General features: G+C 39.7%; 7 protein-coding genes across 9 annotated transcripts; 5 read left to right on the forward strand and 2 right to left on the reverse strand.

Moving 5' to 3' along the window:
* Positions 1-23757: 23757 nt before the first annotated feature.
* Positions 23758-87827, forward strand: ORC5 (origin recognition complex subunit 5; the record flags this gene model as incomplete). 2 transcript variants are annotated; one of them, XM_079540510.1, is made up of 14 exons in its annotated part: positions 23758-23868; positions 24663-24755; positions 26851-27048; positions 30691-30765; positions 33110-33221; positions 33563-33693; positions 37062-37110; positions 38186-38276; positions 40456-40505; positions 42106-42218; positions 43822-43869; positions 53333-53443; positions 84166-84278; positions 87782-87827. In XM_079540510.1, 14 exons carry the CDS (start codon positions 23758-23760, stop codon positions 87825-87827), a joined length of 1341 nt encoding a protein of 446 aa, XP_079396636.1. The 2 variants fall into 2 exon arrangements, with proteins under 2 accessions (XP_079396636.1, XP_079396635.1); XM_079540509.1 differs by lacking the exon at positions 87782-87827 and adding an exon at positions 87326-87389.
* Positions 87828-117979: 30152 nt separating this feature from the next.
* RELN (reelin) lies at positions 117980-386186 on the forward strand (the record flags this gene model as incomplete). Its single annotated transcript, XM_079534561.1, has 64 exons — positions 117980-118208; positions 161234-161344; positions 194342-194477; positions 226578-226648; positions 235800-235832; positions 236826-236904; positions 243523-243619; positions 249166-249217; positions 263583-263679; positions 265697-265937; positions 278422-278567; positions 284714-284865; positions 287489-287601; positions 289107-289315; positions 292222-292350; positions 293449-293558; positions 296550-296616; positions 297521-297754; positions 298368-298529; positions 302592-302828; positions 308384-308576; positions 311171-311283; positions 316628-316765; positions 317378-317564; positions 321538-321743; positions 322955-323126; positions 323507-323707; positions 326285-326520; positions 328286-328443; positions 329392-329599; positions 334194-334270; positions 335862-336020; positions 337634-337822; positions 338037-338310; positions 339519-339659; positions 339751-339928; positions 341434-341518; positions 342891-343073; positions 344362-344533; positions 344625-344727; positions 347267-347496; positions 350123-350343; positions 351420-351567; positions 355387-355645; positions 356913-357162; positions 359416-359584; positions 362666-362806; positions 364161-364338; positions 365570-365763; positions 366710-366966; positions 367727-367881; positions 368705-368919; positions 369556-369733; positions 370448-370623; positions 371000-371106; positions 371506-371748; positions 372226-372401; positions 374001-374074; positions 374740-374901; positions 375231-375388; positions 376261-376480; positions 377461-377658; positions 378060-378158; positions 386090-386186. The coding sequence occupies 64 exons, from the start codon at positions 117980-117982 to the stop codon at positions 386184-386186; spliced, it is 10383 nt and encodes a 3460-aa protein (XP_079390687.1).
* A 17070-nt stretch (positions 386187-403256) lies between these two features.
* SLC26A5 (solute carrier family 26 member 5) lies at positions 403257-425947 on the forward strand (the record flags this gene model as incomplete). Its single annotated transcript, XM_079536507.1, has 19 exons — positions 403257-403407; positions 406082-406295; positions 407977-408116; positions 411338-411448; positions 412002-412183; positions 412669-412833; positions 415047-415199; positions 416342-416424; positions 416518-416665; positions 417537-417650; positions 417999-418076; positions 418981-419076; positions 420284-420390; positions 421550-421619; positions 423325-423417; positions 424101-424223; positions 424707-424919; positions 425193-425247; positions 425805-425947. 19 exons carry the CDS (start codon positions 403257-403259, stop codon positions 425945-425947), a joined length of 2439 nt encoding a protein of 812 aa, XP_079392633.1.
* A 4007-nt stretch (positions 425948-429954) lies between these two features.
* Positions 429955-436910, reverse strand: PSMC2 (proteasome 26S subunit, ATPase 2; the record flags this gene model as incomplete). Its single annotated transcript, XM_079534347.1, has 12 exons — positions 429955-430112; positions 430207-430303; positions 430856-431058; positions 431874-431961; positions 432457-432621; positions 432844-432939; positions 433080-433152; positions 433780-433911; positions 434616-434715; positions 435319-435400; positions 436652-436689; positions 436841-436910. The coding sequence occupies 12 exons, from the start codon at positions 436908-436910 to the stop codon at positions 429955-429957; spliced, it is 1302 nt and encodes a 433-aa protein (XP_079390473.1).
* Positions 436911-437259: 349 nt separating this feature from the next.
* Positions 437260-453981, forward strand: DNAJC2 (DnaJ heat shock protein family (Hsp40) member C2; the record flags this gene model as incomplete). Of its 2 annotated transcripts, XM_079549571.1 has the most annotated exons (17): positions 437260-437317; positions 438235-438425; positions 438956-439031; positions 440616-440714; positions 442881-443022; positions 444193-444273; positions 445001-445066; positions 446702-446793; positions 446891-447012; positions 447636-447785; positions 448074-448162; positions 448248-448317; positions 449607-449791; positions 451038-451138; positions 452015-452122; positions 452736-452890; positions 453907-453981. In XM_079549571.1, 17 exons carry the CDS (start codon positions 437260-437262, stop codon positions 453979-453981), a joined length of 1860 nt encoding a protein of 619 aa, XP_079405697.1. The 2 variants fall into 2 exon arrangements, with proteins under 2 accessions (XP_079405697.1, XP_079405698.1); XM_079549572.1 differs by lacking the exons at positions 437260-437317; positions 448074-448162; positions 448248-448317 and having other exon boundaries at positions 438378-438425.
* A 219-nt stretch (positions 453982-454200) lies between these two features.
* On the reverse strand, positions 454201-462761 carry PMPCB (peptidase, mitochondrial processing subunit beta; the record flags this gene model as incomplete). The annotated part of the gene is made up of 13 exons (XM_079549044.1): positions 454201-454265; positions 454361-454436; positions 454634-454722; positions 454817-454902; positions 456238-456398; positions 456953-457096; positions 457748-457860; positions 458372-458451; positions 459118-459316; positions 459692-459821; positions 460248-460334; positions 460631-460771; positions 462672-462761. 13 exons carry the CDS (start codon positions 462759-462761, stop codon positions 454201-454203), a joined length of 1461 nt encoding a protein of 486 aa, XP_079405170.1.
* Positions 462762-485542: 22781 nt separating this feature from the next.
* NAPEPLD (N-acyl phosphatidylethanolamine phospholipase D) lies at positions 485543-504390 on the forward strand (the record flags this gene model as incomplete). Its single annotated transcript, XM_079533735.1, has 5 exons — positions 485543-485748; positions 496438-496744; positions 500708-501354; positions 502305-502419; positions 504262-504390. The coding sequence occupies 5 exons, from the start codon at positions 485543-485545 to the stop codon at positions 504388-504390; spliced, it is 1404 nt and encodes a 467-aa protein (XP_079389861.1).
* Positions 504391-508022: the final 3632 nt, after the last annotated feature.

The following is a 508022-nucleotide window of genomic DNA, read 5'->3' on the forward strand; positions in this document are numbered from 1 at the left end:
AAGGAGGAATTGAAAAGACTTTGAATATTTTTCATTTGACTTTTAGTTGCATATTTATGCTTTTGCTAGATACAGGAGTTCGGCTCATAAGTTACTGTTCCTCTTTATATTTAGTGGAATTACACTGCCTCTGTGATCATGTACAGCTTGGAGATGATTTTTCAAACACCAGTGATGTACTTACAAATACACACTGTTATCCAGTTCAACCACTCATACAATGAGAGGAGAAAGTATCTCTCACTTTATGGATGAATATTCCATAGCTTCCAAATATCAGGGCTGGAGACAGTGCTCAGAGTAGTGGCATCCCTTGGGCAGGTAAAGAAATTAGAACAAAGATATCACCAGGGCAATAATGATTCTGGCAGAATAGACACCCACACATTCTCTTACACATCTACAGTAGGTTGCTAGTGATAAAACTGCATCGCTTCTAAAGAAAACCACACTGGTCCATTTTAAGTCTTTCTGATGTAATTGCTTTGGGAACTGAAAGCAATGAAAGACAAACTATACTCTAAATATTTTCTGACAGCAGAGGTTTCTAATCATTCAGGAGAAGCGACAGGCATCACCATCTCTGATTATGCAGTTTCCGAGTAATCACAACAACCCACTGGGGAAGAGAAGTCATTTCCCTCAGAGAGACACCTTAGAATCTTCTCATCATTTAGCATGTACTGCTATGTTTCCAAATTTATCTGGTGAAGAATACTAATGAACTTCCCAGAATACTTGTACTTGCTACTCTGACAACAGAGGTGGTCTTTAGTTGTTTTTTGTTTTTTTCAATATTAAGTAATGACGTGGCACATTAATTCATACTTTCTGTAGGAACGTCTTGAAAAGGATCATAGTACAAGTGGAAGAGATACTCTAATAAGACACTAGCAGCAAAATTCCCTGTTCCAATCTCCTTATGATCTCAAGTGACCAGTCAGGTATGCAGGAGGATTTGTGGGGCTGTGCCTGGGCTCCTACTTGGGCTGACAAACTACATCACCTACTCCATGTCACACTGGGAAGAAAAAAAAACAAAAATGTCTGGCTTTTATTGTTTTGGTTGTAGAAGTGAAGTTTGCTTTAATATTGGAGCACACCATTCTTGAAGCAGAAAATACAGAGAGAAAACTTGAGTACAGAGAAGCATATTATTTAAAGCTCTCCATGATGGATTCAAGCAGTGAGAAGAGTCTTCAGAAGAAAATCAACTTACAGGTGCCAGCATACCACATCAGAGCCAACAGGGAGAGATGATATTTTCTACCTCCAGAGACAAGGTGTTTATGGAGAGGTTAGCTCTCTTTTTGATTGCCTGATATGGATGGAAAAGGGAGATCTTTCAGGCATAAAAGCCCTTCAGGTAAGATGGAAAGAACATCCCTTTCACCCAACTTTCTTCTAGTATCATAAGATGTTGCCTCCTCCTGAAAGCCACACCTTACATATAGCCTTACATCATCACAGCTACCATACTGTTCCAAAAAATCCTTTTTCTCAACATTTTACATCAAAGTATTGAACTCAAGTAAGGCTTTCTTAGGTCTCAAACAATGGAATCCTCAAAAATAAGTAGGTTCACTCACTAGCTGGTCTTAGCCTTGAAGAAAGACGGAGCAGCAATGTTTTCTTTTCCAGACGGAGAAAACAACAACCGCCAGCTCTGAATATTCCCATTTTGTTTCCTGGCCTCCTGTCAAAGAGGGGGGGCAAGGGCAAAGTGCTCCAAAAGGCCTACTGCTTCCGCATCAGGGATACAAGGATCCCTCACCCCTGATGACCGTGCTGATGTGAACCAGGCCTCTATGAATCAGAGCCACTAGGAGCTACACAAACATGGACTTCTGCTAGCATGAAAGTTTAATACACACAAAGGAATTATTGAGTTTCTCCCATGTCCTTCAGTGGGAAATGAAGGTGAGGCTCAAAACACCCTATCACAGAGATCCTGGACAAACAGCTGTAGGTTTACATGCAACTGCAACAGGTGTACCAGAGTGCCAAACCCAAGTCCCCAGATGGCTGCACAGCTTTAAGGCTCTTAGGATGAGTTTCATTCAGGTCCTCACGTAATCTCTTGAACACTTTTGTCAGTCAACATGACCTCCCATATACTTGCAGTCAGTGACTCATATTATGCATTTTGCATTGCTATTATTGCTCTCTTCAGAGTATAGTAAAAAAAGACAGCTAATATCCTTGCTCAGAGGCTGTTCAACCTTCTTTTGCCCTAACAATAGCATGTAATTCTGAAGGTTTGCTTAACTGAAACCTGGAACTTACATTAAAAATGTGGGATTACTGATCCTTTAAGTGTTATTTTGTTCTGTATTCCTCTGGAGCTGAAGACAGAACAGTATGTAAGGAGCTGTAGATAGCATAAAGCTGAAGAACATTATGCATCTGCATAAATATGCATACAAAAGTCTGCTTTCTGATGCTCATAGAAAAACCCGCAGGTAGGATTGCAGTTATTTCCTTGGCAAAAAATCTCCTGAACACCTAATACCAAAAAACAAGTATAAGAGAATAACAAAGTCCTTTAGAAATATTCAAAATCCTTCATGGTTAAATAGTAAATGATGAACATTCCCTTGTAGCTGTAATATGTGCCACATCTTTAAATTATTAAATGTGCAGCTGCAGTGAGCAAAAGCCTCCTCCATAATAACATCTGGTGTACTGCTCTTGGAGAGTTTTAGGAACAAGTGGCATCTATGCATCTGGCCACGTAGGTAGTGTGTACTTTGTGGCACTGGTTCATCCCTGATGTGTCAAAAACTCAGTGCACAGAGATACGGAAGACTAAACTGCATGCTGTCATCTCACATCATACAGTTGTACCATCCGCTGTTCATCTGAATCATGGCTCCATTGCCTGTGAGCAGTGCTGTCTATGCTTGGCTAAGAGTCTAGCTTACAGAAAGGCAGCTAATACACAACACAAAATGTCTGCAGCATTTTCAATATACCCAGAAACTCACTGGGCTTCCCATCACGTTCCATCCTTAAAACTCTTTTTAACATCAAGCTTTATTGAACCTCTTTAATATAGGACACCAGTGCCTTTTTGGAGATTAGAAACCAGGAGACTTCAAGCTGATCTGGTGCACTATCAGTTGCCAGTCACCTAAAAATATTGCCTTCCTGATCTCACAGTGTGGGAACACATGGAATGCTGCACTCAAGAAGTGATCGTATATGCCAAAATCCTGACAAAGAAGGGGCACTGGCAGTGCTCATTTCAAGCACATAGTAAAGCTGGTTCGGCTGCACTGCTTGGTAAATACTTGCAGAATACTTTCAGCTGGAGTTCCTGAGCTGCCGTGTATTTGGTAGGAGTTGGTGCCGATATTCAAAGATTTGAAAACCTCTTTGATTCCAAACGTGGATCTGGAAACTTTGTGCTGGTTTTTATGTTTAGCTTAAAAGAAACTGAAGAAAGAGTGAGAAGCCATTTATTGCTACAGGGAACAAAATGCTAGGAGGTAAGGGAAAGGGGACAGGAGATTTGAGTAAGTATTAATTTATCATACTCAGAGCAACTTCATTCACATGTGTCACAGAAAGAATGCAAATACAAAAAGCTTACAGGCAGTAAGCATTGTGGAAGCATCCCTGCTACTCATAGGGAACCTGAATTGCTTGAGGACTTGGGTGAAATCTTCTAAAAATTTCTTCAGATTTTTGAGACTTTTTAAAATCTAATGGTGTTGGGGCCCTTCCAGCTGCATTTGATAACATGCAGATAAGAAAAACACAACCTTGTATCATGGACTCTTTGTAAATTCAAGCATGAAAGTTGGATTAAGAAGAACTTAAAATGGCTATTAAATATTCTTGCTATACCTACCCGTTCTGATTTCTGATCGTGTTCTCCGTGCTTTTTGTTCTGTGATGCTAACAGTATATCCAAAAGAATGGGCTACTGCTGCTTAGCAGTGGCTGCAAAGATTTGTGAATTATAATCTGCTGAGCCTGGTGAAGACTTCTCTTGCTGTGAGTAGAATGGAAAGTAGCCAAGGTTTCTGTTACAGAGATGATCTGGATAACACGATCCCTGTAAAAAAATTGCTGAAGATGTACACCTCATCCCTGTGGTGACAAGCAAGCAGATGACTGCTCTCAGGCTCACTTGCTTTTTTGGGTTCCCAGAGTGTTTTCCACAGCTGCAGACGTGCAGGTGAAGACAGCATCCTTCTGGCCAAACTACCACCAGTTCCTTCCAGCTTTGCAGGAAGGCTCAGATAGGACCATCGGTGTGTCTGGGGCTGGGAGGTTGGGCTCCATCCTGGAGGCTGAGGTTGGCTCCCTCTGCAGGAAGGGAAGGGCCCGTGGGCAGGCAGGCGCATGGACTGGGATGCCTGCAGTCAGATCCTGCAGCTGCTGGAGGTTAACTGGTCACTTTTGTGCTACCTCAGACTCAAGAAATTAGAAAGCTGTACTAAGGATTAGTCAGCCTATGCTCTTCTGGCTAGAAAGCTTATCTAGACAGTACAGAATACCTCAATTATTTTACTCACGTTGCTGTGTGATAACGTTGTTTTGTTTTTTGTGGTTTTTTTTTGTGAGGCAAACTTATTCAGCTAAAGTGTACTTTGCTTCATAGGAAAAATCCTTCCTCCTTTGACTATTTCAGCACATGTACCATTCATCGGAACTTCCCTCATTTGAGTGCAACCAGGTTTGGTAACAACAATTCAGCTCCCAAGTGCCACTGTCATGCACAGAAGTCTGGTTGAGTGGCTGCATGCTGGGGCTCAAGCCCCTGAACTGAAAGAAGTGAGGAAGCTGCAGAAATCAGGACTTGTTGCAGGCAGGCTATGGGGTCCCACAGTTGCGACCAACTCTCTTCTATGGCCACCAAGAGCATCAGGACAGCTGGCTCCCAGACAGGGACATTAAAGCCTGCTCTTGGTGCCCATGGGCTGTAAGAGACACTGGAACTGCCTATTCTAATAACTGCCCGTTCTTAAGATAGACTAAAAAATTTTTGCTTCCAGGTGTGGTGTAAGCTGTGCACACAGAAAATGCTTCCCTTTGCTATGCCTGCTAAGAGGTGTGCTCATGTAATAAAGGAAACAGGCATAGGAAAGAAATCAGGCACACCGTTAGGTGAGAACAGTTGGTCTTGTCTCTTACCTTTTGCTTTTCAATTTGTTTTAATTGTATTTGGCATTTAGTGCTTTCTATGCTTCTCCAGAGGCTGGAGTGGATGCACTGACACACAGTGGACAACAAAACCTGGAGCTAAAGGAGTGTGCAGGCAAGTCCCAAAGGAGATGGAGAAAAATGGAAGTATTTTGTCATAAAATTAAATCTTTGCATTGTTAATGACTGCCTTCTCTGGTGTGCCCAGTCCAAGTCTGTGCGGATGGATGGGTAAATCTAGACAATGGTGTGGGATTTTGGGATGCAGTACATGATGTAAATGACACAGTTTTCAAAGATCCTTCTCATATTAATGCTAAATCATCATCTTAAGTAATAGTTCCCTCTTTTAAGCCATTGCAAAATGAGCCAAAACCAACGAGGGCGGGAGCCCAGAGTAGCCTGCCATGGAGATGGGGAATCCCAAGCACCTCATTGGATGGATGGGAGGAGAGGAGATGGCACACTGCTAATAGTCTTAGGCTCTTGTAGAACACTTACTACAGCCCTGACCCTCCAAACAAACAAAGAAACCTCCAAACCCAAAGAGGATAGCTAATTATTTTTAAAAACAGCTTTAATACTTAATGGAAACAGTAGTACAAGCTCTGATGAGTTCAGAAAGACAGCACTGAGCAGCTCATGTTTGTCTGTCTGCCCCAGAATTCACTGCTCCTCCGTGTTGACTTTGATTCTGTTAAAATCCGCATTTGTAAGGAAGACAGGCTGAGCATAAATTTTAGGCTCCTATTTTTGCCATCAGTAAGGAGCTTTATGAGCTTTTGTCAGAGCCCTTACCTTTGCAGGAATGTCTGGCATTAGTTACAGCCTAAGTGGTACAGTGAAGGTACGTGCATTCATCTTCCTTAGAGTGCAGATACCTCCCACTGGCTTCCTTTGCATGGGGTTTGGCAACTGATATGGTACATTAAAAAATTAGATGCTTTTTCTGAGGCTATCACATGTGGTAATTAAATCAAACATGCATAAGAGTTACACTGTGAGTTCGCCAGTGCCTTTGAAACTACTATGGTTCAAATACAGGGTGATGCTTATCAGTTATGGCTGATCACATTTTCCAAGTTTGTTCCAGTGCAGGCTGTTCAATTCTGCAAAGATGTAGATATTCTGGTGGCATTTAGGCATATGCTTTACACTAAATATGTGAATAGATCTCACTTCATTCACTAAAAATGAAGCATATGGCTGCTCAGTTGCTTATCTGTAGTCAGATTTCCTGAGAGGAAGCTCTAGGACAAGGAGAAAGGAACATGAAGGAGCCTGGAACAGGCTGAGCAGATCCCAGAGTCGAGGCAGACTGTTCCCCATTGATAGGAGGTGAGTGCTGTCATTTTGCAGAAAGATGAGTAGCACACAAGGCCCTGGAGTGATCCGGGCTGAGTCAGTTTTTCTGACTGGTGTGAGCTGAGCTCAGTGCTGCAGGTTTGAGGAGGGCTTGGGGCAACACCGAACAGTGGCACATTGCCTCCTGTCCATCTGGGTTTTTTAATGGTGACCTCAGTGTTAGCCTGGAAATACAGAGCAGTTGCTAAGAGGGCTATCAGGGGCCTGACTGCAATGTAAACGATACAAAAGCAAAAGCAAAACCAACAACAAAACCACAAGACGTTGGAAAGGTTCTTTCCTCTCCCTGCATAAATGTAACAGGGATGAAATATTAGCTTTCAGTACTGACTTGGAAGTAGCTTTCTACTTCAGTGTGGTGTTCTCAGAGTGAGACATGGCTCCAGGACAACAACGAGAGCTCTGAAACTAATTTAATACCAAAGCAATAAATCTGTATTTGTTTTAAATATGAAGCAGGAAGCAAAAGTGCTTTCTTGAATGAAAGCCCACTTCTGTGATAAAAGTCATATCTATTTAAGACAACACTAACAAAGGCTGAGCAAAGTTCCTTCACTTTTCTGGAGCTAAAGACATGGATTCCTTGCCTTATGAGTTACGGAGGATGGAGTGACCATAGCCTGGAAGTTGCAAACTGTTCCAAAGGAAGCGATGTGTGTGGCAGTGAGGCAGTACAAAGGGCAAACCAGCACCTGCCCCAGAGAATGGGAAAACAGCCTACACGCATGATGAAATTGGGACTGGTCTTTCCCAGCTGCTATGCGTGATGTGCATCTGTGGGCCCTGAAATGATTTTAGCACAGGGACATTAGGATGCCTTTGTAACCTGAATAACTCTGTTTTCATTCTCTTCTCTTTTGGGCTCCTTCCTGACTTTCTCAGTTCTCGTGGATTTTCAGAAGGTTTTTACACTCGATGGCTAAGGAATAGACTCCAAAACTGGACCAGCCCCAGCTAACAGCTTCATTCCTGCCTCCTGATCTATGCCAACACACACTACAGCCAGCAGGCACAAAGCAGGGCCTCCTCTTCCTTTTAACCTTTTCCTACCTTTGGGAATATGTAGATACTTATAATCCTGTCAGGTGTTCTAAGGAGGTTTCCTTGTGGCACATGCTCATCCTGCATCAATAGCTATGCATATAGAGTAGAATTGTACCCAAAATCTGTACTGACTATAAAGCCCTTATTTTTTTATTTCCTAATTTATCCCTGTGAAGTTGAGTAGCAGGCTCTAACTTCCCAGTACTGTAGCCCATGTGGTGAGCAGTCCAAGCAGCTTCATTTTCACTGTCACAGCACCCATCCAGTTTCACCCAGTGCAGAAACACAAGCAGGATATTCCCTTTGCCCTAACAGCATCATGTGCTCAGGCAGGAAGGGTGAAGAAAAAAAAAAACAAACAGTTCCTAGACTCACAAGCTACTTTTAATGCATTTGTTGCATGACAGAGGATGAAAACAGATAGCAGTACGTGGCTGCATGCACCTCATTTGTGCAGGGCTATGAAATCTGTTTATTTACTGTTGACTGTCTGCATGCTCTTTGCATTTAATACAGATTTCTCGGTGTTGTGAGATAAATCTATGTTTTAAAATCAGCTTTTCAGTAAAGAGGCCAGTAGGAAATTGACTGATTGGCATATTAAGAGCAGCATCTGCATCTCACTGCTTCCCAGATTGTCTCCTCAGTTACCTATCACTTGAGGGAACATTTCAGCATGCAGTATTATAATTTAAGTAATACATAAGGCAGCTCTTTAAAACACAAGCAGCAGAGAAATGGGTATCTACTGATAGGCAAAACGTGTCAGACATCTCTCAGATATTGGTAAATGCTGGGCTGAAGTCAGAAAGTGCACAAAAGATGAAATCATAATTCACAGTTTGCATATATGGTGCAGTGATATAAGATGATTTGAACTGTGTGTAAGTCAGGGCGCACAATACAAATCATTTAAGGTACCTGGTCTGTGTTTATGCTTTTCTGAGAACTCATTTCTTCTGGGATGTCACAGATAAGTGCCACAAATACATTTAAATCTTTTTTTTTTTTTTTTTTTTTTTTAAATCCACACCTCAGTGCTGATTATATGGTGGTAAAAAAGCACACAGTAATTTAGCACAATTGAGTCTGTTTCCTCCCTCATTCAGTGCAACAGTACTAGCATAACAGAACAGCAGATTGCTGCAGCACTCCTCTGAATTGCATTTTCCTAAAAGAATTACAAAACTCATATAGCAAAATTTAAGTTCATTTCCATGTGTATAAACCATGTTCACTGATAAGATTATCCTTGCTATTTTAATGCCACAGCACTAGCTGTGAAGGATCACAGAATCTGGAGGACCACAAGATAGAGGAGTGAGCAAAACTGAACATAAATTGCATGGTAAAAACTACTACAACTCTAGTAATCAAGATCATTCAGCTATAGCAAATATATACTTACTAGAACGTGCATATTTCTGATTCTTAGAGCACCAAAAGGAAGTGTTTAAGAAAATCCAAATGTTTTTCCACATTTTACTGCTTCTGTGGTGAGAGCCCAGCATGTGAAGTCAAATTTGCTGAATAAATAAACACAGAGATGCAGAAAAAAGGTTTGTTGTAAATTCTAACACAACCAAAACCATATCATTGACCATGTGACCAAGTCTGACTCACTGGAGGCTACAAAAAGCAATTGTATATGATTTGGTTACCATTAAACTTGTAAATCTAGTTTTATGAATTCTGCAATGTGCTAGAATACAGAAGTCATATCAAACTGTCAACACAATCGACCAAATGTTTGAAGATAACTCTTAAATAAAAGAATTGATCAAAAGTTTATTAAGTTACAGATTTTCAGTTTAATTCTAGGATAGGTGAGATAGACTTATTCATAAGCTGACCTGATACTGTGATGGAAATTTAAAAACAAAAAAAAAACTTTGGCAGAGTAGCTACAGTGTATTTGTATCTTGTTGGCCTGCAGGCGCAATAGCACGGAAATCTGCTTTGGGAAGCCCAGACAGTGAGCTTCCAGCATTAGTGGATGTACACCACATTGGTAGCTAACTTCTGCAGAGAGGTTTAAGCCTTGCTGATCCTCAGGCACAGCAGCGCTCACCACACTGAGACGCTGGCACTTGGCATAGATAAGAAGCCGAGCCAACTTTGCTGCCATTGAGCTGTGGAACTCTGGTCATTGGCCACTGGGTGAAGTGTGGCATACAAACAGGACTGACTGTTCTTGCCCCACTGTTTGCCCTTTCAGAAAGATGATGTATTTCAGCTTTCTTCTGTGCAAATGACTGAGATATGTCTCCTAGAATCTGGCCGAATCACTTGTTTGAATATTACAGAATTAACATTTTCTAGATCGAGGCTATTTTACTGCCACTATCTGAGCTGTCATCAAAATGAGTTATATCTGCAATTATAGAAACACATGACATATCACACCTTCTGTTCATACTTGTCTCTGAAGTCCTGGGAATGTCAAGATTTAGTCCATTCTCACATATTACTTCACCCTGAATTCCAGCATGCCTCATAATGTAGTAACAGCACTCTGCAGGATGGTATGCCATTCCTTTGCACATTTCCCTTGCATCTCTTGCATTTTTTTTATAGAGTGTTACAAACTGTTTTACTAGATGTCGAGGTATGTACTTCCTGAAGTAAAAAGCTAATTACATTTCTTACATTAAGAATCTTAATGTTAAAGGAAAACATGTAGCTACAGCTGTCACCTATGGTCAAACTGGCACACGAAACATCCCACGACAAACAGCTGTGTCTCACCATACTCCTTCAGCATGCTGTGATACCCTTTGACTGTTGTTTCACTTTAACCACTGAAACTCGTGATCAGTAAGACGAAGGATTTGAAACTGGCTCTTCAAAGCAGCTCTTAGAAGGGCTCTTAGGTGAAGCTGACTTATTTCAACTATTAACAAAATGATTACAATGTGATAAACAATAAAAAAAATATTTGGCAATTTGGATCAAATTCAGGCCAAATAATGGTTTGGCAGGCTAGAAGATTTTTGGGGGTGATTTCACAAAGAAACAATGCCTTCCAGCAACCCGAAGGACAGCTTTGAGTATCTCACTTGGTTGACCTGTGCAGCTTTTTAATTCCTTTTATGGCACTGACAACCATGACTGTCATTGCTGTGAGTCCTGGGCTCATTTTATGGCATATATGTCCAACCCATTTGCTTTATGCTTTTATTGCTCTCTTTTTTTCCCCCAAGTTTTAAAGAAAATATGTTTTTTAAAGGAGAAATTTTGTTACTTACGTACATTAACTATATTGTATATTTTCTATGCAGGCCAAGGTAATTCCACTCCACAAGACAAAATGTTGGGCACCCATTTCTTGAGATACTGCTGTCAATATTTCAGAAAAGAATTCATGTTCTTTGTTTAAACCCCTTCTCCCTTACAAACAGAGATTATTACTTATATCTTGCATGCAACATTATATACTTAGTCCTTACTGCTGTAAGAGTTGTGATATCTCCCTGTACCTCATTTTCTAGACATATAAATTAAACATAACATATATTTCTGAAATGGAGGGACCACATCGTTACCATTGCTGTTAAGCTCCGAAGCAAGAAAAACCATGCAGATGGCAGGAGTGCCAGAGGGTGGGAACTCTTACCTACCCTAGCAATTACTGCACTCTTATTCCCTTTTTTCTACTCACACCTTCAGACTCTGCACTACAGTCCTGTTTCACCACTCTGCCCAGAGTTCACACTCAGCAAGCTACCACTTTGTGCCTCAGAACATTTTTGTCTGCTACTGCTAAGAGCCCCCCAGGCCTCCTCCTTTGTGGCCCATTGCTGTCATGCACCTATTCCCCTCTGGGCACTTGTGCTATTCAGCTAGTAATTTGAACATTAGAATATATGTAGCAGGCTTAGCAGAGTGTAGGATGCCTGCCATTGCTATACATCTTTTGCAGGAGGATGGCAAAGGGAAAAGCTGCAAAGATCTCTCTCATTGCCAGCTTCCACGAGAAGTACTAAAAACAAGCATGTGAAACCTGTAAGACTTCTGGAGAAGTCTCTAGAATACTACAGTCATTCAGGACATACATAAGGCATATGTTTCCTCCAAGCCCAGATCCATGCCTGATGCAGCTGGATTGTATTTCTATAGCAGTCTTGACAATGAGAACTTAAAATTAAGAATTTTGACATATTGGATTCTGAATTAAGCTGGACTAGCATGGAGATCAACACTTACTTTCATATACAACTGATGTGGGTTTACACCATTTTGACTTTGATATTTTCAGAATGAAACAGAGTTCAGAGCAAGCAATATCTTGGCAGATATAAACAAATAAAAGAGATATCAGCAGAATACGTATTGACAGAAAGGCAGGTTTTGGCAGCTTCATTAATTTCATAGAAGAAACTATTACCGTGTTCTCAAAATTTAAAATCATCAGCTGAGATGTTCCTGAGATGAAAACCGTTCTTACTCATAGCTCAGAAGGTTCTTGATAAAGTACTGTCAGACACCTTTTCTTTTAAGTCTTCTTATCTTCTCAAGGACAAATACAGCTCCTATCTCTGCCCTAACTCAGTGATACCAACCTTCTCTCTTCCACACAATCCTTTTTGTATGAAACTAAAATTCACAGTCTCTCTCTCTCTCACCTCAATCTCTAGAGAATAAACATCACGTTGAGTTAAAAGGGTCTAAACTTGATTTCTTAAATTTCGTGATCTCTATCTCTCTTTCTTGAATTTCTGTGGGCAACATCTTCCTGCTGGTCACTGGTAACCCAGGCAGCATCTTGGATCTTACTCTGCAATTACACCTGCATTCATCGAATCTTTTTCACATACACAGCCTATCACCACATACATCTTCTCACTCTCCAATGGGAAATATTGCCTACAGCTGTGAGCAGTTCATGGTGTCAAACAACATTGTCCTTCCAATCAATGCTTTTGTACTGGGAGCATATTTTAGTAAATACTGGCAGAGGTGTCTCTTTCCAGTTCCTCCTTAATACTTTTTGCTATGCTATGTATCAAAGAAGAGGAAAAAAATTGCAATAATTAGGCTTCTGCTACTCTATGATTACAACTTCTTAGGGGAAGGTGGGAAGAGCCACCAAAGCTAACCAGCTGATTGTGATCTTCAGGCATGAAGCTATATACTAAGGAGTAAGCAAGTGCCAAACCTGCAAACAGGGAAAGGCATGAAGGTGGAATCAGATGCTCGGCATAAGATGTCACTGACGTGCTCTGTGGGGTTTCAGAACTGATTTTTAAATACAAGTCAGTAAAGAAAAAAAAATAACATCTATAAGTGTGTAAATTCTCAATGGCAGCACAGGTTTGTCTTTACATAAAAGACAAGTTGTGTAGGTATAGTGCTCGAATGCTTTGCCAAAAACTACAACTGTTATAAATACTGACAATTAGCTGAAAAAATGAAGAAGAAAGAGGTCAGTCCTAAATGGTCATTTACTGCTACCCAAAGGATATTGTAAGGTAAAAAATCCTTACCTACCAAGGTTAGCATAGCATTATCCCCGATTCATGTATTATTTATCATAGATGAAAGAAACCACATCCCAGTGATAAATATGATGAAAGATCTACTACCTAAATCTATCTTGCATTTCTTTCTTTGATTTACCACTTACCAAACAGAGATCTTTTCATTAATATAGTAAATTAGAAATGGGAGATTATTACATAATTGCTGTTAGTCTTACTGGTTAATCACTTCCATTTGACAAGTAAATTATTTCAGCTCAGTACAAACAGCAAATCAATTTTTGCCTACTGTCATTAACAGTAATCAATAATTAATTACGATTATTAAAAATTGTTAGCACAGAATTTTTCTGCTTGGCACTTAGTTAAATGCCAAATTTATTTTGCTGGGAAGCTGACGTGAGACTGAGACAGATGTATGTCCATGGAAAATAAGCTGAAGAAACAGCTCAAGCTGAGAAGGAGATAGGATTTCTTATTAGTCTCAGTAAGCAGTCTATCTGCCAGGGCAACATTTAGCTGTTCTTTTACTATTATAGATTAAAATTGTGATATTATGTTTAGTCCACAAATGTGATGACTCAGTTGCTGATTCCTCCTGCAGTGTAGATCTTTATTTGGTTTTCTATTTAAAGATTAAAATCATTTTCAATTCTACAAGAATGCGTTTGGATCTGCCTCATAACTTACTGGAAACAAGCAACAAAACAAAACAAACAAGCAAAAAGAGCCCACCAACAAAAAACTCCAAAACAAACAAACCAAACCAAAAACCAAAACAGGATAGAAGTTGAGCATGATATGGCTGTAACTATAAAACAGCATCAGGCTCACAGTGAATGGTTCAGCAGTTACATTCCCCATCCAAGGAACCAAAATCTCTCCCAGCAGATTATATTCCTTGCTAACGCTAATCCTGCATCACACACTGTGCCTGCAGAGATCGCCTCCTGGCGGCACATCCTTCTGCAGAACGCTCCCTAATGCTGCCAGCCAGTGCTGTTAGCAGCCTTTGCTCACCGGTGCCTCAGGGTATGGATGAAGATAAATGCAGTGTATTTCTCAGCACTGTGGAAAGTTTAATATAAGAGGAAACAAAGTTTCCTTTAACTTACACTGCGATCTAGAAGGTCCCTAAAACTGAGGGAAAGTTTTAATAGTGGAATTAACTATGGAATTAATCAAAGAATTAAGTGGTCTTTAATAAAGCCCTTGTGTAAACCATCCACAGTGGTACACTAGTTAAAACCTCATTTCATTCCGTGGTGCCGGGCTGCCCATTCCTAGCCCAGCACATCTAAGTGTAACTGCAGATTTGAGCAGTAAGAATCCGATGCATAGTTTTGGTTCAGACGACCCATGAAACATCATGATGACAGCTTTTGCATATCAGAAATGCTTACGTAGTAACAGTAGCCATTAGCTACTCTCCCAGCCACGATCCATGTCTTTTGTTTCTCATTAATTCCTTGTTAATCCAAGTGTCTGCCCTTGCTGTTGGTGCATATAAGTCACATCTTTCTCCATGTCTCATCTTAGAAGTAGAGAATGTTGATTTCTTTCTGAAGTAAAATATTTCTAACAAGGTTGTTTTTTAGAATTCATTCAGATTATCTCCAGGCATTAAGGTAAGTAAATCAACAATGGCCAGATAGGACTGACTTCAAGCTTTGGAAACAAGGCTGTGTCACCTGGGAAGAGTACAGGGATGCTGTCCGGACTTGCAGACGTGGGATCAGGGAAGCCAAGGCGCAGGCAGAACTGAACTTGGCAAGGGACGTGAAAAACAATAAGAAAACCTTCTACAAGTACATTGGCCAGAAGAGACAGGCCAAAACGGGTGTACCTACTTTGGTAAATTTAAAAGGAGAACTGGCTTCAACAGATGAAGAGAAAGCTGAGGTGCTGAATGAGTTCTTCACCTCGGTCTTCACTGGTGGCCAGGATTCTAGTCTTTTTCACGTCCCTGAGCCCTGCATCCCCAAACCTCTATGTGGGGCCCAAGGAGGTAAATCCCTCCCCACTGTAAGGGCAGAGCAAGTCCGACAGTGCCTCCTTAGACTGAATGAATACAAGTCTATGGGGCCGGATGGCGTGCATCCCAGGGTCCTGAAGGAGCTGGCTGAGGTGGTTGCCGAGCAGCTCTCCATCATATTTGAGAAGTCGTGGCTGTCAGGTAAGGTCCCGGACGACTGGAGGAAGGGTCACGTCACTCCCATATACAAGAAGGGGAGCAGGGAGGACCCGGGGAACTACAGGCCGGTGAGTCTCACCTCCGTGCCTGGGAAGATCATGGAACAGATCCTCCTGGACAACATGCTCGATCACATAAAGAATGAGCATGTGATCCGAGACAGCCAGCACGGCTTCACCAAAGGAAGGTCATGCCTAACTAATCTTGTGGCCTTCTATGATGGAGTGATGGCATTGGTGGACGAAGGGAAGGCGACCGATGTCATTTACCTGGACCTGAGCAAGGCCTTTGACATGGTCCCCCACCACATCCTCATCTCCAAATTGGAGGGAAGTGGATTTGATGGGTGGACGACCTGATGGATAAGCAATTGGTTGAAAGGCCGCAGACAGAGGGTGGTGGTCAATGGCTCTATGTCCAGGTGGAGGCCGGTAACAAGTGGTGTCCCCCAAGGGTCTGTCTTGGGACCGGTGCTCTTTAACATCTTTATTAATGACATCGATGAGGGAATTGAGTGCACCCTCAGCAAGTTTGCTGGCAACACCAAGCTGAGTGGTGCAGTTGATACGGTGGAAGGAAGGGATGCCATTCAGAGGGACCTCGACAGGCTGGAAAGCTGGGCTCGGGTGAACCTAATGAGGTTCAACACGGCTAAGTGCAAGGTTTTGCATTTGGGCCGGAAGAACCCCAGGCACCCGTACAGGCTGGGAGGAGTGGTCCTTGAGAGCAGCTCGGCAGAGAAGGACCTGGGGGTCCTGATGGACGAGAGACTTAACATGAGCCAGCAGTGTGCTCTGGCAGCTCGAAAGGCAAATGGGATCCTGGGCTCCATCAGGAGAGGGGTGGTCAGCAGGGACAGGGAGGTGATTGTCCCTCTCTACTCGGCTCTTGTGAGGCCCCATCTGGAGTACTGTGTCCAGGTGTGGAGCCCTCAGTACAAGAAAGATGTGGAGATTTTGGAAAGGGTCCAGAGGAGGGCGACTAAGATGATCAGGGAGCTGGAGCACCTCCCCTATGAGGACAGGCTGAGGGAGTTGGGCTTGTTCAGCCTGGAGAAGAGAAGGCTGCGGGGCGACCTCATTGCAGCCTATCAATACCTGAAGGGAACCTACACCCGGGAGGGGAGTAAACTCTTCAAAGGGGCTGACAATAGCAGGACTAGGGGAAATGGATCCAAGTTGCAGGAGGGAAGATTTAGGTTGGACGTTAGGGGGAAGTTCTTTACAAGGAGAGTGGTTAGGCCCTGGAACGGGCTGCCCAGGGAGGTTGTGGATGCCCTGTCCTTGGACGTGTTCAAGGCCAGGTTGGACAGGGTCCTGGGCAACCTGATCTAAATGTGTATGTTTGGTGGCCCTGCTAGGCAAGGGGGTTGGAGCTACATGATCCTTGAGGTCCCTTCCAACCCGGGTGATTCTGTGATTCTGTGATTCTGTGATTCTGTGAAGCGATATCACTTTAGTATAGCTTTCAGAACCCGAGTACGTAACGATACATAAAAAGTTTTGATTAAGCTTGTGTCAAGACATCAATGTCCTTTGGCCCTCTTGCTTTATGAAGACTTAAAAAAAACTTTAAAAACTCAGCAACGTGCTCTTAGTAAAGCATTCTCCATGAGTATGGAGAGTACATTGCTGTGAGCTGCTACATACTTCTGCAAAGGAATGTATATATTAACACGCTAATTTATTTGGAGAGGTTGGTACCATTTTCCCAGAAAAATAAATTGGAAAGCAAACATTATTTGAATAGAGAATTAATGAAAACATAACTTTAAAGTAAAACCAGTGAATTGATTTTTCTTATTGGCAGTTTGAAGAAAGATATTTATTTACTCTCAGTCTTTACCAGATTGTCCCCCCTGGGACCTGGAGTCTAAGTAAACAATGATGATAGTGTGCAAGTGATTTCTGCCTGAGCAACCAGCTGAAATTTCAGCAGTGTTTGGCTACGATGATACATCGATCAAATCTCTTTTGGTGATCTGAAGCTCTAGATAGTTCATCATGTATTTCTGCCTGCAAAATACTTTTCCTTAGATACTATGGGAGTACTTCATCCATGGAATTACTGTTTTTCATATTAATGAGTTATAAATGAGAGCTTAATTACTGCTAATTGCTTGAAAATCCACTGTCGGTGATTATAATCACTAGCGATTAGATTGTTAAGCATTCATCTTTGTCTATCTTTAGCAAACTTAATGAGCAATTATGGATCAGATCCTCAGCTGTACCAGTGCAAATGAACCTCTACCAGCTGTGAGCACAGCCATGCCACCATTTGCGTTGTCCCCTGGCATGGATATGGTGCCTGTTGGGCCTGGCCACCACAGCGTTGTACACAGGATGAGATGTGCAGGAAAAATATTGCACTCTTGTAATCTACATCCCAAAAAGTTGTCTCCAGGGACTATTTCTTTGGATGTAACTCGAAGCTCTTTGGTCTAAATCTTCTACTACAGTCTGTGTAGCATAACAACTCCTCATCTTCCTAGTTTTGATATCAGGAGAATGAGGAGGTGAGCTGATTCCTTGAAGGTGCCTAATAACTCGTAGTTACACATGGGATGTGAACTTGTGCACAAATTTATCTACCTGTATATAATTTCATTTGACAGGAAATAATAATTTCTAGGCTTCTGCTCGGTATTTAAAATGTGCTCAAACTGCTTTATTAGGAACTTGGTCATGTTTGTGCAGCTGGTTATACAGCCACTTCCACTAGAATAACCTGCAGCAGAGTAGGTGTGCTTCAGCCAGACCAAAGTTATTTGGTCCAACCTACTTCTTATCTTCATACATTCATTAAAAATGTATTTAAATTATTCACTTTTTAAAATAACACACGTGTAAATCTATATTACATGGAATGGCAGGTTTCCATCTGGGGAGAAATTAAGGAGTCTGCTTTTACTATGTATTATACTGAAGCTAATGATCCTTCTCATTGCAGCACTGCACTTGCAAGATAGCTCTGATGCTGTTTAAAACAGTTGAAGGGGTATTTCTGGCAAGACTTCTACAAATTCTGATGGCAATCAGAATCAGAATATATCAATATCTATTTCATTTTTGTGATACTTGTTCATATGAATGAAAGAAACTTCAGTCAAATAAACCCTTCTGCTCCAACAAACAACGTTCACAACTTTGTTCTTAAATAACTGAGAGTGTGACTCAGCATCACTTCATTTTCTCACTCACAATACTGGGAAAGATGTTTGAAAATTTCTTACTCTAAGTGGTCATAAAAGATGTCACAATTTCCATACTGACCCTTTAATGTAAACACCTCTTCTCCTCTCTTTGATATCTGTTCTGCATCAAAGTTCAAACCCCATCCTTCTTTAGGATGTGTCAGATATCCTTCAGCAGATTAAACTGAAATCACTTTAGAAGCTATTGTAGATACCTTTTCTCTTTCATTATTTAAGCTTTGTTTCTGTACATTGGTGTGTACAGTGAATCACTTGAGACCCCTTCATCTACCTCGAAAAATCACCCAGTTAATATTTTAAATAGTTTCTATCTGGGGATTTAAGTCAAATGGATGGCTTGTGTTGAAGAGGATGATAACACTGTCCTAGCAAAGCAGGGAACATATGGTTACAGTAACTCCTTATACCACTTTAACTATCCTTTCAAGTGAATGTCTTTCCAGGGCAATAATTTCTTATCTTCCTGCTCTTTATGGGAGCCCTTTTCTGCACCTCTATCAGCTTGAAATGACTTTTCTGAATAGGAAGAGACTGCTAGGTAATAATCCAGATACAGTCTCAATGGCATAATGTACAACAGTATTACTGGTAAAATATATCCTGGAAAGACTGAGAGAAATGAAGAAGAAAATTCTGCACATCGTTTACACTCATAATACTCTCTATATTGTATTATACAGAGGCCACACAGAATATGTATGTGTTCTATATGCAGTTCCATGTATTTACATGTTAAACAATCTAATCCTGCAATTCACGTTTATAAATTCGACAAATAAGGAATCCCAGGGATTTGAATGAAATCACTGAGTATCCTATTCTTAAAAAAAAAATATTTTGATGAACAAGAACTATGGTAAGAAAACTTAAAGGAAAACTAACTACTACTTGTACTGAAAATCACATTGATACTCAAAAAAAAAAAAAAAGTTAAATATCTGAGCATGAACGCAACGAGAAAAGACTATCTTCTGCTGTTAGATTTAAGTTTCAAATCTCAGCCTACTGTTTGCTTTCTCTTTTAAATGACAGCAACTCATTGTCAGAACAAGATAAAGAACCATGACATTTTAGTATGAATTAAGAAAATATTTAAATCTGTACAGAAATGCACGTTCAGTGGCAACATCAGTGTAAAATGTAATAAAAAATGTACACTGAAACAAATTACGCTACACATAACCAGCCTGGTACTAATGCATGAATCCTATCTCTAGCAGCTGATACTTACAGATTTTGACCTAAATGACAGGTATAAAGTATCTTGCTTACTAAATCAAAGCAGGGATATATGGATGCTGATGGGCCTGAAAAACTGGACAGAACTGTTCAATCATCTTCTGTAATAGTTTTTTATCTGCACACATACAAGTCCAGGATTCTATCTTACTTTTCACAAGTCACACCTGAAAAAACCAAGCATCAGATTTCAATCAACGTAGATATTCTTAGTAATTTTAAACTGCTGGAAAAGGGATATATTTTCATTTACTATGTCGTGATAATAATGGTGACACGTGGATCTATAAACAGTGTCACTACTGGGTATTTTGTCTGAATTCTAGATTAGAAGCTAAGTACCAGAGTAGCTAAGACCACATTGGTCACTCAATTAATAACTAGAGTTGTAGAAGTGAGGCTATTCAAAAGTAACTGTTTTTTTGCTTTGTGTTAATTTCAGCTGGACTTGTTCCCTGAGCTAGCTCACTGCAGAACCACCCAAGTCCTTGGAAAATGAATGTAAGCAGTGATGGAACAGTGAGAATGAGAATCTCCACTTCGAAGCAATAAGGATTTACAGGTGCTTTAGTGACCCTGGGAGGGTCTGCAGCCTGAGCCATCAATGCCTCTAAAGCATGAGCGTTCAACCTTCTGGCTTGTCTGGGCCACACTGAGCGAAGAGGAATCGTCTTGGGCTGCATATACGCAGCTCCCTCCAAAAGTAACGCCTCCTATTTATTTCTGTGGAAATGACAACAAATACAAGGAAGACAGTAACACTGATTGAGCAAATTCTCAGCTACATGACAATACTTTTCCATAGTAACCACCATTAGCTATGCATTTTCACCAGCTATGAACAAGAGCCTGCGTGCTGTGCTTGTAAGTATCTGCACCAGCAGAGGTGATCACCGTTTCACAGCTATGATGGTGTCACTGCAGAGAGAGGTGCCAAGCTCTACCCCTTGGAAACTGATGTCAGAACATGGTGGAATGGCACACAAAGCTGCGCTGGGGAGGTCGAGTGGATAACAGGAAAAGTTTCTATACTGTGAGGGTGGCCACAGGCTTCCTAGTGAGGAGGCTAACGCCCCATGTCTGTCAGTGATCAGAAGGCATATCCAAATAGAGAATGTCTTCATTGATAATCTTCAACTTCTGGCTAGTCCTGAAGAAACAGCTGGATTTGATAATCACTGAAGCTCCCTTCCAACTGAGCTATTCCATTCTACCCCGGTGACAGAAGGCTCCGTCCGCCGCCCCTTCCTGCCTTTTCCCGCGCTGCCAGGGACGCACTGACGGCAGTGAGCGTCATGTCGCTACGGCGCATGCGTGCAGTCTCCGCGCCTGCGCACTGCAGTAGGATGGGGGACCAGCCGGGCGGTGCGCATGTGCAGAAAGCGGCCGCGGGAGCCGGCTGGCCAGCGGTGGCCGGGAGGTGTGGGCGCCGGAGCGGAGCGAGGTGAGGGGGGACCAGGCGGAAAAGGGGGTGAGCGCTTGCCGCGGGGCGGCGAGGCGAAGCGAGGCGAGGACATGGCGCTGGGGAGCATGGGGTCCCTGCCGCTCCTGTCCCGACCTGCCCTCCGGGGCCGGGCTGCGCCTTCAGCCCCCCAGGCGCGGCGGGTGGGACGCCTCTGTGAGCCTCTGTGGGGCGGGGGGAGAGCGGCGCTATGAGCTCAGTTTTGGTGTCAAGTGTAGAAAGGTGTGCGAGGGGTAGGTATTCTGGAAGCAGTGAGCTGAGAGGCATCCTGCCCGTGTGTCAGATCCTCCTGTGCCGTCTGGCTTGAGTGGTGCCTTCTGCAACTTCGCCAGGCTCACCCTGAAGGTCAGTGCTGCTCCTGCTCTGATCGCAGCCACACGTACCGCCTCCAGCACAGTTTGGGAATGTCCTGAGTTCGAGCTTGGGCTGGTGATGCCAGCATTGCCATTTAGTCTGAATTAAATTTGAAAGCTTTGCACCAAATGTCCTTTTTCATGTGGACTCTAGAATGAGATCCTGCTGAAGAACTAGATGCCTGCATATAGACAGTAGACATGCAAATTTTTCTTTCCTTTTAAATATGTTTGCCATAAGGTAATGTGGTTGAAAAGCATCTTCATGGGCTGGCAGATAGGATGCTGTCAGCAGATTTAAGCTGTTCTGCATCTCAAATGGCTTCAGATGTGCACAAGGCACTGTGCTGAGCCCCAGGTAGTGCAGTCACTGCAGAGCAGACCTTACATTCACACCACATGCCTTTCAGACCTTTCCAAAGCTTTGTGTTTGTCCCCTGCTATGGAGGCTGAATGTTTTCCTTCCATCTTTGATATTTATTTCTAGTTCATTTGCAGTGAGAAACTTTAAGCTATTCTTTTCTAAAAATCTTCATTCAATTTTGAAGACACTTAAATTGGTTCAGGAGACAACCATGTACAATCATGCACTTTTTTTCTATAGCTGCGTTACTTGAGTTTCTCATACTTGCAATTATGGACTTCGCTGTTTTTCAGGTTGATTCAAAAGTAGTTTTTTGAGTAGTCCTTGTTAGATCTGATGCGCTTACTTAAATGTAAGTGTAATTTGAAATGCTGAGACGTTGAAAATACTGAAGGCAAAGTAAAACAAGGAAAAAAGTCTCAAATGTATGTAGACATAGTGCTCAGTTACAGAACAAAGGGCAACAGGCACGAACTGAAACACAGAAAGTTCCATATGAATGTGAGGAAAAACTTTTTTACTTATGTAGTATCTTTACAGCAGTTTTAGAAGGTGCAGGAGAACAAGAACAGAGCTGTTTTTCTGTGTTTTGTAACTAAAATGAAGCTGTTCCAGTGAATGGGCAATCAGACCTTCAGTATTTCCTGACTTGTCGTTGTCTTAAAGAGTGTGATCAGTGTTACAGCTTTACCTGGACCTGATTGGTCTGGTAATTGAGCTTCTATTATTTTTTTTTAATCAGTATTTCTGACCTGTATCATCAGATGAATTTTCTTTGTGTGTTACTGCTGCTTTAAGGCTTAGTTTGCTGTGCTTTCATGTTAATATCTGAAGAGCTATTATTTTATCATCTTTCCTTATGCCCTGCCTGTTCCCTGTTACTTGCAAATCCTAACTTATTGGCTGTCTAGGGAGGCGATCATCTGTGACTAATCTGCTTTTCTCATTTTATTACCTTGTTACTTTTAAATGTGTATAAAGACAGACCAAAATATGTGTTTCTCCATTTAGTTAAATGTGATAATTCTTCATTATAGCAATTTGCTGATATATCGCATACCTTTCCATTTTTCTTTGAAATTTTGGAATCTGCCTTATGTGAAAATGGCCATATAATGCCTTACGTAGTAAAGCCCAATTTTAAAGAGGTCTTTCAGCCCTGCATAGAATGTGACTGCTCCAAAAGTAATGCTTCTTTTTCGTTTCAGCGAATACTGAAAAAGAGCACAATGATGCTGCTTGATAGAGCAAATCCTCAGCTACAAAACACTGTTTCTTCAACATAGTCACCACCACTAGCTTTTGGTTTCTGCTAGCGATGAACAAGAGCCTGCATGCCACGTGTAAAAATCTGCTCCAGCAGAGATGGCCACTGTTTCACAGCTACTGTGATGGCATTGTTGCTAGGAAAATGTCGCCCACATGGTCCAGCTTCCATTGTGTTAACACCTAGACATTCAGCAAGTGTCTGAATATCAACAGGTTCATTTCTTTCCTCATAAAGGAATTCACCTTTGCTTCATCTGCACTTCAACATCAGATACCATTTTGTTAGACTGCTTCTCTTTTGCCATCTGTCACACAGCAACAAAATGTAATGAAATATTGTTGGGAATTTACCACCATACCACCAACATCTGCCTCTGATGTTGTGGGACAACAAATGAAATAGGAGGCATTTCTTTTGGAGCAGCTGTCTTCATATCGTTGCCCAGAATTAGAATATCTATTTAGGTGCAATAGAAATTCCTGCTTATTTTTCTCCTTTATGTATGTGACAGCAAATCATAATTAAAACTTTTTATTTTCCAGATCACCTTATTTCTCGTCTCCACATCTCAGGAGGGACGTTCATGTTTAGGATCCTGACTACAGGAACTTCAAAATGCCTATTCTTGAACACCCAGCTTATCCACCAGCTACTCTCCTTTGCTTGGAAAGTTTGGTGCCTTGTCGAGAATCCCAAGTGTCCATGTTGCTGTCGATATTTGGAGAGGTGGTGCTTTCTATGTTGTGTATTTGAGTGGAAAAACGATGTTTTGTTATTTTGGAGTAAAAGTAAAAGTAGAGTTTTTGTGATGTTATGAATGTAGTTTGGGTACATCTCGTTTCTTTAGTCAGCTATTAGTACCTTATTGTCTCTGTAGCCTTGTTTCTCCATGATAGCTCCTGGTATTAACTTTGTTCCAAAAATGGAACATAGTCTGTCTTTCTCCCTGGTGTTAAGTTCCGGGGTGCTTTTTTTTTAAGTGACTGTATAGAAATTCTATTTGCAACTGTTGTATCTGTGTGTCTGAATTTTAGGTACGGGATTCTTGGTAGTTCCATTGCTGTCCATAAGATTTTGTAGTGCTGATGAAAAGCATCTTCTATTTGTAGAAGTTATGGCAAGGTAAAGGTTACCAGTTTACCCTTGCCAGAATTTTGTTCGTTATTTAATCAGTTTGAATTAAGAGTCTACTGTTTTTCTTCTTATTTGCTCCTATTTAAATTGTCTTTCATGAAAAATGTGTCCTCACGCTACAGCAGTTTCACAGGTAGCTTTATGTGACTTTTGATTCTTGGGACTTATCCTCTTAGCATTTCAGTGATCATGGTATCAATGTGATCGAGTTTTGTTTCATGGTAATTGGTGTATTTTATACTTTATACCTCAGTTTCAAAGTTAACTTTTTTTGTGGGCACACTTCAGTGGTAAATCCTCTGTTGAAAACAAGGAAACAACAGTACAAAGCAGAAGAGGTATCAAAAGAGCAACCCTTTTCTTTTCAAACATGTTTTTCTCCCTAGCGTCAGCAGTTGAGTTTTCCATCCATCTTTATCTATGGACATACATCTAGTGGAAAGACCTATGTGATGAAGACTCTTCTAAACACATTACAGGTGAGTTTGTTGATTCTGAATCTAGAACTTTGTGATGGAGGACTGATGAAAACATAATCCCTCTACTGTTTGTCTGTTTTCCCAGAGTGATTTGTTTCTTCAGCTATTTCTGCCTTGACTGACTCACCCCCCTCGTCCCCCAGTTAGTGTGAAATAGTACATAATAAATTATTATTCTATACGTGATATATTTTCTTAGAAAAATTTAAAAAAGGAAGAAAGAGCAGCCTATCTTCTTCCTCTCTCCGGAAAGGACTTATCCTACAATAGCCTCTCAGTGACAAGGCGTTGCTTATGTAATGCAGAGAATCTTTTCTCTATCTTGTAATTCTCCTTTAATAGTTTATTTGGATATTAAAAAAAAAAAAAAAGACGATTTATGGAAGCTTCACAAATGTAATTTTGGTGATACCCAAATGTCCCAGCAATCTTTGTGGGCATGTATTGCAAAGATGTTCCTAGCCTAAAATGTTGGGGGCCAAGTGCTGGTGCAGCTGTGAGAGCAAATGAGTAACAGTAAGAAGATTTTGCCAAAGTAGAATTTTGCTTTTTGTTGACAAACTAATTGCAGTTATGTTCAGTTGGGTGTGCATAATCTCTTTAAATGTAGTCCCATAAGTTTGAACTTACTGTGCAGTCGTTAGCATTCTGAGCAAAGGTACAAGCCATACACTTGCTGGAAATCTAAAAAAGAAAAAAAATAAGTCAATAAAATAATGAAAATCACTAGTTGAATACAAGGCTGCTGCCATTTGTTCTGATACTTTTGCAGATTGAAGGAGAACATTGTATTCATTGTAGCATATTTGCTTTATTCTGGTCATCCTGCTTGTAGATGCAGGAAGATCTTTACTTTAGAAAATACAGTCTTAAATCTTGAAAATTTTGAAAATCTTGAAAAATACATCTTGAAGCAGTGTTGCATAGGCTAATTGTTGTGGTTTTTCTAGATCCTCCAAACACAGCTTGATGTGTGTCACAGAATCATAGAATTGCTCAGGTTGGAAAAGACCTTAATGATCATTGAATCCAACTGCAACCTAACCATACTATGCTAACGATAACAACCCTCTGCTAAATCATGTCCCTGAGCACCACATCCAAATGGCTTTTAAACACATTCGGGGATGGTGACTCAACCACCTCTCTCTGGGGAGCCCATTCCAGTGCTTAACAGCCTTTTCTGTAAAGAAGTTTTTCCTGATATCCAACCTAAACCTCTCCTGGTGAATCATACTGCTTTACTGTGGTTTTTAATGTATGCTATTTGTTGTTTTTAACATAAGAAAACCACTTCTTTAGACTATTTATTTAAAAATTTTGGAGGAACTGAGTACCTTGAGTAATGCTTGTAATGGTGTTGTAGCTGGATGGCTAGCTATAAGTGAATTATGTAACTAATTGGAATCAACAATTTTTTTTCAGGAACATACAAACAAAATTCACATCAAGGATTCCTGCTTTCTAAGTAAAATCATCTTGATTTGGAATTGGTTAATGCCATATAAATAATCACATAAATATATATGCACATTTTTCAGATTTGTGCAGAATATTCTACACAAACAGGCTTATCACATGTTTTATGTAGAATCTTGCACTTTATCTTCGGGTCGTTTGTATGCAGTGAGTGCCAAAAGCATTGCGTAATTTCTTTGAATTGTGTGCTCCTAGATTACTTTTTTTATAAGTTTGAGAAGTTCATGCTACCCAGTTTGTAATGGGTTATTTTACGAGACTGTAATGTGTTGTGGTTGTCTTTTCTTTGATCAAAATGCTATTTGGTGTTCTTCCTATGTTTTGCTCTCAAAAGAGAAATTTTAAAACCTAATTGGAAGGTACACCACGTGTGTTGTGTGAGGATTTGTCAGACCTCTCATCACCTTAAGACATGTGATAGTTTGATTAGATACTTAAGTAATTATTTGTCTACAGCGAGGTTTTATTTATTTGTTTATGCTCTCTATTCTGTTGGCAGCGTTTGGTTTCTTTCACTGCTTCATATGGAAGGGAAACTTGATTTTGGAGTATGTATATTGAAAAAGCACTATAAATACAGTATAGAAATGAAGTTGGATATTTTTATCCCCTCCAGCTTCCTCATGTGTTTGTGAACTGTGTGGAATGCTTTACTTCACGACTTCTTCTAGAAGAAATTCTCATCCAGCTGCAAAATGGTTCTTCTGAAACAAAACGAGCTTCTCCCGTGCCTTGTGATACCTTCAATGACTTTGTGCGTCTGTTTAAACAAGCTCTCATGAGTCAAAATCTTCAAGATCAAACAGTATATGTTGTAAGTAGTTTATTTTTAGTGCTTAGGTTTTGTTTTGCTTCTGTGGATCCAGGTGCTGTCAATAACCTGTATGTGCAATGTATGTATTAGAACAGTTTTCACAAAATTCTTTTTTGTACCTTGTTCACAATCTGTTGATACCAAATAGATTTTTTCCAGCTGGCTTACTGTCTGCAGGTGAAAGTGTATTTTTCATATTTTTGAAGTTTTTTATTCACAAAGCTGTTTAACATAGTAAGTAATTGCCGTAAATTATACTGTATAATTAAGTCTCTTACAATATAGAGAGGCTATATTTGTTTCATAGTTCTTAAGTCACACCCAGGTACTTCTCTGTGAAGAAGGTAATTTCACAAATGAAGAGGCAAAAGTAGGAAGCACGGGTGAAGTGCATTGTGGTGCACACAACAATTGCTGGCTATCATAGACTTAAGTCAGAAGTCATACTAAGGAATTAAAATGTACAATTTCCTCTGTAAATGTAAGAATCTTGCGTCTTTATATTGTTGCCCTTGGAGACAAGAACTGAGGTTTTAACATTGAGATGTCAGAAATATCCTGCAGTGAAAGATTTGATGACATACATAAGTAAGCTTGGAAGAAACAAGCAGTCTGCAGAAGAAAATAGGAGAACTTAAATCACAAGTATGATTGAATCAGTGTAGGACTAGAACACTGGTACTGTGCTAATCTAGCTACATCAAGTAGTAAACATTAACAGCATTGATTGTGTCAACAGACGAATATTGAAATAAATATGAAGCATGCAAGAGCTCTACAGAAAGGATGTAGACAACTTTTAGTAGAAAATACAACTTTTGTAGAAAACTTTTCCTAGTTCACTTAGTTGAATAAATTCTCTTAGTATAGTGATGTGGAAGTGTATACATGCATACTTAGTAAACCTACAACATACATGGACTGAATTTTCAGCACAGTATTAAGAATTAAATAATTTGTTAAATGAGGTCAAATTTATTATTTAAGAAAACATGAGAGTGACTCAAGATTGGAAGTCTGATCAGCTGGGATTATCACTTTGCGTGTTTCTCAGACCAGTTGAAGGGCACATTGCTTTGCTTTCTTGTAGTCAAACAAGAAGTCTAGAACTACGCAGAAAATTCCACACTGTTTCACAGGTTATGGTTGAGTATTCTTTTAATGGATGTAAAAACATGTTTGAGAACTTCATATTATGTTTAGGGGAAGCAATGCTAACTGATGAACCTCATGAAGTTGGTAAAATTTACTCTTCAAAAATTGGAGAAAAAAAAAATCAAACAGCTCCCAACCAATACTTAAAAAATATAATAAACTACTTATAGATAACTCAATTTAATATACAGATTAAAAAAAAGTGGTATTGACATCTTTCAACAATTCCATAAAAACAGGATTTAGCACTAAAGTGATGGGAAGCTTCACAAAATATATAATAAATCTGTACTTCTTTTCAATTGAATATTTGAATTAAAAAGCCTATTCTGCATCAGTAAAGAATGCATCAAGTGTTATATTAAAATTATTATTGATCTGGAAATCAGAATGTTCCTGAACAATAGTTACAGAAAGCAGAGCATTAAATAATTAGGAAGTTTCCATTGTTTCAGGTAAATAGTTGCTGAATCAGAAGAATTAAGTATTAGTATTTCAGTTCTGTTCTGCATGGGAACAGACAGGAACACAGGAAATCAATTCATGTATATTAACCTGTGTCATCTGGGTTTGTGATAGAATGGTTTAAATTGAGACTGATGGAAGACCAGTGTGCTGGTAACATGAACTATTTCATTTTCGAATTAAATAATCTAATGTTTCAGCCTAATTAATTCAGAGTGAGTTAAGATAAATGTTTACTCTTAAGCAAAGGATTCTAAATGCTTCTGTTAACTCCAGCATGGGTGCTGTGTGCTTGTGATTACTCAGAAAAAAAGAGAATTTATTCTTTGTAACTATATGAAAAAAATAGAACGGATTTAACTTCTATTCATTTGTACACCTGCAGTATTTAGCGCTATACAGAGGCAAGAATCTGCAGTTTTATTGTTGCTCAACAGTCATTGGGAAAATATACTTTTTGGTTTAAAAAAACATGACAAATTTGCATTAAAATAAATAATAGAGTAAATGTAGGTTTATAGGCCTGTGTTGGCCGTTTCCATGACACACATGACATGTTCCACAGCCCAGTGTTGCAGTATATTTTGCGTGTTGTGAATAAAAACTCTGCTTTGTTCCCTATTTAGGGGAAAAGTAAGATCTACTTAAGAGTTTAAGCTTCGTATTCGGTTTTGCCTGTTACTAGGCCTAACAAAGAGTGTTTCATTAGGAAAAATACTTTCAAGCAATTCTGTGTAAACCTAATCAGCTGTTCTCTTCCTTGAAGCTGGTTATTATATGAACGAAATTCAGATGTCAATATAAAATCATGTTGTGTTACAGTTTATTTAAAACTATAATAGTCCCAAGAATCTTGAACTATTATTTCAGAGATAATCCCACATTTTTTTCAGTTTTATTTTTAAATACCCTTTTCATAACATGTTCTTTGGTTGTCCACGTAGAATTACTTTTGTTACTGTGAATAACAGAACCAAAAGATGTTTTAATATTTTGATGTGGTTAAAGAATAGACTAATGCAGTTTTCCAGAGACCGATAGTTTCTCTTTCAACGTAGTAGTAATTCAGAGGAAGTAAAGAACTTCAGAGCTTATGTTTTTATTGTGAGTAGTGAATAGAAAACAAAATAAATGATTTGGGTTTTTTTTTTTCATTCCTGTTAAGATTCTAAGAAGAGTGGAATAAGGTTTTTTGTTTTTTTTTTTTCATTCTGAAAGATGTCCACAAATGTTTTTATGCTCCTGATTTTTCCCTACAGGCTCAAACGTCCAGTTGTTTGGTGTTCCTTGTATAAGCTATACATACACAGCATAGCTGTTATTATTACACAGGGTTTGCATAAATACAATTAAATCCTGTAAATATCTGGGCTACAAAATATAGTAAGAAAAGTTTCTCTCAAAATTCAGTTGTATGAACTCCAGATGTTAGCTACTTGAAGATATTAAGTGGTAGCTCTTAATTATTTTGGAGACATAAATTAATACTGGTAAAAGACAACTCTCCCACAGTAAGTATGTTAATATAGAGTTGAAGTAATACCCAGTTTTTAATAGAAGAATAATTTTGGAGAAAATTGAGATTTCAGAGGTTATAAATATTACAGATTTCTTGATTTATGTATATACTTCTTAATTCTTGCTACCCTTAGGTATAACAGTGTAGCATTCAAGGAACGTTTGGATGTTGTGTTGAGGAATATGGTTTAGTGAGAACTATTGCTGATAGGTGGATGGTTGAACTGGATGATCTTATAGGTCTTTTTCAACCTTGGTGATACTGTGATTTTCTGGGAATTATATCTTTTGTTTGGAAGGCAGAGCTGCTTGAGCTTTCTGGAAGCACACACCTGAAGCAATAATCTCTCTGATGTTCCCTTCTTAACATAACTTCCTGCTTAGTTCCCTCTTGTCTGAGAGCAATTGGTGAAATGTGTCTCCAGCACCTGAGAGCGGATTTCAAGTCAGCATGAGAGTTCAGGTTACTGTTTTCTATGTAATCAGATCACTATTTTATTAAAGGTACTGGATCGAGCAGAACAGCTAAGGGAAATGGAAGCAAATGTCCTGCCAGCATTTCTTAGGCTTCAAGAATTGGTGAGTATCTCAAGGAAAAAAATAGCATATGATTCCTACATTCAGGATAACCGCACGTGAGATAGGTCTGTCCAGGCTCATCATGAAAAGTGATTCCTTAGAAAAGCTGCAGGTTGGTTGGTTTGTCTGTCTGTTTGGTTTCTAAAAAATAAGCAGCTGGCAGAGGTCAAAACCAGAAAGTAAACCAGAATTTAAATGCTTGCAGGTCTATCTTATCCTTCAATATAAACAAACAAAAGTAAAGTTTAATAATACCTTCTGACAGGGATGCTGATGCCAGATATGTAGCGGCCTTTTCTTGAATGTTTTTATTTTTAGGAAGAATGTGAATTTTTTCTGCACTTCATTTAAATTCCTGTAATAACTACAAAAAAAAAAAAAAAAAAAAAAAAAAAAGCAAAAAAGGAAGACCATGATCTATTAGGCATAAGTTCAACACAGTTCCTACATACTACATACTTTGCACCAGCAATAGATAAGTTAAAAAAACCAATCCTTCTAGCGTTTGTGAATGTTAATGTGGGGATCCAAAGTTTACATCTGAATCAGGCTGACTCAGAGAGCTCAATCAAACAGAGTGAATTCAGTATCAGAAGCATGAATTTGCAGTCAAGAAATGTTTGTTTTCCTCAGTTTTCTCCCACACAAAACTTCAGGCCATTTCTTGATGGCTTTTTCAGAATAGTATGAACCATATGCTTGTGGCTGGACCTGCTCAGCTCAGCAGCTGAGAGTGTGCTTGATATTGGCAGAAGGTTTTTACATTTCTTCTCTAATCACACCATAGTATGTTTCTGATTTGAATTTAAGCTCCATATCTTCTTTCATTTCTGAATTATATAGGCTTCTCCCTTGGAAGAAGTAAAGATGGTGTATTCTCTGGGAATAAACAGAAAACAAAACTAGCAAATGGTGGTATTTTGAGATGTCTAAACAACTAAATAGAGGACTTTTTTTATACCTCAAGAACTTGTATATGATAGTCAGTAATTTTCTGGTGACACTGATTTCACTTTTTACTGAATGAAGTCTCATTCAGAGCTGTGTTTTTAATCTTGGCAGCTGATTTTTCTGGCCCTTCTTGTCTGTTTTGCCCAAGTTGTAGAGTTTGCTGCCCTAAAACAGAAACAAACTGACAATAAATGAGGGAAGTGTAGCCCCTACTGCTCAGGAACCAAAAAAGCATATGATTTTTTTTAAATGCTAAAGCAGCATCTTCAAGATCAAAAGTGATTTCCAGATAAGTTTGCTAGCCTTTCCTAATGCTGATATCCTAGTTTCTGTATTCTGAACTGAGATGGTGTTAAACTCACGTGCAGGCTGATGACTGTCATGGGGCAAAGTTGCTTCATCGTTGACTTTCATGCTTAGGAGGCAAGATTCTTCATTATCAGTCAGATTTTGTGGAACAGGGCATCGTGTGAAGAATGGAATGCTTGATTTCTGTATGGATTATGGTAGAAAGGACTTGGGTTTCTCATATTGGAAGGTCTGTCAGGAACAGAAATGGAAATACCTCAGCTTTTTTCTTAGCTAAAATGGTGGGAGGTCTGGGAAAGGAAAGAGGTTTGGGGAAGAAAACTGTAGGAAGGTGGGCTAATTAAAAGGAAATAGATGAATACAAATAGAAAAAGAAGAAACAATAAAGAATGCTGGTGGCTATCACTTCAGCAAGAAGTGGGAATTTCAGAGAAGGGGAATAGCACTTCTCGAGTCATTCATAACTCATGTTAAACATCATATATCAGTAGGGGTTTCGATGGAGCTCTTTATGGCTTTTTTTCTGTAGGCATTGTCTGGGAGTTTAAACTATAAGACTTCAGCATTCTTAGAATATACTTAGAACTGCATTGAAGCGCTGTGATGTGACAGAAGGAAAGAAGGACAATTTTCGAAAATCTTCTGTTCCTGCTCACCACCTGACCTTTAAAATAAAGTAGTAGCTTGGTTTTAAAGAGATCTGAGCTTTCTTTCGCTTTTTAATTCTTCCTATCTGTTCTGAAAGGCTGGGTTTGATTACCAATATAAATTGCTGCTTTAATTCTGCAAACAATGAATGGATTGAAGTTGATATTGTCTAGTACTGAATCTCTGTAACCCTAGAAAGCATATATGTCAGTGAAATGACAAGAGATAAAGATGAAAATCTTCAAATGTTTGACACTCTTGACTAGACTAGCTGAAGCTTTATTATGGTAGTGGTTTGTATTAAACTGTAATTTTCATTTTTGTTTGCTTATTATTTTGAATAGAAGTGTCATGGTATTTTTTTCATTGGTGTTATAATATGTTATGTTTTTTTCTGTTCATCTGCTACTTTTTTTTTTTTTTTCCCTTCTTGTAGACTGACAGAAATGTGACAGTTATCTTGCTTAGTGAAATAGTATGGGAAATGTTTCGTCCAAATACTGGATGCTTTGAGCCATTCATCTTGTATTTTCCTGATTACAGCATAGGTAATATAATTCTTGAATTTGCTTTTTGGGGATAAAACAACACTGTCAAAAACTGTGCAAATATGATAAAAATCGTTTACCAACATGCCTTTTTCTGAATCTGAAAAGCATGTTAGCCACTGGAAGGCAGAAGGCTATATTCACACGAGCTCTAAAATGCTCCTCTTAACAGAACATCGGAAAACAACATTTTGATCCATTATACTTGCTAGTTCTTTCATTACATTGATTTTTTTTGGTAGTATTTGTTTTTAATGAGAATTATTTTTCTGCTTAATTTAAAACGTGTTCAGTTTTTAAAGCTATTTTTAGATAAGCCAAACTTACCTATGTTTAAATAGGACACCTGCAGAAGATCTTGTCCCAGAATCATCCTCCAGAATATTCTGCGGATTTCTATTCTGCATATATAAATATTCTGCTTGGCGTCTTCTACATGGTCTGTAGGGACCTCAAAGAACTTCAGCATCTGGTGAGACAAGCTCTTTCAGTGTTGTTGTTCTTATTCTTATTGTTGTTCTTTGTTTATTTGTATGTTTTCCTGAGAAACTGTGGCAAGTCTAGATTTACTGTTGAATATGGCAAAGAGAAGATGTGTTAGCACAGAATGTAGTTTTCCTGAAGTTGTGTGTGACAAAAGGTTCTGATGGCTGCAAAAGGTTTCTTGTATTACACAGTATCCAACCACAGTCACAGTGAGGACAAAAACTGCATTAAAGGAATTTGGTATGTTTGTGATTCAGCCAGCGTGGAACTTCTCTTGATCTCACTTCTGCTCAAACAATTCTACAATATCAGAGTGGCTGAGAGGACTAAACCAAATATTTTCACCTGTTGAGATACAGAGATCCTAGGTATGCTAAGTATGGTAGAAGCGGATCACAGAATCACCCGGGTTGGAAGGGACCTCAAGGATCATGTAGTTCCAACCCCCCTGCCTAGCAGGGCCACCAAACATACACACCAAACATACACACCAAACACCAAACGTACACGGTTGTTGCAAATCCAGCAGTTCCTGAAGAAGTCTGTTACAGACTTAGGTATATAACAGTGGTTTTTTTAGTAGTGGTTATGATTTTACTCTTTCAAGATTCCTTACTCTTCAGATTCTTTTTGTATGTAGTAATGTGGATTTGAACTTTGCACACTGCTATTGTGGACTTCTGTTGTCCTTAATAGATTCTGTTGTATTTGTTTCCTGAACAATTCAGAATATTCAGTACAACACGAGACAGTTACTTTCAGTGCATGAAAGAAAACTTCAAGTGAATGATCTTAGATAACCATTGCATGTCTGGCTGCAAGTTCTATGGTTTCCTATGTTTATTAAGTGTAACTTGTCACCCAAAGTTGTCAATACTTCATCAGTATGGGAAATTTAAATTAAAATTTGAAACAACTTCTTGTGTTTTTCAGTAGTGTAAAATTTCCCATTGATTTGCTTCCTATGGAGGATTTTAAGGTACCTAAGCTGTTAAGTAGCAACAGCAAGCTAGAGCTCTGCAGTGTTACATAAACATAGCATATTAATTTGAATCAAAGGTCTAGAGGAGTTAAAATTGACAGAGATATTTTCATTGTCCTTCTGTTGGAATTAAAAATAGGTAAGTTAAAAGTTCTTGTAATATAATAACATATGAGGAAGTGGAAATATGTTGAAGGTATTTGGTAAAAGGAGTTTTAACCAGGTATAAATTAGGGAATGTAATAGCAAACAGTAAAAATAAACTAAAAAAAAAATACACGTGGTTGATGGTGACCTTTACATAGGTAAAGCTGAAAAGCAATGCCAATTTTTAGCTGAGTTGTTATTGTTTATAACAGTTGTTATATAATAAATATAGTTACTGTATACAAGGAAATTTTTCTTGTAGAGAGAACCCATTGAAATTTCAAAAGTGTGTTGTGGTCAATGGTTACAAAAAATGAACAGATTTTGCTAGTGAGGTGATCAGAATGTTCCACTTGTGTTTCCATCAGGAAAATATGTCTAAGTTTCAACTGAACTTGTGTGTTAAGTTTAGAAGCTTTCTATTTAGATGAGATTGTCTCTCCATCACGCATAGTTCTGGCAGGGCCAGCAGCAGCGCCGCTGGTGTAGTGGTATCATGCAAGATTCCCATTCTTGCGACCCGGGTTCGATTCCCGGGCGGCGCAGGAAGTTTTTTGCAGTAGCATTTTACCAAGGGGAGGACATGCCTGAGCAACCTGATAAGCTGCTGTGATGGAACAACCAGCCTGATGGGTGTAGGGGGAGCAGTGCATGTTGTCTTCATGGACATCAGTGAGGCCTTTGGCACTGTCCCCCATTGTGTCCTCATAGACAAGTGTCAATATAAGGGCTGGATGAGCAGAGATTGAGGTGGATCAAAAACTGACAGAGTGGCTGAGCACACTCGAGGGTAATAAACGGTGCAAAGTCTAGCTGGAGACCTCTCAGTATTGGATCCAGCCTTGTTTAACATCTTCATGATGGTTGGCCTAGGTGGTCTTCTAGGTCCTTTCCAACTCTGTGATTCTATGATTCTGTGATTAATGATCTGAACTATGGAGCTGAGTTTACCCTCAGCAAGTTGGCAGGTGAATGACAAAACTGAGAAGGCTGGCTGCCATCCCTCTACTTGGCTCTGGTGAGGCCATACTTCAAGTGCTGTGTTCAGTTTTGAGTCCCTCATACAAGGAAGACATGAAGGTCTGGGAGCATGTCTAGAAAAGGACAGTGAAGCTGTTGATGGGTCTGGAGCACAAGTCTTACAAGAAGCAGCTGAGGGATCTGGGATTGTTTAGTCTGGAGAAATGCAGGCTTCAGAGGAGACCTTAAGGCTCTCTACACCTGTCTGAACAGAGGTGGTGGTGAGGTGGGGGTTGGCCTCTTCTTCTGCATAAAAAGTAATAGGAGTAGAAGGAATGTCCTCAAGTTGCACCAGAGGAGGTTCAGGCTGGATATTAAGGAAGACTTCTCAGAAAGAGTGGAGAAGCACTGAACAGGCTGCCCAGGGAGCTGTCTTCTGTCCCTGGGGTTGTTCAAGAATCATTCAGATGTGGTACATTAAATGCAGAAACATTGGTGGTAGGTAGGCGGTTGGACTACATGATCTTGGAGGTCTTTTTCCAACTTTAGTGATTCTGTGATTCTCAGTATCTTATGAACCACTTCATAGTGCCTAGCATAACCTGGAAATATGTGTGTTATTATGCATGATTATTAGGAACATATTCTGGAATTATATTAAACTCATGTGTTGAAGATACTGCCTTGAGTTCTGTATATTAGCAGAGAGATTTAGAAAGATTCAGTAGGACAAGAGGAGAGTGAGTTGTGAAGATGGTAGTTTTACAATATTCTGTGTGCTGTTTATTTGACCATTTAAGAAAAGATTGAGATAAGATCCTTGTGAAAAGACCCACATTCTGTTAGGACAGTTTTTATAGATAATTTCTGCTTGTCTGTTTTAAGTACACGCTTACTTCTGAACATACTGAACTACATCTACACTATAGTTTACTTCCATTACTCATTTTTGAATTGGAAGTTTAATATTTTTAAAAAAATTCTATTTATAGTATTTAGTTGTTTTAAAAAAATTAAAGATTACAGCCTTTGAATACAGAAAACAGATTTTGCTGCCAACCAAGCTGATTATTTCAGTTTATATTTAATCTGCAAAAATGTTGTGACACTTCACAGTAGAACATTTGGGAATAAAACAGCTTAATTATTGACTGAAATAATTGTTTTTGATTATAAAACCAATGAATTATGCGATGTTCTCTACTCTGTAGGTAGATCAAATGTATGATACCTTCTTAATGTGTTGTACTTTTTACTTTCTGTAGGCAGCACTCAATTTTTCTAAATACTGCGAACCAGTGGTCAGAAAAGAAGGTAAGCTTCTGTCCTTGATTTGAGCGCCTACAGGAGAGTGCGTATGTCTTCCTGATGACTTTCTGGAAGATTGTTTTGATCCTCACTTTGTTAATTTTTCTGGTCACAGCAGTATCACTTAGGCCAGTTGCACCCACTAGGTAACATTTGCAATAGAAGCAGATTAAAGTTTCTGATAGTGATGTTTTGAGAAAATGAGAGGGAAATCCTTTGAAAACTGGCTACTCCCCTGTACAATTTTCTCCTCTCTCAAGCAGCAGTACTTCAACAAAGCAGTGACAAAAGTCATTTCTCTATCAAAACTCTGAAGAAGATAAAAGCAGAGGTTCTGTCAAAACTGTCCCAGAGTTCATCAGAATAACCACAGAGAAACAGCCTTGCATTGTAGTATGCAAATGCATGACTGTAAGGCAGCATTTAGAGTCAGAATGTTAGACTGATCCTACCCCTGTACTCAGCACTGATGAGGCCTCACCTTGAGTACTGTGTTCAGTTGGGCACCTCAGTGCAGAAAGGACATTGAAGTGCTGGAGCAGGTCCAAAGAAGGGCAACAAGGCTTGTGAAGGGCTTGGAGAATGTGCCCTACGAGGAGAGACTGAAGGAACTGGGGCCGTTCAGTCCGGGGAAAAGAAGGCTGAGGGGAGACCGTATTGCTCTCTTTCAGTATCTTAAAGGTGCTTGCAGCGAGTGCAGGGATGGTCTCTTCTTACTGGTGACAGGTGACAGGATGAGGGAAATGGCCTTAAGCTGCACCAGGGTAAGTTTAGGTTGGATGTCAGAAAACACTTCACAGAAAGGGTTTTTAAGCACTGGAATATGCTCCTCAGAGAGGTGGTTGAGTCACCATCCCTGGATGTGTTTAAAAACCATTGGAGGTGGTGCTCGGGGACATGATTTAGCAGAGGGTTGTTAGGGTCGTATGGTTAGATTGTGGTTGGACTCAATTGTCTTTAAGGTCTTTTCTGAGCTGAGTGATTCTATGATTGTGTTCTGCCTGTAATGTTCAGATGCTGTAGATATGGTTTGTGTTCCATGAGGTAAAAATTTAACGTGGTTTATTTTGGCTTGGTGCAGCAAAAGAACGCGACACTCGTAAACTCTGGAAAAATATTGAACCTCATTTGAAGAAGGCAATGCAGACAGTTTACCTCCGGGAAGTATCCAGGTAACCTTCTGTGGTTTCTTTTTCTGGTTTTGTATTTAATAAGCTTTCTGCGTAAATATTTTCTTTGTCTCAATTAACTCTTATCAGCAGTGTTTCTTTTTTGCTAGATAGAATCTTTACTTTTTAACCTGCATTTCTTTCTTGACATATAATGTTAAAAATAAGATACCTTAGGAGAGATCTTCTAAATAAATTGATACATGTAGCAAATGAAGTAGTAAGTGATAAGTAGCATGTAGTGGGTGAACTAGCAGAAATGAGTTGTAGTTTGAATTTCTGTGGTGGTCGTGCAGATCAGCATTGCCACAAGTGGAACTGTCAAGCATGGGAATCCACCATATACAGACACAGTTACTGCTGCAGGTTTTGAACATCAGTGTCCTTCAGCTTTGTTTACTCGTTAGATTTATGTATATTTGCTGTGCTTTCTGACCCTTTTTTTTTTTTTTTTTTTTATCCAAGGGCAAAACATTCCTTATATAAGATTATTGTTTTTGACAATGTTAAAATTTGCTGTACTGCTCATGCACTGAACTTAGGTTGGTATAGTTTGAGATTCTTTGTTTATTTGACTTGAGGCTGCTGGAAAAAGGACGCTGATGCTCATTTTTTAATGATAGCTATTGGCTCAGGCTTAATGTCTTCTCTATCCTTCTGATTTGTGATTCTGATATTACACCCTTGTAAGTAGGGATAAATAATTAGTGCTTGATTTCTTTGTACTGATACATAATGATTTCTTCTTCAATGAATGTCACTGAGGCCATAGAGTATTCTGGTAACAGAACTTGGGTGAGCAGTAGAAGTCTTGGCTAAATGGCTTGGAAAAGTGATCTTTCCTTGAAACAGAGGTTTCCCTCTGTATGAGCTAGACTTAGCTGTACAGCGAGTCATTAATTACTTTGTTTGCCTCAAATGTGTATTCATACTCAGTATTGATCGTTGTTACAGTCTACTCACAATCTTAACTTTTTGTATTCTCTAATGGTCCTTCCTAATTAGTGTGTAATCTAACATGATGATGTAAAGTAGGTTATTAATGGTTCCCAAATAACTTTTTTTCCCTCTTTACTTTTTTATTTTATTATAAATTTGAATTTTGCCATTTTTTATTATAAATTTCAGTTTTTTGCATAATAGTTCTAGGATTTACTTCTGCATAACTGTAAGCACTTGAGGAATAAAAATAACCATATTAATTTTTCTGGCCATAGAACTGTAATTACTCCTGAGTTTTCTTCTAATTTTAAGTTACAGCAGTTGAATTTTGTTATATGCTGTTGTGCTGCCTGAACCAAGATGAAAATGAAACTTTTTTCTACCTTTGAGGTAGACAGTGTATGAAGTATTGGGTTAATAATTTGGTTGAATGTTCATTATGATTTGAGTGTTACATCAGTGCTCATTAAGCTATTTTTGTAAGTTTTAATTGCTCATGGCTGATAAACCTAATATGTGATAATAAATTAGACAGGATTTCAGCTGAGGGAAGGATCATGAGGATCTTTAAAAATGCAGTGGTACTTTGGTACTTGAATAAAATGTTATTGTTTGTAGTATACTAAGTGATAGTCTGAAATCATGACGTGCTAATAATATTGTGCCTTAGGGGAAGCTTTAAGGTGAGGATTTCACTATTAAGTAAAACACCTACTTGCAGACATTACTTTTCACTGTCAAAATGTTCTTTTTGATTTTACAAAGCTTTTCAGAGAAGAATAGTATCAACTTCTTTTCACACAGACTTCAAAACTCCAGTGTGAAGTAATTATAGTGTTGTTCTTGTTAGGATAAACACAGTTAAGCAAAACAAGAATAATAAAAAAATCAAAGCTATCAGTTCTTCATTCAATTTTTGCTTTGTTTTCAGACTTAATATGCTGTAGTAATTGAATGGGAAAGAACAAATATTTTATAATCAGCTTGTACTCAATTTTACTTTTACACCTTAATGTAAAATTATGTTCATTATTATTATTATTACTATTGTCTGTATTATTATTGAAACCTATATTCAAGATAGTAAGACTTGATATTTATAATTATTCTTCTACTCTGGCCTAGCTAGAGTCATGTAATTAAATTACTTACTTGGTATATGTTGTTTTTTTTTCCCCTAAAAGAGGATTTTACATGGGAATAACAAATATTAATTTCTGTTGCATTTTCTGTCTTTTAGCTCACAGTGGGAGCGATTACAGTGTGAAGAAGAACCTGGGCAGATTAAAGGTGCCAAATACAGTAACTTGTAATGTAAAACATTTTCTCTTCTGATTGATCAGTCTTACCTGTCAAAGTGTGACTGGAATTAATGTGGACGAGGATACGTAATGTTCAGTTACAGTTCAGGGAAGTTATGTTTTCTTTGAAAAGACTTTCTGCAAAGGACTCTTACTATCTTTTCCCCTTTCATATATCCTTGGAGTAATTTTTCCTGTGGTGCTATTTGGGGTATAAGCAAATTTCATTACATCAGTATTTCTCCATCTAACAATGCATGAGGAAATGGCTCACCTCTCCTAACTGTAAACCTATGCATGCCAAGTGCAGAATCATCTGTGGAGTGATGTCAGTATTATACCTGGTGCACTGTACTGGTTTACCACATTCCTAAGCAAAACAGGTGTCCTATGGCCATCAAATGCTGTTTACCAACAGCTTAATGTAATTTAATAATATAAAATGCTTAAAAATATTAAATTTTACTGTGGTTGTAATTAGGAAGTAGTGCATGATGCAACACTAGCATATCAGTTGTAGAAACGGACACTTCTTTATTAAACTGAACTCTCTGTATGCGATTGATTTTTGTTGTTGTTGTTCCATGTAATGAGTATGCAGTAGAGAACATTCTCATTTGTAAATTAAAGCTAAATTGCTGTGATTTTCTGACTACCTGAAAGGAAATTACTAGCTGTTATCTAGGGTGCTTCTCATCACACTCTGAGCTCTGATTCTCAACCTTTAAACATTTTTAATTCCTTCATCTTTGTTTGCTGATGTTTCTGAATTAAGCCATAAAGGTAGTAGTGCTTTAAAGAGCAAGAAACAACTGAAGTAAATGAAGAAGGTACAAGAGGGACCTTTTAGTTGTCTCATGAAGTAAGGTGCTTTGATGATTCTACGTGAATGAAAGAAACAACTATGGTGACAAGAGTGAGGATATTTAAAAGGAGAAATTATAAAGTGCATTCCAGAGAAGGAAGAAAAATACTCAGTAGACCGTACTACTTGTGCTTGTAGTACATAAGACTCTTATATAAATGAAGTATTTGACCTAGTGTGCTACATAATATGTATTAAGTTTGAAGTCTCGAGAACATTTTCCTTTTTATAGAAAATAGAAGAGTAGCTAAAAACGGTGAGATGCTGAACTGTTGCTCAGAGATGCAGCACCAGTTCTGGTGGCATGGCAGCTCAGTTCCATGCTGAGCTGTGTCCTCCAGAGTCTGGAATGTCTGTTCATTGGTTCTGTTTGCTGGAACGGGGTCCTTGATGGAAAGTATCCTTGAATTATTTTTAAGGAGATTGCTCTTCAGTGGTTTTTGAATTGCTGATTTTTAAATACTGCTTCTCAGAAAAGTCTGTAAAGAGTTCAGGATGTGTATTTTGTGTTGCTTCATGACAGCATTCCTTGCCCTTCCCTGACTTTATATCCATGGTAACAGCTTTGTCAGAAGAAGCCATACTTTGCTTACAGGAGTACAGCTGCAGAGAAGGAAATCATATAGACTACAATATTGAAACAGGAGAATACAAACCACTGTAATTTGAAGTCTGTGGAGGTTTATACATCACTGAAATCTGCTCTCAATTGTTTCTTTTACAGGACTTTCTGCACACACACATGTGGAACTTCCTTACTACTCCAAATTTCTTCTAATTGCTGCTTATCTTGCCTCCTACAATCCTGTTAGGACAGATAAGAGATTCTTTCTTAAGGTAAAGGGTTTTGTTTTTTTTCTTATGCAGGAATCCAATTTTCAGCAGTAATGATTGTCCTGGTTTAAAACTTTTTGACAGTTGAATTTTCTTTGTGTGTGTGAGATATTTATCAACATGTGCATGTGTTCATGAATATGTGGTATTCATGGCAGGTAAGGGTGAGCAACTGGAGAAAAAAAAGTAAGAACATGAGGAGAAGTCTTTAAGAATATGCTTTTCTTCTCAAATGAGAATTGTGAACACACGTTTTGGAGTTTACTGCAGTTCCTAGTGAATGATATGCTGTTATATTAATAGTTAAAATGAGTTTCATGTTTCTGGTACTGAAGACTTTTCACCTTTCTGTCTAGTCCTTTATAAGGGTGTAGGTGTGCTTGTAGTAAGCACTGACTGACGGATTATCTTTATCTCTTTTGTTATTTTGCTTGATCAAGCAGTTTCATAGTAAGTGCTTTATTTTCTAAACAAATGTTGTTGGCCAGATTTTTCTATATTAGTCCTGGAACTCAAACAAGAAAGCCTACAAGAATCAAGTCAAGTAAGGCATGTTAGCTAACGTGTGACATCTTTCTTGCTCATGTTCACTGACCAACCTTCTCAATTTAATTTTTTCCTATCTCTTTTTTTATTGTTTCTGAAGTTGATTTCCACTCTTGCATATGAACCATACTGAACTTTCCCACAGTAAATGCAATGTGAACTTCTAAGGTTTTTGAAGCACAAACAGTGTAGGCATTTCAGTCAGTGACATTAAATATTTTCCCCAAGAATTGGGTGAAACAGAGGCTACTGTTCTTACTGCAAGTATCATCAGATAGCAATTAGCAATTCATAAGGTGCTGGGGCAAAATTCAGAAACAGGTGCATCTCAAAGCCCAGTAACACTTTTTGGGTGTGCCTTCAAGCTGTGTGTCCTTGAGTCATACTGACAGTGAAAACAGAACATGGTTTTGATGGGGCTGTAATGACATTGCAAGTAGATCACAGAAAGCTATTTTTTTTGAGTAGTTAACTAATGACTGCCAGAAAGCAAAAGGGATGCAAACAAAAGCGTGGGCATTGGGGTGCTAATCTGCTCTACTAGTAGATGTGCTAGGCTACATGCAGTTGTGATCTGTGGGATTCTGGTTTATTAAAAGTCTGATAGAACAATGAAGTAATAATGGGCAGTGGTGCTGTTAATTACGTGGAAGTTCAAATGCTTTGTGAAGATTAAATGAAAAATAAGTTGCTTTTAAAATATTCTTTAATTAAAAAAAAAAGATTTATATGAATTGTTAATTGTTTCAATTTAAACAATACTAAAAACTAACTGAAAATCAGGTCTGAGGTTCATGTCTTGTTGTACTCACGCAGAAACAGATACCACTTGGGACACAATGTGGCAAGAGCTAAGTGTGATTTTAGGAGTTCTAGTAAGAAGAATTACTTAGCAGCATCAGAGACATATAGACTGGAGGCGTAATAAAAAGCAGAACTGTACTAGCATACTGCCAGACATGGTGCATGATTCTTTCTGATTCATTTAATTTTGTCACTGCAGTAAGAAGAGCAGAAAATAATTTGCTTATCGTGTTTGCTCTTGTCCATTGTTTTACAGCATCATGGGAAAATTAAGAAGACCAACTTCATGAAGAAACATGAAAAGGTATCTATTTTATCTTTCAAAGCTGAGCTTGGGAACAAAGTTTTTCTTACTACTGCACTACTGATTTCATACTTTCATACTTTGTGTTATCCTATATTCTTCACTGTAGAAACAGGCATTACTTGAAATAAGTTATTGATGCATTTATTTTACATTATATACATTTCTGTATGATGCATACATTTTTATTTCATGAGAATTCATTGTACTGTAAATTTGTCCTCCGTATCTTTTTTTATAGCTGAATGTGCTCAATAAAACTATATAAAAGTCATCATAGATTGGCTTGGGTTGAAAGGAATCTTAAAGATAATCTGGTTCCAACCTCTGTGCTGTGAGCGGAGTTGTCACCCACCAGCTCAGACTGGAGCTGGATCCTCATCCAGCCTGGCTTTCAATACATCCAGGGATGCCACCCTCTGAGCAAAAACATAGATCTCCCTTCTTCTAGTTTATAGCCTTCACTATCAGACCGAGCAAAAAATGTGTCTCCTTCCTGTTTATAAGCTCCCCTCAAGTACTGGAAGGCTTCAGTGAGGTGTCACTATAGCATTCTCCGAGCTAAACAAGCCCAGCTCCCTCAGCTTTTCTTTGTAGGAAGGCACTCCAGCCCGGTGAGCAACTTTGTAGCCCTCTTCTGGACATGTCCAGCAGCTCCACATCCTTGTGCTGGAGGTCCTAGGCCTCGATGCTGTACTCCAGAAGCGGCCTCAAGAGGGCAGAGCAGAGGGGAAAGTTCCCTCCCTGCCGGCCACCCCTCTTTTGGCCCAGGGTAGTTGGCCTTCCAGGCTGCAGAGATGCACTGCTGGCTCATGTCCAGCTTTTTGTCCACCATCACCCCTGAGTCCTTCTCCGCAGGACTTGTCTGAATGAGTTCTTCTCCAAGTCTGCACACATCTGGAATTGCCCAGACCCAGGTACAGCACTGTGCACCTGGCCCTATTGAACCTCATTAGGTGCTTATGTGCCCATTTTTCAGGCTTTTCCAGGTCCCTCTGGATGGCATCCCTTCTTTTTGTTCTATCAGCGTGGTGTCATCAGCAAACTTGCTGAGGGTGCGCTCAATATCATGAATAAAGATAGCATGTCTAGAAGAGCCAGGTTTCACAATTTCTATCAAGCACATTAAAGTAACAAATGATTTTGAAAATCAAATCACTTCAATTCCTAGTTATGTTTAAGATATAAGGACTTTAAATTTGTATGTTGAGGCTTGAGAACTTTGCACTTCTGTCTGTTCTTTACATAGAAAGAATCCATTAACCAAAAAAAGATAATTATTCCATCAGACTATTAACTAAACTTGTCATAGTTATAAGTATCTAAACATAACTGATTTTGGTGAAGCTGTATCAGTTTTTACTGACAGATGCTTGATGTACTTGGAAAGCAAGTACCTGTATGTGTATTTGTAGATGTAATCTAAGAGGAAAAATCAAATTAACATTTGTAAACTGTTGAGTTGCTTTTAGATGAACCATAAAATCAGGAGCAGTGCGGGTAGACTAAATCCATGTGGAAATCATCATTATGCCCTTTCTTTTCTGTGCCACAAGCAGTGTGGGTGAAAAATTTGATTTGATAATTTCTTAGCTTAAATAACCCTTCCTTCTGAACCTGCCCTCATTTTTCGTTTGGCCCTGCAGGAGATGAGAGTCCCACCTATTTCTGTAGTGGTACTGATTGTACTTGTGAAAATTTGATTTTTAATTTTACTTCAACTATTGCACCTTTAAGTAGATAACTAAGCATATGTAGGAATTCTTAAGTCTATGTGTACAGGGCACATATTCAAGATGTCATACCTGTTCTCTCTGGCACGTGAACTCTAGAGATATTTCGGAGCGTGTGATTATTTTAAGGACTGTTATCTTCTTGAAATACATCCACATCTTAATTAGTTGGTAAATCATTTTCAGAAGAGAGAGAGTGGAGAAATAATTGCTGTGGCTTAGACCAGAATGTTCTTCCTGCAGCCTCTGCAGGAGCAGTGTTTTGTTTTATTCTCTCAGCAATAGGATTTTCAGCCTTAGTGATGAGATGGGAACAACTAGGGAGATGAGAACAGCTAGGAATTTGGAAAAAAAGGGGGAAATAAGAGATGGGGTAATAAAATATAGAGGTCACGGTCACCTTAACTGTGCTGTAGAGCTTATACGTCTGTTTAATTGTTAAATGCACTTATATCTGAATTTACTTCTTAGTGCTCAGAAGTACTTCTGTTAATGATGAATTTATTTCATTTTGTTACTGTTCCTGCAGCATCAGACCATGCAGGCACAGTCTCTGCCCTGTAGTCTATTTACATTTTCATGGAAATGAAATACTATCATGTAGGTATAAAAACAGAACAGGGAGAGCTACTGAGGAAAGAAAAGTAAATGAGGGTAACTGACAAGATCCATGTAGTTATGTAAGCAAAATTAATGGCCCAAAAGTTTAAAATTTCAGTTATTTTTTTCTTTTTAATCTTTATTAGATTAGTTTTAGTTTTCTTGGTTTTCCATTTAGCCTATTGCTGAAGCTTTGGGCTGTTGTTCAGAAAGTGTGATTAGATGTGTGCATTTAAATAAGCTTGCTTTGTTGCCCACCTGTAAGTAAGTTTCATTATCAGGACAGCCCAAATTTGCGAAAGATCTCATCTTCTACCTTTGTTGTATTAAAAATTAATATTACTTTGAAGAGAATTAAAACTTTGTAACCCTGTACATCAAATGTACTGAACAGAAGATATCTGCTATGTTACATTAAACTGATTGCATGCAAGAAACTGAAATATGTCTTGGGGAATAATTAATACGACAGAACTCTGTAGCATTTCAGGAGGTCTTTTCCTTCTCTAAGAGCTCTGGTTTTCTTTGTAGTGGACAAGTAAAAGGGCCCTTTCACTCCTGACAGTTGATGCCAGAAATTCTAATTTGTTGTAGGCCAGAGTCTGGTTTTGAAACTTTTTCAGGCACTGTACTTGCAATAGTAGAGGAGAGGACTGCAGGTCCCACAGGGATCTTCTAGACCAGCATTTCTTTTACTGCCCTCTGACTTTTATAAATACTGCACAGAGATGCAGTGACCTAGATGTAACCTTATATATTTGATTTTACAGTGAAGGAAATGGAAATACAGGAATAAAGGATTACATATGCAGTGTTACAAGGAGGGGCTGACTTGCTTGTGTTTTTCACACCAATTGTATGTGCTTATGTACCTTTGCTTAGAAAAACTTGTCTAACATCATATTTAGAGTTCACATTTGCTTAAATCCAAGGGGATGCTGCATTTAAACTAGTCTCCTATAGACAGTGCACAGCCAGTTGATGTGGACATTGGAGTGCAGTGCAAGATTCATCTGATGCTAAAGTAGGTTCTGTATTGAATTGGATAAATTGCACCATAAACTATATTGATTAGATTTCTACTGGCTATAATGGGAGCTTAGGAAACTAGTTTGGCTGTACATACCCACTTGGCAGGAAGCTAACATTAGGTGAAATAAATCCTGCCTTAAATGTTTAGGTACAGCCAGGCTTAAAATCTGAAGGCATTGCTTTCTAATTAGAAAAGTAAATCTTTTGAATTCCCCGTGAGGGGGAAAAAATTGCCTGTATTTACCTTCTTGCAGATAAGAGCAGAATTTGTTGGGTTTCTTCGCATGGTTGATCTGGAACAATGTTTTTTCTAGTTAAGTGAGATTTTTCCTGGTGGAGCTACTTTTGCAGGAGTTTGCTTTTAGAAGTGATCAGATGTATTGGTGGTTGTTTTATTTTGTTGGAGGATACCTTGACTTTAACCTAGAATTTATTTGTTATTATTTTTTTAATTTCTAGCATACACCCCATGATACTTCAGTTGTATAACAGTGAGGGAAATTTAAAAATACTTTCTGCTCAAAACAGTGAGTAGTTCCATCTGTTAGCATATGATAATAAAGGTTGAAAGTTCAGCCAATTGAGGTTAAGAGTTTTCACCTTATTGTGCAGGTAATTTAGTTTGGGTTAAGCTTTTACTATGTAAGAATGCTTCTAAACCTCATTCTTGTTCCTGAAATGTTGGCATGTGAATATGGGATTTGGAGTTGTGAAGTTCTGAAAGGCTTAGGTCATTTAAACGCTGGGACTATGAAACTGCACAAGCACACACAGTGACAACTGGGGAAGAGAATCATAGGATCACAGAACGGCCTGGGTTGAAAAAGACCGCAATGATCATCTAGTTTCAACCCCTTGCTATGTGCAGAATCACCAACCACCAAATCAGGCTGCCAGAGCCACATCCAACCTGGTGTTTTTTAAACCCCTAAGCAAGGGCACGTAGATTTGATAGCTCTAAAAATTCATGAATTATTATTTTGAATGTGGAAGATATCTTTCTTTGTGAAACAATATGAGGGTTCCCTTGGGTTTTTGCAAGTGCTGTTTTATGCAGTATTTTGCCTCAGTTCATTCCAGAAGATCTTCATAAATCTTATTCTTCTCTATCTTCTGTTTGGAAGAATTTCTGAACTGTTCCTACTCTTACAGGAATTTATTTCTGCCAAAGAATTCCAGTAAAGTGTGAGTTCTAGAAGGAGCACTTCATTTTATTTAACTCTCCTGGCTTTTCCAGAAGAAACCATTTCTTAAATTTGAAAATTCAAATCTGTTAAAGCAGAAGGATGATAATGTGAAAAAAACAGACTTGTGAAGTAACTGTATGCTAAATGCAACTTCAGGAATTACTGTATGCTGATTGTGCTTGCTAGCTACTTGGGGTGTACACGTTTTAATAGTTATTGTATGTTTGTTGACTTCTTCTGGTTGATATTGGAGAATATGCTTCATGGAACTGTTGTTGAGAAGCAGAAGGTTGAGATGGTGTGCAGTTCATATCTTCCATTTTATCTGCATTTTGAGGGTGCCAGAAGAGGGGTGGCCAGCAGGGACAGGGAGGTGATCGTCCCCTTCTACTCTGCTCTTATAAGGCCCTATCTGGAGTACTGTGTCCAGTTATGGAGCCTCCAGTACAAGAAAGACAGGGAGCTGTCCAGAGGAGGGACAGAGGGTCCAGAGGAGAGCCACGAAGATGATCAGGGAGCACCTGCTCTATGATGACAGGCTGAGAGAGCTGGGCTTGTTCAGCCTGGAGAAAAGAAGGCTGCAGGGTGACCTCACTGCAGCATTTCAATACCTAAAGGGAGCCTACAAACAGGAGGCGAATCAACTCTTTGAAAGGGTAGATAACAGCAGGATGAGGGGAAATGGTTTTAAGTTGAGGGAGGGAAGATTTAGGTTGGGTGTCAGGGGGAAGTTCTTTACAGAGAGAGTGGTGAGGTGCTGGAACAGGCTGCCAGAAAGGTTGTGGGTGCCCTGACCCTGGAGGTGTTCAAGGCCAGACTGGATGGGGCTCTGGGCAGCCTGGTCTGGTATTAAATGGGGAGGTTGGTGGCCCTGCATGTGGCAGGGGGCTTGGAAATTTGTGATCCTTGAGATCCCTTCCAATCCGGGGTTCTGTGATTCTGTGGTGCTGTGTTAGAGGAATTGGGCTTATCTGTATAGATGGTTTTAGTATGGTTTTGATGACATGTTTCTGATATTACTTCTTTCTTTGTTAGCGAAGAGATAGCTTTAGGGACACCTCCTGGATTTTTGAAGCTAAAGCATGTATTGGAAATGTTCTTTTGTTCTGCTGAAGAAATTAGTTTTCTAAAATCTAATGCCACAGAGGTGCTGTTGGTATATTTGTGTGATGTCCTTTTCCAGAAGCATTTTTAAACAAACTGTCTTATGAAATTCCTCTTTAATCTTGTCTGCTTTGCTAGTAAGAATAGATCAATGTGTGCTACAAAAAAGGAAACTGAATGTCAAAGTAGAGAGAATGAAATACACACTTAAGGAAAACACTTGTTTCCTTTTATCAGAATTTTTGACAATCTGGGTCATGAATACAACTCTGTATTCCTGACAGTATTGCATGTGTGGAGGAGAATTTCGTATCATCCAGTTCTGTGCTCAATAAACTGTATTTTTCCTTTTTGTAAAATGGCTTACTTAAAAAATACTTGAGATAAAACTTCATGCTGCAAATCGGGAATTTGTTTCTGTGTTTTATTTTGAATTCGCTGTAGTCTGCAGTGCCTAAAATGTCTATCACTTTGTCTGGTAGCAGCTCTTAGGAGAAAATGTAATGGCTTTAATTTGGCAGCTGAAGTCATGGGAAGTGAATCCCTGCTTAGCAGTCTTTGGGCCACATCTGAAACTGTGTTGAGTTCTGCCCCATCTCCAGTACGGGACATATCAGTGAGTTGGCCAAGTTCATCCCCATGGTAGTCAAGGGCTGGAGCACTTGTCCTGTGAGGGGAGGCTGAGGGAAGGCCTGTCTGTACCTGAGTGAGAAACACTGGGCATAAGCTAAAAGAAGATGTTTGTACCAGGTGTAAGGGAAAGACTTTTCCCTATAGTGACAGTCAAGAAGTGTCACTGTCTTCCTGTAGAGGCAGAGTGCACTCTGTATCCTTTGAGGTTTACAAGACTGTGCTGATGTAGTCCTGATTAACCTGTCTGGTCTCACAGCTGACCCTGCTCTGAGCAGGAGGGATTTGAATTGAGACCTCCTGAAGCCCTATCTATCTGCGCACTGATAACATCCCCACAAACCTTTTCCTCTCAAGGTTAAGCAGTTCAGCTCTCAGCATCCTTGTATGACAGGTGCTTTGCAGTCTATTCAATTTGCACATAAATTTAAATGTAATTCAGTACAGTAGCCAGCAAAGCTTTTGAGTAGCTAGAGGGAATCTAGTCACTGCATAGAGTGATTTACCAACCATTACCTGGGCATCTGCAGGAGGGTCATTCTGACTCCATCAGGTGGATCTCTGGTGAGTGCAGCGGTGCAGACTATTAAATTTAGGTCTTCAAATCAGGAAGGTGAATCCTATTCTTATAGTTTTCCACTTTGCTATGTAAAGAATAGAGCAGTTTAGAAACTGAATGGATAGAGAATTTGAGTCTGATGCTTAATAAATTAATACAGCGGTTCATGTTGGTCTGCTTCAAAGATGAATGCTGTTCGTTAAGTTTCTTAAAATATAGGTATAGGTGCTTATGAAAGATAGGAAAGGTATGTGTTTAAATGACTTTCTTAAAAGCAAGTGTATTATCTGCTGTTTTTTGAAGATGAAGTCATAGTTTTGTCATTGTGCCTAATGAATGAAAGTGGCTTAGTTATGTATGTGAATTTAGTAGCTGTGATGAGTTTTTGTCCTCATGGATTTATCCAATGATATTTGGTTGTTGGTGAAGAACTCATCAGAGCTATTTTGTGTGTTCTTGTAACAACTACGTGAAAATCAGTGGGGTCTGCAAGTTGGTTCTGCTTTATATTTCTGCATGGCTTGCTGTTGTTCTTTGCCTGAAGTTTGGTAGATTCTGAGTTCAAAAAGTCAGTTCTCTGAGGCTAGCAGTAATGAAGCTTTAGTCATATATATATATATATGTGAGCAAATGACTCTTGTTGAATTGTGGGAGTGAGGGGGTTTGATTGAATAACCTCCAGGCACATCCAGAAGTGCCTTCCGGCCTCAACCATCTTGTGATTCGATAGACTAATATAAATGAAGTGAAATTCAAGAATCTATCTATGCTGTGTTTTTGTAGCACTGCTACCTTGTCTGTTGGTATAGATTAAAAGAAGTACCACAAGAGAAGCAGAGAAAAAAGGGAAAACTATGTTTTAAATCTTCTATGCTGTTTTTTTCCCTTTACATAGATTTTGAATGACTAGGATAATTTAGAGTCTAGTAAAATAGGTCTACAGGAATATGTAGTTGATCTCCTGTGCATTTACTTGGTCACTAACTCTTTTTAAAGCAGACTTTAAAATGTGTAAATATTTGTGCTGAACTTACCTTCTGGCAGCAGAAAGTCCCTGCCTGTTCCTTTAGTTATCAATAACTATTAAAGAATCTTTTGCTCTAGTTGTGTATTTTTGTATGTGAGCCTCAACTCAGCCTCAACTCTATTGTGTTCACAGGAATATTCTTTACATCACTTCATCTACTTGTCATCAACATTGCTGGTTGATGCCCATTCTGAATCCATGAAATTTAAATCTGGAAACATTATTGATGTCCTAGAGAAGTTCATAATTTTAGAAAATCTTAAATAGCCAGAAGATTTCAGCTATTGATGATTTTCTAAAATTAAGAGCTTATAGAATCAGTTGTTTTAGGGCAGAATGTAACCTGTTGTTTCAATATAGTGTTCACAGGAGCCAGTGTATTTCCTGGTCTTACAGCAAGTTTTTACTCCATTGAAGGACCTATATGGAACATAAAGCAAGCAATTACAGTGCCCTTGTGCCCACACATCCGTGTTCTTCATTGGAAGTGACTAAAGTAAAAGCTATGACTCAAACCCATGAAAATGTGATCAGACTTAATAGTAGAGAATCAGGTGATCTCTATTAAACTATACAAGATCTACTCTGCTGATGTACTATAGTCATGTTGAATACCATAAGGCTGCCTATTAGAGTGGTTTAATATGGAGTTTAAGATGAAGAATTCTTGTTCTGAAACATCTAATGATTTTTTTCTGTAGTCATTTAATTGATAATATTCAGTCTGTTTTGTACAAAACCATTATAAGAAGTAAAGCTATTGTGTGTGATATAAAATTAATGTGATGTGGCCTATTTGTTTTTTATAGTATTAGGATTTCTGATTTGCAGCTGGCTTTCATAAGAAGCTAATACAACTGCCATTGGAATAGTGGGACAGAGAAGTAGTGTTAGGTCTGAGAGAGGAAGAGATTAGCTTAAATGAGTCAAAGCAGATATGGTGATACTTTAGCAGAATCTCCTCTTTTTAAACATTTTCAAAATGAAGCTATCTAGTAAAACATTTGTTTTCTGTAGGGAAAATGCCCAAAAAATATATTTAAGAAACATTTCCTGCAGATTTTTAAAAACTACTGTTATGTGCAGTACTTTTCAGGTAATTGTGGATTACAGGCTGTAGACAATAGAATAAATCTGGACATTTTCATTTTTCACTAGCTAAAAATTGTTAGCTATGAAGAAGTCTAATGTGTCTTCCCATTGATAAACTGAAGAAAGCTATTTGTACCTTGTCATAAAATCTGGTCTTTCCTCTTTAATCTGTAGATCAGGCGAGGTAATTTAATAGGACAAGTCAGTCTGTAAATCCAATGACACGAAATTTGGCATCAGATCCTCTGTTATAGCTCAAAATGTTCCCCATTTATTGTGCAGTTTGAACTCTTGCCATGTTAACTAGAGCTTTCTGTCTGCATTTTTTTATTGATTGGAAAGCATGTATTCAGTGTTTTCCATAATATATGTGAAGCCATAAATATATAAGACTACTGTGAGTGATTATGCCTCCCTAGAGACTGAAAATTACAAGAATAGCATCTTGTGATACTCTGGGAAAAATCTCCTGGATTAAAAACTCCTGTTTGTTTTTCAGACCAGCAATCACCTCCTTGGACCAAAGCCGTTTCCTCTGGACAGATTATTAGCAATATTGTATAGCATTGTGGACAACAGAGTTGCTCCAACTGCAAATATATTTTCCCAGGTGAGTACATATGTACTTGCTTTTATTTCCTGTACATTGTCTGTGGAATTTTTGAAAAGCCTTCACACTGGTATGTGTGTGGAGGTGTTTTGTTGGTTCTTTAAGTTGCTATTTTAATGGAATATAATGGAAAAATAAGCACGTTATTAATTTAAGTTGAAGTCTTGTGGTAGTATTTATCTATATTAGTAGCTATGAATACAAGCTTTTATCTGTGTAATGATCTGAAACTTTATAACAGCTACAATATTTCTTGATCATGGAATGTTATCTGTGTTGGTTAGCTTGTTGAATTCTCACTGAAGTCTGCTAGCCTTCTTGCGTTTCAGTTTAAGTGTGTAAATGTTCTCTATCTTACTGACAGAATTAGTCACCAATAATGTGTTACACAAGTTGCAGTAGTCAAGAAAGAGCAGAGGGAGGAGTAAGGTCTCTGAAGGTGAAAAGTACCTGCTGTGGCATACATATGTCATAGGGATGATATTTTTCATTTGGACCAACTTTGTTTTTCAGAGTCGAGTCAGTTTCCCATTTCACTAGGTGGCAGCATAACTATAGCATTGAGTGAAATGCAATAAGTGTAGGATTCTCTCTGGTCTCTCTAAAGCTCTGCATTTATCAGTTGTAAATATCTATTCTTTAATGTCAGCTTGATTCTTAGAGCTTCCATGTACACCTTAGAAGATCTCCCTTTCCGCTGCTTTCTTGCTTTCCAGTTGACTTTTACTTAGAAATATTTCTACATCTAATTGTTAAGTTTCAAATCAGAGATTGCTTAAATGATGTTTGTTTTCATGCAGAGTTCTAGGAAATAAGCTTGAGATACCTAACCAGTTCTGCAGTTTTAATCATCACTGTTCAGTGTTCTCACATGTTTAGGTTGGTGAAGTTCATCTCTCATATTTGCAGAACAATCCACCACAAATAATACACATTTTAAAATTAAGAAATACAAGACCAAGTGAATTATAGTGCTTTATTTAATCACTGGTCTGTGTATTTGTTGATAATGATAAGGTGCTTGTATGAAGGGGCATCAAAGGTTGTTGAAGCACGCTGGTCCAGTCTTTGGCTGGCTTCAGCTTTGTAGCTACGTGGAGTTTCTTTGGAACAGAAATAATTCAGTGATACTAATATCCGTAAAAATGTCTAATTTTGGACAACAGTATCTGTTCACTATTTTTTCTTCTGGCTGAAATGTCAGAGGTGGCTTGAGATAAACTGCTTTTCGAAGTGCGTGGATTCTTTAACTCACTGTACTGGGAAGTTTGTTGGTCAGTCTAATGGCGTCGCGTGGAGAAACGGTTGTGACTTTTATACCTCAGCTGTTATTGTTTGCTGCATTCAGTGCAATGTATCTATTGATTTAAGACACAGCATTGGAGCTGAAACTTAATACAAAGACACAAAGACATTATCTCAGTTAGTGATGAATGTTGATCAACAACGATAGAACTAGGGTTAGTTCAATAAGAAGTGAATAGGTGTCTTATAAGGCTGTTACAGAGTTGAATAAAATAGGATACAATCCAAGTAATGTTTGGGTTGGTTTCACTTGTGTTCTGTCTACTGTTGGTTGGGCATATAGGTACTTCTTGCATTGAGCCTTTCTTTCTCTTTTGTTAAATATTTGAAGCCAGGCAGCAGTGATTTTAAACAGTTGTTTCATTTTAAAGTATGAAATAACTCAACACTAGATGGCAGTGTTGTCAAGGAGTTGTTATAGTAATATTTTCTTCTTAAAATATGCAGTTTAAACTGCAAAGATATGTTAGAAGGGTTCTGTTGAATTGTAATTAGGTTACGGCAAACAGGTTGAAATTAAATTTGTTGATACCAAAATAAAGTATTGTAATTTCTTTGTCTCTAGGAACAAGTTTTGCATTAAATTTTAGTCTAAAATTCATTTCTAATGTAGAATAAAATAGAGCAGAATTTTAAAAGATTTTGAAGTAGTTGAATTGTACTTCAACTCAAATTGCTTAAAATACTTCATGTTTCACTGATTATTTATTTATTTATTTTACTGTTCTGAACTAGTTTCCAAATAGTTTTCCAAGTAATTATTTGGGAGCTGAATTACCTTACAGCACCTATATTTTAGGCTATTAGATTGCCACAAGGTTTTTTTTCTTCTTTCTTGTGTATAAAATAGGGAAATAATTATTGTACAGAAGTTTTAAAAAGCTGGAAATCAAACATCAGTCTCTTTAACTGATTCAGCTTTACTTTTGTGCTCTTTCATTTGAAGACCAAAAGGCTGTACATGAACCAAATGCTTGTGAATTCTTCCCATGTGCTATCAGAAAATAGCATGCCTTTACTTTAAAGTTGATCAACGGTCTCAGTCAGGATTCAAGGACTGGCAGCTGCTTTAAGATCTGCCGTGCTGCTGATTTCTTGATGTTTCTTATTGCTTCTTGTTTCTGCACATAATTTCTATTCATACCAAAATTGTGGTTATTAGCTTTTCCAAATGAAGCTTTCCTTGAGCAGAAAAAATTTCAATGTTCTGCTCAATGGTTGGGTTTATTAAAAATGCTTCATTTTCACAAAACAGAATTTCAACTTAAAATTTCAATCTTAATGCAACTTTTACCTTCTAATGTTAGTAACATGAATAATATTAGCCACTGAACAATCTTGTACTTCTTCAAACAAAGTTAATGTGTGTCTTTTAGCTGTGTGATCTTTACAGTTGATTCTTACTGGAATTGGGTTGTATGAATTGGGTGATAAAATTTGATTTGCTCCCCCTGCCCTCACTAATTAGCAGAGCAAACAGCACCAGGAAAAACAAAAAGATACAAATTTACACTTCTGCTAATGAAAATCGTTTCCATTGCCATTTTTAAAGGTTGAACATTCTTCTGGTTTTTCTTTCTTTTTTTTTTTTTCCTGTGCTATTTTTAAATAACATTTTTACACATCTAGTGAGGAATTGTTTGAGAGGAAGCGAAGGTGAGGTTTTTAGACAACTGATATTGGAACATATGTGAATATAAGTCTTCTTCTCCAGAATATCCTTTCTGTTGTTATTTTAGCAGTTCTAATTTATCATGTTATTGCTTTTTAATACATTTTGTGTTGCTGTTACGTATCACCAATTTGGTTGACTTTGCTTGTTTTCTAATCAAGAGATAAGGGAAGTTAAATCAGTGATTTCTGTAACCGTTTCAGACTGTTTTTCTTCAGATGCACTTCTGGGTAAGAATTTAACAGATGAAAGATGATACTACCAACGTCACTTGTGCCTCAGTCGGAGTTTGCACAGTTGATGTTCGAATTGCTGTATGGCTAAGTCGAGCATGTTGTAGTGGGGGAAAAAATGAAAAATGTTCAGCCAGTGCAGTGATGTGGTGTGCAGTCTGTATCCTACAACAGCAGCAAAGTCACATATCTGGGTAAGCTGGTTGATGTTTCCTAGCAGCTCGCCTTTGCAGCCCTGGGGAACCACCAGGACTATGATGCACCCACTGTGCAGAGCTGCAAATCTGCATTGTGGCCAAATGTAATTGCTACAGGATGGATGGATACCAGAAAAGTTTATGATATCTACCACAAGTGCATGTTGCACAGGTCTGTTCACTTTGGTTTGTAGAAGGATAGTATTTCATTTTAGACTACTATTATTTAGACAGAAATACAGTCTTCTCTTGTTAAGAGTGCGCATGGAATGTTAAACAGGAATTATCAATATTTATTTAAATTGAAGCAGCTCTGTTTACATTGAAGTAGATAGGTGTTGTTCATTTAGTATCACAAGTAGGTGTTTTTCTTGTTATGGTTTACACTGTGAATTGCTAGCCAAAATCCACCAGTACTTCTGCCTCTACCAAAGTGATTTTTCAGTTGCTTCTTCATATTAATTCTCTCAGCTGTTTTTTACATGTCCTGTTTTCTGTATCTTTTATTTTGCTTTTATTTTTTTAGAATCATAGAATCATTAAGGCTGGAAAAGTCCTCTACTGTCTAGACCAACTGTCCACCTTGTTGTGAAATATGTTTTTCATTAAAAAGATTGCCTAGATCTACTTGTATTTGAGTTGTGCTGTTGCTTTTATTCTCTGAAATTGAACCATCTCCTTTGTCTTGCTTACTTTTGCATACTTCATAAATAGTAACACATCCAGAACATTTGGAGAGAGGCCTATGCAGAGAGATGCAGTAACTGATCTCAGAATATAGTAATGGCCGAAACATGCTGATAGGTAACTTCACTTCTGTCTGCATTTCACTATAATGCATTAAAGTTAAGACTGTTAGGTTATTTTAAAATAGATTTATTTTATGCTTATATTTTTATTTAAATAGCTATAATTCAGATATATCTATATGTAGTATACCTATATATGAAAACATTATTATATATAACCAATATTAATATATGTAGAATTAATTTGGTTAGAATTAATTTCTAGTCACTGTGCATTTAGAAAATGAAATTTTCACAAAGGCTGTTTCTCTCTGTAGATATATAATGATGGATCTGCTATCTTAGGCTCCACAGCCTGCATTTCATTTAAAGATGTTTCTGATCTGTTTAATGCTGGATCCAAGAAAAGCATTTGAATTTCCTTAAGAGATCCACAAACTCTTAAACTAATATATATATATATATGTAAGAATTTGGATTGAAGGTTAAAAATTAACATTTTCCAATCTGGCAAACCCATAAATGCAATTCCAAGTGATGCTGGTTACAGAGCAAGTGATTTTATCTGAAGGTGGAATAAGTCTACAGCTCTAAGATTTAGAGTTGTGTGTTAAGTAGCAATCTGATACAGATCTATTAAAAATACATAAAACCCCTGATGTATATAGAATGCTCCCAGCTGGAAGGAGCCAGAGGAATGTAATTTCCCTTGATTAAAATACCCTTTATTGGAGCATAGAATACGGTCAGGTTTGTTTTCTTTTTCCTTCCTTTCTTGACTGCCCATCATGGAGTAGATTAAGGAATAACTAATATTGGTGTATGTCAACTGGAACAGTTTATGGCAATTTACCTACAAGATTTATTTGCCTGTGTTTTGCTAGCAGCGTACTTTATATCTCGCTATTTCATATGATAGTTTGATATTTAAAGTACTACTTTGTTGTTGTTTCCAGCTATGGTAAAATTCAGATGCCAAGACGATAGTAAGCATTCTGGTTTAGTTACCTACTTATTTGATAGGGAGTTTGCTTTTTGGCATGGCCTTTCTCAGACATCAGATACTCCTATCCTGGTCATAGTGCTAACTCAAACATTATGTTGGATCCTCTTGATGAGGCAACTTTGAGAAAGAGTGCTGTCATCTTAGTGTTGTTTCCCACTTGGAAAAAGTGTAATGCATCTGCATAGCTCAGATTGTGTTAATATTTGAAAATACTCTGCTTTCCATTCTACACTTGAGAACTCTTGGCAGAAGAAGAATTAAGAAGAATTACTCTCTCTCTTTGCTCAGTCAGCTGTTCCTGCACAGTGTTCCAGCATTCCTTGCTGTTGCAGGGACTGCTCATGGGAACGTTTTACATCCGACCTGTCTGAAGCATTCACTGCTAAGATGTGTGCATTTCCAGAGGAAAAGGTTTGGTTAAAAATACATATTGTGCACAGTATAGTTGCCCATCTGATCATTCTAAAGACTTTTGCTTCCCAGTGTGCCACAGATAGGATGATTGAACATAAACTCTACACTCTGGGGTAGTTATCGTTACTGGTAATTTTCATTTCTGTTACAAATAAACTTCCCTTCTTCTTGCAGTGTCTGTGAAGGTCCACACATATGAGTATTATTTTTATATAACATCACTAACAGTTCTGTGTACATTCAGTCTCTTCAAGTCGTGCAACCCCTGTAGGCATCTTGTCCATATGGGCCTGTAAAGTAGCTTTTTCTGTGCAGTGATGTCATGACTACCAATACCTAATAAAGATTGTTAGAACAGCTTACTTAGCTGTTGGCAAAATCGCAGCTGTATTTTCTATGTCTTTGTAATATAATGTTACATTTGATCTTACCACATACCTTATTCTGTAGGTGTATTATGCATCACATGCCTTGTTTTGTTATATCTATTGATTAGAAAGTTTAGTAATCTATTGGTCAGTACTCTGTTAATTTTTAGTAGATTTGGAAAGATGGTGATAAGAGGTAATAAATAACTCAGTTTTTCTATTACTGGTCACCAATCTGATCTGATGGAAATTCACAGCTTTAAATGGGAATTTGTGATGCATAGCATGGGAACATAGGTTAGCACTTCAGCGCTCGCTGTGGCAGCTTGAGAAAGCCTGCTTTTTTTCAGAAGTGAAAGAAAAAACATGACTTTTAACCAAGTAGCTGACTATTCTTGAAGCATCAGCATGGCTGTGAATAAAAATGAATGTATTCCTGGTGCTTCATTCCTTCTAGTTTTAGTTGATACAGAAAAGGTCTTGTAGAGAAACTGATGTTTGAGCTACGCTGTGTTGTCTGACCTGTCATAGAATCATAGAATGGCTGGGTTGAAAAGGACCACAATGCTCATCTAGTTTCAACCCCCTGCTATGTGCAGGGTCACCAGCCACCAGACCAGGCTGCCCAGGGCCACATCCAGCCTGGCCTTGAATGCCTCCAGGGATGGGGCATCCACAACCTCCTTGGGCAACCTGTTCCAGTGTGTCACCACCCTCTGTGTGAAAAACTTCCTCCTAATATCTAACCTAAATCTCCCCTGTCTCAGTTTAAAACTATTCCCCCTTGTCCTATCACTGTCCATGTTAATGAAGCTTTACAGTTTCCTGGGAGGCTTTCTTAAAGTATTTTCTTGACCAAACTCTGTTCTGTTCTACTTGAATTCTTTCTTCTCAGTAATTTAGGTAGAAAACTTATTTCTCCAAAGGGCTTCTGGTAATAGTGCCCAGGTTTGCATTTCAGCTGTTTTTTCAGGCACGGATAAATGTATGTAACAAAGGCAAATTGTTGTGAGTTACTGAAAACTAGTTTAACAGAATAAATTCTAGTAATGACAAGAGGGCCTACTGGGAGGGAGGGAGAGAAGGAGGACTTCAGATATGATTGAGACTGAGGAAGAAGATGAATGGAATTTCTAAATATGCTGTGCCAGTGCTTTTAGTTAGGAAAAAAAACGCAAAGCTTTCTAGCTGTATTTGTTCTATTTTTTATTATTTTAGTAGCATCTCTGTAAGAATTTCCTGACTCTCATAAATCAGCTATATATAATGCTCTTTAAAATTTGTTTGCAATAAATTTGTACTTTTCAAATATGATCAAATGAAAAGTGTGATTTTTGAGATAGATGCACCAAGTTGCTAGAACAGTGGTGAAGAATTTTAAATTCTCTGAATCTGTTAGCAATTTTTGCAGCCCTGTTAAGTACTTTAAGGAAGTAAATGCGAATACATGAAAGTCAGAGCAGAGTTTGTCTCCTTCCAGACTTCTTCCTTTCCCTATCTTTCTTCACATGCTTATTTAGAAATTGGTTTCATGTACTTAATGGAAAATCATTTAATACTCCAGGAACAAACTCACACTGTGTTTACATCAGGCAGTTGCAGCTGAAGCTTGTTAGTGATTGCCTCTCAGATTAAAAAAAAAAATCTTCACTGTGGTACATGAACTCCTATTGTTTGGAGATAAATAATCGGCTCATCTCCTCTTTAGGGGAGAACAAAGAACATAATGGTACATCTGGTTCATCTGTTAAGACAGCAAAGATTAATTAAGCAAATACTGCACAACCTCGCTTGATAACATACATATCTAAAAACAGCTTGTGTATGATAAGTTTTCTAATCACTTTCCTTTAACTGTTTACTGTATGCACATAATGTGTTCCAGAATTACCAGCTATTCGTCGAAATGACTTAGGATACAACATCAAGATAAAGTAAATTGGAGAGTGAAGGTGGAGTTTATTACTTTTCTTGCAAGTCTCTTGTGTGGTATGGGACTGTTGAACACCCAGGTGACATCATAAACACTATTCATAAATTTTGTTGTTCTGTTTTTTTAGAAATAACTTGGGTGATTTCTCTGCTAATGTGCATCACAGACTGGGAAAAGGAGCCATCTCCTTACTGAGAATTTGTATGGAACCTAGTTCAGTGAAATACAGTGTCAAGACTAGAACGGGACTCAGGTCAAATTGCAACATGATGTCCCGGTTTCTACACTGCCCTCATGACTATAACTATTTCTGAGTTGAAGACTACTCAAGGCCAGTTTTACCTCTCTTAATTTGTACTGCCATTGTCTTTTTTACCTAAATAGCTTTACTTCTTCTTTGGCACTTCCCTCAGCAGGGTTGTAAGGGCACAGATATTCTGACGTGGTCTTCATTTTTCAAGCCTTAACTTATACATGGGACTTGTACTTTTCTGCACATACAGTAATGATTATAACTGAATATAATTACACATAAATGGCACAAAAATGATTCACAGTCACTAGCAGAGAAGTTGACTGTAAACTTAAAAACTTCTTTTTACTGGTACTCTCCTCAGAATGGTTCTTGATAAGGTCTCTGTCCTCCTGCTTCATGTGCTATTACATTTTCTATTCTAGATTATATTCTCTTTTAGGTTCTTACCCCTCATCTGTCATTTCACTACGGGTTTCTTTCATATCACATGTGAAATAAACCTGTAGCATTGTATCTGTACCAGGAGAACTCTTTACATTTTTGATTGCAAGGAAGGTACCAAGGCTGTGTACTTGTACACTGATAGAGTATAAGGTAGCAAAATGATGTATTAAAGAATATGTTGGATCACTTCAGTGGATACTTGTACTGTTTCTGCCCTGCCAGCTGCAGTCAGTTCAAGCCTCTGACTTTCTACTTGACATCCCTCCTCCTCCTGCAAGGACCCTCTGCTGCTTTCTATTCATTTGATGTGGAATAGTGTGGCTTGCCACAGCATCTTCAATAAAAACAACAGCAGCTACGTTACAGTTAATTTGAAAGGCAGGATTTCAAAATATGGAACTTGACAAAAAAATGCCTCTTGACAGACAAAGAGTGGTTAAGAATTGACATAATCCCTCTTCTCCATCTATGGAAATGAAAACTGACAAATAGATGGCAGGAAGCAATGTGGAAGGCTGACAACAGGGTACATGTAAATCTAAAAAATAGGAAAAGTATATGTTCCAAATGAACATTACAAATACTGCTGTTTAAAATGTGGAGGAGTCATAAGATAAGCTAAAATGTCCTAACGTAGCTTAGACTTGCAGAAGTTTGATTCCGTAAAAGTGTTTTTTTTTGTTTTTAAGAAAAAATGCCCGTGACTTGGCTAATGAACAAATGAATCTGCTACAAAAGTGTTATTCTAAAAGCTGATATTGGTGCCAGATCTAAAAAGATACAATAGGAACTACGCACGGTCTCTGTCCTGATATCTTGTGCATCCATTTCTCAAAAGGTGAAGGAGAATGGAGGATGGAAACAAAATCAGATTTGTCTTCATTGTACTTTTTATAGTACACACATATATCTAAGCTAGTCAATAGTGTGAGTTTCTAGTTAATGGAGAGAAATGATCATACAGAGAACATCATCTCATGCACCCTGTTGTAGATGTGATCTTCTGAAAGTTCTCTGATTTTGACAGTTTTTTATGTTTATTAGATTACAGTGACATGCATCCTTGAGGTACCAATTTTACTTCATAAGCTACATGGCTACAGAATAATTATTTACATTTGAAGCTGTCTTAAAGTTATTCCACCTCTGAGGACTAAGAAGTATTACTCATATTGGCTAGTAAGTTCTTTTTCTTAAGTATCCTGAATTACTCATAAAACAATCCAAAACTTACCACCAAATGCACCTTGTTGGTTGTCATGTTCCTTGTTAAAACTTTTGCGGAGCAGGAAAAACAGTTGATTTTTATACCCTACCATTCATTTCATCACTCCTGTGGATTGAGTTGTCTGATTATACTGTAGTATACTTGGGGATATATAGGTTACTTGGCTGGCAGCCTAGTGCCAGCCTTCAGTTTGCAGAACTGCTTTTGATTTATCTCAAGGAACAAGGGCTTATATTCTGTCTTTTTAATGCTAGGATTTTGCTGGTAGACACTTACTCTGCAGAATTCTGTGATGATGATCTGTCATTTTCCATCCTTGAATTTGTGTGAACCATACATCTTTGAACCACGTTTCAGTAGCAGCAACTGTAGCACAGCTTATTGTCTTGTGGAAAACATCAATAGTGATCTTTTTTCACATGAGAAAGCCAAATACGACAAGGTAGGATTTTCTGCTTCCATTTTGAAATATGAGGAGACTGGGTATAACCTCTGCATGAGGAGCTTGTAGAAGAATTGGAAAAAAGCCAGATATGAGTTCAGAAGGTGCTTTAGAGGTAAAATTTCAAAACATGACTTAGCTTATTTAGAGGGGATTTTAAGGCACAGTTTAACAATGGAAATTAAAATTGAAATACTTCAAGATATATTCTAGATGGACAGAATGTAGGTGCTTGTCTGCAAGCACGTTTCACTAACGTGATGGGACAATTTTACTTGAATCTGGTGAACTTCAGTTACCCTACAGCCAGCCTTGTGGAGAGAAAGTATCCCAGTACCAAAAATTCTGTATTTTAGTCTTCAAATTGTTATCTCTTCTATTATAAGTGATACTCAATTCTAAATATGATTACAAGCTAATATACATTTCCATTTCAAGCAGGACCTGTGGCCAGCTCTTTGTAACAATTCATGTAGAACACTGACAGGTGTCTCTGTGCATATGTAATTTTTTACATATGTAAAATGTAATATTATATATGTAATATGTATATAAAAATAAATTACATGTATATAAAATTTATATGTACATAAAAATATTACATATATAATATTTTACATATGTAATTTTTTTTCCCGCCTGTTCCTGTCCATATATATTTCTTAAAGTGTAATGAAAATCAAGTTTTTAAAAATAAAGACCAGGGAGAGTGCTGACTGGGGGTTTTAATAAAAGACATAGAAAGAGAGATCCCTGTTGATTCAGTTTAGTAATTGAGGACCATGTGTGACCTAGACCAAATGAGCAAGAGGGCACTTGGTTCTAGATATCCAGGCAAGGAACATGAAAGTCAAAAGTTGCACTGATTAATAATATATAATAAAATAAATTTCAGTAGTTGATACAGAGAGTAAAGAGTTTGACTTAATGGATTACTGCAGAGATATAAGAATAGAACTGAAGACTGTTGATACAAAATTATCTTTTCCAGCCTTTTTTATTTATTACTAGTAAATCGCATAGGAGGATGTTTTGCAACAGATATTTTCTAGCCTGAAGTGACCTCTAATGGATGTGTAACACTGATAGTGTATTGAAAAGCTTTTTAATAATTTGTGTGACTGTAGTACTTCTGAAAGATGCTAGACTGACAGTCTAGAAGGATGGGTGATGGAAGCTATCTGTTCTGATTCACTGAACAGGTATAGCAGTGACATCAACAGTGTAATCTCTGTGCTTCTTTTTAACCTGAAAGATCTTTTCTTTATTGACTCACTGTTAGCAGTGTGAGATTCTGTGGCATAAAATGCATTGGTCAACCAAGAGAAGTAGCAAAGGGGAAGGATGAAGGAATGTAGTGACTGACGGGCTCTTGCAAAGTTCGCCGCTCTGTTGATGAGCGTATCCTTGACGTGCTTTTTCCTTCCCTCCTCCTATAAAAAATAAAAAGCATCAAGATCTCAACAGTTTTAGTCTTATTGTGGGCATTAAAAAAAAACAACTAGCCTATGAACTGTGATTTGACCACTTTGGTTTTTTTATAGCATATTTACTGTGTGGTCACAATGAGAATTGGACTATATATTAATGACTGGGAAAAGTAAAGAGGTACAGGTGGGGAATTAACAAGGCAGTTTCTGCTTAGGAGAAAAAAAATCCCCTAAAATTACTTCTGTCATTATATAACCATATTTAAACCAATATCTTATTATCATAAACGACATTTAAAAATAGGCTAAAATAACCTACACACAGTCTGGAGTTTACTTCATGGAGCTGCACTTCAGACAGATGAGAGCAAATCTGTCTGACTCAAAGGAAGCCTTTGTAACTTTGTGTTGTGCTCGGGCACTAAGGATAACTCAGTGTTTTGGGGTGGTCATGAAGAAACGTAAGAAAACATGATAGGAATAACAAATACAGGACATAAGCAATCCTTAATGTCTTTATGCAGTTAACTCTATTTGTAGCTAGAGTGTTAGGCACTTATGTTTATAATATTTTTAATAAGCTGAGATGTTAGTTTTTAGTACAGGTAATTTTTTGTCTGTGGTTGTTCATTGTGAACAGAGAAGGGAAGTTGAGTGTGATGTTTTATCAAAAAGAACAACCTACATATTCTAGTGAAAAAAATGAGAATAAATTCACAAATTCAGACTAGCATACTTAAGTGGAAATGGCCCAATACAAAGCTGTTCAGAGAAAAGAAAATAATTGGAAGATACTAACACTTGAAAGAAGATGTAGGCACGAAGAGTGGTAAAAATTAAAGGCTAGAAGGGAATGACTTGTGAAGAAAGATTAAAGGAAATGAACGTGCGTAATTATTACATTTAGTTATCTGTGTGCTTGGCGATGCTCAGATCAAGAGGGATGATCCCTATACTAATTTGGCTAAATAGCTACTGGGGGATGATGAAAATGTCTAAAAGCATTTTTAGCTTTCAAGTAGCAAGAAAGGGTTCATTTTGAAGTCCAAAGGAGGTCTAAGTAGGAGTAATGAAATGAGATGAGGTGAAGCCTATCTTTGAGTACTGTTTAAAAAAAAAAATCCCCAAAAAGCAGCCAACGTGCTGGAGATGTTGGAGTGTGTAATACTCTCTCCTGACGTTTCAGTGGATTGTCCTACTACTTGAGCTGTTTGAAATTTCAGTGAACAAAGCATTCGTAAATAAACTTGAGAAAAGGATTCTGTGTTGGATTTCTATGATATCACATGGTAAAAATTGACAATATAAGCCTTCTAGTGTGCTACTGAAACATAATTTATGTAAATTCTTGATAGAATAGGCATTAACCTTCATCCTTACTTCAGTTCTGCATTAAGTCTTGCCTTTGATACGGTAATCTTAATTAAAACTGAATATTTTATGATTTAACTCCCTCTGCATCCTGAATGGAACAATGCCCTTATCTGTATTACCTATACAAGTTCTATTTATATAAATAATCTATTGCATCAGTTGATAGTCTTGCTTATAGTTGTATTCACGTGAATAAAAATGCTGAAACTCAGAGGTGTAATTTGTTTTAAATTAATTTTATTTTATAACCAAATATTAAAAAACTAGTTTTACAACTTTTCCAACAGATTACGTTGGGAAATATCTTGTGAGTAATATTCTTTTAGGAAAACAAAAAACCCAAAAATATGCATAAACGAGAAAAATAAGTATTTAGAGATGTGATATGGAGATGTGTCATCACAACTGTCAACTACTGTCATCTTCATGGTATATAGGTAGTAAGAGTAAAACTGCTCATTTTGATGATAAACCCTAATATGTTTTAAATGGGAAGAAGTTGCAGTTGGAAATCAGGGGCATAGAAGTTTGGCCACGTATTTTTCATCTGTTTGTTGGTGTTTTTTCTTTTTTTCTTTGTTTTGCAGTGATTACAGCTGAGCACTGTCCTAGAGAAGTACTGGAACTAGCCCAACTTTCCAAGCATGTGCTCACACATACATCCAAGATATAACCTTAATGTAGATCAACTCTGTATTTGAGGTCACTGATAGACGTGTTGAGATGATTCTCTGCTCGTTAGTGGAACCTTTTGGAAAATGACATTTTTTGGTTTTTGAAAAGATGGGCAAATAATTTCCTTCAATGATTTTATAATGCATTGAAAATATATTTATTCTTTTCTGTTTTATCTGTAGGTGCTTGCTGTATAAGCATGGCTGAGTACGTTGTATAAAACGACGCACAGTTATCAAACTGATCAACTTTATAAGGGCACAGGGAATGTGACGTGAAGTGGCAGTACTTAAAAAAGATTATGCAACTCAGACTTAAACTATAGAAGTTAAGGAAGCGTATGAGAATCCATACAGAAAATTGTTAAATTTACTTTGAAGTATGCCATCTTTTTTGAAGTTATTTAATTCCATATTGTAGTAAAGGTGACAGACTTAAGATTTCAGATGAAAATATAGCAATGTTATAGCATAATGTCTGCAGTAATCATTACTGAATAGCTGACTTCATATTTAGATAAGTAATAATTTCATTGGTATGTTGAAGATTTGGATGACCTGATATAAGCTAATACTGTTTTACTTCTGCAAGTCTAACCTCTTGATTAAATAAGGTTTGCCAGTCATTCCCATCAGTACTTTGCATATATTTTCCTTTGTCTTAGCTTTTTCCTTTGTTGGATCTAGATAATATTATTGGATTTTCCCATTACAGAGAATCTAGAGAGCAAATTTGAAAGTTAAATACATTTATTGGTTAGAGGAAAACACAGAAAATGCGTAGTAAATAAACCATATTATATCTCCGGTTCTGCTACTAGATCATTGCAGGAAAATTTTAACATCTGGTCTCACTGAAGAAAATGGAACTATTTCATAACACTATTTCCTTGCTGTGTGCCCCTGTCTAACAGTATTTCCAAATGTAGCATGTAGCAGTTACACGGAAGTTAGAAATTATTGATGTTGTCTGTAGCTCTAGCCCAGGGGATTTTGTGTTGCTGCTTACGGGGAACACTAAGGGTTAAATTCAGTTAAGCATTTCCCCAGCTTTCTGGGAACCTGGCAGTGGCTTTCTTTCAGTTGCTTTGTGATGGGAGGAACAATACCTGAATTCAGCCTTGGGTTGTGCTGGAGACTGGGAAGGCACTAGGTTATAGTGTCAGCATTGGGCAGTGCCCAGGGAGTGCTTCAAATACTGTGGCTCAAAAAAGGGGAATGTTAACAAGGCAAGTCTAAGATAAGACCATGAGTGTGTAGGGTTTTGTTGGTTTTTAATCCATTTCTCTCTGCTTGTGGTTTTCTTTTTGGTTAAATTAATCATGCTAGCTTGAATAGGCTGCATTCTGCCACTGGAAATTGTAGCCTAGGCTGCAGTTGGTGATGGGCCAGCCCCCAAGCAGGGGGACAGGGGATTCCCCTTGGGCAGGGCTTGCCACATGAAAAAAATTGCCACTTAGAGACTAAAATCTAAGCTCTGAGCCTAGATAATGGTTAGAACCTAGCCTATGAAAGATCTTACTGTCAGGTATTCTTTCATCAGACAACTGAATGGAAATTACATTTCTGAATGAACAACTAACAGTTGATTTGTGAAGTGGGTCATCCTGCATACATTAACATCTATTGCCCGTGCTTCATCCATGATCCCCTCAAAGAGCAACTGCTTGTGGGGACCACCGGGAAGGTTTGGTTGGAGGAAACTACTTAGGAATCTTGTACTTGTTCCAGTTTTCCAAATTTTTTTTTTCTTTGGAAGAAGGTTTTGGTTTATATCTGAATTTATTTATTTTTAAAATAAAGGATATACGTGTTTCATTAATGAACTGCTGTACTTCTACTTCCAACTGTTTTTGTTTTATCTGTAAAATTGAAGTACTTCCTAAGCTGTTGAAGATAAAACTCTGGCTGTTTTCCTTTCCACCCCCACCAGAAGTCTGTAGTATGTTTGAATGTGATTACGTATCAGTGTCTACTCCATATCTTCACAGTATCAGCTTTTCAGAGGGCTGCTTATTTCTTAAGCTTCTCCTAGCCTGGTTTCCTGAGTAGCATCCATTGCATATCTGACACATCTTTCAGTCTGTTTACATCCTCCACGCCTTTTTTAGCCTATCTGGTTCTGACTAAAACGGATGGAAAGTTGAATGTTTCAAAGGCATTAAAGTCCAACAGATGTAATGAAGGGTGGTGACCACTGCCTTCTGTTCAGTGGTTTTCCAGTTTGAGCTGGTGCTGGCCATCCACCAGGAGCTAACCCAGACTCAGCCATGCGGTGTGGAATGTTTTCACCCATGTGCATCTGGGGAACAGAAGGTGTGTGGTGTGCCAAGTGGTGTAATGAGAAACAGGCAGGGGTTGTGAGGGGATAGAAGTAGCTGAGGTTGTAAGTGCCATGGTCAGGGGAATGAAATTTGAGCCTTGTGCGTTGGCGAAGGCTTATGGATAAAAGTTTTTATCTTCGAAGAACAGTTTCTTATTTAATTCAGTTCAAACATGAAACATTGTATCACTTATATTTTATTACATTAAGCGTTTTAATACACTGAAGTTCTGTAGCCCAGAAATCACAGCTTTGTATAGCTGCAAAATTCAAAGGCAGCTTTGTGGAGAGCATCTGTCCAGAGAAGCTACCGTTTCAGATATTGTCCCAGTAGATTATGTGTATTTTTAAAACATGCTAATGTTTTCGTAAACGTCTTTTTAGTCAGATTGTAAGGCTTTCAACATCCTGCTGCAGAATATTGCTATATCTAGCAATGTCTTCTATTGGCAGTAGTTTAGTATGAAGTATCAGCTTTGTCATCCATTGCAGGTTTTAAAAAAAAAAACACAACATGATTATTATTCCAGTCTTTGAGGATTTCTATAGTTATAATTAACTTGAAATAGAACAAGTTTTATTTAAAACTTCTAAACGCTGCGTAGCGTGGGCTGCACAGGCTGAACCTTCCTGTGAGGTTTGTTTTGTTTTTGTCTGTTTGTTTTAATGCTCCTACTTAACAGAATAAGAAGTCATCTCCGCTGTGCTTGTGTGAATTATTTTTGAACAGGAAAATGTATCCATACAAAAAGTACCTTCAAATGCAGAAATTACGTTACTGTAAAATGAAGCATTTGTACTTCTTTTCAAGTTATAACATTCTTGTGATTTAATTGTTAAATTACATTTAAAACATGCACACTTAGTGGTTTTGTTTTAATGTCTTTTAAGTTGGAAAAAGCACCTACATACTATACTCACCACGTGAGATCCTTTTACTAATCTGGAGAGATTTGGGGAAGAGAGGAGGCATTTGTCTGTAGCTAAGAGTGGTCTCTTTTACATGAAATTGTGAGTTCTACTAGTAGAACTATTGGAATTTTCCTTTTCTGTAAGAACTTCATAAGGAGTGTTAATCACATTTAGTTGTGTGTGTGTGTATTTACAAAAGATACACCATGACAGCTTACATTTCAGTGTATCAAAATAAGTTGTATTTGGATGGTTTGGAGAGCTCCAGCTCCATGAAGGCAGCATATTAAAATAAATTTTTTCTCAGCTTGTGTGTGTGAATGTGCTTAAACATGAATTGTCCCCAGTAATGGAAGAAATCTACCAATTGCTGAAGTTGGGTGAGAGTACTTTCGTTTTTACTGTTAAGTTTGTTGGAATAGTTAAGAAAAATAAGGTGATGAAGGTCCATGGCAAACAAGATCATTTTTTTAATCAGCACTTCCAAGTCTCTTCTTTAAGGTAACATTTGAAAACATAAATTGAATACATCCCAAACACTTTGTTTTGGTTGTCATCTAATTGTGAGCACAAGATTTAATTAATTCCTGAGCATTTTGTTAGGCAGATCCACTGCAAATGAAATAAAAAGATCAAAACTGGAGGTAAAATAAGAATAATTTATCCAACTAATACACACATGCATTTAGCTTTATTGTGCAGGTTGCAGGATAATACTGTTATTTTTGGTAGAGTTCTGGGGAAATCATTTGCTTTGCTGGAAATGTGGTTTTACTGACAGTCACATAAATATTTGTTGATATCTGAATATGCCTACATCTATCTATTTTATTTTTCTTTAGAGAAAACTGAGTTTTGGATAATACATTCGCTGCTTGTAAAACCTCCCCCACTGCTTCCAAAATGTCAAAGGCAAGCACAGGGATTTAGCTATACAACTTCTATTGAGAGTAATTGGATTTGTATGGCTTCTATCCATGCTGTTCTTCTGAAAATATTATGGCCCCTTGTATATAAAATGTAACAATGTGGTCAAGAACATAATATCACAAAGAATATTTGAACCAAACAGTGAAATCAGATTGTATTTATGTTTGGAGATTAATAACTTTTGGTTTACTATAAATGTAAGGTTCCTGTTTCAGTATACTGAGTGAATACTAAGCATGTGCTGTGCTAGCCTTAGGGCTTCACTTTTTCTTAAATGCATGAAGCATTTACATAGGAGTCTTCTGTACTTAACTCAGGAGGGGGAAGAGCATTTCTGATTCATTAATCCCTTTTTCTTTTTGTAAGTAAGTGGGTCCTTCACATCGTGCCCTCAAGAGGTGTAAAATATACAAAGAAGTGGGAGGAACAAGTAAAATGGTGCCTGGCTTGCTATAATGTATAAATTCAAAATCTGTCTCTCTTTGCAAGAGGAAAAATAGCAAGGAGGGAAAGGACAGCACTAAATTTACTGCATGTGCTTGCATGATGCACAGGTTTGGGATAATTATTTTTTCTCTTGTTGAATAAAGTGAGTCGTTACCATGGTAGCATTTGTATTGCATAATTTCTCTGTTATAAAATAAATTGGGAATGATTTTAGGGACAGAAAAGTCTTCCTTTTGTGAACATTAGTTCTGTTTTATTTTTTAGTGCGAAATTCTTTGAAGTGCAATTTCCAAAGTTGGTAGCTTTAAATTATTCTTGGGGTGAGGAGGTCTCAGTACACTTTGCAGATAAAATCAGCCATGTTAATGATGTGTAGTGCCTCTGCCAGACCGGATATGCAGGCACAGAGATGTCCTTGCATATTGGGGATGTAGTTTTAACAGTAACTTGTTGACTTTGAAGGAAGTCTCCACTGTCACTTCTAAGGTTGCTACTTCTTGTAGTAAAATCAAGTATAACCATTAAAGAGGGTGCAGGCTGCCAGGCACCTCGAAAGGAATAGTTTGGATGTCCCGATCTGATAACGAGTTCCCACCAGTGGTCTGTTTTAATGAATCATCTTGGGCATGTCAAGAACTTCAGGCAGAGCAAGTCTGAGTTTTCAGTGACAGAGGGGAAGGCCTTCGAGTTGAGTGCTTTCAGCCATAGATGACAGTTCATCTCTGCTGCTTGAGTTTCCCCTACTGAAAAGCAGCAGGCTAAAACCAGGCTAAAAGCTCCCTGATCCGCTGATTCTTTGATACCATTCTTTGTTATAAACATCTATTGACTGCAGTGGTAGTTCTTGTATGGACAGGTTAAAAGGTACAGGAGGGGTAGTTATTTCTTCTCATTAAAGAGATTCCAGAAGATAGCTTTGGGACTTATTTATCCACTATGTAAAGCTTCTGTGAAAAACCTTCAAGGGGTGGAAAAGTCTTCAAGATATAGCACAGTCAATGGAACAACAAGGAACTTTTCATCAGATACTTATATTGCCTTTACCAAATCATACCTGCTTCCCCTCTTATTGCTTTGGTTTCATTTTTCTCCTGTTTTTCTCATTGCAGTAGACAGAATAGAGAGAGATAGGCTATATGTGTAGATAAAGTCTATATCTCCCTCTGTAGATAGGGGGAGAGTGACTTTCATCCATAAAATGAAAAGATTTCACTCACTGTTTGATTCTTTCCTGCGCTTTTGCATCCATCTTTTCATTAATCTCTTGCATGGATTTTTTTGGTTTAGTGATGAACGTGATACTTTCTGGGGTATAACCTTCTTTATGGTGATAACATTCAAAAATCATGTTTACTATCACTGAATGTTACAAAAAAGTCTTGACACAATGATTAATAAAAAACCACTGTGAGTGGCACAGCCATCAACTGAAAAAATCAATGTTAATTAGTCATAGAAACTTGAGACTTGCATTTTTTTTTATTGTGTTTTATTCCTCTGAAACTAACGTGGGATGTCCTGTGCTGGTTTTTCTGTGCATTAATCCTTTCCTGGTCTACATATAGAAATTGCATTGTGCATCACATCAGTGCTCCATAAATGATGATAAAATGATATAGGAGCCATATAGTCAGTGTTTACTAGCTACACCAATTTTAATCCAAACTTTATAGCAAGATGCTTTAAGTTATGAAGGAGGGTTGTATCTTTGAGTGTTTCTGTCAGTCTAAATAGTATTATCTTTGTATCCTGGAAGGGCAGGACAAATACTAATTAGCTGCATACTGCCCTTACACCATACTTTCCTTTTGCAGTATTTAGACGGAATGCACACACTGCTCCCAAGAGCACTTCAAAGAGCAGTTTCAAGAGATTACTTGAAGTGTAACAGTACTTGATACAAAGTTTGTCTCTTCTTCTATCCCAACCTGGATATTTTCTTCCCGTTTTATTATTTGTCTGTAGATAAAACTGAGTTAAATTCTTTACCCTGTATAGTTAGCAGATATTACAGCATACTACTTCGTCTGTTTTCTTGGTTGACTGTGAACTTCTCTACCTGACATGTGTGCTTGCCAAATGTGTTAGAAGCTATTTTTTCCCAGGTTGGGAAAGCTAAGTGATACACTGTGTAACTAGCAAATTTAACAGTTGTGATGGAAACTGCATACAAAAACAGTGTTGTGTTTGCAGAACAGTTTATTTCCTTTCAAATTAATTGCTAAGAGATGATGCGTTGTGCTGACAGGTGATGTTTCATGCTCTTTATCTGATGAAACAGTACAACTGAATAAAAGATGCAAAGCTAGTACTTGTGCCCACTTTTAAGGGTTCTCTATCCAAGAAGCTTAAGGATATTTATAGATATATTTTGCAATTGTATCTAAAAGGTATTTAATGGATCACTGAAGTTAAATTTTTAATATTTCATGACATCAATTCATGGATGACTGGAAGCTTTACTTTCTGTAGGATGATGAATACAAATGGATGTTACAAAATCACAGTCACTATTGTACTGTAAATTTGCTGCATACTTATCAATTTTTATAAAAAACAAAGCAAAATTTTCTTATTGTTGATTACAGCCATTAGTTTCTGTGCTGTTACAGTAGGGTTTCGTTATTTTTCAAGCAATTAGGATGATTGACTTACTGAGTGATGGTCTTCATCCTAGTATATGCAACCTTATCATAATTTTCTCCTGCAATGTGTTGATTAGGTTCATTAATTTCCCAGTTTAGCAATCTTTTTAGCTTCAGTTCTACAATGCGAGAACAAAATGAAGTGCCGTATTTCAACAGATCAGATCCGTATGTGTGAATAATTTTGTATGTAATTACTTACGTCCTCGAAATGGAGATTACCCAGGAGTGTATGTTGTAGAATTTCTCTTGCTTACAGTTGTATTGTACACTTTCCTAAGCATGTATTGCTGCTCCTTTCAAGAGACAGCACGCTGCAACAGAAGAGATCTTTTTTACCAGGATGAGGTATTTGTATACTTCAGTGATACAGTTTATTTCTATTTTTATTTCTGTAGCTATCCGTTTCTATTATAGAACCACTGAAATGTGTGGAGATGTATGTACTGTTAATTTCGAGCGTATGCAGTGCTTCTCTTGAGTAGTTGGGATACAATAGGTTATTGTGGGCAGTTCTTCAAAGACTCTGAGCTCTTACACATGGTATGTATTTGAGGGCAGGTTGCAGATGAGGGAGAGGGGCTTGTTAGAAACAAACCATATATGAGAAAGAAACCGAGGAGAAACATTTTTTCAAGGTTGGACGGGGCCATGAGCAGCCTGGTCTAGTACCAGATCTGGAGGTGGCAGTGGTGTTGGAACTTGATGATCTTGGGTCCATTCTATGATTTTTACCAATAAACACAATTTTAGATTTGATTTTAATAATCCCAAGATACAAAATAAATTTCTTTAAATTGTCATTTTTTCAGAGCAAACTCCTACTTCAGGCAACTGTAAACGTTACCATTTATCTAGCCTTGTGGATAAAATATCTAATTTTTGTATTTCAGAAGTATTTAGGTCAAATCTTCCTGGAGCAGTTGTTTTAATTAAAAATTCTTAAAATCTTTTTTCCTTATATAAGCTTTGGATCAATATTCTTTCAACACTTAATTATCATAATCATAAAAAAAATAGACTGCAGTTAACAGGCTTTGAAAATCTTTTTCTTAGAGAAAGCAAGGTAATTTTGTCTCAGAAGATGCCCCCAAATATCTCATTATGGGAATTATCCTTATAATTTCATGAGTTCTGTTCACAGCCTTGTGAATCAGTGAGTGCTGATTTTTGGTTCAAGTCAGAAATCCTCATTGCTTTTGTTATTTTTTCAAAGCCAACAGCAGTAAAAGGTCAGCAGTTGTACACAACTCTATATTTTGCTGAGAAGGCAGTATTAAAAATTTAGGGGCCTTCTAAAACATGAGTATCACGTCATGTCACTATCACACATATTTGACAACATGTTTAAGGTTAGTCTCTTCTGTTCTGGATCCAACTTGTCTTGCATTATCTAGAAAGCTGCCATTGTTGGACAGAGGTGCTGTAAATAAGGGATTTTAACAACTAGGTGAAAAGTCACTGGAGTTTAGGATTTAAGATTGTGTGCTCAGTATCTTTTTCATTAAAAGTTCTCTTCAGGGAAACAGTCTGTGTGTGTGTGTGTGTGTGTGTGTACATACTTACGTTTGTAAATATAGCTTTTTAAATGCTTCTGGAAAAACACTTGGAATGTAAGAGCTCTGCGGAAATGAATCTGGGATGGTGGGGTTACAGAGAGGCAGACAGATACTTCCACATTGCCTGTGCCTTGAAAAATAGCCAGCCTTTGCTTGGTGTCCATGTTGTGAAGCTGCCTGACTTAACTAATTAAAAGAACTGTAAGCATCATCCCCCAGGTGTTCTTTTGACCCTTTACCATCTTTGTTTGCTCTGATTTTAAAATTCAAAAGAGAAAGGCAAGTACTTTTGAATCATCTGTCTACAACTTGTCTCTGTAGACCCTGTGGTTAGGACTACTTTCCCCAGGTTGTTATGGAATGATTCAAACGTGTGTGCATCCAGCAGATTTTAAGTACATTCAACTCTTGTTTTTCAGCATTTTGGAGGATCAGAATAAACTGCAGTCTGTTCCAAGACTAGCAAATTTCTAAAGAAATTTACATATATCCTCGGGTACAGAAATGTATTTTGAGATAAAATTATTTAAGCAAATTTTTAGCGTGCCTCTCGGGGTAGATGACAGAGTACTTTAACATCGTTGTGAATTGCCTTCTATTGTTCTCTTTCTCCTTCTGCACACTGAATTAATGCTAAAGTAAATGTTCTAAGAGAAAAGGGATCTTTCTCCAAATTTATCTACCAAGTAAAAACAATGGAGAATAAATTCATTTATAATTCTGGAGAACCATCTAAGAATAGTTCAAAAATGAATAAATTATTAAATTGCTTTCAGAAAGTTCTGTTATTGTGACAATTATAGTGGGCAAGACGAATGCTCTCACTGCTTTTGAGATATCTGACACTTCTCTGGAAGCTGGTAGGAAGAAGCAAATTTTATTTTTACTTTTTTCCCCAGACTGCAGGCTGTGGAGAAAATAGGGTAATTAATATTGAGAAAGTTTGTGTGGAGACCCAAGAGAAGGGTGAAGGGGAAATACAAAGTAACAGGGTGTAGAAGATCAGATTTTGTTGATATTTATTGATTTATTATATAACCTCTGGTGAATGTGTCGTAACAGCTACTAGTTCATATCAGACACGTGGGGAAGAATATACAACCGGCAAACATAGGATGAATTTGTCTGGCATACATTACAGCTTCTCACTCTGTGTGGCTCAGCTGTTTGCTGCAGATTTGACAGTCTTTGTGTTTAACAGCGCATGGTTGTATGGATTGTATTAAGCTACTTTCTTACCTTCATAAAACCCTGTATCACCCCACTGAACTTCCAGTGGCCAGGTGTGCCACAGACTAACTGCATATTTGAAGAAATGCCAGCTCCTGTGCTTTTGTTGCTTACCTTTTTATCTTGCCTTTTTATTTTCCTGGGGTGTTTACTGAACCTTGTTTCAGTATCCATTAAACAGGAGCCTTGTTTTCATTGCATTTTAAAAAGTTGTGGATTTTTTTTTAATGTTTTTTGAAAGTGAAGATGTGAAGGCTAGAGATAATGAGAAAGTACAGGTGGGAATATGGTAAAGGAGAGATGAAAGGATGCTGCACTGATGACTCAAGATTTGCAGGTATCTGAGCCATTCTGTGATTCTATAAATTAAATAGTCACCAAACAAAAAGATGTAGATGACAGATTTGAAGAGAATTGATTATAAAAAAGAATATAAATTCTATGGAAAGGTAAGGATGTCTTCTTGAAGGAAAAAAATACATAGGCTTTACTTGTGATTGAAGAGAAAAGCCATCAAGGAAGCTGATTTACAGGAGTGTAGTAGAAATAGAAAGCTTCTAGTGTGCTGAAATGGTCTGAAAGGTGAGTGATTTACAGGACAGGAGGAGGGGAGAAGGAAAAAAAGTGAAAGATTCACACTTACGCCTTGAATCAGCCTATGAGATCAGCAGCACGTTTTGTCAAATATTTAGCGTAAGTGGGACACAAAGTTAGACAGAGTACAACAAGGCAAGTGATACACATTGTTTATACAGTGGGAAAAATACCATATGGGAATGGTGGTTATGACCCATATAACGGAAACTGAAGGAATTTTGTAATGTAAACATTCAAGATTCTACACCATGGGCTTAAGAAAGTTTTCTACTTGAAGATGTTCCTGAAATACGTTTAAGATGGTATGGCACAAACTAGTGGGCTGAGCAGCATAAAATTCAAGAGTAAGTAAACATTTTTTCTGAAAACAGAAGGATCATCTTTTTAAAAGTGTAAGAATTGTTGAAAGTTTTGTCTGTCTTAGTGAAGGACTGAGCTACCAATGGGACAATGGCCAAAGAAAGAGCCAAAAATGTAACTTGTTTAAATCTATAAATGAAGTCAGAGGTGACCATAATACAGAGATGCAGAATAACAAGTGCCAAAGATTTGACTAAAAGCACTGTACTCATGTAAATTGGTCCTGAATTAAATGAGTTAAGAACCCGAAGCAAATTTCCTAGGATTCTGAAAAAGTCTTCTATGGGAGTCATTGTGTTAGAGAGAAAATGTTTCTTGCTTTTATGATAAAATATAGTGCACTCATGAAAAAAATGCTGTGACCTAATGGTTTCAATAACACAGCATGATCATGATCCAGGAAATACTTAAGATTGAAAGCTGAAAGTAGAATTGTAGGGAGATTGCGTGACAGTTTTTAAAAGAGAATATGATGCAAATCTCCCTGCCTGCCATGCTGTCAAAAGTGCAACCTGGTAACAGCTAAGCATATTGAGAAAGCAAATATTTTACAATTCTTAAATGGGTTTAAAAATAATAAGTTTAAAAAAAAAACCAAAAAAAAAAAAACAGCAAGCCTAAGCAGCATAAGATTTCAGAAGTAACAAAGTGGTCTGAGCTCACTTGTTGAACATTTAGTGACAATTATGCTGTCACATCTGGAATTTGCCACCATTTTTGTCTTGTTCAGGTTAATTATCAGTGCCAGTGATCTGATTGCTCCATCTGAGAAAGTCTTCTGTAAAGTTCTGTCAACCCATTGATGAAATGTGCAGAGATTACTTAAAATGTATGTGGTGTGATGTATAGAGTCAACAGAAAAATATGAAAAGAAATGCAAAAATAACTGGTATGGGGGGGGGAACCTAACAGCACAAGTATTCATAGAAAAAAAGAAAAAAAGAGCTTCTAAAGGGGATTGGATACCTTACAGTTGCACAGCAGGGACAAATATATCTGCCATGCACTGCAGCATCTTGTTGAGACACCCTGTGTGTTACCAGTGGGAAGGCAATAGTGTTCCTCCCCTGGTGCCATGTCTGGGATATCTCTCTGGCTTTGGCCAGAAACATTAGGGTTACATTCAGAAGATGGTTGAAAAAGAGAAGGAATAATTTAAGCTGAGACAAAGATGACAACTGAAGCTTATAGTAGTGAACCTTTAACTGTACACTTAAAGGCTGTAAGCAGTTTGACAGGGTAAAGAATAAGGCAAGAATGGTATGGTGTAGTTAGAAATATTGGAGTGCTACTGAGAATGGAAACTTTGACTCATTACCAATGGAAAATTTGACAAAATACTTTACGAAGTATTTAACTGTCTGTTAAAGTGTAAGCATTCAGAAAAATATTGATTTACTTTTAGTAATTTTTATAACAACAGTTTTGATCAGTTGCTGGCTTAAATATATCTAATTGCTATTTCTATCGTTAACTTCCCTTTTGTTGGCTTTCCTACCAGGGCTGGCACACTGAACATACTCTGGATATAATTTTGACTGAAATCATTTTGAGTGGTTTTTTTTTCGTGCTGGGGTCATTGAATTCAGCTCCAGGAGACTAGTTCTGCAGTCATGCTGACTGAAAGGTGCTTTCTAAATAGCATCTGGTTTTCAGACTGTCTTACTGAGCAGCTGCAGTTTTATCATGTGCCTGGGTTGAACTACAAGCAGCAGTGGGGTTTGAACAAGTGCACAAGTTGATTTGTGCTTTGAGAGCTGTGTGGTGGCGGTACTGCAGAGTACTTGGGTGCACATAAATTTCAATGATTGTGAAATAATATAGTACTCTTGTCTGAGTATTATAGCTTAAATTATGGAAGTTCTTAATACCTTGACTGGTTTGAGGTTCAGAATCATAAAATAGGTTAAAGCTGTCAGTTTCAGAAAGTAACCGAGACTTAAGAGTTGTGGTTAATAGTACAGCAAGGTAATTAGAAATCGTAGACTGTGGAGATGAAAAATACCTTGTAGATCATCCAGTACATCTCTGCCAGTTTGGGATTTGTTCCTAAAGCAGTTTCGTCTAGTCCAGTTTAGAGTGTTCCACTTGGTGATACTTCAGTCACATCTCTTATAGCAGTCAACATCATTTTCTCACTTTAGTTTTATCCATTAACTTCAAGATATGCCACACGATTTATCCAGACTTCTTCCTGAGGTAGTCTGTTGTTACGGAACCAAACCAAACCTATGTATGCCTGTACCTCTGTTCTGAATTCAGTTGTGCTCTGCACCTCTGTCAGTGCTTTCAGGCATGCCGTGTCGATGGGAAGAGCCTGGCCTTTCCCCATGGACAGCTTTCACTTCTGGAATTCTTCTTGCCCCCTCGCAGCAGCATGCTAACAAAGCCTGCCTTTGTTTCTCTGGGGGAATGATGCAAGGCCGTCTGTTAGCTCAGGCTGATAGGAAAAAGGCAGCCTTTAAGGATGGCTGGTGGGTTACTCTGTGCTTTTTCCAGAGGTTTCTCCATGTCTGTCTCTGACCAGCGAATCTTCAGAAGCATTCTGAGGGGTCACTGCAGCAACAACTGGCCATGTATGTGTGGGTATTCCCACCTTGCAGCCAGGCTTTCAGCAGCAGGTTTCTCACATAAATGCATTCCGAAGAAAGCTCAGTCCTGGTTTATTTTAGAACATAAAAATGACACCTATTCCTTTTTCTCTTTCCGTTAACTTTTCTTTAGATTTTCTTGTTCCTCTTGTAGAAAATTCCATTTACTTATTAGCTTTTGCTGGTGTTAAATTATTGCCACATAGAACTTTAATTTTATGAATAGCTTTAAAATATTTCTCCCAACTGTAATTTCCTTTGTTCAGAAGATTCTCAGTAAATATTCTTCTTTTATGTCACCCACACAATTCTTCTGGCTAGTTGCTAGGCTCTTCTTGCCAGATGTTTTTTTCCAGCTTTTGTGACAGTGAAATGCAGCCACTGTATGCACAGTATTTAAGGAGGAAAAAAAAAAAAAAAAGCTTTGAACACTTCTTTGTGCTAAGAAGTATAATTACTCTTTTATTTTTTCCAAATATGATGACATTTCTTCATTTAAGAATAGGTTACCTCTAAAGTTACCCATGCCCCAGGTAAGTTCCAGATGCTCAGCTAAGGGAGCCCAAATCCCTAATGTGAGGGAAAATCGAGCCTTCATCTACCTAGATGATATAATAACTGATGAAGAAAGTCATCTTTCCTATGAATCAGATCTAGATAGATGGGTTGAGCGCAAAATGCTTCAGGGACTTAATTCCAGTTGTAGCAAAACTGAATCTTCTGGCAAAACAGCTTACTGCCAGAAGTGTGCGTCACCCCATTCTGTCGCTGGCCTATCCATGGAAGTGTTGTGTTGTACTTGTATAAAACAGGAAACAAGCAAACAAAAAAAAGTTATTGCTGTGTGACAGAACCCTCATAAAACCCTTGGTTTTGATTTTTCCTGAACCTGTTGAGAAAGCTGTGCAAACAGAGCTCTGGGCTGCTGCCCACAGAAGCACATGGAGGCTCTTGCATGTGTCCTCCTGAGATCTCTGCCTGTCTCCATGTACGGAGCAGATATCTAGCTAGGTCTTGAATTCTACTCTGAAGACTCGCAAGTTAGGAATTCTGGAATGTAACCTTTGACTTTCTGTAGGTGGCCTGATCCCAGGGCTGCTTCCCTGAGATATGGACTCTGTTTTTGTCAGTTCTGAGCCCCTTCAGGGAGAGAGCTGTTTCCTACCTGAATTAATTAAAAACATGCATGAATTGAAAACAGCAATTCTGTCTACTTCTTCCTTTTTAAGCAGTCTCAATTACGGAGCTCAGTGTTCAGACATTCACTATGATGACATTTTTATTAAGCTAAATAAGTGGAGGACTTTTCAAAGAAATGAGTAAAATGTGGCTTGCTTACTAACTAATTCTGACGTGATCAAAAACCTTGTGTCTGGTAGTATTGGGTCTGAAACATTAATGAAACTTCTCCTGTACTCTGACGCTTTTGGATTTCTAGTGTCAGCCTTCAGTGAGGAATTTTATACTGCTGACCTTATGTTACATATGTGGCATTTGGTGATAGTTGGAAAAAAATCAATTATGATTTGCTATTAAATCATGGCTGGAACATTTGCAATGCAGCAGCAAAGTCACTATTGCATCTCACAAAACTGCAATAGCTCCAAGCTATCTCTAGGCTTTTGCTGGGCTCATTGGAAGCTTTGAGGAGCCTTCTGCAGTTCCTTCACTGGTAATTCCTGACCATGAGGCCAGCTGCAAGTGCATATCACAGAAGTGATTAGGCAGTAGTGAGGCAGTGGGATGTAAAACAGTAATTGCAACAGCAGACTACTACATTGTGTTTCTTCACTAGCTAGTGAAGACTTTGTTGGACGAAGAGTGTAGAAAAATATGCTTTCAAACTCATGAGTATTCTAAGAAAACAAACACGTAACAAGTTTGAGATAGGTTACAGTTCAAGGACAAGTCCAAAATGATTAATGATCTGTGTTTTGAGCCATGTACACTATAGCAAGTTCAGTTTTCTTAAGCTTTCAGCACTAATAATTTGTAAATCATCTGCTTCTCTTTAATGTGATTTACTGAGCTGAATTAAGTCTGTGTCTTGGTGAGCAGAGGGAGGCCTGTGTTCCTTAACCAGACTCCAAATACCTTACAGAAAGATGATATCCTAATTACTGTTGCCTAATGCCATATACAAGAAAGTTAAGCACAAACTCATGTAAAAGATTACCTCATTCTTGATGCTCGTATTTTTTTCTATTCTCCACAAGTGTCATTTTTTCATATCATGTCCACATGAGGGAAATTTGTACCTCCTGCAAGTTTTGACACACTTTTGAAGACAAAGTTCACTTGCAGTGGAAGAGTGGGGTTATTACTGAGTTAGGGTTTTTTTTTAATTGATTCTGATTCTTGCTACCTTTTATAGCACATGCTTCCTTAAAGTTTTGAATTGATGCTCTTTCTCAATACGTTCATGCTTCAGATATTCCTTACTGTATTATTATCTTTACACAGAAGCAGATCATAGCCTTTTGTTTTACGGTGGTGATTGCTTGTTTGTTTTCTGAAAAGTAGGGCTGTGCTGAGATACCAATTCTTGTTGCACTGAGTTGTCAGCAGCATCTTTTGCAAAGGCTAGGGAAATATTTTCTCGTTCTCTGCTTTTACCTATTTCTTTCCCAGGGGTGGTGGTAGGGTGGCAGCAGAATCACTGCAGGATTCTTTCCTGAGGCAGAACAGCCTGACTGCATTCAGTGCTGACGTCCTTTGACTGAACTTCGGTGATACTGCAGTCATCTCTGGGAAGAAGAAGACAGTGACAAATATGCTGGTACATTGCTGTACTGCTGCAATAATCGGCAGCTCTGCCAAGGCACTGCATGAGTTGTTACAGGCAAATTTCTGTCCTTTCAGGCACTACTTATTTTAAGCACGTGGTCTTCAGGCATTTTCTTTCCGACCTTTGAATTCCTTTCTTTTAGCTGGAATAAAGTGATACTAACCATCTGTTCAAAATGTGGTATGAGCTGGAACAAGAAAATTCAACTTTGAGTGTGAAAATTGATGAGGAGGTCTTCAGATACAAAGGAAAGAGAATCAAAGTCTGTTCTGGCTGTCAGGCAGAGATTTGGAAGATGTTCACTTCATGCCTGTTATTCTCCCCCAAGATCTTCCTCTCTCTGATCGGAACTCCAGAATAACTTTGATTTGAAGGATTTAGCTTGTATGCCTCACTGCCTGTGCTGAAAATGTCATAGAGAAAATGTACAAACATTCCTGAGTTCTCTAGTTCCAGGACTATGTGAAAATCAGTGAGAAACTAAGAGTAACTTTCTGAAGTATGAGAATATTGTAACTTGGGAAGACGCAGTGATGACAAATAGGAAAGAAAAGATTGCCACTGCTCTTCATGTTAGCAAAAATGATTAATATTACTGATGTTTCTTGTTTGCAGATCACCTCCCTTGTGACTCTCCAGTTGTTGTCCGTGGTTGGCAACAATGACCAGCTTGATGGACCCCGATACAAATGTACCGTATCTCTGGACTTCATCAGAGCTATTGCCCGGTGAGCCTTTTAGAGACCCTTAGTGTTATACGTGCCAGTCTGAATGAGACTTAAAACCTGTATTTTTCCCACTCTTTATGTTAGCTCTCTGCAGATCAGAATGGGTATCTGTGGATGTCTTTGAAGAATGAGTGAATGAGTCTTATCTACAGGAGGTGTTGAACTTGAGATAAGTTTCAATCCTGTTTTGAAAAACAGCTATCTTAGAGTGACAGGAGTAGGCCAAGGAACTGCTTTAGTGTGTCATAGTAACATACTGTCTCTGTGCTTAATGAAAGTCAGGAACTTCCTGTGAATATACTGATCTAAAACAGCAATCCATTTTATTACCAGAGACACATTATGGTATTAAAGTCCAAAATTGATATTTAATTCTCAGAAGTGTTATTTTACAACTTATACAAAAGCTGCCTACGTTAAAAAAAATCTTCCATGTTGTCTGTCTTCTGTAGTTAATACAGACTAATGCAGTAATTCAGTGTAAATACGTCAAAGGTAGTAATTACCTGTTCCTTCAAAGCCTTCAGTCTGGGAGTTGGAGAGCAGTTCCAGATGCATCAGGAGAGATGGTGATAAATTACAGACAGAACTGCATGCAATATATAGGCAGCAATCCAACTGATGTCTCACTGACATGAAATCCAAACAGTATTACCTCACACATGTTGCTGCAGCCAGCTCAATTAGCAGGTCTTGGTAAAAGAATATGTAGCCAGACCAGAGCCCAGGAATGACGTGGCAAAAAGGAAAAGGTTATGAAGGCCACCTCTCCTCTGTAATATGGGACTTCAGAGGAATCTGTGTTTCAGGCTATATCCCCTATCCTCAGTACACAAGTTGATTCCTTGAGCTACGAAATGTCTGATAGTCCGGTCAGTGAACCACACAGGCACAGTGAAGCAAAACTTCATCTTGTTCAGACCTAGCTGGGCCATAACTGCTAGCATCTCCAGGGCTTTGCTACATCAATTTGCTGTTCCCAGCAATAAAGTCACATGTGAACGATGCCCTGAAAAAGCTCCCACTGGTACCAAGTACAGCAGACCATCTGTTTAGTAACATGGATCACTGTGTGCAGACATCCCCATGCTCTTGCTTCTGCTCTGACTTACTATGAGTACAGAAACCAGTTCTAAACTCTGTACTGACTATGAGGGTTCTCAAATTCAGACACTTGAAACGATGGCCCTTCGCCTACAACTTCAGCATCCTTTGAAGTTTTGTGGACTTCATTAGAGTTGCCATACAGTACAGGTGGAGAGAAAACAGGACCAAAACTTGGGCTATGCAGCTCATGTTTAACAGAGAAAGTTGATAGAGAAGTTGTCACTTCAAACCTCAGTGCACAGCACATTGCTCTGGCCTTTAGGTCAGGTGTGCATGCATGTATCCTGACTGATTTTTCATACAAGTTATGAAGAAGTCAGCAATTCCCTCCCCACCCCCAAGTAATTTGGGAGTGTGTATAAGCTGCACGAATAGGTCCATTTAAGTGATCTGACATTTTAAAGTTGGACTGTTCTTTAATCCTGTTTTGTTTTTTGCTGTGATTATTCCTTTGTTACACATTTTTGAGTTTTTTTCCAACCCACTGTCTTTATTATATCCTTAAAAAAGACGTAGTTGAGATGAAAAGTTTCATGAAGCCACAATAAATGGGTTTCTCCCTTGTCTTGATGAGACTTGCTAAAGGCTGAATGTATGATCATTGGCTAGCTGTGCTCTAACGTTGCAGCTGCCTGTAGTTTTTAACCACAAATGGAAGAAGTGGAAGAAATGGAACTACTTTGGCATTTCAACCACAGTACACTTTGAGTAAGCAGACTGTCTCCTGATTCTTTCATCTCCATTACTACAATAGCACTAAAATAACTTTAGTCATCAAAATCCTCAAAGATCTCATCCTTGTTAGCATTTCAGTGTTGCTGCTGGACAAACTTATTTCTGCAAGAGAGTAGGATAGGCAATTGTGCTCTCTTCTTCCTCTGCCCACCCCTATTCAAGATATTCAGCATTTATTTATTTATCTATTTATTTATTTAGAGCAAGAATGGAGTCTGCTTTTTTTTTTTTTAAAGCCAAAACCCACCTGCTTTTGAAAAAGAGTAGCAAACTTAGTTGTCTTTGGTGGCTTTTAGTGTGGTAACCTCTTCCAATCCAGGGTCTTTCAGTTTAATACTATAGAGCTCCATGTCTCTCTATTCTGTTACGTACGTTCAGCCTTTGCAGATAAATTCCCATGCTTTTTACTATGTAGTATTTACATTTTCAGTTCAAGTCAGTTTAGGCATTTCTTTTTAAGAAACTTTTCATTTCTGATAAACAGATCTCAAACTCGAGTTCATAATCTTTCTGTAGCTGAAGTAAGAATGACTTAATGTTCATAGAATGTCATGAAGCTTTTCATATAGTCTCTAATGATCTTGTTCTTATGACAGTGGTTGAGTTCCAGTTAGCTAATAAGGTTGGTGTTTGTTACAATGCAATTTGTTTCTGCTTTATAACTAGCATTTTTATTGAGCAACATAAGGTAATATGAATCTAACAGTGGCATTTAATTTCCTTCAGTTTTGTCATTGGATTATTAGGTAGACTCCAACACCTTATATCTTATTAGGTATCATGGGGATTTCTGAACTTTTTCTCTTCTCAACGTGTTGTTCTATAAAAACTTCTTGAAAAGTGGGTTACAGAACAGTGTGTGAGAATATTAAATGATTGCAGCCTAGAAAATAAGACATTCAGTCAGTTAATCTCACTTAGCATTGAGAACAGTTATTTTTGAATCGTTGAATACTTAAAAACACAAAAACCAAAAAAACTTTTAATTTTATACTTGCCATTATATGCAGTAATTTGTGTTATTTGTTCAGGCAGTAAATCTCAAAGTCTGAGTGTTAGATGCATGACAGAATGAGTTTGAAGACAAAAAAAATAATTACATGTTTTATTTTACTGCTGTTCATTCTGCCTGCTATTGAAGTATAAAAGTATACATTAAAATCTTCTATCCTATTGAGTAGTGTTCTCGGATTTTTCAAATTTAGCTACGAATATGGGTCAACTAATGTCAAGACTGAAAGAACACAGACTGCAAATGAGTGGAGATGAAGGAGTTATGTAGTACATGGTAGAACAGGTGGTTTGGAAAATGAACAAAACATTCAATAGCATAAAAGGCTGCAACTTTGCATCGCCAACAGGAATATCATATTTACCATATGAAAATGCATTTACTTAGATATTTTTGCTGCTTAATGACTGGAATAAGAATCAGTTGTTGCTAGAAAGCTGCTTTATTTTTTTCAAACTTAACAAAACTTGAATAAATAGAAGGTAGGAACTTAATTAAAAATTAAGTTAAAAATTAAATCTCAATGGCTTTTATTTGGAGATATTCCTTGATTTTGATAGTGCTGTGTCTCACATATATGTCTCCAAGCAGGTTGAAGTCTTAGCACTGTTACGATGCTTGCTCAAATATACTGTGTTTTTGTTTATAGGACTGTGAACTTCGACATAATAAAGTACTTGTACGATTTCTTGTGAAAACAAGCTTCACAGCCATATGGACACTGTGACAGTGACTAAGGCAAGCTGTGTTCATCTCTCTACTTAGCTGGCCAGAATGAGGAGTATTTTGGCTCTCTTGGATTTGTCCAAACAGGTGCTGGCCCAGCATGGATTCTGATGAAAATATTCTGATTGGTCTGGGTAGATCTGAGCAGAGGACTATTTGCCGGGGACCCTGGAGTATTTGGAAGCAATGTGTTAATTATAAACAGCAGGGTTTGAGCACAATCTGTTCTACTCTTAATGATGTTATCTTAACACTGAAATTGCCTGAAACCCATTTACTTAGGACTGCATTTTGCTCTATGAACTCTCCCCAGTGCTTTGAACATGGCAGCAGCCCTTGTTTGTATGCCCAGTCTTTTCACTTCCTCTCCACAGGAATCTTTCCAATTGCCTGCCAAAGTAGCTTTTCCTGAGGCTACCATTTTAGGAGAGTGGAGCAGTGAAATACAATAAATATAAGCAAAATATTTAAAATCAAGCTGGTATAAATGCTTTCCCTTCAGTCATTCGTAGGCAGAGTGTTACACTGTTATACGGAGATCACGATGATTGGGAACTCCCAATTAATCATCATACTGTCCTTTTTCAGACCACTCATAAATGTTGACTACGAATCTATTTTTATGATACTTGCTTTTAAAAACTCATTGATTCATGAAATTCTAATGTGATGTTGAACTTGAAAGGTTTTTTTTTTCTTCAACATTTTACATTCCCTTTAAGCTCCAATTCTGTGGAGTGCTAATTATAATACTGTTTTAAAGAATATAATTTAAGATGCACGCTGTGGTGGTTTTTGTAACACTGTCTGTCCTATAGAAGTGTGGCACAGCTGCCATTCCATCGGAAAGGGAGAGGTTCAGCACTTGACAAAGTATTCCCGTAGTGGTTGCCCAAGCAAGGTGTAATAATGAATAATCAATGTAATTCTGTAACAGCATAAAACTTTGATTTTGGAAATACATAGTGAAACTATATTTGTCTCCAATTTACAAGCAGAGGAGTCCCAGCTGCTGTTACCTCTGTAGAGTATTGAAATCCACTGGCCCACTTAAGGATTATTGTCTTCATAAATCTAAAGCTTTTTTCACCATCTCAAAGACTCAGTGCCCCACAGCCTGTTATTTGGGTATTTTGTTCCTTAATGCTTGCCTTTGACTCTTTAATAGTTTAAGACCAGCTACGTCGTGTGTTGACCACTATGGATTTCTAAAAAGAAAACTACATGTTTGTCTTGGTATTGGAGATGGTCAAATACCCTGAACATGTGTAGCTCTTTCTATTTATTTTTTTTTTCCAATTGTGAATGTATACCCAGGCTTCTGCTTCTGGATTTGGACTCAGATGAAGGAGTTCCAGGTGAATCTAAGCAACAGAAGCATCCTTCTGGCCAAGCTGTCATTTCCCTCCTCGGGAGAATGTGAAAGGGCAGCAGCAATGAGTCATCTCTGTGATCCGTTTTCCTTCCGACTGCTGAGCTACTTCAAACCCTGCACCTGTCCATGAGGTGGCAACATTTGTCACACTTGCTGAAATAAATGGATGCAAATACATGACCTGTTTCAAAATGTTTATTGCCTACTTTTATTTTTACTAATAAAAATGTATGCAAGTTGTTCTTGGGACTAAACTTTACAGCTGCTTCTTTTTTTGGAGCTTGTGATGGTCTCAGCTCAGCTCTTGTGCTTGTGCTTGGCCTGACTACCAAGGGCTGAAAATTGACGAAGGAAGTTTGAGCTGTTACATCTGCACTAGCCCACGCAGAGAAACAGCCATGCATCATAGCTTTTCCAGATATCTGATGTGGATTACACTTGGATATGTGAAACATAATGTGATTGATACTAATTTATGAAGTCCTACAACGCTCAAGTCACAACATTTTGAAAATTCTGCAACTGACCTTTTTCTACAGCTTTCAACAAAGGGAGATGGGGCTGTACTGCTGAGAAGGACAGTGCCAGCTTATGAAGGTCCTGCTCAGTGGTCGCCAGCATGGCTGAAAACCAAAGCACCTACCAAGTCAGTCTCGTAAGAAGCACTTCTTTGGAAAGTTTTACTACCAACAGCAAGTTCTGAATAGTATAACACTTCAAATTACCCTGCATAAAAATATCAGAAATAATCAAATAGTTCTAGAGAATGCGTGCAAACAGAATACAAGGAGAACATGGAATGCATCCTGTGTGAGTATAAGGATGCATAAAAAAACTTTGTCGTCTCAGAGTTGTGCAATGTTTATATCTAATATCCCACCAGAAGGATTTTTACCACTTGGACTAATGCCTGATCATTTCAGGAATGTTTTTAATGCCGTTGATGATGTACATTGATAGAAGACGCAAAAGTCAAAGGTTTCAAACAAAAAAGAAAAAACAAACATAATGGTCTTTTGCTCTGATATAAAAGCAAGTTGTCCCCAACTCAATGTTGTATGGTTAAATCAATTCCAAAATCTTAGTATTTTTAACTGTGTGAATCCATAAACACATGTAAGTGCTTGTAATAGCACTTAATGAAATGCACAGTATTGTGTTAATGTTAAAATTCAGTTGGATGTTATAAATCAGCCCACATGTATAGGTAAATGATGTTTCTTCTTCATTGTTGCCATATCTTTTTTAAAAAGAGATCAAGAGCAGAACCAGTTGAGGACTTAATTTCTAGGTGCAAGGCAACACGCAGGCAATGTACATGGAAAGTACTAAACATGCTATTTCAGAACTGATGTGCCTTTGCAGACGTTTGAGTGTGGAACAAAACCGATCACAGTAAGTTCTGGTTTGGGTTGCTGCTGGAAAGATGTTCCATTAGCATTGCAGCGAGTGTGTTCATTTGGTTGTCCAACTTTATCTGTAATCCCATTAATCCCAGATAGAAGATCAGACAGAACTACTAAACCCCTTTTTTGGGATGCAGAGAATGGGTGACACAAAGTATGGGCCTTAGAAAATGGGCGCTGAGGAAATGTAATGCTGGAGATATGTTTTGTAGTGCGATTTCTTCCTCGCTAGCATGATGATCATTACCAGTGTAAATCTGGAGGCTGAGGCTACAGATAGTTGTGGGATGTAGTTAATTGGACTAAACAGTTACCTGGAGAAGGAGTAGTTACTGGGGATCCCTTACCTGGAACTGCTGTCCTTTCTCTAAATGCAATTTTGTGACCTTTTTGAAAGATTTCTATCAAGTGATATAAAACTTAAAACTGAATCAGCAGAATGAGAATGAGCAAGGTGACTGAGGTGTGGATGATGGATGTGGGCTATAACTATGCTGATGATGGATAGTGGAATTTGTTCTAACAAACTAGAAATACCTCTATATATCCATATCAATGAGTTTATAAATTACTGCTGAGTGTCCTGTTATGTACCCTAGCAATATTTCAGTTTAAGACCTTTTCATGGGTGAAGTCTTGGGCTTCAGCCTCCCCAGGACTAGAATTGCACTAGTCCTACAAGTGAATTTGAGAGCTTGCAAAAGATGCAGAGCAAGAGAAATCCTCTGTACTTCAGTGCAGGAGAATTTATTTAAAGAATACCAGGATTTTTTTTAATAGTTTGCCATTCAAAAAGTATTAAAATACTTTAAAGATTGTAAGTTCAGAGTACCTATATGTAGTGCCTGGTCCACACATCCACTGGAGCTGTGTCTTGTTTTTAGAAGAAGAAAGTAATGGGGAAAGAATTGCACCTATCACAAAGCTGCAGAGGTATTCGTGCCCTTAAATACCCGACTTCATCAACAGCTGCATTTTCATACCAATAGAATAGAGATTTTCTTTTTAAAAGAGTCTTGTAAGAGTGCATCCTCATTTAGTATGAAGGAAATTTGTTCTTTTTTGACCTTATCTGCTTCTCCCAGAGCTTCCTGTGCTGACCATAATAATCCCTGTGGCAGTTCTGTGATTTTTTGTTAGTTAAAAGAAGTGAATTGGTTACTTGAACATTTTCTGACATCTGGTGCTGCCATACACCATGATTTACATATGTGAGCATAGATCCATTTTTTCCTTGGTGAAATTTTTCCAGTATCCAAGTAGATTTGCCAAACCCATTCAGGCGCTCCTTGCTTCCTTCTAACTGGAACAGACAGCCATGCCAGGAAAATAGTGTGAAGGATGGGATTCCCAGCAGGAACGTAGGAGATATTACATGTCTGTGACCTGTAAGCAAAACGCAGACGGTTGAATATCGCAGGATTAGATATTCCCTCTGCACCTCCATTGGCAGAGGTAGCATGGAAGAGCAAGGAACAGCAGGTTGTTAGGGATTGCCTGGAGTTAGGCATGCTATGTGCTTCAGTCTGCCCGGTTTGGAAACAGAAGATTTCTTCCATCCAGGATTTAATGCTGCTGACATGACGGTAACTTCTGGTTTCTCAACGTCAGTGGCAGTTTCTGCTGGAACAAGAAGTTGGAAATCATACTGCTTGTTGTTGGACATTGGCAATATATCAGCCATACATTTGAAAAGCCACGTATTTGTAAATATTTGGGCTTCTAGTATTAAGAAGCTTACAAGTAAGACCAAGGTGATTTGTTGTGTCAGCCTGTGCCCATTCCTGTTTCCATGCTGTTTAGGTTAAGCAAGTAATTCACTGTCCAATAGCAAGGTCGTCTTTGAGAAACAGCTTCATGCCCAAGGTAGCATAGGTGGATTTAATGTTTGAGATGTTGTAATGGATTGTACTTTCGTTGCCTCCTCCTCTGTAAATAAATAACCCCTTTTCCCTCAAACTGAGCAAGAGAGCAGCTTTCTTAGAGCTGATCAGAGGAACCAGGGGAAGAGTAGAACAGAGAAAAGGGCAGTCCAGAGTACCAGAAAGTGTCCCTAACTCTTCTTCCACTTGGTTCAAAGCCTTCAGTGAGCTAGCAAAGTGGGCAGCCTGCAGTGGGCTGTCTGTGCCGTGGGTGCACGTTGTTGGAGCATCCTGTTGTCTCATAATGTCCCTTGTCCTGCCAACACTTGTGTGGGTGTTCATGAGTGTTGACTAGAGACTCAAAGGCAGGTGTTTGGCTTCAGCAATGTTGTTTCTTCCAAAATTTGATTAAGCACATCGTGCCATGATGACTATGCAGCTGGTTGTCTTGTTGATGTTTGTTTTACAAGTTTGTTGGATTTTGATGAAATGTTGATGAAAAATGGCAACAAGACCCAGCCTAGTGTAGAATGTGATTTGTCATGAGCAGCAAAGCAAAAGTGCGCTTCTCTCTGAATGCACTCAGAAATGCATTCAGTACATATGTTCTGCTTTCCTGGCACACATGGATTTTCAGCAGAATAGGATTTTTAATGTGCAAATACTTTCTTTGCTTTTGATTCTTGCTCAGGGAAGTATGTAAGTATATAAATTCAGAAGATGTTTAGATATTTGAGTTCAGATGAAGGTACTGGGAATAAGGTAGGACCAGTAGGGCTGGATAACAGAGCTTTGCTAGCTGGCTTTTCTGGTGCTCATGAACTGGGAGTGCAATGGCTGTGCACTTCCTCTGCCTTCAGACAGGCAATGAGAGTTTTCATACAGATATTTCTAAATCCTGGCTGGAAAGAGCTTAGCAAGGAGTAACCTTTCATTCATCAGTGGTGAGGCACAGGTTGTCCAGAGAGGTGGTGGATGCCCCATCTCTGGAGACACTGAAGGTTTGGCTGGATGGGTCTCTGAGCACCTGCTCTGGCTGTAGGGGTCCCTGTTCATTGCAGGGGAGTTGGTCTAGATGGCATTTGAAGATCCCTTCCCACTGAACTGATTCCATGGTTCTATGATCTTCAAAGGGGACCTATGATGATACTCCCCTGCAGCTCCAGCAGTTCTGAATTGCAGACACCTGGAGGAATGTCCATCCCATTATCCCACAGTAATGTTTCCCATGCAATTTTTGATTATTCCCTAAGGATGCATTAAAAAAAAAAAAGAAAAAGAAAAAAGCTTGTCAGTTTTCTGCAAAGTGTTCTCCTCAGCGATCCCTCCACCACTCACCACCCACATTTAAAATGAGCACAGACTCAATTGTGTTTCTGTCTAGAAATACGTCCGTGCATAACCCAGCTGTAGACTCAATTCTTTTTGCTCCTCCCAGTCTCATCTCCAATACCTTCTCCAAAGCATGGGAATGCAGAGGTTTTCAGTGAAACAATCGCAACATTTTTTGTATCAGTATCAAAAAAGAAGACACCAGGTTTAGTTTTCCATCATACAATTAGCCAAGTCTTGCTGAAGTTCCTTTACCCTTGAGATAGACATTCTGCTAAGGCTGTCACACCCATTATAGGAAAAACTGTTAATCTTTTGAAAAATTCTGAGAAGCTAGTGAGTTTATTATATGGAAAAAAATCAGGTAATCTTCATTATAGCCACTGCTGCTCGTGGCAGCTGTAACACTGAATAGCATCCACGTCCTCTCCTGTAGGTATTTTTCATGCAGAATGAATACTTTTGGTGGCAGCCTTTTACTTTCTCCTACGCCCCTTCTTCAAAAATCAGAGCTGTGAGGAGACAAGCCTGCCTGGTTCGCTTGGGAAGCATTCGCAGAAATAAATTAATCTGTTCACTAAAATAAAAGTCCCCTAAGTCCCAATTACAGAAAGCTACTTAAGTGTGCAGCACAACTTCATGAATCTTTGGTGCTGAAGGCAATTAAGTGCATGAGCACTGACAGCTGTTGTCCGTCAGCGACTGAGAACAGCACATCCATCAGAACAGAGCCCTGTGTCTGTGCATGCACAGCCAAAGAGATGGGGATGCTGGAGGAAGTTGGGTGGTGCTGTGCCTGGTGTGCTATTTCCTTTGCAATATCCTATCCTGGGAAAGAGAGGGAGCTGATAGAGGATGGTAAGGCCGTGAATTTTGAATTATGCTCTTGGTGAGGCATGGAGCCATGATGATCCAGAGTTGTGGCTGCTGTTGCAGCCTCCTTCAGGCTGGCATCTCAGTTGCTGTCCAACATAGTGAATCCAGCAGGTCGTGGGGATCCGGATCACTGTGTGGGACAGACCCATTCTTTGTTCAGCTTGTTTAAATGGCAGGAGAAAATTGCTTCAGTGGGGATCGGGATAACCCTTTGTAGGCTGCACCTAACGGTCCTCACTCATTACAAACGGGAATTTCTGCATGGAATGAGTAAGTCCATGTAGGCTGCTTTAAGAGCTCCAACTTCAGCTGCTGGGAAAGTAATTCTTTTATTTTTAGTAGGTTAAGGAGCATCGTTTTTCTGCTAACCTTTTCTCTTTCGAATTCTTTTCTACAGATGCCTTCCAGAAATCTTTGGATGTTTGATATGTTACTATAGATATATAGTAAAATTCTGACAGTTTTCTTATTGCTCAGAACCTGCGGTTTCCTGCAGAGACCTTTTCTTTGCTGCAGCCACATTGCCAAGTTGTCAGAGCATTAATTAAACCAGAAGAATAAGGCATTGCGTGTCATTTCCTATACTGGATGCCTCCATGTCAGGGACACATCTCCATGGCAAGAACCTGTACATACACACAGAATAAGCCTGGCAACAGTACAAAAACTCACACAGGCTTTTGAATGAAAAATGTGGCAGAGGAAAATATGGAATTTAAAGCAAGGTATTTCTGGGGAAGTTAAGTGTTTGCTGGATGCTTAATTCCTTAAGCACAAATGTGATGCTTTCATTTGGATGCCACGTGTATTCTGGTGTTATTTTTAGTCTCCATATATTAGAGGTATTAGATATATATTGGCTTAAACCTTAACAGGTTTCTCATTTTAAAACCCCTCATTCATTACAGGTGACGAAGTGCTCCTTTGTGGGATTACAGATTCTCTGTGCAGGCACATAAAGTTATGTGGAATGAAACTTCATTCCATATAGACTACCAATAATTTGCGTGTGTTTCACGCTGCATGAATCAAAATGTCTTCATTTCATGTATTATACATCACCTCACAATTTTATGTACGTTTACTTTGCTGTTTAGGAGCCAGAAAATACAGCACTCGTGTTGATGCTTTTCCTGCAATAAAATGCTTAAACTGTAATTGCAGTCCCCTGCTTATGAACACCACAGGCAGAGCCACAGCATTAGAGAAACAGGAGCATTTTTCATTTTCCCGCACATTTTGGGGCTGTGCTTTTTATACTGATGGACTTTGTGACTCTTCACAAGCTGCATTTGTTCACAGCTGCCTGAGATCCAAATATCCTATAAAATTACGTATGCATTTACTTATATGCATAGGGGCTGCTCTGAAAGTAATGCCTTCTACTTTGTTACATTGGCCCACAATGTCAGAGGCAGATATCTGTTCATGATATGGCAGGAGAGGCTGAGCCTTCTCACCAATATTCCACTGCATCTTGTTGCCGTGTGACAGATGGCAGCAGAGGGGCACTCTGACAGAATGGAGTCTGACATGGAAGTGCAGATGGAGCAAAGGTATGTCGTTGAATGCCTCGCTGACATTCAGTGGCTCTTGCTGATCTTTTATGGAGACCAACCGGTGGATTTGAGCATAGTGAGATGGTGGCTGGTGCCTTTCAGCAGCAGTGACAGTGACATGCATGACATGCAGGCTCTTGTTTATCACTAGTGAAAATGCACAGCTGATGGTGGTGACTATGTTGACAAATAGTGTTTTGTAGCTAAGAATTTGCTCTATCAAATAGAATTATTGTGGTCTTTGTTGTAGTTTCTATGGAAATAAATAGGAGGCATTACTTTTGGAGCAACCCATGTACATACATTCTTGAAAGAAAAAAAAATGTTTTGTTATGAGGACTGTAGGATAAGGAGGCAATGCCTGGAGTTTATCCTTAAAACTCATGGGCACACAGGGATCTCCCTGTCTTCTCACTGCGTACAGAGCAATTCCTGGTTGATCACTCGCAAACACCCTCCAGGGAGGAGAAACCTTTTAATAGGTTGCACCTGGCTGTGCTACCAAGGCTGTGGCTTTGAGAAGAGGGACAGAGGTAGTGTCTGCCCTTTACAGATGTAGTCATGCTCAAGGGCAGAGCACGTATGTGTTGGTGCTTCCTGGAACGTGGCTCAGCCTTTGTTCTTCCTGCAGGCACCCAGCCTGAGTGATGCAGTCCTGCCATGCTTAGAGAGCTTGTGGCTTCTATAATGTGACAACAGCATGGGTGCAGATATGACGGCGTGGCTGCAGGTGTGGCATGGTCCTGCAGGTGGTCAGAAGCAGTGGCTATGCTGCTCACAGCTCCTCTGCAGCATATGCACCACGTTCCCCTTCTCAGCGTCTTGACTGCCGCTGCTATATCAGATGCGTGTGCAGAAGCACTCTGGGTGCCAGTCACAGACTTACACTTCAGCAGAGCAATTTCACACTTCTCTACCTCTGATCTGCACAAGACCATCACCCATGAGTCCCGTAAGACATCTCTCATGACACCTGGCTCACTGCTTGCCTTGCAATTGGTACTAAGAATCAGAGACAGTGACTGAGCTGCACGTGGAGCTGGGCAGTGAGGAGGACAAATCCCAGGGCTTGGCAGGCCTCAGGGAGGCACTCTCTCACACCCAGAGTGTCAAACTTTGTACAAGTTGGGGTTGGAAAAGACCACTTAGGTCATCTAGTGCAGCCTTCACCCACCATGCCTTCTAACCCCTGTTCCTAAGTGTGATAACTACCCTTTTCTTGAACACCTCTAAGGACGGTGACTCCAGCAACTCCTTGGGCAGCCTGTCCCAGTGCTCCACCGCTCTTTCTGGGAAGAAATCTTCCCTAATATTCAACCTGATGCAGAAGATGCTGTGTTTCTTCAGTCTGTTCCAGGCATAGATGGTGCCCATGGTCATGGTGACCTGGAGAGCTGGCAGCACAATGATGGTGACAAGGTTGAGGGCACGGATGATGATTTCCCCAACAGGAGCCTGGTAGCCATGGTTTAGGTTTGGAGCAAGGAGGAAGTGTCTAAAAGTGGGAGCAGGGATAACCATTGGATTGTACAGGGCACAGAGCTGGTGGAAACCACCGAAAGGATGCTGTGATCCGAAGAGTTGCCCCAAGGTGAGGAGCAGCACTGAGCCCTCCCATAGCCATGGTGATGCTCAATGCTCCGGTTCCCTCCCCTTCTCCCCTCTGCAGCATCCTCACCATCACTCAAGCAAAAATATTTCTCTTCTAAAAACTGTTCTTTAAAATAATTTCTGATGAAGAGCATTAATCCCCTAAGAGAAGAACACTCTAGATTGCCTAGCTGCAAACATCTTTTATTCATGAGCAGCATGCGCTGTATGTTCCCTCCCTCACTGGAGTCTCAGGCATTATTTCAGGAAGAAGAAAGCAAATCTTTAGCATCATAGGCTTTTGAACAATTAAAAAATGTATACTGAAGTGGCAACACCTCTCAGAGGCAATAACCTACTGAAATATTACAAGCCTTTATAGTCAGTGGGCATTTAAAAGACGGAATGGGCAACCAACAGAACTTTGTTGTTAAATCATTACTTTTTTGTACACCTTCAAAGCTCTCTGTGATTTTCCAAAGGATGATAAAGTACCATCCTTCTGTTGTAGGTGCTGGAGAATTTTCCTTCTCCCTGCGTGCACAAAGTGAATCCTAAATGATAAACTCTGCCAGTCTGACGGCTGCTTTTTTCTCACAAGCTGCATGCTTGTTAACTTACAGTGCCCTTAACATTCTCCCCAGTGCATCTCACTGCTCCTTCTCTTGCTGGAAGTCCCAAGAAAAAGCACATGAAGGACGGATGCTAAGTTTTCAAGTCAAACATGCTATTTTCCCTCTTGTTTATTTTTTAAAATGCAGGTAAAATGGAGAGCCTGAGGAGATGCAGAAGTTTACCTCATCAATTTAATACAATTTCTTCATGAAGAAATGAACCAGCAGCACAGGTGAAAAGACTGTAGAAAAACCTGCTGCTGCAGCCTAACTCAGGCCTAGTAGGGTTGGCTACTAAGCGTGATTGGTCATCGTATGAATTAGTTCTTGTTGCTGGGATTTTAGCTTTGATTTCTCATTATAAGTTTCTGGAATGATGAGAATTAGCAGCACTTGAGGGGCAGATCCAAAGGCTTCATCTGACTCTGGTGGTTTAGGAGGGGTTCATATATACACCTAAGGTTAATGATACAAGAGCTCCCCTCTCTAGTTTGATCTTCAAATTTGACCTTTTTGCAGCTTAATTAGGGATGAATTTATAAAGATATGTCTTAATGTTTGACCCCAATCTGCTTTGCGTGTCCTGGTTCAGTTGGTCGTGTAAGAAATACAGCTTCCTGTCAGCAAAAGGAGGCGAGAGATTTGTTGAAATATCCATTGTCAGCAGCCCAGCAGAGATGGCTCAAGCTGGGGCTCTAAATGGGGCTGACTGGAGGGCTCAGATCAGCTGCACAAAGCTGACCAAAGCTTTCTGGTTTTCAGCTTTGCTATTCAGCTTCCATTACTCCTGCTTTTGAACCTAGCAGTGCTTTAACAATTCTTTGTTCCCAAGGTGACATTTTTCTTCCAGCTACTGTTGTTCCATCAAGGGTAAGCCAACACTCTTGTGCCCAACAAATGCAGTAGTTACTCTTGCTGGTGAGAAAATGCAAAAGAAGGTCTCAGACAAGAGCCACCCTAATAAGTACACCGTGCCTGGGAATATCAACTCTTTTGGGCACCTGTGGACTTAGCAGTCCTGGTGTATGTGGGCTGTGCAGGGCTGAAGAGAGAAGCCCCACTTGAGCATTTCCAAGCTAATCCACCAGGAAAGGGCTCAACTCCGTGAGACATGATGAGTCATCTCCTCTTGCTAGTGGGTTCCCTCTCCCTAAGATATACATTTCCCTCATTTGCTTTCTACCACTTTCATAGTAGGTCTTACCCTCTGGGAGCCAAAAGCTAACCCAGCTAAAGATCTGGGGAGCTATTTACCTTCCCCCAAGGCAAGAAGGGCTGATGAGCACCATGACTGACAAAAGCGGAGAGGAGTTCTCGGATCTGCCTTTGAGCAAGGACAGGGGAGCAGGGTGAGGACTGGCAGAGTGTTCTTTGGTACCTACAAGCCATTGGATCAGCCTGACCACCCTTAAAACCCCATCCTGAATATATGCAGCCCCTTGTAGACTGATATTCCTTGCACTTGGCCTCTGCCACAGTTTGTGCTCTCCTGGACAGTGTCAGTAGATGGAAATACTATTTTAAAAGTGAGACATAACTATCCTCTTATCCATGGAAAGGGGGCACTCTCTGGTCAGGCTTGGGGTATTTTCTTAAGGTGCTGTGCAGAAGCTTAGGCTGTAACAAACAGTGCTGTGCAAATGCCAAAGATATTAAACCTGCCCTTTTCATGAGCATTAAATTAATTGACAACATTTTTTTTTTTTTTAAATCACACTCTAATCTTTCAGAGAACAGAGCCTCTGCTTAGAGATAGTGTTCCAAGGAGAACCAGCCACCAAACGAGGCATCCTCTTGATTTATAGCTGCAGCAGCATGAATTTCATATAACATGATAATACCCTATAAAGTCTCAGAGCTCCACACTGAGTCCTGCATAGATAACCGGTTGAGCAGTACACGAAGTCAGGACACGATAATAATGTCTTTCCATCAGCATGAAATGATGCTATTTGGGATGCCACGCTTCTTGGATGTGGGAGCAGTAATCCCATTATCAGCCATCGCCAATAAGCGACACTGCTGTAGATATCCGTTTGCTAGGTGATACACAGAAGCTATTAGGAAGCCGCCTAGCCGGCATGCTGAGCTTTCACCTGCTATTTCTTTGCAGATTGCCTCTACAGATACCTGCCCATCCGCAGATATTTTTTATCACTACAAATAAGAGGGTTCTTACTTCGTGGTGGCTTGGTTATTATTTCCAGCCACTGGTTGTACTTCAGCAGTGATCGGGGCATCCCCTGTCAGGTCTTGGGGCCATCTCCTGCAGGGTGCTGGTCTCTGCTCTGAGACACCCCAGAGGCAGAAATCCAGCCCAGTGTTGTAGGTGCAAAAATGACCGCATCTCTGGTAGGGTGGGGGGGTGGCAAGGAACAGCTGTGAAAGCACTCATAAATTATTGGAGCGGTCTCTGGAACTGTAGACAAGTAACTCCCAGCTGACAGTTCCAAGCAAACAGATGAGTTTTCATCATCTTCACACCTTAGCCCAACCCTTCCCGATATGGTATACATTTTGATTGCACTATGTTATTTTACAACTTGCATGAAATATTTAGAGCTCTGAATTTACGCAGTCGTGAGACACGTCCCTGTGTGGTACATCTTACACTGAAAATACAAGAGCTGTATGATTACACACTGCAAAATTGTATTAGTGGAAGAAATGTAATTTTATTCCAGCACGTGGTTAGGAATTATTTCTATAATGAAAATAGAGGAAGAATTTCTTTAATTAGGTACAACTGCAAATGAATGAACCACTCGGGCTGCACATGCTGGGACTGCAGTTGTGCACATCCAGGCTGTTCACCTCCCCAGCCTCAGAACATAGGTAAACTCAGGAAGACAGACTGAGGGAAAGCCTTGATTCTGCTGCTCATCTCCCTGCCCATCCATACCTTATATTTATCCATACTTGTTCACTTCAGTCCTTTAGGAGCAGCCTAAGGTTCTGCTGCTGAATAACAACGTTCATTACCTGAATGGCATTTCTTGGTTGCTCAGGACACTTCACAGCCCTCAGCCCCAGGCAGCTGCATGGAAGCACAGGGGCACACAACAGGTACAGATCAGAAAGCAAGATGGGATATTCACCAAACCATCCCATCTGTTTTTTGTTTTGGTGAAAAGTTGCTGTGAGCTGGAGCTTTCTTCGTGGCAGGTGGGCTCTTGCACTTTGCTCATTTTCCCCAAATTTCCCCACATTCACATATGCATGAGAATCATAGAATGATAAAATGGTTTAAGTTGGAAGGGACCTCAAGGATCATCAGGTTTCAGCTAATCTGCCACAGGGATGATTGTCAGCTGCTAGATCAAGCACTAGATCAGGCTGCCCAGCGCTGCATCCAGTCTGGCCTTAAACACCTCCAGGGATGGGGCATCCACAGCCTCTCTGGGCAACCTGTGCCAGCATCTCACCATTCCCTCACTGAAAAATTTCCTCTGACACCTAATCTAAATCTCCCTTTTTAAAGTTTTAAACAATTCCCTCTTGTCCTATTACTATCTACCCATGTTAGAAATTGATTTTCCTCATGTTTATAATCTCCCATTCAGTATTGGAAGGTCATGATAGGGTGTCCCCACAGCCTGCTCTTCTCCAGAATGAACAAGCCTGGCTCCTTAAGCCTATTTTCATAGGAGAGTTGCTCCAGCCTTCCAGTCATCTTTATGGCCCTCCTCTGGACCCTCTCCAACAGCTCTACATCTTTCCTGTGCTGGGGACCCTAAGCATGGACGCAGTACTCCAGAGTAGGGGGAGACAATCACCTCCCTGTCCCTGCTGGCCACCCCTCTTTTGTTGCAGCCCAGGATACTGCTGGCCTTCAGGGCTGCAAGTGCACACTGCTGGCTTATGTTAAGCAAACATCGGAGAGTTGGTCTCTTACCAACTGGTCTCTTACCATTAGTTTTGCAGCATCTGGTGCAGGAATAGTACGTAGCTCCTAGCAGCAGCTCAGTGAGGAAACAATTTCCTGGTCCACCCCAATGCTCTTAGCATCCAGAGAAGCAGATAAGCCAACATATGTAAACCAGGGAGAAGTATTTTGCAAATGAAGGAATAAATGGGTTCTGAGCTGTGCTACAAAGGCTCTTTTTGGTGTTATTTTGTTTTGTTTTTCTAACAGTACTTTAAGCCGAGCTGCTGAAGCTGAGATGAGCTGGAGGTCTATTTGTTGGTGAGTGCTCAGCCTCTAAGCTGCTTTTAGGCTGCTTATCCTCTGGCATTTCCCATCTTGCCTTGTCTCCTGCAGATGGACCCCCTGCCAGGGAGAAGCCAGAGTGCTCTGACCCCATCCTGGTGCCACGTTGGCCCATCCCCAGGTTAGGCCTCTGTCCTGCCCCCCATCAGGGCCTCCCTGTTCTGAGGCCTCCTGGACACCCGCACGGCGGCATTCCCTTCAGCCGTGTCTCATAAGGAGCTGTGCTGCTGGGTCTGCGAGACAGCAGCAGGAACCGCTCACCTTCTGAAGATCTTGCTGCGCTATCAGCAGTGCGTGTTTTTATCCTTTTACACATCCACTTTTTCCCTGACCACGGCTGCCTTCTCTTGCTAGGCAGTAGCACTGATGCTGAGTGAATGTCCTGTTTGTTTGCAAAATGAAGGTTTCGACTTGCCAGGCAGAGGCCCCACGGCTTCTGGTGCCGCTCCTCACTGCTGTTTGCTCCTCTAAACCTTGCACTGGACACCTTCTGTGTTGACACAACGAATGCCTGTGTCACTTTTCAAGTGTCTTACTTGAAAAGATCTGCAGTTGCCAATCGTTTGAAAATACAGACGGGATCAAAGTTCTGTTTGCCACGAGTTTAATAGTTACCTCAGGGGTGTGAGGCTGGGCCCAGGGACACAAAAGCCTGTCCTGTCCCATTTGCCATACTGTGTATTTAGGTGGCATTAGCTCACGACTTCAGTCACTGCTTACAAATATTGGCCAGGGAGGTCACGATAGATCAAAATCATCAGAAAAGAGGAGATGGAGGAATCCCACAAAACTGACCCCAATCTGTGCAGAAGACATGAAAATGTCCTCTAAATAAAACAGCTTGTAGAACTGAGCATCTCCTGCAGTGTTTTTTCTCCTTTGTGACATATCAAGGGGACGATTTACATTTATCTGAGGATTCACTACTGTACAATTTTTGAATGCAACCTACAAAGCACTAACAAGAGGTAAAACCAAGGTCACTGTTTAACTCACAGATCAATAAATCTTTTCCATCCTTGAACTGTAACGTCAAATGTGATTGCCTAAAAATTCCTCACGCCACATACCAATATGTATCTGTTATGGTTATATTTTCCTCTCAGGGCACAAAACTGCACGCACATCATCTCAACCAGACTTAGCAGCTGTATGCAAAAATTCTTTTATTTGGGGCTAAAATCATACTCTAATTTCAACATGTGTAAATAAATAAATATGTTCTGATTCATTTTAAACATCCATGCATTTCTTATTGCTATTGCAATCATTATTCTCCAACACTTCTGTTTCTTAATCAAAATAAAATCTTTGCCTAAACTCCTTATTCACATTGACAACACAATGTTAACATCTTTGTAATTCAAATAAGCGTGATCTTCTATAAGAAATTCAGGGGGAAAATATGCAACCTGACAGAACAGCATGAAGCTCCCCTATGAAAATCCTGTGAGGAAGTGTCTACATATCTCAGAGTAAAATCAAAGGAAGCCATTAAAAAGGAGCACATTGTCTAAAATGTGTTGAAATGAGACATGGATTTATTCTCTCCTGAGGTAAAAACCTGTACAACTTTGGGTTTACAACCCATAAATTATCAAGTCATTTCTCGCTATTGGAATAAATAACATCTATAAGTGTCTTCATCCACACACTGAAGAGGGAGAGAGCTAAATTTACAAAACATTGAATCAGGAGGTAGGTAAGACAGCAAACAGCACAGAACCCTTGACCCTCAGGAAACACAGTGGCCAGTCAGCTGTTGTTCAACTTTCCAAGAAGTTTCTGCCAGGGCCTCCAGACTTGGAGGAGGCATGGATGCAACCAAGGGTGCCAGACATGGTGGACCCCTCAGACCTCCAAGAAGTGGCCTGGGCAATGAACTCTTGGTTTGGCCACACTGTTGGGATGCAGTCTGGGGTGTTTTGGGGACTTCTGAATGAAAGCTCCAGCCTGACACCGTGCCACTTCTCCTCATTTCCTTCCTGATGTCCATCCTTTATGACAGCACCTTCTATTTTGGATAAATCAACGCTCAGGAAAGGTCAGGCAAGCTGGGGCTTTCCCACCAGCTCCAAGTCTCAGTAGAGAGGTGGGTGCCCATGGAGCTGCACTAATGGATATTCACACAAGTATTTCAGAACAAGATGCTTGGGAGCCTTATCCCATGTTCCTTTCAGTTACATCCCATCATAACTTAGATTTAGATTGGATTTGAAGAAGTTTTTACATTAAGGGTGGTAAGGCACTGGAACAGGTTGCCCAGAGAGGTGGTGGATGCCCAAGGATCCTGGGACAGGGGTCCTTGGAGACATTCATCATCAGGCTGGACAGGGCTCTGAGCAACCTGATCTAGCTGTAGGTGTCCCTGATCACTAGCAGGGAAGTTGGACGAGATGACCTTTAAAGCTCCCTCTGAACCCCAAAGATTCTATGTTTCTATAAGATCTTCCATGCATATTGCCCTTCAAACAAAAGTTTTAGGTTGCATTGGAAGGGCTGATGAACATCCCCGCCACCCAGCCTACAGACTGGGAATGATCTGGATCTTTCTGACTCCACACTGAGACACAGCCATAGCATCAGGTGCAAATCTGCACTGAGCGCACATTCAGAACTTCCAGAATTACCTCCTGTGCTCTTGATTAATGAACTGCTGAACTGCTGATAGCATTGCTTATTTTCAGGGCAAATATCTGGAATCTGCGCCACCAGCTGCTAAGGAGGATCTGCCGAAGAAGGACATAACCAGACCTCACCCAATGGGTCGGTGCTGAGATTCCACAATGTCTTGAAATGGACAGGAGCATCAGCCAGAAAGTTTAACATGAGCACAGGCAGACAACTTGTAGGGGAAAAAGAAACTGACAAAGATAAATGTGACAGATGAAATGTAACCAAGTGTGTTAATGCAGGGTCAGACAGATTTAAGAAATCTCGTACTCAGGATATTAAAATTGTACTCCCTGGTGTGTACCTACCTGCACCTCTTTTCTAAACATTATTTCTGCTACATTTGCCTTGAATTAAGAAAGGGGCTTTTCATCTTAGAAGCAGTCAGAGCTGCAATTACACGAACCCAAGTTTTGCATGAAGTATTATTTTTTTCCTGCCTTAAACACACTTTGTGCTCAAAATGAACTTGTTAAATAGTCTGTCATCTCACGTTTCCTTCTCTGAAGACACAGACAACACCTGAATTGTTAATGAGATGCAGTGCAGTTTAATCAGAGTGGCAAAAATGCAATTTCAAACAAAGAACAAAGTCGGCACCTCTGATTTCTCCCACAGCCTCAAGTTCTCTGTACCAGTTCCAGTGTCACCACCCTGTATGTGAGGCCCTTTGGGAGCACCTCTGACACACATATTTACAGAGGCTGACGCTCCCCGCCACATTCCCACTCATCCATATATTTTGGTCAGTGCAAAATGGGAAGGAAAAGCTGCCATGCTGCTGCAATCCATGCCCAAGATGTGCAATCCTGCTCCAGGTGTGTAGCCCCAGTGTTTCAGCCTAAAGTGTGGCTTACAGAGGTTGGATGCATCAAACAGTGAATGCTTTTGTTAGGACATGGTTGATCAATGTATGAGTGCTTCAGTGTGTCTGAAGTCACAGCCCCAAGCCCAGGCATCCTGCTTGCAGCAGGCAGCACCATGCCTCCCTCCTGCTTGCAGTGGCAAAAAGCTTTGGAACCACACATCTGAGTGCATGGTGCAGAGCTGAGCTAAATGCAATATTGTTAAAACAGATTTTGTTCCAACATATTGTGCACATAGAAGGGAAAATATTACCTATTAGTTGGATTCTATGTTCCCCTTTGTATAAAATATGACAAGCATTTTTACCTGCGCTTGCAAAATGCTTTGTCTCTGGATACAGAGTCTGTACACAGCCTCAACATTGCTGTTATTTATTACTTTTCTAAAGCACCTAGAGTTGTGAAAAGGCACTTTGCCTTTGATCCTTCGCACAGCTAGTAGCCTGTAGGAAAAATACAATTTATCAATGGTTTCTTTTTGTGTGTCACTGTAACAGAGGGCAGAAATGAAATGCAGTGCTCTTCTGCCACCTGGGAGCACCCTCTACCAAGCAGCATGGAGGCGGCTGGGTAATGTGCTCTCAGTGGGTGAAATGCGTGAAAATGTGAAGAAATAAAGTGTTGGTTGTGTCTGGGAAGCAGCCATTAAGGGGATTTGACTGCTGACTGGTGAATAAAGATACCACTGATAGTTTCCATTACTGACCAGTGAGTTATTGCATATGTGATCTCCAAGATACAGTTCCCTAAGAACACTGCTGTATTACATCTGTTGTTTTCTTTGTTCTTTCCCCAAAGAACCACAGAAAGGTGAACTGCTGACTTTCCCGAGCTTCCTATGGTTGCAAATGGAGCTTCAGCTCCTCAGGGCTTCAGTTTGCGCGCAGTGAAGCAAAGAGCTGCAGCGGTTTCAGATAGAGCTGTCTCCCACCTGCCTGCCAGAGGTTACTGCCGCTCTAATAGTGTAAGCAGAATGAAATGTGTGCCCCAGTCAGCTTGAGCTGAGGCACAAGAGTGGAGCAGCAAAGAGGCAGGTGCTGAATTGCTTCTGCTTCAGACTTTGGAGGGAAGTTGGAGCATTGGTGTGTGGATGGATGGGGCAGAGCCACTGCAGGTGCCTCTGTCAGGTTTGTGTCAGCAGCTCTGGTAAAGCCTGGAGGAAATTTTTACACTTCTTGCCACAAGATTATGTCTTGTTTCCCAATAATCTACAGAACAGGGAGAAACAGAACGTTGTACGCATGCAATTATCCACACAAAAAGTCACGTTTTCTGAGCCTGGTGTTAATTTCATTAGAGAAGGGGCTTGGCTTTAGCAAACACAGACTGATACTAAATCAAACAGAGGGATCTAGATTAAAAGCTACCATTGTACTCCAAGGACTCTTAGCAGCAAAGACTGGCAGAGTAGAAGCAGTGCAGTGACCGAGCCCTGTGCTTGGTGTTCTGTCCTCCTTGCATTTGCTGAATGTCAGAAATCATACACTGGAAAGTCGGCATTTTTTGTGTGGGGGAAGATAATAGACAATAATAGATAATGGACAGTAGGGTGCTATGGGCCATAGCAACATAGATGGGCATGGTCCTTATGACTCATGTGGAGAAGAACTCTCCTCAGGAGTGGGAGTAATAATCTACAACAAACTATTGTAAGCAGTGAATGTCGCAAATGTCTCCATGTCTGCGTTCACTCCACACAGCCGTGATTTCTCTAAATGCACGATGTCACATAATTCTGCAGTAAATGCACTACCTTAACTTCCCTGCAAGAGGTTCACTTGAGCTGTTCATTTTTTCCCTCCTCCCCCTGCCCAGGACCCAGTGACGCTATCTCCACTTCCACAAGAAATGACAGCGGCATTCTGCTCCTTGGAACAATGCTCTGCTTTATCTCCAGGAGACAACAGTAGGTGGTTTGCTTTTTGGCATTTCTGCCTCTTTTTGTTACTTTTCTAGGCTATTTGCCAAGGAAAAAAGAATCCTGCACTTTGCATTTCTATATCTTCTTCCAGTTGAGGCTCTCAGAACACTGGACAAACATCCTTTGATTTCACGCCAGGCTGCTGATGGCCAACAGGGCTGCCTGGGGCCTGCAGAGCACACACTCCCATACATTCTCCTGGGATGGCTGGGAGGCAGAGGTGGCACGAGGTACAGGCGGGTCTGTGAGGAACAGGTGGGTCTGTGAGGTTTGCCTGCAAAGCACAAAGCTGGGCCTGGTGTGAGGAGGGTGGCACAGCCTGCGGCAGGGAGGGAGAGCCTGCCTGGAAACCTGGGATTTCCAGCACTGCCATCAGCATGTGTGCACAGCTCACAGAGATAACACCCGTCCTGTTATCTCCTCGGAAGGATGAGTGAGGGGAAGGCCGAGGAATTAGACAGATTATAGGGATGCCAGGTGTTGCCAGGCATTGTGCCCCAAGCCCCTTCCATCAGCTGATAAAGGCTCTGGTCCCTCTGGAGACAGATGCTGGTGGCACAGGCTCTTGTATGCCATGTCTTTCCAGACAGGATTCTGAAGAGAAAAATGACTAAATCTGAGAACTACTTCTAAACAGCTGAAGTGTTAGGAGGGACGATCATGGTTACAGCAGCCAACATGACAGTACGGTCACATGAGCCAGGGCAGAATGACATCAAGCTTTGCCTCAGGTCACTCAGGCTCCCTTTTCCCAAGGGGCAGGAAGCACAGGTTTTGGAGCACTGATATTTCGTCAGGAACAACTCCTCCATTCACCTCACCTGGAAGCTGAGAGATGCCTCAGATTCTTCTCTCATTGCCTTGAAGACCCTAAATGGATCTGAAAGCCCACTGGGTGTTTTCATTCATGTTCTTTGTGCACGAATGTTCCTGGGTACAGTTTGGTCAGATGCTTCCTTCTCATTGGGCCTTGTGCTTTAATGCAGAGACTCTACACACAGTCATAGGTACTTGTGTGTTTTTATTGTAGAAGGAATTACCATGGAAAAAAGCAATCTGGGACTGGCACATTGATTTGCAGAAGTTCCTAAGAGAGCACACGAGCAGTGGGGCAGAACTGGAGACACTGAGGTCCCCTGTGCAGGGGTGGGGCATCCTGGGGGTTTCAGATGGACTCTGAGGAAGAAGAAGAAACGTCCTGGTCAGCAAACCCGAGTAAACCTTTGCATGTACAAACTAGTATTTGTTCAGTCTTCATGAACACCCATCAGAAATCTTCAAACATGCTGTAAGTCCATACATGGTGACCCAGCAAGATGTTTTAATTTGTAGGTTTCTCAGATTCATCCCCTACTCTCCATGGCAGCCCTCCGAAAGCCTACTCAGTTTTAGGAGCCTGGCACCTTTTTACACTGTTGTGCATCATCTCATACGAGAGCAAAGAGGACTCATGTCTGCTGGCGATGTCACTCTCTGTGGAGTGCTTCTACTACTGTGCAGTGAGCTCACAGAAGTTGGTTTATTCGGCTTACTGAAGTGAGAGGTGATAGGAAACTTGATAGCTTATGTGCCTTCACAGGGACATTTCCTCTGCCTTGACTTGAATCTAATACCTAAATTGGTGGAACAGAGTCCAACAAAGAGAAGGGAAATACAATTGTACGAAAAATGAAAATATTTTATTTGGGTCAAGTGGTTTTAAAAATGCCATTACATCATGCTGAATAAAGAGCAATGGATTTTCTGGCACTGGAAATCTTCAAGACCTTGTAAAATGAGGTTATGCCTTGGCTGAAAGGTTTGAGCTGCAAAAAACTTCTCTGGTGGAGCCCTATGATCCATGGCATCAGACACTGAGATGATGCCAGAAGCACCTTTGGGCTTAAAAGCTGGTAAAGTAGACTCATGGTTTTACTAGGATCATACAGTAGTGTTTACTGTAAAGGGAGCTTAATACCTAACTTAATAAAGTTGTGGGCTAGTTGATATGATCACATGTAGAAGTAGTGACTCTGAGATGTGGAGGGACCAACCTCCCTAAGAAAAGCAAGGGGCAGGGATAGGAGCCCAATACTTTCCTCCCAGTGACCAGACTGTTCCTCAGCTGTAGAATGATCCCTCTTGACGAAGAAAATCCTATGGTCTCATTTCTACTTCTTATTATACAACAGATTCTTGTTGACAACCACTCTAAGCAATCTCTCTGTGACCTTCTTACAGGGAGCTGGGAGGAATATTTGACTCATAAGTGATGAATTTTAGACTTCTAGTGAAGGATTTGGAATAATAAAAAAATATCTGCTTATTGTATAATATTCTGGCTTATCCTAATGCTTTGCTGCTAATACAAATTAAAACCTTTTTTAAAATTAACCACCAAGTCTGATTTTTTAAGTCTTATTTTGATTGAAAAAATCATTTTGTGGGTCAAAACTGAAGTGGAGATACCATTCCTAACATCTTAACTGCATTCACGTTGACACTGAGTTCAGGCCCCATATTTTACAGTATTGCCATATATATTGGATATGGCTCGCTCTGAAAAACAAGAAATCTGACAGTTTACAAGTAAGTGAAAGCAGTGCAATTCTGACAAGATTTTTTTCCACAAGTGAAGAGTGCTGGGAAGAAAAAAGACATTAGCACCCAATTTCTTTCTATTCCCATTTGTTCACCCCCATTTCAGTCTCCTCACTTCCCATGTGTTATTACACCTGCGTATTGTGACCTTTGGGCACAGACTCACATGTGCCTGGTTTGCAGAGTGCCTGAAGCTGTGACAGAGGTGGCTTTTTGCCCAGTAGTCCCATTCATAGGTCAGGCTCATTGAGCTCATTGATGGGGGTGCTCAGCTGCCCCAAGTTCCTCAGCCGTCCTGTGGAGATGTACCCCAGCCCAAATAGTATTTTGTAGCTCTGCTGCCTTTATCTCATCTCATCAACAAAAGATGCTCTTTAACCAAAACTGAGACTGTTTTTGGTGCATGAATGCAGTAACGCAATCACTGAGGGCATCCATCACATTAACTCCTCTTCAGTTGTCCTGCACACACTGGCTCAGTGGGCTGAAAAAAACGAATGAGAGCACTTGATGGTTCTGGTGACCAGGTCCCATGTAAGGAGCAGAGGTTTGACATCCTGATGCATGTCCCATGCAGTCCTGCAGATCAGGGAGCATGGAGGTGATGGGCAGTGGAATGCAACCTGCACCCAAACTGCTGCCTGGGAGCACCCTCCTCCTGCACCACCCTATCACTGGGACTGCCTACTTATTCTCTGGTTTTCCGTAAATCTGTGGGCATTTTAAATGGCTTTGATGCAATCATAGTTTATATTTTGCTTGGATTGTATTTGCACCTGCAGCCTGGAAAGTATTGTGGTCAACACTTGGCAAACAAAGTTCATTCTTGCAGTGTGTCTGTGGGCTCACAAGCTGCAGTGGTGTCTCCTAGATAAAAGTGTTGGATGTTGGATCTCCATGCACAGCTACACTGACATTTAACCATGTGCACTGTATATTTTAGATAAGTTTTAAATGCAGAAGTGATAAGAGCAAATCCTCAAAACCAACAGTATTGGGTGTTTCCAGGTCTTTGCAAGTTTGGTGATCATTTGATAAAACAGAAGGAATATCTTTTATGGACTTCCTTAGGGTTTACTGCTTTCCTTTGCAAAGCAAACGGTTAAATTTGACCTGCTCTGTTAGCCATGTGTACCTTGGCCTTATTCAGGTTAGAAGAGAAAAGCAGAGACATAAATCAGGTTGTAAAATGGACTGAGGGTTTCTTTTGTGGCCACTGACATTTAAAAAATTCTTCAGATAAAGACTACCCACGATAAATATTTGCAAGTTAATGAAAGCCTTGGAAACTTCAGTAACACGTGTAAATATCCAACATTTCTTCACAGAAATCCAGATCAGCAAACATACAGTAGGAAACAATAACCATGAATGTTTGTTGAAGGAGATGCCTCTTCATATAAAACACGTTTATTTAATGTACACTGAAAATCAGATTTCCAAAGCAAGATTGAACATTAGAATTGTAAATAACGAGAGTCAAGTTGAATTTCCTTAAATATATTTAGGTAAGCTCCTCATGCATTGTTAATAAGGCACATTGGTTCAGTGGATCAGACACAGAAAGAAGGATATTCCTGTGCTTGTGCTGCACCCAAAATAATTCATTAAAAGAAAATACACCAACGTTAGGAATATATAAAAACAAGACTTGTAATGACTGTTGTATATTTGTCTTCAGAAATTTTTATTTTTCTGCATAATAGATACTCAGAATAATCCCAAGCTCACAATCCCTCACAGAATCTTGTTTTCTAAGCATGGGTGTAGTTTATTTGCTGTAGGAAATTTAAATCTTTAATTTCATATAAATAAATAAAATGCGCAAGGTGTGGAAGCATAAAGGCTTCCTACACTTTTAAAGTATTCACACTTAAATTGTGTTATTAATCCAAACAATAGAAAGCTGTTAATCCTAGTTGCCTAAGGTTTTTTTAATCTCATTCTTTATTTAATGACTATAAGATCAATAATAAATTTAAGGGCTTAGACACACCTACTCGATAACGTCAACACTGTTGGTAAAGAAATGCCTTTTTGAAAAAGAAAACCCTTTTAATATTCTCTTTTATATTCATACCTCATTAAAGTTAATAAGCAATGAAGAAATGCAAGTTTAAGACCACTTGAATGAAACTCACTATGAGAGAATAAAATGTGCAGTTAAATATTCTATTTTCAGACAAAATCATGAGATGTCAGTTTACAGAAGATGCATATTGTGCCAGCACCCGGGAAAACAGCGCAGCCAAATAGCTGCTATTGTTCATACCATAGAAAAATGAAAATCTCGTAATAACATAGGCATGGAAGTTGACTGTAATTTCACATTTAGGCCTTTGTTTAGAAATGGCTTGGGCTCTACTTAAGAGCAAAGTTCATGCAAGTGGCGAGGCAAGGCTGCATTATTACATAGCTATGACCAGCAGTGTGCACAAAAAAGGAATTCATCCCAAGGGGTTACGTGGCATGGCCAAGTCCAAAGCTCCAGGCTCCTCTGGTAAGTCACTGTGGCAGTGCCTGCATAAATAGGAGAAAATGAGGAGACTTCATGAACAGAAGACTTTGTTTTGAAAGAAGGGACAAGATCAATTAGCTACTAATTACTTCTAATGCTTTGTCCAGCGTTCATGAGGCGGATGCACTGAGGCCCAACTTCACTGAAGCTTCAACACTTCTGACAGAAGAGAAGGATTCGGGTTTTGGTTTTGGCACTGTTGGATTCATCCTCCCACTTGAGTTCCCTGATACAGGGACCCTTGGGGTGATTGGGGAAGAACTTCCCAGCCTGTTTTGATGGTTTAATCCAAGAATCGTGGAACCATGGAATCGGTTTAGTTTGAAGGGGCCATTAAAGATCAACTGATTCAACCCCCCTGCAATGATCAGGGACACCTACAGCTACAGCAGGTGCTCAGAGCCCTGCCCAGCCTGATCTTGAATTCTCCAAGGACAGGGCATCCACAACCTCTCTGGGCAACCTGTTCCAGTGCCTCATCACTCTTACTGTAAAATGCTTCTTCCTTACATCCAATCTAAATCTGCCCTCTTCTGATTTGAAACCATTTCTCCTTGTCCTGTCACAACCAATCCGACTGAAGACTGTGGTCCCTTCTTTCTTACAGTCTCCCTATAGATACTGAAAGGCCACTCTCAGGTCTCCCCAGAGACTTTTCTTCTCCAGGCTGAACAACTCCAGCTCCCAACTGTCCTTGTAGGGGAAGTGTTCCATCTCTTGGATCAGTGGTTCACAATTTTTCCTGCCTGTACTTGAGACAAGAGGAGTGGGATGAGACACAGAGCCAGTGGCTCAATCTGGCTGCATGCATTTGCTGAACACGTCGCATTTCCCATGTCCAGAGGAGTCACTGCTGCACAGCCAGGCTCAGCCCTGTGCTCCATAAGGTCGGGAACAAGCGCTGTGGGGCCAGCTGGCCCAAGGGAACCACTGCCTCCAGTAACACAACAGTACTTCTTCAAAGAAAAGTGCTTGTGAACAGACCATCAACTGTATCAGCTACAAGGCTTTCTTCTGCACATCCATCACATCATGCTCCTTCAGCAATCAGTATTCCTTTCTTCAGCAAAACCTTCCAAGCAGCAAAAAGAGCAGGTCAGCTCTCTGAGTCTGCCCAATGGCCAGGAGGAGAGGCACACAGCAAGACAGCTGCTTGCTTGGATGAGTGGAAAGGAAAAGCATTTGGTGGAAAGCTCTCACTTTGAAAATTCCACCTGACCATCTTTATTAGCATTAAAAAAAAACCAAAAACAACGATGCCTCAACTTGCTGTTCTTAAATGTTACATGCTGTACCACAGTGAACAAGTGCCACTTGCAGCCTAGTGGTCTCTGCCATTCTAAGCCAATCATGAAAAAACCTTGGGCAGTCATAGAAAGTTGTTTTTAAAAGCTGGAGTGTTGCATCAGAACTTTCCACACAGCAGTGACGAGTGTTCTTCTATGTTCTCCCATGAAAACTTTTCCAGATACAGGGAGCTCTGATAGAACTCCTTATTGCTGAGTGTTGCTGAACTATTCCTGAGCCTACCCTGACCCTTGCAAAGGGACTGCTTGTGGCCCTGCTAATAAAGCAGCTTCTCTGCCGTTAGCTTTGCCATTCTGCTTTTGGGGTGCAAGCTCTCTCTCTGAATGAAGTGAGCTTAAGAAATTTAAGAAAATCGCTTTTCTTAAAGAGACTGTACTATTATGAACAATAATAATATTTTAATCTTGTGTCATTAGGAGAAGGATGAATGGGAAATATTGGCCAAAGGCATTGCATGAATGCCTTATCTTCAGTAGGCAGGTACCACACTGACCCAGTGCAGGGGACAGAATCCCCTGAGGGGATTTGCTGAAGGGCACAAGAGCTCCATGCAAGGGACATTTTGGAGGCGTTATGGGAGAACTGGGCTCATGGTGTTTCTTTTCCTTCCTTTCCTCTGGAGCACAGGGTTTGGGCACAGCCTTGGCTTACCTGAAAGTTTATTCAGCAAGGGTATCCCTGCTGTTGTAGGAACGTGTAATTGTAATGTTGCAGTTCTTGCAATGCTCCTCATCCCCATGTTTTGTTGATGGGCACCACTATTCTAGATGAAAATGAACCTGAAACTTACAGGGCAGTTTTCGTAAGCACTCTTTGATGACGAGGGTTCAGAAAGGCAGGGATCATGGCTGGTCTATGTATCAGTCACACTGCTGCCGGTGGCTGGAGGACCCAGATAGCCCTTTGTGTCCTGTCCCCTTCAGTATTAGCATTCCAGGGTCTCTCCACAGACTGGGCACAGGCTGTGACCTTCAAAGAAGAGGTGAGATGTCTGCAGGAACAGTAAAAACAAAGGAGAAAGGACAGAGAGAGAAAGGTGCTAAGGTACAGAAGTGGAGGAGGGAGGTGATTAAGGCAGAACATGAGGCTTCCAAGCAGAGACCTTGCCTTGCCCACATTGCTTTGCTGAGTTTCCCCTTTGCTTGTAAGCGACAAACACAGCTTTTAGTGCCCAGCTGCACTGACAATACTGTCTACTAAACCATTGGAAACAAAGAAAAAAAGCCTACAATTCATCACCACAGGGCATATCCAAACCCCAACAACTTCAGTGAGATTTCCAGAGAAATCCCCTGGCTGATTAGATACTCCCGTGCTCCCAAACTTACTTAGAGAGTTATCTCTTGGAGGAAAAATAAATGAAGGCATTGCTGGCAGCTGGGGAGCACTCTGGCAGTGGTGGGAGGCAATCGCCCCTTCCCCTGCCACTTGCTTCATTATGAAATAATGGGGCTGGCTGTGCCGGCAGACCCTGAGCTCTGTGGATGGCAAGTGGGCACTTAGTGGGAGAGGTGGGGGGGTGGGAATGCATGGGGCAAACATTCCCCCAGGGCAGTTCTGGAGGGAGCCTGAACAGCTTATGCCTGTTTGAGATTCTGGCGTGAGCAAATTATGTTAGTCCATCACTTCTACTAGCACTAAAATTTATGAAGGAGGCACAAATGTTAAAAAAAATATATATCCAAAACAAACAAATGCCCGAAGCTGAAAAATAAATAAAGGAGCTAAAAGGGAAAAGTCGGAGCCAGACTGACGAGCAGCTCTGTTTCCAAGGCAGTGGCCCGGGACAGCCGCCAGCTGGAGCTGGATGCCCCCTGCACCGCCGTGCCTCTGCGTCTTCACGGGGAGTCTTGTCCCCGTGCTTCCCCCATCCAGGACAATGCGGAACACGGCCTCGCTCCGTCCCCACCAAAGACTGAGAAGGAAAACTGCAGCGAAGTTCTGACGGTGGTGTTGAGCTCAGCTTGGTGCACAGCCAGTGGCAGAGACAGCTCGGACAGATGGTGAGGATGTCCCCAGGGCCCCACGCGGGCTCCCATCAGCGGCGTGGAGATGGGCCAGCCCGGCAGGCTGCGCCAATGAAGGGCAGCTGCCATGTGGCTCGCGCCTCTGCGGAGGGAACCTTTCCCTCTGGCACTAACATGGATCCAGGAGGGAGCCCCTGGCCCGTGCCAGTTCTGCACTTGACAAAATGCTGGCAGGTACGCTCTGCTTTCCGCTTGCATCATGTCACTGGTGCTTGCCCGCACTGTCCTGGACACCAGTTGGCATCCAGCAGCAGTGTGGCACATACCTTACAGATCGGTAGGTCTGCTCCTGTCTCCTCATACTGTGGTCCCTCTGCTAGCCCTGCTCAATTAAAAATGTACATTTGTATGAATTATTCCTCTTGCCAGCATTTCGTGTCCAGCTGCTCATTCCCCCTGCAGTTCGCCCTGTGTTCGCTCCTCTTCCTGAGGTGTGGGGCCTGGGCACACCTCCCTGGGGGCTGAACTGCTCTCCTGGGAACCTGCCCTCCCTGTGGGCCCTCACACTGCCCCTCCTGACCTGAAGAACTCTGTGTATGTGTGGGAAGAACATCTAAGGACAAACCAACTGGGCGCACATCTATCAGGGACAGGGCTGGGGCAGGGAGAGGGACAGAGGCAGAGAGAGGGGCAGGGACTAGGGAGGAGGGCTAGGGGCAAAAGGAAGAGAGCTGGGGTGTGTGCACAGGGACTGGGCTGTAGGACGGGGACTGAGGATGCGGGACAGGGATAGAGGCAGAGAGACACAGATTGGAGAAGCGGGACGGGGGCACAGGGACTCAGGTGCCGGGACGGCAACTGGGGCAGGATCGGCGGCAGGAGCAGAGCAGGGACCCGGGAGCAGCGCCAGGGGCCGGAGCGGGGACCCGGAGGCAGGGACGGGCGACAGACAAAGGGCAGCGACTGCGCTGGGTCAGCAGCCCGCGGCTCCGCAGAGGCATCACCGCACCCCGGCGCGCAGAGCGAGGAGCGGGAGGAGCGGGCGGCGGCGGCGGAGGAGGAGAAAGAGGTGGAGGAGGAGGAGGGACCTTCCCCTCCCTCCCACCCCGACACTGGGGGAAATAAATTATTCCCAACCCTCGCACTCCCGGCTCCGAGCCCCGCACCCCGGCAGCGGTAGACGGGGACGGCGGAGCCGCTCGGGGCAGCGCAACCTTCTGCGGGCGCGGAAGGGCCGCGGTCGCCCTTACCTCGCTCCGCTCCTCTCCGCGCCGCTCCGCGCTCCCCGAACTTCCGCGGGCTCGGCGGGGGGCAGCGCCCGCCCCGTCCCGCCCCGTCCGTCCCGCCCTGCGTCCCGTCCCGTCCCGTCGCGTCTCGTCCCGTCCCGCGGGGAGCGGAGAGGAGCGGAGCGGCGCGGCGGCCCCGCCGTGCCCTGGATGCCCCAGCGGCGCCGGCGGCAGCAGCATGGAGCGGCGGCGGGGCGTCCCCGGGGGCTGGCCCTGCCTTCTGGCCGCGCTGGGAGCCCTGCTGGCGGCGGGACGTGCGGCCACCCCCCGAGCCCGCTTCTCGCCCTTCTTCTTCCTCTGCACCCACCACGGCGAGCTGGAGGGGGACGGCGAGCAGGGCGAGGTGCTCATCGCCCTCCACATCGCCGGCAACCCCGCCGCCTACGTGCCCGGCCAGGAGTACCACGGTAAGTGGCGGCCGCGCGTTGAAAGCTTGCGAGCATCCCCCGGGGGACACCCGCGGCGTCCGCAGCTCCCTCCGGTCTGCGTAGCCGGCGGCGGATCCCGACGCTCCGAAGTTGGTGCCCGTCCGTCCCCGCTTCGGGAGCCGGAGAACGCGTCCCGCTGGGGTGCGCGGTGCCGCCCGCGGTGCCCGGAGTTGGCCGCGCCCGGGGGATGCGGGAGCCGCGCTCACAGGTGGCGGCGGGGGGGAGGGGGAGAGAAGGTCGGGCGGGTAACGCCGCGACAGCCGCTCTCTGTGGGCACCCCGAGGTGAGGAGAAACGACAGAGCCCCACCGCCGCCTCTTCGTAAGGCAAACTTTCGGGTGAGGAACGTTTCTAATTCATGGCCGCTTCAAGGTGTACTGGCGGATCCTTCTCCCCTCTTTGCGTCCGCTCGAGGTTTTGCGACGCTACGTAATAAGCGCTGATTTGTAATAAACAATAAAAAGCCAGAAAAAAAAAAAGTAAATATTTATTGAAAGCGTCCTGCTCAGAGTAAGACACCTTGGGCGGTCCCTGGCTATGGATGGAGTCGAACTGCTGCCTTTGATGCGTTCCGGCTTAGAATTTAAGTTTAAAGCAAATCAGAGAATCTCGGAGGGATGCGGATGTTCTGATGGATTTCGTTCCTATTGTAAGGACGGGAGAACGAACGTCGCACACCCCTCACCGGATTAGGAGCGCTGAAGTGTTTGTGTAGCCTTTAACAACGCAGTTCTTACAAAATCCATATGAAACTTTTTATAAAAGTGTCGCTATCTTTTTTTTAACGATTCCTGTACGTAAATTCCGTGACCGTCGCGCTCGGTTTCCCCTCAGAGCCCCGTATCCTCTCTCGGACCGATCGCACTGCATCCAACCCGCCCGCCCCCGACTCGAGAGCGAAAAAAAAACAAAACAGTCCCGAATTTCCCTTAGCTTTAAGCTCTGCATTTTTCATACCGCGGCTCAGAGGCTTAAGCGACAGAACCGCGCTGCGCCGGGAGACAAGCCGAAGCCCGGCGCGGGGGAACGGCCCCATCCTGGGCACACAGAGCTCGGGCTGAACTTGGCGCTAATGCTTTCGTGCATCACGATGTGTGGGTATACCCTGCCCTGAGCCCGCCCTGCTCACAGCCTGTCATGGGAGCTTGTTTTGTCATCCCGTGCATTGATGGAACACTTGGCTGTGCCAAAACAAAGGCAGAGGCAGTGCCCGCTGGCTCCGTGCGGCGCGGTGATGTACCCTTGAGCAAGCACACCTATTCCGGTAGATACTTTGAAACGTCTCGTCTGAATATCTCGAAACAATTATCGGTGTTAAAAGTAGCACCAATAAAATAAATGAAATTATAACCCGAAAAAACAATCCGGAGTAATCTGGGCTGTTTGTCATGCAGCTTAATGTTACTGGCAAATCCCACTCTGCACTGCTTCAGCATTTACTGTTCGAAACACCAGGCTTTAAAGGCAGACTTGTGAGGTGGAGTTGCGAACGCAGTACGGGAGCACAGGACAAAGGGAGATGTACAGATGCGCAATGGAAACCCACCTGTGCAGAGAGCACATTCCGAGCACAGAATCCAGCAGGGCTGTTCTGCACTGGCTGCTTCTTCCCTCGGTAACAGCAGAACCCACAAGCACCAAATTCAGAGATGAGTGAATTGGGTGAAACCTTATCTCAAGGGCTGGAAAAGAAGAAATACCAAACGCAAATCAGCTTACAGCGTTCTGTTAATGTGTTTGCACACAGAGCTGTGACACTGGCTCACATCTGTCTGCCCAGCGGTCCCTAGTGCTGCCCTGTGCCCATGAGAGGAAAGCTCCCCGTGGGGACATGTGGGCATCGGCTGAGAATGGAGCTTCTCCAAGCTGCTTCTCTGGCACGTTGGGTCCAGCACTTCACTTCCCTGTGACACTGAACCTCATAAGTAAAGTGAGGACAATGGTATTCCCTACTTTGCATTGGTAAATTGGATACTTTGGGATTTAGCACTTCACCCCTAACCCCTAAAACTGCTCCCAGTTTGGCCCTCTTCCCGCGCTCACTAAATATTTAAACACACACTGACTGAATGGGAACAGAACTATGCTGCACATAAATATGCTCTTTACATACAGGGCCGATTTGAAATTGGTAAACAGTTTTATTGCTTTCGACAGCCTTTTATACCTTGAATTGGCTTTTTTCCTCCAAATCTAATTAAGTGCTTGAGCTGGTGAAGCACTTATGCATTTGCTCAAATCCAAACTGACAAACTGTGCACTTGTTTAACTCAGGCACCTGCTCAGCTCCCTTCCAGCCAAGTGGTGTTGGTGTGCTCAGATCTGGGCTGCATCAGGGCTTGCTCATAGTTCTGAAGTGATCCCACTTTCTCCCTGGCTTCCCACTGCAATCTACAGAGCAGAATGCCATTCCTTTAAGAAAAAAAAAAAAAAAAAAAAAATTACGAGCCCAAAATCTTCCTGCAAGTTTCTTTTTTTGTGTGTGTGTTTCTTTTCAATCTGTGCTCAGTTTTGGTTACTCACACCAATTTGCCCTCGGTGCTGTGAGCGCATCCCACAGTTTGCAGGCAGATTTGTGCCTTGGAAATACACAAAGGAAACACGTGCAGAAGGATCAGCCTGACTGAACACTGAATCCTCACTGCCCTCCATCACAGAGAACTTAAAATAAACGTTCATATTGGTAGGGTTTAAAACAGTGCAAAGAGATCCTTCACACAGTATTTTTCCTTATCTCTCTCTCAAAAAGAAAGGTTTTGCTGTCACTGCAAACAGGGCAGAAAACAAGCTTTTTTTCTCAAGGCTTCTTATTTAGATCTTTTAGGAACAAGTTTGAACTCTTTTCCCATGATTGATGTCAACACTCATAATTCTAGCCTTAAAATAGTTTTCTTTAATGAGACTTCAGTTCCTATTTCACTCTCCATTGTTCCTTTTTTTTTTTTTTTTTCCAGAACTGATTAACCTTCAGTTCCCAAATGTTATCAGTTCCCATCAATGGCTGTTACTATTCTTGGACACACTGTATATTGTGTGGAACCACTGCTTTGATAGGTTGCAAAAAAAGAAAAGAAGTTTTCAACTATTTTAAGTGGTAATTACACACTCGTCCAGCACTGATAAGAAATTGTTTAAAGTGTAGCCAAGTGCACCTTTGTTACTTAGCCCTGTATTTAAGAAATACAGGTTGTGATTCAATGCCTGTTTTCATTGGGAGTATCGTCATTCCTGGTACCAGCTTGGTCTGGTGGGTATCTGCATGGTAAAATCTGACTGTTCAGACTAGGAAAAAATAAAAAGCATGTTTTGGAATCTGAGATGAGGGAGGGGGTGAGAGCAAATAACAGGAGAGTAAAAGTGATGCTGCTTGAGGAACAGAGAAATAGGATTGTCAGGAAGGTCCAGGCACTTTGTTATGGCATCTTCTCTATCAGTTATGCCACAGTGTACAAAGCTTTTCTGTCAGCCACTAGTAGTAAAATGTGTGGAGAATGTGATGTGCACTGGTAAGGGAAGAGCATGTTTTGGTGAAAGCTTTCCAGCATCATTCTGTGAATTATGTCAGTTCTTAGAAACTTCTGCTGGATATTACCTCAAAAACATTGGTCTCATCTGCTTACACCTTGCCATCATATTTGTAAGAATGGATACTTTCATTAATATTTTGTTCCAAATTACTGAGCTGTGTAGAAAGTTCTGTTCATAGGAGTACAGTTAACTCTTAAAGGATGCTTAAATTAAAACCCTGAGGCTAGCAATTGATAACAACAGCAAGGGAGTTATCAAGAATGGGACAGATGCTGGGTGTTCAAGTCCATTCTTTCCTACTGGGTCTTTAGCAAAATTCTGCAGTGGTGTAAAGGTTTCATAACCCATCAAATTTTTCTTCTGGGGCACTCAGAGAAAAACCTTCATCCCCCAGTGCCCAAAGAGTTCATCCCAGCTGCTTTCCATTCTGTTTAGGATCTTCTTGCACAAACCGGAGTTTGTAGAAGCAGGAATGACTTCTGAATAACGCGGTCTGTTCTCTACAGTCTGCAGTTTGAATATGTCAGATCTGAACCTTATTTATTTAAATCTTGACCTCAGACAATAGGTTCTATTTCCGAAGCTCTTGTCCAGTCCCAGAGTTAAAGTAACATGAACACGAAAGTTTTATAGAGTTCTGCTCTGAAGATCTCTTGACCACAAGTTGATGAGGAATGGTAACCTTGAAAGAAAAAGGGAGACAAAATTGAGGTATTTTCCTGGGGAAGATGTTAAATTTTAATGGGATCAGCTGCCATCATTCTCATTCCTGGGCCAGATAAGCAGCCAGCAGATGGCTCAACCATAGATACGGTCAGACATGGGATTTATAAATGGAGGTAATGGCCCACAAAGGCCTCCATGAATCCTTCTTGCAAATTCACAGGAGATGTAATCTCTGCTTAAACCCTTTCTGCCCCCATCGGGGGGCTGCTATCCCTGCAAAGGAGAGTTGATTGCCCCAAATAACAGCAATTGCAGTCAGCACAGTGTGCTGGCCTGACCCACATTTGCCAGGTGACATCTGACTGCAGGACAGAAATGGCATTGCTGGTGTTATTGGTCTGCATGGGGCAGACTGTGCATTAAAAATCGATCTGGAAATATTGCATGTACTTTCTTCAAGTTTGAAGGATGTGATTTTGAATACATACAGTTCATCTATGAAATGCATTGCTAAAATCTGTCCATGACAACAGCTTTTAAGTAGATTATTTTTAAAAGCTACTTTTTCTATAAATAACAAGTAGCTGTAATTTTATGTATGCATATGTACATTACATTACATCACACATTTATGTTACGTGTATATTTGTACATGTAGCAAGATATAAAACTTCAGGACCTAAGTGGACCAATAAACAGTGTGGAAGTAGATTACTGTGTTGTGATGACATGTAGCTCCTTTCTCTAATCTTTTTGCAATGACCATTTTACCCAAGCCGTGCTGGTTCATCAGGTAGAACAGAGTATGACTGTTGACCGTCAACATTTCTAATTTTCCTCACTGTTCTGTTGATCTGGATTTTTAAAGACCGCTGCCTGTGACATAATGTCACACTTCAATACAGCGCAATAATACAGTATGTGAACATGGACTAATGGAGGTATGATTTTCCATCTGATGACAGACCTGATGATACGACAGAGATGTGTTCTGGCACAAGCTTCATTAGCTTTTTGCCTCCTGCTCTACAGCTGTGGTTTGGATTTGTCATGAATCTTTGCTGCATAAAGAGGAAAGGAAACAGCACTGTCTTACCTCTGAGAACAAGCAACCTTTCCTAGTAGTCCTTGGTTTGAGAATTTCAATAGTCTGTGATGAAAGTTTCAGTCTTTTTAACATGCTTCCTTTCTTTGTGTTAACATTTCCTGCCTTTTCATCTGGCATAAAAAGTGCATAGAGTGCAAACGTGTTTCTGGAATATTTGTGTCATTCCCTTTTTTTTTTTTTTTTTCCCAAGTTGTGAGTGGCCACTGGGATAAACACAAACTCTTACAATGCAACTTTTAACATCCGTCAAGGCCCAAGAATAGATTGCTTGTGGAAGAGGCCTTGGGATGTTCTTTCCTGATTCCTTCTTGTCAAGCCTGCTGTCGTATCCATTCACCCTTCCCTGGAAAATGAAAGCCCAAGAGTGCATCACACCGTTAGTGCAATTTGAGCTATGCCAAATCAAAAGGTGATGGCATTCCATGGGCAGAAACCCCTCTGAGCCATCCCATAGGACAGAGGTCACAGTCCCGAGCTGCTGGAGTTCAGGGAGCATTTGGACAACACCCTCAGACGTAGGGTTTGAATTCTGGACGGTCCTGTGTGGAGCCAGGAGTTGGACTCTGATCCTTGTGTGTGCCTTCCAACTTGAGCTATTCTATGATTCTATGATTCTATGCATTAACATGGAAAACAAGAGGAGTCTGTAAAGGCTGTGTGGAGGAACTCATAAACTTCCAGTGGCTTACTGCAAAGCAGAGGCTGTTTTACCAAGGTCTTTGTAAAGTTTCTCTTGGCAGACTTTCCATCGTGGTGGGGACCAGGGAACAAAGCAGGCGGTTCCCACCTTCTGACTAGGCACTTTGATACTAATATTGGTTGTGGGATTTTCACAAGCATCATCTCAGGGCAAAAAATCAGTGGAGCTTTTCCAGCTCATGTCTGTTATCTGTGAGAGCCTGAAGTGACAGCAGGCATCAAATCCATCTCCACTCAGGTGCAAGCTTCACCCTTTACCTTCTATAAAAACAGAAATAAAAAAATTTCCACCCCTCTAGCCTTCTACATTGGCCTCCTTCATAATATGATGTGTACTGCAGGTTTCTCTGAACTGCACCATTGCTTTGGTGCCCCACACCTGTCCATTCATGCCCCAGGGTGACAAGTACCTCGGGGTTTACCTGGCAATGAGAAGTCTTATTAACAATTCCAGCCTTCCAGGTCTAGGGGAAGCTATTGCCATGCTCACTTCTTTTGCAGAAGCATTAGGATGCGCAAACATGAAGGAGATCTGCTCACCAGCTCTGACACATTATTCCTTGTAGCCACGCATCCTTCATTCCTCTCCAGTTCCCAGCCTCAGCTTGGGTTGGAAGAGATTTTTGTGGTGGTTGCCCACAGGCAGCAGATGTTGGATGCTCCCTGGAAATATGGGGAGACCTTGAACATTTGCATCATAGTGGAGGGGAAGGAAGGAAGAGGGGAAAAAGAATGCATAACACTCACTGTTCAGAAAGCTTAGAGAAACCTGGGATTATCTTTCCATAATTGAGAGAGACTTTCTGGCCTCAGCATTCAACATGTCTGGTACAATAATCATAAGTGAGTCACCAAGGACACAGTCAGCTGATGCAGGCTGAAAACCAGTTTTCTACGTATATTGGCCATACTACTGAAAAGGAATACTTCATGGCAGCACTGGGTTTGCTGTGTGTGTCCTGTCCCTGAGAGCTCTCTCTGTGTGATAAATGTGAGCAATGAGCAGGTGATCAGCCTTTTAACATCCGAAAACAGCAGCACAACCCTCTGTAGCCTCTCCCCGTGTCAGGCCCTGGGATGTGAGAAGTCATTCATCACGTCACTGGGCTTGGCAAGGTCTCTGCCATTTGGTTCCACTTTTCCCACTGCTCTCCAGGACAATACAATAGATAGGAAAGAACAAGAAATATAGATAATATTTATCTTTCTGACTAAACAAGTGGCAGTTTCCAGGCCAGAATAACCTTCCAGTGTTCCTATCTCACAGGGGAAATATGCTGCTAGAGAAAACAAGCCTCCTTCCAGAATTAGACACATTCATCTGGACAAAGGGTGAAATGATTTTCAATACCGTGAACTGCAGAAAGAAACCAGACAGCACCACTGACCCATACAAAGATCTAGGTCTTACAAAGCACTGCCCAGCAAGTGCTGCAGCAAGCAGGCTTCTCTGTGGGGTGTCAGGTCACAGAGTCATTACTATCAAGTTCTGTAAAAACACCTTTCTAGTATTTTTGAAAGAAAGGGTATCTGCTTAAATGCCAACGTTAGATATCTTTGTAGAGTGATAATTCTGTCTCTAGCCCCCAGAGATGGCAGCATGAAGAGCATTGTTCTGGATGGTATCAAGAACAAAACCTTCTGGCAAATATTTTTCTGTTTTCCAATTGCTACTGTTGATTTGCTCATTCCTGATAGCCCATCAGAAGGGTTTTTAGATGATAGTATTGTTCCCATAAGAAACAGGACTATATAATTTGTTCATCTAGAATTGCCATGTTTGTAATGAGTAAGAAATTCATTTATAATTGGTTTGTGAGGAGGACAAAAATGGACAATGTCTCTGAGTAGAAACTAGTGAAGAATGTGAAATACTTTGCAGTTTCAATGCAAATTTCTGATTTTCGCTTTGGAAAAGTATTTCAATTTTGAAACTGACTATGAAAAGGGAAAGAAAGAAGTTAACTGAATAATCAGAAAATGGAATGAGACCTTCCTGCTTGAACAATATTCTTTATCTAATTTTTCTGTGTTCACTGAAGATTTTCATATTGATCGAATTGATATTTTAATTTTTGGCGTCTGTTAAACCCCCCAGTACTTCTCCTTTCATGTTAGCTGATCTCTTTTTCTTTCTTTTTCTTTTCATTTTGGTCACTGAACCAAAAATTGAATAGTTTCACTTCTGACAAGTTGACCATTTAATTTCCGGCCACTGAACAGATTTGATTCAAACAAGTAACCCTCATGACTCCTCTCACATTTGTTCCCCAAATAAATAAGAGAATAATAATTAGCTCTTCAAGGCACCGAAGTGCAGCTGGTAGGAATACTGCCATTTCCAAGGTAACAAACTTGTTCTCTGTAATGATACCTGCAGTTGCTATGGGGCTTCTGATGTATACACTGACCACATTTTCCTTTACATTCAGCCACTATTCAGTTTTCTTCCTCAGCAGAAATCTTTTCTCCAGTCCAGTCCTTTGGTAAAAAAAGCCTTAGAAAAGATGTATCACTTTGCTCCTTCTGGATATCTGCATTTAGAGGACATTTCTGCTTACAAACTTGAAAACCTCTTACACTGCATCTACAGAATAAGAATCCATTTGACTAGATAAATAGACCTCCACATCTCTAAAATTACCTTTTTCTTTCTTCCCAAGGAATGATATTTACAGAGCTGCCCACCTTAAACGGGAAAACTGTTCAGAGCAGACATAGAAATTGGCAATGAGAATTGCAGGCTTATTTCATTAAGGGAAATAATCCTTAATGTTCTTCATTAGCCTATTTTTCCTGCAGCATATTGCTAATGTGGGGTGAAAATTACGTAATTGTACTGGGGCTGTGATGTTTGCAGAAACTGCCTCAGCCATAGGAGGTAAAAAATGTGGGCTTGGGCTGGTCCCTCTCCAGCCTCTGGCAGCCCCGATTGCTTCATTGAGCATCTGTGGACCTTCCCAGTCAAGGAGATGGAAGTTTTGTTTCATCAAGTGGCAGCAGATGTTAGCAAGCTTTCACGCCATTCATTACTGAGAGAAAGCCAATGCTATGGCATCTGGCTATTTTCTTAGCACAGATCATCTTATTAAAAGTCCAAACTGTCATTGAGCAGAGGCACTTGTGTGTTACAAACTGGCTACTCCTCTTTTGGGTCTTTGCCTAAAAACCCAATGCCCAACTTTCCAGAAACTCCTTTTTATTTCCCACTTGGTGATATCAGAGAGCAAATTCTTCTGCTATTTGCAGCAAATTTCTTCCAGAAAAAAGACAAAAAAACAACATTGAAGAATTAGTTGCAGTACAGTACATTTCCTCATTGGACACCTGTAACTGCTAAGAAACACTGCTGGGTTCTCTAGTGAACTGCACCACAACTATTGACCTTTCATTACAGATCTACAAAGTTTGCGCTTATTGCAGTTACCAAATATACTCCAGGCAAATAGTCAGAAATAGGGAATATGTATTTATATATGGTTTGTTGGGGATTGCTTCTCTAGAGCATGGAGATTTTTTTCAATGCACAGTGCTCATACAGAAGCTAGTGAGTGTAGTACATACAATCTTAAGACTGGCAGATTCTTGACAAACAAAAATCCCATATTCCATCTGACACCTTGGAAAATTTGATGAATCTCTTCTCCAAATGAGCATGTGAATTGTGGCTTCTGTCTGTTATGGCAGTGCTGCTTCAGAGTGAGGCTGACCCCAGGTTTCTGCTGCAGAAAGGTGGAGTCAGGAGGGATAACCAAGTGCAATGAAGCTCAGCATACATGGTGCAGCACGAAGTGGTGTTTCCAGTCTTCCTTGTCTAGTCTTGACTTTATTTCACCCCTCTACCACCATCAGCCTCCACAACCAATACGGAAGTTTCTGCCTTCACTGCAGTTTTCCTTTGTAAATGAAAGGTGCTCTCCTGGTGTTTTGAGTAAAATAGTGCGTGGCTTTTAGGATAATGACCCTGATTTCATCCCATTCTAGGCAAGTCACTTTGGACCTTAAGTGTTGTAAATTAATATCATTCAAAGTTTTAATCCAGATTTGTTAAGCAAGGCGTAAAAATAATGGATTATTGAATCAGTCCCAAGAAGCCTAGAAAGGGCAATTGGGAAATGGAATGTATTTAGAAGAAAGTCTGCATTATCAGTGAGGGAAACACAGTGCTGACATAATTAACAGACATTGAACAGAATAAGGTTGGACATTGCTCCAGAAGGAAACATTTCTAACACAACTCTCAGAACAAATACTAGTTCATTTTTACTCAGGACAGTTTCGCTAATGTCATGTCTGCACAGACAAAGAGAACTTCATGAATGTAGGTGTGATATTTACAGATAAAGTGAAAAGGGATTGAGCCCCTGCTTTAAAGATGCGCAACACAGAGATTCTTTGCTGACTGGATTCTTCTCTGTGCCCTGGCAGCCCAAAAGGCCGATGATACCCTATGGGGCAGCAGCCCAGCACTGCCAGCAGGCAAGGGCAGGCCTTGTCCTGCTCTGCTCTGTGCTGTGCAGCCTCACCTCCTGCACTGGGTGCAGTGCGGGTGCCACAGCATCAGAGCGGCATGAAGCTATTAGACAGCGTCCAAAGGAGGGATATGAAAGTGGGGAAGGCTCTGAGGGCAAGGTGTGAGGAGCGGCTGAGCTCCCTGTGTTTGCTCAGCCCAGAGCAGAGGAGCCGAGGGGAGGTTTGATGGCGGCTGCAGCTCCTCACAGGGAGCGGAGGGGCAGCGCTGAGCTCTGCTCTGTGTGACAGCGACAGGGCCCGAGGGAACGGCATGGAGCTGCGTCAGGGGAGGGGCGGGAAAAGGGGCTCGGGAAAGGCTCTGCACCAGGGGGCGGTGGGCGCGGAACGGGCTGCCGAGGGCTGTGGGCACGGCGCCGAGCTGCTGGAGTTCAAGGAGCGTTTGAGCAGTGCTCTCAGACATAACGTTTGAATTTTGGGAAGCCCTTTGTGGAGCCAGGAGGTGGGCTTAGTAATCTTTCCTCGGGACATCCTACATTTCTGTGGTTCTGCAGTTCCCCTTGTAGTGGAAATGCTAAATGATGGCTTGAAGCAGTGATTGAGCACCTGGTGAGAGGGCAGAGCCGATCCAGGAAAACCCAAGTGTATGCAGTGCACTGAGTGACCTAAAAAGGTGGAGACAGGATCCACCCCTTCGCAGACCTCATTTAAGGGTTGGAAGTGGAGGACAGGTGTGTCTTGTTAGTGGTCTTTGTGTGCTTGAGGTCTTGTAGGGTAAGCAGCTTCTTTCCTTTGTTTCTGTGCCTGTAGCTGTTGTATTTGATAAGTCCTCATTTGCTGCAGCCTAGAACTTTGCTGCTCTGTTGTCATTGTTGTACTTTCTATCATAGAATTGCTCAGATTGGAAAAAGCCTCAAAGATTATTATGTCCAACATGACCTAACTGTATTATCTGCAATCATCTTACAGTGTTACATCCCTCTTCTCTGATTTTTAAAAAATCAGAGCTTGTGGATTGCACAGTATAGCTGTATTGATAACTTCTAGCTGGTCACTTTCCTCCTAAACTGCTGGGCAGATATATCAACAGAAAAGCAAGAGCTATGGTAGAAAGCATGTACAGCATCTCAGCTGTACATCAACTCCGTTTTCATCTCTTCTGCTGAATTTGACGTGTTTATCACGTTTTGTATGTGAAGTGATCATAATGGGTTTAAATCAGAGGTGTGTCATATTTTTTGGTGTCTCTTTTTATGTCAGCAGCACTGTGCTTTGGTTTAAAGAGAGATTAGGGCCTTTGTAATGAGCAGACTAGGACTGTTGGCCTTTTTAGTTGCTGATGTTACTTGCTGCTTCCTTACACAGTATTTCTAGCTGGGACAAAGCAGAAATGATTGTAAATATTACTGTTTCTCTTACTGTTTTCTGTTTCTCCTGAACAATTTGGAAGTGTTTACATATAATGAAAGTACAACAGAGTGGTAATAAATTGTTTGAGCCTTCTTTTGGTTACATATTCAAGAGCATATTACATGATCCCCTTTGTTGTGTATCCTGGATGTTTTGTTGGTTCTCGATTTTCTTTTTTTCCATTGCAGGCAATCAGATTGCTGCTGGGATAAATAGTTACTTGCCCATGTTGGGTGAATAATGATTTACTGTGTTCTTCTAAATAGGAAGAAGGGGCAAACAAGAAAGTATATGTGAGTGAGGTGGCAGAGATCTTAATATGTATTTCAGGATCCTGGGTATTTAGCAGCTATTTATTATACTTACTGTCTGTGTGATGGCAAAGCCTAAAATAATTCTATCATATGCTGGAAGATGGCCCAAAAGCCTGGTGTCTGGAAAATTCCCCTCCCCCCCTTGATATCTCCTAGGAAGAGCTCATTTCTGTGGCTTAGTCCTGACTTAAGTTTTGTATCAGCAGGGCCACTTTTATGTGTTATGTAGCTGTTAATATGTGGGGGAACTAGGAAATGCTGGGAGAACTCTCAGTTCTGCTTAGGGGAAAAAGATCCCCGTGCTACACAAATCTGAACTTCCTTAAAGGAAATGAAGTCTCATTTTTTACTTTCCAAGAACACGGAGTTGTTGAAGAATGCAAACATAATTTAAGGTTCTGTGACTTATTCTGAAGAGGAATACCTTTTTTCAGTGTATAGCATGCAAAATCCTGTGTCATTAAAAAAAAATGGCTGGAATACCTTCTGAGGGAGATGGAGGAAGAGAGAAGCATTTCTCATAATTAAAGTAGGATTTTTACATACTGGCTATAAATATCTTGCAACTGTATGACTTGCTTTTAAATAAAATAAAGCTGCTTGCTGCCTCTGCAAAAATGAATTGGGGAAAAGGATTTATCCAGGGTAATTCAGCCAGATGAATGGAGATATGTCCGTCACCACTAACGTGACAGTTATTCCTTCTAAATATAAACTCTAATGTTATATATTAGAGGCTTGATTATACCGTTAAGAAGATTAGAACATTTAAACAGAAAATAGCAGCCTGTGTGCCCTAAATGTAAAACCAAAAGTGCAGGTTATATATGCAGCGATATCGCACTATTGAGTATTTCTGAACAACATACTTTTCTATGAAAATACCTATAAGGAGTAATCAGTGTATGCTGCCTCTGCGGGTAGATGAAATGCTCGAAATCAAATCTTTCCAAGTGGTAATTTAAACATATGCAGGGATTAATTTCAGCATGTTTTGGTGTGTTGGAGTAGACACGATGGCTACATACAACTGTGTTCACAAGGGCCGTTCTCTGTAAAATGTTAGGGCTGTCTGTAAACTGTAGGAAATATGGTACAACTATTACATTGTGATGGAAGGGGGGGGAAATGGCTGATGATGCTTTTGTGGCTTTTCTGTGGGTTGGATATATGAATTTAAAATATTTAACACCTCTTAAAGATTTTGGTGCCTTTTAACATTGTGCTTGACTTACACAGCACTGTGTCTAAGGACGTAGCAGCTGAATCTTTTGAAGGTACTGAATTTATGACATTGAATTTAAAACTTTTGTGCTCATGTCATGAAGCTTGTTAGGTAGTGTTTAACATGTCTCCTTTTTCATTTCTATTTTTTTGAAATTCTTATTCTTTATATGCCATTAGTTCTTCTCAGTGAAAGATTTATAGCAAAGATGGGGGAAGACTTGATCCTTTTTCACTTATCTTCCTGATGGATAGCACTCCTTGATTTCCTTTTATACACATCTCAAATTAGATATTCTGCACCTTAATCGTAACACCATCTTACTTATTTGATCTTTTAAGGGCAAAAGCATTATGATTATAAATCAACTTAGAAATATTACCAGGTATTCTGCCTCAGGGCTTGTCTTTGTTTCCTATTCAAGTCTTGTTCCCCGGGCGAGGCCTGAATGGAGGAAAGTCTTTCCATTGCACCCAGCTGAGGATGTCAAATTTAAATCTTTGAAATGGCTGGGCTGCCCAAGATGGAGCAAGTGTTACCCCACAGCCCTGTTCCTCATGTGGGCTGGGCTTGGGCTGACTCTCCTAGAGCCTGCCACAGTACCAGTGGTGCACTGTGCCACTCAAGCTCCAAAAGTGTGGGTAGGTCTGAATTAAACGTTTGTGATTAGGAGAGCTAATCAAGGAGATAAAAATGCCTCTGTATTTTGGGTGCCTGGCACCAATACCACACCCTGGTGGTGTGTCCACCACTGGAGTTATTCTGATCTGAGAGGAGAAGTCTGAGTCTGACTCCTGTGAAGATGCTCTGAATCTGCTGTCTAACTTCCTCAAATAGCTGCTTGGTGCTCTTTGACTCTTTCTGGTTTCTGCACTACCCACCTAAATTCTTCAAAACTGCATTCTCTAAAATGCTTTTTTTTTTTTTTTTTTTTTTTATTAAATTAATCTTGCAACTTTTACATATCTATGAGAGCTGCTATCCTGTAGCCATCTAAATTTCCCATTTGTGTGATTAGGTACACTGCGTAGTAATGTCCATAACATTAAAATGTGTGTTTAGGCATTTATTGCTTCTGTTGATTTACTCTATTTTCGTTGGCATAGCAGGGCACTGTAGACTTATGCTAAATGTTCTTCACATTTCTGTGGTGTGGTTGCCTCTTCTTCATGTTATGCTTGAAAATAAAATTTTCCCTGAAACAAATATAGGTTAACGGGCTCTTTTCTAAGTCATTCCAATTACACTATTGGTCCTGCTCCCTTTTGAGTGTATTGGTTAGTTTCAATCAGTCCTAACACAGAGGTGCAGGTCATAAAGATGCTAAATACCTGAAGGCTTGATGGAAATCCTGAGCTAGTGATCATCAGAAGACAATGGCTTTTAAGCCAAAAGCTGATCTAGTGTAGTGTTATGCTGTGCTCCACACTAGTCCTTTTAATTATTAGGTGTGTTGTTTTTATATTTTCATTTCTTTTCCATGGCAATTCCAAGTATGTTAATGTACCACAAAGAATTCTTGAAGATCTTCAAATTAGAAGAGTTCAACTGAAGAAGAGTACCTTTTAAGTTTTTTTTTTAAAACACAAAGCAATTTGTTTGTGACTATAATTGATGACATGCTTGTGAATCACTGGACTTCAATAAAGTGAATCAGGTAAACAAAGTACTTTGTCTTGCACATATATATTGTCCCAATAAGAAAAGTAAAATGTGCTCGTAAAGTAATTCATTTTCTATTAGTTCCACATTTAGAAAGACTTGAGTGGTAATGCTTAAATTTTATTTATCTCTCTGGTATCGCTTTACACTCAATTTCATTTTTGCATGACTTTTGCATTTGAGTCATATGTTTGTGCTGGTAAAAATGGGATTGTGATTCTGATGGGTGAAATGTTAGCAAACTAGTCCTGTAGAGCTGGAGACTTGGCCTTGAGCTGAGTCTTTATGCTAGGAAGGAAACTTGGACTCTCTTACATTTGTAGGAAAGTGTTTTTAGGCAAAAGCAGTGATACCACAGATGAACTCTGGCTTAGGTAATGTTTAATAGTTTCAAGTCCAATACTAATCAAGACACCACTTACTAATTTCTCTTCCTGCAATCTGCCTGCCCTCTGCCAACCGCTGGTGTGTGATTAATTGACTGACACAAAGTCTGTTATTTACATTGCAGATATATTGTAAGTAGACTCCAGGTGAAGTCACAGCATGCTGCATATTTACCACCATATGTTCAGGAGGTTGTGAACAGAAAAAAAGTCTAAAGCCAGAGAAGGTATTAGAGGACACAATAGAAAAGCTAATTATGAAAGCCTTCAAAAGCAGTCCCTGCTTCACTGTTTGACGTCTCAGTATGTAATTACAGAGAATCAGGAAACAGGGAAGATAATAAAAAGAAGATAATAAAGGTAAGATATAAAAAACAGGGCATGGTAGTTTGTGAGTGAAGAGGAAAACAGAGCTCCTCACCCATTTCTCCTTTATCTGTGGAGGGCTGTGGGAAGATGGAAGAGGCAGCCATCTGAGACCACAACAGGGGAAGGTGGGAGCTCAGGGTGTAGGCAAACTTCGTCAGTGCCTTTTTTCTGCTGTAAACTGGCATTACACCCTCCTAAGGGGCCTCTGCATCAGGAGCAGCTAGGGATGGACAGGAATGAAATCCTGCAGATAGCAGCTATATCACCCCAATGGGCAAGCAGTAGTTCTGTCCTTCTAAGCAAAGACAGCATGGGATGAAATTACCTCTCAGGATGCCCCCCTGATTTTTACATCCTGCTGTGGGCTGCCTGTGCGAGCATAAATCCTTTCTGTGTGCCTATATTATGCCACGTTAGCCCTCACTAATGTATATTTTCCTCACTCCAAATGTTACTTCTGATCTAAACTCCCTCTGTAGGGATCAGTGTCCCCTGTTGTTTTGTACAGTGGCCAATGAGTGAACTTCAGTGTTTCAATGTTAGATAATGCAGAAAAATACATAACTACTACAACTCTGGTTCAAACCTACATGTATATTGTATCAATTGGAAAAATAGAGGTGGCCCATAATTCCATTAACTACACATGCAGATGAAAGCTGGAGTGTGGGGCAGGCAGCCAGGCTCTGGGAATGCTGGTTTGCATTTTGCTGCAGTGCCTGGAGGGATGAAATCTTTGCTTGCACCTCAAAGGGCCTTCCCTACCACACGGCTCAATTATTTGGACAGTAAGCTGATTAGGGGATTTAAAACCAATCAGCCAAAAATGGTTGATGCAAGCCTCCGAATGACGCATCAACTTATTCTCAATGAGAGCTGAATGCAAAGAGGAGATACATTTCAAAAAACTGTCTTATAACAGTGTTTCAGAATGTCTTCAGTAGGTGTTTTTGAGCCACTGGCAGAGCAGTTGGCAAATTGATCCTTAATTCTTAATTTCTAGTAATTACTTTTGTGTCTACCTAAGCTGATGGTGGGCACTCAGTTGGGTGCAGACTTGGTCTTGGGTGCTCATTCTCCATCCTGCCTAGTTCCATGTGGGAGGTGGAAAAGTTCTTCAGTTGAGAGAATAGGAAAAGTGGAAGATGTTGATTCAGACAGAGGGCAACTTGGAAAAGATACCAAGGAATTTGGGCACTTAGAGTAGCTACTCATCTATCCCCTATATTCCATCTATCTGATCCCTATACAGAAACCTCCAAAAATCCCAACTATAAAAATTCCCAATTCAATCTTCAAAATGTAGTTCTTTGCAAATTTCAGTTTCCTCCAGCCTGACTTTGTGACAATTGTTTACACAGTTGTCGCATTTGGGGTCAAATGAGTATCGTGGGCTGAGGAGAAGGGATTTTATCTGCACGAAGGGCTTCCAGGGGATCCCAGCACCTTGCTGGTGGATGCAGTACCAGCAATACCTCGCAGAGTGACGGAGTCCCCAGGAGACTTGTTTTCTTTGTATCCGTGCACAGGCAGGAATCTTCTGTTTACAGAAATAAACTTATCTATCTATATATTTATTTAGGGAGTTTTCTTTTGCGAGATCTCCCCTGCTGCTTGCAGCTCTTCTATCTGAAGGAGGAGAAAAGCAAATTAAATGGTGCAAATGGGATGAAAATCATATGACTTGCTTTGATATCAGAGTGAAACCTCTACTCTGGAGAAGCCTCAGTGTAAGGCATGGCTAAAACCTGCGTGGGCCTTGTGTGCTCCAGCTGCCCTCTTGCAACACAAGTTGCTTTCCCACACTTGCTTTTTCTTTTATTTCAATCCTCACTTCTTAGTGAAATAAATGAGTTACAGTCCATATTTCTCTTGAAAATTTTGTGTATGATTTTCATTACTATGTAGGATAGTGAGTTCTTAAATAGTTATGTCAAGATAAAAGTAACTGGTTTTCTTATGTATTAGTTTCTGGGTTATTTGTAGTGAAGTATCTTCACTTTCCAAAAACACTGCTATAAGGAAAATAGATGGCCTCTAACACTTTAGCTAGTGACCTGCACCGTGGACATTGCACTGGAGGAATACTTCCAAGGTTTCTGTTGGCAATGATTTTGCATGTTATAATGATGTGAAACATGGCAGAAAATGAAACTTTCCAGCCTCGTTTGTGAAGCCATCTGTACTTCCAGTAAAATAAAGTAGGATTGTCTCTCACCAGCAGAAAGAAAAACTGCTTCCCTCTCCAAGTAGTTTACAAGCAAAGTTTATTTGTGTGGTTCCATGTTGCTTTCTCTCTGGAGCTGGGATTCTTCCTCATCTAATAATGTACAAGCTGTGAATGGTTCTCTTCCTGAAGTTGAAGCATGGTTTCTTATGCTCGTGTGGACTCTCTGTTGTCTACTAATATGGCTGTGACAGCCTTCTCTTCCTGGGAAATGAATAAGTCTTTATCACATCAGTGATTTTTTTCTAAGGATTTATGGTAACACATTAATTTTAATGTATTTACACTTTCATCATATTTAGTTGAAACCTGTTAATGGAATCAATTGGGGGAAACACCAGTACTAAGTATCATAGAATATAGAATGGCCTAGGTTGAAAAAGACCACAATGATCATCTAGTTTCAACCCCCCTGCTCTGTGCAGGGTCACCAACCACCAGACCAGGCTGCCCAGAGCCACATCCAGCCTGGCTGGAAGCTGCAAGTCAAAAGTGAATAAATAAAATACTGAATTTCAAGTGTGATTCTGTATTCATAAAATTGTAGAATCACAGAATGGTTTGGGCTGGAAGGAACCTTTATGATGTAGTTTCAACTCCCCTGCTGTAGGCAGGGACACTTCCCACTAGAGCAGGTTGCTCACAGCCCCCATCCTGCCTGGCCTTGAATGCTTTCAGGGAGGGGGCATTCATGACCCCTCTGGGCAAGCTGTTCCGGTGTCTTGCCACCCTCACAGTGAAGAATTTCTTCTTAATATTTAGTTTAAACCTGCCCTCTTCAAGTTTAAAGACATTTCCCCTTATCCTGTCACTACCTGCCCTGATAAGAAGACCCTCCCCAGCTTTCCTGTAGGCCTCTTCAGGTACTGGATGGCTGCTATAAGGTCTCCTCAGAGTCTTCTCCAGACTGTTAAGTCCCAGCTCTCTCAGCCTGTCCTTGTAGGGTATGTGCTCCAGCCCCCTGATTATCTTCATGGCCCTCCTCTGGACTTTCTTTGACAACTCCATGTTCTTGTGTTGAGGGCTCCAGAACTGGATGCAGTTCTCCAGGTGGGGTCTCACTAGAGCAGAGTAGAAGGGCAGACATTGGTGAAAAAAGAGGTAGGACAATGAAGAAAGGAGAAGAACACATGATCTATAAACTACTTTCAAGCCAATAGACACATAAAGACTTGAATGAAAATAGATGTCCAGAAGTGTGGTACTGGTGCTTCTTATAGGAGGATAGTGAGGTAGTTTGGCAGTATTACTAAATATTCAGTTGTCTGGTGCGAGAAAAGATACAAACAAGGTCATTCTATCAAAATCGCTGTGAAAATTTGCTAGCTCAGACAGAAAAGCAGAGAATCATATAATTGTAGAGTTTGGAAGAGATGTCTAGAGGTTGTCAAGTCCAACCTCCTGCCAAAGCTGGTTCCCTGCAGTAGGTCACACATGTAGGTGGCCATTCATCTCTGGAGACGGAGACTCCACAACCACACTGGGCAGCCTGTTCCAATGCTCTGTCACTCTGACAGTGAAGAAATTCTTCCTTGTGTGAGTATGGAACTTCTTGTGTTTCATCTTCTGCCTATTGCCCCTTGTTTTACTGTTGCTCACAGCTGTAGAGAGTCTGCCTCCATTGACTTGACTCATACTTTAGATGTTTATAAACAGTAATGAAATCCCTTCTCAGTCTTCTCCAGATTGAACAGCCCTAGGTCTTGCAGCCTTTCTGTGTACAGGAGGTGCTCCAGAACCTTAAAAATCTTTGTTGACCTCTGCTGGACTTTTCCTAGGAGATCCCTGTCGTGTTTTGTTTTTTTTTGAAGTGTGTAGTCCAGAACTGGTCACAGTATTTCAGCTGCAGCCTCACCTGAACAGAGTAGAGGCGTAGGATCACCTCCCTTGACTTGCTGGCCATGCTCTTCTTAATGCACCCCAGAATACTGTTGGCCTTCCTGGTGACAAGAGCACACTGCTGGCTGATGGCCAACCTGTTGTCCAGCAAGACATCCAGATCCTTCTCTGCAGAGCCTCTCTAGCAGGTCAGCCCCTAACCTGTACTGATGCATGCGTTTATTCCTCCCAAGGTGTAGTACTGTTCACTTGCTCTTGTTGAACCTCAACAGGTTCCTCTCTGTTCAGCCATCTAGGCTGTCCAGGTCAAAACCTGAACCTTAGTTGTAAAGTGGTCCAGGGCAAGCGTGTAATCAGCAGGGTGAAAAAAAGAAAAGAGAGAAGATGGAGAGAAGGGGATAAGCACTTGGCCACAAACTATGAGTGTGTATTAAAATGTGTTCTCCAAGGTGCCTGGGTGTCCATAGCATCATGGATATAGTAAGCAATTAAAAAAAAGTTGTAATGATTGTCCTGTTGGAATTTGGACTGAGCTACCTCATGTCTTAAAACATATTGAAGCCATTTTAGGACACTTCTTTATGTTTGGGAAAATCATTTTCTGAGCACTTTTTTTATCAGAGTAGAAATGATTCCACACCATTTCAAGTATTCTTTCTGTCAACATAGATGAAACTATATAGATGAAAGTGTGTTATAGTTTTAACAATGTAATAAAAAACATCATGTTGTCTGTTTTTAAAGGTATTTCATCCTTAGGAGTAGCACAACTGGTAAGCCAGTTGACTGCAGGTGGTTACATTTGCTAATCAGATGGATAATTATTACACACTGGTAAAAGAAAGCTGCAATTGCTATAGAAGATTGTGGAAAGTATTTTAGCATAACAATAAACTATGGCACCTGCCTTTCCAATATGCTTTACAATTACAGCTTTGGTATTATTTCCTTGGCCCCCCATAGCACAGAAGAATCCAGGCAGTTCTCTAGCTTCAGCTGAGAGGACAGCTTCCTTTCAAATATCCCTTTGAATTTGCTTATAACTTCCAACAATATTACCTTTTTGATCAGTGTTTTTTAAAGGTTTTCTTTCATTAAAATGGTGTGCAGATGTTTTGCAGACTTATGTATGGCTATTTTATAATTACTGGTTCTTTTGAAACAGATTGTTGCTGAAAAAAACCCATGTTTCAAAACAGTATTTTCAACTTGTCTGCTTTTCAGCTCGGTTCTGTATGTGTGTACCTCACAGATTGCCCACAGGGACCTGCTGGTTTCCTCCCTTTTGTAATTACATTTGTGATAAGTTTGAAGGAATTTGGTTTGCAAGAAAGAGGCAAAGCTATGTGTAAATCACTTGAATGGCATAGGTATGTCTGTGTTGCACTGCATGGATGATATTTATTACAATATTAACTTAGAAATGTGCACATCACTCATTCCCCACTCTCACTTGTTTAATCTCTCCCAGTCTCTTCTTTAGGATATCATCTAGGTGAAGGAGGTGCTGCCCCCCATATGACAAGTGTAAATCGGTGCTCATCAAATTTGCTGAGGGTTTGTGGAAGCTGTGTTTTCCCTGCCTTTGCATTTACTTCCCCTAGACGTTAATCATTCTTCTGGGGAAAGTATGCTGAACCTGCTGTGATACCCAAAGTACTTATTTTAGCTTTCTGTGCTGTGCAGAAAAACAGAAAAACTGCTTCTCCTTATTTTTCTGCAGCTTATGAGTGTAATGTGACCAGCTGCAATATAATTTCCTACATGTAATTATTACTTTGGAGAGTGAATCCTGATTGCTCACAAAGAACTATCTGCTGCTTCTTCCTGAAATGTAAGACCACTGTGCTGGGGCAAGAGTAAGAGCAGTCTTCCTACAGCTTTTCCCTGCTAACGTTTTCTACATCTCCTATTTTACCTTTGCAACCACAGTTCCTATCTTATTATTTATTTATTTTTTTCTGTGAGCTTGTCAGTACCAGTTCGCAGATGGCTGAACTGCTCTCTTAAGCTCACAGAAATTGTAGTAGCTACAATTCCCCTGAGATCCTCAGCCTTAGAAGGGTGCTTAGGAACTCTTTGCCATCCCCTTGCTACCTTCATGATTTGCCTGTGAAGGCATAAAATCATTGCTTACAACAACCAATTGCTTACTGATCTTGAAGAGCTATGTCTCTATGCACTTCATTTTTAATACATCTGGTTTTTATTGCCTTCAGGTTTGCTTAGTTTTGTGGGTTTTCTTGTTTGTTTGAATATTTTCTTGCCATTATTAAATCTGAACAGATTGTTAGATAATTTCCTTTCATAATTGTCTGAAATTTTCCTCAAATTCTTCTCTGTTCTAATCAAATCTTTTTCCCCATGTTTCAAGGGGAATAAATAAAAATAATCTCCCTAACATTGTTAGCAACATATGCAGCCAATAAGAGGTTCACTTTGGTCTATTTTTCAGCATTTTTCTTCTATTTATTGAAAAAAAAATTAGGGAAGATGTACGTAGGTGAAATATAATGATATTCATATATGGGGATATTTTTTCATAAAATAACTGGGTGTTTTGGAAGCTTTGCAATGTGGTTTTTTTTTTTTTAATTTATCTTTACATTATTAGACATTATTTTGAACTGATTCAAATTGTCCATGTTCATGAGTGTCCCTCTAAAAATTTTTCTGGGGTTTATATGGAACACATTGAGTTCCCCATTCTGGGACAGCTAGGTATGCAGTCAGGGTAGAAAAATGTGGTGGACATGTGGCCAGGTTGGATGTGACTGTAAGCAGCAATCTTGTCCACAGAAGGGATTGGAGCTCAAGGATCTTTAATTTTCCTTCCAACATAAGCCATTCTATTACGTTTGCTGTTAGAGAAATCTTCTGGATGATCCAGTTCAACACCCAGGTGGCTGGTGTCCTTGTGGTTTGTAATCTATTAATAATCTATTTCTTAAAGCAGTTTCTTACCTTTTCAAGTCCATGTCAGAGTTTCCCTTTCTAGGCATACATAGTTCAAAGTGATATGAAAATGAGCGTACGTTTCAAATCTTGGGTTTGCTATCCTCCTACAATTTTCTATCCAACATCGAGTTCTGTAGTTTGGGGTGGTTGTTACTCCTTTCTCTTTTAAGTAGGATTTTTGCACCGGTACAGGTTGGGGGATGAGCTGCTGGAGAGGAGCTCTGCAGAGAGGGACCTGGGTGTCCTGGTGGACGACAGGTTGGCCATGAGCCAGCAGTGTGCCCTCGTGGCCAAGAGGGCCAATGGCATCCTGGGGTACATTAAAAAGAGCGTGGCCAGCAGGTCGAGGGAGGTGATCCTCCCCCTCTACTCTGCCCTGGTGAGGCCTCATCTGGAGTACTGCGTCCAGTTCTGGGCTCCCCAGTACAAAAAAGACAGGGATCTCTTGGAAAGAGTCCAGCGGAGGGCCACAAAGATGGTGAAGGGCCTGGAGCATCTCTCCTATGAGGAAAGGCTGAGTGAACTGGGTCTGTTCAGCCTTGAGAAAAGAAGACTGAGAGGGGACCTGATCCAGGTCTATAAATATCTAAGGTGTGGGGGGCAGAATGGCGAGGACGGACTCTTTTCAGTGGTGAGTGGAGACAGGACAAGGGGAAACGGCCGGAAACTGCAGCATAGGAAGTTCTGCACAAATGTGCAAAGGAACTTCTTTACGGTGAGGGTGACGGAGCACTGGAACAGGCTGCCCAGGAAGGTGGTGGAGTCTCCTTCTCTGGAGATGTTCAAGACCTGCCTGGATGCCTACCTGTGCGACCTGCTGTAGGGAACCTGCTTTGGCAGGGGGGTTGGACTCGATGATCTCTGGAGGTCCCTTCCAACCCCTACAATTCTGTGATTCTGTGATTCTGTGATTTTCCAAGGAATTTTGACTTTATTCATTGAGAACAGAGAGGGAATCTCATAATTAAATTTATGATCAAAACATGCATCTTAATAATTGAATCAGCATTTTATATGTCTCAGCCTCTTCTAGATAAAGACTTCATGTCTATTTTAAAACTACAATAAATGACGAAAACATCTCTCATATTGTTTTTAAAATTACCACCATTGCTGGAAGTGAAGACAGATTTCATTATGCTTGCTCCTTACAGTCAGGGAATTTGTGGTCAGATAAATATCTATATCTATAAATATTTTTGCTTACCACAGCTGGTGTTTTCGAGATTTACTACACTAACACACTAACACTAATACTCTGCAATATCTGAAATGCCTTTAGCGTGCCATTTATGCTCATCAGAGCGATTTCATGGAAGTATGGTATTAGTAAGCCTTCATGAGTAATCCATCATGCCTACGAGACTTAATCAGATTCCAGATGTACTTACCCCTAGCTTAGTAATTGTTATTTTCATTATGACTGCCCTTGTTCCTGTGTCATGGTGTGGTGAAAGCGTTGAGAATTTCAGTTGCATTTCATTATCTTACAGTCGTGGTTCTCCACAAAATGCAGCCTGGTGCAAACCTCACAACACCAATTCAGATGTTACGGCTATTCCTTGTAAAGGACTTCTAAAAAGTTTAATATTTCTGCAGGACTGTTGAGGTAGTGGCATTAAATATTAAAACTTTTAAATGTGCAGAACTGATTAATTCAGAATATACCAGAGCTGCTCATAAATGTTTAATATCTGCATTTTGCCTGATTAGATGTAATCTAAGCTATGTGGTTCTTCCAGCACTGCAGGACCAGGTACTCATCTTTTATTTCAAGGAATCGTTTGAACATCATGCCTTTTATTACAGGTTAATATTAATGTCTGGACCTTCTGCTGTTATTGTTCATTCTTTCATAAAACCTACTTCAGAACTAATCACTTAAAGTCTTGGCACGGCTGTCAAAGGTCTTTAAGAGAACCTTTCACAATAATACACTCAAGCTGAAACTTGAGCAAACTCAGGAGGCTGAAGGTTGAAATTTTGTCTTTCCAAGAATGATGTATGTCTGTAGAAGTGCAGAGATACATTGAGGAATGATTGGGACTAAGCCACTCCTGAATTTAGTCTGAGGTTTAACCTGAATTGGCTTGGAGCTGTGTTATTTTATGATGAATAAACTAAAGATCTCAAGAGCAGTCTTAGAATCTTTAGGAAAGGTAAGATAATCCTGACAGGCCTGTTGGAATGGGACTGCTGAGCCTGAGATAAATTCCAAAACATAGCTGTAGTGGTGGGCAAGACAAGCAACCGATGATGGAGAGTTTCTTTTCTAAGACTATGAAAAAGTTCAGAATTTTCTAAAGGATTCTGTTCTTTAAGTTTGGTTATGCCTCACATGTGAATAATCTGTCATCTCAAAGAAAACAGACTTACCGTGTCCAGAGTCCTGGGAAATGAATTCTTAGTGCAGCATTGCCAACCGGTGGGGCTGAAAGTGGCATTGGGCAGGTTGAGTTTTACTTTATAAAGCTGAATATTGCTTACTGTTCAGTTTCTGTGAAAGCTTCTGCCTTGCTGGTTTGTTCTTTGGCAGAACAAATGGCAGTGGGAGTCAGCAGGGGGTTGTGGAATAGATGCCATGCCCTCACAGGGCATCCTTGTTCTTTCTGGCCCACAAAGCCCTAGGGCTGCCAACTTCTTCCTGATTCTTCATCCTGTTAGCAGTTCCTCCTTCTGCTGGGCTGGAAGGTAAGCAAAAACCCATAGGAGAGACTGTCCCAACGCTTACATGATGTTCCAGCATCCATGAAATAATGCCTATCATACAGCACTAGCAGTGCTCTGTACTGTTTCATTTTCTTGCTTAACATGCTTTAAATTATCTTCATTGCGTTTAGTGCTTTATCGTACTCTCTCCAAAGTTAATGGCTAAAGCTCTGTTGCCTATAATGAGGCCCAGCTGTCTGAGAATGCCTTGAGTATAATAACATCCTGGCTGAGCAATTTTCTGTGGTCCAAGGTAGAAATCTTGCTTTGATGCAGGCTTTTTTTCTCCCTTTTGAAGAGAGCCTTTCTCCTGCGCAGTGTGTAATTCTGGCTGCTGCAAAAAGCAAACACGAACTTTAATGGAAAAGAGAATGAGCATGAGAAATGTTACAGGTTGGTTGTTACTCTGCATCCATAAATACCAGTTGCAAGATCCCTTGCTTAAATCACATCCATGGGCTATTCTGCTGTCAGAGTTTCTGAGGTAGCTAGATATAATCTGGCCCCATAGAGTACATCTCTCCTTACTAATGGGGAGACTGCACACTGTCCATCTAATAACAAGGACAAGGGCATGGTTTGCACCTTTAGAAGTTGTCCTTTGGTGAGAAAGTAGTAGTCCAAAGCACACTGTAAAACACATAGCTTAATTCTTTGCCAGGAAATTTGGAGAAGATTGCTTCCATAACTGCAGGTGAGCCCTGCAGCTCTACACAAATCTGCTCAGTGACGTTGCCAATGGCAGCTCACTTTCATTTTGACTTTATTCTTCTGGACTTGAGAAAGTGCCAACTCATTCTGGTTTTCAATAGGCTAATATAAACAACAAAATGAATACATTGCCCAACCTACTTTTGCAAGTGGGCTCACAGAAAAGCTGTGTTTAGTCATGTTTATTTGATCATTGGCAATAAGGAAAAATATGTCAGACATAAGAGAGGAAAAAAAACCAAAGACTTATTACAGTGGAGAAAAAGTGTACATGTACCCTCTAAGAAATGAAATAAAAACAACTGCAGCAGGAATAATTTATATCAGAATATACAGCTTTTGCAGAACGAAAACTTTTAGTGCAAAGAAATCCCCAGTTTTTCTTGATTCTTTGTTTTTATTTTGTAATACAGTTTTCAAAAGGGAGAATTTAACTCAAGAATAATTTTTTCGTTGAAAAAATAGTTATTTTGTTCTTTGAGACTTCACGATTAAATTGCATTATCTTGCTTTGGCATATAGTATTACTGAGCAGTACTAAGTAATAGTATTATAGTAATATAGTCTTACTTAGTATTGCTAAGGCTGCAGTTAGCATCTTGCTGCTTTTATACTTTCAGTCGGTTGGACACATTAACTAGACTGTAAAGCATGATACACAGCAGTAGAGATGGGGGAACTCAGCACAAAATATTTGGAAAGCACAGTTAAATGTTGATACAAATTAAACCTAAGCTTTTTTGCTCAGTTAAAAAAACAAACAAACAAACAAAAACCAACTGAAATATTCATTGCCAAGCTGAAATAATTCTTTGGAAGATCAAAGTATTTAATTTCCATAGAACAAAATAAGAACACTTTATCATTTATGAATTTTTAAACATTTCAGTCTTTTAAAAACCCTTCAATCTTTTAAAAATCCTTCAGTATTTCAACTCTACATATCTGAGATAATAAATGTTGAAATAGTATTAGCATTTCCATAATTATTGCTAATGATTATGGACAAGTTTTACTTATCAGAAGTTCAAAGTCCAAATTTCTTAGATTGTTTAGGCAGAAGAATGCATTTGTCTTTGAGGATTACTAGAACGCCTTATTTTTTTGAAATTTATTTCAGTGGACTGTCGTTGACATCTATTACATGTTTTGCATGTGAAGTGTAGAAAGGATCCCAACTGATGAATAGGCCAAGCTCAAATCCAGATATCTCTTTCTATACTAACCTCTGCTTATCTGATTCTCCTTCCACATCCTTCCTGTGCAGCACTGACAGGTCATATGTCAGTTATTCCTTTAATCAATTGGAGAATTCAAAGACAAAAGTGGAAGAAAATATTGAATTTGTGGTTTCCAGTATGAAGGCTACTTATATCTATCTTTAATTAATTCCTTTATAGATAGGTCTTTGATCTATGAAATAGTATAACTACTTTTAATGGTCTGCCATTTCTGTGTGCTTTAACTATTGAATTAGAAGGACACTTTGAAGATGTCCCAGGGGTATCTTTTTCTCAGAACATGTGGCTTCTCTAATGTTCCAGCCTCAGGCATCTGTGGTAAGAACAGTCTTCACATAAGTAGAAAATTTCTGATTTTACTCAAGGTAATACAAATTCAAAGAGACCTTGTTTGCTGAGCCAAGACTGGGGAGACTGGTTTCTCTTCCGTATTCAACAACATGTTCCTACTGATAAGTTGCTCAGTATTTGCTGATGAAGGTACATCAGGGTATTTCTTCCTGGTTCATTGAGATCACAGAATCATTAAGGTTGGAAAAGACCTCTGAGGTCATCTAGTCCAACCATCAGCCCGTCCCCACCATGCTCAATGGTCCCCCAATGTCACATCCACGGTTTCCTGACCATCTCCAGGGATGGCAACTCCACTGCCTCTGGGCAGTCTGTGACAATGCTTGACCACCCTTTCAGAGAATAAATTTTTCGTAATATCCAATCTGAGCTTCCCCTTAAAGGCCATTATGTTTAGAGACTGCTATTTTCTCTTCTTCCCTTCTACTTAAGCAGTGTGGTTGTTTGTGGAAAGAGATGTTGGGCTTAGAGTCACTGCAGCCTAGGGCAACCCTTCATCTGAACTCTAATAATCCCTGAGATGATGATGATTGCAATGCCTTTTTATGTTTTTACACTGAAACGGAGGATTGGAAGAAGGATGTCAACATTTAGCTGAGATGTAGACCAGCTAGTATGCCTGCATTACCACTTGTGGTAAGGTGTGTGTGGCTGGTGTCCCTGGGAGCTTTTTCTAATGGTTATTTAATGGTGTAAAGATATATCACTTAATGGAACAAGGAGTAAAGAAGGACTGGGAATTTAACCGCATTCCCAGAATACTGCATTTATTTTATCAGTGATATTTGTGAAAAATACTTTTGAGTAACTTTGCCACATTTGAGGAAGAATTGTCGCTCTTTAAAGAGTAAGCTCTCTCTACTTTTAAAATTTTAATTGCCAAACAGAAGAAAGGCTAGGAAAACGAAAAGCTGTTCACATTTTTTCTGGCACAACTCTGCTAGCTCTTGTGGCTCTTAACTATCTTGGTTTCTTGTTTAGGAGACCAGTCCAAGTTATCTTGGCAATTCAGTCCCTTCTCTTATGAACCACCTCTCCTCTAGGAGAGCAGCTGTGGTAGGCATACATCTGAGTTTGACTGGTAGCTGACTTTGACATGGAGTAGCTGTGCTTATTGAGCTTTTTCAAACTGAGTTGAAAGAAGGAAGTTTTTAATCTCAAATAAACATCGATCAGCATGGTAACAGAGGACATCGCACCCATTTACCACATTTGTCAGTCATCCTCAAACTCTCTACTGCCAAAGAACACACTTTATGCCAAACACTTTCAACCCAAAGCTCTTAAATATGAGGTATACCATAGCTCCATTCAACCCCTCTGACTCATGTTTCCACCTAAAATGTGCGTACTCTGAGTAATATCATTACAACATACTGTCTTGCAGCTGATTTCTTGCAAGAAAACTGTCAAGGCTACACTGAAACGTTAGTGTTGGCTTATTTATGGCTTCAGCCCTTGCTGTCCTCCTTTAATAATATGCAGAACATCACTTATTCTGGAGGTACTTCTTAGTAATTGTCTCCTGTGGGACATGAAGACCTCAGTGGCACAACCCGGGGAGCTGCAGGCGTGCAGAAAACCAAGCCAGGCGGCTGTGGGAATTTTTTTTCCACAGAGCCAAGAGCCTGTCTCTGTTCTAACAAGATATGAGTCATAGCAGGGACATGGCTGTGAATACTTATCTGTTTCACAGGGATGCGCAGAGCAGAAAGAATTTCAGCATGGAAAGAGAGCATGAACTGATTTGTTAAAAATCTGTTAGTTGCTTGGGGAATTTGTACGGGTGTTATGTAGAATGGTTGTGTACAATAGGGACAAGAACCATCTTGTGCCATTTTTTTTTTACTTTTTTTTTTTTTTTTTTTAAGAATTTAAAATGACCATTTGGGAATTAGCTGTGTATGTAAAGTATTTAGCAACAAGTAAATGATAACGGCAAATTCATCCAACAAAAGTCATGCTGCACTTTATTTTCTTTGTGTGGATGGCTTGACTGGTTACTTTTCCAGAGTGCTAGGCTCAGGTTTTTATGAATGTTTGAAGGTGATAAAACATCTGTTAGAAACTGTCTAGAAACAGGAGCCTGGAAAGGACCCCTTTTATCTTCAGATCCAAACCTCTGCCTGAGCAAACTAGAAGGAAGGCACTTTGTGGATTTTCCCCCAGAGTCCTGACAACTGCTTCCTAATCACAACCTGCCACAGCCCTGCTGTTCTGACCCTCGATCCTTCTTGCTCAGTAGTTGACCATTATAACAAACCTAACACAAAGAACAAAATACCGACTGTAAAATGATATACCTACAATCCTGCCATTCATGAGGCAGCCATTAATTGCTTGGCATGCCCAGTTTTAACAAGCCACACTATGACTTATACTGTGAGGGACAGGCAAATGTATTGTATTACTGTGATCATGGCTGCCTCTGACCCATTTAGCCACATATTCGTAAAGCTAAGAGAAACAGATGCCATTAAGCTTTACTATTGCTCTCGTTTTAGGAATTTTATTTCTTCATTACATTATTTTTGTCACTTTGACCCAATTTTCATTTAGATATGTTTTTAGGTGTCAAGGGACTAATAATCATTTGTTATGTTTCAGATTCTTCTCAATGTTGTTCTGATTTGAACTTTTAGAAGTAAATATTTTTAATTGATTTGACCTGGCAAAATTGATGTGCCATATATAGTCAAAGGATTATACAACTGTTTGTTGCAGTGCATTCATCACTTGTATGCCAAAATTCAGTGTAAATACCACTGTCTATTTAGTGCTATGCTGTATCTTCTCCCTTCATGAATCCGCATTTGCTTCACCCTGTATACACTAAGTTAAAATGCTAATCAACCTGTAAGTTGTTCTGTAGTATTGTTCCAGTCTGTAGGCGCAGATGGGGATTGTCTGTCTTTTATTTGTCCTCCTTAGATAGTCAACTGAGCGGGAGATTCTGCTTAAGCAGAGTTATTTTGTTGTATGAATCACACGTAAAATTAAATCATATTTTTTAAACTCTTGTATCCATTTCCCTTAATAATCAACATCATGTATTTTCGTCCTACTCATGCTTATGAATCTCAGCAAGTCTCACTGCATTTCAGTCACTGCTCTGTTTTAAAGAAGATAAACAGAAATGCTGTCTCTCAGTCTCACTGATAATCTCATTATAACAGTATGCCAGGTTTCACCTGGGTTACTGTACTCAAGGAATCCCGTGTGAGGAGAGAGAACAGAAGCTGATGTCAGAATTGTCCTCGTCATGGCCTCTGGTGTCTGACGCAAAGCGTGGTCAAAGCAATCATGGGAGCTTAGTAGCAAGGTAACAACATTATGTACCACACTGCCCAGGGCTCTCAACTATAAAGCTCACTGTTACTGCAAAAATGGCGAGGACACAGTGAAAAATAGTGCTGAGCAGATGGCACAGCATTCTGGGAATGAATCTCAAAACATATTACCTCAGAGCTGAGCACAAGTTAAAAATTTTTTTTTTTTTTTTAAAAGGAAAATCTTCAGAACAATGAGGAAAGGAATAAATGATATCATCATATTTTGCTGTTAGGGGCAGATCTACTTGCCTAAAACTAAGAGCTGGGAGAGAGGGAACAACTTTCCATGTCATGCAGAACTGCAGTTTCCTCAACTTATGAAAAGAAATGGTTAAAGATAAGATGAAAGATGTCCATAAATGTTAAACGCTGTTGATAGAATGAAAACATTTTGCCATTACTGAAAATACAGGAATTTAAAGATCAGAGAGCATAAAAAATAAAAACATCTTCATGTATTACGTAGCTAAACAATGGAGCTCCTTGGTATCTGCAGCTGTAAAAGTACAAATACAATTATTTAAATGGACAGTTTGATGGTTCTTTGGTGACTCTAATACATCACAACCCTCTTACCAAGGTATGGGAGCACACATAGAGGGGAGTACCAGCAGATAGCTGGATGGGGCCAGGACAATGAGCTGGAAGTGACTTTTGACCAGCTCAGTGAGATAATTCATTTCTCTAAAAATAAAGATGCCATTTGTGACACCATACAGTGTCCATACAGAAACCCTGTACAGCCAGATGGGCCTGTGTTGTACTTGCTGCCTTTCTGTGTTCTCCTCGGAGTGCCTCAAAGGCACCTCTCTTTCTGCAGCTGAAGCAAACTTTGGCATCCTCGCTTGGTTTTTCTCACTGGCTAAAGATGCACTGATATGCATCTACTGCTCTGTAGGGTGTCTTCCAAAAACCTAGTTTTGGACAAAACTAAAAATGGCCGAAAGAGTTTCTGTGGATTTACAACCATTGTCACATTTTCACTGGCTCCAGATAACAGTTATTAAACGTTCTAACGTGCCAATGTAATTTTTTCAGTATATTAGGACTTGCATAAATATTATTTACATGCTTTAAGCACGCAGGCCTTAAGAGGGTTATGTCCAGGGTCTCAATATGTTTCTAGGGCAGGTTAACAAAGTTCTAAAGCAAGGATGAAATTGGCATTTTATTGCTTTTAAATCCATAAGAATATGTAATTGGAGGAGACTATCAGTAGAGAATTTCTTTCAGGATGTTCAGGATAAGATAGAGCTCTGTCATATTTATCTATGGTTACATTTTATATTACAGATGAGTATTTGAGAAAGAACACTGCATGTGTCTATTTTAATTTAAAGATATTTCCTAATTCTCCAGTGTCATTCAAACTCATGCACTTCCCTGTTATTTGCTTATGATAATCATAATTTCTGTGTCTATAACAGGATTTGTATTCTTTTAGCCTAAGGTAAACATTTTCAACAGCTTGGTTTTAGTTGGCGTGCCTCCTTAGCTAAAACTAAAATGAAAATTCTTGCAAATGCTCAGATACCACTGAGTTATAATAATTTCCCATTAGAAAAGAATACTTGTTCTCTTTCAAACAAACCTTAATTTTTTTTTTAAATGCTAATATTAGTTGTGTATTGAATGATTGTTTTTTTCTTCAGAGAATGGCAGAATAAAGGGATTTACCAAACTCTCTGAAAATCTGAATGCTGCACTAATATTCAGACCTTTTAAATAATTTATTGAGAGCACAGCCAACAATATGAAATTTTCATGTGTGAGTATCAAACAGGGAACCTCACGTAAACTTGAAAGGCATGAAAAATAAGGTTATGCTTCAAAACAGAGGTTAATATTCCCAAGCTAAGGTAAAAAAAAAGATAATTTGTAATGTGTTTTTAAGAAAAACCTTAAGTTGGCCCATTTTGTAGAATCATGACAAAATCTGAATTCAATACTTACTAAGGAGGTAAGTGGCTCCTGAATAAGGGCAGAGAACTCTTCCAACATCTAGCATTTGTTATGCACAAGGTGTTATAATCTCCAGAAGATTTATCTTGATTAGCATATTTGACTGGTTTTTGCCTACACAAACCGCACCAGTGTCACTGGAAGTCTGTTGTTCCTATTCCCATGGATGTAATTAGGTGTCAGTGAAGAATTGTCCTTCTGTTCCTGTAATTCTACTGAAAAACTAGTTTCACATTGGAAGCTGACAGAAGAATTTTTTAGAAACTGATTTATATTTTAAAATCATCAAGCCACTTTCAACATTTAGAGGACTCAAAGTAGTGGCTTTTAGTTGGCTGCTCCAGAGAGGCTGCCTGTGGCCACTGGTACGATGCACCACCTCCAGCCCCTCTGCCTGGGAGCAGCTTGGGCTCAGCTCCTGGCCAGTGTCACCCTTTGTAGGTCAGGATGTCTAGGAATGACTGGTGAGCTTCCCATCTGCCACTGGAGCACTAGGTAACAGAAATAATGTGTTACGACTGGCAAAATGGGTGTCATAATTATTTAAGTCCAACTATCATTTACACACTGTTGCAGTGCATGTGGCTGGCTGTTATGTCATACCACAAACTTTCATATTAACATTTTGTTGCACAGAGGTGCATTTTAACAAGTAATATGATTGATTTTGTGTTGAACTAGAACTATACATGACCATCCTCATGAAGTCTTAGAGAAAATAGTACTTAGACAATCATTCTTGTTTTGGTTATAGTGTGCAGTGTAAGTCAGTGTTTCCATTTTGACTGCTGCCAACTTCTGCCAGAAACCATTTTTAGAGACATCATAGCTGATGTATGATTTTGTGAAACGGATTTTGCTTCACATCCAGATTATTGCTTTTACTGCCCCGACATCATTAATATTGTTCAGGGCCCTACGAGTTATCAGATGGAGTATTGGTGTTTGCTGATATGCTTTGGAGCTTCTCAGTACTGCTAATTCTTGTTCAGTTGCTAAGCACTGCTGATATATTTGGCATAGCACCAGAGAAAAGATAAAGATAGTCATTGACTCTGGTGTCCTCGGGTGAGCTTTGGGCATGGGGATGCTACTCAGGCTCTTTAGCTTCCACTCTTCTGGGCAATAGTTGGACATCTGAATAGATGTTGGGTAATTAAGTTACCCTCTATGTGTGGCTCTCAGTGGGACTTATCTCAGTTGGGCATCTTCAGTGCTGGCATCTAGAGCTGAGCTTTACAGTCTAGGCTCCCTTTACAGTTGGAGAGAAACAGGCATTTCTTGAGTGTGATTCATCTGGCCTGTTTTAGACATCTACATTAGGGTGAGATTTACAGGCTAAACGGGTGACATAAATAGATGTGATGTTCTCAGGAGCTTTATATAGCAGTAGCACATATTCACTGGTCCACTGACTGAAACCTAGATCTCCCCCTTCTTAACAAGGCTGTCCCTACACAGGAATAGAAAACAAGCCTTTCACTGTGGCTGCCAATACTAATTTTTCCCTTACAGCATGCAATGTTTGCAGCTCAGGGACAGTGGTTGGGCCGCACTAACAGTGGGGTTTAATATGTTTTAAGATTTTCACTTGGTAAATTCCAATTTGAATCCTCTTTCCTAAATGAGAGCCTTAATTACCCATCTGCTGGCTAGGAAAAAGGCTGCTCTGGCAGCGGCCGGCCTGATCCCTCTCTGGGCTGTGCTGGTGTGTTTGCTTTTTCCATGCCAGCTGGAATGAAGCACCTCGCTGCTCAGCCTGGCCATGTTCCTGGTGGCTTTGGATATAGTCAGAAACAGATCTTCAGGTATTTATTGTGACAGAAATTTAAGTGAGGGATTTTGATGCATGAGAACTTAGGCGTTTCTGATTTCGGACTCCACCTGTGGCTGTTGGCAGGTGTCAGCATTGGACTCTTCATTCCTGGAGAAATGCGGGCTCTGAAGCATTTCAGACTCTTTAAAGAATTTGACCAATTCTTCATAGTTTAGGAATATAAAAATAAACTTTGCTCATGTTGCTGCTGGTGTCATTAGTACTGTCTTGCTAGGAATGTTCAAAAAGATGCTATTAGTGGTATCTCTGCAAATGGTTCTTTCACAGGACTGATAGGCTTCTCTGTGCATTGTTGACAAATGATGTCTCTTTATATCATGTTACTGACATCTCGCCACACATCTGCAATCTATTTTCAGTTCTCTATTGCTTATTACCAATTTAGGGAAGAAATTGAGAGAAGGAGGTTTGATGGAATATTAGGAAGAACTATTGAAACCAGTAAAGTAATGCAAAGCAAAATACAAACCACTTGTGATGTTAAGCTGTCTAGAATAAGGCACAAAAGCAGTGCAATTTACTTCTCTCCTCCCTAGCCTTGTTGGTAACTGGAGCCATTGATGAATCATCACATATTAGAGGTGCTGCTCTGTTTGCTGTCACTGCCGAGGAAGGTTCACTGGGCTTCTGCTGTAACCTCACTGTGCTGCTGGGGGCTCTAGAAAACCATTACATAAATGAGAGCATTTTCAGTTGTACAAGTTCTGTCACTCACCTATGTTTGTGCATTTCACCATGCAAAAATGTGGTTTTTTTGCTTTCTCCCACCTACACAGGGAAAATCATAACCAGTGTGAGTAAGAATCCCATGGCTTTTCTGCTTTTGTTTTTGCTGGATGGAGTGGAGCTCGATGATTCACAGTGTCCTTAGGTGTCTATCTGGCATTTGTATTTGAAATTTTTGCGTAAATGAGTAACTGGATTTGGGTTTCTTTTGAAGTATCTCTTTTGAATAAAGGTTAGTTTCTGTCACTGTCAATTTATTTAATTCCTTCATTTCTACTAATACAGTTCTGAGTGGAATTAGCCGCATAAAGATTCTTAATTCTCATAACAATGTTCACTTCACAATTTATTTACAAATGCACACCTCGAAAACTCTACCTGAGTATCCATAGATTGCTTGTCACTGCACTGTCTGAGCACTGTGCCTTTAGAGCAGGCATCTGAGCTCATTCTCTTCTTTTGAGCAATTTCATCTGTAATTGGTGTTTCAGAGGGCGGTCTGATATTAAGGATTTGGGCTCAGTGTTATCTGTGCCCTCTAAGGCAGTACTATGTATTGGGATGGATTTACACTTGGGCCTGTACTTGGTATCAAATGACTAACAGGATCATAGAATGCCTGAGGCTGAAAGGTGCCTCTGGGCTTTGTCAGGTCCAGCCCCTGCTCCACCAGAGCCACTGAAGGAAAGAATCCACTTGAGCAGGGAGGGAAACTCTTCTGCAGCTTTTGCTCACTGCAGCGAGCTGCTGCCTTTTGCAGCCATGAGAATGCGGAGCACCAGATGTTCTTGTATGAGGTGGTGGCACATGATATAGCAGTTGTTTTCAGGAGGTGTGACCATAACTGTTGCTAAATGCTAGGCAGAGAGGTCTTGCTAAGGAGTGCTGGCTGGAGAAGGTGCATTAGATTTAGTGTGCCTGCTGTCACCCTTTTGGCATGCCATGTACCAAGTGCCTGCAGGGGTGCCATGGGCAGAATTTAGGCAAATGTTGGATCTGCCAACATTAGAAATGAGATTTGGAGGTTGGAGTCTCCTGCTGTTCTCATCAGAGAATCCTCCAATTTGCACAGGAGCTTGTTCTTCATCTTTTGAGTCCTTCAAGTGAATCAGTGTCTGTATGCAAGAGTATGAGATAGAGTGGTTGTATGCCCTCGGGTTGCTTTCCCACTGCTGACTGCTGCAGAGGTTTCAAGCTCTGCTTGGTTCTACATGCATTGTGGCATTGGCAGCTTTTGCTGGATTTGATGTCATTTTCTTTTGTAGTTGCTGTGATAGCTGTGGCATCATGAAGGATGAGCAGCCTCTCTGAATGGAACCATGGCGTACCTGATTTATATTACATTGAGACAGATGTATTTTTTGAAAAAACAAAACAAAAAAACCTGAAAGGCTTCAAAATAACTCTATAGTCTAAGAGGAAAGTTTCCAACCATGGCCTAGGTATGCAGTGATGTAATATTACAGTATTAGAGGAAAATACTTTTGACCTTTGTAAGAACTTTCTCCTTGCTTTCATGCAGGAAAGTCTCATTTTGGGAAGCATGTTGTTTGTGGTTATCCCATTTCTCATAGTCAGCTTGTTTTCTATTTTCTTCGTGGACTAGAAAATTGCAGTCTTATACATCATGTAGCAAAGTCTGTATGACTTCACTCATAAGAAATATAAAGGGGGCTACAAATATTCTTGTCTTTTTAAAACCCACATTTGAACTCTTAAATCTTTGCCTGTGCTGTTTTGTGTGTCATATCTGCATTGTACATCTATTCCTCTTTGAGCTTGGTGATTGTCATCTACAGGAGCTGCAAATTCAGTGGAATTTCTGTATATATCAGCCCTCTCAAGTGGCATTTAGCCAATGTCAGAGACCAGTGAAATTCAGTACAACTAATCAGCACCATGTGATGGTCTGGGATGACCCCGTTTGTCCATCTAGCAGTTTTTCTGCCTTTATAGTTTAGATACCTTGTCACTATTTCAAGTATTTAGAATATCTATCAAAATACAGCCACATCTTAGAACAGACACTTGGTCCCTGAAGTGAACAGAAGGCAAGTATGCAATTGCTTAAACAGATTAATAGATTTCAGTAGTACTATATATTATGTAGCATGTGACACTGAAAAGGCAACAAACACGATGTTCGTAATAGCCTGCGCTTCTTAGAAATACCTGAAAACGACGGCATTTCAAACCCTGCTTTGTCTCTCCTGCTGTGCTGCTCCCTCCACCTGTGGTGCAGCAGCCTCTCTTCCACCCCCCTTCCCCTGGCTGCTTCCAGAGCCATGTCAGCCCATGGCATTGCCTCTGGCACTGCTGCTGCCGTCCCACAGGGCACCAAGCACATGCTTGGCGGGAGCAGCTGTGGGAAGTGAGGAGTCTGCAGAGAGAAGGGGCTGCGTTGGTTCCTCTCCCCCATGAAGTACCACCTGCTTTTCCCCAGGGGCAGGACCAGGCCTGCATGCTCGCTTGGCTGGTCTGTGTGCCTCAAGGAGAGCATAGCAGTGTGTATGTGCTGAGCATTTGGGGGTGTGTTCAGCAGTCACCTACAGTGTGTGTGTGGATAGGAAGCTGGGCAGGGGCCTTTGCTATTCTCAGAAATAGCGTTCTCTGTAAAGGCTGTAAGGCTGCAGCCATTGTGCAGAAAGGAGGGCAGGGCATGGGAGCACCAGCGGATACTTCTGTGGTATTTCTCCTGAAATACTGCTGTTTTCATGGAGCTGTTTTCTCAGCTTTTAAAATAAACTGAAGTCATCCACCTAACGTATGCATTTCTAACCACGTGATTCATGGACTGGAACATTTTTTATTCATCATTAGAATCATAAATATCTGAAGTTCAAAAGGGCGCATGAGGATCATTGAGTCCAACTCCTGGATCCAAATGGGACCACCCAAAATTCAAACCCTATGTCTGAGGGTTTTATCCAAACGCTCCTTGAACTCCATCAGCTCGGGGCCGTGCACATACCCCTCTGGGGCAGACCCTTTTTATTCAAGCACTGTTCATCTGATTCAGGAGGTGGAGCGGCAGATATCTCTTCCCTGAGTCACGTGCGTGTCCCCAGTACTGAACTTGTCCACTGGTGTTCCCAGGCCACAGTTACAGATCCCATCTACTCCTTTCTTTCACCTTCTCTGTGCTGCATTATTCAGCCATGGTCCCCTCTTACCCATCATTTCTCAGTACTTCTCCAAAGCCTTCTCTTCCCTTATTGTCTGCACTTGTCCCGGCATCACCACCATCCCCATCCCAGTTCATGCACTGTCCTCCTGTCCTCAGATCTGCTTTTGTGTTTCCTGACTTAAGGTTACTGGGGATAATATGGGTCAAACTTTGGAGGCAACTTCAATCTTGAGACATTTTGCACATTTTCCAGCTTTTTGAAGTGCGAGATTCTGCTGAATTGGTATCTTCTTATTAGAAGGTTTAGACTTTTGGTTAAGATCCCTCCCTTTCCCACTTTCTTTCCAACCAGCAGCTACGACTTTCTGCTTAAAAACACTAAGAAACTTCCAAGATCAAAACATGGCTGGAGCTGAAAGCTCCAGGAAGCTCTCCTGCTCCAACAAGGCAGGGTTGCCAGGTTGAAAGATCTTTCACAGATTTTTTTCCAGCGTCTGTTAATAAGCACTCAAATCAGAAAGTGTTCTGAGAGTTCTAATGAGGATACAATCTCCAGAAACTTCTAACTTGGAGGACAGCTCTTGTACCGAGGCCATACCCTTTCAACATGTCAGTTCCCAGCTTTGAGGAGAAGGAGCTGATGGGAATGAAGGACACTGCAATTTTTTCAGCTGGGGTAACACAACCTATTTCTCTAACCTCATCTCAGAAATAAATGAAGTGTTTTGACTGAAGTTTCTTCTTCAAATCTTTAAATTGGTATGAAGCAGACACCGTTAAAAATGATTATTATTAAAAAAACCCAACAAAACTCCGAAGGGTAAAATTGGCAAAGATCTCAGGATCTGAAAATAGAGCCTTATGACTGATAATATTGGGTAACTGTTAAAGTAGCAGTTATCAGTGCGACCTCCAATATTCGCAGCATGCTGTTGCCGATCTGAGCCTTGAGAACATCATTCACAGGAAGATATTCTCAGTCCCCATCACTGGTTATCTGAGGGCAGCCATTTCACAGAGCTGTCTAGAGACTTGTTTGGGGCTGCTGTAGCTGTGTGCCCACAGGTGCTGCCGGGTGGGTAGGGGGCTGTGCCAGCCCTCTCCTGATCACTGTGCACCCAGAGCCTGGTGCTTCTCCAGATGCTGCCCCTCCATATGTTGCCCAAGGTCCAAGACGGCATTTGCATTGCTCCTTGCTTCCAAAGTACCGGATGTTTGGCATCAACTGCATGTGGTGTGAGCTGGGGTACAGGCAGATAATGCCTGGTGGAGGAGATCTCACACAAATATTTCTGTTCATCTTGAAAGGGGAAAGAGGGAGTCCTCAGTCAAGCCCTACTCTTGACATAAAGCTGCAGTCCTGTTGCTGGGCTGTGCATTAGCACAGCTTTGCTGCTCTTGGTCGTTAGCGCTTGGCACTGCGTGTGCTTTCTTTCATTTTATGGGAACCTGATGTATTTCACTACTGGATAGAGAAAAAAATCATCATTGAGATTGTCAAGATTAATTTTTTTCTTCTTGAGGGACTATGAAATTATTCTGAAATGTATGACACGTGTATAATAACAGCCTAGTGCTCTGTTTTTAAAAAATGTGCTATAGGCATTGTGTGGTTTCCCAGAGGCTTAATGAGGGAGCCATACTGTGTTGGAAATTTTTCAACAATAAAAATTGACCTATTACATGCTCATGTAAAATGAGGGCTGACAATCACATGAATATGTCCAAAATCAAATACAGGCATTGTAAAATATCACTTCTTTCCCAGAGAAACTGGTCACCTGTTCCCAGTAGGGTTTTGCATTATATCCTATTCAGAAAAGAATAAGATGCTTCCCCACGGGGAAACAAAATGGCAGCAAAGTACTGGCCCAGTGCCCTTCTATGAATGCTTTTTGCTGACTGTTTTGCCAAGTCTTCAGAAATAATGCACAGGCATATTTTTTCAACATATGTCTTGTCTTTTTGTTGCTTTAAAAGCACAAAGGGAAGAGAGAATATTCTGCGCTATTCACCACTTCATCATCAAAGAAAGGAAGAATTCATTGTTTGCTTGCTTGATTTTCTTCTTCCCTCCATAATACTTCTTTTATTTTCTAAAAGTCTAATTGCTTTTGTTGCTCATTTAACATATACCTTAGAGGAGATGACTTTGTAAAAAAAAAAAATTGAGCATATTGCTCAAGGAAGCTGCTATCTGCTTTCAGGGGAAATGTGTATAATAAAACACTGAAATTTGGAGTCCTGGCAGCAAAAAGTTGGATTTGAGAATTATTCAGTATACCATCAAATAATAAAAAGAAGGAAAGTAATTAAATATAAAGAGTTAAAGAATAAATTGAGTGTGGTATATATTGCTCTTCTGCTCAGAACAAAGCTACCTACCACCAGTGTTTGCGTGTTCTGTGGATATGTAGTAGTAAATTTAAGCAAACATGTAGCCTGGATGAAACCCTGGATGAGTGTTTGGGCCAAGAAAAAGTTTCACTGCTGCGTGTATTTCATTGCTGCTTGGATGTATACGCTCAAACTCACAGCACTGTGAGTCCATTCCTCATCCAGTCACCAGTGTGTGAAGCACCAGAGCACAGAGCAGTAGGAGGAGGGGGAATATGGTGTAGGGAGAGGTTGAAGTTCATCAGAGATCCTGTCAAGCACTTATCTCTAGGTATTAAGAGGAAAAAGAGAAAAAGAAAGGATTAAAGTATGCAAGCAGAACCATGATGGCAAATAGGGTCTTGATGCATCTTTGGTGTACATGTCTCCAAGTTATGGGGCACTTCTTCATCAGGGAAATATTTTTGTGTGGATCTCCTCGCATGTTCTTTGTCCTTGCTAATTTATATAGTTTAACAAAAAATAAATTAAAAAAAAAATCACATAGGCTAAGCCTTAGATTGGCAAATATCCATATTTAAATAAATATGTGTCGAGATTTATAACAAATAATGTAGAAAAGGATTATTTTAGATAGACAGTCAGGAGAAAAAAGAGAAGAAAATATATTTAATTGTAAAGCTACACAATCCATATTTTTTGTAAATATTCCTTGTTCTGATTTTCAATTTAGAGGTAGAATGCAAAAAAAACAGTATAGGTAATTATGGACAGGAGATTATTAATATTATATTAATATTATATTAATGCAAAAAAGGTTGTGTGCTGCTGAGGGAAGTCAGTGAGGTTATTCTGACCATAGAAAATATTGCCTGTATATTCTGGAAAAACCCATCACTTAATAGTTCAGATATTTCCAGGATAGAACTACTGAAGCTGGTAGTATGTGTACAGCTATATAATATGAAAGATAGCAAAATAAAAACGTGAGAATTAGTGTTTATAAGAAATAGGTATTGCAAGCACTGTCAGTTTTAACAAGGAATATCTTGTTACTTGTACATGTTATTTGGATTATTACTTTACTGTTACTATGTAAAAATGTCTTTGAAATACACTCATGAGTTATTTAAATGCATATAATTTATAATGACTCAGCTTCTCCAATAACTTATGCATTCAATACCATAATGTTTGATAACAGTATCGGTAACAAGCCAATCCAATGTAATTGCTTTTACTACATTTTAATGTCTTGACAATTGCTTATAATCCATATATTACAATGATGTTTTACTAACTTATTGTGCATTTAGTCTCTATGTTATACTTAGCTTATATTATAGCTTTTGCTGCTAGCAAAGGGAGCTTCCCCAACAGAGATGGCCACCACCACTCTTCAGATATTCAGATGCTGTTGTAATGCTCAATTTGTGCCTGATTCCTGCTGTAGATGATTACTGGTACATGACTTATGATTCATTCAGGAATAGAAGCTGAGTCAAGCACCAATAAATGCTTGTCATTTACCTCTAAAACAGTCAATTTTCTTTAAGTAAACCCTGAGGAAGTTGCAAGAGTGCATACTGAAATTTGGCACTCACAGCTTGAATGCTGAGCAAGTTGTTTGGGAAAATTACATGGAAAGCCAATTTAAAGTCACTGAAGTGTCATAAGAATTGGGAGAAATAGGCAAATTTGCTGTACGGAAAGTGTAGCCAGTATCTAATTAAATGACAAGAGTCTCCTCATAGTAAGATTTAAAATACCACTTGTAAATAATTACACGTATTTTATTTCTCTCATTTCAGTGACTATTTCGACAAGTACCTTCTTTGATGGCTTACTGGTGACTGGGCTCTACACCTCTACCAGTGTTCAGGCTTCCCAGAGTGTTGGTGGTTCCAGTGCTTTTGGATTTGGTAAGTCTGAAGGAATTCATGATCTGCAGCCAAAGCTAAGGAATAACTGATCCTCCAGAGGATATCAATAACAACGCAATTACTGACACAAGTTAATTTAGACTCAGTAACCAAGAATACATGGAAGTCAGCTATAGTCAATGAGATGAGGCTCCAAGGTGACTTTTAAGCACTTTTACTTGGATTTCTTCCTCTACTCCTCTACTTTCTTCATCTTTGTTCAACTCTGATACTGACCAGGTACTGACCAAATTATGATAATTTTAAGAGAGAAAACTTCAGCAGTTGTTGTGTTCAAAACAGTCATTTCTAAATGGAGTGACATTTGCTATGAACTTACACATTTACTTCCAAGTGTCTAACACTGAACTGAAAAACTGATTCAGCTCAATGCTAGTCTACTTTTTCCACTCACTTAACAATAGTGTCTTCCTTAAAACCAGAATGCTGTCAATGTATTCTGTATAACCAAATATTTTCTATATGGGAAAAATAGTTACAGTACATGAACAGTTACACACTTCAAGTTCTGTTCAGTGGCAGAAGCCAGGCCAGCTGCATTAAGAACAACTGCTTTGAAAACTCTCTTCTGAATTTCCGCAAGTTATTTGCCACTATATATTGTGTAGACAGGTTGTTATTTGGCAATAGTTTTTATTAGCCTCACAGAACTGTTATCATCTGTGCTGAAGGAGGAAGGCAACACTAGTAGATCTAATCTGCACATTTTCACCTTTCACATTGGTCTTCTTATCTGGATGATACTTTAATGATATCCAGTAGCGATAATCCTTCACTGTAATTTTCTTTGTAACAATTCATATAAAATTTCCTAGGGCCTGAGTGTCATACATCAGATGTATGCTTTCTTGTAAATGAAATAGTGTGAAGTAAGTGAGCTCACGTTACAAGTAGCACATTATTTAAAACTGTGAGGAATAGCTTGAGAAGGGCTCTGCCCCTGTGAATGCAGCATTTTAAATAAAAATCTGAATTTTTTTTTTCACTAGCTCCTATGCTTACATATATATTGAAAAAAAAATGATTTGAAGGTTTCAGAAGAGCTTATGCTCTTGTGTGTGTCTTTGCAGTAACAGTAAGAAATAAACAGTGAAGGAAAGATGAAGGCAACAGTGAAGACAATAGCTTTTGAATTTAAATTTCTATGCATGTTCAATGCATGACGTACTGATGGCTCCCAGCATGGAAAACTGCTCTCTGCAGTGAGAGCTGAGAAGGCTGGCCTCTTTTGAAGAACATTTAACACACATATGATCTGCATTTAAAATAATTTGGTAGTTCAAAACTTTACAATATTTTAAAATCTACAATTTGCAGTAGAAAGAGAGAGTAGTCTCCACCATATGTAACAAATAGTTGAATATACTAATAGGTAGGAAAGGCATTGTTTCATTTTCTGACACAAACATAAAGTACTTTTTCAAGCCTAGATCCATCTGTTGTGTCATCATTCCTAATTAGCGAAGAAGCTGCTCCTCCTTTCCAGCAAGTGATCGTGATGTTCAGGTTAGACTCAGCTTGCTGGAAATGATTTTTTTTCCTAAAGCTGGGAACTGTATAAGATTCAGAAATCAGAAGCCAAAGACTTATATGGCTTAGCATAGAATTGGTGGTGGGCTAAGATGGGCCTTTAAAAGTACAAGGATAGCAATATTCTGAAATTGGGTTGATAGTAGCTGCTTACAATGTAAGGAAGAATATTCTTTTTCCATTGCAAAAATAGCACTGAAATGCTTCTGTCCACGTTACTCGGGATGTCACATGAGATTATCATCACATTCCAGTCTCCCCCCACTCTATGAAGTCTTCCCAACATACACAGATCTGCCCTTTTTTTCCACAAGTAGCTTCAGTTATCTTTTAATCATCTTATTTAGGAATTCACTTAATGGAGACACAACCACTCTCAGTTAACACAGTTAACCACATCAAGAACCTTTGAAGAAAAATGATAAAATGTTAATACTAGCAGGTTTAATTATAAAGGTTGGGAATTTTTTTCTTTTTCATTATATATTATGTAGCCAAATAAATACTTCTTGGCTTCCTCTGGAGGATTATACTAACATGAAACTTCCTGAAATATTTATTTGGGAAACTTTCTAACAACTCTTCTAGGGGGAAGTGAGTCAGCTTTTGGGGGATGGAACTTAAAAGTTGTCTTAATTATTCATCTTTTGTCCAAAGCTAAACCATTATCTGGGTTCAGACAAAGGTAAAACTAAAATTGTAAAGCTAAAAGTGGAACCAGGATAAAGCTTAAATACATACCGGAAACCTCACAAGCCAAGCTGTGATGATTTTTAGTAAATAAATGATCCTTAAATCTAACTTTTAAGAACAGTATTTCTATCTCTGTATGATCCCTTTGATAAAATAAATATCCAAAATGACATCTCTCTGGTATCATTTCCAGTCTGATGTCCTGATCAGGGGGGTGCGTATCTGGGACCCCTTGCCACGTCCTTAACTGTTGCCCTTAAGGCTTCATTCCTGCTTGTCATCTCCATCTTTTTTAAGCCATATCGTCACTGATACTCTTGACATCATTCACAGCTTTCCCTGAGACTGTGTTTTGGAGGATCTCTCCACCCCCGTGCTCCCTTCCCTTCCCTTCCCTTCCCTTCCCTTCCCTTCCCTTCCCTTCCCTTCCCTTCCCTTCCCTTCCCTTCCCTTCCCTTCCCTTCCCTTCCCTTCCCTTCCCTTCCCTTCCCTTCCCTTCCCTTCCCTTCCCTTCCCTTCCCTTCCCTTCCCTTCCCTTCCCTTCCCTTCCCTTCCCTTCCCTTCCCTTCCCTTCCCTTCCCTTCCCTTCCCTTCCCTTCCCTTCCCTTCCCTTCCCTTCCCTTCCCTTCCCTTCCCTTCCCTTCCCTTCCCTTCCCTTCCCTTCTTTTGAGCCTGAGGGCCCTTGCTGGTGTTCTGCCTCTTTTCTACTGCATGGGACATGGTAACTGCACTGAGTGCTTATCAGCCCACCAAGGCTACTCTGCCACATGTAGGGTGGGATGTACATATGGCCACTGCTAGACTTCTTGAAAAAATATTACAGAAAAGTAGGAAAGAGCAGCAATTAAAAACATGTTCGGAAGATCCAAATGCAGTGGTCAGTTTTGATGAGAATGGTGGCTTGCAAATGAGATTAAGGCTCAGTGGTGCTGGGGGTGGCTAGAGGGATCTAACCTGGATAAGTGCAAGAATGCAACTAGGTTCCTCCAAAACTATATGCACTTGAAAGCAGGGAGCACAGTATCATTTCTTCTACTAAAGGAGATTACAGCATAATCCCTCAACTGAGAACCTGAATCTGTCCTCATTACAGAAAATGTAAGCCTTTGTAGTTAAGCCAAAATATGTCTAATTTTATGTGAATCGTAATTTATCATTACACTGATGTTTACATTTTAAAAAGTGTAGAATAAACAAGTAATTTTATAATAGCAGTCATATATACATTAACCTTTTAAGCTAAATTTAAAAGGGCCTATAGACCATATACAGATTCTGTGTTCTGTGGTAGAGACAGTGGATTCCGAGCTCTCCCTGCTCTAAGAAGTGTTGCCACAGGCCTAATTGGCTAACAAAAGATTTGGGCTAATTTTCTGCATAAGTTTATACAATAAGCCACTACCTTTTAAAACAGATGTCTCCTATCTAAATCGAGGTCATAAACTGCTGATGAATTTTAGCTTTTGTTTAATTCTGCGGGCTACTTCATAAGAGTCTATGAGAGTGATGTTATCTGGAAACATTTTAGGGCCTGAAGAAGAGAATTCCATGTGCTAGGAAACAAACAAACAAATAAAAAATAGCATATGAAAGATCATTCTTTAGAAGATTATCTTGTAATTTTTCCTGCTTTGCAATTCCTTGCTTCTGTATTAAGTTCATCACAAATTCTGTAAGTAATACCTCGAGTCTCTGGAATTTTTTTCTTGTTTTGTTTTAATTTAAAAGAGTTACAAATATTCCTTAAAGTATGTTGAGCAATAAATTTCCTAGAAGAATGCCTTGGAAGAACAATCATCAGAAATAATTTCTTGCCTTATGCTCTTTTTCTTCTAAATTACTCTGTGGCCTTTTGACAGGATTAAGGCAGCCTTCACCTAGTCCTCTGACTGGTATTTTGGTTATGTATGTTTGCATTGCAGACCAAAACCAAAAGCCCTTTAAGATTTTTGGCTGAAGAATCTCTGTGATTTGGTTCACAGGACACATGCAGTCTTAGGGCAGATTTACTGCAGGTGGGAGTCATCAACAGTGTTGCCAATTTCATCCCTGGAGAAAGAAGGGCAATGTGGTGCCTGGGTGGCTGAAGGGCACTTGCACTGCGGTCTCCAAGAGGGCATCAGGATGTGCTGTGGCTGTGCCAGTGGTGCATGGGTCCAGAGCAAGCACTGAAGGTGTCGGAGGTGCCCATACTCTCTCTCTACTCCAGCACCGGGCGCATGGTTTTGAGCCTCTGGAGGCTTGGTTTTGGCATCAGTTCATGCTCAAACACTGTTGGGTCTGTGGTAATGTTTTGCTTTCAGATTTTGACAGATAAAAGAAAACATCCCCTGCTAACATTATGAGATAGAAAAAGACCAACTGTTGGATTTTTCTTGTTAGGTGAGCCTACCAAGCTGCTCCCTCCTGCTCAGTCTTTGCCTCTCTTTGCTTTTCCGCAGCTTTGAAAAGTAAGGAATAATCAGCAAATGCCAGTTCTTGAGAAAAAGTTTTCGGTTACATACATACAAACTGCTCTTGAAGTGCACTTCTGTAACTTGCTGAAATTGCTGTGGATCCCTGGTTTACTTTGTGACAAGCCAAATGGGCTCCCAGACCCTCCCTTCACACCGGAGATACTTGCCAGAAACCAAACAGATGGTAAACTAGGAAGAAATGACCCTTGGCATTCTCATTAGAACAGTTGGGGAAGTTTTAATAGGCCCCTACTTGCCTTGTGCTGTATCTAATACCCTTTGAACTGCCACTTTTTTTCCAGTTTGTTACAAGTCAACTACTGCCATGTATATTTTAATAGGGATTATCAAATACAATTTGCCCAGAAGTTGTACCAGCCCTCTGCTGCTAATTAGCAAAGTTTAAATAATCACTGAGTTCTGGAATAATTGGAAAGAAACACCGTTTTCCCTGCCAATGCGTAATTACCAATTAACAGGAAGATAAAATATCTGTATAGTAGTCTTATCTTGGAGAATTTGTTAACAGTCAATTAAATAGTAAGTTAGTGCCAAGCTGACATTGGTCAGGAAAGTTTACATTTGAGTTTAATTTTATGGTACTCCCCTCTGCCAAGAGTATGTAGAAAAGCCATAATGAAGCTTTCAAAGTTTGTCTACCAAGATATTTGATTACTGTATAAACGTACTTATGTCCAAAAGTTGACTGTTTCTTAAAAAAAAAAAAAAAAAAAAAAAAAGCCATTCAGCTTTATTAACTCAACATATTTATGCTACCGTGGCAAAAGCAGTAAGTGCTGCTCACCTGGCAAGGAACTGTGCACCTGCTGAAGGGGAAGATTCCCTATGTGTACCTGGCTGAGGCAGAAGTAATAGCCCATGGGTGGAGGGGCAGGATAGCCAGAAAGGCAGTTTCTGCAGAAAATGCTTAAATTGTCCTAGTCTGGGTGTAGTGCAACCCAGTTCTATTGCCTGAACACCATCATCCATTTCTGAAGCACTCTTGTACTTGCCAATTCCCTGCCATGGCAGCAGTAGCTCAGCCCTACTTCTTGGACATCAAAATCCAATTTACCTAATCTGCTGAGAAGCCCTGACTTATTTTGCAATTTAACATACATAAAACTGAATTATGGTGTCTGCTCCATGATTTATTTCGAACTTCCTTGAAGCATTATGAAGATGACAGTAAAATAATTCAAGCTTTTAACCCCACAAATATACCTGCAGCTCTTATTAGCTGTGACCTGGTCAAAGTGGCCAAGCTAGAAAAGGAGAATTAGCCTATATAAAATGTGATACATGTAATATTGTTTATATTTATGAGTGCAGGTGGAATATAACACTACAAGCACCACTTAATGCTTTGCAAATGGGGACATAGGTGGACACTGTAGTGGAGGCAGAGGGAAATTTTACAGCCCAGTAGTGCTTTTAAATGGGCATCTGTACTTTTTAAACAAGGCAATGCCTTTAAAGACAGTTTTACATAGCCAAAAGTAAATTGCTAATTGATATGTTGAGGCTGGTCCAATTCAGCAAGTACATTTACTCAGTAGTAATGGTTTTTCAGGTCTTATATACATCTGTTTTTCTCCCCTGAGACGGCTAGAAAATGGTAAGGGAAGAATTTAGAGGTTCATTGAATTTTAATAGGATTTTTTTATTGCATTTTAGTTTTTAATAAAACGCAGGTAATAAAAAACCAACATAAAACTTTGTGAAGTAATCAGTTTTTGGACTGCCCCACATCCCTAAGAGAATTCTGATCATGGTAAGGTACAGATTGCCTTAAAAAATAATCTGACAGGCTGGTGATTTTTATCTATTATAATACCTATTGAAAATTGTAGCTAATGCTTTTCAGAGTGTACAAATTTTAGGTCCCATTAATAACATTTTTTATTTTTTTTTTTAGATATGTATACATTCATGCACACATTTATACATAAGTAATTCTTTCTCCTTATTTCATCCTAACTTCTTATAGCATCTTCAATTGCTGCATTTTGAATGCTAGGAATCACCATGTTCTGAATTTCTTTTTTTTTTTTAAACAAACAGCTTCACATATGATGGCACTTGTGGCTTTATCTCCATTAAATTAATAGCAGTAATGAAGAATCCTGCAATTTCAGTATCACCTTAAGAGAGCTGTGGTCTGTCTTTTGGAGATCTCCCACACTGCACAGCAATTTTTGTGTTGACAAACTCCAGTTAATTTCTGCATTATCAGCCCTTACACGTCAAACTTGGCACCAGAAAAATGAGAAAGACTGGATCAGTGACCGCATGGCAAAATTTTGTGAAGGTGAAAGATGTCCAGAGTTCCTGGGCTGGAACAAAGGTAAAGCTGAGGAGCCTTGTGCAGCTCCCAACAGTTGAACCTTACCTAACCCTCAGCGTAGGTAATATTCAGGCTTCTGAATCTTAGAGATCAAATCAGCTTGCTTTCTTTCATGAATGACCTCAGAAAAATGATATTTCCAGACTAGCTTGAGCCTGTAAGTGCTTATGGCAATCTAAAATACACTGTCATTGCTTTGAGAGCTATGTTCAGCTGGATTGATGGGTTGAAGTTCCATGGCAAATCTTAATAACAGAGAAGTAGCTGTAGTAAAGCTAGTAAAGGGGGGAAAGGCCATCATCAAGATATTTAGGGCCATCTTAAAACAGCATTCTGTATGGCTATGCCTCAAGAATATATCAAGCAAGTGTTCCTGTGGCTGCATGAGCATCACTCTGCTAACATGTCTTGTCTGTGTTACTTCTTGTCTCATGCCCCTTTCTGTGATGCCTGGCTGTCCTGTGTTGTGTTGCTATAATCAGCTGGAGTCCCCTTTCCTGACTCCCCTGTTGTGCCAGGACTATTATTTTCCCTATATTTTGTGTTTACTGGGAAGTGATCACGTATTCACACTGAAATTACGGGGTTCTTGGACTTCATCAATTAAGATGCATTGAAGCCTCTTGTAAATGTGAGATGATATTGGGAAATGGTTATTTCTGTAATTTTGAAGACAAGTTTGTAAACTAATTTCTGGCATATTATGGCAAACAAATGTTGTCATCAGAATGCTTTCCCCATATCTGCCAACATGTTTTATTTGGAAGTGGAGTTGATGAGGCTTACAGGAAAATGGATCTTAAGAGTCTCGTGCAGAGCTCCTGATAATCACCTATTGTAGCAGTTGATTTTGTGGTTTGCTTATCTTTTTTTGTGATTATGACTGATAATTGTTTGTATGTTTTCACAGATAGTTCACAATAAAAATCTGTTCCAAGTCTTGTAAAAGAGTAACCCAATATTAAGAATAAACTAATAAAAGGGAATTATTAACTGTAGGCGATGATTGTACAGCTGTATTTTTATCAGATGCTAAAGTACATGAAATAAATAAAACTACTCAGCCCTTGCTGCTGAAGTAAGCATGGGAGCAGGGCTGCTTCTCAGATCACGTGCTGCACAGAGCAAATGGAAAAGCAATCAGAGCTGTTCCCACTCAGCCATTGCTGGTAGTGTTGGCTTTAGAGAGAGGAGGGGATTGTCAGATTCATGGAGAATCACAGAGTGGCTGATATTGGCAGGGAGTTCAGGGTCCATCTGGCCCAATTCAGCCCCAACAGGGACACCCAGAGAAGGGTACGCATTGGCACAGCCAGGCAGCTTCTGGACATCTCAGTGGAGGAGGCCCAGAGCCTCCAGACAGCTGTGTCAGGGATCTGTCACTGCACAGCACAGCAGTGCTTCCTGGTGTTCAGATGGAACCTTCTTGTTCTAGTTTGTGTCTATCACCTCTTGTCTTGGCACTGCAAGCCATTGGAGGAAGCCTGGCTCTGTCCTCTTTGCACCCTCCCTTCAGGTGGTGCAGGAGATTCCCCTGTGCCTTCCCTTCTCCAAGGCTGAACTGGTCCAGCTCTCTCAGCCTTCCTCACAGAAGAGGTGCTCCAGTATCTTCATCATCTTTCATTGGACTCTGTCTGTGTCCTTCCTGTACTGGAGAGCCTAGAGTTGAACACAGCACTTCAGATGTGCCTCACTAGCGTTGAGTAGACGGGAAGCATCACATCCTTAATCTGCTGGCAGTACTTTGTCTAATGCAGCAAGGGCTGGCTCCCCCAGTTTCTTTTTTGCAGAACTGCTTTCTGGGTGGGTGCTCCCGGCATGTCCCGGTGCTGAGGTTCCTTCTCAAGGGCAGGACTCTGCGCTTCTCCTTGTTGAACTTCACACGGCTGCATCAACCCATCTCTCCTGTCTGCTGAGGCCCTTCTGGACGGCAGCACGACTTTGGCATGTCAGACAGTCCTACAAGTTCTCTGTCATTTACAAACTTGCACATGAGGCAAAACATTATACCTTTGCATTGGCACAAGGTCACTCTCATAGCTTGTCACAACAGAACAAGAGTTTACCGACACAGTAATTGCAGAAGTTGGAAAATTTGAGGATAGATTGAAGTGAAAACTACCAAAAGGCACTTGTTCATAAATGAACATCACCTTGCAAGGGTCTGAGTTGGTTCTACACTGAGTTCAGTCCAATTGTCCTTGCTACAAAATCACCTGGAAGAAAAAGTGCAAGCTCTGACATGAAATTCTTACTCCTTGAGACAGGGCTGTTTCTCAGTTCTGCTCAGCTGGATTTTATTACTGAACAAAATCCATTATTCTAAGGTTCCTGTGTCAATCCAGGCACCTTATTTTGTAAAGTTATTAAAAGGAGAAAAAAATAACTTTTTTTTTTTTAAATGTGTTCACATTTTGTTAATTTACCTACTGATTGCTTTTAAATGTTTTGATGAACTCTTAGAATCCTCTCATATGAACACTGACTTTTGCTTGTAAAAAGAAATGATGATCTTCAACTTAAAACAATAACTTTAAGATATTTGTCTCACTCCAATTTACAGGAGAGAGAGGAGGTTCTTTCAATATGCGTATACCCGACAGCAAGATTAAGACAGAACTGGTCATATGGTAGCCCAACCTGTTTATTACAAATCCTACTTGCTTAGATAGATGGGTAAGGGAAGATAGGCAATAGAAAGGAGATAGGAAATAGAAGCAAGGAGTCTTTGTAGAAAGCAAGAGAAATATCACCACCGTGAGTCCAGCATGGCTCGTAGTGCATCTGTTGATCTCAGGAACTCGTCACTGCTGGGGATGGCAGAAAGCCAGGAAGTTTTGCAGCAAGCAGGCCTCTGGGGGTTCTTCCAACGAGGTTTCTTTCCCTCAGGGAATTCCTCCATCAAAGGTTTATTTGGTATTTCTTCTCCAAAGTCCTTAGTTTAGCAAGAGCCTTTTCTCCCCTCAGGTTTCTCTGGTGTTTTTTTTTCTTCTTTTTTTCTCTCTGCTAGTGTGACATACCTGGCCCAACAGGTAGTCCGGCAGGGAGTGGTGCCTTGGTTGTCGTGCACAAGCATTATCGCCTTTTGCAGGGGTCAGCTCCTTCAAGCCGCATCCCCAAAAAAGGCTGCTTGTCCCACTTCTGCTTCTTTACAATCATAAGCAGAAGTACTGTGATAGCCACCACTTCCCCCTTAATAATTCACAATTATGAGTTAGAGTTTTATCACCAAAAAGGCCTCACAAAGCAAGCTTTGAGACAAAAAATAAAACACAACAGTTTTGTCTTTCACAGTGTTACAGCCCACAAAGAATGGTATTTAAGAAACATTTGTCAAGTGAATCAACATACTGTAATCCTGCCCCCATTAGGAAAGATAAGACATTACTAAAATCTAGGGCAGCCTATAACCGAAGCATTTTTCTTCATAAACCCAACCCTGAGATGTCGAATGCCTGCAGGAAACAAATATTAGGAGAAATAGGGGCAATACATAAATATGACACTGGGCCTCATTGTGGGAAGGTAAAGATGTTTTGCAGGTTTTTGAGAATGGTTTGGGTTTTTTTCCTAATCATATCAAGTTAAATAGCTGAATGTTGAAAGATCTTGTGATGTTTTGGGAATACATCTATACATCTGGGTCTAAGCACTCTAGTTGTGTTCTACTTTATTTAAAACTGTTTAAATAATTACTTGGCAATGCTACATTGCCAGCATGAATGGAAATAATGAATCTTTTAAAAGTAGCAGTTTAATAATCAAGTCAGCTTTTTGCTTTTTGAACATTGAGATTTGTTATATGCTTGTTTCTGGACAAACGTGTTGTGACATTAGAGTCATACTCCACTTGCATGGCATCATAGTCACCTTGATGTCCTGTGACATGCAGAAAAGATGAGGTAATTATCAGAAGATTGAATCAATAAATACTGACAGCAATAGCTGTTAAGATGAAGAATATAAGTGTTAATGAGATCTAGAGTAAAAAAAAACCAAAAACCTAAAAGTTGTTTTATTCTGCAAATCTTGATTTTTAGAAAGATTAAGCTTAAATTTTTAATTTTGATGTGACTGGTGGATCTGTTGAAATATTCCATCTGCTTGCTCAGCACATATTAAAAAAAAACCACATTTTCTCTCTAGAAATGAAGCTATACTAGATTGCATAATAAAGGTCTTGATTTAGACTCTTCCTTGTTAACTACCTACTTAAACTTATCACTGAACATGTAATAAGTAGTATCAGAGGGATGGTGAACACACAGTAGTCATAATTCAATCATTCAGGCAGCTTTGTCAAAATATTTGCTTACGAGAGCAAAGATGTAATGAACTATTTAAAGACCTTCAGTCATAATTTGCCAGAGTCCAACCAAAATAAACTTGGCTGTACTACACAGAAGAAAGTTGCTTTAGCTGCAGTTTTCCCTGGGATTGTGAAAGAGATATGCTCTTTCTCTTTTAAGAGATATTAGATGCATGCTAGCTTCTAATTGAAGTTTGGCTGAAGATTTAGCATGAATATGAAATTTAGATTTGCACTGAAGAATTTATCAAATGTATGATAATCTAAAGTAACTTTTTGCTTAGCATGGTCCAAATAAATGTTTATTTGCTCTGCTGAAATACTCTAACTGAGCAGTATATGCAAGATTCAAGAACTTCTCCATTTTTTTTATCCAAAATAAGTATTTCTGGAAGACTTAATTATTACAACTTTACATTTTTAAAACCAGGATTTTTTTTATGTTTTTCTTCTGTATTTTACTCATAGATGGATCTTCTCATCCAGTTCTGAGGATCCCTTCATTCAGTACTTTCTGTGTAGGGGATTTGGGTGACTGACTGGAAGCTGAGGCATTCACACACAGATGTGCCTTAAAGTTCCCTGTTTTCCAACAACTGACACTGACATACAAAGTACTTCTGAAGGTCTAATTTTCTGACATTAGCTGCTATTCTTTCAAAGGAATGTTGAAAGATATCTGTCATAGTTAATTAGGAGGTTGTGGTAAATAGCTGAGCTGGTTCCCCCCAGCTTCCTTTCTGCATGGAGGACAGAAATGGGCATTTTGGGGACATTTGTCATGTTACTCTGCAGTGACCATCTAAAGTAGACAGATGATTTGTATCCAAGTCATTATTTCTTGCCACTGCTTTTAATAGGAACTAAGGTGAGTAGCTCAGCTGCGAACCTCAACACACTGGAAATTCGAAGTTGAGTGACAGGAATCTCCTGTGTTGTAATGAGCACCAGAAGACCCTGAAACTTGTGGCACAGTTGCTTCATTACTTGACAGAATGATGTAAGACCTAAAGCATATGCAGCATTGGGAATGCAAATTGGGGTAACTGTACAGTTTGGTATTGGTCATATTGTTCGTTCTTGGACTAGCTGTGCTTGGTAAGGCAAGCATGTGTTCTTCAGGGCCAACAGAGTGGTGTGTTAGAGAGTTGGGCAACTACTGAAGCAGTTGAGTTGGTGGGCAGCTCTGCTCAAGGACAAATTGTACTCTTCATGTGGAAAAAAAGTTAGCTAGATTTAGTAAACATGGAGGGATGGAACAGATTGGCTTATAGAGACTGAGAGACTCCATAATGTTAATAATTTTGTTACAGAGAGTTTTGATTTATTCACATATGAAGCACTTAAAGTTTAAGTAAAAGTACAAATTGGAGTGTTCCTTGAAAAACTACCTTTGAAGGTCTTAACTGTCCTCACAAGAGATATGTAAAATTTGTCAGAAGTGAGCAATAGTCAGGAGAAAGAAAAAAAAATTAGAAAAAGTCTGTTACAATCAACTTTGAGTTGATTATGAAAATATTAAAAGTTTAATACACATAAATTTGTGGCACACTATCTCTGGCCCATAGCAGAGAACTTCCTTCTACAAAATTACTGCAGCTAATATCCAAAGCATAAATCTACAAACAAGAAATGGAATGTGCTGTTTTTCATTAAAGTAAAACATTTACAAGGTGCTACAACTGGTATTTTCCTTACCTTTTCATGACTAAGCTTTATAACATCATCATTTGCCAGTAAAATATGGAGATTGATATTGTGCACTGATGAAAAATTATTTCAGGAATCTTGGTAATAGTTCCAACATAGATTTAGTTAAGTGGAAAGCAATCATTAAAGAATAGATTTTTAAGCTTACAAAGGAAATACAAAATTTTGTCCTCTGAGAGAAATTATTTGCAAAAGAATCTACTGATCTACTGATGTTTGCGTTGAGTTCCTCATCTTCTCTTTTCTGTCCTTCTCTTTAGGAAGGTGGATACTGCCTAGTTGCAAAATGTCTTAAAATACCTTAAAGAGATATAAAAACACCAGTTGGGCCAGGATGCACATTCACACATCTGCACGGTGTGCTCTGTTATGATCATTGGAAGCCCAAGGCTATTGATACCTAGCCACCTGCCAGAGGTACTCGGGAGTTCCCAGTAGGTCTTGCATCGTATCTGCCCTCTACCCAATGCACCACACATTTCAGAAGATGGCACTGAATGTTGCTGTGCAGTTGGTACAGCTGGCGAAGCACAGAGATGAGAGTTCCCTAAGACAAAGAGATGTCCCATACCCTGGGCTCCATGGGCTGGGCCAAGCAGAGCTCCATCAGGGAGCCAGGCCCAACTCAAGCAGCACGTCTGCAATGTCTTGGTCTGGACCCATGTTTTTCACCTTCTGAGACTCAGGGCATTGTCTGGTTTGGGAAACAGAACACTTACAGTCTCAATCTCAGTCTCAGTCTCACTCAGCCTTAGAAGCAGCTGAAGTGCAGCTATGGTTAAAGTGTAGCTTAAAAATTGCATAGAGGAACTTTATTGTTTAATAAGCAAATTAATGTATTAAATGCAATTCTATTTAACATTATCTTATTGGTAAAGGATAAGAAAAGGAGGAAAGGTTCTTGTTAACACTGTCTGATTTTATGATGGCTGTGGAATTTGTGCTATTGCAAACATTCTGAAGTACTTTCTCAAAAGCTGGTGCAGAAGAGTCTCGCCAGGATGAGTGGCTTTTCATGCACTGTGTTATTGACTCACATTCGATGGTTTCCCATGTGTATTTAAAGGCTGAATTCCAGACTGCAGTGAATGACTCCAAAAGCATTTAATTTTAAACTGCAATTTGCAATTTCCAATGGAGGCATCTGCTGATCAGTGACAAGAGGGCCAGGTTCTTGAGTCCTACATATTGTAACCTATTTACAATTATGCTTCTGTGATTATCCCACGTATTTCTTGATAGGTGAAATGAAATATAAATAGCTTCAAAGAAAACAATGCCTGTAATTTTAAAAATCCCATCCATAGATCAAAATGTGTTAAAACTTCATTCAACTAATGCTCACATTCATGAATCACTGTCTAGTACAAACAAGACATTGTGCTTCGTGTTTATTCTCATTGCCTATTTTAATTGAGAAGAAATTCCTCCTTTCTTTACTAATAAAGGAAAAAACATAGTATTATCTTTATCAGAAAATAAAACCTCTTAACAGTGAGTGTTGGCACCAGAAAAAAGCCATGAACTCTGAACTGGTAAAAATGAGACATTGTTAAGTGGATATTTTCAGGGGAAATAATTGTAGGCCTGATTATATGGGTTCTCACAAACCACATGAGCAAAAGTGCCTTGTTTTACAAAAAATTAATAGTAACTCTAGTCATAGAAGGACTCGCTCTTCACAATAAATCCTAATCCATCTTACTTGCAGCTATTTCTTGAGTCATTTTTTCAACATACAGTCCTGTTATAGTTTTTGGAATAAGAAAAGGAGAAATTATCACTCTAATTAGAGCAGCCATGATGTGCAAGGAAACAAAAACTGATAGCAGCAGAGGAAGCTGTGCGTAGTGTAAGAATCATTCTAAACAAGGGAAGATGGCTTAGACTCTTCATAAGCAGATTTTGTATTTTTTGTGCCCTGAGGACAAACAATAGATTGAAGTGTTTCAGAAAGCCAATGTATTGAAATGACCTTTATAAAAAAGCAGATTTTGGAAGGAAAACACCATATGCAGTTAGGGTGCTGCTGTTAGATAAAACACTACTGTACCATTTCACATACAACAAGAAAGGAAACGGCATCATTTAAACGAGTCAGAGAACTTTAAATTGAAATGTTATTAATAAATGTTGATTTGCCTTTTTTGTGACTGAAGCAATGCTTCCGACTCCTGTGAATTACAATAGAAATAGAGAACATTTGCTTGATAGCCAGATTTTTAAATTTTTGCCAGCTAAATCTAAATGCTAAATATTTGTATATGGTCTTTGCTATGAGTCCCTCCCACTGTGACATCTTGCATGGAATTTGAGCTTTACTTTGTGGACATTTGTCCTGTTTTAATACCTGAGCACTGTGGTGCCCAGGAACCATCCTCAGGAGGGGATGTCGCTATTTGGCTCTGATTCCCACAACAGCAATTTGGGAGCTTGAATGTCTAGATTTAAGCTTTGACTTAAAGCTGGCTGAAGTCTTTTTATTGCCCAAATTCCTATTGCAAAATTGTTTCAATACTTCATTTGCCTAGTGATTAGGAAGGTTGTAAGTTATGGTAAATGTATTTGAGTCCAGTTTCTCCTCTTTGTTCTTATACAGAAATTATCTTTGTCTTAAACAGCTTCTTTACAACTCCGTTATATATGTAGCAGTAGTCATCCTCTCTGTAAACAAGATGAGCTTATTCTGACTTATTTTATGGCATATTTTATATTCTTCTCATCATCCATGTAGTCCTTCTCTGCAGCTGCTCCAGCCTAAGTTAATATTTTGAACTTGAGCATTCATAATTATGCACAACAACTGAAGCGGTGTCTTGGCAATGCTTTACCAGTACTGTACCAACTTCCCCATTATTACTGAAAACAATTGAGTGAATACATTCTAAGACAGAATTTGCCTTATTTATATCAGCAGCTCATTGAAAGACTGTGATTGAATGATTTGCTTTGAGCTTTCGCCTTCTTGGTCATTTCTGTCTTAGAGCTGAAAGTATTTTTGTCATTACCTGAAGTGCATGATCTTGCGCTCAGTACAAGAGGCAAAGTATCCACATTGTATCCTTTTTTTTTTCTTTGTCTTTTCCAGTGGTCAGTCATACTCCCTGCTTAAAAAGTTGCCTAATTTCTAAACTTAATGTGGCTTGTTAAGCTCCCAGGATCTCGTTCCTGCGATACCTCTTAAGCAATGTCTAGAAATCCTTTATGAGTCACATTTTCTTTATGTTAGGATACCTATCCACTGAAATCAAATCACTCCTCAGTTCTGATAAATAAATTATAACCTACAGTGACTGAACACTAAGTTTTTTAGTGTAAGGAATCTTCCTCATGTCTAAGCAAAAGGTATAAGGCTTATTAGCCTTTCACCAGGCTGTGGCAATTTTCAGCTTCATTCTTAGAATATGAACCCCCGTCAAAGGTATTTTGGCACCTCCATTCCTCATTCCTCCAGATTTGTGTGCATTCTCTTCTGTTTTGCTTTGCTTTTAAAGTAGACTGTTTACCAAAGAGTCACATTCTGTTTGCCATATCTCACCTGACTAACGTGACTCAGGATTAATTCCCACTTATGTTTATATAACTCAGAAAATATTGCTGTTGGTGATTCGTATCTGCTTTCATGTTACTGATGAAAATGCTAATAACTAGCAACACTCATGAAAGTGCTATTGAATGGCCATTCATAAGTGACAGCTGGTCTAAGTGATTCAAGTTCTTAGTGCCATAAATGTGTGCTTTGATATTATATTGGACTAATTTGAATATAAGAAAGTTGTGTTTTTAAATAAGATGCTTCAGGAAACTCTAATAGTGATTTTCTGCTACTTGTCAGAGATTTTTCATGACCTCTCTTTGAACTTGTTTTTTGTGTCCTTAATATTCTCTAAACAAGTAAATGGTGTTGACAGTCAAAAGAAAAGGTTTCAGGGTATTTGCAATAGAAAAGCATTGCAGCAGATTCTATCATTTCCCTGCTCTGCTAATTAACAATGGAGAAGTGTGATTATATGAAATTCAAGCAGTTCAACAAGAATTCACTTGATTAATACATGTAGAAGAATGCCTCTTTTAGTCAAATACTGTTTTCCTTTGAGATCCCATTAAAAAATTGATCAAAGTTTAATTATAACATAGGCCAGTTTTGTTTAAACGACACTGAAAACATCAAGGTCCTTCACATAATGGGTTTTTATGAAATAAAGAGAATTGGTAATTGTCATGAACCAACTGGAAGTCTGCAGATTTCATTTTCAGCCAAATGCTGCACAATGTAGGGAAGAATTCTCTTTTGATGATGTCATATAGCAATGAACATAATTTTTTCATTTATTTTTGGACATATCAGCTCCAAGACTCTTTAGTACTTGACAGATATGCACAGGAGCTTTAGGATTTTGTGAGCACACCTTTCTTTCTAAAGAGATCAGTGACAGAGAGACCAATGTACACTGGATTTCATGAGTCCTGGTTTTGCTACGGAATATTTGGTAATTTGTTGGGTCTAGTTCTTCGCAAGAAGGAAGGTGAAGACAGCTCTCTACTGCAGTTCTTCAGCAAAAACTAATCTGAGATCTTAAGGAAACAGCTCAAAGGGATGTGTTGTAGAACAAACCAATATGGGGATATTCTAGGTCTACAAGAAGCGTGGAAGCAAGGAGACTGGAAAGAAGATAATGATGGAAAGGCTGGGAATTGAAGGTTTGCTGAAGCAAAGAGAATGAAGAAGTGGGGGATGAGAATAGAACCAAGAGATGAGATTATGCAAATCAAAGTGCGTCTTCTTCCTTGTGAAAAATTAATCCAGGAATCCAAATGTAGTTAAAACAAATAGCTTGTACAAAATAGATGGAAGCTTGTAAGTCAGCCTTTGGTGGTCAATATGAGACCCCTCTGCCACAGACAGGGTCACCAACCTCCAGATCTGGTACTAGACCAGGCTGCCCAGGGCCCCATCCAACCTGGGCTTGAATACCTTCAGGGATGGAACATCTACAGCCTCTCTGGGCAACCTGTTCCAGCACCTCACCAATCTTTCTCTAAAGAACTTCCCCCTGACATCCAAAGAAGACCTACGCTGATAAGAAGCACAATTATATGTACAACTATACTTGTAGCAATGTAGCTAACAATTAGTCTTTTTTTTTTTGTGCAGGTGCTCTGAGGCACTTCAGGTACAGCTTTGAGCAGAGCCAAGCAACTCAATGATCTCCTGCTTTTTCTGTATAATGTATCATATTAAAATGCTCCACTTCACCAAGAGAGAATTTTTCATTTCACATGGTATCTGTGGGGAATGTTGGAGATAATCTTCAAATTTCCTTTACTAATAAAGCATCTTTCATAAGATGGCGAAAAAATTAAAGTGGAGAAGGTATCATTTTCATTTGGGACAAGAAAGCTTTGATGCTTCAGTCTTCACTGAACTGTTAGGATTGTTTAGATGCAGTCGTCTATTAAAAGTTCAGTAAACTGTTTCTGTCTTTGTGATTTCTTCTGATTTCATTCATGCTATTGATCGTGGTTCATTGCAGTTTCCATCATCAGTCACTACTTGCCAGTTGCAAATCATGTCTTTGCTGGTTTCTATGGTTGTAGACTTACCACTGTTAACATACCCACCTCAGTTCAGGATGGTCCTGCAGCCAGATGACATTTGTTTGTCCTTCCCTGATATCAGCTACCTTCATTGTCTCAAAGAACCTGGAGAAGCACCAAAAAAAAAAATGACCTTACCTGCCACTGGTTCTCAGTGATTTACCATGATCTCTCTTCATTTCAGCCCACTCTATTTTTCAGTTATCCCTAACAATATGGTTCTGCTAAACCTGTCTGCCCAAGTTACACATCTCTAAAAATTTCCATTTTCCCACACTGCATAGAATTAGTTATAAAAAAAATTTAAATGTCTGAATGCCACATCTGCTGTGAATATATAGATCTAGAAATTTGTTTTGAGTTGTGGACATGAGTCTTTTTTGATAGTGAGTGCAAAAAAAAAAAAAAAAAAAAGGTGCTTGCTGACAAGAAAAAGAACTCCTCCCTTTTCTTCTTAATTGTACTTTAGGACTAGCTGAGGGGAATCAATCTGCTTTTGCTACATATATTAATGTTTTGTGTGTTCTGTATTTCTGTTCTGTATCAAGGCATACTTCTAATTTTTGTGTACCTGAATGGGACACAAGTTCCAGATAGCATTCTGTGCAGCTCATCACAGGCAGCTATCTCTCCGCATTGTTTATTAAAGGAGTGTAATCATCTGTGGTGTGAGGACTGCCTCATTAAGCATTTAAAGTTTAGCTTTGAGTGGTCTGAATCATACCCATGGAAGTTATCAAGGGCTAACTCAGCTAACTTAGTGTTTACTCAGCTTTTGTAAGAGCTTCATAACTTTATATGTTCTTATCAGTAGCTGACCTTAGTAGGTGAAAGCTAATTTGTAAATGTCCATGTGAGCCTAATTATTCACGGGAGTGATTTCAGCATGGACAGGCATAGTGGTAAGTTAGTTCAAACAGAAGTGGCTGGTACCAGTTTGACAACTCTGGGCTTAGCTCTTACAGTGTAAGAAGGAACAAGAGAAACAAAAGCATGCTAAAGTTGGAAGATAATATTACTTGATTTTGATTCTTCCATTATTATTATTACCTTATGACTATAAAATACATTTTGTGCTCAGATAATTTGCGAAGAGCTATCTGTATTCTGTGCTATGCTGCTGAGTTCCAGCAGCCCCCAAACTTTTGGTATATTCTAAATACAATCTCCAGTATTCTAAATACAAACTCCAGTAGAGTTGTGCACTGCTAGTAGTTCAAAATATTCACGAGAAAGAGAGACGGAAAACTAATTTTGGAGATTATTTCCAAGTGAATTATGGCAATTCATTAAGATAAACTGCAAAATAAAGACTAGATAGTGCTACAAGCATGGATTGTATCAAATTCATTACAGAACCAATTAGGAATCACAAATGTTCTGTCTCAAAAATGTTACAAAACGAAGTCATTAGGAGATACGAACAGCTATACATTACATTTAATGTCAATATTTGGTGATCTCAAATAAAAGGATGAACTTATATCTGCCTTTATGACAGAGGAAATCTCTATTCTTGTAGAATATAGCATATAAACAACGTGTCAGTTGTGCTGGATTGCCCAAACCCACATGATTCATTTTTCTGTGGTCACGGCCAATGAAACCATTGGTACTTCCCTGGATTTTCTGATTTTCAAGTTTCTTACCAAATTAAAAAACTAAAAAAATACATGTTTGGTTCTAATCTGAGATATTTTTTTTTTCTTGAGAATTCTCATTTGGCCCAAACAGAAAAGTTATATTTCTGCCAGTTGAGGTAAAAGCAGCCACATCACTTACTGAACTCACAGTCTGGGGGAATATTTCAAAGTCTCAGTGGCTAAAGTGGTCACCAAGGACATGGGAGTTTAAGTCAATTTTTTCTTTTGTCTGAGAATATCCAAATTTATATCTACTACTTCTCCAGAAAGTATCCTAACCAATGAGGAAAGATACAGTATACCTCTGATTGGCAAAATTGCTCTACTTAAAATTAGTAATTAAACACTAATTGGCAAGGGGAATGTCAAGGCATATGAAATTTCCTCAACATGCCTGCACAGATGGGAGAACAGAGAACGGCCAGCTCACGGGGCAGCCTGCTCAGACTTGGAGCATCTCACTGGTGCCACTCCAAGGTACTCAGTATGGTTATCCAGCTGCCTCTTCTGGAAGGGACCTCCACAGGATGTGGGACATGGGGGTATTACATGGGGGTATTCCTGGCTCTTCCCAGTCTTTGCATGCCTGTAGACACTGAGCAGGTTCCTCAGGAGGCCACCATGCTCACTCCAGAGCAATTTTGTCTCCATTTGGGTTAACCCATATGAAATTAGGTTTCAGTCTTTCCAAGAAGCACTGTTTATTCAGTATAGTGTCCCTTTTCAAAGTTGTTCTGGTCACTGCATTCAAGGAGTGCTGAAATACCCTTGAGTAGTCATTTCATTTTTTCAGACCAAAATATCTGGCATGTTTGGCCCATGTTGGTACATCAGCTTAAAACTCCCTAATCTATTCAGATTTGACAAGCTTATTATTTACCAAAAACACCCTTTTGGTTATATACTAGAAGCTCTAAGTCTATTGATAAATTCATAGATTCTTTCCACCAGCCCTGTGCACCACATGGATGTCCATGTGTTAGAACAGAGAATGCGTACGTATGAAGAAGCATTAATATTTGTGAGAGCTTATGGTACAGTGTGAGATCGCATCAGATCTGCAAAGTATTTGGGAATCCTACTGAGAAAACAAATCAATTGTTGTACATAGCAGGGCTGATGAATGGAAATTAGAAAACCTGCTCATTTTCTGAATTATTAATCTGCCCTGAACAGGAAAAAAATGTAGTCGAGACCTTGAGACTGAGAGTTAATTTTGTCCTTTGCCCTCGCACTTTTCTGTTGATTTCATTATCTGCAAAACAACAAAAAAAAGAGGAACTTCCTTGTGGGGCTGCAGTTATTTGGGCTATTTTTCTTGCTAAGGGCAGATTTGCAGCTCAAAAAGCAGAGCCATGCCTTGATCTTCATGTTTTTATCCTTCCCCTTATATGTTAATGGGACTGCTGCTCCCTTGTGCAACTCTCTGGTGTGTTGCTTTGACTTACTGTACTTTTTAAACCTTTTCTAAAACTGAGGAAAGATCTTGGAGTATTTATCCCACTATGGTCCCAGTTGGGTTTGCTTGCTCAAAGAGGCAGGCTTGCAGCTAGGACTCATTCATGGAACTGAATTATGTTTTAAGTTTCAGTTTGTGTGTCCTGCTTATCCCTGCATGTCACAGCCCATGTGTTTTTTCCCAATTCTGTCCCAGATCTTGCAATGCAATCCAGACCTCTTAGAGGGGATCACTTACTTAGTTTTGTCCTCATAATCCCACAGCAATACCTGCAATTTTCTTCTTGCCAGCAGTGCCATAGAGGTTGTTTGGAGGATGTATAGCCTCTGTACTTTCTGTAGCACACAATTTTTGCATCACTGTGGCATTAGCTGCTTCCTCATGAACACTGACCAGTGTCTACATGTGAATACATTTCACTGGTTTAAAATTTCTTTCTATAAGTTCTTTTAAAATATGTCTTGTCTTCCAAAAAGCGTAGGCCCAGGTGATGGCTGTACATATGAGCATGCTGCCTGATCAGAACCGAGGTAACCCACAGTTTCAGGGAGATCTTTAGGGCCATGAAGGTGATCAGAGGGCTGCAGCACCTTCTCTATGCAGAAAGGTTGAGGGAGTTGTGCTTGTTCAGCCTGAAGAAAAGAAGGCTATGGGAAGGCCTCACTGTGGCCTTCAAGTACTCAAAGACAGCTTACAGACAGGAAAGAGACTGAACTTTCACATGGTCTAATAGTGATAGAACAAGGGTAGATGGCTTTAAACTGAAAAAGGGGAGGTTTAGGTTGAATGCTAGGAGAAAATTAATTACTCAGAGAGCAATGAAGCACTGGCACAGCTGCCATAGAAGTTATGGATGCTCTATCCCTGGAGACATTCAAACCCGGGTTGGATGGGATCCTGAACAATTTGATCTGGTGAATGGCAGCTCTGCCCACAGCAGAGGGTTAGAACTGGACTTTAAGTTTACCGCCAACCTAAGCCAATCTGTGATTCTATGATTCTATGATCTTTGGCTGGTGGAAAGGATATCTGAGCCAGAAAACTGCAAGGTCTGTGCACGGGATGTGCACAGGACCACCACCCCTCACTGTCTGTGCTGGGGCATCATTGGGTCCTGCTCCTCAATTTTAAGATCCTTGCTTGAGTGTGAAAGGGTTGCAGAATTCAGCCTTTAAGATTTGGTAGTAGAGTGGTCTTTCGAGGAAAAGACTTCAAGATTAGCAGCCTTTTTTTCCCCAGAATTGCTGTTGACATTGAATGACACTTTACAAGAGGGTTTCTGGTTCTTGACAACCTCTATTTGCTTTGTTCATATCTGATCTGGAAGTGCTCTTGCTTATTTGAGATTGACAGTATTTTTTCCAGAAGGGGTAATTTCCAGACAAAGGAATGAAATGCAGAATTACTTTCTTCTCTATTTTCTCTCTTCTCTTAACTGTGACAGTATGTGCTGTCAGATAGAAATAAAAGCATGGAAGTACAGTATTCTGTGCCAGGAGAGGTTCAGGTTGGATAACTGGAAAAATTTTTCTTGGAAAAAGTAGTGGGGCATTGGAGCAGACTGACCAGGGAGGTGGTGGAGTCACTGTCCCTGGAGGCGTTCAAGAAATGTGGAGATGTGGCATGTGGTCAGTGGGTATGGTGGGACGGGTTGATGATGAGATTATGTTAGTGGTCTTTTCTAACCTTAATGATTCTATGATTCTGTGATAAGTATGTAACAGGAAAACACTTCGACTTTCAACCTCCCGCCTTACGGAGCAGCTGTGTGTCAACAGTTCTGCTCCAGCCAATAGATATTGCCCCCATGTACTGGCCTGGTGGCAGTGAGGTGACTCTGCACAGCTAGGGGGTGTTCTGCAGAATGTGGAAATGCATGTTCTCTGGTATAGTCTGATGTTTTCAATTTCTATTCCCAAGCATCCCCAGCACAGAGGGGACACCTTGCTTGCTGCTCAAAGCTGTGGCTCTAATAGATTTGTCATTATATAGAGGTGAACGCAGCAGTTCCTGGCTAGTGTCAGAATGTTTTTGGAGGGTGCGTTCAGTGGTCACAACTGTACTCCCATCTGTGGTTAATGTGATCTGAGCATTGATAGTGGTAGCATTTAGCCAGTGGTGCTGAATCTCAGCATAATTTCAAAGAAAGAACTCCCAAAGATTGGCAATTTTCATTGAATTACTTCATGCAACCCACAAAACCATCTCTTGTGTCACTGCTGAACTACTCAGTGAAATGTATTTGTCAGCTCATTCAGCTCTCTGCGAAGTCCTGCTCTTCACTGAGTGCTGCAGACACTATGGCTGGTATTTTTACATGGTGCATGCTGTAGTGGCTCTTGGTTTTTGTGTGTAAGAAGATAAAATCCAGCTTTTGTGGTTGTAGCCAGCTCTTCCCATGTGGTTGTGTAACTCCAGCACACAGTCCTTGCTAAGCTGCAAGCCCACAGGGAGTCATAGAATCATGGAATGGCTTGGGTTGGAAGGGAACTTAAAGCCCACCCATCCCCAACCCGTGCCATGGGCTGGCTGCCCCCACTGGCTCAGGTTGCCCAGGGCCCCATCCAATCCGGCCTTGAGTGCATCCCAGGATGGGGCACCCACAGCTTCCCTGGGCAGTCGTGCCAGGGCCTCACTGCCCTCTGAGTAAAGAGTTTCCTCCTAACATCCAACCCAAATCTCCTATCTTTTTGTTTAAAATCATTTACGGAGATGAGGAACCTGGAGAATCTCTCACTGGTGGGGGACACTTTGGGGTTCTTGTGCACAATTTGCATTTACAGGTTCACTTTCATATATCCGGATAAGGAATTATGGAACAGAGCAAAAAAATTTGCATAATAGCATCACTGCAAAGCAACAAATGATGTCTACAAATGATAAATTCTCCATCTGTAGAACAATTTCCATGGAGGTCCCTGTGGGTTCATTATGAAGGCATCCTTATTGATTGGTTTGACTGATATAATTTGCTTTGGAGGAAACTATCAATTTTAAACATCGGAGTTCACTGCTTATGTCAACAACAGAGAGAGAAAGTATAATTAAGGACAGCGCAAAGATACCGACACTGAGTGCGTCCTTCAGTGACTGAGACAGTGATGGTAATGTGGGCACATTCAGAAGATGTCTACAGGCAAAGGATCAAAAAGGAGGAAATGCATTACAATGCAAACTGCTGCCAGGGCTATTAAGTTCATTAAAAATAAATTAAAGAGTCTTAGGGTTTTGTACGTAAAACCTTGAAGCCAATTAGTCACACTAGGCTATGGAAAACAACCAGGATATCAGGATGTGTCACCATCTACAGTACAGCCAAAGACTGGGTGTTGTCCTGTGGAAATCACTCAGCCTAGCACAGCTGGACTCTGCTGTGAAGATTATTTTTTTTCTGGAAGGCAATGTATTATAAAGGATTACTGCATTGTAGATGTAACCAGAATTTATGCATGTTATAAGTGAATTTTGGGCAGTTACACTGGTATTGAGGTGTGCAGCTGTTTTCTTGTTGTTGCACAGTGATGTTCTGTTGGATGTTACCTTGGCCACGGAATGGGTGGTCTGGTCAGTGTGAGGCTCTGTGTGAGGAGATCAGGGTGGTTCTCTCAGTTTGCGTTTTCATTTCTACTAGGGCCAATTTAGAGCAATTTCTGTATCTTCAATGCTGCCTTCATGAATTGTCACACCTGGGAATGAGCCTGGTGGGAGCAATGTATGACAGGTCAGCATGGTGGTCCCTTGTCACACCAATTGCTGACATAAACCCAATCCAGTGATGAGTCCAGTGGTTGGCTCCTGGGATGTGTGCTGAGGTATGTGGAGTGGAAGGATTCAGAGCAATGCAATAGCTGTGGGAAGTTGTACAGGAGTTGTCTGTATGGATGAGACATGCACCTACCAAACAGAAAAACATTAAAAAAAAGAGCAGGTGCAAAGCAGGGACAGCTGCTCTCCTGCAAAAGGGTGAGCTGGAACGCATTGCTAAAGTAGACCTATGAAAAGCTAGCACAGGATGAAGGTATCAGCCTAACAGCTTCTATAAGGAAAAATACAAAAGTTACTATTATAAAACACGCTAGAGCTGTTAGTGAACATTTAAAATAGATTTTGGCTCAAGCCTTTGTGAAGAGTTTTTTTCTTCTGTACTTCAGCAACACAGAAGCTTATTAGCATTTTCTATTTATACTACTGCTGGTCCCTGTTTATGTTACTAAATCTACTTGCCCTGAAGTGCTTAGTCCCATGCTGCTCTCTGTGGAACACTCTGGCTTCAGCGGTAAATTGCCCTCTTCTCCCCCTCCAACGCCACCCAAATCCACCCAGAGGCTGCACCCCCACCCCTGCCTCTCACAGCCCATCGCTACACAAGGGGCTCATTCAGCTTCTTGGGGAATTTTGCAAATGAAAGGCGATATTCTCCTCCCCGTGCACCAGAATTTCCATATGTGTAACCTCTGTTAGGTTTAATGAGACTGGCACTCATAAATCCCCGAGATGAAATTATACCCTTAAGTGGCTTCTAACAAAAGGCTGCTCAAAAGTTTTGATTAACAATCACTTAGAAGTAGAACATTAAAAGAGAGGTGGAGCAAAAATATATTCTCCCTTTCAGAGCAAGTTTTGTAAATCTGTATATTAGAGGCTAATTCCTGCATGTCGAGTGAAGTGCTCCCTTCAGGAAGTACTCAAAAAAACATGAACATAAAGCACTACTCTTGCTGGCATCTAAATAGCCCTGACCTGGGTCCCAAACTGTGAAAGTAATTCAAATGTGAACTTGCAGAAAATTGTTGTTTCCAGAACTATAAAGGAAATACATTTAATATTTTGTAAAATAAATACTTCCGTCCCCAGCTGCTCAGCACAGCAGTGCCCCAGGGGTTCAGTTTGCTGCATTCAGGCTCCACTTGGCTCCTGACCACAAAAGGAATTAAGGATTTTAGTGACAGCCTCTATTAAGTTGTTATATGGCTATTTGTTCTTTTTCTACTTCTACTTTGTGGATGGTATTTTCCCCAACATTGCATAGAGTGAAATAATCTATTATTTAATGATGAATCAGTAATAATAACAGTTAAATACTTGCATGACTTCAAGAAAGATGAAGGCAATATATTGCTGTTGGAAGACCGCAGCTCACGGTCTTTTCTTTCTTCGTGCTCTTTAATAATTTATCAAATCACCCTGACCCTTAACTGATCACAGGGGCCACTGAGCGCTTTAGCAGTCTGTTGCTATCAAACATGATGTGTTTTTCCTGTGAAGCAGAATGAAATCAATCAAAAAAAATCAATTGGCAACTTCATCTTTTAGCTCAGTGAGCGCAGCTCACTTAGCGCCAGACTCTGCACCATTACTCACTTTGAAGGGACTTGTGTGGGAAGTTCAGCTGCCTACAGAATGTTGTTTGCCTTCTGTACAGGTCGCAGAATGAGCTCATAATTGTGTATGTGTAATCATCCTTTAGAAACAACAGGATAGTTGCCAATTCCAGGTAGTTCTTTACTCCCAGTCATCCTTTTAAGTGCGAACAGCTGATGGTTTTCTTAGACACATGCATGTACTAAAAGTACATATATGTATTTGATTTTCTTTGTATTCTTCCTATTCTTCTACACAGAGCTTTAGAAACTTAATTCAGAATCCTGAAAAGGTTTCAGAATAGTTTAAAGGCACTGCTGAAATATTCTTCCAGCAACCAAAAATAAACCATTGCTTCACTTGCATTTGGGAAAAGAGATATTTTATTGATATGTTTGTTCTCCAGGTAAGGAGCAGAAAGGTGCTTTAAACACCAAAATAGACATAGGAGAAAGGGAGGTGCCTAGCTCTGGAAGCATGGTCTGAAATCTGCAGCTCCAGCAGCTGTGAAATGCAATCAGAGCCTATATACATCCAGTGCACAGATTCTAGCCTAAAAATTTCCTTAGGGCCTGCACTTGGATTGCTGTGAATTCAGGTTTGACAGCTTGCTGCTCAGCTGCTGCATAGCCTTTTCTGATGGGGCTCTCCATTGGCCTCGAGAAGGAGCCATGTTCTGAGCTGGTTCTGGATGAACCTCATTCTGAGGTGTCTTAGAATCATGGAATAGCTTAGGTAGGATGGGACCTGTAAGGTCATTGAACTTTAACCCCCCTGCCATGGGCAGGGTTGCCAACCACTAGACCAGATTGCACAGGGGTATCCTGAGGACCTGTCCTGCAGCACAGCTCCTTCCTTCATATTATGAAAGATCATTTGAAGATGTCTATTTTTAATATCTGTAAATCAGGAATGATTACTTTCCCAAAGAGCCTGGAGTGATTTGGCACTTAAAGCTTTATTTTCTTCGTATTTCATCATTATTTTATGTTTGGCATTTTACTGTCACCCTTATGCATTACTTTGAAAATGGAAATACATAGCAGATAATCAATTTAGAGGCAGCAAAATCAAATTGTAGTCATTCATCTTACACCTGTATTTAATATTAATCTTCTTTCCTACTATCATCCTCAGTTCATATGGCAAATAAGAAATGGCTGGCTACCTACCATCTGGTTCAGTGCAGGAAATCCTATTGAGACTTACCATGGATGTTAAGCTGAGGACTTTGACATGCAGATGAGATACTTGTGTAAATTATTGGTTTAGGAAACTGCTTTCTAAATAAGAAACCTCATGTAGTTACATCATGTAAATCAGAATTATTACAGATCCACATTTCTCAGATTTAGGAAGCAGAAAAGAATATTAATTTTACTGCATTTGTCTGCACCACTGGATGCTTCCCAAGCCCTGACAGAACAAAAGATTATCTTTTGGCTTCCAGAGGTCCAACTGAGAGAACAGTCCCTATCTCTTTCCCTCCTCTTTCGGGGAAGGCTCACACCCAGGTTAATGTTGTCAAGAACTGAAGAGCTGCCCTTGCGCTTGGATGTCTATTGGCCAGTAAAACAGCGTCTTCATGTCTTGTTCACCTTCCTGCATACGACCTTATTTAAGAAGCATAATACATAATACTTTCCTGCATTAGCACTAACACCCTACTAATGACTCTGATTACCAGTAGAATAATTTTTCACATGCAAAGATTGAAGCAATGGACTTGTCATCTGACTTTACTTTATATTCTCCATTTAAAAAGTTTTCTCCATGTCTGGATTTCTTGTGTTTGATCTCCCTCTTGAAATCTACCTCTTCACATAGAGGCTTTTTCATTCAGTGACTCTAAAGAGTGGGTTGAATAGGGCTAAGCACATTTTTGAAAATTTACGCAAGAAAAACAGCTGCTGAGTTAAATCTTGAGAGGGCTTGAGCATGTCTGGTTCCTCTCCCAGCAGTGTTGTTCACAAGTACAAAACATGTCTGGAACTGGAATGAATTTACTGGGACTCCTAAAGGCTCAGAAATTTTAGGGGATGCAGTAGCTGAAAAGTGCAGGTGTCTGGAACACCTCAGTATAATGAACGTATACCAGAAAAAAACAAGGGAAAAGGCAGTCCAAGAGATGTTACTGGTGTCTTTGCATGTAGCACATTTCAGACCTGTGGATATGTGATCATAACTAGCTTTTGAGAATTTTGGGATTAAGTGAGCTGGCAACATTTGGTTATTTCCAAAAGGCTTCAGAGTGTTTTATACAGATAGATCTTAAAATGCTACCTTAAGATTATTACTTGTTTAAACACCAAACTTGAATGGATATGGCAGCACTGGCTAACAGGACATGGTCCATAGGACAATGTGCAGCTGAGCCAAATACCTTAACCTAAGGCATGCTCTGAGGTACATGAAGGACACATACCTGTTCTGAGAGCTGCTATAGAATCAGGGCTGTCTTTTCTCAGTTTGTTTTTTACGGAAGAAGCTTGTTTCACATCTCTCCTTAGATATGTTTATGCTCTAGCATTCAGCATAGGAGGCAGCTTGCCTAGTTGAAGGGAGAATGGAGAAGGGAAGTGCTGTTTTCCATAGCAAAGTGCTACAAGAAAGTCGGTAGCAAGAGGAGGAAATAACGGTTTATCTTTTTTTTCTTTTTCCTTTTTAAATAGGTTCTTGGTATTAATTGCATTTCTCCATCTTTCACATTTTCATGTTTTGTTGTTTTCATGTTCCCCTTTTCAGCATGAATATTTTGTTTTTAAGCCTCAGTCAGTTAAATTAAGGTTTTTAAGCATCTCTGTGTCTTTCTGCAAAGTATCAGTACTTCATTTTCGTGAAATATTCTAAAAATGTTGAACTCTAAAGTGGACTTGACATACCCAGTAGAGATCCAACAGATAAACAGTGGTATTCTTTACTGTAAAAATTATCGTGATAAATTATTCATAAAATATAATGCCAAGACAATGATGCAATTATAACACAGAATTTTGAGTATCTCTTTGCAATTCATTGACATTTTTGTCTTCAAAAATTCTGAATGGGTTTCTTTTCATTGTTTAGAATTTATTCTAGTCACTGCAAAGTTGTTCTTTTTATAAACTGTAAATCAAAGGGAAAAGAAATTCTCCACAGATGTTGTACGTGTTTGATGTATTAGACACATTTTTGCAGTCTACTGCCTTGAAACCTAGGGAATTCATTAACTCACAAGTTGCTGCCAAGGAAAACAGTCACATTTCCCAAGCTGGTGTGCCTGTCCCTGGCTGCAGGATGTGGGTAGGGCAGTCTTTTGTCTTCTCCCGTATTTGGCTGGCTCTGGAGAAAGGGAGATTTCTTCAGACTGAAGTGCTGTTCCTGTTTCTCCCCTCAAAATATCTGTTATTTAAATAACCTGCTAAAGCCTTTAGCTGGCTCTATTTCCCCTTAAGGAGCCAGGGATGCTGCTATGTGTGAGCTGGTGCTCTATATAGGTTATGGAGACCAGTCCCACACTCCGAAGTCACTGCATATTGCCAAAACTTCAGAGAGAAGCCCAAGACCCACAGCTTTGGGAAAGAAATAGAGATTTCATCTTTCACTCTCAGCAAACCAAAACAGTTGCCTAAATACCACACACTCTTCAAGGGTGAATATATATTCCTGGGCATATTTTTGGACACATCTGTCTCTGTATGTCTTTTTTGGATAAACTTCTGGGCACAAGACAAGCTGGTTTCTTTGACGATGCCACCACCCCAATTGGTCAGGGAAGGCAAATAAAAACCTAAAATGTCAGTGTAGGCTGACAAGAGATGGCCAAAGTCCACATGCACCTGCTATCTTGCAATAAACTAGGATGAGGCTGTAAAAATCCATCTTCCTGGGCTTCCCTTCCGCTGCTCTCCAGATGTGAGGCTTCCACCCAGAGAATCCTGAGCCTTCTCTGTGGCCATCCCAATCAATGAGATCTATCCCCGCCCATGACAGGCACTTGGAACTTGAAATCTTGAAGTATCTTCCAACCCAAATCATTCCATGACTCCATGATTCTATGATTCCTTCTGTAGGGAATTTGAGCTGAGCTGTGTAAAAGCCTGAATGGCAGAATACCTTGTGTATGCATCAGTGGGGAACTAATTGAAAAAGCCTGCATGTGAGGGCTGCAGTCATTTGTAAAAGATACAGCCATCACTGCCATCACCCACTCCTGTCTTTCCTGGGACAGATTACTGTCCCATGGAACACTGTCACTGTGGTTTCATTTCTGCCCCAAAACTGAAGCAGGTTTAGAATTTAATAGCCCCTAAGATTCACAATGCATATAACCTGAGCTATGGCTCTCACAAGCCCGAGTGGGATTTCAGATGTTGCTTTTGATTTGTAAAACACTCAGCAATTTCCTTTTGGCAGCCTCTGGGGAGGCACAGGAGAAGTGGTGCATGCAGATTCCTCTGCCTGCAGTGAAGGTCTTCTGTGGGCAAACTCCTTCACTGTGGAAGGGTTTAAAAGGAAGGGTTTAAGAGGATCTGCTGGGTTTGCATTTCAGAACAGCCATAAAAACTGTTGTTGGGGACTCTGAGAGGCAAAGATAAGGTTTATTTATAACTACAGCAAGCAACTGTAAGAAATCACAGAATCATGGAATCACAGAATCATTAAGGTTGGAAAGATCACTAGGATTATCTATTCCAGCCAACAACCCATGCCTGTGACTGCTCTAGAGCATGTCACTTGGTGCAATATCCACCCTTTTCTTCAGGGACGGTGACTTCACCACCTCTCTGGGCAGCCTGTGCCAGTGCTTCATCACTCTTGCTGAGAAGAAACTGTTCTTCATATCCAACCACCATAAACTTCCAAGCAACATAACAGCTAACGGTCACCTTTTGGAGCATGTAGGTACCTGCTACCATTTGCTCTTCCTCTGATCCTACTAGCAATGTTTCAGCCCATGTAGCTATTCCTTGAACTGAAGGATCAATATTTGAAGTCACTGGGAAGAAGGCATTTTCTTCTAATAAGTACATTCAAAAGAATAGTTTCAATATTTGTTGTTTAATGTGCTGGGATTAAAGGTGTAGTAATCCATTCAAGTAAGATTGCCTGGGGGTGTTAAACAAACAACCGTGTTTGTACTGATCTGTAGGAAACTACAGAGGGGGTCTGAGGGGGAAGAAAACCGTTGTCATTATTGTTGTGCTTTTGGTGAGGGGGGTGTTTGTTTTTTTGTTAGTTTTGTTAAAAAAATACAGTTCTTTTATCTAATGATGTACTGGAGTGAATTCCAGAGAGGATGATTAACAGAAGACATTTACATTCATCCATACATTAAAGGCCAATTCAAAAAAAATTCAAAGGAGTCTATACTGGTGAAGCTGTTGAAGGCTGCTGCTTTTATTTCAGATCAGAAGAGTTAATGAAACAACAGCTCATCTGCTTTTTTCCAAGTAGATATGCCTTTCTACTAAAAGATAACACCTTTTTCTATCAGCTTCATTTTGCTAATTAAAACATGAGATTTCTCCTTCAGATTTTATTTTCTTTTAGATCAATAATGTATGTAAATCAGTTAATAGAGTAACACTGATTTGCAGCAGCTGCAGTCCAACTCCCTCCTTTAAAAATGCAAATAATTCCTCTGGTATTGGTCTCATGAAGAATAATGATAGCAAGTACATGCAGCCAAAGTCAGCCTTGGCTCAAGCAAAGGCCAGCTCCAATGTTTTCATTGGCATTAATACTAATTAGTCTGTGGCATACTCTTGGCTTTTCACATTGCATATTGCCATGATGAAACATGGTAGATGTATTACTCTATCTGTTAGCACCATGCAAAGGGCCATTAACATGTGTTACTGTTTATCTCCCCTGTGTCTTTCTTGTAGGAATTATGTCTGACCACCAGTTCGGAAATCAGTTCATGTGCAGTGTGGTCGCATCACACGTGAGCCATCTCCCAACCACCAATCTCAGTTTTGTTTGGATTGCTCCACCTGCCGGGACGGGCTGCGTGAACTTCATGTACGTATGTACAGATCATGTATGGTTCCTATAGCCAGAGAAGATAACCATTTTGGAGACAGTGAAATGATCTAAACCCATTTGCACTAGGAACTTACATTTGCACCATGATTGTGCAAAGAAGAGATTTTATTTGGAAGTAAAACTACTGAGTTCTTCCTGATTGATGAGTTTCTGTGTGTACTAGGACTTCATATTTTGAAACATATGAGAAGGAGAAAGTGCTCTGCAATGTAGCATGCCATCAAAAATATAAGGCGTAAGTGCATCAAGACTAGCATTTCAATAGAAAATGATTCCACTTAGTTATTAGTCATATCAATAAACTTTTCAGAATACATCACATTTTCATTGACCTTTTTTTTACTTGTTGCATTTAATGAGAGTTAGAACCTTGCAAGGTTCTCGTGATGTTGTTCAGATTGTATGCCTCAACATAAGGCACAAGCAGTCAAGAATATTCATAATCAAATATGAACAGTTCCTGCTGAAAAACATTTTAACTTCTGCTTAGTTCTGCTAGTTTACAACCTCAGAAAAAAAAGATTACTCTCAGCAATTTTTTTTTGTAATTTTTGTAAAGATCCAAGTCAACATACAATGATTTAGTACTTTATCAAGTGCGCACAAAATACACAGCTTAATATCATTACTATATATATATTTAGCATATTTTACCTTATTTTCTAATTACTTCTCCCAGAATTTTGGTAGATATGAGGTAAAAATATATACCTAGAATAGAATTGAAAGCAGAAAATACTTCAAGCCTGATCGATTCACAGACAAAAAGCCAGGGTGCTCTCTGGATAGTCAGTGGTCACAAAATTTCAGTGTGAGACCTTCTGTCCATTTTGGTGACTGCCATGGTTGTCCCAACAAATTCTGCTCTCAGTGTGTTTTTTCCTTTCTGTCTGGGAAGCTGCAGGTAAATGTCCCAGTGTAAACAAGTTGTTTCAGTGTTTAATGTATGGGAAAACATAGAAAGTGAGTTCCTTCCTTCTTTGAAGAGAGGAATTGCTGATAGTGATCATAGGACCTGTTGATTGACTGATCTATGTCTTTGATATTCCCCTTTTCTCCACAGTGCAATTTTTTGCTTGTTTTGTTACAGTATGTTATTAGCTGCAATGACAATGCCAAGACATTTTTATCTTTAGCTCTCTTTTTCTTCTAAATGTCTAATGCTAAATTGGGAAACAAATAGTTGTAATGAATGACAAACTTTTGAGAGTGCATTTGTTTCCCATTAATTTTTACAATGTACCAGATAAGCTGTTTAGATTATGTAAGATTCCCATTCGTTATTTGACACGTCAAATCTATGGAAAGTTTGGAGGAAATACTGCTGCTGTTTTGTGTGAAGTCTGTGTCAGAAAAGTTAGCCTCACAAAATAGTTGTATGTGCCCTGAGGAAATCTGTCAGCTACCTTGTTAAGGTGGAAACTTATGGATGCATTGAACTTTATGCATCCTTGTAATTCTTGTTTTAAGAGATGATTAACTTTGTTGATCAAGTTGTAGCAACTAGATTTTGTTCTTGTAGGTATGTGAGAAAAGTGTGATGAGCGACGCATCTTTTCTTCATATGCTTGCTCACTCTCTTTCTTTGTTGTTTTGCTTTGTGTATTCAAGAAACAATTGTTGGTCCCAGCTTACATGTGAATGCATTTTTTTAAGAGATGTGGCCTTCTATTGCAAGTTTTAAGGTCAATTTATAAACAGTCATTTATCTTCCTGTGACCTGTTGTTGTAGAAATGCAAAGTCACAGCCTGAACCAGTGATTGAGTACCTGGTGGGAAGGCAGGGCCAGCCCAGGGGAGCTCAGGTATATGCAATGCACTGAGTGACCAGAAGGGGTGGAGCCAGGATCCACTCTTTACAGACCTCATGTAAGGGTTGATAGTGTTGTTTCCCATGCCTATTAAATCCCTGGCTGCAGAAAACAAAGCTATTGCTTTGTGCTGTGCTGCCTGCCTTGCATGGCTCTTTGACTTCAGAGAACTGCCTTTTCCTTGTTCACCTCCACTCACTCCTCCACAGAAGATTAACTTAAAAAGACTTTTTTAACACTTGACACTAACTGCTTCTCTAGTTTAAATGTAACATAAAGGTATTCACAAAGGTACCGGGGTGATAATTTATGAACTCTGACAACAGTGGCAGAGCTAAGAGCCTCCTATGCTGCTGCAAATGTATCTGTCATTTAGATCAGCTCATTAGTCTTTGACCTCTCTCAGGATGGATAATAAGGTCATTAATTAGTGCCAGCTCTGGCAATGCAAGCTTTGCCATGCTGACACCTCTCCCTAGATACTTCCCAGGGGGAGCTGGACAAAGGTCACAAGGCAGATCTCCCTGGGCCACTGTACAACCAGCTGTTATGGATGTGCTATTGACTTACTTCTGGAGGGCCAGGGGCACGTGGGTGGGAAAGCTAAAATACTCAGGGCTCAAGTTAGAGTCGTTCATATATAACTTAATGTCAGTGAGAGCGTTCTAGCCTCTCTCCTCCAATGTAGATGGGTATCCTACACATCAGGGCTTGGTTTGGGGTGAGGAAAGTGTAGAGCTGGAATATTTTGCTGTCTTTCTTTTCTGAATAATATATTGAAGTGTAATTTCTTGCTTATTCAGTCTTGGTTATTATTTCTATCTTATTTTTTGTAACATTCTGTGGGAAGCATGTTTATTGCTTATGTGCCTAAATGAAAAGGCCTGGGAATAGAAACAAGAAGAAAACATTTAGTTGATAAAGTAGGTTTAATAGATTATATTGCTTAAATTTCTAATAATCTCAAGCAACTTACAGAAACTGAAGATTTACACTTTACTACCAATATGAAAGAAAAACTTAATCCCTACAGGGATGTCAAAACCCTATAGACATCACTGGGAAAATTCTCATCTACTGCATCTATGCTTCTCAGTCAAAGGGGAGACAGTCAGTGAAGACTGACTGAGGGAGCTGGGTTTGTTCAGCCTGGAGAAGAGAAGGCTCTTGGGAGACCTCATTGCAGACTTCCATTATTTAGAGGAAGCTTATAAACATGAGAGAGATTGATTTTTTTATTTTTTTTTTTTTACACGGACAGATAGTGATTGGACAAGAAGAAACAATTTTAAACTAAAAGAGAAGGGACTTAGGTTAGATGTTAGGAGGAAATTCTTTACTCAGAGGGCAGTGAGGCCCTGGCACAGCTGCCCAGGGAAGCTGTGGGTGCCCCATCCCTTGAGGTGTCCAAGGCTGGGTTGGATGGGGCCCTGGGCAGCCTGAGCTGGTGAGAGGCAGTCAGTGCACAGCACTGGGTTGGGGCTGGTGGGCTTTAAGGTCCCTTCCAACCTAAACCATTCTATGATTCTATGTTCAAACTGCTGGTTTTTCTTGGTTTTTTGGTTTTTTTTTTTGTCCAAATACCTCATTGTGGCTAATAACTCTTCTATAAGATAACCTACTGAAGAGAAAAACAAAAAGCAATGACTGTTCCTCTGGTTTGTCTTTGTATAATTCTTCTCCATAGATGCTTCAAGATGAACTGAAGAAATAAAAGTTAATATGCGGCATTTGTTACAGAATAGTTTTCTTAGCAGTACCTTAGGATTCCTTCAAACAGTGTCCAGCACCAAGAGCTCCTAAGCAGATTGCCATGGTCTAAAAGAACTGCTTACCACCAAAAAAGCAGGCCCTCCTTTGTGCTAACAGGTTATTTTTCTGTTTGTTGGAAATCTGTAGAATGTTATCTTCATGAGCCTTCAGCTAGGTCTCACTGTTTGCAATTTCTGCTCTAAGCTCACCCTTACCCAGTTAAACCCCAGCCTGCTGTGGGGATGATAATAACAGGGTGATACGCAGTGCTGCATCTGAGGTTGTTAAGCCCATATGTTTATAGATGGCTTAACCTCCTAGTTTGTGGAAGTAATGAAGCTGACCCAAATTTCAAAAGCATTCTGTGTTTTGAGCATCAGCATGGCTTACAGCAGAAGTTCCAGCTACTGTATTAAATACAATAGGTTGCTGTAGAAATTACTTTGTAAAATGAGTATTTTTTATATAGCTTTTTTTGCTAGTCATCAAACAGGTATCCTATAATTCCAATTGTCTATACGTGTATTCACTGCAACCTCTGTTAGTAGTAGAAAGCTTCTGAAATATAATTATCAATTTGCAGGATTTAAATTCTGCACAAAAGTGTAGCTTTTTTGATATTTTGATATTTAAAACATAATTGTAAAGCTGTCTGGCAGAGCTAAACTGAACTAATTTGTGTAATGACACCTAATCAGCACAGTGGCAGTGTCCACCTGTCCACCAGACAGGGGTAGGAGAGCTGAGGCACGGCACTAGCCTATCACTTCTGGAGCGGGAGCACTGGCTCCCAGCACAGCTCCTGGGCACAGTCTGGGCCTCGGTGCTGCAGCCCACAGCTGAGCTATTGAAAGAAACTTGGAAGAAACATTCGAGGAAGGAGATGTGTTTTTCTGTTTGAGTACGTCTTTTGCCACAATCACCTGATGATTACAGCTCCTTTCTGGGAAATTTTAAGTACCCTGTTCCCAAACCAGTCTTTTCATGCCCATATGTTTAAGCCGGTTTCTAGGAGCCGACAACTGTGCCAGTGCATGAACTTGAAATATCACACTGCACAAACACTGCAGAACATAAAGGCTGTGATTGAGAGGCTTGGTTACCTATTTAAAGCATTTACAGAAAACCCATGATAAGAATGATGGAAATATTGAATAAACATTCAAGATTACATGGTCTTCTGTAGTATTCCTCTTGCTAGGGGGAGAAGGGGATATATTGTTTGAAGAAGCCAAATTCTCCTGGTAAACCACTTTGCTAAGCAGTCATTTAAGGCAGTGCTTACTGTTTTCTCTCACTTGTTTAAAAAAATAAAACAACAACAAAAAAAAACAACCCACAATCTAAAACCCAACCTCAAATGAAAGAAATGCAGAGGATTAACTTCAAAATAAGTATATAATTGTTTACTCAATGCTCAGTGGTAGTACAGATAGGTATTAAAAATGTGAACAGAAAATAGCAAATATCAGAATGAAGATCCCTTGTATTTATGTTATCACTCAACTCTTGAATACATGATCATGTAGATTTTGCTCCTCACATTCTTAGGAAGAATCAGAATTTTTCATAGCATTCTATTTGTTGCTATGATTTGTAACATTTGCAGTCAGTTAAAGAACATCTCATAAAGCACATGGACACCTAACGTATAGGTGGCCTTGGCTCTGGGTTCTGTGAAGCACCAGCTCCCTGTGTCATTCTCTTCCTAGAGCTTATTGCATGACAGTAGTGAAGCAGGATATTTATTATCAGTCTTTTTGCTGTTGGTATATCAGTAGCCCTGTCTGAGACAAGGATTGCATGAGCAAAAAGTGACAGTCCTTGTTTGCAGTCAAGGTAGATTTGACACATATCCATATTGCTTATAATTTATGCTCTACGGACAAAAAAAAAATCCTTATTAATTGTTCCTTCTGATGTGCTGGTTTAGAGGAACTATGAAGAAAAATTGCTTCTTCGCTATGTTTTTCACTTCCCTGGGTAGAGGCATTGTTGCAGTGTCAATCAGCATTATGTGTAACATTCTGAAAATCACAAGCCAGTGTTTCATTCAGATCTTGGCTCTGCTTGTGTCCTATTTTGATGTGGTGCCCAGATTACCTCCTTCATCCTCTATGTTTGTTAATTTCCCAGTGAAATCAAACACTATGCATGGAATCACTGTGACTCTTCTGAGTATGACCCCAAGCAACATAGACTCAGCTGATTGTGGAGAATTACAGTTTCCTTGTCTATTTTGTCTCGCTTTTGTCTTTTTTTATGCGGTGGCAATGCAAACAGAGAAGACCAATGAGGAATTCTGTGTATTTTCAGAAACATGCTTATGCTCTAGCACAAAATGTACTGTAATGAGGGAATGTTCAAATGAGTTCAAAGCAAAGGAAGAAAATAATGATGAACAATGCAAGCTGATTGCACCAATTTCAACTCCTTAAAGGCTTTTTCAGTTTCAGCTTTGGACAGATGTACAGATATCTCTCAATAGGTATTTATGAGTGAACAAAGTATCTCTAGTTCCTTCAACAGTTAGTTGAGGTGCAATCCAGTTACAGAACTGCAGGCAGGTAAGACCTGACATCCAGCTTTAATTACATTTAGAGGGAGTTACCTGCAGGTCTAGCAGGTCTCTATAGCTCCAGTAGTTTCCTTTGACATCCCAAGTTATTCCAGAAGTGCTCAGGAAGCAGAATCAAACCCTAGGTCTTCGCTAACTGTAGTAGATCATTAACTACCTAGTTTCCATGTAGACCTTTCTACAGACACCTAAAGGTTTTAGTCTGGATCTGTATCCTACACAGACAAACTCAGCTGACTAAACTTAAGTGCCAAATACCACATGGAGAAAAATTAGTCCTTCATTCCCATCACTGTCAATAGTCAGTATCTTAGTCCATGTCAGGAATTTCCAGTGAGTTGGTTGCTCAATAGTGGGAAACTGCTAAAGTGTGTAAGTAGAACGGGCAGCTCTGTAAACTTCAAATCTTGCATTTTTTCTTACTGTCTGATATCATCTTAGGAGAGTGACAATCCTACTAACTGCCCACTAGAAGAAGAGAAATATCCAGTGCTTAACATTTTCTCCCATCTTGTAGAGAACTGGCCATTTGCTATTTCAGGCTCCTCATGCTGCATAGGTACAAGAAAAGCAGAATCAACAAAGCCAGGAATAAATGAACGCGTGTTAAAAAGAAAAGCACATGACAATTCCATTGATAAATTAGTTGGGCTCAATTCAAAAGAGAAAAAACATAAAATGCAACTTTCAACACTGGGTAGTGTCAGAATAGAAACTGCAAGATGGTATTATATTAGGATTGGGTTTTTTATTTGTTTGATACAAATTTAATATATCACATACTTGTAGTGTATAATAGCAGAAAGCAACTCAGTATGGCCACTGGCTACTCTGTTGAGAATTTGGTATTGTTCCATAGGACTCTGGCACTTTCTTCATGAAAGAAAATGAAATTCATTTCTGCTGGTATTACCTAAATAATAAAACAATCACAATAAGAATTATTTCCCTTCTTACAAATGTTCATTTGGCAATTCTAGAAGCAGAGATTAGATTTTACTTTCTTCCCTTTTTGTGCAATGTACCCATTATTTTCTGCACGAGACCATCAATTTGCAATCTACAATACAGTTATCAGTAATTGTGTTTAGAATTCTCTCTTGGATTTTGTTTTGTTCTCTCTGAAATTTAACTTCAGGGTTATTTTTCAGAGTATATTTTAGCTTGAGAGCATAAATCTTTGTTTCATTCAAAGAGGTGCTTTTTTCTTCCCTTCTTCCCAAGATGCTTTAATTTTGAAAACATGACTAGAATATAAAATATATTACACACACTCCAACAGTTTGCTTCTACTAGTAGGTTTTCCTCTGTAACATGAATTGAGTGAAACATCTTCTGACAGCCAATAATTGATTGATAACAAGCCTTTTAAAATGAGATCTCAGAAGAAGTATGTTTAATGAAATCAGCATGAAATAGTTTTTGTGAATTCTTCTGGAAATGTTGGTTATGGGAAGAGTGAGCTATTAACACACACAGAACCATTCTGTAAGGATAAATATACAGTATATAAAAGCCCTACTGCAGGCAAGGGCAAAGAACAATTGTATGAGATGTTTTGGGAAGCTAAATTTCAGTACTGTAGGCGAGTTCTTACAACCGAACACTGTATGTGCATGGCAGCCTTTGTGGCTCTGGAATGTCCCCCTGGTTGACTGAGAGAGTCTGATCATTTCAATGCTGTCTCTTGAGTGGATAGTGCAACAAATGTCTAGTGCATGAATGAGTTTGAGATAAGTGTATTGTCTGTATAATTCTTTGGAAAGAACTTCTTGCAAGGGCCTGTTACTAAATAACTTAGTGAAAAGCTCAGTACTGCAAGATGCTGAGCTCTGGCCTTGATCCAGCAGAGCAATCAGGCATTTCCATGCTGTCATCAAAGGCACAGACAGAACTTTTTGCATTTTTTTTTTCATGTCTTCAAATTATTTGTATATGCAGAAGCCTATTTTCAAGCAGCAGAGGACATATAAGAATGTGCAGTCCTTATTCCTAGTTCACGCAAGCTTGACTTACTTTTCTCTCCTTGTTTGTCTGGATGAACTCTAATAGGGAAATCTGCGAAGCAGTATTTTGTGGTGCAGTAATATCCAGCAAGACTTCATGTGTATGTATATATGGAATGAGAAAACTTAGGAGGCAGGTAACTATAATACAATATGACAACAAAAATTTGTTTCTCTCTTTTTCAATACTAAGATGTTATTCTCACACCTAAAGGTAGCAGGAGTCTAAAAACAAAAAAGAAATAATTCTTGAAGATATCAAAAACATTAAATCAAATTCTGCTACTCATACCATAGGAGAAATTGGGTTTCAGTATTTAGAGTGACCATGAGCTCAAACTAAGTGACAGAGTGCACTCTATCATATTTGTTTTGACAATCCTTCATAATTATTTCTTTAAGCTGTACTCAACAATAGCGCATATATTTCCCAAATCTGTTATTAGTGGTTAGATAACAAATAGTATCACAGAATAAATAATAAAATATAATTATTCTGTAACATTAACATCTGTATTATAAAAATGTCATCAGGATAGAGCTGCAGAATTGTGAGCTTTCACAGTTGGGGTAGGGACAGCACTGCATCAGTAACTTTTCCTCAGCAGCTCAATCACAGGAGCAGAAGTCTCAAAAACAGAGTGGCACCCACTTTCATAACTGACAAACTGCTGGTGGAGTGGTGGATGTCATTATTGTAGCTGTTCCATTAATTGTGTTCCATTTGCTTGCGATAGTGAAGAGCAATCACCTAGGAGAAGGCTTGGAGAAGCTGCACCAGTTGAAATAATAATGCATTTCATTCTAAAAGGAAACAATTGAAGTATTTTGCATGCTGTTTGCTGTCTGTTGTTGCTGTTAATGACTTTTCTTATAGCAAGTATTTTACAAACATGATACCACCGCAGGTTTGTGCTTTCCTAACTAGCCGTTGCTTTCCTTTATCCTCTCAAGTGTCTTGGGTCTTTCATTTCTGATAGAAATGCAACAAATCTAGCACGTTACGTTGAACTCCTCTAAATATGTCTCTTAGCTCAACATAAGCTGTTTGGTTTAAGTTGTGGTACATGTCCTTGTGTCGTTTTCTGTGAAATAATGCATTTTTGAATCCTTAAGCAATAGGCACTCTGCAGCAGCCTCTGATTTCCCACCAAAGTAGGGAAGAGTTTAAAATAGCAAGTTCAAAGAAAGAAATGGAAGAAAACCAATTGTTTTCTTTTTTTTCCAGTACTTCACTAGTCTCGAATCTTGCCCACATGCAACACATCAGTTGCAGACCAAAAGCCTCTAAAAGCTCACCCAGCTCCTATCAGCGTTAGTGTTTGTGCAAAGGATTATAACTGATACGAACAAATTACTTTGCAGAACCTACTTACACATTCAAAAAGCATGTTCTAAATGCCATAAAATACAAAAGATAAACAGTAGAAACACTTTCAATCAGTATCACAGACTGCTTTGCAAGGCAGGGAAGATGTTAGGGCCGTAATTTGACTGATGATTTCAACAAGCGTATATGGGGAGAACGTGTATGTGCGTTAAGCTGCATAAAGCCTTTCTCTAAATCCAGATGTAGGCATTAACGCGCATATTTGAGATGGCATGCTTATTTGCTAAGTGCAAAGATGGTTAGAAAAAGGCTTTCCTGACAGAGGATAAAAGCTGGAGTACTCTTTAATTTTGGTTACTGCCAAGCTTATTTCAACAACCACAATAGTTATTTGGCTCCGTACCAAAAAGTGGGAATACAGTACTTACATGTCTATGGATCAAAATTAGATGAAAAATTGCTGTTTCTCATCTCCAAAGCCATTTGCTGCACATTTTATAGGCCTCAAGATGCCTTTTGTAATATGTGATAACAGAGCCAACTGAAGCATCTGCCCGGGAAGAGATTACTTTAATTATGGACTCAATGTCCTATTTTCTGCAAGTGTTCCCCAGAGAATTTCTTACTGCTGGATGAGAGGTGTTATGATGCACATTAAAATCTGCAAATCAAACAAAAGAGGTTGTAAAAGTGAGACAAGGACAGCCATTAAGTCTCCAGTCTTGTATTCAGTGGTTTAAAAAAAGTAACCCTGAATTCTGTAATGGTAACTTCCAAATTAATCTAACACCTGTTAAAATAAATTTCCAATAACATGGAGAAAAATAGATATTAAAGTTTTCCTTCTTTCATAATCATATTATATGCTGTAAATTGATTGATCCATAAGTCTTTGAAATACTTGTTTTCCTTTTAATTTTTTCAACATAGTGGAAGTTACTAATGATGTAAGATGAAAAATCCAGCAATTAGGTTTCTTGTTAGCTCCTATTTTTGTAGCATGTAATGTTTCTTGTCATTAAGAATTCATTTGCTTTTCACTCTAGTATCATTGATCACAATTAACTCACTTGATATTAAAGTGGATGTGCTGTATGCTTCTATAGAAACTGTGTAAAATACCATTGATTTAGTACTGTTTAATGGCTATTTAAAATATTTGTCATTCTCTCTTTATCAATTAAAACAAAGAAAAGCCTAGAAATCTTCATTAGCAGCTGCTGTAATGATGAGCTAAAAGTTTTTTTCTTTACACAAAATATGATGGAAGAGCTCTAAAGGCAGCTTGAAGATGCTGTGACAGCATGTGAAGTACTGGGAAACTTCCCTAAAATTTGTATGATTGCCAAAATGAAAAGGGAAAATGACATTTTCAGAAAATCCCGAAGTTAAAAAACATAATAAAAAAAAAAGTCTCAACCTATTTGAAGTGCATCTTAATCAGATGGCCGTACGAAATGATAGCATTTGGAAGCACTGTCTCTTCAGTATGTGTAAGTATTAGAAAGGTTAACTCCCTTAAAACAGTGGAGTGAAAGCAACGCTTATCCTCTGTAAATAGCACTAACTGATAGTAGGGCTTTTCCACTTGCTAATTTTACAGCAACTTTGTTTACTGAATCAAAATCAAGTATGGAAAGGATGTAAGAATGCAGCTTATCATGCATACCCAGACCCAGGAGGGGCTCCTTGGAGAGCCAAGCTTGTTCTCTTTTCCTCATGGTTTCCAACACCATTTAGGATGTCCAGGCAGTACCTGCCCCAAGTTATGCCGCTGCAGCCATGTAGCCTAAGCTTGTAAACCTGATCACAGCATGATGTGTTGCTGAGTATGTCTTGGCAACCCTGCCCAGGCAGTGAGGTTGGAACTACAAGATCTTTAAGGTCCCTTGCAGTTCAAGTAATTCTATGATTCTATGACTGGAGACACCCGATCTGGATTTACAGAACTGAATTAGGCTTTAGAAGTGATAACACCTACTCTGTCTGGACTGTGGGTACCCTCATTATCCCAAATGACGAAGGTGGAGAAGGCTGAACTACTCAAGGCTGGCTTTTGGTGGAGCCATCCTGGGCTGCGAGAAACTAGAGCACAGCTCTCTGCTGCACGTGCTGTGGTATGACATCCTGAAGTCTGTGGGCTGGGAGCATCCATGCAGACTCCAGCTTCATGGGGGAATTAAGAGCTGAAACTCAGATATCTAATCTGTCAGTTAGGTTTTGCATTGCGGATTTTTTTCTGACTCCTTCCTCTGGCTGTGGGAAGTTGCCTGGTGCCTGGCTGAGGGGCAATATGTGGGAAAATTCCTTGGAGATCCTTGGACCCAGGTGGGAACTTAATCAATACCAACTACTTTCAGGCTCCTTGCTTTGCCTTTTGGTCTGTTACTGAGAAGGTGGAGAAAAGGATCACTAACAGCCATAGTTTACTGAACTGATTGTGGACCCAGTGCTGGAAGCTGGACATGGGGTCATTGGTGAGAGGTAGGGGCACAGGAGTATGACTGGTCAGGTACCTGTGTTCCTAATTTTTGGAGGGACTGTCTGCCTTGGTTGGGCTATGGCAACTCCATGTGCCTCAGTCTCTATGCCTAGGAAACTTTCAAGTGAGGGACTCTGGTGCAGCTGGAGCTGGACTCTGCTTATCTTCTGGACCTGTGTGTCCTACATACCACCTGATTCCCTTGCAGCACTCTATTCATACTGGATATCATCTGAAATTTTGTAAGAACAGACATTCAGCCTTGAGCATCTTCCTTGCCAGCAGCCATGAATCTGTTCGGGTATTTTCCTGCTTGCCAGAGATAGCTGACCTTTCCTTTAGGTGAAGTGCTCTGCTGTGGAGCCCATGTTCCTTTGCTCTCAGAGCTGGCAGTGTTCTGTGGGTTGCTGATATTGTTGGCCAGATATTTCTGTTTTAAATAGCATGGACAATTAGGTCATCGTTCCAATTATCTATGTGCAAATAAGTCTATTTTGGAATAACCTTACAAAAAAGGTCCCAAGAGGTTGGATTTCTGTAATTACTTAACATGATGAAAACATCTTTGCTTCAAAAAATGGTGGTGTGTCTGCCACTGTCTTTCAGCAACAGGTTTTTTCCTCTGTGGAGTCTTTAACTTGTTAATGGAAATTTTCCATTGTTCTCAGCAAACAGTAGCCAGAGTCAATGAATGAATTGATCAACGTCTTCTGCTTCTGAGTTGCTCTTCGCAATATCATCTAATCGTAGAATCACAGAATCATTAGGTTTGGAAAAGACCACTAAGATCACCAAGTCTGTCAGCCCTTCACCACCATGTCCACTAACCTATATCCTTCAGTGCCACACCTCCACATTTCTTGAACATCCCAAAGGATGGTGACTCCACCACATCCCTGGGCAGCCTGTTCCAATGCCTCGCCACTCCTTCTGAGAAGAAATTGTTCTTAATATCCAACCTGAACCTTCCATGGCACAACTTAAGGCCATCACCTCTTGTCCTATCACCATTACTTGGAAGAAGATGCCAATCCCCACCTTGTCACAGCCTCCTTTCAGGCAGTTGCAGAGAGCGATAAGGTCTCCCCTGAGCCTTCTCTTCTCTAAATGGAACCATCCTGGTTCCTTGAGCCCCTCCCCATCAGACTTGTGCTCCAGACCCTTTATAGCTTTGACGCCCTTCTCTGGACATGCTCCAGGCCTCATGCCAAGTAAGGGAGGAGTTTAGCCTTCTGCTCTTGCCCATCTCTTTAGTTTCAAGGAGTTACCACAGAATCACAGAATTGTAGGGGTTGGAAGGGACCTCCAGAGATCATCGAGTCCAACCCCCCTGCCAAAGCAGGTTCCCTACAGCAGGTCACACAAGTAGGCGTCCATGCGGGTCTTGAACATCTCCAGAGAAGGAGACTCCACCACCTCCCTGGGCAGCCTGTTCCAGTGCTCCGTCACCTCACTGTAAAGAAGTTCTTGCGCATGTTTGTGCGGAACTTCCTATGCTGCAGTTTCCGGCCGTTTCCCCTTGTCCTGTCTCCACTCACCACTGAAAAGAGTCCGGCCTCACCATTCTGCCCCCCACACCTCAGATATTTATAGACCTGGATCAGGTCCCCTCTCAGTCTTCTTTTCTCAAGGCTGAACAGACCCAGTTCACTCAGCCTTTCTTCATAGGAGAGATGCTCCAGGCCCTTCACCATCTTTGTGGCCCTCCGCTGGACTCTTTCCAAGAGATCCCTGTCTTTTTTGTACTGGGGAGCCCAGAACTGGACGCAGTACTCCAGATGAGGCCTCACCAGGGCAGAGTAGAGGGGGAGGATCACCTCCCTCGACCTGCTGGCCACGCTCTTTTTAATGCACCCCAGGATGCCATTGGCCCTCTTGGCCACGAGGGCACACTGCTGGCTCATGGCCAACCTGTCGTCCACCAGGACACCCAGGTCCCTCTCCGCAGAGCTCAGTTATGAAGTTATGGAGTTATGGAGTTATGAAGGGCTGGACTGTGAAATCTGTAAGGCCATGACTACATGCAGATGTCACCAGATGCAGCACATGTGGAACACGTGAGGGTGTCACTCCACACAAATTCACACAGGCACTCTCCTGCCTCCCATGTAACCATGCTGCAGAGATCTCAGCAACTTCCAGCCAGTGAAGTGCAGGACTTGCACATACTTAAGCCCGCTAAGAGTAGCACATAATTGTATGTTCTGCTTTCAAGTGACCCAGTTCCCTCTCCTCCTTTTCAATGCCACATGAGGGCCTCTTGTCGGGGAGCTGTTGTCCATGCTGACAAAAGGGTTTTATTTCTTAGGGTCCCCAAGAATATGTCATGCTTTAAAAAAGTGCAAATTAATGCTAATTTCCTGAAAATGAATACAGCCCTCATGTATCTATTAGTACATTTATTTGTGCCTTTTAAAAGAGGACCATTGGATTATGGAAACCAAATTTAAATCTAAATTTGCAGTGCCATATGGCACAACCTTCGGGCACTAAGACTCCAGGAGTTCATGCATTAGATTGCCAGACTGATGTTGCGGATAAGTAGATTGTCATAAAAGTCATTAGTTTCAGTGCATACAGATTGCACTTGTCTGTTTTTACTGTTAAGCTTTTAAAGGCTGATCTTTTAATGCTTTGTTTGATGCAAAAACTAAGCATCACAGGAGGACACTCTATGAGTACAAATTGTTAGCATGTTTTAGCTGAATGAAATACAAACAAGGAAAAGATCTCGCTCTTGCTACTATCTAGGATATGTCAGGAATGTTTACTTATATTTGTAAGGAAATTTCCACAGTTTATTTGTAACCCACCGTGGATCTAGCCAGTAGCTAGGATTCCTGTTTGTGGCAATGTTCAGAGCTCTCAAATAGCTTTGTTGTCTTGGTAGTTTTGTTTCTCTTGTTCCCAGCGGACCAAGAAAAGAATTAAAAAACAAAAATAATAATACATATATATATAACCAGAAACCAATATTTCTGAGACTGATAGAAATTTTGTAATTGGTTAAAGATGACTTTTGGATTACTTAGGTTTGTCATTTAAGGATAGTTTAGTGACAATGGTTTAGGTTGGTAAGTGCGATTTATTTGCATCTGCAGGCCATAGCCCTTAATGTTCACCTATTATCATAGGCAGTTAAGCTGGATCTCAGAACTGGGGTTCTGTCCTTTTTTTTTTTTTTTTTAGCAGCAGGGCTTTTTTGCTGCATTATGTGACTTGCAGTGAAAATTCTCTGATGAAGAAGGGGAGATACAGAGGCCAAAGCCTTGATACAGTAGCTATCATCCCTGGACAATGATTTCGGGAGCTGTGCCTGGAGTCTGTGCATGCCCCAGACCCTCAAAGAGTTTTGGCACATGTCTGGTGGCTCTCAGCTGCACAGGAACTTTGGAGAGTGGCTCATGGGTTGAGGAGCACTGAATTCCTCTAAGATTGGATTTTCCAGTATAGTAACAAGGTCACGGGGCAAGTGAAGCCCAATGCTGGCCAATGCTGGAAGCTTTCCATGACTCTTTTATCAGTGCTATACCTGTAAATTTAACTTTCCATTTATATTTGTAAAAGTTATATATAGATTTTTAATAAACCTGTTCGGTGTTTTTTTGGTTTTTGTTTTTGTTTTTGTTTTTTTACTTGTTTGTTTTAAAATGGCAAAATAATAATGCTATTTGAATGTATTCTTTGTGTGAGAAGTTCAAGCAAAGAATACATTTCACAGTTGATTTATGAACCCTTCTGAAAATGTGGTTTATAATGAAATTCTAACAGCCCCATTACAAAATTAGCACGAGAAGTGGCAGTGCAATAATGCTTTTCATGCTTGTGCACTCCTGCAGACCTTCTCTTGCTAAGCGCTTGCCAAAGGCTAAGAGAACTTGCAGAAGCTCTGGGCAGCGCACATCGGAGTGCAGCTGAAAGCTGGCTGTTTGCTGCACGCATGTGGAGTGTGCATTCACGGTGTCTGTACGGGTGAAGTTTAATCAACAGTAGCGTTACCAAAATAGCACCAAACTAAGAATAGCTGTCTTCAGCTACAGGGTGAGTGCTGGTCTACTAGGGCGAAGTGTGGGAGGTGTAATTTTTGCTGCTGGCAGTACTTTATTTTAAGGTTTTGTTGGAATCAGAAAATATAGCTGAGATAGCTGCTAGAAAAAGCAGTGATTATTTGGACTGTCATTGTTCATACAAATAGCCTACATTTATCATTATATTTTAAAGATTTATTATGATTAATTTTACAGCTGAACCAGGTCTCTGCAGACTGAAACCGTGATGCTCTGCCTGTATCTAATATTTGCAATATACAAGATTAGATTCTGCTGCTGTGTGTCTTTGGGACCATTGTGCCAAAGCTGGATAACTGGGTCAGAATCAGGATTTTTAATGTGGAAAAGTCTGGGCCTTGGCCATCTCAGATTTAACATGTGTAACACCAGCGGTTTGCCACTAGGAATTTTGAGGGCATTATGCTGACCTCAATCTGCTCATCTAACTACTGAAACAAATTAAAGAGCAAGAGCACTCTACAGCTGTTAGCATGCAAAGGGCTGTTGGAGGTTGTACAGAAAAAAAACAAAGACAGACCTGCAGAGATGAGCATCATCTTTGGTCTTCCAGAGACTGATACACAGTTCTGGATATGTGAAACTAAATGTTAACATTGAGGCTTATATATGTAGAATATAATTACACCTTTACTCTCAAAACATAGCTAAAATAATGTTAGACTTAAGTGGTTTCTTTTCAAAGGAAAAGTTAAAATAGGAGATATAATTCCAGATGGGATAGTTAGAAAGGGCTGTTCGCTGCGTTTCCCATTGGCAAATTCTTAGCATTATTTTGGGAAATACAAAAACGACTGGGGACAGAGAAAACAACCTGGGAAACTTAAAAAGAAAAGAAAAGAAAAGAAGGAGCGATCTTGTGGTGAGACAGTGAACCTCGTGAGGGTGTGAGCTTAGCCAGGCCTTGGGAGAGCCTGTGCGGACAATGAGCATTCCTGACCCAGGCTTGACACGTTCCAATAGCTCCAGCAATTTTATTGCCTATTTAAGCACTGTTTGTTAATTAAGATTAAAAGAGATTATGAAGTGGTTTTATCATGATGTGTACGAAACAGGGGCAGTGGCCTCCTCGTGCACTCAGCCTCAACCTCCTCACTAAGATTTAGGAGTGGAATTTGTCCTTGCAGTTAATAGATTTACAAAGGAATAAAGCGCACAATTTGTCAGACTGCTGTTTTTCCCTTTTGACCAGTTAGGCTAAGTATCATGAAAGAGCTCTATTTGGGCACCAGCCAGTACGATTGGATGCATGGTACATTAACCAGATTTCTTGGGTTTACAATCTTGCTCTTTTGAGTACAATTACTTTTCTCTGATTGGATTCTCTGTAGCTATTAGCAGGTCCAACAAGGACCATGAGGCATTTGTGCACAGCTTTATGAGAGGGCTTCCCTGTTGGGGTCATATGTCAGGACTGGGGTCCCAAAGTTCCTGGGAAAGCAAATTTCTTGTTTTTCTGGTCATTACATCCATCGTACCACTCACGGCCCACACAATAGGGTCACAATCCAGCTCTACAGTTTGTACCTCACAAATTGTGAAGGATATGAGATTGGATCCCTAAAGGATTCCAAAAGTTAGAATAGATAAGTACAATTAGAGACGTTTTAATAGCTTCTCAGACACAGACAAAAAGATATATAACTCATGCTGTGTCATTACAGAAAACTAAGTTATCCCAAGTTCTATAGATCGGACCTTACGAAACAGCTTATCCAGCTTTCTCTCTAAAGACTTGTACCTTCAGTGTCTCTTGACCACCTTTAATGCCAGATGTTTTCATTAACTCATTACTCATTGTACACCCATGGGATGAGCTCTCCTGGTCCAGGGCTGTTGGCTCAGGTGTTCCCCACTCTTTGTGTGCAGGCATTTGGGCAGATGCCAGCAAAGTCACATCACTGATTCACAGCAGCAGAGGGGTGATTCAGAACTGCGGGCACTGGGAAGGGTTTGCTGGAACGTGTGTAGCATCGAGGACAATGCAGCTGCAGTATTTTCTTTGCAATCTGCTTTTTGCTGTAAAGAAATAAGTTCTCAGGTAAAAAATAATGATCTAAAGTTTGATATATGCGGTATCATATGATAAAATTTCTTGGTCAGAAGTTTCACTTTTTTACAGAAATGGCAGGCATTTGTAATTTGCTGCACAAGTAGTTTAAGTATTTTAGCATAATTTAGTGAGAATTAATGGCTGGTTATTTATTGCCTTGTGTGCTCTACAGGAGTGATTTATAAAGCCATGCTCTTCACTGCTTGTTACTTTGCATTCCCTGTGTTAGCTGTACCATCAATATCATTAAATGAATTCCCAGTGACATTGCTCTGGAACTATAGTTTTTGATACAAGGGTTACAGAACATAAATCAAGAATTATGTTTAATTCATAAGAGGCACCAATCTCTCATTTAGGTGTGGGTTGGGCCTAGAAGGTGTCAAAAATATACTTTACAATACCTCTTCTGATTGCATTCAGACTCTATATATGCCCTTATGTTCCGTGTGAGAATAAAATATAGCAATACAGGGCCGTTTGTCAAGCGAATGACGTTTGTGTTTTTATTTATTTGGGTACAAATGATATCATTATTTTCACCACAAACTAAAAATCTATTTACATGAATATATTTAAATTGATTAGTAAAGGAATTCATAAAATTAAAAATAAATATTTGCCTATTCTGCATTATAAGTGCTATAGTTGATTATTTAAATTACAATTTTAAAATCTAATGCTTCTAGTGTTATTTGCTGTTATATTCATTTGTCTCCTCACAGAAATATAAACACTCTCCTCATTATAGTTTTTCCTTACTCGTCTCTTTAAATTCCTATTGAATTGCTGCATTGAAATCCAGAGCACTGAAAATCCTGTAAAAGCATTTATCTAGTATTTATTTACTTTTTATTAATGTTATGTAAATATTTCTGACCCCTTTAGCTTTTGTTTTATATATATATATGTACATATATATACAAACATAAACATTATGTATATGTACATACGCATTTTTGCAAAGCCTAAATTTGGCATCAGATCTTTGAAATGTGGATTCACCTCAATATTACTCAAAGTGTATATGAACTCTTGATGATATCACTCACATATAAAGGTAATTTTGAAGGAAGAAGATTTAACTCTTTGTGCTGCAGAGGCAGTTAATTACCAGTGTGGGGTATGGGAGACCTGTGGATGACTCCAGGGCTGTCACTCACTGTGGGTGAGTGGCTGTAAGATGAGGGACATTCTCTCTTGGACATTTCTTGGAGTCAGCAAAACAACCATCACATGTTATGACCACAAAGAATCAAAAGCTAAAATGTTCACTGAGCAGATAATGTTAGACTTGCCACTGAGATTAGAAGAACATTTCTGTTAGAATTAGGGAAAAAAAAAAAATTTAAATATGTTAAAATTCTATACACAAAGCTGGAACTTTTTTTTCCCTCCATTTTCATATAAATTTATGCAGGAAAAAAATTTTGAATATTATCTTTTTACCTCAGTTCTGCAAATCAGGCTATTCTATCTATTTTGTAAGAAAGACTTAAGACACTCTTCTTGGGAAAAAAACAAACAAACAACCAAACGTCTATCGGTGCAAATTAAAAATTACTTCTAGTGTCTGTTTGCTTCCAAATCTTCCATAAAGACTTTATCTGGAACATCTCTTTGGCTCATTCTTCCCTTCAGTGATGGCCTATTGGCTACCTGACACGTGCAGCCCTTGCTGCCACTGTTGGTCTGGGTGACACTAAATATGTGATGGGTGTGTTTTGGGATGATCTGTGGACCTTGAGGGATCCCTTTATCTCACAGGAGAGGATGACTTATGGATTCCTAGGCCTTCCAGCACTCAAACTGCAGCTTGGGATGATTTGGTGGCAGATCCTTCCAGGAAGGATGCTAAGAACTTGAAGGGAAGGGAGGGAAAGTGGCTTTGGTGCCTGGTGATCCCAAGGAATGAGTCTGAAAAGAATGAGTCTAAAAAATAATGAGCTTAAGCCATTTCCTCAGTCTTGTTAGTTCTGGTATTCTCAGACAGGAGCAAAAGAGCTATCATGGAGTTACTTAATGTCATTGGTGTGTTCGAGACAACAGAATTCCATTAGGATCAGGAGTTAACAACTGCAGGAACTAACTTCAAGCTCAGAATTTCACCTTGTAGTAGCTCTGAGATAGCATGACTAGGGGTAATTTTTGTTCATTATTTTGTGTGACATTTGGTTAGGAAAGTTATGTTTTAAAATGGGTTACTGCACTGCATGGTGACATAGTACAGAGCCAATTCCCGGGCAGCTGTCCAGTTTTCAGACAGCCCGTAACATTAAAATTTGCCATCACTGGCACCAAGAGGTGCCTGTGCTAATTAAAAGCAAGTAAAAGGAAAACATGCAGGGAAATTGAATGTAACATAGGGATGTTTAGCTTTAGATACATGATAAGAGTGATAATGCTGTCTGTCAATCCACCCTTCTCCCTACACAAATTATTTCTGTACTCGTAGATCCGTTTTCACTGAAAGCTGACAGCAGCTTAAGTGTCTACAGTGTATTCACTTGGGTGCTTGAATGGAGATGACCTTGCTAAAGGAAGCTCTGGGAATGCTGTCAGTTGGGAGAGTCTCAGTTGGGAGATCAGAGATATGATGCTGGCGTGGCTGTAAGGGAGGACCATGGTGTTGCTTGGAAATGCAACCAACAGATCAAAAGTCTTTACAGTATTCTTATTTGTAAACTTTCTGAAAGACCAGGTAACAGCATGGAAATACTGAAGAGCAATCCTCCATAATACTCTTGCAGCTGCAAAACAGAGAGATGTTTCTCTATAGCAAGGCAACATAAAAAGTTTTGCAACAAATATAACAAAAAGGATTTGTAAACAAACAACTTCTGTTACCTAAAGGTATCTTTATTAGATAATATTAGAAATACTGCAATTTCTGTTTCTTTCTGTTTAGGAAGTCTCACAGTTTTTCATAACATTTTCTTCAGAGTCAATAGTGCAGTAGAACAATGTTTAGGTTCATTATATATTGAGAAATAGAAATAAATATATCATTTGAAATTCTGAACTTAGAAGATACATGTGGACATGTGTCCACTGATTATGATTCTTATATAAAAACGTCTTCAACTTCAGTGCAAGGGTCTGACTTGAGATCAAAAAACTTAAAAAAAAAAGGAGATGTGCAGTAATGTCTTGCAAGGAATCCAATCTCATGATGAGCAATTTGACTGAGGGCTCCCCAGAGATGGATGTACCTGGAAGCTAAAAGAGGTGGTTCACCAGCTATATTTTAAAACATTGTTTTTGTTGATGACAATATATTGTTTTTCATAGTCTTCCTACTAGAATAACATAGCAGAGTTAATCTCTGCCAATGAATGAAATCTGTTTCCTCAGCATGTGCCAAACAAGTGGTTCTGCACAGTTAGGGCTGCTATTTTTACCGCATTGTTTTTCGATGCCGTTCTCAGAGATGTCTTATTTTCTTCTAAATGGATGATTGTATTTCCGTCATATATCTGCCTTTACCAGTTTACAGTTTGCTGTTGTTTCTGCCATCTGTTTGATGGGTATTGCTTGAAATCTTTTGGCTCCCAGCCACATCCATCTCATCTGTAGGGGCAAAGCACCTTATTGTACATTGTACCTTATGTTACATCATCTCTTTGTTGTTTTAGTTGTTCAGGATTTCAGCCATTCCCTGTGCAAACGCAAGTTTCTCTTTAGAGATCACTAGGTGTTTGGTAACCACTCAAAAAGGGACAATTCCATTTAAAATGGGAAATACTTGTGTTATATGATGTTCCATCAAATCTGGTCTCTGTTTTAAATTCATCCACCACAGTGATGCTCAGACATCTGATGTCTTGTCATTGTACACTGAACAGGAAGATTTAACTTGGAGATGGGATGTTACTGTTTACCATTGACAGAGACTCCGATAGAGCCATTGCTCAACACATTTCTTCCAAAGGGACTCCTCAGAAGTGCCAGGATGCTAGAAAATCATTGTTGATTTATCCTGGCACTCTGGAATTTGTCCTGAGCAGCTTGTGGGATGTGTCTCTTCCCTAATGACACAGGGCTTGTACCTAATGCAGTGGTGGACCTACTGCAAAGTTCCTTAGTTGAGGATAAGAGATTCACAAGAACAAATCCACCTTTTATGTTGTTTATTTCATGAAGACATAAAAAAAAAAAACTTTAAAAATGTGGCTTTATGAAAAACCATTAACATATTAGTTTTGAGATGAGGTCTTATTTCATCATAAGTGTTAGCTCAAGTTTGCTGTTTTATTAATCAACTATAAACATCTTAGATTTACAAATTAGTCAAGAATTTCCCTAATATCGAGCAGCATTCTGTTATATACACCACCAGATGTGCAGGTCTCCAATGAATGCCTTCATCTGGAATCCTTTAGTATTTGGGATTCCAGGCACAGCAACTTCAGAACCCAAGCAATATTTCATGTAATAGTGCAATAATTATTTGTCCGTATTTGAAAAGTTCAACTTCCTGGCTACACAGCTGAACTGAATTCCCAATGTATTCTTTCCGATTAGAAACTGAAGTTAGCAAATAAAGACTCAAAGTCTGTTTGCATTTTACCCAATATCGCCTTTTTTTTGTTGTTCATTTGGAACACAGAGAACCCAGAACTGCAAGTGTGCTGAAGAGTATCACAATATCATCAAGGTATTTTCTTGCTAGGAGTCATTCTAATGCTGTGCTTACTTTGCCAATAATTTCTGAAAACAAATCTGTGCTCAGAGGAAAAATGAGTCAGTAGTAAAGCACTGATACCATCTCCCTTGGAAGTACCTACATTACTACTTGCAAATTCTCTGTTACTTTGGCTTCTTTCAAGGCAGTGGTTATAGATCCCATCATTAATACTCCATTTTAAGAGAAGGGCTTTTAGAGCTTGATGTCCTTTTTTTAATAATAGGTTTAAAGAGTTATTACCAACACACTATCAAAAGGAGATATTATGGCCATGTAGCTTAGAGGGTAATTTATTTACGAGTGAGATAAATCATGGATTGCTTCCTAGTGAGAAGCATGCGTTCAGACTCATTACTGCTAGAACAGTATATTACATGGGATGTTGCTGTCCAAATTAGCTGTAAATTTGAAGTGTTTATGACTGTGCCAAGTGACTGACCAATTCAAGTTAAATTCACATCGCACTTTTTGTTTAAAATTAACTTGGTAACTTTAGCAGTATTTTATTATGTAAAAGCATTCACAGATATCAGAGCTGTGAGTGTGGACATGCTGTTAGACATTTTGGAAAAAGCCACTGCAGGGCTGTGTGCATATAATTAGTGTGGCTGATTGCTCTGAGCAGGAGGTTGGCCTGGGGAAACCCCAAGGTCTTTTCCAGCTTGGATTTCTTATCATCCTATGATCTTCTCTGGGAGTGATGATGAGTCTGTGTGGCCAGACACGGGCTCCTGGTGGAGGAACCAAAAATTCTGCCTATGGCTCAGAAGCGGCATTATGAAAGTGGGCCTCTCTAAAACAAACATGTTTGTTGAAGAAACACCACGCTGTGCCATGAGCAGCAGAATCCATAAACCTGTTTTGTACCCCTTTGGGCAGTGAGTCCCCACAGCACCCACACTATGGTGCTCCCAGGTGCTCTCACAGCATATCTCAGCCCACTCCTGCAGTGCCTTCCGGACATCCTCCTACCCCTCCCCGTGTACCCAGATCCTATGATCAGTGCCAGACCTCCTCACTGTAGTCTCTCCAGTTTATGCCATATTCCTGATGTCCTTCCACCTGCTTTTTTTGGCTAGAGTTCTGCAATACTTAACAAATTTGTCATTTTTTCCGTAGCTGATGGAATTAATTACTCTCCTAAGGCAGTATTTCACCTGCCTATTTCTGTTTGTAAGCTGGTATGGTCTTAAGGGATATGTGCTTTCTTCCACCACATAAATCTGGTTGCAAATGAAAAACCAAGGAGGAGAAATAACTGTCCTTTGTGTGATTAGTGACTCTGCTTTTTTATTCCAGGAGATCTGTTGTATTCCCCTCATGTAGGAAGCAATAGGGGCTGAAATTCCCTCTTTGAAAAGCAGAGAACAGTTCTTCTTCAATAATTATTGTAGCAGGTCCTACCATTATGTGGTTTGTACCAAACTGTGAAAGGCTCGTGTGCTTCATTCTTTTCTCAGTCCTCTGAAAATATTTAGGACAGTGGGAAGTGTACAGAGACATATAAGATAAAGGGAACGTGTCAGTGTCCAGTTAAGCCATAGGAATCAGTCGAGTACCACTGACCATGCACTGCAGCCTATGGACATTCTTTTACTCAGTTTCCTAGCTTTCTAATCTGCCTTACGTATTGTGGATGCACCAGTTGCATCTCTGTAATTAGTGCTGAATTGAGTGCTTGTTAAGAAATGGGGTTAATTTGGCTATGTGAGGATTTCCCTGTGTGGGTTGTAAAGCAAATACAGGGCTGAGGTTCCAGAATTTCATACGGTCCAGCTAATCTGCAGCTGCTGGCAGTGTCTTCTGGGGGCTATAGGCAGCAAAAGACAGCAGGCTGCTCAAACCCAAACAGTGAAATCACAGAATCAGTGCAGAACTATAAGGGTTGGAAGGGGCCTCTGGGGATCATTTAGTCCAACCCCCTGCTAAAGCAGGTTCCTTACATGGGGTTACACAGGAGCCCAGGTGGGTTTTGAATATCTCCAGAGAAGGAGACTCCACAACCTCTCTGGGCACTTCTATGTATTTCATAGGATCACAGAATGTCTTAGGTTGTAAGGGACCATTAAGCTCATCTATTTCTAATCCACTGCTGTGGACAGAATTGTCATCAGATCACCTGGGTTTCATCAGATGCCCAGGGTTCCATCCAACCTAGACTTAACAAATGTTTACACTTTTAGAGATGTTGGGTACTTTGCAAATCCACAGTGAAGATTAATTCTTCTTAATTCTGTATGCCGTGATACAGCAAAACACTTGTTGGTGCTTGTCAGTTTTCTGTTGTTGTTCTTGAAGGATAATTTAGGTGATTGAAAGACATTTTGATTAAATATGCACTTTAGAAGATTATACAAGCAGAATTTAATGAAAACACTTTTTTATCTCAAAAAGATATAAGACGTCCATTAGGATAGAGCTAAATATAGACTTTAAGTGTTTATACATGCTCAACACATTAGCAGCCCAAAATACATACAATCAATGTTTCACTAGATAGTTAGGCACAATAGGCTGGAAAGCCTAAGACAAGGACAGAACCCTCTCCCAGACATGGGAAAAGGTGAAAAAGAGAGACCTAGTTGTTGGCACTGTGTCAATGTACAGACAATAGATGCTTGTTCTATTATTTATATGAACTGACTGCTTGGCAGATGCCACTGCAAAAACCTCTATTTTTAAAGAGTAGAAAAAAATAGAATTTGCTTTCCTTTATAATCACACAATGCAGAATACTAATAAAAATGTTGGGTTTCCTGTAGCTGGGAAGAAACTATTCTCCTAATCTGCTTTCAGTCAATAAGAGGCTCTAATCATTCTAGTCACATCAAAGTAGATAGAAGTGAAAAAGCATCTTTTTATTCTTTGGGATACAGGGGAAAAGAGGTTGGAAATGCTTGCACACAGCTGAAAATGGTAATTCCTAATATTTTCCTCTTTGATAATGCATAGTTACTGTTTTGTTGTTAATCCATTCTGTACTCAGTCCTTGCAGCCAAACAAAAATATGGTGTGTTTATAGCATTAAAAAGGAAAATTCTTGTAAATTATAATGTGTTGGGGCTGAGGCTGCCTGCACACCCTTCTGCTTCCAGTGCTGCAGCCATAACTGCATTCTCTGTAATATTCAAGAAATGCAACTCCAGAATTAAATGTTCACCTAATTTATTTGTCTACCTGCAGACTTTTTTCTAATACAAAAGCTCGGTTAAAGAAAGCACTTAAATATGTATTTAAATCAACCCCTAATCAGAGCAACACTTCTAAGTGCATGCAGCATAGACAGTTTTTCATTGTTAAACCATAAGAACTTAAATCTGCTAATCAGATTGTTCTTCAACTGATACTACCATTTGACTGCCATATTACTCCTTTCATATTTTCTTCTACATTTATGTATAGGAAAACATCATATTTTCATATGTTCTCTTTTTTTTTTTTACGCCAAAGAGAGCAACAAGAAACCCACCTCACCTTTATTAGAGAAATGGAAATTGTTTCCAAGCTGACTCAAAACTCATGTCTCAAGATGGAGGGTGGCTTTCTCAGCTCTTCCAACTATACTAGAAGAGACTGACCATGAAAAATAAATCAGTACTTTTGAGAAAAAATAAGACGGTAAAAATGAATGGCACGTTATATCATTATTTCAACTAATATATTTGATTGAAACAGGAGGGAATTTTGCATGTTTAGGTGGTAGCCACATTACAAAATATGTGCAGAAGATGCTTAGAGATAGATCTTGGATCCCTGTTCTCTATATGTCTTGTAGGTGTGCATTGGACCATGTACACAGTTGGAAATGTAATGCACACATCAGGCCAACATACAGAAGGGTACATGGACCACTGCACATTTTGAAAGTGCCTCATCTGGAGTGTGGTTGAAGTTGTAGGTTGAAAAATGCACATTTTTCATGGTGTGCGCGGAGAGAAATGTCCTGCAGGACTGGCTGCGTGCAGGCTGGGGCTGGCAACTGGAGAAGAGTTCAGTGAGCCCCTTAGAGTGCACAGATGGTGTGTGCGAGGGGGAATCAGCTCATGCTGCACATGTTGGTTTGTCCCAACAAGTGGAGGTTTCCACCAGCCTTATCCACATCTTCATGTTTCATTAATAGCAGAGCAGTCTCAGCTCACGCTGATTGATATGGACACACACGCACTCTCTTCTGTACACAGATGCTGTCTTAACAACAAAGACATCCAAAAAATGGATATGTTGACATTTGGACTAGATGACCTTAGTGTCATTTCCACCCTTTATGATTCTATGAAAAGGAGAACTTTTATTTCCTTATTGTTTATTGGATCTTTCTGAGAAGCCTTTTGACCTTCCTTCTGCATTTTCTTCTCTTGGACAGAAAACTTTCTGACTTTGTTGTTAATTTCAAAATCTCCACACATTTGCTCATTCCACCCTGTGTTGGATTCCCAGTTGCCACATGGGCCATCCCTGGAGGTAATTTCAGAGGCAGGAGATAAACAGAAAAAGTCGTTGTTCCTCTTATTCTGTATGTTTTGGGCACCACAGTAGAAAAAAGATGTAAAACTATTAGGGAATGTCTAAAGGAGGGCTAAAAAGATGGTGAGGGGTCTAAACGGGAAAAAAGGAGAGGCTGAGGTCCCTGGGTGTGCTGGGACCTGAGCAGAGGAGCTGAGGGGAAGGCTGATGGAGGCTGCAGCTCCTCACAGGGAGCGGAGGGGCAGCGCTGAGCTCTGCTCTGTGTGACAGCGACTGGGCCCGAGGGAACGGCATGGAGCTGCGTCAGGGGAGGGGCGGGAAAAGGGGCGCGGGAAAGGCTCTGCACCAGGGGGCGGTGGGCACGGCCCCGAGTTGCCAGAGTTCAAGGAGTGTTTGGACAATGCTCTGAGACACAGGGCTTGAATTCTGGGTGTTCCTGTGTGGAGCCGGGAGCTAGACTCAATGACTGGACTCAAACTTACGGCTTCCTTCCAACTCAGAATGTTCTGTGACTCCAGGATTCTATGACTGTGGTCCACAGACTTCAGGCCACCACAGCTACCCTGGCTGGGTTGGTTGTTCTTTCGCCTCTAGCATACACTGCCTTCTGCTGGCCATTTTAATCCCTCCCCCTCTGAAGCTTTTTCTCTTCTGATCCAGGCTTTTAGAGCAAGCATGCTAATTCCAGCCTCTCGCACTAATGTTGACATAAATAATTGCATCTTACTTGCCAGATCTCCCTGGCAGTTCCCACTGAATATGGCCAGCACAGCTGACTTTATTTTTTTGTACCTCGGGGAAGAAACAGTTGGTAAAAGTGGGGGGAGGGGGGGGGAAGAGGGGGCAGAGTCAAAACCGTAGTTTTAGAATGCACACATCAAACTTGTGCTCTTTAATCAGTGTGGTTTTTTATCAAATGGAAGCCGAAGTGCTCAATCCTTGGAGGCATTCAGTGGCTCTGGGCAGCTTAATCTGTTGGTTGAAAATCCTGCCTGTGGCATGGGATTGGAGCTAGATTAGTTTTAAGGTCCTTTCCAGCCTAAACCATTCTGTGATTCTACGATTCTATAAGCTTGTTTTCCGCAATCCTGTTGAAAACCTGTCTGAACTGTCTATCATGAAATGGGGTAGTTTACTGCAGGAAATCTACATTCCCAATGCCTCCTGAAGACCTCTGCTGGTACTTTCCCCTCTGAGGGAATGATGCTGCCAGTCCCTGTAAGAGCAGAGGGAAGATGAAAGTGGATGTGAACATCTTTAGACTTGCTTCTCCCAAACTGCCCGAGGGCTTGAACAATTTCTATAATTGCACAGGGGACAAAATTATGTCACTTAGGGTGCGTACATGGGAGCTGGCAGTGCTGCATATGAACAGAGATTTCAGACTTGTTAGTACGGTGGTCCTCCCCATTCTCCTTCACAGGTGACATAGACTATATATAAGTCAAGTGTGGATTCAGAAGATCATGTTTCTTTTCTCCTTTTTGGTGACAGTCTGAAAGTCTTTGTTACTGCCTGTTTTCACCTTGAGGAAGTGAAGTTCATTACAGAATTCCTAGAGACAAAGCATGGAATTGGTGATGTCTTGAAGTGATAGCAAGCCTCTTAGCCAGATAGAGCCTTCCTCTGCTCAGAGTCCTTTTGTCCTCTCTCAGCAGTTTATCTTCTCTGGCTGCTGTTAAAAACACATTTTCCCTTCTCTCTTACATAGCCCCAAGCAGACAGATTCATCTAGGCTAATGGAGGCGTGAAGTTAATGTATAGAGGAATCTTATTACCTCTAAGTTGTTTTTCTTTCAAAGCACTCACTTACCATGTCAGGATGTTCCTTTTCCCATCCTTTTTTCTTTTATTATTCACCCCCTGGGAAAGACTGGTTCATAGCAAGGAGTTGCCTTGGGGCACAAGAAGCATGCATGCTGCCTTTCCGCTGTGCTTGGTTGGTCAGTTGGCCATATGCTAGAAGTAGTTACCATAGAGTGACAGCAGGACTACAGGTGGTTAGGAGTAAAACCAATTAATATTTAGCAAGTGCTTTCATCTACGTGGTATTTAACTACACTGAGGACTGTACAGAAACTTTTGAAAAACAGAAGTCAGTTATAGGCATCTATGTCAAGAAAACAAGCCCCTGTAATTAATTGTTGAAATAAATTTATTTCTCTGCTAGAGCTGTTTTAGATGTTGCCAATGTTATTTTTATTATAGTTCCCATAAACCTTGTGTTGCTTTAGACCTGAGAGTCCGTCTGGGGATCAATATGGTTTTGGGTATGTTACACATTTTTTAAAGATAAATGTACAAATTCATGATCCCTTTCTGTTAAGCTACCCATCGGGGAGGAACTCTGGTCTACCTTGTGCTGGTGAGACCTCGGTTGGAGAGTGTCTGCATGTAAAGTCCTTTGTACACGAGAGGTATGGACCCATTGCAGCACTTCCAGAGGAGGGCCACAAAAATGATCCAAGGGATGGAACATCTCTGTTATGAGGACAGTTTGAGAGAACGGGGGCAGTTCAGCCTGGATAAGAGAAGGCTTGGGGAAGACCTCAGCGCAGCCTTTCGGTATCTAATGATGAGGGAGAGGGGGCAGTAAGAAAGAAAGGGAGAGTCTCTTTAAAAGGTTTGGTTGTGATAGGAAAGGGGGAAATTGCTTCAAACTAACAGATTTAGACTGGATATAAGGAAACAGTTTTTACAATAAGGGTGGTGAGGCACTGGCACAGGTTGCCCAGAGAGGTGGTGGATGCCCCATCCCTGGATACATCTAAGATCAGGCTGGACAGGGCTCTGAGCAACCTGTTCGAGCTGTAGGTGTACTTGTTCATTGCAGGGGAGTTGGTCTAGATGACCTTTAACAGTCCCTGCAAATGATTTTATGATTTTATTATCACTAACAGTGGCAATTCAATGCAGGAAAGGTACATCTTGCGCTCCATTCTGAAAGTATTTTAGTTGCTGCATAATTGCACCTCATTACTGGCATATGCTCCATGTGTAATGCATAAATAGAGGGAAAAGGAAGAAGTTAGCACTGGAAAAAAGACAGAAGCATTGCCCTTTGTAATTCTCTGAAACTGCTCTGGCTCTGGTGCAGAACTCATGCATATTCCATTGCAAAAGTGGAGCTACCGGGAGTATGTGCTGCAGGAACTGGTGCCTGTCCTGAAAAGTATTGCTGACCTTGGGCACAGGTTGCTCCTGCTATGAAGCAGCAATAATTGGCTCCTGTCAGCTATCAAACAGGGGATAATGGACACATCAAAATTTAGACCATACTGGCTGCTGACTCTGTGTTTGAAATCCTAAAATAGTTCCATAATGAGCGTGGTAGGGATCAAAACTTTATATTATGAACATGATCCCAGCTCTGTGCCCAAAATAATATCATTACCTGGTGAGGCTCCTCTCCAGATTCTCCTATGCCTCTGAAAAGTCCAAGCTGCAGAAAAAACAACATGCACAGAGAAGGGAGTAGCCTGAGTGCCCTAAAAGTATCAGTGGCCATAATATTTCTTTACTGGACATAGGAGTACAGGAAACTAGAATTTTCCTAATTAAGCAAGATACAAATTAAATCCCAATGGAGTTTTCATTTACTCCCGTTAGGTAGCTTGCAGATGAGTTTTACCTTGAGGATCCACTGTATCTGAAAAACGTAATATTAGATGTATTTTATTGCTCTACGCTGTCAGTGTAGCTGGCACAATAGCTGAGGGAAAAACTATGTATGTTGAGTTTCCTCTGCAGACCAAGATGTTATGCTCTTTCCTGACAGTTTCATAAGCAAGCCAGGTGTGATCCATTAGAAGTGGCACACAGTTGCCTGAACAATCATTCTCATAAGGTTGCTTTCAGTATCTTACTGTTGGACTGAGACTGTTTCAAGGGACAATCTGTTAATTATTTCCATTACTGAGATGGAAAGGGTGAAGAACATGTAGGAAGAGTGTGTATGAAAGAACTTTGGCTGCAAGAAATTGGAAATCAGAGTCAATTGATAAATACTGAAATGTTTTGAAATCAGCAAGATGAAATTAAGTTGTAACATCACAGTTAGGAATGAGAGATGAATTAAGCAATTGGAAATAAAGAATAGCTAGTGCTGTTAGCGTAGCACTGTAAGAGAAGAGCATATCAAATTGCACTGGATCTCTGGCCGATTAGAAGAAAACAAAATTATGCATCTTTCTTCAAGGTACATTAACTGGCCTGCTAGCTGTGAATTGTTAATTGGAAATATTTATTCTTTAGACAAAACTGATAGTGCCTCTAGTACAGAAACTGTGCAGCTGCAGGTGTATCACTTCCTCAGAGATGGAGATAGAAAGAGAAGGACAGGCAAAGACCAAGAAGGTGGGGTGTTGTTCAGAAACTGAACAGTCAGAGGATGGGCAGTGCAGGTTCTCCTTATTTGGACAAGTTTTCCTTGTTTTCAGAAAGGATTTCTGGGAACCATTCAATGTCTACCTTTATACCCAGCATGTAACAGTATTGCTATAGCTCACTGGATCATGTGAATATTAATTTTCCAGGACTGTAACTCTGCAAACATTTCTTCTTTTCTGCTCTGAGGCAGAGATGCTTTCTCAGGCAAAGCGATAAGCTAAGTTCTGTGATGTGCCTGCTCTTACTCATGTCTCTCACTGAATGCCTGTGTGAATTTTTCTTTTGCTATATACAGAAAAAGTCCCATGAATTGTTCTACAAGTTTAAAAACAAAGGGTGAAGAAAGAAGAGCACAGGCAGAAAGTAGAATTGGACTTCTGATTTAATTATTCATGCATATGCATATATAGATGTGTATGCTACATTATTTATTGTTGTCTTTTTTTTATGTCCACAGGGCTACAGCTACTCATAGGGGCCAAGTTATATTCAAGGATGCCTTAGCACAACAACTGTGTGAGCAGGGAGGTAAGAGCAGCCATTATTTTAAAAATATCTGGTAAATGTGGTTTTCCATTGTACTTGCATGCCAGTGTTACTCATCACAAAAGGAATTTGAGAAAATTATAGTCAGGACCTTCCCTGTATTCTCAAAACCAACTCTCTCTGTGGTTACACATCTCTGATTATTGATCTGGGAAATCCAGAATTCTGTCCTGTCTGAATATTGAAGAACATGAAGTACATCTTATTGCTTTATACCATTAAATTCAGCTTATAACAACTGTCTTTGGTTTACTCTCAGCACCACAAGCTCAGTATTAATGATAGCTGCGTTAGCAACAAGAAAAGAATGCAGCCTGTCTACAGCAAAAGCTTCATTTACCACCCTGCTCACGAGCAGCTTTGTGAAGAACCTTCCTTCCCTTTTTGTGAAAGGAGGCCATCATATTTTTGCCCTTCACCAACAACTTTTGATCATTTTTAAAGCGAAACAAAATGTTTGACTTACGCTGAAAATCTGAAAATCTAATTGCGCAGCTTATCATATATAGGCTTTTGATGAATAACCTCAAAATAAGTGTCCTGTTGAGAGTTGTTGCCTACCAGCGATGCATGGCTTTGAATGTGCTTCATTAAAGCAGTGGGAAGTACGGAAGGTATCCATCACTTCTGGTGACTACTTCCATAATATCCATGGATAGGAGAGAAAGGAATATCTGTGCTGTGTGATTTCTATGATACAGTTTGCAGAATTTCAGGGATATTTCCACATGAAGAGAGACATGGGCCAAATCAGTCTAAAATAAACATTTCAATATTACAAATTTGTTGTCATTTAAACAAACAAGTAAAATTAAAATACATACTTTTGGGCCTACTTAGTATTTCTTTTTCATATGAGCTTAGGAATATCTGTGCCGTAGTTTTGTAGCAGGAAATTGTTGGACATTATTGAGAAGGATTTATTGAGGTGTGAATGAAGTATGAATCATACCTCTGTGACAGTGAGGGCAAAACATTTCAGTTTTCAGTTCCAGCGTGTGTTTTCAGTATTTTAATATTTCAATGGGAAACAGGGGAATTCAGAGAGGTGACTGAAGATACCAGCTAACAAGCTCAGAAGTTAGAATTAAATATATTTTGAATAAATTACAGCAGTGTGACACAGGTGTTGGCAATCAGAAGGGAGTGTGATAATGATCTGGATGGAAGGTGATTGGACACAGCAGGTATCAGTGTTTTACTGTGTGGAAGGAAAAATCTATGGTGAAATTACAAAAATGTCTTTGGTATTCAGAACAGGAGATAAATTGTACAGGTGTCACGTTTTGTGGCTGGTATAAGGAGATTTGAGAAAAGGAGTACTGTCAGGAATGCCATTTGGGATGTGTTAAGGAGAATGGTGAGGATATGTCACATGGGCTTCTTGCTGGATAGACATGAGAGTGAAAAAATTGATACAGTTATTAGCATAAAATTGTAAAAAGTCTCATACGGAAGTGAATTTCTCTGTTGTTGCTGCATAACAAGCCCAGTGCCAAAGGCAGAGCCTGCAGTGGTCAGAACAGGAAAGGAAAGGACACGTAAGTATGAGACATATTGAGGGAAGAGTGAGAGGGAGCCGGAGCACTGACAGTTATCAGCACAATGAAAGCTATAGGCAAGCAAGACAAGAGGAAACATATAACCACCAGTATCAGAGCTGGTAGTGTGGTCAAGGAGAATATGGGCAAAGCAACAGGATTCCCCCTGACAGAAGAAAATACCTTGATAAGCAGAGAGTAGCGAGTAGAAATCAATCAGTACAGGTTTTGGCAGTCCTTGTTTCTGAGATGCTATACAAGAAGACTTTGCTAGCAGAGCTGGCAATGTACACTGTAATTCTTTCCCTCTGCTGTTTTACACTTCCCCAATTTCAGAGCATAACTCAACCTTAAATCAACAATTTGACAATACTTGTGTGGATTAGAACAATAACTCCTGATGATACTACATGCAGTCTCAGAGCACTCAGGGACTCCACAGCATAAAGAGAAAATGGGATTTGTTTATTGGCTGTATGCAGGGAACGGAAGACAATGAACTGTGCCAAACCTGGGCTTCACTGTGGCTATGCCTCTGCCTTCTCCACTACACAAACACAGAGAATCATGTCCAGCACCATATCCCTCAAGAGGCCTCCAGCTTCCCCATCTTGTTGTCATCTCCCAAATCCTCAACAACTTCTGTGGTTTTTTTTTCCGTAACGTTCCCACCAATTTTCTTTACTTTGTTCAAAGAGTACTAAATAACTGTGGGTTTGTATTCTCCAAAATGTTTGAAAATACGGTGGTAACTCCGCCACCATCAGGTTTGTCTTAATCAAGGGTCATCCCGAGGTGCAGTTTTATAAGCAGCCCACAGTCTATGGCAGCCATGAATAAGTTAATTCCTTTGAAATTCCAGCATGCCAGCTTCTCAGAGCTTTGGACAGATTTCTGTCCAGCTGTCAGTTTTCCTGACTCATCTGGTCAAAAGCTCTGTTGCCTGTTGTCCTGTCCAGCACCAGGCGTCCCTCTGCCCTTTTTTATTTCCTAAGCAGACAGTGTGCATTGCATTGGTCTTCCTTATCAGTGAGAACCATTGACCAGTTGACCAGTGAGAACTATTACAACACTAATTACACTATTAACATTGATTTTCCATTTTAAAGAAAAGATGCTTTCTTTGAAGCAAACCTCACTTTAACTCCATGCAGACAATCACAGTCTCAGCAACACTAATAATATAAAGGATTATTTCAGAAAGAATTAGTGTGTTTATTTAGAAGTGAAGATAAAAATGCAAAACAGCAAGAAAGATTGACGGAAGTGGGGTTTTAAGGTCTGTTTCTGGCTCTAAGCATTACTTAACTGAAAGGCTGAAGTGAAAAATGTGCCACATAAAACCAAAGGGAAACTTTATAGATTTATTACAGAACATTTTTGTAATAATTATTCACCAGAGGTGATATCAGCCTTCGTAATAACTAGTATAAAGGATATACATGAAGACATGAAACAAGCACAGAATCTCAGAAATCATGATTGCTGTGGCTGTCTACCCTTAGATGTGCATTAGTAAATCCTAATAGAATTAATGGGATTTGTGCAGTGAAAAGGAAGTGTATTTCTTATTTGGAAGTGAATTAGAGGATGATAAAGGGTAGTGTTAAGGAATGGCAATGCCAAACCAACAGCCCTATGTATAATGTAAATGGAGTAAGGAAAGATGCCACAGGGAAAGACACAATCACTTGAAAAGCTGTGTGTTCAGCGTACAATAAATATTTGAAGAAGCTAGAGAGATCTTTGAGAACTGATGTGTGCTTTAAAGTTTATATAAATCTTGAAGAAGATATTAAAGAGAAAAGGAAACATAAAAGCAGACAAGAAAACAAAAAAATTTACAAGCCAAAACAGAAAATGTAGATGTGTTATAAATTCTGGCAAGGAAAAGTAAGAGTGTTAATGACTGATGATAGTTATCATCATTTTGATACTGTTAATAGTATCTTTAACAATATATTTAACTTGTTATCTAATAGCAAAATGAGCAAAAAACAAGGTAACCTTACAGATTGGTAAGGTAAACTAGTACAGATTTATTCCTATTTATTCTTGTCTTGGGTGGAATAAAAATCTTACACTAAAAAAACACTAGTGTAATTAAAATGGAGCTGGCTAAAGATGAGACCTGGCTGCACTGCGCTGTGGAACTTGGGAGACCATCAGCTCTGTATGAGAACAGCAGTGGTGTTGGAGAAAGAGCTCATGGTGCAGGGATGGAGGCAGTTGGCACCCCGACTGGTGTGAAAGGGCTAAGGGACTGTTGTCCCAGGTCCCTATGTACCTTTGGGCTAGTAGTACAGTTCTTTGGCATAAAGACCGTGCTGGGAGATTTGTGAGCATGTTACAGAATCATATCATAGAATGTCAGCTTGTCATTTAGTTCTGCCTGAGTGGAGGAGAATCAGAACCATAAAACTTATAAGATGGAAATGAAGAAGGGCATTGTTACTCCCTTCTAGTGCAGAAACACTTCTTTCAGCAAAATTCCCAGAATTGTATACAGTCTCGTATTCAACACCGCTAATGGTAGGAGTGATATTCCTTTTGTAAGAAACCACTGCCTGCTCTGAGAGATGAATCCATGTGAAAGTAAATGATGAGAACTGGCCCAGGTTCCCTTTGATTTGATAGCTTCTGCCTGAATGTTTGCAGATCTTTTAGGCATGTTTTGTACCTTGTAAATATGGATTGAAGAACACTTTGAAAAACAAATATGGAACAGATTGCAGGGTCTCCGGCCTGACCAGAGTAGTACTTTACAGAAGAATGAAGTTCAAGGCTGACATATTGCTCCTTGGCTTATGTGTCAGCAAGAATGATTCAGCCCTCGGGCAACATGCTGACTCTCTCTAGAGGAATGCTCAGCCTCACTTCCAACAGCAACTTTGCTTACCAGTGGAGAGAAAGTATTGGCAAGATTCTAAACAAAAATATTTGGGTTTGGTGTTTTTTTTTCATCTTCATCTGGCTGCTAATGAGGAGATTCGATTTTTCCATAATCTGCAAAATATAATACACCTTTCTGCACCTTTCATTTATGATGAATTGCTGAGTGACGTCTAATGGCTGCTGCTTGTTGAACTTGGTGTTTGATGCTTTTCTGGGACATTTGTGTTTCTGAAATTAGCTTTATATTGAAAATAATAAAGTCCAAAATTAAAAAAAAAAAAAAAAAAGTATTTAATTCGAAGGAGTTTTAGGAATGTTTTTGGAATATCTTCTTAAGCTATATTTCCTACCTATCCCTGTACACTTGGTTGACCACACAGGTCTATGGAATATGTGCGTCAATGGTACAAACTGATGTAACTGGAACATATGTTTAATTTCTAATATGTTAGCTCTTCTTTTCAGGTTGAATATTCATTTTGCTTAATCATTAGCCATTATCATATTTCATTATTTTCGTTCTGATTTTTCCATTAGCATCAGGCTCAGCAATGAATCTTGTTTCCCTCCATATATACAGCCCCTCTAGAGTGAGCTGACATTTCCTTGCAACTTCTTTCTTATTTTCCTCCCCTGTAGTTCAGCCATACTAGGACATACTTTTGTATTATTTTAATTGTTGTTAACCTTTCATTAGCCTTACTTCATCCACAGAAAATGTTAACCTTTTACTCCAAAAGATGCCTTCATTCTCCCTCATTTTATGGACACAGAGCCCCACAATGACCCTATTGACTTTTGAATTCCCCAATACTTTGAGTTTCTCACGCTTCCAGTTTGACTGTGGCCTTTCTCTCTCTGAATCACTTTGTATTGTATACTGTATTGTATACTTTTTTTTCTATGCTTTCCTTACCAAAAAGATTGCCTCGCCTTACAAGGCAAGCATCCTACATTTCCTTACATTTTCTCGTATTGTATTTGTTCATGCTTCTTAGACTGTGAGCTCTATCGAGCTCAGTTTCCTTTCTTTACCCAGTACAATTCACCTCTTGTAAAGCTCAGTACATACCTTGGGTACTGGTTTAAAATCTAATAATAAATTCTTTTACTTTAAAATTTCTTAAAGGGAACAAATTCTCATTCAAGCTAATATACATTGTTAAGCCACACAAGTACTGTTTCTAAATTTCAGACCACTCAATCATGTGTCACTATCTAAGTGAATCATGGTTTAAAATGTATACTACGATAGCATTTTTTCCTCTCTCAGTCTGAAGTACTGTAGTTTTTTCTTTTAATTTTGATCTTTGCAGTGCTTGGTTACTCTGCACTGTGTAATAGTTTTTTAGCTTTCTCATTTTATGCAAGGAAATTCTGTTTTACTTCAGCCATATTGTATGGCCCACTGTACAATCTGCACTGTTTAAAAATAAGTAGTTCTGTGAGTGGATGAAAAAAGACAGAAGAAAATACTTCTAATTTTCTGTGATGTTTTAAATTTATAATATTTTGAGGACCTTAACTACAACACTTGAGGATTAACACAGTGGTGTTTTGCAATGAAATGTAAAATGTAATACAGGAACTATTCTTAGGGAGATTAAAGTCTAGGATCATCACTCATTAAGTGGTAACTTCACAGTCTTTTGTTATATTCAGCTCTAGAAATTGAATTACAAATTAGATGGAGGAATACCTGAGGCAAAAATGCTTGGGCTTCTGAGATCCTATGGAGACTTGGGGAACAAAATCAACCTCCTCCTCATAAAGTCTTTATTTGTAAGAACAGCCTTTTGTCGAACACCAAGTGTTTGCTTAACTGCACATGCAGTTTTTTAAATGAGTGGTTAGTAGTAATGTTACGTATGTTCACAATTCCCTTCATTTCAGTCTATTGGTAAGCAGTTTTGTTTTGCTGTATACAATGCACATAATTGAAAAGGCCTTTTAGGAAAAATCAAATGCTGTATAAATGGCTAGTTATAATTTTTAAAATAATGCTGAAAGCAAAGAAATTTGTAAATATAAAAAATGCAAGTTTGTCCTGTGCTTGTACATTTTGGCTGAATAATGAAATTTTGTGTAAATTCAGAAAGTACCATTAGTGATAGCGTGCACCCGAGGCTCGATTGCCTTCTGCACAAAGCTTCCAAAGAGCAATACCAAGCAACCTGAGATGAATGAGAATTTAGTCTTTCATTTAATTTTGAGGTCTGAATTGCTTTTGTTGGAGAGGAACGTCTCTTTCAATTGAGTTTCTCTCGCAGGCTAATGAAATTTGCTCAGCCAGCTAACAAGTCTGTCCGTGACCTGGCCTGACGTGACCATTCTTCTCGTAGAAGAGCACCAGCAGCAGCTCTCAGCCATGCCTGTCCTTACAGATCTCCCCTTGTGATGACCCAGAACTAATGAAAAGGGTTAATACAGAGCATCAGAGACAGAGGTCTTATTTTAGGCTTAACCGCTAGCAACATCAAGACTATTTCAAATCTCACACCACAGTGTATTTCCTTTTTTGCAGGCAAAAAAAAAAAAAAAACAACAAACAGAGCAGCTGCATTGTTCTACCTAGGAAACAATTCCACTAATCCAAGTTAATCCATTTTTTCTATGCAAAGAGTTTCTAAGTCTTCTAAGAAGTATATACATGCCTCCGTGGAGAAGAACAATGCTGCCTTTTCCTGGGCAGTATCCACCAGCATTACCATGGAGGCAGTGCTAAGATCTAGCTTGCAGTTGGTGTCCAATTGCTCCAGCTTGTATAAAGTCGTGAAGAGAAGTCTGGGCCACTGCTATTCATAATCAGCATTTCTGCTCAGGAAGACAAGTTGGCTGCTTCTCACACCTTTATGTGAATCATTTTCTTGTGTAAAAATACAGTGTGTTAGAATCATAAAATCACAGAATCTTTGAGGCCTTTAAGATCCTTAAGCTCATCTAATCCAGCCATCACCTGACACTACAAGTCCACTACTAAAACACGTCCCTTAGCACCACATCCACACATCTCTTAAATTCCTCCAGAGGTAGTGACTTCATCACCTCCCTGGGCAGCCTTTTCTAATGCTGATCTGCTCTTCCCATGTAGAAATTCTTCCCACCATCTAAACTTCCTCTGGTGCAACTTGAGGCCATTTCCTTGTGTCCTGTTAGATGCAAAAGAAAAAAAACCATTTCATATTTCTTTCCTATCTGCAATTTCTTTACAACATAAGTCCCTTAAGAATGTCCTTGCTCTCTGCTGCAGTGAAGCTTTCAGTGGCCACGTTGCACTGTCTGGTTACTTGATGGTGTAAAAGATGGCAGTCTCCTGTTGTAAGTCAGCTGAGGCAAAGCCGCCTGCCTGAGCTAAACCCAGACTGCTTGCCATCCTTTTCTGATCTGCAGATACCTCGCTTGTTTCTTGCTCCATCCTCTTAATCACCATCATTCCCATGGAATATTGCAATTTCATTACAAAATGTCGTGCCTCTAAGCAAATCAAATGCTTAGGGAGAAAATAGGAAGATAAAAAATGAAATTTCTGAGTTTTTTCTTGGATGACGATGTGTGAGGGCCCTACACAGCTTGCTGCATTCATTTCTAATTTTTTTCTAAATTTTTAAAAATTGATCAGTTGCTGTGACAAAAATTGCAGTATTTCAGTAATTTTTTTGCCATATAATAAAGAAATCAGGACTATAATATGATTTAGGTCAATGCTCAACAAGAAACTCAGAATCATCTTTTTTCTTTTACTTGTGTTCTGTTTTCTGAAGTACAACACACGGCTAGAAATATAGCCACTTTTATTAGGTACTGAGAGGCAAACAAGATAGCTGCTTCCCATGAGCTCACTGATATGGACTTTTTGAATGACATGTAACATATTTGGGATTTAAGACTGGATGAAGTCGTCGATGTAGTAGCTGCTATGCAGTATCTACCATTCTGTTCTACCTGTCCTGAATTCTTTGTTTATATATATATTTATGTTCTGTTTTCATTTGTGTAACTTTACACCAAGATTCCTGTTTCAAAGTGTTAGGAAATGGCTTCTCAATCAAGTTTAGTCCTTTCAAATGCACATACCCATATATAGTGAGTCATTAATTTATTCTACTATTTTGTGAAAGGATCTACTAAGGAATTAGTTCAGCAGTGCACACAAAAATGTGCTCAAAAATAAGTGTTTGATTCAGTGATATGCTGAGATACTCCCTTTTTTGTTGCACTAGGGTGCAACAAAACAAAGTAGGGTTTTTCCTTGCAGCAGTGTGCCTAGTAAAATGTAGTATTGAGCAGAATAAATGGTCAAAGTATGGATTTTTTTTTTGCCTCTCCTAGACTTTATTTCTTTTATTCAACTTAATTTCCACTCCCCTAGTAAATTATTAACTTACTGAATCTTACTCTGAGCTGTTTCTAATATTTCATAATCCTTGACTACAAGTAATCTTTCTTCCCTTGCTGCACAAGTTTATATATTTCATTTATTATTGGTGCTTATTTTAACCAGAGAATATTTATTTATTTTTAGCTCCTGTTGTATTTGTATAACTCTCAATGTGTCATATTTTTCATAATTAAAGTGTCTGAAGAGTTGACTTAGTAGAATTGCTAGAATTTTTTTTATGCCAAACTGATCTTTAATGCTGCAGTTAAGCACTGATCACAGCAGATATTCATGCACTGTGTGTCTTTGTTCTCCACAGCTCCAACAGAAGCTCCATTACATCCTCACCTAGGTAGGTGATTTGTCATTCTTACTACCAAAACTCAGGAACACTAACTTTGTTACAATAAACAATCCATAAGGTCACATGAAACTAGCTCTGGGGAATTCAAATAAAAATGAAACTCATATAAAATGAATTGAATTATGTCTAACTCTGATTAGTTGTTTTTTCACTGTGATTTTTATTGTTGTTTATTTATTGCCTTTGAGCCTTTGCAGTGTGAGTACATCACGCTGCAGAGATTTTTTGCTCTGTGTTAGAGCATCCATTTGAATAAGGACAAATAACCTCCACTGTGGGAGAACGCTGTCACACCAGCACTGGGTTACTGGGAAGGTTTTGTCCCTGTGCACCTCCAAGGTGCACCCAGCAACAGGGCAGTGCCACAGAGCACTAACTTGTACTCATCAACAGCTGAGCTTTGGTCATTGGTCACTGCAAGTTGGTCATTGCAGATGAGATTCCAGCACCTTTGTTCAGTCTGAATAGAAGGTGATAGTCACTTAATTCATTTCATGCAATCATTTGTAGAAAAAGTGTCTGTTTAATACAAGTACTGGAACAAGTTTCAGGGTTTGGATGTTTTGGCCATTACATATAAATGAAACAGTAAACTTAGGGCAAAAGCTGAATTCCGAAGCTTGCAGGTTAATGGTTGGAAACACTTGTGTAATCTCACTCACAGCTTAGGCATCTTGAATGAATCTGCCTTTACTTCCACCTCCACTGACTGCAGCAGAAAAATCCCGATGAACTCATGGCTTTTTGCTTATGAGTTACCCAAGTGGACCTCCTGACTTTTAGAAACAGAGTACTCTCATGAGGACCTCTCATCTCCCCTTGTGCCAGTGCTTCCAAATTCTGGATTTGAAAGTTGTTTTTTTTTTCTGAACTTTCAGAAGAAATAACAGATGTTAAAACATTAAGCATGTATTTGTCAGAACTGGAAAACAAGAGGTGATTACACTGGATTTTTGCATATGACACTTTCTTTTGTTCTAGCTGAAATGCACAGTGACAGCATTATCCTACGAGATGACTTTGACTCGTACCATCAGCAAGAGTTGAATCCTAGCATGTGGTGAGTTTCAGACTTTTTACACACATCTTAGTAAATTAAGACAGTCCGGTTATTACAGAGTATTATTTTAATTCCCAGATACCTCAGCTCACATTTTTTAACCTTATGTATGTCTTTGCTCCTTAAAGATCTAAATATACTAGCTTGTTAATTTCTTGATTAATGATTGAGTGAGAAATTCTTAAGTCCATTGAAGTGAGCAGGAAATTCTTATTCAGTTCAAATTTTGAATTAATCCAAAAATACAAGGAGTAGAGCAAAACTCCATGAATGATTTTGTGTGAAAATGTTGATTTCTTCAAATCAAAGCGTTTAATGGAAAAGATGAATTTGAATGCTTAAATTTCTTTGTTTTGATTATTTTTTCATTTCCTGTTGATGTAATACGTATTCCTGGTGAAACTAACTATAGTCAAACTCATTTTAAACTGAGATAAAATACTTCCAAAACATTAAAAGTAGAAAATCAACTCGAGTTGAAATTTATTTCAGTTCATTTCAGTTCAATTCATTTCATAAATGTAACTAATTTAATTAATTTCATTCATACGAGACAGGGATATCTTAGTGAGTTACTTTATCTCTTTCAGGCAAAATGTGCTTTTAGCAGTTACTGCATTTGTTATTTAGGAATACATTTGTTCTTTTAAATCTAATTTAGTTTTCCTTTTTATTAAGGTCTCTCACAGTTTCCTATATGTGCAGGTCTTTTGCATTTCACCATCTCATATAAAAAAATTATGGTTTATGAAATGCTACAGATATTTTTCTTTTGCATATATTTATTGTAACAGGTTTTAGTATGTGCCTACTATTTTCCCTCCTTTTGTTCCTTTTGTATTTTCTCTTTAAATGTTTTTCTGGACGGACACATTAAGGACCTGGAATGCTGTAATATAAAAAAAAAAAAAAACCAACTCTTTTTTTTTATGGGAATGAATAGATCAAGGACTCTTAATGGGTAACAGAATAGCTGCCAAGGTAGATAGCTTTAGCAGCAGCGTGTTAAATGGACTTGAGTGGAAGGAAATGAGAGGAGGCATTATTTCCCTGCAGATGTCTCATAACTCACAGAGAGCCTGTCTGTTGGGAGCCTCCATAATTTATTTATTCATTGCTCTCTTATCTTCAAATTCATCCTTGCTTTTCAGAAGTCTCAACAGAGAAATTTCAGTCTAAAAGAGGCCCTTGTGTCCTGCTCTTTTTGTCTCTGAGATTTGGATGTGGTCTCTATGGAATAACCTTGACCCACCTTGGCTGGTGGGTCAATGCATAGAGGAGTGTGCTTGGAGAGAGTCCTAAAACTCACTGCAGTCCTGCAATGGGTGCCTTGATATTCTTGTAATGACACCAGAAAGGCAATGTCTTCGGCAAGGCTCAATGGAAGTACAGCACAAATAAAACTATAATGAGGTGTCACGAGCTTTTCTGCATAAAGAATTTCTACAGTAGCTCTCCCTCCAGTGATGAGCTGCTTAGTGGCAGGAAGCTCACTCTCATTTGGTTGTCTTGTGGGAATTAAATCAGGGATTATTAGCAGTTTACACCATCCCCCCTAAAATTGCATTTTTCCCCTGGCAGCTGCTAAAATCCCATCTTTATCACAAACAATTGCAGTGAGTGCTGGAGCAGGATTTCCAGCCCCGCTCTGGCTCTGCTCCTCTGTGCTCTGAGCGCAAGAGCAGCTGCCTGCTGCACCAACCCTCCGGCAGCGCCTTGTCACCAGGGGCCAGTTAGACGAAGCCCCTCTAATAATTTCTGAAGCCATTATTTGTGTAAAGATGAAAAGAGAGACGTTAATATTTTCCTCTGGCCTTTTCTTCCCAGATCCTATGCAACACTGGCTTGGTGTGATTAGCATTGTCACAGCTCCTGTACCACTCTCTGCACACACAACTCCAGCAAGATGTGTACAGTTCAAGTGCACGAGCAGGGCCTTTTGTAGCTTATGTGTGTGCCTAATTCTGAGTCCCAGCAGAGCTAGAGTGCCACCCCACATCAAATAGCTATTTTGCACAGTGGCACTGTATGATTTTGAGAGTGTCTACTTGTTTTAATATAGATTTCTGAGCTTTGAAATGCATTACGAGACACATTCTACCTAAGAGCCATTTGTTCCTTCAGAGGCTCAGGAAATGAGAGGGAAAACCTTGGGTGTTTCTGGAGGTGTGAGGTGAAAAGAGAAGAAGGGATGGGATAGGGCTCTTTGTAATCACAAAAATCAACATCTGGAAATGGGTTCCTGATAAAAATCAGTTTGGTAACAGAGAGAAAACAGGAAAAATTGAAGTGGGAAAGAAAGAGGAAAGGAAGAGGCAGCAGGCAAGGAAACATCAAGTGAAGGAGGAAACAGGGAGGGCTTCTGTATTGGAAATGCAAGAACTGAAGCATCTTTTCTTTCATTTACTTGGGACTCAGCCACCACAGAGATTTCCATATGGGGTGTGTCCTACTGAGTTTCCTACTTCTGTCTTCCAGCAAGCAGTACTGTCAGAATGTGACTATTTCTAAAGTTGCCAAACTTTAGAAGCATAAAAACTTGTTTATTTAAGCAAAGATTTCCTCACTCTTCTAATCACATTTGCCGTGTACTTTACAAAGATCTCACTTCGTTCTGAAATAATATGACTCTTGGATTCATGAATACCCAATGCATTTCATGTCTAACATGTATTCGGTGTGTAAGCTAGTTAAATGACTCCTACTCTGTTGTCAGCACACCACATGCTAAGCAGTTCACAGCTGGCTTGCAGAAAACCGTAACTTGTATTGCATTTTTCAGTGAAAAGTCTAATAGCACAACTGCTTCATGGTCTATCTGCTGTAAGCTGGCAGGAGTGTGTTAGTTCAGAAAGCCCAGAAACCATGGAAGTAGTAGATTTCCTCAGTAGATAAAGGAAAGTTGCATCATGTAAATTTAAATACAGGAAGCCCTTGCACTGGGAAACCTGCTCTCTGGTCTTTAGGGGAGATAAGGCTTCGTAAAACTTTTCTGAAGGCAGAACTGCATGTTTCTGGAAATGTAATTTGCTTTTATGATGTCCTAGTTGATATATTAGAGGAATACTTTGTAGTAGCGGCAGAGAAAGAAGATTTTGGGCATTTTCTAAACATGTGGTCTGTGTCTTGGAATATAAAAGGCCAAATGATATTTGGATGAGAAAAGAATGAAGGACCAATATGTGAAAAATAATCTAGTTCATTGGATACATGCTTCTATGATCATCTTGCCTCTATATAACCTCATAACAGAGAAGAGTAAAAAATGATGCTATATAACAACTAAAACAGTTCAAACAAGAACAAATCTAGAAGAAGATATCTTTACACTGAATGAATTAATCTTGAGACAAAGAGAGGGGGAAAGCAGATGCATAAATTAATAGTGGTTCTGGCAATTCTATGCTTTAACAACAGGGATGTAGATAACAAGGAATTCAGCACATCTGAAAAAGAAAAACTACATGAAAGCTGTTGCTGGCTAAACTCTCTCAATTTAGTACCATGTTTCATCTCAAAGCCCATCGACACTCCAAACAGCAATCACTTAGAAAAGATAAACTCCTCAAAGACGATCTGAAGAAAAACTGAGCAAGTAAAATCAATCAGCAAGAAACAGACTCCATCACTTCTTCATAGCATATGAGAAATGAAGAGGTACAGTGATATATCCAGTGGCACAGAAATAGCAGAGCTTTGTGACAGGAGAGAAAGGTCCTAAAGTGATTTCCAAATTGCACTAAAACTGTGGGATTAAACTTCAGAAAGATTTATGTTTTAAAATCTCGTGGCTGTTTGAGATGTTTACCTTCTTTATAGTCCAAACATCACAAAAGACATCAGTCAATATACTGTCTACAAACTCAGATATTATAGAGGGAAACAAGATGACAAATAGTGATGAGGAAGCGGCAGATGTTTCCCCTTCAGCAAAGTGAAGAACAATAGCTGAGAGAGATGGGACTCTAGGCTGGGGATGAGAGTGATGGCAGTCTGCAGAGAAGACATCTAGATGAATATAACAAACATCAACAGTGCCAGTGAGAACCAGCTGTGAAGAGAAAGCTGAAGTGATTTTAATGTGCTAAGACTTTATACCAGGCGGGTGAGAAAGTAAAAAGCTGCACCTAGACAGAGCAATTAATACTGTCTCCTGGTCATATGAATGGAAAAGAAATTAACCTTACTGTCTGCACCAGAGAGGAGTAAATTGGGTCATTTCTAAACACATAATATGATGATGATGATGATCTGAGGAACACCAGATCAATTACCTTACTCTTCATACATTCTTGTCAAGCTGCTGGGCTATTTGCTGTCAGAAGTGATACATTTCAAAGAGAGCACAAAGGTTTGAAGAAGGATTACCAACATACAATTTCTAATGAGAGGAGTCATCCTAGAGAAGATGAGTGGTGATGAAAGAGCTGTGTTACATTTCTAGACCACATTACAGCAGTAGAATAAATTAACAGCTAAATCACTTAATATTTTTCTATATGATAAGGAAACAGTTGCATTATCACTTGGCTTAAGTAGTATGTCTTTTTATTAGGGCGTAAATATTCCCTATGTAGTATTTGTAGGTAAGGTTTTCCTGCCATGTATGTGTCTCTGCGTATATGGAGATTTCAGGCAGTTACTCTGCTATCAAACCCAAGAGCATAGGGGCACATAATATATATAATAAAATAATGATTATAAGCAGCCAGAATACTACAGAATTCCAGCTATTCTTATTCCTGTTCCCATGTTCTTCAGTTACCATTATTTAGATAATGAGAAAACATACACAATCTAAACCCTGTTTCCTTGCCTTCTCCTAAGGCATGCTTCAGTTCACTCACATGCTCTCTTCTTGAGCTATACTGAAAAATAAAATTATGGGCCAGCTGTGGCTTATGTAAGTAAATATTAATTCATTCAAATCAATAGAAACTACATTACTTTATTAGAGGATTCAGTTTTGCTACTTAAATCCAAAATACTAAATGCTATCAATGTGATTTGCTGAATGACGTTAGTTAAATATCCATACAAGTTAAAAATCAAGGATGTTTTAAATCTGACTTTATTCTGGGAACTGGAAATGAAATTTACTTTAATAAAATCTTAGAATAAGAGAGTGACTTATGAAGTGGGAAGAGGTCTTCATCTTTGATTTCTGTAATAGACTTGGGCACATTAGAGCCAACCCTGCATTGAGTTGACCCTGGATCAAGTGAATAAACCCAAAATAACAAGTGCAATCAATTTTTCACTACATCTGTGCATCTGAAAGTCTAACATCTATTCCTCAGCCCCAGCTCTCTGGGTAGATTTGACCCTTTGACAATGCTGCTGGACCACTCCCAGCAATGCAGTCAGAGATTTAAATTGTCCTAACTGTGCTCATGGTATGCTTATGGTTTTTAGACACTCAGGAATAGAAATATCCAGCTTCAAGATGCTTCCAGAAGGACTTGACAGAGGTTTGGCACGACACTTACCAATGAAAAGACAAACAAGCACCATAACTTAGGAAAAGAAGTGAAAAAGATCAAGGAAATTTGCGTAGGAATTAACTGTGATCATCGCTATGATCGTATTTATCAACAAGCCCCTATCTTGTTGAAATCTCTTCCTTTTCATCTGATTTCTGTCACCCAGAAATTAGCTGGAGAATGAGATCAAGCCTTCGCAAATTACTAAACTATGGGAATGTGTATTTTTGTGGCATACTGCATCAGAAAAGGTGGCCAAGCCAGAGGCATTTTGTGTGAGAGTAGCCAAAGAAGAAAAGGTCTAAGCATCCCTTACTGAAGTCCATTTCACTTTAGACTCTAAAAGTACCGGTCCCCAGAGCAAATGTTGTCTCTACATTTGATTTGCAACAACATGGATGGCAGACATTGAACACTCCAAGCTCTCCTGCGACAGTGCCACCTCCCTGCTTGGTTCTCACCTTCATTCTGCCCTTTAGAATAGATAACCCTGCACCTGGAGAGTTCAAGGTTTCAAAATCTGCAGTGTCCATTCCTGTTCCTGTTTGGAGGAGTACAACAGCCTTGTCAAGAGGAACTCAGTGAGATGCCTAAAGGCCAAGCTCTGTGCTAGGCCTTGGTCTCCATCCATGCTGCATGAGGGCAATAGAGGACTGAAGGCATACTAAGGCTGGTTTTCTCTCCAGACCAGAGTGTTTTATTCTGTTCATTTCTAGGAATGAGATTTCTGTCCCTGAGAGAAAGGTGGTAAAGCCAAAGCCATGCAGAAGTGATGCAGGAAAGCCGGAAAGTGATGTTTCAAGTTCTGCAAACTAGGATACCTCTGAATTACTTACTGTCCCTGTGATCTAAAGTGGCATCATAAAATCACTCAGTTGCTCTGGTTTGTTTCTCTGATGTGATCCTACCCATGTTTTGCAGTAAAGCGCAAGTACCTATCTACCTATCCACATGGTTCTTTATCAAGAGGCAGATTTAGCACCTCGGACTTAGAGGTGCTTGACCTTGTGTTAGTGAAACAGTGTGATTTGAGTGCCAAAATACAACAGTCTTATTTTACAGTCTTCATGCCTGATGCCATCTCCAGTGTGTGGTTTCTCGTTTCCATTTTGAACATGTTCTGTTCTTCCTGCAGGTCTGAATGCAGCAACTGTGAGATTGGAGAGCAGTGTGGTGTGATTATGCATGGCAGTGCCATCACTTTCTGTGAGCCATATGGTCCCCGAGAGCTGGTAAGTGCTTTGCAGGTTTGGTGTTCAGCAGACAGTCTCCTTAGCAAAGGTGATAATGCCATGGAAGAACACCACAGGAACATCCAAAATAATAGATGACTGATAACCAAAAATTGTTGCAATCTTTTGCATGGGAAAATCTCTTGATCCAGTGTATATTCATTTTTTAAAGTATCTGTAAAGACAGGTTGTGGATGTCTCTGTAAAGAGAAGTTGTGGATGCCCTGTCTCTGGAGGTGTTCAAGGCCAGGTTGGATGGAGCCCTGGGCAGCCTGGTCTAGTATTAAACGTGAAGGCTGGTGGCCCTGCATGTGCAGGGGGGTTGAAGATTCATGATCCTTGAGGTCCCATCCAACCCAGGCCATTCTGTGATTCTGTGAAAGGTGATGTAACAGAGCTTTGTTATCAAACTGTTGTCATCATCTTTTTATTTCCGACAGTGGAATAAAGACAAGGTTCATTTTTCTTCTTCTATTCTATTAGCTCCGTCCCCCTTTTTTTTTTCTTGTCGTTGTTGACAAATGTTAGTTTGGTTGTAAAGCATCACTTGCAAACAAGGCATTCTACAGATTTAAATGCAGCCTGGAGCAAGCACTTGCCAGACTAAGGAAAGTGTATGTAGCAAATTGAGTCATGATGAAGGTGACAGAATAATTTCACTGGGGTGTAGTTTGGCCATAAAATTGCTGAAAGAAACAACATGGTGCAACTTGCATTAACTTGGGATCATCTGGGTGGGGGAAATTAATTGAAAGATATATAACCAATGCCCACATGCTGCAGCTGACACCAGCAGTTAGCTGCAGTGATGTAGATAAAATGGGAAATTTTGAAAGAACTGAAAAATTACAAGAGCAGCTCAAAGCCTGTATAATTCAAAATTAATTTTCATGTTTTCAATAGTATTCTGAGTGGAGGGAGAGGGTAATGAGAGCTATTTGAAGAGGATAGATGGAAGAGGGCCATAAAACAGAAGTGGTTTTGGCCAAGAATCTTCTCCTTGTTTCAGACACTAACAATTCCTTTAATGGGATTAATTTTACATCTTGAAGTGAGATCAAAATTGCACAAATGCAATGAAGATGTTGCTGGTGACTCAAAGGCATAAACAGATTTAAAAGCAATTCATTTATTTTATGGGTAAGGGAGAGTTTCAGTCATTCCCTCCATAGCCAACTCCGGCAGGGAAGTCCTGACAGTGCTGCTAAATTGCCTCTCTGCTACTTTGAATTCTATCTGAACACGCTAAGCTTCATTAACTGCCTTGAGAGGAGATGCATTGTTTTATGCCTTGTACAGAAATGAAGTCACACCGCTAGGATGCTTTTTCCACATTTTCCTACTGATTTTAAATTCCAGTATTGCAGGTAGGTAAATTCCTGAAAAATAACTTACTTGCATTTAGCAAACCAAGGGTCCCAAGTAGTTTAAAATGTTGTTAATTAGATGTCTTCTTCCTGCTGATATGTAATTCAGCCTACCTTCATTAATCGCAAATTGACTTAGAAATCCAGCATTGGACTGTTCTCTTGTACTGCCACATGGCAAAATGGCACTGTCCTAGCATCAGGAACTTGGGAGAAAATATTATGATTCCTAAATAGTGTGATTAAATAATCAGCTGAAAAAATAATCATGCTTATAAACAGCTCTAAGCCTAATAATGGAAGTATAAGTATTATGGCAATGTTGCCGAAAAATCAAACGCTTATGAAGCGTTTAATACTTGGGGTGAGCACAGGACACTGCTCATACCACAGGTCTGACCTGGGTTCATTTTCAAATATGGACATATATTTTAATCCTAATTTTCTTTAAGATGACTTGATATTCATGTGTAACCATCTTTCAGCATCTAAACAATTTATCTCTTCCTGTCAACATTTTTAAAACCTTTTTTACTTCTCCAATCTTTATCTATTTTTGAATCCCATTCTTTAAATTGCTCTTGAAATCTGTTTCTGTTCATGGCTCCTTTTTCCACATTATTGCTTTAAAATACTAAGTGGAGTTGAATTTGCAAAATGTATTTTATCAACAACTGTGACAGCTACTGGTTTTCTTCCTTGACCTCCGTCTCCGCTCCTTACTGCCTGTAGCTGCCTGCTGCTGCTGGGAGAGGTTGTTTAATACCAACTGTCTGCGTCTGTTGGTGAGAATTTACCACTGGTAAAATCCTGCGAAGATATTTAGTGTGAGGGATGTTGCAGAGAAAAATAGCTACTAAAGACTCCCTGCCTGCTCAGAAAAAAAGTAATCTTCCTTTCTGCGGTATCTGAACTTACCAGTCCTTTACAAGACTCTTCAAAAGGTTTTTGGAAGATCAAATGTTGTCGTTTTGTTTTTTGTTTTCTAAAACATTACCTGAACAACTCTCAACATATTCTCTTTTATTTTTTTCTGAACATCTTCTGTGATAAATGATAACATTTAATTTCTTGGCAATATGAGCTACTGAACATTGATAAAGGGTTTCATTTTGAAATTAGAACTTGCACAACATAACATAATTAATTGAATGTAAGCTAATATAATAGGTACTCGTAACTCAAGTCAGAAAGCACTTTATTACTTGGCATGATAAAAGCGATACGTAATATTGAATCAATCCTGACAGAATGAACATAAACTGGGACAATTGCAATTTTAAAAGAGCTGATATAAATGCAACCTCCTTGGTTTTGCTTAAAGGCTATAATTGCCTTTTAGAAATATTCCAAGGAGAGAAAAATTGTATTTTCTGCAAATATAATGTACAGATAATGGGAAATTTTCAAACAGTTTTGAAAATTGCTATTTCAGATTATTGTGATGGTTTGAGAATGTCTCACCAAATCTGTTCACAGATCATTAACAGCTGTGATTAATTACTTAAATTTTCATTCATCTCCTAAAGAACTTGTAGCTTTATTATCAGCTAATCTTTAGTGCATTTCAGTAAAGATCCCATTTGTTAACACTTATAAGAAAATTTCCTCTGCATTCAGTGTGAGTGTAGGAAAAAAAAAAGACATCAAAAAGTCATGCCAAAACAAGCCATTTCATGGACCCTTCTCTTCTCATTGTGGAGGAAGGAAAACAAAGATCTCTCTGATGTTCTTTGTCATTTAGTGAAAAGCTGCTTGGATAGTGCAGTCATGCCTCATGCTCACCTACACCCCCTGGAACCCAGGACCAGGTCTCCATCTATTATAAATTCACAAATACCTTAACTTGGTTCAGCAGTGGACAAAACTGAATCTCTTTTGCTCTTGTGCACCATTTCCTGGAGGCAGAGATGCTATTCATACAAGCACTGGTGGGCTGCATAGTAAACCATGCTATCTGTAAATGAGTCCAGGTCAAAACTAACTTACAAAGGAAGAAGACCATTTGCCTGACTGAAATCAGCTTCTCAAGCTAATTTACCTCTTACTATCTAAATGCTGATGTTAATAATGGAAGAGAATGGTGAAAGCTGTCCCGTCACCCAGGAATTTGTTAATCATATAGATGTGAATATACATACAAATTCTGATTATACATTGGCAAAGATATGGATATTTTTCTGAAAGTCACCAAAGACAGAAGGGCAGAAACAGGGAGCTGAGAGATAGCATTAGTTCTGCATCACTGGAGTCCTAAGTAACAGTCAGAAAACATCTGCATTTTGGATTAGCTTTTGTTCATTGTCATGCAGCTGTGTGCAGGGAAATAAGGGAGTTCAGACATGAGAGATTTCTCTCCAATTTTAATATATATCTACACAGTAGATAATTAAAGTGAACAGGAATTCCTGATAATGGAAGAATCTGTGCTTTTGCCATGTGACTTGGGGAAATTATACAGAAAATGTGCTTTTTGCCATTCAGAAATGCTGACAACGTTGCCTTTGTAATAATGCCATAGTAGGATCTTCCAAGTAATTAGCTCTACTCTTTAATTGAGTGCTGTTTTTTTTAGGAAAATGACAGTTTGTCTGTGAGCTCCATTTTTTATCTATATTTTGCAGTTCAACAATTTTATTATGATTGTGGCTGATCTTATCTTCTATTCAGTTTCCTCTCCATCACTCAGAGTATTCAAGTCCTTCAGGTAATCTACTTGTAGCCACCTTCATGCAGGTCCCCAGCTTGGCACTGGCGGCCAAAGCAAAGAGCTCTGCTAGCCCCAGACCTTGCTTCAGGAGTTGAGTTTGCTCTGAAGTTTGGCTTCTCTTTAGCCATACCCACATTATGATGATCTGAATGAGTGAGGATCACAGATTTCCTAATGGAAGAGTCCATCGCTACTCTAATGGGAAATAACATGAAATTTTGGTCCGTGGGTTCTGACATGCAAGGACAACTCCAAGGTCTTCAGATCCAAGCTTCAGGCACCACTGGCAATAAATATCAGATGAATTTACTTAGGGCATTTGCTGTCATTGTTCTTCTAATTAAATGACATTTTTAAGATTGCATAAACTTACTGTCTGATCAGTTTGTGTCTTTTTTTCCTTTTTTCTTTTCTTTCTTGCTGATGTAGTCTTTCATTTTGTACATTTTTCCTTTTTTCACTCTAGCCTACAACATCTGCTTATAGTGATGAATCATATCTCTGCTGGGTCTTTTGCAAATAGGAATGAACCAAACTTTGAGTCTTTTCTTTTTGGGACGATGATCCAGTAGCTCTTTCTCTTTGCTAAATAGTTGCTATGATTTTTCAGCTCCTCAACAAAACAACTAGATCAGGCAGTGTCCTTATAGTAGTGCTTCTGGCTTGCTTCTTACATAGCAGTAGTGTTAATGTTAACTTTCAAAATGTATTTAAAATAATTCTGAAATAATACAGGTGGTTCTATCTTCTTCACAATACTGTATTGCTTTTTATCTCATAAAACTGTCCTAATTTGAACTACTGAAATATGAGGGTATTGAAAAGGGAGAAAGAAAAGCAACACAGGTGGGCAGTGTCCTGAATACAGAGTGACCTACTTGAAGTTTTTTGCCTGTCTGTTTGGTCTTGCTTGGATGGGTAGATGCTGCTACAGAACTTCATGGCATATATTATGCTGTATCACCAAGTTTTTGTTTGCTTTACTGATGAAGACTAAGATTATATTGTTTCCTGTAAATATTTCATTTTATTATTTTATATTCATTTAATGTTGTTTTCATTATTTATTTAGGATCATTTCTCTTTCTTGTTCTGTGCTGAGAGAATAAAAAGAGTTACATATGCACGTGTTTATCCAAGCTGGCCATCGATGACGGGGTTGCTTCATTTTTTAGATCTCCTAACACTGATCAAGTGCCAGTGTTTCACATCATTTGGCAGACAGCAATACAGTAAAAAAAAAAAAAAAAGGAAAACGGCTATGACATGTGATGAGATATCAATAATCAAAATGACATAACAGCAGTGTCCACAATCACTCAACCTGAAAGGATAGGAAATTAATGGTTTTATTCACTGGAGATCTATGTATCCAGAGACCTTCCATGCTTTCAAAGAAAAACAAGTGATGAATGTACTATTTTGCTGACCTAACATGATCTCTCTGCTGTTTGCTTTTCTTCCTGTAGACTACCAATGGCCTTAACACAACTACTGCATCCGTCCTTCAGTTTTCCCTTGGTAAGTTTAGCTCAGTCTTTCACCTGAGAAAGCGTAAAAAGTCATTGTTGCAATGGAAAGTGACCCTCAGTTTCATCTTCACTATTTTGTTTGGTGTGGCACTTGACATGAGAGATTAGAATCATCTTGTAAAAACTGCATCACATTTATTCATCTCTTGATAATCCATGAAACTCCCAATATAAACTTTGGAAAGGAGCAATTCCAGTGGATACTCCAATGATGGGAGGTATAGTCATGGAGTAATCTTTGTCACATCTATTTTATAACCCAATGGCAAATGTTATAGTCACTTCTTCTTTCTCTAATGTGTGATTGCTGTTTCTAAAATAAAACTAGCAAAACTGGATTTTTCTTCTTTAATATTTTAAAGCCTTGATGTCTTCCAGGTTATGGTTGGATAAAGCTCTTTATAACACATCTATACAAACAGAATAGGTAGCAGGACAGAACAAAACTAGATGCTGTCTGACTCTGATTATTTACAGGGGGTGGCATGCTTTACCACCTAGAATGCCTGCTGTAAGTTATCGCAATGTGTGGTTTGGGCTTTTTGCAGAAGCTGTGGCTTGGGATGAGGGCAAATTTGGAAAACACCTAATTCCTTAATTTAAATCTCAGTGTTCAAAGTATGGAGGAAAAATGTTTTTATGACTCAAATAGTTCAATAAAAAAGCAAGCAAGAAATATAGCTGCTTCCTCTGTGGACTCCTGGATATATATTTCCAAATTATATACCTCTTTTTAAAAAATTTTAAATCACTAGAAGTGTCTCAGCAAAAGGTGTGATTAAAGTCTGGAAATCTCAGTTGGAAATAAGAGCTATCAGGCAGCTTGGCAGGCTGCTTCTTTTTTTTGGTGGATGTGAAATCAATATCCTAGAAGGCTCAGAAATACATCAGTTACATTTGTTTCTACCTGAAGTCATTCATTTGACTATTTGAGGACAACATTACTTGTCACTGTGCAGTTCACAGGAGTGTTATTAGTGCTAACGATTGGTATACGTGCTTTTATAGAGAATTACCATTTTTAAAAAGCTAGCAAAATGTGCCCATTCCTAAGCTGAATTACTGCACAAAAATCCAACACCTCTAGCAAAAAAACAGCCTGGAGCTGCTCTGTAGCTTCATGCAACCAGTGTAAGGACAGCAGTTCACTTGCTTTGTTAGGACATGCCGTTTACCCACAGAATAATTCCTGGGGTTTTTAAAGCCACACATTTCTGTCTCATTCTCCCACCTGTGTCTGTACCATTCATAGTCAGTGAATGTTTGCTGTTCCAGCTTGGCAGCTGGGTCCTGCTACAGGTGGCATACAGAAGATTGCATTTCCCACACCCAGAATTTCACTAGTAGCCTTTGGTCCTATCATCTGGGAAGGTCAAATAAAAAAAAGGTTAAAGAATGGCCAAGTAGGAAATATCATATATGGTAAGAATATCCTGAACTGTACCAGTAGAAACCAGTAAAATCCCCCATGTAATAGAGCAGGAGAGGGGTGATATGTATCTGAGTAAATAAAACTTCAGCCTAAGTTCAAAATGTATCACATTACCTGCATGCCTATGTAGGGCTTGAAATATAGCACAGATTGGTTTTGTAACTGATAAAAACCAGTGTGAGCCGGGAGACTTCTGCTGTGCTCAGCAGTACTTGGCTTTACAATCATAAAAGTGAACGAGGCATTTGCCAGTTTCCATCTTATTCCCAAATGTCCAGATTAATCATAACCCTATTTAGAGATTCATCCAAGAGAATTACCTTTTCTTAAAGAAGGTTCAACACTTTCTATCTGCCACTGAATACCTTAAGCTGAAATCCTTTGGGATTGCCTTTATATTAGATTTCTCACCTAGCTGCGGCCACATGAAAGTGCATATCCTTTGATTTCTGTCATCACTAATTATCAAATGGAATTCTGTATTTGCAGCTATATAAGCAGGTGAAGATTGGAAAATGAAGCAAAAAAATTGGCTTTGATTACATCACGAATCCCTGTATGGTCAGAATGGATATTAGTGAATTTTTCATTAGTTGATATTCTGTGTAGTTTTCTTAATGTGCTATGCATCTGGTAGTCTTGTACTCTGAAGGGCAATAAAGTTCAAAAGGAGCACTAAGGATGAAGCCTTAATTATCATGGAAAGGTAGTTAGTAAGCCCTGTTCAGCACACAGGACAGCATTAATGCACAGTAGCTTTTCTGAGCAAGAGCAGTGTCTCTGCCATGCTGCACTCGGAGTCACTCCAGTGGCATTGCCTCATGGTCCAGGGCTGGGGCAATGCTTACATTCATGAGCTGGAGGCCCAAGTGTGCAGAAGATTTCAATTCCTTCAGATATCTTTAATCACCCATGACTACATATCTCCAAGATAAAGCACAGGTACGTGAAAGACAAAATCTGGCTGTTTCCTCAGTACTCAATAGGATTGTTGATTGAGATATTTAAAGCAATATCTTTGGACTCCCATGGGCCACGGATGGGCCAGGTATGTTCAACAACTTGGGATTGCAGGATATTACATTGATGTTAGCCTCAGTTGTTAGCTGGAATATTCCCTTTTACTCACTCCAAAGCTTAGGTTTTTCCCTTAGCTAAGCCCCTAGATTGCTCCAGGGATGAGCATAAGCTGTCATTCATGTAGGCCCATGTGGTTGAAGGTGACTAGACAGTAATGAAAGATTAATAACTGAGGTAGAGGTGGGAAGAAAGTTACACATGGAATTCTGTAAAGGGAAAAGGCTTTAAGGAAGCAATGCCAAGGTGTCAGGTGTGCAAGTGGCACTGTTCCTTGGGCATCCTCTTCAAGCATATGCTCCCACGTCTGTGATGCATGTGAGCAGTGCAAACTCTGCGTGGGCATTCAGCATTGTCAGACTATTTACAGTCCTCCTTCTTCCGTAGTGCATGTGTCAAACACTAAGCTGAAGCTAATGAGCACCAACACTTAGCATGTCCTCCCATGCAGGTGCTCCTTGTAGCCATGTGTGTCTCAACGTGAAAACTGTTTGTGGAGAATGTTCAATTTCCTTGAAAAAAATTTGTTCCATAGCTGCTTCTTCACGCTCTAGTATCGATGGGTCATTTTTGACTACTGAAAAAATATTGGAAAATAGGAATAACTTGATAAGGAAAGCACTCTTTCTTCAGATTTGTTCATGAAAACTCTTAAACACTCCTCTACAAGCAGGCTGAATTTGACAGTGCCTTTGACGAAATAAATGAAAACTGTGAGGAAGGATCATATCTTAAAATTCTTTTCAACTTTTATGGTATTATCCAAAGATCCTCAGTCATTACTAAAGCATGTTATTAACTGTTCCCCCTCTATTTTCTAGCAATATATACAAATTGTTAATCTCTTTTAATATCTTAATAGTTCTCTGTAGAAACAGGAAGTTCCATTGGAACAGGCTGCCCAGAGAGGTTGTGGGGTCCCCTTCTCTGGGGATATTCAAAATCCTCCTGGACACTTTCTTCTACAATCTACTGTAGGGAATCTGCTTTAGCAGGGGTTGGTCTAGATGCTCTCCAGAGGTCTCTTCCAACCAAACACAACAATTCTGTGATACACGCTATTTTTTATTTATTTCCTAAATGAAAATAAAATGTTACACTTTCTGCTTTTACGTGCATAAATATTTCATTGACAAACTCATCATTTAATCACATTTCTCCAACATTTCTCATTTAATCGTTTAACATTTAATCATTTCTCCAACCATGCTCAAAAGTGAAAGGTATTTCACTCTTTCAATTTTATTTCCTGGCAGAGCAGTCACCACTGTCTTCCTTTAAAAGTCCTGAGCTTTACAAATCCATCAGACTGTGAACACTACTTAACTGAAGAGTAATTGTGTGTTGAGCCTGTGTTGACCTTTATATTTATAGCATCATTTCTTTTTAAGAGGAAAGGTCCCTGTGTAATGCAGATATCAAGAACTTCTATGTGGTCTAGGATATTTACAGTCTATTATATAATGCTTGCTCATTTCACAGTCTTTCACAAACGCAATAGAGAAAACAATTTAAAATATGCTATTGACTGCTTTTGATTAGTGTATGAGTAAGGGTCATTGATTTGGGTGCAGATCTTTGACATAACGGTTCCAAAAGGGTTTTCATGTCATGCCCTGCCTTGCCTCAGACAGCAGGTTAGTGAATCATTAACACAGCAGCATCTATTACTCTTTCTGAACCACCAGAGTTGATTTACTCTGTAAATCTATGTACCAAGGATCTCACTGATGTTTGCTGAAGACAAAGCACAGATTGTTTTCAACACCTTCACTGAAATAATGCATCTTTCTTCAGGCTCAAGTTTCTTCATTTTTGAAGTGGCAGTTTGTTACCAGTCTGAATCCTAGAGAATTAAACTACAAGTAATTGATTCTGTAGATAAGGGAAATACTTCTTTTTTGCTCTGATACATATTCAAACCACAATAGTAATAGTAATCATAGCAGTAGTTTTTAAAACAGAATTGATGACTGTGCCTTTTAGATTAGTAATGACTGCCACGCTTTTATACTTCAGCAAAAAGAAGATCATAATGGATACAAATTACTTTACAAGAATAGCCTATAGACATAAGTAGTGCAACTGACTCATTGACCCCCAGGTATGTCCATGGAGAAAATAGTTTTGCTATGTGATTACCTGGAGTAGTGTCTGCAGGGCTTTGCAGAACATCTGCAGGAAGGCAATTCCTTCTCCTTCCCTCCAGAATCATAGAATTATAGACTTGCTCAGGTTGGAAAAGACCTTAAAGATCTTCAAGTCCCACCTAAACCTAACCATACTCCCCTAACAACCCACCACTATACCATGCCCCTGAGCACCACATCCATATGGTTTTTAAACACATCCAGGAATGGTGACTCAACCACCTCCCTGGGGAGCCTGTTCCAGTGCTCAATAACCCTTTCTGTAAAGAAGTTCTTCCTGAGACCCAACCTAAACCTCCCCTGGCGCAACTTGAGGCCATTTCCCCTCGTCCTGTCACCTGTCACCAATGAGAAGAGACCAACCCTGCTCTTGCTGTAAGCACTTTTCAGGTACTGGAAGAGAGCAATAAGGTCTCCCCTCAGCCTTCTCTTCCTCAGACTAAACAGCCCCAGTTCCTTCAGTCTCTTCGTGTAGGGCACATTCTCCAAGCCCTTCACAAGCCTTGTTGCCATTCTGTGGACCTGCTCCAGCACCTCAGTTTCCTTTCTGTATTGAGGTGCCCAGAACTGAACACAGAACTCGAGGTGGGGCCTCACCAGTGCTGAAACATCCCTATACTGCTTGGCTTAGTAGCGTGTACAATGATGAACTCACTTGACTCCATGCAACAATCCAAAGACTTGTCATTGATATTTTTATTATGTTTTAGTTCATTTCTGGTGGCAGCTGTTTCAGTGACAGTACTGCTTTTATATCATCTATTTATCTTCTGCTTGGATTCAGACAACCTAAAAGAAATTCACACATCCAAACATGTTTTGTTGAATATGCCACAGCTTTGGCTGGGAGAAACAATTGCTGACTACTTTATCTTAATTTTCACGTTTTGCTTAGTTTACAATCAGTAAAAACTATCCAGTGACTGACAAATGCTGTAGTAGCCATTTTATGAGGTAGCACTGTACCTCAGCTGAACCAGACATACATAGGAATTTCTTTTCAGAATTGCTATGAAAATTCACTCGTGTGTCTCTAGAGAAATACTACAGTGAAAAATAAGCCCCTTCTGAAGACTACGTGGAAGAGTATTTGATCTTTAAAATCTCTCACTACTTCACTGAACACACGATTTGTGGGGCCACATGTTTTGGACATGTTGAGCTGCCAGCTTCATTTTAGTCACCTGTATGGATGACTTCCCTCAGCACCCAGTTTCTCCTTCCAGAGAAGGACACCTTCCAGATTTGTGTGCTCAGTGCATTTGTAAGGTCATGTTGACTGTGGTACAAACAGCGAAGGAGAATTCCTGAGGCACACAATGGAGGAAGGGAGATGGTGGCCACAGGACAGAGAGATTATCTTTGTTAAGCAAACAAAGGGCACTCCTGGGCTAGTATGTACTTTTTGAAGGATTTCATACCAGGTAACTGACTAATAAAAATGTGTAAAAACTCTGCCTGAGCTCAGTTTAAATAGTGCATAAAAACAGCTTTTAATCTGGGTAATTTGAAATACCAATTCTGTAAGAAATCAAAATTATAAAATGAAGCTCAGTTGTTGCTACATTCAGATCCATTCCTTTCTGAACAGTAATAACATATTACATCTCAACACCTAGGTTGTTTTATCCTTATTTATTTCATAGCCATTTGGAAAAAGCTTGGAAATTTGATATAATTAAATGCAAAAATCAATGTAATTTGCCATAGTCTTTCTTCTGCTTGCTTCATTTCCTATCTTCCACTTGATAAAAGAACATTAAGATTTTTTATTTGCTTCTCGATTTGTCATTTTCTGTTACCTGACATGAAACCCAGTAGCTTTCACCTTCTGGCAGAGAAGTCCTTTGTGTAGATACACTGGTTATAAATTACCTCTAATGTGAAAGAGGAAGACAGATAAGTAACATCATCTAGCACACTTCACATAGCATGGGAGGAGATGTGAGGTGGTGTTTATTGATTTTGCTGAGTTACACAAGAAAGGCTGCCTTGATAATGCCTAGGTCAAAAAAAGGGCTTAAAGTTAATGCCATATTGGAAAGACATTTTAATGGCCTCGTGGTGAAATGATTTGTGTTGTTTTGGCCACTTCAAGGTTACAATGAAATATTGTTTTTATTACTTCTGTACCACGGTTTCTCTGCCACTGCTATGAATTAAACTTTGAGCACTACAGATTTATTGTGCAGTGAAAAGCAGCACAGATAAGGGAGCTGGGTCCTCGGCTCTGACCCAGGGCAAGCTCCAGAGCCAGCCCCACATGGTCAAATGTGGGCCATTACTGAATTGGTTGCTGAAAATAATAAATGCCGGATTACAGGCTGACTTTCATCTTAATCCTGCTTGTAGCACTGTATTAGTATAACAGTGTTGTACGATTAAAATTGTCCATTTTTGAATTAAGTCCAAAAGAAAGCATCTGCATTTCCTTGGGGGGGAGGGGAATGGAAGCCCCCTGCTCAGCAAAATGCCCCTGGGTCTTTTTTGGTGGGAAAGGGAGCAGGGGCATCACTGAAAGCAAAAGTGAATAAAAATGTAGAAAACCCATCAGGCACTGCAGAAAAAAAGAAAAAAAAAAGCTTTCACCCAACCGGTTATAACCCTCCTACATATAAAGTTAGCAACGGGCAATCTGTTTTCCAGGCTTTCAGAAATGAACAACACCTTAACTACAGACTTGGCTTCAGAAAGAAATACTTCCCAAATTTTCCTGGTGAAAGGGAATTTCCTTAATGCAGGAAAGAAAAATATTTTCAAGTCTTTATATTCAAGTTGCCACTTTTCACACAGCAGTTCTGGGACCACTGTGTGCGTTTGGTACAGCCCTTCTGAAACGAACTACTGTGGGATCTCAACAGAATGCTACATACCCTCCTATGGTATTTTCAGATCCTCGTGGTGTTAAAGTTACAATAACTGACCTTTGCTCAGACTGTTCATCAGAGTTAAGCAATAAGTCTCTTCTTATCAACACATATTAATTTACCAGTTAATAACTACTTTAAGATTGAAATGGTATAATTTAAATTTTGCCCTCCTTCATTGAAAGGTCACCCTTTTAGGGGACCTCTCCATAATCTGACATTAAGCATTTAATGGCACTAATATTGAAAAATGCCATAAGGGAATATGAGTAAAAAATGCTTACTTACCATAGTGGTTACTACTTGGTCAGACACAAGGACCATGCTATGAGTCTTTCTGTGGATTTAATGACATTATTGTTTCAGTAGCTGTAATTAATGGGTGTCCATTACATCCAAATCTGAACAGGTTTACTCACTTTGCCTTCAGCAAGGAAATCTAAACAATATTAGTGCATTTAAGAATGTGGTTAAATTTAGAAGCATCATTTAATTATTTGTTTGACAACAGACACATTACCCAAGCATATACCTGCTGGCTGTATCTCAGAAAGTTATACTAGATTGCAGAACATCAGAATAAACTGGAAATTGGTAGAAAGGAAATACAGCTTTCTGCTTAGCTTATTTTTCTTGTAATGTTCTCGTCACAAAAAGCAAAATGAACTGTGGTCTATCTTGTTCATTAGAGGAGAACAAATTTTTGTGAGCACAGGAAGCACATCGTATCTCTGAACATAAATAGACCAAGAGGAAATTGAGGCGGAGAAGTATTTCCTCAGACTTTTCATACTTAATAGCTGGATTATTTCGCGTAAAGTACATTCACTGTTATTGATAACCCTGGCAGAACGTGGGAGGAAAGAGGCAGTGGGAGGTTCCCTGCACTGAGCAAGGCCGCCTTTTCAGTGGGTGCAGCTTGATAATGGCCCCATCCAGTGGGGCTTTGACCTTTATTTAATCTTTAGGAGTTCAGTTCCAAAGTCCTTCTGATTAATGCATTTACTAATTGAGAATGTATTTACTAATTTTAAACATATTTATTAATTTCTCTTCCAATCTACTAATTGTTCTTTCAGTCCTATGTGATTTTATGATGGAGGCTAAAAGCACGTTCATTTAATTTAGACAGTAGCCCAAAGCTGTTAGTGGAATAAAGTTAGCTGTTCTCTGAATTCTGCTGAAAAGAACAGTTGAGACATTGCATCTCAAGATGCATAATTTTCACAGAAGTTAGAGTAGCTCTGATTTTTACCAAGGGCAAACACCAATAACGTCATTGTTTCCTCTGTTCAGTTGTTTATTCTGGATTGTCTGCCAAAACACAGAGAGCCAGAATCTTCTTGTAAGAGAGAAACAAGTAGTCAGCAGTAACAGTATTTAGTTATTTTAAAGTAAGTAGACTAAAATTAAAACATATAACCCAGTTGTTTTAGCAATTTTTAATTTTAAGATTTTTTTTACCATTAAAAGATTTATTTGTAAACTTGATTCTATAATCAAAGACACTAAAGATCAGAAATGGACCATAATTAAAAATTGCACTTGAAACAAAGTTCAAAATTGTGGTTTCAAGGAAAAATAAAAATATTCTTGTGACCTCCTCTTGAGAAAGTTTTCAGAGGCGCTATGACATGAACAGTGAGTTGCACGTGTTTGTATCAGAGTTTCCAGTATAATCAGGACAAAATATTCATTTTTTTTTAACATGGTTGAAATCATCTGGCTCTTGATTAGAGGCCAACATACACATATACCTTAAAAAAAAAAGCCACCACAGTTTCCATTGAGTGCTCATTGTACCAGACTGTATGGTTCATTAATTTGGAAAAAGACTATTAGCAAGCCAGCCAAATTCGACCACTATATTATCCTGTTCTGTCTGGCTTAATTCAAGCGATATCAGCAAATCATAATCCTTAGCAAACACTAATCATTATTCAACACATTAACAAAATGAATAAAAGCAATCTTCTGGTTTTAGATAAACAGGATTCTTTTGAGCTCCCATTCAGACTACAGTTAGGACATAATCAAACCCTTCTACAAATTTTCATGTGAGTTTTTCTTGCACAGTTGCACATTAGACTCATTCTTCTTAAAGCCAGCATTAGATATCTCATCTGCTTATCCACTGAAGCACTTGCAGGAACTATCAAGAGGTTGTCAAGAGGCAGAGGACGTCACAGTCTATAAAGAGGCAAAATATTGCTTCCCTTGCAGATGGCACCCAGTTTTATCTCAGCAAAACACCAGCTTCTAAACAGTGTTGTTAACAAATCTTAGAGACCAACAGCCACATGACTCGGATTTATGCAGATCTGACACAGTCAAAGGCAAATCTGTAGTGAGTCTTGAATTAATTTTGCCTGCCATTGTCAGCCTGGATACAAATATGCTAGTACCTGGTTGCAAATACCTGTCATGAAGTGCCTTCATAACATTCCTCCTTAAATATTCCTAGTACTTTACCTCCATGATATTTTAAAAAATAAAGTGCATAAAATATTAACTAGTAATGGCATTGAAAGCATTGAAAATGAGCTTAATGAGAGTTCCAGGAAAAGAAGCCGTCTCCACCTCAGGTGGGCATGCTATAAGTGGTCAGTGCTAGTCAAGTCCTAGCTACAAGTCAAGTCAAGGCTACATGTTGTGAATACTCCAGAACATGTAGGAAAGCAATTGGGAAGCACAGTTTTGGTTTAGGTAGAACTAATGAAGCAGCAGGCAGGAGCTGCTCAGCTTTATTACACTACGCCAGTCAAAATCATCTCCTATCAGCGTTGGTGTCTAGATTCAACTTTAAGTAAATTTTATTTTATTACCCTTAGGGCAAAAGCATATAAAGTGTAGGCAAAATAAATTAATGTTTCAGATCATGCAATGTATGGAAATAGTTGGGGCTTATAACAGAAGCTGTTTTACTGCTTAAGGTTTCCACTAAGTCAAAAATTGTCAGAGTTTAAAATATATCATCCAAAATGATATCCATGAAGGTTGTCTCTACCTCAGCATTTTTCAAAAGTTTTAAAAATCTGCAAATTTCAGCTAGAAGCCTATGAAAAGGAGTAAAATCATTGCAAAAAGAAGAAAATACTTAGTTCCTCACACACAATCCTATAAATATGGAAATTAAAAATAATCTGCACATGCATATACCTTAATATTGAAAGTATGACTGTAAGTCTTAGACAGATTTAGCTAACTAGCTGACTAGCTAAATCTAACTGGATTTAGTTTGATTTAGGCAATAAACACAACAGAGCATTGGATTTACTGTGATCTACTTGCTTTAAGAAAGAGGCAGCATCTTGCTTTCATGCAGTAGTTTACTAATATAAGCTTCTTTATGGTAATCATTCTGCATGTTTTCTTACCTGTTTTCATGATTAATTCAAAACCTGAGCATTGTTAGTTTAAAATGACTATAGTCTAGGCTCATTCATAAGGTCTGAAGTCATTTTGTACAACTTTTTATTTGGAAGATGAGAGGTTGTGAAGATTTACAGTGTTACATACTGCAATGGTGGCTGTGCTCAGAGCTGGAGCAGCATCTGTTAGCATCTCTAGAAGTGGGGTAAATTATGCCTCCCCTTTCCTGGGCAAATTTGCCTTCACTTTCTGCTACGTAACTACTTGCATTTTAATCACCTGTTTGCTCATGATTGCTTTGTTGGTCAAGAGAGAAGTAAACATTCAAACTGCAGATTTAAAAAATATTTATTTTTAATATTTCTATTTTAGAATTACTCTTACTACAGTGAAATGGAGCAATAGGGATAACATTAATAATAATTTTGAAAGTAATATTGAAAATAATGACATACTGAAAATTACATGAAATGACATTGTTTTTCAATGACATCTCAATAAATCCAGTTCTGGAGAACAGTTGATTTCATCTTTCTCCCTTTCCTTGGGGAGAAGCTGTTAATGCAAGCTGGATTAATACTGGTTTTGTAAAAGAAACAAGCACTAGATCCTTGTGGTTCCTATCTATTTTAAAAAGACTGTTTTAAGGACAAAGAATAAAGCCTAAATGTAGCTGACAATTTTTCAGATGTGTTCATTTCTGTTTTTCTATTGTCAAAGTTTTACAGAATTAGACGCTTAAATAATAAGTATTTTACGTTCTTTCTTATGATTTTGAGGAAAGAATATACATTAAAAAAAAATTGCTGAAAGCATGTATTTCATCATGGTAGTAACTACTACTTACATTGACCTTACATTGATCACATTCCAAACTAATTTACTTTTAGTACAACCAGACTGATTATTAAAATAGCAATAGAATCCTGCTCTGGTCATTCCTCTTTGCCTTCTGTGTCTGCTCCTCACTTCACAGTAACATGTGGGAAACACCACATCTGCCTTGCAGCTTTTCAATGGTGTTTTTTTCTTAAAAGCAAGAAGTCTTCTTTTCACAGTCTGAGAGGGTCCAAATTTAAGATATAACATTCTTCGTAATATCATACGGATGGTATTATCAGCAAATATGTCCATCTCCATTTTTTGGCAGGACATTTTGATTTGGCTTTCTTGAAGAGTGCTGTACCAAGAGCTGGTTGTAACAAGAACAGATATGGCATATTATTAAGTCTATATTGCTAGTTATTTTTCCTGTTTATGTTCCTGTCATTTTTCTATGAGAGAAAAGTCAGTATGTTGCAGCTTTGCCTCACAGCCTCCTGCCAGCCAAAGTGGTTAAACCAGCTGAAGTTCATTGGATTTGATGAGTGGGATGAGAGCCTGGAACTCCTAAAAGCCACAGAAGTAGAAACTGACAGCAGATGCCACTCAGTGGAGTAGACCATCTCAGCAGATGGGCAAAAATGAAATGTAAAGGCTTTTCCTGACATCATTTTGTTTTAATATGATAGAAATAAAGTGCCTTGTCAGTAAATTATACCCAAAGAGTTGCTTTGTAGTCATTTTGGGGATATGTTTGGTAATTCAGAGTCCTGCTGCCTTTGCAGGATTAATTATTCTGTGCCTTGTTACAGCAGAATGCGTATCAGAGCAGCTGAATGTGCCCCACACAGCTGTAGTGAGTGGATCGGAAGTATCTGCTGCTACGTTTGCAATATAACAGTGGTAAAAGATACAAGAAGTTAACTTCGTCGGTCATTTCTGGAGTGCTAGTTGATGTATTAGCCAAAATTATGGAGATGAGATGTAATCCCATCTTTTGGTTATTTTTCCCTCTGTACGGGATGTGTGCCACAGAGTGGAAAACCAGATGTGCAGCATTGCGAGCTGAGAGCTGTGATGGGAGCTGCCTCGGGGCGCTGGGGCTGCAAGCAGTGTGTGACATTCCCACTCAAATGTGCAGACTGTTCCCTCATGCAGGTGGTTGGCATCTTTTTAATCGGGCCATTTCTTTTATTACAGCAGTAATGTACCCCAAGTTGCAAAATTTTATCTCCAGCATTTTCCTCATTTGTGTATTTAAACACATATATATGTGTTCTTTATTTATGTGCATTTATATTTTATATAATTTATATTATTTAATATAATATAATAGTACCTTTTCTATAATATATATTTGTATTTATGTACATGTATATGCATGATTTTCATTGTGACCAAATATACCTACAGCACACACAAGCATAACGCACCACATGTACCACTCATAATTCATACCCCTACTGTGAGCAAAGCTGTGTTACACACCCAGCAGCAAAATGATGTGATCAGAGGTGCTGTTTAATTGAGAGCAGCTTCTTTTAATGTGGAAGGTAGCTGCTATCTGCTGCCTGGCCACCTTTGAGTCTCATATTTCAACTTGTCTCTGAAGTAGACATGTTGATCTCTGAAGCACAGCTTAGGATTTATCTGTTTCATTGGGTGTTGAATTTCCTGAGAGAGAATTACTTCATATTTGAGGGGAAAAAATAGTATTTTTAGTGTATTTAATTATCACCCAGGTTGTTTATCAGTTTGGTAGGTTGCATTGTTCAATCCCAGATTTTATTATCTTGACTGTCCCCTTTATTAATTGCTAAGTTTACCATTCATGACAGCACCCAGAGGCACCCTTTTATAAATCAAAAGTAAATATATTACCCTACCTTGCAGGGGTGCCATAGGGCTTAATTAGTTCATTTTTGTAAAGTGTTCTGAGATTCCCAGATCAGCATCAAATGTTTATCATTAATTATAGGCTCTAGTGAGTCTATGGGATGATATCTTAATTTAATTCTCTTTGGGCATCCTTAAAATAACTAATTTTGTAATATCTTTGTTCTTTCAAATTCCTGGAGAACATTTGCCTGTGGCTCAAGTAATTCTGATCTTCCTATCATTTACTATATTTTTATTTCTATTTTTTTTTCCTATGTACCAGTACGAAAATCAGTCTTTTACTATTTTCCCTATAAATACTGCTACGTGGATTAAATTCTAATAACAAGGATTTGCTTTAATATTATATGGTGGTGGGTTGTTTTTTGTTGTTGTTGTTGTTTTTATTTGTTTGTTTCTTTAGTTGGTTGGTTGGTTTGGTTTGGTTTGGTTTGGTTTTTTTTCCTGCAGTGGGGGAGTGTTAAGCAATTTATTTTGCTTCCCTTGGGAAATCTGCAAAGATTACACAGCACGGCTGTGATTTATCATTCCCACTTTATTTCTGACTCATAAAGCATGCATTATTTTGTGTTTACCTGAAGCAACAGATTCCAGGGAATTACATCATCAACTAATGCACTTTAAAATACAGAGAACTGATGTTGTGACAAACGCATAGACAGTAGTGATTGTTATTGGAGGATCATTTATGGTTTAAATGTATCATAACTCTTATGATTTCATCACCTTTCCTAGGATCAGGTTCGTGCCGCTTTAGTTACTCAGATCCCAGCATCACAGTGTCCTACAGCAAGAACAGCTCTGCAGATTGGACTCAGCTGGAGAAAATTAGGTTTGTTACAGCTTTTTAATCACTTTCATGCTTTCTGGATGAGCAGGTGTTGATTAAGCTTCAATCTTTTATAACTTTTTTGATTGCTAACTTTTAAGTTCTCACTTGTTTAGGCATATTAAAAGCTGAGGGATTAAATTATGGCCACTAATACTAATTGCAGAACTGCCACTGCTTTTGGCAAATCACAGTTCCATCTACCTCCTGTGTGGGAGGTCAGGAAGATAATGACTTCAGAGTTAAAATGCAGCTCCAGTAACCAAAAGGCTCAGTCTGTGCTGTAGGCTTGTGTTTTTGGCTCTCACTAATGGCCACGCCAAAACTGCTGAAGTGAGGAGGTGAATGCTGGGGTGGGTAACACAATGTTTTATGTCAAGAGCGGATTGACTGTTAAATCATCAGACTGTTTTTACATCAAAGGTTAGCGAATGCAGTGACATCCTTAAGAACAAACCATGAGTTGATTAAAGCAAAAAATAAAGTTCTTTTCATAGCCACAGACACATCAATCTGCATTATGCACCAAACACTGGGATACAGGTGTTGTTCTCTCCTTGTGATTACTTCATTCCAAACTAACACCTCAATGGCTTTTGCATTTCAGCATCATTTTTAATCTCAGCAGTAACAATAATGTGTATTGTTGCAAGTTTCTACTTTGGTAGGATAAAATGATCCATAAAAATATTATATAGTTTTGCTCCTAACAAGATATGTTGAATTATGCCTTGTTTTTTAATAAACTTATTTACATGAAAGCACCAAGGATTACAAATGAAAATCTTATAATCTTTTCTTATGGGGCTCTTCAGCCTGGAGAAAAGACTCTAGGGAGAAAGACCTGAGAGCTGTCTTTCCACATGTAATGGAAGGTATGAGAAAGAAGGGGACAGACTCTTTAGCAGGGTCTGTGATAAGACAAGGGAAAATGGTTTCAAACTAAAAAAGAGGAGATTTCAACTGGGTATAAGGAAGAAGTTTTTTACCATAAGAGTAGTAAAGTATTGAACAGGTAGCCCTGTGGTGGATGCCCTCTCCCTGGAGACATTCAAGGTCAGGTTAGAGGGGATTCTGAGCACCCTGATCTAGTTGTAGATCCCCTGATCATTGCAGGGGAGTTGAAGTAGATGGCCTTTAAGTGTCTCTTCCAATTCAAATGATTCCACCACTCTATTGTAATGGACCAAACACAAGCCTTTGAAACCCCAAATTTGTGAAGTTAATGCCTGTGTTGTTTGAATGCTGTTGCTTTAACTCTGACAGCTGGAGCTGGCAGCTGAAAATAGGTCAATAGAGCAATGTCGTGCAAAGCAGAGAGGAGGATGAATTATGAAAGGATGCTCATCTCTCCTGTGGTTCCTATGAGTTATAGTGGTTATGTGAATGTGCTTCAGCAGCTTTCTCTCCACTGCAGGCAGTTCCTGGGAGGGAACTCCCTCCTGCAGGGAGCAGAGAAATGGGGCAGGGTGGAACAGAGATGCTGATGGTCAGTGCGCTGTGCAGGGACATTGCCATGGTGCTGTGCTGAGTGTGCCATGTTGGTGTGGTTTCAGCACAGGCAGGGAAGGATGTCTCTTGGGCAAGGTGGGTGCAGGGAGTGAATGGACCCAAAGGCTTGGGGAGATGTGGCACATGAACTGTGACTTCCTTATCATTTCTTTTTTGCCATACCTGCAAAATACCAGACACTAGCCAGTCACCTTGGAAGTGTGACCAGCATCAGGAATGAATTCTGCCATGCTGCTTCTGCTCTCCCAACATCTCATTGATCTGTTCCTCACAGCCCCAGCCTGCAAGGTCTCTGCAGAGGAGCTGCCTTTGTTTGATCTGTACATACACTACTGAGGACAGTGGGACTCTGCCTCAGGGCAGATATTTTCTAATCTCTTTATAAGATTTACCATCATACGAGTGATATAAGCATAGCTGTATCACACTTAGTAAATGTGTTAAATGAGTGAAAAGCATTCCTGGTTATGGCTTATGTTTGGTCTAATTCCATATCACTGTTTTTCAGTGCTCCTTCCAATGTCAGCACGATCATACACATCTTGTACCTTCCTGAGGATGCTAAAGGGGAGAATGTCCATTTTCAGTGGAAACAGGATTATCTTCATGCTGGAGAAGTGTATGAAGCCTGTTGGGCATTGGACAACATCCTAATCATCAATGCTGCTCACAGAAAAGTTGTGTTAGAAGATAATCTTGATCCTGTGGATACTGGCAACTGGCTTTTCTTTCCTGGAGCCACAGTGAAGGTTAGTTTGAAATAAATAAATAAATATTTGTAATGCTTTAATTTCATTATTATTATTTATGTGTATTATTATTTATTCCAACTCAGAATATTATATGATTATGATCTAAAACTTAAGGACAGTCAGGCCCCTCCATCTGTGTGCAGAACTGGGTCGTTACTCTGTTTTTACCTATTTCCTGTCCCACTGGGGCTTCCTAAAACAATGCAACTTTTCTGCCATTACCAAAAGCAGGTGACAGTTTGTAACTACTGCCATGTCAAAGATCATACAACAGAAAATGGGAAATGGCTTCCTTTTAGGAAAACAGAACAATATTTTTGAAACAAATTCAAGTCAGGTATTTTGAAATCTACCTGGTAATTTATCTGTGTTGTTCAGTACCACTACTTGATGTTATTCAGCACTCTCTTTGTCACAAGCCATCATAAAAAGCTCTACTTTCCTCTTTTTCTGTGAATATCACCTCTGCTGCAGCACACATTCAGGTAGTGAGAGCTTCTTAAAAGTCTCTGTTGCGTTGAGACGCTGATCTGATAAATGGGATTTAGCAAGGTCACACTACCTTTGGAAAAGCCCTAAGGAGACTTGCAAGATCTCTGTGCATACAGTTGCTCCAAATGTGGAGTTCTTCTATATCCTAAAACCAGTTGTATCCTTGCTTTTTATGTTTCCAAGCAGACAGAAATTGAACAGTTGATGACATTCAGTTTTCATCCTATTTTTCATTCACAAAAAAGGGCAGCTTTGTTGTCAGAGTTCATTTATGAAGCTGATAGTTGTTTTGGCAGTCACACAGGAAACAGGTGTCATGTTCTCAGGGCAGAACAATTTTGACTGCGGCTTCAGCCTTTTCCCACAGAATCTGGCCTAAGGTTAATCTTCTTAGAAATAATCTCACTAGTTTACTCATAGTACCAGCGTATCAATTTTTTAAAGACCATTTGAACTACAATGACAACTTTTTTTCATGAGATTTTAGATCAAATAATATACTGATTATTTAATGATTTTCTATGATCTTTTCATGTTTGTTCTGATGTCCATCTTACCTATGGATTTCAAAATCCAGTCCACAAGTGAGAAGGTATGAGAACAAAGCAATGATTAATATGCCATAGGCACAGTCACATCTTTCAAAATGGCAAAGCCCAACATCACTTGCTCCTTCTAAAACATGCACAAACAGCATCTATACTTCATCAAGTAAATATCTCTTAGTTTGGATTGGTTTGGTTGTTTATTTAAAAACCAATTTAGTGTCAGTACTCAAGTGTGGTCACTTGAAAGATGAGGGGCTTGAACATTGAGATCAGGTAGTTCTCCTGGACAGAAATATCTTTGAAACTCCAACTTTGTGTGAGATGAAAGCAAGGATTCACAAACCTGCAATTCCTCCAAGGCTGTCTTCTGTTCTAGGGAAAACTGGAATGTGTTTTCTAAATATGTTTCTATTCCTACAACATTCTGCTATGCTGAACTCCATTCCAAGCTAATGAGATCTTTCTCTAATGTTCAGGACTGTTTGTGCCATACACGTTTCCATTCCTGTCCTCTGTAAATTAGTATTTCACACAAATTGTCTTTCTTGACTTCTTTTGATGCTTTTCCTTGCAAGTTTCCCTGACAATGCTAACAAATAGTCACATTTCTGGATGTTATTTTTTGTCTGACTCGGTTTTAACTGATGCATACAAAACTGTGGGGCATAAGCTCCTTTCCAAAGTTGTGCTATAAAGTAATGTCATTAAACCAAGGAAATTTTTCTGAAAAACATAAAGAAACAAGAAAAAAATAATCTTTTTCTTTCTTTCTTTCTTTTTTTTAAACTGGGTTTATTTTCTACATTTATCCTCACTTGCTCACCACCTCTCAGCACAGAGAGTGATTGACATTTTACTTTTGGACTATTCCAGTAGGCATTGTTCAGACAGTGCAGCCTTCTGCTTGGAGACTCAGGACAGTGAATGAAGCAAGCAAGGGATCTTTCACACCTTAGCTGGTATAACACTCCCATGCTTGGTTTTGGCTTGTGCTGTCTCCCAGATGTTATCTTCAAGGAATACACAGGCATGGATGGGCCAAGATCTGTTTCCAGTAAGCAGAAGGAATGACTCCACTCTGCAGGGAGGAAAAAGTTTACCCAGCTGGATGCAAACTCTGCTGTGTCATTTGTTGTCAAGGCCTGAGAATGGTCCTTGGCCTAATTTGGTTGCTGTCACAACCCCAGCATGTTAAAACTGCCCACCTCATCAGTCCCTTCAACCATCCCAAATCTTTTCAGACAGTTCTTATTGTGTTCCATTTTATTGCCTTAGTGGATTTTTGTTAAGCACTTTATTCATAAGGATAGGCATTTAGATAAAGTTTGCTGTAGTTTACAATAAATGTTGTTGCTGCTCACATACAAGCTCATGTTGGATGCTTATCAAGCTACAAATAAAGTATATTCTTTTCTGCAGGAATTTTTCTTTGGTAGACTTGAGGTCTACTAAAATTAATAGCAAACTCTATAATTCTATGATCTCTGCTGGTAAAAGTACTCTAATTCATAGCTGCTCAGACAAAATAAAAAGGCATTGAAATGAAGAAATGTGATATCATGAAGGCTACTATGTAGGTCCTGATTTAGGTTCTCTGGTGGATTCAGTCCCTGGAGAGGACAGTGTAGTTAAGCATTGATATGCTCACTCCACTTTGGTGGAATCAGGCTCATCTCCTCAATGAGCATTTGTGGGAACTTGCCTATGTCCAGTAAGAAGTGGTTCCTCTTCCTTCTCCAATCTTTTGAAGCTTGTCAGAATTTTTGTTTTGTTTTGTTTCTTGCTGCGCTGGAGTGGCTGTTGCTTGTTTGAAAGCACATGGCTGGTTGCAGACGCAGCTGGAGCTGGCTATTGAGATAGGAGGCAAGCTGAGAGATAAGCCACCAAATTTGTGTGTTTCAGTTCCAAAGAAGACAGCAAAAGACAAAAAAAAAATGCTGTTAGCAAGGCCAAACGCCCCTTAGGAGATTAATTGGATCCACTGGAATGTATTTATCTGTGTTGGACTGTAAGGAAGGGTGTTGAACAGGATAAATTCCTGACTGCATTTCAGTATCTGCAGTGACAGCTCTGAGTGTGAGCATGGTGTTGCAAGTAAGCATGGCTAGGGTATGACACTGGTGGCCAAGTCTGCTAAACACACAAAGCACTGCTGTGCTCTGGGCGCTGTTAAAGGTCTGTGGGCCCCAACACCCCACAGCTAATCAGGAGGAGAGATGAAACCTTCCTTCAGTAATGCTTCTTGGATCTTTACTTCTAAAGAGCAGAGAGCGATCTCATTTTTCACTGTATGCTTCATATATTTTGTAGATTTGACCATAAATTACTGTTGTCTTTTGAGGTCACCTTCTGCCAAGTTTTCTTGTTTTTTCTGATTGTTTTGGTCTAAGTTTGAATGTGCAAGCTCAAAAGCTAAAGCTGAGATGGGAGCCATCTTCAGTACTCTTATAGTTCAAGTTGATTTTCAACCCAGACAGTAGTGTCTGAGATGTGTGATTCACCATCACGGACATTTCCAATAAATCCTGAAAACATCCCAATGCCAGTATCCTGATAACGTCAGATTCTGTTATAAAAGATGTGCTGAGGTTTGTAAACTCTTTTTTTTTTTAATTTTTCTTGTTTTTTTCTTTTTCTTTTTTAAATGATCCTCAAGTGGATTTTGTCTCCAAGGCACCCAAGTCAGCATGATCCTGTTTTAGCTATGTTGCCTCACTTTTCAATATATTGATACCACGCAGTCATGCCTACTTGTGATAGTTAAGCAGCAGGTCATTACAACTCATTTCAGTTTCTCAGAAACACGACAGAACTTAGCAGAAGAGGAAGCTTACAAAGAAAAGAGTGGGAGAACTCAACATTCACTTTCAGAAAATACTCTGAAAATGTGTCCATAAAACTTTGTGACCTTTCACCATACCCTGAGCGCACCAGGGCTGTGAACATCCTAGATCTGTGAGTCCTTCCTGAACATGTGTTGCTGAGGGTGACTGAGCACAGGAGACATATGGGCAGGCCTAGAAGTTTGGCAAAAAGAAATGTTGATTAAGCTATTCCAAACCTCCAGTTCCAGAGCAGATTTCCAAACTTCTGAATACTCTGTTAATTAATAGGAATGGCATTGGATGGTCTTTTTTCAAAACAAGTATCTTAATATTTCTATATATTTTTGTTGGTTTTAATTGCTTGTACTGAAATGAACTGTTTTTTCCTCTTTTGATTTATCTTGTTCTTGAGGAACTTACTGTCTGAAGCAGATGAAGAGTATTTGTCTGCAGAAAGAAGGGTGATTCTCTAGCTATGCCCGTGTGAAAATGACAAATGGAAATTGCTGTGACTCTATACTGGGCAAAGATACATGAACCTAGTTGTTTCTGACAAGACTCTTCTTTTTGAGTAAGATATAGCAAGGCACGTTTTGGTTTGTGGGCCAAACCCAGCCTTCTAGCCAGCTGCTTTGCCTCGCAGGAGCCACTTACCTGCCACATCTTCCTGGGAAGAGACCTGCCAAATCTTCCTGGCTTCCAGCTGCACCTCAGCTCTGAGCCTTTCCTGCTTCTCTGCAGGTGGGTGGAGAAGGGAGGAGAGGTGAATACAGCAGGGTAGGGTGCAGAAAACCTGTCCACTGACTCCCTTTAGTGAGAATGTGATCACTACATAAAGAGACATCTTAACATCAATAGGACTGGACTTAGACCATGCATGGAATTGCTCTTGTTTTGTTGGTGTTTTTTTTTTGTTTGTTTGCTTTTTTGTTTGTTTGTTTTTAATAATCACTGTTTTAATTAAAATAGTAATAACTTAGATTCGATGGCTTGGAGTTCCTTGGAACTTGGTTTGACGGTTGTGTTGAGTTGTTTGGGCAGCTGAGCAGAGCTGTGGGCAGCAATGCTGAGCAGGCAGTTTTTTGCATGCCAGTTCCCTGCGGCTCAGAAGTGTGGTGTAGTGTGGCAGGGAGCCAGATTTAGCACTGAGCTAGCATCAAAACACCAGGGGTGTTTCCTGCCTCCTAGAAAGAAAAAATTTGGTCTTCACAGGTCATTGTGATATGCGCATTAGTAAAAGAAATGGGGATTGACCCATTAGATGCCAAAGAATAGAAACAGCTTTGGCTGATTCTTTCTTGTTCAGATTTTACACTGCCATTGATACATCATTACTTTCAGAAGAACATGCGAGGTTGTATCATGCTCACTGCAGAGTACCGGAAGCATCAACAGTTTCCATTAATATAGAGGAATAGTTCAGTGTGTGCAAGTTAAATAATAAAATATTACAGTCATCACCAGAGTAACCGATGTTATACAAACATCATGAAATGTCCCAGAAAGCCAACAGTGATACAAATTATACCAGTCAGTCAAAATAAGCAAGGTGTTTTGAGCACCAGCCTTTGGATATGAGTCTATAATTGGAAATGATTTGTAAAACCACACGTTGTAGACCGTTACTACATCACAGAACAAGTTTCATCCCATTGTTTTGGGAAGGTGCACTATAATCTTCCTTGCACCTGGCCTGCTTGTACAGGAAGCAGAAAAAAACCCCATTTATTTCATGGGAAATAATATTCTAATCTCACTATGGTTTTTCCTTTGGTTGAATAATGGACTTCAGACCAGAAGCCCTAGTAGCCAAATCCACAGAATTTAGAATTTTAATTTTGTCATTGTACCTTCACTTGCTAAGAAGCTTCCTACAGGGAACAATTTTATCCAGACTGCATCTATCCTTCTATTTGCTATCTTTTCAAAATCTAAAAACTTGGAAAACCTACAATACCCTTTCCCAGAAAGACACAATATCTAATTTATGGCTCCATTGAAAATGCTGTTTTAATTAATTTCCTTCATTTTATTTCTTGTTCCTCTGCTTCTCACATTTCATCTGTTTGCATTGCCTAGATTTTAATTAAAAAAAACCCTCCTCTCTGAGGAGCAATATGAAGTGGCAAAAATAATCACTTAAAATATTACAGTCATTAAAAAATTGGCTGTGGTCAAAGCCATGCATTTTCAATTTGCCGACAAACTATATTTTTGTTTCCTTTTAAAGCATGTTTTGTATTTGGATAGCATGTGCCAACCAGCCTGGCTATCAGAGATGCTCCTCCAGTTGAGTGGGCTGTGTGACAACTCCTTAATGGGGGAAATTGATGGCTCTCTGCTCATGTAGAGGTGAAGGCATACTGGGCAGATTTCTTTCCATCTGCCACCAGCCCTTTGCAAGCTGGCACTGTCCAAATGCCCAACACAATCATTCCAATGCAAAAAACTGCCAGAAAATAAATTGTGGGGCTACAGCTGTCCAGAAGAATCATCGGGGCCATTAGGCCCAGGAGAGATAATATGAAGAGGTGCATCAGTGTTTGCCTCTGATAAAAGCCTAATTAAATGATGGTAAAGATGACTGTAAATACTTTGAAGGCACAGAGGTGAAAAGCATTTTCATGAGAATGCGGATGAACCTTGGGAAGATGATATGCAACATCTCAGCCAAAAACCTATTACACCAAAGAATTTCATACGGATGTTTCCTGTTGATTTCCTGTTTTTCTAAATGGCACAGTTATATCATTTAGTTGCCCTCTGTTTCTGCTCTCCAAGAAGTTCTGTACTGCAGAGCCAAGAGGTATTTATTGATTCAAAAATTTCACTTGAATACTTGACTTGGAACAGAAACTGATTTTGACGAACTTCAGAGCTTCTTTTTACATTCCCAGTCTTTGCCTTTACATTTTCTAACAGTATTTAGGTCTGCATCCTCAACTGTGACTGCAGCATAGACTGATCTGCTTGCAGAACTAGCTTGTGCTCCATCACATGGCAGAGGGAAGTGCAGACCTCCAGAAGTCCCTCCCATTCAACAGGTCGCATAGAATAGAGCAGATGTCTCCTAATGCAGTGCTCTCATGCAATTCTTTAAAAATATGGACATTCTTCAGGCATGTCAGCAGGATGTAGGACCTCAGATCTTACTTAGGTCCCAGAAAATACTTAGATGCTACTGTAAATTAGTCTGTTTTTATTTATGAAAACATAAGTAGGTCCAATTGGAAGGCATCTGCTTCACCAAATCCAGTTTCCCTGCTTTTGCTTTGTCCTAATTAAAACCCTTCTGTGTCTCAGGTGATTAGCAGGCTCTCCTAAAAGCAACTACAGGGAAAAGGTGAAAGCTGGAGATACAAGATGTAGAATTTAAAGAGTATAGAGTAGGAGAAAGAGGATGAATCAGATGCAGACTTTTGACAAAAGGTTGGTATTGAAACCATGCACCACTGTCTGCTATAGTCTGTATCTTCCAATTACAAGCTAATACCTTCATACTATACAGTAAGAGGTTCACCAGAATAATCCGACTTGCTGCTTCTCATAGAAATGGCTAAGAAATGGCATAGAAATTGGCTAAGAACTGTATTCACAGACTGGAAATACGTATAGGTAATTTAATTATTTCATTTTAGAGGAATGCTTTCTCTATCTGATCTAATATTTGCTAGTCAAGCTAATAGTGAAAGCCATTCACCAACTAAGTGTTTGGCTTTTTTAAGGCATAGCTGCTGCACACTGCTTTTTCATGGGGTACAGTCTGGTACTGTATTATAAAACTGCTGCAATATAAGGAATTGACTTGATACATCAATTTATCTTTAGTAGAATTTCAGAATGAGATCTGTTAAACTAGAAGGGAATAAATAAATCAGCAATTTCATCACCAAAAACAAAAGTAATTTTTGTACCATTGTAGCAACGAGGAGCCCTGAGCAATGGGTATACTAGACACAAAACAAAATGAAAGAGTATCCCAGAAAAACCACCATCCATTCGTAAAGCAAGAGATCAGCTGAGGCTGGGAAGATGAGGGAGTGAAAGGAAGCATGCAAGAGGGAACAGTGCCCATGCTGGTAAGCAGTGTATTTTTCAGTGTGATCAGTGATAAGTTTTGTTGAGGAAAGTGCTAAGGAGATGCCTGAAGGACATCATCAGGTGAGGAATTTTCCAGGTAGAATGGGCAGAATGGGCAAAGGAATACAAGTTTGGTCATCTCACCTGCAAATGAAGGGGCAGATAGCAGCAGTCAGGGAAAAGTGAGCCAAGAGGTGGTGGAGGTAGAGAAGGTAAGATATCACAGTGCCTCCAGAGTAGGTGAAAAGCAGTAATACTGTAACTATACAGCAGACAAACTTTAGAAATGGAAAATTCAGAGTGAATATTAGATTGAAAGTAAATACAAGCATGCTGAGCTATGGGAATGTATCCGGACAATTTTCATTTTGCTCTATTCATGATAAGTAATAGTTTAACAATTACAGCTAGTGAATAGTACTGGTAGTGCCAGACTAAATTAGACTGTTTTTTTTTTTCCCTTGGGATGACCACAGTCCCTGAACAGTTCTTGGCTTCTTTCCATTTGGCAGCAGTGAGTGTTGTTTGTTTAGGAATACACCAGTGTACTTATGGCAGGCGTACAGTCCCACTCCTGTTGCAAACAATAGGAAACAGCTACTCTTGTGAAGTGTCAACACTGAAGAGTCTCAAGGATCGTGTGCTCTGTTTTGTAGGTGATTTGGGAGAAAGCTTTGTTTAATGAAGGTTATCAGATTTGTCAAAGGATTTTTTCTCTAAATTAATTTTTCCTCACAAATTAGTTAACCTTTCAGTGTTGTAATTTGTGCAAGGACACGTTAAATATTCCTTATGCTTATAATCCCTCATTAAATACAAAATTGAACTCTGCTGTAGTACTGGACCTTCTGCTGATGCTTCCATGGTAACAAGAAGAGAAATTTCCTACAAGTTGCTGCCATTTTGCCTTTTTAGTTACCATATTTTACTGAATAACTTAATTTGTTCAGATCTTTAAAATCATTTACATGTAAATAAAAATAAAACAGAGCAAATTGCATCTGATATTCATAAGAGAGAACGCTACGTCTGCGTAAGAGAGATCTGCAGTATCTCCAATTTAGGAAAGAACTTAATTGCATTAGTTTCAAAAAAGAGTACGTGTTGATTTCAGATAAAAAATCTTTTTTTTTTAATCACTTTTTTTTTTAAATTAAAAAAAAAAAAAGAGAAACCTGTGAAATTTAGTCCTTCAAAACTGAACAGATTACCACTGGCAGTGTAAAGTCATTAATTCAGGAAAAAGCACAGTACTTGAGTTCTTCATTACTAAAGTCTTGGATTCAAACCGTGGGTTGAACCCAAGAGAAAATGAGTCTCATGGTTTCAGTTCAGACTCTGATCTGTTCAAACTCTATTGCAAAACAAAATAATCCAGCAATCAGCAGCCTCTTGGATGCTGAACAGGACTGACAAGGTAGTTGGGAGTGATGCCATCAAGGAATCAACTCTTTTGGAGCTTCCTTTGCCTCTGGAAGATTTTGATGTTGTTTGCCCCCCCTGCAGCCCGCTGGGTGAAAAAGAGCAGTAAAAGCAGCAACAGACAGAAACTGCTTGGAAAATGAAAAGGAAAATATAGAAGCAGGGAGCTAAGGGTGACCCGGAGGGTGATGATTATAAAGACAGGGAGATGTGGCTGGCAGCTGGGAGCAGATGCAGGTACAGCTCATGCAGGTGGGTGCTTCTCTCCCATCGGCATGCCCTTAAGGTCCCAAATGGTGGTATTGAGCAAAAAGAAAACAATGGCCTTCTCTCAGAACTTTGATAGAAGCTTTGCATGTGTTCTGAGCGTCTTTCTTACCTCCTTTAAAGATAATGAGCTTCTATGACTGTTTTTGTTGTCGTGTAGAATAACAAAAGCAGTTAAATTCCAGTTTGAACTTTTCCTCTGCAGAGCTGTTTCTCATGAGGTTCAAAGCTAACTTGGTCAGAGGTTGATTTGAGCCATATGTTACGTGGTTAATTAACACATAAAATCAGCATAAAAATACATATTCATTGATTTTGTGTAGCTTTTTACAAAGCATAAAGGTAATTTTATAGAACTAATGAAATAAGTGATGCTTCTGTATCCTTTTGAGCATTCATAAAATGCTGATTGTACACAACTATACATAATTACGTATTTGCCCTTTTGCCAAGCTGCCCATTGATTTATGTTGACAAACTAAGTGGAAACTACCAGACACTTTGGTAAATACTGTTACACAGCAGAAGGACATACCAAGTGAAATGATAACAGGCCTATATCTGTTTTGTGTATTTTAATAGGTGGCTTTAATCAGCAAAAGATTACTAACGACATGTCCCAATATCAGGTATACACTTACATATAAATGAGTAGCTGAGAAATAAGTACAGCCTACAAAGATTTTCCAAAGCTTTTGTGCAATTGTACATTGCAATTGTACGTTGCTAGTTCCATAGGGTCTATTTGTTTATTAAGAGATGAAAGGTTACTTATAAATTTGAATTATCAGAAGTTTTAGCCCAAATATTTATTTCTCTTGTATTCACTGCTTGAAGATAATAGGGGTTTTGTGGTAGATTGGTTGACAGATGAAGGCTATTTCATTCCTGTTCAGCAAACAAAGAGTATTCTGAAAACCGAGGAGCAAAATTATTTTTAGAATTCTGATATTAGCAATACCTATGAGCATTAATGCAAAATAGTGAATAAAAGCCATTTCTTAGTTACAAATAACTGCATGGTACACAGTTTTTCAAACTGAGATAAAATATAAAACTGTTTCATTATTTTTTTCTAGTTATAAAATATTTTTATAACCATAGAGTAAGTATAATTGTGACAAAATCTATGTAATTTCTGATAATTTCTCAGCACTGCAGCATCTTGCTATTGTTTTGACTTTCATGTGGAAGACAAATGCTTTAGGATGGATTTGTTTATTTTATCACTTGAAACAGTCCTTGCGCTTGGATAGTGGGTGTCTTCAAGTGATATTTTGTCAGAGCTATTAAATGCAGAGCTGTTGTCATACAGATGAAGGCCAGAAAGTCTTTACATTCAGATCAGATTTGAAGTACATAACTTTTTTTTTCTAATAATGAGTAGACACCTCTAGAAGAATTCACATTTCATTCCTAAGTATAAGTTTAATTGCTAAGTTACAGGCAAGCATTTAAAAATTATCAACAGAAGAATTTCGGTTATGTTTTTTTTGCAATGATAAGTGAAAAGAGGAATAGACATAATGCAGCATTTTGTACTTTTCCCTTAAAATCACATAGATAAAGGTATACTGGGCAGTTTTTTGCTTCTTGCTGCATTTCTTTTTTACCGAAAATTTAATTATTAACTTATGTGGCACTGCCATGACCTTTTTAAACACAGATGAGGTGATCACCACACTTTCCCTTGGTGACTTCTGAAGGAGTTCAGAGACAAGAGCAAACTGTATAGATGGTGCTGAAAAGGTCAAAGCAATTTGGCATTATTGTATTTCTTTTTCAGATATTGAACTGTGGCAAGAAAGGAGAATTAGGCTAATTAGTCATTTCTTATTTCAGCTCATAATTCTAATGTGACCAGATTTTCTAAAGAAGTGTTTGAGATAATGATCACTTCTGTCAGAATTTGTTTTAATATGAACAATTCAGTATAATACCAAGTTGTCTGTGTTAAGGACAGGTAGAGCTTCTTAGTACCCCTTTCAGCCATGCAAATTCCAGAGACTTACCAATTTATCAGATAGACATGAGGGTGAGAGTAGTACTGGCAAAAGAAGACAATCCATACTGTAACCTACATGCCATTTTGTAGTCTACATGCAATATGACCTATTCAAAGGCTCTATACGGGGTGCTGTGGTGGTCAGGGCAGTTTGAGCAGATGTGGGGCTTCGTTTCATGCTGCTGAAGTCATCTATGCAGAAATGCAATATGAAAAGCAGACATGTTCACGTGGGCAGACTCAGCACCCTGTGATCAACATGTTACAAGAGCTATTTGCCTACATAGCTATTTGCTGTGCTATTTGCATAAAATTACAGCAAACAGTCTTTTCACTCATACGTGTCAGCCCTGAAGTTTGCTATATGGCATTGCAGAGCAATTTTACCTTCAAATACCTCTGCTTGAAAAAATTCAAGCATGAAGATCTGACATGTTTCACAGCATGAAACTCTTCAACCAACAAAATATCCATATCAGTAGTGATATTAAGGTTATTTGTACACACAGTTGTGATTACTGGTCCAAGGCAGACATAATAGCTTGGCTTTAAAATAGAAATAAACACAGAAAGGTTTGGTACATATCTTTTCTAAGCAAACACAATTTCACAGTGGTTTGAATTGCATTTGTAGGGAAGTAGATATGAGGTTGGGAAACAATCACATTGGGGTAGGCCAACAAAGAGGAAAGGTGATGGTCCATTCGTTGTCTGTATTTCATCTGAGACATTGGTGAGTCATTTGTTAATTTGCAGCTTGCTCTGAGCTCAGTGTGTGAGCAGGATAGCTGCCCTTGCCAACCACTGTAACATCCACTACTCTGTGCTCCTTTTGTCTACAGCACAGCTGCCAATCAGATGGAAACTCCATCTATTTCCATGGGACAGAAGGCAGTGAGTTCAATTTTGCCACAACTCGGGATGTGGACCTTTCTACAGAGGACGCCCAGGAGCAGTGGGCAGAAGAATTTGAGAGCCAGCCCAAAGGGTGAGTGCCTGGGAAGGGCTGGGAGCTCTGTGCCAGGGACTGGGAAGCTGGGTAAATGTTACTAGGAGAAATAGCAACACCGTAACAGATAATTGGAGATGTTGGGACAAGCAAGTCAGGAAAGCACAGAAGGAACAGCCTCCTGACCATTCTGTCACCAAAATTTTCAGTGTTTCGATGAAAAAAATTGTGCTTGCATGACATTTTTTGAAATGTCTTTTGTTGCACGTGAGAGCTGCTAAAAATCTGTATCAAATCAGATTCCTCCCAAACTCAGCCTCTCCCTGAAGCTGCTGTGGGCCACACTTTGGCAGCCCATCCAGGACAGCACCATAGGAAGTCATGCCACTTTTACCGAAACATAAGTGAGCTTTTCAAAAATAAAAGTGGCCTGGTAAAGAGCTACAACTTTATATTCTGTCATTTTGTATACTCAAAATTCTGCATAAATTCTGACCAAATAAAAAGAAAATAAAAACTTCAATATGGTTTTAATTCTTTTTTATTTTTAAGAAAAGGAATTCCAGTAGTGGCTGTAATCCCTGAGATATGAGAAACACACACTACTGGTTTAGCGGTCTCTGCTGAATGTTGGTTTTAACCTGCAAAGTACTTCAGATCATTAGCAGCTGATTCAAATGCTGTTTGTGCTGTGCTGAAAGCAAAGAGCACTGTTTGAGAAATACGTTCTAATGCAAGCTGTAAACACTTGGATTATTTGGGACTTACAGAAACAGTATTCCTAGTGGACTCCTTCACAGTTTGGTGAACCAGCCCAGGACGTGCTGGATGCTGAACTATTGTTGCTATGTCCTTTCAGCAATTTCAAGCAAATAAAATGCATATGTATGTGCTATGTGTTAGGTGACCATGTGAGATATATCTGAGATGTTGTCTCAGTCTGTTTCCATCTTGAAAAAGCAGGATGTGTATGTGACCTCAAGACATCTGCCCTGCCTATAGCTCCTTGCTCTGCTGGGCCAGGTAGTAGTTAATTCGAGCCAGGCTCCTCCTTTTCAGTTCAGTTCAGGTTCCTAATCAGGGCTCCTCCTTCCTTGATAATTAGTAAACTATAAAAAAAATTACAGTAGTTCTGCACTTGAGTACAAATCTTGAAGTCAGTTATTTGTACCATATCCCAGTGACAAAGTGCACAGTTTCTGCAAATAATACATTTTGGGTTTCACGCAGCATCAGACTCCAGCTGCAGCTACCACGGCTCTCAGCCAGGAGCAGGGCAGATACTTCTTGCATCCCATTCACAGGAACTTGATCCTGATTTTGTTTTTTAATTTTCAAATTAAAAAAAAAAACAAAAACAAAAACAACCTTTTTTTTTTATTTTCAGATATTATTCTATATGTGAAACTTCCTTTTTTCAACTGTTGCTATAGGAACAGAGGCTTATATCACATGCATCCATGAATAAGCAAACACTGAATTCTGTTGAGGTTACAGAAAGCAGCTTCAACATATAAAACTAATTAACATTGTCCCTCTTGCACCATTTCTGTGGGGCTTTGTTTTGGGAATTGTACAGAACTGCAAATACAAGTGCTTCCTTGATTTCTTCCTAGAGAAAAATTTCTGAATGCTCTTTGAACTGTATTTTAAATACTGTTCAATTGTATTGAAACTGTCACATGAAGAACAGATTACAGGGGGCAATTATCCACAGCAGGCCTGAGCAGAAAATGAAAATTCTGTTTTGTGAAAAAGTGTAAGATTTAGAAGACTGGTGGTTTGTTTTCTGTATTGGAAAGAAAATAGGCTTTTCAGGATGTTGTTCAAAATAAAAGGGAAATAGTTTAGCAAAGACAACAGATTCCTGGGGTATAAAATATTCCATTTCCACCTCTGCTGGCAACAGGGTGGAGCAGAAGTAAAACATCTCTCTCTGACATCCAAACTGGATATTCAGCCTCCTGCATCTCTGCTCACAAACTCTTCATGGGATCAGAAGATATTTCCTCAAGAACTATGTCTTTGCAAAAACTTTTATTAAAGGTAGTCAACATTTTCCGACCCAAATTCCCTGTTCCTATGTCATTTCTGATACTCAAGAGTTGCAGAGTGTTTGAGGGCTGCTCTGAAAATAATGCCCCCCCATTTTATTATGTTAGCCCGTAATAATCTTGATCCTAACCCTAACCCTAATCTTAATCAGAAGTGAATGTTGATGACATAGCAGTAGAGGTTGAACCTTCCCACCAATATTCCATTACATGTTGTTGCCATGCGATAGATGGCAGCAGAAGGGCAGTCTGGCAAAATGGTGTCTGACATGGAAGTGCAGGTGAAGCAAAGGTGTTTTATTGAATTCCTCCATGATGTAAAAATTGCACTCACTGACATTCAGGAGTGCTTGCTGAACATTTACGGAGACCAACCAGAGGATGTGAGCATAGTGAGAGGTATGTTTCAGCAGTGGTGACAGTAATGTGAAAAACAAACCACATTCTGGATTGCCATGCACAGCTGTCACAGCACAATATGAAGATTGTTTTGATCAGCTCATCCACAAGAATCAGAGAATTATAATCATGGAACTGTGTACAGAATTGAATGTCAACATCAGTGCACTAGAAATGATGGTGGCAACATTGGAATACTGCAGTGTTTGTGCCAAATTGTTCCTACAAATGTTCATACAGGAACAGAAGGAACACCACATGCAGTTTGTCAGGACCTACTGACCAAATACCAGGCTGAAGGTGAAAGTTCCCTGGATCTCATCATTACCAGTGATGAGATGTGGTGCCACCACTATGAGTCACAGTCAAAACAGCAGTCCTTGGAGTGTGAAATCCCCATTTAAAAAAAAAAAAAAAATTCAGGACACAACCTGCAAAAAGCGATAGGAAAGGAGTGATCCTGACTTTCCTGGAACATGGACAAACCATCAACTCTGTCTGCTACACCACAACACTGTCTAAGCTGAAGGACCTAACTTCCAGAGTCAGGCCAGAGAAAAAGACAACCTTGCAACATGATAATGCCAGGCTCCATGCCAGTTTGAAGACTGTGGAGCTCATTGCCAATCAGTCTGGATTCAATGCCTTTCAACTTCCATCTGTCCAGGCTGATCAGAAATGCACTGAGTGGGCAACATTTTCCTAGCTACACCACCATCATAGCATCGTAATGGGTAACCTCTGGTGCAGATTTTTACAAGCGTAGCATATAGGCTCTTGTTCATCACTGGCAAAAATGCACGGATAATGATGGTGACTATGTTGAAAAATAGTGTTCTGTTGGTGAAAATTTGCTCTATCAAACAGTGTTATTGTGCTTTCTGTATCTATTGTGGTTTCCATGGAAATAAATAGGAAGTGTTCTTTTTGGAGCAACCTAAGTATGTTTAGTAATCATAATATAAAGTGGAAGGAGCCTTACTGCCCTGCAGTGTAAGACTCCAGATCAACCTAACACAGTCTATTCCACTATTGACTTTTTTATTTACAGAGTTCATTAGTAAATAAGGGTTCTTTTCTTCTTTGGTATAAATAACATGGTGGCTTGGTGGATTGTGCCTCTCTTCCCTTCTTTCATTTTGCAATGTAGGAAATATCTGTATCAAGAGAAAAATATGTCATTGAGGACATTGTGTATGAACAGGGAGAGCTGCAGCTTTGCCTGCCTCACCTTCCTCTCAAAGAAAAAAGCAAAAGCACCCCTCATATGAGAGAGCAAAGGGAAGCTCACGTGTGGATTATCCCCATTTTGCTCTGTGCCAAAAGCACTCTGAGGTGAGACATCTGAAAGCCCAACACTGAGGGCAGAGAAGCTTATTATTATTCAGAGTGATTAGTACTTTTTACATTCCCAACATAGAATAATAGAATAGGAAGGCTTAGGTTGGAAGGGACCTTAGAGCTCATTCAGTCTCAGCCCCCTGCATGGGCAGGGCTACCACCCAGCAGATCAGGTTGCCCAGGGCCCCATCTAACCTGACCTTGGGCACTGCCAGGTATGGGACATCCACATCTTCTCTGGACAGCTGTGCCAGTGCCTCACCACCCTCTGAGTATGGAATTTCTTCCTAACATCTAACCTAAATCTCCCCTTTTTTGTTTAAAGCCATTCCCCCTTATCGCATCACTGTTTGCCCATGTAAAAAGTCAGTTTCCCTACTGTTTGTAAGCCCCCTTCAAGTACTGGAAGGCTGCAGGCTCCAGATCTCCCTGGAGTCTTCTCTTCTTCAGGCTGAACAAGACCAGTTCCCTTGATCTTTCTTCATAGGAGAGGTGTTGCAGCCCTCTGCATGTCTTCATAGCCCTCCTCTGGACTCTCTTTAACAGCTCTGCATCCTTGTTGTGCTGCGTACTCCAGGCTTGGATGCAGTATCTGAGGACAGAGATATCTCTGGTGCCTCTAGCACATGTACTGCTACTTCGAATGTCCATGCTCATTAAATCTAATTTAGATTTATCTATGTAGAGAAGAATTTCAACAGTCATGTAAGGGATAAATGTATCCAAATGCACTGTTCAATCAAGAAGATCTGCATCTCTGTCATGTCATCACCAAAAGATCTCTATTTATCTTTACAGACATTGTTTTCATTTATTTTTCTGTAAGAGCCAGTTATTTTATGTTGTAGAACTTTCTAGTTTCCATTATAATGCTGCCTAAAAGGAAAGGATCCCTGGAAACCTCCATGATCTGCATCATTCATGACCTCAAGTTGTTTCGTGGGTCATCAAAGAGGCTGTTTTAATTGAGCTAAATAGAGCATACAAAAGATCAATGGAGCATTGTGAGATTTTGTCATGTAAGTTAAAGTAAGCACAACCATGTTATTCTGTGCTTGTCTTTGGCCCAAGAGACCCATTTTCAAAATTGTATTTTGATTATATTGCACATTACCTTTAAAATGTCTGCACAAATAAAATAGGGTTAGGTTAAACTCTGCTGCCATTAACATATTTATATTTGTGTCATAAAAGCTTTACAGTGACGCTAATCTTGCTAATTCCTTTGTAAATGACTGGCAGTTTTAAAGGAGGATTTTCAAGCAGGCACATTATTAGTCTGTCACAGCTTAGGTCAATAAGAAAACTGGCAGCTCTTAAGAAGATCTAAAAATACATTTTGAAGTAGTGTGAATGGTTAAATTGATAAGCTGACTGCTAAACTGTTGAAATGGCAGTTTTTGAAATCTTTCTACTCCGCACTGGTGGTAGAGACTGTTTCTGCTAGAAGTGGGCAGGAAATGGCTTTGTCATCCCTCAAAGACCTCAAATCTTAAACGTTTTCTCATTCTCTGAATCACTCTAAATGATTGGATTATCAGATATTAATGATTCTAAATGTTGCATTGCTTTACTGCCTTATATCTTTAAAATACTTCTTTATTAAGTAAAACTTCAATATGAATAATGATGTATTAGACCAAAATAATGTACAATTTTTCAAGTTTCTATCAAAATGTTTTAATCAAGCTTTAAAGAAACCAGAGTTTTCATGATGAAAACATATTTTCAATAGAAATATTCAATTGAAAAATTCTGCAGCAGCTCTTTTAATTATCACTGAATAAAAAATAAGAAGAAAACTGACTTTGATCATCTCATCGCACATTAGAAGAAACCCAGCAATTTTTGTTTCATTCTCTGCTCATGTATTTGTTAAAAGTGTAACCCTAAACACTCAAGAAGATGAAAAGAGCATTTTTTGTTATTGCCTACATATTTAATGGCTGGCATAGTAGATATGGAAGACGTGCTTTTTCATGTTTCATTCATCTGTAAACATTCTATTACACAATATATAGTGTACGTATGTCTTTAAAACAGAACGTGTTTTAAACATTTTCATGCCAGAAAAATAATGAAGTAATGGAACAACACTAAATTTTTTTTGGTAACAGCATTAAAAGCTTAACTTTTTTTAGTAATTTTAACTTTTCTACCAACTTGTTTATTATTTATATTAGTTTTGTTTTAGACTGAATTTAAAAACTAATATTGAATAAGCAAGTACAATTCTCAGTACCTGATTTTGAAAAGTGCATTGTGTTGTGATTTTATTCTACTTTCTAACAGTAGCAGCAGGTACTGCTTTCTATACAAATGAACTCCTTTTGTTTTGTTTGAGTTTATCAGTAACACTGCACATTCTCTGCCCACTGTTGACCTCTCCAGGTGGGACATACTAGGTGCTGTCATTGGTACTGAGTGTGGGACGTTGGAGTCTGGCTCGTCTATGGTATTTCTCAGAGATGGAGAAAGAAAAATATGCACTCCGTACATGGACACTACTGGATATGGGAACTTACGATTTTATTTCAGTATGGGTAAGTGTGTATTCTTGATAAAATGGAAGTGGGATATGTGAGATTTAGATTTCACAATGCATGTAAGAAATATTTTAAACACTCCTTGGAAAAGGATGGCTCAGATTCATCACAGTTATGTGCCTATAAGGATGTAAGACAGACAAATCTTGGACTGAGGGTCTGCTCTTCTGACATTCACAGAAATGTGAAAACATGGTGAGCACACAAATAGCCCTCCTAAAAATATTCTTCCAGATATCACTGACTTGTAGACCTTTCTTAGCAAGATGGAGCATTCTGGGTTTAGTAGTCCTTAATAGACTTCTTTTTCCATGGATATATGTAGCCAATTTGACTGGTATAGACATTTAGTTCCAGATTAAAACAGCTACATGGAGGTGTCTCCATGTGAGGTGAGTGTCTAGTTTTCCTCTGTAATTAGAAATGTAATCAGTAAAGTTACTGAAAAAATGCATTTGGTTCAACGTGAGACACTTGTGCTAGACGAGCTGAGCCATTCTCTGGACTCCACTGACTGCATGGGTTGGATATCCCTTTATATAAAACGAAGCTTACACACTTGCTGCACACATAGTTGTGGGCTTACACTTTTTCAGTCCTCAAGCAGGGCTCACAATGCAAACACAGATTGTTGTTGCTACTGGAGGTGTCCAAGAGTACCTGAGAAGTCAACGTAGTGCTGGCAGATATAACTGGAGACTTGGACAGCCACAACCTGCTAGAGCACCTTCCACTCAAAAGCCCTTAGTTTATTACTGTATTCAAAAGCATTTTGTTCTGATTTATTTACCCAGGGTGAGATTCATCTCTTGTGCACAAAACACACCATTGACCATTATAGCCTTGGAAAAGGTGTCATCCCTTGTGGAAAGAACTGATGTGGTGCTAGCATCTTCTCTGGACCTTTCTTTTAGAATGAAGTGCAACTTCAGTGATTTACTAGGGCTAAAAAAGCATCTAGGAGCAAACTCGTGCTATCATTCCTTCTTCCCACTGCTGTCATCAGTACAACTGCATTAGTTTGGTGTTGTAACTGACCAGAATTACTATGGACATTGTGGCTATCGTTCAGTACCTTACAGTGTTTTTCCACAACTTTTATTTTGCACATAAAGGAAATTGCATTATGTTATTCTCTCAACACCATGTTTAGAGTAGGTGAGGATTTTTGTTTAAAGGTAGAGAATAATAAAATAATAAAGGAGGAAGCAGATACTAAACTTATGACCTCCAGAAGCTACCTTCTGAAACAACAAGAAATAACAACCTGTATTTAATGAGTGGAAGGCCTCATGTTATGGCTCTAAATGGTTCCACATCTCCTCTGTGTTACGTGAATTACCAATAACACACAGGAAGAGAAGAATGCCATTTGCCAGTTCTCCCAAGCATTACAACACCTGCAAGAGAAACAGGAAAGAAATTTGCTCAACCTTCTGAACCTAGAGGAGAAGTTGTCAGCACGTACAGGCACAGAGAATAGTGTGTTTTCATTAGAAAATGAAATTTTGTTGTATTCGTACGTTAAGTAGATCACAGTTTAAACACTCCAGCAAGCAGAGAATTTGAATGAACACGTGGATATTTCTTACTGCAGTATAATAAGCATAAAAGAATGCACATCTTATCTAGATTATCTAGATTCTAGATTGCTTTGCCTATCCCATTCCAGGAGCTGGGTATCTTTGGTGAAAAGACGTAGAGAAAGTAGTTTGTTTATGCAACCTTCCTACTTTATGGATAGTTCAAGGAAACTTCCTCATCCTGTTTTTTGCTGCTTTTTTTTTCAATACCTGTGATACCCATGGTGCACAGGAAAATGACAGGCTTCCTGTTTCAGTTACAGGTATTCTCTTTTAAAAATATTTTCCAGAACACCTGATTAGTTTGGTGATGTCCATTTTGTAACTATTATGTCATACTCATTGCACAAACTTGCCAATGTATCTGCTCTTCCAGAGAAGGTTATTAAGTGTTTTTAGATTCTACCAAATGAAACTACATGAAATCCTGCCTCATTCCAGTGAGATTACCATATCACGCACATTCTTTGTATCACACATAATAGATTCAATTCATTCTATTTAGGATATGGTATAGACAATAGAAGAAGCAGCACAATGAGTAAGATTTGCAGCAGTCTCTCCCCTTTCCTACTGAGAGCAAATTCTCAGCTGCCAAACTATCAGATGAGAATTGTTTGAGGCCCTCATATATTGTGTGTGGATGCATGGTGTGAGTACTAAGTAGCAGTTTGCTGATCTCCTTCAAACAGGCAAGAACTCAGAAAGCAGAACATTTCTACATAAACAGGATTTGAAAAATACTGATAAAAATATTGTTCTAGCCATAGCATTTTCTATTTAAATTATTTTGATAAGCAGATTAGGAGAGCTGCTTGAGGTTTTCATAATTGTCAACTCCCTTGATCTCTGACATGGTGTATCAGATCAAGTAGTTCTTAGCAATATGTCCTTAGGCCTTGTCTTCTTTTGTTTCTTGAGTTAAACAACATCTGATAGTAGTTATTTTAGTAAGTTTGTCTGTGTAATACAATCCCACTTTCCAATAACAAGGACCTCGGTTAATTTTTTTCTCCCTTAAATGTGTGTTTGTATAGGGGGCACCTGTGATTCTGGAGAATCCCATGAAAATGATGTCATCCTTTATGCCAAGATTGAAGGCAGGAGGGAACACATAGTTCTTGATACTCTGACCTACGCTGCTTACAAGGTAAATCACCTTAAACAAAGTAGATGGATAGGATGGATAGATCAATCTCAGAGTTGTGCAGTGATGGGATGAGGGGTAATGGCATAAAACTTGAACATAGGAGGTTCTGTAGAAACATACAGAAGAAATTATTTACGATAAAGGTGATGGAACACTGGAACAGGTTGTCCAAAGAGGTTGTGGAGCCTCCTTCTATGGAGATAATCAAGACCCATCTGGATGCCTACCTGTGAGATCTATTGTAGGGAACCTGCATTAGCAGGGAGGTTGGACACAGTGATCTCTTGAGATCCAAAGCCTGTGATTCTGTGATCTATTTTTAAGCCATATCATTGGTGTTGTATGTTGAATTCCACATGAGCAAATATGACTTTCCCCATCATATTATTCATACACAGCTCTTGCGGTGAAAGGATGCCTTTGCAACACAGATCTTTGGTTGTTGCTGAGCAGTGCTGCATGTTGGCTAGAGCTAGGATAACAGGCAAATGGGCAACAGGCAACAACACTCAGTCATCAGCTGAGAACTGTGCTGATTACTTCCCCTCGCCAATGATTTCTCTTCTCTCCGTTCAAGGTCCTGCCAGCCACAGTCCAATGTGCAGGAGCTTTGTCCTGAGTGGGTCAGTCCTGGTGGGCCCAGTGGCTGGGAGGAAAGTTATTCAGGAATGCCTGCTTGCCTTTCCTGCACCTGGCACAGAAAATGACATGTTTTATACATTTTCTTTCCATTTTAAATACAGTAGTGTGCCCTTTTGAGACAGAGCAAAAATCAGTGTACAAATACACATGTAACGCATACTCATGTGGATGTGTTACAGTTTCAAATGCAATGTCTTTATATATTGTGGAGGAAATTTGGTGGTACATATGCAGCTGATTTTAGCCACAGATCCATGTGCACTTTCACTGTAACTGTATCATTTAGAAAAGTGATGTTTATAGTTACAGCAGGGTTTGACCTTTGTTTGGTTGAGTCATTTGCATTGTTTCATTGTACATAGTTTCCCTCCTCTCCTGGCTCTGTGTGAAACACAGGGTAGGACTTTTTCAAAACTAAGGAAACCATAATTTTAAAATAATAAAACATTAATTGGAGAATTCAGGGAGAGACAGGATCTGAAATTACGCTGAATTCATTGTGAACCTTTTTTTAAAGCAAGCAGTCTTAAAGCTGACATCCTCCTTTAACATAGTAAAGGTCTAATTGCATTCCTTTCAGACAAAGGCTGGGCTTCATAAAGCAGTGCTTTCATTTATTTTAGCATTACATCCTCCCCACACATGTCGTGAACTCACACGGTTACTTTCTTCTCACGTTACACTGCATTTGTTCTGTGAGCTGAGAGACTGCAAGATGAAGAAAAGTTAACAAACAAGGAGAGAAATGGGCATGTTTCATTCAGCGTATTTGAATCCACTTCTCTATTTTAAAAAGGACTTTTCCATGTAAGCCTTTTTCATATTACTTCTTTTATTTAAGCCTGATTTAATTTCTTTTAAAGGTTCCATCTTTGGTTTCTGTTGTCATTAGTCCGGACCTGCAGACTCCTGCAACCAAGTTTTGCTTGAAACAGAAGAGTCACCAAGGCCACAACAGGAATGTCTGGGCTGTGGATTACTTCCATGTCCTTCCAGTGCTCCCTTCCACAGTGACTCACATGATCCAGTTTTCCATCAATTTGGGTTGTGGAACATTTCAACCCGGTAACAGGTACAACAAGCAAGATTTCTCTTTCAATTACCAGTATTCTGGTGCTTTTTTTTTTTTTTTTTACAGAATCCACTTGTGTATTTGTGGGGATTTGCTTTTTTTTTTTCCTCAGAAAGAATGAAGCCAACTAATGACAGGTATAGGCTGCTCAAAAGTGAATGTTTCTCCTGATTTCCACAGGCCCAGGCTGATATATCTCCCATGCAATAAAGAGTCTATTAAATAGCCCCCCAGGTCAAAGTATACTTTCTGTAGTCCATTATTCTGAAATATGCCTATGATTTCAAACTGATGTTTACTCCAGTTTCTAATGGCTATTGGATTCATTTCTTAATTAAAGTGGAAGGTGTTAAAGACAGCAGCCTACCAACCTCCAAAATATTATTCATGCCACAAGCATAAATAATTCTTGTAAGAGTGGTGATAAATAGCACTTGTCTTTGAATGCCACCAGTGTGAGAACCTCACTGCTTGCAGCCTGACCACAAAATTCTTTTGTTAGCTTCACTTCCTTGAGACATTCAATGAAGTTAAGGGGAAGTGAAAGAGAAAGAATGAAGTCATTTGCTTCTTTTTGTTTTGTAAAATCATAGAAATGTTTGTGGAAAGTGACTTTCTCAGATGATTTAGTGAAACCTAATGAGATTACTGACAGTATAGGTCAGGTAAAACAAGGCGTTGCCTATCCATGACTTGAAAACTTCCATGGATAGACATCACCTAACTTCTCTGGGAGACATGTATGAACAAAAAGCTTTCCCTAATGTCCAGTCCAATACTCTGGAGCCATATCTTTATGGACGATGTTCTTGCTATTTTGCCTGCCATCACTATTGATTCTCTGCGCAGAGAAGCTGTGGATGCTCCATTCCTGGAGATTGAATGGGGCCCTGGGCAGCCTGAGTTGGTGGGAGGCAATTCTGGCAAGGTGAATCGGAACTGAATGATCTTTAAGGTCCCTTTGCACCCCACGCCATTCTAGGATTCTATAATTCTGTGTTGGGATCTCAATTAATAGAATTTCCTTCACAGTCACCATCACCTTAGCCCTATATACATATGAGACTCTTTATCCTGATATTTTATGAGGTTTAAGTTGCTTCATATATTTTTCAGAGTAAGAGCCAAGAGTTTAAAGTAGATGTCTACATATGCTTCCACATCCGTGCCCCATGGCATCTTCTTCCATCTGGAAAGAGCTGCATTATTTATTTTCAGTCCTAGCAGCCATGCAGGGCAGCAGAATTCAAGGGGCAGCAAAACTGAAGGCATCACACTTATTTGTGATAGGAAGGGAAGACAGGAACATAGAATGTGAAAACTTTGACTGCAAACACTCCTAGCTTTAAGCATACTGTATACAAAGTCTCCATCTTAAATATTCTGTTATCAAATGTGGATTAGTATATATTAAGAAATATTAGTTTCTTCATAACAAAAGAACCACTAGGTTTCCATAACCACTATTTGTATTTCCCAAATACAGCAGCATTTCCTACCTTCTGGTCTAAAGCATTTGTAATGCCTTCATTACTGCAAAGGTGATAGAATTGTTCTGTAGATATTCAGTAAATATAACCCTCCAAGGTATCAGTATGGTTAAATCTTAAATGAATTAATCAAAAACTCTGTAAAATATTTCAATACACACTTAAAATATCACAGTGATGGTGTACTTTAATGAAGTAATATTATCAGCAAATTGTAATGAAAAGGACAAGTTATAATTTAGTACTGAATTTATGAATTATGACTTTTATAATGTTCCATTGATACTACTTAAAATAAAACAGAGTATTACAAGCTAATTATGTGGTTGAAATTGCAAGAGTATCTTAGTAGAATACTAAGTCCTTAATAAAACCAGCATTTCTTACATTACTTTTTCAAGAGCTTCAGAATGTAAGGTATTTAAACATTTGCTAATACTCCAGGTTCTAAACACTATTTTGCTAAATATGCAGGGAAAAGGGAACGGAGAATTTTAGTAATGGCTTTCTAAAAAATGATTTTCTGAACTTCTAGAAGTGTGGATTTTATAACCTTTTGTCATAGACTCAGTGGATGCTCTTATGGATTTTCTGCTTCTCTAGTGTCATTATCTGCACCGAGATGTTTGGGTTTACTGCTAGTCTAGGAGAGCAGAGAAGAGCAGGTTTTTCTGGAAGATATGGAGTTTTCTCATACAATTACGACCTTATGACTCATAAAACTTACCGCTGAATGCTCCAGGCTCTGTGATGTAGAGAAAGCCTCCAAAGACCATTGTAGCTGAGCAGCGTGCAGGCTCCTGCATCTCCTGGGCCTCTGCCTCCCTTGGGGCTTTTTTGGAGGAGGTCTTTCCCAGGTTCCCTCCACCCTTGCAGTTCTGTGCCAAACCTGTCCGTTCTCACTGTTCCATAGTTCTCTTCTGATCTCCATTTATCCATGGAAATCCATGATATCCATTTATCTGGATATTCTGATATCCATTTATCCATGGAGGAATCCAATGGAGTTAGGGGAAGAGACAACCAAAGTATGAGTAACTACTGATTTTAACACCATTAGTAGCTGACAATTATCAGACTTCTGTGCTCACATATTTCTATCCAAGTTTTCTCATTATTTTTGAAACCACACTCAGTATGATTCTAGATGAGATATAAGAACAACCTTAAAAAATATATAAAAACACTGTCTAGATGGTGTCCAATCAAGGAATAAGGGCTAGGAGAGTCCTCCGTTGTCTGGTTTTTAAAGTCAGATTTGTTTTGTGTTTGTATTTTCAGGATTTTTCATAGTGAAGATTTACTCAATATTATTTCAGATTGAGGGGCTTCTCTGTAGTGGTATTTCTGCTTGCCAGCCTTTGCCAGGTATGCTCATAGTGCCTTTCTTCTTTCTTTCCTTCACTGTGTTACCAGCGTCAGCTTGGAATTTTCAACCAACCATGGCCGCTCCTGGTCCCTGCTCCACACCGAGTGTCTGCCTGAGATATGTGCTGGGCCCCATCTGCCCCACAGCACCGTCTACGCCTCTGAAAACTACAGCGGGTGAGAGTGTTCTCTGCAATCCTAACTGAGATGCAGGATTAGAGAAGGAAGTGAATTATGGGTGACAGGAGGGAGAAGGAGAGCGCACAACCCTGTATCATCTTTCATTTTTGACCAGCTGAGCGCAGCAAGGGAGGAGTGTTCTGGTCTTCCTGGCTGCCCAGTAATGAAATTTGAAAAATATGAGACTGCTTCTGTTGAATAATATATTTTTTTCCTGATGCTATGGATAAATTACAAAAAGAAAAGGGGAAGGGGGGGAGGAAGACTGCATGCTGGTAATTAAAAGAAAAGTTATACCCCGTCAAAGCTGCAGAAGTTTTCTTTTTGGTCAGAGGAACCATCAGTCAAAACCATATTTACATCCTCAGACACATTTTCTCACCTGGAATGCTGATGTTGGGTTGCAATGAAGTGCATCCTCTGTGCTTCAGCAGATGAAGTATCTTCAGTACTGCTCTGACTGTGGAATGAAACTGTGCCACCTTGTCATCCTATGGCTTCCCAACTTTCATAAAACTTCAGAGCCATGGGTGTGACCGTAAGAAGAAAATGTAGCTGAAGCACAGCATGATGTGGTGACCTCATTTCTGTATCATCTTCATAGCAACTGTTAGCCCTGGTGTGCGCAATAGGTGCAGACCCTGTGGATGGCATGAGAAACAAGGCCCAGCTGGACAGTCGGCCACATCCTCCATGCCCCGCTTTCCATTCCCAGTGGTTTCCACCCAACAGAATTCAGCTGCACTGAAAGGTTGAATTCAGTATGCAATTTAGTTGATACTCACTGGGATGGAGAAGTTGCTATAGTGATATAGGTGAAGATCCTTACTGACTTCAGATATTCATAAAGGGGGAAGAAAACTGCTGGGCTTTATAATCTAGTAATTAACATTCATATATTGTGTGAAAATATTGTAGGCCATGCTCTGTTGTATTTTCATTTATACTTTCTAAAGCCGCAGTAACTTACTTGATTCATTGAGCAGATTTTAGAATTAAAAATTCTCACCAAGCTTTTGCAGTGCAAGCAAACACATTCAGTCACTTAATAACTAGCGGCGTAAAACATCAGAATTTGTGTCCTATGTATTTCAGGTGGAACCGAATAACAACTCCTCTTCCCAATGCAGCACTAACAAGTGACACCAGGATTCGCTGGAGGCAAACAGGACCGATCCACGGAAATATGTGGGCAATCGATAACAGTCAGTATTCTTATCCACAATAATTCTACAACAGAAGAATGCATTTTTATATGCTGCTCCAAAATATTTTCTGGAAAAAAATATTTTCCAGAATCAGAGGTCACATGATTCTCAGTTTGTTAAATTTGTTTTCTTCTCATGTTCACTCAGTAACAAGTGCATTTAAAGCCAGAGGGAAATTCTGTGTTTTGAAAAGACAATAGACCAGTAGATTATTCTTTATTATTCTTTATTATTCTTTATTATTATTATTATTTTAATTGAATGCTTTCCAGGAAAATGTTTTGGTGGCAAGCACTTAATATTTAGTCCAAATGACCTACATAGGTACTACGCTGCACTATTAAGGACACATACTGTGCTAGCCTAAATAGCAGTTACAGCGTAAGAGACATATTTTTTCCTTCTGGATGTAGAAGACCTTCATAAAGCAGTGCTGCTACCAGAGTATTGACAAAACTTACATTGCTTACAATGTCTTAAGGGGGAAGGGCCATCTGTTACAGGGATTATATCTTCTTTAGGAAATGATTTTTCCCCTACCTCTTTTTTAAATGGGTGTAAAGAACTGAGAGGAGCTTATAGTTATTCATATAATTATAAAACTTACTGTAGAGGACAATATAGGAAAAAATTAAAGCACAGATAAATAGGAACACATGATAAAATACATAAATTGTATTAAAAATAGAAATAAGTAAGAAGGAAAGGACTAAGTGTGAGCAGGTGCAAAGTTTTTAGCTTGCTCCTTAGCCTCAAATGTTTTGGGACTATGTAAACAACATTTGGAATTTATTTTGTTAGATATATGAAGTATTACATAGTTAAGTATGTAATAAAGATTTCCAGTGATGCACAATAGGCTTGTGAAATTTTGTAGTAATTCCTAATTTAATACAGAGCCTGGCAATAGTAAATATCATTACATTTTGCAAAATTCTTAAAATAGATTAATGCCTAGTTTTGATAAGAAAATGCTTGAAGCTGCCTGAAGAGTGCAGTGCCACAAATGAAAATTTTTCACCAAAAGTAATGACTCTCTTAATCACATTGATGGCGTGTGGCACTGTCTTGCCATTTTGGTTGAAGTATTAATGCTTTAGACAAGATGATTTGCATCAAGACGAAAATAAAAAAGAAGGGGAAGGTATTTATATGTATATGTAAGAAAGTGTCTGACCATCTGCAGAGTTGAGTTGCTACCTAACAAAATGTAGAATATAACTGGTGGAGAAATTTACAAAAGTTTACTGAAACAACAGCAAGATAAAATCCAAGAATTTCAATTCTTTGCAAGAGAACCAAACAAGATTTTGAATATTAGTGTACAATTCATATATCTGCACTACCTCTGCTTATAAAACCAAATAGTAAGAGCTCTGGCAAAGAGTGCTGCATGCTCAACTGTGCAGCATCACAGAGGCCTTTTTACTAACCATCTGCCTACAGTGTGCTTGCTCCAGATTTTGATTGAGATGTAGAACTACTTTAAGGGAATGAAGTGTTAATGATGAACGCCTTCCTGAGGTTTTGCATTCCTCTTTTGGTAGATACTGGTGTAACTGAAGCTTTAGAATGCATTGTAGAAAAAGACTTTATAAATATTGGCAAGCCACTGAAATTCTTGAAGAGAGACTAAAAATGTCAAGGATTCTGCACTCTGACTTTTAGCTTCACAACTGTTTCTTCCATGAATTAAGTTTTAAATGCAATCTGGAAGCTGGCCATCTTTTAGAAACTCTGGAAAACTGCCAGTTTTCGTAAGGCTTTTTTTATAGTAGAAGACATAATTACATCTTTAACTCTTCTACTTTTACCACCCCCTCAAAGGAGACAAATAAATCAAACAGAGCAGAATTTTTGCACACTGAAAAGTGAGAAAATCTAGAAATTGAATGAAGTCCGATAGGGAGTTAGTTACAAGGAATGACTAAAGGGGATTTACAGAGCGTCTGCCAAGATGTACTGACACATTACTATCATAGAATCATAGAATGGCTTGGATTGGAAGGGACCTCAAGGATCGTTAAGCTGCAACCCGCAGGCAGGGCCACCAACCTCCATATTTAATACTAGACCAGGCTGCCCAGAGCCCCATCCAACCTGGCCTTGAACGTCCAGGGATGGGGCATCCACAAAATCTCTGGGCAGTGGAATAAATATTATTTGTTAAAGATTATTTCAAATTGGTCGTTATTTGGGTGATGTTCCAAAAGTCACAGTGCAAGTAGGTAACTCCAGTGCTCATTATTCAGCAGGAAGGGTAACACTAGCCTAAGGCTTGTTTATCACATTCTGTTGAAAGAACACTGATGCTAAGTTCTTGTTTTGGGCTATACTCAGATTAATGCATTTCTTTGTAATGAGATGCAGATTATACTGAGATTTGCAAATCTTTCCATCCCTCATGTGATTTGGAAGATATCAATACTATTGATTAGGAGTCACTGGGGGAAGATGAAATAAAAAACAAATCTGAAATATTTCTGAGTGCATATTATTTGGAATTGTATTGCATTTGTGCATGATATTTCCTTGTTACTTAAGACACATCAGGGCAGATTCTAATTCCAATAAATGCAATGAGTTAAATGAGTTAGTTTCACTGAAAGAAGCAGTAGCACATTTAAAAAAATTGATGAACATACTAGTGGAATATACTAATACATACACTGGACTATATGTCTAAAATAAAGATAAAGGAAGGAAGAAAATGGTCAATACATAGCAGCTCATCATATGTTTCAACAATCCTAGAAAAATCAGGTACTTGATTTAGATCACTAGGGCCTCAAGCCACAGGCAGACTTTACCCATTACTTGGTTCTACAGAAAGGTACAATTAAACGCACTTTGTTCTTTTGTAGACCTCTTTCAGTTAGTGAGATTCAGATAAATGCAATACTTATATGACAATACTTTGTTGTATTCATTACATTCAATTTATCACATAACATAACCCTTCATTTGACTTATTTCTTTTCTCTGCAGTTTATATTGGTCCATCTTGCCTCAAATTCTGCTCAGGCCGAGGACAGTGCACTAGAAATGGCTGCAAGTAAGAGTTATAATTCAATACTTGTGTTCAATTTTTGTCACATAGTTCACTTGAAGATCTGAAAGTTGATTTCCATCTAAGCTCTTACTTTTTGAGATGACTGAGTATAAAATAAGATACCTCGCAGAACACATTAAAGTCACTTGAGTGCTACAGATCAATCTTTCTAAACAGCAGCATATTTAATAATTTTTTTTTATAATTTTCTTTTGGGAAAGAATCTAAGTTCCACTTCACCTTAAACTGTGCTACAGAGCCCATTGAAATCTCAGTTTCTTAGAGGTGATTTGGGGCTGTATCATTTCTATATTAAATTTCAGAGAAGAATCTATGTAATATTGTATAGCCAAACAGACCTCAAGGACAGAAAGTCAGCACTCTGTTGTTTTTTCGCGGAAGTATGTCTTTTTTAAAACTGTTTCAGCTGAAAAGTAAAATCAAGAAATGTTTTCCAAATTATGATGTCACTGTTTTTAGGTGTTGCAGAGAGTGTGACCCACAGGGCCTTCTGTTATGTTGCACAGCAGCTGGTAATCACATCTGACATGCTACAGATAAAATCATTTGACATGTGAACAATTGTAAATTATGCCTGGAGTATTTTTGGTCTAAAAATGAATAGAAACATTTGTATATTGCAAATTATTTGTAGATTTTGAGTGGTTGGTGTTCAAAACTTTTTTTTTTTAAATAGAAATATCAGTGCTAGTTAGAAGAAAGGTGTTGACTCACTAAATAAGGTCTAGAGAAGCTTTTGGTCCTCAGATTTAGAGGGAGTTTGTAGGCATGGTATCATCTGTTCTTGAGAGATTTCAAGCACGTACCGGGCCGCTAACCAACTCTAAGAGAAGATGGGTCCAAGAAGAAGGCATTAACTACACCATTGGATCTCCTTCACCCCCAGATGTGACCCTGGCTTTTCAGGACCTGCGTGTGAGACAGCGTCGCAGACCTTCCCGATGTTCATCTCAGAGAGCTTTGCCAGCTCCCGCCTCTCTTCCTACCACAACTTCTACTCCATCCGTGGAGCCGAGGTCAGCTTTGGCTGTGGGGTTCTGGCCAGTGGCAAGGCCCTGGTGTTCAACAAGGATGGAAGACGGCAGCTCATCACTGCCTTCCTTGACAGTTCCCAGTCCAGGTGAGAGCAAAAGGGCAGCAGTGTGAGGTATGGAAATAGGGGAATTGTGCTGTGACAGGAATTCCCCCCCTTTCAGAAATAGCCTTGTGTCTTATTAAGGTGATCATTTAGCAGGAAGAAAAGTATTTTAAAACACTCACAGTGCCATAGTTTAACTCTGAGTTCATAGCTGTACAGCCTATCTTCATTCCCTGCTTTGTAAACAACAGAGCCCAAAATAGACTGGAGGGAAGTTATTGTACAGTGAGGCTGGAAAATATTAAATGTTAATATCAAACTTGAGTGTCAAAGCCAAGTGCTAATTAATTATTTATAAGGATGTGTTTATTTGACAGCTTGTGGCAGCTGATTAGATCCATTCACTATCTCTCCTTCTTCTTCAGTGCCTAATAAATAATTAAACGCTTTACTGATTGGCATTTTTAGAATGTATGTGCCACACTGCATTACTTGATAGTAAAAACAAAATCCACTCACAAAGGCGCATAAATGATATTTATCAAAATTTGTCTAAATTGAGAACGATCATAAATGAGCTAGTTAGGAACAACAACCAAAAAAGAAAAACACCATGTAAATGTTATCCTCAAATACATGTGTAATTCTGCTGCAGGTTCCTGCAGTTCACATTACGCCTGGGAAGCAAGTCTGTGCTGAGCACCTGCAAAGCTCCTGACCAGCCTGGGGAAGGAGTGCTGCTGCACTACTCCTATGACAATGGCATTACATGGAAACTCCTGGAACACTACTCATATCTGAACTACCATGAGCCAAGGTATACATATGAATGTGATGAAGGGTGTTATCTGCATGCAGTTAATGCTGGTCAAGGTAGTTGCTGCAGTGCTGAGTGAAGACATCTGCCCCAACGTGGGCACATGGTGCAGGAGTGGAGTGACAATCTTTTATTGCATACTGGAAGTTACTGTTTTGCCTAAATATGTGCCACTGTTCTGAGCACTACTGATTTTTGTCTGATTCTACAAAAATTGAATGCATGGATTTGGCAGCAGCCAATTCTCAGGTGACGTGGCAGAACAAGCAGTGAGGGATGAGGGGGAAGAAATTTACTTGTGGGAAATAGGGATGTGTCTCATCCCATGGAAGCATCCACTTGTAAAGTAAAATTAACATAAATTATTTGTAGCTTTGAAGCCATAGATACCTTCACTATGTCATCCTCTGGGATTAGGAGTTTACAGGCATCATAGGACAGCTGAGATGAAATCCAGTCATGAGGGTCTCTCTGGGTCAGCAGGAAAGTTGCTCCTGCTCTGTTCAGGAAAGAAATTGTATGACAGAGCCTGTGCTGGGGGTTGGGCACAGGGCTCTGGGAGGAGCTGATGGTGGCTGTTCCTGGGTATTGTGCAAATCATGAAGAAGCCAAACAAAGGGTTCAGCTCATCTAGCAGCACCTGTACATGGCACCAGATTAGAGGGAAATGTATGGAAAATAGAGAGAAGAATATTTTCTCTACTGTTACATTTGTGAGACATTGCAAAAGGTTTCATAAAGCACATGCAAAATTAGGAGTTTCTATAAGCATAACTGTGTTACATGACCAGAACTGCCCAGACTGGCTCTGCTCAAACCTGCCCTAATCTGGAAGCAGCCACCCTCAGCAGTAAAGCCAATACATATCAATGAAAGAAGATGCTCTGTGAGTGGGCAAACAAAAGGCAGAACCAAGAATGGCATCACAGGGCTCTCCCCACCACTCTGCTTCTGCCCGAAGATAGCTTTGTACCATGCGTGAGCTATCTTCGTTTTGTTAATAAATCTATTACAAAATATTTTTTAAGAATATTGTAATGGAAAAACCAAACAAAAAAATCAACCTTCTAATGTTACATACATTTCTCAGGATCAATAAGAAGTACTCAAAAATCTGAGAAGAATAACTGTGTTTGGTAAAACTGTAGTATGTGTAGGCTTTATTTTCTGAAGTTTTAAGTGTTTCTGAAGGAAAGATCATATGAAACACTCATAAACCTTCAAGATATCTTTTCCCCATCTTTTATTGTCGTCACATATATATTTTATATGGCCCTGTTTCTAATGTGTAGTTTGAAGATTATAACTATAAGACCTTTATTTCCCTAAAGGTTTTTAATATATAGTGCTATTAATTTTTTATAACAAAAAGGAAAATACACATTCTAGTGACTGATTTTAATGGTGTTTAAGATATCAGTGCAGTAAATTCTACTAGTGCAAGGCACTTCTTTTCCTCTTTGCTGTTAAGCGTGAAAGAATTTATGTTGTTCTCACAAGGCAGAGAGCTAAGCACAACATATGCAGATTAGAAAGGTTTTGCTATGGGATATACAGAAAAATGGCCGACATACAAATGCAAAGGTAACGCTGGCAATAATTATGATGAAGAACATGAAGAACACTTCACCATTTTGTATCATGTTGTCTAAAAATATCAGCATTTTTGGTAACATAAATGAACTGCTACAAAGTTTGGCAATCAATCTGTATCCAGAAATTTAATTAATCTTCAGTCACACAAAAAATAATTACACATTTAATGTTCTGCTGAAAAGGTGCATTTAATCTGCTAACATTTGACAGCTGCATTTTTCTTCTCAGTAGAACAGCGGTGGCTTTTCAATATTAGGTATGCGCATAGCTTGAAAGAATAAGATCAGAGCAAAGGTCTCCCAGCTGGTTTTTAGGAAATCTAATGGTAGCTGGTAATGTTAGTAAGAACACTTTTCTTCTCTGCAGCAGAATAGTCATTAGCAAGGATCCCCCTCCCTCTCCATCTGTCTCCAACAAATCAAAGTCAGACAGGAGAAGCTGTTATAACTGGAGATGCAGTCAGGTTCTGCATACTAACATATGTACCAAATATGGTGGTTTGTACCAGTGTTTTTAAATTGTTCCTTTAATCCCCTGGGATGAGAAAATTGTTTTAACATGCGTTAAATATTTTAAAGTCCAATGGGTATATCAGTGGTGTATGTCCATTTAGGATTTTCTGTAAATTACTGTCAGTAAGAATTAGTGTCCACATGGGAGAGTTTATGAGAGCTTAAGAGTGAAAAGAAAGTTGCAAGCATCAGTGACAGCCACAGATACAGAAATGTGTTCAAGGTTATAAGAGAGCATTAGCTCATGTGAGTGCCAGCTGCCTCCTGGCACATGTTGGATGCAGTGTTCTTGCCAGGGTGCCAGTTTCCTCAGATTTGCCCTACTGGCCAATGAAAGGCAAAACCACCAGCTCCTTTCAGTATCGGTAGCAACTTACTGTCAATAGTGCCTTTAAAAATTGGCCACGAAGTTGTAGAGTTGCTGCTTATTATGGAATTCTTGACATAAAAAAAGGTTAGCCTTGTGGATTATTCACATACTGGAGAGAATTAGGATTTAGTCTTTCTCTTAGAATGGCATGAAATAGTTCAAGCATTTGTTTATTTGAGTGGCAAAATAAACTCATCTGCCACTCACTAAGCTTGTGCCCTGCTGGTTCATTGCCATGGAGGCATGGCAGCATCTTCTCTGGTTGTCCCTTGGCACTTCAGCCTATGGACAGCAGGAAGCAGCTCCTAGAAGTGCCAGTCAGGACTTCTTGAGCCCTTCCCACTTGATTAACCGAGCCATTGAATTTTTCTTACTAATTGCTTAACATATTTCTATTTAAAATCAATGTGACATTACACAGGAGTACCATACTTTTACTCTTTAGAAGGCCATTTTAGGAAGCCATTTTAAGAGTGTGATTTTGCACTAAGAGTGCTGAAGAGACAAGACTTTCATAGGTACAGAACATTGCATTACAACAAGCAGCTTAGGATGCCCTAAATCTGGAAAAAAAACCCTTGGTTTTAAAGAATAAAATGATTTTTCCAGCTTACCTGATCAGTCATTTTACTCACATTTCCTCTAAAAGAGAAGGAAAAATATCAGCTACATGATGAGTTTGCCAATACTCCTTTTGCCAGCATGTAATTGCACAGTGATGGAGACAAATGTCCCTCTTGCTCTTGTGTTTTACAGCTCACGTGCATTGCATGGGGCAGTCTGGCCCTGGTGATTTATGGAGCTTTCAAGAAAGTGTCATTGCTGTAGCAATTAATGTATGCTCCCTGCTGCTGTGTATGATAATTGCTCCTGGAAATCAGATACTACTCTTAGTTTTCTTTGCAGTTTGTCAATTATAGGTTTGTTGACATAGGTGCCATGACAAATTGGGTGTCCTTGCATACCAGGAGAACCTGTCCCTCACATCCAATATCTTAACCACACATGAAATGCGTGTGCCATAAAAGCTACACAAGATCACACTGCCAACAAGATGAAACTTTTCCACTTAAAAGTGACAATTTATAGAGATGGGTTCTTCTAAGGCAAGAAAAACACAGGCATGACATCAGTGCTGTGCAGAAACAAGCACAGATGTAAAGATGCATTTCCTCAGATCAAGATAAAATCTACTGTGTCTGAGAGGGTAGAGGCAGAATTTATAAATCTTGGTTAGATGATCATTCCTTTGTCAGTCTAAGCCCCTGACCTGCAGCTGGGTTTCTTCCAGCAAGGAAAATCAGCTTTAAAGATTGAACAGAGTTCTGCTGTAGAAGCAAAATTTACATCATTTTTATAAATTTTCTTCTGTGGCTTTTTCACATGGCTCACTATCATCATTGCCTACCAAGAGAACTAATGATCCCCCTGTCCCTGTCACTATACCAGTAGAAAGTAAGGTATTTATGGACTTCATTTAACCTATGACATTTAGGGTTATTAATAAATAACTCAAAAAATACAGCCCCATGGAATTATTACCAATAGCGAGACTTTCAACAATGATTTTGTTTCATTTTTCAGAATAATTTCAGTGGAGCTGCCAGAAGATGCAAGACAGATTGGCATTCAGTTCAGATGGTGGCAACCGTACCACTCTTCTCAGGGTGAAGATGTGTGGGCAATCGATGAAATTGTTATGACCTCTGTGCTTTTCAATAGCATTAGCCTGGACTTCACCAACCTAGTTGAGGTCACACAGTCTCTGGGATTCTACCTGGGAAATGTTCAGCCTTACTGTGGCCATGACTGGACTCTTTGGTGAGAGCTAATTCTGTTCTAATTTTTTCTTTATCTGTTTGTCCTACTAAGAACTAAATGATTGTTACTTGTGAATCATTTTGGTAGCTATTCAGAGTAATTGTATTTCACCATCACATTATGGACAAAACAACAGTCACTGATCTAATTGCAATTAGAAGTAAGTTTTTACACATTATTGCACAGAGAGTTAGGTTTGATGGGAACTGTAAATGTAGCATTCTATCCCCATAAAATATTAAAGAATCTCCAAATAGAAACAATCTGTAAAATTTCTATAATCATCACTTAAATCCATTTGGATTAATGTAAGTATCGAGATTGTAGGGTACAGATGCTGAATATTTTTTTATGTGTGTTCATATCTGCTTATATGGCAAGAAAGGCGGCATAAGGTTGGTAGAATGGTGCTAGCCATTAGCAGTCATTTTGTCTGTTATATCCATTGTCACTTATACTGTGGTCAGCTTTATCACATATTACCACAAGAAAAACATCAAGGCCCTGGAATGTGTTCAGAAAAGGGCAACATAGCTGGTGAGGGGGCTGGAGCACAGGTCTGATGGGAAATGGCTGAGGAAACTGGAGTTGTTCATTACGGAAAAGAAGAGGCTCAAGAAACCTTATTGCCCACTACAGCTGCCTGAAAGGAGGTTGTGATGAGGTGGGAGTCAGCCTCTTCTCCCCATTAACAGCAGTAGGACAAGGGGGAATACTTTCAAGTTGTGCTAGAGGAGGTTCAGGTTGGATATTAGGAAAAATTTCTTCTTGGAAAGAGTGATGAGGCATTGGCACAGGCTGCCCTGTTAAAGAAGGAGGAGTTAAAGAAGCATGGAGGAGTTAAAGAAGCATGGAGATGTGGTACTAAGGAACATGGTTTAGTGGGCAACGTTGGTGTAGGTGGATGGTTGGACATGATAATCTTACAGGTCTTTTCCAACCTTAATGTTTATATGATTCTGCATATTGCAACGATATCCAAAAATGTGCTGTTTATTTAGAAATAAAAAAGCAAGAAAACATAATTTGCCCCAAAGCAATTGGTATGTTCCTTTAACAGTGAGAAAAGAGAAAAAGCTGAAAAAAATAGAAAAGAAAATTATGTAAGACCTGTTTAAAAATAAGATTTTTTACTAAATTATGAACCTGTTTAAAAAAAAATAATCTGGAGTACATTAGTGTAGCATTAGGAATTAATACTAGGTAAAGTCAGTTTAACTTCTGTGTTTTGACTAGGAGTTTTTTGCTAGTCTGACCAACATGTAAACCCAGTATAGTTTTAATTGGCACAGGTATATTTATTTGGAGAAACCTCAATCACAGTAATTACAGAAATCCTCTAACAAATATAAATAATATAAATAATTTTAGCATCCCCATGGACACTGAGAGAAACACCATTGGAATTTTATTAACAAGTACCTCTGAGTAATCTGATTTGACTTTCTGATCATCTGTCAAACTAAAAGGAGTTGGTTTAGCAGTAGTAACAACACAGAACCCATTCTGACAGTGATAATGAGACAGTAGAAGCACCATTAAGCACTTTAATAAGGATGAGGAAGGTACTCTGCTTATTAAAATGAAACAACATGTTAGGGCTCAAACTGTTTACATCTTCTTCATCAATAAGTTGAAATGGAAGCATTTTAATGACATAGTTTTCCCCTTGTTTTTCTAAGACTGGTTTATTATTGGATGGCAGGTTATTTAAGACAGCAGAAGTTCCTGTTTTCCTCCTCTGGCTCTCAAACAGACTTAGAAAAATAAACACCAAGCTAAAATCTCTATGCCATGTATTTGCTAGGATTTGAAGTGCTCAGTTATAAGTGGTAACATTTAACTTTCCATGCATCAAATAAAGAAGTGATGCATATGTAATATTCCCTTTCTACGTATGTATAAGTATTTCTCATTATCACTGGAAGACATGAACTCTATCCTTCACTGACCTTGTTTCTCTCAAGGGAAATATTTGAACTTATACAAAATCACTACAAATGGATTATAGTTAAATTAATTATTGTTGGCTTTTCCCAGCTGTGAGTCCATTTGGTTCTCATTTTCTAACTCATGACTGTATGAGAAGAGTTTGCAGTAGCACTGACACCATCCTCTTGAGAACTCTGACAACTGCTTTTTCATTAGTAGGACTATGGTAAATACACTATAAATCATTTTACGGGGTGTCATCCCAAGGCCTATTTTTGCTGGATTGCCTTTAATTTTCTACTAGATCTTCATTTCTGCCTCAGAATCTGTAAATCTGAAATATTTATGCTTAAAATTGGGGAAAAGTTTTGAAGAGGGAGATTGTTCTTTCCAGTATCTGGTTTCCTTCAGAAAGAGGGATTTGTTGATAAGTATGTGTTCTGAGCAAGGGTGATTTTTAATTGTTTCATAATGATTGATTATAACTGAAACAGTCACTTGATTTGTTCTTATTGTCAACATTTGGTTTGACTTTGGTTCTAACTGCAAGTGTAATGTGTGTTCTGAAAGCCTGAAGAACACACTTAAAATGAAGTAATTAATGGTGTACAATAATTCATCACCTCTCCAAAATATTCATACACAGGCTGTGTTTTAACCCAAATGAAAGTGCATCATATAAATAAAACAAACAGTCTTCAGTCAGACTATGGCATTATGATTGAACTTCATGTAACATATGAGAGTGTCCTATTACCCCTGAGCTGTCAGGAGAAAAGACTGTCAAAGTAAACTACCATTGTGGAGCAATACAACAGTCTCTGCAGCTTGATAGCTTGTCTTTTAGTTTAATTACTATTCTGAAACATGCAGGATTTTTCTTTCAGGTAATTAACTCAATTAAAATGCATTAATACATTTAGGAATTATCTAATGAAATAGGTATGATGTGACATAAAAAGACAAAAACTTCTGCCTTTGATGCGAGCAGAGCTGGGGCCAGCACGAGCATTTGGCTGGCACGTCAATGTCTTCTGTTAGTGCAGCTTTACAAAACCAACTGCATCCATGTGGCTTTTCAGTATTCCTGAAAGTACCGGCTGTGAAGATGTGGTAACTCTGGGAATCCCAGAGCAGTTTGGAGAAGTGCAGACTGGCTGACATTCGCTGTGATATCATTCCCAGAAGTACCAATTAGTTGGCAGTGCTTGGAGGGAGAGCGATTGTTCTGAGGGTACCTATGGGTATTGTGTTCCTGCTCCTCCACAGGTCTAATTATATACAAGCTAGAAAACAATTCACAACTACATATTTATACAAAAATGTGGCCTCTGCATTCTCAGTTCCTGAAGGTGGGGTTTTTTTGTTTGTTTGGTTTGGTTTTTTTTGTTTGTTTGTTTTCTTTTTTGGCTAATTACTGCAGTGCCAGGGACGTTATTCTGTCTTGTACAAAATCCAGAAATGTATTCCAGCTGTATGACTCCTACATTTGGTATTCCATCAGAAAAACCTACTCCAACCACATAGACAGAAGAGCTGGAGAGCAAAGAAATAGCAAGTAAGGTGGAGGATCCACCTTTAATGCTATCTTTGTTCAGCTGGAGGCAATTTGTGGATGATAAGGGCCTTTGTGAACACATAATGTGATTTCCTCCCCTGAAAAGAGCTCCATGTAGAGTATCAGAGATTGTCTTCATCTCCTCATTAGCATTCTTTTTCACATTTATTTAATATTTATTTTCAAGAACTGTTTTGACTTTAAAGTAATGCTCACTGAATGTACTGTGTACAATATCCAGTGGCTAAATTATTGCATTAAAATGATTGCTGAACTAAGAAGGCACTAATCATAATTGGAATTGCCACTAGAAAAGGAAAGATACAATTTTTTTTTATTTTTTTGCCTAATTTTATGTCAGCGTTATTGAATTGAGGGTGTTTTTTGTGGTGGCAAAGACTATCTAAAAGCTTTAATTCTTTTTACCTAGGCTGAGTACTACTCCTTCACTTAAATCACTTTGGGGAAGACAGCTTCTAAACAATCTTCTTATCAAACTGTTTTGTTTCAACTTTTTCATTCTGTTTGTTGAGCTTTAGGTAATTTATGCATTACCTAAACACAGCTGCGTTGTTTGCAGAACTGCAATGTTAAATCATTATCCAAATCACTGTGATACGAAACTTTCAGCTAACTATACTGCATGCAGCTGACTGATACCCAAAGAGTGTGGTTGTTGTACTGGCTTTTGTAGAACTTTGATTTCTCACATCAGCCACGAAGTTCCAAACTGCATTGCAGAAATTAATAGCAAGTCAGCTTTAATTATTTCAATATTTTTATTTTAATTTAAACTGTTCTCTCTAGATAGGGGTCTATAGGAAAAAAGAGTTGGTGGGTGAATTTACTTCAAAGAAGTGCTGTGTTTCTAATCCTGTCTTTACACTGACACCTTTAAGAACTTAAATCTTACAGAGGTGAAAGCAAGTAAGTTTTACTGTGCAGTATTGATAGTTCAGGAGTTTCTCTTTTCAAGTGTTAAACTGTCGTTCACTCAACCATAAGGGTGTTCCTTAATTAGGTTATTGTCTTCATCTTCTCCACACAATATGTATCCCTTTATTGTTGCATAATGTTTTGCAGGGGTTGTCTTTAAAAGATGTGATCTCTATCCCAAACTGTTTACATTTAAGAAAGGGCTTGGAAAATGCTGAAGCTGAAGAGACTACAGTACTTCTGAAGATACTACTTGAACATCTCTAAGTGAGGAAGGGAGGCTGTTCTCATTCCTTCTGAACATTCTGTCTTGTAGGATAGTCTGCAGGATTCAAAGTTTATGCCATTATTACTTTCTCTTTACATCTCTTTCTACATCTCTTGCATTTGATTTTTTTTTCCCTTTTCAATGATACATTTAAAACAAATTAAAAAAGCAACCCTGCATTTAATTTGAAATTACCTTATAATTTTAATCTATATATTGTGTTACCTTGAATGTGATAACTGGATACCTTGTATCATAGATGAGGCCTGGTGTATTTCAAGCAGTATTAATAATTATCCCCAGTCCACTGGATAATGTGTTACAGCTCTTATATCCCACAGACAAGAAGCTGAAAATAAAATTAAATCAGAAGCAGTCAAAAGTCAGTAAAGGCATTGCAAATGGAATCAGTTGAAAAATCAACTAAATGAAAAGTCTAGTTAATAAGAATATTTTAACCTAATTCAGTGTATCTCTACTGTCCAGTGTTTGAATGAAATTACAGTTGTTACTGCAACATGACTTTAGGTAACGAATGCTCCTGGGGAATGAGCTTTGGTTTTGTTGTAGGGTTTTCTCTGTATGTTATCCTTTGGTTGATTTTAACTTGATCCTTCATACAAAGAGCGTAGAGTAAGAACTAACAGAATAATTCAGTGTTTCATACTCTGGGATACATCAAGGCCTTCCTGGTAATTTACAGAAGTACCAACAGAAAGATCCTTCTGTGCGTTGTCATATCCCACGTGCTAATCGACAGAACAAAGAAAGTGGTAGCACTATTTAATACATAACCATTCATAATATTCCCTCCTGATTTACTTTGAAGATGAATCCTTATTCTTTCCTTACATCTCTCAGTTTTACAGGAGATTCGAAGTTAACTTCTAGCATGCGCTACGTGGAGACCCAGTCTATGCAGATTGGAGCTTCATATATGATACAGTTCAACCTGGTAATGGGCTGTGGCCAGAAGTTTACTCCTCATATGGACAACCAGGTGAAACTGGAGTACTCCACCAATCACGGCCTCACGTGGCATCTTGTTCAGGAGGTGAGGTTGGGAGCATGGACCTTTGTCTTCCATAAACACTGCTTATTATTATTATATTATTCATCTGAAATATACTTATGGCATAGGACAAAGGAAGATGTTTCCCTCATTCCCTTTTCTATAAAAAAGCCTTCAATTGGAGTTCAGTAAAAATGACTATCAGAAGTGCCTAAACTATTATTCATGATATTTAGAAGAAAGTACCTGAAAGTCTGAAACAAAATTCTGACAGGAGTGGACCAGGTCTGGAAAAAGAATTGTTGTGCTAGACAGAGCCATAGATCTTTCCTGAGCTGTTGCTTTGTTTTTCAAAGTAAAATGCATTTACTGTTTCTTGGAATTTAAATGGATAGAAATTATTTCTGCCCCTGTGCTCAGATGTTTCATAAATGGAAAGCACATTCCTTCTGGGGATTGTAATGTAGAGCCTTTCATCTCCCATCCCTGGTTCAAACATAGTCCAGGGCAGTAATGACCAATGGTTTTCCCCTTCTCAGGTGAAGTGCAAATAGCAGTGTTCAGCACTATTTCCCTGTGTGGCGTAGCTCTGTCTCAGCACAAACATGAATAGCACATTTGGCTGTAATTTGTGCTTTTGTCTTCCATCTTAGATGGGAAGCTGGAGTTTTTCTGACTTCAGTGTGAACTAACAAACATCTTTCAGCTACCTCTGACCAGGTTCAGAGAGTGTCAGGGAACTGCTTTCGATGCCTTTTCAGTGCCTGTTCAGTGCCTGAACATACATGTTCACAAAGGCATTTGAACGTACAGTCCAACATCTTTTATGACTAATGAAACCATTTCCTGCTTCGTATTGTTTTGCCATATTTACTTTGGAGTGCAAAGTAGAGAAATGTCAATAACTGAAATTTTGAGCTTTACAGCTCTAAGTAATGTTTTTTTTTTCCTTATACAGAATTAAAAGGAAAGCTATAAATACTGTATTTCAAATGATCTTCATGTTTTTTAAATCTAGCAGGCATCACCATGGTATCTAGGAATAGTTCATAGTGATAGATGTTTGGGGCTTTACTTTGTCATCAATGAAAGATCAGTTGCCTTGAGATTTTAGTGCTCCTTTCCTGTCTCAGTGGAACTGAATTCAGAAAGAAGGCCTTGCAGCCAAATCATTTTCCTGATACCACCCAATTTGCTGTGATTCAGCAGTAAAAAGAAGACTATTTGTAGTATGCTTCAAGGATGTAATCTGGCCAATACACAAAACACTAATTGAGATGTTCAAAAGCCTTCTTTGCTTCACACACACTGATCAGATCCTATTTTCTAAGATCTTTTATGGGAGATGACTCAACAAAATAAGTTTGAAAATGGCTGGAAAGGAAACTAATCCTTTAGAAAATCTACTGGGAAAAAAAACAACATCAATAAAAAACAGAATAAGATATCAAATCTTCTTTTAACATTCTAAGATACTTGAGCAACAGATTTTTTTGTGAAATAATAATATATTCTGCTCTTCCTTATATTTCACTATATAAATATTCCCAATTGTTTTAACTACCATAGAGTATCATTGCTTTGTTATTAGTTTCATAGCAAAGTATAATGCACAGAAGAGTGAAAGTCCCTTGTGTCTGACACACTTCATGGGTATGAGTCCAGCAGAGAAGACTGTGGCAGAGCTGGAGATGATCTGGAAGCAGCTATACTGAGACAGTAGTGGTAGAATGGATTCCCCAAATGGGTAGCCAGAAAAATTACACACAAGCTTAAATGCTTTACTAATACTTCATCAAAGCCAAACTACAAAAATCTGGGGTGCTATTCTGGTAATATATAAAAAAGTAAATGGAATATTGAAGAAAAATAGAGTCACAAGGGAAGAACAGCTCTAGAAAGTGCTTTAATGGACTGTGTCATATTCATTACAATAAAAAAAAAAAAAAAGATGTGGCAATGATCAGATTTTCTGAAAAGAAGAAAGAGGATTTTGGGAACAGACCTCTCTGGGAGTCTTGAATTAAAGATTCAAGATCATAGAAGCTGAAGGAGCAAAATTGCATCACTTGCTATTGGTTTACACCTGCAGAGCATGGTAAGGGCATTTAGATGCAGTTTTAGTGGACTTCAGCTGGGTGCCTAAAACTGATGCTCTTGGGCAACTGTTGGTCCCTATTGCTCGCACTGCAGAGAGAAAGACTGTTGTTCCCAGGTGAGGCTTTGCATGTAGATCTCTAACATGACTGGTGTAGTGGTAGGGAGGTCAGCTGTGTAGACTTATTTCATTGTACATTTGTAGACCTTATCCACTGCTGATGCTAGGTGCTAGGGTGAGAATAATATAAAAATGAACTAGACACCCTCATGGAGAAAAGTAGATTACTAGACACTAACATGAAGCATAGCTCTCTAAAAGGGTCATATCAGTTCATTCTATCCTAAATTGTCCGTTGCTAGTTTTTTGAGAAATTTCTCTGGAGCATCCCAGGCTTTTTCTACTTGTGGGGTTTTCACTCTGACATCTGGACCCAGATTCAGGTTCAGAAGCTTCCGGTTCAATGAATGTTTAAACATCATGTTTGTTCCTAACTCTGCCTCAACTTTATCCTGGTTTTGAAATGTGTTATTTCAAGGAATGTCTTCCAAGTATGCCGAGCTGCCAGGAGTTTACCTCAGCAAGTATTTACCATTCCAGCGAATTTACTCAGTGGAGGAGAATCACTGTCCTTTTACCACAGAAAACTTGGTGAGCCTCCCTCTCTTTCTTTCTTTCTTTCTGGAGGGGAGAGGAGGGAAGTGGAGGGGAGGGTACAGATAGTTCATCTGCTTTGTCTGCTTTTACACTGCTACAAAGATGAAGTCCCATGTAGATCATTCTGAAGACAATGGGTGATATAGGGGCAAACTCAAGTCACTGGTGTTTAACGTAAAATGCCTTCCTCATGTCCTTGGAATGAAATGCTGCTGAAGTCACTAGAAACTATTGTTAAGGATTGTTTTTAATGTATATTGTGACTTCTAATAAAATTAAGATCCTTTCAAAAATAGTGGCTTCTCTTTAAATGGGTCACTGGAGGAAGTGTTTATTTATATTGTTAATTTTTATTTTTAACATTCCTTATTGTTTACATCTCCAGACCAAAACCTTGCATAAACAATAACTAATTATTCATTTCTGGGAATTTTTTACCTTTTGTTTCTTTTTATAGCATGTCTTCAAAAATAGCTTTTTAAAAAAAGAATCCTATTCACCTTACTGTAATAAAACCTTTTTTTGCCCACCCTAACATTATAATTTAACTCAGTTATTTCTTCTGTTATTTGTTTTAAAAGCTTTACTATAATGTACAACTAGAAGGTAGTTGTAGATCTTGCTAATCTTCACTCACTTCCTGCATTATTATTATTATTCCTATGCTCTACTTCTTTCTTCTGTTCTACCTAACAGCAGCTACAATGAGAACTTGCACAGATTAAGTTGTCTTTGTGTTTTCCTTCTGTTGCCATTTTTTTCTGCACTGTCCATAGCCTCAGCATAACAAGCAATATTACCTGCCTCCAAAATACTTGCTATTCTTTCAGTATAGCCAATTTGCAGAATTTCATAATTACAGACAAACCATCAGGGACAAAAATTGAATCTTTAAAGCATGTCAAGTCAGATAATACCAAATGGTGTGCATTAGCCTATAATTATAAATCTTACATGCTGATCTGTAGCATCAGCTATAGAATCTGTGGATCATGGAGGCACTTAGAAGTTTTTAGAAGTGTCTAGAATTTTTTTAGGATCTATTCCAAAGTACGCTGTTATTTTAAATTTAATTTAAATACTCAAGGTTATTATTATACATTTTGTAATTGAGGCTAATACTGGTGTTGTGGAGCTTTTATTCTTTAAGATCTAGTAATTTTCCTCAGCAAATGAGTTGACAGAAACAAATAATTCCATTTTAATTTAGGAGACTGTGGGGAAAAATTATGGTGAAATAATAACCAGGTTACCATTTTATACTGTGCACAAATCATAAATATTTCATACCTTGTCTTTTATCTGAAAGGATTCCCATCTGTTATCAGAGTTTTGTTTGTAATTAGGGTACAAATTACCACTGAACATCACTTCGGATTTCATAAAACACATTTTCAGTATGACTGTGCTGCTGTGCTACTGAGTAGTTAGGGTAAGGAGGAAGAATAACCCCCACCAGAAGTAATCTGATTCACAAAGCTGATCTCAGCCTCTCTTCCTCTCACCGTCATCAGCAAGGTTTGGTCAGTCCTCGGGTTCTGACTGGAAGGAGAATTTTTTGCATTTTTGAATCTACTGTATACCACATATACAGTAACAAACACTGGGCAGGTCTCTGCCTCAGGTTTGCTGGTGGACATACGACAATCAGATTCCCTCTGGCACATGGCTTCAGAACTGCCTCTCACCACCTTCTGTTCCCTTCCTGCTCACTGCAAGCACCAACTTGCAAAACATAGATGATGGCCAGAAAAAGCAGTGCAGAAGTGCTGCCAAACATGGACCTGGACTTGAGTTCTTAATAGTCCCAGTGTGACAGTTGGTGGCCTCAGTATGCCCTCACACTCTTACACAGCTCCAATACAATTTCCTGAGGTCTCATTGTTGCATGCACATCTTTTTACTGAGAGTTTGCAGCTTTGGTGCATTGGAAGCATCAGGCTTTGTTACTGTGTACCAGAAATTTGCTTGTAACAGAAACTAGTTCTGTTGTAAAACTTTCTGGGTGTGCTGGTATTTTTTTGTTTTTGTAGATGTTCAGCATCTGGCACACATGAGTTTACATGGTATTCGTGTTATCCAAAATTTGGTGCAGAAGGAAATCTGCTGCAACTGTGAGAGTTTTGTTGGAGAAATGAAATGTATGCACCTGCTCACTGAAATTGTATTGTACTTGAACTGAATATTTCTAACACTGATGAAAATTAATTTCAGTTTTATGGAAGACATTTACATATGAACAGGCTTTAATGAGATACAAGCAGCTGTCAGTTGCTGACTTCATAAACAAATCAACACCTAATGACTGAATGAGAGTTTCAGGATAATTGGGTAAATGTAATTATGGTAACTCAGAAGGTAGCAAATGTAATTGTATCAACCACAAATTTGCTTTAAATCTTTCATTTTTTTAATATCAGGAGAGAAGACAATGATTTTATTTAAATCACATATCTGAAAAAAAAATTATAAGCTTCATTTCACTTGCAAGACATCTGGGACTCACCACCATTTCCTTTTGCTCATGTAAAATTACAGGCAGCAGCAGTGACTTCCATTTGACATCAGTCTGATTTAGATATGGTGTCATCAGAAGGCCAAAGAACCTTCCAGTAGTATTTTAACCTTGTAGAAAAAGCTGGGAGGAAGTAGAGAATCACAGAATCATGTGAGTTGGAAGAGACCCTTAAAGATCATCAACTGCAACTCTTGCTGAAGTATTGGAGAGGTTTATTTTGCTTGTAATGAAATTATTTTATAACTCCCTGATACACGCTTCCCATTTGAGTAGATGTCCATCCAAACAGTGACAGTTCAGAAAACTGAGAATGAAGCTGACGTTCAACTTCTTATGTTTTTTCCTTAATTAACATGGTATTTTTAAATGGTTGATTACCATTTTTAACAGCATAATCCTCTTAAGCTGTTGTTCCTTTGCAATGCAGAGCAGTGTTGGAAAGCTCTCACAAGCAGCAAGGACTGGCTTTCCAGAAGCATTGCTTTTGCAATGGAAACCTCAGCCCACAGGCCTCACCTTCAGCCAGGCCTCCACCACCACCCTGTGTTCTGGGGGTTAGGGATGTGTGGTGGTGAAGTTCTTTCTGGGGGAGACGTCTCTTTGCTTGATGTCCTAATTACCTCTATGCTACTCTATACCTCTCTGTAGGTACTTCTGGGCCTATAGGGTTGCACACCTCTGCCCACACATGGCCCCTAACAAAAAACAAGGAAGCCACAGCTCCCATTCCTGTCACAGACAACATGATGCTATTTTTTTTTCCTGCTGGAAGGTCTTTTTTTTTTCTTTGTATGCATAGAAGCCTTTATTTGCTTTCAGTATTGCTCTTTTCCTCAGTGCACACCAGATTTAATACCCACTACCACAGCTCTCCAGAGCACAGTTTGTGCAGTGCTCCCTGAGGCACTGTTCACAGAATCACAGAATGGCCAGGGTTGGAAGGGACCTCAAGGATCATGAATCTCCAACCCCCCTGCACACGCAGGGCCACCAACCTCCACATTAAATGCTAAACCAGGCTGCCCAGGGTCCCATCCAACCTGGCCTTGAACACCTCCAAGGACGGGGCATCCACAACCTCTCTGGGCAGCCTGTTCCAGTACCTCACCACTCTCTGGGTAAATGCACTGTTGATGCACTGTAGTGAACATGAGCAACACCATTAAGGCAATGTGCTGACTTCAGAGTACTCAGAAAATAACTGTGGTCAGTATTTACTGGACGTTGTGTCTATTGCATGCTTAGGAAGTCCTTAGTGGGCAGATTGCTGAAATTGTGCACTTTTAATGAATAATTCATAGCTCTTGTAATGTAACCCATCAAGGCATTGTATCCTGAGGGAGTATTTAATCTGTAGATCTGCCCCCAGATTAGCTCTATAATGCTGTAAAAATACTTACAGTACTTACAATATCAAACAGGTACTGAAAAAAGAAAACAAAGGTCATTGCAATTGAACATCAAGCCCTTGGGCAGCCTTGGTTTTTGTTTTTTAAAGAAGTTCATGCATTTGAATTCTAAAAAATTATCCAAGCATAGATTAATTTGATCTTTGTATGCTTCTAGTGTGTAACTGGCTGGGTAATTGCTGTGCCATACTGTCCATTTTAGCTACCCAAGCCTCCCATATTCATTCTTCCTCTTCATATGAGCAGGTGACTCAGCCACCTTTATTATGTTCATCTTAACACCTTAATCTATATGATTTCCAGAAAGCGAGGAAGGGTCTTTTTCTTAAGTTAGAATTAGCGCATTGTATCTCATGCCGTCATATCATAGCCATGTGGCTTAGACACTTGCTTGGAAAGAATCTCCTGCTGCTTGTAGAAATTTCCTGCTGCTCCTCCTTTGCCTTCCCTGTCAGCCTGTGGCCAGACAAAACCCCAGGTAGTGTCTGAATTTTTTTTTGCTGCTGTCAGCTTTGCTTTCCCTATCTATCGTCTTTGTAGCACTATAACAGAGCTTCACTTCCCACATTGCCTCAGCCATCCCTTTCTTTCCCCAGATCTACCACGCAACCAGCACAGCTCCTTGTACTCCATCACAACGATTTCCCATTTTTGCTTCACTTCATATGCAATATCTTTTCTCAATCTCCCAGCCACATCTGTATGAGCGTGGACAAGATTCCACCCATCCCATCCCACCAGCTGGTTTGGCGTCACATTGTACCAGTTGGCAGTAAAGCTTGAGAAGGCTTGCTGGTGACAGTCTTTTTCAAAAACTGATGACTGTAATGTCACCATAATGTCACTAGCATAATCTAGTTTAGTATCATTGTCTGTATCCTATAAAAAACTCTCAACTTTTTGAATGGAAATAGTCACTATTCAAAGAAGAGAAATGCTTAGTTGCAAGAAGTTTAATTTCAAAGATTATTTTTTGAATAAATATCATATGAAACCTTTTTGCATGCATTATACCCTATTAACCATCCAAAAATATAAAAGTCAAGGTCACACTCTTGATCTAACTTTCTTGTTTTGCAGCCTTACACCCTCACAGGATGGCACTTAATAAAAATCTGATAATATTCATTGATAGATTTGTCTTATATTAGTGTGGCCATTAAGCATAAAGTTTCTACAGCATCTCTGTAGTCTTCCACGGAAATGTCATTATTAACAGCCAAGTCTTTTATGTAACCCTGTGCAGTAAGCAACATCATATAGAAAGTTCACTTGTAAGACTCTGTCTTTGGTTGTGTTAGTTTTTACAGGCTGAGCAATGACTGCAATGCCAATTTGACTTTCTATAGTTGCATTTTTTGCCTGCAGTACTGTAAAGCATCCACATTAAAGCACTGTTATTGCTTTTAAGGTCCAGTGCCACACGTTTCCGCTGGAGTCAGTGCTACTACACAGCACCGGATGAATGGGCCTTAGACAACATCTACATCGGACAGCAGTGTCCCAACATGTGCAGTGGGCATGGCTGGTGCGACCATGGCGTTTGCAGGTAGACAGCATTTGCCTATTTGACAAGTTACTGCTATCTTGGTACTTAAGTATTCTGTTATTCTGTTATTTTGTGGCTTCTTTCTTTGTTTTTTTGCTGTTTTTCTTCTTTTTAGATTATAAAAACAAAACATACACCTATGAGGGCTAAACCATTAAAGCATTATTAAAAGCTGGTTGTTCCAACACCCAAGAGCCTATACCCTTGGGAGATGCAGGCAGTGAAGGGAGTCTCAGTGTTATGGGGATGCCCTGCTGCAGGTGTCCTGGTGACTCTCTGACTCTCTGCTCAGGGGGCTCTAGCACAGGGCTGGAGCTGTTTTGCTGGGGTAGAAAGACATGAAGAACCAGCTCAGAGCTGCTTTGCAGACTTCAGAGTTACTGCAGTACCAAAGGCAGAGTGCTGCCTGCCAGCTTTAAACTTTCTGGACACTGCATTATTTTTAAAGTAAAATATAGCTTATTTCCAGTTATCTGGGTAACCCAGCTTGTTTTTAGCATCCAAAATTCCAATTCCTGAATGATTTTTTTACATGTAATTTTAAAAGGTCTTAACTAATTGTGAGTACCAGATAAGATCTTTAAAACTTGTTATGCTTATGCTTTCTTCCAGGTGTGACTCAGGGTTTCAGGGTACAGAGTGTCAGCCTGAAAATCCCCTTCCTTCAACTGTCATGTCTGATTTTGAAAACCCAGATGTCCTGAAGACAGAGTGGCAAGAAATTATTGGAGGAGAGATTGTAAAGCCTGAAGAAGGCTGTGGGGTCATCTCCTCTGGCTCCTCACTATACTTCAACAAGGTATCAGTAAGGAACATGAGGCTGAGAAGGCATGTGGTAATGTCAGTTTTAATGGAACAGGATGGTGTTATAAGGAAAAGGAAGGTAGCAGAAAGCTCTGAGGCACAGCAAAGTGCAGTATGAAAAGTGCATTAAATAGCACAGCTGTGCTCTGCAGGTAAAAAACAAAGGAATTCAAAGAAATGGAGAGTAACATTGCATATCCAAGAAATACCAAATGTAATGGAAAGAAGCAAATTGTCAGCATGCTGAGAAGTGCACAAATTAATACTATTATTAATATTATGCATGTTCTGTTTTAAGACACAGTTCTTTCTCAGCAAACTCAACTTTCATTTGTTCTGTCATGTTCTGGATGAAGCATCATGAATGGTTAGCTTTCAGGAGTCACTCTGAGAACAAAGAACCAAAAATAGTGAAAAAGCAACCCTTCCAGCATTTAGAAAGTGCCCGGTTAGCCTGCAGGAGAACTCTCTTGTGTGACTTGAATGCGTTACACAAAAAAGTAATACAGCAAGAAAAAGATTTCTGCAAATTGATAGCAATTGTAACATAAAAAGAGATCTTTACGATCAGATGTATGATTATGGGTTATAATCACAGATTTGTTTTCCATTGTTGCTCCTCAGGTCTAATTCTGTTGGGATGGATTTTTTTGTTGTTCTTAATTGAAAGGAAGAGTATAAGTACAGCTTCTCTTTTAAGGGTTTGATCAAACTGCCACTGCTGTCATGAGAACTGGATTAGTCCCAGTAGAATAACCCAGTGTGCAAAGCTGCGTAATCATGTGTTGTTAACCTCATTACAAATACCTAACTCATCAAATAATTTTCAGCACTCCTACATAGTCTCACATCCACCTCCCTTGAAAATGCAGCTCTGTGCTGAAAATTTCATAATAAACCAATCAGTCTAACTAGCTAATTGTGATAATTGGATTTTTTAATATAATTGTGTTATCTATTAAATGTTTCTCCTTCTGGCTCAGTTCCTTATGCCAGGTTTCTCAAAGAAGTTTGCTAAATTATAATTAACCTGCTATGATCTTTCTTGTGATTTCTGCTAAGGAGGAGTGAAAATCTCATTTAGGAATTCTTGGCTTCTTTCTATTGATCTCTAGGGATTAGGTTATCATTCATTTATTGACTAGTAGCACTCTGTGTGCCATCAGCTGAAGGTGGCTTATTTAATTTCTGTTTAGATCCTTTTCAAGGTGTCTAGTGGTCATGGTGATAAACATTACAAAAATTATTTTCATAACTGCCTGACAGTTCTATATTGTTTTGGGAGCTCATATTCACAGGTTCTGTTTCTTTACAGTTCCTCAGCTAGCCACTTTTTATTTCAGTGTCTAATGTTTGCTGCCATAATCAATCACTGCTATCGGAATTAATGTTGCCTTTGTTCTGCCAAGTCTCTATCTTTTGTTTCACAATTAACTGTAATCAATTATAGGCATGTTAGCAATTAGCCCCTGCAATTTCTTCAAGGTTTTAAGTAACTCATGCCCTTTCTCAGTTAACCTGGTTTTGTGGATGACTCTTTAGCAGTCAGTGCCAATTTGGAGCAGGGATGATGTAGATAATGAAAATGTCCTCACAATAGTTTTACAGCCAGATCTCTGACTCTCAGATGGGACATATTTGCCCATGGGACAGCAACGGTGTTGGAACCTTTTGGAAAAGTTTGATTTGATTAAAACAATTTTGAATTCCTGTGGGTTTCTGAAAACCAAAAAGTTGTGAAAGCAAACTACCAAAACATTACCAGTGTCACGTCGCAGTGCCTTGGGCGAGTCGTAGTCATGTTGGCCTGCACAGGGAAGCTTGGGACTGCACCCAAGGCTGTGCCCATCTCACAATCATGATGACACCATGCAAGATGGCTTTATTCAGCTGGGAATAAACAAACAAACAAATTTTAAAAATGCAGACAATATTCAAGACTCAACTGATACAGCTGTATCTTCAGTAAGTTTTCCAGAAATTAGTCTGCCAGTATGATGTGGCCTATTTGGTAGAGTCTGCAAATGAACTACAGCTGTAACACCAGCAAAAAAAAAATATTCTGTGAAAAAAGCAATTAATGTATCTTTGTTCTGAGTTTACCCTAAACTGAGTAGGAATGGGAAATAGTTAATAAGTGGAACATAATTTAAAATCATCTACCATCACTATCATTAGACTGGATATAAGGAAAAAGTTTTTACACTAAGGCTGGTGAGGCACTGGAACAGGTGGCCCAGAGAGGTGGTGGATGCTCCATCTTTGGAGGTATTCAAGTTCTGGCTGGATGGGGCACTGAGCACCTTGATCTATATGTAGGTGTCTCTCATCATTGCACAGGTGATGAGCTAGGTGACCTTTAAAGGTCCGTTACATCTTAAACTATTCTATGAGTTTTAGGCAATTCAAACCAGCTGGCCTGTTGTCAAATCTGCTCCATTCTGAGAGGCTTTTTCAGTGTTAATGCCAGGTTGCAGCTAGTTTTGGTGAATGCAGAAAGATGATCCCTGTAGCTCCTCTCCAGCCACACACCGTGCTTTCTGGAGGCACAACTGGGGCTGTACCGGGGCAGGGCTGTGACAGGCGGGGTGCACGTGGGGCACTTTTGTGGGGACACTGCCCTTGTCCTCTGTCCTGTCTCACCGTGGGAAGTGTTGTTCATGCCTGTTGCTGTGGAGCCCACAAGGTCAGTCTCGAGCTGGGAGTACAAGGGGAAAGGGAGAACTGCAATTACAGTAAAAGATTTTTGCACCTTAGAGCATCTTTTAGCTTAGTATCCTCTGTCTTCTTTTCTCAGTAAGTACAGAGTGACCGCATGAGCCACACTACAGATGCCCAAGAGCTGTTTCCTGCTAGAACTCAAAAACATCCTTGAAAATGCTATTCACTGAATTTAATGAGGCTGTTTTTTCTCTCTGCTATGCTCACATAAAACTAGAACTAAATCCATAGGTTTTAGATGAAAGACTAGGATAATACTAGGAGAAGAAAGTTGCTTTGTGAATGAATAAATCCTACTCACGTGAGGCATGAAAAGAAAATGCCCCTCCCTTGTTATTATTTAGGAGATGAACTACACTGCTGCAAATCTTCCATGCACTGCTTTTGTAGAGGTAACTGGAATGAAAACTGTCAAATGGGCTGATGCCAACATGTGGGAAGGCCATTCTCCTTGCAGATAGCACTGGATTAGCAACCAGAGAAACAAATGCCACAGAGACAATCACAAAACAAAGGACCTTGAGTGCCACTAACACTAAAAGACTGAATAGAAAGTGAAGTCACCAATCTGTGCCAGCAGAGTGGATCAAAGGGAGAGTGGAGAGAAAATGCTTAATTGAAACAGAGAAAAGTGTATACTTTTGGATGTTGTAAGGGTCTTGATGAGACAAGACCAGGTTAATCAGAGCCTAATATGTATGAAGATATTATAATACACAAGGATCTGATCATAACTGAGTTTGATTGCTAGGCAAATGCAAGACAAAAAATAAGCGACGGTCAGGCATCTGATACATCAGCTGCACTTCCCTTCCCTGAAACACAGTAGGCATTATTGATAATGTAATTCCAGGTGTCCCAGTAAAAAAAAATGCGATGTCAGAAATGCCTTTTTATTGCTTTATACTTTATGTCTCCTGAAGGCATTTGGTACCATGAAGGAGTGAGGTGGAAAAGGAGCGATGAAAAAATTGTGTTAAAATTGTGTTTGAAAGTTGTGTTGTGTGTTAAATGCTGCGTCTCTAATAGTAAAAATGCTTGTTGGAACGCACCTGAGAGATTAAGCCCTAAAGGATGGCCAAGGAAAACCATGCCCTAAGAACAAGAAAAGTCATGTTAACACAAAATTCAGTGTCTTCTGTGTTCCTATATCATATTCATCTGTGCTTGACTTTAAAATATGTCAATTTGGAGTGAAGGTGTCATATTTAATATTATTTTTTACATCTCTTTTCATTCAACTGTAGGCTGGAAAAAGACAGCTGGTAAGCTGGGATTTGGACACTACCTGGGTGGATTTTGTTCAGTTTTACATCCAGATTGGAGGAGAAAGTTCTTCATGCAATAGACCAGACAGCAGAGAAGAAGGTGTGCTGCTGCAGTACAGCAATAATGGTGGTATCAACTGGCAGCTGCTAGCAGAAATGTATTTCTCTGATTTCAGCAAACCCAGGTAAAACTTTTGCCTAAATTAAATCAGCTATATCCATACTCCTCATCTCTTTAAGAAACCTATTTCTTAGTCTGTGTAAACATGAAGAATCATTACATGCTATAGTGCTTAAAAGCTGTCCTTATGTGGAAACTCTTTCAGGCTGCCACAGTAAACTCTTGTCATTATGAAGGAAAAATCTTATCAAAGCCGGCTGTAGAAAACCTGAAGATAGCTTACCAATGCCAAATTAAATTGCAATTGTCTGTATAGCTATTAACATGATTTCTATTGCCATAGCTGATTTCTTGCAGTATATAAATATGTGAATAATTTTATCCTCCAAGCTCCTCATTTTGCCTTCAATACACAGTGGTTTCAGAATGACTGTTGTAAACTTGGTAAACTCTTTTTCTAAAGTAATCTCAGCATTTGAAAGTATAAAACTGTTTACTTTGCCTCTACTTTGACAAAATAACAGGAAGCTTCCAACAAATAGGGATGTCCCCAGTTATGCACTGGAATCTTCATTGCTTGGCTATCCAGTGCATTAGTTTTAGGCAATTACCTCCCTGGAGTAACCGAGGGCAATGGTCCTTACAGAGTATGTTGCTGTGTATATCTATTACTTATACTGCTGCTCCAAATCTTATTTTCCAGTTACTTACTTTCTGACTCATAAAACTAGGAACCCTCTGAAAAAGATTCTGTATGGCCCCAACTGATTTTTTCAGTTCTGTCTGCCAAAGAGGCAAGATCTAGCAAGTCCAATGATACACAGTAGCATGATGTTAAGAAAGAATACAGGATGGAATATATACATAAATGCATATATTTAAGTTGTGTGAAATAATACTGAACAGGCAACTGATTGTTGTGGTTTTATAGCAGTAGGCAGCTCAGCACCACATAGACTTGCTTTCCCTAAGTGGGTGGGGGAGAGAAGCAGAAAGGTAAAAGTGAGAAAACTCGTGGGTTGAGATAAAAAAAAAAAAAAGAAGTTCAAAAGGTGAAGAAAAAGCTACATGCACAAGCAAGGAAATATAAGGAATTCATCCACTACTTCCCATTGACAGGCAGATGTTCAGCCATTTCTGGGAAAGCAAGGCCCATCACACTTATCAGTTTCTTGGGAAAAGAAATGGCTTTCCTGCTTCTTTTTCACATTCAGCGGTACTTCTCGCATTTCCCTATGATGTTTCCTTAGCATTCTACTGACTTTCTTTTCTCAGGTTTGTCTATCTGGAGCTGCCAGCTGTAGCCAAGACTCCTTGCACCAGGTTTCGGTGGTGGCAGCCTGTGTTTTCAGGAGAAGGGTACGATCAGTGGGCCATCGACGACATCATCGTTTTGTCAGAGAAGCAGAAGCACATAATTCCTGTTGTTAATCCCACATTACCACAGGTAACAAGCAAAAACAGCTTGTGGGCATCACTGTGAAATGGGAGTCATCTTCTCTGTTGATAGAAGTTTATTTGAATTTTATTTTCTTTGAGAATATCAGGTTATACTTAAAGAAACATTTGTAATGTTTGCAGCTGTGTCTCTCTCTACGTGGCACGAACCTGGCTCTTATCGTATCACTATAGGACTGCTAATTTTTACAATAGAGAATGTATGTGTCTCTTCAAAAGTTAAAACAAATTTTGAAAGTTACGATTTTGAGGTAATTACAGAGTGTGTAAATGGCAAAATTGGAAAACTCATAATTTTGGAAAACTTCTGAAATCGCGCTGCAAGGAGGTAGTACTTCTTTGTGTTGCTTTTCTCTTCATTTCTAACAGAACTTTTATGAAAAGCCAGCATTTGATTACCCTATGAACCAGCTAAGTGTGTGGTTAATACTGGCCAATGAAGGCATGACCAAAAACGAAAGTTTCTGCTCTGCCACCCCCTCTGCCATGCTCTTTGGTAAATCAGACGGAGATCGATTTGCAGTGACTAGAGATTTAACGCTGAAGCCTGGATATGTTCTGCAGTTCAAGGTATTCCTTAAATATAAGTTCCTCCAGATCATAATGTATCAGTGAAACTCATCTTATTCAATACTTGCAAGATGCCATTGGGTCACCATAGAAAACAAGGGAATACATTATAAGGCTGTCTTGAAAGATGTGTGGAGCACAGGTATGAATTCATACCGTATAAAATATGATTCTGCCAAAACCTTGGTGCAGGAGAGCTTTTTCCTCCTCTGGAGAAACTTTGAAGGCTTATTGTTCTTTGACGAGTTTCACAAGCGGGTTGAAGTGACTGTCAGTATATTTGAGTCAGCACTTGGAAATGGTAGGAAGTGCCTTGCAAGGGAAAAAAGCTTTATTTCATCTGGGCTCCATCAGTACAAAAGCTCCAATGTGATTTGCGTACATTTTTTTATATTAAAGTATTTAAGGATTTACAAGCTTCTCTGTACTCCAGTGTGTTTTTTTTCAAATAATTTACTTTTATTTTGTCAAGAAATGTAGGCTCCAATTAGCATTCTTATTTATAGGGCTTACAAGAAGTTTAGTGGTCCTGGAAGTCCACCAGAATATGGGCTCCAAATAAAGTGTATTTGTTTTCATAAGCTCTTGTTTCCGAACTCTAATCAAAATTTTATTGAGTTTATAGTGAAATCCCATTGGTGAATTCTGGAGGTTGGTTGAAATGCAATTTTAATGAGCTCACCACAAATACATGGTCTTTACATAATTGGCAGATACAGACACTGAATAATTTACAAGTAGAATTATTAAAGAGATCTGATGTTTACAGGCAGCTTTTCAAATGTAATTCCCACACTTCTGTAAATAGGGAAGTTAGTTAGAAGTAATAGGATTTATTTAAAAAAATCTCATTTCATCTAAAAGTTATGCTAATGAAATGCTATACAAACTGAGAGACTGCAGTACAATTTCTGGATGAGTATATTGTTCATAGTTTTATACCTTAAACTCGTCTAAAACCCGAAATACTGCCATATATAAATACTATTTAACCTGGAAAAGATGTTATTTGCTTCTTGACCATTTCCTATTACTTATCATAGAATCATAGAATGGCCTGGGTTGAAAAGAACCTCAAAGAACATCTAGTTTCAACCCCCTGCCACGGGCAAGGTCACCAACCACTGGACCAAGCTGCCCAGAGCCACGTCCAGCCTGGGTGTGTCACTTCAGTGACTAAGTCGTCATTCTCCAGGTTTTATGATCAACAAATGTTCAAAAATTGTTTAGTTTACAAAAGCAGTGCTTGAAAAGATTTCATGCACCTTCCATCACTGAAACCCTTGGCAACATAATGTAAATATACAAAACATCAACAATGTGTTTCAGAAAACAGGGAGTTCTTCCATTACTTAAGGGCTTACTTTATACTCCTCTCTTTTTTGGAAGGCACAGAAATGTGTAGTTCTATTTGCATGCCTTAATTTTAAGCATATGGTTAAATGTTTCCTTAGTTTGTGAAATTTCCATTTTAAAAAGATGCCTAGCATAATTTTGCATTGATAAATTCAAAGACAGTAGGTTGTCAAAAATGTTTCAGCTTATATGAATCATTTTGTTATACCTTTGTTCTGCAGCTCAAGTAGAAGTTCTGCAATAAAACAAAACTAATATTTTTCTGAAAACATAAAATGAAACATTGATTTTTGTATTAGTTATGATCTCATTTCACATTTTTATATTTCTGCTGCATCCAATTTTGCTCTTTTCTGGGACCAGAATTGCAGTGCTAGCTCTCAAACATTATTCTGCAAAACCAATGACTCAGCTGTTGTCAGGAGTTGCAGCCCTGGGGCAAGGGACACCTTAGAGTTATCAGACTGATCCTCTGGGCACATCAGGGTGCACTGCAATGGGCTATGTCTCTGTAACTCTGAAACGAGGTTATAGTGAGGTGGGGATTGTCCTCTTCTCCTACGTGACTTGTGATAGGATAAGAGGTAATAGCTTTAACTTTTGCCAGGGGAGATTCAGATTGGATATTAGGAAAAATTTCTTCTCAGAAAGAGTGGCGAGGCACTGGCACAGGAAGCAGCACAGGAAGTTGCTGGAGTCACCATCCTGGAGGTATTCAAGAAACGTGGAGATGTGTAACTGAGGGACATGATTTACTGGGCATGTTGGGGATGGGTTCATGGCTGGACTATGTAGTCTTAGTTGTCTCTCCAACCTTCATGATTTTATGATTCTGTAACTCAGAGGACACAGCTCTTCTCTATTTTCCTGGGCACGCAGGTGCCGGTGTAGAGTTTGTTCTTTGCAGCCTGCTATGGAGAAGGACCTTTGAAAAGTGTGTTTTAGTGAACCCGTCAAGTTAAATGAAGAGATAGTGGTAATTTTTAGAGATAAATATCATGCATGTGTGGGTCTCAGACTTTAAGCATCAGTCACTGTTTGCCAGCAGGGTGCAAAGGAAATGCTCAGAACTACGCATTCCAAACTGAAAAGTGAAAGATAATAACAGCAATTAAAAACCAATAATATCCAATTATAATAATCAGTCACAGCCAAAAACTGCAAATAACAGCACAGGGTTTTTTTTTTCATCTCCTATCTGATACTCTGCTTTTTTTGCAGCTGAATATTGGCTGCACTAACCAGTACAGCAGCTCTGCTCCCGTTCTGCTTCAGTACTCACATGATGCTGGGCTCTTTTGGTCACTTGTGAAGGAAGGCTGCTATCCTGCATCTCCAGGAACCAAAGGCTGTGAGGGAAGCTCCCGTGAGCTGAGCGAGCCAACTGTGTATCACACAGGGGATTTTGAGGACTGGACAAGGATCACTATTGTTATCCCAAGGTCGCTTGCAGCCAGGTACTGTACTCTGTAAGCCCGTGATGCCAGTAGTGAATGAGCTGCCTGCTCTTTGTGGCTGTGATAGGAAAAAGTTAAAAATCTGCAGGTCTGGGAAAAATATATTTTTGCTCTCCAAAACAGGAGAAGCTTTCCATTTTAAAGGCGTCAGAATCATACATAAAATTAAATTACAAGAGACTATGACATATTCATTTGTCTTCAATCTCTTCATCATAGTGCTGTCTTTCTTTAGCCATATCAGCAAGACACTTGAATCAAATAAGCCCTTTCAACAGGATTAATTTTACAGTCCATACTGGGCGAAGAGGCCCTAGAAGGTTTGATTTGCTGTCTGCACCACCCTGAGCCTGCTGGTTCCTGTCAATCTCTCTCTCAGGGCAGAAGTTCACATAGTGCCCTAAGGTTTCAGACCATCTTCCTGACACAATCTCCTCATCTCTGGGTCCCAACACAGAGTTTCAGGATGTTAGCATATTGTGTAGTGGAGAAGCTGGTGCCTTTGCTGCAAGGAGCTGAAATAACAGCATGTACCATAACAAGTTTGTCTTTTCTCCAGTAATTAGCCAATAAAAGCAGGTGCCAAATTGCACAGATCTGACACCAGCTGATTTGATTTCCCCAAAACAAGCAGTACAGAATCAATAGGAGCAATCTGTTTGGCATTATGTTTTGTAACGTGATCAGGAATAACAAGCTCATGGTAATGTATTAAAAATGTAAGTATTGGGAGTATGATGAGGTGCCCAGCATGCTGAAAACTGAATTAGTTATGTTTCTTTTTGGAAATCATGGTTATCTTGAGAGCATCCCATTTTATCTTTTGGTACAAAACACTTAGCACACTGATCATCTTACCTACCAAAATCCCAGTGAAAAGGTTGTTTGTTTGTTTGTTTTAAAAAAGGTGATAGGTATATTATACATTACACAAAGCAGAAAGGATTATATTGGTTAATCCATTGGAATGACAACCAAATTTTAAGCCAGTTCCCCCCTCTGGAACACACATAAAATGATTCAACTAAAAGTTAAATGCTCAGAATTAAAAATCAAAATATTTTTTCTTTAATAAATTCCCTGTACAGTGGGCCAACTGTAGTAACTTTGTGTAGGCTGAAGGCAGTATAGGAGCAGTATCAGTTGCAGAGATTAAAGATTAGATCATTGTTTTTCAGGAATTTCATGTTGCCATCCAAGCATTATATCTTTGCGGTTCTGTCCAAATATTCTTTAGGACTTTTTGTGTGACATTTTTGTAGATGGGATATGATTTTTCCTATATCTAGTTTATTCATTGTTTTTTTTTTTTACTCAAAATTGTAACATCCTCTGAGCTGCATCACTGTCGTTATTGAGTTATTTTCATAAGTACTGTAAGAAATGTATTTCTGGGAGTTCAAAGTGTAATTAGCAGTTCGAGTTGAACTGAGTACTGAAAGTCATCTTTAGAGTCGCATCTAATCTTTCAGTCTTGCTTATAAAACCATGTAATCTGTTCTTTGCGTCACACTGGTGGATATAGGCCAGAAAAATAGAGGAAGTCAAAATACATCCAAAAATTGTGGAAAAAATATTCATAAGCAAAGTCACAGAAGCCATAGGATGCCAGAAATATTTTTGAGGCATCCACCTGCATCTTATTTGCAGATAGCCAGTTTAGGAAAAAGCTCTTTTTTTTCTTAAACAAAGAACACAAAAGGTATGCAGTGGGTTTGAAAGCTGGGAATATTAATAATACCATGTCATTATTGTTCCTTTGCAGTAAGACTCGATTCCGCTGGATCCAGGAGAGCAGCTCCCACAAGAGTGTGCCTCCTTTTGGTTTAGATGGTGTTTACATTTCTGAGCCTTGCCCCAATTATTGCAATGGTCATGGGGACTGCGTCTCGGGGGTCTGTTTTTGTGACTTGGGCTACACAGGTAAGATGTTTTTTAGATAGGACGATGGTAAACACTGGCTGTGTTGATGTTCAAAAACTCGCACCGTGTTTTTCTTCTCCAGTATTCTGGAAAAATACATGTTGACATAAATTTCATGGGCTGCCAGCAAGAATATTTTCTTTCTGTTGAATAAAATTTAGCACAGGAGTCCAGTATAGATACAATAGAGCAGCTGAGGACAGGAGACATCGGTGATGTTTCTGGCAACCACAATCCATGAACATAGCCATCTGTATGAATGGAAAGGGACTAGCAATAGAAGAAAAAAAACAAAATAAAATATTTTAAACTAGAAAGTCTGTTTAAAAACCTTTGGACCATCTTCAAATGAATTGCTTCTGTTACTGAGTCCCCTGGCCATCAGATGGCATAGGACCAGGAAGGAACATATGTTCTGACAGGCCCTTCTGCGAAAAATTCTGCTCACTTGTTTCTGGAGCTTTTCTGCTGCAAAAATAAAGGGGGGAAAAGAAAATAACAAACACAAAAAACACATACTTGGTGAAAAAAAAAAACAGACAGGGATTGACACTACCAGTTGCTTACTGCACTCTTTTCGACCCTTTATACCAACAAAGCAATAAGCTAACATTTTCTGTTCAATTTATTTATAAAGGACTAAAAGGATCATATTTTTCTGTTTACATAAAATGGCTTATCTTTATAAGGCATGTATTTTTCACCGAGTAAAATAAGCCATCTTGGAGTTTAAAGGATGAGGATTTATTCTGACTACAGAAAAAAATATGGAGGGCTTGAAAAGGTACAATCATATCTTCTTGGCACTTCCTCAAAAAAAAAAAAAAAAGCACAGTACTTTCTCTTGTGTGGGTGCAATAGAGCTGTCTGCCAGTTTTCTGTATCTGACTTTTGCTCTCTTCAACACAGTTTCAACAAAGCATTTCCCGTACTTTTTTTTTCTTTAAGCATCACATGGAACCTGTGTATCAAATGTGCCTAACCACAGTGAGATGTTCGACAGGTTTGAGAGAAAGCTAAGCCCTCTCTGGTACAAGATAACAGGAGGTCAGGTTGGAACAGGTTGTGGTGTGCTCAGTGATGGAAAATCTCTGTACTTCAATGGACCTGGGAAAAGGGAGGCAAGAACTGTTCCTCTGGACACCACAAATATCAGGTCAGTCATCAGCGCTGCCTCTCATCTTTGTATATCTCTGCTATTCCAAGCATGGGCAAGAAGGTGTGAAATGCTTTTCTGGTAATCACAACCCATACAAGAAATCTTAGACTGATGAGTTAATTTTTGTTCGTTCTGCTCTATTACTTCCTTTTCTGGAGAGGGAAAACTTAGGTTAGAAACAGAATGCAATAGCAGCACAGGAAACACAAACTGTTGATCTTTGTGGGATAAAGGCTTTGCAGTGTGTTCTAGATGACCAAGCTGAAGATGTGGTCTTGAGACAGCACAAAAACGGAGAGCCTGCCAATAGCAGAAAAATTCCCTTTCCACTGGCTGCATTGAATTGCAGCATGCCAGTAGCACAGCAGATGAGGTGTTGTTTACTTGCCAGATGCTGTGAATTAGTCCACTTGTAAGAAGTGTAAAAAAAATGGAATATGAATTGTTTCTCTGCAGTCAAGAGGCTGACAGGCTTTCACCTCTCTCTGCTGTCACTGAATTCTGCTCCACTGGTAGTAATTATCCTCTCTCTCAAATTGTCTAATTGATTCATGTAATTAGGATAAACTAAGGATGATTATTTCTAACCATTATTTATCCTGGAGTTTGCTGCTGCTTTGTCCAGTCTCATGGGGGATCATGCATCTCAAACCTTTCCCACCCCACAATTATATCCACTAGTTTAATAAAACATACGTCTCCTGTCAAATCCTGCTCCAAGAGCAAGTGATGCACTGATTTTGTTGCATTATTTAATTTGTGGAAACATTCAGCAGAGAGTGGCCACAAATCAGTCTTCACCCTCTTCAGCTCAGCCCAGCAGTGCTTCCTAGGGCAAGATGGGTGCTATGGCTCTCAGGACATCTGTGGTTGCTCTCCAGGACAGCATTACACAGCAGCTGCTGCATTTCCTCTCCGTCCTGCCTGATTGACAAATTCTCCTCTGACAAATACTTGGTTCTTTTATATAACAATGAAAATTGCTTAATAGTTAAAGTAATTTATTGTTTGACAAATACACTTTTGACAAGCATATGTTTGTGCTTAAACTCTGGAAAGATCTGAACACATTTTCTGTTCCACCATCCTTTTAAATCTCACGTTATCAGTACTGCAAAGTGTAATTTTGAAGTAACTGTGATCAAGAAGTCTATGTTCAAATGATGGCTTGGGGTTATTCCTTCTTTCCTGGAGAAACCTTTTTTTATAAAGAAAAGTATTTTCTTTAGCTTTTGGATTACTTTGAAATAATTTTCAATGCCAGATATTTATATTTATAGATTTGCATTTTTATAGAGTCTAACCACTTAAAACACCAACAGAAGTAAAATACAGAGTGATGCTCTTTCTGGATTTTTTTCAATCCATTTTCATTTTTCATAAGCACATCTGGGGTCAGCTAGAGTCTCAAAACTGCCCCAAGGATCTAAATGACCAGAGAGACACCTCCTGCTAAAAGAAAATAAGATCCCCCTTCTGAGCACACGCTCAGTGTTTGAGCTTTTCTACTGATAAGAGTGATCATTTTAGCAAAATAAACCAACACTGATCCTTTTAATAAGTATCATAGTGAATATGCTTATTTCCTCCAGCAATTAAAATTTGAAGATGCATCCCTGAGCAGTTTGCTAGAGAGAAAAATCATCTCAAGCACAAATGGGACAAACGTGATTTTGTCGTTTTTTTCTCAGTTTTCTTGAGCACAAAGTTCTCAAGAGTAGGATCCACCTCACGTAAATCATCCAGAACATAAATACTCTAGATTACTGCAATTGTCTCATACTTCTTATATACTCAAAAGAGATAAATAACTACTTCAAAAGAGCAATGAAGTTAATCCTAAAACAGCATCTAGCAAAGACCACTGTTTTGTATTCTGGAAGTTTGTATTTTTCCTAACTCATAAGGGGAGCTGGGATGGTCATGTAAGACAAAGACATCGATATCCAGCCTTTAGACATCTTGCTAAGGTGAATACCCACTTAATGCTTGAGGCTGTCTGTAACATCAGCTGGATAATTTCTCCTAGAAGCTAGAGCAGACTAATTTTGTGAGAGTGTGAGGGGTAAACTGAAAAACCCATATCCTCAAAGAAAATCATACTCCAGCCTAGAAATGTTTTCTGTTACTGGAGCTGAAATTAACGTCACTAGAAAGAGGAGATTAAAGTACGTTTTCCGTTTTGGGTTTTTCTTTTTTTTTGCACTCAGTAATGCCTTGCATAGAATTAGGTTATATTATTAGGGGTCATCTTAGCCCATGCGCAGTTATCTTTTGTTTATGAGTAGGTTTTTTGGCTAGGAGTGGCTTGGTTACTGAGTAAACAGGAGGAAAATATGACATACTATTAGATATGTGGTTTGAAGATCGTGAATAGGAGTGCTGAAACTCCTTCAGTAGATTTTTAAGCTGCTTATTTTTGGGGTTAATAATGTTTTCCCAGACCTTCTAAGGTCTTGTGTCATAAAATCAGGCATGGAATAGCAACAACAACAAAAAAATAGTCTATCTATCTATCTACCTATCTATCCATCTAAATATTGCAATACATTAAAGTTCTTTTTTTCATTCTGAATGCCTGCATGCCTACTTATTTGTGTTTGTATCATTCTGTTTCAGTTACAGCTTTTTATATGCCTAGGGTAATTTTTATGTAAAGAACACAAATAATTCTAGTTCATTTTTGTAGGAAATAGAAAGACCTTTTCCTTCTTACCTGTATCTTCCTAGCAGAGCAGAGAATACCAGGGCACAGTGCTCCCAGTTCACTCTGCTCCAGGGGGGTCGAGATTTGTCAGCCCTTGGTGGTACTGCCACCATGGAGAAATCTAGAAAAGCAATGCTAAACTCAGCTTTAATGCTACGAGGTTTTAAAACTAAAAGTCAATCCCCAAAACTAATGACCATTAGCATGCACTCTGTGCATACCCTGCAATGTCATATTCTGAAGCCCAATCTGCCCTGTCATCTTATTCCTTATGTAATTGATTACACTTTTTATAACAAACATAATGGCCTGTAGTGCTAAGAAAAAACTGTGAAAATTCATGTTGCATCTCACTGGCTCTGTCTGTGGTACTGTGGCTTGTCTGTGATTTTACTGATGTCAATACAAATTAGAACCAAATCCTCTAAAGAGAAAAGAGTTATTCTTGTGAGGAATTATCTGAGTGACAAATCAAGCCTTGTTTCTTCACACAGAGCCGTAAATCCACCTTGAAAACTAGTACTGAAAATGAAGAAGCTATCTGCAAGTAGTGGAGTTAACAAAACCTAGTTTCCTTTCAGTTTGTGTTCTCTTCCCCAAGCTTCTGCTTGGCAATAAGCCCACATCTCCCCATGTGCTCCACAAAGACACCCCCCAGCACAGGAGTCAAGCAATTGCTTCTCAAAAACATCAGTGAGTACTACCATAACACAGCAGGCAGGCATCAGTATAAATCAAAAGCTGGCTAGTAAACAGAAAGGAGAATGGTATTGCCAACTTTCAGTGTGCAAAAGCTCAAGATGGAGATGATTTCAGAATCTCTGCTCAATTCTGGCTCTGCTTCATGTGTGTACTGCAGACAACCCATGAATTAGATGAAAGGGTGGTAGCTTTCTCAGTCATCTCAATGCCCTTTACATTCTTTATGGCCACATAAGACTCAGACAAATGTCAGAGAAATGTAATGAAATGAATGTAATGAGAGAGCAACAGGACATTAATTAACATAAATTAGTTTTATTAGCAGAACAGTGCACATCTAAGAAAAAAATGTGAACTACTCTGACACCACAGAATCACAATTAAAAATAACAATTCAAGAAGCGTAGCAAAGTATCACTGCAGACTGTGATAAAATTGACAAGAGTTTGGAGCACTCTTTGGAGCACAAGGATGGGTTAATTGTTTTCAGGGATGTTCCAGGCTTGTCTAAAATTCTGTCAATAAAACCAGTGACACTGTCTCAAAGGATGTTGCAGCTTTAGAAGGATCCTAAAAGATGGCTTTGGGAAAAACCAGGGGCATGGAAAAACTTTCATGCAAATGAAAATGTTACCATGGTTTAATGTCGAAAGGATGAAAGTAAGGAGGTGGTGACATAAATAACTACAAGATACAAAACCAGCAGATCAGAAATGCTTCTTTCCCTCATAACATATTTTTACATGAAGAATTTAACAGTCAAAAAGAGACTGGTGTTTTAGTGAGAATATAATTCTATTTAAACTGTAATACTGTCTTCTAAGGCTTAAACCACTTTCTAGTTAGAAGGGATCAAGGTAAGATCTGATGTAAATTGCAGATTTGGCTTCTTAAGCATTTTTGCATCTTCATGTGAAGGTAGGAACTGTTAAAACATCCTGTTCAGTTCAACAATATATTTATTAGTCACTGGATCAATAAACTACATCACCTTCTTCTGTTTTGGGTCCTCCACTGTTTACTATGGCAAAGTTTGATGTTAGTGGGAACACTGTCCGATGAATAAGCCCGGACTAATTACCTAATTGAAAATGCCATACCAGTTAAGGAGAGTTATTCTGACTGATTTTGTTCTATCAGTTGATAATTACATTTCTCTTCTACTTTGATGTTTTTTAACAGGTTGGTTCAATTTTATGTACAAATTGGAAGCAAGGCTACTGGCAATTCCTGCAACAGACCAAGATCCAGGAATGAAGGTAAAGCCTCTTTTCCCTATAGTAAACTTTTTGCATCTGGAGTCTTCTCTAGAGATTTCATGTTTTACTGTCTTTACAAAATCAAATGATTGTTTCATTTGATTAGATGGTCACTTTTCATAGGCAGTAAGTCAACTTTGAATTTAAAAATGTAACAATAATAATTTACTTTTAACCTACATTTGCATTTATATTTATTTTCAACATACCCAATGGTGCTTTATCAGTAGCTGTAGCCCTGTTGGATCTCTGTTGGTTTAAGAAAGATTGACAAGAATAGGTGTAATCACTTTTATTAAACTGTTTGATAATGTTGGAAAACAGGTAAATTCACAAGTACACAAGTCTTCAGGTAAGAAAGAAGTATGTATGAAATGAAGTGTGTATGAAGAAATGTATGAAGAAATGAAGTATGTATGAAGAAAGTAAGTATGAAATGTATTCATTGTGAGGTGTGAATACAATGAATATATTTCAATTTCAGTATCAATTTTGCAGCTTCAATTTCTGACTTAAAGCACTGTGTGTCCTGACATTTTTTTCATCTTTTCATCTCCATCAGAGGGTCTGATAAAAATTGCCTTTCAAACCATTCCCATTCATAATTTACCTGAAGCTCAAAGTTATAAATCTGCAGCTGGAAATTTTAGTGTGAAGAGGTGGATCTCTCCCAGCTGCATCCTCTCTTATTTTACCCACAAGCTTAGAATTGCTGTGATGGAGACAGAACTGATATCTGGATTTGGGAAGGATCAGCAGAGTTTTGGGAGCAATAAAGGGGTCTAGTTGCATGAGGAAAGATCAGTGGTGTTTAGAAGATTTGTCACTTTGTTTTCCTTTCAGTATAAGCCATTTAACATCAATGGGCTGTTTCTTGGTGCATAGCATTTATATTGATACTGATTCAGAACTGTCATCATTCTCTAATTTGCACTGATATATAAGACACAAGAAAATCTGTTATTTGAAAGCACTCCAGAGGTTCAAGAGGAGAAATATCCATAAGTGCTTATTTCTTGCACTATCCCCTGTGGTGAGCTCATAAATGCTTTCAGAATTCTGCTACATGCTAGTATTTACTGTGCTGTGTGTAAGATATGAAGGCTGTCTTAACTTAACTAGATATTAAGACAAATCACTCTTAAGGATGCTTTGAGCATTGTGTGCTACTCCTTACTGGGAGCTCAGCTATCAGAATTACATCTTAGTGTCCTGCACAAACAGTGGGAATACTCCATAAGAAATATAAATACTGATTATAATAAGAAATTCACATTATTCCTGTGGTTTCTGTGGTACAACCATTAGTTTCACTGAGGTTGTAGACCCTTCACTAAGTTAGAGATTTTATCCTTTGGGTTTGGTGAAGACAGGCAACATAATATGTAGCAGATGGTGAGACCTTGTCACCTTTGCAACAGGACTTTGTCCACAAAATGCTCCTGGACCAGGAAATGCTAAGTGAGAATGGAAGGCACAGTCACATCACTGGTATACATTGGAAGAGGGCTGACAACTCCTGACTGTAGGCTGAGGAGTTGGCCCTCTCTTTTCCACACAGCCTAACTGCCTTGCTTAATGTTAACTGCAGGTCTCGTCGTTCAATACACAAATGATAATGGCATCACCTGGCATTTACTGCGAGAACTGGACTTCATGTCGTACTTGGAACCCCAGGTTGTTTCAATAGACTTACCACGGGAGGCCAAAACCTCTGCCACAGCTTTCAGGTGGTGGCAGCCACAGCACGGTATGCAGCACCATCCTAAAAATTCATTTAGTGCCTTTACCAACACAGAACCATCAGTACTTCTCAGTGTGGGCATGTTCTGCAGAAATCTCTGGTTACACAAAATACATTGAGGTGAACAACTTGGATATTGTAAGTGTGTGTTTAGATGTTCCTTAGTCATGCTTCAGACATGATTTTCTTCTACAGCACCTGAGAGCACTAAGATGTGAGGACTTAGCCGAGGGTAAAGTGACTGGCATGTAAAACGGCCTACACATTTTATCTCACTTTTTGTCTAATTTGGAAGAAGAAGCATAAACTGACCTTGAATGTGCCTGCATAATGGCTCCCATCCCCATGAATTAACATCTCCACACACAAGGACTCCTCCTGTCATCTTCTGTACCTTCAAGGCCCACTCAAGTATTTCCTGCATAATTAGATGAAAGTAATGCCACGGTGCTGACTGGTATTTACAGCTCCTGCCTTGCACTGCAGTACATTATTACAATTGAAAGTGTCCTTATTAAATTTTTCACCTCTGTGCAAAGCAGCAGCTCTGGATCCCTGCAGGTGTTACTCAGGCATATAGCAAAATACATTTTAGCAGCAGTTCCTAGGGGGAGAAAAGAACACATCTTATATTCATGTAATTATGGTACAGATCTTCTTGGCTATCATCGTTTCGATGTCTGGTTTTTATTCATACATTTTTGTACAATATATGTACTGGAGTTGATTGTCCTCACTAGACATGAAAGCATCTAGGTGATGTCTTTCTCTGCTGAGAGTGATCATGGTAAGACTGCCAGCAGTCCTCTGAACCTCAGTAAAAGAGAGAGAATTTGTGACTGGGAGCTGAAATAAAGCCTTTCATAGCAGTGCCCAAATGCGACAACCACTCCTCATTTAGATATTAGCTTCTTCATAGATTGTTCTTTATCTGCCATAAAGTCAGTGCAGTGGCCCTATCAGGGATTGCCTGTATTTCTCACAGCAGCAAGACAAAAGTCCTGGCACATCACTGTGAGCTCACAAGTTAACAAGCTCTTCCCCTCTTCTTCTGTAAGGGCACAGTAGTGATTGTACAGTAAAATTACATTTTCAGCTTGCTAGTAGGAAGTGAGTTGAGATGAAAGACTGGATAAATATGCTGAAGATGATGTGACTGTAGGCCACAGTAGGTAGAAAGTAGGATTCCAGGAAGGAGAGGGTGAACAGCATCTCTTTGACTCTATATTCTCCTATATCAAGAGCCTGTAATGTTTTCCCATGTGCACGATCCTCTTCCAATCAAAAGGTATTTGGGGAGCTAGTCAGAGGCCTTTCTGATTTAACTGTGAGGAATGACAGGAAAGTTGCGACCCATAGAATGAAAATCCTCAGGTTAAGGAATCATGGAGTGTCTCATTCAGGCACAGGGAGAGTGTATGATGATAAAGACATTGAACCTGAAATAGAAACATAATTCATACTCCAGGTTCCTCCTTAAGAAAGGTGTTAGACATGTTTAACAGTGGTCACTGTATGTGACTGACCACAGCTCGCTAGGTTAGTGCAGAATGTGGGCTAGAAAAAAACAAAAAACAAAAAAACTGACTCCACTAACTCACCCATTCTGCTTTTTATAGGAAAACATTCAGCTCAGTGGGCTTTGGATGATGTGCTTATAGGGATGAATGACAGCTCTCAGACTGGCTTCCAGGATAAATTTGATGGAACTGTGGATTTACAAGCAAGCTGGTACAGAATACAAGGAGGTCAGGTAGACATCGACTGCCTGTCTATGGATACTGCTCTCACGTTCAGTGAAAACATTGGTATGTGTCACCAAATACTGATAAATTTGTATGTGCTTATTTTAGAAATCATGTATGAGTCATGTTTAGAGAAATTTGAATATATAGTAATCTGCAGGGCAGGGAAGCTGAAAAGAAGAAAATGAAAAAGCAGCTAAAAAATCTGAACGAAAGTACTGAAAACACATGCATAAGGCATACAATTTCGTATTTTTTTGGTTCTCTCTTTTGTTAGAAAAACCTCGTTATGCAGAGACGTGGGACTTTCATGTGTCAGCCTCAACTTTCCTGCAGTTTGAGCTGAGCATGGGATGCAGCAAGCCATACAGCAATTCTCATAGCATTCACCTGCAGTATTCTTTAAACAATGGGAGAGACTGGCACTTGGTGACAGAGGAGTGTGTGCCTCCAACGATTGGCTGTCAGCACTACACTGAGAGCTCCATCTACACTTCAGAAAGGTTCCAAAATTGGAAGAGAATTACGGTCTATCTTCCACCCATAACCAAGTGAGTGCTGTTCTGGCAGTTTATCATGAATACAGTTTGCTGATCTAATTGGAGCAAACATCCCCCATCTTGGGAATTTTCTGTATGTCTTTTAAATTATTAAATGTATGTTGTCACGCCATCAGAGTTTTGAATTTAGCCTCAGACTATTTCATCAGATGTAATGTTAACTGCAGAAACTTAGTAAGTAACAAATTTGGATGAGTGAATTTGTAAGTCTTGCCCATATGCTATGGCAGCAAGAACAAGAATGCTAAACCAAGCTTTTCTAACGTCTATCCAGTAAGAAACAAGGATTTATGCATTGACCCATCCTCTGATATAAAGGTATTTTCTGTTATTGCACATAAGTAATAGGGTTATTTGTCATTCAAGATTTAGGCACATTAATCACAGCATCCAGCAAGTTAAAATGCTTGCTACTGGATGTGCCACCTTCACACTTTTAACTAGAATTAGAGTTCTGCCTGCCTCCTGGCATCACATCATTGTAAATAGACATGGCAGACAAGCTGGCATCCATCTTTCTGAATAAAACCATACTCTTCTTCAGAAATGACAGATGACAATAAATTTGCTTACCATTAGTCTGCATATTTCTATAATTCTTGATAGCTCCCTCCACAACATTGTAAATTCCACCACCTAGAAAATAAGGTGGTAAAAATCTTGATCTTGAAGGATTTGTTTCCAAAGTACTTTCCCCATCTGAGCATAGCAAGACAGTCAGCAATTACAACATCGTGCATGCAGGTGCACGTTTGTACATATATTTGTGTACTGTTGTACATATATATGAATGTATGTATTTTTTTTACATTAAGCATACATGAACATTCACTACTTCTTACTTTACTGTAGCCATCATATTATTTCAGCACTACTAGCAAAATGTAGAATGGTTGAATGCTAATGTAGCTAGCAGTTTCTGCTCAACCACCCTGCTAACCATGAAGATTGACAGCAATGGTGACTTTCTCTTTTTTAACTTTGGGCATCTTCTTTTAGATCTGCCAGAATTTTGCTTGAAAACTCACCTGAGAAATTGAAACTTCAAATTTCAGCTAGACTATAAATAATCTTCTAAATGCAAAGTGTTGTGCTTATTAAAATGATTTTATTCTCCTGAAATATACAGGACTTTATTATTTAGCACCTTGTGGAGCAGCATTTTGTAGCCTGAAATGCATTCACTTTGTTGTTTCTAGCTCACCCAGAACACGGTTCAGATGGATTCAATACAACTATGCTTCTGGTGTTGATTCTTGGGCTATTGATAATGTGGTGTTGGCTACAGGATGTCCTTGGATGTGCTCAGGCCATGGCATCTGTGATGCAGGTCATTGTGTGTAAGTAGTGACTTGCTTTACATGCTTTATATAAAGATGTGTTTTACCCAGGCCAGATGGATAATACCTTTTCCTCCAAATTTGTTGCTAGGTGTGACAGAGGCTTTGGTGGTCCGTACTGTGTCCCTGTCATTCCTCTGCCGTCTGTCCTGAAGGATGATTTCAATGGTAACTTGCATCCAGACCTTTGGCCTGAGGTCTACGGTGCTGAGAGGGGAAACCTGAATGGTGACACAATCAAGTCTGGAACAGCTCTCATTTTTAAAGGGGTCAGAGATTCATTACATTGAAAAAAAAAAAAAGAAAAAGAAAAAAAAAAAAAAGATTAAAACCAGTAGAGTTAAGAAGAGAAAATAATTTTTTTGTTGTTTCCCTCAGAAGTTAATTTCAAAGTCTTTAGGCTAGAATTTGACATTCATTTTTTGTGTGTTTTTGTACTCTAAATGTGCACAGTGTTTGTCCAGATTGTTTTTAGGAGCCAATTTTTTTGCCGTTTTTTGACTATTACCCTTTTCATGGTGTAAATTCCTCCTTACCTTCTGAAGGAAAAGAACAAAACTGTGCAGTTGAGTTTCTTGAGGCCAAGTGAGTGATACGGAAATACGGTACACATTACAATCAGTAATGTCTCTGTCTTCATACTTCGACTGTCCTTTGAATATTTTGAATGACATTATTCACTGTAGACTATGTAGTCAGTGTTTGTGTAGTTAAAGTATATTTTACTTCTTTATATTTTTGTGAAGTTTTCTTTATGGAGTGTTGTTTTGTTGTTTTTTTTTTTAACAAAAGGTCTAAAAAATCAGGAAATACAGTATTTTCTGAATAGTCAGTTCTTCAACAAACCAGATAACTATCTGTACCCTTGAAAGACTTTTGTTCAAAGAAATATACAAATTTTAAGTTCACACGAGTTTTTTCATTTGACATGGTAAATTTAGGTGGCCCTGAAAAGCAAAATTTAAAAACTTCACATGTAGAAATGATTTCTTTTTAAAAATGTTTTTGCAAAACCTGGACTCCAGTTCAACCTCCTCAGCTAATCTAAATCATAAATCAGAGAATGTGAATTGTCTAAAGCTTGAATTGGTTGTTCCTGCAGGTTGTTCCCTGGGGAAGGGGTCTGAGAAAGAGGGAATCTTACATTGTGAGTTAGAGTTTGCTAGATTTCTGCAAAACAGGGATCAGGTCTGTCTCTAGCATCCATAAAACACTGAGCTCACGAGTAGAGATGGACAGGACCTTATGGGTCATTATGACATATCCTATCTGCTCCCTTTCCTTACTAAGGGAAAAAGAACACTCCCTTGCTAAGTCAGGAGGTTATTTGTAATAAGATGTTTTCTGAGGTACAGAAAAGAGTCTCCTCCTAGAAGAATACTTCCTCCCTGGAAATTAGAAGTGCTTGGCTGCTGTACAGTTTACTGAAAGAATGTGTATATGAGCTTGGACTCAGTGTCTAAGTCAGCTACAGTGCTTGCAGATCAGAAGACATCCTGGTGGTTAAGAGCATAAGCTGAATGAGCTGTACCTGTGTCTGTCCCTGAGCACGTAGCTGTACCTCTGGTGTTTGCAGACCCTTATCTAGCACCTGCCATTACTGTGCCAAGGCTATCACTATCACCATTTGTAGTCTGAGAGAAAATGAGGGACAGAGAGCTACTTCTTTCACTGACACAACAGTCAATAACAGACAGCATCCAAACAATAGTAAGCTGCGGAGAACCTTTGATAATGGGAACTGTAATTCACACTATCCATTCTGTATTTGCAGGAGGGACTGAGAATGCTGGTTTCGAGAGATCTAGATTGCACTAATACTGTGTACATCCAGTTTTCATTTAAGTTTATAGCCAAAGGTAAGACCACTGTTGATTTCCTCTGTTTCCACTGTTGATTTGCTACTGATGATGATGATAATATCTGGTACCTGGGAAGAACAAGCAAATAAACACTGAACTGCCAAAAAAATATCTGTGGCACAGGGAGTTGGTTTGTTCTAATCTAAAAAATTATGGCTCTGAAATATCTTCTCATCTAAGTAAATTAACAGTGTCTGTACATATAGTGAACAGCAATGTATTTTTACTCCCTAATTCTTTAGCAGAGAGAAAAGCACAGGAAAGCATAGGGATACATACGTTTAATACACATATAACCTCTAAAAACTCTGAAATTGTTATAAAAACATGTTTACACTCTATAATAAATGCCTGAGTAAGCTCATTATAATTATATTTGAAGAAATATTTTTGAACTAGTACTTGTTAAAAACAGATTATAATGGACAGCTGCACTCTTCATTGGGTAAAGAACTGGCTGGAGGGCCAGGACTGGAGAGTGATAATAAATGGAGTTAAATCCAGGGGACTGAGTGCACTCAGTAAGTTTATAGATGACACCAAGCTGAGAGGAAGTGTCACTTAGTCTGGGGATAGGAGTGCCCTACAGAGGGATCCAGACAAGCTGGATCACTGGGCTGAGAGCAATGGAATGAAGTTCAACAAGACCAAAAGCCAGGTCCTGAACTTCAGCCACAGCAGTGTCAGGCTAAATATGTGCCAGCAGTATGCCCAGGTGGCCAAGAAGGCCAATGGCATCTTGCCTTGTATAAGAAATAGTGTTGCCAGCAGGATCAGCAAAGTGATTGTCCTCCTGTACTCAGCTCTGGTGAGGCTGCACCTTGAGTACTGTGTTTAGTTTTGGGTCCCTCAATACAAGAAAGGCACTGAGGCTTAGGAGCATGTCCAGAGAGGCACAACAAAGCTGTGAGGGTCTGGAGCACAAATCTTATAAGGAGTGGCTGAGGGTACTGGGATGTTTCAGTCTAGAGAAGAGGAGGCTCATGGGAGACCTTATGGCTCTTTACAACTGCCTGAAAGGAGACTATGGCGACGTGGGGGTCAGCCCCTTCTCCCATATAACTATAAAGAGGACAAGAAGGACTGGCCCCAAGTTGTGCCAGGGGAGGTTCAGGTTGGGTATGAGGAAAATTTTCTTGTATAAAAGAGTGGCGAGACACTAGAACAGGCTGCCCAGGGATGTGGTTGAGTCATACCTGGAGATGTTCAAGAAATGATTAGACATTCTACTAAGGAACATGATTTTGTAGGGTAATATTGGTGGTAGAAGGATAGTTGGATTAGGTGATTTTGGAGGTCTTTTCCAACCTTAGTGATTCTGTGTTTCTATAATTCTAATGGATATAAATATATGTCCTTCTCATTCCAGGTACCCCTGAGAGGTCTCATTCTATTCTACTGCAGTATTCTGTCAATGGTGGCATCACTTGGCATCTGATAGATGAGTTTTACTTCACACAGACTACAGATGTCCTTTTTATCAATGTTCCTCTGCCCTACACAGCCCAAAGCAACGCAACACGTTTCAGACTCTGGCAACCTTATAACAATGGTAAGGAACCAACGAGTGTGGGACACCAGATCAACTTGCAAAGCTCATGTCTGTAAGAGGCTGGATTTTTGGACTCAGCAAGAATAGAGACTCTCAAATCTTGTTTCCTTGTATTTCAAGTCCTTCAGTTAAAATTGTGAGATTATATTTACAGTTCTTCTAGAGCTTCTGTATGTTTTAAAGTTGAAGTACCTTAACCTGCTATCTTTGATGGTGTGCAGCTTTGGTCCTGGAGGGCTTGGCAAGTCAAGCAACAGCAATAACGTTCACACATGTTCTTATTATTTTTAATGCACCTGATTTTCATTTACCCTGAGGCCCCATTGCAGTGCTCAAATTATAAAACATGTCCCAAGTGTAAATGGGAATTGGGCCCACCTTGCTTGGAATTAACTAGGCATTAAAAATACATTTAGAAAAAGAATGTACTGAGCAGTAAATCTTTGGATTAAATTGTAAAGGACTGTAGAAAACCACAAGAGGAGCACAGCTTATTGCTTCTAATTAGAGGATATGTGCCAGCTGGAGAAAACTCTCTTCTGCTCTCAGTTATTCTGAATATCTCTTAGCAGAAGCTGTCGTTAAGGACTATTAAGAATTCCAACAGCCATTCAGACCTGGTGATAGAGAAATTATTTATGCCACTCAAGCAAATGCCTACTACAGCTATAACAAAAAAGCAAATTCAAATCTGGACCTAAGAATCCAGTCCCAGTTTATGTTTCCAATGGTCTCACCTAAAACATTTAACTAGATTTTTCTTGTAAATACAATCTTTAAATGGGAATTTTATTTCAAAGAAACCCTTTAACTTTCTTTGAGTAACACGACAATTTTTAGACAGATTGAAAAAAAAAACAGTTCCACAAAAGATCTGGCATCTAATCATTCCACTCCAGTTTGAAAGCACCAGTTCTGTAACACATTCAAATTCATGATCCATTTGAAAAAAGGTCACTCAGAGTTTTCTTCTCTCTTGAAAAGCTCTTGGCTGCCAAACATAGGCTCATCTAGATGATGACACCGATGCTATAATTTCAAAGTAAATGTGATTTCAGCAGGAGACATTCACTTAACATAGGTTTTTCAGTCTTCAGTTTGTTGAGACTTCTATAAATTTTAGAGGAATAAAGTTTAATTTGGTAGAGCAATATGGGCAGCATGAAAAGATTGCCTGTGAAATCTCTCCTTTAGCACCTTTTTTTTCAATTTAATTCACAAATATTAATCTACTTTTTAGTACTAGTTTTATAATGTTTTAATAGAGGTGTTCTCCTTTTCTTTGTAGGCAAAAAAGAAGAAATCTGGATTATAGATGACTTCATTATTGATGGAAATAACCTGAAGAATCCTATTATACTTTTGGATACCTTTGACTTTGGTCCCAAAGAGGACAACTGGTTTTTCTATCCTGGGGGAAACATTGGGCTCTATTGCCCATATTCATCTAAGGGAGCTCCGTAAGCATCTCTAAGCAATAAATCAGGAAGACAAAAAAGACTGGAATAAACTGATGCTAAGATATTCCTTTCTTGTTTTTTTTTTTCACAGGGAGGAAGATTCAGCTATGGTATTTGTTTCAAATGAAGTTGGAGAACACTCCATTACAACAAGGGATCTGAGTGTAAATGAAAACACTATAATCCAATTTGAGGTACTTGTCCTCATAAAGTTACTTTGCTTTTTACTCTAGGAGTTCTCGTTGTTCAGGTTCAGCTCTTTGATCTATTTGTCCAGCTATTATGATTACCAAGCAGAGATGTCTCTCTAATTTCCTTTGTAATTGCTTTGATATTACTTTCCCTCTTGTAGATGTATCACAAACCTTTTATCACACAGAGGGAAATTTCTGCCTCAAAGTGTCCTGTTTTCTTGTCTAAATTACTACTTTGTCCATGCATATATACTTGCACTGTTAACATAACATGTACTACAAGCTGGAAATTCCCCACTGGTAGACAAGATATGAGCACCACGGTACTGCAAAGGTGTAGATTGCCACTTCACAACCTGCTCAGGATAAGTGTAGTTGCAGTATTTCCATGATCTGACCCAGTGGAGAGCTACAACTTTCTGTGTCACTAGAAATTATTTTCTTACAGGCTGGCTTTTTTGTACTGGCTGTACTTCATCAGAGAGCCTGCTTTCCTTTTGCTTGCACTTGTACTTTCATTGAAGCTCCTGTGGAAGCTGTTCTTTACCACAACAGTGTGAATTCACACCATCTTAGGAAGTAATCTAAATGTCATGAATAAGGAGCACATTTTTTGTGCTTCCCATAAAACCATCCAACGACAGCATGTAGTCTAAACTAAAGTCTGTCTCTGGTTTATCCTAAACTCTAAATTGTGCACTGGTTAGAACAGATGCTGTGAGAAGTAACCTTTTAACCTATCCTGTATTTGTTTAGGGAAGTCATTATATTGTCATTAAGATATTGTAAAATAATCTTTCTTGTAAATGCCATAATTATGAAGCTGATTTCAACAAAGATGTAGCAGGCTGTAGCATTAAACAGCAAATGATACTGGTTTATAAACAATTACTGAAATGACACTAATGGTTTTCCAAGAAGACTTGGTTTAGCTATGTACTCATGCATGCTTCAGTTTGTCATGCAATTAATTCATAAATTATTGAAGGCAAACCATTTTCTGTTTTAAAATGTAGATTACTGCCTGTAGAACAAAAAATGTTTGAGATTAGTTTAAGGTATTCGTAACTCTTGAGAGCATTAACTTCATAAAATCTCCATACATACTTCCATATGTGATAACAACATTGTTTTAAGGAATTTAAATGACTTTAGCTCACGTTTTTGAGGACATTAGTGTAAATGAAGAAGCAATGCATAATGCAGTAGAGTTTCTTTCTGTGTCTCAGGAGTCAATAACTATACTGGGTCAAGCATGTCTCTGAGCTCCCAGATGAGTAGACAACTCTTCTAATCAAATGTAGATTGATGGCTCTCAAGTGTGCTGAAGAATGATGAGGGACGTTCAGTGTAGGATATATATTTTCAACATTAATGCACAGTTCTGAGTATTACTGGGCTTTAGTAAAAACATTTTTGTTGTGCAGCAGTATGTTAAAAAGATACCTATTTTGTACTACAAAGATGCATAAACACACAAAATGTGTCATAGGCTTTGTATTTCAGCTGCAATGAGTTTTTATTTATTGGATGGTATATATAGTACATTTTTTTAATATGGTACAGTCATCCTGCAAGGGAACTAATTCTTCCCTTACAAAAGCAATCTGAAACAGAATAAACATCTTAATATCATCATGAAAGAAAAGCAGACCTTTGCAGTAGAATCATGTAAAAAAATAGTCTTAAAAGTTCTCAAATTCTGTACGATATTATTCTGTAAATAATACATGTATTATTTATTACGGGCAACTAGCATTAGCACAGCTGATCACGTAGACTTTTTCTTTTTGCATCTTTACTGTTCTGGATTTCAGGAACCTTGTCAGAACACCTGGTATTTTGATCCCAAACTATGTTTTGGTTTGACACTCAATCTAAATCCAGTCCAACTATAATACTCTTCTCAATGCTGACTCCTCAGGCTTTGTTGCTATACATGAGCAGAAAGGGTAGTGAGTATTGAAAGCTAAGGAACATATTGAAGTGAAACAGCACAAGGCCTGAAGCGTGATCTCTCTGACATAAACATTTTTTTGGAAATGTAACATAAAGGAAGACTACAATGCAGCTCAGTAATTTAACAGAAATTTATGTTTGCACGTTTTGGTTTAATATTTCTGTTTTTAAAAATGCACATCCTTTTGGTGCGATGATAATTTCATTTCCTGACAGAGAACTGCATAAACTGATGCATTTGTTCCAACCACATTATCAGCTTTCTTCTTTTGGAATTTTCTCTAATTAAGTTTTTCTTTTAGTGGAAGTATTTCAGAATTCCGTATCAGATTAATTTTACAAAAAGACAGAGTGCAGTATGCCCATGGACAGGTAGGACGGTGTTCAAGAGTTCATGTTTATATGCATGGCCTGAGTTTGTCATCACAGTTAAATTAATTCCTAAACCACCATCTTCCTGAGATACGTACATACATGAATACATACAGCACCAGATAGGGGAAGCTGACTAAGATGAGCAGTGATGAAGTGTCCCAGCCTGCCCTTTGTCATCCTCTGTATTTCATGTCTCGGACTCCAGATCAATATTGGCTGCACCACTGACAGCTCTTCTGCTGACCCAGTAAAACTGGAGTTCTCACGAGATCTGGGAGCGACCTGGCACCTCCTTCTGCCCTTGTGCTACAGCAGCAGCAGCCACCTCAGTTCCCTGTGCTCCACTGAGCATCACCCAAGCAGCACTTACTACACTGGAACCACTCAGGGTTGGAGAAGGGAGGTCATTCACTTTGGAAAACTGCACCTCTGTGGGTAAGTGTCTGGCTTCTGTGCCACCCACCTGCGTTTGTGTTTTTTTTCTGTTTTCCATTCAGAATATTCTCCTAGCATTATTGATCCATAAGAACTGTGGCATTAAGAAAACCAAATGACAAGAGTTTCTCCACTTTTTGCCCTGAATGGCAGTTAAAGTTTAGCTGATTCTGAAAAATATGTTATGCCTAATGTTAATATTGAATGCTAGTATTTCCCATTTATCCTCATATCTGATTGGTGACATTTTTATGGAAGTGGATTGCATAATAAAAAACTCACCAGCTTTAAAGCTCTTTGAATGCTTTTACTGAATGAGACATTTGAATTCATCAAGGATTATTTTTTTTTTCATTAAATCTGATATTTATTAGAAAATACAGTAAAAGGCAGGCTAGTACAAACTAGATTCTACTTCAGTGTAAGTAAGCAGACCTACCTACTACTCAAGGTTTCTTATAGTCACAAAGTTCTGTGATTCTAATTAATTACTTGTTGCTCTCATTAAGGAACTTCTATGTTTGTGGGACAAGCTGGGTTGGATGATAAGAGATATACAGCATGGAAAAATAATACGTGCTAGCAGGAATGTTAATGTGTAACTTTTCAAAGTATGTAACAATACTGTTCATTTTTTTCGGAGAAAACTCTGATAGCATCAAGACAGTTTGTGTAAAAGATCACATTCTTAAGGATTAAACTGTAGTATGTATGAATGAAAATGAGCTATGCAGTTATGAGACTGTGTTTATGAATCTATTGCATGCAGAGGTTCTTCCACTAAGTAAGTGGCCTTAAACATGCCTCTGAAAGCATGAGAAGACTAATACAAGAGATGAGAACCAAATTTGGAAAGCCTGGGTATTTAATAATTGAAGAAAAAGTTTAATTTTTAAACTTGAATATTCTATTTTATGACAGTTAACATCTCAAACATGGAATAGTTAACCATCTCTTGCAGCAGCTCAGCTGTCTTTCTTTTTTAGCCCAGAAGATTTATTTGACACTTTACCCAACTACCAATGCAACCCTCCAAATGAGAATGTTGACAGTGCAGACTCCTAACTCTAGTAAACTTTCCAGTTATTTTGATTTAGTCCTCTGTCCCATTTGCCTGACTTCCTTCCTATTCCTTCCTTATTGGTGGGTCGGAAATTAGTTGTTGATAATCACTGAACTCAGCATCCATGGTGCATTTAGTGCCGTTAAATTCTGGGGCCAGAGGGCTGAAGAGGAGTCTTCTCCACCAGAATCCACCAAAGTGACAAGAAAAAGTACCAAACATGACTCTTTTTCAGTTATTTCCACTATATGTGTTGTTTTGGAAACCAATGTGTGTACCCAGCAGATAGCTGTAACTAAGAATTGGTACTCCAGCTAGGTCCAGAAGGAAAACTGACCTGTTGGGTCAGTGAAGAAACTCCTGCCAACTTCATCAAGACCAGCATTTAACCCTCTGCTTCAGTTACAACACACACTTCATTCAGACCAGCAGGGAGCCTGAGACAGGGAACTCACGTGGGGTGGAATGAATCCAACCCAAGGGACAGAGATTTCCTCTAGAGAAGAGTTTAAAACATTTTCAACTTCACACTTACATCCTTAACCACAGGGCACAACAAAAACAATGTTTTTTTAATCCCAGCAGGATGTTGGCTTATGGGTTTCTTTCCTGAAACTGCTAGCGGTATCCTCACTGATCAGTTACCTCTTACCACCTGAAGGACATCATCAAGATTCCTTTTTAGCAAATAAAAAGACAAACACTTGTCAGCTACCTGTGCTATTGATTCATCTGCAGCATTTAGATGTTTCTAACAAGCTGTATAAAGCACGTAATGCAATTAAGCTCTTTTCCCTTCTAACTCTTATAGTATCCTTCTTTCTTTGAAACATTTTCTCATGTGGGAATAAAATTAGTCTCTCATGTGCTTTTCCCTGCTCAGTTTGCTTTCCCTCCTTCCCCAGTCTCTTTACATGCAGCATTGATGCAAGTAGTACTTAGGCAGCAAATTAAAAATGACAGGCCAGCACCCAAAGGAGAACATAGTTTAAATTGACAACTTGCACTATCAGTCTGTTTTAAGATGAAGCTGTCTGAAAGCAAGCTGAATACCCCATGACATGGCAGATCATGTTTTCTGTCCACGTAATTGAGGGTGAGATTTCACCAGCCCAGTTCCACAGGTGGTCCATCCTGGAGGCAAGGTAGCAGTGTAAAACAGGATTTCATTCTCCAAGGGAGAATGGAAGTTGCCTAGTCTGACCCAGATGCTGTAAACCAAGGCAGAAAGAAATCCATTTGACCATGGCCAGTTATCCTCCCCAAGAATGACAGGGAGAAGAGTGGTTAGATTTCAAATCGCATTTTCAAGTCTGTCATTCGATTTTGGAATTATGGCAAATGAATAATGTTATTTCTATTTCTGTCAGTATTTGCATTGAATGTCAGCATGAAGCTAACAAGATGAAGGAATTAGATATAGCAGTCTGTTTCCAGAATTAATTTATTAAGTCAGTTCCACCAAAAAGACTGCATGCATATATATAGTACAGTATGTACATATAGTACACAAAGAAAAAAAAAATCTATCACTTGAATTAAGTACACTCTACGCCTTTTCAGGTTGGCAAGGTTCAGATGGTACCAAGGATTTTATCCTGCTGGATCCCAGCCAGTGACGTGGGCCATTGACAACGTGTACATTGGTCCACAGTGTGAGGAGATGTGCAATGGGCATGGCAGCTGTATCAATGGCACAAAGTGCATCTGTGACCCAGGGTACTCTGGGCCAACCTGCAAAATAAGTACCAAGAATTCTGACTTCCTTAAGGATGATTTTGAAGGTATCTCTTTTCATTTTTAGACTGAATTTTGCCTGTATATCTTAGTGGAATTAAGGTCTGAAGGGGTGAAATAGCACCATCTTCCTCACCTTCTGCATGTTTCTCAATCTGATCTATTCTGTGGGACTATGAACTTCTTTAAATATAGTTCTCAAGCATGGCTTGTGAGTGTCTGATAGCTGTCACTTGCCTTTTTTGGAGAATCTGACCCTGTGCTTAGATTTTCATGCTGGAATATAAAATCTTTGCTGAAACAAATTTTCTTAAAATTCTACATGTGAAAAAAGGATTGTAGAAGGAAATGTTGATACACAAAATTTTTTGAAAGAGCTATGTCACTCTAATTCTAATAAAATGTACATTTATTGTTCAAGTAAATATGGTTGGGTAGTTTGACTTTAGCACAGACAGCACATGTGCAAGAGAAGGAAAAAGAGAGGCTTCAGGGCTATGCAGTTTCTCGCTGCAAGGGAAATTTGAGTGGCCTTCACATGGTGAACATTATTTCAGAGCAGACCTCATTCCTGAGCATGAATAGCAGACGAGAACCCCAAGTGGAAAGTGCCAGGAAGAAACTCAAAGCCCCACCATTACATGAGTGTAAGCAGCATCCATGCAAATACCTCTAAAAACACCTCGAGGTTTCCCTTACAAACAAGCATTGCAAGAACTTTGAATGAAGTAGCACCTGGGAAGCAAACTCCTCCATTCATAGGTGCTACTGTTCATTTCAAGTTTCGCCAGCCCTGGATCGCATGCTAGCATATGGCATGCAAAGTTTCCTTATAGAGGTGGATAATTTGCTGTTGTCGTGCAAAAAAAATAAAGAGAAATAGGAAATCCTGTGAAAAACTGGAGACTAAGGTCCCAAACTTAATATTTCTGTTGACAGTTTATTTTTGGTTTTGAATTGTGGCAGTTTTCTAGAAAGCATTGACTCAGAAACACTGGCATGAATGTTTGTAATGTTTAATCTGCATGTAATGTTTAATTTAGCTCTCTTCCTCTGGAAATAGTACTCCTGCAGTAGGAGCACTTCAGAGTAAATCATAAATATGTATTTGCTGTGTATTCAGGTCAGCTGGAGTCTGATAGATTCCTGCTTGTGAGTGGTGGAAAGCCATCAAGGAAATGTGGCATCATGTCTGGAGGAAACAACCTTTTCTTTAACGAAGAAGGTTTACGTATGCTGATGACTCGAGACCTAGATTTGTCACAAGCAAGGTAACACAATTTTTAAGTCCTTTCAGAATGTCATTGCAGAAATACTATACTGAAGAATAAGACATATGTGATACTTCTGTGGTAAGGGCAAGCTGATATAGTCTGCTTTCTTTACTCTTGCACATTCTCCTTTTTAAACACTGTTACCATTTTAAATTTGACTTGAACTTGAATGGGATTAACCATTTAAATGCTACTTTTTTCCTTGTATAGGAACTCCAGGATCTGGCACCACATCTTCAGTAGTTCATGCTTTTATTTCTTAAATGGATAACATGAGTAATTGTTTGTACATCGTACACTCTGCTTGTCTTATGTTTGTTGTATTATGAGCCATTGTGGAAACAGGAGGATCTGCTGCCAGTGTAACTGTTACATTCATCAGCTCATAATTCTTTCATTTCTGAAGCTTAATTTCTTCCTATTGTGCACATTTGTTTCCAATAATTCACTGAGAAATTCCCATCAAGCTGTCACCAACTGTACTGTAGACAGCGACTGAAAAACAAACACTTTTACTGTATTTAGAGACCATGTGGTATCATTACCAGAGAGGAGATATTTAATGAGAGAGACACGCTAAGCAAGCCACATTAAAAAAACTGTTACACTCATACAAATTCAACCACATCCTACTTGCGTGTTTGCTGACAAGTAGGCATTGTTTTCTGGTTTATTTGGTATCTTAGCATCTGTCCTAATTTTATTACTTTTTACCATGGGTACCTTGCAAACTCCCTTCTTTCTAATGTTGTGTGGGAAACACTTTAACAGGCAGTTTATCTGTTTTTGCCTTCTTGTCTTAATTAGCATTGAGCCTCTAACTAATAGTTTCATTGAAGAGCCTCATGATCGATAAGGAAGCGTAATTTCAAACCATTACATTTTTAGATAAGCAATTAGCTGACCTTCAGTGAAGTGCGATAGTTGAGATCCCTGTACTGAATTTAGGAGATTACTCAAAGCAAACTTCTTTCAGAACTTAGCGAACACAGACGTCAATGTGCTGCAGTTATTTGATTTCCTAGATGGTTCTGAAATTAAAAGATTGTTTAACAAAGGATCCTGTAAGTTGCTCCATTAGATCAAATGGCATGTTTTTGTTATTGCTCGTGTTCAAAGGGACGTAATTTATCTCTTTTCCATGAAAGCCTGTAGCTGGATTTGCATATATTGACCTCAAGGTGTTACATGGAGATAAATGGCTCCTGTCCTAATAAAAGGAAAATACAGTGTTATGTTCCATTTTTTGTGTATGCCATGAAAAATAACAGTTATCAACAAATAACTGTATGTCCTCCTCTGAACAGCAAGGTAGACTGTAAAAGCATTGCTTGGGACTGCTCTTTAGAAACATAAAGGAAATGCAGTAGGATTTACTTAATTTTCAGGCTGACTTTATCGGCCACCTGCAAAACAACACAGCAGATTTGGCTTTAACAGACATGTCAAGTTCTGCCTGGGACGTGGGGAGAGGTTATGCCAGGAATGACAGGAACCAGGGAGAACCAGCATTTCTAATAGATCTTTTAAAGAGTGCCGGACTCAGTAATCACATTAAAAGCCCTTCGCTTTTCTTCTTAGAGATCCCCTGAAACGCACAGCTGAGCAGTGCTGTCAGTCCTGTGTGCCTCTCTGCATGGGGGAATTTAAATCAAATGGACTCTCCAATCCAGTATCCACCATCATCATCTCTATATTTTAAAGAATTTAAAATGGAGGACAATATCTTGCCATTACAGTGTTAAGGCAGCTGAAACTACACAGCATGAAGTATCAGTAGGGATGGTTATTTTAGGTATTACGTCTGATCAAATCCCTTTCAGTTTTGAACTGCTGGAATATCGATGAATTTCAGCATTATTAGATCAATAAGAAAACTTTGCTTATCCTTTCCAAAATAGGCAGAACCTTTGCAAAATATCTTTGGGGTGAGAAAAGAGATATTTAAAACTACTAGCTTTTTAATAAAGATAGTTAAACAGTATGTTACCTATGATGGAGAGAGTTATTACTACACTAGTGAAAATTCAGATGAAAGAATATTAACCCATGGAGAGCAGATTCAACAGAGAAAAGGCCACTTGGGTTTATTTCCTTTAAATAATGTGTTGAATGTCAAAGAGAGTTTGTAGAGGAACAAAGGCTCACCAGCAGTGAGTCCAATCCATTATAGATGCTATGTTGATCCATGAGAGTCCCCAGCACTGCTTTGCAGCAGAAGCAATATGTTATGTCTGGGATATGGAGGTAGATATAATCTATAGCCAAAGAAGTTATATATAACTCCAAGAGAATGGTGAGTCGCAGTGAGCACTAGAATTAATTGACTTGTGGATCTGGTATTTTACTGAGGCTTTGTCTCTTTAGCACCTCTGCAGCCCTCACTCCCAGGGGATATACCTGCAGATCAAAACCAAACAGCACTTTTGATACAAAACTTGTTCTGCTGGGTTTCATTTAACCATGAGCCAGGTAGCTATAATGCAATCATAATTAGAACAGATAGAGTGCTTTAAAGCTGTGCAAGAGCTGTGCAAACATGAATTAATACTTGTCATATCCCTGCAAGTCAGATGGGTAAATATCATTACGACAGTGGTTCCTCCACTCTAAGTGCATTGGAGTGCTATTTATAAGCACCAGCTAACAGGAAGAATTTCACAGTTTGATACAGGTCTATCTATTGTACCTCTTTGGAGCAGCCAATTAAAAAGAGGATGAAAGCATTCCTGTCCCTGGGTGTCTACAGCTGGCTTCAGGGAAGGCAGCACGTTTAAGTGGTGTGATTTAGACAAATTTCCCATGCTGAATAAATGGACAAAATGATCCCTGAGTGAAACATGCTTTGTTCTCCTATCCTGTTTTTTACTAGTTTACGCCACTGGGAAATTGAGGTTTTTATTTTGCATTAAAGCATTTCAGCAAATTCACAGCAAAATAAGATCTATGAGGACTGCTCCAAAAGTAATGCCTCCTGCTTTTTTCTATTGGCCCACAACTTCAGAGGTGGTAGGGCAGTAGAGGCTGAGCCCTCCTACCAGTATCCCATTTCACAGTGTTGACATGTGATGGATGGCAGCAGGGGGGCAGTCTGACAGAATGGAGTCTGACATGGAAATGTGGATGAAGCAAAGGTGTGTCACTGAATGCCGCTACGTGGAAATAGTGGCATCTATTGACATTCATTGACACTTGCTGAACGTTTATGGAGACTGTGCAGTGGATGTGAGCACAGTAAGGTTCTGGGTGGTGCATTTCAGCAGTGGTGAAAGTGACAGTAGTTCATCTCTGCTGGTGCAGAATTTTACAAGCACAGCACGCAGGCTGTTCATGGCTGGCAAAAACACATAGCTAATGATGGTGAATATGTTAAAAAATAGTGCTTTGTAGCTGAGAATTTTCTCTATCAAATAGGGTTATTGTGATCTTTGTATCTGCTGTAGTTTCCATGCAAATAAATAGGATGTATTACTTTCAAAACAACCTATGTACTTAGGGCACTGTCGCTTTTCTGCCACTAAAATCTGTACTCAGAGGTTACAGGATAAAAACTTCACCCAGGATTACATTTCTGGTATTTACAGCACCATCTGCTACACACACAAAAGCTCACAACATAAACGACCAGCTTTGTTTAGCACCTGACAAACTACCACACGGGCAAAATGAATTTTTGTCATCCCACCTGCCTGTCTAAAACCATAAGGTCTCCTAAGGTTAATTCTTATTCCAAGGAATTATGAGGCTTATTTCTCCAATTTGCTGTGTAGGATGTTGGAGAAAAGAAACCTTTACAGTAATTCCTCCCGCTGTTAGGTTTGTGCAGTTCTTCATGAGATTGGGATGTGGTAAGGGGGTGCCAGACCCCAGAAGCCAGCCTGTACTTCTGCAGTATTCTCTCAATGGAGGTCTCACGTGGAGCCTTCTCCAGGAGTTCCTCTTCAGTAACTCGAGCAATGTGGGACGATACATTGCCCTGGAAATCCCCATGAAGGCCCGTTCCAGCTCCACACGACTTCGCTGGTGGCAACCATCTGAGAATGGGCATTTCTACAGTCCCTGGGTCATAGATCAGGTAAGTATTCTTTGTTTTGTTCTGTTTTTAATATAAGTTTACTTATATAAATATATACACAGATTGTGAATATATTTATGTATATAACGGTTATAAGACAACACACACTGTGTTGTCTTAATGTTTCTCTTTTTTTGGCTTATGTCATTTCTCTGGGTCATCCAAAAATGCGTTTTAGAAATACATTCCAAGATTATACGCATCTGTAGTATTAGCAGAATTACTGTTTGTTAATTTTGTGTTTTTAATTCATTGTTTCCAAGTTGGGTACCAAATGTCTATTTTGGAGCTAGGAAGGTCTTTTATACATAGGTAGAACCACATGATTACATTACATTAGTCCTCATCATGCAAAATCCAGGTCTGGTAAGAAAAAAACTATTTCAAATCTATAGAAATATGGAATTTCCTTAATAGAATGTAATAGAAAAAGCTATAGAAAAACTTCAGTTCACATCAATGCAGTAAAAGTTTTCTTTCATATTTGAGTCCAGTACACTGTATTACATCACTTTGTATGATTTGGTGTAAATCTCAAGAAATTCCACTGAAGTCTTTGCACTAAAAATAGTGTTATTGGGCTGTCTCAGTTGAATTTGTTTAAATATTTATGAATATCTTTCACAGCCTTTAGTTAGGAAGAAAACAGATGCTGACCTTCTAGCCATATTTAATGGTGTTTGATTTTGCTTCCCATTCATCCATTTAAAAATGAAACAAAAGTCTTATTCTTTCATTCCTGTATCTTCACTGAGTTTAGTTAGTTATATTAGTTCAGGACAATCAGTAATCAAATGCAGAATAACAAATTAGTTCTGCCTTACTTATTCAATAGTAAAATCCTCATCTCTGAAATCCACTGGTAAAACAGAATGTTTCCCCATTTCAATGATCAGGTGCAATCAGACAATAGTGCTCCAGATTATGGTAGAGCTGAACAGTCAGTAGGAAAAATGCCAACTTAGTCATTTTGCTTCTACCAGCATTCATTTCTGTGAGTAGTTTTGCATCATCCAGGATGAAGTTCATTTCCCTAAGCTTAGACAATCTCTTTAGGATCCCTCTATAGGAAAGATCTATTCCCCTCTTTTACAACCTAAAACACAAAGTAAATCTGTCCATTTTGAACCAATAGAACACATGGATCACTAAGCTTTCTCCTCCTACAGGATTTTCTGTCACGTGCATTTGTGAAGACTTCTAAACTTTCATTTAGAAATGAAATGAAAGTCTCATTTCAATAACAATTCATTATATGACATTTCAGATTCTTATTGGAGGAAACATCTCTGGCAATACAGTATTAGAAGATGACTTCACTACACTGGATAGTAGAAAGTGGCTGCTCCATCCTGGTGGAACAAAAATGCCAGTCTGTGGGTCTACTGGGGATGCTTTAGTGTTCATTGAGAAAGCTAGCACCCGCTATGTTGTAACTACAGACATCGTCGTCAATGAAGACTCCTTCTTGCAAATAGATTTTGCAGCATCCTGCTCTGTCACAGACTCCTGCTATGGTAATGAACTCTTAGTATAACCTGCACTTTCTCTTCTTCTCTTGCACAGGAAAATTCACTTGTTTTCTTCTTCCATTATCCATCATAACAAGAACTGAGAAGCAAAGGAAAACTACATGTTTCTATCAGGAATTGTAACATCGGCATTTATGGCTGGTGTCTGAAACCTAAGACAAAATTAAAGTGTGTTTTTCCCACTAGACAGTTAAGTTGCAGTTCAACTCATTTATGAATATGAGCTGTCTTACTCCAATCCCTTTTCCACAGTGTTGTATCCACTGCTTGGGATAATAGTAAGCAGCTGTGAGCTTCCCACATGTGTGTTGGGTTCTGTGGGTTTGCATTTCTTGTGAAGTCTCAGTCCACATTTCACTCTCACCCGAGTAACTAAGAGATCATTTATATCAGCCGACATCTGACACAAGATAAGTCAGCATCAACTGTGAAAATGTGTATAATCCATAGCAAAGAATAAGCATGAATATATATGTATGTATATATGCATGTATGAATGCATGCATATATCTATGTGCAGCGTGCACATATAAACACATATGCATATACATACATACATGTGCACGTAATAATGCAATTTTTAATAGCTTAGATTCCTGTTTTGTCCATACGATGCATATTCAGTGCAGTGCATGTCTTTATACATATGTATGTATGCATACACAAAGAGTTATGTACATACATTTACCAATATAAATTAAAATCTGCTCTGGATTGAATAGACATCACAGGGAAATTAAAAATTGGGTTATTGTGTGGAATTTAAAATACACAGAAATGGGTATTCCTAGCTTTTGTATGCTTGCTTGTACATGTAAAATTACATTCTTTAAGCATAGTTTTTTTTGGGTGTATTTCTTTAAGAGAAGGCAAATGTAGCATGATGGTGCATGAAGCATGTGTAGATTGACTGAGTTGCTGGAATTCTCTGGAATTCCATTTTACGTATAGTCTCAAAAGTGTTGTATCCATTTTTGCTATTCTGAAGCCCATGAAATTAACCATGGATTTCCTCACATGTTCAAGATTTGTTGTCTTTTGGTATTACAACAGCATCCCTAAGAACATCTCTGCTATGTTTAAAAGTGCTTTGGCTCCTTGATTATGTACTGACCAAAAAGTTCATTCTTTTTTCATGTTATTTCTTTACCTACTACACTTACTGTTATCTGACCTTGGTAGAAAATTAGGTTGGGCTAACTCCCTACTACTGGACTGACTCCTTAGTCATGCTTCCAGTCGTGATGAAGAGCTAACAGTAAAAATTCACTCACCCTCATTTGTATCTGCTTGCCCTTGTGTTTTTATAGCAATGTTCTGTGCTTAAACCTGAAGTAGAACTGATTGTGTGATTAAGGGTCATTCTATGTGTATGAGAGTAGGAGAAATGGGCCAGTGGTAATCAAGAAAGATAGCAAATTTACCACCCCTGTCACTGAAACCACACTCCATTTTTTACTCAGCTAGAATGCATGGCAGCTGGAACATTCACTTCAAGTTACAGTTCCATGCCTATTATTATTTACTTTTTAATGACTGCATAAAAGTTTATCTTGGAGTTTGTAGTGAGCTTGACTAATCTTTGTTTTTCGTAATAAAAGTTTATAAGCCCTAAACAGCAAAACAAAGAAATTGCCGATTCTTGCGGAGAAATGAATACATTAGTTTAATATGGCTAGATTGTGTTTGATTGAAAACAAGCTCACTGACTAACAAACTCATTTTAAAATTGTTTATTCTGGATACTGAAATGATGTGGTGTGGAGTGGATTGAAAATGTGACTAAACCATCTTGTTGAAGAGCCAAAAGTTTGAATTTGAGTGTTGCTATGCTTTACAGAAAGATTACAGCCAGCTGAGTCTCATCATTCAGACTGAAAAACAAAAAAGTTTCTGGTCATGATGCTGTCACATCACTTTCTTGTACACAGCAGCTACAAGAAATTGGCTTGAATTAATGCTGGTGACTTGACAGATTATCTTTGCACCTGCAGTGCTTTGTGTTGGGTGGTTGTTGTGTACTGCAGCCTTCTGAGTTGTGCTTGCTCAGCACCATGCAGCACATCCGTTGGCATTGCCACTGAAGGGGTTATCTTCATGCTCCTGAAACGAAGTTTTGAAAAGCTCTGAGTGGTTCTTTTGTCAGCATAGTATTGTGACTAAAGATCTTTGGGCTTACCAGCTAACTTGTTGGTGCGGGCCTCTATATTAGCTAACCTACCAACTTTCCACCTTTAGCCATTGAACTGGAGTATTCCGTGGACCTTGGAATTACCTGGCACCCAATTTTGAGAGACTGTCTTCCCACTAATGTGGAATGCAACAAATACCATCTACAGAGGATTCTCATATCAGACACTTTCAACAAGTGGACCCGGATTACTTTGCCTCTGCCTCCCTATACTAGGTATGTCCTTCTGGTTTTCTGCAGAATAAATCCAAATGTATGACTATATATCGTAGTATGAAACATTCTAGTGTTAAAATAATTGTACTTGCCATTTTTTGCAAAGCTACTTTTTCTAGTAACTTAGAAATAGGAAATTCTCGTATGCCTTGTCCTGTGAGGGGGTGGAGCAGGGGAAACTCTTAAAAGAATCTCATGGTATTGGCATCCTCACTATGTTTGGTTGTTTTGATGGCTAATATGAATTGTCTGAATACCCACCTGCATCCTGTGCTTGCTGTTGTTGGCTATGAGCTGGTGTTTTAAAAGTAATACTTTGCAGGCTTCTTGTTTTTCTGTGCATTCCTTGTAGCCTTTGCATCTCTCTCAACTTCTATGCTCATGTTTTTACACATGCCTCATTTTTACCTCTTTTTCCTTGTTGTACATTCTTTTGTCCTTGGGGTAAGAAAACTTAAGGGATTTGCTGGGAGGCTTCATTTTGTGCAGTGAAAGGAGCACTGACTGCTGCTACTTGGAGTGCAGCCATACACTTCACAGTTACGCCCTGAAAACAGCTTAATATTTTGTTGGTGGTGGTTTTGTCTCTGCCAGAAAGATCTACACAGAGCTAACTGTGTAGTTCAGACTTCCAGTTCATGTCCTTCTTGATGCACTGTTTTGCAGTGCTAGCTGTGACTGTCCCCCATGCGGTCATACCTGATAATACCTGATAAAACCAGAGCAAAGCTTGCCCAAAGTAGAGCTCTGCAAACAAAGGCAGTGTGAACATCAGGCCTTCAGCACAGCTTCATTTTCCAGCTTCTCTCGTAGAGCTGAGCCCCGTTTCCTAACATGAGGCTAGGCTGAGCTAACTGCAGCCGCAATGCAGGCGTAGATTATTCTTATTTGAGAAGTTAGAAAGGATGCCAACTACTGCATATACAAGTTTGGAAACAGAGACCTATATTTTTCAGAAATTCTACTGAGAGCATCTATCCGGTTGCCACAAGTTTTGAAACTGGCAGTCCATGTTCTGCTACTAACTGTTTTGACATCTAGACTCTTCCCTATCTCCATTGCAGTGCTTTATGTCATCTAATAGTACATGCAGAGCTTGTTCCGAGCAATGATCTTCTCTGCTAACTCATTTGCACTGCTTCACTATGTACTGCCTGTAAAATCCATTAACATGGCAGTCTTTGTAAGAAAACTGTAAATTTCCATGCAGCGAGGGCTTTCTAGGGCTTCACAGGATAAATAAAAACTGGAAGTAGTACTCCAAACTAATTGAATTTGGACCTGAAAGGAATATACCACCTGAGATTTACTCAGGTTTATGCATAGCTGTGCTTTTAAGGCTGAGATTTTTTGGCTGCCATATGCCAAAGAAGTCTGATGCCTTTCTGAGGGAAAAAAAAAATAAAAATGCTGTTCAGCCCAATAACTACACATCTGAGCTCAAGTAATACCATTTCACAAAGACTGTAAGATAGGGATTGTGTGAGACAGGATATTACAACCTTAGCTCACAAGCAAGAAAGAAATTAAGCTTAAGTATAAGGAATAGTACAGCTAGTAGTAAAGTCAAGTGCATCTTTAGTAAAGGAGCAATATAATTCTTGTGCCTTTAACTACTTCAGGCTGTGAAATAGCATGTGTATTTCTGACTACTTGTATCCGTATATTTTAAGGACCTGAAGGCTACCTGGTGAACAGCTTGGACTGGCACACAGCACCCATAATGGCAGAGCTTTTTAAGGCCCATGCTCCTCAGAGGGCCCTATAGCCTGTGGCCTGCAGAACACAATGAACTTTTAGTTATATCTTAGAGCTGATTTTAAAATGCAAACACAAAGCTTCTCCCAGCAGCATCAGTTCTGTAAACTGTTAGTGAAGTGCAAAACCTAATGTAGGTGGAGTGAGATATAGGTCTTTCAGTCCTCAAGGAATTCCTCATGATTTAAATATTTCTTTTAAAAACACTATTTGGTAAGCACAGCAGTAGATTTCTTTTTGCATAAACTTGTTCTCCATTCACTTCATCTAGTAAGTTTATTAAGAAATAATTCATAGTGTAACACTGACCTTATCATAAAGGATCTACTTTTAGGCTGCATAGATTTGGGGGGTTTTGCTGTTTCTTTCTTTTGAGGTTTGCAGCTGAGTTGTGAAAGAAAGCAGACTATACAAAGTTCAATGCTGCCATCTAGTGCTGTACTGCAAATCGTCTACTAATTTGAATTTAAAATTAATTCTTGAAGAGGACAGAAGCTCATGTCCTCAGAACTATTCACATGTAGGTGTATGCGGCTGTGTGAGATGAGTAGCTATTTGGTGTTCCCAGACTCTTTTGGCTGAGTTGCCACCATCTACCCTAGGAGATGAAATATTTAATATAACTATATCAAAATAAGGTGTTTGAAAAAAGACCTACATTCTATCTTTAATCAATAAAATGAAAATGGTTTATTGAAAGAAGACAGGATCACACCTCAGATAATTTTTTACTATTTCCAGCCAAGGCCAGGATGGAGGACAGGGAAGAAACTACAAGGCAGGGTCACACCACTGCTGGTCTCACCCGCCCCACAGGGGGCTTACCTACCCTTGTAGGTTTATAAATACAGCATCTAGTGTAGGACCCAAGCCTCTGTCTAGAGCTCTATGCACTATGTGGCTGTAGTCAGGAGCATTCACAGAGGAAGAAGTCAGGTTAGTTCATTGCCAAAACAGTGAAACTCAGGCTTGGTGTAAAACCTGGAAGATTTGGGTGATTGTGGCTTGATCCAGTTCTCAGCCTCAGATTTGTGCCAGAACCCAGCTAGGAGGACCTCCTTATCTATTACACATTTCAGGAAGCCACTTCTCTGTCTATTAGTATGCCAGTCAAATCCATTTAGCTTTGGTGCAGCTCAGTGGGAGCTCTCATCTTTGCCTTTGGGGGACCTTTCTGCTGTCAGGAATCATCCCTCGGTTATACTGATATCAAATGAATCTTCCAGGAGCAGTCTAGCCACAAGACTGACAGTTCTCTTCAGTCACAATAAGGGCTGGCTTGCCTAGAAATATTACCCTTCTGTTTTCTGTTCTTTCCCAAAGGTCTCAAGCGACTCGATTCCGCTGGCACCAGCCTGCTCCTTTTGATAAGCAGCAGACATGGGCAATTGACAATGTCTACATTGGAGATGGTTGTATAGACATGTGCAGTGGCCATGGGAAGTGCACACAAGACAACTGTGTGTAAGTGTACTTTTTTCCCTGTCCTACACAGCACTGCAGCATTTCACTCCTCTGTAATTATAACAAAATCACAGAAAAGGTTAAAAATTGTGTCAAACAATTTTTAAGTGGTCTTAGTTAAAACTGAGCAGGGCATTGCAACCACTTGGGAACAGAAATTTCAGGAGTCTGGGTAAGTGCTGTGGTTAGTTCTGGCAGATCTCTGCCTGTAAGCACACCACGAGCAATGCTGCTGGTCCTTTCCTCACACACTGCCTCTGCTATTGGCTGCACTGTACACTGAAGCTTGACTCCCCTCTAACAAAGGAGGGAGGAGGACCTGCTTGAAGCTACACACCCTGCTGGGGAGATACAGTTCCAAAGCTCCCCAGAAGTAATCCCTGATTCCCAAGGGGGTTGTCCCTTTGCCCTCATCCTGCTGCTGGATGCTCATCCTTGCTGGAGCTCCAGGGCTGGTAATGGAACACGTGCTAAGTGGAAGAATATATGCCAGCTCTTTACAAGGCCGATTTTTGCCTTAGAACTAGTGTTGGCTTGGTGGCCTGATGAATTGGCTTCATAAGTGAGTTTGCCTATGGCAGCAGACTGGTTTGATCCTCAAACTATCAGCCTAAAGGCTGATACGTAAAGCCTTGCAAAAGTACCAAACAACAACCAGACCTCTCCAGATTTTTTTGTTTGGCAACAGAGAAATATCTTCCAGATGGATGTATTGCTTTTCCAGTCACAAATGGTAACAGAAATGGGAGAATGGGAGAATTTTACTGTGACTATGTGTACTAGAAATATATTCCACTGCAGAATAGGTATATTATTGTTTGGCCTCTATCCCAGCAGTACTGAAGTACCAAGGCATGATCTACACATAGTAGCAAAGCACATTTCTGTGCTTTTATCCAGATTTCAAGACATTACAAGGTTTTTTGAAGAGGAAAAAAAAATGAGGACTGTATAAGGGAGCAATAGGAAATTATCTATCCATTAGGATTTTACAGAAATTCATGTAAATTTAACATTAGTTGGACATTCCTATGCTTAGCACATCCTTTTAGTTTTGTCTATCAAAGTAAAATCTATTTCACTGGTAACATTGTGTTGGAGTACTTTCCATTATAAAACAGAGTGGGAAAAACATCTACATAATTCTATCCTTCCTAAAATCATTTTTGTTCATACTAACGACTTCAAAAAGTGGCAGATGTCTGAAACCCCTATATGCAAGTTGTGAGCTAGTGAATGATGCAGACAGTCTGTGTGGAATAACATTGCACCTTGATGTGGGATAACACAACGTGGATCAGACCTCTGTGCATCACCTTTGCCAGCTGAATTTTGCGTTTGTTTTCCTCCACAGCTGTGATGAGCACTGGGGAGGGCTGTACTGCGATGAGCCAGAGACTCCCCTTCCAACACAACTGAAAGATAACTTCAATCGCTCGCCATCCAACCAGAACTGGCTGACAGTGAATGGAGGCAAGCTGAGCACAGTCTGCGGAGCAGTGGCCTCCGGGATGGCTCTTCACTTTAGCGGGGTTGGTATTCAGCACAGACTTGCTGCTTTAGATCTAAAAAGTTAAATAAAGAGCAGTGTGTTATAAAATATTAACACAGTAAACATAAAACATATTAAAAAAATTATACCCTCTTGCCAGCGGAAGTGCAAAGTCAGATAGATTCTACAGACCAGTGCCAGCCAGACAAATCAGATAGCATGATCTGGGCATTTTCCAGTTTTTCTGCAGCCAGGAATATGAGTAATGGCGTGGAGGCCTCCTGAAAGAAGCTGTGATAGGGCCTGATACAACAAAGCAAAAAGTTTGTAGACTTTCAGACCCACCCACTGATAATGGCCTCCCTGTAGCACTTACATTTTCCACAGAGACTGCAGTTAAGTGCTGCTTCTAATCAGCCCACAGAGGTAAATGAATAGCAAGATATTTATGTGCATCTACCATGCACTTATTCCATGAAAATACATCCATGTATCGACTCATCCTTCAGATATTTCATTTTTTTTTAATTTATTTTCAGTGTGAACTTGGAGTATAATTACTTGTGCTTTAGCTGCATACATAGCTGCATAACCTGGACTGCTGCTGAATTGCAGTTTGCTTTAGATAGCCTCAGGGCTATAAAAATGACTAGATGAAACTTTAGAAACATAAAACTTGTGCTCTTTCATGCCCATTTTATAACTAGGTACTAACTAATGCTCCAAGAAATTAAGTTTTTTGGAGTAAACTAATGGAATTATTGCATTTCCAATTCCTTCCAGTAGGACTAAGTAGGCACCACTAATTAACAGTAAGTAAAGTGTGTGAAATATACAAGGCATTATTGGAAAGCACATATATTAAAATTGCTGTGCTGTTTGATGATTTGCATCAACTGAACCATCAGACACAATCAGCAGCTCATCAACTCTGTGGACAACCTCACGTTCTACATTGGAGATGTGGATTTTTGTAACTCTTGTATTCAGCACGGAGGTGAATACCATTTATGAGGTTTAATATTTTAAAGCTGTAAGTGCAGGGAGCAACATGGGTGGGTATTTTTAAGATGGAACATACCTGAAACTGTTCTCAGAGAAAGTCGTTTACTGTTCTGTTGTAGCTTTACTGTTGTTATAATTTGTAGAAGTTGTACCATTCTGGAAGATGTTACAATATGTAATTTTACTAACAGCAACTGCATAATCTAACACTTTTTCTAAGTTTTACCAGGTAGCACCAGCCAACATAACTTTCCATTGTTTTCAAGGGCTGTAGCCGTATGCTAGTTACAGTGGATCTGAATCTCACCAGTGCAGAATTCATCCAGTTTTATTTCATGTATGGATGTCTGATAACTCCTAACAATCGTAACCAAGGAGTGCTGCTGGAGTATTCTGTGAATGGTGGAATTACCTGGAGCCTCCTGATGGAAATTTTCTATGACCAATTCAGCAAGCCTGGGTTTGTAAATGCTTTCTTCTATCCTACACTAGGTCAGATGGTCTTGAATGTTTTGTAACAACTTATTTCTTTTATTACTGCTTTGGTTTGGATATCAAATCTTCAAGACACAGACAGAGTCTGTCCAGTGCTGCAGAAATTTCTGAACGGCTTTAAAGCATGTGCTAGAGCATCAGCATTAGTTCAGGTGCAAAGCCATAAGTGTAGGAAGATAGCTGCAATGATCCTGTTCTGCAAGTTACTTTCACTTACAATCATGCTCCTTGCTGACTGGCTATTTGAACTTGTTAGAAAATGGTGTATGGAGGAGAAACTGAATTTCTACAGATACCCATTAAGATGTCTACACTGCACTCAAACACTCCTTCAGACATTTGTGAGTTTCAAAGCATGCACAGATATAGGTGAACCCTTTCTTCGTTTATTAGTTTAAAAGACGGGGCTGGGAAGGACATATGGCTTGACGTTTAATTTGAATACACAAACAAATCATTAGCATTTTAATTGGACAAGTGATTTAAGTGTGCCATTGACTACTATTGTAATGGAAATAAGAAAATTTCTCTGAATGGCTTCAGGCTGAAAATAGTAATTATTATTCAGCACTTCCCTTAGCATTTCCCTGGGATCTTATGTTGATAGACCATTGCATTTTGTTCCTTAAAGCAAATTTGAACAACTCGTGCCATAGACCAGCTGCTGACCCTCTTCACCTTACTGTGAGCCTCTGTGCAAGGGATGACATTGGGTTTTATGAGGGTTCTTTATTTTGGCAGTCTCTCATGGGAGAAGATACGCTGGATTACCTAACCTTCTCAATTTTCCCAGTTTCCACATGCTCTAAGAGACAACAGGGGTGGACCCAGTCAAAGTACCCAATACAGAGCATTGAGAAGTGGCCTTCTCCTGTGGGTTTCCTACAACTAATTTCCACACTGTATTTCAGTTTTGTGAACATCCTCCTCCCCTACGATGCTAAAACTATTGGGACGCGCTTCCGCTGGTGGCAGCCTAAACATGATGGTCTGGACCAGAACGACTGGGCTATCGACAACGTGTTGATCTCTGGCTCAGCTGACCAGAGAACTGTGATGCTGGACACCTTCAGCAGCGCTCCTCTGCCGCAGCACGAGCGCTCCCCTGCCGATGCAGGGCCCACCGGGAGGATCGCCTTCGACATGTTCATGGAAGATAAAACCACAGGTAAATGTTTTACACGGATCTGAATTAAAGAGCAAGCAGTCAGGACAGAGATTTCTAGTTCTTGCTGCACCTCTGAATCTTTGTCCCCTATGACAGATGTCACAGACAATCCTATCGCTATGAGCATCTTTGCTTCTTTTTATTTTTTTTTTAGCTTTGTTGTTATTATTGTTCACAAAATGCAAAACAAAAATATGTAATGTAACTTTTCCTTTTTCTAATGAGTGAATTTACTTAGATGATGAATTTGTCTTCAAAGAGAGAGAAAGAAAAAAAGGATGGAAAGAAACCAGGTTATTCTAGGTAGCTTTTTTAACCTGTTTGTTTCCTATTTGCTAACTGGCTTAAATAACCTTTAGGAAGGTTAGGTTACATTTTCCAGATACATTTCCTGGAAGAGGAAGTACTTCAGAAAGCTTAGCAACTAACAGTGCTGAGTGGTCTTTATGCAGGCATGTTGTCAACAAACATTAGAAAGTTCTTCAGTAACATGCAGTGCAACAGAAGTTCATGTTTTCAGTAATCTCAGACCTGTACATCATGAACATTAAAAAATAATGCCATGATGCTTATGTAAGAGAGTTGTAAGAGCAACAAATGTAATAAATGTGTACAACTGGGAGAGACATTGACATTCTCAGGAATACTAAATAATTTGCATGTAGGCTAAAAAATAACATATCATTACTGTTCAACTCTACTTCCTGATTGGTTTCTTAACCCATGTTGTCACTTACTGATGTTCTCGGTTATTTTCAAGTGAATGAACACTGGTTATTCCATGATGATTGCTCAATTGAGAGGTTTTGTGATTCTCCTGATGGTGTTATGATCTGTGGGAGCCATGATGGCAGAGAGGTTTATGCAGTTACCCATGACCTGACTCCAACAGAAGGCTGGATTATGCAGTTCAAGGTAAAATCACAGTTTTCTACATAAATATTCTAAAAATCATTTTCCTCCAAATCTAGGTAGATTTTTCAAGAACTGAGAGGATGTCTATACCTATTCATGAGCCATTCCCTGCAGGGGAAAGTGTTAATTAGCTGTTTTCATTTGTCTCACCTGCTACTTGTTGGCCAGCTTTAATACTGCAAACCTTTCTCGTAGGTGGCACATTGTTCTCTTCCAGCACAGAAGTTGTATGGACATCATGTAATAAGATTATTAAACATGTATAAGGTGCCTGTTTTATTTTAGCTGCTTGGTGAAGTGAAAACAGCTCAAAAATGGCCACACCTCTCCTGTGTGGGCATGCATTCACATCAAAACTGCAACTAAACCACCCTTCATACATCCCTTTACCTACAGAGAGAAAATAATCCAGCAATACATGAAAGTTGTAAGATCCTTTTGCACAACTGTCTTAAAAAGAAGGTCTACTGGCCATAACTGACCTGGGTGGCCTTCTCTGAAATACTCAAATCTTAGACTTTATTGGAGAGGAGAATATCAATTATGAGGTACGGGGCTATGGGGCAGAAGTGACAAAACCTGGATATCCATAAAGATGAACTAGCTAGAAAAAAAAAAAAAACAACAAAAACTCTGAATTTGATGACTGTTCTCAATCTTGTGAATATTGGGATGAGATCTGCAGGTGACAATAGCTTACAAGAACTGTTACTGCCATAATTTCAAGCAAAATTCTGCGGCCTTTTTTCAAGTTCAAATATTTTATAAACTCTACTCACTACCACAGTTAATTCTAATTTACTTATGCTCTCTTCTTTATTAGATTTCTGTTGGATGTAAAACCTCAGAAAAACTTGCACAAAATCAGGTCCACGTGCAATACTCCACTGACTTTGGTGTTAGCTGGAGTTATTTGGTACCTCAGTGTTTACCTGCTGATCCAAAATGTTCTGGGAGTGTTTCACAGCCATCTGTCTTCTTTCCTACAAAAGGGTGGAAAAGAGTAACTTACTCACTACCTGAAAACCTCATGGGCAAGTAAGTATGAGTTAGCAACTCGTTTTATCTGAGGTTCTTGGATTTTCACCTCCTGAAAAACACAACAGGGGACACATGTACCTATTCATTTTCTTCCTAGGAAAGTACAGAATAGAAACATTTACTGCCTAGTTTTGTTTCTTGTCAAGATTGATCATGACTCTTGTTCTGAACAAATGGAACAGTCGTCCTTGCTTTTCTGAAACCTACTTCAGTGTAGCATGTTCTGCTGTGTTCAATCAGCTGCATTCAATTAGAGAGTAAATTTATGGCCCTACTGAGTGGAAGTGTTCCCCTATTGTCTGCAGTAGTCCACACATATACAAACTATTTGGGTTGATTTTTTCTGCAAAAATTAAAATCTCTTGTATCTTTGAGTAATCTGCAAAGAAAGTATAACCAAAAATGAAATTTGGGGAGCCGAAATACTTTTCCTGCTTCCATCATGTCTAGATATCATAGTACACTTGAGAAGGAGAAAACACGGGTATGTCATTTCAACAGAGACTGCCAGATATTACTTTTGGAAGCTTGGAGAATAGTACAGTCATAAGTCATAAGCACTTCAACTACCTGTGTTTGTTTGAGCAAAGTTCTTTCACAAATGTCTGCTTTTCTTTGTTTCTGTACATACAGTCCTGTGAGGTTTCGGTTCTACCAGAAATACTCAGATATGCAGTGGGCCATTGATAATTTCTATCTGGGCCCCGGTTGTCTGGAAAATTGCAGAGGACATGGAGACTGCCTGAAAGAGCAATGCATCTGTGATCCTGGATATTCGGGTCCGAACTGCTATCTGACCCAAACACTGAAGGTAATTTTACTGTGTATTTTAAAGAGTGAATTTAGATATGTGTTTGACTGAGAGAAGGAGGTTGCTCACAGTGGAAATTGAACTCTGATTCCTGTCAGCATGAAGATAATCAAGTCCATTTCCATCTCTTTTATCACTTTTTTAAATGAAACTGTTACTGCAGTATCCAAGAACTGTTTTGTTCGTTTTTACATAACACTGCTTAATAAAGCTCATTCGTTGTTAATCCTTAGATTATCATTAGATAAAAATCACAATTGCCCATGATTATTATTGATCAAGTCCTGTAGAAGGATCGTCTTTATCACGAAAGAGCTTACTGAAGCAAAAAATACAAGAGTCTTGACGTTTCATTGCAGTACAACTTTTGCTGGGGAGAAAATGTAGAACAGCAATATCTACACATATACTGGCTACAGACTGGAGTGGTGCTGTATAGTTTTAAATGACCACAGTTATGAAATAGACCTATTCCTTTCTACATGCAAATTCCGATGTGCTGGATTGGCTCCCCAGTATGTTAAAATCTAGCCCTGAAATATTTGCATGTTAGTCAATTCAGTTCACTTCTGCTCATTCACTTGGGAGAAAAAAAAATCTTCACAATCTTCATGAACCTTTCAAATATGTTTTGAATCTCAGTTCCAGCTCTGTTCGTCAGAAAGGCTTAAGATCATAACTACTTTTCCTTTATGTTAAATATCTTTGTTACAGACTTTCCTAAAAGAACGCTTTGACAATGAAGAAATTAAGCCAGATTTATGGATGTCCTTGGAAGGAGGAAATACTTGTACTGAGTGTGGGATTCTAGCAGAAGACACAACTCTGTATTTTGGAGGTCAAACTGTGAGGCAGGCTGTCACACAAGATCTGGACCTGAGGGGTGCAAAGTATGTCATATTATGTCATGGGGAACTCTCTTAAACTCTCTTAAACACTCACAGAGCAGCAGGCAATACCATTTGTAGCTCAGGGAATTCTTCAGCAGCTACAAGCTGCTCTTGGCTAATCAGTCCTCAGCATGTACCATTGCAGGAGGTTAGTCCTTCCCATAAGGAGGACTTTGTGTTTGTCTGTTGAATTCCATGAGTTCCAATGGGAATTATAAAACAATGTTTTTTGAAACCCTTTTTCTACTTCTACATTGATGTTACATGCGTAAAAGTTTTTGTATTTTAAACTTTTTCAGCATATCTGTCAACAGAAAGCAAATTTCTAGATCTGTGAAGTATGCTACTAGATGTAAGTCTTTACATTTACTCTTAGATTTCTACAGTACTGGGGAAGAATTGGGAGTGAAAACAACATGACAACATGCCACAGACCAACTTGCAGAAAGGAGGGAGTGCTGCTGGACTATTCCATTGATGGAGGCAAGTACATCTAAGTTTCATCTAAACTACAGCCTGGTTCGGTGTTCAAACACTGTAAATATCTGAGAAGTTATCAGAAGAATACAAATCAGTAAGAGTGTTATTCATTGAAAAGGTAATTTTCTTGTCTAAAATTTCCATCTATTGCTTGGAAGAAGTTTTCCATAATCCTCCTGCTTGATTTTATTAATTAATGGCTTCCAGCTAATTGATGCTTTTATACAATTACAAGATTATTCTTGTAATGAATAACAGTCACCAGCTACCCTTAAAAGTTAACATTTGTTTATTAGAAGACCGTAACTGTTATTCCTGATTTCCTATTATAGCCCTCCAGTCTTTTAGAAGATTCTATCTTACACTTGTTTTCATTACTAAATCTTCATCTTTTCATTCTAGGAATAACTTGGACTTTGCTTCACGAGATGGATTACCAAAAATACATCTCAGTCAGGCATGACTACATCCTTCTCCCTGAACATGCTCTGACCAACACAACCCGCTTGCGGTGGTGGCAGCCTTTCACCATCAGCAACGGGATTGTGGTTTCAGGCCCTGATCGGGCGCAGTGGGCTCTGGATAACATTCTGATTGGTGGAGCAGAGATCAACCCCAGTCAGCTGGTGGATACGTTTGATGATGGTAAGAAAGGCTGTGACGGCTATTCTGTTGTCTGCTGTGATTTTATTTGAGAAAAGCCCTGTGAACTTGCAAACATCCTTTTTCTCCTTTTTGAGCTAAGTGAATTTTTCGCGTTGTAGACAACGACTGTTTATATCCTGATGTGTAAATACATATATGCACATGAATTCAGGGGTGTTTGTGTAAATGTATGGATACACCTGTAAGAAAGGGGTTTTTTTCAGTCCACCTCAATTCATGTAAATTTTTGAACAGGGAAATTTTATTTGATCATATTTTTTGAAATGCTATTATTTTAAAATTCAAATTAGCTGTCTGGAGCTGATGTTTTTACTGTTTCTCCTAGTAGCTTACTTACTGCATGTCACAACAGTGAGCAGAGATTTAGTGTTTATATCTAGTGATTCTGTGGATTCATTACTAAGCCTTGATATTTACCAAGACAACGCAGTAATTGCATTTAACTCATGTTAACAGAAGGCACCTCTCATGAAGAAAACTGGAGTTTTTACCCTAACGCAGTCAGGACTGCAGGGTTCTGTGGAAATCCTTCATTCCATCTCTACTGGCCAAATAAGAAAAAGGACAAAACACACAATATCCTGTCCTCCAGGGAGCTCATTATACAACCAGGATACATGATGCAGTTTAAAGTAAGAAATGTTCTCTCTCTACAGTGTAAAGTATGCAATGAAAAACCATCTAATTTCTCTCCAGAAATTCTCCTTCTTCCAGCTATGAAGCACATCTGGATGCATAAAGTATGACTTTAATTATTAGACTTTAAGAGGAATGTTGAAGTGTAGGTAGAGTACATGAAAAGTTGCATGAATGCTAAATGACAGATAATTCTGATTGCCTGTATCCTTTGGGGGTTACTGGGAGGGACTGGCAGTCTAATCCCTTTCTTCCCACATCACTGGATCATCAATACAGTGAGAGTTATTTTCTAAGATGAGAATATAAGACATGCAGAATATACCATTCCCTCCAGCTGGTGAATAAAGAAAAAAGGCAACACAGAATTGGACTGGAAACAAGCTGGTTTACTAAAAATGCAGAAGTGCTCAGAGTAGAAGAACACCTCTGCTTATTTGTGTGATGGACAGTGTTCTAAATAATCAGAGTAACATTTCTGGGTATTTTACTTTGTTAAGGTAGAATTCTGAATACAGACAGTGGCAATAAGAAAATACTTATGTAGTTGTTGCCCAGAAATGTTCTAGGTCCTTCCCCAGTCACCATCTCTTAAATGAGCCGAGAAATAACATGAATGCCAAGTCATAAAAATAGTTATCTATTTTCTTGTTATGTTTTTTTCTTGCCTTTCTTTTTTTTTTTACAAGACAGCTCCAGGATTTCCTATTTTCAATCAATATTTTCTCAACACTGTTGCCTATTTTATATTGACTAATGTACTCCATGAAAGCATTGCTGTGACACTTATACACAGTATGCTGTCTTTAAAGAAATTATATAAAAGTGGAGTCTGACATGCTAGATTCTACTGCATGCCAAGACCCCTCTGAGCTGCTGCTTATTTTAGTCAGCATATCATCTTTTTCCTCTATTTTGAGGGCAAAATTAAGATAACCCATCAGCATTGAATTTTTCGCATTACTGAGTAAAGTGTTTTTTTCTCCAGATTCTCTCCTCCTTTCTCTTCCCCAGACAGAGCAAGGATTTTATTTCTAAACTAAGAATGCAGCTCTAATGCATGGCTGCCCTTTGGTTTTGAAATACTTAAAATTTAGCTTTGTGTTACCTCTTCAGTACTACATAAGGGATGCTGTAATCTTTCTATTCTAACGTGGCACAAATATGGTTACTTGTTTGTACATGCAGGGTAATTCTGTTCTGAATTGGACTGACTTGATTACTCGTCAATGATTTGATGATTTAAAAATTTCATGGATGATTAATACAAAGTTAGGTATTTCACTTTCTCAAAAGCTGAGGCGCGCCCACCTCTCTGTGTGTCAGAAACAATGTTTGTTTAGATAGCTAATTTGAAATTTGGGATATCAGTGTTAGGATTCTGTTTGAAAATAACAATGTGGTACAGTTGAGCAGTACCTGAAGTACTGTGTCTTTTGTTATCCATCCGCTTTCAATGGTTTTTTTCCAAGGTTTACGTTTGCAATCTCTTTTATGCAACCTGTAAAAAATAAAAAATAGAGCAGCAGTTCATCATGTGCCACATTAAGTGTCTGCCTGACTTGTTACAGCTGCCAATTTTATTTGTGCTATAGATCGTGGTTGGCTGTGAGGCATCATCTTGTGGGGACCTCCACTCTGTGATGCTGGAGTATACTAAGGATGCAAGGTAAGTGAGAGCAGAATATATGGACTTAAAAAATAGTGTGCAATTAAAAACTTCAAGGGCTTTTATTTATTAACGCATTTGTTTTGATGTTCATCTTGTAACAGGATCTGAACAAATTCTGTTTGCAAGCACTGGGATTTCTTTACATAACTCCCATAAATTCTCTTTATAATTTATCCCAGATGCTGACTGAGCTTGCAGTTACAGTCATGTACATGTTACTGTTAAAAATGTGTTCACAGAAAACCACATTCATGGGATACTGTTGTTTTAGTCTTGTACAGGAGTTTATATTTAGGACCAAACTGTAAACAGGTGGAGGTTATTTAATTCTGATTTGGTCTTTAACTGACAAACAGTAACATTATTTCTGTAATAACACTGTGCTGTAGCATAATCGTGCATTATAATTTGTAAAATTGATGGCACATTCTGTACTTAAATGCTTGTAAGTAAATACAGAGCATGGAAAGTCTTCCATGGCTGCACCAGGCTTTCATCCTCTCAGCTCTTGTCTGTGGCTACAAAGTGTACGAAAGCTATTGTTGACAATCCTTTGGATTTGTTTAGTGAGACTGGTGGTGTTGTGACCTTTAGAGATTCCCTGTTATCCTTTCATTATTCTGTCCATAGTTCTAAAAACATAATTTTTTTGTTTCTTATAGGACAGATTCATGGCAGCTCGTACAGACACACTGTCTTCCTTCCTCATCTAATAGCATTGGCTGCTCCCCATTTCAATTCCATGAAGCTACCATCTATAACTCTGTCAACAGCTCCATGTGGAAAAGAATAACTATCCAGCTGCCTGATCATGTCTCTTCCAGGTAGGCTACCAAAAGGTCGGCTCATTGTGGGCCTATAAAATGTCAGCTGTCTCGCTGGCACTGTTAGCTTTGGAACAACTGGTGGATTTAAAGTGCTCTTTATTGCTGGATTTAGGTCTGATGTAAAACTAATGTTTTTAAGAAAGCTTATTTAAATAGAAGTGGCTACTGCCAATGATACGGTTGCGACCCATTCAGGCTGGCTCTTTCTCTCATGCTTTTTTTTTTTTTTTTCATTTCATCTTCTGCTGGCAAATTTGAAGTTCTCTGTATAAATGTGTTTAACTTTTAGATATCATAATATCATATTTGGGTTTTGATATTTGCAGTGCAACTCAGTTCAGGTGGATTCAGAAAGGAGAAGAACTAGAGAAACAAAGCTGGGCGATTGACCACGTGTACATTGGGGAAGCATGCCCTAAGCTCTGCAGTGGTCGAGGATATTGCACAACTGGAGCTATTTGCATTTGTGATGAAGGATATCAAGGTTTCTTTTCTTCATTTTCTTTCTTATACAACTGCTGCAGTCTAATATAGCCCAAAGTTAAACAAAAAGATAGAGTGATATATCCTGTCTTAATTCATCATGGGAGTGCTTGAGTAACAGACTTTAAATTCATAATTTTACAGGGCTGCAGGTAACAGCTCTTCCCTGCATTTATTCTTCCTGGATTGAATCAGTAGTCTCTGCTGTCTGGCACTGTATTTAAAGCCCATTCAATCTTCATTGAAGCCAGGAGGTGGCTACCTGCTTACCCAGATATGACTTTCAGCCTTCTACTCCTTCCAAGGGTGCAGTCACTCCCAGGGGAAGTGTACATGGGATCCAGAAATTGATGGCACCTGTGGGAGATTCAGCTCTGCACACAATCACAAAAGGGTGTTCTGCTCTGAAGCCTCAATCAGATAAGCACGTGTCTAATGGCACCTGAGTGTCCTCATTACATCATAACTGCTTTACGGGAGTGGAGCCAAAGTGTTTAGAGCCTTCCAGGGCAGTCTCATAACTTTACGAGGTCAGATTCCTTCCCGGTTTTAGAGACATTTCCCCTCAAGCATCAATTTGAGGTTTCTTATGTTGGCACCAATGAAAAATGGGGGAAGCTCTATTGCAATCCTTGAAGTTGTACTGCTGTAAGAAATAACAGATTGGCAGCTTCAGTTTCATAAAAATGAATGCTGTGCAGCAATGTGCACACTGTTAATGGATTTGCTGAAACATATTCAGCCTGTAGTCACCCTGTGTATTGAGCCACTAACTTGAATGTAACTACAATGGATTGTAATTGAATTTTCTCAATTATTTTCATAATACTTTTGGATACTTTGTGTTTTATAACTTTGCTGTTTCATTTTTAGGTGATGACTGCTCTGTTTTTAGCCATGATCTACCCAGTTATATTAAAGATAATTTTGAATCTGAAAGAGTCACTGAAATAAACTGGGAAACCATTCAGGGGGGAGTGATAGGGAATGGATGTGGACAGCTGGCACCCTATGCCCATGGAGATTCACTCTATTTTAATGGATGTCAAGTACGACAAGCTGTGACTAAGCCTCTGGATCTCACCCGAGCAAGGTAATACTTTGAGCAGAAAATGTTCCTTCAGCAGCTCATGAGAAAGGAAATTCTTTCTATGCATGTGGAGCCATGTGAGGCAGTATTGAAGAGGATAAACTAACTTGGCTTTACCATGCAGTTAGATGTGGTTGGCAGATAAACAGAATGCTTTGTGACTTTGATTTGGGAGATAGAATGAGGAGGAAGCGATGTCAAATGAAAAGGTCAGCTGTTTTCATCATGTCCAACAGAGAGCTGCCTTGTAAGCCAGAACTGACGATGAAGCCATTGGCAAAGACTGGATACCAGACTGCCTGGACCAGTGCCTGATCTGATAAAACAAACACCACGTTTGCATGTGCCTCCAATGGCAGTCATGAGTGAAGATGCTATCAGTAATTACGGACTCATTTTCCTGTTTCAGTTGTCAAATAAAATTACATTCACCTGGAAATGAAAATGAGTATCTTTTTCTTCTGTTAAATCTCTTTAGCCACAGAAAAACAAACCAGCCTGTGCTGACCCTTAACAGAGTGACAGCTTTCTGGACTGGTTTTGTCTTTAACTGTCTAAAGAATTATTAGAAGCAGAGTGAATCAGCAAATGGGCCAGATATAAATCAGACTCCTTGTTTCTTATTTAAATGCCTAGGTAGAACATTTGAAATCCTTTCAGTACTTTGTTCAACTTTTATTTGCCCTTTTTAGCATTTCATACATTCACTTGCCTGTTCTATTTGTATACCTCAGTTGACTGCAGGTACATTGTAAAATTGGATCTATTGTCTTCAAATATATGGAAATATGCTGTACACAGCAAATTATTACTTTGAAAGAGGAGCTGTGCTTTAGATGTGAGAAAACTTATTTTACATATTAAAAGAAATGATTCTTGAGAATCCTGAAATTTTTAATAACTGCAGTATACCTGGAAGTACAATTGTTCTTGTCTGGATACTTTTTTGCATATTGACAATACCTTTTCTCTCTGTTTTACAGCAAAATCATGTTCGTTTTGCAAATTGGAAGCATTTCACAAACAGACAGCTGCAATACCAATCTAAGTGATCCTAACACTGTAGACAAGGCAGTGCTTCTCCAATACAGTGTAAATAATGGAATTACATGGCAAGTAATTGCACAGCATCAGCCAAAGGACTTTATACAAGCCCAAAGAGTGTCTTATAATGTTCCCCTGTGAGTACCCAGTCACATTTCATTACGTCTAAATGCACAAGATACATTTATGGTAGGAAAGACTCTATTTTTGCATCACTGCAAGAAAAATAAGGTTGATGAGAGGGTAAGCAAAGAAGGAAGTTTAAGCAGAAGGCTGATTAAGAAAGAACAGGAGAGTGCTTATTAGATACTTGGGAAAAAGCATAATATGCTTTTAAAGGATAAGAAGAAAGCATGCTTAATTCTTCCTTTTGAGTGTGCAATTGTTCACCATTGAATATTTTGTGCCTACAGGCTGTAGGCATGTACATGTACAAATAATGCTTTGTCTTTGCTCTCAGCACCTCTCGGGGGGAGACAGAGAAGTGTAAGCCTTTGTAGTCTGGAGCTCTCACAGGCTCTTGTGTTTGTGACGACAGGGAGGCACGAATGAAAGGAGTCTTACTGCGCTGGTGGCAGCCCCGTCACAACGGAACAGGTCATGATCAGTGGGCTTTGGACCACGTAGAAGTCGTCCTGTGAGTATCAGCTTCACCCCATCCCACCCCATCTCAGAAATACCTGCAGCATGGCACAAGTGTTAAGCTCAGTAAGAATCACTTTGGTCCAGGGAGACCTTTGAGAATCAGTCTTTGCTAATGCTTTGCCCTGACTGCAACCAGCAGCAGCTAAGATGGCAATGAAATATGTGGCACAGCAGGGGTAGGTGTTGTGCCTCATGGAAAAACACAGGAGGGAAAGCGGGGCTTTATCACCACCAAGTGTTTGTGTGTTCCTGTAGTGTAGCAATGACTGTGAGATATATTGTGCTGGAGCATAAAAAAAAGGATATTTCTGTTCAATAGTGTGCCATGCAAGGCTGATTTATATCCTTTCAAAGATACAAGAGTCTGCTGTATTGCTCTTTGCACAGAGTAATGTTGTTGTGCCTCTGAAAAATTTGCATTAGCAACTAATGCCTTATTCATTTCCTTTTTTAGTAAGAAGGATACTGTTCAGAAACAGGGTTCACTATATCAGGTTCCTATGGTCCGAGCTATATTCATCCCCTTGTCAAGATTTTACCAAGTAAAGTGTCTTCACCCTCCTGGTTCTCCCACTATTAAGATGGGTTCCGCTCGCAGCTAACCCATTTTCCTGTGTTACGTCACGAAGAGATGACCTGCTTTTTCTCTAACAATTTAGTTCCAGTAGAAGTGAAATGCTAGTGGCTTCACTGGCGGGAACTCATCGCTGACAGTGGTTGGCAGAGAGAGGCGTGCCTGCTCCATAGATAGGTTCAAACGTTCCTTTTATTGAATAATTTACAAACCAACAATGAGACATCAGGCTTGAATAGCATCCAGAATGTGTAATTATAAGGTTTTTGTCTTTAAATCTGAATTAACAGAGAAACTGCAAGTAACGTTTTGTAATAGTAGAAAAGTGGATTATCTGATTGCTAGTTCGCCCTGTACTTCTTTCCACCAAGCAGCACCAGCTTGCATGGCACTCATATCAACCCCAAGCCAAACTGGTCCCAACACTGAGTAACTGCACATGCTCTGCTGCTTTTACACCCTGCTGGGCGCTGCTTCCATAACATTAAGCTTAAAGCTTGAAGGAACAAAGGGGTGGATGTGATTCCTGCCTTAGTTAATCAGTGGCTGTAGGATGCTGCACCATTTAAGACAGGAAAAATCATAAACCCGCAGGAGGTTCACAGTGTTCAAGAAACCGTAGATAAGAGCACTGCTGGTTATGAAATATTTCAATTTCTTTCTGCTTTGCAATTAAAATAAAATAAAAAGAGAATAATCGTGGGGAAAAAATAGAGACTAATATTACCCATTAACCTGGGAAGCACAAGTAGGAGTGTGATAGATTTATAATAAGGAATTTTAGGCTAAATTCTGAAGAACTTTGATGATGAAATTGCCAGGTTATAAACAAAACAGACAAACTGAGTTGTGACAATTCAGTCATAAGATTTGTTTTATGATAGAATGGAATTCTGTCTGTTAGCTCTAGCTCTATTTGATCTTGTACACACCAGGGCTACCAGCTGTGTTAAGACATGTCCTGAATCACAATGACAGGACTTAGCTTTAATTCTTAATATTGCTTCACTTTCCAATGATCAGTGTGGGCCTTAATCTCTGGATTTTCAATGGTTGTAAGAAATAGAAAAAAGTGGACAAGGAAGAAGAATCATCTTAGAAAAACTCATCAGAGGCAGCTTGAGCTTCCAAGCATCAGATGCTTTGCCACTGCCAGTCTCTCTGCCTCTCCCCATTGGTAGTATGAGGGCCTGAAGGTACCTAAAATACAAAATAAGATGCTGTGAGTGCTGTGAGTAGAACCAAATGTCAGCGGTTTTCTGTTTTCTGGACACATCAGTCTTCCTTGCCTGCTCTCTTGTGCTTTTCCCCATTCAATTTAAACTGGAAAGGAATTGGGGAGAAAAAAAAAAACAAAAAAAACATAACACCAAAAAAAAACCCCACCAAAAAACAACAACAAAGGTTTAGAAATGAAGGTGCTGGAAATGTCACCCCAGGCACAGAAACTCCACCAGCCCTGGGGCAAACATGCTGACTCACTGAGTCAGCTCTCCATCTAGAGAGGAGGCAGTGTGTTCTCCTCTTCACCTACAGCAGAGAGGCATGGCCTGGACTAAAATCATTTAGCAGGGTGATGTCATAATGTAATTTTCTATTGATTTTATAGGGAGTCAGTAAGTTTCTGCCTGGCTTATCTTTCTAAAGACTGAGATACTTTAAGAAACTTCTGTAGTTCTCAAACTGGAAATTACCTCTGCTGGCCTTGTGACCTTGACTCAGAAGGGCAGAAAAAACACCCCTGGCTCTGGGAGGTGTTGGTGCTCTATTTCCTACACAGCCTGTTCTCTGTCCCCTCATAACCTTGCCACACCTCCACCCACCTGAGGGACTCCAGCTGATGTACACGCACGTACACCCCTCTGGCCACCATCTAGATTATCCTCTTTGGCCCCGTGTGAGGTCTGCTCACAGATGGTGTGGGTTTCATGCTTGTTTGTGCTCTATGAACCCATGTCACCACAGCAGACACCTGTGTGGCATTATAGCAAGAAGCTGACCTGTAACTGGAGGTGTGGTTTTGGCCACAGGGAAGTCTCTTGTTTTCCATACAACTCATCTTGTCAGCCCAGAGAGTAGTGGAAGAATCACAAACATTCTCCCGTATTCCCTGTACCTCTTTGGCTTGGCTGTCTGCAGACCCAGCAGTGTGCAGAGCTCTGCCAGCTTTCCCTCAGCCCGAGGGCAAGTTAGCTGTGCTCACCTTGGGCAGACTATGGGCTGGAGTAGGAAGGCAAGTAAGGAAAGCACTTGCTGCAGGTAGAGCGGGTCAGTAGGCTTGTAGTTCTACCCAGGCTTTTCATGATTTTATTCCCCAGTTGATGTGAGGAATATCTGTGCTCCTCCTTACAGTCCTCCCCAGAGACTGTCCACCCAGGGACAACTATGTGATACCTTTTTACATGCCTCACCTCTTAGCTATGCAGAGATTTGAAATTAATTCTGTCATGAGCCCCGCTGCCACGCTGTAGCACAGATGCAGCCCACGGGTGATACACAGCCAGTGTCACAGCACTGTTCAGTCTAATTGATTTCTGAATCAAGGAACATCCTCCTCTTACCAGCAAACACATTTTCAGAAAGCAATCTATTTGCTTCCTTTTTTTGCTGGGGGGAAAAATAGCCTGCAGATGATTTGTCCATGCAAAATAGATAGCGATGATAAGAAATGGATGAGTGCTTTTGTACGTTCCTTAGAATCACCCCACTTTTTAACTAATTGTTTGAATCGCTCATTGAAAAGCAGTATTTTTAATGCTGTACTGCAGCTGCAAATAGTGCTCACATTGAGCACCTCTTTCCAACACAGTACCTGCTTTGAATATGGGGTACATTAAATTGATCTTGCCAACTAACCATTGGCCAACTTATTTTAATGACGGTTGATATGTATCATGTGATGGAAGAAGATATTAGTTAGCAAGAGGTCCCTTTAGAGCTAGTGCTGATAATTCCTTTTTAGTGCCACATTTTTTCTCTGCAGCTGTAAAGAAAGCTTTGGGCACAACCTTCACGTGACTCCATGACTGTGGCTCTTCTTAGGATAAAAAAAATGTATTTTACTCCAGACTTCAGAGTGGTTTTTTTGTGTCCCTGCATTTCTGCCCTAAGAACAGCCCATTTCCAACTCTGCATTTCATCTGCACCTTGTTCCTCTCTCAAAGGAGAGCTCACAGCCTGTCTGCTGCACAGATACCACTCCCTTCTTTGCATGTGCACTTGAACTGCCATTTCTTTGTATATAGGGAAGGCCTTTATTGACTTCTTCAAATCTGAATTCTGATAAAAGATATTGAGAATAAAAGAACAATGATAAACTGAATACTAATGGTCTGGTGTTGCTTTCTTTGTACCCCAAAACTCATGATGTAATCCATGGGAATTGGAGCTGTGCAATGAATGCAAGTAATATTACACACCCTACTTTATTATGGTTAATTGTTGGGAAACAGAACGAATCCCTCCATGGCCATCACTCCATGCTCTTCATTGTCAAGATATTCTCACACTTTTGGCACAAATGATTTAGTGAGGAACTCAGTTGTATTTGGTGCAAAGGATGCTTATCCTTATTTTGCAACATTAAAATACAAATTATATATCCCAGCTCTAGCAAAGAGTGTTTATGTGGAAAAGCATTTTCATCTACTTTATTTTTTAATAAAAAGCAATTATTTGAAAAATGCATTGAAATTAAAGTACAAACATAGTCATAACAGAGAACAGAAATACTAAAACATTAGGTAATTATCTGAATATTCACAACATTTATGCCAAATTTAATCTGATGCAGTCTGTGCTTTTATGACATTTTTATTATGTTTCTAAAAAGTGCATGCTGAATTTTATAGAAAATAAAAATGTAAGCATTGATTTGAAATATCAGGAAATAATTTGTTCAATTTTTATTTTCAAAAGAGATGAAAAATCCTATATTGCCTCTAAACCTCATCAGGGTTTTATGACTAATCACAGTGCTGCATGCATTGAAAGGCATTTTCTAACTTGTGTTGTATTTCATTGTTTGCTGTCATTGGTTTTACACTAGAATAAGGTAAGTACTTTCCCTGAATCGATATGCAATATAACTTGCTGCTACAGCTACAGTACTTTGACAAAGTTTTGTGGGTGATGGGTCCATGGAAAATCCTTTGTGTTCTCTGGGATGTGCCGCAGCTCTCTAGGGCCCTGATCCTGCAGCTCTGCCCCAGGGAGTATCAGGGGTAGCTAACGTTAGCCAAAGGTTTTCAGCATCTCACCGCTGGACAATGGCAGTTTTACTGGAGCTGCAGCACAATAAGCTGTACAAATGGAGGGCCCCCATCCTATCGCATGGGCAACCTCTCAGCTCCAAGGGGGAATTCCCACTTTTTTCTCTAATTAATGACTACAGAGCAGAAGCCTTGGCCAGGTGTCATACGTCAGTGAATCTGTCTGGTGCCTGGGCACCCATGTCTCTCGGACACACAGTAAGATGGCGCCTGGTAGTTCTTGTTACTTGTAGCTATGCTGCTGCGTGCTGCCACAGTTAGATACTAGTAGCCAACACCATGACTGAGCTGTGGGTTCAAGTCTTGATCTCACTAGAGCCAATAATCACATCGCTTTTCTTTTGACTCTCCTAATGAATAATCTGTAATTCTGCCACAAAATTCAACAGAACCGTAGCCCTGAGACGATGCCTTTACAGTTTTCCTTTCAGATTTGGCTTTGTTATCCAAATATTTTTGCTTCTGTTTGGTTCCTACCGTGCCCTGTCAATCAAAAAGAAAAACATGAAAAATGAGAAAAACGTGAAAAAATAAGTGACATTAGATAAATTAATTTTTAACTGTATTTTTGTATTTTTTAACTGAATTTGGCTATGTCCTATTTTCACAAATTTTAAATTGCAGGCTTTAGTTCAGACAATGCTCTAGAAAATATCCAGTAGACAGAATGATCTGCTAAAGAGCCAGTGGCTTCTCCTCATAAACTGTGCTACAAGTCTCTTGTAATCCACTGCTTTTTCTTCTACCAGTAAAATTAATTCAGAGAATATATATAGAAATTAATATAGAGAGAAATTAATATAGACTTATTTTGTGAATATCAGCCTACACCTACAATACGATACTGTACTGTATTGTATAGGATACACCAATTTATCTCTAACAAGAGTGAAAACCATGCTGATTTCTATAGCAGACATGAAGTTTTTATGTATGTAGCATCCAGTCCAGCAGTTGAGAAGCCTACCTCAGCCTTTGGAAAGAACAAGTTTGAACCACGCCAGTACAAGCAAAAAACCCAAAGCATTTAGTTCTTGGGAGTTTAGATTTTTCTTGTTTCTCACACATTGCAATGCTGTGGTGTTCCATGCAAGATGAGGAATGTATATTTTCTTTGTTTGTAACATCTTGATCATCTCATACAATAACTAAATCAGACTGAATATACATTAAAAAACAATCACTTTTAAAATGTAGGTAACCCTTTATTCCTTTTCTCATGTATTTCTTTTCCTTTTCTTTTTTGTCATTTTTGTGTTTGTTCATAGTTTTAAATGTCCTCATCACAACATGCGTGTCAGTTACAAAATGGTTAGGCTCTGCAAGTGAAATATAGGCCAGGCATACCTAGAAGTGTCCAAAATGGTGAAAACCTCTGTTAAGCTGCAGCTGAATGAGAGCAGTGAAAGGCAGCAGGGTATCACGTGGGGCCAGGACCAAGGACAGCAACTCCTTGTGCCGGGCTGCTCGAGGGGTTTTGCGACCACGCTGAGGATCTCACGGCCGCGCTCAGCCCTGAATTTAACTAGTTCCAAAAGGGGAAAATGTTTCAGCCAGACACGTCGCCAGGCTCCGTTCTGTGCCACGTGCCCGCAGCAAGGCCAGCTGGGGTTGGTGCGGGCCACTGAGCGCACTGAGGGTGATGCTGCACAGAGTATGATTAGAATAAACGCTGGCCTTTGATGCTTCTTTGCACTTAAGCTACCAAGTAGCGTTAAAAGCATACAAACTGACCACTGTCACTCTCTCACACATAACTTACAAATTAGCACAGAACTTTTCAACTGAAAAATTCATGTGAAATTCAAGGACAAGTCAAACTCAAATGCTCTAGAGCACTAACTTAAACAAGAGTGCAAAAAGTTGTGTTGGATGCATCCACTGTCATCCGGAGCTGGGCTTGTTTCATTCTTGTATGTACATTCCAGGGGAAAAAAAAAAAAAGAAAAAAAAAAAAAGAAAAAAAAAAGTTTCATTTTTTCATAAAATTGGATGAAGAAATTTTCAAACTAGCTGGGAGGCAGCTTGCAATTTATGGGCGGCTTACATTCTACATTTTGGCACAACTGCTTTTATTTAATTTTATCATTGAGATTCTAGATTAGCTGTTGAAAAGGGTATAATTTTGTTACACATGTTTTTGTAGATGACATTGTCATGGTACAAAGCATAAGGTATCTTTGCCTTTGGAGGATCATACTTATTTTGCAAAGCATGCAATTATTTCTTTTTCCTAAGGGCCATATTCACTAAAAATAAGCTCATGCACTTGAATGTGTAACCAGTTACAGCATGTGTATTTACTCTTTACGGACTGGGAAAACTCACAGATGACAACCTACCTGAAGGTAGGATCCAGCCCTTTGGCATTAGTTAGGTTTCAGGCTGAGCAGTCTTGTGCGCTGCTGCCCTCTCATGGCTCTTTCTTCCCTCAGTAGAAGCAGAAACCTAAACAAGATGAGATGATTCTTCTCCACACAGGTGTGAACACGTGTCTCTCCTTCAGTCAGGATGCAGTCTCCTGCCTGGTTTCTTCCCATGTAATGATGCAGACTTCCCAGATCTTTTTTCAATTTGAGACGAGGAGTACAGGGGAGGGAAATATAAAATCTGCATAAAAGCATTATACTTCATTTTCTCTGTGGTAAAGGTGGAAGATAACAAAGTAAAGCTTTTCCTCTGTTCTCAAGATACAGCAACCAATGTTCTGAGACAGAAGGTGACTGGAGTATAAGACTGCAATAGAGAAACACGCTGTATTGAGAGGGTATGAAGTGCACGTAGCTTTAGTGAATATGGCCCCAGACAGCTCAAGCTTTAATTAGCTGAAAGCTCTTAACCTTTCCACAAGATAATGAACAGTAAATAAAAAGCAAAGTGGGACAGATTCTCGATTGCCTTGTACCTTGTTGTACCTTGTTGTACCAAGGGTGTGCTTTACACTACTTTACACGCTTCAAAAATTATGCAAGAAACAAGAAGAATCTGTCCCACTAGCTCATTGCTCCAGAAGCAATTTAAGTACCAATAACAAACTGACATTCTTCTCTTCCTCCCCTCGCCCTTTGATTTTAACAGCACTCGCAAACAAAATTACATGATGAATTTTTCACGGCAACATGGGCTCAGGCATTTCTACAACAGAAGACGAAGGTCACTTAGACGATATCCATGAAGAAATGAGAAATTTATTTTTTCCTCCCAACATGTGATGTGTTGCTTTCCATTCTTTGAACCTAGCACTGCATCTGGTTTCAGGACTTTTCTGCAACTGGCTTGATGAATAACTGAAAGCCTTTCTCAAGACGGAGTGTACACCACTTTTTCGCACTGTGAACTAATGAGAAGTGACTTATTTTCTCATAGGTAAATGTTTTAATGTTGACGTGTCTGTGAAAATTGTGATCTGTTGTAATATCAGTTACAGTGGCAGTATTGGAAGTAAGCAACTAATTCTGTTTAACAGGAAAAAAAGTTTAAGCACAAAGACTTTTCAGATTTTATGTTTAAGAACGTACATACTAAGTACAGAATTTAACATTTTTTGTCACATAGGTATTTAAGTGCACTGTATTTCAGCTCTGTGTCATTTTATATGATTAAGTTATCATTGTTTGTCCTCTTTGTATTCTACAAAATGACACATTGGCACTGTATTTACTTGTTTTGTTGTTGTAATATTTTTGCTGCTGACTTTTGGGCTATTTACCTTCTGACAAAGTGTATTAAAAAATCAAAGTACCTAATCAAGAAGATAATTGCAAAAGTAGTTGTAAAGACGTTGATATCTTTCAGTCCTATTCTTTTATATGTCTGTTGGTTAGCATTGTTTTGTGGATAAAAAAAGAATGCTTGACATGAAACCTTTTTCTACTAAGCAGTTGTGGATGAAGCCCCAAACAGAAGTTCCCTTTCCTTCTCTAAATGTAGTCAGTTCTCTGCAACTGATTTACTTACAGTAACTGCCATTTGGTGTCTGTAGTAATGAAGTGATTTGTAAACAGTGAACGTTTCATTGTGTTCTCTTAGGTGTTTGTTTCTCTTGCGGGTCATGTTTGTATCTTCTGATAAGGTTGTATTTACACCAGCAACGTTATAATGCCCCTATAGCCCTAAACTGTCTATTATCATAAATAAAATGCTTCACTTTATGGTGAACCAAGCTAAAGATCCATGCTTCAATAAAAATAATGTCAACAAACAACTCTGATGTTAGACTTGTCGAGCCGTGTAGGCTTTCCAAGAAATCATAAACCAAATTCTTTTACTAGCTATCTAGACTGCAATACAAATATTGATGGTATTTTTTAAAATATATACTTAGTACATGACATCACTTTGAAAACAGCAGTATCTGCGGAGGCAAACAGAGAGATCTTCCCAGGCTTGCTGGAGCTTGTCCCAGTGCAAGGAATGAAATGGGACCATGGACCAATATATGCACTGACTTTTCTTTATCTTCAAACCCAACACAGAGGTGTCGTGCACCAACAGCAGCAGTTTACACCTCACAGCTTTGTCCAAGCATAATACCATTCAGGATGAAAATATGGCACAAGTCTGAGGACAGATACTGGTGCAAATCGGTGTTTCCAAGCTCTGAGTACCACACAGCACAAAAAGGGCCTGGTTCAAAAGAGATAGAAGCCACTATTTCTTCACACAGTATTAGAGATTACATACATGGCAGGCCTTGATAAATTGTGTTGCAGTTATGAAATGTTTTCTGAGATACAAGAGGAGACTAACAAGTACTTGGAAGAGAAATCCATGCATGTTACTAAGTAAGCAAACCACAACACATTCAAGAAATCTGAACTAATGATGGCAGGGCAGGTATGGAATGGGCAAATATCAAAGCGAAATATCATACACATGTTATGCCCTTAAATCTTCTTGCATATCTGCTTCTGGCCACTGGTTTTGGCACTATACTGGTTTGAACGAGTACAGCATTTGTTATAAATCTATGCCAGATACATAAAATGTGTTTAACTTTCGAGTTTTTTGGTCATTAGAACCTGAGAAGTACAGGAAAAAAAAGCAGGTCATTCAGTGACCAACAAGTCAAAACTTTGGCTTGGTCAAAATTATGCAACCAGCCTTTGTCAAAACAGGAAACTTGCTGCAAGAGCCCAGCTCATGTGTGCTTTCAGGACTTGAAACAAGGATCTATTCAGAAAAAGAACAGGAAGAAATAGGTGATTTTATTAAAGGACATAGTATCTTAATGTTTGTGCAAGAGATTTTAAAATATTGTAATAGAAAGTTTCACCCATTAAACAAACAAAAAGGCGAGATATTAATAAACACTCATATTTTTTAAGATAATCTTATTTGTCCTAATATGCCATGAGTAATATGTCAAACTAAATTCATGTGCTGCTACTGTGTTGCTAGGGTAAGGAATTCATTTATTTTACAGGCAGCAAGATTGATACACTGAGGCAAACAGCCTGAGTTCACTTTCCAGACGAGAGGCCAGCATAGCCAGAGAAGCTGCTTTTCACAATTGTATTTATTTCTCTTGAATAGTCTTTGCAACCATGACCACAGAGGGATCCCTCAACGCATCTCACTAGAGCTGACTATAAACTATAGACATGCTTATCTCAAGAAAATCATCCCCACTGGCAGATTTCCAAGTGATTTTGTTGTTTGTCCTTTCCAAATTCCATGAAGTTCGTCCTTAATTTCCTTCCATTCCTACAGCACACAGAGCAGCATGCGCATGCGGTGTATTCGGTATATGCACTATTTTATTTTTCCTCCCATGTGACTGAAAGTAATGAATCATCTGATGTTAAATAGCTTGCGAAATAGCAAGGGTGACACATCACATAATCAATGGCAATAAACCAGTGACAGTGCTATAAAATGTACTGACAAGCTTATCTACTGATATAAAACTTTGCCATGTGTAACTATGAACACTGACACCTTCAGGATGCCTTATGGTCTTTCCTATTTCCCCAACAGTACATGATCCTGTATTCCAGGAGAATAAGGAAAATGTAAGAGAGATGAAATAAAAATATAGAAGAATGACTTTCTTGCCTGCTGGTGTTCCTGGGACAATGGAAAACCAAAGTTATCATAATTTTGCCTCTAAATAGTCTTCTCTTGAGCTTGCTTCATTCAAAGCTGGTGACATTACCTCAGCCATAAGAAAAGAGTGATGCACAAGTTTTTTGAAGGACTGAATCAGGCTTTGCATGAACAGAACAATTTAGAGAAACGGTTTGAAATGAAAAAACAAACCAAATACAATAAAGGACAATATGATGTCAAAGAGGAAATGAGGTACCTGCACACCGAGTAAATACCTGGCTTGACAGCAAAACCAAGGGAAGAGAATCAACAGCATACAGTATATCAAAAAATGTCATTTTGCATTGTATCAGTAGAAGCATTTATGCTAAAACACAGAAAACATACATGTAGCTGTCAGTGCTGCTATAGTAGACAGCAGTTATCGGCTGCTGAGCCCTTCACTTAAATATAGATGTAAACAAACTGAAGAGGTTTCAGTTTACAGTGGTAAAAACAAGACCCATAGGACCGCAACCTTCCAAGTAGAGAGTTTCTTTTCTTTGTAGAAAAGAAAACACATGGGAAAAAACACAAGAGTAGCTATAAGCACGGTTCTGTTTCATTCAGTTGCTAACCCGTCAGAGCAAATTGCCACTGGGTAACTTGCTGCCCCAGCACCATCTCATTATTTATTCATCAGTGGGCAAGCAGGATCTGCATGAGGATGCAGGATGCTCAGCAGCAACCACACTGCCAGCCACCAGCAGCCATCCAAAGGGCTGCAAACTACAGCATCTGGCAGACAAATCCCATTTAGTTCAGCTCTGGAACCACAAGGCTTAACCAGGTATGAGCTCAACAAGGGCTTGCATCAAGAGAAACATGACCAGCAAGTTGAGGGAGGTGATTCTGCCCTTCTACTCTGCTCTCATGAGACCCCATCTGGGGTGCGGCATCCAGTTCTGGGGCCCCAACACAAGAAGGACATGGAGCTGTTGCAGCAGGTACAGAGGAGGGCCACGAAGATGATCAGAGGGCTGGAGCACCTCCCCTGCAAGGACAGGCTGAGACAGCTGGGGCTCTTCAGCCTGGAGAAGAGAATGCTCTGGGGGTCTTTATAGTGGCCTTCCAGTACTTGAAGGGGGCCTACAGAAAAGCTGGGGAGGGACTTTTTGTATGGGCAGGTAGTAATAGGACAAGGAGAAATGACTTTAAACTGGAAGAGGGCAGATTTAGACTACATATTAGGAAAAAAATATTCACTGTGAGTGTGGTGAAACACTGGAACAGGTTGCCCAGAAAGGTGTGGCTGCCCCCTCCCTGAAAGCATTGAAGGCCAGAGGTCTAGAAGGAGGTGTCCCTGCCTACAGCAGGGGTTGCAACTACGTGACCTTAAAAATCCCTTCCAATTCAAACCATTCTATGTTTCTATGATTCTATAAAGCAGTGATATCAAGCTTGAGCTGCTGAGGAAGTCTCAAGGCCAAATTAAACTGGTAAGGGACTGATCTGGCAGTTGCCCTAAGAATGTAGGCATGGCTCGTTGTCCTGGAGCCTGATGGAAAGAGTTTGAGCCAGTTCCCAACAAGCAAGTGCCCAGTAAAAACAGCATTCCAAAAGTGCAGGAGTTCTATCCAGGAGGGCATCAGTAACTGCTGGATTAATAGTCTGAATCTGTATTTATTTTGAAAGAAAACAAGTTGATAAAGCCTCTTTAGTGGAAAGGGAAAAAAAAATAGAGGGAGTATAGGGGTTGTGCTTTGTACCATTCAGAGGAGATTTGTCAAAGACCGTGGCAAAGAAATTCTTGCATAAGGGCATGGCTTCTTTCCTGATTGCTTCTGGGCCAAAGGCACTGGGCAGAATGAGAGATTTAGTGGGTGCTTCTATGCTAGGCTGCTGCTGACAGCATGAGCCGGCTGGTAGCCCCAGGTCCTCCTCTCCTTTTGCAATGACAGCCTTCTGCTGACACATTGCTCCAACTGTCTAGAAACAGCACATGCAAAGCCACTCATCTGATTTGTATCCATCACTCCATACAACCTAACAGGCACACAGCTTTGTTTAAAATCCAGTCCTTCTCAGAGGACATTTTAAAGCATTTGCACTTCTACACTTTCCAAGAAGTTTTCATGGTGAAGAGGGAAATGTACTCGTGTTCAAGCCTCCTCTAGGATACCTGCTATAACACGCAATGATAAAGCCTGACATGAGTAATGTATCTGTACAGGATACAGGTAGTCACTAATTAACAGGAGTGCTTGGAGAACCAAGCCAACTGCCACTGAAATCAGGAAAATCCCCATCTTAACATGCTTTACTTCAATCAGTATATGTCCACCTCCACTTTACTAATTTGACCTGTCCTAGGATGCTCATGAGGCTTCACGACCAAGTGCACGAGTCTTGTTCTGCCTTATGAAGTTGAACCATTTCCTGCTTTGACCAAACATCTACTTTTCATGTTTTTTCTCCTACGTTCAGCACTTCAGCATTGAAGCCTCTCTTACCAGTTTGCCAGACAGTGCTGGAAAGAAGCAACAAAAGGAACTATTAACATTCCCTTGGGTCATGCTGAAACGCACACAAGAAATTAAAACCAGCTTCAGTTCATGTACTTAAATACAGCTATTGACACAATGAGTTTCATATAAATCTCACTGTGGATTATTAAGGTTTAAAATGATTTATACTCTTGTGGATTTTCCAGCAGGAAAATTTTTACACTGCTATTTCCCTGTTTAAGTTTTCTACTTTCCCTCTTCTTTGTGCAATATTTATTCTGTACTAACTCCAGTTCTACAGCTCTATCTGTAGTGTGTTACTGCAATGCATGCTTTATTGGTAATAAAGCAGTTTAGAACTTTAGTATGTCAAAGGTGATGTCACACTTCCCTAAGCTCACTGCACCTCTGCTCTTACACATTCTACCGATGTCCCAGTACAAAAAAAGACAAACTTTTGGATAAGTAAAACTGCATCAGAAAGGTATCTTTCCCGAAGTACCTCTATTTACCCCAGTTCTGTATCCCCAGCATCCAGCACCACCCTAAATGAAGTTTGTTGGATGTGGTGCATTTCTATTACTCTGATTTTTTTCCTTCAAAATATCTTTTTGCTACACTCTCTTGGGGAGAAGACTGCTTATAACAAACCTCTTACTTAAAAAGCAGCTTTTGAAGTGTTCAGACCTTGAAATTTTCCAGTTTGACAAAACTGAAAGAACTGTGCTTCACTTTGAAATAATTTAATTTATAATTTCAAGCTACAAAAAACAACATCACCACCAACAACAAAAAAAACCATCTAATTTGAGAGGGAATCATTTTAGGGTTCTCAAAATACTACATTCCAGTAGACACTTGTTTCTACATTTTTTGTCATGGTGTCAGTGTGTAAGAACTTTCAAACTTTTACCATCTTCCATCTCAAGCTAGAAAAACAAGTCTCAAAGAATCGGAGAGGGGTGAAAACATTTTCTCTTGTGTAACAGAGAGATGTATATCTGTGTTGTAATGCATTTATAAATCAAGGGCTAAAGGCTGCAATCAGTGTGGACATCTCACTACTATTCCTGCTTATTCACAAGGCAATCACAGAATCACAGACTGGTTTGGGTTGGAAGGGATTTTTGAGATCATGTAGGCTCCAACCCCCTGCTGTAGGCAGAGACACCTCCCTCTAGACCAGGTTGCTCACAGCCCCATCCAGCCTGGCCTTCAATGCTTTCAGGGAGGGGGCAGCCACACCTTTCTGGGCAAACTGTTCCAGTGTCTCACCACCCTCACAGTGAATATTTTTTTCCTAATATCTAGTTTAAATCTGCCCTCTTCCAGTTTAAAGCCATTCCCCCTCATCCTGTTGCTACACGCCTGTACAAAAAGTCCCTCTCCAATTTGCTTGTAGGCCTTCTTCAGGTACTGAATAGCTATGAATCCTCTACAAACTGAAATGAATACAAAGTCACATCCAGTCACCCGGACTGCTGAGATATGTCTGGAGAGGTGCATTCCTCAGACAGGGGCAGCAAAAATCTGCACCTTAAAAATGAAAAAAAGAAGTGTGTCTGTGAGTGTTGCAGTGTTCGACCAACAGGAAACACTTCAGATCTTTTTTCTGTTGCATTCATCTGCATTACTGGCACATGTCTGTGCCTGATGCCTAACGTATGTAGTAAACTTCTAAAAGGACAGAACTCCATGTATGGCTCCAGGATTGGGGCAGAGTGGCTGGAAAGTTGCATGAAGGAAAAGGATCTGGGGGTGTTAATTGACAGCTGGCTGAACATGAGCCAGCAATGTACCCAAGTGGCCAAGAAGGCCAATGGCATCTTGGCTCGTATAAGAAGTAGTGCGGTCAGCAGGGTTGGGGAGGTGATTGCTCCTCTATACTCAGCACTGGTGAGACCACACCTTGAGTGCTGTGTTCAGTTTTGGGACCCTCACTACAAGAAAGACTCTAGTGCATGTCCAGAGAAAGGCAATAAGGCTGTGTAGGTCCTGGAGCACAGGTCTGATGGGGATGAGGTGAGGGAAAGGATGGTTCAGTCTGGAAAAGATGATCAAGGGAGACCTTATGGCTCTCTCCAACTGCCTGTAAGGAGGTTGTGGTGAGGGGGGAGGGTGGTCAGAATAACTGTTCCTGAATAACAGCAATAAAATGAGAGGTAATGGCCTCAGGTTACACCAAGGGAGGTTAGGCTGGGTATTAGGAAAAATTTCATCTCAGAAAGAGTGGTGAGGCACTGGCACAGGCTGCTCGGGGAGGTGATGGAGTCACCGTGCTCAGCCTGCTCAGGAAAGTGGAGATGCGGCACTGACGGACACGGGTTAGTGGGCACGGGGCGATGGGCTGATGGTTGGACCAGGTGATCTTAGAGGTCTTTTCCAACCTTAACGATTGCACGATTCTAACACTGCTGCCTGCATTTTTCAAAACAACTCTGGAAAACAAAAACAAACCCTGAAGGAAACCCCTTCCGGCACCCGCACCCGGACCCTACTGCTCCCACACGCGCGGGCGCCGTCCCGCACCTGCCGTGAGGGCTCAGCCCGCCATTTCCCGCTGCCGGCGGAGAGGGGAGCGAGAAGGATGAGGTAGGTTATAAAAAAAAAACAAAAGTGAAGTAAAATAAAATTAAAAAACAAAACAAAACAAAACAGGAACGTCAGCAGAGCGGTGAGCGCTTGGCGCTGACGTCCCCATAGCGCCCGATGGCTCTCCCACTGACAGCCGCCCACCGCAGCCCCTCCCGCTCCCGGCCGAGGCCGCCGGGAACCCCTGAGGCGCCTGAGGCCGCGGACACCGCCCGCCCCGCGGCACGCCGGGACGTGTAGGCCGCGGCGGGAGTGCGAGCGGCTCGGGACGGCGGGGGGTGGACTACGAATCCCAGCCGCGCCCGCGGCCGCCCGCTGCCGGCAGGAGGAGGGGCGGGGGCCGGAGTTGGCCGCTCGCCGCCGCCCGCCCCGCGCCCCAGGCGCTCACCTTGGATGCGCGGCCGCCGTGCCGGGCCGGGCCGGGCGGCTGCGAGGAGCTAACAGGAGGAGGTGAGCGGAGAGCGGGGAGATGTGGCCGCGGGGGGACCCCGAGCTAAGGGGCAGCGCCGCCGGGCGTCGCGCCCTCCCGGTGCCCTCCCGGTGCCTGCGGCTGCCGCTTGCCCGTCCCTGGGCGGGGAAGAACCGCGGAGCTCCGCGGAGCCCTCTCGCCCCGGCCGCCTCCCTGCCGGCCCCGCGGTCGCCGAGGGGATGCGGTGCGCGGTGAGCTGCGGGACCAGCGGCGGTGCGCCGAGCGCGGGCGGACCCCAAACGCGAAGGAGGGAGGCGGAGGGGGTCCGTCATTTCCTCGTGTGCTGCCCGTCGGTGCGGGCCGCGTGGCTCCGAGCGGCCGTGCGAGGAGGCGTTCGGCGCCTGCGATAGCTGCTTCGCTTCCTAGCGCTAGCTTCAGCACGCGCGTCTTCCCAGCCTTGCCAGCAGCTCCATTGATCTCTGCTTTATCCCGTGTTCTGGCAAAGGATACAGCCGTGCCTTTGACTCGCTCAGCGTTTCACAGCTTCCAGTCTGAAAGTTCTGGGAGCGTTGGGACCCCGCCGAAGGGATGAGGGGAAGCCGCTGCGCCGCGTGCACCGCGCCCCGCCGTGCAAGTGGGCCAGCAGCTGCGGCAGGACGTTAGGTAGTAATAAAGTAAGGGTAGATAATTATGAAAAAAGTGCTCTTACTGTAGTTACTTAGTGGTGACTCAGCAGAAAGTACCTTCATAATTCTTGTATCTGTTGCAGACACACGGTGTTGGTCTGGTTGGGGAAGGCTGAGGTCTGGACCTAGGTCTGGCTGCTGGCTTGGTTTTATAGCTGTTTTTTTGTTTTTGGTTTTTTTTTCATAAAGTTTTCATGAAAGAAGACAGATTTTCAGAGACTTTTGAAGTGTCATCTACTCAGCGTGTAATAGAATGTGTTCTGAGTGAATAGATGTCTTTATTTCTCTTACAGAACTTTCACAAGTCATACGCTGCTTCGCTATCTGCTGTAGGAACAATAAAGGTAAGGTGATTAAAGGTACGGCTTCAGGCGTATGGGTCATACTGAATGAACTCGCTGGAGATCAGCTCTGTTCTTGGGATTCCTCTGATAGCCATGGTCACATTTTGTCATACTTGGCTTGTGGCATTTCCATGCATTCTCAACACACAAGACACTTGTTCCAGTACTGCTTCTGTCAGTGTTTCTGAACTGAACTGTTCTATTGATTGATGTGCAGAGCACTGCCAAACATCTCTGAAATGGAAGGAGCGTAGGGATAGAGTGGAGTTTCACCCAAGCAGAGCAGATGTTGGTAGCTGATAAAGCATGTTGATTTGAGATAGCATATACCTCATTGTATAGACCTGAGGGTCTTGGCTCAGCAGGATCATGCTAAAAGCTTTGTTAAGCTTAAAATTAGATTTGTGGGGGCAACTGGGGCAATATTGGGTTATTAATGGAATCACGTTTCAGCAAAGGAAAGCTCTAAGTCCAACAGGAAAAAATCTATTGACAACTTCAAGGCTTAAGCTCTGATCACTACACCATACTACTGCTGCCTGAGTGATCTGCCCAGGGTTGGTATGCTTTTGTTAGTAATGCCGTACGAAATTCTGTGGGCAGGGTAAGTTTGCTTGAAGCTTGTTTAATATACTTACAGTTTGAAAGGTAAAGATGGCTGAGTATGATACTGGGAATTCTACAGGAAAGTCTTTCCAGTCTTTGCCACAACTTAGCCTGGTTCTCTGAGGTGAGTGCTTGTTTAGGGGCTCTGTTGGGTTCTGGCCATCAGATCTTAGACTTAGGGCACTAAGCAGCCATCAAGTGTTGCCATTTGGTAGGCATTCTGATCTCTTACTGTGGTTCAAATCATATCTTTAGCACACTGCTTTCCAGAGGTGTAGCGCTTTGTCTCTGACGGTGCTGAAATGTTCCAAAAACACATGGTTTGCCTGCTCATCTTCTTAAGCCTTTCACTACAGAGGAGTCTGGAACCCACTGCTTTTCTGTGTCCAAGGAAACTTTCCTCTAAGGAACATGAGCCTCGGTGCTAGTGTTGATGTTCTGTGTTTGTTGTTATTGTCTTGATTTCCCTACACAGGATGATCTAGCTGAGCTGGTTGTTCAGCTTTCACTTTGGTTACACCGGTTGTTATTGAGCTGGGGCTGTAGCCCTGTGAGGCAGTAGCAGCCATAGGTAGCATAAACTTGACAGGCTGCAACTGCAATCATTTGGGGAAATGCTGAGGCCCAAACTGTGTCTGATTTATGTAATGCGTAGCTAATAAGCCTTAAAGTACCATTGTCCCTGAGTCTCCAGTTTGAATACATAGTGACTAAAGTGTTTATGTTGTGGTAACTTTCCTGGCTACTTCTTGAGTGAATCCAGACAGTCCGTGGTAACATCAGACCTTTAGCTGAGTAATACAAGAACAGTGGATCTCAAGGAATAACACAATTATAATGACAGTGTGTCTGTGCATGTACAGTAGATGTCAGTTTGACTATTGAACTGGAGTATACAAGATCCCTAGGAATTGTTTGAGGTATTTCAGCTGCCCGTTCTTCCTCCTCTGACATTAACACACAGGGAGAAAGCCATCAGGGCTTTCATTCCCACCGGTCTCTTACACTTCTGCAACACCAGAGCAGGTTGCCCTACTGTCATGGGTCCCCCATTAACTTACATGAAGGTCACTCACCCATGACCCACTGTTTGCATACTTCTGCATGTGATGAACTGCTGGCTGCTAGTTTTTCTTATATTTCATTGCTGATAGAGTTTTTCCATGAGAACTTGTTCTCTTAAAGCATAAATCTGTAACTTTAAGCAGAAGTGTGCACTGTAGCTACAGTTCTCAAGCTCAAATCAGCCTATCAATCTGAACCCAGTGAAGTTTAGTGAAATAACTGCCATCCTTATCCTGATGTATCCTTATTTGAGAGCTTCTCAAATAATCTTTCACTACTAAAGCATGGACAGAACTTTCTGCTCTGAATAAGAGTCTTCAGTGTTTATTGCTTGAAACAAACATCATTGCTGGAGTACAGTCCACTGGGGCTATATCAGATTAAGGCATGACAGATTAAGGCTTGGCATTATAAAATTTGAATTCCGGGCACCTGGTTTTCATGGAACAGAATTAAAACCTTAATATGCTGTGCAGCACAGGGCTTGGATTGCCTGAGATGTCTGTCAGCGAATGCTGCCTGCCCCAGTTGTGGCAGGAGCCCTGCTGGGCTGAGGCATGTCTGAGATGTGTAAGTCATGGCTGGAACAAAGCCACAGGTTGTTTTCATAGATGCAGGCATTTGTGATACCTTCTTTAAATGCTTAACTTTTGCTGCTCCTTTCAAACCTTTTTGGCACAATGTGCTTACGGTCCTTTTCTGGACAAAGGTAGAACTGAGTCCAGTTGCTGCTTCCTCACACTGAGGTTTAGCCCCACATGTCCTGCTCACTGGAATAGTGCCCTAGCTACAGAGACTTCAACATTATTTTCTTATTCCTTTTTTTTTTTTTCTGTTACTTTCTTTATCTCCTGTCTCTGCTCTGTTTCACGCTTCACCTTGGAATTTTGCACTGTACTTATTTGCTCATTTTCAGATCTGTATTATGTTTGTGGTTTTTTTGTTCTTCTCTAGTTTCTTGTTTAAAATGAATGCTTATGATCTTTTGATATTGCAGTGCTCCAGATCCTGCTGTACTTGTGTTCACATTACTAACAGATGACCTGGGGCTTCTGTATATGCATTTGTATTGAAAGTACGTTCTTGTAAGAGGAAGTCAGGCCAGAAAAATAACTCAATGAGTCTTTCTTCTTTTCCTTTGATGGTCCTCACCCAGGCATTCATATTGTTCTTTCAGTTCCTTGGTCATTGTGTCCTGTATGGGTTATTTCTTGAAGGAATCCATTTGTGCTGGAATCAGTTGGAGGACTCTTCTTTGTCCCTACAGACTGATATTTTTATTGGTCCGGTATAGATGATGATTCGATAGGTGGATTCCTGGCCTTCCTGTGTGCTTGCATGGTGAGCACTTAATCTTAATCTTCTTGTCCTATCTTCAGTTCTACCTTATAAATGCTGCTGATTAATGAAGACCTCACCAATGCTTCTGGAAAAACAGTTCTTCAGTAGCCTCATCAAATTAAAGTACAGTGGTGAGTGCAGGAGTTTGGCAGGTTATTTTATCATTTTTATTCTCTTCAGTGGAAAACCTTCCAACATATGAAAGTGTTAATCACAAAGTGATAATGAGTCAGTCTGAGACAATTTCTGTATGTTTTCCCATCTTAACTACACTGCTGTGATTGTGGAACCACTTTTTTTTTTTATGTGGATCGAGGTTAGTAGTTTTACTTGTGTAGCAAAGAGCAGATGTTGAGCCATCACACGCACTGTGTTGTACTCATTATGTGTCAGCTGTTGTTTAAGCTCCCAGGAAGCATTAGATGTTTCTTTTTCTATGAGCTATGTTATCAGACACAGAAGAAATGCTAAGGCATAAGGTGAGTCTGCAAGTGCTGGTGTGAAGCACTGAAAAACCTCTGTACATCTTTGTTTTTCTTACTGTGAATTTTAAGTATTTCAACAACAAGCAGCACTGGCCATTGCACACTTGTGGCCTTTGTACATAACCTTGATGTCAGAAACTCGAGGAAAGTCATTTCCACTGACTGGCAATCTCCTCAGAGCATCAGGCAACACCCTTAAGTACATAGGAGTCAGGAAGACGCTATAGCTTGGATAACAGAATCTCAGCCAATTAGCAGTTCCCTAACTGGGCAGACTATGTCATAAGTCAAGTCCTACTTGCTGCTCATACAAGATTTAGCTTGGCACCTAGTGCACAACATACCCTGAAAATCTGTGTCATAGGATCAGCTGACAAGGAACTATCCATTTCTTCTGAACATGCATCCTCATGTGAATGCAGAAGTTGAACTTCTCTCTAAAAACTATAGGAAGAGAATTGCAGCTTGATTAAACAGCTGTTGGTACCACTTCTCAAGGGAATATCTGCCCTGTGCTGGAGCTCTATGTTGGTTTTTTCAGAAACAACAGTTCTTTGGGAATTTCTTCAAGCACAGCAGTTGTTGTACCTTGTTCTGCAGAGGGGCAGATCCTTTCTGAAAGCCCCAGGAAGAGAGCCTCCCTACAGGATCCTTGGAAAATTCAAATCCTCTGTTAGTTAATAAGATAGTTACTTCAAACCTTGTTGTCAGCAGTGAAACTGGAATATCAATTTATACATTTGAAACCCTCTGTTTTCTTCCCTCCTTCCAACTCAGTCATTTATTCTTGTAACTGCAGTGTGATTCGCTATCCTTCAGCTTCCCCTCTGGCTTCAGACATTTGCACTATAAATATGACCACTGAAATTATTTTGGTTATAAACAGCAACCTTCTGCTCTTTTTTTTGTTTGTTTGTTTTTTGTGGGTTTTTTTTTTTGTTGTTTATTTATTTTTAACGTGATGTAGTCAGCTAGGAAACTGGTGTGTGTGCAAACAGGTTTGATGAATCAATCTATGATAGGAGGACTTGTTAGGTGCTTTCTCTACTGCAGAAAGTGCAGCATGTAACTGTACCCCGTTACATGATCAGGCACTTGTTTGTTGTGTGCTTGTTCCACTTGGCTAGAAGAAGATGGATGAAGAGTGCCAGGTCATGTACAGTTCTAGTGTTCAGCTGCAGACCATTGGTACTCCAGTGTTACATTCACTGTAGCAATGATTCTGGATTAGCTTGGTATGTTTGCTTGATGCTGATCCAGGTTTTCTCTTCTGATCAGCATTTGGATCGCTGCAATGAAGCCTGCTCCAAAACGGTTTTTTTGGTAGTGGATTTCCCCCACAGCAGTGAACCTAGCTAATGGTTACCCAACCTGAGCTGCACAGAGGACTGTGCATCCTTATCAGTTGGCTCAAGACCAACAAAGCAGTCTTTGGCCGTGATACCATTAGGATTAACTTGTCTGATTTTACTGTCTGTAGCTACTGCTTTTGGAGTTCAAAGCAAAAGTTATGAAGGGGTAGATATTGCGGATTCATACCCAATGTCACTAAAGCCACAAACACAGAGATGGGAATGATGTCCTCGAGAACCCATGTAAACACGATCAAAGTGGAAACAAGCCATCCCTTATCTATGTCAAGCAGGGGAGACCAGTGTTTGCTGCTCAAAGTGCCACAGGTGTCTGCCTTATGCGAAATTGATTAAATAGCTCAATCACAAGTTTCCAAAATATTATTTTGTTGACAACAAGCACAAGATTGCTATTTGATAAGAGATAACATTAGATACTAATAAATAATCCATGGAATAAATCTTTAGAGGCTAAAGTCCCGAGTGTTATTTATTCATTTTTTCTCTAAGGAGCATGAAGTATAAAATACCTCTTTTTGCACAAGGGCTAAGTTTCATAGTCTTTTAAAATTATCTAGCTAGTTATTATTTTCTGAGACAAGGATCTCAGCACCTCGCATCTTATGATTGCATCCTTTTCAGTGAGTAAAGCATCAGTTTGTTAGGGGAAAATCATGCTGAACACAGCAGTCTGAGGCAGGTGAGGCTGTTGCTGCTCCTGCACGTCTCCAGGTCCCATGAATACCAAGGCTAGAGATGTATTCCCAGCAGGCACACAGCATACACAGTATATTTGTATGTGTGACCAGCCGCATAGATTAGACAGACAGCACCAAATATCTCATTCTCCTTCTCCGTTTAAGTAGGAAGGAGGTCCACATTGGTAATAGGTATAAATTAATAGATATATCCATATATGTTTGTATCTCCAAGGTGGATCCCTCTAGCAATTGCACTTAGACATTGAGGGTCCTGCTGCTAGCTGTTGCATCCCTGTGTCCCAGTTGCTGGCAGCTGCTCACACATGCCTCTGAGGCCTTCTCCAGTTGCTAGAACAGTTATCTGTGTACACATATGTTTGATCAGGATTCCCCAGCTTCTGATAGCTGTCCTGCACCAGGCCCCAGTGCTCTCACCATCAGAGTGGGCTGGGGCCCCTCTGGTCCCAGTGCTGATCCCTGTGCTGCTCTGGGCTTGTGCAGTTGGGCTGATTGCTCCTGCAGTACAACTGGAGTGGGTGTACGGAGGAGCTTTTGTCAATGCTGTCTATGCAGGCATCTCAACCTTTCATGTGGAAAAGAATGGAAGTTTTCTGTCTGAAAGCTGGATTGGTCCTGATTGTTAGATTTTTTTTTTAAGTCTCCCATGAAACCTCTGCATTTCTTTCACCTATGCAGCGAAAGCTCTGTTTGGTTCACAAGTTATTTCTGAGTTTGTGAAGCTTTACCAGAAGACTGCAGTTCTAAGACATCTATTCATTAGTGTATTTAGTGGGAGTAGCAAAGGAGAAACAAGGATGATAAGTGCAGTCCAAGAAAACTAAGAAAACTCATTCTGTACAGCCCCACCCAGCCATTTTACATCTTTGTTGTGCTTGCTCAAAAAATAATTAAATTCTGGCTTGGTATCATTTTATAATTACTTAAGATGATAAGTAAAAGGGCATAAAGGCTGTGAGGAATGAGGTCAGAGAGAAAAGAAAGGAATGAGAAAAGTCATAGTTCGGAAAATTGGCTCTTGGGATGTTAGCAACAGACCCTGCAATAGCTCTGCCTTTCAGTGTACCTTTGGTGGAGCATGTTTTCTGAACAGTGAATTCCACAAGCCCTTTGGCTGATGGCAGTCCCCTTTATTTGTAGTCTTAATGGTTTTTAAATACTTGATAAACTTGCAATCCATGATCAAACTTGGAGTTCCTCAGCACAGATGCATTTCTCTAGTGCAATGCTGTATTAGTAATTTCCACCCATGCTTTTCCAACTTGTAAAGCCTTCTGTGCTTAGCCACCAAAAGGAAGGCTTTCTGCTCCTTTAAAACAGGCAGGTCAATGGATCTGTCATTGAACCTTTGAGTTGTAGTAGGCAGATTCAGGTACATTCATGTACCTGAGGTTAGTAACAGCAGTGCCCCATTCTGAAATTATAACCCTCTTAAGGCTGCAATAGTGGTGCAGTACGTTGTTCTTCATGTCTCCAGCTTTTTTTTTTTTCCCTTCATGCATTGTATTTTGAATATAAGCAACAAGCAAGTATCCACTGTATGTGTTTGAATGTCCACAGTAACCAAATATTAGTTCCTTATAAATTTGATGGCTGTATTCTCATTTATGTAAACTGGATCAAAAATTACTGTCATCTGCAAGATCAGTGTAGATGGCTTTACAACTCTTGTTTATCATCTACGATTGTGAAGAAAAAGTGCTTGATTACTAGTGATGGTGTTATAAAGTGATATTTGTTTCCCCTTTTTTTTTTTTCTTTGACACCTTCAATTTGATAGTAGCAGTAAAGACATAAGAACAGGTTTTTATCAGTCTGATAAAGAATTCTAACTCTTAAGTCTTTTGCATACAGCTTTTAGCTACTTTAGCTTAACTTTTATCTGGCTGATAAGATTAATGGCAGCGTTTCTTAGCAGCAAGTTAATTTTATCCTTGCTATGAAGTTCAAAGGTTGTCCAAGAACAGTATTCCACTATTAAGTAAGGCTCACAAATGCTGGAAGATCACCTTTCTCTTCCTTAAGCTGAGGGTCTGGGAGTTTTCAGAAATCACTGTAATGCTGTGTCCTCATGGGAATGACTCTCGCTATTTTTCTTCTTCCTTGGGCATGCTGAGAGTGAAGGCCGAGTCTGAACTTGTTAGTCCTGCATATTTCTATTGGCAAATCATAATACTGGTGGTCAACAGACATTTGGAGGGATGCAGAGCTAGTCACAGAATGCTGCTCTCTCTGGCTCCTCAGCTACTCAGTGGACAATATATATTATCTGTGGTAATATTGTCTTTACACAGCTTCTTTCCAGATGATTAAATCCCAGCATTTACAGGTGCATGGAGTAATTTCTCTCACGGGCAGGACTTTTTGCTTCCTTGTGTTGAACTCAGTGAGGCTCCTGCCTGCCTGTTTCTCCATCCCATCAAAGTGCTTCTGAATAGCATAGTGGCCTTCTACCACTCTTGCTTGAGCTCCTGTTCATTGCAATGGACAACTCTTGAATTTGGAGGAAGTGATCTTCGACAATCAGCCAACTCTCTAGGATCCTTCTCTCTGTGACCATATCCCATAGCTTCCAAGGCCTGGGACTGTGATTCAGCTGTATGTCTTGTTCCATTCAGGATCCTTTTAGTAAAGCACTGGAACTGGTCATCCTGAGAGGTTGTTGATGCCCTGTCCCCAGAGACATTCGACGTCAGGCTGAACAGGGCTCTGATCTAGCTACAGGTGTCCTGGTCATTGCAGGGGAGTTTTTCCAGATAACCTTCCAACTCCAATGGTTCTATGATTTGATGATCCTGAGCTCCCCTATCTCATGGGCACTGCAGCCAAGGCTTCTCCCGCTTCATGTTTCTGACAAGTTCTTCCTTGTTGGTAAGCATCAGGTCCAACAGGGCACATCCCCTTGTTTGTCAGCATCTCCATCACCTTTATCAGGAAACTGTAGTCACTGCACTCTGGAAAGCTTCTGGGTTGCTTGTGCTCTGCTATGTTACATTAGGGCAGTTAGCATTTCAGTTATTTTAGAGTTCATGCATGTCTCATTGTCTGGAACAGAGCAAGATGTGTAATGGGAAGTGGTATTTGTGGGCAGGTAGACTTTGATGCAAAAAAAAAAGTGCTACAGATGTATATTTGGCTAACATCTTAATATGGAAAGTAATTGCTTGCAGTATGTGATAAGATACATCTGGTATCATGAAGGTGGTAGAATAATCCTGTTCTAATGTTGGCTGGACTCAGATCTGAGAGCTACAGGTTGCTAAGCAATAATGTGAGAAAATAAAGTGTAATTCAGACTTCCCCATGACTTGAAACTATGTAAAGATGGGAAAGAAGTTTGAAATGCATTTCAAGAGTGGAAAATTCTAGCACCTTTGTCAGACTAAAGGCTCTGGGAGTAATATTGGTGCTGGGCAGACTGTATTTGCTGAATCAGGACGTTGGACCAATCGTGGTTAGCTTTGAGCATTCAGGTGGAGCTTGTTTAATTTCTGTGCAGTAACCCTTTTCTAGGAAAGTATTGATGTACAGTCAAAAACTAAGCACCTCTGGGTTAGCTCCCTTGGTTAAAGGTAAATGTGCTTAAACACCTTGCTGGACTTGAGCCCAAAGACCTAGTTCATAACAAGGGCTTCACCCCCATTATTTAAAGGGATCAAATCGTAAGTAACATCTCTACCCAGATTAGAATAATCGTGGTAAGATTCAGTTAAAAATACATGTATTTTTTCCTTATTAATTCACAGTGTATTAAAAACATCAGTGCTGTCTCTTCTCAAATTCTGAGTTACAAGAGCTTAATTGAAATCCGTCTTTTATTTTTAAAGACAGTTTGGAACTCACTTTTTCCTAGGCTTCACTTCACTGTATTTGTGTGAACTTTCTGTCTTTAAATATAGGGGTAGCCAGCACCTCTACTTAATGATGTAGCAGTTCTGTTGTTTTGCTTCCATAAACACGGGGTACAAAATGACCAGGGGTATCACCCTGGAGAGAAGAAGAGTCTAAGAGAGCTCTGAATTATGAGTCAGAGTTCAGATTGTGAATGACTGTGATTCAAAGTTGCATTTATAGAAGTAGCCACCACAGGGCTAAGTAATCAGCAGAGGGTGTCCTGAACATGTTCATGTGTTTATGGCAGTGGCACCCCATTTTAATGGGTGTAGGACTGAGAACAGCAGTATCATAGAATCATAAAGTTGTTAAGGTTGGAAAGACCAATAAGGCCACCTGATCCAACTGTCAGCCCAACATCACCATGCTCACTAAACTGTGACCCAAACTGCCACATCTGCACTTTTCCTGAACATCTCCACCACCTTCCCGTGCAGCCTGTTTCAATACCTCACCACTCTTTCTGCCACCTGAAGAAACCATGCCTTGAAACAACAGTTCTTTGAAAGCAGCGAATTGTACGTCCTTCAGATACTTGCTGTCTGGAAAAAGAAGCCTCTGAAAGAGGGAAGAGGAAGCAGGGTGGAGGTGCGGGAGGCACTGGTTATCTGGAAAAGGAAGTAGCTTTTCATTGTTAAAATTGAAGTTCTGTGTTCTGGAGATGGGTGTTACTGTTTGTGAGTGAGCAGCAATAAAGTAATCTTTCTTCGATATTCGCATTTCCTTTAGAAGCTGAGGAGGAAGAGGACAGATAAGCTCGAACATATCCTTCCATTTTTGCATTTCTGCAATTATTTACAGAGTAATTAATGCAAAAGCTTTCTTTACATAGGAGAAGCATAAAAATAGTGGTTTCCCAGTAGTAAAGATAATGAGTGTAATTTACTTATTTACTATTACTGACCATCTAATTAGTGCTTTTAAACTTTATTCATAATTCTGCTACCTGGCTCATCAGAGCGCACTCTCAGAAAGGAAATTCCAAATGAGACGTTCAAGCAGCAACGTTCACTGACCAAACCTTTTTTCTCTACTGCCAGGTTTTGCTGTGGAGACTGTAGAGCTCTTCTTCCTTGGCTCCTGTTCGGTGAGATCAGCTATGGAAGATGCTCAAGGAAGTGGAGGGTGTCTTGAGCAAAACCAGAAGTATTGTGTGGAGAGGCCAATATATAACCAAGAGATCTTGCAAGGACAGCTGCACAAACGAGAAAGAACACCTCAGAGTTTGAGGCAGAAACTTGAACACTCTTGTCGGTAGGATTTTGCATCTTATGTTTGTTTTATTGGTTAGAACCATTCTAATTTTCTTTTCATACACATAGGTGGTAGTTCCTTCAAAGAAACCTGCAAGATAGAAGCAATAGTTCTAGTTTGATTATTCACCAAGACTGTGATGAAGCTGTATGCGTATTTTTATATATAAATATGTAACTGTATTACAAACTGTTGGATAAACTAGTTGAATTACCTTCATTAAAGTGAAAAGGAAAAATATACAGAATAGGAATGCAACACATAAAATTCATAGGACCCAGAAAAAGTCTGTCCTTTTTATGTGGAAATACAGCCAAATTTGCACTTCACATGAGCATTTCACAGAAAAATTGGAGTAAATGACAGCTGTGTGGAACTTAAGTTTTTAGCCTAATGAGGATTTAACAGAGGTAGTTTGTAGCTTTTAACTAACTGCCTTGCAATCTAAGTCAGATGGTTATGTGTAAAATGCATTTAACTGTGCAACTCTAGCTTCATAGTGCCAGAGGATAATGAAGAAAAGCTCCTTATGGTATAAGTTTTCATTAGCTTTACATTTATGAGTGCTTTGTCTGCAGAGTTGACTCTGTTCCTTGCCAGAATGTTGTTCTGCCTGACTGTCTGTCTCTGAAATATTTGTGTCCCCAAGATTTGACACTTAGAGATTTGCTTTGGTTAATTGAAGGACTATTCTAATGGTATTGGCACCTAATTCCACTCCCAAATAATGTCCCAAATAAGCATTATGTAGTTCAAAATCTACAGAGCAGAGGGAATTGCAAGAAGTGTGCATGATTAGTTTGTCCCTCACTTTAACAATACATTTCTTCACTATGCCATGTAGTCCCATGGCAGTTTGGGATTATTAACAAATTTCTGCAGTACTCTCACAGTTCCTCTACACAGAGGAGCATTTATATGCTTCCAGTGTTATATTTTTAACACAGGGTTAAACTTTCTTACCACACTGGAATCAACATATGGTGCATGGTAGTGCTGGATAGAGAGAGATATTTCTTGGCTCTATTCATTTGTCGTGGGTCAGGGTTTCAAACATTAATAACTCTGCTAAAATACACAAGGATCAGTATTTCTAACTTCAGTGCCTTTCCTTTTGTGGTAAAGGAGGACTATATTCTCAGTTAGTTTTAAAATTGGTCTATTGGTAACAGTGATAGTAAAAAGCACTAGTAAAATAACTTAGGGGAAAAAAGTGTGACAATGTTATTACACTTGTGTAATACCATAAGTGACTTTAAATGTAAAGTTATAACAAAAAGTATAAAACATCCAGACAGCAAGTAAGAATAGGAAAAAACATTACAAAGTATCTTGAGATCTATGAGAGAAAAACACTATCTGAAAGCAAGTTATCCTCAGGGATTGTTATTAGACAAATGATCTCAGACAGAAGTATTGTGTGGCTGCCCCACTGTGCATAGACTTGAACAGTTTCACTTCCCTCAGAATTCCAACCTCACAAGATCGTAAGGCCAACATGTGATAAAGGACTGAAGTAACTGGAGTCATGATTGTTTGTGCTTAAGCTTTGTACAGAAAACACTGTAATCAGGAATCTGAGTCTGTTTAATGGAGCTGTTACGCTGCATAGAAAATAAAGGTCTTAATTTTTTTTTGAGCTGCTAGTGTCAAACTTTTTCATTCTGCTTTGTCTTTTCAGTTGTTCTTCTAAGAAAGCCAAGTCTCATCTTTACAGTTTCTTACCAATTTTAAAATGGCTTCCCCGTTACCCGGTGAAGGAATACTTATTAGGAGATATTATCTCAGGTATAAGCACTGGAGTTATGCAGCTTCCTCAAGGTGAGTATCTCTGTGGATCTATTCATTCTCTGCTTTTCTTTTTCTGTGTTTGCTTTTATGCTAGTGATTGGCTTCCTGAATGGGTGCCCATGAAAATGGCATGGGTCTTTCAGATGTGTGTGCCTGGAGGTCAGTATAGCATTCAGCAGACAGTCAGTAAGGAGGATGCCCTGAAAATTGCATGTCACTGTAAAATATACAGTGAACTCTGAAAGAATAACTGTTTAGTTTAAGTGCATGTTTAAACCTGTGCTTAATGCACCTAATTATCTTCTTATCTCCTCATCATGAAAGTTGTTGGAAATTCCCCACAGAGTAGCAGTATCCAATGGATGTAATAGGAATCATATTTCAAGAGTAGTTCTGGCAGAATATTCCATAGGAGAGCAACTGTTGTAAAGTAACCAAACTAAAATAATTCAGAGAAGAATGTGCAAGAAATCAGAGACTTCTGTCTTAAGGATAGAAGTCACCATCTTAAGCTACTACCACCTATTAGATACATCACATATTAGACATATCTCTGTGCTGACGTAGTAGTGGGCAACAGTTGGCATGGTGAAAATAAATCAAGAGAAACATACGTAACAAGAATGAAAATCTTTTGACTTTCCATTAAGCTAGTTGGACGTTTTACACCTAGTAGAGCCAGGCTTTTGAGCTGGAGCAGATTCTGTAGAAGAATAGGAGGGAAACTGTATTCATTTTAGTTCTTGGTGACTGGGCTAGTGAAGCCTTTTGTTAAATCTGAGACTATCAGCAATTTCAGAGCTGCTGCAGTGTTAAAACTGGCATCATTTTTACTGGACTGTCATTATGGGGTGCCATTACTTTCTTGGGAATGGCAGTGTCATGACAACAGCTGCTGTCCCAGTAGTTCTTGGATTAGAGAGGATCCTTGATTTTTTTTTTATAGAGCCCAGTCCAGCGGGATCCTCATGTTAAGGATAATGAAGCATACAAAAGTTTACTTAAGTTTAATTAAGCTTTGGCTTATTTCCTATTTCTGCTTCACTCATTCCCATTTAGGCTGAGGCAGGTCTGAAGAGTGAGTCTGTAAATCTTAGAAATCTAGATTTTTATGGGATGATCCATTAAGGCAATGAAATATCCTAACTTAGTGCAATTGACCTTTTTAATTTTGCAGCTTACCTGATTAATGCTTTTTTTGTTTTTTTTTTTAATAATTAAAGATTCTTCCTTACACAAACATAAATATCACATAGCAGGGGAGTTGAAACTAGATGATTTTTATAGTTGTTTCAACCCAGGCCATTCTATGATTCTATTCTATGATTCTATCTTAAACAGATCAGTGCTGTGGTGAACTTTTAGAGAAATCTGTCAGGCATCAGGCACAAACATCGCCGTGTGTATACTGATGTACAGTTTATGTGATGAACTAGATAAGGGCACTAAAATGTAAGTGGTCAGCAGTGAACTTTAAACTTAATGTTGTAACTTTGTTTTAAACTAAACATTATGCTTTTCTTCAGTGATTGCAGTCATACCCTTGAACTGCTCTTGATCTTTCCCTTTCTGAAAAGGCATAAGTTGAACTCCTGTTTTTCTGTAAAGGATGTCATTATGGCAAGAATGAGGTCAAAGAAGCCTGGGAATCTTGCCAGGTTTGAGCAGTGAACTCCTCTCATGTCAATATCTCTTTATTTCCTTGGCACTGACAGTATTTTTAAAAATGCCAGTACAAGTGAAAAGGGAAGAGAATAAAAGGGTATTCATAGACCCACCTTCCTACTTTGACAGCACTGGTTTTTAGTTCCAGTCACTTTTACTGGTAAGGTCATTGCATTATTAAAGGCCAGGATGTTGTGGTACAGGATGTTCTGTTGATGCTCTTGGCGTGAAATAGCCCCTGGGACAGAGAGTACGTACATGTGAGGTGAGTTTCAGAAGTACTTAATTAAAAGCTCATTGCTGCAATAAAATAACAGTATCATCAATCCAGTTCTGTTAGAAATATGAATTCTTGGATTGGTTAGGTCTCAGACATTTTGGGCATCAGCAAGTTCCTGTGAGATACTGAGTTGTGCAAGACTACTTGGATGACACAGAAGATTCCTTCCTGGTCTGTTTTAGGATAATCTCGTGCTTTGTCTCTGGATTTAAAAATACATTAATAGAGAGGTGTTGTAGAGTATCACTAACTCTCCTTTATGGGCAAAGCACTGAATCCTTTAAGTGTGATGGACTTTTGAGCTTTTCAGGCTCAGACTGGAGCAGTTCACCAGAATGTGGTAACAACACAGCTTCTTTGTGTGTTGTGACTCTGCACTTGTCTAGGTGAACTGGAGAACAAATCAAGCCAGGATGCATCATTCTCTATAGTGCAAGTCATGTAAAACTACTGGATATGCTGAACTGTTCAGTGCAGTAACTCTCCATATCATGAGATGCACACCATCTGCTAGTGAGTGTAGTCCCATGGTAAGCACTCATACAGTCCCATGCAGTGAGGGCACTGTGAGAGGTGTCCCTCCCTGGCTTCCCTCAGTGCTGTTCTCCCACAGCTTTATCCTCCTGCTTGCCAGCTCCATCAACAAATGGGAATAGTGTGGATTGCACTTAGACTGCAAGGGACTGCATGTCTTAACAACAAATCAGTTTCATTTACTGAATATACTGGAAGGAATACGAACTGTAAGCTCTTTGTCTTACTGGATCATAAACAATGCTTCCTTGTTTCTTATACACTCAGGAACACGTTTTATGGATGTGTGAAGCGTTATGTAATCCCACACGTTCTGGGAAGAGGCGAGGAAGAAAGTGTTTGGTCAGTTGTAAGATGCCATGAAAATCATGTATGATTAAAAAGGAGGAGAAAAATTCAAATGTGTTCTGGATTTCTAATGGTGGAGTGTTCACTCATTTTTTGAGAACAAAAAGCACAAAATGTGTTTGTTAACTGTTTCTTCTTAATCTTCCAACCAAAGATATGTGCACACAAACTAACAAACCCATGCACATCTGCAGTGCCTGTAGTTACGGACTTATGGTTTCCTGAATTAAATCACTCAAGTTTCTGGGCACTGTCTTAAACTACTATGTGTACTTATTTAAGAATATTCTCTGCAAGACTTCTCTTTACCTGTGATACGTCTCTGATGCTCATATTAGACGAGTTCAGCTTTAGTATAGACCTGAATTCTTTTGCTTGAAATTGTTTTTTTCTGCTAACATATGTATTTGTGTTTGTTTTCTAGGTTTAGCTTATGCTTTGCTGGCAGCTGTTCCCCCAGTATTTGGCCTATATTCCTCATTTTATCCTGTCTTTCTGTATACTTTTTTTGGGACCTCCAAGCATATATCAATAGGTATAACTGTATGGATAACTGAAATTCTTTGTGTGTTCGTGCCTAACAAAGCTCTACAAATTAAGTTACATAAATAGAAAGTGTAGTGGTTTTCTGTAAACTCACATTTAAGTGAATAAGCAATACACAAATGTGTTGAGCGTGAGCAAGTTCTTTTATTGTTAATTTATCTATCCTGCTTAGGAAAGAACAAAGAGCTGGGGCGAGAGGGTTGTGGTTACATCTAGAAACGTGTGCTGTGAACTCCTGAACTATGATTTCATTTCTGTTGTCGACCATCTGTCTGGCCATGAGTCTCTAATTTGCATAATAGAAACTGAGATAGAAAAATGGATTATGTTGACTTACCATAGAGGTCTGCGTTTGATATCTAAATAGCTTTAGTGATGCTGAGTACTGGAGTAACTTCTGTGACTAAAAAATATGCTATTTAGATGGAAGAATTCTATTATCAAATAATTCCATGGGTCTTTGCAGTAGTAAGGAAGCTTGGAACTGTTCCTTACACCTGTCAGAATTTTAACTTATTATTTTCCTTTCCCCCTTATTTCAGGCACTTTTGCTGTGATTAGTATGATGGTTGGTGGGGTTGCTGTGAGACAAGTGCCTGATGAAGTGATCTCTGTAGGCTATAACTCAACTAACACTACAGATGCCTCAGATTACTTCGGTCTTAGAGATGACAAGCGGGTACAAGTAGCTGTGACCCTCGCCTTTCTTTCGGGAATTATCCAGGTATGTGCACACAGTTTGTTGTAAGAGCTGCTGCCAGACTTGCAGCTGCAAGGGGCAGCAGATCTCATTCAACAGACTCATGCTTCAGCAGTGTGCTGTGTAGAATGCAGGCTGCTTCATGGCAGCCATGCAGCAGAAGTGGCTTGCAGGGAGATGCGTGGGAAGCAAGTCTGTGTCTGGGCATCTTGGCTTGACTGGCAAAAACAAGACCTCCCCTTTCATTCTTTCCTATCTTGTCAGAAAAGAACTCTACATGATGTTCCATAAATGCATACAAGCACCTGTTTACTTGTGTCTTGTGTTGTACCTGCCAGTTGAATGGAAGATTTGGTGCACTGATGGCTACTTCCTGAATCGAGGCTATGAAAGGGCCTGGGTCAGGCCTGCCTCATTTGGCTTGGGGATAAGAAGATCTGTCTGCTATGTACTGCTGAGATTCAGATTACAATGAGAGTCACACAGTTCCCGTTTCTCTTCTTCATTAGTTGTGTTTAGGCTTCCTTCGATTTGGGTTTGTTGCCATCTATTTAACAGAGCCTCTGGTGCGAGGATTTACTACTGCTGCTGCAGTTCATGTCTTCACATCACAGTTAAAGTATCTGCTTGGAGTAAAGACTAGCCGATACAGTGGACCCCTCTCAGTTGTGTATGTAAGTAACTACTTTCACTAAATATGTAAATGCCACGTTCTCATGGTCTAGTACTTAAGTCCTTTTCTATTAAAAAAAAGTATTTTGCCACTAAGTAGAACAGTTCCTTAATATTCAAAACTGGGTGTCGGATCTTTAAGTGCTATAGCAGTATTTGAGCATCTTAAAGTGTATCTTGGGTGAGAATAAATCAGCACACTCCAGCGTGAGCAGATGAAACTCATTGCAATGGGTGTCTTGTAGGAAAACATCTGTCCTCCTAATGAAATAGAAGCCTGAAGCTTTGTATGACATGTTTTACTGTAAACCAGAGATGTTTTCCAAAAGTAGGAAATGTTCTCAGAACTTTGTCCGGTCTGTATTTCTTGAGTTTCACACATGGTTCCTGATGGCTGTATTCTTCATTTCCTGTCTGTAAGCTGTTTTGCAGTGTGACTGGACATAAAGTGCTGTGCCATCATAAATGTACCTGTTCTTTAAAGCACTGGAAGAGAACTATTTTTTAAAGCAAGGCATTCCGTGTAAAAAGTACTGTGTATTAAAGACTATCAAATTAGAACTGATTGTTTGGAGCATACAGTGATCCAGTATTTGGCATAGCTCATAGCCTTATTTTCCTTACACCTTCTGTCTAATGCACAACATTTGATTCATAATTATAGGAGAGAAAAGAAACCATGCAGTGTAAAGCTGTTATTTGGTTAATATGACTTCTGTAAATTCAAAAGCTCTTGTTCACTTAAATTTAAAATTGACAGTGGTACTTGGAAAGAAACTTAATAGATACCTTACAGCAAAGTGTTGTTTAAAGGGACATTTCTAATAGAAATCACAACCAAAGCATAAATTAAAGCTTTAGTTATGATTTCAATTAGAAACATTGAGAGTGACTGAGCACTGGCTTAGGTGCCCAGAGAGGTTGTCTCCTTCTCTGGAGATGTTAAAAGCCACCTGGACACAGTCCTGGGTTATGTGCTCAGAGGGACCCTGCTTGAGCAGGGAGGATGCACTAGATGACCTCCAAAGATCCCTTCCAACCTCAATTGTTTTGTGATTCTGTGATTACTTTTCTTGTTGTTATGAACAACGGAGTTGAAATGCATCCAGATCTGATTTGCCTACCATTCTAGAAAGCTCCAAGTTTACATAAGCAGTGCTGCAATTTTGCAGACAAAAAATCTTGAGTAGAAGGGTAGGGAAAGTCTCAAGTGTCTGTGAGAACCAAAGCTTTTAAGCAGATTGAAGCTTTTTTATTGCTGAGCAATCAGTATTTCAGTTACAGTGGTGAAGGCTGTAGGAAATCTTTCTTGGAAAACTTTCTTGTGTAATTGCACAGATTCAACAATTTGGATACAAGGCCACACAGGTTTGCTGAATTATTTTGCTAAATTATTACTTGCTGAATTTGCTGTTTAGTTCAGTAATATAGATATGAAGATACTAACTGCCAAACAAATCGTAGGGAAGGTGTGCATTTGAGGTGAGCTGCCAGGACTCTGATAATATCCCTGTAGTTGCTGTAGTTTTCCTTCTGTCTAAAGTAGAATGTGTACGTCTTCTTTCAAAGACCTCTCCAGGGGTCATTTATGTCTTCTTTTTAAAATGCTGTGGAAGAAGATGGAGTAATGGTTGGAGGATTTATTTACCCTCTAGTAACTTTTATGTTTCAGCAAGCTTACTTCTTTCACACCCTTTCTAATGGTGTTTTTCAGCTGAAAGAACTTTGCAGTAATGGCCAGTTGTTGCAAGATTGTTGTTATTTAATCACATTGCTATGGTAACTTCAGTGGTGTTATCAGCAGCTTTATCCTTTAGAAATGGCTTTTGCAGCTGTAAATAGATGTGACTTGCCAAAGAATACTTGAAGGTATTAGAAGAGATTGGTATTTACTCCTTTCATGTCGATGCCTGTATGAAATATGTGTGAAAATGCTGAGCATAAGAGATGAGATTTGGTCTTTTCCCCCCATTATAGCAATTGTTCTCAAATTTTTGACCCATTTGAATAAGATTGGTACTATAAATGGTTGCAAATCTGTTTCCCTCAATGAGATACTCTGAACTTCTGTATTTTGTTGGAACAACGGGGATTTGGGTGAAGCAATGATTAGCTGCAGTTATAGATGTAGAATAAAAACAGCAGTGGCAAACACCCTAAGAAAATAAATTTGGATAATTATGACCTTCATGGAGATACTCCTATTGTCTTACAGAGCCTAGTTGCTGTGTTTTCAAAAATAACAACAACCAATATTGCTGCACTGATTGTTGGATTAACATGCATTGTTCTGTTGCTGATTGGCAAGGAAATCAATCTCCGCTTTAAGAAGAAACTGCCAGTTCCTATTCCTATGGAGATCATTGTGGTAAGTCAGTTGTGAAATTCTGTAGCTTAATTACATACCTCTTCTAAAGTTGTAGAATTTTTGTAGAAAAAAATCTCATTTTTTATCAAGTCTTATGGGGCTTTAAGGTAACTTCTGTGGAATGTAATTTGTTTGAGACTTGGTCCAGTTGAGTGTTTGGATGCTCATGAGGTTTAGGCACTGATGTACCCAAGTTTTAGGCGTGAGCTCCCAAATAAGAATTGAGCTTTGGCACCTGAGTGAGTCTCAGCATGACATGTCTCTGAGCAGCATGAAGTACAAGAGCTCAGAATCCCCTCCTGAGAAAAGGTGCTTATGGATGCCTGTTCCAAAGGTTCTGCAGGGCTTGCTTTCTTTTTAAAATGCAGTGGTAGAAAGAGGAGCAAGAAACAGTGGGACTTCTTCCTTTCTCTATTTCTGAAACTTCTCTATGCATGGATTTTAGTGTAGTCTTTTAAAATACAATCAGTCCTGCAGTCAAGTATCAGACCATCTTACTAGTCCACATCTCACATTAACTTTCACTTTTAAAAGTGTTTGGATTTAAAAATGAGTTCTCAGATAACTAGAGCTAGCAAACAACCTGCACGGAATCACAGCCAAGGGAGTAGGTGAAGGCATGAGGAATGAAGAAAGGAGGTGCTTCTCAGAGATGATGGAGGAGATGCTTTAGAGTATTGTTTAATAGTAAGGCAATAGCATCACAATCTTGGACCTGTAGCTTTCACTGCTGCTGCACCTGTTATTTTTGCAGATAACATGCATACTCTGCACAAGAAAATATGGCAGCGGAATCCTCTTGCACTGAGTTTCCTAATACATGCTATTCTGTGGTGCTGTTTGCATTTCCTAATACATGCTATTCTACCTGGGCTTAGCTCAAGCAAGGGGTATTTGTGTGATTTGGATCATACCACAACATGCTCCATTTAATTGTCTCCAGCAAATGAATTCAGCAAGGGTTGAAGGTGATGAATGGAAAACTTTGGAACTTCCTCCTTTTATCTGCTTCTATAACCACTAACTCTTAGAAAACTGATTGACAAATGAATGTTATCCTTTGTGTATTACTTACAATAAGCTGTTATTCCTTCAGACATATTTATCTCTTCTTAGCCCTTGATGCATTTGCGGGTTTTTAGGTCATTATCGGCACAGGAGTTTCAGCTGGAATGAATCTGACTGAGTCATATGGAGTGGATGTTGTTGGGAAAATTCCTCAAGGGTAGGGGTGTTACATTCTCATTCAAACTATACCTTTTTCATATAACGTGTAGCTTTTATGATAGTAATTGTAACCATTTATTTCTTCTCCAAGGTTAAGTGCACCAGCAGTTCCTGAGATTCAACTCATCCCAGCAATATTTATAGATGCAGTAGCAATAGCAATAGTTGGATTTTCAATGGCTGTATCTATGGCCAAGATCTTTGCCCTTAAACATGGTTACACCATTGATGGGAATCAGGTAAAAGTATTTGAATTTTTCTATGGAAAATGTTCACTATCACCTTCATTTATTTATTAAAGCAGAAAGACATATGGAACAAGAATGGGTTTTTCTTTCACTGTGGAATCAAGTTTTTGGCAGCCTACGCGATTAAATGCCAGGAGTTATTTTAAGCTCTTGTAGCTCTGTTTTAATGATTAGTTACACTTATACCTTTGTTTTGGGAAACTTTGGTTAAAGTTGGATGTGTGCGCAAATAGTAATTGTTGGGACAGCCATTACTTAGGCTACTCTCCTGTTAGGCACCTGTTTTACTTCTGCATTCTTTCACAGTGAAACATTGAGTTCCAATGTGATAAGTATATTGTCTTCTGTACCAAAGAACCATTATATATGGTTTTAGAAATTCCAATGATGTTTTACTTTTTATTTATCCATTGCAAATAGATGGTTTGTTTCCTGTGGGTGGTAATACAGTTGTTGTTTGTTTTATTCTTAATAAATAGATATTTTAGAGTAGAAAGCGGAGAACATTATTTGTATGATAAACCATTTTTGATGCAATTTTAGCATTAAAATTCAAGTTATCCATGAGTTGAAAAAGTTCTTAAAAACAAACAACTCTGTCATTCATTTTAATTTTCAGTCTCACTAATCACAGTAACGTTTAAGGATGAGAAATGTCTCCAGCACTTTATCAAATACTTCATTTAACAGATGATTTAATGTGCATTAACTTGTACTTGTGCTTCTCTCACATGCACAAGTTATGATAAGGTAGCTATAAAAGCACTGTAAATAAGAGGTGGTTGTTATTGTGTAAGGATAGCTCCACCTTCATACAGTTGCTAGGTGTAACTTTTGTTTTGCTCTGATTTTTTTTACACAGGAACTTATTGCCTTGGGAATATGTAATTCTGTGGGGTCATTTTTCCAAAGCTTTCCAATCACTTGCTCAATGTCCCGGAGTCTCGTTCAGGAAAGCACTGGTGGGAAAACTCAGGTATGTAAACCCAAATTTGGAGACAAAGTTTGTTTTCTTTTTTCCTTTTTTTTTTTTTTTTTTTTCTTTCAATTTTCTGTGTTCTAAAGCTGAAGACTGGAGTTTCACTAGACTGCCTTATTTCTCTGCCTTGGCCAGAAGAAGAACTGCAGTTTCCCCTGTTTCATATCCTGTCTGGGCCAGGATAGGAGGCTGCCTGACAGTGAGAATGGACAAATTTTGTGGGAGGGATCAGAAATGACTCAACTGGCCTTTTGGGAAGCACAGGAAGTGTTAGCTCATGAGTAATACTGCCCTGTTGGGGTATTTCTGGCTATTCAGATGTCATTTCTTGCTTATTTTGTTCAGATTGCAGGTGCACTCTCTTCAATTATGGTTCTGTTGGTAATTGTGGCAATTGGATACCTCTTTGAGCCACTTCCACAGGTAAGGTAGTTTTGCCTGCTAAGCACTGCATGTCAGTGAACAGAAGCCAGTTAGTATTGCTTACAGCAGAGATTGCAGAGTGGTTGATGAGTAAGTCCAGTCAGGGCTTGGTTCAGAAACCCTTCAATTTTGTGTAAATTCTTGCTGTAAGTTAGATTGACAATTAATAAATATTTTGAAAAATGCAGCGTGCTGTTTTGCTGTTGTTTTTAATATTGAGCATCCTGGACTCTGTTTTTAAGACATACAATTAATATCTTCAAATGATTCCCATTTTGTTGCAGGATAGGAATTCTGCAAGAAGGCTGAAAAGTTAAATGAGAGTTATAAATCAGCTGGAGAGGGTTGGGGTTTGGTGATGGCTCAGCATAATGAGTTGAAGTAAAAACAATTTTACTTATTTCTATTAAAATTTATTCATGTGGATGGATGCACACTGATCAAAAAAACCCCACGTGATTCTGATGACACGCACGGGATGATATGCGATTCCTGTTTTATTGTTCTGTGTTTGTTTGCTTTCTTAATAAGATATGTATCTTGGTTTACACCCATATGACTGCACAGAATTTTTACAAGATATTGCAGAGAAACTTGAAGATTGAGATTACAGTCCAGCTGCTTCAAGTACTGCAGGCATTATAACTGCAGCAGCCTGAAGCTCAGGAATATATGATTTCTCTTGCTGGGAAGGACAGTAAATCAAATTGTACTGATTCTGGCTTGCCATTTCTGTGACAGGAAGAAAAATATATCTCCACTGAACTACCTGAAAAGTTGTTTGTTAAGCTGAACATCTGCAGTAGACCTATATCAGTTTTATGAGCACAGAAAACAGTTATTTTCGATGCTTTGAAGTAGGTATATTTTGCTTCTGAAAATAACATTTTTGTAATATTCCTAGACTGTGCTGGCTGCAATTGTAATGGTGAACCTGAAAGGAATGTTTAAACAGTTTGGAGACATTGCTCACTTCTGGAGAACCAGTAAGATTGAACTGGTGAGTAATGGACACTTAGAGCATATATTTAACTGCAGTAAAAGTTTTGCTCCTCCCTATCCTCCAAAACGGCGTAGAAACTTAGCAGGAAATTACAAATTGCATTGTAACACATTAAATACTCTTGGAGAGTGATCTGTTGCAGACAAGAATGTTTTTGTGCTTGTTCAACAGTGTTTAGCTCAGATCAGAAGTAGTTTAGTTGTGGTAAAAGCAGAGCTTTTGCAGTGTTGCTATAGGAACTGTACTGAAGGCTGTAGGAATGTCTGAAAGGAATTTGAAACAGAGTAACAGAAAACTACATGAAAGCATTTGTCATCCTCTAAGGTTAACCAAAAACCTGTCCATAGTGATTTTCTGGATTAATGTTAGTTTGTCATTGACATAAAGTAAGACAATTTGTGATTTGTAGCAGTGTGCTTACTTTTGGGGGAACGTGGAAAGGTGGCAGAGACCTCAATGTACTGACACATAGGTAGTTCTTGACCTCATGGGTCAGATACCCAACCTCAGGAGTTAATTGCAGCCATATATATATGATGATTTCCAAAATTCTGGACAACTGCAGAACTAAATCCTTGAGATCATCAGAATAAAATGGTATGTCCCCATTATTGGCTTGAGCTTAGAGATCTGTGAAATAGCTCAGAAATGCAACTAGTTTCTATATGGTATGGCACAGAGACCTTAGCACACTTGAAGCACTGAATTCTTCCTTTTCAGTAGCAAGCTCCTCTCAGCATATGCCTGGAATCAGGTGCCTCATCCAGGCAAAGACAATTAATTGTTCAGGAGTTCTCAGGGCAATCCTTCTTTATGTATTTTATTTATACAGCTAACAGTTCACGCTGCAAGTAGCAGAGTTTGCAACAACTGCTCAGTAAAAGATGAAAATAAATGAGAGCTACTTTAGCACACTTTGTGTGTTTCTTTATCCTTCAGCATTGGGAGTCTGCTGTTAACTCAGTTTGGAGAATAGGACTTAATGTATTTATTAATTTTGGACAATTTGTCAGATGTTATGTTAATGTGCCTTGAGCTCTTACACGCTTTTCAAAGGTTAAGGCAATTACAGCCTGCTATCATGATGAATTACATCCTAGCCTGTTCCTGAGCAGAAGAGGTACATAGGCTTCAGGCTGAACAATGGTATTGTTTTTGTGTTAACAGGAGATGCATATTAATTCAGAACTTTTCTCTGTTTTAGGCCATCTGGGTTGTAGCTTTTGTGGCTTCTCTTTTCCTGGGACTAGACTACGGCTTGCTTACTGCAGTAGCATTTGCAATGATAACCGTTATTTACAGAACACAAAGGTCAGATTTCTTCTTTATTAACATCAGTGTTTTTTGGACTTCTGTGTGGTTTTGTTTGTTTAAGGGATGCAAATAAGCAGCAGACCTTTCCCTTCAACTGCATACAGTATAGAATCTGCTTAATAATGTAGTTCATGCAGGACATGACCCATGGCCCTGATCTTGGGTTCAAATTTTATTTTTCTGAGAACAGAATTTCAGTCATAGATGGGAATTTTGAATTCTTACTTAATTTAATCTTGTTTATATTGTTTTTAATGCTTGGAATTCAGAACTTCAAACCTGTTTGGTGTTAGGTTCAGTAAATGATTAATTTTTCTGTGCACTGTCACAGTCAAACTAAAGAAGCTGTGTCAGATTATCGCTAGCTGAATGTTTAAGTATTTTATAAAGAAGTTCTAATTCATCAAAAAAGTATCTGTGCCCTTCCAGTTTTTCAGATCACTTCTTGCTGTCAGTACAAAGCTTTTAGTTCACCGTAAAAGTTGTCTTCCAGATCTAGAGCAGAATGATTTCTAGCATGTGTGAATAGGACTTCACCTGTTACACAAGGCCCCTATGCTCAAGGTTTTGGTTATCTAGATGGAAAATCTGTAAAAGTCTTCATTTCCCATCTGCATTGGAGTGAAACCAAATCCTGAGATTTCCACTCTGCATAAATAAGCATATTCTTCTGTCAGCTGTACGTGGTTTGATCCTTGCAAACTTCACAGTTCTTTGCTGTCATACTGCCTCTGAGTTGGGAATGTTCATCTTCTCAGGCATGCTTGACCTGGGAGCAGGCTTTTTGGAGCTGCAGCATATATTGTGCCAGTCCAAGCTGCTGTACTTATAAGATAGTCATGAAGTAGCACCAGTTCAAACCAAAGAAAATTTGCTCTGTAAATTCCTCATGCTGTGGCCAATGCTGTTCAGAAAATGGCAGCACTACAGTGCTGTTTCTAGATTGTTTCTGCACTGACAGAAGCAATTGGCATGACTTATCATTCAATAGCCCCTTGGTTTTTTTCTTCCACACTACCCACTGCATTTGAGCACATTTAGATAAAATTGTGGCAGACAGAACGGCTATTTAAAATAAGATTCAAAATATTTTAAGTACTCACTTTTCCACTTTTTAAGTGATAATAGTGAAATGTTTGCCTCCGTTTCTCTCCAGACCTCAGTACAGAATCCTTGGTCAGATTCCTGACACAGATATCTACTGTGATGTGGAAGAGTATGAAGAGGTAGGAGTGTATTTTTGTGTGTGGTTTTATGTATTGGAACAAAGATGACTGTGGCAGCTGTCTGGTGTGCACCTGTGATATTCTTTCAGGAAGCAAATAAATGTTAATAGGAAAAGCCATATTGTTTAGAATGCTACCTTCTTGTCCTGCATGTATGTTTGCCTAGGAGCTGATAAAAAATAACCTTTACGCTAATTATCATTGTGCTGGCCTAGTACAGAATGGTAGGATTTGTAGAAATATAAATGCTGTACCTGCTGTGTACACAATTGCAAACAAGGCCAGCTTCTTTAATTGTGTGACACTACTGGAAGGCTGGAATGCCAGGCTGAACAAGCCCGACTCCCTCAACCCTTCTTCACAGGAGAGGTGCTCCAGCTGTTTGATCATCTTCATGACCCTTTCCAACAGCTCCACATCCTTCCTGTACCATGGGCCCCAGGCACAAGCTTTATTAAACAGCATCTCCCTGCCTTCATCCTATCCCCTGCTCATTAAACAGACTTGATTAATGGCATAATTGCTTGCCATGCGCTTAGCTTCTTATTAATGTGATATTGTTCAACCAAAAGCTGGCAAAAGCAGTATGTTTTTAAATACATAGGATCTAGCAATAAATGAGCTAAGCATGCTGCATTTATTCACAAACAGCAGCTACAATTTCCTGTATGCTTTGCCATGTTCTCACAGGTGCTGCTTTGAAGGCTACATCCCTTTTTACTCAGGAACCAGTTGATAAAAACCTATATGAAAAGACCATGCAGTAACTGAAAACATTCTCTCACCAGTATTTAGACTATTAGACTACCACTATTTAGAATATGATGCAAAGTATCGTGTGTGTGTGTGTGTATATATATGTGTGTGTGTGTATATGTATGTGTGTGTGTATATGTATGTGTGTGTGTATATGTATGTGTGTGTGTGTGTATATATATGTGTGTGTGTGTATATATGTGTGTGTGTGTATATATGTGTGTGTGTGTATATGTGTGTGTGTGTGTATATATATATATTATATATATATGTATATATATGTATGTATGTATACGGACATGCTTATAGCCATATTCAAAGAAGAGGAGACTTTGTTTTTGTTACACCGAGTCTAATTTGCTTTTGCTACTCCTGTATAAAGATGAGGTTGGCAGCATAGGATCTCTGCTGCTGGTCAGGTCGTTTTCATGTAAAATGTCAGAGTGCAGGCTGCTCAGAGATGACTTAATTTAAAGTAAAGGTAAGAAGTGATATTGAGACCTACAAAAAGGCCTGTTTACAACCAAGATTCTTAAAGGCTCTTGCTTGTGTAGCTGAGGACGCAAGAAAGAAAAAGAAAGAAGGAAATCATGCCCACATAAAGGGAGGCTAAAAGAAAGTGTTCCTAGATCTGCATGGTTTCCTCATGTTAATATCAGCCGCAAATAGAAACATCAGAGAACTGTAAATATTTCATTCCTTCAGATGCTACATCTTTGTTTGTTCTAAACAGAAGTGTCACATGACATTGATTCTGTGCAATATGACACCTGGAAGGGTGGAGGCTCTGATCTTCCAGTTGGCTTTGCTCACAGCACTGCTGACTATCCTTGATACATGCCAATACCCATTCTGAGTTGGCCTTTGGGCTGTGTGTTTACAAGTATCCTCATGTCTTGTACCTATGCAAGGCAATACTTAACACATCAGTGGTTTTTTTTTTCCTTAGGTTAAAGAATACCCTGGAATAAAAATATTTCAAGCTAATGCATCACTTTATTTTGCCAATAGTGAGTCATACACAAGTGCACTGAAGAAAAAGGTGAGTTCTTTAATACCTATGTCTTGAAATTTCAAACTTTTTTTTCTGAAACACATTCATCTTTCAGGCCCTTCAGGTGTAGCCCCTAGTGCAGTGTTTCTCTGGTGCCCTCCGGTCATCAGTAAAATATGAGAAGGTAATCCTGCAGCCAACTGCACACCATTTTAGCAAACAGCAACACAGGGAGGGAATAAACAACGTACAGAGTATGCTTCACCTCCTGCCTAACCCAGGTCTGACTGAGTGGGGATGGCAGTAACAAAACTGCCTGACCTGGTAACAATTACATCCTTACTAATTTCTGAACCATTTTTCTGTAGCTCCCTTGACGAGTCTTACACAAAAGAGGTGGGTGGTACTTCTTCAGAAAGCAAGAGGTATTAGCGATTTGTGTCCACACACACTAATCTCCCCTTCACTTTCTGCACTCAAATCAGCATTCTGTTGAAATATGGCACCTCTGATCTCAAGAGAGGAATGTTATGCATCTCTTCCTCATCTTAACACAGTGCTTGCGAAGATTATTCCTTCTTCCTTTATACTGTTCTCACCACCACCAAGGAACACTGAATAATGCAGGCATCTTCAAAATTTATGGCAGTGATGAATTCAGTGCTAATTGATACTGCGGTGTCATCCTAACAAGCTCAATCTCGTCTGATCGTGCTTTCTTTTCATGCCAGACTGGAGTGGACCCTTGTGCCATATTAGCAGCAAGAAGAAAAGCCCAGAAGAAGCATGCCAGGGAGGTAGAGAAGGCCAATAAAGTAAAAAAGAAGGCTGTACTGAAGCTAGTGAATTCTGCGGTAAATATTTGCCTCTACTTTATCATGATGCTCTCTGGTATTACCATTCTTGTTTATACGGGGTGCTACTCAGGCTGGAAAGCTTGGAATACAAGCACTGTGAAGTGCTGTAAAGTGTAAAGGTCAGACTGCTAAGGAATACTGTAGGTCAGAGGATCGTGACTGCAATGGATAATCATGTTGAACCTTAGTTATATTCAGGTGCAGCGTTAGTGGAGCAGAGCTTTTCACACTGTCATACTGTAACAGCAGTGCTGTGAGCAGAAGATGGAGGATCCTATTTCTGCTCCTCCCTCCTACATTCTTGGACTAATCATGCAGAAATAGGATATAATAAAATTAATTCAAATGAGGAGCTGTAATAAATAGATACCATCCACACTGTTGATTCTGGCATCTGGAAGAACATGTGTGTGGAGAGGAAGGGGATCTACACTGGATGAGTACTGGCTATCATTTAATTGTATTTATCTTCTCTCACAGACCAATGATGTGGAAGCAAGTGTAAAACATGAGATAGCAAATGACGGGTTACCTGTAAATGGAAAATTTGCATTTGTGGATGCTGGTGTACAAGATGGGTCTCCTGATGAGCTTGAGCACTTTGTGGAGCCCAAAACAAACATCCATTCTTTAATTCTGGATTTCACCCCAGTGAACTTTGTGGATTCAGTTGGAGCAAAAGCATTAAAATCAGTAAGTTTTTGTTTATTTGTTTGTTTTTCAAAAACATAGATAACATGTAAATTATGTTCCCACCAGGAAGCCTGTCCTGGGATGTAACTGTCAGCTGGGATACAAGACAGTATCTCATATAATCACGACTTTAATTCTGTAGCTCCGTAAGTTTCAGCTGAGTACTGGGGAATGTGGAAAGTGCAGCTCTCATGGTAACCAGCTTACATCTTCCAGAACTGCTATGTGCACAATGATATACCTGTGTTTAACTTTGGTTTAACTGTATTGCAGGTTATGAAAGAATACAAAGAAGTTGGTGTCTGTGTCTGCATTGCCAGCTGTAGTGGTGAGTTGAGCTTTTGTGTGACCTTTGTAGGAAAGACTATATTTCATCTCTTTTCCTCTGGCCTTGAATTTATTTTCTGCTGCCAGGTGCCTCAGTAGTGTAAGTGCTAATTTTGCATTAAAATTGGATTTGGGGAAGAGCAAGCTCCTTGAGTCTTCACTTTGCTGGAAGTGAAACATTGATGTAATGAGTTCTCTGAGGACTAGATCTTGCTTCCATTTTTTCCAGCTGGCAAACTGTGAATGATACACACACTGTAGCTTGCACTTGTTCTAATAATGTAATAAGAAAAGCTTGAAGTGTTCTCAGCTTCAATATTTGGAACTGTAACATCTTGAGCCAATAATGGACCTCTCTGTATAGCTAGAAAGGAGGATTACTTTCTTTTGGAGTAGAAGAGTAATGATTCGTCCGGATGTTTTAAATGTTTTAAATAGTGACAAGTAGGACTCAGTAATTCTTGTCAGTGTCTTCCTGAGATACTGTTTTCCATCCTTGTACTTTGGTTTGTGCACTGATGCCATGTTTGTGTTTTTGTTTTTTTTTTTATTTTGTAGGCCCAGTTATGAATGAGCTGACCAGACTGAATTTTTTTGATAACACTGTAACAAGAGAGTTGCTGTTTCATAGTATTCACGACGCTGTCCTTGCCTGCCAAGTGAAAGACAGGTCTGCTTCACAGACTGCCTTGGACCACTGAAGAGTGGCAACTGGCAAAATGGACATTGAACTTATGCTGATAGAGACTTTCTTTGAATATTCAATTTGCACAGGTTAAAGAGTACCTAAGGCTGTCTGTATGTACGGGTATAGAGTGGGGCTTACTTTCTGTAGGAAGAATGGACAAAGAATTGGAAGCCTTCATGCTCTTGAAGTTTTTCCTTCAATCAGGGTATAGCTGTTCAGTGACATGACCTCACAATTATGCAAGATGAGAGAAGTTATTGTATTATGCTACAATCTGATAGACAAGGTGACATTCCTATTCCTGTTGAGAAAATGGGCACTTTAACTCACTTGCAGAAGATAGCTGTTCTGCAGTTCCAATGTACTGTACCAATGTCTTTACAGAATTTTCTTAAACAGTTTTTAAAGCCTGATGTCAACATCTGCATACCACAGATTTATATAAACTAGCACTCTGCCAGCTGGATCAATGAATTCACACTGGTGACATTAGCTGCTGTTCTTTTTAAATCTTGATGGTACCATTTTGTTTTTTTAAATATCTAACCTGTCCCAAATGTACTGATCTCTTCATTGCCCAGTTATTTTCACTGTGAGTTTCATATTAGAAAACCTTTGTTTAATTATTATGTTATCAATATGGTACTTACACTGCCAAAACCATGTTATACCTTCTAGAAAATAATACAACACATTTTAAGCAAAAATTATGTTGTCCTCATGTTTGAAGACAAAAGTTGTGTATGCCAGGAATGAGGTCTGATAAAATGGACTTAAGAAATGATGCCCTATATGCAGTCTCTTAAGCTGGAATAGAAGGTTAGATAGAGCCTGAAGTCTCATAGGTGCAAGAGAGAAGTACTTTTCCATTGCCTGAGATGTCTTTCTACCTACCAGCACAGCTGCTTCTGCCTCAGCTTTCAAGTGTTTGTGAAATAGATTTCAGTAGAACTCAAAAATGCATTTGGCTATTTTTAATGAAAAAGTAGGTTCTTTTTTCTTTCTTTTGTCTTTACAACCTGGCCACTATAGCACTGTTTAATTTCAGGTTAAAACGTAAAATTTGGAAACACTTCAAGCAAAATAATGCCTGTTATTCCCTGAACTATCAGTATGAAACTGGTTAGAGGTAGGAATCTGGAAGTGTTCCTCTGTGAGATATTTCAGTAGCACATGGGCAGTAGAGGAGGATCAGTGCCATTTTGTTTTGCACCCTCAAAGCAAAGGTCCTGTGCATGCAGAAATTCAGATGATTTCCTCTCTTCTTAGTGCAGAACTTGCTACTTTTTATTTTGGTTCACACTGTTGCAATTATGGTTTGCTTCAGGCAAACCGAGTTTCCCAAGAACCAGGGGCAACGGGAAGATGTTTTCTTTCTCCAAATCCCCTGCCACCAGGGATAGAAAGCTTTCTGCATCAGAAGATACTGCTTAGCTGGAGTTCAAAGTGTGAATGCACGTTAACACAGTGTGCGTTTACTTAAACAACTTTGGGTACATTTTATAATGTTTACTAGTTTGACAAGCCTTTGTATCTGCATACAGTATATATTTTTCTACTTTCAGCTTGTTGCAGCTTTGGTTTTTAACTATGTAGTCTCTTCTGTTCACATCAAAATCCTGTCCAATTCTAAAATAAAGTGATTATCAGTACAAGTCGAAACTCTCCACTTTGTCTCAGCAAGACACTGCATGTGGGACAAGCCAAGGACTGCAGGACTGCGGTCTGTTGTTAAGGGGTGGGCTGGGAAGGGTTACCACTGGTATACAGGTCCTTCCGGGCATCAAATCCAGCATGCAAACATCAATGCTTCTGAAAAAGAAACCTAACAAAAATATGCATCTCTCTCTTGCTCATTTTAGCAGCCACGTACAGTCTAAGTTGGTCTTGGGAAGTAGCTGGTGCTGTTTTTCTTTCCCTTCTTCCTCCTACTTGTGCACATCTTCTGTTCTTTAACTGGGACTTTCAGAAAAGCTCTAGAAAAGTTATGCCTACTTATGGTTCTACTTCAGTAATCTGTAGCTTCTGGGCAACTAGTGCTTTTCCCAGGCAAGATACCTTTCCCTACAACTGGTCAGCTGTATTTTGTGGCATCAAATGAGCAAACAAGTGCGCACGTGTATGTGGGGTTAGGTTAAAGCAATACAACTGTGTGTACACCAGATTTGATACTACCCTTCTGAAGGAGGGGACAATCTTCAGATGAATATACAGGAAATCCTCCCTACTGGTGGGCTAACAGAAATTAAAGAAAAGATGATGAGGGGGGAACCAAACGGATGTCTTCTTCACAGGTAGTTATGGACTGCATTACCCATCGTTTAGAGTTGAGGAAGCGTTCCCCGTGTTGAGGTTATCATCCTTTGCATTGCATTCTTCATAGCGGCTCTGAAGCACTTCCACAAATCATGCTGATGCAGGTCTGCACTGAAGTTTGCTTGCTTTCTAGTGTTCAGGTTCCTGCTCCTCACCATTCTGGCTTTAGCACCCCCATAGAGCCCTCTCTGCACCAGGCCACACCATGATGCAATTAATGCTGCTCTGCCTGGGTAACTGCTGAAAGAATGGATCAAAAGCCTTTGTCAAGGCCATCCTACATGCGGCCTGTGCAGCACTAGCACTGTGCAACTTGCTCCTGATTATTGCCAGCACTGTTGTAATCCATCCAGCAACATAAAATCTGGAAGCTTTTGTTGAGTCTCACGATCGTGTGCTTTGCTGCTATCAGCTGACCCAGTGCTTCCTACTCCAGCCCATTACCTGCTGAAAAGCTCATCTCCCCACTGCTGTTTAGATAGGATTTAAACTCTCAGTTATCTTAAGCTTGTCAGCACGTCAAACAAACTCACATCCTTTGAACTCAGGAGAGGGCTCTGCTCTTTCTCCTCTTCATTACATTTAGATGCTCGCTGCTGCAGCCTCACTGCAGCAAATAGCACTGCACAACCCAAGTCTGGGTTGATGCCGAGATGCTACTTAATTTCCAGAATATTCCCTTCCCCCATTCTCTGCAAAAGCACCAATTATACAGGATACCTAATCAGCTCCAAATTCTTTGTACATCCTTTACTCATCCTGCTCAAGTAGAAGATGCATTTAATTTCAAGCACTGTATTGATAATCTGATATTGAATCATTGCTAATTTCTGAGCCACTTTACTTTCTGGCTCAAAAAACGGCAACATTCTCTTCCTACCACTAAACCTGCACCCCTCTCCAAAAATGTTCTTACAAAAATAACCACTGAGATCAGTTTTTTGATCAGACATGGGCAAATACACCAGAATGCCTAGATTTGTTTATTAAGGCACTGATGCTTTGGCCAGAAGTCTAACAATATCCATTCACTGCATACACTTTTCCTTCTGCATACACTTTTTTTTTATAAGAAAGCCTGATATAACTTTTCTCATGTTTAAGATGTAACAGTTCCCATAAAGCTTTACATTTCCATGTTCCTTCAAGCTTTTTTTCTATTTTCATGCAACGCTTGAAAAAAGAGAAAATGAAAGGCTTGTTTTTCAGTGACCAAGCTGCAAGAACATGGATAGATAGATTTATAGATGAATAAAGATCCCCCTTTTAACGTTGTCTGCTACAAATGTTGTCTAACTGTAAGCTATGAAGGATGAGTACCCAGTCGAGGTCACCCTCTGTGTAATGACATATCAAAACTTAGGAAGCACTGCAGTCACTTAGGAATGCTGTAGTGCCTCTACAGCAGAGATGATAGGTTTGGGGGTATAAACAGTGACTGGGGACCTAGCTCAACATTGTCTTGTTTCATGTATGTACACCTTTTAAAAAATATACTGCTATGTTGTTAGACTTCGAGATTTCTTTTCTTTAGCAGCAAGACTCCACTAAATGCAAAACTCATTCATAAGGAAATCCCAACCTGTTGCTTGGAACACTTCATTTATTTCTAGCTTCCAAGAACAAGCCAGGAGTTACCACATACATACAGATTTTGGTTTCACAGAAAATTGAACTGCAGAAACAGGAAAACACTCCAAGATATCAGTTGTAGGTCATGTAGCGGGGAGTGGCGCTGAATTTTGCGTAGGATTTAATGACTTTGTTCACTGCTTCTAAGAAGTCTTTCTCAGTAGCAATTTTTCGGCGTGCTCGGATTGCAAACATGCCTGCCTCTGTGCACACACTGCGAATCTCAGCTCCTTTCAAAAAAAAAAAAAAGGACAAATAAGTTCAACACTGACCACCAGTGGAGACGAAGCATACACAGAATGGCTAAATGAAAATTCACCTTACCTGTGCTATTAGGACACAGTCGAGCCAACAGCTCAAATCTTATGTCCCTTTCAACACTCATGGAGCGAGCGTGGATCTTGAATATGTGAGTCCGCCCCTGGAAAAGCACAGAAGACAGAAACGTTCACACTATGAAAGAGGTGACGACTTGACCTGCTCTCAGTGCAGCTGTCCTCTTCCCCAGCAAGGGCAAATGGAAAATAAAATTCTTACTTGGTACCTGACTGTCATTTCCTATGTCTGGACTAGAATAATTGAGCAATGGAATAATAATTGTCCATGAAACTGAATTACAAAATTATCTTAAAGAGCTCTACTGGGAGAAGTACTTCAAGAAAGCTCTCAAAAAGAACTAAATAACGCACACTCCAACTTAAGATCTAAATTACAGAACCAGTTAAAGGATTATCTATTAAGATAGAAATATACAGCAAACATAAGTACAGGTTCTTTGCCAGGGATGAAATCTGGGCAGTGTGAGAAAACTTTCCTTGGCACATACTTAATCCCCCAACCTTCCGTGGAGTTTCACATAAGTTAGGTGTGCTGCTTTCAGTAACTCTTGTAAACTGCATCCAGACAGTAATGAAACACACTGAAGAAACACTGATACCAGAAAATACTTGGCAGCGAAAAAAAGCATTCTGACCTCTAGATCAGGCAAGCTGAACTCTATCTTCCTATCCAACCTGCCAGGCCTCATTAGAGCTGGATCCAGAGTATCTGGCCTGTTTGTAGCCATCAGCACTTTGATATTGCCTCGTGGGTCAAAACCATCCAACTGGTTGATCAGCTCCAGCATCGTGCGCTGCACTTCATTGTCACCCCCAGCACCATCATCAAAGCGAGCACCTGGACAGACAAAACACGGAACAGCAGAGAGACCTTCAGAGCAGGCAGATATCAAAGCTGCTGTGTGTGAGAAAGCAGGAGAAGAGTATTTAAATTACACACAAATATTTGTGATGAGTTGAAAGAAGATATGAAGGAATTCATTGAAGATGACACACTTCAAATAAAAAGTGAGTATCTGTCAGCTATAATAAGTGCCGTGTTTAGTGGGAAATATTAGTGATAGGTGGACGGTTGGACCGGATGATCTTGGAGGTCTGTTCCAACCTTGGTGATTCTATGATTCCACGATTCACCCTTAACATTAAAGGGCCCATTTCCCTGCTAATAACAGGCCAAACTGCTGAGATTGGTAAATGGGTTGGATTTCTGTTTTAACATCTCCCCTCAACCAAAGTCTACTTTCTCAGGACTGAAATACTTCTTTCTTCAGGGGGGAGGGGATGAAATGTGATTTTTAGTTTTGGTAGTAGTAAAGATTTGCTAAGTAGTCTAGAATTTGAAGGGAGTTTAAGTTTACAGTACTTCTTCCAAACACAGATTTTTTTTTACTAAAGTTTAAGTTATCTGCATGTTCCAAAAATGCTAAGATGACTTCTCATCTGGGCTAAATATGTCTTAAAGCTACGTAAACCACTTCTTGACGCCTTCTCAGACTGGGACATGCTGGTAGTAGTTTTGCTAAATATTTAGAATATTTAGGTATTTACAAGCATAATTCTTGAAATGCAGCAATCAAGATAAAGAATTCAGGCACGAAGGGAAAATCTGCAATTTCTCCCATGAAGTCAGAGCTATGCATAGTACAGACATACCTCCAATGGCATCAATTTCATCAAAGAATATAAGACAAGCTTTTTTAGTTCTGGCCATTTCAAAGAGTTCACGAACCATTCGAGCTCCCTGAAAGCAAAATGAATCAAGACTTTGTTACAGACTCAAAGCATGTTAAAAGGAAAAACTTCATGTCTCCAAACAATTCTAGCTTCCAATGATAAAACTCTTTTACTAGTATAAATATACATAACCAAACGTTCATAAATCTGATAGCAATTTATAGATGAGAGACGGATTACTATTCTTGAACTCAGAAAAAGTACAGATGACATCAGGGCCAACTGAAAAATAAGTGGTAGAGCTGGAAACAAAATCCTCATTCCAAAGTCCTCCCATAACACAGATTACACTCCACACTGCAAAATTCATTTAATTGGTGACAACATAGTTCATATGTTGTAACTGATTGCCCAATCTACACCCGTCTGCCTGACAGTCCCTCTGCCCCCTTGTATCTCCAAGCTTGCTACTATGTTCATCCATTAGACTTACTAGGGTGCCTTATCCCCAGGACTACAAGCCTGTGATTCACTCCACATTTCATTAAGAATTGGCTCTTACCTCTCCCACATACTTCTGCACCAGCTCAGATCCAATTACTCTGATGAAGCAGGCATCAGTCCTGTTAGCAACAGCACGGGCACAAAGTGTTTTGCCTGTACCAGGAGGCCCAAACAAAAGCACTCCTTTGGGAGGCTCAATTCCAAGGTTAACAAATCTTTCAGGCTGCAATGGTGAGAAACAGAAGGCATCAGAGATTACATGCAAATTCAGAAAATCATCAGTGAAGAACAAAAACCAGGCTGGCCTGGATTTCATTTGTCAGAACTAGACCTCTTTTCCCTTGACATTTTACACACAGTTTTATCTTTTCTTGCTTTTTCAAATGCTAAAAGATGATCAGCATAGCTTTAAAACAATTAAAATTACAACCTGAAGGTTACTTACGTGAAGAAGAGGGGTTTCAACCACCTCTCTGAGCTTTTCAATCTGCTCTTTACAACCACCAACATCACTGTAAGTGACATCTGGTTTTTCTTCCACCTGCACAACAAAAAGATAAGTGAGCAGTTAACACCTTGATGCAGCCTCTGTAGGCTTTCAACTGCCAAGAATAAAACTGTAAGTAATCAAAATTAGGAGAGAGAACAAAGCAAAGTAAAATAAGTAAAGGTAGTTCTTACTTGCATCATGGTGACTGTGGGATCGATCTTTGGAGGCAAGGGGATGTGGATTTGATACTTGTTTCTGTCCACTCTGGTGAGAAGGCATAAAGAACATTTATCTTAACATCAGTTAATAAAACTGTCACGAACAACTAACTGCAAATTAGAAGAAGCTGAATTCTTAAACCGTTCTTTCCTCTGGCATCAAGATAACCCAGCCCTTAAAGCTAACAGAATGGCTTGAGATTGGAATTCCTTCTGCAGAGGATCTTAATATTTCAAAAAATATTAATTCCAAAATATTTTAAAAACTAAACTTCAAAATATCCCAGAGAACAAATTGGCAAAATATTGATTCTCAAGATAACTGGCTTCATCCCTTCAGCAAACATTTCCTGCAGCAGCTCTGTGTGTATCTGCCAAGACAGCCAAGGTGGAAGCTTGCTGCTCAGGTTACCTGAAAGCAGGGACTATTGAGGCCCACACTGAAAGGTTTCAGTCTGGTGCACTGAACTGACTTTCACCAGAATGACATCAAACTCAAAATACCCTGAACACCGCGTGCAGATTAGCAACTGCCTTCCAACAGAAAGACCTTATTGGTATGATTTCAATCCCTGTGAAAATACCAAATGACAATTGCTGATCTGTCAAACTAATGGATCAGATGAGAAGCTTCAGCCTTCAGTAAAACTGTAACACAAAGGATTTTGCTTACCCAACTCTCATGCCTTCTTCTATGTCAGTAGGTGCCACCTGGTCACTGAGATCCACCACAAATTTGGCAAACTGCTTGACATTGATAATGTACTTGGGATCCTCAGAGTCTGCATTGATTATCTTTGTACATCTAATACACAACATACAATTAACATCATCAGGAAAAGAATTAACTGCTTGCCTATTTGTGTAAGCATCAGGATAGAGATGGTGGATATACGCTCCCAACACACTGAAAGAGCTACACAACCTGTGATTCTAATATTATAGCATCATACAACAATAACAGAAGCACAAGTAGCACAGACCATTTCTGTAAAGAAATGGTTTGGTCAGGGCTTGAACTAGTAACTGAGCACCTGGTGAAGGGGTGCGGCTGGCCTAGGGAGCAAGGCAAATTGTTTGCACTTGTGCTCCCCACATGACCAGAAGGGGTGGAGCCACCCTGGGTTCAGATTTGGGCTAGCCACTGAAGACAGAGCATCTCTTAGACCTAGGCTGCTTCCTGAGAAGGAGTGCTGTACAGCCAGAGAGCCCCTTCACCAGCTGGGCAAGTTCAACTTTTCTTTCTGTATGAGACTGTTGGCCTACCTGCCGATACCTTGCCTGGTATTGCCAAGAACCTGTCAGAAGCAATTCTGCTTCTTCATAAGCATAACATCATATATCATATTTTATAAACATTTTGTATGCTTTTTGATACAACGGTAAAAAGTACTTCCAATTTGCACAAAATATGACTCTTCTTCAAAAAGAAAAAGAGTTTGTGAGTTATAAATTGCTTTTTTAACACTAGGCAGCTCCACCGTAAGGACAAAAAAAGAATGCACCCACCTGGCAACCTGTAAAGGCTGCTCACTTTGGAGAGTTTGCTTATCTGCAGCCAGATCCCAAAGAGCAGGAGGAGCCAGGCCAGTGTCGGATTCCTTAATTCCTGTGTACAACACAGACAAGGTGAGGAGGAACAGGCAGCTGGTATGTCTTCAAACATCAATAACCTTACACACAGGCCACCAGGAAACTTCCTGAGATCTCTAATTAAATGCAAAAGCACAGCTTTAGTGAACTTCAAGTTTCCTAAAGATACAAGACTGTGCCAGCTGAATATGCCAGGCTATCCACACCACTAAGCTAACTGTTCTGCTATGCTTCTCTTCGTTGGGCAAGGAGTGGCACCACTACTTACTGATAATTTGTTGACTTTCTGCAGTACACAGAAGTTCACTCATGATTCAAATGTAGTTGGACACCCATAAGTTAACTAGTGACAGAGGATTTGTTTCACGCTACTGTAATGAACAGGCTTACAATTTTAAATACAAATTTGTTAAACTACAAATGTATATGTGCAGCTTAGCCCTGCCCAATCAAAAGCAAGACCATCACCTACAAAATAAAAATTGCATGTTACAAAAATAAAGAAATGCAGCCTTTGGCAAAAAATAAAAATCATCAAAGAAGTGGTTTGAAATCAGCTTCTTCAAATACTCATTTTCGTAGCTCTTCTACTGAACACCATGTTAAGAAAGAAAGATACCAGTGAGCTCATTGATTTTCTTAAGTAGTTGTTGAATATCATCTTCTACTTGCTTGATCTGCCTGGAGTATGTGCTCTGGCCCTGGAAAAGAAACATCACATTGATTTTTGCAAATCAATAATTTCATGTTTAGGAAAAAGTGACAATAACTGCTGAGCATCAAGATATTCAGTAGATGGGTTTGGTATAACAAAAACTACTGATCACAACCAAAGACAACATTGTTAAGCTCATATTATAACATTTCTGTTAATTCCGAGCAGGGTGCAGCTTCACAGTTCTGAGCATTGTGCAAATGGAAGTTTTTTCACATCTTTACTCACAGATTTGTTTTTGCTTTTGAATTTGTTTGGTCTTATGTTTTTTTAACCATTCTTAAGTTTCAAAACAAGTCTTAGTAAAGATTACATACAGGAGTTCTGCAAACAGCACAGATGTGAAAAATCCTATTTGTATGAGTGCTTTTATTTCCTCCCCAAACTCTCTATCAGCCCCAAATATAGCAGAATCTTCACGGTGCATATCAGAAGCCATATTCTCATCTGTGATAAAATATTTTATTGCATCACCCTGCCAAACGCAGGCAGACCTGGACTTGCTTTACAAGGTCCCCCTTGTATCAATTTGCTTAAAAAAAAAAAAAAAAAAAAAAAAAAAAGCCACAGTGGGCTCAATCTGTACTTCAAGGCCCTTACGCAGTTGCAGGGTTATACTGTCAATATAATTCAGACTTCTGACAAGCATGTCCACATCCCAACATACACTTAGCAGCAAGTTTCTTTATTCTGAAGAGTTCTTTCATAGACCCACTGTAGAATCGTTTAAGGTTGGAAAAGATCTCTAAGGTCATCAGTCCAACTTATGCCCACTAAACCACATCTACACATTTTTTGAACGCCTCCAGGGATGGTGACTCCACCACCTCCCTGGGCAGCCTGTGCCAGTGCCTCACCACCCTTTCAGAGAAGAAACTGTTCCTAATACAACTGAACCTCCCCTGGAACAACTCAAGGCAGTCCCACCTCATCCTATCGCTGTTACCTGGAAGCAGAGACCAACTTCACACCCCCCCACACAGCCTCCTTTCAGGCAGCTGAAAGCAGTAGTAAGGTCTGCCCTGAGCCTCCTCTTCTTCAGACCGACCCATCCCATCTCCCTCAGCCGGCCCCCATCACAGCTGTGCTCCAGACCCCTCACAGCTCCGTTGCCCTTCCCAGGACACCCGCAGGGCCTCCACGTCCTTTAGCAGCGCTGTCCCACAGCCGCACGCAGCACTCGAGGTGCGGCCTCAGCAGCGCCGAGCGCGGTCAGCAGCGGACGCGCGTTACTCACGTAGGTTTTCAGCAGGGCGATATCTCCTTCATCCAATGCTGAAACAAGACAAGAAAGGCTTAAGTCGCCAATCATAAAGACAAGACAGAAGCTCGTTCCGAGGCCGCATCTGCGTTTGTGCCTTTGCTGGCCAGGATCCCCGCGGCCGACGGCCGCCCTGCCCCGCTCCGCTCCGCGCCCGCCGCTTACCGCGGATGGGTTTGTCCTCCTTCTCCTCCTCCTTGGTCTTGCGCTGGTCCGCTCCCAGGTAGTCCGGCATGGCGAAACCTCCCAGCTCCGGAAGGCCGAGCGCTGCTGCGTAACGCTTCCGGGCCGCGCCGCCGCCTTGCCGCGGGCCGGCCGTTCCCTCCTGGCCTCACGGCGCGGCGGCGAATCGCGGGCCGCTCCCGGCCGCGTGTCGCACGGAGCCGCGTTCCCTCCCCCCGGCGGCAGCCGCTCCCCTCGGCGCCGAGCCCCGCTTCCCCCCTCGCGGCCCCGCGGATCCCTCGCGCCGCCGCTGACCCGGAAGCGCTCCCCGGGCTCCTCCACGCGCCGGCTCCCGGCAACCGGCGAGGCCAGGCCGGCGGCTTCCGCGGTCGAGGCTCGGCGCGCGCTCCCGCCGAGCCGCCATGCTGCGCGGGGCGCACGAGGGGCAGCTGACGGCGGTCACCGGGGCGCTGACGGCCGGTAGGTGCGGGAAGGGCGGCCGTCCCGCGCGGCGCTGGGCTCCTGGGCGAAGCGGGGGCCGAGAGGGGCGGTCTCGAAGCGGCCGCCCGCGGAAGCGCAGAAGTTGGGCTTTAGAACCCAGCGGGGGGGATTCGCCTGCCGAGCGCTCGGGGCTTTCCTCGGGGTTTGCGCGTGAGGCGGCTGCAACAGGTGCGGCCGCTGGGGAGGGAGCGGCAGCGGTGCCTGGGAGAGTCGAGCTGCGTAACGGCTGTTAGCTGGGAGCGGCGGCGCTGCTCGGGGTTCGGGAACGCCGCCGGGTCTGTGGGACGGAGCGCCCGCCGTCCTTACAGCTTGGCGCGGCTGACCGGGCGCTCTGCGGCCGAGCCTGGGGCTCCCGGCATCCCAGCACGGGGAGATGTGGGGCTGCGTGCAGAGGAGGGCCGCGGGATGCTCAGAGGGCTGCGGCACGTCTCCCGAAGACAGCCTGCGGGAGTTGGTGTGGAGGAGAGAAGGCTCCGAAGAGCTCCTCCAGCCTTCCCTTGTGTGACCTTAGAAGCAGGATGGGGCAAAAACTTTTTACGCAGACAGATAGTGTTAGGACAAGGGGGAACTGTGTGAAACGATCAGATGGGAGATTGGGCATAGAGGTTAAGGGGAAATTTTTCACGGATTGGGTGGTGAGGCACTGGCACCGTCTGCCAGCGGAGCCTGAGCTGGTACCTGGTGTAGTGCCTGATTCGGTGGGTACCAGCCCTACCTGCAGCAGGGAGGTTGGAACTCGATGGTCTTTGAGTTCCCTTCCAACCCAACCCTCTTTGTGATTCTGTAACTTGGCAATCTGCAGCCTTGTGTCATGTAGTACTTTGATGGTACTTTAACATCAACAACAAAAAAGTAAGCCACAGAAGGTGAAGTTGCTTTTGTGTTTTTGCTTATAGCATCAGTGCTCTGTCAAGTGGAACCTGTGGGAAGATGGTTTGAAGCATTTATTAAGAGGAGAAACATAAATGTTTCTGCCTCTTTCCAGGAGCTAGAAGATGAAAAGGAACTTTCTGAAGAATCGGGGGATGAGGAATTGCAACTTGAAGAATTTCCTATGCTCAAAACACTTGATCCCAAGGACTGGAAGGTATTCTGTTGGCAGTGACACTGCTGTTTTGGTTTTGGTTTGGTTTGTGGTTTGTTTGTGTGTGTCGGTTTTTTTTTGCTGGAAATCTGACAAATTTACCTGCCACTCCCAGCCGCCCCTCTTTACCCCAGTCTGAATCTTTCTGTGTCTGTCAGCATTTGACTTGACTGGTTTTGTGTTTTCCATGCGTAATCAGTTGAGGACAAACTCAAAACCGCATGGGGTGAGGGCTTAGTCTTCTATATTCTGGAGTTTTGCTAGTGGCCTTAGTATTGACACAGCAATTCAATCAAACTTACTAGGATCCAATCCAATACTTAAATACTATTTGGGTTGAGGTACTGGAGTTTCTTTAGCAACCTCTAAAAAATTGTTCCTATGGGCTTTTTCGAACGTTTATTGTGAGAGAGAAGAATCCTGCCTTTTGCTTTAAAGATGTGCTTTATTAAAGATGTTGCTTTACATGTGTTGTGGCTTCTTAGATCACATATGTCAGTGTTTACTAGAGCTCTTTGTTCTTTGTTCCTCAGAATCAAGACCATTATGCAGTTCTTGGGCTAGGAAATATACGATATAGGGCTACTCAGAAACAAATCAAAGCAGCTCGTAAGTATCTTTCCCTCATAAGCATACTCTTCTTTCAGAAGTACAACTGTTTTCTACATACAAGTTCAAACATGTCACAAAGAAGTTTTTTTACTATTTTTACAGACCTGCTCTTTGATTCCAATTGTTTACCAGCCTGTAGTTTCACTTCACAGTTCTGAAATCCACAGGCCCAAAGCGAGTGAAATGGAAGATTCCACTGAGTTCACATCTTGTTTTCTTATCTCAAGATTTTTGGTTAAGAACAAACAAACCGCAGCAACAAAAAACAAGCAGACAAACAAATCCCAACACAGGCTGTAAATTTATATTTTTGCATTTTGGAGTCTGCAGTCAAGCTCAGTGAAAGGTTGAGAAATATGTCTGGCCCTGCCTGTTTCAACAAATTGTTACCTTCAAGCCCCCTTACAATTGTTAACTGCCACGTTAATGCTACCGAATGTTTAAGAAGCATAGATACTGCTGTTATCTTCCCAAGTGGTAGGCTCAGGCTTTCGTGGGAACAGTGATAACTGTTAAATTTTCATGCATTTAAATATTGTACTAAAAGTAATTCGGACCTCTGAGAAGTTCACTTGTGCTCTTCTTTGGTCATTTTGCTGTGTGGTAAGTGTAGAGTTCCTGTTGCTGAGTGCTGGGGATATTATCAAGCAGTTAAGGATGTGTTCTGTAAGGTTGCATTCCCTTGGTGTTTCAGATAAGCAAACAATAGCACTCGGAAGTGCAGTGTGCTGCTTAATGGTAGCATGGGCCTGTGTCTGAAATCATGAAATGTGAAGGTTCACAAGTGCACGAGGGTTATCAAGGGTATTTTATGGTATTTACACACCAAGAAACATCATGTCAGGCTTCAGAACTTTTCTTTCTAGAAAGCAATGTGACCAAGAGCTGACTGCAAATATTTGTTTGAAGATTGAAATTGACTGTTAAATTCTCTATGAAATAAGCCAACAGCTTTTGTGAATTTATCTTGCAAACTGTTACATAAAAAAGCTGTCCCTGTATGAGTAGAAACACTGTCCTCAGTTAAACCACAGGTGAAGGTTAAGTTACTCGCAAGTGGGTAGAAGGTTTCCTTTGGGCTCACTTGACTGAGCTAAGGCAATGTGCCAGCCTGTCGCCTACCAGCAAAGCCATGGCGAGCAACTGTGTGGTCACAGAGAGCACAAAAATAGAAATCATTCTTCGCTTACAGCTTGGTCACATTACCTTATGTTTGGAACTGGCTTGGGCAGCACATGTAGCAAGTTATTGACTTGTATAGAAAATTATGTTGCAATTGGTACATGGCCATATGTTGGACTTCTTAGCAGTGCCACTGTGGGTTCTGTGTTAGTACTGCATAGAGCAACACCTGGCCTCACTAATGTTCTTGAGCAAGAACTGGGGTGTCTCTCTCCTGATGATTGTAGAGCTCTAAGACAGTCTTGATAACAACTTCAGATGACGTTCTAAAGATAACCATAAGTTATCTCTCAGGATTTAAGGCCTGAGTAGAGAACTTGACCAGAAAGACGTGTGTGTGTATGTGTGCGTGTGTGTTTGTGCTGAAACATTTCTGAATGTTATGCATCTACTTGCCAGATAAATCCATGGTTTTGAAACATCATCCAGACAAGCGAAAAGCTGCAGGAGAGCAAATAGGAGAAGGTGATAATGATTATTTTACGTGCATAACTAAAGGTAAGTCATTGACCTCTTTTATGAGATTTGTCTCTGTTGCTACTTTTAAAGAACTGTACAAAGCCAAAGACTTTCTCTTCTGTTTTGGCAAACTTCTTTATCAGCAGCCATCACTGAAATGTAACTTCTCTTTGGGTGGAGGCAGTATGGAAATACAGCTGACCGACCTTTGCCACTTGGTGACAATGCAAAACTTATTGTGAACTCTTACAACAGTGTATGCAAGGGTGAACCACTAGAGGTTGCCACACGCCTAGAATAAATGAAACACTGTAAAAGAATTCCCGCAGGACACCAACTGCAGTAGAAAAAGTCAGAATTCTAGTGCTCTTAGTGTGCCAACAGAGTGTCTGTTGATTTCAGCTGGGATATCGGTTTTCTCGGACGCTCGCTTTTGCCCACAGATGACCAAGTGTACTCAATGACATTTCATTCCTGCCTGCCGTGACCTAGAATGCTTTTGCTGGCTAATGGCAGAAACTTAGAGATTAGTATAGGTATAGCCAGACTTATGCTTCTGGTAGTGCTTTTATTTTTAAACAAATGTTTTCAATCAGTAAGGGTAGGGGAGAGCATCTTCTAATCCTTCTTCCAAGCGACTTGTTCTTGTTTGTTAAAATGTTAGGAAATGTTATGTTAGATGACCTAATGATGTTTACAGTCTTCTATAGAGCTAAGCTAAATCGTTTCAAAAATGAACAACGATTGTGTGGTTGGGGCTATAACAAAGAAGGAGACAGGCTCTTTAACAGGGTCTGTTGTGATAGGACAGGGGGAAATTGATTCAAACTAAAAGAGAGGAGATTTAGACTGGATACTGGGTGAAAATCTTTTTTACAATAAGGGTAATGAAGCACCAGAACAGATTGCCCAGAGAGGTGGTGGGTGGCCTACCCTAGAGGCATTTGAGATCAGACTGGGTGGAGCTGTGAGCAACCTGATCTAGCAGTAGGTGTCCCTGTTCACTGCAGGGGGTTGGGCTAGATGACTTTTAAAGGTCCCTTCCAACTCAGACAATTCTATGAATTGACTGAAACCAGACTTTTTTGAGATTATGTTAACAAATATCAGAATAGTTGTGACTTTGTTTCAATTTGAAACAGGAAAAAAAAAAATCCTAACATCTGAAAATTAGTAGGGAAATCTATTTCCCACCTGTTCTAATTATTTACTCGCCTGTATTCAGCTGTTGGGAAAACCAGCTTCAAATGGAAAGTAAGATCTTCAGGCAATATAGAATTGAGTACAAAGTTCTGCTGCTGCCTGATTAGCCCAAGAAACGTTTTGTCCATTTGTTCAGTGTTGCAAACTGTCAGATGTGAGATACAGCATATTTCCTGAACTCAGCTACAGGTGGCACTAGGGAAATGGTCTGAGGGTTGTTGAAGCTCCCATCTTGTAATGCAGAAGACAACTGATGTCATATAGAGTACTGGCGGAGTCCCTGGGGGCAAGGGAAGATTGGCACGCAGCAGCTTATTGTTGTTTCCTTGCATTCATTCCTTCCTCAGTTTACAGAACCACAAAGCATCAAGGTCTCCAGCTGATCACTTGCAAGATGTGACCTTCACGGTGTGGCATTCTCTCTCCAGGGAAGCAGTCAGAGAAGCCCACTAATAATTGCAATATGAATTTGATTTTCTTGAATTTCTACTTCTAATGAAAAATAATAGGTATTGTAGATCTGACAGACAAATTCCACGCTTCCTTGAGGGAAAAAAAACCAAACAGTTTACTGGAGCTGCAGAGTGTAATTTCCAGGTTATAAAGTTGTAATGTGCTGTTCTCCAACTGGAGGACTTAGAAGACTTTGTTAATTTGTCTGCAAGGATTTGCTGCAAAATAAAAGCCTGAAGATGTCATTCCCAAGCTATCAGTGACAGCTGAATTGAGTGCTCTGTGATTTTTAAAATATAATTAATTTGTTACATTTTAATAGTTAAATATGTTATTTTTCGTAGACATTTTCTTCCTGCTTAGTTAAACAGGAATTGCCAGCAATACGAGTTGAGATGCCACCAAAATAATTAAATTTCTGGCTGTAGAGAATCAAACACAAATCTGGGTGCACCTTTTTAAACGTGTAGAGCCTTTTCTGTTAGCATTCCCACTTTGCCAGGAGAGCTCCTCTCAGTCTCGTGTTTGATGTCTGGTCACTTGTTTCAGCTTATGAGATACTGTCTGACCCTGTGAAACGACGAGCGTTCAACAGCATAGATCCTACTTTTGATAACTCTGTACCTTCCAAAAGTGAAGCAAAAGAAAACTTCTTTGAAGTTTTTTCACCAGTTTTTGAAAGAAATGCCAGGTAAGCCACGTCCTGTTGCTTTTGAAGTGCAACAGAGTATTTGCAAACTCTTCTGGCATTGTTATTAGCAGGTGCAATTTTTAAGGGATGCTGGGAATTGTTTTCTCGTCAAATTAACACAATTAAAATAGAGCATTCTCAATGATTTCTTTTTAAAACAATCTCCAGTGCCATACCAGTGACTGGGTTTGACCCGTGAGATTTTCTTAAAAAAGACAAGACTCTTCTTGGTTCCATATTACATACTGTCCTGTTTGTACAATACTTTGCTTCATCTTAAAGTAATTAACTGTGCCAAGTTCATGTGTGTTACTGACTAAAAATTCCTTTTTTTATGATATTATGAGGATGAGACATTAACAATAGTTATATTCAGAATTTAGCTGGTTAGGAGAGAAGATATACGTAAATGTCACTATTTGGTGATTCTCTCTTGTAAGGTGTGTGACTTTTCTTGCATTTGATTCATGCTTGCCAATTAACTTTGTATTAAGGCTGTCACAAGTCTAAACTCAGTTTAACTTATTTTTTTAATATGAAAAAGTGTTTTATTATATGAGGCATTCTGAGTGATCTACTGCTTATTTTAGGTAGATTTATTAAGTGTCCTAGTAAGCAATCCAGAGATTCAGATCTGGTTTTGTGGCTGTCAGATGATCCCTTCTCCATTGGGATATGGATTCTCTGTCATGGAATAACAAACTCTGGAGCCTATGGAATAGTTCCCTCCTTGTAGGAAAGAAATTGAATGTAGGCAGAGTATGTGTTATTCTCTTGTACTCTGTTAGAAAACATGGGAAAGTTGTTGTAGGCTACGACAGAGCTGAGTTACTCACAGAGCACCTTTTGTTTGTTCTCTGTAAGCTCCTCTACCAGGAGGATGTGTGTGGAGAATCGAGGCCCTGTTACTAGTGTTGGTAGTTTGTGCTCCATCAGATCTGCTTCTATTTGTGCCAAACCTGGGAAGCAGGAGGCTGCTTTTCTGGGAGAGTTCCCCAAACAAGGCACAATCTGGAGCAGGCAATCGTGATTTCTTCCTCTTTCCTCATGATCCATTTGTGTGGTGGGAAGGAACTCACTTGTGGCATTTTGATTTGTACTTAAAGCACGTCATTTTATGAAACAAGATTGCGTATATATTACTTCTTGAACATTTCCATTGATTTTCAGGTGGTCAAATAAGAAAAATGTTCCTAAACTTGGGGACATGAACTCTTCATTTGAAGAGGTAGATGCATTCTATTCATTTTGGTAAGTTAGATGATGACCTCAGGTGCTCTTCACAGTGTTCAAGGTGTGCAATATAAAGGGTTTGCAGACCAGTTTGTATGTAGATTGTTGCCCTGTGGTCTGTTCTGGCTGTGCAGGGTCATGACATTGCTTCACAGCTATTTGGCGTCTTCCATAAACCATGCTAGATTTATTCTAGCTAGAACACCCACGTTGTAAATTTACAGTTGCAGAGGGATTTTGGACAGTGCTTGGCCAGAGTGGCTGCAAACTGAGTGTCCCACACAATAAGAGGGGAGGTTTGTTTCACTTGTGTTTTCAGTGGAGGTGTCCAGCAGGTATTTAAGCTCCCCTCATTAAAGAGAGTCTGATTAGTCTGAGAAAGTCACAGAGCTTATGGCTTGGCTCATCTGCTAAATATGGATGCCTACATAAAGATTAAATGATTTCTCTCTTAATGCTGCTGTACATCTCCACTGCCTGTACTGGGAGCTTAGACTGTGAAGTTGATGGTCCTGCAGAAATAGGAATTTTTAGTTTCAATAGCATTGACTTAACGCAGTGGTATCTCTGTAGATGCAGTATAATTATAAATGATACCTTATAAATTGTAAAAGCTGTGTAAGTGCCTACCAAAAAAACCTGATTTTGAAGAACATTCTTTATTTCTAATAGTTTTGCTGTTTTATTCTATATTTTTAAAATTAATTCTTTTTTTTTTTTTTTTTTTTTTTTTAATTCAATTCAGGTATAATTTTGATTCCTGGAGAGAGTTTTCTTATTTAGATGAAGAAGAAAAAGAAAAAGCAGAATGGTATGTAAGTAAAAAGAAATTTGGTAGGAGAGTGAGAGACTAAGGACAAGTTGAAAAGTCTTGCTGTATTCAGACTATAAAAACAGGAGAAAAGGCTGCTGAGCTGAGATGGGGTTCTGTTCTCCCAGCTCAGTAGTCAGCTGAGGAATTGAACTGGACTGTGGGATTTGGGGTTTTGTTTTGGTTTGGTTTTTCAGTTGTGAGATTGAAGAGTTCTTGGGGTGTTTCTATCGGACTTTGAATTTGTTTTGGTTGGGAGAAAAATAAAAGTTTAAAAGCATCTCCAGTGTGTTCATTGAAGTTCAGGCTTGTTATTCTTAACCTGCCTGAAAAGTTGAACCGGACCCAAAACAGAGTAGATGAGTAAGCAGATACTGTTTCTTTATCCAACTCCGTGTTAAACTATGCTGGGACAAGCAATGCTTTCTGGAATATAGAAGCATTATTTTTGATGGCTTGATGTTAATAAAAATTGCATACTTCTTGGTATAGTGATAGTAGCTGAATTACCCAGACCGTGTTGCTGTTGGAAAATACATTCTAATTCTATTCTTATAAACACAGAACATTTAAAGTAAAATAAAGCTCTGAATCATTTAGTCTGACCTGTATTTCACAGGACACAACCTTTCACTCAGTCACTCCTGTATCTCCATAATTACATAAACCTCCTGTTCCAAGTCTGAACAGAAACCAGTTTTGTAGTCAGCTGCAGCAATTAGCCAGTTCTGTGTCTAACACTGGTGCCATACTTAGGCTCTAGCTGGACATCTGTTTCTTTTATGCCTTTTTCTGCACTTAATTTGTTTTTTCTCTTTCTGATCTCATTGTTCTCTTCTCCTGTGAAGGTTCTGTGAAGGCACTGTAATCAATTCTATACCAGCTGTATTTTTGATAAATTATTTTCTGGGCTTCTTATTGGAAAGTTCTTGAATTAATTGCATAGCCCTGTATTGTACTTAATTCCAGTCATTCAGTGTCTGCTTTAAAAATGTTTAGACCAACAATTCATAGCATGCTGTACTTAAGCACATGTTGGCTTCCTGTTCTTTTCGTGATTCTTGTCATCCTTTCTTGGCAGAGGTTGTGTTGCACATCTGTTCTAATCCTTCAGTCTGTTACTGACTTCTCTACTCTTAGGGGAATTGTTTCCTTTGTTCCAAGGGATATTTATCTGCCTTTGGCTGTATGGATGAGTAATTCATGGAAAGAGTTCTGTACACACACGTTTACTTGACACAGCCTATTTTCTGTGAAATGGTGATAATTGGCATTAATTATACCGCTGCCCTTTAATTAAACTCTATACTAGCATTTCAGTTGTTTTTCTCGGGCTTAATGTTAGGTCAGCAAATGGATGTATTTTGGAAACAGAGTCCATGATGCCATTCCCTGTAATGAGAGGTGAGATGCCTGTTTTGTCAGGTGTTCGGCAGGTTTGTTTGATTGTTTAAGCACTTAGCACTTGGGACACCATCTTGGGGCATGGAAGGTCTTTTTTTGAAGCTTGTTGTTGAAGTATTCACGAAAAAGCATCCGTGTGGGGAAACTCTGAAATAGTTTGTTGCTGAATTTCTGAAAGTTACAGACTCTGTTGTGCATTAGTGCTGAACTAACTACGCTCTCCCTTTGCAGTCGAGATGAAAGAAGATGGATTGAAAAGCAGAATAGGGCCGCCAGAGCACTGAGAAAAAAAGAGGAGATGAACAGAATTAGGATACTTGTTGGTGAGCGTACAAACTGCTCTTGTAAAAGAGATTTGTTAACTAACAGCAGAAAAGCTCTGTTTTTCTTTTGTACGTGACGTGTCCTTTCCTCTGCCAGACAATGCATATAGCTGTGATCCCAGGATAAAAAAGTTTAAGGAGGAAGAAAAGGCAAAGAAAGAAGCAGAGAAGAAAGCAAAGGTAGAAGCAAAACGAAAAGAACAAGAGGCAAGAGAAAAAGTAAGTTAACCACTTAGTTTATTTTGTTGAAAAAGCCTGGTTCGTTCACACCTGGTCTAGAGGCTCCAGCTTCTAGATGGGTCAGAAGGTTACTGTTAAAGTTATATTGGGCTTTACACATGCATTGTCCTTGATCCCAGCGTAACAGGCAGTAAAGGCTGACAGCCTTCTGAGAAAGAGATGAAAATAAGGAGCATGGATCTGAAATGAAAAACTTACAGAATTGGGTTTTGTTATTGCATACACTCCCTCTGTCTTAAAGGCAGTCACTAACTTCTGTGACCTGCCTTCCTCTAACATAAAGCAAGCAGCTCTATGCACTTCATGGGTATGGTCTGCAAGAAGTTGCTTACTGTGAAACACTTTGAGGTAATATTACCTACTTGATTAATATTAACAGCTTGGAAAATATGTCTCTGGAAACAGTATTCAGAATGAAAGGCTTGGGAATTGTAGGTTACTAAAAAGTGCTTTCAAAGACAACACTGAAGTATTGCTGTACTCCAAAATATGGAAACTGCAGATTTTAATATTGAATGACCTTATAACAGCATGACTTGCTTTGTGTATATTTTTGTGTGTTTGTTTTATGTTGTTGGTTGTTTTTTTTTTTTTGATTGCAGCAAAGACAAGCAGAATTAGAAGCAGCACGGTTAGCAAAAGAAAAAGAGGAAGAAGAAGTTAGGCAACAAGCATTAGTAGCAAAGAAGGAAAAAGAGATACAGAAAAAAGCAATCAAGAAGGAAAGGCAAAAATTGAGAACAACGTGCAAGGTATTTCAGTGTTACCATAGTGAAATACAGGTTATGTGAGTGAAATTATTATGTTTGCTTAGATCATAGTTTATCATGCGCTTGTTCTTGTGGTCAGAGATGGGTATGGAAAGTGGGTTTGCTGAGCAGCAAAATGCTACAGTGCGTACTTAGCGTGCAGTTCTGAGCAAGGCTGACCGAATAGGCCGAAGCACAGCAGGGACTGAAGAATGCTGTATTAAGATTTTGTCTGAAGGGTCAGAACAATAAAATTCAAGAACTTTGCAGAACATGTATTTCTGCTTCCAGAACTGGAATTACTTTTCTGATAATGAGGCAGATTGTGTTAAAATGATGGAGGAAGTGGAAAAGCTTTGTGATCGTCTTGAGCTAGCAAGGTAAGTTTTCTTACTCCTATTCCTGCTCGTTTTGACATCCACCTTTCTACTAGCGACACATTGTAACTTAATCATTTATTTTTAGTCTGCAGTGCTTGAACGAAGCACTTACATCCACAACAAGGGAAGGAGGAAAGGCAGCTGTAGTAAAACAGGTAATTACATATCCCCTAGGAGGGGAATGAGAGCAGTCAATTCTTATACAAAAGAAAAATCCTGCCTCTACTATCTGTGACCTGGGACTGGATCCACAGAAGGTTTAATATGCTGTAGACACATGGAAGGGCCAGTGGGTTGGATGCCAAAGTATAGGAAAAGCTTGTGCTCAAGATTCATGAACCTCCACAAGGATCTGCTTCAATTTGCCAGGAAAGCAAATCCATTTGGAGTAACAAGGCTGAACCCGTGTCTTGCAGAGAGAATAAGATGTTTTCTCTCATCTGCTTTTGAGTAACATCTGTGAACTTTATTTCCTGATGGAGAAGATCATCTGCCCCCATCCCAGGGTTAGGTTTTCTCATGAGACAACTGAAAAATTAAGACTGAAATCCCTCTTGCATTCCGTATGATTTAATCCAGTTTCTCAGTATCCAGGAGAGTGTTCCAAAATAGGATATTGACCTTTCTGTCCTTCTTTAAAGCTGTTCTGCTTTAATAAAAATTATCTAAAGTAGTTTTCCTTTTGCCAGGAAGACTTAATTAAGAGACAGTGAGCATCCTTCCAACAGGTGTAGGCATGTAGTGTTTTATGTTATCAGGACTGTACTGTACATCCAGTTATCTAGGCAGAAGTAGATACATGAATGGTATTCAACTGCTGTCTCAAGATGTGATTACAGTTCACAAGGCTGTGTGATGGATAAATTCAGTTCTGCTTGCTAACAAACTGTATATGTGGCCACCTAAGCCACATATAAGTAAACAGTGAGTAGCTGAAGTCTGTGTTGTTGCAGTCAATGCTAATTTAGCTATCCTATTGAAGCTTTCACTTGGATTATAATCATAATAATTGAGAATTTCTGGCCTAACCAGGGTTAGGTAGCAGTTTCACTGGAAGCTTTGGCAATTACTCAGTACTCAGAATGGATGTTGGACTGTCCCCACTAACCAGTTTACGTTCTTAATCCTTCTGTGGATCTGTCCCTTGGTGTCAGATGTTAGCATGGATATTCCCATTGCATTCAGAAATCTTGCCTTAATCCTTGCGTTTCGTAGTGAACTTGGGATGGACTTCTACTGTAGCTAATAATCTGGGATGGCTACATTTGTGCACATGATGGAGGGAAATAATGCTGAATCAGATGAGCTCTGTTTCTTCATGCATCATGTGCAGAACAGAAACTAAGCAAAGTTCAAGGCTCAAAGCAATTCTAGAGAGGGGGGTTTGTAGCAACATATAATGTTTCTTTCTTAAAAATGAAAATGCTCATTTACAACCCCTCAGATAGAAGAAATAAATGAGCAAATAAGGCGAGAGAAAGAAGAGGCAGAGGCTCGTATGCGCCAAGCAACAAAGAGTTCAGAAAAATCAACAACAGGTGGCGGAGGTGGGAGCAAAAACTGGCCAGAAGATGATTTACAGTTATTAATTAAAGCGGTGAACCTCTTCCCAGCAGGGACTAATTCAAGGTACTTCATAGTTAAAAAGCTAACTAATAACTTTAAGTAAATAACAAGCATAATACAACTTATTTTCCGACTGTCCTAAATATGTCAGTAGGACTCTTTAAATTTCCTGGTTTTCCTTGACTGTTGAACAGCCTCTGGTTTTTCTTCTGTTAATACTGTGCTGTAAATGTGTCTGGAATTACTTCTGGGCCTATTTATTTCACTTCACTGGACCTCAGTCCATCAGCAAGATTGTGCCCTGCTCCATGTTTGCATATGGCTCATGACAGGCACCAGTCATTAAAGCCCAGAACAAAACTGGAACAGTGACTGTGATCCAGCTGCGTGGGAACACAAGCGTGTAAGCTACTTGCAGTAGTTCCACAATGAATGTGTTGCTGTTTCTCTTCTACACGTTAGGAGGAAAACACATACAAAGAGCTAAGTACCTCTTCTCTCTTTGGGAGAGAGCTGGAAAAAAAGGAAAGGCTGGGATTGGCAGAAATCCCAGGTGTTCACTTCCTCATGCCTTAAATCCTTATCTTTCTCAGGATTAAAATACCTTCTTTCACTTAGGATTCAGAGATTTGAAGCCTCTATTACCAGATTTGGGTGCCTACTTTAAACCAAAAAAAAAAAACAAAACCCAAGCTTTCTTACTTAGGATAGTGATAGATATGGCACCAGTATTTGTTTCTGCACTGCGTCGCAGCAGTCAAGAGCAGCAAGAGCTTGATAGGCCTTGATCTGTGATGCTCCTGTCTGATCAGGTGCAAATCTTCCCCTCCGTTTTCTAAGATGCACTGTGGATAATTCAGGGGCTGGGTTGTTCCAGCTCTCTCCTGCTGAATCTCCTTTATCTGGTGTTTAAGCCCACTTTCAAGGGGTGTTGGAAGAACTTTGCTGCCATTTCAGTGGAGTGCAGTATTTTATATATTGGAGTTGTTTAGGGAATTCAGGTAAGCAGCAGCCGAGCAGTCTCAAGGACTAGTTTTGCACTTCCACACCTACATTCTACCCCCATGCCTTTCATGTCTGAGAAGCCAAGAACTTTGCACAAGCTGACTGAATTCTTAACAGAAACATAGTATTTAGTGACTAAAAACTTTCCACATTAGTTACTGAGAGTTTTCATGTGTTTAAGTACTAATAAATTTAACTTAGGATTTGGTATATGTACAGCTGCATACAGAAGCTTGATTGTAGCTTGTACAAAGATAAGCAACTATATTATGTGCTGTTTTTCCCCTTTCTGTCCTTGCTTTAGGTGGGAAGTTATTGCCAACTACATGAACTTGCACTCTATCACTGGAATAAAACGAACAGCAAAAGATGTCATCAATAAAGCAAAGAGCCTCCAGAAGCTTGGTAACTGTATTTGCTTATTTTTGTACTAAGATCCTCTGCACATTTCTGTACTGCTTGATCTTCTTCAAACAGCACAGTGTGTCTGTTGGGAGAAAATGCTGTATGTCCCAAACAGAAACATAGCTCAGGTGGAAAACTTACAGGAGCATTTCTGCGATGCAGTATTTCCATCCTAATAGCTATCACATTAAGTCTTTACCTCATGAGTGAATCCCTGAAATTCTTTTAATCTAACTCAATGCACCTGTAAATGTCTAGGCCCTATTCTTATGCTTTGAGTGAGAGGAACTGTCCACCCAACTGTGGGATTCAACACCAGTCAGACAGCTAAATTAACATGGCTTTTGTAGGCTCTAGGAGCTAGAGAGCTGGGATACTGAGAAAAGGCTCTGGATTATGTTCTCAACAAAGAGCAAAATGTGCTATTATAGGGGAGGGGGGAGGAAAGAAAAAAAAAAAAACAAAACCAAACAGCATTACAGTTGTTTCTCTGTGCCACGTATCTATATAAGGAGGCTGGAGACTGTGTTCCTGACTGCCCCTGCAACACAGGTAGTCTGGGTAAGGCAGGAGATCTGCTGCAGTCCTTGCACAAGACAATCCCTTTCAATCACACTGAAGCAGCACTTTCAGGCTTAAGTTTATGTGGAGGAGGTATTTATTTCAGCAGCATAAAGTGAAATAGGAGTTGGAGCAAAATGTATTGGGCCCTGAACAGTATTTTTATGTACCAACCTCTTTGCCATCATCATAAAGAAAGCATGAACTGGGGCTTTTATTTTTTGCTATTCTGTACCTGTTAAGATATCTGCTACAGTGGTTTTACTATTATAGCTGGCTTCAGTTTTGTTGCAGTAACTATTCCGTTTCTCATAGACCCTCATCAAAAAGATGATATCAACAAGAAAGCATTTGACAAATTTAAAAAGGAACATGGGGTGGTGCCTCAGATGGACAGCGCTGCTCCCTCTGAACGATTTGAAGGTAATGGTGAAGAGAGCCCTTCTTGCAAAGCTGTCTCCTCTATGCATCTTAATATATTAACTTCAGACTTGTTTACAGAGAAACTTTAGTAAGAAGGTGATGCAAGCTCAGTTACTAGATCTATCTGATAATTTCTCATACGCTTAGTACAAACCAAAGTTAACTGAACAGTGACAGTTTGAAATGCTTCTTTGTGAGGCAACAGATTAAATCTGATTTTGAGATCATCTGCTCCTCCTTTTCAGGAAACAGTAGGCATGAGGGGGTTGTCTTGAAATATAGGATGATCCTACAGCTAAGCTTTGGTTTCCTGCTAAAGCCCAAACACCTCCAATCAAACCTTCCAGGGTCTTGCAACAGACTCTTCCCTTAGTGAAAAACAAAGGAAAAGCAACATCGCTGCCCTAAGGATGTGATTTCACAGGACAGCTATGGTTATCAAACACCTGCTTATCTTATACCTTCCAAAGATTCTGTGCTGTATTCAAAGATCACACATGCTACTCGGCCAGTAGTGTAAGGATTTAAAAATCTATGATTTTTTAATGGATTATGCTTATCTCAAAAGTTTGTTACTAAACTTTTTTTTGGTCACTTTTGCATTTGAAAACAGGATCGCCTTTAGATTCATCCCCTTGGACTACAGAAGAACAAAAGCTTTTAGAGCAAGCATTGAAGACTTACCCAGTAAATACTCCTGAAAGATGGGAGAAAATAGCAGCAGCTGTCCCAGGCCGGTCAAAAAAAGACTGCATGAAGCGATATAAGGTAAAGTTTTCTTACCCTGTAGTCTAGGTCTCATTAGAATCTACTGTGTTTACTGTTGCCCTCCCTCCCAAGCACTGCACCTGACAATAGCAAGCTAGCACAAGATGGAGCTATAGAGAGAATAATTTTTTTTGTAATTTGGCCCCCAAAGAGCAGTAAGGACTAGGTTTTCTTTCCCTGCAAGTAGTGAAGGTGGGAGCTGGGAAGAAGAGCCTGCCTCTTGAAACTTGTCTTAAATGTGACAAGTTATTAGAGATTGTGAAGTCCTATCCATAGCCCCCCTTTTTTTTTTTTTATGTTATACTACAAGAGAAGTGTATGAGCGTTGACCTTCAACACCATGTCAGTTGTGGTTGGGTTCTTTCTAGGATAAATTGTGTTATAGTATTAAACTGTCCAGATTGCTCACTATCGTAAAATGGCCTGGGTTGAAAAGGACCACAATGATCATCCAGTTTCAACCCCCTGCTATGCGCAGGGTCACCAACCACCAGACCAGGCTGCCCAGAGCCACATCCAGCCTGGTCTTGAATGCCTCCAGGGATGGGGCATCCACAACCTCCTTGGGCAACCTGTTCCAGTGCATCACCACCCTCTGTGTGAAAAACTTCCTCCTAGTATCTAACCTAAACCTTCCCTGTCTCAGTTTAAAACCATTCCCCCTTCTCCTATCACTGTCCACCCTCGTAAACAGCCACTTATTCTCCAAGCTAAACAATCCCAGTTCCCTCCACCTTTCCTCATAGGAGAGGTGCTCCAGCCCTCTGATCATCTCAGTGCCTCCTCTGCACCCACTCCAAGAGTTCCATGTCCTTCCTGTACTGGGGGCCCCAGGCCTGGACGCAGTACTGCAGATGGGGCCTCACAAGAGCCAAGTAGAGGGGGGACAATCACCTCCGTCTCCCTGCTGGTCACCTCTTTTTAATGCAGCCCTAGCAGAGTGTTTCAGGTTGCCTGCATAGTCAAGCTGTACATTTCAATAAGTTGTGTGCTTTGTTTTTTTCCCAACTCTCCAGGAACTCGTTGAAATGGTCAAGGCAAAGAAAGCTGCTCAAGAACAAGTGATGAATGCTACTAAAGTCAAGAAATGACTTTTACTGACAATCTTTGTTTTATAATAAAAATGCAAATACTACACATTTTTTCATTACTTCCTTAAGTATACAAATACGCAGGACTACAGTTGGTGTTTGAGTTTTAATCTTTTCAAATGCCTTTCTCCCAGCTCAAAAGCTATAAGGAGATAGTGGTAGCCTCTTAATTCTTTTTTTCTTTTGAAGCTCAAACATACGGAAAGTTCTTATCATCCACTACTCACGAAGCCAATACATCCCACTGCAGATCTTGTTATACTCTGGAAGTTGTTCAATTGGACCTGGAATTTAAAGAAAGTTGACCATGAGATGACACATTCTGAACTGTTAAGGAAAGCTGTAGAGGGGGTTACAATAGGGGAACCTGGCAACATACCCAGGGCAGCAACTGCAGGATGCTTATCATAGATGTACTTTGTGCACACTTCTCTAATAGTCTGGGCATCAATAGCCTAAAATAATTAGAGAGACATCTTCATTACCAACCCTGGCCACAAAGTTATTAGCAGCCCAGAGGAAAAGGCAGCAAAACAGTTAAAACTTTCTGATAAAAAGTCTAACCTCTGTACTGTACTTCCTATAACAATTAAGAAACTTAATTACTGCAGTAGGGGCCTAATTAAAAATTTACAACAGGGGTGGTACTTACTTCAATTCTTGCCTCAAGTTCTGGAATTGGAATTCTGCGCTTATAGCACAGCATTTGTCTTCCAATGTCTTCACAGATTGGGGTGGAGCCTAAGCCAGGAGAAAATAAGCTTCAGTTTATCAGCATACAAATGCAGGAAAGTTTAAAAACAAAAAACAAACAAACAAAACCTCTAAGTCTCACCATCAAGTTGCAGCAGCATATTTGTCTTCAGAAGATTTTTCGCTCGAGCTACTTCATTTTCTGTGACACTTGTACAAAGTCTTATCCTGAAAAATAGTTTAGATCCAAAAGCATTACTTAAAGCTGACCTGAGGCGTGCAAGAGGGCTGTGTGCCTCTTTACTGCAGGCAATCTACCCAAGCACATCTTTTCTATAGGCAATGCTGATAAGAGAACTTGAAATGAAAACAAGCCACAGGATATGCAGAAGCAGCATGATAAAAGTAGGAAAGGTTTTGGAAGCATACCAGTATTCAGCCTAAGATCAAGCTTTTCTCCTTAGATGAGCTGTTTCCTTTCATTAAGTGAATGCTTTGAGCCACGTGTGGTCCATACTTGCCAGTTTGAGAATGGCTGCTGGTAAGCTACCAGGAGCCAAGCAATTAGAGGTAATTAGCCCAGAAGGCAATCCATTACTTCCTGGCTTTTGGTAAGATAGCAAACAGTGTAACTACATCACACTGCATAGAGAAGACTGTTAGAAGGACAGAAGGATGCAGTACTCTTAACCCATTACTTCAGCACAAGAAAGGCTCACAGCTTCTCTGGTGTTAAGCTGCAGCATACAGACAGCTAAAGCAATGATGTTTTTACCTATGAGCTATTTACAGAGATCTCAGAATAATGGTAAATAAGTAAGTGCTACACGATGGAAAAAAACTCATTTTGTTTTCTTTCAAATTCATCCACTTCAAGCCCGTAAATAACATGTCTATCTCTAATTACATCTTCAGTTCAAGCATTAGAATTGCACCTATGATCATGTTTTCAATTTAGATACAAGGTTTTAGATGAACAAAATTATCTATAGTCCCAGGTTTCAAGATTCTGTATATAACAGCTCAGCTACTTTTCACATCACTCTCCTATGTACTCTAATACCTGGTGTGTCACGTGGGACAGTAACTGCAGAATCATTAACTGGTGACAGTATTTAAAGGTAACTGTCCATTCATTATGCTGAATATTTACTCTTTCAGTTGTCAAACATGCAGTTCATGGCACTGCACTCTAGCTTAGCAGCATTCTAAAAAGTCTGACATACATTTCATATCTGTTCTCACATGAAAGTCAGAAAGAAAATCATTGCCATTATCTTCCTTGTAAAAGCACTGCTACTAACTATAGTTCACACTTATTCTTCCGGGGGAGAAAAAGAAACCTAAGCCCAGAAGTGTTCATCCTAAGTAAAAGTGCCAGAAACTGGCTGCTGGGACTGTTCATCTCATGCACTGAAGTACAGAACCAGATACAGTTGTTTTTCCCAGGCAAGCCAAAGCAGAGAAATAGAAATATTCTCTTCAGAGAATTCCTTTTTTTTTTTTCTAAAGTAAAGTATATTTGTCCACAACAATGTTTTTTTTAGACAAACAGTTGCTTACCATTCTCTCTGAACAAAATGCACCATGTCCTGTACAGTCGATGGCTCACAGACCATATAGAGCCCCCACAGCCCTGTGTCAGTGTAGCAGGTGTTGAAGGACTGGAAACTATGACACAGGTTACCATGGCAGGCAATCTGAGCAAGTTTACTGGATAAATTCTGCTGAGGCAAGAGAAAACACATTTCATGAATTTTCTGAAGGCTTGTTAGTGTTGTTTTCATTTCTATCATGACAGAACATGCAGTGGTATCAGAAGGTCCAGCAGAGGCTACGTAGTCCACTAGCAGCTCTTCATTGTCACAGTTTCTTCCCTTGCATGTAACCTCACACTTCCAAATAACAGCCCAGATTTTAAGCCAAAATCATAAAGCTACACAGGTTCAAGAAAGGAACAGCTGGCAATACCCACACATTCTGATAACGTGTAAGGATGAACCATTCTGCTATCAGCGAGGACTGGCAGGCCTCAAATCACCTCTATTTTAGTGATCTAGAACCACTTCCTAAGATTCTCATAGACCTTGGGCAACAAACCCTCTTTGACTTCCAGCTGGGTTTCCCTTATCCTGCTTTAATGAAGGACCTTCAGAAATAATATCATGAAGTAACAGTAACACCCTCAGATATGCTCAAATCCACCTGTGCTGGCAGAACCCCATCAGGCAAGTCTCACCAGACTCATTACAAGCAGGGTGCTTGCAGGTCCACTTACCACTCCTCCTCCAAAGGAACGATCCCAGTTACCTATCAGAGTGTTTGCTACCATAAGAGGAATGGTATCTGGGTCAGACCAGCCAGCTGCTTCTACAGCGATGGCAATGTGTGCCAGGGGCATCTTGTCATCTCTTATACGAATCTGTGGGAGCACATGAAAGCAGGTGTAGTACAACCTGCACGAGGTAACGTGCTTGACAAGTTCAGCATTCATACACAGACATCTTCGCTACACCAGCATCCCAAAGCAGGCACTCGGAACCAAAACTTAAAGGGCACAAAGTTACATTTTACATCAGCCTTAACTAGTTGCACTCTGGACATTTTGTAACACTTTCCCACCTACACACAGAGGGCACTACAAATTGTTTTACAGAAAGAGCAGGAAGGAAAGAGAATGACTTTTCAGTATCTGAATACAGTTGGAATGTAACACACATGCCTCCATATCCCCCAACAAGGGGACATGTTCCAATGGTTAAGGCAGGGGAACAAAAGGAAAGCAGCAGCAGGAGTAAGGGAAGTATTCTTCCAGGAATCAAAGGGGCAGAGAAAGCAGTGGCAGCAAGGCTTGCCAAAAAGAAGTTGGTGAGTGCTGTTTTGGAAACTAGGTACCCCTGTTGCTACCCCTGTTGCTATCACTGCGTGCAAAACAACTGAGCTCTCATCTGCATGTGTCAGTTGTGCTCCAATAATAATAAATATATATATATATAATATAATATATAATATAATATATATAAATAATAAATAAAGGGATAAAGGGCAGCTCAAAAAGCCACCAGCAGCTTACCTCACTGCCTGTGAAGCTGCATGGTGGAAGGGGTGGCAGCCCTCCTTCTGGAGCAGATGGCAAGTTACCGAAATGGCATTTTGCTAGGTCAAGTAGCTCGTCATGACAGACCCCTGAACAAAGGTTTTTCACAAACTCTGTAATGCTACTCTGCAAACACTTCATTTAAATTGCTTTAGCAAGCAGTAAGGTTCCGCCCTCTAATCCCACACTTTCAGATTGCTCACAGCACTGTTACTCAGCATAAAATCACAATAATATTCCAAATCAAACCGCTCTCAATTTCAAGCCTAAACATTTTTTCTCTTGTTTTTTTTTTCTGCTACTCCCTTTTCACAATGACCTCCTCCCAGGCCCTCCTTTTCAAGCTCACATAGAACAATGACCTCGCCCTCCAATTCAATTCTCCATATTGATTTAAGAATGTTTCTGGAATTTTACTTGAGGGAAAAAGGGAACAGAAGTCCAAAGGCTACAGAGGCACAAACTGAACAGGCAGGGCTAACAATGAGCATCTGGGACCTACTGAACAACAGGCAATTCACTGTGTTGTTCCCAGGAACTTAAATGACCATGGTTTTAAGTACAGTTTCACACGATCCAGGGTGAGTAACTCATACCAACCTCCAGCAGCAGCCAGGACTATTCTGGGTCCTTTGTAATGTGTTGTTATGTACTCCACCAAGTCATTACGGTTTATGGATCTGCAACAGTCAAGGAATCATCACTACCATGTCAGTAAAGTTTATGACAAGATGAAGAAATAAGAGTACAGAATGATACAGTATCAAAGTAATTATAAGTTCTGCCAGTGTACAGAGCAAAAAGCTACAATAAGGGCGACTTCTTTAAGAGGAAATAGGAGCTTCATATATTTTGTCTTTCAGAGTTCATACAGCTTCCTGATAAGGAGTAAGAATTACAACTCTACTCCATGTTGATCTCAGTCAGGTGGAGCCAGGATCCACCAATGATCTCATGTCAGTTTTACAATAGCACGTTTGGTGATCTCCTCATCTGCACTGCTGTAAACAAGTGCAGAAAAGAGCAGTGTAAATGCAGGTTTATTTACAACAGTGCCTAACACCTGACTGGTGGGAAAAAGGAGCACTTCCAATTTTGCATCTTTTAACAAATAACAAAAATAATGGCACATAAGGAAGGTGTGCAGTAGACACGTGAAGTTCACGTACACTTTTATGACTGCATAAAGGGGCAACAGGGAAGTTCTTACAATCACATTCAGTGCAATTTCATGTATCTTCCAAGGCCAACATTTAAACTAAAGTCATTCCCTGTATTTTCACAGGAATCTTTTAAATATAGAAAAGTTACCCCACAGTTGAAGATGGCCACAAACTTGGACATACTTGATGTTTTCAGTGGGTCCTAAAATTGTCCTTCCGAGGGCTGTTTTCTGATAGGCTGTGGCATGAAGGTAATCAAAGACAACTTCCTGTAAATTGGTCTCAACCTCTTGCATCTCTCGGAGTATAACTCCTCGCTCACGCTCAATCTCTGCTTCTCCCAGGGTGCTGTTCTGGATTATGTCAGCGAGGATTTCCACAGCTAATTGAAAACAGAGATGGGAATGGAAACTGAATTTTCAGACTACCAGAAAAATCTGGTTCCAAAAGTAAAACTCAGCTCAAAGCAGGGGTGGCCCAACATTCACTCATAAGAGCTGCTGTTTGGAACTTGAAAAATTTAAAAAATGTACAAGCTCAAAAGGCACTTCCAAGGGCAAGTCCTGCAGAAACACTTGTAGTATCAACATCGCTTCTGCCACAACAACCCTTCCCACATTCCTATAGGTTTAATAAAGTACTTTTTGCCCAAGAAAGAAGGGATTGTCAGACAGTAAAAGAATCATTCTCATGCTTCACCAGGAGCTGGATGTTTGTTTTACTCTTTGCTGCTTTTCAGATTAACAAAAGCAGTTACCTCTTGGTAAATCTTTTGAAAAAGCCTTTGCATAATACACTGTTTGTTCCCTTGATGTATACGCATTCAGATGAGCTCCCATGTTCTCAATCTCCAGTTCAAGGTCTAACTGAGATCTCTTTTTTGTACCCTGAAACAAAACAATAAGGAAGTGAAACTGAACCTTTGAATCCACTTGCTGACTATTAATACCGCTTGTCTGCCAAAGTCAAGGTGAAGAGAAAGTCTTCTGAAATGAATACTGGCATACTAATCTCTCCAATATTTAGGAAGATCTAAATCCCACTATGCTCACAAATTAAAATGAAAAGCTGGGTTTTGTGTCTTCTAAGAACATTTTAAAAAATAAAGAGCAAGTTAAAAGTAGACCTGGTACAAACCTATAGTTCTGTATCAGCTACACAGGACTAAAAATTTGGCTTTGCTATGTGGAACCAAAATCAAATCCCTCTGATTTGTAAACTGTATTTAGACAATTCTAAGTTCCTATCACTGATCTCTAAAGATAACTAACTTAGAAATTTGTTGTAAATTTTAAGCCAGTACTCATACTCACCTTGAAAGCCATATGCTCAAGAAAGTGAGCAGTTCCATTGTTCTTCTCATTTTCATATCGGCTTCCAGCATCAATCCAAAGTCCAACCTCAATGGGGATAATAATTTTATCAATCAATAACGCAACTTTGCTGTTTTTCCTCTATGAACTACACTTAAGATTTTTAAGACCTACTTTTAAATTGCTTTTTCTTTAAGTGAACCAGAAAAAAGAAAAGATCTTGGCAAAATTCTCATTGCAAAACACTTGCAAAAGCCTTATGAATCCTATTTCTCTGCTCCTTTTAAGAACAATTGCTAATAAACATTTATAGACTCCAACAAAGTTCCATAAAGAAAAAAACAGGAAGTTATGAAAAAACATCCCCTTTACGGGTTACCTACTGTGCACGTTGAAAGCCCGGAGTCTTCAGAAGCTACCTGCAAGCCATTCTCCAGAGGACTCACACGAGTCTCAGGAACATTTAAGACTACTTCTGTTGCTGCCTGGGCAGCTCTGAATCTGCCTCTTCCCACATGTACACACTGTAAGAAAAAGACATCAGTCATACTTAGATTGTAAGCTATACCACAGATTCGTTTCAGTTGGAAGGGGTCCTTAAAGGCCATCTGGTCCAGCTCCCCTGCAGCGAGCAGGGAGACCTACAGCTAGATCAGGTGCTCAGAGTCCCATCCAGCCCTTGGGTGTCTCCAAGGACAGGGCATCCACCACCTCTCTGGGCAACCTGTTCCAGTGCCTCACCACCCTTACTGTTAAAAACTGCTTCCTTACATCCAGTCTTAATCTCCCTCTTAGTCTGAAACTATTGCCCTTGTCCTATCACCACAGACCCTGCTAAAGGAGTCTGCTCCCTTCTTTCTTACGGCCCCTCCTTAGATACTGAAAGACCACTCTCAGGTCTCACAGAGCATTCTCTGCTCCAGGCTGAACAGCTCCAGCTCTCAGGCTGTTCTTGTAGAGGAGATGTTCCAACTCTGGGATCATTTTTATGACCATCCTCCTGGCACGCTCCAACAGGTCCATTTCTCTCCCATACTGAGGGCTTTAGTCCTATCCTATCCTGGAATGCTTTTCCTAAAATGTATTCCTGAACTTAAATGTAAGTTCATGGCTCCTTCTTTAAAACGTGCATTTAAAAAAATATTTTTCTCTCAAAATTATTTGTCAGTACTTCACACAGGAATACATTATCCAACTCAGAAGGAAAAAAAAACAAGCATCACAGAATATCCCAAGTTGGAAGGCACCCACAAGGATCACTGAGTCCAACTCCTTGCTCCAGACAACGCCACCCAAAAAAAACAATCAGACCATATGTCTGAGACTGTTGTCCAGATGCTTCTTGAATTCTGGCAAGCTCTGTGCCTTGACCAGAGCCCCATTGAGCCTGCTCCAGTGCCCAGTCACCCTCTAGTGAAGAACATTTTCCTTATATCCAACTTGAGGATTTCCTGTCGCAGCTTCATGCTATTCCCTTGGGTCCTGTTACTGTCACCAGAGAGAGCAGAGATCAGTGCTGCCCCTCCACCCTCCTTATGAGGAAGCTCCCCTCCCATTCTCTGGGCTGAACAAACCAAACGACTTCAACTGCTCCTCATACATTTTAAGGCAACTAAAATGAATTAGATTGCAACTGCTTCCCTTCAACTAAATGTTGGGGCCTATGTCTAAGACTACAAGTCACAGTCATCTGTTGTCCAGAATAAAGCCAGATATTGAAATTGCCACCTTGTAGTTAATCCAGAAGAAAAGTTACAAGAAATTAACATTAAAAAATCATTAAGAAATTATAGAATATCTTGGGTTGGAAGGGACCTTAAAGCCCGCCATCCCCACCCCCTGCTGTGGGCTGGCTGCCCCCCAGCAGCTCAGCTGCCCAGGGCCCCGTCCAACACGGCCCTGAGCGCCTGCAGGGATGGGGCACCCACAGCTCTGTGGGCAGCTGTGTCAGGGCCTCACCACCCTCTGAATAAAAAGTTTCCTCCTTACATCTGATCAAGATCTCCCCTGTTTTAGTTTTAAAACATATCACTATCTGCCCTTGCAGGAAATTGACTTCTGTTTATAAGCACCCTTTAAGTACTGGAAGGCCTGAGGTCTTTCCAGAGACTTTTCTTCTCCAAAGGGAAGAAGCCCAGCTCTGGTTTGGCTTTGTTTGCTCAGTTGGTCTCAAAAGCCTCCTGGGCCGCACAGAAAGCACACAAACCCTCCCGACACCCCCCCGCCCCTGAGGGCACGCAGCCGGGCGCTGACACTCCCGCCATTCCAGCGCCCCGGCTCCCACGCTAAGACTACAACTCCCGTCGTGCACCGCGACACGAGGCCTACAGCCCCCCACCCTCACTGCGGCGGCCCGAGCAGCGCAGAGAGCCGTCGAAGCGCCGATGCCGCCCAGAACTCCCCTCTCTATCCCCACTAACCTACCCGATTCCCAGAGCCGGACGGCCGAACGAAGCGGGTGCACCAGGGCAGGAAGAGCCGCCGCGCCGCTAAGCGCCCCGTGGACGCCGCCATCTTGGCCAGCCGGCGGGGCGGAGACTCGCTTCCGGCGGGCGCTGCGCAGGCGCAGAGCGCCCCGACTGGGGCTAGCGAACGCCGTCGCGGTGCGGGGAGCCGCTGTGCAGCGCGGGCTGCGGGGAGCCAGGAGGCTGCGTTCTTCACAAAAGCAATGCGTCGTAGTTAATATCAGGATGCTCGAGCAAGCCATGTTCAAGGTCAGCTGCTCCAGAGCTGGTCGGTTGTAAACTGAAACAGGCTTAACCACTCTCCCTTCCTCATGCTGCTCCTCAGAACTGCGCTGTTCAGGAAAGTCAGTTTTCCTCCTAATAAACTGTTATCGGCAGTTTCTCTAACGCAAAGTTGGATGTTTTCTCTGTGCAGTGCTGTGTGTAGAGCTGATGCCTGCCGAGCTTCCTGTCGCCATGCAGCACTGAGTCAGGGTAGCTCGTTGAGGCATTTCTCATCATGCAGAATCAATCCAACTAGGTAAGGCCAGGCTAAAAATCTGAAATCTTGCTTCACAAAGTGTTCTGAACATAAGGAACATATCCAAGAGGCTGGACTACCAGGAGGCTTCATCCATGCCAGGAGATGCAGTCCCTGACACAGGGAGCAGCCCCGTGTAAGCCGTGCTGCAAGCAGTCCCTGGGCACTAAGGCACCAAAGCTGCCCAGCACTGGACATGGACCTTGGTAGGAGCCAGGGTTGGGCTGGGAAGGGCTCTAGCAGTGTGCTAGTACAGGCAGTTCCATCTCAGAGCCACGCATTCCACGTTTCTGGGCATGCTTTGGATGTATGGGTGTAGATAAACATGCATAGACAAGCAGAAAGCAGTGCTGTCAGTTTTCATTTCCTCTTTAAAATGTTTACTTTTTCTGCTGGATTTAAGGGCTTTTTACTTAGCTTATCAAATTATCTCTCAGAAGTATACTTTTTTTTTTTTTTTTTTTTTTTTGGTACTATTCTCCTAACTCAGGATCTCCCCTCTGCCTCGCAATGAAGCACACTACTTGACACAACCTCTGCCTCAGTACAGACACCATAAAGCTTTTTTACTGCTGTTCTGCGCTGCTCCAGAAAGAAGGCCATTCATGCCTGTGTTCTGTGCCTCGTGTTTTCCTTTTCAATATATGCAGCCAGTGTCTGAAAGAGCTGAGTGCTAAGAGAGGGACTACAGCCCTCAGTCCCTCTGTCTCTTGCCCACAACTCTGTGAGGATGTTGAGTCTCAAAAGTGGTGAGAACTGAGGATCTCTGTGCTCAGTGTAAGCTATCTCCTACATCTACCAAGATCCTGTCATTCAGAGTTAATTCATAAGAGCTGTCAGAAGTGGTGTTCCTTCCCGCTGAAATATTAATTTTAATGTAGATTTCAGGTGACACTATTACCACAAATCACACACAGCAGTGACAATTGATAGTAGTTCCTGAGCTGTCTCAGAAGCTAATGACTGAGAAGGCTATTCACAGTTATTTACATTGCCAGACTCCAAATCACGGGGCAATGCCAGAAAAGTCACCATATATATAAAAGTCAACATATACCATGTTGTTGTTCTGGAATATTTTTGTGTGTAGGCAAATCCCTTAGCAGTTCACAGTGAAAATATATTGAATGCCCTAAAACCTTTGCACTGTCACTGCATGTGCTGTGTGCTTAAGCAGAAGCTTTGATACTGCAGAGGGGATCCAGTTTCTGTCACAAGGACAGAAATGCACAAGGGCTGCATTATAACAGTAAAAAAACCAAAAGCACAATGTACTGCACACATTTAAAAATGAAAGTGGAAACTGTTGTCAACTCATTTATTAAAATACAAACCTGAATACCAAGAAACCAGGTGTTTCTGAATTTGACACAGAGCCCTTGATTACATTTGTTATAGTCTGTGTGATTTAAATTTTTACTGTTACTGTTATTTTACTGCCCATACCGCTTTAGTACCCACATAACCTATGTCTGAAGCATTTCAGCTGCAGTGTAGGCACATCCTTTCAACAGAGAATTTGCATTGGAGGCAAATTAGTTTCTGTGGAATAGAAAATCCATCTCTACATGAAGCTAGCCACACTGTTTTTTTTTTTTCTTTTTTTTTTTCCCATTTGGTTTTTCCCTTTTTAGTTTATGCATATTCAAAAGATCATTCCAGTTCCAGCATTCCTTGTTTCAGATGCATCTCTGTCAAGCTGTAAAATAAAAAAGCAAAGCATCAAACTGTGCATTTGAAAATTAAAATTAAGCTTCTATTTTACAGTTAGATCTAACTGATCTCATTATGCTGAGATTTATCTCAAAGACATTTTACCAGACTTCACTGAGCCATTAGCTATCCTAGAAATTTGAATCCTTGCTAGACAGAGAATTACAGCTTCAGATAAACTGATTATCCTCATATTATGTCTCCTACTTAACAAAATAGCAATGTCTCATATGTAAATGCAATCTAAAATTTAGCATTCAGCAAAGGTCATTAGAGAGATGCAGCTTCAAATCAAGAAATGTTGCTACTCAGCTAAAAATGCAGTAAAAGAAAACAGATACTGGTGCTTTAACTGTATGATCTGAGTATACAAACACAATCTAAGTATCTCTGAAACACTACTTTTCAAATGGTTTGAACAATATCTTTTTACAATTAGACTATTTAGAAATGGGCTATTATAACAAAGGGCGCTCACAATATCTCTATGGTTAAGGTAAACAGTTTTACCTGCAGCTTCCAATGGAGAAACCTTCCTTTATATCTCTTACACATCTAACTCAAGCAACAATGAAACAGGAGGACCAGGATTAGCAGGGGAAGTTCTGAATAAACAACTTGTCCTTGTAATTTATCCTGCATTTATCTACGTGGTACATAAACAGTTCCATGCAAGTTTCAGGTTGCCATGTAGCCTTACGAAATGGGTAGATGACAGAGATGAGATTCTCAGAATGACAGTCTGGTTCTTTCTAATTCAGACTACAGATTTCACCCTAAGAAAGAGCAGCTTTGCATTTTATACTAAGTAGCTCTTCTAGATCAGCATTCCTCATGAACAGTACAGCACTTTTGGTTTTTGAGCAGGCTTTTGTGTCCAAATTGGTAGGAATTGCACTAAAACCTGTAATAAAACATGGTCTGAATTATACAATTCCAGCTAATTTTCTGGGGAAATGAGGTTTCTGTGCTCATTACTATACAGTAGCGACCAAACTGAACACAGAGTACTCAAAGATAATGTCATTCCTATGTTTCAGGAAAATGAGTGGCTAGGAAACTGCAGCTGAGGAAGAGGCTGTGGTATCAACTCACGTTTTTTTAGAACCCACATTGGGGAGAGATTGTGTTACACAATGTCCAACTTTTAAAAAAAGAATAAAAAGATCCAGCTGCTCCCAGTGCCCATATATCTGACTGGTTGCTCACAGAGAAATATTTCCACCTCATAAAAAAATGCCATTCAGTAGCAGTGAAAGTGATATAAATTGGAAATCTACATGTTCCTACCTGATTCAGGTGATAACCAGGTGTCAACACAGAGGCTGAACACCACACTTGGAAATCAGCACAGCTTTACTTCTGAACTAGAATGACAATCTTGACGTGAGTGAAGTATGATTATACCAAAGGGATTTTCTTTCAATTGTATAGATAAAATACTTCTTTCAAAATAAAGAAGTTCCTGTCAGCAGGACACACTGTCGTGATCAGGTTGCTATGGAGGTTGTCTGGAAGCACTGTCCTGACTTGCAGATTGATTCAACTTCAGTCAGCAGGCAATGGCAACTCAGCATCAGAACAGCACTGCTCAGGAGAGAGATCTTCAAAACTGCTGAAACCAGCACACAGTAAAAGCATTAACGATTGAAATTGCCTGCAGCTAAACTACTGGTTAGTGCTGGGTTTGCTTTTGTGGAGTCATCATGTTCACTGCTTATTTACAATTCACTATGTTTTTAAAGCAATGATATAGTATTGCACTTAATGAACATGCCGAAATGCTGCTGCCAGGAATTGCATTTAGCTTAGCCAAGCAAGTAGAATTCAAACAAGCCTAAAAACTTGGGCTAAAAAAAAGATACTTTTTTGAAGAGGAAGTTGTTTTTTTGTGTGAATAAAGCTACGCTGAGTATATAAATCAAGCTCTATGTATGGTTTTCATGTCAGCTGCTCACTGGCATCGAGCTAATTATTTTTATCATTGCTACCTACAAGTTATCCTCCATCTGATTAAATTGCAAATAACTTTTCAATCCCATGGCTTCTGGGCAGTAAGTGCAAGTGCCTACAGGCCACTGACATCAGTCTTTTGCACTCTTGAGCTGTAAGGAAGTCTGCAAATTCAACATGAAAACCATTGGCTGAATTTACATTTCATTTGCTCATTAAGAGAGCAGCTCCTTTGAAACTGCTGATTAAAAACTTTCTTCAGGGAATATTATAGTATTTCATCTGACTGAAGTTCTTTTTCTCTTAATAATATTTGTGCTCTGAAATAAGAAAGGAGGACCTGTCACCAAGTACTGAACAACTCACTACCTGAGTTCTGAAGACTTTTATCAGAAAGATAAAAGGAAGGTGTTTGGATGGTTAATAACAAAGTTCTCTCTCCAAGAACAGTATGCCAAATTCAGTCTGATACAGCAATTCAGTCGGAAATTACTGTAAGTTCATCTGATTTAGCAAAACAGATACGTTTCTTCTCAGCTTTTAGCAGGCTTACTACAGAACAAGGATCTTAGAAAACAGGTTTTTGTTGTTGTTGTTGTTGTTTTGGTTTGGTTTTTTTTTTGCTTTTGTTGGCATTCTATAAAAGTGTTGCTTCTGCACCTTTCCTTGGCTACAGCCACATTCAGGTGAATTGTTTTATATCATTATTTTAATTTGATGGTGGATAACTTCCCCAAACTCCAACATTCATTTCAACTTTTTGCCAATCTTATGGAAAAGTCACTTTAAAAAAATATTTTCTCCAGAAAGTAATCAAAAGGGCACACAAATTGCTAGAATAATTCAAGACTATTCCTTCTATGTTCAGACACCATGCAGGTAACAAAGATGTGAGCATCTTTTCTTAAGGATCTGTAGAAGGAAACCTACATTTTTTAAGAAGAATGCTGTTAATGCTACTCTTCGCACTGATATAGCACTTAAACTTTCAATCTTTGATCTCTGTAGTCTCAGCAATGTTTAAGAAACTGCTAACAAACATAAAATTCAGACTATGTAGTTTAATGTAGCTAATAACGCAGCATAAATACAGACTTATCCATAGTAGCAACTGACTCAAGGCAACATTTGTTTAGCTACCTCAGTTCCCCATTGCGACTGAACTGGGGAAGCAACATGTACAGGTATTCTGCTTCATAACTATATCTAACTTCTTAGCTGGTTTAAGCCTTGCACTGATTTCCATAGTCTTGTAAATTCTCTGAGGTCCATAATGCCACTATGGACTAGCTGAATTTAATATCTTTATTGATGATCTGCATGAGGAAATTGAGTGCACTCTCAGTAAATTTGCAGATGGCACCATGTTGGGAGGAAGTGACAATATGCCTGAGGGTAGGAAAACCCTACAGAGGGATCTGGACAGGCTGGACCACTGGGCTGAGTCCAGTGGGATGAAGTTCAGCAAGCGCAAGTGCCAGGTCCTACACTTTGGTGACAACAACCTCATTCATTGCTACAGGCTTGGGGCAGAGTGGATGGAAGACTGTGCAGGGGAAAAGAACCTGGAGGTGTTGGTTGATGCTTAGCTGAACACGAGCCAGCAGTCCCAGGTGGCCAAGAAGACCAATGACTTGTGTAAAAAATAGTGTTGCAACAGGACAGGGAGTACCTGTACTCAACTCTGGTGAGGCCACATCTTGAGTACTGTGTTCAGTTTTGGGCCCATCACTACCAGAAGGACATTGGAGCGTGTCCAGAGAAGGACAGTGAAGCTGTGAAGAGTCTGGAGAACAAGCCTGATGGGAAGCAGTTGAGGGAACTGAGTCTGGAGAAGAAGATGCTCAGAAGAGACCTTCTTGCCCTCTACAACTACCTGAAAGGAGGTTGTGGCAAGGTGGGGTTTGGCATCTTCTCCCAGGTAGCAGTGATAGAGTGAGAGGGAATGGCTTTAAGTTGTGCCAGGGGAGGTTCAGGTTGGCCATTAGGAAAAACTTCTCAGAAATAGTGGTCAGGCACTAGAATGAGCTGCGCAGGGAGGCGGTGGAGTCACTGTCCCTGGAGGTGTTCAAGAAGTATGTAGAAGTGGTACTAGGGAACATGGTTTAGTTAGGCAATTTTGGTGGTAGATGGACGGTTGGATTAGATGATCTTAGAGGTATTTTCCAGCCTTAATGATACTATGAATTGGAGTTCTCATTCACCCCTTTGCACTGGACTAACCAGCTCTTTTGGACTAGTTCTCCACACTCTGAGTAGCCAACAGGACAGAAACAAGACAGCTCCAAAATGTGGTTATCCATTGTACTCTGGAGAACTCTGTTAGGATGGTTACTCAGAAATGTCTGCTGGTGGCACTTATCTCTGAACTCATGAATAGTTCAACAGGTAAAGATAGCCAACTTCAAGGCAGATGCCTTTGGGCAAAGCAGATCTTATCCTGAGCTTCAGGCTAGTAGCGCATTCCAGACCTCACTTATCTGAAGATAAGATCCATACATTTTATTAAATTATTAGAAGGTATTATACAGACTGTAAATGTATTTACTTAAGGGCACAAAAGGCTGAACTTATATTTTGTAAGGATCTCCAGCAAGTACAATAACGTGGAAATTCAGTAGTGTCTTTATTAAAGTTCTTATCAATAATTAAATATAAATTAAAACAATTGAGTATTCTCTGTGTTATTTATCTTTACATTAAGTTTATGTTTTGATGCTTGCACATATTTCACATATTTAGCATTCAAGATGATATAGTTTTTTGTTTGTTTGTTTGTTTGTTTGTTTTATGTGTGTGTGTGTGAAACTATTAACTACACTGTAGAAACTATCTAGAGAAAAGCTAAGTGTTGACAGATGCCTGGAAAAGAAGAAATTGAAATTTTTGTCACTTGAAAAGCCAGCAGAAGGAGCTTGAGAATGTGGGAGAAGATTGGCTAGATATTTCGCACATAATCAAACAGCTAACTCATTGAAGTTGATATTTCTAAATTTCAGTTAAACAAATGAATCGCACTGAGTTTATTGGTGCATATCTCCTAAGGTCTTTTTGTAGATTTATTTCAGATTCACTGGCCTTTTTTTATAGCTCTCTGAAAAAAGAAAAATTGGAGCTTCTATAACCCACCATGCTCTCATGTCCCAGATAGATGCCTTTCTGAAACCCTATTACAGCCCAGAGTGCCAGGCCAACCACTTTTTGTGGGAGATGACTGCTTTTGCTGGTTATTTTCTTCCCTACCATTTTCCCATGTTTTTAATCTAACTTCCAGATGTTTGGCAGCCAGTGCAGAGCAGGAACAGCAAGCAGGCTGCCAAACATGTACATGTCCCACACACTGTGTATGCAAAGGTTTGCTGTGTATTTTATGCACATTGCAATTCTATAGAACGCATTCCAACTTCTCAGAATCCATGCAACTTGAGCCGCCTATTCTCATAGAATTGTCAAGTCTGCAATGCAAGAATTTCAGTGCTTATACATTACTGAATTGAGCTGTAGATATGCAATAGGCCTGAAATACCCAGGACACGTTCAAATAGATATACATGTCTAAAGATCCAGCATACCTTAAGCACATTTGCTTCTTTTCACCTCTGGAACTTGAGATAGTGATTAGGAGGTAGGGAGAGTACCTGTGTATCCCTAGAACATGCATTTCTTTCTTTGAAAATCCCAATTAACTAAGTATATAAGGAAGAATTGGGTTAATAGAAGAGGCTTAAGAGATCTACCTAAGAAACATTTTTAAACATGACAGATGATCTGCAGTATGAATACAAAAAGGCTTGGAATAGGAATCCAAGTGACAACTACTAAGTAGTTCAACAGAATGAGGGGATGGGACTGGCAGTTATTCTTTAGCTGGTTTCAGTCATTGACTGCATTGATTCTATGCCATCAGAATTCCATTAGAATAGTAGTTGCACTATTTTAAGCTTTAGTGATAATCTCGTGTTTCTGGCCACAGCTATCAGTCAGTTATCCTGATAGTCTGTTAATGGAGGCAGATCTTTTCTGTACATTATATAACATTCATTTTATTCTGAAACATTTGTCTATGGTCAGATATAAAAAATAAAACCAGAAAGCCTAAGAACTTGCTGCCTGATGCACAGAGCACAAATCTCACTGCCATTCCTTTTGACTTTCCCACTTCTCTTTTTTTTCAAATGATAAAAAGTATAAAACCACAGAATTATTTTCTAGTCTTGGCTTTTTAGCAGTGAAGTTATTTACATCTCTTCTTTTTAAATTATATGTTAAGCATCAGGATTAGTTTTTAGTATTATAGTAGATATAACATGATTTAGAAGTATTTATCGAGAAACTCTGAACTCCCCAGAGCTTCTTGAAACTATTCTTTTTTATTATTTTTCAAGGTTTTCAGCAGACTCTGGATGAATAAAAGGAGTATGTGGCATTTACATGAAATTTTTATTTCATCCATATAAGGTCCTCATAAATTTCTCAGGAATGTATGCATCAGCTCTCTTTTCCTACCCCAAATCATGCATACTTGAATATGGGAAACCCATCCTTCCAGTTTGCAATAAAGCATGTGCATAGTTAAGATTCACTATCTGGTCTTCACAGACAGAGATTTTAAAGGTATGAATCAAAGTTCAGCAGAGTCAATGAGACACTCTGATGTCATTCAAAGTACCCACATTTAAACAGACAGATTGCATAGGATAGTGACTGACTTACAAACCAAGCCGTATTCCCAGTTCCCAAATTACTGATTAACTTTCTACTAACCCCCAGTGTAATGTAAATTTCTTCTTTTTTTTTTTCCCCCACTTGTGCTACTTTAGAATACTTCAGCCTTCGCTAGTGTCACATCTTTATTGGGCTTCTGCTGTTATATTTTCAGTGTCTGAAACTCACACTGATTTCTTCCATTACAAACTTTTACAGATTTCAAATACAGAGAATAAAATTCTGCCCAGAAAGTCTGTCCTTTTGTATCAGATAGGCTGCAGATTTTTATCCAACACATCCTACTTCAGATCCTAATTACTTCATGTTAGACCATATGGACTAGCAAGGCATTCTAGTCTAGTGAAAGAGTTGGGTCTGAGTTTATTTCACCTGCCTTTGAAACATAAATGAAAAATAAAAGCTTTGTGTTGCCATTAACATTCTTCGACAGTCATTGAAGAGAGAAGAAATCCTCTATTTCACACATTAACAATTCCCATTTATACAAAATGGAAGATACAGTCCTGGAGGAAATGCCGTTATGATTCTGTCACTGTGTTGTAAAGTCACAGAGATCTGCATTTTTCAGACAAAACAAATTACTATTCTGTAAAAGGTAGAGAACCAATGACATAGCATAGATCTTAACCACAGCTTATACTTGAGGCTGTAATGTTTTTTTCTTTAAGAACTAAGTGGAAGGTACATTCTGTGTTGCCCTTCATGTAGGTGTTTTATCAAACATGTTTTTTACCCCAAATATAACCACTGTTTAAGATACAGGAAATATCAAGAAGAACTATATTGAATCATGTATAAGACTGATTGATTTCTTAGTGTGAAGTAGCCCATTATCCTCTTGTCTTAGTTTCAGCTGGGATGGAATTGTTTTCTTGAGTGTCTGGTATGATGTTTTGGTTCTAGGAGAAAAGCAATGTTGATAACACGATAACACACCAATGTTTATAGTTGCTGCTAAGCAGTGTTGTTCAGAATAGAGATAATTCTCAGCAAAGGGCCCAAGGAGCTGGGAAGGGAACAGAGTCAGGATGGCTGACTTAAACTGGTCAAAGGGATGTTCCATACCACATGACATCAAGGAAGGAGTTTTGACAGGAGTGGGAGTTCATCTCTCTCTCTTCTGCTGCTCAGGGGTTAGCTGGGCATTGGCTGGGTGGTAGTGAGCTTGTGCATCACTTGTTATGTACATGTATACACACATATATATTTGCCGTAATTACTATCCTTTTCTTTTTCTCTGTCTTAGTAAATAGTTTTGTCAGAAGTGAGTGAGCGAACAACTACGTGGTGTTGAGCCACCTGCTGGGTTAAACCACAACACCTCTTTTACTGAGAATCTGAAAAATGCTAGTCCTTATCCTTATCTATATCACCATTCCTGTTAAGTCCCATTTTCACTTTGACTGAAACCTTCCTCTACAACCACCTCTTCTACTGTCTATTGTACTTTTAAATTATTTTCTTGTTTTTAACCTTTCTTCACCTCCTTGCTTCTGCAAATGCTTGCTTACATATTGCTTTGATATGTAAATTAGAAAAGAAGGGAATAAGACTTCCAGGTAGAAAAGGAAAAGAACAAGTAAAGACATCATAGATCAATTAAGAGCTCTAAATTTTGTCAGATTGAAATAATTCACCTATTCATTCTCTATTATTTCTCAGAAGTAGCTGTTTCAGTCCTGCTCTAAATAAGGAATGATTAAGAAGAAAAGAAATGATCAAACATTCAAATGGGAAAAAAGAAGAATCTGAAAGGCAGTTCTTTAGCTTCACCTTCTAGTTCCTTTTCCCAAATAACAGAAAAAGTAAAGCATTCCTAAGCATCTGTACAAAGAAAAGATTATTAAGATGATGGAAGTGGGCTCTACAAAGTGCTGTATGGTAGGATGGTGATAGACTAAAGGCATAAGTTCAAAGAAGAGATAGTTGAACTGGATTTAAGGGAAAACATTTTCATCATAAGGCAGTCTTAAAGTGGTTTGTGAAGTCCTGAAAGTTTTCAAAATCCAACAGTATAAAGACAAGTCTGAACCCAGTCTGACCCTGCTTGGAACAGAATGTTGGACTAGAGACCTCCTGTGATCCCTGCCAAACTAAATTATCTAGTGATCCTATGGTGATAAGTAACGGATAATACAGTTTTACCAAATACCAATCTTGTGAAAGGAGCCTTCTAGAAGTGGGAAACAATCTCTGCAGATTAAGGAGAAGCAATAGATACTTAATATTATTATGCCAGAAGCGGTTATGGCTAGCTAAAGAAATATTCTGAATCTGTCTAGGGAACAGACTCAATTTTCCATGAAAATTCTCCCATCTCATGACCCAGTCCTGTTGTCCTCTCCTGGGGGCCACACAGAAGAGGGCAGAGTGGCCCTGACATACATGGATAGTTCCAGTTCTGTACACAGCCTTTTCTTGGGGGACAGGGAAATGAACATCTCACACTCTCATCACACTGATCTAAATGTTATGCTGCACATGTACATCACATCCTAGGATAAAAGTGTGCTCTTGTGAGCTCCCATCTGTGAGAATTGTGCCCAGGGCTGAGGCTGCTGGCACAAGAAAGGTGCAGAGCTGTTGGAGCAGGTCCAGAGGAGGGCTTTGAAGATAATCAGAGGGTTAGAGCACTTCTACAAAGAAAAGCTAAGGGAGATGGGCCTGTTTAGCTTGGAAAAGGGAAGGCTCTAAGGAGACTTCATTGTTGCCTTCCAGTACTTGAGGAGAGCTTATAAGCAGGAGAGAGACTTACTTTCTACGTGAGCAAACAGTGATAGGACAAGGGGCAGTGGCTTTAAAGGTAAAAGAAGGGAGATTTAGGTTGCATGTTAGGAGGAAACTGTCTGTTTTAAGGCTGGTGAGGCACTGAACAGGCTGTCCAGGGAAGTTGTGGGTGCCCCATCCCTGAAGGTGTTCAAGGCCAGGGTGGATGGGCCCCTGGGCAACCTGATCCAGTGAGTGTTCACAGTGATCCCTGTGAGTGATCCCTGTTCACAGCAGTCTACTCAGATGCTCTGTAGTCTATACCAGATAAGCTGGCTGCTGCTGATCCAAGTCAAAATTACTGTAAGGTGGTTACTTATGAAGTCATTACCCCGTGCTCTCTGTCAGCTGGAAGAACATGGCAAATGGAGTTCTAAAGAAGCCTGTCCTGCACCTGGCACTGTTAAATATTTAAACTCTTGGTTTGATTACAGAGAAGAAAAGATATTTAATAAATGACTCTTGTACATACAGAAATTGCTGGAACTCTGAAGAATAGGATCAACATTAAAAAATGGTAAAAGACCAGAGAAATCATCTGGAAAAAATAGGATGTTGTTCAGAATGGAAGGTACTACTTAAAAAAGAATCAGCTGCACAGAAAGATGATGAAGTGTTACTAACGAGCCCCCCTGAAAAGCGCCTGGGATAGTATTTCACCATAAACCCAACAAACCAATGCTGTTTTGACACCACATAAAACTGCAGCTGGCACAATGGGATATGTAGACAGGTACAATAAAAGACACACAAAGCAATGTCCTGTTCTAATCAGCGCTGATAAGAAATGGAAAAAAATGTTTGATCTTTTTATTTAATTATATCTGGAGATGTAACTCCATTGTCCTCTCTACTAAATTGGAATGAAAATGAAGGAAAAAGTGTACCAGTGTCACGTCTTCAGGTTTTCTTAAATTATGTTATTATTTTTTTTTCGCTTGCTAAGTCAGTATTGTTTTATCTAGTGTTAGTGTACCCCTGTAGAAGTGAAACATACATGAAGCTGTGTTTTGAAAATAGTTGTTTAGCTTAAATCACATAAGCAGTAGGGATAAAAGAACCCTTTGATTTGTAACTGCTCATTTTGCTTAAATGACAGGAATGGCAGAGATAAGAGAACCCTTTGTTTATCTTTTTCTGCGCTGAGAACATCTCTTACTATTGCTCTGTAATCATTTTGTCCAGGTCAATTTATGCTTTCTAAACTCCCCAAAGTTCTCCTTGTGACACAGGTGCACTGACATCAGGATTTAGTTTCCTTTTAGCTAACCTCGAAAGCAAGATCACAATCTGACTTTTTCATTTCAACTCCAAAGAAACGTATTGCTACCTTTGTAGAGATCTTGGTGAAACAAGGGGAAGTAGCACTTGAAATTTCCACTGCTTCTACGATTAGACAAATAGTGGAGTTAAAAATCAGTAAAAGAACACTAGTCACTCACTACTTTTCTACAAAGCAGTAAATCACTCGTTATTCATCTACCTCCAAATCTGTAACATTATGGTTTCTATCAGCTTCCATCTCAGGAGGTAGAAAGCTTCCTACTTAGAAGTAATTTTTGTTTCCATTTTACACATAGTTTTATCCTATGCTTATGTTGTTTAGATACTTTTAATACCAATTCTTATGATTCATTAATTATCACAATCATTTTATAATCTGACACCAAAAGAATTTTCATTGAAAGAAGCTTACCACTGTGTAATACAGATCTGTATTCCTGAGTCAATTATAAAGTTTTGGAAGAAAAAACTATACTAGAATATTTAAAGAAGCATGATTCATCTCACAAGTTTTGAATAAAATACATAATCATTATATCCCATAAAAAAAAAAAAAAAAAAAAAAAGAGAAATAGAACGACACTAATTACCTTGAAAAACTATTTAAGTTACCTTCAGGGAGTTTACTTTGCCCATAAACCACCATCAACATTTATTTATGCATTTTAAGTAATGACTGTGCACTTCTGTTCTTGTCTTGCAGATACTAAGTGGCTTAGTTCAGATTCATCTGTTTTCCAGTGATACCTATGATTGCGTTCTTTCACTTATTCAGTGAACCAGCTGTGTTGACTGATGTCTGAGAAATCAAGTTCACTCCCAGAATAATTCCATTGTCATCAATTTAGTTGCAGCAAGAACTAGTTTGACCCATGGATCTCAGTATATTCTAGAAGGTCTTGCAGCCTGTCAGTAGCTCAGACAGGATTTAAATAGAGGATCCTCCCAAACCTCAACTCAAATGAGCCTCTTTTGACATCATCATCATGTCTACTCATAGAGTGACATTTTATCAAATGCCACTCTAAGCATTGCTCATCTGTTGGCACACCAAACAGTGACCTTCCTGGCTCTTGTCACATGCCCTCATTCTTCATTTGCATTTATTTATAACTCTCTCCTCTGTTCAGTGCCAGCTGTTGAAGTCAAAGCAGATTTCCTTTCCCTCTCCCTCCTGGGAGCTGTGGATGAAGGAGAGGTTTCAGCTTCATTTCAGTGGGGAGGTCAGCCTGGGAGACCAGCAGCTTCCATTGGTGCCACAACAGCTTCTTAGCAGCGGAAAGCAGTTCCTGCAGCACGCAGTATGCCTGTGTGGTGTTACTGACAATTATAATGCTCCAGTTACATGAAAGAGCCTTGCTGAGCATAATGGCTTGGATTACAGAATGCCTTGAAGTCACTTCTAGCCCTGCATATATGTCTGTAATGTATGTACAATAATGCTGCAAAAACAGTTTGCACAGGCAAGAAAAAGGATGGTCCTTGACTGAATATTTACAAGAACTCTCAAGGAAGCTTTGACCTATCTCACTGTTATACACCTTTGTTGTAATTCTTGTCTATTTTCCCTACAGTAACTCTACTGAATTTAAAAAGTCATTGTTTTTTCTTGTTTTTCATTTCACTGTATGGTTTTCACTGCAATATAAAAACTAACTTGAAATTACACAGAAGCTCACAGCATTAGTTGATTCTAACCAGGTCAGACTTACCAGCCAATTTCAACAATATTGGAAAGAAGGACAGAAATCTGAAGGGCTTTTAATGGATTACAGAATCTTAGAGCATTCCTTTGCTTCTTAGTGAAAGTGGACAACTCAACTACATTCCAATTTTTACTGAGATTTATTCATATTAGTCCTTCTGCCTGTGGTCTGGCTTTCAAAGAAAGCAATCATCAAAAATTTGTGTTTGCTGAGTTGTTCTAAAACATTTGTACTGGTGAGTCAAATGATCAAAGCCTCAGAACACACAAGAGTGCATTCCAAAAGTAAGCCTAATACAGTCACAATTATTGAAATTCCTATTATTTTCTTCAACCTCAGTAGCTAGACAGTGGAAGGAGACTCAGATTATTCTCCAAGTATGAAGAATGCAGGTAGAAAACAGCACTGTGTGTTATGCTGCCAGCCAGTTTGCACAGGTGACCAACTGGATTAGCAACAGCTCATGCTCTCTCTTGCCCAAGGAGATGGTGAGGTGGGCATGGAGAGGAGTGGGCTCATATTATTGCATTGGCAGGGTGAATATACGGAGCACTGAGTAAAACTGAACAGAAAATCCAGCTTCCCCAGCTTCATTCTTTCTGAAATAGCCTACTTATATAGCACTCATATAAGCACACATATAGTTTGATGTGACATCGTCTTTCTGTAAGCGCTCTAGAAGCATACGAGTAAAAAGTAGCCCCAGTTCTTCCACGAACATCATTGATTTTATTCTGCACTGTTGTCAGAGGTACTAAATTGACTCTAAGCTCAAAAAAGAGAGAGGGCATATTCAAGTTGCTCCAATCCTAGGCTCCTGGAATGAATATGTCACTATTAGCAGGAAATAAACATCTGTAAACCTCCAAAACAGAGTGACTGTAAGACTTACAGGTATTACGTTCAAATATGAGAAAGAAGAGGGTTCTAGTGCTCCACAGCTTTATAGGTAGCACCTACAAATCATGTAGAATAAACAGCTGAATTGACCTGTCTCACTCCGAAGATCAGCTCATTCCCTTAGCCCTCTTTGGAAGTCATGAGAGCAATCTATTTAAGACACCGCTGGTGAAAGCTCAGGCCTATGCACTCTTCAGGCATCTTCCTTGGTCAGTCTAAATATTTTTTCTGCAGTCTATGTATTTCTTCTGCAGACGTATGCAGTCTGGAATACCCCCACCAGCACATTTTCACCATGAAGCATGTCAGAGTATATGCTTCCACAGACCCGTACTGTGTCTCCTTCCTTTCCTACATATCTCCGTTCTGTCCCTCCCCAAACACTTCGTAGCACTTCCAGTGCACTTACCCCCTCATTTTGCAGTCTGGCCAGGCTAAACTTGGCAGGATGTATTTTCCTCCCAAATCACAGAGGACTGTCTACAGGCCAAAGAGTACTGCCAAAGAGTTACACTCACAGCCATTGAAGGCAGCCGGACCATCTCAAGGACCATGCCCCTCACTCCTTTGCTGATGACGGTGTGGGATGACAAATATCTTTATTTACCACTAGTAAATAGAAGCACAGAACTAAGGCCAGGTATTTCTTCGAGCCACACATCAAAAACTAAAAAACAAACAAAAAATCCAAACAAATAAATAAACAAAATCCCTGCAAAGACATAAGTGACACGAGAATAAGGTTCATTAAATGTACAGTGATCTGATCACATCAGAAATCCATCTAGAGGGTATAGTTAAGATCTTAGCAATTACTGACATTCACATTCAAGCCATGGTACTATATGTAAAAAATATTCCCTGATGTAAAAGACAGATACAAGCTCAATCCATTACAGCATGAGTCTAAAATGAATGCCAGAAGGGCACCTTCCAGTAATGCATTTAGACACTAAAAACAGTTTGTTGTCATCTTGCCTACAGTGAAAGCTGTAGTACAGTGATCTAGGATTTCAAATTCACAGTTGAAAGTGAAGTCACTCATAAAAACATAACCATGCAAGGAGCTAATATATATATTCTTAATGTTTCTTTTTTTTCCCTCCCTTTTTCATGCCAAATGTACTTCTTCCTATTTATTAAACCTGTTAATATATCCTACTCTAGTTACAAATTCAGTCATAAAAGGGCAAGGATTGTTCTTTATGCTTAGTGCCACTGAAAAAAGAATGCAAAACTGACCAGGCCTTTTAGAACCCTGTAATTGAATTTCCTAAATGAATTTTAATCACAGTTATTTCACAAAACGTTATGCAATGTTACAATTTATTACAGGTACTAACCATAACAGAATTAACTCCTAGTGCTGCATGTTTGCAATGAAGTTGCCAAGCTTCACTGATTTTAGAAACAAATGCAATAGTTTTAATTTCCTCTAAGATACAAGGTTAAATTTTAAATCAGGCATTATCTAGGGCAAGACGTGTTCCAGTAAAATGGGGCAAGACTTCAATCCATTTCTGGATTTGCCTGGATGCCTACCTGTGTGACCTGCTGTAGGGAACCTGCTTTGGCAGGGGGGTTGGACACGATGATCTCTGGAGGTCCTTTCCAACCCTTGCAATTCTGTGATTCTGTGATTCTGTTTTATAGAGTTTGAATACAAATCAAAACATCTACAAGGCCCGCTTATTGTTAGACATGCTGATAGGAAACAAAATGTTCTGGAAAAGTCAGGTGAGAAGAGTCAGGAGGAATGAACTGGGATTTTCCCTCTCATAAATCAGCAGCAAATCTGCTTGACCAAAGGTAACCAATACACATTGGTTTTCCTCATTCTGAACAAGATAACGTGGCAGTATTAGACTTCCTCACCTTACAGAGGTTAAGGGAATGACAGATTAATACAAGATAAAGCTTGTGTTTCTCTTCCCCAAAGATCTTTAGACCTTCACCTCTGATCCTATGTGAGATTTTCCTACAGTCTCATCATTGATTTCTGAGCTTCCAGATAAGGTGCATATAAACATGTCTGAATTCCAGGTAGCCTCTGAATCCATATTGCCACTATATACAGTCTCTTTTGCGTCATACATACATAGCTCTGTTCTCTACCTTCCATTGTATTACATCCTTAAGGAGGTATGGAAAGATTTCAGAAGTATCTGTTCTACTTCTCTGAGCTCCTCATTTCTCTGGACTGGTTCCTCAAAACTCACACTTCCCACTGGAGCCAGGTGTGGCAGTTGTGAGGCAGTGGTCTTCATCCACTGTATGAAGAAACTGTCAGGAGAGGAAAGAACAAGGGCAGTGCACAGACCTGAGAGCTGCTCTTTGAGATGGAGGTCTATGTGGCTGTGCTCCAGCAGTACTGAGTTCAGGGAGCCCTAGTTCTCTCAGATACTGGTTGGCACTACTCCTGAGATACAAGGTTAAGTTGCAAAATCAGGTATTGTCTAAGGCCAGATGTGTTCCAGTAAACAGGGCATGAACCTTGAATTCAGTTGCATTATCACTAGGAATTATTAAATCACTACCAAGGTTTAACAACCTGCATTTTTGCTCGTGCCAACACTCTCCCATATAGTGCCCAATCACAGCTGAGGCATTAGAGGGGTGAGGGAACGCTGAGCAGCAAATGAAGCCACCTGCTCTTCTGGGCTAGGAAAATATATGCGCTGTACAATTTGGCTTCGAGGCTGAAGAATGCTCCTGGACCATTACTAGTACAGATGCAACCTAAATGTCTCTATTATGGTCCCAGTTATTGTCTTCCTCCACTCGTAGTTTGGCAGCCCTGCCTGTGGCAGAGGGGTTGGAGCTTGATGATCCTTAAGGTACCTCCCAGCTCAAGCCATTCTATGATTCTATCCTACCTTCTAAGTAGAAAGTAAAGATACTAGCTTGTCATTAGAGAGTATTTCACTTAATATTTAGAAGCGTGGTGGTTTTCTGGTTTTGATTTTTTTTTAGTAGTTCTCTAAATTCCTTCTCTGTAGTTTCCCAAATGGTCAGCTTCTTTCCCATGCAAGAAGTTTGAATCTGTAACAGTAACCATGACATTTACAGTTACTTGGTTAAGTACTGTATATTGGTTCTGCATCAATTTTGTGACTGTCAATTTAAAGCTACCATTTAAACTATAACAGGCTCTTTTGCCAGGTCTGTATCCACTGATCATTCTTGAGCCATTTTTCTTTCTAGTTCCCGGAACATCCTTCAGCCATTAGGCTTCTGATATATGGAGTAACTCAGAAAGATTTTCTAAAACACATCTTGGAGCTCAGTGAGAATGTTAGCTTAACTATTTTTTAAAGGGCTATGCCCAGATTGGAGAAATATTTTATGTTTAGGTATGTTTTAATTAAATGTTACTGTAAAGCACTCACTGTCTTTGTGTATATGCATTAGCTGGCAGTGTACCCCTCTTTCACAGGATAACTCATCATCCAACGTGTTCTAAAACTGCTTGCCTCTGCCTGCACCATGCGAAATATCTTTTCTTTTTTGACTTCTCTCCAAAACAGCACGGGTACCATGAGAATTGTTTCCTCCCCACATTATAATTAGAAGGGCTAGGTTAAATCTTTCCATTTTATCCCAGCATGGGACAGTTTTACCAGAGAGAATTTTACTAACCTAGCAGACTTCCTTTTGGTGCAACATTTATATGCCAGTAAGAAATTTAGTAGAGACACCATCAGAGTGGTGAAAAATGTCTTTGCTGGGATAGTTTATTTCACTGAGAGATCCAGCTCAGACTGCTCCAGTGAGTGTGCTCTCCGATGCTACAAGCTGCATCTGCGCTGTCAAAGAAAATGTTGCCTAGTTTATAGTGAGCCTAAGTCTAACAGGGTTTGATGATACTGATATTCTAATGTTAACAAGAGATGACAGAATATGTTTAATTTTACTATCTTGGAGGATTTTCACAATCAAGATAAGACAGCTCAGGTACAAAGCTATAAAAATGTTTCATTGTAAGAATTTTGGTTTTTTTTCCTTCTTTAGATTGTGCTTCAGTTACTGACCAAGACAGTAGGTACCTTCCTCTGACACAACTTATGTCAACTAACTAAATTACACTTTGTGAATAAGATATTAATTCTACACTTCCAAGTTCTAAACAAAATATTGATAAATTTCTGCTGCATTGAAAGTGAAACTCTTCATCAAGAGAAGATTTATAGTCAAGTGAGTTGAGCTGTCTTGCTCATGATTAATTCATGCTTTATCTCCAAGGGAAATACACCACTGTGGATACAATTCATGAAATACCAACTGCATGATTCTAATTAAGATACAGGTTGTTGTACTAAGCAGTTTAAGCTATGTTAAGGAATATCTCCTTCCAAATGGTTACTGAAATGATATACCATAAAAACTTCCTCTATAAAATAGGATTCTATTTCAGCTGTTAAATTTCACTGTGAGAAAATAAAATACACGACCCAATAATAATCTGTTTGATTGATATTCCTCAGTATCTGTGCCTCTCCGCAGTATAAAGCGGCTTCCCAATCCATTTATAGCAGATATATATAGGGCCAGTCTGAACAGTACAATTACCAGAAATGTGTGCCACTGAAGAAAATAAAATTATTACAGACTAGATGTAAAGAAAAACTCGTACCTCATTCACAGATGCCTGGAGCCTCCCCATCTGTTAGTTACTTCTAGCCCCCAACTTCTGCAGAATCTGAACATCAGTCCTCTAAGCACATTAGCATGTCTGTGGTGTTTTACAAGTCAGACAGATCTCTGCTCTGGGTTTGCAGAACTTGTTGAGCACAGATGTCCCATTGGGACTTTTCCTTGGTTTAAGTGCATTTGTGCACAAAGACATTGAGAGATCAAAACATACCAAAGCAGCAGGACCAGACTGAGATCTTAGATGGCTCGTGGGAGTAGTGAAACAGGAAATTAATTTAAAATTCTGGTTCTGCTGAGAAACACGTCTCAACTTTAATCTTCTCATGTTGTGCAGACTGGTGTGGCGGAGTAGGTAACACACATTAGATACAGACTTCTAGCTGTGCCAGAACATACTTGAACAAGTGTATAATTCTTCACTAGAAAAAGAGATGTTTCCCTTTCAAATTAAACACTGTGAACACTGTGTGTTGAACAGACACCAGTTGTCTTTACTTACAGCCTCCAAATGCTGACATCTGTATTTGCAGTATAGACAAAACACGATCAAGCACAGCCTTACTCCTTCAGTGTGGCTTATGTAGCACTGGTGACATAGAAACAACTTCCAAATGACACGTGCATGCAGCTTTGCCTACAGGGAGACATTCAGCTGACCTTCAGGATAAGCATCCCAAATCCATTACTGTTGGCAATCAGATACTACCGGTCTGGAGGCGCTTGCCTGCTGGATTGCACAAATTGCTATGCATAGGCTTTAATTATTCCTAACCTAACAGGCATTGATTGTAGCTATAAAGAGCAGCTTTATCATCTAACTCATGTAGTCAGCCTTAGATTCTATAAAGCCAGAGTAGAAATAAGCTCAATCCATATACATTTATGTTGAATGAAGTGTGAGTACAAATCAAAACAAAGCCTGCTTATCTTTAGACATACTGATAGGAGATGAAATGATCAGGAAAAGTCAGTTGAGAGGAGTCAGGAGGAATGAACTGGGATTTTCCCTCTCATAAATCAGCAGCAAATCTGCTTGACCAAAGGTAACAAATACACATTGTTTTTCCTCATTCTGAACAAGATAATGTGGCAGTATTAGCCTTCTTTACTTTACAAAGGTTAAGGGAATGATAGATTAATAATAAGAAAAGCAAGACTTGCATTTCCATAGAATCATAGAATGGTTTGGGTTGGAAGGGACCTTTAAGATCTTGCAGTTCCAACCCCCTGCTATAGGCAGGGACACCTCTCTCTAGACCAGATTGCTCACAGCCCCATCCAGTCTGGCCTTCAGTGCTTCCAGGGAGAGAGCATCCACAGCTTTTCTGAGAACCTGTTCCAGTGTCTCACTGCTCTCACAGTAAAAAATTACTTCCTAATATCTAGCCTAAATCTGCCCTCTTGCAGTTCAGAGCAATTTCCTCTTATTCTGTCACTACCAGCCCTTATAAAAAGTCCCTCCCTGGCTTTTCTGTAGGTTCCCTTCAGGTACTGGAAGGCCATTTAACCTTTCCCTCAGACCCCTCTGGGCCTTCGCTGCTCTAGAATGAAAAGCCCCAGTTCTTTCAGCCCATCCGCACAGGGGAGGTGCACCAGCCTTCTGATGATTTTTGTGGCCCTCCTCTGGACCTGCTCCAACAACTCCATGATCTTCTTGTGTTGGTGGCCCCAGAACTGGATGCAATACTGCAGGTGATGTCTCATAAGAGCACAGCAGAGTGGCAGAACCAATTCCCTCAACATTCTGGTCACCCTTCTCTTGATGCAACCCAGGATACGGTTGGCCTTCTGGGCTGCAAGCGCACATTGCCAGCTTGTGTTGAGTCTTTCATCAACTGAAACCCCAAATCCTTCTTCACAGGGCTCCCAAGCCATTCTCCACCTACTCTGTATCTGTGCTTCCCCCAAGATCTTTAGACCTTCACTTCTGATCCTACGTGAGATTTCCCAACAATCTCATTACTGATTCCTGAGCTTCCAGATAAGGCGCATATAAATGTGTCTGAACTCCAGATAGCCTCTGAATCCATACTGCTACTACATGCAGTATCACACACGCATAACTTTGTTCTCTACCTTCCATCGTCTTACATCCTTAAGGAGGTATGGAAAGAATTTAAAAGTACCTATTCTACTTCTGTGAGCTTCTCATTTCTCCAGACTGGTTCCTCCGAACCCCTCACTTCCTTCCGGATGAGGACTGCTCACAGGGGCTTGGCAGTGGACTAAACTCTCTGTGTGAGGAGTTTTAATTTCCTAATAGCAAAGGAAAGAACCAGGATAATGCAGACATGTGAGAGCCGCTCTGTGCGAGGGGGGTCCCCGTTCCAGTGGTGTGGGATTAAGTGAGCACAGTTTAACTTTGGCAGCGGTGGCCAGGCTCCCAGTTCCTGAGAGAACCAACTTTAGCAAAGTTTTCGCTACGACACCGGTGAGTTAGAGCCCGCACAGACGGGGAACGTTTACGAACTATCGGGATCAACCACAGGTCTTGGCCGGCTCCCAGCCCGACGCCGCCCGCCTCAGGCGCCGGGCCCCGCCGCCATCTTGTTATCAGCGCCGTACACTGCCGGGCGGGGGCGGCCGCGCACGCGGGGCCGCTGCGGCATGGTGCGGGGCAGGGCGCTGTGGAGCTGCTGCCTGCAGATCGGCGCGCTGCCCTCGGCGGTGTGCTGCGCGGGCGGAAAGCCGCAGCCGTTCGACAGCTCCTGCTGGAGAGCCGCGGAACCGCCGCGGAGGGGGTGGAGCGGCACCATGGAGGAGGAGGAGGAGGGAGAAGAGGACGGGACCGCTCAGGGGCAGCGGCCCAGGAGGTGAGCGGCGCGCCGGGCTGACGGCCGCTGCCCCGCGCCTTCCTGTGGGCAGGGAGGGCTCTGCGGGCGGGACCGAGCGGAGCCGGCGCTCCGGGAGCCGTGCGGAGGGAGCACCTGCGCGCCCCGCCGCCTCCACAGCCCGGCCGGGATCCGAGCAGTCGCAGCGACGCACCTGCTGCCGGGAAGGCGCGGCGGCAGCGGCCGACGGTCCGGTATCGGGGTCCCGTCGGGTGGGGAGGGAGCGGGGCAGGGCCAGACCGGACGGCCGCTTTGGCGAAGTTGGGCGTGGGGGGAGGGTCCCCGGGCCGCAGCCCTGCCGCCGGCCGCGCTGCGGTGTCTGCCGGCGCGGGGTCGGGCTGAGGATGGGTCACCCCGGCTGGAGCTGCGGGCTCTGCCCCGTCCCGCCGCGGGGTTGCGGACCGCGTTCGCACTGAGGAAAGTGACGCGGAAGAAGTCCTACTTCATCCCCGCCGCCCCCGTGGCCGTGCTCGGGTTTACCGTGAGCGCTCGGGAGGTAACGCTGCAGCATCGCTCCCGGAGCGACGCGTTATGTAACCTCCCGGCTAACGCGCTCCGAGGAACTGACGCCTCGGCGGCCGCTCCCGTGGAAAGGGACGCACGGACGGCGTTCCTCCTGCGCTATGTGATGCAGACGTGAAGTGGTAGATATTAATAGAGTAATCTAATATAATTAGTTCAGTCAAATAATCTGAATGATCGGCAGTTATCTGTAGTAAGGGCTTAGGCAAAGTATTTCTTGAATATCTTGGCTGCATGCAGTTGTGTCTGTGTTAGACTTCAGCTGAAGAGACTGTGATTTATTTTCACTTACTAAGTAAGTCATGTACCATAGCGAGTCTGAAGCAAGTTCTCAGCATCTCATTTGAAGTACAGTTTGCATTTAGGACTTTCCTTTTTATTTTTCAAATGACTCCAAAGAAAGTGACATCAAAAATTAAAGGTCAGGAAAGGAAAATAATTAATTTCATCACTTTTCTGACAGAAGGCTTTTAAAAATGTCCATGGATTTTTCTTCACAGTAGCTACTTTGCAAGTTAATGAGGTAGGAAGAGTGATTAATTTTACAGATATGAACCACAAACCACAAATAAGATAAATCCCATACTGCTTTGGGAATCGTTGCAGCAATTGCTTGAGAAATGCCTGATATAGTCTGAAAATGGAATCCCTGTCACGAGAAGATAATGGCCGGACTGAGAAGCCCACTCTGATGTAGGCAGTGTGGCGATGAAGAGGAAGTTAGGGTTGGAAGTGAAACTGGTACAAATAGCAGCGAATGGGGCTTTGGCTCTGTTCAAATTGAAAGAGATCAGTGGCCTTTTGTAGAGGAAGTGTTCCGGTATTATTTTCTTCCCTTGTATAGGCTAAGTGGATTTGAGGAGTTAGCTCAGCAGCAACCTACTGTTTCGTTAACTTCTATGATCCCTAGATTGCAACAGAACTGCTAATTCACAATTTAGGGGTTTCTTTTTCTTCTGTAAATGAGAAAGCAAATGTTTTTTCTGTGATGAAGAAAATGCTAATGCTGTCATATTAATTAGTGCCTTTATGTATAACACATGCAGTGAGATTATTTTTTCCTTTTGGTCACATCTGTAAATCTGTTCCTGATATCAGTTTAATTTTTTGATCAATTGCTGTATGTTTGTAGGTTGTAGTCAGGATTCTCATTCTAACATGCTCAGAGCACAATTGCAGTAAATCACTTGGTCATCCAGCCTCTATGTGCAGCTTGAATGAAAAGGATTTTTCTATATGGCAGATGTACATGGTTTGAATATTCTTAGAAAACCGTGGAGTTGAGTCATATTATTTGTTGCTTGCATGTAATATATTAGCAGCTATATAAAGGAGGTATAATATGGATTTAGATAGCCTATAACTGCATCAAAATGGGTAGCTCTCACAGAGTTGTTCAGGAAAGAGAACTGGATGTTACCAAGTGACACCATGAGGACACTTGGCTGCACTTGGTGAGTGCACACATGAGGACACTTGGTGTCCCCGTTGTGAGAAATAAGGTTTGGTGTGGTGTTGTGCGAGGGAGTGGTCAGGTGGTGAGGAATTAGGCTGTGTAAATTGAGAGATTTTTCTTGGGTAAGCCCTGCTAGCGCAGTTAGTGCTGGTGGAACTGTCTGCTGAGCAAGGTTTGTTGTAAGGTGTTGATTTTCCATTGCATACAATGTTTGGAAGTAATTTAATTTGTTTACGCTGAAGGCTCCTATGCTGTGGGCTGGTTTTTGAAGGAAGTTTTCAGTGCGGTTCAGCTATTTCTGATGATGAAATTGTGGCAATAATGAGTTGTTTGTGAGCATCTATTTAGGCTTGTTAAAATGAAACACTTTGTCTCCTGAAAACTCCTACGTATTTAGAATGGTGCCTTGAGAATTAGTAGATGGCTCACATTTATGTTGGAGATGTGCTTTGCCTCCTTCAGAGGGGGAAAACAAACAAACAGCCTTAACATGAATGCTTTTGTTATTGACTAACAACAGAAGCACTTCGGATTTCTTTGAGGGTACTTGGAGAGGCCTCCCGACCTGTGGTTGTAGGGATAGAAAAAAAGGCTGTTTGTATATGGGGGAAAAGGGTGATGCCTCAGGATGTTCCCAGTTTCCTTCTGTATTTGTGTTATTCTGTATCTAGTGTTCTACTACTTATCATTCAGAAATTCTGTGTTTGGGAAGACTGATCACCTCATAGCTTAACTCTTGTGAAAGGTGGTCTTTGAACAGCTGCATTCAAGAAAAACGTTTTTTCAGTAAAGAAAAGCTTTATTTTCCTTTCATTAAATGATGTGAAGATTATTTATTTGAATTTCAACACATCTAAGGTCAAGTGTTATAGTTTTGGCAAATCCATATGGCTAAGGGGAATGTGTATGTACATAGAAAGAGAGAAAGGATGTTATTTGGATAAGCAGAAATTGAACATATGATGAAATCCAAGTGTGAAAGTAGATTAGAAAAGAATTTAGGGAAATATTTTTATATTACATAGAAATCACATTGGATACTGTGTGCTTAGACTCTGAACCAAAGAGTGGGAATTAAGTGAGCCTGCATTTAAATATGTATATAAACAAAAATGTGTGTCTGTTGACTTAGCAATGAAAACTTGTTTAATGCTCAGGCATTGCTGCACTTCCTGGCTAACTGAGGCTTTGCAGGATTTAAAGGATTATTTTTGATTGTGAGCCTAGAGAAAGTTTGCGTAGTAGTTTGTTCCTTATTGGCATGGAGAGAGAGAGAAGGAAAAAAGAAAATTAAAAGGCTTTGTAAATGAGGAGGAGATAGCGACTGGGGAGCTGCAGACATAAAAATGCCAGCACTGAATTGAAATGAACTGCTTCAGGTCCTGCTTTGCCATGTGGGTCCTATGGATGAAGGTGTTGGCAAGGCTTCTGTGCACTTCTATGGAACAGTTCTTACCTGTCTTTCTTTCTACCATAGTATGTTCAAATAGAGCCTTCGTCTCGTTAAGTGTGGCAGTGTGGTGTTGTTTTGTTTTAGACATATCTAATTGACATAGGGTGTTAGGCAGGGAGCCCTCTGCCCTCAGGACAGAGTGCAAGCCTTTAAAACTTCATTGTAGTTGAGAAAAACCTGTGCTAACAGCACAGCATCAGCATCACATAATGGCTTAAAATACTAAACCTGATCTGTGTTGTCTGTTAATGCATCTGAGAGGCTAAAGCGTGTTTGCAAATACTGAACTTTAAAGTTGGATCATTTCTTCTAACTGTAAGCTTCCTGCTGGAAGGGTTTGTGTCTGTGATTAATTATGTTCACATCAGCAGACCAGCTAATGAAGAGCTCGTCCACAAGGCATTTATGCAGAGCTGATGCCAGAACACAGAGCTGGCTCTGGATCCTGTGACTGGATGGGTACAGTGAAAGGTTTGCTCTTTTAGAACAGCTTCATTAGAATTCCTTGCAACTGTGAGCAGCTGTCCATGGAGATTATCCTTGCTGCTGGAGTCCAAAGGTTATCTGTACTCAGCTGTGTGCATGGGCTGTCTTCTGGTATTTTTCTGTTGACTTTAAAAATCATCTGTATTTGAGTCACCATCCAGTGGTTGTCTTGCATGCCGTACAGCAGCCATATTGCATGAACTTTGCTTTGTGTGCGTGGTCAGCTGGAGGCCTGCGTAGCACAGCAGGCAAGAAAATTTTAATTACAGCTCCAGAATGTGCATCCCCCATTCCTCCTGATGCATTAAGTAGAAATAGAAAATGGGTTGTTTAGAAAGAGAGCGTACAGTAAAACACTTCAAAGTGAAGGGAGAATTGAGTCCTGCTTTCCTTCTGCCTTCCCCAGGAACAGCATGGAGCAGTGCTGCTTTTACACTGAATCTTAACAATGGTCCCATATGTGTCCAACCCACAGCTTTATGTTTTTGTTGCCCTCTACTTTTCTGTGTCTTTCTCTCTCTCTCTATATATATATACATATATATATGTATGTTCTAATACTTACATACATTAACTATATTCTGTATTTTATATGTTGTCTAAGACAGTTCCTTTTCACTCATTGTGGTCCAGGCGAGCCTAAAAGCTGGACAGTCATGGTAGACTGAGTTTTTAAATGTGATAGCCATATGCCTGTTCTTGGAAACAGAGATGCAAAAGATGAGGCTAGAGAAGGAAATGAATAGTTTTAATAGGCATGTGTAGGTAAAGACACTGGAGGCTGGGTCTGTCGTCTCAGTTCATATGCATGGTTCCTATAGGCAACTACTATCATGTAGCATCATAAACTGTAGAGAATACAGAATTTTGCTGCAACATGTGTAATGCTAAATACAAGGCATAAATGTGTCGGGGGCTGTAAAACCCTGTCCTTATTGGATAGGGACAGTCAGCCAGCTGGGGCACCTGGATGGCAAAGGGATGGTTGCTGTGAATTATCCCAGTTCCAGGAAGAGGCAGCTTCATGCAGTTTGTGCAAGTCCAGAGCTGATCACAGCACTGAGAAATAGCTGGCTCCAGGTACTGCTGGTGGATCTGACTAATGCCTGTTTGCATTTGTATCTGAGGGCACAGGAGGATGTAGCTGATAGCACCTGTAATCATTGTGAATAACTTCCTGTTGGCTTGGCACCCTTCCCTGCCTGAGCCAGTTTGTTGCTGTAAATCCTTGAGTGTTTATACAGTGATCTGCGTGGAAATGAGGGCTTCTGTAGGGGACGGGATGGTAAGGAGTGACTGTCTGCTGTATCAGCTCTTAGGGGGGTTCACCATATGCGCACATGTTTGTTTGTTTTTTTGCAAGCTAGAGGAGTACTGAGGATGTAGGTAGGTTGGCTGGCAGTGATGGCTGCTGAGGCAGTACAGCTGTTGTAAGTTGCATCGCATTTGCTTTATTGGTAATTAATTTTTTTTTCTCAGTAATGACTAAATAAAGCTTTGGTCCTCACATCTGTATTCATCCTAGTTCTTAGAGGTTTTCATAGGGAGGGCTATTTCTGCTTTTGTTATTAACTCAGTTATTTGTCTTTTTGTAATATCACACAAAATCATGATAGTCAGGATACTTGCAGGTGATTCATAAAAGCAGGGAAGGAACAGCTAGCAGCTTACACCTGTGCATGCAAGAAGGGAAGAAGGCTGTGGTAGCATGGCTTTGGGGGAGGATTGTGGTTAGTTTGAAAATAACCCGGGGAACAGGATGTCCCACAGAATCTCTAGCTGGCTCTTAAAATATCAAATAGTTTGAATAAAACTTCTGCAGTGCTTGTTCTTGCTTGCAACTTTTTACTGGAAATCTCAAATAATAAAAGTATTCATAGATCAGCTAGTTGCAAGATTGAAATCTTCTTTATGTGAAGTCTTAAGACCAAGAGCATCTGGTGTAACTGCTGTTGCAACTGGCCTGGACAGCCTGAAGTACTTAACAATAAAGGTTTAAAGGCATTCAGAATTTTCCAGTCTCAAACTGTTCATTAATTAATGCAGACAATTTCAGACTTAAAGGAAAAATAAAAGCACAGCCAGAACTTAGCTGGCAGTGACTTGATATTTTAGTGAGCAGAAGGCTTTTTTTTTTTTTTTTTTTTTAAACTGGTGTTCTGCATAGTGTTTGCAAATGCCTCTTAGCTGAAATCCTTTTTTCAGTTGCAAGTCAAAAGCGTGCTTTTTGCAGCCATGAAACATGTATATTGAAAAGCATTTTCTGAGTCGTGTAGCCATACACAGCTCGCAGAAAGTTCTCACTTTGATAAGACTGTAGTGGTATGATAAAAGCACAAACCAACTCAGTTTGCTGAGTACCATGCACTGTCCCTTTTAGGTAATGCACAGTGCAGCCCAATTCTGAGTGTGATCTATATAGAAAGATGGCAGTTAGAAATGAACAAAGATTGATTCTTCAAAAACAGAGATTAGTAGGGATATTTGAAAAGCTGGGGAATGTTTGCAAGGTAAGTATGATGTTTTGTTGGATTCCAGTAAACCGTGGTTTCTTAGTAACTCTTTCTTTTCCTTTGTGGCTTATGAATTTGTTAAATAAGGACCACGTTGCTGTGTGAAAAAGGATGAATTTGTTCCAGCAGCCTTCACAGTTAGCGTGTCAGTGCACACATAGTACCTTGTCAGGTACTGAGCAGTGACTGATGGAGAAGGCTGGCTGGAAGAGGTGGAGACCTGTGCAGTAGTTTGCGCATGTGACTCTTAAATCTCTACAGAGAGTATTTAAAAATAAAAGTTTTAATGACAGTGCTTCTTGTAACTTCAGTGAATCCTGCTTTCAAACTTATTTTGGAACAAAACTGAGGAACTATTAGAATGTTTACATAAGCTGTTAATGGTTTTCCTAAATATAGAAAAGGCTTAAAGCCAAAATATTTCTATCCAAGCTTTCAATTATACAAGCAATGCTAAAATAAACAATTGACACCAAATCTACTGTCATAAAAGCTTTATCCTTTTTTTTTTTTTTTTTTTTTTCCTCTAGGATTAAGCCTGTTTATCAGAATGTAAGACCTGATTTTCCTTGCCATGTCCTGCCTCATCTACAACTTCTTTGCTTTGTGGGTTCACAAGGGCCCCTTAGTGTTTGCTGCTGGAAAACCAGTTGTGTGAGCTTTGCGTTTTGATTCGTGTTATGTTTCATCCTATTCATCCAAAAGGGTTGTTCCCCTCTGTCTGGGGTACCTTCTGGCACTATGGGTTTGGCATGACTCATGGGCTCATACCCTAGTTTGTATGTGATGATGTGTTTCCTTTTCTGAGTGAAGCTAAAGTGAAGCATCCCTGCGTGTGGAGGTCATAGAAGCACAGAATCATAGAACGATTTGTGTTGGAAGGGACCTTAAATACCATGTAGTTCCAGCCTGCTCTGGTGGGCAGGGTTGCCACCCACTGGGTCAGGTAGTTGTGAATGGTCGTGTTTCTTCCTGTCTGAAACCAATGTGCCAATCCCTTTACCCTTTTTTGTGGTAAGTCACCTTATCCTGAAGGATGATTTCCATATGTTAAGAAATCAGTTCAGTACTTCTAAGTAAGAGCTTTCCTCTTCCCTTAAAAGCATGAAAAATAAAGATTTCGCATAGAATTTTACATGATCAAATACTCACTAAGGGCACAATCCCTTCCTCCTGCTTCCTTCTGCTCCCACAGCTCCAATCCAGTTTGATTTTGTAGTACCTCTGTCCTCATAATTTGGTTGGCAATACAGTGCTTAAATTCTTTGAAGCTATTTGCCAAACCATTATTTTTCTTGGAGAAGAATTCATAAAAGCTGGCTGAAATATCAGCTCATTTCTGACTGCTTAATTTTTAGCATTTAAAATATAACTTCAGAATCTCTTTGTTAGAGGCTTTCTTTCGTAAAAAAAAAAAAAAAAGGTAAGAGTCTCCTTAAGCTAATGACTGGTTGAGTTTCATTTTAAGCTAATAGTTGAAACATACGAGCTTTCTAGAAATGAGTCTACATTTTTAATAAGAAAAGTCAGAGTTCTTCTACTGCATTCCTTGAATATTCCTGGAAGCATTTTACCAGTTTAGGTGAAACAGAAGTGATCTGGTGAGGCTGAAAATTCAAAAGAATCTGTGGTTCATCAGGAATACTTTGTGAGTTAATAGCTGGTAAATTTGTCCTCATGCATCTAGAAGAGTTTGAAATATTCTGTGAGCACTGATGTCTTTTCTCCCTTCAGTTGCCAATGGAATACTAATGAAAGTAATGTATGTGCATCATGTGGAAAATATCTTGGCAGACATATACCTGCAGTGCCTTAAATGCTTTGGCATTTTCTTTGTTTAATCAGCATAGTTGATCCTTCCTTCCCCTAGAGGCTTATTCTTTCAGAATAAGATCAAAGGTTTTATAAAAAAAAGTAAGCAAAAGCAGAATTCACCTATTTCAGAGATGAATGAATAGATAAACAAAAGCTTGAAAATAAAACCTTAGGCTCTTTGCTCTCTAATATGAAGTGTCTTATAGGAATAATAATTACAGTAGTCATATATATTTAAAAATTAGACTCCAAGATGTTAACAAAAGAATTTCCTGGAATGAAGTATCTACCTGATTAAACTTCTGTGGGTTGTTTTCACCACGTGTTGTGGAAGAGTAGATGTCTTATGCTGAGCCTGGGTGCTTTGCTAAATTAATAAGTTGACCGGGCACTGGAAATGCTCTTTGAAGAGTGGCACAAAAAGCCTCCCAAGTTAAAGCAATAGTGAATGTATCCAGTACAGTTTCCTCATATATTCCTTTTAGCAGTTTGTGCTTCTTACCTCTTATATCTGTTTAAAATGGCATAGAGAAAGTTGGATGGGTGTTGAAACGAAGGCTGATTCCAGCAGATATTTTATGGAACAGAGAAGACAGCTTGGGAGCATCAGTGGTTACAGCTAATATTGTGACACAGACGTGATATACTATTGCTAAATGGAAAACACATAATAAAGTGGTTTCAGTAAAACTACAGGGAAACCAGAATAAAAAGCAGATTAGTTAAAGTGTGGTTATGACCAGGAGTGTTACTTCTCAGAAATGTGATCAGGAATGTTGTCTGAATGTCGACTGAACCATTGTTGTGCATTCACAACTGGCACCTCACCTGCTGTTTTGCAGTTGATCCCTGCTGAAGTAGCAGGGCAGAGCTCTGCGTTTGAAGTTGTCGCATCACAAGGAAATGTATTTGAGTTTAATTTGATGATGCTTCTTATCAGTTAGCAAAAACCAAGCTGAAATATTGCAGTAACAGTCTATTTTTTTCTGTAATTATGAACTTAAGAGGGATGCAGTGAGTCCTGCCTATTCAACTACTTAAAAAAATACCACATTTAAGGAGTAGTTTTTGAGAAAACCATCTGCTGTATTTACTTCTGTTCTCTGAAAGCTTTTTTGAGTGGAGCGACTTTGGTACATCTGGCTGGTGCTTCACATATGAGTATACCTGCTGAAGCCTGAAAAGCTGAGTTAATGAATTGTTAGGCAGTCTAAAATGTGTACTGGGGAAAATTTTCCACAGAACAGACTTCACAATTTCTAATTAAAACTTGAAAACTTCCAACATGTAAGCAGCATATCACACTGTCTGTCCATTACTAGTCATCTTCTACTTCTTAACAGATAGAATTTGTAAGCACTTGAAAGGAGATAACTTTTTAAAAATAGCAACCTGTTTTTTAAGCATTATCAGGATACTGAAATGTTGACATTAAATATGGAAATGGAAGCATTTGGCTTTGACTGAATTCCTTTTAAAGTAAAATCCGAATACTTCTTTTCTCCACCTTGGACATACAGAGGTCAATGGAACTCTGTACTCCTAAGCTCTCCAACAGTGCAGTGCAGTCTGGAATAAGAGCTTCTGACTGACAGTATGAAAGTTTTTAAGAAATGCCCCATATGTATGGCTTCAGAAAAATAGTCTTTTCTCTGTTATTTCCTCACTTCTTTTTTTTTCCTCTTCATTTCACAGTGGGATTAAGAACAGGCATTGCAGACATAATCTGTGATATTCCAAGCTTCTGTGGCCTTTCATATGTCAGTTCAGTCAAGTTTTTATGAAACTTGTTTTTGAAGCAGTTAATCTTGCTGTTACTCCACTGAAGTTTACCTTTGTTTTGGACAAGATAGGACCAAATAACTCTTAGTTGGTTTTTTTTTGTTTTTTTTTGTTTTTTGTTTTTTTGCATGCATGTGTGTGCATGTGTTGACACATCTTGTAGTCAGAAGCAGTGTCATTAGTGTTACATGAGGCTGCTGCTCTTGCTACACAACAGTCGCTATGTGGGCAAGTCCTAAGGTGCTCTGTAGTTCCAGTGTCTCTTGGACGTTCTTGAAGGATCACATTATATCAGGCACTAAATGTCAGAAGTGTCAGGAAGGACTTAACTATTCTTCCCACATGTGAATTAAGGACCCTTCCCCCAGCTCTTGCAGTGGGTAGATAATAGCACTTGTATCCCAACCGGTGCATACCAGGGAGTAAAATTCTGCCTGAACTACAAAGAGATCTGATGTCAACTTGCCACGGCATGTTTCTGATGTCTTTTGTGTAATAGCAACAGTTTAAGAAGCTTATTTTGTTGAGAAAAATACAGTAGATCACAAAATGGGTAGGCTTGTTTCCAGTGTATGAGAACATTCAGTCTTACAAACATTGACGTTACTCCAGAAAAATATTGATTAATTTAAAATGTATTTCAGTTCTCAAAAAAATATGGATAAGAAAACAGAAGAGCCTGCTCCATCTGCATCCAGCCAGTACCCAAAGGAAGCAGTGAGGAAACATCACAACTCAGATCGAGGATCCAGGGGCAGTGACTCTTCCAGAGCCTCCAGAAAAAGCTTCAGGCTGGACTACAGGCTAGAAGAAGATGTAACGAAATCAAAGAGAGGCAAAGATGGGAGATTTATCAACCCATGGCCAACATGGAAGTCACCAACCTTGCCCAATGTTTTGAAATGGTGCCTCATGGAAAAAGATAACAGCAATGTGCCATCTTCTAAACAGGTAAGCGCTTACATGTTCCCTGCTTGTGATTTAGATTGTTTTTTCCTTCTACTGTAACATCTAAAGCAGGACAATTGCTAACTAACCCATTGGACAACTTCAGGATATTCCTCGTTGGTGTTGTTTTTCTGATTTTTGTAATTGCTTTCTTTATACTTTTCAATAGGAGGGATAATCCTTCTTGCTTCTGCAAGATTTTGCCTTTCAATTAGTTTCTCAACCTTTGATTTAGTTAGTTCAATTTATGTTTATGAAAACAACAAAAATAACCTGACTCAATCATAAACTACATAAACAAGTATACTATTTCCATTTTAATGGGTGTTGCCTTATGAATCATACAATAAAACATCATTCTTATTAGACAAAGCAGCTGTGGCATGTATCATTACAAATTTTTTTTTTTCAGACTACCATTAAATATATATATATATTTAATATACTTAATAATTCCTTTCTTCTACTTATGGAAGTGCTTGCAAACTTATGTTTCTGTTTCAGTAAACCAAGAGAAAAAAAATGCATATATTAAAACTTACAGGAACAAGTATTTATGCTGAAATATTAAAGGTACAGGGCCAGTTGACTGGGACACATTGTTATTTGTTCTTTGTGCGTTGCTTCTGTCAGATGTGATGTATACGGAAAGCCTTAAAAAGCGAAGGCTGGAGAAGCAAACTCTGAGAGATGCTTCATTGCCATGAAGAGTACAGGGTACTGGAAAGCCACTGGTTATCTCTGTGGCCATAACAGTGTTAAGGTTCACAGTGTTACGCTATGGTTTTGACAGGGTTACTTCTTTGTGTATTTTCTAATGTGTTTTCTTGACCTACCGAAAAGCTGTGCAAAAGGGTACACAACTAGGGAAAGTATTTTTGAACCAACAGGAGTTAGCAATGCTTTTAAGCATCCTAGGAATCAGACATAAGCTATAAATCTCACGGGCAGTGTTTAGCAAGTAGCTTACATTTTTCGTTTGTTTTCTTATGTGAATTACCTGTGAAAGAAGTTATCTGATCAGGTTTCTGACTGGGAATTTGTGTTACTTATTAACACAGCCCTGAGAAAATTTGAGATTTCTTTAAGGTTATGTGGCACAGAGCATATTTAAGGGAGAAATAATCCTGGATGTAACTGTTCTACAGTAATAATAATTCAATTTCAGAAAAAAGCATAACAAACCTATTTTGGTCTTGGGGTCCCCTCCAGTGATTTACTCTTTTAAGAATGGTATCCTGCCTCTGTACATTATCTGTATTAACAGCAGTTGTTTGGGTGTGTTGAGCTTTAGTCACTTATGTACAATTCACAAGTTGGCTGGTTTCAGTTGGCTTTGACTGCTGCCCTGTTCTGTATGTGTGCAGTAGCTGTAGTCATTGCTTCAGTTCTTGTCAGCACAAGTAAGAAACCTCGTCAGTGATTGAGCTACCAAGAAGGCAGTGCTCAGGTTTACTACCAAGTGCAGAATGCACAGCTTTGATGGCAGTGGAGACCTGCAGTGCTTCTCTTTAATTTACTAGTTATCCCTGCAATAAAGGATGATTACAAAGAAATCTGCACTGTCCCAGTTGTAAAGCTCACTTGTTCTCTCTGACCCAGCTGGGATTAATTTTGGACTAATTTTATTGCTTTGCATCTGAAATTGTTGGATTAAGTAACTCTAATTATTTAGTAGCTTGGTGAAATGCATCAGAAAAACCCAGATAGGGATCAATGAAATGTACTCTTTAGGTCCTCAGCCATTTTGATGTTTGTTCCAGCTACATTTGTTCCACACCTAAATCAAGCTGTAAAGCTCTTCTGAGCTTGTTTAAAATTCAAAGTAGGTGTTCCATACTTTATTTAACACTGCTGGATAACAAAGCCCTTAGAAGAGATCCTGCTCCAGATTCCAGTTTTTAGCATGTTTGGTGCTTCCTGTACTGAGCAGGTTCAATTTATCTGTACCAAATGCATTGCATATGTTTTTAAAAAGTAATAATCCAGGTACTTCACTGTTGAAAAACTGTGTATTATAATCGTGCTTTCTTGACAAGCCTCTGGCATTATCCAGACTCAATATACTTTTTGTATGTTTATTGCAGCCTTTATTAAAATTTATTCTTTTTTTTTTTTTTTTTTTTTTTTTTTTTTTTTTTTTTTTTTTTTTTTTTTTTTTTTTTACACTTTTTCCCAATGCCATTGTAGTGTCTTTTACGTATTTTGGTTTTGGATTAACAATATAAGTTGTTCTTATTTCTGTAAAATCCAGTGGTATTCCAGTATGTGCTAAGCACCAAAAATCCTGAGCTAATTAGCTAGTCTTACTGAGACCAGTCATGTGTTTCTCCTTGTATGCATTAGGAAGGAAGGAAAAACTTGGGCTGGGTATGACACAATGAAAGAAGACACTGTAGAAAACACTGTGAACGAGCAATAAAGACAGGATGGTATTAAGCACATCTGCCTCTGCTGGTAGCTGACTTGAAATTGATGCTATATTTTAAAATTCTGTTATAATTCTTGTAATATTGCTGTTTCTGGTTGCTTTGGTAGAGAACAAAATGTGCTGTAGCAGGATTAAGGTTCTATAAGATTATGTATTTTGTTTGTTATCCCGTTGCACAAGTTTTAAGAATTTCATATGAAGTATGCTGCTAATAGAGCTTGTGGTTTAGTTTGTTCTTATGATTTGAGAAGTGCTTACTTTAACTACCTGCCTCCTTCCCTTCTAGTTGAAGATGGCCCTGAGAGGAGGAATTGGGTCTTGTAACTGAGTCTCATCTTGGTTTGTTCAGAATGAAAGTGAAAAAAATTTATGTGCAGGCAGCTCCTTGCTTAATAAAATACTGCCAGGCATTACCAGTACTAGCCAGAAAATTGGTTGATATAAATACTGAAGGCGATACGTAGAATGACTCTACTTTTACTCATCTGATGGGAAAGCCAAGTAGTGAAACTAGTCTCACCTCCAGTGCAAAATAGTTTGTAGTCCAACTTTAAAAACAAGTACCTAAAAAGAATGTTTTCCATAACAGTGCACTTACTGACATAAATTGTGTTACAAGAATTGTTGCATTTCATACCTGACTTTAATTTCCTTGACATAAACTGACGTATTGGCTTAACCACATCTAATTTCATGAGTTGACCTAATTCCTGTTCTTGAGACTTATGCTGCTTCTGTGTACTTAGAAAAAAATGTTTCTACTTCTTTCTTAGAGAATCAATGGCTTTTCTCAGTCTAATAATCATACTTTGTTCATTCTTGTATGAGTTAATTGACTGTACTGCACCAACCATTCAGCTTTGGAGAAGGTTATCTGTACAGTAACTTAGTATATGTCTCTTTCCTGAAGGCGGTCGTGAAACTTTTCAGTAAACATGTCTCGTCCATTAGCTCTCAGAAAAGCAATTTCATGAATATTTAATCTTGCCGTAAGATTTCAGTATCTTCATCCCAACATATGCCCTCCAAATCAATAAATATTGCAGAGAAAGTAACTTCCCTGAAGCTCTCAAAACTGTTTTAGCAAAGAAAACCCTGGGCTCCTGAACTGTCACAGCGTCAGCTGGGCTTTTAAGGGAGCAGGAGCTTAGCTCTGTATAAGCTATCTGATAGTGTTAATCTAATGTTAGAGACAGAGGGCAACAACCATCACAGGGAGAATCTAACCAGGAACCAGAAGTGCTGGGACATCAGTATCAGCATTAGCAGGTTTCTTAGCCTTTCTTGAACTCTCTTCTCTTGAGAAAGGGAAGTGAAAATGTGACCAAATAAAAGATTAATGTAGGAGGAACTTGCTGGGAAAAGCACCATTAAAAAGACATCTGTATTGCAGTTCTTAAAAATAAAAGTTGCCTAAAAATATAAACAAATCACAAGTCTTGACTGAAATGATTTGTGCCTAGTATGAAGTTTTTGTTTCACAGCCAAGTACGTTCTTATATGTCTCATGCATATTTTGTTCTTTTTCCTGGTAGGAACTTGACAAAGAGCTTCCAGTGTTAAAACCATACTTTGTTCAAAACCCAGAACTTGTTGGAAAAACAGGAACTGGTATGCGAGTCACGTGGTTGGGACATGCCTCAGTTATGGTGGAAATGGATGAACTGGTATTTCTCACTGACCCCATCTTCAGCCAGCGGGCTTCTCCTGTGCAGCTGATGGGCCCCAAGCGCTTCCGACCACCTCCGTGCACGGTTGACCAGCTCCCCAGAATAGATGCTGTTGTCATCAGCCACACCCACTACGACCATTTGGACTACAACTCTGTAAAAAGTTTAAACGAACGCTTTGGCAGTGAGCTGCGCTGGTTTGTGCCTCTAGGGCTCTTAGACTGGATGCAGAGATGTGGTTGTGAGAATGTGATTGAACTGAATTGGTGGGAAGAGAACTGCGTCCCTGGTCACGATGCGGTGACTTTTGTCTTTACCCCTTCTCAACACTGGTGCAAAAGGACTGTGACAGATGACAACAAGGTTCTGTGGGGCAGCTGGTCTGTCTTGGGACCTTGGAATAGATTTTTCTTTGCAGGAGACACCGGATACTGTGTTGCTTTTGAACAAATAGGTAAAAGATTTGGACCTTTCGATCTTGCAGCCATCCCCATTGGAGCTTATGAGCCAAGGTATGAAAATCTAATGTTTTGGTCAAAATAGGCAAAAGAGACAAATTGCCCATTTTTCTTAGTTTTGTCATTCAGCAACCAGAAGGTGGAACTGAAATGTCTAGTTTACTTGCCTGCGTATTTGCATTTCTCAGAGGTTTTATTCTTCAGTCTTCAGTATAGCAAGGATGAATTGGCTGAGTTCCATGAAAAATGTTGAGTCAAAATCTGGAATTACTTGGTGGCTTTTTCTCTTAAATAGCATTTCTCAATCCATGTCATTTAGGTGCATACAGGTTGCATTTTTCCCTTGGTGAAGTCCTTATGCTGCTTTTGCAATTTATCTGGAAACAAAGATGAATCCTTTCTAGTGTGTGAAAGCCCTATTTGTTCAGGAATCCGTATCCTATTTACCATGGAGTATCTAAATTTTTTAGATGGTAAGATTCATATAATGCTGGAAGCAGAGCACGTGTAGTCTGAGAAAAGAAGATAAGAATCAGAACATGGTTAAAAATATATATATATATATATATATATATATATATATATATATATATATATATATATATATATATAGTGTTTTTCAAAAATGCCTAGGTTCCCTTCTCTGTTTCCTCACCACTCCCCCCTTTGGCTATCTTCTGAAGCGCATACTTTTATGGCATGAAATTAAGTGTAATTTAAATCTGTGGTCTTAATGCCCCCAGGTATCAATAATATGTCCTTATGCTATTAAAATTATAGGTAAGAAAATAACTTTCTGGGGAGTAAAAATACATGAGCTGCTGTTTTGTGAGTATGTTGGTATTTTCTGGCCTGTTGATTTTGAGTGTTCTGCATATTCTTAAGACATATATAGTCTAACTTCTTGATTGGGCAAATGTATATTTTTAGATTCCTTGCAACTTACTCCATGAAGGTAAAGAAGAAGTCTGGTGACACAAAAAAATTACGTTGTGTTTTGGTAGGTGGTTTATGAAACATCAACATGTGGATCCTGAAGAAGCAGTAAGAATCCATATTGATGTTCAAGCGAAGAAGTCTGTAGCAATTCATTGGGGAACCTTTGCTTTAGCAAATGAGGTAAATTTAAGCACTACGTACGAGCTCAGATTTTCTATCTACACAATCATTAATGTTATTTCCTTCATGCAATTTAACCCACGTATCTATAAATGTGTAATTAAAATGTAATATGAGTGAAAAGTTGTTACTATATGTACTGTGCATCAAAACGATATGTAGTTTTTCATAACTAATGTGTAAAATAGTTAAGATTAATTTTAAAGTATAGATATTAAAACACCTGGAGATCTATTAGCATTATTTTTTAATGGTTCCTGTCAGACAGAGAAGCATACTGGGAATCTTATGCTATGCAGCATCTTTGAAGTCCCTTCTTTGTTGTTGAAGGTTTTAGATACACAGAAATTGTTACAACTATATTCCTTCTGGTTTAGAGAAAGTAAATATATTGGGTAGTAGAGTTCTCCAATTGAGCACCCTAATTAATTTATTTGCCTACTTTTTATTTAGCGTAAAGTTAAAAAACAAAACAATCAACACTGCAATGGAAAACATGGGGCAGAGAAAAATTGAAACAGACAAGAAAGTTAGTCTGTAATCTGGCATTTCAGTAACTTTCTCTTCTCTGAAGTTTGAACCTTCGAGTCATAGATTGATTCTTATGACAGATCCTCTGTGTCCTTTCATCTGAAATCTGTGAAGAAAAACCAGTGCAGTTGAAAAACCTATGAGTCTTTGGTTCTGAACATTTCATATTGAAAATAAAGTAGATATGATAATGCACTAGCTGTCGTTATAGCATATTCAGACAGGAAAAAAAAAAACCCATCAAATATCTTCTGGAGAAATAGTGTTTTATAGGCATTTAAATAGCTAGAATATATCCTGTAGAGTGAATAATAAACCTGATGTCTGACAGCTGAGGAATAGGGCAGACGGGGACATTCATTGCCAAGTTTACTTTTTTCATTGCATACATCTCTTGGAAGCCATAAGAATTCAGTGCCCTTAGTTCAGGATAGTTTTTATGCACCTTGTCAGTATAGTAAATGCATTGAAGGCTATTTGTGATTCATGATTAAGTATCAGCTTCTTTTACTGGCAAAACGTGGGAAAACTTGGTTATCCGGAATTATTGCAGATTTCTGCCCTTGCTCTTGTATCACTTGTAGTAATTAGTTCCCTGAATATTGTAACAGTGACTAAAAATGAAGTGAAAGGCAGGAAGTCTACATTTACTTGGAGGCACCTTGTCTGGTAGCTGTTTTTCACCTTTCTTTCAACAGTTGCACTATTACTTCTTGTAACTTTCTTCTGCTTCTGTTAACTAGGTTTACTTGACTCATAACATTTTCTATCCGAGATACTTTCAATGCTCTGTCATTAGTACTTACAAAACAGATCGGTTACTTCAAAGCACACAAAAATGGATTATTCTCCCTTAAGATGCCTTTTTAAAAACGTAACAAATGCTGTTCCCCTGAACGTTATATTCACTATATTGAAATGGCACTGTTTTGTAAACATTAAAACTGACAACTTTGTTTTACTAATGTGAGAAAGCGCCATCTACTGCCTATTAGCATTTCCTTCTTTGTGTTAGGAATGACTAATGATTGTTTCTGCTTCTAAGAGATCTATTTACATTGGAAAGGACTGAATTTTGGGTGATAAGTTATGCTTTACTAGATACTGGATGAGTGTAAATCAGTATTCTAATTCTTTAAAAACTAAAAACAGAACAAACCATTTCAGTTCAATTTGACAAATGTATTCCCTTTCCTTTTCAGGTTATAGTTAATATGTAAAGCAGTCTTTTAGAGTGATGATACTCCTTTTTATTTTCTTGCCCACTAAATTTGGTAGTGATGTTTTCTCCTTGTATTGTTATTTTTCTAGTATTACTTGGATCCTCCAGTTAAACTGAATGAAGCTCTTGAAAGATACGGCTTGAAAAAAGAAGACTTCTTTGTCTTAAACCATGGAGAGTCACAGGACTTGAGTACAAACGATGGGTCTGAACAGTAAACCAGCAGCAATTCCTTGTAAGCCTTGTTTGATTTGAACGAGTATTTAATAATGCTAATGTTAATTTGATGTACTTACAGAGTTGATTGAGTTAATTGGATTTTTAGATTCCAGGTTTGTCATTTTCATAACTTAAGTCCTCATAGAAATTTCATTTTACTGTTGTTTTTGTTTTCATTTTTCAGTTATATTCATTTTATTAGTTTAGTATTAGTTTACAAATTTTGGGAGGTGATCCAAACACTGGTTAATATATGAGATATTGTTTGGATATAACTTGCAGTTCCAACTCTTACCTGCACCAGTGATGAACATTTTTTGTTTGCTTTTTTTTTTTTTTTTTTTTTTAAAACTCTTCATCTTGCCTCTAGCAGCAATAATACCTTCAGAACAGGACAGTCTCATAATTAATGGCTGATATTAATTATTCATTGTTATATCTCACTGGTTAATCACTGATTTTCAAATTATGTCCTGTTCCTCAGTAGCTTCACAACACGTTGTATGGGGCATCTCCCAATACATCTGTGTTATTAAAGCACAAGCACAGTCAAATCATTATTTTACTGTGTGCTGCTACATTTTCATTTACTGAGGAACCACAAAAGTTGAATTTTAAAATGATCTAAAGAAATGTGCCTTTAACAGGGAGAGAGAGCTTCAATACTGCAACATCCATGTGTAATGCTTAATGATGACAGAGTATCTGTGCACTTTCATTGTTAATGTTTTTAAGTTAGGCCTGAATGTGTCTAAAATAATTTCCTTGTCAAATATTGTACATGAAATGGAAGAGTCCATTAGTGGCACTTGTCTTTGCATCAACTCAGCCAATTAAATACTTTTTCTTTTTTAAGTGAAAAGGGCTGTGGTAATTTTTCTTATAGCTTCCTTATAATCAAGTTGAATGAGAGACTACAAAACTACTTGGTATTGTAATACTTGGCTGAATGTATCTGTATCAAATTGCCATGCTCATTTAAAGAATTAAAGCCTATTGTTGCCAAAAACAAAAAGTAATAATGGTGGTTGTTTTGCTTCATAACTCATAAATACTTTGTGATTTTTATTTATTTATTTATTTTTTTACTTTTGTGTGTTTCATTTTATGCTTATACTTCACCAAGATCAATGAAAACAATAAATTCCCTGTGATTTTAAGGCATTGACTTCTGCCAACTAATTAAAACCACTCAAGGAGATCTCATGCTGCAAGTGAGCTTCAGTTTGCAACAGTTACCTTTTAGGAGCCAACACTAGGACATGCTAGAAATCTTAAAGAACTTAATGCCAGCAAAGAACAGCGCAAGGAGACAAATTAATGCTGAGGAAGGCTTCTGGAGTAGGCAATTAAACTATCTGTAAGCAAAACTATCTTATATTCCTGTAGTGTAATTCGTATTTAACAAACATCAAGATTTCTTTATTTGAAAAGGTATTTTTGCTATGAATCTAATAACCAGAATGTGTTCAAAACTGGTTTAAAACTACTGCTAGTAGTTCAGTGTTGATTTCCACAAGGATGTTTCAGACCAAGTCTGTGTTGGGCCTTTTATTTACACAGTAGCTTCAGTAATGACTTGGATGTGTAGTGTCTATTATGTGTAATATTTTGGAGGAGACCAAGTTGCTGGATATCTTTGAAGGACATTATTAAAACTCTTTTTTTTTTCATTTTGAAACTATTAGACTGCATTGTGTAAAGTTCTGTATTTTAGGAAGGAAAAAATGAAACTGAAGGAGTAGCTATTAAATGTAGATAAGCAGCAAGATACAAGGATCGGTGCCTTAAATGTCAGCAATGTCAAATGTTTTTGGTTTAGATGTACTTACTGTATTTATTTAGATGTACTTTTGTGTTTAGATGTACAGTATTTGTATGTACAATAGTGACAGCTGTTCTGCTTGGTGCTGATAAGATTCCACCAGGTGTGGGGCAGGAGATTAAAGAAAAAAAAAATTAAGACCCTTTCATAAAGACACACTGGACAGTCTTGCATTATTTCAAAACACCTCAGCAGTATTGTTCTGTGCAGAAAATATTTTAAAACAGGTATGGACCAGAAGAGTGAAGCAAGAATGCAATATGCTTCCTTGTGCTTTAGATAAAGAGGACAATGGTCATTTCAATTCATTCATATCCTTTGGCAGTTGACAGAAACTGATTTTTAGATTGGAGTAGGTAGAGAGGAACATCCAAGGCATCTCCACTGCTGAGATTAAGAAAGGAAATGTTGATAAAATCAGATGATATATCAAGAATAGACTGATATCTTCTTGTCTTAGAAGACAAAGAAGGTGGAATAAGTGACTCTTCAGTGTCTGGCCTAGGCTTTATCTTTGCTAAATACAAAAGAGCAATATATATATATATATATATATATATATATATATATATATATATATATATATATATATATATATATATATATATATATTTATTTATTTATTTATTTATTTATTTTCTATCGAAAACTGGCAAAACACTAAGTGATTATAATACAATTTGTGTATTGTAAGATGGACTGGGTTTGGACCAGTGGGAGGGAGAAAGAAAAGTTCACTCTAAGTGCATTGATGGACCGAGTTCTATTTGGGATTCATGTTAATGTGTACTTCTGCCTTAATGGTATTCCTGTTGAGTTAAAACTACTTGTAGAGATTAATTGGCTTTACCTGTTCATTGATCAAGGCACAGAAAAGTTGTATTTTCCAGGTCATATTTTTCTTGCAGCATTATCTATTTGGAAAGTGTTGTCTACTGAAAATAAGTAAAATATCTAGAGAATATACAGAAAGAAAAAGGTAGTATTTTATTAACAGTTGATTGTGCGTATTAACTTAAAGATGAAGCATCTGGTCACAGTTTAGGTAATGCATTTCTCTTAAAAAAAAAAAAAAATAATAATAATAATACACGGTGTCTTCATAATGTGGCATTCTGGAAGTTTTAGTAGTCTTGTTTTGGTATACAGTATTTTCTACTACATGTTCTTTGCTCATCAATGAAACTTCCTCCAGTTTCCTTTGCAGTGTTTTGATGTTCCATTTAACTTTGAATTAATGCTGCAGAGATGAGTGAAAATGTATGGGGGCTAACTCAACAGAAGCACTTGTTCTGATAACATTCCAGGAACAGAACTCTCCCATGAGCTCTCATAAAGCCTCTCCACACAGGCTGGAGGGCTGCTACAGAACAGAAGCTTTTGTAAAAATGTGAATGATATTGCTCTTCCTGGCTTCTTTTAACAAAGATAATACAGAGATGCGGTAACGTAATTTGAAAAGCATGTATGCTTTCATTTATAGCTATCAGTCCTCTAAGGGAGATAAAAATCCTTTGATTTTGCTAAAGTATAGAAATGTTTCATGTTGTCTGACTGCACTGTACTTCAACTAAATAGAATAGATGTACTAAACATATGACTACATAATTTTAATATGCACTTTTCATTGAAAATACTGTTTCTGCAGGAAGACAGTGATAGTTTGGCACTGTTTTTCAACTAAAACTGAAAAAAACTAAATAGCTGCTGTTTAACAGGTATCAGTAATAAAATGGAAACAACTAAGCTCTGATTGCTGAATCTTTAATGCATCATTATAGAGATGCTTATTCAACAGCTGTAAAT

This window comes from Tetrao urogallus (genome assembly GCF_951394365.1).
Source record: "Tetrao urogallus genome assembly, chromosome: 1".
Taxonomy (NCBI): Eukaryota; Metazoa; Chordata; class Aves; order Galliformes; family Phasianidae; genus Tetrao; species Tetrao urogallus.